General features: G+C 51.4%; 22 protein-coding genes and 1 long non-coding RNA gene across 106 annotated transcripts in view; 12 read left to right on the forward strand and 11 right to left on the reverse strand.

The window, feature by feature from the left end:
• The first annotated feature begins 1,305 nt into the window (after positions 1–1,305).
• On the forward strand, positions 1,306–35,951 carry LOC128337819 (T-box-containing protein TBX6L-like). Of its 5 annotated transcripts, none has more exons than XM_053279209.1 (10): positions 1,306–5,478; positions 14,095–14,212; positions 14,644–14,746; positions 16,832–16,996; positions 18,913–19,059; positions 20,013–20,083; positions 20,411–20,499; positions 20,865–21,090; positions 21,556–21,692; positions 35,139–35,951. In XM_053279209.1, exons 2-10 carry the CDS (start codon positions 14,163–14,165, stop codon positions 35,423–35,425), a joined length of 1,275 nt encoding a protein of 424 aa, XP_053135184.1. In that variant the 5' UTR covers positions 1,306–5,478; positions 14,095–14,162; the 3' UTR covers positions 35,426–35,951. The 5 variants fall into 5 exon arrangements, with proteins under 5 accessions (XP_053135184.1, XP_053135182.1, XP_053135183.1 ...); XM_053279207.1 differs by lacking the exon at positions 1,306–5,478 and adding an exon at positions 10,082–10,233 and having other exon boundaries at positions 18,964–19,059; XM_053279205.1 differs by lacking the exon at positions 1,306–5,478 and adding an exon at positions 10,083–10,233.
• CRKL (CRK like proto-oncogene, adaptor protein) lies at positions 22,811–36,895 on the reverse strand. The gene is made up of 3 exons (XM_053279219.1): positions 36,312–36,895; positions 31,146–31,611; positions 22,811–26,087 (listed from the first exon to the last, which is right to left on the reverse strand). The coding sequence occupies exons 1-3, from the start codon at positions 36,719–36,721 to the stop codon at positions 25,953–25,955; spliced, it is 1,011 nt and encodes a 336-aa protein (XP_053135194.1). The 5' UTR covers positions 36,722–36,895; the 3' UTR covers positions 22,811–25,952.
• A 789-nt stretch (positions 36,896–37,684) lies between these two features.
• KLHL22 (kelch like family member 22) lies at positions 37,685–44,427 on the reverse strand. 2 transcript variants are annotated; one of them, XM_053279202.1, is made up of 7 exons: positions 44,013–44,427; positions 43,186–43,357; positions 41,807–42,106; positions 41,303–41,721; positions 40,281–40,473; positions 39,895–40,128; positions 37,685–39,521 (listed from the first exon to the last, which is right to left on the reverse strand). In XM_053279202.1, the coding sequence occupies exons 1-7, from the start codon at positions 44,381–44,383 to the stop codon at positions 39,144–39,146; spliced, it is 2,067 nt and encodes a 688-aa protein (XP_053135177.1). In that variant the 5' UTR covers positions 44,384–44,427; the 3' UTR covers positions 37,685–39,143. The 2 variants fall into 2 exon arrangements, with proteins under 2 accessions (XP_053135177.1, XP_053135178.1); XM_053279203.1 differs by having other exon boundaries at positions 43,192–43,357; positions 44,013–44,422.
• Positions 44,428–44,602: 175 nt separating this feature from the next.
• On the forward strand, positions 44,603–71,844 carry MED15 (mediator complex subunit 15). Of its 3 annotated transcripts, none has more exons than XM_053279200.1 (18): positions 44,604–44,781; positions 47,952–48,039; positions 49,503–49,554; positions 50,453–50,482; positions 51,108–51,323; positions 52,181–52,464; positions 53,855–54,169; positions 54,962–55,102; positions 60,678–60,797; positions 65,114–65,247; positions 65,359–65,486; positions 66,239–66,373; positions 68,303–68,366; positions 68,926–68,992; positions 69,383–69,543; positions 69,805–69,971; positions 70,243–70,341; positions 70,950–71,844. In XM_053279200.1, exons 1-18 carry the CDS (start codon positions 44,726–44,728, stop codon positions 71,084–71,086), a joined length of 2,394 nt encoding a protein of 797 aa, XP_053135175.1. In that variant the 5' UTR covers positions 44,604–44,725; the 3' UTR covers positions 71,087–71,844. The 3 variants fall into 3 exon arrangements, with proteins under 3 accessions (XP_053135176.1, XP_053135175.1, XP_053135174.1); XM_053279199.1 differs by having other exon boundaries at positions 44,608–44,781; positions 53,849–54,169; XM_053279201.1 differs by lacking the exon at positions 60,678–60,797 and having other exon boundaries at positions 44,603–44,781; positions 53,849–54,169.
• LOC128337821 (coiled-coil domain-containing protein 74B-like) lies at positions 71,769–78,044 on the reverse strand. Of its 2 annotated transcripts, none has more exons than XM_053279214.1 (8): positions 77,358–78,044; positions 76,115–76,159; positions 75,715–75,876; positions 75,456–75,603; positions 74,444–74,675; positions 74,268–74,350; positions 73,307–73,357; positions 71,769–72,345 (listed from the first exon to the last, which is right to left on the reverse strand). In XM_053279214.1, the coding sequence occupies exons 1-8, from the start codon at positions 77,632–77,634 to the stop codon at positions 72,207–72,209; spliced, it is 1,137 nt and encodes a 378-aa protein (XP_053135189.1). In that variant the 5' UTR covers positions 77,635–78,044; the 3' UTR covers positions 71,769–72,206. The 2 variants fall into 2 exon arrangements, with proteins under 2 accessions (XP_053135189.1, XP_053135190.1); XM_053279215.1 differs by having other exon boundaries at positions 71,769–72,342; positions 77,358–78,043.
• A 2,003-nt stretch (positions 78,045–80,047) lies between these two features.
• On the reverse strand, positions 80,048–98,242 carry SMPD4 (sphingomyelin phosphodiesterase 4). Of its 4 annotated transcripts, none has more exons than XM_053279784.1 (20): positions 97,918–98,242; positions 97,506–97,589; positions 95,972–96,058; positions 95,615–95,757; positions 95,418–95,493; positions 94,369–94,477; positions 93,300–93,352; positions 92,875–93,026; positions 92,277–92,409; positions 91,593–91,664; positions 89,215–89,304; positions 88,370–88,515; positions 87,877–87,967; positions 87,211–87,311; positions 85,815–85,978; positions 85,163–85,290; positions 84,230–84,463; positions 82,159–82,290; positions 81,347–81,475; positions 80,048–80,627 (listed from the first exon to the last, which is right to left on the reverse strand). In XM_053279784.1, exons 2-20 carry the CDS (start codon positions 97,578–97,580, stop codon positions 80,295–80,297), a joined length of 2,448 nt encoding a protein of 815 aa, XP_053135759.1. In that variant the 5' UTR covers positions 97,581–97,589; positions 97,918–98,242; the 3' UTR covers positions 80,048–80,294. The 4 variants fall into 4 exon arrangements, with proteins under 4 accessions (XP_053135759.1, XP_053135757.1, XP_053135758.1 ...); XM_053279782.1 differs by having other exon boundaries at positions 85,085–85,290; positions 97,918–98,240; XM_053279783.1 differs by having other exon boundaries at positions 85,085–85,290; positions 97,683–98,240.
• A 937-nt stretch (positions 98,243–99,179) lies between these two features.
• Positions 99,180–107,308, reverse strand: PIK3IP1 (phosphoinositide-3-kinase interacting protein 1). 2 transcript variants are annotated; one of them, XM_053279786.1, is made up of 6 exons: positions 106,389–107,308; positions 105,546–105,662; positions 105,176–105,292; positions 103,327–103,515; positions 102,241–102,319; positions 99,180–100,812 (listed from the first exon to the last, which is right to left on the reverse strand). In XM_053279786.1, exons 1-6 carry the CDS (start codon positions 106,471–106,473, stop codon positions 100,605–100,607), a joined length of 795 nt encoding a protein of 264 aa, XP_053135761.1. In that variant the 5' UTR covers positions 106,474–107,308; the 3' UTR covers positions 99,180–100,604. The 2 variants fall into 2 exon arrangements, with proteins under 2 accessions (XP_053135761.1, XP_053135763.1); XM_053279788.1 differs by having other exon boundaries at positions 103,327–103,512; positions 106,389–107,303.
• A 6,248-nt stretch (positions 107,309–113,556) lies between these two features.
• Positions 113,557–145,872, reverse strand: PATZ1 (POZ/BTB and AT hook containing zinc finger 1). Of its 9 annotated transcripts, none has more exons than XM_053279595.1 (7): positions 143,705–145,872; positions 137,705–137,768; positions 130,536–130,607; positions 125,917–126,088; positions 118,371–118,508; positions 115,826–115,935; positions 115,223–115,355 (listed from the first exon to the last, which is right to left on the reverse strand). In XM_053279595.1, the coding sequence occupies exons 1-6, from the start codon at positions 145,045–145,047 to the stop codon at positions 115,832–115,834; spliced, it is 1,893 nt and encodes a 630-aa protein (XP_053135570.1). In that variant the 5' UTR covers positions 145,048–145,872; the 3' UTR covers positions 115,223–115,355; positions 115,826–115,831. The 9 variants fall into 9 exon arrangements, 8 of the variants coding, with proteins under 8 accessions (XP_053135566.1, XP_053135565.1, XP_053135568.1 ...); XR_008312469.1 differs by having other exon boundaries at positions 115,329–115,355; positions 118,371–118,443; positions 143,705–145,871; XM_053279591.1 differs by lacking the exon at positions 115,826–115,935 and having other exon boundaries at positions 113,557–115,355; positions 130,536–130,604; positions 143,705–145,865.
• A 1,632-nt stretch (positions 145,873–147,504) lies between these two features.
• Positions 147,505–151,523, reverse strand: LOC128337914 (uncharacterized). 3 transcript variants are annotated; one of them, XR_008312470.1, is made up of 5 exons: positions 151,398–151,523; positions 151,081–151,302; positions 150,136–150,331; positions 149,831–149,939; positions 147,505–148,418 (listed from the first exon to the last, which is right to left on the reverse strand). It is a non-coding gene; the product is annotated as an uncharacterized LOC128337914 (long non-coding RNA). The 3 variants fall into 3 exon arrangements; XR_008312472.1 differs by having other exon boundaries at positions 147,505–148,850; XR_008312471.1 differs by having other exon boundaries at positions 147,505–148,919.
• A 117-nt stretch (positions 151,524–151,640) lies between these two features.
• Positions 151,641–158,030, forward strand: DRG1 (developmentally regulated GTP binding protein 1). The gene is made up of 9 exons (XM_053279917.1): positions 151,641–151,798; positions 152,651–152,774; positions 153,829–154,004; positions 154,140–154,209; positions 154,591–154,760; positions 155,526–155,656; positions 156,091–156,258; positions 156,895–157,017; positions 157,574–158,030. The coding sequence occupies exons 1-9, from the start codon at positions 151,757–151,759 to the stop codon at positions 157,671–157,673; spliced, it is 1,104 nt and encodes a 367-aa protein (XP_053135892.1). The 5' UTR covers positions 151,641–151,756; the 3' UTR covers positions 157,674–158,030.
• A 1,799-nt stretch (positions 158,031–159,829) lies between these two features.
• EIF4ENIF1 (eukaryotic translation initiation factor 4E nuclear import factor 1) lies at positions 159,830–182,562 on the reverse strand. 4 transcript variants are annotated; one of them, XM_053279915.1, is made up of 19 exons: positions 182,326–182,562; positions 179,093–179,214; positions 176,832–176,905; positions 176,018–176,145; positions 175,126–175,412; positions 173,632–173,833; positions 173,029–173,204; positions 170,885–171,020; positions 170,497–170,676; positions 167,747–167,976; positions 166,756–166,827; positions 166,064–166,253; positions 165,580–165,659; positions 164,605–164,744; positions 163,729–163,819; positions 163,131–163,242; positions 162,418–162,762; positions 161,341–161,514; positions 159,830–160,577 (listed from the first exon to the last, which is right to left on the reverse strand). In XM_053279915.1, the coding sequence occupies exons 2-19, from the start codon at positions 179,189–179,191 to the stop codon at positions 160,351–160,353; spliced, it is 2,943 nt and encodes a 980-aa protein (XP_053135890.1). In that variant the 5' UTR covers positions 179,192–179,214; positions 182,326–182,562; the 3' UTR covers positions 159,830–160,350. The 4 variants fall into 4 exon arrangements, with proteins under 4 accessions (XP_053135890.1, XP_053135888.1, XP_053135889.1 ...); XM_053279913.1 differs by having other exon boundaries at positions 166,064–166,256; XM_053279914.1 differs by lacking the exon at positions 182,326–182,562 and adding an exon at positions 182,182–182,319 and having other exon boundaries at positions 166,064–166,256.
• Positions 182,563–182,707: 145 nt separating this feature from the next.
• SFI1 (SFI1 centrin binding protein) lies at positions 182,708–212,481 on the forward strand. Of its 12 annotated transcripts, none has more exons than XM_053279538.1 (33): positions 182,708–182,896; positions 185,063–185,164; positions 185,919–186,077; positions 186,206–186,277; positions 187,442–187,552; positions 188,790–188,884; positions 189,169–189,286; positions 189,568–189,670; positions 190,143–190,299; positions 191,006–191,167; positions 192,165–192,235; positions 193,158–193,250; positions 193,935–194,032; positions 194,850–194,916; positions 195,593–195,723; positions 196,545–196,626; positions 196,794–196,972; positions 197,360–197,435; positions 199,004–199,099; positions 200,118–200,194; positions 200,385–200,487; positions 201,007–201,103; positions 202,185–202,345; positions 203,645–203,719; positions 203,952–204,026; positions 204,155–204,331; positions 205,119–205,372; positions 205,981–206,076; positions 207,290–207,509; positions 208,176–208,323; positions 208,846–208,969; positions 209,213–209,315; positions 210,591–212,481. In XM_053279538.1, exons 1-33 carry the CDS (start codon positions 182,844–182,846, stop codon positions 210,696–210,698), a joined length of 3,843 nt encoding a protein of 1,280 aa, XP_053135513.1. In that variant the 5' UTR covers positions 182,708–182,843; the 3' UTR covers positions 210,699–212,481. The 12 variants fall into 12 exon arrangements, with proteins under 12 accessions (XP_053135513.1, XP_053135516.1, XP_053135515.1 ...); XM_053279541.1 differs by lacking the exon at positions 182,708–182,896 and adding an exon at positions 183,841–183,972; XM_053279540.1 differs by lacking the exon at positions 182,708–182,896 and adding an exon at positions 184,025–184,201.
• Positions 210,829–249,543, reverse strand: PISD (phosphatidylserine decarboxylase). 14 transcript variants are annotated; one of them, XM_053279563.1, is made up of 8 exons: positions 249,533–249,543; positions 244,614–244,693; positions 237,941–238,116; positions 216,622–216,858; positions 215,115–215,253; positions 214,350–214,496; positions 213,651–213,811; positions 210,829–213,122 (listed from the first exon to the last, which is right to left on the reverse strand). In XM_053279563.1, exons 2-8 carry the CDS (start codon positions 244,666–244,668, stop codon positions 212,898–212,900), a joined length of 1,140 nt encoding a protein of 379 aa, XP_053135538.1. In that variant the 5' UTR covers positions 244,669–244,693; positions 249,533–249,543; the 3' UTR covers positions 210,829–212,897. The 14 variants fall into 14 exon arrangements, with proteins under 14 accessions (XP_053135538.1, XP_053135531.1, XP_053135542.1 ...); XM_053279556.1 differs by lacking the exon at positions 249,533–249,543 and adding an exon at positions 249,055–249,101 and having other exon boundaries at positions 244,614–244,696; XM_053279567.1 differs by lacking the exon at positions 249,533–249,543 and adding an exon at positions 248,461–248,567.
• LOC128337903 (melanotransferrin-like) lies at positions 246,469–264,228 on the forward strand. Of its 3 annotated transcripts, XM_053279552.1 has the most exons (18): positions 246,469–246,587; positions 250,591–250,741; positions 250,995–251,158; positions 251,815–251,914; positions 252,951–253,127; positions 255,457–255,619; positions 256,048–256,112; positions 256,589–256,746; positions 257,324–257,510; positions 257,823–257,971; positions 258,795–258,885; positions 259,836–259,895; positions 260,340–260,522; positions 260,737–260,893; positions 261,605–261,687; positions 262,093–262,277; positions 263,260–263,437; positions 263,583–264,228. In XM_053279552.1, exons 1-18 carry the CDS (start codon positions 246,495–246,497, stop codon positions 263,633–263,635), a joined length of 2,397 nt encoding a protein of 798 aa, XP_053135527.1. In that variant the 5' UTR covers positions 246,469–246,494; the 3' UTR covers positions 263,636–264,228. The 3 variants fall into 3 exon arrangements, with proteins under 3 accessions (XP_053135527.1, XP_053135525.1, XP_053135526.1); XM_053279550.1 differs by having other exon boundaries at positions 263,260–264,228; XM_053279551.1 differs by lacking the exon at positions 246,469–246,587 and adding an exon at positions 248,399–248,914 and having other exon boundaries at positions 263,260–264,228.
• A 1,333-nt stretch (positions 264,229–265,561) lies between these two features.
• Positions 265,562–287,666, reverse strand: PRR14L (proline rich 14 like). Of its 4 annotated transcripts, XM_053279517.1 has the most exons (11): positions 287,431–287,525; positions 286,401–286,709; positions 285,952–286,037; positions 285,083–285,613; positions 283,296–283,380; positions 275,811–281,451; positions 272,885–272,953; positions 272,031–272,193; positions 271,259–271,365; positions 269,711–269,782; positions 265,562–268,908 (listed from the first exon to the last, which is right to left on the reverse strand). In XM_053279517.1, exons 4-11 carry the CDS (start codon positions 285,521–285,523, stop codon positions 268,635–268,637), a joined length of 6,852 nt encoding a protein of 2,283 aa, XP_053135492.1. In that variant the 5' UTR covers positions 285,524–285,613; positions 285,952–286,037; positions 286,401–286,709; positions 287,431–287,525; the 3' UTR covers positions 265,562–268,634. The 4 variants fall into 4 exon arrangements, with proteins under 4 accessions (XP_053135492.1, XP_053135493.1, XP_053135491.1 ...); XM_053279518.1 differs by lacking the exon at positions 285,952–286,037; XM_053279516.1 differs by lacking the exons at positions 285,952–286,037; positions 286,401–286,709 and having other exon boundaries at positions 287,431–287,666.
• A 62-nt stretch (positions 287,667–287,728) lies between these two features.
• On the forward strand, positions 287,729–335,207 carry DEPDC5 (DEP domain containing 5, GATOR1 subcomplex subunit). Of its 15 annotated transcripts, none has more exons than XM_053279520.1 (43): positions 287,737–288,111; positions 289,578–289,696; positions 290,822–290,945; positions 291,587–291,633; positions 292,358–292,443; positions 293,830–293,913; positions 294,304–294,353; positions 294,938–295,007; positions 295,886–295,964; positions 296,728–296,789; positions 297,124–297,193; positions 297,864–297,936; positions 299,126–299,241; positions 300,046–300,120; positions 302,027–302,161; positions 302,426–302,487; positions 302,761–302,834; positions 303,291–303,360; positions 303,850–303,886; positions 304,389–304,509; positions 305,535–305,755; positions 306,959–307,162; positions 307,979–308,114; positions 309,948–310,045; positions 310,529–310,594; positions 313,893–314,076; positions 314,927–315,087; positions 316,064–316,181; positions 316,579–316,746; positions 317,809–318,028; positions 319,332–319,468; positions 320,795–320,915; positions 324,338–324,400; positions 327,323–327,459; positions 327,967–328,044; positions 328,339–328,471; positions 329,207–329,315; positions 329,966–330,178; positions 331,235–331,404; positions 331,702–331,873; positions 332,632–332,692; positions 333,488–333,570; positions 334,402–335,207. In XM_053279520.1, exons 2-43 carry the CDS (start codon positions 289,639–289,641, stop codon positions 334,692–334,694), a joined length of 4,839 nt encoding a protein of 1,612 aa, XP_053135495.1. In that variant the 5' UTR covers positions 287,737–288,111; positions 289,578–289,638; the 3' UTR covers positions 334,695–335,207. The 15 variants fall into 15 exon arrangements, with proteins under 15 accessions (XP_053135505.1, XP_053135495.1, XP_053135497.1 ...); XM_053279522.1 differs by having other exon boundaries at positions 313,920–314,076; XM_053279521.1 differs by having other exon boundaries at positions 287,738–288,111; positions 299,138–299,241.
• A 1,115-nt stretch (positions 335,208–336,322) lies between these two features.
• On the forward strand, positions 336,323–347,867 carry ANHX (anomalous homeobox). Of its 4 annotated transcripts, none has more exons than XM_053279824.1 (9): positions 336,323–336,599; positions 339,366–339,636; positions 340,304–340,428; positions 341,315–341,438; positions 341,742–341,910; positions 342,450–342,579; positions 342,933–343,228; positions 344,642–344,732; positions 346,933–347,867. In XM_053279824.1, the coding sequence occupies exons 1-9, from the start codon at positions 336,388–336,390 to the stop codon at positions 346,952–346,954; spliced, it is 1,440 nt and encodes a 479-aa protein (XP_053135799.1). In that variant the 5' UTR covers positions 336,323–336,387; the 3' UTR covers positions 346,955–347,867. The 4 variants fall into 4 exon arrangements, with proteins under 4 accessions (XP_053135799.1, XP_053135801.1, XP_053135800.1 ...); XM_053279826.1 differs by lacking the exon at positions 336,323–336,599 and adding an exon at positions 336,853–337,064; XM_053279825.1 differs by lacking the exon at positions 336,323–336,599 and adding an exon at positions 337,117–337,263.
• Positions 347,868–350,971: 3,104 nt separating this feature from the next.
• YWHAH (tyrosine 3-monooxygenase/tryptophan 5-monooxygenase activation protein eta) lies at positions 350,972–360,338 on the forward strand. The gene is made up of 2 exons (XM_053279828.1): positions 350,972–351,380; positions 358,936–360,338. Exons 1-2 carry the CDS (start codon positions 351,294–351,296, stop codon positions 359,590–359,592), a joined length of 744 nt encoding a protein of 247 aa, XP_053135803.1. The 5' UTR covers positions 350,972–351,293; the 3' UTR covers positions 359,593–360,338.
• A 19,996-nt stretch (positions 360,339–380,334) lies between these two features.
• SLC5A1 (solute carrier family 5 member 1) lies at positions 380,335–436,393 on the forward strand. 6 transcript variants are annotated; one of them, XM_053279631.1, is made up of 16 exons: positions 380,335–380,382; positions 381,787–382,469; positions 387,290–387,361; positions 389,598–389,702; positions 390,378–390,437; positions 392,231–392,335; positions 396,904–397,009; positions 398,215–398,295; positions 399,599–399,825; positions 400,614–400,749; positions 400,934–401,041; positions 402,108–402,258; positions 404,051–404,219; positions 404,762–404,977; positions 406,524–406,629; positions 407,249–408,274. In XM_053279631.1, the coding sequence occupies exons 2-16, from the start codon at positions 382,323–382,325 to the stop codon at positions 407,461–407,463; spliced, it is 2,004 nt and encodes a 667-aa protein (XP_053135606.1). In that variant the 5' UTR covers positions 380,335–380,382; positions 381,787–382,322; the 3' UTR covers positions 407,464–408,274. The 6 variants fall into 6 exon arrangements, with proteins under 6 accessions (XP_053135606.1, XP_053135603.1, XP_053135607.1 ...); XM_053279628.1 differs by lacking the exon at positions 380,335–380,382 and adding an exon at positions 380,474–380,548; XM_053279632.1 differs by lacking the exons at positions 380,335–380,382; positions 407,249–408,274 and adding exons at positions 380,480–381,000; positions 436,209–436,393.
• On the reverse strand, positions 410,535–462,534 carry RSPH14 (radial spoke head 14 homolog). The gene is made up of 6 exons (XM_053279634.1): positions 461,689–462,534; positions 459,213–459,315; positions 458,892–459,010; positions 415,077–415,302; positions 413,721–413,857; positions 410,535–413,044 (listed from the first exon to the last, which is right to left on the reverse strand). Exons 1-6 carry the CDS (start codon positions 461,888–461,890, stop codon positions 412,806–412,808), a joined length of 1,026 nt encoding a protein of 341 aa, XP_053135609.1. The 5' UTR covers positions 461,891–462,534; the 3' UTR covers positions 410,535–412,805.
• GNAZ (G protein subunit alpha z) lies at positions 436,421–454,909 on the forward strand. The gene is made up of 2 exons (XM_053279633.1): positions 436,421–437,457; positions 452,828–454,909. Exons 1-2 carry the CDS (start codon positions 436,735–436,737, stop codon positions 453,170–453,172), a joined length of 1,068 nt encoding a protein of 355 aa, XP_053135608.1. The 5' UTR covers positions 436,421–436,734; the 3' UTR covers positions 453,173–454,909.
• A 260-nt stretch (positions 462,535–462,794) lies between the features above and the next one.
• Positions 462,795–479,272, forward strand: RAB36 (RAB36, member RAS oncogene family). Of its 4 annotated transcripts, none has more exons than XM_053280468.1 (12): positions 462,806–462,900; positions 463,746–463,896; positions 467,709–467,798; positions 467,994–468,085; positions 468,614–468,679; positions 470,968–471,069; positions 472,799–472,863; positions 473,037–473,088; positions 476,277–476,358; positions 477,206–477,296; positions 477,656–477,775; positions 478,561–479,272. In XM_053280468.1, exons 3-12 carry the CDS (start codon positions 467,730–467,732, stop codon positions 478,623–478,625), a joined length of 804 nt encoding a protein of 267 aa, XP_053136443.1. In that variant the 5' UTR covers positions 462,806–462,900; positions 463,746–463,896; positions 467,709–467,729; the 3' UTR covers positions 478,626–479,272. The 4 variants fall into 4 exon arrangements, with proteins under 4 accessions (XP_053136444.1, XP_053136443.1, XP_053136445.1 ...); XM_053280470.1 differs by having other exon boundaries at positions 462,822–463,146; XM_053280469.1 differs by having other exon boundaries at positions 462,795–463,896.
• Positions 478,656–554,537, forward strand: part of BCR (BCR activator of RhoGEF and GTPase) — a 100,832-nt gene continuing 24,950 nt past the window's right edge. The window contains exons 1-14 of one of the 5 annotated variants that reach the window (XM_053280462.1): positions 478,656–478,754; positions 479,794–479,830; positions 524,586–524,770; positions 532,233–532,337; positions 533,406–533,591; positions 537,033–537,140; positions 538,522–538,582; positions 539,348–539,400; positions 540,071–540,211; positions 550,472–550,593; positions 550,880–551,048; positions 551,757–551,876; positions 552,971–553,046; positions 554,116–554,220. In XM_053280462.1, the coding sequence (XP_053136437.1) occupies positions 524,603–524,770; positions 532,233–532,337; positions 533,406–533,591; positions 537,033–537,140; positions 538,522–538,582; positions 539,348–539,400; positions 540,071–540,211; positions 550,472–550,593; positions 550,880–551,048; positions 551,757–551,876; positions 552,971–553,046; positions 554,116–554,220 (1,414 nt within the window). In that variant the 5' untranslated portion in view covers positions 478,656–478,754; positions 479,794–479,830; positions 524,586–524,602. Of the gene's footprint in view, positions 478,755–479,793; positions 479,888–480,837; positions 481,371–488,577; positions 490,713–523,974; positions 524,222–524,585; positions 524,771–532,232; positions 532,338–533,405; positions 533,592–537,032; positions 537,141–538,521; positions 538,583–539,347; positions 539,401–540,070; positions 540,212–550,471; positions 550,594–550,879; positions 551,049–551,756; positions 551,877–552,970; positions 553,047–554,115; positions 554,221–554,537 lie in introns of those variants that run through there. The other 4 variants (XM_053280463.1, XM_053280465.1, XM_053280461.1 and 1 more) reach the window with 4 other exon arrangements.

Raw genomic sequence — 554,537 nt, forward strand, 5'->3', positions numbered from 1 at the left:
GAGAAAACTGTCAAAGGAGCTGGATAGGTTTAGCCTGGAGAAAACTAAAGGGAGATAAGATAGCCGCCATCCAGTCTTTGAAGGGTTATCATCACATAGGAGGAGCAAGCATGTTCTCCAGTGCTAACCAATGGGTTGAAATTATTATTATTATTATTAATTCGATTTCTATACCGCCCTTCCAAAAATGGCTCAGGGCGGTTTACAAAGAGAAATAAAACAAATAAGATGGCTCCCTGTACCCAAAGGGGCTCACATTCTAAAAAGAAACATAGGACACACAAAATGACAAAGAAGCAGATTCAGGTTACGATAGCTGTGTCCGTTTTCTTGAAGAGAATAATCTCAGAACTGTGGTGCACTCTCTGGTAACCTCTAGGCTTGACTACTGCAATCTGCTCTACATAGGGCTGCCTATGTATGCAGTTCGTAAACTTCATTTGATCCCGAACGCAGTGGCTGAATTGGTCTCCGGGGTTTCTCGGAGAGACCTTATTATGCCAAAGGCCGAGAACTGGTCTTGGGATAGCAAACATGACATGTCCCCTTTGCTAAGCGGGGTGCGCCCTGGTTGCATATGAATGGGAGACGACATGCATGAGTACTGTAAGATTATTCCCCTTGTAGAGCTGCTCTGGGAAGAGCACCTGCATGCAGAAAGTTCCCTCCCTGGCAGCATCTCTAAGATAGAGCTGAGAGATTCCTGTCTGCAGCCTTGGAGAAGCCGCTGCCAGTCTGTGTAGACAGTCCTGAGCTAGATGGACCAATAGTCTGACTCAGTATATGGCAGCTTCCTATGTCTGTTTAAAAACCTATTGGCTTCGCTGCCAATAGGTTTCCAGGCAGAATACAAAGTGCTGGTAATTACCTTTGAAGTCCTAAATGGCTTAGGACAGGGTTACCTGGGAGAGTGCCGCCTTTTACATGATCCCTACTGCACGTTAAGGTCATCAAGAGAGGTCCATCTCCAGATGCCACCACCTCGTCTGGCATTGACTTGGGAACGGGCCTTCTCTGTAATCGCTCCTGGCCTATGTAATGCACTCCCTATAGACGTCCGCGGTCTAACATCATAACATTTAGTAATCTTTGAATGTTTTAAACGGTTTTAACAGTTTGTTTTATTTCATTTCTGTTGTGTTTGTTCTTGTGAACTGCCTAGAGCCTTTGGAGTCAGGTGGTATATAAATAAAATAAAATAAATAAATAATGAGGGATTTCATAGCAGTAAGAGCTGTTTGGCAGCAGAACAGACTGCTTTGCACAATGGCGGACTCTTTCTGTAGAGCTTTTTAAACAGGCTGGGTAAGCCATCTGTCAGGTTTGTGGTAGCAGATTTCTGCTCTTCGTGGGGTTGCACTCCAAGGCCCTTTCCAACTTTAACTTTCTTCCTTCAGTCCCTGAATAAGAGGGAAGAGAACCTTCCAAACTCTTAATTTGTTCCTCAAAGAACAATTTAAGCAGCAGTTTTAAAAAAATCTAGGAATAAAAGAGACTTTTGCAAGCCTAATGCCAATATCCTGCTTATGCTGAGGATAATTCCACCTCGCTGGGAAGCATTTTCCTTAGACAAATCAAGCCATTCAATTATATCGTTTAGAACTTATTTGTGTTCCTCAAGATATTTTTGTTCTCAAAACTGCAGGTTCAGAACAGCTTCTCTTGATTGGTGTTCAGGATATTGACCAGGCCCCTTCTCAAGAAAAACGATCAGGCATGTATTTCAGTTTTCCTTATTTGAGAGACGAATGCAGATCCACACACAAACACGGGAAGGCCTGAGTATTGGGGGCTGCCACAAGAGCTTTGGATCTCTTGTTGAAACCGCTCTTGAATCTTGTCTGAATCTCATCCCCTTCTGGCCGAGATGGGGATGGGATTTCCCCTCTCTTTCATCTCAGGCAATGCCTGGCAGGGGCGCTCCAGAGGTTGATTCCATCAGGAACTTTGGGTCCTTCAAAGGCTGGCGAGGGGAGAGGCGGGGCGGCTTTTCTTGAGCCCCTGAGAGCACCTTGTGTGTCTGCATTACCCAGATTATGGGTAGTCTCTATCCACTAAAGAGAATGAACATTCAGAGTAAGTCTAACATTCCTTTTCCAAGCTCCTGGGGGCCCTTGGAGGTGACCCTCTTTTCTTTGGGGGGAAATGGATGGAGTTTTGCTCAACATGGCCTCATTGAGGGTTCTGTGCACCAAAAGGTGGGGTTTAGTTTTGCCCCCCAGCCCCTTCTCCAGCCACCAATGCTGCTTTTGCTAAAAGTGAAGCCAAACTTCCTCTTGTGTTTCTGGTGACACTCCAAGAGGTGTAGGCCCAGAATGAACATAGTGGTCCCCCCTGTTAAAAATCAGTGCAAGGCAACAATATTATAAGGCAAAATCTAAATACCAAGATGCAATAAGACAAAAGCAAAACTTAAAACCAACCCATCTAGTTTAACTGAGATTGACATTGCTCAGAGATTTTAAGGAGATTTTCCTGCCTCGGGAGAAGCTGGGCCTCAGGGAAGGAAAGAGACGAGGACTCTTTGGTGCCTTCTCTGTCTTAATTGAGAGGGAATGACCATCTTTTCCTCAGCTCTCAGGATTGATCTGTGCAATTAGAGGTTTGTGCCCTGGAGTATGAGAGGTCTCGATTAGACGTTTGGCTGGCTTTTTACAAAGCACCGCTTAAGAAAACTGTAACCTTAAAGGGAAGTTGGCCATAAATGTCTACCAGGTCAATATGTATTGAACAATTAAAAGCTCTTCTTTCTCGCACACACACACACGCACACACGCACACACACAACTCAGTACTGGTGTCAGAATTAAAATCAAGTTGAAAAGTTAAATGTTCTAGAAGCAGTTAGTGTGTCCTCCTCACCCTTTTTCCCAACTTCTCTTGAAGTCACTGGCAGCGGCTTCTCCAAGGTTGCAAGCAGGAGTCTCTCTCAGCCCTATCTTGGAGATGCCGCCGGTGGGGGGACTTGGAACCTTCTTCACGCAAGCAGGCAGGTGCTCTTCCCAGAGTGGCCCCATCCCCTAAGGGGAATATCTTATAGTGCTCACGCATGTAGTCTCCCATTCAAATGCAAACCAGGATGGACCCTGCTCAGCAAAGCAGACCATTCATGTTTGCTTCCACAAGACCAGCTCTCCTCCCATGGCATTGCTAGGTACTTAAAATATGCGGGTCACAGGTCCACAGCCCCCCCCCGATAATTACACCCAATCAAATCTCGCCCCCCAAGAATAACCACATATGTTTTTTAAAGTATCTAATAATATAATCCAGCACCTCTGAAGGTGGAAGCAGCGGCTAGGGGCTCTCTCCTCTGCTCTCTGCCTTCACTGCTGCAAGTCCTTTATGGAAAAGGCCATGGTGGGTGATGAGATTTGAGGCTCTGAGCAATTCATTGGGGTTGCCTATGCCCCATGGGCCGTGCCCTAGTGACGTCACTGAGCGGAAGGCTTCCATCATAGGAACATAGGAAGCTGCCATATACTGAGTCAGACCCTTGGTCTGTCAAGCTCAGTATTGTCTACCCAGACTGGCAGCGGCTTCTCCCAGGTTGCAGGCAGGAATCTCTCTCTCAGCCCTGTCTTGGAGATGCTGCCAGGGAGGGAACCTGGAACCTCAGATGCTCTTCTCAGAGCGGCTCCATCCCCTAAGAAGGGGAATATCTTCCAGTGCTCCCACTTCTAGTCTCCCATTCATATGCAAGCAGGGCGGACCCTGCTTAGCTAAGGGGACAAGTCAGGCTTGCTATCCCAAGACCAGCTCTCCTCTCCATCAGAACCTCCAGGCTTCTTAATGCTTAACTTGCACCCGGTTTCGCTTTAAGACGTTTCCGCCCACCAGTTCCAGAGCAGTGAAGGCACTTTGCTGCTTGGGTGGGCTCCCAGTAGATGGTGCTGGTGCCGTTCGCCCGACTCCCGCACCAGCTAATAAGCCAGCAGACTTCGTGAGTTTGCTGAAGGAGAGCTCAGTGGTAATAGCTCCCTAACAGGTACCTAATAGCAGCCCAGGGACTCACAATGCCAGGATTTAAACAGGGAGCAAGATCTTTGGAAGACGTGCTTTCTTGCCATGGGGTGTCTGGGCAATATACCCCTAGTCTTATCCATGGAGGTGGAAGCAGAGCCAACTTGTCTCTCTGGGCTGCAAATTTTCCCCTGTCTCAACACTCCAGCTCTCCCTCCCTCAGGGCCCCCCCAGGGAGCTTTCAAGGCTTGTGTATTGGAGGGCATTAAGCCACCAATGCAAAGCTCCTTCTCCAGTCACAACAGGGGCATCCCACCTCCAGAACTAGCCAGGCCCTCATTCTAGCAAGCCCCCAGTTTTGTTTCCCCCCCCCCTTTTAAAAAGCAATTGATAGTCAAAGGAAGGCAGGAGAGCAGAGCAAATGGACGGTGTCTCCAGCCTCCTACCGATGCATTACTACTTAATGGGGTAATAAATCCAAAGTGTAGCAGCCACTGGGTGAAGTTTGTAATGAGACCCATTTGTAGCCTTAATGGGAAGCTGGCAAGGGTGTTTTATCGCCTTAACAAAACGCCTGGCGTTTGCAGGGCTGGATTATGACACGCTGAGGCCCTAAGTGATGTTGGGCTTAAAAGGCCCCATAGCATTACCCCACCCCCCCAAAAAAGTATTATTCTAGCAAATAGGACAATGGACAGAAATAATAAAGCTTTGTTTTTACTTGGCAAAGATGCAACAAACAACTAATAATTAACAAGACCAGGTATCTTGCCATAAGCCTATTTGCATTTAGGAATAGCTTTAAATGACAATACAAATTGAGTCTTTTTTTTTTTAATTCAGAGGGCCCTCATGATGTAAGGCCCTAAACTGTGTACTTAGCTTGTGCCTAAATCTGACACTGGGTGTTTGCATTCAGGACAAGATGTCACCACACTATAAAAAGGATTACAAAAACCAGAACCTGGCTTCAAAGGGCCTAAAGAGGAGGGCTCTTTTTCGGAAGGCAAAGCCATGCCTTATGCACTCCAGGATATACTGCCTCTGGAGATGGAGGCTCCACCATCCACCTGGCTTGTCATAGATTAAGAGCCACAGACAGACCTCTCCTCCTCCTCCTGGAATGAATTCGCTCTTCTGACTTAATGACCAGTGCCACATCTTGTAGGAAATTAGTCCTGTCCTGAATCTCCTGCAAAGTGAAGAAAGCTCAAGGATATAGGAAGCTGCCATATACTGAGTCAGACCCTTGGTCCATCTAGCTCAGTATTGTCTACACAGACTGGCAGCAGGTTCTCCAAGGTTGCAGGCAGGAGTCTCTCTCAGCCTTGCCTGAAGATGCTGCCAGGGATGGAAATCTGCATGCGGATCCGAGACTGTTTTTGCCCCACCCTCTGTGCTTTTCATTGTCAGAGTAGCACAGATTTAGCCAGAGAACACTGGATGAGGCTGATTCCTCTGAACACCAAGGCCCAAAGATGAAGACCCCCTACAAATGAGTCGGTCTGATCCAAGGTAAGCATGAACTTGCTCTGGAGCAATTCTAAGGGTAACGGAATCATTCACGTGACCACATTCTCAGTGTAGCCAAAAGCAGATTTTCAAGTTTGTACCTCTATATACCCATTGGCAAGAGAACCTATTATGGAGAGTTCCTGCAACATGTAAAATGTGTCAGTAACTGGATCAGAAACAATCTCTGATCCAGACGTAGTCGGCATGTTGTGAAGTCGACCACACAAGCGCTGAGCAATCTTGGGCCGGCTAGCCACACTAGCAAGCCGGAGGTTGCTGGTTCGAATCCCCGCTGGTATGTTTCCCAGACATGCTGAAATGCAGTACGAGGCATCATCTCATACTGCACAGGAGATGGCAATGGGAAACTCCTCCAAAGACAGCCGCAGGGCTCTGGGGTCGCCAGAGATGGCGGCACACTTTACTTAGGCACACAAGCTGTTGTGGTGTGAGCCTGGAAAGCGAGAAAGAAGGCTGCGTGTTGGCTCTGCTGGGTGCTTGCAACGGAGGCACCTCTGCGCTGTGCCTCTTGGGCTTGCGGGTGGCCCTCCCTCTGCTCCGCTGCAGTCTGCGGGGCCCGCTTGCCGCAGCTCTTCTCAGCCCCACGGCAGGCAGACCCCCCTGGCCCCTTCCGGTCCTCCCTCCAAAGCCAACCCCCCCACCCCCGGCGACCTGCTGCTCTGCTTGGGACCAGGCGGGTGAGCCCTGAAGAGGACTTGGCTCTCTGTGGCCCGATGCTGCTGCTCGCTCTCCTCCCTGGAGAACTATTCAGAGGCTCTTTGAGAAGAGCTGTCGATAAGCTCTGCTGCGGCGCGAAAGTGAAATAGGCCCCTGGGCCACCCTTAATGGCTGCTGCTCTTAATACGATGCCCCCCCACACACACCAGAGAGACCACATCAGGAGCTGTAAAACGTGCCTCCCGCCCCAAGCAGGAGTGAGGTGCGCAGGGCCCTCCCGAGGTGGAGGAATCGGGGCCTCTTTGCTGCCCCTGCACAGAATCCTGCCCCTGTCAGCAGCGGGATGGGAGGAGGAGGGGAGGGTGGTTGGTGGGCCCGGAGAGGGAGAGGGGGGCACTGGGCATTGCGGACCAGTCCCAAGTAAGGAGCCCATCTTCCTGCTGCAGGTCCTCCCAGGTCTGTCTCTAAGGGCTTCCTCGGGCAGCCTTGCCCATCAGGGGCACCCAGGAGCGGCTGGCAGCTGGCTTCTCTCTCGCTTTTCTCTCTCTCGCTTTTCTCTCTTTTGCTTTCCCCCCTCTTTCCCTCGCCATCTCCCCTCCCTTTTCCTCTCACTCCCCCCCGTCCCCCCCCCATATTCACACACATACACACACTCTCTCTCTTTCTCCAGGGGAGCATCTTCAATAAGTGCCAGCGACCCTTTGCTAAGCAGGGCCTGCCTGGTCTACATTTGAATGGGAAACCACATGTGAGCACTGGAAGATATTCCCCTGTTGGGGATGGGGGCCCCTCTGGGAAGAGCACCTGCCTGCTTGCATGCAGAAGGCCCCAAGTCCCCCCCCCCCTGGCTGAGAGAGATTCCCGCCTGCAGCCTTGGAGAAGCCGCTGCCAGTCTGTGTAGACCGTCCTGAGCTAGATCATGGACCAAGGGTCTGACTCAGTAGAAGGCAGCTTCCTAGGCTCCTGTGCACTGTGCAGGTCTGAAGGGGGTGGGGGGAGCCTTCCGCGTGGCTCCCAGCTTTTCCACGCAGCCCCATAAGTGGAAGCCAAGTTGGCTCCCAGGAGAGAGGGCTTGCACAGAGCTCTTGCCCGTGGTCTCCCCAGCGGCATATCTGGTGGGCCACTGTGCGAAACAGGATGCTGGACTAGATGGGCCTTCTTGGGCCTGATCCAGCGGGGCGGTTCTTATGGAGGGAACCTCATCAGCCTGAGCCCCTAAATGGCTCTTGGAAAGGAAGGTGCCCTTGCTGCTGCCCCCCAGCATTGCTTTCCAGTCTCAGGAGGAGGATGCAAGCAGGCCAGGTAGAGAGGGAGGCGTCAGCCTTCCCCGCTCCAGAAAAACAAGGCAGGCCTGAGGAAGGGGGTGGTGGCGCAGAGCTTGAAAGAGGGCCTGTTTGGTGCTGCTGGATGCTCCCCAGGGGTGTCAAGTGGCTGTGAAGTGCTTCTCTTCTTCTCTCCCTGCTGCTAAGTAGTCAGGAAGGGAGAGGGGTTAGGGGAGGGGGAGGGGGGAGAGAAAAGCCACCAGACGGAGAGGCAAAGTTGTTCCCCGAGTGCTTTGCCTTTAAGAACATCACTGAAGAGCAGCCCTGCTGGATCAGGCCCAAGGCCTATACGGTCCAGCATCCTGTTTTGCACAGTGGCCCACCAGATGCCTCTGGGGAGCCCACAGGCAAGAGATGAAGGCCTGCCCTCTCTCCTGCGGTTGCTCCCCTGCAACTGGGATTCAGAGGCATCCTGCCTCTGAGGTTGGAGGTGGCCCATAGCCGCCAGACTAGCAGCCATTGATAGACCTCTCCTCCGTGAATTAGTCTAAGCCCCTTTTAAAGCCATCCAAGCTGGTGGCCATCCCCACATCTCGTGGCAAAGAATTCCATAGATTAGTTGTGCGCTGCGTGAAAAATTGCTTCCTTCCGTTGCTCCTGGATTTCCAGGCAACCAGTTTCGCAAATGCTCTTCGGACAGCCAGGTAGAACCAGAGGCTCTTGACGTTTCCCAACATCACCTTCATTTATTATAAACTGCCCAGAGATGTAAGTTTGGGGCAGCATACAAATATGTTAAATAAATTAAATTCTGAATCCGCACCGTCCCCTTTTTCTTCCTGTCTGCTGTTTTCTGAGGGTCTCAAGGCTAGGGCTACATAACTTGGGCCTTCCTGCCCCTTACTATTGGCCCCTGTGGCAGGGGATGATGGAAGTTGTAGTCCAACAGCTGGAGGTTCGAAAATGGGCAGCTCTTCGGCAAGACCCAGAAGGAGCCGCAGACAGAGGAAACCACTGGACTGGTACACATGGACACGTCACGCTGCCGCTGCCTGAGACACGTGTTCTTCTGAACCAGGCCAATCTACTGGAGGAACCGGCAAAAGTCTTGTGGCCCCTGCAAGACCCACAGCAGAGGCTTGGGTGGGCTACAGTCCAGTTGAGCAAGTGAATGAAGGGAGATCTTCGCTAGGCAGGTAGACAGAGAAGAGCCATGGAAAATGTCCAGCGATTTACCTGCTTCCTGGGGATTTCACTTCATACACCTGATGAAATAGACAAGGCCCCAAAAGCTTCGGCTACCATAAATGCAGTAGCCTTGAAGGTTCCACAGGACTCTTAGCAGTTCTTGTGGCTGCAGACGAACATGGTGTCGTCTCTCCTCAGAACAAGGGCCTCTGCCATCCAGGGTTCCTCTATTTCCCCCCCATCTGTGTGCAGTATAAAGACCGTGTGCACTTGCATCGGAATGGAGTCTTCCTGATTCATCCTGAGTGGGATATGAAATGAACAGACATTTTAAAAACGTGTGTGTGTGTGTGCGCGCGCGCATGCGCACGCCTTAGAGGAAGACTGGTGCAATCCATGGAGGTCGGACACATGTGTCCCCCCCCCCCCCCCCGTGCTGGATATAGATTAAAATTAACTGAGAATCTTGTGGCATTTTCAAGACAAATATTTATCGCAGCATGGACCTTCCATGGACTGGAGCCTGCCTGCCTGCTTCATCAGCTGCAAGAAAGCTTATCTCTCAGTCAATGTGTGTGCGGTCTTCCAAATGCCACAACAAGACTCTTGGTTGCTTTGGCCTCCTACAGATTCACACGGCCGCCCTTCTGGAGGCTGTTGAGGTGACGAAGGTGGTGCAGCTCAAAGACTGGCAGCCCTCCTGATCTTCTGCTGCATTTGCATCGGTTAATGGTGTTTGCCCATTGTGGGAATAAGGAGAGGAGAGCTGGTCTTGGGGTAGCAAGCCGGACTTGTCCCCTTAGCTAAGGAGGGTCTGCCCTGGTTGCATATGAAAGGGAGACTAGAAGTGTGAGCCCTGGAAGAGATTCCCCTCAGGGATGCTCCATCAGTTGAACCGCAGCCCATCCCCTAAGGGGAATGTCTCCCCGTGCTCCCATATGTAGCCTCCCATCCAAATGCACACCAAGGCAGGCCCTGCTTAGCAAAGGGGACACTTCTTGCTTCCTCCCACAAGCCCGGCAACTTCTCCCTGAGGAGCTACAAACTGTACAGAAGGACAGACTCCTGGCTATCAGAAAATCTACCAATTGGGGATGGACAGAGAGAGAGTGTGTGTGAGAGACCCTGATGGTCTGTCTCCTGCCCAGGGCATTGGCTTGGAGGTGGCTGTGCAGATGACCCCCCCCCGCCCTTCTTCATCTCACAACTTTCCTCCAAGTCCTCCTTTCCTCTCTTTGGTTTAAAGTGCATTAGCAGTAAATCGAGGTGCCTTTATTTCCCCTCTGGGGCTTCCTGTATGTCAAAGCCATGTTAATTCTCTTTGATTCCCCCAGCCCTGGCTGGATGCAGATCCTTCCTCTCTTTGTCCCTTTTGGACATCAAAGGGCTGCCTGGGAGGAGGGCGGAGGGGCCTGGCTGGGCAGAAGCTCCTCCTTCCGTGTTTGCCTTCATAACCCAGAAGCTCACCTTGGCTGGAGGTTGAGCTGTGTGGTGGGGAGTCCCATGTGGAAAGACCCCAGGAGGAGGAGGAGGAGGAGGAAGAAGCAGGTCTGGAGCTGGATGGCCGGGCCTCCCTTGAGTGGAGGGGTCTCTCCTGCTGCTTCTGGCAAGATGCAGGGGGTGTCTGGTAAGTGGCCGTTCTTCCCCTGAGGGCTCTGAGCAAGGATTCCCTCCCTGGCAGCATCTCCAAGGTAGGGCTGAGAGAGAGACTCCTGCCTGCCGCCTTGGAGAAGCCGCTGCCAGTCTGGGAAGACAAGCCCGAGCTGGACGGACCAAGGACTCAGAGGATGGCAGCTTCCCTATGTTGTGCCTTCCTTTCCCAGGGGATGCAGGGTTCTCTGGCCCAGCGGAGGCGCAGGGGACCCAATCCAGGCACCTGTGCAAGACCCACTTTCAGTGAGTGGGAACGGCTGAAGCGCACGGCTATGCCTGAGTCGCCCTGCTCTTCCTTCTCCTCCTCTCCGCTTCACTGCAGTGGGGCTTGCGCAGGAGAACTCCCTGCTGGATTGGGACCAGCTGAGCTTGGAAGAGGCAAAACTCAGCACTAGCCATATTCTGCTAGTCTAGAGGAGCAAAGGTTATTAGGGGAGCAGGGATTTTGCTGGGCATTAAATACTTCTAGAAGGAAGGTAACAGAGGAGAGCAGGTCTGGTGGTCGCAAGCATGACTTGTCCCCTTAGCTAAGCAGGGTCCACCCTGGTTGCATATGAAATGGGAGACTTGATGATGTGTGAGCACTGGAAGAGATTCCCCTCAGGGCAAGATGGAGCCGCTCTGGGAGAGACCCCTGCCTGCAACCTTGGAGAAGCCGCTGCCAGTCCGTGAAGATAATACTGAGCTAGATGGACCAACGGTCTGACTCAGTATATGGCAGCTTCCTATATAATGTCATTAAGGTGACATTAGGGTGAGTGTTCTACCTGCCTGGCTGTACTGCTGCAGCTTTTTCTGGAGTGGAGGTGTCAGTGCGTGAGTGAGACTTCTTTACTCAACAGAGGCCTTTTGAAATTAAATTTATGCTCTAGTGCTCTATTGGACCATCTTGTCCAGTTTTGCTGTGAAGTTCCATTCTGGTGGTTGGGGGAGCGAAGGAAATGTTTTTGAAGGTGCGCTCATGACCCCTCGGAGTTATCGCTGACCCACAGACTGAGGGGCGTTCACACCAACCTGAGGGTCCGCCTAGTCAGGTCAGTAGGGACTCTCCACATATGCACGTCCAGGGAGAAAGTTTCATGCTGCTGCTTCCTCTAGCATCTTCTGTAGTCAAAGGGGGCACACGTCCCAAGTTTGGAGCTGTTCTGGACAGCCCAGCCTGGCCCTCCAGGATCTGTGCCGTCCCTTTTGGGAAGTGGTGGTGCTGGTCTGCTTAAGAGACTGGATTGACTACTCCATCCTTCAGTGGTGACCCAGCCTGGTTGACTGCCAAATTTGCACAGCCAAAGTGCGGGGTGGAGAGCCGGTCCTAGATACTGAGTATGAATTGTCCCCTTTGCTAAGTGGGTCTGCCTTCAAGCAGCCCCAGCTGTGGGGAGAGGCGTGGAGATTTCCCTCCCTGAAGCACACTTAAAAAGAGGTGGTGGTGGTAGTCGTCTGTGTTTTGCAGGTAAACCGTTTGGAAACATTTGTTGAAAAGCGGTATATAAATATTTGTTGTTGTTGTTGAGGCTCTTCTCTGCTTGAGGCTTCTTGTGGGTAGGATGTGGAAAACAGCTGGTTAGGGGAGAAGAGCGGGCCTTGTGGTGAATTGTCCCCTTTGCTAAGCAGTATTTGCCTTGGTTTGCTTTTGGATGGGTGGCTCCACATGAGCGCTGTCTGCTGTAAGATATTCCCCTTGGCGGGTGGGGCTGAGGCTCCGTGGGGAAGCTTCTGCTTGCAAGCAGAAGGTTCCAGGTTCACTCCCTGGAAGCATCTTCAGGTAGGATTAGGAGAAACCCCTACCTGGAACCTTGGGAGGGTTGCTGCCAGTCAGTGTAGTAGACCATACTGAACTAGATGGAGCAAGAGTCTGACTCTCCAAGGCAGCATCCTATGTGAGGGTCAGAGTTATCCTAGAATCGCCTTCCGGGGTCAGCTCACAGTGGTTAAGGGCCAGGGAGAGGCAGGTCTTGGTGTTCAGCCTTGTTGGGTGGGAATGCTTGTCACCCCAAGGGATTTCCCCCAGACCAGGCTGCCCACTCATTTTGATGGGGGATTTGTTTGGCATGTGGGCCGGGCTTGGCTGTTTGCTCTTTTGCTTTACCTGCCCTCTGCGTTTGCATGTGGTGCTCACCTCACACCGCTGGGGCGCTCTGGCTGGGGAGGGCGGCATGCAGCTGTGCCCAGCTGTGTCGGCAGGACGGTTGCATGCATAACATTACTTTGGCCCGCCAGCTGCTGCAGGACTAGCACTCCTGGACTCTGGAATGCTCTCCCGGTGGCTATTTGCACCTCATTCCCCATCTCTGCTTTTAGAAAGCATGTTAAATCTTGGCTTTTCACCCAGGCTTTTATATGATTGTCTCTGCTGTGTATTTTGTATTGTTCTTATACTTGTGTTTTAAATTTTTTAATCAGATTTGTCTTATATTTGTTGCTTTAACTGTTGTCATTTTTTAAATAATCTTGTTTTTAAATTTTGCTGCAAACCGCCTTGGGATTGTTTTAATGAAAGGCGGTATATAAATTTTACAATAAAAAAAAAATAAAAAACAAAAAACAAACAAACTCCCACCAATAGCCCCTGACTATTGCCCCCTGTGACTGGGGATGACAGGGATTTTTTAATACATTTTTACATTTATATCCTACTTTTCCTCTTAAGGAGCTCAGAGCAGGGTACATGGATACGTTTGTTCCGACAACGGCCCTGTGGGGTAGGCTAGATGGAGAGATAAGTCCCTGGCCCAAAGTCACCCACTGAGTTTAAGGGCTGAACGGAGATTTGAACTCGGGTCTCCCTCCCCAGCCCATGTCTGACCACTACACCACACTGGCAAGGAGTCATAATCCAACAGGGCTGAAATTGTGCCGCTGTGCTTTAAAGAAAGGCAGGGCCCCTCCCTGGGTTATGGGGCACCCTAAATTGCTTCTGTGGCTCCGTAGCCCACAGAACCAGCCTAACCCTCACAGGAGCCAGCGTGGTGTCGTGGTTAGAGTGCTGGACTAGGACCGGGGAGACCCGAGTTCAAATCCCCATTCAGCCATGAGACTAGCTGGGTGCCTCTGGGCCAGTCACTTCTCTCTCAGCCTAACCTACTTCACAGGGTTGTTGTGAGGAGAAACCTAAGTATGTAGTGCACTGCTCTGGGCTCCTTGGAGGAAGAGCGGGATATAAAATGTAAAATAAAATAAAAAAATAAAAGCCACAGGGCTGGGGCCCCCTGGATCTCGCTGGCCCCCTCCTGTGGTTGTAATGAATATTGCAGCCCTTCCTGCCAAGAGGCGTTCACATGGAGCTTTTCCTCGGCTTTAGAATTTTGTGTCTGCATCTAGGCAAGTGTGAAAGAGGAGACCAGCTGTCTTGGCTCGGCAGTGAAGTAGCAGCCGGGTGGGAGGCACAGCTGCCCTGCTGGGCTAGCAGGGGGTTGGTTGGTTCCCAGGGCATTTGGGTGGGCAGGTGGAGATTGCTTCAAAGGGGTCTCTGCCAGCGTTCCCTCTAACAGAGATTCCTAGATGTTGACTACAACTCCCAACATCTCCAGCTGCAATAGCCTTTGCTTGGGGATCATGGGAGTTGTAGTTGACAGCATCTGGGAATCCCTGTTAGAAGAAACACTGGTCTCCGCCTTGGAAATGTTGGGAACCCTTGTTCTGAAAGGAGGGGAAATATTAGCTCTCGGAGCCAGGTTCTTTCGCTTCTCTTTCCCCAAAAGATGTTGAGGAATCCAGGGGCTTGCGTTCTGAGAGAGGCAGCTGAGAACCGCGCAGCTGTGTCAGAGAGTAGCTTGCTAGTCTGAATGCAGCTTCTGATTCTCGACAACTGCTTCTGTCTCGCCTTTCCTTTCATAAGACGCAAAAGCTCTACCAGACCCTCATCACAGCTCCATTGTGGTCACCCTGGAGGACGTGGACCTCTGGATGAAATTTCATCAGGTGGGAACAGAGATGATCATCACCAAGTCTGGACGGTGAGCAAAAAGCCTGTGTGTTTGTGTTAGACCTCTCCCCAAGTATCGAAAGCCATCCCTGCAAAAAAGATGCAACGTGCTCGAAGACCATTAAAATATGGCAATGTGATTTACCTTTTAAACTATCCTGCAGTTGTATATGTGAGCGAGACAGAAAGATTGCTGATGGCTAATCAAACGTCAAAAACTTGGCAATGCATATTTTACAAAAACACCCTGTAACTTTAAAATCCAGACATGAAACCCAGTTAGTGAAAACATTAAACACAATGACTGACAAACTGTGCCAGCCTGCACACACTGCATGCACACAAGTTACCCAAATAAATGTCGTGCAGCTGATGTTACATGAGAGCCAGCCCATTCTTTCCAGAAGGCTTACTCTTGTGTAACATGTGTGCATGCCACGGCAATCTTTTCCCCCTTTGCAGGCGGATGTTTCCCCAATGCAAGATCAAAGTCTCTGGCTTGATCCCTTACGCCAAATATCTCATGCTGGTCGATTTTGTGCCGATGGACAACTTCAGGTACAAGGTAAATGCTTTTCCTGGCTGGGCGCACACGATGCATCCAGCCCCCAGCCGGGGGAGAAGGGGCAGTGACCCACCTGCATCAGGGCTCTTTGTGTTCCGTCTCCCCCCCGCCCCGCCCCGCCCCAAAGCAATTTGAATGAGTGACGTGAATGGTTGGCGTGGGGAGGTTTGCATCCTAATTCTACCTAATTCTTGGCCTTTTGGCTAAGATCAAGTGTGTATAATACCTGGGTTAACAGAGAAAGCCGCCTGCTACTGAGTCAGACCCTTGGTCCATCTAGCTCAGTGTTGCCGACACTGACTGGTAGCAGCTCTCCCAGGTTCCAGGCTCCGGAGTCTCTCCCAGCCCTACCCGGAGATGCTGCCAGGGATTGAATCTGGGACCTTCTGCATGCCAAGCAGATGCTCTGCCTCTGAGCTGAGGCTCCATCTTTAGCACTCCGATGTACAGTAGTCACTAATTCAAATGCAATCCAAGATGGACCCTGCTTAGCCGAAGGGGCGCTACCATAAGATCAGCTCTCCTCCCACTCACTTGCAGCCTGTCATAAATGGGAAAGGTGGTAGGAAGTGAGATGTTCCACCTTCCTGCACTGAGCAGCCACCCACTTCCTTTCCTCTCCAAGAGCGGCACCACAGAGCTCTTGGCGTGGCTGCTGCATTTTGCGGTCCAGATGGAAGCTTCCTAGGGAAAGCTGTCCCCGTGTCGCCTGCCCTCTTGTCAGGGTGTCCCCCGTTTCCGATCGCTAAGAGAGGCACTTTTCTGAACCAAAGGGGGGTGAGACATGCCTCTCCCTCCCACCCCCACAAGGTTTCTTGTTGCGTGTCCAAAGCCTCCCCCGCTGTGCTTCTGCCTGAGTCCCTGGTCTGCCCTGTCTCTGCGTAGGGGGCAGGTGATATAGTTCCGGGCACGCCTGATGCAATGGTGTGACAGGAACCCCCCACCTCCACCAGACGCGGATGGGAAGGAAGCCAGGCCAGCGTAGGGGCTCGGGCAGGCAGCTTCCGTAGGGCAGGGGAAGAGATCTGGTCTTGTGGTAGCAAGCATGAATTGCTAAGCAGGGTCTGCCTTGGTTTGTTTTTGGATGGGAGACTACATGGAAGTACTGTCTGCTGTAAGATATTCCCCTTAGGGGATGGGGCTAGAGCACCTTGCTTGCCTGCAGAACGCCCCAGGTTCAATCCCTGGCAGCATCTCCAGGTCGGGCTGGGAGAGACTCCTGCCAGAAACCTTGGAGAGTTGTGGCCAGTCAGTGTAGACTACAACTCCCATCATCCCCAGCTACAATTTATTGTGGCTAGGGATGATGGGAGTTGTAGTTCAGTAACATCTAGTGTAGACTGTACTGAGCTAGATGGGCCAAGGGTCCGATGTGATAGAAGGCCAGGTTTATACCTTCCTAGGTTTCTGTCAGCAGCTTCCTTTTCTAACACCTGTTCATGGCTTGGTTCATCCAGTCCTCACAGTGCACGGTTTGGAAATGAAAAGTGTGGCAGGGGTTGTCAGCCTAGGGCATGCCAGATGATTTTGCCCCCCATGTCCAAAAAGGCAGACTGGAATACCTCCAGGTCTTCATCCAGGGATGGACATGATCAGTGGGAGAAAGTCTGTTCAACAACTAAACTGGTAAACTGGCCAGATCTGCATTTGAATTCAGTTTCAAAGGCTTAATTTGAAAGCTGAGTCCCCTGGGTGTCCTGAGAAATTCTCCTCCCTAGTTTCTGTTCCAGGAGAGACAATGAGAAGCAACTGCCTCAGACTGCAACAGAGAGCAGACGCGTCCAGATCAGGACTATTTCAAAACTAAGCGTTAACTATTTCAAATGCAGCCTTTTAAAAAACCCACATTATTTGTATACAATAGCTTAGTTGTATACAGAGAGAGACCTCCTATGCACACCAAACCTTCCATTCGAGAGAAGAAATGGCGACTGGGCCCACCCCTTCTGCAAGGTTGCTGACCCCTAGTCGAGAGAGTGCCGTGTGAACGGCGCTCAGAGAGTCAGAAAGGAGCAAACCAGAGGGTTTCCGTGGCCAGCGAGGTCTTGCACCAGTGAGATTCCTTTCCGCTTTCCCCCTCCCCAGTGGAACAAGGACCAGTGGGAGGTAGCTGGCAAGGCAGAGCCCCAGCTCCCCTGTCGGACGTACATCCACCCGGACTCTCCCGCCCTGGGCAGCCACTGGACGAAGGAGCCTGTCTCCTTCCAGAAGCTCAAGCTGACCAACAACACTCTGGACCAGCATGGCCATGTGAGTAGTAGTCACAAGCGGCAAAGAGGCCGCCCAGGTGGGGAGGCGGATGGCCGCCCAAAGGCATCATGGAGGGGTCGGGTCGGGGCGGAAGGGTGGCACCATCTCCTGGGAGGGTCTGCTGAGCCGTTCTCGGTGCCACCCAAGCGCCTGGAGCAGGGGTGCACAACTCAAAGGCCTGTGTGGGCCGGAATCAGCCGTGACTTGGGCGCGCAGGGGCCAAGGTTAGTTTTCAGGACGTTTCAAACTTATTAAAACTTTAATAACTAAACTTATTAAAAATAGGAATGCAAGTGAGAGGTTGGAGTCGGAGCAGGGGTAAAAGTGGTGTCAGAAGTGGGCTCCAGCTCAGGGGTGGGGGACATTTGGTCTCGAGTGGCCAAGGACAGACCAGGAACTCTTCCTCTCCTTCTCCCCCCTCTCTCCCTCTTTCTCTCCCCACCCTCTCACCTCCCTCTCCCCCTTCCTCACCCCCCCCATTCAGGGTCAAACTATATGTTACCAGAGGTCCATGCTTATTGCCTCTGTGTTTGATTCTTTTATTTTAAAAGAGAGAAAATAACAGTAGATAGCCAGATGAGGCCCTGCACAGATCATGGGTCCAGTGCGGGGTGGTCTTTAACCCCATCCCCTGCCATAGTCCTGATCTGGACGAGTCTGCTCTTTGTTGGAGTCTGAGTTAGTTGCCTCTGCTTGCCTTCTCCTAGAATGAAAACTATGGAGGAGCATTTCTCAGGTCTAGGCTCAGCAGCAACTTCAGCAAACCTTCATGGCCTGCCTCTGCTTGCATGAACTCTCTCTCCTTCTCCTCCTTCCCCTCCTTCTTTCCAGTGGTCAGTTGTTAAAGGCCTGAGAGAAGAGTGTTTTCTTCTTCTTCTTGCATGGCAACAGGCCGCCCAGCTCCAGAAACGGAGGATGGAGCACCATTTCTGACTGTTCTCCCTCCCTCCCCGACTTCCTTGATCATAAGTAATGCTTCTCAAATGTGCATCAGGGACAAGAATAGCACACAGATCGTTCTCCAAGGTGTTAGCCACATTCACACCCATGAGGTGAAGACACATCATTCTGAGAGCCTCACAACATGCTAGTCTTGGTGCACGAAGTTGGAAATCTTTGCAATTTTCAGACATTTGGCATAAAATAGAAGGAATAGGAATAGCAATGGGATTTTTCTTGGAGTAAAGCACATTCATAGGTACGAGGGAAATGTAGGTTCAACAATCTAGGAGTTGGAACATGCTGGTTTTGATGCACAAGGTTGGGGTATTTTTGAAATTTTCAGAAACCAGGCAGATAATGGGTTAAAAATAAAAAATGGCTGGAACATGCAGGAGAGATTTTGTTGTTGCTGCTGCCAATTTTCTTATCAATTCCTCAGACAACATATTCAAAACCTTATAGTAGTTTTTGTGTGTTTAAACCTTTTTAAAAGAGCTTTTAAAGCACCATTGCAAATTTTGGCCACTGCTGACCCAATGGTTATGACAATAAAAGCAAGACAGGGCACTGAGAATTGATAGTTTTGCAAAGCTCTCACCTCTTTCCCATCTCCCGTTAAAAACCACGCTGAGCATTCGTCCCCACAGATGGTACCCACCATCCCAGCTGGCACTTGGACCAGTGGTCCCTCTGATTTTTCTTATCTGTGTGTGGAATGTGTTTTGTTCTGGGTGGGAATATCAAGGCAGTGTGCATGCACCATGTGCATTCAGAGTAGGGCCTTCGTGCTTCAACCTGAGCAGGATCTAAAATTAACATCAGACAACTTGTGAGTGTGCGCACATGCGCACGCCTTAGAGGGAACGGTGGCTGCTCTGCATGTCTGTTGAGCGAGCCATGCCGGAGATGCTAAGGGCAAGGCAGGCCTCCCAGTGGAGCTACCTTTTCTCTCTCTCTTTCTCTCTCCCCCGCAGATCATCCTCCACTCCATGCACCGCTATAAGCCTCGTTTCCATGTCATGCAGGCCGACGACCTGCTCAGCACCCGCTGGAGCATCTTCCAGACATTCAGCTTCCCCGAGACGGTCTTCACCTCCGTAACTGCCTACCAGAATGAGAAGGTGTGCCTGGAAATAGAGCCCATGGCCAGTTCCCTACCAGGAATGCTGGGGGGGGGGGGCGGCATTGCGGCTTCTCTGCTGACAGGCTGCACCTTGGCTTGCCCCACTCCCCCGAATACCGTTCGGAGGTTACGCGTGCCGTCGAGTCGGTGTCGACTCCTGGCGCCCACAGAGCCTTGTGGTTTTCTTTGGTAGAATACAGGAGGGGTTGACCGTGGCCTCTTCCCGTGCAGGATGAGATGATGCCTTTCAGCATCTTCCTGTATTGCTGCTGCCCGATATAGGTGTTTCCCATAGTCTGGGGAACATACTAGCGAGGATTCGAACCGGCAACTTCTGGCTTGTTAGTCAAGTCATAGAAAGCTGCTTTATACCACGTCAGCCTGCTGGTCTAGCTAGCTCAGTATTGTTCCACACTGACTGGCAGCAGCTCTCCAAAGTATCAGGAGTCACCCATGCAGATGCAAACCAAGGCAGACTTTGCTTAGCAAAGGGCACAGTTCATGCTGGCTAAAAGAAGACCAGCTCTCTTCCTCCCGGAGGAGGCCAGAGCGGCATAGAACAGCACCTGCTTCCCATGCAGAGGACCCCAACATCGCCATCTCCAACCAGGGGCATAGGCAGCAGGTGCTGGGAAAGGCCTCTGCCTGCCTGAGACGCTGGAGAGATGCTGCCAACCAGAGTAGCTCAGGCAAGAAGATGGGGAAGAACAAGGAACCAACTGTGCAAAGAGCACAGAAATGACCTGCTTTGGGCAGGAGGTCATGGACGAGGCACTGTGCACCGATTTGCAAAGGCTGCTGGGTAGAAGGGGTGGTCTGGTCTGTCCCTAATCCAAACAGCAGACTTGGACTAGGGTGGGGAGGTTAGAAGACGGGCTCTGGAGAAGCTGGGGGCTGTATGGCCTCCGCCTCGCTGTGAGCGCTGACTCCAGAACGAGTCTTCTTCTCTAGATCACAAAACTCAAGATCTACAACAATCCGTTTGCGAAGGGCTTCCGAGAACACGGGAAGAACACGCGCAGGTAAAGGGCGCCTTCCTCTGGGCAGTGCCAGTCTGCTTCCTTGAATGTCGGCAACCCTTTTCTGTCGGGGCTGCTGCTCAGCGGCCGCTTTGAGGAGCTCTTCTGGGCTGGCTGCTCGCAGCGAGAGCTTCAGCCCGTTCCGAACGCACCTTTTTAGCCCTGAGTGGGGCTGGAAGCTGCTTTTGGTCAGCCTCCCAGAGAGGCGAGATGCTCTGCCCCCTTCCCTGTCTCTCCCCCCCACCCACCCCCCGCCGCCCCAGCCTTGGGAGGGCTGCCCGTCCCAGAGTCGCAGACCAGAGTGCTGTCCATTAGGTGATCTTTCCTCAGGGAGGGGAGAGTCCAGAAGAACAACCCTGCCAGAGGTCAGAAGAGGACGCAGAGCCACGAGCAGCCCAAACCTGGCATCGAGGACCCAGGTAATACCAGCATATAATACCAGGTGGGCTACGTGCCTTGCAACACTCACCCCCGTGCTCTGGGGGATCTTTAGCCCTGGATTAGGGGGCCTGGTTCGTGTCCTGACTCCTCTGGTGGCGGAGTTCCCAGCACCATTTCCATGCGGTGCTCGTCAGATAGTTTTACCAATGGGGAGGAGGGCTGGCCTTGCGGCCGCGAGCAGGGGTAGTCCCCTTTGCTAAGCAAGAGCCCTGTGGGTTTGCCTGTGGCTGGGCCCTGAGTTCAGTGGGAGAGAGCACTAGCTGGGCGTGCAGGTGGTCCGCCAAGGACCTGGCTGCTGCTCTCCCCGGGTCTCCTCTCACTTTTTTGCCCCATCGCGTGTCAGATTTCAGGAGGGACGAGAGCGTGGAGGTGAAGGAAAAGAACCACAGCGTTGCGGCCGGCAGCAGCAGCTGCCCCTTCTGGGTCTCCGAGCAGAACAGCAACCACGGCGGCCTCTCTGCCGAGGCGCCTGCCCGAGTGGAAGAGGGCGAGCTCCCGGCCCAAGGACAGCCCACGCCGCCCCTGGCCGCCGCCGCCGTGGCCACCACCTCTTCCCAGGGCTCCTACAGGCAAGCACCAGTCTCTCGGAGCTGGGCAGAGAGGGGAGGGTGAGCCCCGGGGAGGCTCAGGAGAAAGACGGAGCCCAGGGACACTCCGCAGCAGCCGGGATCAGCACTATTTCTCCAAGTGTTAAAAAAAAAGCCTTCAGTGTGAGAGCCATTTCTCACTGGGCTGAGCTCCGGTCAGGACTGTGCTTTCCTCAGTGCGGGGAAGGCCCTTTCAGCGAGAGGGGGCCCTCTCTCCCGGAGGAGAGCCCTGGGAAGGACTGTGCGCCACGGATGCCCTCCAAGGGCAGAGTCCTCGGCTTTAGCCAAATGCACAGCGGGTCAAGGAGCCCCGCTGTGGGTTGCTGGGGGGCCATCACTGCTCTACTTCCTTCTCCAAGGGAGTTGCCCTCATCCTGGCCAGCAAAAGTGAGCGGACAGGCCAGGCCGTCTGCTCGGACTGCTTCTCACCCCCGTCCCTGCTTCTAGGTTCCACGAGGCAGCCGATGGGCCCCTGCCGGCAGCCCCCCTCCGGGACGTCTTGCCTCTCCACGAGTTCCGGGCCAGACCCCACCCACTGGACTTTGCTGCAGTTCCCGAGCCAGAGGCCAAACAGCTTCCTGAAGGTTTTGCCCCCTTGCCGGCTCTCTCCACCCCACTTCCAGCTCCTCCACAGGACTACTCGGGGGCGGCCACTGACCCCGTTGGGAAAGCAGGAGCCCGCAGGCCGTTCTATAGCCCCTACGCGCCAGACCAAAGCCTGAATCAGTGGGTGGTTCCAGCGCCCCCTCAGTACAGGGCTGTCGGCTACTCGGCTTTCCCCACCGACTATGGCCGGGAGGGGGCCATGGGTCACGGCAACATGGCAGACTGGAACCAGTACCCCTTGTTCCCTTATACCTGCTGGTGAGAGGGAGGGAGGGAGGCTGGCTGTTGGACACAGCTGTGGGGGCCACGAGGAGGGCAGAGTTGGTGTATTTGGAACTTGTCCCAGTCTTTTGCCTGGACTGTGGGCAGATGTCTATCCATTAGAAGGGTCCAGTCCGCCATAGAGTGGCAGATTACTGCAGGTTCTCCCCCTGCCCTGCACAAGGGGGAGTGAACAGTGCCTGCCTCTTTGTGCCGCTGCTGAAAGAGAAGCTGTTGCCTTCTGCTTTTTCTCCTTCCTCCTCTCTTCAAACATAACTTTTTATGAGGGCCAGTGTGATGTAGGGCGTAGAGTGCTGGACTAGTTCAAACCCCTGCTCAGCCACGAAACTGGCCCGGTGGCTATGAGCTAATTGCTTATCTCCCAGCCTGACCTAGCTCACAGGGTTGTTGTGAGGATAATCATAACCATGTACACCACTATGGGCTCTTTGGAGTAAGAGCCGGACAGAGCTAAAAATAAACATTTGGTGCACAGCACTAGAACTGGCACAAGTCTATTAAACTGCCCACGACAGGATCCAGGCAATGCACGATTAAGAGGGGAGGGGCCAGCCACAGCCCCTCACCCACATCTGTTCCTTCTGCCTCTCCCTGCAGGGTCCCAGTAGACAACCTCCCTTAAAGGCCCTCAAGTGGAGCATTCCCTTTCCAAATGGAGGTGTGTGTGGGGGGTGGAGTCCCCTGCCAGAGACCACCACATTCCCACCCACTGGGCTCAGGAGCTGGAAAGAGTCTCTTTCCTTAAGACCACAATCCTTTTGCACACAATATGGAAGCATGATAAAGCCAGAAGTAAAGATGACCACTCTCTTGCTGCAAGTTGGATGTACATTTTATTTGAGAGTATACAAACCAGGGGCTGAACACACTGGCTTGATAGGTTGGGACCAGTCGTGGAGTAAGAAAATGAAAAGGCACTAATCTTAAGAAAAGACACTTCATGTGTTCTAAGAATATATTTAATACTGTTAATTCTGTAGCACAAAAAAATCAAAACAAGCTATGATGATCCCAAGTAAGACCTAAAGCGCAACACGTTATTGCCTGAAATTCAGATGATACGTCTGTTACATCGAAATGCTTGCACAGTGAAAACTGTCCTAATACAAGGCCACTGTTCCCTCTGCAAAAAAGGAATTTCTTGGTCTGGACACGCTTACATTTAACAGCCCGACGCGAGGAGGTCAGGGAGGCAGAGAAAGGACAGCCCATTTCATCCCAGGAGTCAGTTACAACCAAGACCAAGATTATTGCAGGCACATGAAATCGCATTTCTATCCCTTTACAAAAATAGCAGTTGGGCCCGCAGGAGCCCTAAGCAGAACAGGAGATTCCCTTTTTATGTATTCCTGCCTGGTCTGTAAACAATCATGAGGTCTTTGGCCAGTGGCAGCTGCTCCTCTCGTGGCCAGAGGCAACAGGGTGGGGGTCAGCCCTCCCCACAGATCAGTCTCTTGGACTGCAGACATTTAAGCCAATTTGAAACCAATCCTCCCAGAAACGCAGTGGAACTTGCTTCTGAGTAAACATGCTGAGGATTGTACACTGCAAGGTGTTTAGAATTGTACTACACAGACTGAAGAGATCTCATGCTGTACCAAGACTAGGAGGCTTTTGAAAGACACAGGGCGGCTGTAAGCAACCACCAAGGATGGCCTAAAGCCAGGGTACCTTTTCTGTTTCAGAGCATGAGCTCAGGTGCCCCATCTAAGCAGCCAATAACCGTGACGCCTTCCATCCCCCAGTAAATCTTGCCAAAGTTGGTGGGAAATACAGTGCAAGCTAAGTGAATCTGCCCTAGAAAAAGGAGACACAAAACCCAAACTCCTGACTTCCTTCCTAGTCAGAGGCGGCACCCTGGCCTGGTCCTGCCTCTCTCTCCACATGATGCTCAGCCCACCCCTCCCCTCCACTGACAGGCTGGACAGCAAGGGCAATGCCAGTGCTGAGCCCCAGCCATCCAATCACATGGAGGGAGCCAACCGCGTCACGGGGTGCGGGTACCCCCCTGCAAGGCTTCAAAATTCCCCGGCTGAAAACCCCTGGCCTAAGCTAATCCTTAGCAACCCCTACAGCGCAAATGCAGATTATGTACGCAATATGAAAATATTCTGTAATAAAGCCACGGAAACATCTGAACGTATGCTTCTCCCCATGCACTTTAAGTGTGCTACCCTCGAGCCGTGACATGGATCTGGGCTTTGGCGGAAACTGAAGCCACCGACCACAAGGCGTCTGGGGGGACAGTTTGAGACTTGCTTGCATAGTGACGCTGACCTCTTGCCTGGTGATCCTGAAATGCACGGACCAGACACAGAGGAGGAGTCTGAGGTGGAGCTAAGGCAGCAGGTTGAGAAGCAACAGCTCCTCCCGAGAGCATGCATGAGGAGGAGCGAGGGGGGGCCACCCAGGACCTCCCAAGGCAGAAGGCCCACCTTCCGAGAGTTAAGCCAGCCGCACTGTAGGACCACCCTATGGCAGACTGACATGTTTAGTGCAGCTTAAATATTCCTAACACAAAGCTCAGTAGTACTAGTCCACAGTAAGTAACTCGAGATCAACAAGGACACCAGGCATTCTCTAGAATCGCCATGCAACTTGTTCTCCATCACAGGGGGCCTTTGCCCCCAAGGCAGAAAAGGGCTTCCTGGGAGCATCAAGACTAGTCTAATTCACAGTAGATTTGTTAGGCAGTAAAACTGCATGCTCTTTTTTCCTCTCTCCAGACCATCAATCACTTCATCAGCACTACAGAGTTTGAGGATTAGTAAACTGAAATGCTCCCCTCTAGACTGAACGCACAGCTGGAAGTGCAACCTTGTGGCCTCCCTCCCAGCCTCTCCGTCCTCAAATTAAGGCACTTTTAATACTGAGTTGGACATGCGACTCCTCAGAAGTCCAAAATCCTCACAAGACAATGCAAGCTGACCAATTTATTTTTTTAAAAAATTAACACCTAGGGAGCCAGTTCTTCCCAACACCAAGGCCAGGGTTAGTTCCTGCGTTTACTATTCCTCATTAAAATCTAAAGATGGAGAAACTACAGTTTGTACACCAACTTCTGTTTACAGAACAGGGCACAGAAGAGTTAACCCCCCCTCTCTCGATTGACACTTCTAAGTCCCTATTAGTGATTATCCGTGCTTGGTGTGGATGGAGTTTTTTCTGTTTAAAGCAGTTGCTTTTCAAGAGGCAAAGAGTGTGGTTTCACCCAAGCTTGTGTCTATGGTGCGAGCGCTGAAGTGTTTCTTTTAAAAACTTATCTAGCGACTGTTTGCAAACTCACTGCATTTTCAAATCTGAATCAAGACAGCAGAATTTAGGCAGGGATGAGGCAAAAAAAAAAAAAAGGTTACCAATTACGTGTTGCCATGATAAACCAACTCTGCTGTGACGATGCTTTCCTGTCATCCCCCCAAATGTTTCTTGAGCAACTGCAAGCCTCTCCCCGCTGCCCCATAGCCCTAAGACCAAAGCGCCAATTATAGCACAAGGAGACGGTCAAGCCAACCGTACTCCTGCCTGAACAGATTTTTCTTTTTCAAACCAAGTCTTCCCTCCCCCAGAAGGCAAAATAAAATTGCATGTTTTGTTCTGCGCTGGACAGAGAGGCTTCGGATTCTGGTCCTCGGCAGAATGTTGTCCATGGACAAGGCACCTCAGCCAGACAGGCGGAAGGTTCACCCCTTTGTCCACCGGCCGCGGCCGCCGTCTTCGACTTCAGGTCTAAAGTCCTTGCAGGAGCGACTCCAAATTGCAGAGGGGGGGGAAGGGGGGGCTGCTGTCCGAGCACCAGCCAGTGGCTCCAGCTGTGTGCATTCCAAACAGACACGGCCGGACTGTCCAAGCGCCGCAGCTGGGCAACTGGCAGCGCTCACCGTCCTCATCCCACTTCAAACGATGCTCATGATAGCCAGGAAAATGAAGCAGCAATGTAGAAAAGAGGCCAATGGGAATCATTCGTTCTCATCCGGGTTCTGAGGGTCAATGATTTTGACGTGCGTGAAAGGGAAGAGGCCTTTCCGGCCGTGGACTTCGCCTTCCCACTGACCGTTGATGTTCATCCTCGTGACCTTCACCACGTCACCCACCTGCAGAGTTTGAGAGAGAGAGAGAGAGAGAGAGAGAGAGAGACACACACACACAGAGTTCAGGGCCCTGCCAGATGGCTGCAGAGTCTTCCAGCTGAACGGAGTGGCACTTCAGGGCTGGAGGCAGGCCTCTTTCCACCTCGTGCAAGCACCACAGCCGGCTTGCTGCCAAGATGGCCCTGGCTGAGCCCCAGAGCCACGCTTGAGAGGCAAGCTGGCTCCCTGTCAGCAGCAACGGAGAACTGGCCAGGCGTCCCACTGGCCCGCAAGCCAAGAGGCTGCCCAGGAGGCTCACCAGCTGCACTGAGCCTTCCGGTTGCAGGGGGGCAAGCCCTCACCCCCCGCCTGTGGGCTTCCCTGGGGCATCTGGTGGGCCACTGTGTGAAACAGGATGCTGGACTAGATGGGCCTCCTTGGGCCTGATCCAGCAGGGCTGTTCTTATGCATGGAATGGCATAAGAATAGCCAATGGCACTTATGTCCATGCCCAGTGCCCTTTGTACAAGAGCAAAATCTGAAGGATGGCTTGAGTGCTCATCCTGATTAAAGCACACCTATTTCCACTCTGGGAAAGCCCAGAGCAGACCTTTGGCAACCAACTCCCCAAAGAATAAAATTAAACCAGCAAATGACAGCTTCTTCTGTCTCTCCACTAGGAAGTGAGGCAGCGGAGCCTTTTTCACTGAGCTGCAACGGGCTTAGCAGGGATTAACAGAGAGACCCCGTTAAAACGATTAACAACTTAAGAACAAAGTGGAAGTGAATCCGGAGTGTAACTCAACGGCTGGACTTCCTCAGTGACCCTGACTGCATGCCAAGGAAGCCTGTCTAGGACTGGCTGTCAGGCTTCTCTTATTCATTAAGCAAGTTTTATCCTGCCTTTCCACATCAACAAAAATCAATATCAAACTGTTAAAAAGACTTTGCCATCATCAGAACACCATCGTCCAAAACAAAGAGAGAGAAAGGGCAGCACACATGATCACCCAAGCTAGCAAAGGTGAAATGCCTGGATAAAAAGGTCCACAGAATGACAAAGGCGGCAGCTAGATGGATACCCAGGGCAGAAAGGGAGGACATGCACAGGGGCCCTCCTGGGCAATTTCCAAAGACGGGCAGCTTCATATGGGAGGAGGCAACCCTTCAATCTTGTCTTTCCTATTGAGAAAGAACTTGCTTCACCTGGAGTTATGTCCTCACTGTAGAGGGCGACTTGGGCAATGATGGGATACAAGATGGAGGACAGTGTGGTCTTTTGCGGGGGGGGGGGCAGCGGCCCAAGCAGGACAAAACAACCTTACAACCTTGCAAGTGCCCAATACTGGTGTTCCCTCTAACAGGGATTCCCAGATGTTTTTCACTACAAGTCCCAGAATCCCCAGCTGCAATGGTTTTTGCTTGGGGATTCTGGGAGTTGTAGTCAACAACATCTGGGAATCCCTGTTGGAGGGAACACTACCCAATACCACATCTGGGAGAGCACAGAGGCAGGCCGGGGATCAGGCCTTTTGGGGCATCTGAGCCTGTGCAGGAAGCGACAGGAAGCCTAGCTGGAGGGGAAAAGGATGTGGCCGCCACCACTATGCCGCAAAGCGCCTCCTGCAAAACCTCCCGATGGGTAGCTCTTCCCTCCAATAGCCAGCAACAGCGGCTCTGCTTCAGAGCAGCAGAGGGCTCAGGATGGCTGGACAGAGCATGCAAGGGCCGAGAGGGACTCCTGCCTGCAACCCTGGAGAAGCCGCTGCCAGTCTGGGACAATGCTGAGCTAGATGGCCCAGGGGTCTGGCTCGACAGAAGGCAGCCTCCTATGTCCCTAAGGGCTCCCCCACAAACAGCCGCTGTGACTTCAGGGCCATGTCACTAGCCAAGGACAAGAGGCCTGACAGAACTCCAGGCACATGATCATCTGGATGTCCAACCCGGTGCTCAGGAAACCCAGATTCCCAGTCAGCCCCATGTATGGGTGTTCCCTGTTGATGCTGCTTGCTAGAAGGGTGGTGAATCTGTAAATTAGACTGGGAATTGGTTTATTTCCCCACTCTGTCCACAAAAGTTAGGGGCTCGCAGCTAAAGCAGGACTGGGATCCTTGCCAGAATCTGGGCAAGACACCTACATTTGAGGAACAGAGATTCTTGGAACGCCAGTAAAACAAAGAGACTCTGAAGCCATATATGGTCAAACCACCATCCATGCTCCCAACTGCACAGGGCTGGCCACGGGCTGCTCAAATACATGGACAGCCCGGAATTGACAGCACTGAGCAGGGGGCCAAAGCCTGAGCAGCATCCTGGGAGGAGGAGGAGCACACAGGACGAGAAACAGGAGCTCGGCTTCGAGGGCTCAAGAAGCCACTGGCCAGGTCTGCTCTGCACGCTCGGAAACAAAACCCATGTTCCTGAAACACGCGGCACAGGAGCCTGATGGGCAAGGCAGGAGGCTCTGGTCCCCACTGGCTGCTGCCTCTTCAGCCCTGGGTAGCCAGCATCAGTGGAGGCCTGCTCTACAGAAGGGGGTGGTCGTGGGGACTTTGCCACAAGGAAGGAGCTGGTTGGGACTGCTTCCCACACGTGCTATTTTCGGTGCAGGGTAAAGTGTGCCCTCGAGTCGGTGTCGACTCCTGGCGCCCACAGAGCCCTGTGGTTTTCTTTGGGAGAATACAGGAGAGGTTTTCCACTGCCTCTTCCCGTGCAGTAAGAGATGATGTCTTTCAGCATCTTCCTGTATCACTGCTGCCCGACAGAGGTGTTTCCCATCGTCTGGGAAACATACCAGCAAGGATTTACTATTCTTTTTACATAACCGCAGGGCAACACTTCAGGACTGCCCCTGGTAAGAGTCTACGTCATAGTCTTCCTTTCTGCTCCTGGAGGGGCAGGAGAGACCGAAGCGCTCAGGTCCAGGGGCCTGCTTTGAAAGAGGCTGCCAATACCCCACAAGCTGGAGCCTGCAGTTGTCCTCCATCAATGAAGGCCAGGGCTATGCCGGAGTGGCCTCTGCAACACACCCAGCATGGCCACATCCTTCTGGCTTTGCTGTGGGGGAATCGGGACAGCTTTCTTGTAGCTGGAAAATACCCAAATGACCTTTCCAATATTTAAGCCTATAAAAATAAGGCAAGTCTCAGGAGAGGCTGTGAAGCGGAGAGTTTTAATGAGTTATTTCAGTGCCAAGAAGATTGGGTAGTGCTAAATGCTGGGGGATGGAGAAGAGAAGGCAAGCCGGGTCTGCCTGAGAAGATGAGCCATTGCTGGCAAAGAAGGAATGAAAGTAGAGAATGGTGGCTTATTTTGAGGAGCTCAGGCAGTTCTCCCCCTGGTTCTCCACCACTTTGCTCCTCACAACCTTGCGAGGTAGGTTAGGCCAAGAGGGTGCATGATAGCCCCTATAAGGAGGGGCATTGTGGCGGGGGGGGCAGGGGCGGGGAGAGAACTGGAAGGGTGGACTCAGGAAAGACTAATGGTCCATTAGCAGTGGCTCCATTAGCAAACTGTGCCAACTTTGAAATTCATAGATTGGAGAAACATTTTTAAAGCACCTACAAAATTAACTGTGGGGTCTCCTGCTCAAGTTCCAAAACCACCTGAAGGCAAAACAGCATCAAGCAAAGAGCATTATCAACAAAGTTATCCATCTTGCTGGTTTCCTCCACAAAGCAAGGCAGCAGCGACTGAAACCGTTCGACATCTCATAAAAGTAGTCCAATCCTCCTCTTCAGTACAATACTGTCAAGAGGTGCTCCAGGAGGGCACATTTTGCTCTACTTCCCAGCTTAGACTTAATTGTTTCCCCTGCCACTTAATTGCACTAAACCCAGGAGAAATGTTGAGGAGTCTTTGATGTATTCAAGGTGAAAGAATCTACTGCTTCAAAGTAATTTGCCACTAACCAGGATTTCCACTTGGATTTGTTCCCTCAACTTGTATTGAGTCAAGACTGTCAGCAGTAACCATGTACACCACTCTAGGCTCCTTACAGGAAGAGCAGGATCTAAACGTGTTTTAAAAAATTGAGGTGGAATGGAAGGGAGATTAACAGCGAACAGGACCCAGAGGAGAAAGATAAGGAGTAAAAAATAAAAATAAAGAGGACCTAATGTGGATCCCTAAAGAATTCCGACCAAGGGGGAAAAGATGAAGAAACTGAAAGAAGCCTTAAGGATTGGTGAGTGAGAAATATACAAGCGAAACCAAGACCAAGCAGCCCCTGGAAAACCAAGAGAACTAAGAGATGAAAGAAGAAGTGGCCAGTCGACTGTATCCAAGCAAGATTCCAAAGAGGAAGTGCAGAAAAGAAAAGCCTTCCCTCCCGAAAACGTGTCTCCAAGGGTCCTGCAATCTCTAGGGACATATTTTTGGGAAGCAGACTAGGCTCAGAGGGGAAGGGAAATCAGCAAATGTCTCCCTCCCCTATCACATGTTCCTATCAGGTGTGCAAAGAACTCCTAGAATATTCTTTTTCTATTCAGAATGCATGCAGTCAACTCATGGTAGCCATCTTTAAACACATTCAAGAATCTCTTTAGTAATCCGATGCAAGTGGCATAAAAACGATCCCTCCTCCTTGTACCCCTCCCATCATGGCAAACACATGGTTCAACCCGTCAAGCCCAATCAAAAAGCTATCACTGCACTAGGTCTTTGGTAGAATACAGGAGGGGTTGACCATGGCCTCCGCCCACGCAGTGTGAGATGAGGCCTTTCAGCAACTTCCTCTATCGCTGCTGCCCGATATCGTGCCAGCGGGGATTCAAACAGGCAACCTGCTGCTTGCTAGTCAAGCATTTCCCTGCTGCGCCACTTAACATAACAGGGCAGAATTAAGGCACAGACAGACACATCCAGGCCTGCCTGAAACTAGAACACACAGACACGCCAATGGGAGCAGGGGTGAAGAAAGGTTGGCTCCGTTTATACACATTTCACTTGCCAAGCTCATCAGGACTTTCTTCATTTGTCAGGCATCATTTCTCATTCATCACAGACTAGACAGAGGCCAGCCTAAGGCGCTGATGGAGAAGGAGCCACAGCCGAGACCAGCAGGGCCATAGAGAAGCTTACCTCCAGTGCCAAGGCCGTCTTGTCGTAAGCGCAAGGAACTCTCTTTTGGATGGCTTTGGCATAGACTGGTCCATTCTGCGTCGACGGCAGAGGGCTGATCACGGCCCCGGGGGGGCTGGACACGCTGAGGAGCGGGTTTGCGTTCTGCGGCTGAGCATAAGCGTGGGCAGGCTCAGGGATGCCGTAGCTGTTGGAATTCCTATGCCCGTGCTTGCCGTGCGGGGAAGACCTCACCAGCTTCTCCACGTAAGGAACAGGGATCATCCCAACGTGGCCATCTTTGTTGCGGGCACTCCACCACTGCTCCTCGGGCTTCTCCACAATGACCAAGATCTCCCCCTTCTTGAACGGCAGGTCCTCTGCATCGTTGCCAGGAAAGTCATAAAGAGTCCGCACGTATTCCACGTTATCCTCGGCAGCAGGCAAGATGGGGCCTGATCCGGGCCCCATTAGTGGAGCTGGATACCTGAAGAGAACAGGAGGGTTAGTCACAGGCAGTGTTCCCTCCAAGAGGGATTCCCAGATGCTGTGGACTACAACTCCCAGAATCCCCAAGCAAAAGCCATGGTAGCTGGGGATTCTGGGAGTTGTAGTCCACGTCGTCTGAGAATCCCTGTTGGAGGGAACACTGGTCACAGGCAGTGTTCTCTCTTTTAAAAAATAATCTGTGTGCAGAATGAGTTTTGTTCTGGGCAGCAGTATGAAGGCATTGTGTGCACACCTGCATTCAGAGTGGGAGCTACATGATCCAACCTGAGCGGGATCTAAAATTAACTGAGCGGACATCAAACAATGTGTGAGCGCACACACATGTGCACGCCTTAGAGGGAACACTAGTCACAGGTGTTCCTTCTCTTAGCTGAACTCTGAAATAGTTTCTAAGATGGCAATCGTACCCAAGAGTAAGCCCTTTTGAGCCGAAAGGGACTTAGTTCTGAGTAAACATGCATCAGATTACACTGAATATCAGTTTTTTCCACTAATGACTCAACACTTGCAAAATATTTCTATTCTGGGAGACAGATGTGGAAGTGACAATCTTGTAGTTGGTACTAGTCTTACTACGTCACCTTAAAAATGCCAAAGCAGCTGGAAAAAAACACAAAACAAGGATTTGAAGGGCTGCAGGGCTTTATGAAAGCAGCTTAAAGGATTTCTTAACTCCCTCTGACAACTGTTTGGTGCTGTTTTGCACAGTTAAATATTAGGATCCAGAGTGCCGCCTCCTCATAAAACCCATAGTACAGGAAATAAAACAGATTGTTAAAAACAAACAATGAACTCCGTGTGTATGTCTTTAAAAATAACCTGATTCAAGAAAACACTTGAATACAATACAGCTAAAGATACACTCTTAGACCTTAAAACCCGATTGTCCATTAAATATGGTATGAAAGGCTGCTTTCAATGCAACAGAGTAAAACATGAAGAAGAATCTCTCACTTGGGAGGCTACTGAGCATTATAAAAGGACATGGTAAGCCACGTACTGTATCGTGTGTTCGATGAAGGCCATCCTGCATCTCAGCAGGATCATTCACGGAGCCTGTTTACAATGGGATCCGTTCCCAAGTCATGAGCAGTTCTGACTGTGCCAGACACAGACAGCCACCACTTCCTTCCTCTTCAGAGAGGAACACTGCTCGCTCAGCCCTTGCTTATGAAATGCTCTAGGCCAGGGGTGGCTCGCCACCTGTTGGGACTACAACTCCCACAATCCCCAGCTGCAACACACTGGCAGCTATAGCCAACAAGAGCCTCAGGCTGGCCCCCCAGGTCCTTGCAGGCCAATCTGTTGGCTGGCAAGGAAGTCCTCCTTTGGGCAACGGGACACTCCCAAAGAGGCACACGCAGGAGGCAGCCTGAGCCGCCAAGGAAGTGGCCTTGCCTTGGTATCCTGGCCGAAACTGCTCTCTTGCCTGTCAGCAGGCACAATTCTGCAGTGAGAGGCACAGCCAGCGTTTCTGGACTGGGCTCCCAGCATGGAGGAGAACTCCACCACGCAGCCACCCAGGAGGGTTTTCATGGCTGTAGCGGCAGCCGGAACGCATGCTTGTTCTGGAAACGCATGGGATCCAAAATGGCCCCGTTTCCAAAACGATGCCCTTGAATCCACCCGGATGTGCCAGAAAAAAGCCACTCAGCGGCTGGAGGCCCGAAAGGCCAAAGCTGACTCAGAACCAAGGCAGAAGTGGCAGAGCCAGCAGAGTCGGACGGGAGTTGCAGCAGGAGGCCATCCGAGGCACCTTGAGCACCTCAAATGTCCAAAGAGCAAACTGCAACCAACTCTGGGTTAGGCACAGACGGATACACCCCTCCAATTGCAAAGAACCGGGCTGAGTACGGGAAGCAGAACTCCTCTCAGCCAAGCACACCTAGCCACAGGCTAACGAGACAGCGGCCTGCCACAGGGAGGCCACCCACAAACACACCCACTTTAGCCAACGCTCGGCTCCTGTCCCACCCGCCTGGGACAAACACTTTGGCTCTGGGAAGACGCTGCAGCCCACAGCATATGCCTGGAGCCCCACCCACCCAGCAAAGGCATCTTCCAGCCACCCACCCTGCCCAAAGGCACAAGGCAACCCCAGGAAAGCCGCTGCCACGGCTCTCCTCCTCCTCAGCCCAGCATTAGCCTCGGAAAATATCTAACCGTGCTCCGTTGCCACATTGGTGCAAGTCAGCAGCGGCAACAGTGCCGAGTTAGTTTCCAGAGCATCATGCAGCCGGAGGGGGGCAGTTGCTCCAGACCATCTCGCTTGACCAAATGCTCCGCCGGCACCAGTGGGTCAAGCCTCGCTGCATCCAGGAGTGGCCCTCGAAGGGCAGTGGGTCTGCCAGTGGTCCCCACCCCCCCGCCAGGCTTTTTCTGGCTAGACTTTTCTAGCCACACTTTCCGAGAGCCTGCCTCGTCTTCTCCGTATCGGGATTTTCCAGGTCAAGAACCGGCACTTCCTTGCTCTAGCCTCGCAAAGCTTGGCAGCATGATAGACGGCCTGCCCTGAGATGGCAGCGGCGGCAGCATCTACCAGGGCAGAGGTAGGCCCACTGAAGTGGCCCCTCACCAAGGGGCGAGGGAACACCTTTCAGTCAGGAGGGCAAATGGTAGTGCAGGCACACAGGTGTGGGGCAGGTGGAGGGCAACACAGGGTTGGAGTTGAACTTGCCTCCTTGGCATCTCCCGGTAGGGCTGGGAGAGGCACCTGCCTGCAACCCTGGAGAAGTCACTGCCGGTCAATGCCGACAGTACTGAGAAAGTTCTGACTCAGTCCAAGACCGCTTCCTAGGACGACATGCCCAGCTATGGGGCAGGGAAGACAGTGACACACAGCACGAGCCCCTGGACAGAAGCAAGAGGAAGCCCACAACTCCACTTCATGTGCCTGGGTGGCCTTCCAAGCAACAGGTGCTCAGAACAATTCACAGCACCCCAGGGGCGGAAGGGACACCACCTGGAATGCACACATCCTGCATGAAGCAGCACGTAACTCGTGGCTCTCTCCCAGTTAAGATGCGATCTGGCTTGCAAGCCACAGATTCACGGGAGCCAAGGCATGAGAGGGAGCACACATCCCGGAATGGGGAGTGCACACACTTTATGAAGGCACAAAGCCCCCACTAGGCTCGGGACTCCCATGCCCTGCAAATGCTGGAAAACAGGCAGGCACCGCCTACCACGTATTGTGGAAGCCGACTTGAGGATACCAACCAGGCCTCTACAAACCCACTGGCCAGCCTGGTCTATCCAGGCACTGGATAGCGGACACCACCACCACACGATTCAATGAGGGACACTGCAAAGAGGAGGGCAAACAGGCTTCTCTTTATCCCCTGTACAAGTTGCTTGCTTAGACCAGAAACCTGGCTGCCCGGGACAAATAAAGATCAAGGTCCATCTTTCTCAGGCTCTTAACTGAAATTAATTTAAATTGATTGTTTAATTGTTCTTATCCCATGAGATTGTTTAATCATTTTTACTCTGTTTTATATTTAGGAATATACGAAGCTGCCTTATACCGAGTCAAACCATTGGTCCATCTAGCTCAGGATTGTCTACACAGACTGGCAACGGCTTCTCCGAGGCTGCTGGCAAGAGACTCTCTCAGCCCTATCTTGGAGATGCTGCCAGGGAGGGAACTTGGCACCTTCTGCAGGCAAGTGCTCTTTCTTCCCAGAGCAGCCCCTTCCCCTGAGGGGAATATCTTCCAGTGCTCACACATGCACTGTCTCCCATTCAAATGCAAACCAGGGCAGACCCTGCTTAGCAAGGGGGGCAATTAACACTTGCTACCTCAAGACCAGTTCTCCTCCCATATTTTAATTGTTTTAAATTGTGTACACTGCTATCCTATTTTACACATCTTATTTTAGCCACTTCGTTTTACACAAACTTCATGTCCTTATCCTTTTCAACACAGATGCTTATAATTATGACACTGACCTTCACGATTTTGCAGTTCTGCCTCTGATCTTTTCTGTTTTAAGGGGTAATAGCTCTACAGGAGTCTTCATAATATTAGAGTAGCGATTTTAAAGTGATACGACCCTACTGCTTCATAAGTTGATAGCGATTCATGCTCTACCGTATGCTGGTCTTGCACCGTAATCAAGATGATTGATTAAGACACATAAGCAGGCATGGCTGGCCCTTCTCCTGTGCCTTCTAGCCAGGCCCACACAACCCCGAAGCAAGAGCCCCAGCAGGGAAGGAGGCCCATCGCGCTCCCAGGAGCAGCCTGACCCCTAAGCAGTATTCCCTCTAACAGGGATTCCCAGCTGGGGATGCTGGGAGTTGTAGTCCACAACATCTGGGAACCCCTGTTAGAGGGAACACTGACCCCCACCCCAAACCCTAAAACAAGAGCCCCAGCAGGGAAGAGCCCTCTTGCTCCCAGCGGCAGCCGCCTGACCCCTAAGCAGTATTCCCAGATGTTGTCGACTAGAACTCCCATAATCCCCAAGCAAAGGCTATTGCAGCCGAGGATGCTGGGAGCTGTAGACCCAGCGAAAGCGGGAATCCCTGCTGGAGGAAACCCTGAAGTCCAACCCACCCCCCAAGCAAGAGCCGGGCCCCCTAAGCGGGGCCTCTCTCGCAGGCAGGCAGCCCCCCCCACCCAGGTAGCCTGCGGCGGGCGCGGGAGGCTCGTGGGAGGCGGGGCATACCGACCTGGGGGCGGGCTCGAGCAGGGTGGTGGTGTCCAGGTAGTGGGCCTTGTAGAAGTCGAGCAGGGCCGGCAGGGCCTCGAACTCCTGGTCGCCGATCTTGAAGCGCCGCCCGGGCAGCGAGTTGATGATGTAGTGCGAGACGCGCCCGTTCTCCGAGACGGAGAGCACGAAGTCGCCGGGGCAGGTGGAGGAGTCGCGCACCAGGAAGGTGCCGGCCCGCTGCCCCTGCAGCCGCCCCGCCGCCTCCGCCCGCGACAGCGCGCCCGCGTACCACGACGCCCGCTCCGAGGAGTCGAACCGGCCCGGCCCGCAGGAGGAGGCCGGGATGGCGGCGGCGGCTGCGGCGGGGACGGGGGGAAGGGGAGGCGGCGGCGCCCCTCCGGGCAGCGCGGAGGCCGCGGGCAGCGACATGGCGGGCGGAGGCCGAGGCTGAGGCCCGGCGGCTGGCGAGGGAGGCCTCCTCTCCTTCCTCCTCCTCCTCCTCTTGCTCCGCCCGCCGAACCCAAAATGGCGGCCGGGCCCGAGCGGGAGGCCAAGCGCTGCCGGAGCCACGCCCCCCAGCGCGCAGGCGCACACGGGGGTGGGCGGGGCGCGCCCGAGGCTTTATCGGGGAGGGGAGGAGCAAAAAAAAACCCTGTCGGCGGAGGCCGCTGCAGGCGTCTCAGGCACGACGACCCGGAAGAGCTAGGGAAAGGCCAAAGGCGCAGGCGCAGAGATGACTTCCGGGCGCTGGAGGCAGGCAAGTATGTATCGGGGCTTTCCCAGGAGAGCTGGTCTTAGGGCAGCAAGCAGGGATTCCCCCCTTGCTAAGCAGGGCCCACTCTGGTTCGCATTTGAATGGGAGGCCTGCGTGAGCACTAAGGTATTGATTTATTTTATACACGGCCTCTGAAGGACTTAAGCTCCCTCTCCCCGCGGATGCTGCGGCCGGTTGGGTGTTCTCTCCTCCTCCTCCGGGTACGAGCATCTTAGGAGAGGAGAGCTGATCTCCTCCTAGGTTGAACTTGGAACCTAGATGCTCTTCCCAGAGCAGCCCCCTAAGGGGACTATCTTACCGTGCTCACATGTAGTCTCCCATTCAAATGCAAATCACGGCAGACCCTGCTTAGCAATGGGGACCATTCATGCTTTCTACCGCAAGACCAGCTCCTGCAGATGTTGGGCTATGATGCCTGTCATCCCTGACTACTGGCCACTAGGAATGTGGGCAGCTGCCATATACTGAGTCAGACCATCGGTCCATTTAGCTCAGTATTGTCTTCAGACTGGCAGCGGCTTCTCCAAGGTTGCAGGCAGGAATCTCTCTCAGCCCTATCTTGGAGAATCCAACATACTCCTCTCTTGTAGAAAGCAGAGAATTACAGACACCAGAGGCATTATTAAACGTGCCATAACTTTATTAAAGTGCCACACATTTTAGCCAACTAAAACCAGTGTAGAGAAGACACTCAGTTTCTTTTTAAATGTTGCTAATGCATCTTGATATGGATAGCTCTCAGCAATGCACCTGATACTAGTTCTATATGTTGAATTAGGAGTGCATTTCCTTTTTGGGGGAAAAAATAAAGTAGGTCTTGCAGTACTATGAAGGAAGTAGAAACTATGTTGATTCTTTGGTGAGCAGTGGCATAGGCCTTCTGTTAAAATCACTACATTCATGCGGGCAGTGGTGCCTTGATTCCTCTCCCACTAAGACCCGGTGTCATTTTACTCTGAGTACACAGCTGCAAACTTAAGAATAGAGAGGAGAAATTATATATAATTATTGCATTATTCTTCCCACTGTGTGACCTCCAGCATTGGATATTGCTGGTACGGGGAACATGGTGGTTCTCTTTCGCTAACTTGGCAAACAGCTCATTGTCTCATGAATTTTGCTAAATGATTCATCTCCATTTTATTAACAGATCAGTGGAGTTAGCCAACTTTTGCCAGTTATTGTTTAATCCCTCCAACCAATCTGCTGCTCAACTCATGTAAAGCTACAGAACACAATTCTGAGCACGATGAACAAGATCAGCGAACTGACTTAAAGTGCCATACAATTATAGTCTTAATACACACACAATGCAGACTTAACGTCTTTTCAGAAACAAGGACGTGACAATCTTTTTGAAAGTTGAGTTAAGGTGCTTCCAATTGTCATTCATCCTGTAAGACGTGTGAAATGGCCAGCTAAGGTGGTCACCGCGACCTGCACGCCACGGAAGCTGTGAAGCTGGGGTCCTGCCTTCCCCACCCAAAGCTTCTCAGCCCACGTGTCTGTAGACCACACACCAGCTCTCATTCTGTGACTTCCCAAGCAGGCGAGGCTCAGCTTGCACTCACTTGCTGGGTGCAACCCCAGCAGCCAGATCTTGTGTCTGTGCCCTGGGCTGAAAAGCTTCGGCTGGGGAGGGCAGGACCCCAACTTTCCGAGTGGGAGAAATACAACCGTGTGCTGATGTTGGTGCTGGCAAACTGTCGAAGGCGGCTTGCTTCTTACAGTCAGTAGATATTGCGGCAGCGGAGTTCAGTTCTCAAACACCCCCCATTCGCTTCTGGCCATCTTCCGTAGGCCAGCGGGTGGGTGACCTGCCATCCGTCCAGTGTCACCGGCAGTTCAAGGCTCACATTCGTGCAAGTGAGGCCCACAAGTCCACCCAGCCTGTTCAGTTTGGGGCGGGGGGGGGGGGGGGAGCTCGTCGCCTCTGCCCAGCCACTGCTGCAAGTCCTGTCAAGGGAATGGGGCTGTCTCTGCCACCCACCAGCCGAGACCTGAAGCAGACAGAGCTTCAGCAAAGTACGGGCGGGCACGGCCCCCGCTCAGCCACATTAGGGAAGAAACCTCAGGTTAATCGTCACTTAAGCTCTCAAATTCCTCCCACTCCAAGACGCTCAAGACCTCCGAGGAAATGTCTGGGTGACTGGGGAGCCGCTCCTGCGGCCAGTCGGGCCCCGCCCTGTCGGCATCCAGCAAGATGGCTCTGGGGAGGGTGAGGACGCAGGCGGCCATCCCGGAAATGGTATCCTCCAACTGGGGGCCTTCCTCCCAGCAGTCTCTCTCCGCGTCATAAATGTGGACGTAATCCATGCGGATCCCGCGGTTGTGGGATCTGCCTCCCAGGACATAAATCCTGTGGTCCAGGATGGCGATGCCGGGCTCCCCGTGCCCTGCCGGCAGAGGGTGGACCGTCGTCCACTGAGCAGTGCTGGGGGTATAACAGGCCACCTAGAAGAGAGCACCACCCAAACAAGGTCTCTGATCACCAAAAGCGAGAGTAGCTCCTTCCGCTGGGGGACGGGCCTAGTCCTCCACACTCCACACCATACACACTCACCCGCGTCCCCCGGGGTACGTGAGGTCAAGCTTTGCGACAGAAGGGGTATACACTTGTTTAAATGGCCTGGCATCCCCTGCACTGTTAGCTCTAACAGGGATTCCGGGTGTTGTTCACTACAACTCCCAGCATCCCCAACTGCAGTGGCCTTTGGCTGGGGATTATGGGAGTTGTAGTCAACTGCATCTACGGCTCCCTGTTAGAGGGAACACTGCCCGCCCCGGGTCTCGAAGGACTCTCTGCATGGGCAGAGCATTGCCTCACCTGGTGGACATCTCTCCTGTAGCCGGAGTCGTCGTTGCTGCCTCCGATCACATACAGCCTCCCCAGCAGTGCAGCCATCCCGTGCCAGGCCCGCCTGACCGGGCTGTTGGCCAAGGCATCCCACCGGTTGGCTGTGGGGTCGTAGCAGTGGAGCTCCTTCAGGTAATCTTCCCCGCGCCTCCCGCAGGTGATGTACATCTTCCCTTCCAAGGCGGCCCCCGCGTGTGCGTACACCTGCACGAGACAACATGAGAAAGCGGCTGCCGGCCTAGGGCCGCACTCCAGCTCCCCCAGGGCAGGTCCCGGGCAGCTGGCGAGCGGGACGTGAGGGTGGGGCCCTCGAGGCCCAGGAAGCCCGGCCCTCGTGCCAGAGCCGGCCACCTCACCTCCTTCCTGAGTGGGGCCACGTACTCCCAGGTGTTGGTCTGCGGGTCGTATCTCTCCACCTCCCGCAGGTCTTCGTGGTAGTCCCGCCCGGCCACGGCGTAGATGTGCTCCCCCAGCACACAGACGCAGAGGTCCGCGTGCTCCTGCTGGAGGGACTGGATCTGGAACCACTTGTTGTGGCGGGGGTCGTACCTGGCCGAGGAAGCAGACAGCTCAACTGCACGGGAGGCCCGGACTGAGCCAAGCCTCCCCCAAGCACCCAGGCCCCATCCAGGCACCCAGCTGGTCCCACCTCGCTTCCACTCCCTGTCCGTGGAGCAACCGCCCCCTGGATGATCCCTGCCTCCGTGGCTCTCCTGCCTTTCGAAGCCAGGACGGGCACCATCCCTTCTTAGTCGGTGGCCTTTAGCAGCTGCCATAGCTTGGTCTTGTGAAAATGTAGCCCAGGACTAGAGTGGCTGCATTCACAGTGGAGCCACCTGAATTGGCAGGGAAAGGAGTCGCTTCTGCCAGAGGCACCCCCCCCCCCAATGAACCATCTCCCCATCTCCCCCACCCCACGGTGGCTGCCTGCTGAAGAACAACAATGTTCCGGAAGCACCTGCGGTTGCTGGCCCTCTCCCCCCACCCACCGCAGCGTTTATCTAGCTATGTATGGCATTTCTATATTGCCGCATTTAAAAAAATCTCTGGGCGGCTTACAATTAAAACCCGGCAACTATTAAAACCTAAAATCACATAAAACAAATTAAAATAATCATCAATAAAACTTTTTAAAAAATTAACGGGGTTACAGTTTGTTTTCCTTAGCAGCATACGTTACAGAAATGTTTCCAGATGTGCAGCACTTTACAGACATCCGTCGCTTTGCATGGACTACCCTGCCCTACGTACTTAGCCAGGACGGCTCCATTTTCCAACGGCAAAGGCAAGGGTGTGAAGCCCAGCAGATCCAAGGAATGCCGAGGCCTGGATGCCAAGGCCAGCCACACCAGCGGATGTCGGAAGAGGCCTCTCTTACCTCCAGCATCGGGACTCTGCTCGGAAGCCTCGGACGTTGTTGTCTCCGCCGATTAAGTACACAAAGTTGTTGAGGACGGCAATGCCCTGGTTGGACATCCTGGGGGAGAGGGCTGCGGTGAAGTGTCTCCACTCGCCCAGCAGCGGGTTCAAGTAGCAGGCTTGGTTGCTGAGGACCGTGGACGGGGTCGAGTGCATCCCCCCGAACCCTACCACGCAGCGGAACTCCGACCTCAGCTGCGTGTGCGTGTTCTGGAGCACTGGCTGAAGGCACTCGTTCTTGTGGTAGAGCAGAGCTCCAGCCACCGTCTCCTTTAACGGACATGGGCTTAGTTTGTCGTGGAGCCTCTGCAGGGTCTGGTGCTCCATCAAGGGAAAGCGGACTGTCTCCAGTAGCTTAGGAGGCTCCATCAAGGAGACCTAGAACATAGGAACATAGGAAGCTGCCTTAGACCGAGTCAGTCGAAGACCAGTGATACCTGGCCAGACCAGCTATGCATTATACCTGGTCCGTCTCCACTTGCTCTGGGGTGTAATGGTAAAGGAGGGCCCCTTCGTAGACCTCGTTCTCAGAGGTGATTTCCAAGGAGTTGCTGCTGAGAAGGGAGTAGACCTTTCCCAGGGGGAGCTGGCGGTACATTTCGGTCCTTGAGAACGTGAGGAAGTTTTTCAGGATGTAAGAGTCCAGTTGCTCATTCAGGGGGCTCAACTCAAAAAGGTCAGCCAGTCTGTACATGTCCAAGATGTTCTCCTCATCCACCCAGGACATGAGGAAGTCGCAGCAGAACTTGATGACCTCCGGGATCTGCAGGGAAGCAAACGTAGGAGTTCCTTTGACATCAAGCCCAGCATTAGCATGCACTTTGGGCAGCAACCCGGCTGGTTAGTTATGACTAAAGCACCACTGGAATCCATGAGACAAGTTAGGCAGGCCTCACTTAAGTTCCATTCATTTCAATGGGGCTTATGTCAGGACGCTGCCCAATGATTGCAAACCACCCTGAGCCCACAGAATAAGTCCCAGATCCCATAACCCACATTTTTTATTATTAAAAACCAACAGGCAATTTCAACAGTAATGGAATCAGGCATGTTACCACTTCTTCAATGACTGTAGCCACATGCAGATTTTCAAGTTGATATCATATATACCCACTGGCAAGAGAATGTCTACTATAAAGCCACATTTTACAAAACCCATAAATATTATATAGAGTGCTTGAAATGTGCATAATATGTCAGTAAAGGAATCTGCATTTTAAATTTTATTGGCTTTTACAATAGCTTTACATTCAAATTACATTCATTTAATTAAGTAAATATTGACTTCCCGCTTACCTATCTGTGCGGTTCATGTTAACTGTACATATAAACCATTGCTATAATCATTCAAAACATAGATACTCCACATTACTAATATGTCAGTAATGGAATCAGAATTTTGGGACATTGTTTCCAATGCCACTACTGATATCTTTTGCCTGTTTCAGACACAATCTATAACATCTAAGGGTTTTGTAAAAATATGGCTTTATAGTAGGAAATGTTTTCTTACTAGTGGATATATACAATGCCAGCTTGAAAGTCTGCTTATGGCTACAGTCCTTGAAACAGTGGCAACGTGCCTAACTCGGTTACACTTTGAGTTGCCCCAAGACATGCAGATATACTTCATTTGCAAGCTTTGCGGTGGTTGCAAATAGTTTTCGCTACCCAGCAACTTGCCTGGAAGCAGTTCTCTCCCCCCACCCCGGGCTTTGCTGGCCAGGTATATTCACTAGTTACATGAAGGCAGCCTGGCTGGGAAGTACCCAGTACCCAGGCCACTGAGTTGGCCCACAAGTCAGAGCCTTCACCAGCGGAAGGGCCTTTGGAGCTACCCACCCTCACCTGGAGCTGGCAGGCAGCCGTCAGAACCTCCTGCACGTTGTTCAGGCTGAGCTCCAGTTCGGATGTGTAGATGAAGTTCAGGAGTTTGCACATGGCGTTGTATGAGATGCCCTGAATACAGACCTCTTCCTGCCCCACTTCTCTCAGCCCACCGGCAAACATTCCCCTAGGAGAGTGAAGAGAAGCGCTCAGTCATTTGCGATGGGCCTTGTAGTCCAACCACAACTGGGGACCCATGTTTGAAAACCCCCGACTTTTTAAAAATCCTTTTTAATGCAGTGGTGAGAGGGACGCAGAAGGGGTAAAAATGTATTTCTGGAGTGGGGGAAAATGCAGCTTTGTGGTGACTGTCAGATTTCTGGAAGAAAAAGCCTGGGAGATTTCTCAGGAGCTGCTGCTTAGCATGAGTGGCAGATGGAGGTGGGTGGGATATGGAAGTTACAGAACTGAAGCCCACACAATCACTGAGGGCCCCCCCCCCAGGCAGCAGCTTCTCCTCGGTGGCAGGCAGGAGCTGACAAGGCCGCTTCCCAGGCAGGCTGGTGGAGCACAGGCCTTCAGCCGCGCCCTCCTAGTCAGGGCCAGCGCTCCCTCCAACAGGGATCCCCAGAAGCTGTTCACTACAACTCCCAGCATCCCCCGGGGGTGCAAGTGCCTTGGGCTGGGGATGATGGGAGTTGTAGTCCACCACCTCTGGGAACCCCTGTTCGAGGGGCCACTGGACGGGGCCACTCCGAGCCCGGGCAGCAGCTGCCTCGCTCCCCAACGCGGGCCGGGCTCCCTGTCTCTCTCTCTCTCTGCCTGCCCGCTCCGGGCCGGACCTGAAGTACTCGCAGGCGGCGGCCAGGAGGATGCGGTGGGCCCCGATGGGCCGCCCCTCCACCAGCAGCACCACGTCGAAGAGGACCCCGCCGTCCCGCAGCGCCACCAGCCCGCTCAGCAGCGCCTCCGAGTGCCCCGCGCTCCGGTACGTGCTGCTGCCGCCGGCCGGCCGGGGCAACGGTGCTGGCGCCGCCGCCACCGCCTCCTCCGCCATCCCGGGCCGACCCCACCAGCCGCCTCCGGCTCCTACAGACGAGGCACTCTGGGTATGCACAGAGGCAACCACGGCCGCCACTTCCTCTTCGTCCGGCCGGCCACCCGGAATGATAGAGACGCGCGGGAGGCTTAGGCAAGAGCGGCCCCCACGCATGCGCCCTCCACCGCTCTCAGGTCGGCACCGCCTCTTCTTAAAGGTATATGGCTCCCCTGGTCTGGTTGGTTCCCCTTTGGAGGGGGGGAGGAGGAGGATGAAGATGAAGAGGCTGAGGATGAAGAGTCCGCCCCACCTTCCCTCCCCGCTGACTGACCCCCTGGGAGGGGGCCACAGAGACCTCCTCGGACGGGCCCAGCCAGGGAACTACGCTTCCCGGCATGCCCCGCGACGCGAGCGGTGGCGGGGGAGCTTCCGCCGGCCGGAAGAGGCGCCACTTCCGCTCTCCTTCCCTCGCCCGCTTTCTGGCTCGGGCGGCGGCGAGTGGCGGACGGTGGCGCGATGGAGGAGAGCGACTGGCGCAGCGCCAACTTCAGACAGAAGCTGGTCACGCAGATGTGAGTGCCGCGGGCGCCCGGAGGGGCCGGAAAGGCGCGGGGGCAGCGCTAGGCCGCGGAGGCGCCTCCGGAGGGGCCCCGCCTGGCCCGGGGCGGGGGAGCCCCCCTCGCGGGGGCGGGGGCGGGGCCCAGCGGGGGGCGCCTCCCTCTGAGGGGGCGGGCATGTGGGGGGGCGCCTCCCTGGGAGCCTCTGGGCTGGAGGCCCCACGAGGCTGGGGAGCGGCTCTTCCGGGGCCTGCTGTGGGGGAAAGGACGGGAGGGCAGGCTTGCCCCCCACTCCTCCCTACTCTGGTGGGGTGGAACTACAACTCCCATCACCTCCAGCCACCACTTATTGACCCCCCAGGTGGGGTGGAACTACAACGCCCATCACCCCCGGCCACCACTTATTGCCCCCCCAGGTGGGGTGGAACTACAACGCCCATCACCCCCGGCCACCATTTATTGCCCCCCCAGGTGGGGTGGAACTACAACGCCCATCACCCCCGGCCACCATTTATTGCCCCCCCAGGTGGGGTGGAACTACAACGCCCATCACCCCCGGCCACCATTTATTGCCCCCCCAGGTGGGGTGGAACTACAACGCCCATCACTCCCAACCACCATTTGCCCCAAGAAGCTGAAGCAAGCTTGCCCACTCCTGCTTCAGAAGGATGATCTGACCAGTGTGGTGTAGCAGTTAAAGCAGGGCTGCCCAGCTTCGGCCTTCCTGCAGATGTTGACCCATAATCCCTGGCTACTGGGCACCCTCTAAGGCGCACGCACACCAGATGTTTTTGTGTCTGCCCAATTAATTTTAAATTCCACTCAGACTTAATCAAGAAGGCCCTGCTCTGCATGCAGTTGCGTGCACCCTGCCTTGATACTTCTGCCCAGAACAAAACTCATTCTGCACACAGATGAAAGAAATTAGAGGGAGCACTGCTGGGGATTATGGGAGTTGTAGTCCAAAAACGGCTGTGGGGGGCTAAATTTGAGGCCTGTGTTAAAAGAGTGTTGGACCTCAGACTGGGGAGACCCAGGTTCAAATCCTGATTTTTCATGAAGCTCTTTGGGTGATTCTGGGTCAGTCACTTGTCTCCCAGCCTAACCTTCCTCACAGGATAGTTGTGAAGAGAAGCATAAATATAAATGTAAAAATAAATTGGATGAAGGTGATGAAGAAGACGGGGTCTGTTGCCAAAGGCCATTGAGGCTAGGGATTGTGGGAGTTGAAGTCCAGCAACATCTGGGGACCCAGGTTTGAGAGCCTCTGCATTGGAAAGTGGAAACAGTGCTGGTCAGATGCCGCTCCTCTAATTCACACTGTGCCGGTGTCGTGTGTGTCTTTAATACGAAATTAAAATGTTTGTTTCATATTTATTCCTGCTTCAACTGGCATGCTTCTGCAATAACGCAGGGCCTGACACATCCCAGGCACGAGGGTGCCTAGGAGTTTAACCCTTGCTAAAAAAGCAAAGCGGAACCTTTTCAAAGTGGCGATTCTCTTTATTTAGCAGGAGGAGAGCAACTGGCCTTCTCTTATCAACAGTGGCTGTTGCTGGGGTCTGTCTTGCATTTCTTTTTTAGATTGTGAGCCCTTTAGGGGATAGGGAACCATTTTCTTTATTTCTTTATGTCTATGTAAACCGCTTTGGGGGCTTTGGTTGAAAAGTGCTGTATCCATATTCGTCGTGTTTGTATTCGTAACCATGGCTTCTCGACTAGGCTAGTCAAAGGCAGAGTTGTTCAATTAAAAAAAATGTACTTGTCCTAGGCAGGCTCTATTTCTGTTCTAAGTACGTTACTTGTAAACATTCCTTGTAAATGTACAACGTTGATCCTCTGCCACTAAGTCTGGTGATCTTGCCAAGTGTCCAGCACATTTTAGGGCTGGCTCTTAGGTTGACAAAAAATAAACTGTCAAGGCCTGAACATGGCATGTCATGATTCAGGGCGGCGCTGGAAAGGCCCGCTTCTGCCAGAGGTGGTGAGCCTCTCCCTCCTTTCTTTCCTTGGGCTGCAGTCAGAAGGGCCCTGCCAAGCTGCCGTCCCAGATTTCAGCCCTGTTGAGGCTTGTCTCTCCCCAAGGCTTCCTCAGGAAAGGTGCCTCCAGGAAGCACCAACAGATGGGCGGCAGTCTCCTCTCTGTGAGCTCCACAGATGTTGTGCTCCTCCTCCTCTCTGGTGTGGGCATAGACTGGGTTCTTTTGTCTATAAGGGCGAGAGTGAATTGAGGAACCTGCAAGGAGGTCAGAATTCTTCTCCCTGCCCCACCAAAAAAGGTTGATCTCTAGAGACAGTGAAGAAGGCAACACTTCTCTGCACTGCCCCACAGCCTACCTGATGCCTGTCTTGACGGCATACTCCATCCCATCATCCCTCCTTGGTGTCGTTTTCAAGATGTATACACCGCTTTTTCTCATCAAAACAGCCCAAGGCAGCTTAAATAAACAATCGGCCTTTGTGGTTTTATTTTAAAACTGGAAAACCTAGAAGGCGTACGAATGAAACATTTGGGGGGACTTCAGTTTGTGCAGAACGTAGCTGCCAGGATTCTTTCTGGAACCGCTTGCTCGGAGCATATGTCCCCTTTGCTAAGCAGGGTCTGCCCTGGATTGCATTTGAGGGGAGACAAGTGTGAGCGATTCCCCTTAGGGGGTGGGGCCCCTCTGGGAAGAGCATCTGCAAGCTTGCATGCAGAAAGTTCCAAGTTCCCTCTCTGGTGGCATCTCCAAGAAAGGGCTGAGAGAGATTCCTGCCTGCAGCCTAAGCTGCTGCCAGTCTATGTAGACATTACAGAGCTAGATGGACCAAGGGTCTGACTCAGTAGGTGGCAAATTCCTGTGTTCCTGCCCCTATTTTGAAAGAACTGCACTGTTGCCAATTTATTTCCAGATCCAATTCAGGGTTCTGGATATTACTTTTAAAGCCCTTAATGGTTTGGGCCTTGGTTGTCTGAAGGGTCACCTGCTCCCAAGAGTTTCTGCCCATCGAAGAAGGTTGTTCGGGGAAGATTTGCTCCACATGCCAGTGCTGAGACTGGCTAAATTAACGTTCACGTGGGACAGGGCCTTCTCTGCTGTGGCCCCCAGTCTCTGGAATGCTCTGTCTGTCACGGCTTTTAAAAGCTGGCTCCGCCTGGAGCTCTGACTCAGGCACATGAGCAGCCTTTCTTCTGTTTCTTGCAGAGACGAGGCCATGAGGAAGGCTGGAGTTGCTCATAACAAGTCCAGCAAAGAAATGGAGAACCACGTGTTCATGAAGGCCAAGTCACGGGTAAGGTGCTGTCTGTTTGGAGCAAGTGTGGCCGGGGGCGGGGGGAGCCCGGGGCAAGTCCAAGGAAGGGAAGAGGGGAGCTCTCTGAGTCGACCTTTGGGGGGGGGGGCAGTCCCTGGCTTGGCCTATTTCTTGCCTCGGAATCTCACAGTTCGGCTCCCCACTCCTGTGGGGTGAGGCACGGACTCCCGAAGAGGCGATGAGATTCTGCAGGCCCTGCCTTCTGCCCAGGCAGAGCAGCGGGTCTCCTCCCGTGCACGGGCAGTGCCATCCTGGGGTTGGCCCCATTGGTGTGGGCCTGCCAGAGCTCCTTACGCAAGGCGGTGGGATGGCGGGAGAAGGGAAGCCCGGAGCTCTCAGAAGGGCCCTCTAGATGCCGCTGTCAGGTGGGGAGGAGGCCGTGGCAGAGCCCTTGGGACAGAGAAGCCAGGGGACTGGCGTGGGAGAGCGGGGCCTTCACACAAGCACGCGTCATCCTGCTGGGCCAAGCCGGCCAGTTGGTGGACTCCATCTTGGGCTCACTGGGGCTTGTGCTGTCGCTTGAAGCGGGTGCCAATACAGCCCTCCCCTGGTCGTGGCAGTCCTTCTGTCGGCCAGGGTGCTTGCAGCTTTGCGTCAAAGTCACTTCACCCATTTGACCACCCCTAGCTAGGAAATTGGGGCAGGCCCCTTGGCGAACGACCCTCTCCAGTCAGCTGCTAGGGGCTGCATGATGCTGGCCCTCCTGCAGATGCTGGAATGCAGCTCCCAGACCCCCCCCCCCGACTCTTGGCCACCCCAGCTGGAGACGAAGGGAGCTGTCGTTCCGTCACAACTCGGGGTGGGGGGGAGTTGTGCATCTGTTGGGCTCTGTTTTGGCATCCAGCCAGATGTCCTGTGTGGGGGACGTTTTCGTCGGATGGGCGTGACTCCCACTTCAGCATGGCCGGCGGGCCCTGAGGCTGCTGTAGTTGGCGACTCCTTAAAAGATGTCACCATCCTCTCTCCTGCCTGCGAACAAATAACTGGCTGGAGCAAATAACCTGGAGTGGCAGAGTCCCAACTGATCGCAGGACAATGGAGAGGGGTCCCTAGACAAGGAATAGTGAGCGGGAGGGGAAAATGGGGCCCTTCCCAGACCCTGTCCCTTTCTCCTCCTCGTCCTCCCCACGAGGGAAGCCCAGAGCCTCTGTGGTCCCGCTTGCAATTTCCCTGCAGGCTGCTTCCCACCCACCCCCCATGATGCTGCACGCGCACCCCCTTCCCCAAGCCACCTCGTTCTTACAGCCTCTAGGCTTTAGCATAGAAGAGGAGCCCTTCGAGGCCCATCTGTAGCTTCTGCAACAACCCAGCTGCCCGTTGCAAAAGCCCTTTGGTGAGAAACGCCCCCGGAAGCCCCAGCAGGGAAGCTGCTCGGTGGGGGGGGGGAGGAGGAAGGACTCGGCCTCCGGCTGCTGACGCCTGCCTTTCTGTCCCCACTCCAGGAAGAATATCTCTCCCTCGTGGCCCGGCTCATTATCCACTTCCGGGACATCCGTAAGTAACTCTGAGGCTGGGAGTGTTTCGAGGGGCCTCATTTGCAAGTCTGCCTGTCGGGTCCAGAGGATGACCCCTCCCTGCCCTCCAGGGTCACATGGCCCGCAGGCAGAGGGGCGGCCCACCCCGGCTGGAGCCCGGCTAGCTCTGTGTCGCACTCCTAGCCTGAAATGGTGAAGGCACAGCTGTGGTTTCTGCAACCAGCCTCTGGCCTGGGTGGGGCTGTGTCTGGATGAGGGGCTGCAGAGTTGGAAGAGGGAGCCCTCGTGGGCCCCCTTGCCTGCCCTCTTGTGCCTCTGCCCAGCCTTGGCAGGGACGGCGGTTGGACCAGTAAGAAGAGGGACGGCCATCCTGGGGTTGGGGATCAGGCCCAGTCTGTGGTCGTGGCTGGCTTTTTCACGGCATCGTCGGGCCTATTCAGCATCCGTCTGCACGTTGGCAGCGCAGCCTTGGAAGTCCAGGAGGACTTTGAGGCTGGCTGCAAGGTGGTGCGATGCCAGACGTTCTGTGCAGCAGGAACGGAGGCAACGAAATCAAGATGCTGGAGGCGGGGGAAATGGTCCTTCGGAGCCCCAGAGAGGGGTGTGTGCTCGGCCGGGCGGGTGGGGCACAAGTGGGGTGATGCACACTGCCCTTTGGCTACAAATTGGCCACCCACACCCCCATCTTGCCAAGCAGTTGTCGATGTGTTTGGGTGTCTCTTTGTCGCTCACAGGGCCGGGCCAGATGTGCGTTTTGGGCAGTCCAGCCACGTGGTCTGCCGGGCTGCCTGTAATGAGCCTTTTTCCTATGGGATGTGGCTCGCTGCCTGAACTGTCCGGCCTTCCCATGGCGCTGAGTGGTTCCTGCGTGGCTCGGCCCAGCATGTGTGGACTAATGCTTCTCTTTTTCCTCCTAGACAACAAGAAGTCCCAGGCCTCCGCCACTGGTAAGAAACAGCCCCTGCTCCCTCTTCTTCCCCCTCTCTCATTCTTCTCTTGTAAGCCAAGCTGTACTGGCATGCCTCTGAGGGCTGTGGGGTGTGCCTGTGCGCCGTGGGGGGCCCGGTTGCTGGGGTCTCAGCGAAGCAACAAGTGTTGCGTTGGAGCCAAGTGGCCGCCTGTGGAAGGAATGTCTCGGCCCTTCCGCGCGAGGCAGACAAAGACGGGGTTTCTCCCGGAGGAGCTGAGGCACGGGAGCTTCCAGGGCGCCTCTGCGAGAGACCCCCCTCTGCCCCAGGGCCCGTTCCCAACTCGCTTCTCTCGGAGCCCCACCTCCCCGACCGCGATGGTTTCGCCCGGCTCGTGTCCGTGGCCCCGTTTGACCGTCTTGCTTCTCTGAGCTCCTGTTCCTTGCAAGCTGGGCAGTTCTGGCAGATCCCCCACACAAAGGGTGGCCTTTGCTAATTCCCTGCTCGGACGGCCTCTTTTGACTGTGGGAGCCTAGCCCTGTGGGCCGTCCGGAGTGCTCAGGAGGGTGTGAGGGGCCTGCCGCCCCCCGGATTGAACAGAGCAGGCTTCCTCCGAGCCCCACAGCGTCTCCTCCATTCATGGGGATTCCCCTCTTCTCCACAGATCCCATGAATGCCCTGCAGAACCTCACGGGCGGGCCGCCAGCGGGAGCAGCGGCCATGGGGATGGCATCCCGCCCTCCGGGAGCCCCCATGGGCAGTCTGGGCGGACACGGCCCCATGGGGCAGCCGATGGTGCACGGTCCAGGGCAGCAGCCTCAGGGCCCTGCTGGGCTGGCCGCTCACGGCATCCCGGGCATCAACACAGCAGCCCAGCCAAGTAAGTGTTTGGAGTGTGCCTGCCTGCCCCGGGGAAGTGGCAGGCCGCACGGCACGTCAGCCCTGCCAAAAGGGGCCTGCTACACAGTCTGTGGAACTCCCTGCCACGGGGTGTGGGGATGGCCTCCTGCTTGGATGGCTTTCAGTCGGGCTTAGACGGATTTGTGGAGGGCAGGGCTATCCGTGGGTCCTAGTCTTGCTGGAGGGAGGCTTCCAAATCCCCGGCGCAGGGCAGTAACAGTAGGTATAAACGTCTGAAAACAAATAATAAAATAAATATGCACTGCTCTCCCCCTATGATTCCCCCCCCCAACTCACCAGAATCCAAATCGCAGCAGCAGTAGGGAAGTGGGGTTTGTTTGTTTGTTTATCAGATTTGTACCCCAAACTTTCATCTCTGGGCGGTTAACAATAACATAAAAACAAGTTAAAAACATACACACAAACTTAAAACAATATAGATAATTGAAAATCCAACGCAGATTGAAACCTAAAAAAAATAAGAAAGCTGAAGCCGCTTGGGTGAAGCGGTGGGTTTTCAGGTGCTTTTTAAAAATGGTCAGAGTTGGGGAGGGTCGTATTTCAGCAGAGAGCCCCGTCCCACCGTCTTGGGGCAGCAACCGAGAAGGCCCCCCCCGGTGGCCGCCAACTGAGCTGGCAGCAACTGGAGACGGACCTCTCCAGGCGACCTCAGTGGGCAGAGGGGCTCCTGATGGAAAAGACGTTCTCTTGAATACCCCCCGGGCCCAAGCCGTTTATGCCTGCTTGGCAGCCGACAGTTGCCACGAGGGGCGGGGGGGCGAGGGCAGCGCCTGTAAGGCCCCCTTGCCATGGGTCTCTCTCTCTCTCTGCCCTCAGCGCCACTCCAGCTCCAGCAGATGGCTGTGCAGCAGCAGCAGCAACAATTCCAGCAGCAGCAGCAGCAACAGGCCGCCTTGCAGCAGCAGCAGCAACAACAGCAGCAACAGTTCCAGCAGCAGCAGCAGCAGCAGCAGACGGCCATGCAGCAGCAGTTCCAGCAGCAGGCGGCGGCGGCCGCAGCCCAGGCCCAGCAGCAGCAGCAGCAGCAGATGCAGGCGGTCCAGCAGCAGCAGCACCAGCACCTGATGAAGATGCAGCTGCAGCAGCAGAGCCAGCAGCAGGTGCTTGCGGGGGCCGGGGGGTGTTGCCCGGGTGGGGGGGCTGCCGGAGGACCCACTGCCCAGGAGGCCCTCTCCTTCCTCCCGAGGCTCGGGCTGGTCTTGTGGGAGCAAGCAGGGATTGTCCCCTTGGCAAAGCAAGGGCTGCGTAAGAGCTTCCCCTTAGCGGGACGGAGCCCCCCGGGGAAGAGCCCCTGCCCGCTTGCCTGCAGAAGGTTCCAAGCCCCCCTCCCTGGCGGCATCTCCAAGATCATGCTGGGAGAGACGCTCCTGCCTGCAGCCTTGCCTGCCTTGCTTAGCATTTGGAGGGGTGACTGCAGGTGAGCGCTGTGAGGTCTGCCCCTGAGGGCTGGGCTGCCCAGCTCCAGCCCTCCTGTCGAGGTCTGCCTACAACTCCCACCATCCCTGAACCTCGGCCTTTGTGGCAGGGGGTGGTCCTCATCAGTCCAAAAACAGTTGGAGGGCAGAGCTGCACAGCCCTGCTTTGGAGGACAGGGCCAGGCGGGGTGAGGGGTGTCTGCTTCCACGCAGGAGGTCCCCAGCTCACTCCCTGGCAGCGTCTCCAGGTAGGGCTGGGAGAGACCCCCGAGACCGGCACCTGGGAGTAGCCGCTGCCAGCCAGGGTAGACCAGGGCTGCTCAGCTTGGGCTCTTCTTCTGCAGATGCTGGCCTACAGCTCCCATAACCCCCGTCTGTTGGCCACGGTGGCAAGGGATTATGGGAGTTGTAGTCCTAAAACAGCTGGAGGGCCTAAGTGGAGCAGGCCTGGTGTAGAGCTGGATGGACCAGGGGTCTGACTCGCTGCAAGGCAGCTCCCCATCTCCCTGGGAGATCCCCACCGCAGCGGCCAGCAGGGATGCGGAACGTGGACAAGTGAGTGGCCCTGGCCCTCCCCAGCAAGGGGAAGAAGCTGCATGGAGGGGAGGGTGGAGCCAGGATGGACTCACCCTGGCCCTCTTTTGAGGCATTCGGCCATCGCCTTGGGCACAGTGTTCCCTCTTAACAGGCATTCCCAGCTGTGGTTGACTACAACTCCCAGAATCCCCAGCTGCAGTGACCTTTGCTTGGGGGTTATGGGAGTTGTAGTCAACTGCAGCTGGGAATCCCTAGGAGAGGGGGCACTGCTTGGGCGCTGTGTGGAGTTCTCTGCGCCCCTCCCCAGTCTGTCTGAGCGGGAAGCGGTGCGTCCTCCCATCCAGAGCAAGCGGGCGAGGGCCTGGCCGGCAGAGGCAGAGGGCCTGATGGACGGAGGGGGCCGCCTCCCGGTGCAGCCCAGACGCCCTCAGTGGCGCTGGGGTTGTGCCGGGGCCTCCGCTGGAGTGCCGGCGAGAGGGAGCATGCGGTTCTGGCAACCCGCCTGTGTCCTGTCAACCCTTTCTGTGTCTAGATGCAGCAGCAGCAGCAGCAGCAACTGCAGAGAATTGCTCATATCCAGCAGCAGATCCAGGCTGCCCAGGCCATCCAGGCACAAGCGCAGCAACAACAACAACAACAGCAGCAGCAGCAACAACAGCAACAGCAGCAACAGCAACAACAGCAGGCCTCCCCAGCACAACAAGTGATGCAGCTACAGCAGCAGATGCAGCAGCAGCAAGTGGGTCAGGCTCAGCCGCCTCCGCTGGTGTCGCAGGCCCAGCCGATCCCGGGGCAGATGCCCGGGCAGGTCATGCCTGTGACTCTCACGCCCCAGCAGATCAAAGCCATGCAGGTAAGAGCCTGCCGAGGGGAGGTCGGGGCCGCCTGGCGGCAGAGTATGCAGCCAGCCTGAAGGAGGAGCCTGGCTGGGTCCTGGGTGTCCCCAGCTAAGCCGGCTGCAGAGCCAGGGGATATCCCACTCCTCCTCCAAGCAGCCCAGAGTGGTGTGCACGGTTATTTTTATCCACACAACAACCCTGTGAGGTAGGTTAGGCCGAGAGTTGAATGACTGGCCCAGAGTCACCCAGTGAGTCCTGTGGCTGGATGGGGATTTGAACTCGGGTCTCCCGCGTCCTAGTCCGGCACGCCAACCACTACATTGCCAAGGCAGATCACCAAAGAGCCCTCGCCTGCCTTGTGATCAGTGTTCCCTGTAACAGGAATTCCCAGGTGAAGTTGCCTACAACTCCCAGAATCTCCAGCCCAAGGCCACTGCAGTGCTAGGGATGCTGGAAGTTCTCGTCCCCCACGTCTGGAACTCCCTGTGACAGGAGCACTGCTCAGGATGCCCCCGCATTGCATCGTGGGGCCAGAGTTTCCTGCAGAATTTCCTGTCGCGGGGAACGCTGCCAGCAAGCAGCCTGGGTTTCCCCCGCGTGATCTGTCCCCGCTCCCCTGCCCACAAGAGGAAGCCCGTCAAAAGACCCGTCTGCGTCACACGGGCGTGCTCTCGAGTGACCTCTCCGACTGCAAAGATTGTGGGGGCAGAGCCAGGGAGGACCCCTCTCTGTTGGAGACTTCTGGGGATGCAGCTCCTTTGCCACAGAGTCATGCAGAACTCGGTCCCTTTGTTTTGTCTCTCAAGGTAAGAGCTCTGCAGCAGCAACAACAGCAACAACAACAGCAGCAGCAGCAACAGCAACAACAACAACAGCAACAGCAGGCAGCCGCTCAGGCTCAGGCTCAGGCTCAGGCTCAAGCTGCTCAGATGGGAGCTTCAGGACAGGTAAGCGGCGCCCTGGAGTCTGGAGGGCAAGACGGGCCAGTAGCCAGTTGCATGGCGAGGCGGGGCTCTGGGGCAGACGCTGGCGGGGCAGGCGGGGTCTGGCGGGGCCTTTCTGTACCTGTCTGGAGGGAGGCGAGCCGGCCCTCTTGCCTGGAGCTGTGCTTGGCGGGGGGGGCTCTCTTGCGGCTGGCCTCTGCCTTCCCCTCTGTCCTAACACGCCTTGTGTCTGCTGCTGCTGCTGCTGCTCTGCTGGCCTGGGTCGCGGCCGCCTTGGCCGGGGTGCCCCTCCGCGCTCTCCCTGCTCCGAGTAACCCAAGCTGGAAGCAGTTGCCTTGCCGGGCCGAGAGCTGCTTCGGGCGAGGCTGCCTGTGCCGGCGGGCGCAGCCGCCCTCTCCGCTCCCTGGCGTGCGGGGGCGGTGCTTGAGGGAAGGCGGGCCCCTGTCGGCTGGGCGCCCCCGCTGGGGCCGTGCGCAGCCTCGGAAGCCCCGGGCAGAGGGCAGGGAGCGGCCGGCTGATGCCAACCCCCTCCCCAGCATTGCACCCCAGAAGTCTTTGGGGCTTGGCAGGGGCCGGCCTGTCCCCTCGGGCCCAAACCGACTCGCACGGTGGGGTCTCCGGCACAGAGGCCTTCCCGCCCACGTGCTTTTATGCAGGCTGGGCCCGTCCCAGGAAGCAGCGGTCCAGGAGGCAGGCGGCACGGAAGACTGGCCAGCGGAGGGCTGGAGGACAGGTTCCCAGCCTGGCCAGCCTGCTAGGGCAGCTGCGGGGGGCGGAGGAGCTGGGCAGGGTTTCGGCTGGTGGCCTCAGCAAATCCCCGAGCCTAGTGGGCTGAGGAGAAAGAGGCGCTGGGGTTTGGGGTGGGGAGCCCAGGTCTTTGAGAGAAGCCTTCTGAGAGAGAGAGCGCAAGGCCAGACCTGCCTGCTGGCTGCCCGTCGCCAAGTTCGGGCCAGCTGGTCCCTCTTTGGCCGCAAGATTGGCCCCGGCATCGGTCAAGTCTCCTCTGTCCGGACAGGCCCTCCCAGTCCCCAGATGATCTCCCCTCCCCCCACCCCACAGACATGGGGAGGCAGCTTCCGAGGACCGGGCGGGGTGAGCCAGGCTTGGGCGATGCCGCCTTGCCTGCAGAGAGGATGGAATGTGGCCCTGGGCAAGGCCAAGGGGGTGGGCGCGGGCGGGTGCTCCGAAGCTTTGCTCTGCAAGGACAGCCGGGTGGCGTCTGTGTCTGGACTCCAGCATCGCTGCGATTGACACCAGCGTTTTCAGCAGAAGAGGGGAGAGGCGGTGGGGACGAGGAGCTCCGCGAAGGTATTCTCTGGGTGGACCACTTTTGGTTTCTGGTGTCTTCTGTGGCTGCTTTCCCTCTTCCAGACCAGAGTGACTAAAACCTTGAAAGACAAACGCCCACGTTCTTGGGGAGCCGTGGCTGGCTTGGCTGCTCTCTGGGTCCCGATGGGCGTTCAGCTTTGCTCCAGGAAGCTCTCCCAGTGCTGCAAGCCACCTTCCTCCATTTGCATGGCCCTTCTGGGGGCGCCTGTCGTGGTGGGGCTTTCGCCAAGACTCGGAGGAAGCTGATGATGGTGCAACCGCCATTCCTGAGTTCTAGACGCTCTTCTGTGGATACCTCTGCCGCATCTTTTCCTTGGGGTAGAGGTTCTCAGACTTGTGTCCCTGGATGTTGTTGGGACTACAGTTCCCAACATTCCCAGCCAGGGGAGTATTGGGAGTTGTAGTTCAACAGCATCTGAGAATCTCGGCCTTAGCGGTTGCCCAAAGCTCAGGTGTTGAAGTGCAGATGTGTTATCTGTAAGCAGGAAGCTCTTTCCATGGGGGGCAATTCCAAGGGTAAAGGAATCGGGCATGTTGCCACTTTCTCAATGACTGTAGTCATAAGCAAACTTTCAAGTTGATACTATGTATACCCCCTAGAAAGGGAACATTGCCTACTATGAGCCCATATTTTAACGAAACTTAATTACAGATAATTTCTGAAATGTGCAAAATATGTGGATCTTTGAATCAGAAAGGATATCTAAAATTTCCGTTACTGGAGTATTTTGTTTGTTTATTTATTTATCATGTTTTTATACCACCTGATATGTACATCTCTAGACGGTGCACAAATCCCAACATTAAAATCACAGGTTAAAAAAACACGATAAAAACAATAGAAAACAAATTATTAAAATTCTAACTAAAAGCTTGCGAGAACAGGAAAGTCTTGAGGGTCTTCCTGAAAACAAACAAGAGAAGGAGATGCTCTTATTTCAGCAGGGTGCACATTCCAAAGCCCCGGGGCAGCCACAGAGAAAGCCCGGTCCTGGGTCGCCACCGGATGAGCGGGTGGCAACCGTAACCGGACATCTCCAGAAGATCATAAAAGGCGGGAAGGTTCATGACCAAGGAGGCCCTCTCTTAACTAGCCTGGTCCCTAGCCGTTAAAGGCTTTATAGGTAAGAACCAGCACTTTGTATTTCACCCAGAAGCATATTGGCAACCAGTGCAGTTCTTTTAAAACCAGTGTGATGTGGTTCCATCGTGTTGTCCCAAAGACTGATTTGGCTGCTGCATTCTGTAGTAGTTGTAGTTGTAGTTTCCGGACTACATACAAAGGCAGCCCCACGTAGAACGCCTTACTGTAGTCACTGTACGCAGTACAGTTACCAGCATATGTGCCCCTGTTTTAAGGTCATTCATTCACCACTAGAAATGGACGTAGCTGACATATCAGCCGAAGATGATAAAAAGCACTCCTGGCCACCGCCTCAGCCTGAGAAACCAGGGAGAGCTTGGGGTCCAGGAGCACTCCCAAGCTACGTACCTGATCTTTCAGGGGGAGTGTAACCCCACCCAGAACAGGCAGATCTAAGCCACCTCTCAGCTCCCGACCCACCACAGTCAATATTTTGCATGTTTCGGACACTATAATATTTAAGGGCTTTGTAAAAAATATGGCCTTGTAGTAGGAGAATCTGAGTTAGGCCTGCTCAACTTAGGGCCTTGCCAGCTGTTTTTGGACTACAGCTCCCATGATCCCCTGGCACAGTGGCCAATAGCCTGGGATTATGGGAGTTGAAGGCCGGTGGTGGCCAGCTGGACCTCTGGAGTCTGTCTTGGCCCTGCCTGGAAGAGACGGAGGGGAGACGGGGTCGTGCTTCTTTCATGTGGGGGAAAGCCTGGTCCTGAACTTGTGCGCCTTCCGGCTTGCGTCCCGGACAAGACGCCTGTGTGTGAGTGTCTGTTCCGTGTGTCTCGGCCTGTCCTAACAAAACAGCCACAACTCTGGGTTTTGCTGTGAAAGACTCGAGCGGCCACCCCTCTGGATGTTGCCCCCTGGCTTCTGGAAGTCTGGCCGGCATTTTGCAGGTTGCTGCTTCAGCGTGAGAAGCGGAGGCCTTCCTCTGCCTTGATCCATTTCGCCTGGAAGCGGGAGCCTCCGGAAGGCCTGGCTCCCGCCCAGATCAGCCAGCTGGCGAAAGTGAAGGCTTGGCCTGGCCTTCCGGGCATCCGTGCCGACGGACGGTTCCTGGGTATGGCTGTGGAGTGGCTGCCACAGCCCCGTCTTCCCTCTCTGGGCTGCTCTGGCACTTGGGCTTCCACCTTCTCCTTCGTGGCTGCCAGCCCTTGGGTGCGAGTCCAGCTGGTGGATGGGTTCCTCTGGTGACGGGGGGCAGGAGGGGTGCGAGCCTCCTGCTCTGTCCAGGCTAGTCGCTTGCTGTTGGCTTTGGGTTGGAGGCAAAGGGGGCTGTACGGCGCCTTGTGGGATTAGGTGCCGATGAGGTGCCCATTTAGGGAGGAGCGTGGAACCACCGGCCACCTCGCAGGAGCTGGGATCTGGGCCTCTCCCTCCCGCGTACAAAGCTGTCCTCTTATGGGCCGTGTCCTCACCGCCCTCTGTGAGAAACCCCAGCTTTCCTGGGAAGTGGGGGGTCTTCCTTGGCAGCCAGGGGAGCTGTGGGCAAGTGGCACCAGCTGCACCGCCTCCCCCTCCCGGGCCCCATATCTGTGGTGGAGCATCAGCTTGCAGCCAGGTGGGCCCCCAGTTCCCTCCCAGGGAGGGCTGGGAGAGACTCTGCCCGGGACCGACCTTGGAGAGCCCGTGCCAGGCCGTGCAGCCAGCACTCTGCTAGAAGCACCCCGGGCCCGACTCAGTCAGGAGGCAGCGTCCCGTGTCCCTACATCTGCCCCGCGGGAGCCGGAGATCTCGCATTCCGGAGCGGGAGCTGGGATGGAAGGCAGCGCCTCCCTCCTCCTGCCCCGCCATCGTCGTCCCTGAGCAAGCGGGAGGGGCCAGCTCCCTCTCCCCCAGCAGTGGCGTCTCCCCCCCCCCCGCCACTTGAGCCCCGGAAGAGGCAGCCTGTCTGCCCTGCTCAGCAGTCACAGCTGCCCAGGCGTGGGTGCGCTTCAGGCAGTGTGGCTGCCACACGCAGGAGGCCGGGCCTGAGGCGGTCCACTTGGCCCCGAACGTGGAGGGTTGCGTGGCAGAGCGGGCATCCTTCCCGGAGCTCTCATACACACACACACCCTTTGCTGCTGCCCCCCATGTTGCTGCTGGCGCCATCTCTCATGCCTCCTGTGCTCTGTGGCATCCCTCACCTCTGCTTGGACGCCGCGGTGTTGTGCGCTTGCCGTCCTCTGCTTTATGGTGGCTCTTGCATGGTCTGTGTCTCTCTGTGCACAGTAGGTGTGTGTGTGTGCGTGTTAACATGGGCATGTGGCTCGTTTGTGCCTGGACTCCTGTCACCCCCTGCCCCCTTCCGGAACCGGGTCTCTGCCCCAGGCCGGGAGGGGGAAGCCGCACGGCTCTGCCTAACCGCTGTGCTGAGTCTGGACGTGCCCCCGTTGTGGCTCTCTGTCTCCGTGTGTGCCTGCTCTAACATCCCATGGGCGGCCTTCAGCTCTGTGACTCCCTTTCTCTCGAGACACGTCGCCGTGGCTGCTTCCACTCATTGACATGGACCACTAAATGAGAGTGGCCCGTTGCCACTCCTACCAAGGCTGGGCTAGTCGAAGGACTCTGGGTGCCAGGGGATTGGAAGGGTGCTCTGAAATTCTGACACACACACACACACCCCAAAAAGAAAGGGCTCGCTCCCGTAGCTAGTGGCCCATCCACTTCGGCCCGCATCACGTGGCCTCATGCCAGGGCGTGTGGGAGGCCGGGTGGTTGAGTCCCAGTCGTGTAACATGGATTGGGCTTCCCAGGACGCAAGGTGGGCCCAGCCTGCACCGAAGAGAGGGGCCCGATCCGGGCTGGGGTGGGTCCCAGTCTAGCAAGGGCCTCCACTCAGGGCAGGGGGAAATACCCCAGCCGGCTGGCAGCACCAGATGTGCCCCTCCCCTCAATTGGATTCCAGCTATCGGCCCAGGAGATTCTTGGTTCTCTGCTGCTGCCGCCGCCAGCCTCAGCTTCCAAGCCAAGGGCGGGGACTCCAGTGCAGGGTTCTCCAGGACTGCCTTCCCGAGACTAGTCCGCTGGGTTTCCACCTCTCCGGAGGCTGCATGTGCTTCTCATCCTGCTCGTGTGCTGCATTTCTTGTTTTGCGATTACTTTTGTCTGTCCCTCTGTCCTCCCAAGATGATCACCGCAAGTATGGCCCGAGGTGGGATGCAAATAAGACCACGGTTCCCGCCTGCCACCGCTGTCTCTGCCACGCCTCCAAGCACCATTCCTTTGGGTGGACCGCAGATCCCGCAGGTATTTACTGGAGCAGACGCACGCTGCAGCCGGGGGTTATGCAAGGGTTGACTGGGGTTGCCTTGGCCATCTCGGTGGCCCGGGTCAGTTGTCCATCAGCCCAGCCACGATGTGCATGCTTGGCAGCTCGTGGGGGCGGCCCCGCTCTTCTGATCCGGCAGGCGGGCTTCTGTGAGCCGGGAATCCGGCTACCACCCGCCTGCAGAAGAGTTCTCCGGCTGCCCTCGTGCATTCGGCTGCTCACGTGAAGGAGGATGGTTCCCACCAAGGCTGTGCTCGTCGAGGTTGGGGGAGTGTAGCCGTAGACAAAGCTATCGCCTGCTTTGTCTTTACGGCTGCTAAGGAGATGGATGCCTGCCTCTCCCTCGGGGACTCGCAGTCAGTCTGGCCACCGTCCTCTCCCTGCTCCCCGAGGGGGTGTTTCGGCCAACTTGCTAGGCTCAGCCGCACCTCTTTGCGGTTTCCGAGCAGAGCGACCCCCTTCCGTCAGCTCATCCTTCTGTGCCCCAAAGGGAAGGTTCTGGGCTCTTCTGATCAAGTCTGGATAAAACAGCACGCCCTGACCTCTTGTTCAGATCTTCCGAGGGTGGTGATCTGCTGTTTTTCAAGGGGTGTGTGTGTGTGTGGCCAGGGAGGGGCACTCTGGCAAACAACTTTCAGTGGGAGAGTCATTTCACCGTCTTCGGAGATGGTGCAGGGGCTCAGAGGGCTCCATTTCCCTTAAAAGAGCCCGGCCTTGCTGGGCACAGCACTGCACAGTGAGAATGGTCCTCTCCGCAGCATTATTATTATTATTATTATTATTTATTAATAATAATTCAATTTCTACACCGCCTTTCCAAAAATGGCTCAGGGTGGTTTACACAGAGAAATAATACATCAATCAGATGGATCCCTCTCCCCAAAGGGCTCACAATCTAAAAAGAAACATATAAGATAGACACCAACAACAGTCACTGGAGGGATGCTGTGCTGGGGGTGGATAGGGCCAGTTGCTCTACCCCTGCTAAATAAAGAGAATCACCACGGTGCCAGGGAACTGTGCAGAGATTTCAAATTTGGCCGAAGCTTCACACAGGCCCAGTAAGCCATTGGTCTGGGCGCCACACTTGGTCTGGAGATGTGCCTCACCCACACACTACTGCACAGGCTGCACTATTTATTCTCAGTGCATTGCCCAGTTGGGTCTTCGACTGGAATGGCTGGAGAACGTTATGGGACTCAAGGGGCATTAGCCACGGGAGGAATTGCTGGCAGCCAGTACGGAGCTGCTTTGGCTGCTCTGCTTGTTCCACGATGATCACGCTGGCTGCTTTGTGTTGATGCCTCATCGGGCCTTTGAAGCCTCGCTAATTTCATTGGGGTTTTTTCCTCCCGTATTCTGTTTGGCCTGCCAAACAAGCTGTTCATAGCCCTTCTCTCCAGGGCTCAAGAAACCCACTAGTCTACTTGTCTGTGACGAGTGAAAAATGATGCCCGACGAGCAAAAAAAAAAAAAAAATCCTGATGAGTAATGTACTACCAACGTAGCTTGACGAGTAGAATCTTTGCCTCGCTGGTGAACAGAGCCAACATTTCTTGACCTCTGCTTATTGCTTTGACGATGTACTAGTTTTGTGAGGGAGGCGGTGCTGTTGCTGATTCCGGTTTGTTTTCCTGAGAGGGAGTGGAGGCTGCGTGGCTTCAGGAATGTAGGTCCTACCTGCCGCTGGGCCTGGGCCTGGGCCTGGTACAGTCACAGCTGCAGTCCTGGACACGGGGGAGCCAATTCCCTGCACTGGCTGTAGTCCAAAAACAACCCAGAAGGGTGAAATGGTAGCCAGATCTCTTTCTGTCTTCTCAGTCCTGGGAAGAGAGATGCAGATCTTGGAAATAGTCGAGATGGGATTCTAGCTGATGACTCGCCTAGCATGCATCTGCAGGACCATCCTGGAGACACTTGAAAGGGCGAGCACTCCGACGAGACCTAAGAGCCGCCTGCCTGAGTCTGGCTCGTGGTCCGTGTTGCCAATAGGAAGCTGTTTGGGGGGGCGCGGAGGCAGCCAGGTCATGCCACAGGCACTCCAGTCCCCAGTGGTCCACTCAGCAGGCGCTTCTGTCGCTGGACCCGAAGGAAGGGTCCATGGTGTGGGGAGACTGGATCCAGAGAAGTGTGTGCTCCCTCTCCTGCAGCACTTGAACCCAGGGGTCATCCCATGAACCTGATTGCTAGGCCGTTGGGGACCAAGAGAAGGAAGTATTTTTTCACACCACACATCATTAATCGATGGAATTCGCTGCCACGGGGTGTGGTGATGGTCACTAGCTTGGATGGCTTTAAAAGGGGCTTGGACAAATTCATGGAGGACAGGGCTATCGATGGCTACTAGGTCTATCGATGGCCTCCTCACCTCGCGTGTGGGCTCCCCAGAGGCATCTGGTGGGCCACTGTGTGAAACAGGAGGCTGGACTTCATAGGCCTTGGGCCTGATCCAGCTGGGCTGTTCTTGCGTGTCTTTTCTGAGTGTTATTCTTTCCCTTTTATGGGAGTTATATTGCCCTTGTAAAAGCTTAATATTAACTCTGAGAAAGCGTGGAGGAGTGAGTATGAGCCTCTTTAACTCTTTAAAGCAAGATGCCGCTCAGTCCCAGCTGCAGGGGAGGGGGCTTGCCTTCACCTCTTGCCTGAGGGCTTCCCAGAGGCACCTGGGGGGCCATTCTGGGAAACCGGAGGCTGGACTAGAGAGGCTTCCTTGGCCATGATCCAGCAAGTCTTTTCCGTTCCTGAGCAGGCAGACCCGAGAGCCCCTCGGATCGGGTCCCTGCAGCTTCCAAAGAGGAGCTCTGGGCAGCCCATGTCCATGCTGTGCAGCCAGGGGCTTTGGACTTGGAGGGCATAGCAACCTCTCGGGAGCTGGGTGACTCAGGGCCACATTTGCACTGGCAAGCAAGAGGCTGGATTGCCCGGTGGTGGCTGTGCTCCTCTGTCCCTGTGGGCTGGCGAGGAGGAGGAGGAGATGGCACGGCTGTCCTTACGGGCTAGAAGGCAGGCTGCTTTCTGGAGAGAGAGTCCTGGCACAGTGCCCTCTCCCCTTGGTTGCCTGCAGACTGAGCACCTGCCCTAATCCCTACGATCCTCATCTGGGTAAGAGAGAGGCAGGCGCTCTCCCAAGGAGGAGGGGAGAGTGATCGTGTGGCAGGCAGGAGCTGGGCAGAACAGCTTTCCGCCCACCCTTGCTAGGATGCTGAGGGGGAGGGTCCGGAAAGGGCGTGCCCTCCTGGCTCCCACCCCATCCTGCTCCCCTCCTACCTTGCTTAGGTTCACACGGCCGCCTCTCCGAGATGATGATCGTGTGGGTGGACCTGCAGCTGGAAAAACGGAGCGTCTGTCCTTTGCAGTGGAGTGGCAGACGCTTCCTGCCTTCTGGGGTGACACGGAAACAAGGAGGCTCTTGGTCCCAGGCAGTCACTTAACGTGCTGAGGGCAAACCAGGTGCCCAGAGCCCCAGTGATTGTCCTGGAGGGCTGTCGGAAACAGGCGCTGGAGGACAGTCTGCTCCGGGTCTCCAGCCTTCCCTCTTATTTCGGCTTCCTGCCGCCACATCGTGCGCAAGTGTGGCTGTGCTTTGGTGGCGTGTGGGGAGGACGGACAGGCAGGCAGCTTGTCTCCCAAGGAGGCTCCTCTGGTCACGGTGGTCTCCTTAGAAGCCGCACGGAAGGCGAGACTGTCTGGCCACGCTGGGGAGGCTTGTGGCCTCGTGACTGTCCTCAGAGATGCATCAGGAGCTCTGCGGTTTCCCCAAGACCTGCTGCCCATGCACGGCTCCCAGAGTGCCAGAGAGGAGGCCGGGGCACAGCCACGCAGTCTCTGGGCTCTTGCAGCCCCACGCCCAACTTTGGCTCACCTCGGCCCAGTTGGGGGATCAGTTCCCCTGCTGTGAATGAGGCCACGGCGTCGCCTTCCAAGGAGCTCGGTGGGATGTGCTGGGCCCCAACGAGAGTTCCTGCTCTGCTGGTCCCACCTTCTTTCAGATGGTTGCTGCAGTCAGCCGGGGTTGTTGTGGGGTCTGCACAGATGACTTAGCCTTGGAGGCCAGAGCGGGCAGGGTGCTTCGTGCCCCATGAGGCTGCTGGGGCGACTTGCCTGCGCTCCCCCTGCAGTGTGGGCACGCTCCTTGCTCCACACAGGCGGGGACCTCCACTCGACAATGGGGCGATGGCGCCTGGGAAAGAGGGAGGCACCCAGCGGGCTTGAGGCTGGGCGGAGCACAGGGCTGCCTCCGCCGGGGGGCGTCCCCTCGAGGCGCCCCTTGCCAGCGCTCGTTCCTCTCTTCCAGGTCAGCCAGAGCAGCCTCCCCATGATGTCGTCGCCCTCGCCGGTCCAGCAGGCCCAGACGCCCCAGCCGATGCCCCCGCCGCCCCAGCCGCAGCCCTCGCCCCAGCCCACCTCCCAGCCCAACTCCAATGTCAGGTGAGCCTGGAGCTGAGAGCACACGCCGGGCTGGGGTTTGGCTTCCTGCCGGAGGTGAACTGACGCCCCCAATGGTGGCCCGTGCTGTGCCGCCGCCTCCTCCTCTTTCAGCTCTGGCCCCGCCCCGTCTCCTGGCAGCTTCCTGCCCAGCCCGTCTCCGCAGCCCTCCCAGAGTCCAGCCGCTGCCCGCACCCCACAGAACTTCAGCGTCCCGTCTCCAGGACCGCTCAATACTCCAGGTAACTCGTCCGGGGCTGGGCTGGGCTCCGGCTCGCCGCTGCGGCTTTCCTGTCTCCAGCACTGCAGCCCGTTTGTCGTTCCGCAGAATTGACCGGGCTGGTCAGCACGAGCTCCTCAGCGGCGGGTGGGGCTGGGGGTGTTTGAACAAAGGGCCATGAGGTGGGCGGGCATTATGCTGCCTCTGGCCTGCTGCTGGCAGCACAACTGACCCCCACGGGTGTCTCCCAGGGCAGCGACCCCATCGGGCCAAGGCAGGATCTGTCCCCGATGCGGACCCTTTGTGGGCTCCCTTAACGGCCCTGCTCCAGCGAGGAGGGTTCCTCCTTTGTCTTGGCCTTCCAGAATTACAGGGCAGGGGGTGGGCTGTATTAGGCTGCCGCATCCTGAGTCCGGCCACTGGCTCCGTGTGCTCTGGGCTGACCGGCAGAGGCTCTCCAAAGGCTCTTCCTCCATGCCTTGGCCGTGCCGGCAGATGCTCTTCGCGCTCCATGCCCTCCGGGGAATCTCTAGCAGCAGACAGCCCTCCCATGGATCTCCCCTCCACATGCCTAGCCAAGGGAACCATCACAAGACCAGCTCTCCACCCCACCCCACCCCGGTGGCCGGAGCAGATGATGACGCCCCCCAGAGAGCAAAGGGAGGGGGAACGCAGCGCTTGTGCCTGTTGGACCGCAGCTTTTCGGGGAGGGGGCTGCTTGGGAGGAGGCCCTCCCTCTGTGGACTAATGCTGCCCCCTCCTTGTGCCTCGAAGGCAACCCCAATTCGGCCGTGAGCCCTGCCAGCTCCAGTCAGTCTGAAGAGCAGCAATACCTGGAGAAACTCAAGCAGCTGTCCAAGTACATCGAGCCGCTGCGAAGGATGATCAACAAGATCGATAAGAACGAAGGTGTGTAGGGGGGGCGGCGGCCTGCCCGTGGGATGGAAGCAGCAGGGCCAGCGGACCCCCCCCACCCTCCTCTGCCCCGAGGGCCTTGCAGGGAGCCTTCGACACACAGGCAGGAGTTCCCGGGCTGCGGAGAGCTGGTGAAAGGCCCCAGGGGAGTCCCCAGGACGCCAACAGCCTGGCAGGAGGAGAATAGATGATACGGACGTTGGAAAGACCACACTCGTCTCCTGGGATGGAGACGACCCGTTTCGGGGCCTTTGCACACAGCAGAGTCGCTCCCTCGCTGCGCTCTGTGGGATGTCGGCCCTTGACGAGCTTCGTGCCAAGGAGGCTTTCTCCTGGATCTCTGTGAACCGCCTAGAGCCTTTGGGGTCAGGTGGCATACACAAGCCAGCCCGCAAGCATTGCACTAGGGCCCTTCAGTTCAAGTTGTCTTCTGCGGAGTCAGACCCTTGGTCCATCTAGCGCAGTATTGCCTACACTGACAGGCAGCAGTCCTCCGAGGTTTTAGGTGGGAGTCCCTCCCAGCTCTGCCTGGAGGTGCGGCCAGGGGTTGGACCCAGAGGCCTTCTGTGTGCAAAGCAGAGCCTCTGCCACTGAGCTGCAGTTGCTCTTGCTCGGAGCTCGGGCCCTCAAGCGCTCCAGGCCTTCCTGGAGTTTCTGGCTGCCCCTCTCCCTGGGCTCCTGCGCCTTACTCACAACCCTTAACTTTTCCAATAATATTTGCACTTCTATCTAAAGATGCGAGTTTCCCAAAAAAGACCCTGAATTGCTGCTTTCCACCTTATTTGCATAAAATTTGCATTCCCCCCCCCTCAAAAAAAGCCCCAAACCAAAGCTATACAAATGTTCCTGGTGCTGTGAATAGATTGAACTGATTCTGCCCCATTTCTGTAGTGGGCAAAAAAAGAGACCTCCCCGTGTTCATTGCCCTTACCAGCCTGGTTCACACACAACAGTCCGAATCTAGGTTGGATATGACTTAGCAACATTCGCAGGATTGTGGGAATCTCCGATTTGTTTCCGAACCCCCCTCGGCCTGAGTTCACACCATCTCACTCATGTCGGCAGCCCACATTAAGCCTAGGCTTGAGTTGATGGTGTGGATGAGGCCGTTTCTCATGTCGCCAAGTTGCTGGACCTCTTCAGGGGAGACCGGAGGCCTCTTCAGGCACGAAGAGCATTGGGGTTGCTGTGCTGATGTCCCGAGTTCTGACCGCAGGAAGGATCTGTCCGCCAGTGCCGCGGTTGTCTCCTGCTGTCCACATGGGGCGGGGGGGGCGTCTGGCCGGCACAGCCTCTGGGATACTGTTGGTACCAGCAGCCTCCCCAGTTCTGACCATGCCTGAAGAGGCCTGAGGTTGCGGAGTGAGATGTCTTCAGGTACAAGACGCATCTGACCAGAGGCAGGCTGGGGAAATGTCCAGAAAACTCTCCCTGTGACGACATCCCCCTTGTGGCTGGGGATGATGGGAGTTGTAGTCGGCAACCGCTGGGAATCCCTCTCACAGGCAGCGCTGCCTGTGACCCTCGGAGGCATCTTTGGGTGATGCTCAGTGGGCTTGGGAGGAAAGGGAAGGCGGGCAGGAATCCCCCTCTTGCTCAAGCAGCCGCGTGGCGCTGCCCTGGAGCCATGCTCGATGGATGCCAGCCCGTGAGACTTGGGAAATGGGGCGTCTCCCACAGAGGGAGAGAAGTCTTTGGAAACCTCCCCACCCCACATCTCGGCTTTCCGCAGAAGCGAACCCCTGCTCACTTCAGCCTCTGCTCTCCCCCGTCTCCAGCCCATGGGAGGCCTTGGAAGTGTGGGTGTTGAGGAAGGAGGAGACCCCAAAGCAGCCCTGCCACGCAGGCGGGGGGAGTGGAGATGGAGAGGGAGCCCCTTCTCCATGGCTGCCCGGCTCAGGGGTCTCTTGCTTTCCCCTTCAGACAGGAAGAAGGACCTGAGCAAGATGAAAAGCCTCCTGGACATTCTGACGGATCCCTCCAAACGGTGAGCTTTCTCTCTGTGCCTCGGTTTGCATGGGGGGTGACCCAGTGAGTGAGTGCTGCCTGCTGTAAGAGATTCCCCTGAAGGCAGCGGGGGGCAGGCGGGCTCTCCCGTTGTGGCTGAGCTACAGCTCCCATCAGCCCCAGCCCCAGTAAGTCGCGGCTGGGGGTGATGGGATTTGTAGTTCAGCCCCAGCAGTCCCTGCCTGGGGGGATGTGGCCATAGTTTGGTGGCTCTTGGTGCAGTTCTCGTTGCCGTGAGCTTCTGGAGAGCTTGCCCCTGTGCTCGGACTGAAGTCTCCCCGTCTCCTGGAAGGCGGCTTCTCACCGGGGAGAGGGGAGGGAGTTGCTGGGAGCTGCTGCTGGTGGTGGTGGCTGCACCCACCCACCCACCCCCTCCTGGGGCCAAGCGGCCCGTTGCCCTCGTCATGGACCAGCCGCCTCCATGGCTTGCGCCTGTTTGTCTGGGGAGGAGGGGGCCGCTTCCTCCTGGCATGGGGAACAGCCCTGTGTTGGCGAAGGGCTCTGAGAATGCTTGTCCCCCTCCCTCCCTTCCTTTGCAGTTGTCCTCTGAAGACCCTCCAGAAATGTGAGATCGCTCTGGAGAAGCTCAAGAACGACATGGCGGTGGTAAAAGTCCCCCCTCCCGCGCCAGGCCAAGGGCTCCACAGGAGTGGAAGGGAGAGCCAGCAGAGCGTGCCCAGGGGCTCTGTAGCCGCATGGTCCCCATCAGGAGCCCCTGTGGGCATGGGGAGGGGGCCAAGCCGCCCGGGGGCCCCTGCTTTTAACACCCGGCCTCCCTCTGGCCTGCTCTCCTGCTGCACCAAGGTGGGGGGTGGCTGCCGTGCGAAGCCCCGGCTCTCCATGGAGCCCTCTGAGCTTCCCCGGAGGAACCGGGTGGGTGTTCCGGGCTCGCCCCTCTGAACACAGGCCCGGCATGTCGTGCTGGCTTCAGTGACTCTGGCGGGCGGCCCCCTCCAGTCCCGCGTGTCAAGGGGGTGCCTCCTGTTGGTCTGTCAGCCCACCCCCCCACCCCCTGCAGTGCCTCCGACAAAGCAGCAGTATCTGTGCCAACCCCTGCTGGACGCAGTGCTGGCCAATATCCGCTCACCGGCCTTCAATCATTCCCTCTACCGGACATTCATGCCAGCGATGACGGCCATCCACGGCCCACCCATCACGTAGGTATCGTTGCTTTGCCTTCAGCCGAGACGCCGCTGGGAGAGGGTTGGCAGGCCCCTTGCTGGTCAAGCCCCCACCCCACAACTCCCGGCTGCCCTTCTGGAATTGGCCAAATGCACACCACAAATATATCGTCCAGGCTCTCCCCCTCCGCCACTCCCCCCCCCCCCGGATACTAATGTCAGCGGCTGATGGGAGCCTTTTTGCATTGGTGACCCATCAGCCGCTGTCCGGACACTGAGGCTGTCTCTCGTCTGCAGGGTCCCAATAACGTCCCCTCGGAAGCGGAAGTATGAAGAGGAGGAAAGGCAGACCATACCAAATGTATTACAAGGGGAGGTCGCAAGACTTAACCCCAAGTTCTTGGTGAACCTGGACCCCTCCCATTGCAGCAACAATGGCACAGTCCACCTCATATGCAAGTTAGGTAAGCAGCGGGAAAGGGCTGCTCTGGGCTCAACGGGAGGGGGAGGAAGCCCCTCTCCAAAGGGCGGGGGGAGGGCGTTTCCTCTTCCAGGGTGGGAGAAAACTGCTTTCACCGTTGAGGACTCCAGCCAAGCCTCGATGGCAAAGAGCAGCTGGTCTTTCTGCACGTCCAGCAGCCCCATGGTGTTCAAGAGGGAGCTTAAATGACATTGCCTGCCAAGCAGCCTTGCGAGAGATTTGCAGGTGATGCAAAACATGTCTTGGATTTCCAGATGACAAAAATCTTCCGAATGTTCCACCGCTCCAGCTGAGTGTTCCAGCCGATTATCCAGATCAGAGTCCCCTGTGGATTGATAATCCTCAACAGTATGGTATGGGAACAGGAGGAGGGAGGGTGGGGTTGGGGAGAGCAGCCCCGCCAGGGTTCTTCCATGCAAGGCCCCAAAGTGTGTGTGGGGGGGGGTGCAGTGGCGGCCCCCATTGACCCCAAGTATGGCCCTGGGCGGAATCCTCTGCACAGTCTCCCAATTTCCACTGCCCTTTGCCTAGCACCAGTGGGGTTCCTTGAAGGGGAATGGAGCCCTCCTGGGTGCCTGCACGGAGTGCCCAGCACATACTCAAACATCCCACCCTCGGGGATCTCTTTCTAAGGCACGTAGGAAGCTGCCGCGGACCGAGTCCGACCCTTGGTCCCTCGGCTTCTGCGCTGGCTATCGTGAGATATTTGCACTATCAGATATGGGCAGCATCTCCCGCAGTCCTGCCTGCAGATGCTGCCAGGGAGGGCTGACCCGGGGCCTCATCCAGGCAAGCAGGCAGATGCTCTTCCGCTGAGCTGCAGCCCGTGGCCTCCCATCCCAATGCAAGCCACGGTGGACCGTGCCTGGCAAAGGGGACCAGTCCCGCTCGCTCCCAGGCGGCCAGCTCCCCTCCCCTCCCCTCCTCTTCCTAACATGGGTCCGTCCTGCTCTCTTTCCAGAAGCAAACCCATTTCTGCAGTCGGTGTATCGCTACATGATGTCCAAGTTGCTGCAGCTTCCCGACAAGCACTCGGTCACAGCACTCCTGAACACCTGGGCACAGAGTATCCGCCAGGCCTGCCTGTCTGCTGCCTAGCAGTCTCCCCTGGCTGGGCCTTAGCTGGAAAAATAAGAGCCCAGCAGGGCCGGAATGTGAGAAGCAGAAGCCTTAACTTGTTTGTTTACTAGGAGTCAGGTTTTATAAAATGCAAATTAAAACAAAAAACAAAAAAACCCTGATGTTAGGTCTAGTGCTTGTGCTTCTGCCTTTGTGGACTTGATGCATCTGATGGGACTTGGCGGGTCTCCAGGCAGACGTGTTAGCAAGGTTTTTTTTTTTAAAAAAAATGTCTTCTTAGAGAAGAATTTGTGTAGACTTCTGTCACGGAGTCTTGCTACTATAAGGAAAGAAGGGACAGTGTCCTTCAGACTTTGTCCAGTGCCAGTATATGCATGTGTGCTAGGCCTCGGCCGCAAGCAAAGGGGCAGCATTCAAGGGTGAGTGGAGCCTGTGATCCCCAAACACACAAGCCCCAGCCCGAAGACTGTGGCGGCTCCTCGAGGCAACGGGGCAAGTGGTGTCCGCCTCCTGCCTGCAAAACCGAAGCGGCTTCACTCAGCACTGGCTTTGCTTCCTGCTGACGTTCGTGGCATTTCAGAAGTGTTGCTGTTTCCAGCCCTCATCAAAACAGCAGCCCGTTTGCTGTGGCTTCTGTAAATCTGCACGATTGCTGGGCCAACTGGAGGACGTTCTTAAAAATCTACTTAGTCAGCACTGATTGCAGTACAACGGCATCAATATTTTATTCATGAACTAAGGAATTGGTTTATTGTAATAAATGTATTATTCCTGTGTTTAACAGTCACTTCCTCTTGCTGAGGGCTGTGGATTTGCATTGACTTTGAAACAAAATCAGGGTGCTCAACTCCTTGCAGGCTCGGGTGTCTCTTGCACCCAAAATGTCTCAAAGTCCATGCCAAGGAGAAAGAAATTCTATCACTACCAAAGAGACCAACTCTTAGAGGCAAACAGTCAGGTCACTGTGACTTTTTAAAGACAAAAAGGAGGCAGCTAATATTAAACATTAAGTGGGGGAGAACTTCTGGAAAGCACAATGGAGCAGCTTCATGGGGCTCCAGATGGGTGGGGTGGGGTTCTCATCCACTTTTTGGTCACGGAGAACCGCTACAGAAAGGAGCCCATGAAACAACGCCTGCTAAAGTGCCGTCCGATTGAGCCGGTTTCTCTGAACGGCTTGTGTCCTCTTCTGTCTCTCAGCAAATGCATTTCCCAAGGTTTGCTTCAGAGCCGGCAGCACAGCCCTCTCGGCAGCGGGCAGTGGGTTCAGAAGCCTGCTGGAGAACAAGGGTGGAGATGTAAAACGGAGCCAGCAAAGCACGTCTGGCCCAAATGTCACTCTACCCAAAGAAGTCCGTTTCTCATTCTAAAAGAGGGCTGCACCGCTTTGCCCTTCCAGCTGTTTTTGGACTATAACTCTCATCGGCCAACAGTCAAGGATGATGGGAGCTGCAGTGCAAAAACTACTGGAGCAGAGAGGGAAGGAGCTCCGCTGAGCAGTGGCAGGCAGCATTAGCTTAAGGGGGTGGGGGGTGTGAGGGAGACTGCAGGTCTGGAAGCCAAAAACTGGATAAAGGGAACCTCACCTGTTGTATAAGCTGGAACCCTGGCTCACCTTTTGCCTGAGGCCTTTTTACTGAGGTTGCAGTAAGAAACCGGACTGATGACTGAACTCCTTTAGAAATACTTGATTTGACAAGAAAAGCAGGCAACACACAAAGAGATCTGCTGACACTTACTGGCTTCTAAACTTGCAGCAAAAGCCACCTCACCCGTTTCCAGGTTGTCTCTTGAGCAGGGCTCCACAGCGCTGGCCCTCCAGCTGTTTCTGAACTACAAATCCCATCATCTAGTGTCCAAAAGCCAGAGATGATGGGAGTTGTAGTTGAGCATCTACAAGAGGGCTGAACTTCTGTAGTCTTCCTTGAGCGAAAATACTAGCGTCTGTACTAGATGCAGAAAGTGCTAAATGAACCAGGGCCCCTCTGTACACCCCTCCAAGGCAGGATGATGCCCATCCTGAGTATTTATATGCCGCTTTTCAACTAAGGGTCTCAAAGCACTTTACAAAGAAAGATAAGATACAGATTCCCCCACTTAACCTTTGTACAGCAGGGGTTCCAGGGTGAGGAAGATTTAAGCTGGTTCCCAAAACAGCTGTGGTAGAGTGAGGATTAGCAGATATTTCTGGCTTTTGCAACTGGGGGCTGTGGCCCCCCCCATAAGGTGTCTGCTTACCATTTCCTAGGGACATTCTTCACTCTGGGCAACCGTGTGGTGGTGTGGCTCCTAAAGGGAAACAGATTCGTCAGGAGGACATGCATCAGCCCAGCTTGGGCTACTTCAGGCCTATCAACAGGGCACCGCCACGCACTGCGGCAGGAACCTTTTCAAGGAATTCCTCCTCAGTCTTGTCCTCCTAGGAACAGTTAAGAATGTTAGGAACATAGGAAGTTGCCATATACTGAGTCAGACCCCTGGTCCATCTAGTTCAGTATCGTCTTCTACACAGACTGGCAGCAGCTTCTCCAAGGTTGCAGGCAGGGGTTTCAATCCTATCCTGGAGATGCTGCCAGGGAGGGAACTTGGGAATTGCTACTGAGAATAAATATAGCTAAGGTTAAATGGCTAGAAAGAATAAAATTAACGAACCCTACATGACAGAGTGAGCTAGCCATGAGCTCATTCTTTTGGAAGTGCTGAATCAATAGCCAGCACAGCCATCTTCAAGGGGTCTCCAGAGGGAAGGAGAGAAAAGGGTGTGCATTAAATAAAGCTAATAAGCCTGCTGAGAACAGCAAGCTGTAGTCAGGCGAGACGTTTATGGAGGGTTAGGTTAGCTTTTGGTCCCTTCTCACTAGAGCAATGCAACCCATTTGCAAATCAGCCCTGGCAACTTGGAGGGTCCCCAAGGAAAATGCTGAAGAGTCAGCGATCACAGATTTCCTTAGTGGAGGTTCAGGAACTCTCGGCTCACATGTTAACGTGACTAATGCGAGTAGACCTGCAGATGCAGAAAGCAGCACCTGACCCAGTGGTTGGTGACCCAAGTGAAAGGAAACTAAGCATCCCCACAAGATGGCCAACGTATTTGAACAAATCAAGCACTGTTTTACTTACTGCCCCCAGAATAAGACATTCATACAGGGCAACTCCTTGAGTGTGTGGAGGCAACATACAGGCTCAGAAACCAGCTTACCCAAGCTGACCGGCTAGCATGTAATCATCTGGAATTCTTTTGGTCCTGTGGATGTCTTCCAAACAGGATCTCAGATACATCAGCTGAAGGACAGAAAGAGGAGAGTGACTTCTGCTCTTCTCCAAACTTCTGCCTCACCCCCCCCGCCCGCTTCTGTCCAAGGCAGAAGGCCTCACCTCTTGCACCTGCATGTGGTTGATGTTCCACAGTTGACGAATGACCACCTCGCACTCCTCCAGCGTCGGGGGCTTCCGCATGTGGGACGGGAGCACGTTTGCCAGGAAGGGGTTGGAAGAAGCAGAAGGGATTTTTACTTCCCCAACTCCACTCTGGCTTGGTGATGGAAAATCAATCGGGGAGGTGGCTCTGTCACAGACTTCCACTGTCCGCTCACAGATGGCTGTTTCTCTATGACGAGCATGGAACATAGCCAGGGAATAGCTCCAAAACTTGAGTATTTTCATTTCATAAAGTTCAAGCTTTAACATCTACTTTAAAAGCAGGCAAAGGAAAGGGAAAGGCGACCCAAGTCCTTTGGCACAAAATCCCAAGGTCTTGGTAAACCCGACTACCATAAATATTTATACAGCACTTTTTTAAAAAAAAGTTCTCAACAAGATTTAAATGAATAAGTAAGAGGACTCCCTGTCCCCAAAGGGCCCACACCCTAAAAAGAGACACAAGGCAGACACCAGCAACAACCACTGGAGGGAGGCTGGGCTGGGGGCTGGAGAGGGCCAGTTGCTCTCCCCCTGCAAAAGAGAGAAATAATCACCACTTTAAAAAGATGCCTCTTTGCTCAGTTAGAGCGGTTAAGTGGTCTCAATCATGAAACTGTGTTTATTCCGTTTGCTGTTTTCTTGCCTGCCCAGTCTTGAGCTGAAAGCCCAGGACTCCGTTCTAGCCAAAGGGCCTCCTTGCGGGTCACTGTTCCAGCAAGCCAGGAAGTAGGAGCCCCTCAGCTTGGTCCCCTTCCTGGTTCGTCTCAAGGCAGGGCTGCCGCCGGCAGGACATTTCCTTTGCATCTCCACACCATGACCACTGTGAAAATCTTTTTCAAACAGTGGGGCACGGCTGTGTGGAAGCAGGTAAGCCTTGCACCAATTTTCCGACCTATAGCTATATGATAAATAGAAAGCAGAACTTTATGGCCAAATTGCCTCCCAGGGCTCAAGGGCTTCCTCCTACCTGGGGGGAGTCACCTCCTGCTTCAGACTGGGGGCCTTCAGCTCCTCCGGCACCCCAGGGCCCTCCTCCTCTCCTTCTAGACTCTCTTCTTCCTTTGTGAATTCACTGCTCACTTCTTGCTCTTCCAGCCCCTCAAAACCTAGAAGATCTTTAGGGAAAGGGCTCGGTTGTGAGAACTTTAAGACCACCCCCACCCCCCTCCTGGGCCTTGAGAGCAGCGACGCTGTGGGCCCAGTGAGCGCTTAGGCGGCAGGTGTACCTTCTCCGTTTGCTGCTACGGCTTTGCCATATTCCTCCTCCTCTTCTTCTTCTTCAGCAGCAGCAGCTACTTCGGCTGGTGGTGCCACTACCCCCTTCAAGCTGAAGGCTACCTTCAGTGAACTGCCTCTGGAACGCACCTTGGAGCTGCCCGGATCAGAATCTGCAAAGAGAGGAGGAAGTGCAGAAACAGAACTGGGTATAGGATGCTTCCTATTTTGAGGACTGAGCTGGTTAAGGTCTGTAGAATCGCAGCTGCAGGAGCATCCCTACTCTGCAAAAGGGCAGCGGTCAAAAGCATCCCTTTTCCCAGGCTCAAGGACATGTACAGGGAGGAGGAGAGGAGAGGAGAGGAGACCGCAACTCTCACAAGTCTGGGGGGCAGCAGCAGCAACTCCTACCTGTGTTCTGGAAGGCCGGGTTCATGATGAGCCGATACTGGAGATCTGCAAGGGAGCGAGAAGAGTCTGGGGTTACTCCCCTGTCACTCAGGCGGGGGCCCCACGTCTTGGCAGGGTTGAATCCAAGACTTTCCCCCACAACTGCCCAAGAACCCAGTGCTGCAGCCAATGTCTGTGAGCGTCTCCCCAGCCTTTTCTAATTGAAAGAAAAACGTAGCAGAGGGAAGGGCAAGTTAGAACAAACAGAGAAGAGAAAGAAGCCGCGACATGAGGAAGGAAAAGAAGATGTCTTGCAAACTGTGTTCCATCTAACAGAGATAACTTCATGGTGGAGAGGTCGATCAAGGGCTACTAGTCAGAGGGCTATAGGCCACCTCCAGCCTCAGAGGCAAGATGCCTCTCAATACCAAATACAGGGAGTAACAGCAGGAGAGAGGGCATGCCCTCACCTCTTGCCTGTGGGCTCCCGGGAGGCATCTGGTGGGCCACTGTGGGAAACAGGATGCTGGACTAAATGGTCTTCCTTGGGCCTGATCCAGCAGGGCTATTCTTATGTTCTTAGGGATCCCCAGATGTTGTTAACTACAACTCCCAGAATCCCCAGCTGCAATAGCTTTTGCTTGGGGATTCTGGGAGTTGTGGTTCATCACAGCTGGGAATCCCTGTTCCAGGGAACACTACTTGCAAAGTCAGGGAGGGAGAGGACCTCCTTTCCCCAAACAACAGATGAGGGTGCAGAGGCTTCCCCCCTCCTTTACCGGACACCCCCAATTCCTGACTACACAAAAACCTGCAGTTCCCCCTGTGCAAAGCTTCAAGACATTCAAAGCGCACTGCCAGAACCACGAGCCATCCGGCAGTACACCTTTTTCAACGGCATCTGGGCCCGGGCGGAGCCTGCATGTCTGCTGCTGGGTCTGCACTGAGCTCGCGGCCTCCTGGCTCCCTTTTTCCGCAAAAGGAATCAGGAGGGAAAGAGAAAGAACTACAGCTCTCCTCTAAATGGGGGCTGGGGATGCTGGGAGTTGTAGTCCAAAAAAACCGGCTCCTGCCTGCCCGCCCCCAGCGGGGCTCTGGGGGCTGCGCGTGGAAAAGCGGCGGGCAAAGAGAAAATCAATGAATAAAACAAAACAATAATAATAATAATAATAGAATAAGAATGATGAAGATAATAATAAAAAACAGAGCAGCCTCCCGTCCAGGCTGCAGCCGGGCACGCCCCCCCCCCCCCGCCCGCACCCACCCTTGTTCTGGCGCTGCAGGCGGTCGATCTCCCGGTGCAGCTGGCCGAGGGTGTCTGCGTGCTGCTGCTGCAGGAACTGGAGGCTCCTCTCCAGCTCGGCCACCTCGGGCGTCCTGGCGGCGGCGGCGGCGGCGGCCCCCCAGCGGGAGGAGCCCACGGGCGGCGGCGGCGGCGGCGGGTGCGGGTGGTGGAGCGGGCGGAGGGCGGCGGCCGAGGGCGAGGCGGCGGGGGGCGGCCTCTCGGGCCACAGCGGCGGGAGGCCCGGCGGGTTCTGCATTATCCCTCTTCACGGCGGGCCGGCGGCGGGGAGCCCCCCAGGCGCATGGCGGGCGGCCCGGCCGGCCAGGCCCGACGAGGACGAGGAGGAGGCGGCGGCGGCGGCTCTCGCCTGCGGCTGCTCCTCGGCGGCGGCTCCGGGCAGGGCGCGTCAGGCCCGCGTCACTGAGGCGGGGGGGGGGGCGAGAGCGCGGGCCCCACAGAGGCCGGGGCGGGGGGAGCGGCGCCGCCCCACCTCACGATCGGGGCCTCCGCGCCAAGGAGGGCGCACCGCCCCCGCATTGGGGGTGAGGGAGAATTGGAGGGGGGGGGCTTTGCGCTGTCTGGGGCGTTGCCATGGGAACGGGAGGCCTCTCCCGCAGCAGGACGAGGGCGGCCCTCTGCACGTGCTCAAGGCCGGAGCAACAACCCTACCACCACCACCACCCCCCTGGAGGGGACGGCCGCACCCTCCCTTTCGGCCCGTTTGTTTCTGGTCTTGGGGAGACACCCCGCCCTCTATATAGACACATCTAAAAATCGTGTGTGTGTGTGTGTGTGTGTATATGTGCGTGTATATAAAAGTGTGTGCACATGTGTATAAACGTGTGTGTGTGTGTGTGTAAGCAATAATAATGCCCGACTCCTGAGCCCAGCTGGGGGCAGGAGCCATTTTTGGACTACAACTCCCAGCATCCCCAGCTACAATTTAGAGGACAGCTGTAGTTCTCTCTCTCACACACACACCCCCTGCACTAACCCCACTCCCCAGCTGTTCTTGGACCACCACTCTCCTCCTCCTCAATTTGTAGCTGGGGATGATGGGGGTTGTAGTCTCAACAGCTGGATAGCCCCAGGTCAGCCCCCACTGCTCTCCCAGCCTTGGGTCTCCATGAAGATCCCCTGTGGGATCAGGGCCAAAGACTCTCTAGTCCAGAATCCTGTGACTCCCCAGATGCCACTGGTGAAGCCGATGCTGCTGTTCCCCTGCAACATGTTGAGCACCCAGACAGATTACTGCTCCCATAATCCTCAGCCACAAGGATAAAGGCCCTTGTGGCAGGGACTCATGGGAGCCAAAGTCTACCTACATAAGAGTTCAGAGTTGGGACCCCTACTCTTGAACAGGGATTCTCAAGTTGGTCCCCAGATGTTCTTGGACTTCAGCTCCCATGATTCCCAACTAAAGGCCACTGGGGCTGGGGATTATGGGAGTTGAAGTCCAGTAACTTCTGCAGACCCAACGTTGAGAATCCCTGCTCTAGAGCACAGGAAGCTGCCACAGACTGAGTCAGACCCTTGGTCCATCTAGCTCAGTATGGACTTCACAGACTGGCAGCAGCTTCTCCAAGGTTACAGGCAACTCCTCCACTGCATAATGCCTTTTCCTGCTCCACTCCACCCGTTTCGGTCAGATTTATGGCAGGGCACAGGCTGTGCTGAAATCCACCTGTGCTCTGCAGCTGCCTCTTGGAAGGTGTGAGCTGGCCCCTCAGCTACAGGAAACGCTGACGGATTTGCCCCCTTAAGTTTCCTGAGAACAAAAGCCAAGCAACAGCCACACCCCATGCAACGTATACAATCTAGTTGCTTGCTGTGGAATTTACACCTCCAGAATTAGAACACAAGCCTGTGCAAACATATCCTACATTAACCCTTTAAAGGGAAGGTGGTGGCAAGCTCAGCCCTCAATGCACCTGAGGCAGAGTACCAAATACCCGCACCTGTGCATATTTTCCGATGCTGCTCCCTGCCGCTCTGCTTCTTCCTCCTGTGCATCAAGAGCCACAGTGCAAGCACCTTCTCTGCCCCAGGAACCCTTAGAACGCTAATGAAAAGGTGGAAGAGGAAATGGCAATACTCAAGCGCATAGCCCTGCCCCTAACAGAGATCCAGTTGGCGGGGCCTTTTTGGCTGTGGCCCCTCGGCTTTGGAATGCCCTCCCAGAAGAGCTTCACCCAGCTCCCTCCCTCCCTCCAAGACAGCTACAGACCCACCTCTTTGGAGAGGCATTTTGGAGGGTTTTAGCTTTTTAAACTCGTAATTTTAGATCTAGTTTTAACCTTGTTTTTAGTTAATTTCTTTTAGTTTTATATTGTATCTGATTTTACTGATTTTGTGAGCCACCCTGAGCCGTAGTGTACTGGAGGGGCACAGTATAAGTAATTTAAGCAAGTGCTGGTGATGCAAGAGAAGTGCACTCCTGCTCGTCGCTCATTTCCTCTTCTTTCTCCCCCTTTTCACAGACCGCTCAGCCCGTTAAGGAGTTGCTCTAGGGGTGGGGAACAGCAGAGGGGTCTCTGGCCATCCTAAGAAGCCACCACTTGATCTGGCCTTAACTTATGAAAGAACCACCCCAAGCAAAGGCAGACATTAGAAATGGATGCATCCCTGCAGCTGCAACGCAGTTGTGACACTTTCCCAAAAGCATTCAATATAGTCCATTGTCTGATTTTTTTTTAACAATAAAAAAGGCAGTTTATCAAAATAGGATTTACCAACAAGCATAGTGTTGTCAGTCACAAAAGGTACACAGCCCTCTGTTTACAAATCTGTTGTACCCGATTAAAAATATGAGATTTAATCAACCACACGAGCCTGTGATTTTAGCCAGCATCTTTCCACAGGCCCCCACCCTGATTTACCAAGGAGATCTGTTGTTGCAACAAAAGTGCAAAAATATCAGTGCTGATGGGGCGGCTTCCTCCTCCTTTCAGTGAAGAGAGTCATGACGGTGGCATACAAGAGATATCCAAGGAGGAGGAGGAAAAGAAAGGCCAGGGGCCCAATACAGAACCACGAGCCAACGAAGTACAGCAGGAACAGGGAAAGGAGAGTCCTGTAGCTGGCCAGAAACCTCAGGCTGATTCTCGGCTGTCGAATCGGGCCTGGACGCTGCTTGGCCAGTGGGCTGTGCCTGGTCTTCTCCATGAGGTAGGGGTTAGTGAGATGGTAGCGGCAGAAGCTGCCAAGGAAGTCTGGCCGGGCACAGAGAGTCTCCATTTGGGCTGCAAACTAAGAGGGAGCAAAACAGTCAAGACACGAAGAAGAAAAAGAAAGAGTAACTGGATGGACATTTCTGTATGGAAACCTCTCTGAGAACGTTTTCTGAAAAGCAGTATACAAGAACCACCTGGCTGGATCAGGCCCAGGGCCTGTCTAGTCCAGTATCCTGTTTCACACAGTGGCCCACCAGATGTCCCTAAGAAGCCCACACAGGCAAGAGGTGAAGGTAAGCTCCCCTCTCCTGCTGTTGCTCCCCTGGCAACTGGGATTTACAGGCCTCCTGCAGCTAAGCCCAGAGGCAGCATAGAGCCATCCAGACTAGTAGCCATTTATAGACCTGTCCTCCATGAATTTGTCCAAGCCCCACTTAAAGCCATCCAAGCTGGTGGCCACCACCACATCCCATGGCAGAGAGTTCCGCAGATCCTCTGCCACAATGTGAAAAAGTACTTCAGTTTGCCGGTCCTAAATTTCCTGGCCATCAATTTCATGGGATGACCCCTGGTTCTAGTGTAGTGAGAAAGACTTCTCGCGGCCCACTCTCTCTACACCACGCATAATGTTATAGCCTTCTATCACGTCTCTCCTTAAACAGCTTTTTTCCTGAACTAATGGCAGTAGTTGTCATAGACAAGCACTGCAGAAAGAATGCAGTGGAAACACATGTGCAGGAGGGAGAAGAAGGCCATGAGCTACGGGAAGCAGAGAGGCTTCTTCACGTCACTTACCCGTTCGTTCATGGCAGAGGACAGCCGGAAAAGCAGCCGCACAAGGACGGTGCTCTCGTAACTTCGGATGGGCTGCAGCTCGGGGTCTCCTTGGTATTCTACCTGAAATCTGCGCAGGCCATTGATGATCTAGAAGGACAGCAAGTCACAGGTTTAAAGCCTCGGAACCCCAAAGCTCGTTTTATAGCTCTTCCATCTAACATCTCCAAGAATGTGAGAACTACAGAAGCTCAGACTAATGGTAGATCCATTAGTCGAAGGCAGGGGTTTCACAACCTTTGGCCACGGATGTTGTTGGGCTACAGCTCCTATCACATCCCTTGCCACAATGGCCACTGCAGCAGGGGATGGTGGGAGTTGTAGTCCAACAACTGGGGGACCCAAGGTTGTGAACCCCTGGCCTGAGGCATTGCAGGATTCCAGCATTATTGCAGCAATGGACCAACATGGCTACTGGATCTTGAAACCGACCTCCACGGCTTTGGGCGTCAGCTCCAATTCGTGTGGGGCTGAATTCACTTCTTCAGCAGCTTTGCAACCGATTTTGCAAGTTGATCAACTGGACCATCATGCACTCCAAGCACAACATTACCAGAGCACAAAATTGCTATTATAGTCCTATCTGGGGTTGCGGGGTGGGGTGTGTGTGTGTGTGGGGGAGGAACGGCAACTGATTGTATCTCAGAAGTCTCTGAAAGGCGGGTAGAATCAAGTCCCAGGCCTGGCGCTGAGCCACCCTCCTGCCCACTAAAAGAGGAAAATGCACGCTAACTACAGCTTGGCAAAACTCTCTAGACAGACCAGCCTCTTACCTGGTACCTGCCAAGCGGCGTGAGAATTAGCCCATCCTCACTCTGAATGCAGTCTGGAAGCTGCTTCTTCCCGTTCTCATCTTGAGCTGACCTCCAGTTCAACATCAGATGGCTCAACTGGGCTTCATTCAGCTGGAAAGAAGAGAGAAAGAGTAAGCTAACTAGGCTCCAAAAGGCAAAGCAATACACACTTCAACAGACAAGGGGCCCAAGAACACAGCTACAGGTCCTGCAATGTGTCCATACAAAGCAAACCCATTTCCAGCCTGTTGTCCTATCATGCTGATGGGGTCTGAGCTGTCGGCGACTGACCGGGAGAGGGATCTTGGGGTCGTGGTGGACAGCTCATTGAAAGTGTCATCTCAGTGTGCAGCAGCTGTGAAAAAGGGCAATTCCATGCCAGGGATCATTAGGAAGGGGATTGAAAATAAAACGGCTAATATTATCATGCCCTTATACAAAAAACTATGGTGCAGCCACATCTGGAGTACTGCGTACAGCTTTGGTCACCGTATCTTAAGAAGGATATTGTAGAACTGGAAAAGGTGCCGGAGAGGGTAACCAAGGTGATCAGGGGCCTGGAGCACCTTCCTTATGAGGCAAGGCTACAACACCTGGGGCTTTTTAGTTTAGAAAAAAAGACGACTGCAGGGAGACATGATAGAGGTCTATAAAATCATGCATGGTGTGGAGAAAGTGGAGAGAGAGAAATTCTTCTCCCTCTCACACAACACTAGAACCAGGGGTCATCCCATGAAATTGATTGGCAGGAAATTTAGGACCAACAAACGAAGGTACTTTTTCACACAATGCATAATCAACTTGTGGAATTCTCTGCCACGAGATGTGGTGCAAGCCAGCAACTTGGATGGCTTTAAAAAGGGTTTGGATAACTTCATGGAGGAGGTCTATCAGCGGCTACTAGTCGGAGGAGTATAGGCCACCTCCAGCCTCCAAGGCAGGATGCCTCTCAACACAGTTGCAGGGGAGTAACAGCAGGAGAGAGGGCCTGCCCTCAACTCCTGCCTGTGGCTTCTCAGAGGCATCTGGTGGGCCACTGTGTGAAAGAGGATGCTGGACTAGATGGGCCTCCTTGGGCCTGATCCAGCAGGGCTGTTCTTAAACCAGTTGCCACCACTGTCACCTCCCAGTAGGCCTCAATGCACCATTCAGGAGGGGGCAGCCTCGGGAAGAAACAGGTTTAGTCCCCTCTTCAGTTGCATCTCCCAGCACAACCCTTTGTTTAGGCTAGTTTGCGCCATCAGAAATTGGGTAGGACAAGCATTCTACCCAAGTGGGGGAGCTCTGCATGCTCCCATTTTGTGATCATGTGCAAGCAAAAAAAATGAAGTAAAGAGCACAGGCAATGATTCTCTGCATGACTCCCATCAGAGAGGAAGGTTCCATCCTGCCCAGCAGCTGCTGTACCCTGCCATTAAGCGAGGAAGGAGGGATAGCCTTCGGACCCCTGCCTGTGCCACCTTCCTTATTTTTCAATCGCACACCATCACAAAACGAGAGCGCGCACTGCTCCTGAACTGGGTTAGGAAAGTGGTCCTACCCCATTTCTGACCGGGTGAGCAAGCTGGGTGTTTGCCCTGGTCAGTTTGAAGCTTCTCTTGGTTCCTCCTTAGCAACACAGAGCAGCCAGTGGGAGTCATGGGCAGGATACTCTCTCATTTCTTTCATCTCTGTGAGGGATGAGTTTTATTCTGGGCGGCAGTATCAAGGCACTGTGCGCGCACATGAATTCAGAGTGGGGCCTTCCTGATTACCCTGAGCAGGATCTAAAATTAACCAAGCGGACATCAAATGTCTGAACGTGCACACATGTGCACGCCTTAGAGAGAATATTGGTCACGGAGACTTCAGACATTTGCAAATCAAGTCTCGATTTGAAGACCCAACCCCTTGGAATTTTTTCTAAAGAGGGCCCTCTTCTCAATAAGCACCCGCTTTCTCAAGAGCTCTCAGTTAATTTGCAAGGGTGCTAGAGATAAAGGGTGCAATCTCTTCTGCTTTCGCCTGCGTGCTTTAGAGATCTTCAGGAGACAAAGCAAAGTCCCTGTACCCGGAATATCTGGCACAAGTATTCCAAGGCCTTCTCCAAGTATTCGTCTGTTTTCTTGATGCTGTCCTGCCCAATTTCATCCATGTCGTTGCCTGTGTAGGAGCCGTTCAAGTCAGCCGGGCCAAACCGGAACCAGGAGAGGAAGGACTGGCTAGCCAAGGCCTCTATGGAACGGTCCGAGATGGATTTGGCCGTCTGCTGGGCCTGCCCGATGAGCTGGGCCAATCGCAGCACCTAAAGGAGACACAGCAGAGAAAGAGGAGAAGCCACAGGCTTGGATCCAAGCCGTCTTGCTGGCCAGGTAAGCCAGGGGAGAGCACTGAGAAAAGCAACAGGGCACGTGGGCTGAGGAGAACCAGCAAGTGTCTGGCTTCAAAACAGTTTGGAGGAGGAGAGCAAGCCCTTGGGGTGCGAATCACCCCTTTGCTAAGCAGGATCTGCTCTGGTTTGCATTTGGATGGGCAACGACGTAGGCGCGCTGGCTGCTGCTTCAGGGGATGGAGCCACAGCACAGAGGTAGAGCATCTGCTTTGCATGCAGAAGTGGTCCCAGGTTCCCTCCCTGGCAGCATCTCCAGGGAGGGCTGGGAGAGACTCCTGCCTGCAACCTTGGAGAAGCTGCTGCCAGTCAGTGCAGACAGGACTGAGCAAGATGGACCAAGGGTCTGACTCGGCATAAGGCAGCTTCCGATGAGTCCCTAAGCCCCAGAATAAAGCGTGCTGGGCAGAGATCCTAGAGGGAAGCTTCTCCCCACCTCCCACAAAGGGAGCTGTGCATGATTTTGCCATCCCCCCCCCCGGCCAAGACAGAGCGGCCACGTTTCTACTGTGCTGCCCACCTTTGGCAGCAGCTTACCAGATTCCTGACTTCTAGCCCAAACATGGGCTTGTACTGGGAGTCCTGCCCCTCCAGGCCGTAGACGTGACTCTTCACCTTAAACGAAGCATCTGTGATGGTCGGCGGCCGGGGGGAGAGGAAGCTCCCCGCAAGGCTGGGACTCATGAAGAGTCGGTGCTGGCGGTGAGGCAGGGCAAGGTCCGTTTCCAGGAAGAGCTGCTCTCCTGCAAAGGGGGGGACAAGGCGGCAACTGGTGGGATCCTTCCTGGGCCACACGTGGGGCTGTCGCCTGCTGCAGGCCCACCTCCGCACTGCAACCACTCACTGGGCACAGGGGCGAGGGCCCAAGCGCCCACCACCATCCGCGGGCCCAACCAACCCCTGAAAGCTCCCATCCTTGCCCGCTGCAAGCCAGTGAGCCTTCCTGCTTGGCCGTCTTTTCGATATAGGGGGCGCTGCCCAGTTGTTTCCTCAGACACCCCGGAGGGTGGGAGCCCAGCACAGGGCCTTGCCCCATGCCCCCCCCCCAAACCTGGTGCTGACCTGGCCCCAGAGGATGCCGTTCAGACGGGGCAGGAGGCTGCACACTCGCAGTCCTTGAGATACAGCAGGGGGCAGAGACAAGCCATCGAGGCTCTGGACGCCCTCGCGCAGGGCCACGCACAGCGGCTCCAGGGTCCCACCCATTTCTCTGCTGCCGGCGGGAAAGCAAGGGAGGGTCGGCAGGGTTCTGGGTGCCCCCGTTTACCTTTCTGGATCATCTCCGCAAGGTTGGGCTGGGCGAAGACCTTGGCCACTCTGAAGACCATCAGGGCATTCTTGGGGCTGACCAGGTCTGTACGGAGAGCTCGGTTCAGGAAGTTGATAAAGAGCTTGGTATACATCAGCAAGTTCTCCTGCACAAAAGGAGCCCTGGCGGGAGGGAGGGAGGGAGGGAGGTCACAGGGTCAACGAGAGCGCGGTTCCCCTCCACTCCCTCTCCCTGCTGCCCACCAGTGTCAGGCTGACTGGCAGGATTGCACCATTATGAACTGCAATTTGAAGGAAGCTTTGTTCTCCTTTAAAAAAAAATATGGCTCAAGTAAGGAGGACTCCCTTTTGTCCCAAGCCCAGGGTTGGAGGAACCTTCCGAGATGCAAAGGTCCCAGGCCAGAACTGGTGGTGGAGGAGGAGGAGGAGGAGAGAGCTGGTCTTAGGGTGGCAAGCATGGAGCTGTCCCCTTTGCTAAGCAGGGTTTGCATTGGAATGGGAGGCTACATGTGAGCACTGTAAACTATTCCCCTTATAATTCCCAGGAGTTGTCATTCAGCAACATCTGGAGGGCCAAGTTTTCCCTGCCTTGCCTTAGGGGATGGGGCCGCTCTGGGAAGAGCATCAGAAGGTTCCAAGTTCCCTCCTTGGCAGCGTCTCCAAGACAGGGCTGAGAGAGACTCCTGCCTGCTGCCTTGGAGAAGCCGCTGCCCATCTGTGAAGACAATCCTGAGCTAGGTGGACCAAGGGTCTGACTCAGTAGATGGCAGCTCCCTGTGAGAAGCTGTGCTGCCCTTCTTCCATGGTTTCCTACCAGCTTCCATCACTACATGGATTCTTCCCTTGCATTTCTAAGCCCTCTCTTCTGCAATTAAGAGGGGCTGAAGTCGACCAGGGTATTGCTTTGAACCAGGCCGAAACACCAACGGTGTTGCTAACCAGCCTACTCGCTGCTCTTCCACAATCCCTGGAAGGTTCTCTTGAGCAGTATCCAGCTGGGCTCCAAGCCCCACATGTGCTCCTGAGGAACAGCCGTGGGCTGGCAAAAACCAAGGTGGGAGAAGGGGACAGTGATGGTTGCCAGCCGTGCTCCGGGTAGGGCGGAAGCCCAACTCCCACTGTGTCCTCCTCAGCTGCACCATCTCACTCAAGGGGAGAGGAAAAGCATATCCTGCACCATCCTGGCCAGAGGGCGGCTAGGATGGTGCAGTCAGTCACGTCTCCCTCCTCCTCCTCCTCCTCCGGGTTTTGCTGACATACGGCCGGTTCTCGGGAGCCTGCCTGGACGTTCCTCCCGCCCAACCCAGAACGTCCTCCATCGCCCTCAGGGCGGCAGCTGCTGAGCTCTTCTCAGGGGAGGGACGGCAGCGGCTCAGACCAGTCCAGGTCCTCACCATCTGTCCAAGACAAGGCGAGGGGCCGGCTCTGGGCTCGGAAGCAGCTTCTCCGGGGCGTATCGCCAAGGCTGCAAGTAGCTGAGCCACATCTCCAGAACCTAGGGCAAGAAAGATCAGTGCCTCAGAACAGTTCTCTGGGTCCCTGCCCCCCACGTGCGTGGCCCTGGTTAGCAACTAGATTTCCTAATGGGCCACTTTGGGGAGATCTGAGTGAGGGGACCACCTTCCACTCCTGCTAGTGGCCCACTGGCTGTCGTCTTCTCACAACAGAGCCCACTTTCTTTGCATACCTCTGGACCAGTAGTGGAAAGGAGGAAGGAACAGGCCGCGTCGGACCCCTCTTGGGCTCAGATTTAGCTCAGGGATTGCTGACCCCAACCCTAGGACATATGGAGCGAGTGAACCCCTTTGCCCTCCTGGTGTGCACACCCCCCTACCTTAAACCAATTCTGAGCTAGGTGGTCCTTGGGACGTGCCTCAAAAGCACCCCCTCTAAGGCAGCTGTTTCAAGAATGCAAGAGACTGTTTTACATTCTGCCATCCAGACTGCCCCCACCGCCTGGCCGAGCACAGAACAATTTGCAGGCTGGGAAGCGTCAGCCACAGATCTCTCCAGGACTCAGGCAGGCAGGCAGCACCGCGAGAACGGGCAAGAGGACGTACGGCTCGGAAAGAGGCATCCAGAGGCCAGTGGCCGAAGCAGTGCTGCAGGAAGATGTAGAGCTTCTGTTGCACAAACCGAGGAATCACAATCCTGCAAAAGACATCAGAAGATGGTCACGCAGCAGCAGAGGCATGGTACAAAGGAACAGAAGCTCTTTCACGGCAGGCTTGCGAGTCTGGTCACCTGTGTTCCCTGTAAGAGGGATTTCCAGATGCCACTGGCTACAACTCCCATCATCTCCAGCTTCCATGGCCTTTGGCTCGGGATGATGGGTGTGTGTGTTCCCCAATAACATCTGGAGTCAACATCATCTGGATTCCCTATTAGAGGGAACACTGATGCTTACAGATTTCCAATTCTACAAGCTGAAGAAGTGTGCTGAGTGAGCCTCCTTGAGTGACACCAGAGGAGAGAACACAGACATATTTGGGATAAAAGGCAAATACAAATTCAGCCAGACTGGCTTCTTGGGGATTCAAGCCCAGCGCCTACCTCTTGAATTCCTCCAGCGGGCTGGGCGTGTGGGAATGCGCCGAGGGGGAAGACGGCTCTGGCTTCAGACTGTTGCTGAAAGCATGCAGGTGCTTCACCAGTAACCGGATCACCAAGACGTGCTCCTCGGTGGGCCTGAACAACTCCTGGATCAGAAGCAGCAAGAGGAGGAGAACAGGAGGAAGTCACTTCCCACCCCAAAAGGAAGCGAGCACGTGCACACACTACAGGGCCAAGCAGAGCAAGCAGAGTTATTTCCGTTTCGTTCCTGGCCAGCCAATCACGTGATTCAAGAGGAGAGCTGGTCTTGTGGTAGCAAGCACGAATGGTCCCCTTTGCTAAGCAGGGACTGCCCTGGTTTGCATCTGAATGGGAGACTACATGTGAGCCCTGCAAGATATTCCCCTGAGGGGATGGGGCCGCTCTGGGAAGAGCATCTGCATGCATGCAGTGTGTTATCAAGGAGGACCCTAACCAAGTGGAAGAGCATCTGCTTTGCATGCAGAAGGTGCCAAGTTCCCTGCCTGGCAGCATTTCCAGGTAGGGCTGGGAAAGAGACTCCTGTCTGGAACCTTGGAGAAGCCGCTGCCAGTCAATGTAGACAAGACTGCGCAGGATGGACCCCGACTCCTGGCAGCTGTGGCAGGGGATGATGGGAGTTGTGATCCAACAACATCCGGAAGGCCCAAGCTACGCAGCCCTGCTTGAAGCTGAAGGAAATCCTCCTCGAAAGCCCCGGGCACCTGCACCATCCCCCCCCCCACCGCAGCTTTGCAGACCGTATGAAGAGACAAAAGGGATTTTAAATGAAATGAAATGAAATAAAAAGGAAATGATGGAAATACTTGATATGTGTGGAGGGCCTGGCAGCTGGATGGGGCAGGACTACCGTGGTGGATACTGGACATACTGAGCCGGTAGTGGAGAACCTCCAGCTGGGAGACGACAACAGGGGGGTGGAGGGGGGGCGGGGGGGTGGAAGGAAGGAAGGGAGAGAAGAAGAACATGGAAAGAAAAAAGAAACACAGAATGAGCCCAGAGGGGATGAGAGGGGGAAACAAAAACAAAAATACACGAGTCACAAATGCAACTGAGGACAACAACAACAACGAGGAGGAGGGAAAAAAAGTATCACAACAGCAGCAGCAGCAGCAGCCCTGACTCCACTCTCAGAAGAGTGGCGCTGGAGGCTCAGAACGGTCCAGCTCAAGATCTGCCCCCTCTGGGCAGTTTGCTGGGACAGTCTCAAGACAGGAACCTTTTGGTCTGCAACATCAGTCTTTGAGGTTTTTGCAGAACGTGGGCACGCAGAGAAAGCAGAGAGCGATTATGAAAAAGAGGGGGCTGAGCAATGAGTGGGCGGGGGAGCCGACTGGAGGGGGTCCTGCTTGTGGGCTTGCAGACCCTGTGTGCCCCGTCACCCACTGCTAACTGAGCAAAGAGGCCCCTTTTAAAAGTGGCGATTCTGGAGAGCAACCGGCCCTCTCCAGCCCCAGCACAGCATCCCTCCAGGGCCTGTTGCTGGTGTCGATCTTCTGTTTCTTTTTCGATTGTGAGCCCTTTGGAGGGTAAGGGAGCCCTTTTATTTATTCATTAATATCCATGTAAACTGCTTTGGGAACTTTTGTTGAAAATATTATAAATATTTAAATGTATATAAATATTTGTCATTTGGCTCAAGAGGGCTGGCAAGGGAGCACAGGGTTCAACGGGCCCAAGCCCCAGCAAGGCCATTCTTGCACCAGATCAGAGATCTCCCTAACCCTTAAACTCTGGAGGTGGTCTCTAGCCCTCAGAACATGTTGATCAAGACAGGCTGAGAGAAGAACAGATTGGTGGAAGGTGGAGACGGCGGAAGAAAGGAGAGGAGTGTGCTCAAAGGAAAGATGCGGAATTAGCCTGGCCGTCTCGCCCGCACCCGGGAGGAATTTCAAAGCGCACCAAGCAGGAAGACATGCCAGAGAATGGCCTGTTAGCTGACCCACCACCACCACCACCACTACTGAGAGGTCGAGAAAGCCAGCCACCACCAAGGGTCCTGCTGGCGTGAGGGCAACCGCTTCAAACCTGGCAGGCCAAAACGGTGCCACGGCTCACCGCAGGCTGCAACGCTGATCTCCAAGTCACACTCACAGGGCGAAGCAGAGGGCCAGGTTTGTTTTAAAGAGAGGAGTCCTTCCTGGATGGGTCAGGTGAGCTGCATGCAGGATCCAGGCATCTCCTCCTCCTCCTCCCTGCCCTGCTCTTGGCCCACCCAGCTGGTCCCTGAAGAGAGGCTGTCCACACGCCATTCCCTTGGAAGAGGCAGACAAGAGCCATCCCGCAGTGCAGCCAGGCCATGCACTTCTAGGCCACTCTTGAGCTCCAGGCACGGGGATGGCTTCGCTGCCTCTCTCTACCGTGCGGCAATTCGGTCACGGAAGCCAGAGTCGTGTCCAAAAATCCTGGTTCTGTTACCAGCGTATTCTGCATGTTCCTGACACCATCTAACGCGTGCACTCTCTCTCTGCGAAACATTTTTTATACCCCGCTCTTCCTCCCAGGAGCCCAGAGCGATGTACTACATACTTGGGTTTCTCCTCACAACAACCCTGTGAAGTAGGTTAGGCTGAGAGAGAAGTAACTGGCCCAGAGTCACCCAGCAAGTCTCATGGCTGAATGGGGATTTGAGCTCGGGTCTCCCCGGTCCTAGTCCAGCACTCTAGCCACTACACCACGCTGGCTCCATATTTAAGGGGTTTGCAAGAATACGGCCTTATAGCAGGAACTGTTCTCTTGCCAGGAGGTGTATATATAAAATCAGCTGGAAAATTTGCTCAGGGCTATAGTCATGGAAATAGGGGTCGCTCACATGCCTGATTTCTGTTGCCCTTGGAGGTGCCCACTGGCTGGCTTCCAGTTCCATGGCAAGGCTGTACACACACCCTGCTGAGAGGCCTCCACACGGGGACGGCAGAGCACTGCCCACACTCAGCACAGCAGTGGGCCAAGTGAGCTCGTGCGGTTGCCGGGGTTCCCCAACGGGGCTCCCCAGAGACTCCAGCTCCCATCCTCCTCCACCACAGTAGTGGCTAGGCTGGAGGTGATGGGAACTGGAGACCCACAGTGCCTGCAGAAGGTGGTGTCCCTCTCATGCAGAGAGCTCAGTGGCAGCATTTCCTCAGCACCCAGAGGAAAGGACCAGTGCCCAGAAGGTGCCCAGGCAGTTTGCCCAAACCCTTACCTTGACTTGAGGAGACTGCATCTTCTGATACATGTCCAGGGAGTAATGGTGAAGCCACATCTCCACAAAGACCTGGAGGGAGAAGGACTGGATCAGATGGCTGGAGAGAGGGGAAGGAACTAGAGCCAGCCTGTGGCCTTGGGGGCTGCCTCTGCTCTGGACTGGGGCTAGTGGGGACTCTGCTGAATCGAAGGCCACCAAAGCTCAAGGCAAATCCTGCTGGTCAGGGGTGTTTGCACAGACAGACTTCACTGCGAAGACTCAGAAGATCTGCGAGGTCCCTGCAGAGCTGCAATGCCAGGGGAGGAACGCAAGGGCAGTTCTGGCCAGGAGGGGAGCAGGGAGATGCTCACTCAACCCTCACAACAAGGAATCCTCACCAGGTGGTCTCGTTTTGCTCCCTAGCAGGGCTCACCACAACTCCCAACTCTTCGCCACTGAGGCTAAGGAGGATGGGAATGCTGCACAGCCCTGCATGGCACACCCAGGGTTGTTTTCTGAAGGGTGCGTTTCCACCGGCTGCCTTGGTGCTCGGGGTGCCCTTGTCCCCGTCCCCACACTGCCCTAGCCACAGCTCCACATGCAGAGAGCTCCAGGTTCAGTCCCCGGCTGAGTCCCAGGGCAGCTCGTGACAGCTGCGCAGGGTGCACACCCTGCACCCGCAGCCTCCCAGGCGAGACCCACCTGAAGCAGGGTTTCCGACCTCCAGATTTCTTGAGAAGCAGGGTCTGCGTTCACCGAAGTCTGGTGAGAAACGTGCCTTTTCAACAGGCTCGTGGGGTGCATCCCATAGGAAGTGAAAGGCATGGCCGGAGACCTGGAGGGAGAGGAGACACGTCAAGTCCAAAGGGAGCTAGAAAGGGTCGCCCAAGCAAGGGCCTCGGGCTCCCCTTCCCAAAGACAGACATGTCCCCCTGCCCCCAATATTCTCAGTCAGGAGAACACAAGGAAGCCTGAGTTGTCCCCTTTACTAAGGAGAGTCTGCCCTGGTTTACATTGGACAGGAGACTGCACGTGAGCTAGATAGTCCCATTAGGAGAAGCAGCCATGGTTTCAGCTTCCCATGCAGAAGGTCCCGAGTTCAATCCCTGGCAGCATCTCCAGGTAGGGCTGGGAAAGACTCCTGCCCGAAACCTTGGAGAGCTGCTGACAATCAGTGTAGACAAGGCTGAGCGAAATGGACCAAGAGTCTGACCTGGCAGAAGGCAGCTTCTTGTGTTCCTTCGAAGCCCCTTTTGGACACGGCTAACCTGCAGTCTCCGGCACCAAGACAGGGACTCACCTGGGAGCAGGTGACGGGACGGCCCCTCCGGGATCGGAAGAGGGGGGCGGGAGGACACTGCCTTCTATGGGAAGGAACCACTCCAAGTAGCGATCCACCAGGATGAAGTAAGCACTGTTGGAAGTGCTGACGTGGTAGGTGGTGGAGATGTTCTGGAAGACACAGACAAAATATGCAGAGTTGAAGGACGCCCCCTCGGTCCTGAACTGGCCCTCTTGCAAGAATCCCTCACCTCTGGACACGAGGAGGCTGGATGGGCCAAGTTTGCTCCTCACTAGTGGCTGCGGGAGGAGGACAGGCTTTTCGGAATCTCCCACCGCAAACAGAAAGAGGTGGGGGAGAGCAGGGGAGACCCCTTTCCCCAACATACTCACTGGAGCTGGGAAGCCAGTGTGGTGAAGAAGAAAAAGCTGTCCAGCACTTACCCTCTGGGTGATCAGGCTGATTGCAAAGTGGAACATATAATACTCAAAGGGATCTGGTGGAAAAAAAGAGTTAAGGCCAGCAACAACAAGAAGAATGGCCTACCTTATGGCACTTATGAGCACTTAAGCACTCTAGACAAATGTCAAGTACTGTTACTGCCATGGGGACAGAAGCTTATTCGATATGATCTACTCAACATGGTGCAGGACACCTGGAAAGACAGAGGAGGAGGAGGACGACGACAACAACAAGAACCAGAGGCCAGTTGAAGTCACACAAGACTCTCTTAGACACAAAACGGCACCAACTGCCAAGTTGGCATTGCACTTGGTCCTCAAGATTTTTAACAATCTGGCCTTAAAAAGAGAGAGAGAGAGAGAGAGAGAGAGAGAGAGAGAGAGAGAGAGAGAGAGAGAGAGAGAGAGAGAGAGAGAGAGTAAAGATAGCTTATTGCCAGGGCAAGACATTCAAATCCAGCTAAAGCCAGAAGGATCAACCACTAAGGGAGACGTGAGTTCAAGTCCCCGTCCAGCTATGAAGCTCACTGGGTGACTCTGGGCCAGCTGCTTCTCCCTCAGCCTAACCTACCTCACAGGGTCGTTGTGAGGATAAACAGAACCACGTACACGGCTCTGGGCTCCTTGGAGGAAGAGTGAGATAGACATGCAAAAATAGAATGAATGAATGAATGAATGACTAGGATGTAACGCTGCCAGCTGATCCACCCACCTTGGGGGCCACAGAGGACACAACATGCCACAAGGCAGGAGAGAGCAACTCTGGCTCTCCCGTTGCTGCTGAATTACAACTCCCATCATCCCCAGCCACAACTGTTTGTGGGGATGATGGAAGATGTAGTTCAGCAACAGCTGGAGAGTCCAAGCTGCCCCCTCACCCGCCGCCACAAGGTGTCCTGATGAGCACTCCAGGGCACGATTGGCTGTGTTACCTCCACCCACAGCAGGGTGTTCCTGAGCCGAGGGCTGCGGCAGGCGCGTCAACCAGGGGCTGCAGGGAAGGCACACACACCACCACCCCCTCCGCCAGGAGAGGTTCTCCAAAGGATACTGAGGGCCAAGTTCAACCCCAGGCCACCAGCTGGGGGGAACTGGACTTTGTTGTGGTACAGAGAACATTCGGGGAGGATCTGTTCTTGGATTGAAGCTCTCACAGGGCCCTGGAAAAAGATTGGAGGAGCAGTGCTCTCTGTAACAGGAACGCCTCATTACCCCTGGCCCAAATGCCCTCCCCACCCCAGGATCTGTGGAACTGTTGGGAAAGGGGTTCTCAACTCTGAGTCCCTCTCTGTTGTGGGACGACAACACCCACCATTCCTGGTCACTCGCAACAGCCTTCCGTCATTGTGACTGGGGGTGATGGGAGTTGTAATCAAACCACCACCACCACTGGGGACCAAGGCTGAGAACCGCTGGGTTACGAGATCTGCTCCCCCTGCAGCTTAAACTGTCCTTAGGGTGGGGATCAATTTGGATCAGAAAAAGAGTTCCCCAACACCCCAATGCAAAGTTAAGCCATCCCCCACACTGCAAAGGGGATAGATCCCCTAACAGCTTAAAGTAGGGGTAGAAACCTTGGCTCTCCAGCTATTGTTGAACTACAACTCCCATGATCCCCAGCCCTGGGGGACAGGTGAGGGGATGCCACGGTGGACCCCAAACCCCGGCAGCCCAGGCTCATTTGTCCCCATTTCTCCAGTGGTGGCCATGCCACTGATTACTTTTTATTATTATTATGTTAATTATTTATTGGCCAAACCACAACAATTGTTCTCTGGGCAGCTCACAAACAAAAAGCAATGGAATCAAAACACACTGTTAAGTGCACATTGATTAAAAAATCTATAGCAAAACACAAACACATTTTTAAAAGCATTATTTTAGTGAAAAGTTTCATAAGTCATTTGACATTTTAATCAATGGGGTTGGGGTGGGGAGAAGAGTATATGCTTTCAAAAGTTACTCTTTTTTTTTTTTTTTAAAACGTCAGCAAGCGGATACAAAGCCAGCGGAGTTACGAACTTAAGGTGAGGGAAGGGCATCTTCCCTCCTTGGCTCCATTGCCATGCTGAATGAGCACTTCCCTTTCCAGATACTTACTGGAAGGTAGGAGACTGGGAAATCGTATCTGTACTCCTCAGCTTGGAGTTTGTAAACCAGCTTCATCATCGGGCCTCTGCAAAAGCAGCAGCAGAAGAGGAAGAAGGGTCAGCCTCCCCTCAGAAAAGGGGGCCTCCAACAGCTGCCCTGTGGAAGCGACTGGAGGGCTTTGTGCCCTCCCAAATGAACAAGCTCACCCAGGATCAAGGAACTCCAGGACCAGGTTGTACTCGGTTGGGTTAGTCCTTGCTTGCAAACAACGGAGATTCCAACCCAAGATGACGCCATCCAGGCTGCCAAAGATGCTCTCGACCAACCAGGGGAAGATGGAATGCAGTTCCTTGAAAAGCAAGGCAGGGAAACGAGAGAGAGTTGAGGTTTTTCACACAGCTTAATCACTTAATCAGAGGAATTCTCTGCCATGGGATGTGGTGGTAGCCATCATCTTGAATGACTTTAAAAGGGGCTTGGACAAGTTCATGAAGGACAGGTCTGTTGATAGCTAAAAAAATAGTTCCAAGTACACACACCTGAACAAGAAAGAGACTTTTTACCTTGGCAGGAAAGTCTTCAATGACAGTCTCCAGATCATCACACCTCTGGGCAAAAGGCTTGTTCAGGCAGTCTGTCTTTAAGCTCGTCTGTTGGAAGCAGAAAAGAGAATTAACCAACCCACTTCTGTAAATATCAGGTATAAATAGCAGCCCTGCTCTACGTCAGCTCATTCCCATACTGAAAAACCTTGAGACGTGAGGAAACTATAGACTCAGGACTACTTACAGGGCAGAGAGGGGTGTGTCAAGAACTGCAAGTCCACATCCACATTGGACTCACAAGCAGAAATGAGGCTTTCTGATATCTGGAAGCTTTGCCGTGGCAGGAGCTTGGAAGGCAAATGTGCTCTCAAGAAGAAAATGCTGGAAGCCCCTCTTCTCTGTCACTGAGCCAAAGGTCTGTCAAGCCATTCTTCACTCCCCGGGCAATCCCCAACCTGTAGCCATTTACTCTGGCTGATGCATATTCTAATCAGAGATTTCTACTGCTATGAACATTTATATACCACTTTCCCACAAATGTTCTCCATGCAGTTTACACAGAAACAAAAACAAGATGCTTCCCTGGTTCCCCAGCCGTCCACTGACTAGGAAGTTCCTCGTTATTCTCCCATTCATAGCTGTCTGGACTGGGGAATTCTGGGAGCTGGATCAGGCAGTTTTCCCAAATAAACCTTGGTAATTTGCATGGGGAATGTACTATTGCAGGGAGTCATGGCAAGGCAGCCGTTGATGCGATTTGACTACACCAGGGTTGGCAACCTTTGTGCTCCAGCGCCAACAAGAGAACTGTTGTTGTTGAGCATGATGGGAGTTGTAGTTCAACAACCGCTGGAGAGCCAAAATTGCCTACCCCTGCATGAGACCCTTTTTTTTGCACGCAATTCAGGAGATGCACTACCTACACCATGTCCTATAGCACAAGCAATTCCTTAAGCAAAGAGAAAGATGGAGACCCAATGGAACTGGCTCAGCTCCAATCTGTCTCTTCAGGTATGGCTGGAAAAGACTCCTTTCCGCCCCAAACCCTGGAGTTGCCAGGGACTGAACTGGGAACCTTCTGCAAGCAAAACAGATGTTCTTCCGCTGAATGATGGCCCTTCCCCAGACCACTGATTCATCTAGCTCAAAGGAGTCTACACTGACTGGCAGCAGCTCTCCAAGGTTTCAGGCAGGAATCTTTCCCAGCCTTATCTGGAGATGCTGCTGAGGATTGAACTGGGGTGTGCGGGAGGAGACAGAGATGGAATGAGAACAGATTTTTTTTTTAAGGGGGAATCAAAGACAAATAAAATAACAAAAAAGAAAATGGAGGAGCTCTTCCAAAGTCCTGTCATCAGAAGCAAGAGAGGGCTAGAACTGGGAGCTGCCTGCTCTGAAGTCCTAGAGCGGCTGCCAGTCAGAGCAGACAATACTGAAGAGATGGACCAATGGTTTGCCTCAGCAGGTGTCAGCTTCCTAAGTGTGAAAAAACTGTCTAAACAATGCCAAGAGGCCTTCTGAAGCTTGACCGTCACCACACGCCTGTACTTACCAAGAGATAACTGGGTTGAGGAAAATGAGAGGCAGCCATCTCCCTGCTCCTGTAGTGGCCGAACAGGGGAGTCATCTCAGCAAGCTGCAGGAGAGCGAAGGAAAGGGCCAGAATCAGCACTTGTGGATTTCACTGCCACCCAACAGGGACTTTACAACACAGACAGGAAAATCTTGCCTTAAAAGGCCGGCTCTTCACTCCCAAAGTCGGGCTCTATGAAACCTCGAGGAGCCGCTGCTAGTCAGGGACAGATCCCGAAGAGCCGCTGCCAGTCAGAGACAAGCAATTGTGCGCAAGGAGGATGCAGGGTCTGAACATCCAGCCGGGAGCAAGCGGGGAAGGTCCGCCTCGGCCTTCCCCACCTAGCGGGGCTGTTGTCGGGGCGCGAGGATGGGGGGCTCCGTTGCCTCACCTCTGCTCGGCGGAGGCATCCCAGCCGCGCCGTCTTCTCCCGCCTCTTTCCGTCTGCAAGTGCGGCGCATGCGAATCGCGTCACCGCCTAAGCGCCCGAGTCACGTGACAGGAAGGGCCGGAAGGGCCACACAGACCTACGAAAAGGCTAACCTGTCGCGCCGTGCGCAGCTTCCGGATCACCTAGCGCGTCCACAGGAGCCTAACAAGGGGGGGCAACGACGCCAGCCTTTTAAAGCTCTGGTGGGGAGCAGCGAGGTCCGCGATGGAGATGCCCGTTGCACGAGGCGTAAAGCAGGGGCCGCTCAACTCTCTTCTGGCCACCACCCGCTCCAGCGGCGGCTTGGATACAACTCCCATCATCTCCAGCCAGAGTGGGATGATGGGAGTTGTAGTCCCGCAGCAGCTGGAGGCGGGCCAGAGTTGCGCAAACCCCTGTCGTAAGGCGTGGGTTGTAGCCTCTTCACTCGCTCCTCAAGCCACACACTTCAGAGTGGTAGCCCAGCCCGTCTCCTTGGGCTGCCCTTTCAGTGAGAGGAGGCGAGGCCTTGGGATAGGGTCAGACTAGGCCGCAACTTGCCCAGGGTGGCTCTTGTGCAGCCGCTGGCAAGATGGCCAAGAGTGGTGGAGAGGAGAGCTGGTCTGGTGGTCACCAGCATGACTGGTCCCCTTAGCTAAGCAGGGTCTGCCCTGCTTTATATCTAAATGGGAGACTACATGGGTGAGCACGGTCAGATATTCCCCTTAGGGGATGGGGCCCACTCTGGGAAGAGCTTGCTTGCATGCATGTAGAAGGACCCAAGTTCCCTCCCTGGCAGCATCTCCAAGAAAGGGCTGAGAGCCTGCAACCCTGGAGGGTCTGGGTAGACAGGCCGGTCTGGGTAGACAGTACTGAGCTAGATGGACCGAGGGTCTGACTCAGTATATAGCAGCTTCCTAGGTTCCACATCCTTAGTGGTAGCCTGGAATCAGCGGTCCCTAAAAGCTCAGTGAGTTTATGCCTCTACGTCAGGCCCTTGCCCTGGGCAGTTTGTGACTGTAGCAAACTGTTGGTTAAGTAGCACTGTTTTAAAAGGTCCTATCTTGGGGTTGTGGTAAACCTATCTTTTTTATGATTATTATTACTATTATTATATAGTATATGCTATCTGTGCTTTGCCTATCGTAGGCTTACAACAGTAATTTGTGAGTGTGATTCTGCAATGATCATAACAAACACACGTCTACTTCTATTACTGCGGACTTCACAGAGCAAGGCCTTAATTACAACCTGAATCGCTTTATTTCAGAGTCATGAGGTATTTTAAACACTTACAAACAAATGGCATTCAAAGGCGTTTGTAGACATTTTAAAAAAGATGTCCCTTTTTAAGAAACAAAACTCAGACAAACCCTTTTTTCTCTTGGCAGTTGGAGTCCTGACTCCCTCCCTGGAGCAGGCAAGGGTCAAAATGGATTGGATGGCTGGAGTGTGACTGTGTTGGCAGGACAGAAGTGTGCGTGTTGGGAGATCTACCCAGACTCCCACAAGGAGCACTTCGCCTTGTTTCTCTCTCAAACATCTTCTCGTCCTGTCCCGCCTTCCCCCTCCCTTGCCCCAAATCCCTTTCATTCGTGCCTCTATTTTACTATTACAGGTGCAAGATAGTCTTAAACTCACCTGAACTGACCAGGGTTCAAGAAAAGCCCTTGAATTGCTAATGCCAACACAAGGGAGCGGCCTCGTGATAGTCCAGTGAACACACTGGGCCTCGCCACCCTCTTCCTGAGTCAGCACTTTCTGGCCAGATTTCCCCCAATGGCCTGAACACTTATTTTTCTGGAAAATCTCCAAGAGGAGTGAAGAAATGGCTCTAATCCCTGTGCACTGTACTTTGCCTGAGGTGGGGGACATTTGGCTGATCTCTCCCCAGTCTCCTGTCTGCTTGTCCAGACTTAAGACCATTGGAGGCCCCAGCTGGTTGCAGGGGTGTTAATTTGTCCCTGCTCTGTCAGAAGATCTGAACTGCATAAGGATGTGCTCTGCAGAAGATGAGTGTCCTCTTCCCACTCCCAGAAAAGCCACGCTTAGTCCCCTAGCCCTTGGAGAAGCTTTTCCCTGGACTGTCTCTTGAAGAATTAGTACCCAAAATGTAAAGAAGGTTCCTTACTCACTAAACACAGCCCTGCATCCAGGCTTGCTGCTACGGCTTTTCCAGCAGCCAAACACTGCGAAAAAAGTAAAACCTACATTCAAACACTTTTCTTTTTCAAAGCTCATACCTACTGTACAGCGTCCCCACCCCCGAGGATTGGCAGACACCAAGAATGGTGGACACCATCCACAACAAGCAGGAAAGAGAAGGTATAGAGTCCTCCCAGGAGTGAGTCAGTTTGCATTGGGGGGGCGATGCTCCTTCTCCTGTAGCTTTCTCTCAGGAGGAAGAACTGTACCTGCGGAGCCTCTGGCTAGGCCAGCCTTTCCACTGGCATCAATCCCATCTTGTTGGGACACCATCAACAGGCTATGATGGATGAGCTGGTTCCAACATCTCTCAGAAATCCCGTCTGTCTCCGAGCATCTTATCCCTCCCCAAACAAAAAAACAAAAACAAAATACAAATGAACTCCCACATTGGATGGCGAAAGGAGAGGGGGGCCTTGAGTCTTCTGGTGGTCCATGCCAGGCAGCACCTGGTACACAGTTCCTCAGGCTCCTGGAGTGCCTGCCTGACCCATCAGGGGTGCATCGCCCTCCTGTGTTTCCTCCACAGGGGTCTGATTTGTATGCACCACTATCGTGTTCTCGTCCACGACCTCGCAGGCTGGGTTGGTGAACGCCGAGAGCGGCAACGTGATCCGGTGCATTTCTCGCTCATAGACCTTCTGTTCGTGCTGCTCCTTCAGATCTTTGCCCCTGATAGGGAGGGAAGGAAAGATGTAAGACAAGGCGGTTGAGCAAGTCCTAAGACAGACGCATCGTAGCCCACTTCATCTTTTTAAAGGAAAAGCTAGCTCTATCATATTAAGACATAATAAAGCAGGTAACAGATAGAGCCAGCATGGTGTAGTGGTTAGAGTGCTGGACTAGGACCGGGGAGACCCGAGTTCAAATCCCCATTCAGCCATGAGACTAGCTGGGTGACTCTGGGCCAGTCACTTCTCTCTCAGCCTAACCTACTTCACAGGATTGTTGTGAGAAAAAACTCAAGTATGTAGTACACCGCTCTGGGCTCCTTGGAGGAAGAGCGGGATATAAATGTAATAAATAAATAGAAGCCCACACCATAAACAGCAGGAGTAAGAACAGACAGCAAATCCCAGTCAAAAATCAGTCAATTTGTAGAAAGCATGAGTCATCAGGGAGGTTAAGCTTAATATCTGTTTCAAGGTGGGCTGGAATTACCTGGCCTAAAAAGGTACTGCTTGCTTTCTAAGAGAATTTTGGGACCAACAAAAGGAAGTACTTTTTCACACAGCACATAATCTATGGACTTCTCTGCCATGGGATGTGGCAATGGCCACCATCCTGGATGGCTTTTAAAAAGGGGCTTTGACAAATTCATGGAGGACGGCTCTAAGCAACCAAGGTAGGAGATCCCAAATCAGCAACACATCACCCCGCTTTGGGAGGAATGTCCTGCCCTCACGCCTCATTTTGGTGCATGCAAGACTGCCTCCGGGGCTGCCCGTCTATACTGCAGCAGGGAACAGGGTGCTGGTGCATATTACAGGCATGCCTAAACCCTTGATAAGTATCTGTCAGGAGATGTTCCCTTTCTGGAGGTACTGGCAGCAATTCCCAGCCTGCCCTTGAAGCAGCCAGGATTAAGCTGCTCTCACATTTTATGTGGGACGTTTAAAAAAGCAAAGAGAGCTGCCAACGGTTCTTCTTGGGCTGCCAAGGAAGGGACAGTGGCCGCTCCTTTGTAGCTATGCAGCTCTCCCCCTCACTAAATGCTGCCTTGACCAGCAAGTTCCAGTTGTAGGCTGTTGTGTTCAGGCTGGGCTGGGGAAGAGCCACTCCCTAATCTCGCCTTCAGCTTTACTTCTTTTCTGGGCCACCTCGAGGTTTCCATGGAGGTTGCCAGCTCTCTTATCTGGTTTCTTTCCCTTGCCAAAAGCGGTGCAAGCCAAGGTGCTGTGCAGACTGAAGGAAGCCTGCAGCAAGCCAAGCAGGACCCTGCAAGGGATGCACCTGGAGCCAACGGCACATTTTCTCTCTGTATCACAGAGTTACACAATCCTTGGGGCGGGGTGTGCAGAGAAGCAAGAAGACTCCGATGAGCCACCCGAAAGCTCCGACAAGCTTCTCCCCGACGAAGAGAGCAGAAGCAGTACTTGCCTCTTGTAGACGTACCCGACGACGATCCCTGCTCCAATGGCAATGATGATCACCATCATGATAAGCCCCAAGACGTAGCCTGTTCGGGGAGGGAGAAGAGACGCCGCCGTGAGCGGCCAGCTGGATCTGCAGTCCACACAACCTCCCTCCCTCCCAATTCTGCAACACAGCCATTCAAACTGTGTCCGTCCTCCATTATGCATTCATTCGGAATCGCTTCTTCCAGGCACTTAAATATGGAGCTGCTTTAGGAAATATTAGCAAGAATGGAGTTTGGAAGTCGGTAGCTGCAGGGACCAATGTAGAGCACTGGAGTGGTGTATTGGGTACTTTCCCAATACCAGGAAAATGGTGCCAGCCACATTGTAGTTTACCTCTCTTCTCTACATACAGCCCTCCTGTCCCCAAGCTTGCTTCCACACCAACCCCCAACCATGAGGAACAGAAACCTGGGTTGCTTTAAAGCAGCATTTCCCAACCAGTATGCCACACTGACTCACTCAAGAGTCTGCTCTGAAAACCGGGAGTTTCAACTCCCCACTTCTGGGGGCCAACTCCCTCTCTTATGCACCAGGAGAGAGGTGCCTCAGTTCAAACAAAGTTGGGAAATGCTGATTCGAAAGAGCAGCACAAAGTGGCAGCTGTACAACTCAGGGAACTGAACGGGAGGAGAGCTAGTCTTGTGGTAGTGAGCATGAACTGCCCCCTTTGCTAAGCAAGGTCTGCCTTGATTTGCTTTTGGATGGGAGACTACATATGAGCACCGTAAGGTATTTTCTTTAGGGGGTGGTGATGTATTTCAGTGGAAGAGCATCAGACGGTCCCAAGTTCAATCTCTGGCAGCATTTCCAGGCAGGACTGGGAAAGACTCCTGCCTGGAACCTTGGAGAGCCATGGCCAGTCAGGGTAGACAAAAGTGAGCTAGATGGACCAAGGGTCTGACTCCAGCTTCCTATGTAAGGCTACACCAGGAAGCATTTCCCAGCCTGCGGATTGGGGCACATTTGTGACAATGGACAGAAGAGCAGCTCAGCTGCAGCTCCACCCCAAAGGTCACTGCAGGATGTTCCTACGAAGTGGCCCTACCCAAAGTGCCCAGGTCTTTCTTTTCATTGGATCTCATCTTGACCCTCTGGCTGATCCCGACGACCGGCTGCACTGCCACGGCTCCGCTCCGTGCTGGCAAGCTGTTGACCGGCTCAAACACTTGGTCTGCTCCTTGAGCGTCTGGTGTTTTGACAGTAATCACTGGAGACACCGTGGGAGTGGCATCTGTTGGGGAGAAAAACGACTTTCGGCATCCCCATACCTCATAGCAGCCTGGACTCTGGAAACAAGTTGGAAGCTTAGTTTGCATGTGGAAAGGGCGTTGTCTGATCAAAGGTGCAGGGTCTTGGGCTATGAGGCTGCTGCAATTCCTACAGGCCTCAGCAGCCAGCCCCAAAGTCTCTTCCCACCAAGGCCTTTTCTCCCCTATCTTGCCTCATCTTATTTGCTTCTTGCAATGGCTGTCTTCACATGCACCTGAAGTTCGCAACCCTGGGTCCCTACATGTTGCAGGACTACAATAGATATCAGCCCCAGCCACACTGGCAGCGGGATCCCGAGGAAGTAGGGCCGCTGGGTACAAAGACCACAGGGGCCAGAGCAGCAGGAGGGTGGAGGGCTGCCCTGCCCCACAAATCACACTTTTCTATGGGGCTGCAACATACTTGAAGGAGGCATGCTCTGATTAAAGCTAGATGCCGGGGGACTCTGCCCACTTCCTCTCTGCCACACTTCCTGTCAAGAAGGGCACCCCATCTGCATCCATTCACAGATGCATTTTGGGGTAGACTCCTGCACATCCTCTTCAGCTTGTCAAAGAACTAAGCACCCAGAAAGTTTATTTGCATGAGGCAGGAAAAGGCTAGCAGTCTCTCTCACAAGTGTTAAAAAGAGCAAAACCCTTTTTAAAAAACTGCTTTCCTTTGAAGACTTTTAGTTAGAACATCTTTTTAATCCGGAGACAAACATCCTCTTTGACGTGGCATTCCCCTGTCCTTCTTGCGCAGGAGGAAACCAGCTAAGAACGCAACCTAAGACACTTGCCTGAGAGTAAGCCCCATTGACTATAATGGGTTTTACTCCCAAATAAACATGCTTAGGATTGTGCTGCTTTGGGCCTACAAAAACTAACCCTGGGTGCCCAACTGGTGGCAATACAGCTGTGGCTGAACTACAGCAGCCATCACCCCCAGCAGCCCCAATAAACTGAAGAACAAGGAAGGAGACTTCTTGCTTTGGAGCGATTTTCCAAGCAAATACAAACTGAACGGACTAAAACTCTTGCATCCACGTTTTGACTGGATGAAAGGAGAGCCCTCCTTGCCATGGTTTCTTGCCAGCTTGCCTTTTGTTACATGTACTTTGCAGAGGGCGCTACTTCTGTAGGCCTCGTATTTTCCATCACCAGGTTCTCAGAAACTCAGAACTTGTTTTTATTTTCATGGCTTTGGCTTCGGCTCGGGGCGGGGCCTCCCAGCCAGGCCACGCCTCTCCCAGCAGCTCCCGGAGTGGGAAGCCCACGTGCGCGAGGGCGGGGCCAGGATGTTTACCCGCTTTTCCTCTGCGGCTGAAGGATGACATCACCCCCAAGGAGGCGGCCAATGGAAAGCAGGCTCCCAGCCTAGAAACAGCGCCAGCCAATCGCGAGGCGAGAGGGCGGAAACCTTATCCCCCCCCCCACTTCTCTCTCCCATGCCTGCACCCATCGTAAGGGAAAGACAGGGCATGCGCAAAACAGAGGGAACCCCCCCCGCTCTACAAAGCTAGGTGGGAAGGAGGCGCCTGCCAGCTGCACTCACAGCCCCGCCCCGTGTGCGACCTGCAGGACAGAGTGCCCCGGAGCATGCACAGAGCGCGCCCTCCAGGTCTCTCTCTCTCCCCTGCTTACCTGGGCACGGCGGGATACTGCAGAGGCTCCGCTGAGGAATGTCCGCCTTGCCCCGCACATAGCACCAGGGGGCCGCGTCGCCGTCCGGGTTCCTGCAGTGGTTGTGCGCCTCCGATACTGGCGGGGAAGGAAGGAAACGTGGGGGGACAGTCAAAGGCGTGCAGACGCCCCCGAGAGTGGAGCAGGGTAGCGGCAGTGCATGGAGCGGGGAGGGAAGACACGGGATGATGCAGTCCAGACGTGCAACACGCGGATTGCACTCCTCCGGACGCTTCTTCGGGAGTCAACTGCCCGTTGAGCTCCGCGGGCTCGGCATGCCGGAGATCGTGCCCTGGGCTCGCTCATACAACTGTTGGACGCGGGCGCCTACCTGTCAGGATGGGCGAGACAGAGCTTTTCTGCAGGGCCAGCCAGTTGAGGCACGGGGCGCCGGTGGAGGAGACTCGCTGGCTGCCCCGGTAAGAGATCCCATTGCCTCGGATGCATTCTGCGGGGAGAGAGTGGAAGGCGACGTCAACGGGGATTCACACGTGCCTCCTCCTCGCCGAAGGGCGTGCATTGCTAAACGGGCCACCAGAAGCCCAGCCACCCCCCCATCTGCAAATAGGGCCGGGGTGGGGTCAAGTGATGCACGTATGAACCCGCTGCGGCAGGGGGCGGTTCACTGTTGCGTGTCCCGACGGGGCTGTCTGCCTTGCGCAACGCAGCTAAAACCAGAATGTTGTAGTCTGGCGTGTGCGGCTCGGAGTCGGATACAGACGACGCCAACGGCGATCGCAGGAGCAGCTTCCCGCAGCAACGGCAGGGCCACCAAAACACCTCTCCGGGCTCGCGTTTCCGCTGCAAGTTAGGCACGACTGCCGCAAGCTGCGGGGTGGTGGGTGTGCATGGATGACCCCCCCCCAAAAAACCCCAATGCCCCTCACCCCGGAAGGTGGCCGGGGGCAGCCCAAAGACGCAAGCTCGGCTCTTTCCGGGGGCGGAGAGGGCAGCAATGCACCCCCCCACCCCCAGCCCTGCATCCTTGCAGGGGGGCGAGAGAGGCGAAAGGGCTCCGTCCGGGCTCTGCCTTTGTTCCTTGCAGCCAAGATGGATGGAGAGGGCACCCAACAGCAGCTGGGCTGGGCGGGGGTCGCGAGGGAAGGGTCCCGTGCGCCCTGTGCAAGGAGCGCGGCTGGCGGGAGGGGGAGGGGACGGGATCGGGGCCACGCACCTTCCGCCGCGGAGGAGAGGCGCCCCAGCAGCGCCCAGGAGCAGCAGCCGAGCAGCAGGAGCGTTTGCGTCCAAGAAGGCTCCATGATGAGGTTTGTAGCACCGGCTCCAACGCCTCCCTCCGCGGGCGGATCTTTCTCTTGATAAACACGCTCGGCTTTTTTAAGAACTGCGGCTCCACCTCCCGAAGCCGCCGCTGCCGCCAAGACGCCTTCCCTTCCCTTCCCAAGCGCGGACGCTTGCTGGGTCCTAAACGGGGAAGGCGAACCGAGGCAGGGGGCGCCGACGGAGGAACCTCCCTAGCCGGGGGCAGTCTACCGGGGAGATTTGTGGAGGGCTGGAGGCGCTCAAGCTGGGCCTTCTGGGGGCTCTGCGCCACGCTTACGCGCAAGCACAAAAGGCTGCTGGTTGGGGAAGAGCTGGCAGACGTTGCTGCCTGCCGCCTCCAGCCCTCCACAAGTCCCTCTGAGGTGCAAGGCCGGAGCCAAGCGCCTTTTCTGGGGAGACTGAGGATTGCTGTGCTGCTGGGAAGCTTGCTTCTCCCCTGCCCGCCTCTACAGCAAAGACGTGGCGCAGGTGTTGACTCCAGACCAGATTACTCCCACAGAGGAACTCCTCCTCTTCACGCTAGTTAGCGCTCTCAGCCCAGAAATGCCCCTGACCAAGCAAGCCTCACTGAAATTGGTGCTGCCACGGAGCATTACTCCGACTCTCTTGTTCCCCACAAGACTCGTTTGTATGACACGTCTGAGTGTTCCAAGTGCTATTACCGTGAAAGCCTTCTAGCAGCCCTGTAAGGATTAGGTTCCTACACTGCAGCTGGGCTAAGAAAGAGCAGCCCTCCGGTGAGCTTGTGGCAGAGGCCAGATTTCAAGGGCTGGATCAGGCCCATTGGAAGCTGCCATAGATTGAGTCAGACCCTTGGTCCATCTAACTCAGTACTGTCTACCCAGACTGGCAGCGGCTTCTCCAAGGTGGCAGGCAGGACTCTCTCTCAGCCCTCTCTTGGCGATGCTGCCCGGGAGGGAACTTGGAACCTAGATGCTCTTCCCAGAGCGGCTCCACTCTTCCAGTCTCCCATTCAAATGCAGCCAGGGCGGACCCTGCTTAGCTACGGGGACCAGTCCTGCTTGCTGCCACCAGACCAGCTCTCCTCTCCACATCTAGTCCAGCATCCAGTTTCACACGGGGGCCCACCAGATTTGAACAAGGGGAGTCCTGATTTGTAGCTTAGTCCCTGCACTATGTCAGCTCAACTCTCAAACTCTGCTGTCTCCGTTGGAGGAGAGCTGGCCTTGTGGTAGCCAGCATGAATTGTCCCCTTTGCTAAGCAGGGCTCCCCTTGGTTTGCATTTGGATGCATGTGAGCACAGCAAAAGTGAGAGCACGCAAAGAGCAGGCCTTTGGGGCAGGCCTGCTCAACTTTGCCCCACCCCCAGCTGTTTTTGGACTACAACTCCCATAATCCCCATCCACAGTGGCCAATAGCTGGGGATTATGGGAGTTGTAGCCTAACATCTGCAGGAGGGCCAAAGTTGAGCAGGCCTGCTTTAAGGGACGAGGCCGTAGTTCAGAGGAAGAGCATCGGCCAATCCCTGGCAGCATCTCCAGGTAAGGCTAGGAAAGACTCCTGCCTGCAACCCCGGAGAAGCCGCTGCCAGTCTGTGTTGACAATACTGAGCTAGATGGGCCAGAGGTCTGACTCAAGGCAGCTGCCTATGATCCTCTGAGGTACAGCCCAACCGTAACGTATCTGATTGGAAGTAAGCCTGGAGTCCAAGAGGACTTTCTCCCCGGCAAGCATGCAGCCAACAGACCCTTTCACTTCATTCTCGGGGAGAGATGGGGCAGACCAGGCTGCTCTTCCAAGATGCCCGGAGGGAAGCTCTCCTCCTCGGCATTTTGCTGCCCGGCCGGCCCCCGTCTGCTCCTGCCTGGCCCTTGCAACCCAGCGGCGTGCGGAATGCGGAGCGCCTCCCTGGATGGATCCACAGGTCTCTGGCGTCACTCTTGTTGTGCACCCGGCTGCAAGAGTCGCTCCAGAGCTCACCCCCGCCCTCGGGCTCTGGGCGCGTGCAGACGGCAGCTTGTTTTCCCAGCAAGGGCCTGCCAAAGGGGCAGGCCAGGGCAGTGCCTGCCGGGAGAACAGCAGCGCCTCGGCACGGGGCAGGCGGCTCCCTCTCTGGAGCTGGCAGGGCCTCGTCTCCGACCTGGCAAACAAAGATCGGCTCCTGGAGGGGCTGATGCCAACCTTTGCCTGCCCTTCCGGGATGTACGCGGAGCCGCGACTCAGGGCAAGGGCACCTGCTTCCCCAAGCCAGGGCATCACGGCCAGTTAGAAGAGCCGGGCAGCATCGACTCCCAGCTGGAGCGCCTTGGCCTTTCCCCCTCGCCCGCTGGCTTCCTGGTGTGTCCTCCAGAGTGGCCCACTGGTGCTCCGGCTTTCTGGCACAAGCTTTTTTGAAATCCAGACGCTTGTTCTGCTCTGTGCTAAAAGGCTTGGAGGCCGTGAGAAAGAGGAACCTAAACTCAAGCCAGGGCATGCAGAGTGGGGGGGAGAAGCGGCGCTGGAGAGGTCTGGCCCCTCGGGGCATTGGTGGGTACTTGAAAGATTCGGGCCCTGGGCCCACAACCCCTCCTGTGATCACTCAGCTCCGCCATGCCTGCCCCCAAGGAGAATGAGGTCTGTTCTTAAGTCTCCGGGACTCTGATCCAGCCCCTTTGCAGGTGGAAGCAGCAGCCAGCTAGGGGAAGCGAAGAGCCCTCTCTCCTTGCACCTCTGGGCAAGCTGCCTCCCCAGCCGCCCTTCCTTTCTGGGGGAGGGAGGTGGCGGATGAGATTCGGGGCTCCGAGCCACTCACGGGGGGCTCGTGTCCCAGGGGCCACATCCCTGGTAGTGTGCAAGCCCCCCCCCACACACACACAAAGAGGAGCTTTGCGAGAGCCCAACAGCACAAGGTCAGGGCCAGGCAGCGGGGCGAGAGAGAGAGAGACGCATGGCATTTGGGAAGGGACAGCCAGAGTTTGGGCTGCAGTTCTTCCCTCTCGCCTTCTCTTGCTCTCAAGCCCGGCAGCCCTGCTCGTCACCGGGATCCTACAAGAAGGGGGCCTCTTGGTGGGCTTCCCCGGGTGCACCTGGCAGGCCGGTGTGTGAAGCAGGATGCTGGGCTATTCAAGGGCTTTCCTTGCGTCCCGAGTGCAGTCATCCCTACGGCTCTACGGACACAGGAAGCTGCCGGATCGCCAGGCCTTTGGTCCGTCTAGTCCAGTACTGTCCACTCTGACTGGCAGCAGCTCTTCGGGCCCGCAGGCAGAGAAAATCTCTCCCATCGCCCGCCATCTGATTCTTTCTTAACTGGGAATTCTACTGGGAAGCTTCTGCATGCAAAAAGCAGCAGCATGTGGTTGGCAGACAGGATAATAGGCGGGAGGCGCTTGGCTAAATGGTGGAGAACTGCATCTGGCTGGTGAGGGCTTGCACTTGGAGGCAGGCAGTGCCCTTGTTCTGGATAGCCGGAAGAGGCAGCAAAGGCGAGAGAGAGAGAAAAGCTGGACGTTGGTCTTGTGGTTAAAGCACCAGACCTTGGAGAGAAAGAGCGGCTATTTCTGTCTCGGGCCCTGGTTTCCCTGAATGACCTTGGCCAAGGCGGCTCGTGTCTTTTCCTCCCCTCCCACCCTGCTCCAAAACAGGGCTGGATAACAACATCCCTCCTGCTCCAAGGCCTGTCGGCACTTGCCTGTGTGAGACAGAGAGGCCGCTCTGGTGCCTGCACCTCGGGTTCTGGGGTGGTGGTGGTGGTGGTGAAACAGCTCTCCCATGGGCCATGCTGCCAGTCCGTGCTTGTTCCTCTCGCCCCGCAGTGCTGAACCTTAGGGCCCCAGAGCCGTTGGGACTACAGCACCTATCACCCCCTGCCACAATGGCTTTTTGACTGCTGTGGCCCAACATCATCTGGGGACCCGAGCTTTGGAATTCCAGACACGATGCATGAAAAAGCCCAAGCAGGGATCAGGGATGTCCGCTGATTTAATTAGCTGGCCCAGCCAGCCACTGTCACCACAGAAGCTGGTCAGGGTGACTAAACCCGAGGCAAAGGTTTGAGGACACACCGCACCGCACCCCGTTCCACGCGGCACATAACGGGTCGGTGGGATTCTCCCTCACGGGACACGGGGAAAGCCACTAGCTTGGATGGCCTGGACCAATGCAGAGAGGGCAGCTTTCAATGGCTACTCGTCTCGATGGCCTCCCAATCCCCGTTGCAGGGGAGCCATGGAGGAAGAGGGGGCAGGCCCTCACCTCTTGCCTGTGGGCCCCCCGGAGGCATCTGGTGGGCCACGGTGGGAAACAGGGTGCTGGACCGGATGGGCCTCTTGGGGCCTGACCCAGCAGGGCTGTCCTTGTCCGTTCGGTCCCTCTGCAAACCGGCAGCCGTCTTCTGTCCCGGACCAAAGGCGGGGAGAGGAGGAGCTGGCAGCCAGCAAGGCAGCAGAGGAGGCCTGTGCTGCAGAGAGGAAGCGCCGGGCCCTCTGCGGTGTGCTCGGCAGGGCGTGACTTCCTTTGGCTCTGGTCTTGTGCTTGCTTCTCTGAAGCGTGCCCTTTAATAGCAAGCGTGGCGGCCTCTGCGCAGGGCAGGCAGATGGGGCCACCGGGAACAAGGGTTGGGCTCTTTGCCTGCTCAGGGCACTCTTCGAGTAGCAGGCAGAGAGCACTTGCTTCAAAAACCCAGGACCAAGGCCAGCACCCTCCCGCCACGGGCTGCACATGGGCATCAAGCTTTGCAGGCCGGGGAAAGCTTAAAGCCCCGCAGGTGTCACAAGCAGCCAAGGTGGGGGGGGGATGTTGGCCTGGGAGGGGGCAGTTTCCTTCCCCAGTTCACAAAAACAAAAGGAATTCTTCCGGACGCCAGGGTTCAAGCCCCTGCCCTGCAGGTTGGAGGCTGCCTCAGCCATGCTTCCCCTTACCACTGTCGTATCCTTTGGGGTGGTCAGGCTTGTGTGGAGAGGAGAGCTGGTCTGGTGGCAGCCAGCATGACTGGTCCCCTTAGCTAAGCAGGGTCTGCCCTGGCTGCATCTGAATGGAGACTAGAAGTGGGAGCACTGCAAGAGATTCCCCTCTGCAGGGGATGGAGCTGCCACTCTGGAAGGAGCATCTACAGGTTCCCAGTTCCCTCCCTGGCAGCTTCTCCAAGATAGGGCTGGGAGAGAGACTCCTGCCTGCCGCCTTGGAGAAGCCGCTGCCAGTCTGTGAAGACAATCCTGAGCCGGGTGGACCAAGGGTCTGACTCAGTAGACGGCAGCTTCTATGTTCTTAAGTCAGTGCAGGGAATACTGAGCTTGATTTAAGGGAGCTTCCTATGTTCCTGTGTAGCACCAGACACAAAATGGAGCCACTGAATCGGAGCCCAGTTCATGGCCCAAGGGCATGCTGTACAGCCACTTCGTGGAAGCTAAGCAAGTCTTGGTGTGGTCAGTGCCTGGATGGGAGACCCATGGATGCCGCCTTTGTAGATGGGGCCCATGGGTGCTTTGCAGGTAGAAGATCCCAGGTTCAGTCCTTGGCAGCATCTCCAGGTAGGGATGAGAGAGACTCCTGCCTGAAAGTTGATGCCAGTGAGTGTAGGCAATACTGAACTAGATGGACCCATGCTTTGACTCAGCAGAAGGCTATTGTCTTAGCCAATGGCTTGTTGCACACCATAAACCACCGGGACAACCTGCATATACAAACAGAAATTGACATCTGAGGGATTCAAACAAAATTCTACACTGGCCACCTGTTTACAAATACCTGGTCAAAAGCAACCCGTTAAGGACTCCTATTTTACAGAGAAGCAGTTAGCACCAGGCCAGCCACAGCAGAGGATTTTGTCTGTTTTTCTTGCAATTAAACCCTTGGGAGGCAGAAACCTTTGCTGAGCTGGAGCAATTCACCCAGAGATCTACCAGCAGATTCTCAACTTACCTTCTCCCATCCTCTATATCATTTCTAAAACTCTTATTTTGCTGTCCTGTTTCTCATGACGATTGTTAAGGCACCAGATTGGAATTCAGAAGGTGTGGGTCTCCATTCTAATTCTACCTGTGATAAATCCAGAGAGTAACGCTGGGCACAATACATGAATTAAGCCCCTCATTCACATGTCTGACTGTATTATTATGGTAGTACCATGTCCCGCTGACCCCCAGAACATTAATCTGCACACACACTTGTCCTTTTGCCTATGAAGCCTGCATATTGCAGAAAAAAATGTGAATGGTACCTTGCCTATTTTACGGATCATCAGCTCATTAACCAGAGATGCAATTATGTTACCTTTTAGATACCCTGGAAAGTTTCCCTGTGAAACGGGAAAGAACTGCGTCACCTGATGCTCTCTGGCACAAGCCCGGCTGTGATTCTTGGGCATTTCCAGGAGACGCTGGGGTCATGCAGACCTGCTGTTTCCTCATCTCTGAGCTAGCTGTTTAAGAGGCAGGGGATGCCCTCTAAACTTCCACATGCCCATACTGACCGCAGTACAGCATTGCCTCTACATCAAGGCCAATGCTAACCATGGTTTTGCTTTTAATAAAGGTTTGAAGTTGGCTTGCACACCCCAGTTGAAGCGAACCAGGTTTGGCATAATGCCAGGCAGACGTGATGTTGGCTCGAGGTTGCTGACTTGGAAGTGAGTGTGAGAGAACAGAAGTGAGGAGGAAGGAGCGGGTCAGGCCAAGGGCTGCTCCTGGGCCCCATTAAGCGCATGGGGAACCGCACCCTTGCACTGAACCAATCAGGCAGTTCAGACCATCATCATTAGGATAGGACACAGCAAAGCCGAAGCGGGAGAAAATGATCACCTGGGAGAGAGGAGCTGGGTCGGCTGGCATTTCCGCCTAACTCAGTAAACTGCTGAGTAGGACAGTGCCAGCCAAGCCAGCAACTCTCTCCCAGACAATCACTTCCTCCCCCCTCTGGCTTTGCTGTTTCCCTCGCACTAAAGCACAGAACAGGAGCACCCAAACCAGAGCGGGACACTTGTCCTGCCCTGATTATGCCCCTGTGAACTGCCTTAATGTCTCCTGTGCAGATCCCATTGTGGTTAGCATCCAGGTTTTATCCGTAAACAAAAAGATACCACTGCCCACAAAAACAAAAAGCAAAGATGAGACAAAACAAAGGGGTATAAAGTAACATTCTAACTTCTTTAATGCAGTCCAATTCAATTATTATTAATAATATTAAAAAATCACTCTGTGAACCCTATAGTCGCACTGAACAGGTTGGTGGCACAGAAAATTTCAACCTATCGCTAATCCAGGGGTGCTTGAACCTGGCTCCCTGGATGTTGTTGGACCACAACTCCCACGGATGATGGGAACTGTAGTCCAGCAACAGGTGAGGATCCAAGGTTGGGAACCCCTGTGCTAATCATTTTACAATTTCAGCATCTTTATGCATCAAACCAGCATCAACCAACCAAGTGTACACTGCTGTTATTGTTCAAACCTCTTCTTTCTTTCTTCCATTTTGCATAACTATTTTATTCCATAGACTTAAAAACAATCAACTAGCCAAGTTATCAATTATGATACATCTAAAAAAAAGAAGTAGTTAATACTAACCCTAACATGACTGCTGCTTTAAGAGCTCTCTGTATAATTGCCTCGGATAGGCTTCTCAGTAGCAAATCACTACAACAGGTCCTAAAATCATAAATGTGAGAATAATAATCATAAGAGAGAGACAGAAAACCAAGAGCAAGTTTTGGAGGATTAGGGGGGAAACAGAAGGGCACATCGCATGGGGAAGTTCTCTTGCACAAGCCCCAGTGAAAGGGATGGGAGAGGGGTATCAGCAGTTCTGTGCCCTTGTGCCTCTCTCATCCATTGCAGGAGGGCTTCTGGAGGAGAACATCCCAGCGACAGATTGTGCCTAAGGACTGGTTCTGAATTGAGTGGGGCCAGATGGAGTCCCAGGCATCTCCCGTTGATGCTCTGCCTCTCAAAAATAATTCTTTCTGCCTTCCTAAGAAGCAACTTTTAAAAGAAAAACTTGGTTTCTGGGAGGGTGTTTCTTAGTTATTAAAGGAACAAGGGCACCGTTATCGACTAGATACCACAGGGTGTGTTTTATGTGCAGACAGTGATGCTAAAATGCAAATCTTATGGAAGGGCTGTGAAGCAGAGAGATGGCAGACAGAGATCTAGCTCTCTGCTGGATCAAGAAGGGATCCATAACATTCTCAAACCAGTGTTTCCCCCCCTTCCTTTCTTCTGCTATTCGGCCATTCATTCTGCCTGCGTTGCAGCCCCCAAAGGTCATCAGTTCATTGTCATGCAGATACCCTGCACATTGTCAGCTGGCAAACATACATTCCCTGCACAGAGGAAGATTTATGGGGAGAGGGGAATGGGGAAGGGGAAAAACCTAAAGGGAATTTAAAGAACCCCCAAAACCCTCTCAGCTACCCAACTGGATTTTGTTAGCTCCCCCCTCTCATCCACAGCCATCTTCTAGTTGTACATAAAAAGAGACTGCTGCCTTGCTAAGGTTCGAGATGGCCTTATTTTCCATCTGGACCCATCGCTTGCTGGTCCACATCTGGATCCACGAGGGAGGAGGCAAAGGCAGACTGGACAATCTGAAAGCCAAAGGATTCCAGGAGAGACATGTTCTGTTGGGGTGAAAAAGGGGAGCCAAGCGCGGGGCCCAAGTCCCCCAGTGGGGCCCCCAGGGAGCGGACATGGACTTTCTGTATGTGTTTGTTGAGATAGGACTTGGATCTGAAAAAGCTGCCACATTCAGGGCAGGGGTACTTCTTGTCTCCCTCTGACTCCAATTTGTTTTTTGCGACCACCATGTCACAGGAGAAGGAACCGTTGGCGGTCTGTTTCTCAGGAGTCTTGAGGTCGCTGGTGTCGGAGAGATCTCCGTAGGAATCCGAACTCTCAATCTGGCCCAAATGTGAGCACTTCTGGCCTTCTAGAGAGAGGGAGAGAGAGAGAAAGGCACATCTTTTAGGCCCAGGCAGCACCTGGCGGCACCAGGTCATCACCCATTTCCCCACGGTGGCCCTTCTACACTCTCTCTGGCATGCAAAGGAGGCACTGCAACCAGCACGCCTCCCAATCCAGACTGGTGCAAACACATTCGTAAAATTACTAGCCCAGAATGGGGTTTGCTCACTAGCCCAACTTGCCCACACGTTAGCCAAAGAATCAACTCTTGTTGAGCTCCCCTGCCTGTCAACCCGGAGGAGATTTTTTTAGTTGCCCTCCACAGGTGACCACAGGCCAAGTGGCCATTTTCAAGCCTGCCTTAATCTGCTTCCAAGGAACATGCTCGCTTGGCACCCAGGTTTATGCATTATGAGCTGCAGGGAGGCTGGAACACTGAAATGCCTTGACCATGCACGAAGGAAAAGCCCTTAGAGATGTAAACCCCAGACTCACTGAGCACTATAAAAAGCCTCTCATTACTGCGGGTTCATATACGGAAGTCGGTTCCCCCAGCACTGAAGTGCAGCGATCATCGCTGTATGCTGAACGCAAGAATGCATCAACTGTATAAAAATGCAAGACAGGACAAGGGCACAGCTTGGTTACAAGAGACGAGGAGTCCAGCCAGCCTCCACGTGGAAGCAAGGCAGTGGCTGCTCTCCTCCTCGGGGCACAGTCTTAGGCAACCAAGGGTGAAGCCCCAGCTTGGAATCGGAACCCAGAGCCATTGGGGGAAGTGGCAGGGGCAGCCTGGCTGGAACACTGCTGGGGGATCTGGAGGGAGTGTCCTGCTCAGAGGGACCACCACCCACCCTCCCCGCCCCGTGCCAGAGCTACGTTGCTCCTGGCGGCAGATGAACAGTCACGGGGAGACCCGATTGCGTAGCGATCCTCCACTCACTTGGCACAACGTAACCCAACATACCCCCACTTCTCGGCATTCCTCACAGCCCTCTGAATAGAAAGGAAGCTGACATTCCATTTCTCAGCTCGGACTACGTAATTTTTGCCACATTTGGAAAGGAACAGACAAGAACCCTCGAGGACCCCTCCGCCCTGCAAGCCACATGGATACTTTCAACCAGCTTCTAGCTGTAGCACAACCTAGAACCGAAACGTTGCTGTACTACTCACAATGCCCTCCTGGGAGACAACCTACCAAGACAGACTCTCTGCCATCAGCACAACGCAGAGCAAAGGGTAGGGAACATTCCCCTACCCCCCACGGGAGTCCTTTAAGAATGACCCCACAGCTTCTCCGCAAGGGTGACAATTCTCTAGCATACACATGCAAGGGAAGGTCGCAAATGGAGAACCCAAATGAAACCGCAACACAGAGACCCAAAAGGCAATTGGTGATTCTCCACCTCTGGCAAGATTGGAGATGAGGCTCGGCCAAGGCACTGAGGTTCCCGAGGTGGGAAATCCATGCACTAAGCAACGTGCGGAATGAGCTGCTGCAAAACTCTGTTGAAGTGAGCAGGAGCTGGGCGGGAGCATCACTGTGTCCTTGCTTGGTTCCCGTCCATGTCAATGAGGCTTACACAGGAGAACTTGCCAGCAAAGCCTGTCTCTTTCCCCTCCACTATACTTCACAGCATGCACAATTCTGCCACCCACACAAGCTCTCGACTTGCACCTCATGGTAAGGCTGCCTCCAAATAAATGGGTGTGGGTATTCTGGAGGGACAGCCAATGTTATTTTGACCCCCACCACAGCATTTTCCTAGCCCCGAGTAAGAGCAGCAGCCTCTTGAGACTGAAATATTTGGGTCGCCAGCATGCAAGGGTTTTCTCAGTTTTTCCCTAGTAAAGGCAGAAACGGAGGTCTGGTCCTTACTGTGTGGTAAACGTGTCTGGATTGCAGTTGGTGGGAGCGCATGCCTGAATGCTCTTCCACACACAAATATCCCTGCATATAGCAAACAGGATATCAGGTACGAGTCCGGCTTTCTTTTCTATATGTAGGGAACTTTTGTGAGTGGACAGTGCTCTGTGGTGAGCAACTCCACTTGAAGATGTGCAGGCCAGAAACGTGTCTCCCAACACAATGAGGACTACAGCTGTGTCTTGCCAAAACTGCAAGCCACCCACACGTGACAAAGGCACCTCAAGAGCCATCATCTGTGGCAGAGACAGGATCAGGCCACTGAGGTTTTGCCTCCTGGATTCAAAGCCTCCATCTAAGTTTCAACTGTATAAACGGATAATGTTGGTGGAAAGAGTAGTTTGCAGTTTCTATCATGCTAAGCTTTGAGCAAAAGGGAGCAGAACGCAAAAGATATATATTTATAACCCCCACCAAAAAGGAGGCATTCAGGGCCTTGCTTGGCTACGGTTCATGTAACAGAATCCTGTTATGTCCCTGTCAACATTTTCCTAAAGGACTCTTCAGGCCAATTTAGACGATCAGCAGATCGTTTCCCTTAGGCTGCCCATCTTCAGGGTACAGGTAGAGGGTTGTGTCTCTGAATGCTCCCTCATGCGGAAATCAGAACACAAAAACCCGCACTGCACAGAAAAACTAATACCTCAAGGAAAAGGATACGCTACAACGATTTCTCCCAAGAGTGGCCTCCTTCACATCACGCTGGCTTGTGGAACTAGCTGCCACAAGGTATGAAAATGGCCCCTGGCTTTCGAAGGGGATTAGGCACAAGCATGGCTATACAGACCTTCCATGTCCTGAGGCAGTTTATCTATGAACAACAGTTGCTGGAGAGAAACAGGAGAGGGCGATCCCCTTTTTCTTATGTCCTTAGGTGCTAGTTTCCCCTATGCAGCAAGGGTTTTGTTTTTGCCCAGGAGAGTGTGTGGACACGCACCCCAAGACTTGTAACCTGAAATGGGACAGTCCAAGAAGAGCCTGGCAATGGGATGTGTCTGTCGGATGGCCCAAACTGACTGGCTTTCCCAGCCCTTTCCCTCCCACGCCCAGCTCCAACAAGACAAAGTCCGACGCCGAGAGACGGAAAGTGCAGAGCAGGGAGTCGCTTGCCTTTGATGCCATAGGTCCTGACGCTGTGGAACGCTGCTCCCCCATTCGGGATGGGCTCCGGGTGCCTGGAGACCTGGGGAAGGGGAACACCGTGGTGGGTTTTAACATGGACCTTTAAGTAGGAGGCAGAGGAGAAACCTAAACAAGATAAAAGGAGATGAGATCCTGCCACCAGCACAGACACACCTCTGCCTTTCCCCTCGTTCCTCTTAGCTGCTTCCAGAGCCTCTTGGGTCCTCCACAGAACTGGTGCATGAGCCAAGAAGCCATTGCTAGGCTTCCAAAGGAGGCAACAGAATGGGAAACTGTGCCTTGAACCCCAGAAATGAAACCCCAGGGGGCGGGGGGGGGGGGAGAGTCGATGCACCTGAGCAAGAACATGTGTCTTGATGAAGAAAGAGAGACACAACCACACACGCACGCACACACATACTGGAATCCATGCCAGACTTGCAAGATGAGGTTTCTGAAGTTTCTCCCTTGCAGGAAATCATAAGCATGTTGTCATATTATTAAGCCAAAATAACCCATAATCTACTGAATCTGGTTTGCAGAACAAGGCAAGGCAAAAGCAGGCCACTTTCATTCTTTAACAATGGAAATGCTGGCTTGGCAGCCTGAGTTTCTCTTGTGACTATTATGATTATTGCTTCTGCTTCACCTGGGCTGAGCACTCTGGTGGATTTGGGATCAACTGGATAATGTGAAGGACGAATGAAATATTCCTGGCCAGGAGGCTTGGGAATAGCAAAATAAGGAAAGGATGCACTGGATTCTACCAAACAGAGTCTCGGAATGAATTTTACTAGATCTCTTCACCATCAATAACAGCTTTCTCCTTCCTTGTAAAAGAACCACTACCCCACCCCAACAACCTGAAGTTCATCATGTTGACAGTATGCAAATTTATAAAAGTATGAAGTGTATGAAGCTGCCTTTTTCCAAGTTTGGCCATTGGCCCATCATGCTCTACTCTGACTGGCAGCTAATGTCCAGGGACAATTCCAGCCCAGCTACCCAAGACTCTGTTAAAAGGATGGACTGAACCCAGGACCTTCTGTATGCAAAACATGTGTCCTGCCCCAGATTCATCTGTTCCACATATCTCCTAAAATGCTTCCATAAACACTTGGCATTAGCCATTTCCTGTTAAAAACATGACCTGGCATTGTGTTTTAGCTGAAGGACTGCCAAAAGACCACCTCTCCTTTTCTGCAGAGACAAAGCAAAAAAAAAAACAAAAACATCTTTGCTCATCTTCCAAATGCATTTGAAACAAACAGATCTGTAATCAATTTATTTTCCCCTGGCAAAATCCATTTTTGTTTCTGATGCGAAAGGCCCAAAGCTGTACAATGTCAAAAAATTGCATGACAATGGCAGCCATCCACAAGGAAACTGGCCCCATGGCTTCCTAGCTGCTATTTGCTCAATACATTTCTCTGCAATGTTCTGGTTCTGTTGTCCTCACAGAACCACAGCCTTTGTAAGTGGGTGTGGGGTGCATGTGTGTGAGCTTGAACACAGTTGCACACCCTAGTCCATTCCAGTTCATGCCCACAGAGGATCAGGCCGTTGTTTTTAGAAATGGATTGCTTTTGAAAAACACTTTAATATCCTATTAGTGATCTTTGATGCCGTATCCTTGGGCAGAAAGGCGGCGGAGAAAAACAGATTTCCCTTTCCTGAATTATTTGGTCCCACAGAGAACAATCTACTGCTTTTAAGTAGGTGGTCACTATGAAGATAGTACAGGCAGGGCCAGGAGGCACTGACCCATCTCTCTACGTCGACCCTGAGCATGCCAAGTTATGCTTGTTTTCCTAAGACGGCCAAACATGCTCCTGTGATCCTGTTCGCATCAGTCCATATGGTCTTGGTATTTGTCACAGACCCATGGACAATGCGATGGGCCCAGATGTAAAGCTCAGATGCAGCTTTGGGCAAAAAGGCTTGTTTAGCTTCAACTACCTGACTCCAAAATGGCAGTAAGACAGAGCCACAAAGGTCATTACAGGGAGCAAAGGGACAATAAAGCAACAAGGAATCCAACGATGGAGTTGAGTGAGCCTAGCTAAAAAGACAGACAGACACCCAAAGAGCTTTAAAATAAATAAAGAAGCCAGTAACTTAAAATAGTAACTGGCCACCACCCATTTATAGTAGGTCCTGCTAAATGCACAAAGAGGCACCTTTCAAAGTGGTGATGCTCTTCTATTGAGCGGAGGAGATCAATGGTCCCTATCCAGCCTCAGCTCAGCATCTTTCCGGTGGCCTTGGTATTTTGTTTTAGACTGTGAGCCCTTTGGGGACAGGGAACCACCTTACTATTCTTTTCTATGTAAACTGCTTTGATCATTTTCTTGAAACGTGGTATATAAATAAATAATAGTGATAGCAGCCGCCACCACTGCTTCATCGATGCGATTTCAACGTTTTCACACTGTATGGGAAATCTTTCTGTTTTCTACCAAACCTCTCAATTTCCGCAAAAAGACACTGCACTGTGTCTTGAAAGCCCCATTAATTTAAATCTATACATTAAATTAATTATGCATAGAACTGAATTGAATTGTAATTTATAATTAGAATTATAAGCCACCATGAAAGGCAGGACAGTATTATTCTACCCCTATTGCAGACAGAGAAGGCCAAGGGTGAGAGGCGAGTGCTATGTGCCTCTTCTGTTCACGGCAGAAGTTGGCTTGAACCAAGGACTACACAAACTCCTCGTCGCTACAATGCCACAATAGCTCTCTATCAAGCTGTCAAAGGCATTTGAGCAGCAAGTAAAAGTCCGTAGACACAAATGGGACAGACCGAGATGGGGGGAGGCCAGTTCCCTGAAGGGCACCAGGATACGAAAGCCACAGACGCATCCAGCAAAGAATGCAAGTGATGGTGTGTAGAACACTTTCTCCTCAAAACAAGAGCAGATCCACACAGGGACTCCCAGCTATAAAGCTGAGGCATATTGTGGTGGTGATGGGGAAACTGGCCATTTCTGCTACAGCCCATTGCAGCTGAAATACAAAACCACGTTCACTCTGGGCCAAGAAGAGAGAAATTACCATAGGGCTTCCCCCGCCAGCCGTCTAGAGTAAACCAGTGGCTAACTCGACAGAAGAAGAGGCAGGCGTGGTTAGGTCTGGCTATGCTTGGGCTACGCTTGGGCAAAAAGCAAGTGGCGTTGTGTTTTCCTGAGTCCCTGCCCTTGGAAAAGCAGCCCTGCCTTCCCCACGGCCACACTGCCCCATCTGCTCCCCGGCTCCTACCGTAAGCGGGTGCATTGACCATCCTGGTTTGATACGCAGCACCGGTGGGGAAGACTCCCACACGGACACAGTCTCTGCAGCCGTCAGCAGCAGCCATACCAACGCTGCTGGCTGGTGAAAACCGCTGCCAAGCGCCCCGCCCTGCCCCTTCGCCCAAGTGTGCGTTCCTCCCATGAATGACACGCCATTTTCATGAACAATGAAAATGGCCGGGAATGACAGGGGGCAGGGAGAGCGACAGCCCAACCAGGTCCTCGGGACTTGATCACCGTCCAAAATCTACATTAAACCAAAGAGAAGACCTAGGAAGGCTTTCAGCACAAGAGAGCAGGCGACTTCTTAAGGACTGGCCAACCAAAACAGGAATACTGAAAAACAGACGTGCACCAGATTAAGGCCTCGGGCCCCTTCGTGTCCTGTCTACAACGGTTATCACGACCCCTGTCTCAAATTTGCATTAAGCTGGACTGAGAGGTTTGCCTTCACTCATAAACCGCTCCCAACCATTCCCATCCCCATTCCATGCTCATTTACTAATAAAAGCTTCTCTTTAGTCCTCCCAGTACAATCTCCACTGTTTCAGCATTTCCAGAATGACTGAAGCTGTCGGCTAAAATGAGCGTGTGTGCTGGAACTAAAGAAGAAATGCCCCCCTCCACCCCCACCGTCATCGCAACAGAGCCCAAAGTTGCCTGCTGATCCCACAGGCAGGACCAAACGCTGGGTTGCAAGCCCCGCGGAGGAGGTGGCCAAACGAGCAACTAACCTTGCTCACACCTACTGAGCCTCGGAGCTGCCGGTGGGCAGCCAAGGACCAGGAGTTGGGGACGAGAGGTGCGGAGAGGAGCCTGGCCACCAAGTGAGCAGCAGCAGGCACCAGAACAAAACAGAGCAACCTAGCAAGTGACAAAGTGTGGGGTGAGGGAACAGCCCAGCCCCTGGCCTAGCAGTGCCGTGGGGCTCTCCACCCTTTCCCTGTATATCGGTTTACCCGGGGTCAGTGGCCAGCTGAGAGTGCATCCACAGCCTCAGAAGGCAGCCTCTCTGGCCAGGACTGGGATGTCTTCAGGCCCCGAAAGCAGCAAAGGCAGGCCATGGCCCCAGGAAGGCAAGGTGCAGTCGTCAGACTGGAAAGGTTTGCTATGGCCTGGGTGGGTTTAACAAACTGGGTCAGGGCCCAGTTCCCAGTACCCACCAGGGCTACTGACTGGAGGGGTCACTGCAAGCAGCTCATGCCAGAGTGCAAAAGGCAGGGACCAGGAGTCCTAGGACTCCAGCGATCCCAAAGCACCAATCTCACCCCATTGGCTGCACCCCCACCCCACTGCCCACCCCAAAGCACCAACCCGCACTGCCTGCTCCAAAAGCTCCCCTCTCCACTTCTGGGCAACCTGTTGTCAAAGGAAGCCTCCAGACACCTTCCTTGCCTCCTACTTGCTCTCTCCTCCTTCCCCAGTTAGGGACGTGCAGAACCGGTTCAATCACAAAGCAAACTACCGCAAACCAGTCTGGTTTGATTGCGAACCGCTTCGAGCTGGTTCGTCAGACCAACCCACCCAGCGAATCAGTTTGCCCAAATCGGTTTGCACCCCGCCCCCCGGTTCATTCCGAATTCAGACCGGACCACACCAAATAGTCTGTGCACACCCCCTATCCCCAGTAGCTTCCTGGCAGGTTCCCTGTCCTGTTCTTGACTCCAGAACCAGGGCACTGGCTTAGCCGGCTCTCCAGGCCTCAGACTCCCCCCTGGGTTCTCTCCCCTTTGCCTAGGCTCCTGCAGCCCCTCATCAGTGGGGCCCAACCAGGCCAGCAAGAAGCCCTTGGCAGATCGCTTGGTTAGCCTGAGGAAGTCTTCCAGGGGGCCCTTTTCCTGCTCAAGGCCCCATTCTTCCCATGAGAGCCCCTGGGCAGCCCACCCAAAATGTTGTGCCATGTCACAAGAAGCTCGCTGTGGAGTGGAGACGCTTGTGCAAAAACAACCAGCTCAGACGAGCCCTGCTTACCACCAACACAACAGTCATGAGGCGCAAAAGTCACCCTGCCAGTGAGGATTTCAACAGGCCTCCTAGTTCCTCACTGACAGCCGCACAAAAGCCACAACCTTGAACCCACTCACACACTTCCAAGATGCTTTACTCCAGGGGCATCTTTCACCACCCACAGTCATTTGGATCAGCAGGCTCCGTGGGCTCACTAAAGCCAGTCTGCAGCTTGCAATTCAAGCTCAGACCATTACAATTTGTCAGCAAGTCACAGACCTTTCAGGAGATCTCTCTGTGTATAGAGAGGGATGGAAATCCAAACAAGATGTGCTTAAGAAGCAGGCAGCGCGAAACCCGGGGTGGGCGTGGGGGGTTCTTTCCCTCAGCTTCGGTTTTCCCAAACCTGGATCCAGGTTGCTGGATCCCAGGACTACAACTCTCCTCATCCTCAGCCAAAGGCCACTGTGGCTGGGGATGATGGGAGCTGTAGTCCAATGACACCTGCGGATCCAAGGCTGGGAATTCCTGCAGTCTTTGCAAGAATGGCATCCTTTTTTTTTACAGCACTACTTCTAAAAAGCAGCAGGACACCCGCTGCTTGACATGATGAGTCCCGGATTTGCAAAACCAGGGAATGCTCCAAATCTGGTTAATGTGGATGAATTGTCAATCAGCCACCCTCTGTGTCCAATGCAGGGATCATGGAAAAACCTTGCTAATGCCACAAACACCTGCACCTCCTCATCAGGAAAGCATTATGTTTTGATTCTGAAAATCCAGAACCCAACGTTCATTTCCGCCCCCTTCAGCTTCCTTTAACTGAAAAGCCCCACAGATCTCCTCCTCAGTTTATATTTGCAATTTATATTGCAAACCCACATGTTCTGGGCATGGCCCACACCATTCACGGAAGTGCCAAAACGATGGCTTAGATCAGGGCTGCGCAACCCGGGTCCTCCAGCTGTTGCGGGACTACAACTCCCATCACGCCCAATCAAGGCCATTGTGGCTGGGGGTGATGGGAGTTGTAGTCCACAACATCTGGGGACCCAAGGCTGAGAACCCCTGAGTTCAGCTAATCCTTGGATTCTGAATACAGCAGCATGTGCTCTAGACACTGAGTGACAGTACCGCCATCCCCTTTTCTTTCCCTGGATAGCCTACCCCGTTTCCCCCCCATTCATACACGAAGCAGGCAGGCTTAACATGGAAACGGGCATGGGAAGTCAGCCGTGCAGCATCACGCGACCCCTTCTGGAGACACAAAGATCCATCTTTCACGGACACCAAACATGGCTCTTCTCGGCCTGTTTGCAACATTCAAAACAAGCAAATGTGAACTAAAACTTTTACCTCTGTGTGGGGCTAACTAAGCAACCTTGGCTCTCCAGCTGTTGCTGAACTACAACTCCCACCACCTCCAGCCACTGGGGATGATGGGAGCTGTAGTTCAGCAACAGCTGGAGAGTCAAGGTTGCCTCCTTTGGCTTTAGAGTCCTGTGAAGGAGTCTAATCATCTTTCTCAGAGCCTGCCACCCTAAGCGCACTTGCTAAGGAATAAGCCACACGGAACTCTGTGAGGTTTACTGCCAAGTAAGCAAGCTCGCGGTCACTCCAAATCCCACCCAAATCAAAGGACTGAGAGGCCTGGGATTGGGGCCCCCTTTTGGGGGCAGATTCTGATTCAACCTTTGGTCCTCGGGCATGCAACCCTGAGAATGAAAGATGCACACGTCTGGTCCAGTGTGATGGGCAGCTGTGGGCAGAACTAAGCCACCCCCCCCTCACAAAAGCTGGGAAACGGTGTTTGGGAAGGGACTGAATGATCATTAACTAATGTTCAAGAAGAGCTACTCAAAAGTGCCCCTCCAGCTGTTTCTTGGGCTACAGCCAACATCTGCAGGAGGGCGGGAGCCCTGAAGAGCAGCTTATCTGCTCTTCACATGGGGTGGGCATGCAGGCACTTGGAACTGGGTAGGAATCTAGCCCCCAAGAGACTCCATCCCCTTTTAAATCTCCCCCTCTTTGGTTAGCCCAGACTCTGATGAATGGGATCAAACATCATTCAAGACGGCCTAGATGGCATGGCCAGGCATCACTGGATGTGGAGGTCATCAAGTGAGGAGTGTACACGTGAGAAGCACACCCAAGATATACACCCATTCAGCAAACCCAATGGCAAGGGAGAACAAAATCTGCTGACACTTTCCCTTCTTCTTGGAGAGGGGATCTACCCGTCTGGATCCAAGCCCCGCCCTTTGCCCCGCCACAAGCAGCTAGATTCGTTACCTCTGTTGCAGATGGTACAAAAGTTGCTTGGTCCTTCGCTGTGCTTCTTCAAGTGATCCGCCATGTATGCTGCCCGCAAGTACTTTCCGCAGACCTGGCAGGGAACTTTGTCTTCATGGCATGCGAGGTGCGAGCGCAGCCGGTCCCGGGTGGCAAAGGAAGCGTTGCAGGTCTATGGAGAGCAGAAGACCGGTGTGAGACCATGCAGAAACGCTGCCCCCTCCAAGGGTCAAGCGGCCTTAACTCTAGGCGAACCCCAGCACCATCTTTACAAACTCAGCAGGTACGTACAGGTGGCACAGGAACTGGTTGTGTTGGATGAGCGAGAAAAACAAAAATCACCAACAACCCCAAGAAGCAGAGAATGCTACTGATAAAAAACGGAAACCTCCAGCAAACCAGTGCAACCTCCTGGGCTTGTAAAAAGCCTCATGCCTAGTCACCTATGGCAAGTAAAGAGAGCTTCCAGGAGACCAGGCAAGAAAACTTGACTGGAATTTGCTCTTCTAGTCTTTTGGAGCCCATAGAGATACAGCAGGTCAAGAGGATAAATAAACCTTTGTGGATTTGTCTGCAAAGCCTGAATTATTCCTGGAAAAATCAAGTGACATGGAGTTCTCCACGGTATTCTGTACTGCCTATGACACTCCACAGCAGCCATTGGAAGTATCTCAGGCCCAGTGGTGGCACTAGAGAAAAAACTAGAGAGGGGGCACAGAAGGGGCAAAGTGCATTTCTGGGTGGGAGAGCTGTGCCCCACATGTTAGATTTATGAAACAGAGGGGCAAACTACTTGTCTGAGAGGGCACTTGCCCAGACCCCAAGTTAAAAGTTCTGCCGTGCGCACAATGTTCCATTCCTTTCAAACTGGAAGCGGGGTGGGATTCCCCATCCATGGCCGTTGCAGGAACGGAGAATTCCTTCCACCATAATGAAAGAGGAGGCTCCATCTCATAAGAGACATCTCCCACATGTATGCGAGATCTTCTGCTTCCACATATTGAAGCCACTGGATTGGATGGCGTAGCCCACACAATGCTGTGTCTTTCCAAAAGCAGAAAAATCAGGGAGGAAAGAAGGCTTTTGGGGAAGGGACACAGCTGGTGTGGAGAAGAGAGGGACAGAGTGGAGGGAGGTGGTGATGGTGCTCCTGGGAAGCAATCCACGGAGATGGAACCTCCACCATTTGCTGGCAAGGAAGTCTAGGAATGGCCATCAATGCGCATCCCTCCATCACTTGGATGCAAAGTTCTTTTCTCTGGCCACTAGGGATGGAGAGGAAACTTCAACTGTCTTATTAGAGACTCATTTTTTTCCTCCTTGGGAAGATCCCTGAAATTCACTTCAAAATTTATGCTGACACTTCTCTGCCAACCTCACAGGCCACACACATGCAGCAGACACGTAACATGCAATTAATGTATGGATCAGTGTCCTGCCCGCTTTGGGTTGCTGTGTGCACTCCCGGTGGTTTTTGAGCGTCTGCAAGGGGAAAACAAGGTCGGAGGTGCCAGCAGTGCTCCTCTGTTCAGTGGCAGCAGCTGGACCTTTAACGAGGAAGGAGGAAAGCTCCTCCAGCCAGCTAACGTTGAACAGAAGATCACTGTTCAGTGCCTCCAACCTTGTTTTTCCCTTGCAGGTGATCATAGACTGGGAGCACACACAGCTCCCAAAACTGAGCGGGAGACTTGTCCTACCCAGTTAATGAGCAGGTGGACTGCCTTGGGGTCTTGGGTAGGTACGCAGAGCCACAGTGCTCTCGGGCCCGGAAGGGCTTTCACTGCCCATGCCCCTGCCCCCGGCCCTCTGCAGAGCGGACTCCTTTTTAGACGTGGCAAGGCGAGAGGGCTCTATGCACGCAGAGCACCTGCAGAGCTCCAGAGTCGAAGCATCTCGCCAGAAGGGCATCAGCGTGGCAGGTCTTGAAAAACTGCAGAACTGGCCTCTGCAGAAAATGGCAAGAGCCGCTCAGGCATTGTTTCTGTCGTTCAAAACTGCAGCCCGCATGCATTCATCTCTCAGAGAGGTCTGTGAGGAGCTGTCTGAACCGGAGACACCAACAAGCCTGCAGGAAGTCAATAGCCAAGGGTTTCCCCGGGGACCCAGTTACAGTGCAGCGGCTATTAGGATGATATCATGCAATGCATCATTTATTACGTTCTGAGGCGCCTCTGCACAGGAGTCGTGGCTCTTCCCTCGCTGTTCCTACTCATACTTGCATTAGCAGGCATGCTAGCCATCACAAAGCGCCCAGGAAAAAGGACACCGCCCCCCCTCACTTATGATCTAACAGGGATCAAACAAAGAGGACGGAAGGGGCGAGGGCTCAGCACGGAAGGAGCAAGGACGGCGGGGGGGAGATGCCGTGGGGAGAGGCAGTGCAGAAAAGGGGAGGCCGCGGAGGAGGAGGAGACGATGTGGCTTGCTGGGCAGAGAAGGGGGAGCTTCTTCCCTGGAGTGGAGGGAGACTCACAGAAGGCAGAGCAGAACAATTAGGAGGGAAGAGAGCAGTCCAGATAGCGCCAAGGAGAAAGAGCCAGAGGAAAGGGGAGAAGAGAAGCTAAGGAGAAAGTCGGGTGAGCAATGCAAGGGTTCCATGGGTGTGAAACCTTACAGGCATGTGGCATTCGGGGCACAAGTGTTAGCTTTCCTGATAGTCTCACTAATCACTCTCTCTCACACACACACAAACACACACACGGCCAACTTTCTAAAAGTCTGCAAGAAGGGCCTAAGTTAACCGAGAAGGGCTGGGGTTTAACTTTCCTGCATAGCCTGTCCCCCCTCCTCAGGACTAGAAGCAACAGAAGAATAAATTACAAGAATTCGTTTTTTTAAAAAGACCCTACAAAATAAATCATGCAAATGAGAATTGGCTTAATTTGGATTATTTATACAGAATCCAGCTTTTCTTGTTGTGGCGTTTTATTTACTTTGGCGCCGAGTACACGCAGCTCTAATCCTAGCTGGAGACAGAGGGGAGGATGAAAGATTCCCTCTCCTCCTGCGAGTCAAGTCGTTACTCCTCCCACTCTCCAGTCAACATCCTGCTTCCCTGCCCCACCCCCAGTGACAAGGGCCCAGACATCCCTGCTGTTTACTAGACAAGGGAGGGTTATTCCATGATGCTTTGGGGCCCTAAATGGTTCAGAAGAAAACCAGAGCACAGTAACAAGCGCCATTACGGGAATATTCCTGCACAGTATCCTTTCCTCTCATAATCAAATATACCCTGCTCTCACTGGAATATTAGAATTCTTTGCTATTCTACTGTTAATTCTTGTCTGGACAGCTCTGCAGCTGCTGAACTGGGATTAAAACTGCAGCTCAAATGAACAAATCCTTGGATGCAAAATTGTAACAACTTCAGGAGTTCTCAAGCTTAGGTCCCCCCCGCACCCCCCGCCCGATGTTGTTGAACTACAACTCCCATCATCCCAGGCCACTGTGGATGATGGGAGCTGTAGTCCAACGACATCTGGGGACCCAGGTTTGAGAACCCCTGGTTTATATATCATTGTGTAATAGTCCAAATTATGCTAAAGAAAGAGCGATTGCATGGTTTCTCTTAGTGTTATCCAATCAGGTTCCCTGCATTCGTTTTGGGAACTAAGTGGAAGATCCTGCCCCCTGCAGGTTCCAAGGAAAACAGAATTATTCTAATCTGTATAAGAAACTAGCATCACCAGGAAATGACTTGAGTATTACAAAAGGTGAAAAAAATCAATAAAAAGCAGGTACACGTTTCAAATATAACCTCTTGAGACATCGCGCTGAGCAAAACAGGTGCAGCTTTCATTGAGCAAAAACACTGTTTGGAAAGAGAGACTTTAGATAAGATTTGGACACAGATATAGGCATTGTCAATTTAAAAGTGCATCTTCATAATCATAAATGGACAAGCTGAAAGAAATCCAATTGGCCACAGTAGTTCAACAACCTCAGCCACAGCCAATAGAGAGGGGGTTGCAGTTCCTATGATCCAAACTGAAATAAATACTGTTTTTGGCTGTTCGAAAAAAACATCAGCTGCAATTTCAGAACGACTTAAATGTTATTCAGAAACATAAGAACAAACAAACCATCCCAGCACTGACAGAAGCAATTTCCAGATAGTGAGCTTAAGCACTGGGAAGTTCTCTTGCACAAACCTCACTGAAATGAGCAGGAGTCCCTGTGCCATTTCAGGAGAGCTTGTGCTGGAGTCCTTCCCAGTGTGATTGTGTCTCTTCTTGGCAAATGTTATACTTTTCATAACCCAGACTGAAAACATTCAATTTGAAATGATGCATGCTATGTTTTATCCGTTTCTTTTGCTGCCAAGTATTACACAGCTCATTTTCAGCCACAGTTAGCTATTGAACAGATTGGCAAAAATCAGTTATCAGAGCTAAAACTAAAACAAAACATAGAGACCATCAGCTCTGAAGTAAACTAAACATTTCATGTGTAAATATGTTAACACCTTTAAAAATACAGTAAAGTGTTATGAGAAAGAGCTGTCATTATTAACAAAAGGGAAGATTCCAGTGCTTTCCTGTCAAACATTGCAAAGGCAGATAAATATACCAAAAAAGAAGGAAGTTTTTTTAAAAAAAATAACAGTGTTTAAGAAATACCTCTTGAAGTTTCAACTGCTCTATGGATGTAGATGTCTCTGAGCTTATCCCATGGAGGCTTGCATTTTCCTGCTAATAGGCAGGAAGTAAGAGAGATTAGAAAAGGAAGAAACCCATTCCGCATTGAAATTATTTGGGGAAAGCACTCGGTTTTTCAGTGCTGATCTTTAAACTCTTATTTCTCAGGCAATACCATTTTTCTCAGTTTCTGCAGTTTCCTAACATTGACAATTGTCAGATGTGACCTAAAGTGAATTACTCATGGATCAGTCTCCCATTAGAAGAAATCTTTTCGTCTCTTCCAACAGATATTGCGACCTTCAAGGAACAGCAGGCTGGCAAGTGTAACAGGGACATGGTGCTTGAAAAGTCGTGCACTGAGAGTAATGCTCTAGCAAGGCATTTTTCATGGAGGGCAGCCTCTATACAATCACTGCCAAGAGCGTGCAGGGCTGCTGCTGGATGCCCAGCTGGGAGCCATCACTGGTACAAGCCAGGGCCACTGCACATTGGGCACCTGCATGGACAGCATGTGGATCTGCTATGCACAGTGGCCTAGAGCAAAGGTGCCCAACTTTGGTTACCCAGATGGTGCTGGACTACAACTCCCATCATCCCTTTGGCCACTGTGGATGGGGAGCTCTCATCCAACACCATCCTGGATCCAAGTTTAGGAACCGCTGGCTTAGACAACGACACAAGGCTGAAGGACTGGTTTCCACCTGGTGCAACTACTGAGATTGGACTTTTCGTGGCTGTTGACTATGCAAAGGCTCCCTTTCAATCAGCAATAAGGGGGGAAATATACAAATATTGTAACAGGTTCAAGTGAGTGCCACCAGGAGGACCTTTCCAGCAGCAGCTCCCAAGTAGAGCTTGAAAAGCCTCCAGAGAGCCGCAGCCAGTTAGCATAGACCAGACTGAGCTTAGATGAACCAATGCTCTGACTCAGTGAAGGCCGCTTGCTATGTTGGCATGCAGAAGGTGCCCGGTTGAGACCCTGGCAACATTTCCTGGTAGGGCTGGCAAAGGCCTTGGTGTGCTAGACAAGATGGGCCAAGGGTCCAGTTCAGTAGATAGCAGCTTCGTACTTTCCTATGTTCCCAACACGGTGAAGCATCTCCCTGTTCTATCCAAGGAGCTGCCTGGTCCTTCATTCTAGCCACAGGATGGCTCTCAAAAAAATCTGGGTGCTCTTCTAAAATTACTCTGCCTTCCAAGCTAACAGCAGCCACCTCTTCAGCAGATGCGCACACTGAATCCGATGTGCGGGTGGGCAGTGGCTCTGTGCAGAAGGATCCACAGACAGGGCTAATAATTCAGCACCGGCTTTGGAAGAGAACTGAAAGAGGGCAGCTCAGATGGCCCTTTGGAAGCTACCCATCCCAGGAAGCAACTGTGGTGGATGAAGGTTCCCCTGCCTCTCTTTCTGTGGGTAGCAGAGCAGGTTTGGTGCCTGCAGTGCTCTCTCTCGGATGCTGCTGGGAGGAAAGCTCCTCTCCTCTGGCTGTGGAGGATCTTCCCGCTCTCTAAAACTTTGTGCCCTGCCTCCCAGGTACATCACACCCTCCCCAGGGGGCCTGCTTACCGCTCGGGAACCCGTGGCAATGTCTGAAGGATCAGGTGCCATGGTGTGGCTTTCAAACAGTAGCCCTGTGTGCTGCTGAGGATTCTGGGAAACATCTACTCAGTTTATACTGGGCACCCCCCTGATGCTCTGCATGCATTGAGAGTGTGACTCAGAATTCACCCCATGACCCTGGGACTGTGCCCTGGAGGGGAGAATCAGGAATGGTGGGCAGGCTGCCCTGTCTGCCATGACTGATCCTCTCACCAAGGAGTCCTGGACAAGCTCCTGAAAGACCCCAGGACGCCCCAACACACCACTTGCAAGCCACCAGGGCTACGGCACTCCACTGGAGACACGCATCTGAGTGGTATGTTGAAGGGCTAAAAAAAGATATGCAGAGCTGCTCTTTTAGGGCATGCCTCCTTTACAAACACACACACACATGCACATTCTCTCTCTCCCTTCCCCCCCTTCCACACACTCACACCCCAAACTGCCTCTTTGCTCTGTATGGTGATGCTGCTCTGCTCTGCAATTAGAACTGTTCAGAAGTGTTGTGGTACTATAGGGGTGCAAACTGCCACAAACTGAAGCTAGGAGGAGCTAAATCCAGTTTTCCATCGTTGGTTTTTCGAGTGCAGGGGTTCCCTGGATATTAAATGTAGGTCCTGTGGGGAGCTGTGGTCCAGCAACCATCTGGGGATCCAAACCTGAGAATCTCTGCACTAATGACATCTGTGCAGGATAGTAAAAAGAACAAGCAGCCTAGATAAAGCTATGTTTAGACTAACAGCCACAGGGAATTAAAAAATACCACCCGCCCCAAAAGGGGAGGGGGGATTCCAAAGATCAATTTTATTAAAATGAAATTAATGTACCTGATACCAACACCCCAATATTGTTCCCTTCTGATGTGCTACCGGACATGTACGATAAATTACAGTCTAATCTGCACAAAGCTACCACTGATTGCTAGGAGAAACAGTCATCGTCTGTTATATGTGGATCTCCAATGAGACAGCCACATACCTCGAGGAAATGCTATACCCTAACAAAAGAACAAACAAACAACAGGAGCACTTTAAACTAAAACAGGAGTGCTTAAGGCCACCATGCGAAGCAGTCACTAGAGAGTAAGACCCACTGAGCTCAACAGGACTTGCTTCTGAGTAAACATGTTCAGGGTTGCATTCAGGAAGACTGTGCTTTAGGGCACAATCCACTCCAGTTCTCCTGGGCAGCACTCTATTTCAATGGAGTTTGCTCACAAAATTTTCTAGGCCCCCCCCAAATGCTCTTTGACCACAGCTCCCATCACCCCCGGCCAAAAAGGCCGGAGGCAGGGGGTGATGGGAGTTGCAGTCAAACATCAAGGGATCCAAGGTCAGGCACCTCTGCATCAAAGCATGGGGACAGAAGAAACAGCACCTGTGTGGATTCTCTGGTGCCAAGATCCTTAATAATGATCATGCCTAGGATGTATATGGTGCTTTCAAATATGCAAAATGCATCACATGCATATCTTGAAGTCATCCTTACAACACCCCTGTACAGCAAGTGAGGTGTTGTTGTTTTTTATCAGCCCCGTACTGCAGCCAAGGTTGGGAAGGAACAGCTTGCCTAAGGCCACTTAGTGAATTCATGCCAGAGGTGAGATTCAAACTGGGGACTCTCCCGCTTGTAGCTCCAGCCCTTGGCCACTACAGCACACGAGCTCTCGTAAGAGAACAAGAGTCATCAACAGCTCAGGGAGTGATTAGTGGGATAAAGAAAAATGCATAGTTAGTGGTGCTACTAGCAAACAGCATGATTTTGATCAAGTCAACCATGAAGTAAGTTGGACAATGGGAAATGTGGTTTCTGACAGTAAAGATTGTGCCATGGAGTCGGCGTCGACTCCTGGCGACCACAGAGCCATGTGGTTTTCTTCGCAGAATACAGGAGTGGTTTGCCATTGCCTTTCTCCCGCGCAGTATCAGAAGATGCCTTTGCCATTGTCACTGAAGTGAGCATCCGCCTCCAGCACCTTCCTATATCGCTGCTGCCTGATATAGGTGACTACAATTATATTTACTAGGCACAGTCTGGGAAGCACACCAGTGAGGATTCGAACTAACATTTTTGCTCCCTAGGCAAGCTGCTTCCCTCTCTGCGCCAGCGCAGCTGATAGTCCTGGGCAGTGTTCCCTTTAACAAGGATTCCCAGATGTTGTTGACTACAACTCCCATAACCCCCAAGCAAAAGCCATTGCAGCTGGGGATTCTGGGAGTTGTAGTCAACAAAATCTGGGAATCCCTGTGAGAGGTAACCCTGGTCCTGGGGAACATTCCGAGAGGAATGGGGCCATCGCTCAGTGCTAGAGCATCTGCTTTACATGCAGAAGGTCTGGGTTCAATCCCCGGCAGCATCTCCAGGAAGGGCTGGGAAAGGCTCCTGCTTGAGACCTTGGAGAGCTGCTGCCAGCCTGGGTAGACAATCCTGAGCTAGATGGGCCAACAGTCTGATTCTGTATAAGGCGTTTTCCTGTTTGGGGGATGGAGCCGCAGCTCAGTGGTAGAACATTTGCTTCGCAGGCAGAAGGTCTCCGGCTCAACCCCTGACAGCATCTCCAGGTAAGGAAAGACTCCGGCGTGCAGCCTCGGAGAGCCGTTGCCAGTCAGTGCAGACAATGCTGAGCTAGATGGACCAAGGGTCTGACTCAGTACAAGGCAGCTTCCTATGTCCTGTTTTATTACCTCTCCAAGCCTCTGACAATGGAAAAGCCCTTGCCAAATGTGGGTCAAGTGTGCTGTCGACTCCTGGTGACCACAGAGCCCTGTGGTTGACTTTGGTAGTATGCAGGAGGGTTGACCACTGCCATCTACCTTCCTGACTACAGTTCAACTCCTGTGCCTTCTATTCAGTTTCGCCGCAGAGGGCCACAAAGAAGCCACACTGCTCCTTCACAAAGTTCTCTTTGCCTTTCTCCTCTCCGCCTCTCTCTTGAAAACGCGCCTTTCATCTGCTGCCAAGGTGAGAAGGGAGCCTTGTTTACAGACCGAAAGAGTGTCTGTGCTGTGCTAAAATGGCCACATCTTGGTCTTCCATCTGAGTCTTTCCCACCGCCCAAGAGGGGCTTGTTGCTACCGTGGTGTCCTGACAGATGGCGTCCATTATCTAACTGCACGGGCTGGTAAGGGTATCATCCAAACTGGTCCCTGTTTCTTATCATCTCCATCACCCAGTGCAAATGACAGAAGATCTTCTTCTCTCCTAAGCCCACTGCCTGTGTGCCAGAAAAGGATCTGAGGGCAGGGAGGGGATTGGTGGCCACCACAAATAACGGCTGGCTAGTGAGCTGAGCCTAAATGTGTAGATCCTCATAACTCACCTGTGACCCAGGTCACAGGGCAGAGGGAAGATGTTAGGGGCAGGCTGGATAGAATGTATACATGTTGCCCACCCTTGGTATGTTCATGGCTGGTTGAGTCAACTGCTGCTCAGCACTAAGCAGCGATAAAAATCACACAATGTTCCAGAAATCAAAGTTTACAAAGTTGCTACACAAACAATCAACAATGAGAGTTTAAGGAGACCAAACACGCTGGAAAAGCACTGCACCCAATGCAATGTTCCATACTAGCAAATGCCCAAATTCACACATTTTTTCTGTGCTGCAGTCAGGAGTGGGTCTGTGGGTAGCATCCGGTGCTCTACGATCTTTCTCTGGCCCCTGCAGCCCTGTGTTCACAAATAACTCAGGATCTGAGTCATGTGGGATTCAGGACAGCGGGTTGGGGAGATGAGAGTCACGGCGGCTGGGGGCAACTCATTGGCTTTCCTTGGCCCACGTGTCTAAGACTGGTTCAGTAAACATGCCAAGACAGAAGAGAGCTACTCAGCTCCACAAGTCAAGGAGACAGGACCACGTAATGGTCAATTTTGGCTGACTATTAGCTACGGGGCCCAGCTTAACTTATCATCGCATGGGCCCAACATACCTTACAGCAGGGATTCCAAGCATTTGGTCCCCAAATGTTGTTGGACTACAGCTCCCATAATCCCCAGCCACAACAGCCACAGGCCCTTGGGAGCTGTAGTTGGGAACGCCTGCCTGTGAGCACAGCTCCCCCTGTACCAGCCCACTCACCTAGCCTTTCTGCCCCTTCCATCAAGTCAAACCTGCAGAACCTTTGGCCAATGAACTCTCTCCCCCAAAACAAGCCCATCAGCAATCAACCCTTTTAGCCTGCAAGAATCAAGTCTAAGAAGTTCTTTTAATGAACCTTTCAGGCAACTTTTCAACCCCTTTAAAGCAGGTTTGAAATGCTTTCCCCCCTTAAACAGAACCCATTACTCTTTATTTATTAATTTATTTTTAAAAATCATGCTTTCAATCTTGATCAATCGGCTTTTCAGTCTGCTGCAGATGTATGGATGTCCAGGGTTACAGGACTGGAAGCAGGCCAGGGGATCACACCCTCTCTGCGCCCCCCACCCCTGCACAAACCAAATGCCCCTTGCCCAGGGCTGTCTTTAGAGGACATTTGCTGGGGTCTGGGACCATCACAGGGACCACCTTCGGCCACATCATAGCCATGGTTCTCAATCTGCTCAGAGAACCCAAGAATGGAGGCTTCTCCATGTTTGTGCTCTGCCTCTTTCAGGTTTAGGCAACCCACAAAAGGTGCCCTGCCTAATGTCCTCTCATATCCCGCAGACAGCACTATCCCACCACTCCTCTATCCTGGTCTGACTGATTTAAAATGAACTCAGATGCTTCCTAAACTCCCTTTCAGAGCTCTAGCTAAACCCACTTAAACTCTGGTTTAACTCAATTAAGCCAGGTTAACAGTGGTCATATAGAATGGGAGAAAACCCACAGCCTCTTCCTCAGCACTGGGTATCATTACATCTGCCTCAACATCTGGAAGCCAGCTTGATCTTTAATCAAAAGAGAGGTGGGAGGTTTTTTGAAAAAATCCCATTGATACAGAATAACAGCGGAATAGAAACCTGTCTTTCCAGTTTAAGTATTAAAGATTTAATCTTGTAGTTCTTCAAACCCAAACACACATTTATGTAACTGAAAATGGGGGGGGGGAACACCACAATCTGTACAGGCAGTGCTATTGGCAATTTTGAGCTGATGTTCCAACGTATCTAAAAAACAAACCCCAAAGCTTCCGATTTTGCTCAGTGCAATGTTCTGAAGGCTGCTCGGGAGAAGAGGGGAAGCCCAACACAAGGTGTCAACTGCTAACTAGAATGTAAAGGTGGAGCGGGAGCCACCTGCTGGTGGGCAGGCGGAAGAGAAAGGGGAAACCATCGATGACATTTGGCAGTGCAGCCAGAGACACAAAGCTGCAGAGAAAGGGTCCAGAGTGGGGGAAGCAGGAAGGAACATCTGGGAAGGGGGATGAGAGGCGGAAGCGCCAGAGAAGCAAGCGATGACGTCAGGAAGAGGGTGGGATGGAAAGCGGCAGAGAGGCAGAGCAGCTGGTGGTCTCTGGGTCATGTTTTCAGGGAATGGTGATCTTGGGGACTACAAGTCATGGTGCTTATGCTTTGTGCCACCCTGATTACTGTTACACCCCCTCCTTTGTCCCAGAGTTCCTACCTGACACTTGTGAGGTCTCTCTGACGTGTGCACCTGCTTGATGTGCCCATTCAAGTGGTCAGGCCTTGAAAAGGAAAAACAAGCATGAGTATCAAGCATTAAAGCATGCGTCAGTTCACAGTGGCTACTGCCTCCCAACCAAGAAAGACTTTCAGGCACCACGAAGCCCCAATCCCCTTGTGAAGTTTTACCCAGAAGTCCACGAGGGTCAGCAATGTTTAGAGCTCTGTATCAACTGCCCCCTTTCCACCTCCCCGGCAAATTTCCCTTGAGAACAAGAGCTGCAGTCCCGAGCACAGTTGGCCTCCTTCAGTCTCACGGACTTCTACGGCATACAAGTGGCCAGACTGCAAGATTGCAGCCAGGTAAGGTCTCTTCCTGGGAGAAGGAGGGCAGCCACCTTCAACTGGTCTAAGACCCAGGCTGACAAGGGGAGAACTAAACAATGGCTAAATGTTGGGACACTGAGCTGGTCTGTGGAAATTACTGAGCATCTAGGAGCACTGTTTTGCCCTGCATCTAGAGATCTTGAAATCTTCTCTTCAGTGCTCCAGTGCAAACATGTTAGTGATATTATCTGCCTGACTTTATGCTCCATTTGCAATCACGTAAGGACACCCTGGTCTTAGGAACACCAGTCTGTGAAGACAATACTGAGCTAGATAGACCAATGGTCTGACTCGGTATATGGCAGTTTCCTATGTTCCTAGATATCACTGATCGAGTAATAAGATGTTTTTAATCAGTTCAGCTCTAACTATAGGCTAAATACATTTGTGATTTCGAGTATCACTTATTATCTTGAGGGATTTTTATATAAATTCAGTTTTACATCTTAAGTCTTGAATGCAAGCTTTAAAAGGTGAAGTATACCGTTTTCTAAATTTATTTATTTATTTATTCATTCATTCATTTATTTAACTAACAATAAAAAGAAAAACAAAGTGTTTCCAAAATGCTCTCTGCAAATATGGAAGTGACACATGCAATCCCAGGGTGGCAGAGTTTAAAACAAGAATGCCAACTATCAAGACACATTTCAAAAGCTGGTTTCTCATCTGTCTCAAAGAAAGAAAGAATCTGTGATCTGTACAGCTTGCTTCTGTGCAAGTTATTTGCAGGCAAAGTCCAGCAAAAGTTAGTCTTGACTGTCCCCACTGAAATAAATGAGATTTAAGTTAGTCATAATAAAAGCTACAAATCTCTGCAGACTGGATGGGGAGTTAATTCGCATGGAACAGACAAAGCTGCCATGTACCGAGTCAGACTCTTGGTCCATCTGGCTCAGAGGTATCTACACTGACTGGCAGCAGCTCTCCAGAGCTTATCCCAGTCTTGCCACTTGGAGCTGCCAGGGATTGAACTGGGACCTTCTGCAAGCAAAGCACTCCTAAAACTGATGGGACTTCCAAGTAAACACACTCAGGATCTGGTTTTACACCTTGTCCCATTTCTTCCAATGGGCTTAGCCACAACTAGCTTTTGCTGGACAGTGCCTGCAGAGTTCACCAGGATGCTCCCAGGCAGCACGAATGGGACTGCAGCCTGAAACAAGCATCATGTTCCAAGGAGATGCAATATAAAACTGAAAACTGTGCTGATGTTACATAGGCTTGTGTTTCCAGCACCACCAAAGCTGTTTTTGAACATGGGGGACTAGAAAATGTGCTGCTTTCTTTGGTGGGAGTTTTTTTCTCTCTTGGTGGGAAGAAAGCCTTGCATTGTCTGAAACCCCAAAGCTGCTTGGAAACTAATTATCCCTCTCTCCTCCCCCAGCTTTTCTGTCCTCAGCCAATAACATGGTGCTCAGTGGAATTCACCCTCCGGAGAGATAGCAGATAGAACAGCTCCTCAGTTAAGCTGTTAAACCTGAAGTAAGGAAGGGGCGATGGGCTGGGGCCGCCTGACTGGAATGTCTGGTTTGGGCCTGGAAACCAGTAGTGCATTCAAAGGCACCCCCAGCTGCAGGTCAGCCATAATGCCCTGAAAACCAACCCCCAATGTTAAGGGCCACTGCAAACCTTCGAGCAGACAATCTGCACCAGGGATGCCTCTCCAGTTGTTGGTGGACTACAACTCCCATCGTCCAGAGCTGGGGAGCCTCAGGAACATTCTGCGTTGAAAGCCCCCATCAACCCTATGTCTGGCCCTCTGACTAACTGTTTATTGGGCCGGTGAGAAGCTTCAGCCCAAGCTGGATACTCTGCACAATCCTGCTGGCCCCAAAGGATTCCTTGAAGGGAAATGGAGCCATCCTGAAGCATGCACAGAATGCTGGCAAACGTAGCCCTTCCCAGCACCTTCCTCCCAGAGCTCTGAAGAGAGGGCTCCATCTCTTTCTCTTCAAGCATCCTCTCAGCACTGAGAAAAGTGCAGTACTGTGTCGAGGGCAGCACAGTGGGAAATGGCTGTTTTGAAAAACAGTGCCATTCACTGGTCTAGAACCTCTGTGTGACAGAACCCCTGAGCAGCTAAAATTGAAATTGCCTCTGGATTAAAGAAACCTCATCTATGAATCGCAATAGTTCTTGGTTATGTTTGCATGTGAGTAAAACTAGTAATTCCAAAGCAAAATATTCATGCTTCTGGATCAAGCTGCTCAGAAGTAAGTCCTACTAATTTCAGTGAAGCTTACTCCCCTGGACTTTGCAAAACTGCAGTCTTAACAGCCAGCAGATTAGCAGTCGGCATGATGCTTTGGTGGTAGGACGGGAGAATTGTCCACAAAACCAGCAATAGCATGGCATGTTAAAAAAAGAAAAGAAAAAAGACCTTTGCATCCATCAAAAAGGGAAATTCCAAAATGGTGCCCAATTAATGGGTTGTGGGATTTCTTAATCCTTTGAAATGGCTCTAATCAATTAGATCAATTAGTGGGAAGCCTAATCGAAACGGGGAAAAATAATTCTTGACAATGCCTAAAACACAGAAACAGTCCTCTTTTTAAAAAATAAAGGGGCCTTTAGAACCTGCCTCTGCCCTAAGGTTGCCAACTGACCAGAAAAAAAAACCAGCCTGGTCTGCTCTTGTGTCCCATAACAGCCTGATGTGCAGAAATCATCATGTGAAGCTTTTCATATAGAATAGAGAGCAGAATAACCTGATAATTCCTGCATATCATGCTGCCCTTGAAGGCATAGCTACAGAGACTAGTTAAGAAGTAGACAACTCTGAGACAATTTTGGAAGGGCGGTATAAAAATTCAATGAATGAATGAATGAATGACCCAGCTTTATGTCAGCAGAGGCTTTGACTAGTCAATGTTTCAGAAAATCAAGTACATAAGTCACATCTTTCCCCCCTCCAAGATTTTAAATTTTGCATAAATTCTTTTTAGATTGATGGTCTGTGATGAAAGTAGCTCTCTATTACTCTTTGTTATTAGCCTACCTTGCATAAACAGCTAAGAAGAGAAAAAAGAGTCTCTTATTTGCTTCAATTTTAAAACCAGATTCTCTCTCATTAATACAAGTTTGAAACACCCTGATGCATATCTTCTCAATAAGACTTACTTCCAAGTAGACATGCATAGGATCATGCTGCAAGAGATATCAATATTCTGATTAATGCTTAACAACGTTGACTCAGAAGTAGGTTCCATTTGTATAAGCAGAATTTATTTCCAGCCTAAAGCGGCAATCCAAGAACCCTTCATTGGCAATAGATTCCACTCAAATTTATTTAAATTTATTTCACAGCAAGGGTTTCACATTGGGGTTTCAATCATTCAGATTCTGAATCAATCTGTGTATCTAAGTTTCACTGGTTCAGCCAAAAGTATCACTTGCAATAAAACTAAGGCAGTCTACTTTTTACAGCCACAGTTATGCAGTAGCAAATCCCACTCATTTTAATGGGACTTACTCCCAAATAAATGTGTATAGGATTGCAACTGAATCCACCAAACGGAAAATATCCCTTTGGATTGTTGGAAGTCTTAAACATGAACAAAACTCCACATTCACAAAAAGAGATCTTGCTTTTGATTTAAAAACTTTTAAAACTTCTTTATTCCAGTGATTAGACTAGGCTCAGGAAAATGTTTTCTCTTTTCAACTGAAGTTTTCTCAAGCAGAATTTCACTGTTTAGAACAGAAGTCACTTCTGCTGCCCTTTACTACATCCAACAATTCCGGTCCATTTGGAGAAGAGATGGCCGAAACAGTCAACCCCACTCCCAAATGAACACTTTCCTGGAACGGAAAGCTGCACAACCCAGTCGCCATGTTCCCTTGAGATACTGTACATACACACATCAGTATTAAAAGGAAATACAGCAGCAGAGATAGGCAGGCAACGCCAGTCAAAGATGACCGAATGGGCCATTTGGGCACCTGCAGCAGATCATGATCTAGGTGCTGCAGCTGCTGTTGCACTACAAGTCCCATCACTCCCAGCCGAACGTGCTGAACGGCTTGTCCAACAGCAGCTGCAGAACCTCAGGTTGGCCACTCTCGATCTATGAGGCGATATTTTACAACCTAACACTATGACAATTCAAAAGAGTCCCTTGGTTCAATGGGACTTACTTACCCTCTGGCAACTGTGCACAGGACGGCAGCAGCCTTGCAAGAAGCTAAAACCAACAGTGGCTGGGGTGGAGCTCAACGTTAAGCAAAACAAGTTGCCCAGAGAAATTATGAACTTTACTTGCCACCCCGTGGATTTCGAGGTAAATTAAAGGATGGATTCAAACAATCATCTCTCTCATGACAAGGCAATTCTCCATCACTTCCCTGTCATCTTACAGTGAGATCCACATTGAGATGAGATCCACATTGAGACCGTTTTGTGAAGGAGGCCACAAACATCTGGCTTCAACAAGTGATCTGTAGCCCTTCAACAAACCTGATTTCCTGAAGTTTACAGGGTCAGGGATGGAAGACCCACTGCAATACAGACATCACAATGGGTGCGGCAGAGAACGCCATCCTCTGGTCAAGACTAAATATTCATGTGAATTCACCTTTGGCCAATGAAGCAGACTTGTTCAAGGTCAGACATATGCTGATCCCATTCCAAATACTCTCATCCAAAGGATTCGGAATGGCACCTAAAGCCTCCTTGACAAAGCTGATTTCAGGTCTGACTCAAGAAGAGCCATGTCTATGAACGCCAGCTCAATTTCCATCTCCCCCAAGAAAGCTTTGCAAACTCCACCAGCACGGATATTTGGAAAAAAATACTGGCTGGACAGAATGCTGGAGAATTGGACTGTGGTTTTCTAGCCACTCTCTTTAACAGCAGCGAGGGACAGATACAAAGCCTTGACCAGCAAAGACACTTTGGTGCCCAAAGGAAAAGAGAAGAGCGCCTGCCTCCAGCCCAGAGGCTGGACTTCCTGTGCCTAACAGGCCCTCCTTTTCCATCCCACCACTCCATTGATGATCAAACCCTGAAGGAGCCTCCTTCACCTCCCCCCACCCCGCAAGCACACAGCGCATGCCAGTCACATGCCTCCAGTGGCAGAACTTCTTGCCATACAATTCTGAGCATCTTTATGCAGACTTACTTCTGGGTAAATAAGCACAGGACTGGCTGGAAATAAGCACATCACGCTGCACATGGTCGCCAGGTACACCAATGCCACAATAAGCACATCATGCATGAAGAAGACACACATCTCCAAACAGTCAGTGGACATGCACCAGGGAGACACAGACAACTGCATCTCCACAGTGCATGTCCCCAGAGGTTTGAAGCTGTGCCTCTTCTTTCACACATGATGTGTTTATTACATCAAACAACATGGAACAGCAGTGATCTGAGATGTGGTGTGAAGTGGCCCTCACACATTGCCTGGAAAGAGAAGGCCCTTTCTGTCTCCTATGGCCCTCACAAACTTCCACCTAGAACTGTCTAGTGGGGAAGCCAACCTCAGTCTAGCTGTTTGAGGGAGTGGGCTACCATACCACTGGCTGCCAACAGTCAAGTTCTGTAGCCTATTGAGCATCTTTAGATGTCACCCATCCAAGAGGTCCCCACCTATCATCCGCTTACCTAGAGAACCCCTTTCCGCAGCTCTGACAAATATAAGGCTTCCCCACAGACCCGTCATGGGACCGAACATGATAGGACATCCTGTCTTTCCTCTTGAATCGCAACCCGCACACTGGGCAGGAGTAAGGCTTCTCGCCGGAATGTGACAATTTGTGTCGGTTCAGATGGTAAACATCCCGAAAAATCTTCCCACAGATCTCACAAGCCACCTGCTTCCTTGTCCGGCTCCTCTTTCGGGGGGCCTCGGGGTCATCCAGACCTGGCACCCCGTTTTCACTGAGCCTTTGGGGTGGGATGTCTATGTAGCCCAACTGCAAGCTGGTCACCCCGTGCTGAGCTTCGTGCTGCCGAAGGCGGTTGGCGTCTGTAAATACTTTGCCGCAGAGGCCGCACGGAAGGATGCCGGCGTCCCTCAACCCTCCGGGAGTGCTGAACATCATGGAATCCAACAGGTTGGCTTTGCGGGGCCGCCCTCTTCCCCTTTTGCTGCTCAACGAGGGGGTGGCAGCGCCAACGTTCTGGAAAGGTGAAGCCAGCAGCGGTGGCGACAGCGGACCTGCAACCATGGGCAGGCGGTCCACACCTTGGAGGACTGGCAAGGACTGTGCGGCGGCAGAGAGGGCAGCCCGCGTGGCCTCATCTTCTGGCATGCCGGCGATCCCGTTGCCATTGGGTGCCAGGCCAGCGCCGTTGGTCATGTCGAGGGGGAAGCCAAGGTCGGTGGCGGTTGCCCCGGGGCGGAAAAGCATGATGTCCGGCCGAGCGGCTGGGGGCACCAGGATCTGCACATTGGACTGCTTGATGACCTCCTGGCAGATGTCGATGACAGAGCGCATGAGGAGGAACTTGGCGGCTGTCATGAGCTCGGGGAAGCTCTCCAGGCGCACCACGATGCGCGAGGTGTAGGCGAAGTCCAGGATGTCCCCGAAGACCTTGGAGCTGATGGTGTGCATCTCCAGCTCGCGGCCCACCCCAGGGGGTCCCCCTCCAGGCGCCCCCGGTGCCTCAGCAGCGCCCCCGCCGTCGGGCGCCCCGGCGCCTCCTGCTGCCCCTGCCGCCGCCCCAGGCTCACCGCCGCCGCCCAGGCCCTGGGCGCTGAAGACCGACTCGAAGTACTCGCTGCAGGCGGCCAGGACGGCCCGGTGCGCGGGGAAGCTCTCGTCGCCCACGCGCAGCAGCACGTCGCAGAAGCGCCCGCCGTTCTTGCGCTGCTGGTTCAGGCTGTGCAGCAGGTCGGCGCTGTGCCGGCTCACCTGGTACGTGTAGCAGCCCGGCGGGGACGGGCCGCAAGCGGCGTTGGCGGCGGCTGCTGCGGCAGCGGCCGCCTCGTTGACCCGCTCCATCGGGGCTGGCGACCGGCCTCACCTGCCCGCTGGCCTTGCGCGGCGACGGCCGGCAGGGGGCGCGCTTGCCTAGGCCCGGCGCTCCCGTCGAAGAAGGGGCTGAGGGCGCGCGCACGAGCGGGCAGGCCGGGAGGGAGGGGAATGTCGCACGCGCTCCGCCTGGCGCGCCCGGCTGCCTGGGACTCCCGGGCCCCGACGGCGGCGGCGCTGGGCGCAAGCCCGCAAAAGCTGCGCTGCCAAGCAGGCAAGGGCGCAAGCAGGCCGGCCGGCCGGCCGAACAAAAGGCGCCGGCGGAGGGGGCGCGCGCGGAGCAGCGCTCTCGGGCTGCAGCAAGCCGCGGAAGCCCCCGCCGGGCGGCACTCCCGCGCCTCCCCCCGCGCCCTGCACGCTCTTCGCGGCCGCCACGAGGCGCTGCAGCCCAGGAGCAGGCGCTGGCGGCGGCGGAGGAGGCGGCGGCGGAGGCGGCTTTGTTCCTGGCCGCCGCTGCTGCCGCGGCCGCCGTCGAAGTTTTCGGGGGCTGCCGGCGCGCCGTCCGCGCGTCCCCCTCCCTCGGTGTGTGTTTGGAGAGGAGGAAAGATGGCAGCGGCTGCACTTCCTCTTGCACTTTCACCCCTGGGGGGGGAGGAAGAGAGGAGGGGGGGCCGATGGCAGCAAACAACCCCCCCGCGCCGCCTAAAAAAAATTAGGGCCGGGCTGGCGTCGCGGCGGGGGCTCCGGCTGGCGGCGGGCCCGGCTGGGGAGGCGTCCGGCTGGCGGCGCTGCAAACTTTGCGGGCTCCTCTTGGGCTCCGGCGCCCCCCACCCACCCGATGCAGAGAGGCGCCCCCCCGCGCTCCCTCTCCAGCCACTGAAGCTCTTCCCCCCTCCCTCGCTTCCTGCCCCCCTCCCTCCCCGCATCCGCCAATGCAAAGGCAGCCAGAGGCGGCAGGCCGGCCCCCACCCGCCCCCCCTTCCTGGCCACGGGGGCTGGGGGCTGCTGCAGGCGCCCTCCCCCTCCCCAGCACAGTTCCGCCAATGCCGAGCGAGCAGCGCAAGGGCCCCCACCCCAGCCGGATCGGCGTGGGGGGGGGGGAGAGAGAGATTTGCAAATCCTCCCTCCCCGCAACTCCCTCCAAGGCTTGGCGGGAGGGGGGCTGCAGTCCAAGCCTCCCCCTCCCGTTGCTAAATGCAGATGGCGCAATCAGGATAATAAAACAAGCCGCCACTGTCTCCCCCGAGCTGCAGAGAGAGCCCCCACCGCTCTGCTCACGCCAAGGAGCTGCGCCTGGCTTGCCAAGGAGGGAGCGCGCGCTTTGCTCCCCCCCGCGGGGGTCCAGTGGGGCTGGGGGTCCAGGGGCGGGAGAGGCAGCCCCGACTGGGGGGAGAGGCCCTCTCCCGTCTCCACCGCGCCCAGCAGCTCCTTCTCCAGCCCTCCCCCTCCATGTTTGCGGCCCGCCACACACACGGTTCCGGCCGGGCCACCGCGGAGCAGGAGGGCCCTTGGACCGGCACCGAAGCCGGATCCTGCCCTCGCCCCTCGGGGAGCCCGTACAAGGCTTTTCCTTCCCGCACCCACACAGAGCTGCCCAAAAGGCAGGGGGCTGATTCCGCGCGTGGGGTCATTCCGCCGCCCTCCCGCCAGCTTGGCCTTCAGTGCCGTGCAGGGAGGCCTCGCGGGTCAGCCCCACTGAGTTCCGTGGGGCTCGCTGTCCAGTCAGGGCACACTGACCGGCTGCCCCCCCACCCTTTCTGCTTGCAGCCGCGCGCCCCTTCCCCCCCACGGGGCCACCATTTGCTTTCGCGCCGCGCTCTGCAACGTTGTGCTCGGCCGGGCCTGGGAAGGGGATGAGGGGAAACCCAGAAAAACCACAGCAGAGTCCTAACATTTATCCGGAGCAGCTCAGATGTCACTGGGAGTGAGCAAATGCTAATGTATTTTAGCTGGTCCTAATGTGGAGGTTGACAACACTAATGACAATATTATTTTGCTTTGGTCTTGGGGGTTTTCAATATGTTTTTAAATTCGTGTCAGTGCCTTGACCTTCCAGAAATGCATCCCCCGCCCCCACTCCCACCAAAAATAATGGAAGGCCTGGAAGAACACTAACCCTGGAGGCTCAACGCCTGTTCCTCAACCTCACTGTCCCATAGTGCATAATATTCCTTATTTCGGACACCAACTTTGTGTGTGTGTGTGTGTGTGTGTGTGTGACATTTTGATCAGGCATGCTCAAAGCACAAGCAAAAACTTCCACTTTTCTGCAGGCAAGCTTAGGAAGGAATGGCCTTTTCCACCACGGGCCATCAAGTACCAGAGCTGTGAGAGCCCTGTGGATATTTATATGCAAATCGGCAACCCCCTCCTCCCTGCAGGAGCCTAACATCTCCTTCATGGTCCCAAGATACCTTCAGTCCAGGTGCCCAGGTTTCTGCTGATGCCCAAGGCAGAGCTACTTTTGTGCGCAAGAGCAAATGGCTGTTGTACAACTTCCACACGTCCTTTTATTGCACTCATTCTAACAGATCTGTGGCATAACAGCACTAGTGGTATTGTCCTTTAAATCTACTTTCTCTTTGCCGGAAGCAATTACTGTCATAGAAATAAAAATTTACTCAGTTATAGCAAACGTGTTTTTCATATTGAAACAGGTGGTATTTCGCATGCTTCTTCCAGTGAAATGGAAAAAAGAAAAAACCTGGCACAGCTTTTCTGAATGAAGTCTATATCCCATTCATTCTTTCCCCACAGACCTTCCCCAGTTTATAACACCTTGTTTTTGCTTGCTTAATAATTCAGTTCTCCCTATTTCAGTTCTTCCAAGATTTCCTCCTCGAGGGGGATGAGGCTTCCTTTAAACATCTGTTACCATGGCATCTTTGCATTTCCAGTGTTCCCCTTTCAAATAAGCTTTAGGTTCCCCCAAACACTGCTAGAATACAGGTACACTACTTAATAGCCAGGGATCCATGCATATTCATTCATTGTGTGAAAAGTGAATTTATTTTTTCTCTTCCCCTTCCCTTCCCCCCAGTCCTACAGTTATTCTATCTGATTTAGAATTACTGCACCCATTTCAGTTTGGTTTTGTCCACATCTGGACATTTCTCTAGAACGGGTGGCCGTTCTGAGGCTCGCCAGCTGCTGTTGGACTACAACTCCAATCATCTTCAGCTGCAAAGTTGTAAAGAAGACTAAACTAATGACAACGGGCACAGCAACCAGCCTCAGAATTTATAATGAAGACGTTGAAGTGGTGGAGAGCTTCTGCCTTTTAGGATCGACCGTCAACAGTAAAGGATCCAGCAGTCGAGAAATACACCGCAGACTAGCACTTGGAAGGGTTGCAAGGAAGGCCTCGGAAAGGATATTTAGATACCGTGATGTATCTATACCTTCAAAGATTAGAATCGTTCGGTCAGTGGTTTCCCCCGTGACACTCTATGGATGCAAAAGCTGGACTTTGAAGCAAGATAGGAAAAGTATTGACACTTTTGAACTTTGGTGCTGGAGAAGATTTTTTGAGAACAAATCAATCCAGAATTTTCACTCGAGGCCCAAATGACCAGGCTCAAACTATCATACTTTGGACACATGTTGCAAAAACCCAGCTCCCTTAAGAAGTCCATAATGCTGGGAAAAGTTGAAGGAAAGAGAAGACGAGGACGACCAGCAGCAAGATGGATGGACTCGATTACGACAACGAATGCACCACTGGCCAAGTTGAAGACAGATCATCCTGGAGAGAATCTATCTATGTGGTTGCTAAGAGTTGACACCGACTTGACGGCACTTAATCAATCAATCACTCCAACAGCATTTGTAGTCTGGGATTAAGTTGGTTAGCAAGCATGCATTAATTGTCCCCTTTCAGAAAAAAAACCCCTCAGCAGGGTCTGTGAAAAACAGTATACACATATTCGTAGTATTCGTATTCTGTGTCGGTTTGCATTTGGATAGGTGCGTATATGTGAGTGCTCTTCTGCAAGACATTCCCCTTGGGGGATGGGGCCATAGCTCAGTGATAGAGCATGTGCTTGCAAGTTCTTGCCTGAAACCTTGGAGAGCTGCTACCAATCAGAGCAGACAATACTGAGGTAGATGGACCAACAGTCTGACTCCATATAAGGTAGATTCCTATCTTCCTAACAGCTACAGAGACTCTGGTCCCGCCCCCGCCCCCCCCCGCTGTAGACACAAATCACTCTTCAATGCAGGCCCTAATTCAAAGTGGGTAATGGAAGGCCAGCAACCCAGAATTTGGCTGGTGGTTTCCAATCATATGCATATTTACCTGGGGGTAAGGCCCAGGCGCAGCGGGGAAATGGCTTGCCTAGCAAGCCAGAGGTTGCCGGTTCGAATCCCCACTGGTATGTTTCCCAGACTATGGGAAACGCCTATATTGGGCAGCAGCGATATAGGAAGATGCCGAAACCATACTGCACGGGAGGAGGCAATGGTCAACACCTCCTGTATTCTACCAAAGACAATCACAGGGCTCTGTGGGTGCCAGGAGTTGACACCGACTAGACGGCACACACTTTAAGACCCATCAAACCCATTGCACATTGCCCATCAAACATATTGTCTCTCAATACCAGGGAGGGGATTGCAGGGGAGCAACAGCAGGAGAGGGCATGCCCTCAACTCCTGCCTGCGGGCTTCGAGCGGCATCTAGTGGGCCACTTGTGTGAAACAGGATGCTGACTAGATAGGCCTCGGGCCTGATCCAGCAGCAGGGCTGTTCTTATGTAGTGATTCTTCTTTCTGAGTCAATATGCACCCATTTGTACTGTATGTGACCTACCTGCTGGCCAGGTATGCCTTTCACCTCTGCCCTTTCTCCCAGGTTTTCTGCACATTTCTCTCAGGCCACCTTCTTCCTGCTCTTCTGGTATCTTCCAATCCAAGATGCCCTGATCATTGGAAAAAGAAGACAGTGGGATATTAGACATTCAGTGTCACGAAAACTATGTTGAACAGCTACGCAACTCCCATACTCATCAGAAAGCTGAACATTGCTACATGTGTAGTCCAAATCATCCTGATCACTAGCCCCTTTGTAAACTTGAATAAGACTGTCAGGGTCTAGCGCCAGGCAGTTCGACATACCTGTGGAATGGATACAGCCCTGAATGTTGGGGAAGATGGGCCTTAGGTTCAGTCCAGCAAAGCAAAGTCCACAGAGGGTGCAGGGGATGGAAAATCACACTTTCTGAAAAGATGCCAGGCCACCTGGCTTCCTGCATGTCCCAGTCCCTGGCTCTGTAATGTCCAGCAGGGAACACACTCTGCACACAGTTTTCCACTGCAAAAGAAAGAAAGAAAGAAAGGGGGATACATTGGGAGGAGGACGAGGATGCTTACTACTATTACATCTCATGTAGCAAGCATGACTTGTCCCCCCTAGCTAAGCAGGGTCCATCCTGGTTGCATTTGAGTGGGATACCACATGTGAGCACTGTAAGATATTCCCCTTAGGCGATGGAGCTGCTCTCAGAAGAGCAGAAGGGTCCAAGTTCCCTCCCTGGCAGCATCTCCAAGATAGGGCTGAGAGAGACTCCTCCCTGTAACCCTGGAAAAGCTGCTGCCAATCTGGGTAGACAATACTGAGCTAGATAGACCAAGGGTGTGACTCAGTATATAGCAGCTTCCTTTGTTCAAGACCTACCTGTTTCCCCAGGCTTTTAACTGAAGTTAATAAATAATGTATTTATCTCTTGAGATTGCTTTTTTACTTGTTTTGTGAATTTTTAACTGTTCTACATTGTTTTGCATTCACTCTGTTTTAACTTTGGACACCGCCTAGAAATGTCCATATCAAGTGGTACAGAAATCTGATCATTACATACATAAAATAAATGTGATTCTTTCCTGGCCTCTCTGCATTCGCGCTGCTGCTGGTGAGTACTCTGTGAACAGAGCCAGGAACCAGAACCTTCCAGAGCTTTCCCTCAGAAAATTTGGTGGGAACCCTTTGCCGGAAAGCAGTATGCAAATATTGAATAAGGATTGGCTTAGATTTTGCTTGGTAAGCCGCTTTGAACACATCCTTACCCTGAGAGCCAGAAACAGACATGGATGTCATTTTAGGTCACCTTTCCTTTTTAAAAAGTTATGTCCATTGTGTCACTTTGTAGGCCGCCTTGGAGGGCTGCTCTCAGAGATAAAGGCGCATTGCTGGGGGATTCTGGGCCGGTCACTTCTCTCTCAGCCTAACCTACTTCACAGGGTTGTTGTGAGGAGAAGCTTAAGTCTGTCGCACACCGCTCTGGGCTCCTGGGAGGAAGAGCAAGATATAAAATGTAAATGTAAATTACATGTAAATGTAAATAAAATACATTATCTATGTATATCTATCTATACACACACACACTCTTTGTTGGAGACGACTAGGCCCCAAAAGCCTGAGGTGGACAAGAGGGCGGCGCGGCCCTGAAGCATCGGCCCTCCAAGGGGGCGCGCGTAGCTTTGCGAGGCGCGCGCCGCTCTGACCTCGTCCCCTCTATGGTCTCCTCTCTCAAAGAGACGGGTTGAAGGGCGGGGCATAAAGCCGCTCTCGAGGGGAGGGCGGGGCATTTCTAGTCACCGCCCACTAGGGAGGGGTGGGTGGGTTCGGCGGCAGGTATCGCGAGAGTTGCGTTTTGCGCTTGCGCGATTAGTGATAGAGGCCTGCAGGAGGTGTGAGTGAGGAGTTGGTGCTGCCCTCGCCGGCGCTGAGACAGCCGCCACCATGAGCACCGCGCTGGCTAAAATCGCTGAGATAGAGGCCGAGGTAAGGGGCCACGACGCAGCCAGTCCCTGGGGAGGGTGGTTGCTCAGTGGAGCCTCCCCGTGCAGCAGCAGTCTACCTCTGGGGATCTGATGGGGAGGCCTCTGCCCCAACTCTCTGGCAGGGAAGAGGATGCTGTGACAGCATATGCGGGGGTGGGGGTTCTCCGGCGCCCCATGACATGGGTGGGCAAAAGAGAGCCTGTGGGATTCACTGTCACAAGACGCAGGGATTCAATGGTCCCTGGCTTTGGCCATGGTGGCTGGGGATGGTGGGAGTTGTAGTCCAGCAGCATCTGGAGTCCCAAGGCTGAGAACCCCCGTGCTGTACTGGGTTTTTGAAAAGGAGAGGTGCTGTGATTTAAGGATGCCTGCGAACACCCTCTCTGGCTTGGAAGCTCTGGCATTCTCCCTTCCCCCAAATGTATGTGGTTACCCATAGGTGATGGGGAGGGGGGAGTTCTGTGCATGCTCAGATGCATACCTTTTGTGGTGGCAGCACATAGTTGTGCCTTTGCAAATAGGTGAGGGCGGGATGTTGGATGAATCTAAACCTTTTGAATGGTCTTAGCCAGGTGGTGGATCTTGCTGCCCACTATTTATTTGTTTATCTGGCATATTTGTATACTGGGCAGTTCGTGACAATGAGCCTGGAAGGGAGGAGAAGCCACTCTGGTCTGTTCGCTTGGGACAGATGTGCCTCCTCTCTCCCGGCATCACCCATGAAACCTGCAACTCTCCCTGCTAAATCTCTTTCCTCCATATGGAAGATACCTGGCATGACTCTCTTCCCCATCCAAATCCTGTCTGCCCTTTGGCTTTCTGCTGTTACTGACCTCCAGCTTCTCTGCCACAGATGGCCCGGACTCAAAAGAACAAGGCCACGGCTCACCATTTGGGGCTCCTGAAGGCTCGGCTGGCCAAATTGCGCCGAGAGCTCATCACGCCGAAAGGAGGTGGCGGGGGTGGTCCAGGAGAAGGTGTGTATCCCCTGGAAAAGGATGGAGGGGAATGCCTGCATCTGTTGATCTTCCAAGACATTCAGTCATTCATTCATTCACGTTAATTAATATACCGCCTGACTCAAGAGGCTCCAGGTGGTTCACAAAAACAAAGACAGACAAGACTAACTATTAAAACAAGAATTAAAAAATCGAACACATTCAGAAATGACAGCAAAATCTAAACAGCTATTAAACATTTAAAACTCAGAAATGACTAAAAGCCTGGCTAAAAAAAAAATGTCTTATGGGCTCTTTTGAAGGCTGGTAAAGATGTTAAACCACAGATGTCTATAGCGAGCACATTCCCTATAAACTATCATGGTTCTCAAATCGCATGCATAGGCAAATGATCTTGCCTTCCCAGTGACTGATCCCGGTGCTTGTGTTGATGGTACCAAAGAGGGTGCTTCCAAAGCCTGTACCAGAGTTTCTGGCTGCAGGAGCACGAGTAGTCATAAGAACAGCCCCGCTGGATCAGGCCCAAGGCGGCCCATCTAGTCCAGCATGCTGTTTCACACAGTGGCCCACCAGATGCCTCTGGGGAGCCCACAGGCAAGAGGTCTGTGCATGCCCTCCCTCCTGCTGCTGTTGCTCCCCTGCAACTGGGATTGAGAGGCATCGTGCCTCTGAGGCTGGAGGTGGCCCATCGTCCCGTTCTCAAAGTTCTGGGCTCTTCTTCCTGAAAGAATCCCTTTCGTTCATTGTTGATGTCTTCCTAAAAGATGGCTCTGAGTGACTTACAGTAAGGAGTGTAAAAGATACAGAATGTTCACCACTAAAGAAGGAGAACAACCCTATTAGCAGGCGTTGCTATTTCTAGAGCAGGTTGACTAATCCTACCAAGGACCAATCCAGCCTAGCTTGCTGGTGGCACAGCCTTGGTGCCTTTCTTCTTTGGGTCTCTCCGGAGGTCGCCTCCCCCTTTGCATGCCCAAGGTCACTGGGAGGGACCTGGCGGAGCTGTGGGGCAGGCCCGAGTCTATATGAACTGCAGCGTGTTGGTGACTTTAAATTAATGGCCGTATTGCAGGTTTTGACGTTGCGAAGACTGGCGACGCGCGGATTGGATTTGTGGGCTTCCCATCAGTGGGGAAATCGACTCTGCTGAGCAACCTTGCTGGGGTGTACTCGGAAGTGGCAGCCTACGAATTCACCACCCTGACCACTGTGCCAGGGGTGATTCGATACAAAGGAGCCAAAATACAGGTGAGAGCACTGGAGCAGAGAAGGCAGGGCAGAGGGTGGACGCCTTCTTCGAGTGACTAGGAAAGTATGAATGGAAGTTTCGACATGTTTGTTTTTTCTGATGGGGTTCCCTTTCTCTCTTGGAAAAACCTGCAGCTTCTTGATCTTCCAGGAATTATTGAAGGGGCAAAAGATGGGAAGGGCAGAGGTCGCCAGGTCATTGCAGGTGAGTTCTGTACTTCCAGGAGCAGAATTCTCCAGTTGATCAGCGTCTTTGTGTTGGAAGGAGTTTGGAGGACTTAGTGTGTTAGTTGTATTGGGGAAAGGTGGGTCCTTTGGCCATTGATACCAAAATGCAGATATTTTGGAAATGTTTGTCTCCATTGAAATCAAAGGAATGTCTTTTTTCCTGTTCTCCCTGCTTGTATCTGAATGAGTACCCTTGCTATTAAAGACCTTATTTATATGGCATTTCTGCCTTGGAGTAGCAAATCCCAAAATATTGATTAGGCACTTCTCTGGCTTCAAGCCATTAACTTCCAGTCTTCGTAAAGATGTTGAGAACTTGTTTTCAGATACTCTTCCCACTTCCACATCCCCTCCTCAGTTGCTCGGACCTGCAACCTTATTCTGATCGTTCTGGATGTCCTGAAGCCTCTGGGACATAAGAAGATCATTGAGAACGAGTTGGAAGGCTTTGGAATACGCTTGAATAGCAAACCTCCCAACATTGGCTTTAAGAAAAAGGATAAAGGAGGCATCAACCTCACTGCTACGGTAAGCATGTGACTGAAGGAGTGTGCTTCCTTGCTGATCACAGTAGCAAGGAGAGAGTGAGCACTTAATGGCTTAGTTTGTGCTCAATGCCCCACTTGCTGTATACGAACTGTGGTGGATAAGCCCCTGGTAGCAACGATTGCTCACCGGAGCACAATCTCACCACTTTGGATGAGGCCCCATTTGGACATAGAGTTCTCTGCAGTGATCCATTTGTGACTGCCAGAACAGACCCTTTCTGGGTGCAGAAAAGCAAAACCAGGTGCTGTGCCAAAAGTGTGCGTTTTTCTGGTCGAGCAGAGTGTAACTCGATTGCCCCAAAGGAAGGAGGGGAACTTCTTGGAATGAGTGTCTTTCATCTGAAATGCTTTGGGGAGCTGGGGAGGGGCCAGGAAACTTCTGGCGAGGCTTTTGGGACTATGGGAAGATTGCATTCATGATTGATCTTCTTGTCCAGTGCTCTGGCATCATATCTCATCCCTTGCCTCTCATCTCGGTCGCTTCCTTTGTGACCTCTGTCTGCATCTGATATGCGGATTGACCTGGAATTGTTCTGTCATTCGTCCAGTAGCGTTATGCTTTGAGATCCTGTGGCTCTCCATCTTGGAGAGGGTAGGTTGGACTTGTGTCCGCTTTCCCATAAAGTCACCTAAGAGTCCTGCTTCCCTAGTGACACGTGGGCTGTTTCATAAGGGCATGCAGTATTCTCCCCAATTGCTCAGCTGCTAAATGTTTATGCTGTTCTCGTGTTCTTGGCATCCTCAGTGCCCGCAGAGCGAGCTGGACACTGAAACTGTGAAGAGCATCTTGGCGGAATATAAAATCCACAATGCTGATGTCACACTGCGCAGCGACGTTACTGCTGATGACCTCATTGACGTGGTTGAAGGAAACAGGTAGAGTGATGAGGGCTTGAAAGCTGGGCCTTTCCTCACAAGGATCAGAAAGCTGTCTCGCGCTCATGTGCTCAGGGCTGCTTCTGCTGTGTCACACACTCCTCTCAAACCCTCCCAAGAAACCCGAACTCGGTGTGTCTAACGGATGATGCAGTTCCGATATATTTGCATAATTCTGGATACAGCACTTGATAGGGCAGGGTTAACTTCTCCATTTTCAGCAGAAGTGAGGGCTGAGCTGTTGGGCTCCGAGCAGCATACCTTGCTGCTCATTTTGTGGGTACAGTTTGGGAGTGTATGATTTGAAGAGCTCGTTCTAAACATGCCTGCCCTGTGTCCATACCTTCCCAGGACTGGCATCTTTCTGCTCCTCAGGAGGATGTAATCTCCCTATCTTGACACTTTTGAACCTGATCTCTCCTTTCTCTCGGCAGAGTTTACATCCCTTGCATTTATGTCCTGAACAAAATTGACCAGATCTCTATTGAGGAGCTAGACATCATCTACAAGGTGCCCCACTGTGTCCCCATCTCTGCTCACCACCGATGGAACTTTGATGACCTGCTGGAGAAAATCTGGGACTACCTGAAACTTGTGCGGATGTGAGTGTGTTTTGCCTCAGGGCTGGAAAATACCTTTTGGGTTCCTGTGTGCTTAAAAATCTGCTGGCATATAATTCCACGCTGTTGCGTGAAAATCTCGGCTCAGTCATACCGTGCCAGAAGATAAAGCATGTTAGTCCTCCGATAGCCTTGACAGTTGTCAACAAAACAGTTGTACGTGTTAGAACCCTTCTGTTCTCTGGATGAGTAATCAGGTGGGAAGGGCTGCTTCTCTGCTTCACAGAGCAGAGAGTGGAGCTGTGTTTCCTTGCAGCAAGGGTTCTCTGCCTGGGGTCCCCAGATGTTGTTGGGACTACAACTCCCATCATTCCCAGCCACAGTGGCCAAAGGCCAGTCCAAGGGGAGAAGGAAGAGATTGAGAGTAATAGTCCAAAGCATCTGGGGACCCAAGGCTGCAAACCCCTGCTTACAGGATATTGGTGGACACAGTCCACTACCAAAATAAAACCCCTTTGCATTTTATTCTTTTTTAAGGCATATTAAGAGCTAAAATCCTTCTCCCTGATGTTTCTATGTGCAGGGGGGTTTGGTTATGGAAGAGAACTTCATTGTGCCCCCCAGCAATCTGAAGAGGTTTTTCTTCTCTCCTTTCATGGCTCTAACTTGATGTTGCAGCTACACCAAACCCAAAGGGCAGCTGCCGGATTACTCCTCTCCAGTGGTCTTGCCTTACTCTCGGACCACCGTGGAAGATTTCTGCATGAAGATCCACAAAAATCTGATTAAAGAGTTTAAATAGTAAGTATGGCTTACAGTGACCTCTCGAGCAACAGGCGATACCCTTTCTGCGTCCACCTGTTGGGCTGAGCTTTATACTTGCAAATAGGATTGTTTAATGACTGTGTTATAACTGAAGGAAAGGTGAAATGACTTGAGAATTCTGGGGGCGGGGAGGGGGGCAGTGTGTGTTTCAGATTTGCTTTGGGTAGAATTACTATGGCCCCATCCTCAAAGGGGAGTACCTTATAGTGCTATTCTCCCACTATCATGATGGAACAACGAAGAAAGCATATCCAAAAAGCTCAACAAATATATATTTTAAAAATGGTAGAGTGGTCAGAAGAAAGGGAAGAGAAAAGGCTCAGGAACAAGAATACTAATGCTGGTATGGTGACATTCCTGCTACATAGAACTGCTGGGAGTTCCAGGTCCCTATAAAGAGGAACAGCTTGGTATTTGTGAGACTTGTTATAATCTGATAACTGAATTACTATACTGTGGTAAATGTCTCTGCTGCTACAATTGCATATTCAGTGGAGTGTTATATCATTCTCCAATTTCCCTTTAACTTCAGTGCACTTGTGTGGGGCTCATCAGTCAAGCACAACCCACAGAAAGTTGGAAAAGACCACACTATGGAGGATGAAGATGTCATTCAGATAGTGAAGAAATAAAGCTCTTCTGGCCAATTCTGTGAGGGGACTCCCCTGTGACCTTTTAGAAGGAAAGTTAAATTGCAAAGCTTTATGTACTTGCCAAATGGTGGTTGTTCGTAGAGGACCTCTTATTGGGAAAATTTGGTGTTAGACCAAAGGCTGATTAAAGTGTGTGTTCTCTACAGATGGTGTCATTGTTAATGAGGCCTTGGGATAGTATGGCTGATTTACACACCGATCAATACAGATCAATGTCTAATGTGAAGATTGGCCTTTGTGCAGCCCAGATATTTGGTTGCTTACCATTACCAGGATGAAAGTATGTAACCTGTCTACAGAACTCTGCAATTGCGTAAATAAAGTACTTGAGTGAAAGACACAGTCTTAAGTCTGAAAGAGAGAGGGGCTGATTAGGAAATCTGTAGTTGACTCTAGACCTTGGGACCCAGTAGGATGTACATAAAAATGTATACAACCTCCTTGCCACTCCTATGTTTCATGAAATTGACCCTGCCTGGTACAATGTAATCCCAGTCTACTTGAGCTGTCCAGAGGAACCCTCTGATATGGGGGGCACATTCCTTTGTGTAGGAATAGGCATTATGATGGGTACAAACCCAGATACTGCTGGCAGTACATACTGGCAAAGTGCAGCTTCAAATCCAGCCAAAAGGTGTGCTCCCCACAATGACTTCCATTTGCCACAGTATTCTAAGTAGAAGATTAAGCTTGCTGTGGGCAGAAGGCGAATGAAAGCCTGATAAAACTGACTGAAAGCAAGTCATGTGTTTTAAGAGTGTATGAAAGTGGATAAACATTTTCTTAAGTTACATACCTCTTAGCCCTCTGACACCTTCCCTATGAACCCAACAGAGGATTAAAGAGATTTGTTAGACAGTAGTATAATTGTAAGTACAGAATGAAAGGCACAGTGCAACAGCTGCTTTCAAGCAGGAACAATCTGTTAGGGTACAGATAAATTAAGATGGCTGTTGCAATTATGTGCAACACACTACCTAACACAACTGTCTTGTTCACAGGCCTATACCAGTTTTTCCTCCTAAGCAGCCCCCCAAAAGGGTAAGTGAAATTCATGGTAAATTGGAACATCTCCCCTTCCCCCCATTTCATGTGACTGGGGTAGGATATGCTTTACCCTTCTTCTGCCCTCTATACAGGTTGGAAGACAATGAGAACCTTAGTGTTCCCTTTAACAGGGATTCCCAGCTGTTGACTACAGCTCCCAGCATACCCAGCTGCACTGGCTTCTGCTTGGGAATTATGGGAGATTGTAGTCAACAGTGTTGACTATGTTTGGGAATCCCTGTTAGAGGGAACACTGAACCTCAGTTGTGTGTGATCCAACCTAGTTGTGTAAGAGAGCAGCCTCTACCTGGAATCCTAACATCAAGAGCAGCCCACCACACTTTATGTAGGATCCAAACATCCCTCAAACTGAGAGCTCTCCAACCTCCAGAAGCCTTGAATACCTCTAGTAAGGGAGAGCTCCCCCTGCCCCTTGACTCAAACACACGTTCACCTCCAAGATCCAGACAGGCCAGTAGGCAGCCAGCAAGTCACCTTAATACCCCTTTACACAACGCTTTGAATTGACTTTATTTACAGAATGAGTTTTGGGACAATTCATTTTTTAAAATGTATGGAACAAACTTTTACACAGGGATGAGTCAGTGACTGCAAGTTGTAGTTCACATTTTAAGACTGAACTTTTTACAATCCGTGGCCCAGATGGATTCCCCATCACTGGAGCAACTGACCTGTCATTTCTCACCACCATCTCTTGGTCATCAATCCTATCTGCGGCCTGCTTGTTGTAGTTAGTTTTTGAACTCAAGGCGGGGCTCAGGGGTGTTGCTTTAAGCAAGGGAGACAAGTTACTGGTGGAGGAAAACCAGTGGTGGTAGTATTGGCTTTCTTAGCCAAAGGCAAGTTGTAAAGATACCACCAGCAGAGAGGAACAGTCTGATGCAAGGACTTTTCTGCCCAAGTCTGTCTTAAGGTAGGCAGAAAGCTGTCAAGACCCCTCTGCTGCAGCCCACTTTCCTTGCTTAAGAGCTTATATTTTCCACTTTGGCTACTGTCACCACACTACATATGAAAAGGGCGCAGTGGAGAAAGACTTGAGGAAAAGGCAAGAGGCAAAAGCAACTTCACCCTGTTCACTCACACTTTACGTATGCAACTTTAATTTTAAACAAGTCCCACATGTACAGTGAAAACCATAGGCACACAAACTAAAGCTTAACTTTTTGCCAGTTACTCTTATGTACAGCTGTATAGGTTCAAAAAAAAGCTATCCTGTTGATATATATACAAAAATATTTACAAGTTGTCTATACATTTCCTGTGAGGAACCCTTTGCTGCCCTCTCTACCTGAAGAGGACATCAGCATTTTATTCATATCTTACAAACACAAAAAGAGGCTTCCAGAATTAAACCTGTACTGTCTTGCATCCAACTTTCCTCAGGGTGCACTGGTCAGTCTAGACTCTTTAGTCTTGCTGTAGACCTGGACCCAGCACAGGTGCCCATGTACGCTTGAGAGAATTCTGCACAGAGTGCGAAAACCAGAGAGCCCTCAGCACAAGAGACCGGTGAAGCACAAGAGGACATCGGTGTCAGGCGGTGGCGGCAGCAGCGGCAGCACAAATCCCTGCTCTCCAGCATGGCTGCTCACTGCCGGTACTCCAGTTCATCAACGCTGATCACTTTGGAGGGCATGGAAGGGAGGGGCTGCTCCAAGACATCTGAGCCAAACCATTTTGCCAGGCCAACGGGGGAGCCGCTTCGCGGGTTAGCACGATGGTCCAACTGCGAGTGCATGTGAAGCAGGCCAGTCCGAGACGGCACATTCTGAGCGGCTGTCTGCACACCAACAGCAGATCCCTGTGGGGTTGAGCCTGGAAGGGGGGCAAGGGGACAAGGAGGCATGTACTACTTGGGCAAACACTCAACCGCTTGAAGTTGATGGGGACCACTGATCCTTGTGGCGGCACACACAGGTCTGACCCCTGGCCAAACAGCCTTTTGGGCAAGGGCCACTAAGACTCCTCAAGTGGGCAATGTCAAGGTTCATGATGCCACTGGACAGTCGACACCAAACCTGCTGACCTAACTACAGGGTGGAACCACTGCTCATGGGCTTTTTCCAGCCAGCCACTTCTGTCTGGGGAAGAAACGCTCCACCAACTGCAAGCAGCTCTGCCAAAGCCAACCTCGCCTCGGCATCACCCGTCTGATCAAGTCCCCCACTTTTAACATACCGATTAAACTCCTGCACTACTGTCCAAGACCTTATGGTGCAGAGAGGCGCCCACTGAGAAGCCCTGGGGACTACTGACATGAAATGTTCACATTGCAAACATGTGCACTCGTAACTGTTAAGGCAGACTTAAACAATCCCCAAGTATGAATGTTTGTTTAGGAACCTTGCTTGATCAGGGGCAGCCCCCTGCCCCAGAATCCCAGCAATCGGACCCCAGGTGGTCTGCCAGTGGAGTGTGGTTGACCTACTGCTCAGGCTTGTTCTGCAGGAGGCAACCCAACCCTGCCTTCCCCTGGGCTACAACCAGAGATGTCCTTGACCCCTGCAACGGAGGAGAGTCCATTCATGCTCAAGATCGCATGCTTCAGAGTGCCCAAGTTATTTCGCATTCAAGTTACCCGATCTCTGTAGCTGCTGCTGCTGCTGCTGCATCATGGCCAGCTGCAGAGGTGTCCCAGAGCGAGGGTTCAAGAGAGGATGGCCAGCTGTTGGCAGTGGATAGTAAGGCTGGCCAAGGATGGGAGCAGAGACTCCCGGCAAGTGAGTCAAGTCCACCCCAGGAGGGATCACCCCTGTTGGTCAAGAAAGGGAGAAGCGACTTGTCAGTTTGGGAAGCTTGCATTCTCTTCCCCCAGCCCTCCCAAAAGGTTCAGGACAACACAATGTGCGTGTGTGTGCGTGCGCACACACACCGTTTGAACAGGCAACATGCCCCAGTCACCAGCTTGGTCCCTGCCACCAATGGCCATGAATGTCTTTTGGAGAAGTAACCAAGGAGTGCCTCTGGAGGAAGAGGCTCCATCAGGACAGGACTGCAATGGTGCCCAAGATTCTAGAAGGCAACACTGTCCTCCTATTATACCCAAGTTCTCAATCTTGGGTCCCCAGATGTCAACAGACCCTCGCCATCGCCCTCAGCCACAACGGCAGAGCTTCAAGTCCAAAAGGCTGCTATTGCTCCTTAGCCTAATGACTGAGTCCAAGAGAAGGGTCTAAGGCAGGCCTGTACAACTCTGGTCAGATTATAGCGCCCATCATCTGCAGCCACAGTGGCCAATAGTCAGCGATGACAGGAGTTCTGGTCCGACATCTGCAGGAAGGCCAACGTGGTGCAGAGCAGGCCTAAGGGCATACCACACAGCCACCTGGGTGAAGCTGAACAGGACTTGGTGTGGTCACTGCCTAGATGCGAGACCCAAGTGTGCCATCTTTGGGGACAGGGCTGTAACTCAGTGGCCAAGCATCTGCTTTGTGGGCAGAAGGTCTCAGGTTCACTCCCTGGCAGCATCTCCAGGTAGGGTTGGGAGAGACCCCTGAGTCTGAAACCCTTGGAGCACTGCTGCCAGACAGTTCAGACAATACTGAACTTGATGGACCAAAGGTCTGACTTGGTATAAGACAAGCTTCCTATGTTCCTAAAGACTGAAGTGTTGGTCCAATAGTGCCTTATTCCTTAATCCGTGAAGGATGCTTACCTGCTTGCAGCAGGGGTGGGAGATGCTGTGGGTGCACACCTTGCGCCAACATCCTCTGGACTAATCCCGGGGGCAGCTGATGCGCAGGCCGTACCATCGGCACGTGAGGAACTAGGGGGACCTGGCTGATAGGACGGAGAAAAGGGGGCCCTGCTACTGGGGAGGCCAAGGTAGGAGTCTTTCTCCCAGTGGACTTCGGCCTGTAGTCTTGCTCTTTGGTGCAACGGTTCGTCTGGGACAGTGGTGTTGAGCATGTAGAGCGCTGCAGTGATGCTAATTTGGTACCTATGGAGGGGGCATTCTCTTGATCGACATGTTCTGTAGACCTAGACGGCAACAAGCTCTCTGCAGAGAAACACAAGACAGGCACCCCTAACTCAGGTTACAAGCACTGCAAACACTAATCTGCAAATCGCATTTACCCCCCACCATTCCTTAAAAGCAGCCGACATATATACCTTACTACTACTACTACTACTACTACTACTACTACTACTATTACTACTACTACTACTACTACTACTACTATTACTACTACTACAGGGCTTTTCAACTGAAGCTCTCAAAGCAGTTTACACAGTAGTAGTAAAGATGGTTCCCCTGTCCCCAAAGGGCTCACAATCTAAAAAACACAAGGCAGACACCAGCAACAGAATCTCCACTTTTAAAAATGTGCCTTTTTATGCAATTAGCAGGGGAGGATGTTACGGTACCTTCATTTCTCTCACTGGATTTCAGCTTTGCAGGATTGGGCTCCTCTTTACTTTTGTCTTTGCTTTCGTACATCTTGCGTATCACTGAGGTAGGAGTAAATGAAGGAGAGAGCTGAAAAAAAATAACACCACCACAAATCAGTATGCAGTGTAATAAGGTACCTTTCATACCAGGCAAAAAGAGTCCAGTTGGGTCAATTCCACAAGCCCTGTAGATGCAGGGCAGTGCCCGGGGACCCAGGGAAGCTGACTGGTTGAGCTTTCAGAAGGGAAAACTCTATGGCTATTGACGTGTCAAGTTCAGGCATCAAAATACACAACCTGAAGCCCACTGGATGCCCCAATGCTCTAACTCAGAGGTTCCCAAACCTAGGTCCTCCAGAGATGTTGGACAACCACAGCCAAAGACCACTGTAGCTGGGGAGGATGCGAGTTGCACCCCAACAAGATCTGGGGAACCAATGCCGAGAACCTCGGCTTTCATTTGATGGAACACTTAAACAGGACTGAAGCGACACCAAGAACGGCCTCCATTCTGACACACAGAACTACAAGGACAGATCCCCAAGATACCACTCAGATGTGTCTTAATGCTTACCATGCTAGTGATGGAGGCTGCAGGGGCTGTAGGAGAGGATGCATTCCCTCGGTGGCCCAGGGGCACAGAAGATTTTGTCACGCGCTGTGGCCTACAAGAGAGGAAGGTCAGATTAGACAAGAACAGACTGTTGCAAGGCCTGCTCAGGCTCTCCTTGGAAGTGTGCGGCAAGCTCAGCCCAGCAAAATTCAACGCCGCTCTTTTCTCCATACCTGGCAGCAAGTGATGGGATCAGAGTAGGCCAGGACTAGAACTAGTGAACACTCACTTGGGAAAGGACTGGCCGGCTTCAGAGAAGAAGTGAAGGTGCCTCCTAGTGGATGGAGATTAGAGCACCCCAAGGCTTTGGACCACTAGGATGCTACAAGTAGAGACCTTTCATGTGTAGGTCAGCAGGGTAGAAATTCTGGGGTTCTCCTGACACACTCAAGGCTCCAAGAACAGGAAACAGTCTGCCTGACAGGAAGCATTCTGCCTGGGCCCAGGGAAGAGGATGCCACTTCATATTTCAAGTCCCTTATAAGGTGATCCTTTAGGGGGTCATTTCACCATAAGCAGCAGGAGCTAATTTAGAGGGTCCACAACAGCTTTCACAGAAAACAAACAGAACAGGCTAAGTCCACTCCAATATCTAGTCAATGTTTCAAATTTACATGAAGTATGTGCAGGCATGATGAGTATTGAGTCCTTCTAGAAACTACTTTCGCAGGTATCAAGTTAGGTTATGGTCTTGCAGGCCTCTGTCAGCACAGCCACTTAACCCTCGCAACCTTAACACCCAAGTTTCAGACTTGATGAACAGTTGTGTGTGGAAGACAGTGTTGAATTTTGCCAGGCATTCATTTTCTAGCTACCAGATCTGAAGCTTAGGGTCACCTGTTCCTGTAGCCATCTCTGTTTTTGTCCATCTGCAGTTTGCCAAAGCCTGGTTGGTAGAAGTTTGACACTTGCATGGCTAATTCATGTGGTAGAGCGAGGCCTTCTAACGCGGCTTGCTGGAGCTCGAGTGGACTCATCTGGAATCAAGGGACAAGGAGCAACTCAAAAGCCAGGGCTTTAAGATCACAACGGATTACTGCAGTGAGAAGCATTAACTAACTGCGACATCACAGCTAACATGACTGCAGACCTCAAGTGGCTATCGTAGTGGATTGCAAGATCTTATTACCACCACTTATGATTACTGTATTTTCATGCATACAGCCTGCACACGATAACCTGCATCCCTGTATAACCCATGGTAAACTATAATTTATGTTAAGAATGGGATAGCCCCGCCCCCTATATTGCCTGCACTGGTGGTCACCACCTGGGAACAGCAGGGTCAACGTTGCTGGCAATTGGGAACAACCCAGGGTGTTCTCCCCATCTTCCTCCTGGGTTCCCTGATGGTGCCATCAGCTGCAAGGTCCAAGCATGGTGGCTTCCCTCTGCCTCTGCACTCCTTTTTATTCCTTCTGACTGGAAGGAGGGAAGCCAATAAGGAGGCTGCCTACTGTCACATCAGCCACTGGCCAAGATGGCAAGGTGAAGCCAGGCAGGACTTGCTTTGCCCTCCTTGCCTCCAAGGAGACTCAGATTCACACGGTGGTGTGAGGGAGCTTTGGGCTGCCTTCTGTTCATGATCACAGTGCCTCATCTTTTTACCCCCGTGTTTTTCATCACAGACTAGTCCCACACTTTTTGTGAAAGATTCCACGTGCAGCCAAGGTGTGGGGCTGGCCCAACAAGAACATTTAGCAGCAATAGCATCTCCTTCCCAGTTAGAGGAAAGCTTCACACATCTAGCAGCTAGCCACTTAATATCACTGGCTTGCCCCAGGCTGCTCCCAGCTTAGACCCAACACTCACCTGTGCAGCAGCAGGGCTCATGGACTTCCGCATCCCCTGAAATGGATCACCAAGCAGCTGCGGAGAGCCTGGCACAAAACCTGCAGAGACAAAGAGGGTGTGACATCCAGCTAGCCAAGAGCCTTTGAGTTGTTTAGGACCAAGAGACCAAGGTTTTCCTAGAACAAAATCTAGCCATCTGTCTAGCAACACCCACTGTAGCACACCAGCTCTTTAGAGTTCTTCTACTTTAGAGTAACTGCAAGCCCTTCAGAATACAAGACGTGCTACTCTCTGAAGAAGGGCAAGCAAACATACTGCTCCACTGGTTTTGATCCAAGGCAATAGCCAGAGGACCCCATCGGTCTTAGTTGGGAGCGTCGAGCTGTAGGAGATGGCCAGGATGAGAGCAAGAGACCAATATGAGCTTCACCGGAGTTCTAGAAAGCAAGTCTCGGAGGTCTCAAAGCTAACCAGAGGAAGTGTTTCTAGAAGCCAGTCTTACCAATTGGGGAGGGAATCTGATGTCTCAAATAATCAGCAGAACCAGCTCGAGTGGGAAACATCTGTGACATTGGAGGGGGAGGCGGCGAGGGTGCTCGTTGGCCAAGGAGGGATGTCACAGGTTCCAGGCCACTCATCAAGCTGCCGAGGACATTGGATGAAGCAGGCCTGCCCGGGGGTGGCCCCAGGATCTCCTTGGGAGAAAGAAGCAGGTTAGCCACACCTTCTCCATGCAGTTATGAACACCCGAGGACAGCAGTGTCACACGCACCCAAATCAAACCTATCCTTGGGAGCCCAAGCAGCTTGTGAGAAGGAGAACTGCCTCTGGACCACCAAAGAGAGCTTGTGCCAAGTCAAAGTAGCACAGATACACCAAGACAGGCAGAGTGGCGATCACTTGGGTGGATCTGCAAGGCCATTCACACGCAGCCAGGCTGATTAAAGCAGTGACTTTAAGACCTGTGCTTTTATCTGGTTTGCATCATCGCGCAACTGTATGGGACTCTCTGAGCAAGCATTAAACATCTTTGGCCCGCATGAAGACATTCACTGGGTTGTATTTTAGAGTGTTCATTCATATTATCCACTGGAGAAAAACACAGACTTGCATTTTAAAGATATTCTGAGTGTCTTTGATCAAAGAGCATGGGCCCCAAGGTGAGCCACAGCAAGTTGAACAGCCTCACCCTACCTGCAAAATATTCTTTGAAGCTGACCGGCCTGGCACCTCCAGAGGAGAGATCAAGTGGCTTTCAAGTGTTTGCTGGAAAAGAGGTTACATGTGCACTTTACACACCTTCCTGTAAGCATTCAACACCCGTCCCACCACTGCGTCCTAATGGAGCCCATCACGAAGTGCAGAAGCCAGCAAAGCAACATCAGGTGCCTAATCCACTTGTTCGCTTTACAAGTGACCCAATGAACTACACTTCGGGGGCAGAGGCAGAGTTATAGGCTGCCAGTTGTGTGAAATGTGAGCCACGCACACAGCTGGCCTCGTGGATCCCAGTCCTTGTTGTGTACACTGGCATCAGTCTAGCCTGCTAACTGAGTAAAGTGACAGCTGTTAAAGTGGTGATTCTCTTACCACCACTTAGCAGGGGGAGAGCCACTGGCCCTATCCAACCCCAGCACAGCATCCCTCTAGTCTAGTGGCTGTTGCTGGTATCTGTCCTATGCTTCTTTTTAGCTTGCGAGCCCTTTGGGGACAGGGAGCCATTTTAATTATGTGTTTATTTTTCTATGTAAATCACTTTGGTTGAATTAACTAGCTGTGAGCCTAGAAAAAGATCGCACTACACACAGGAAGCTGCCTTTGCCAAGCCAGACTGGTCGATATAAGTCAGAGCCAGTACTGAGGGCCATCTACCTTGGCACTGTCTACACCAGGGCTGTGCACCTTTGGCCCTCCTGCAGTTGTAGTCCAACTCCTCCCATCATCCCCGGCTATTGGCCACTAAAGCTGGGGCTGATGGGAGTCGTGGTCCAACAGTAGCCGGAGGGCCAATGTTGCATCCCCCTGGTCTGCAGTGACTGGCAGCAGCTCTCCATGGTTTCAGGCAGGTCCTACCGGGAGAAGCTGGGGGCGAGACTTGGGACCTTCTGTATGCAAAGCAGCAGCTCTTCTGCTGGCCCCACCCCCCATTCCTTTCAGCATGTGTCCTATCAGGGGCTTTACTTACATTGACTTTGGGTTGCGAAGGCAGAGTCCCACTCGCCTTCATCGTACTGACTAGTTTGTTGAAGGCAGACATATCGCCATCCTTCTTCAGCTGCCGGGAGTCCGTCACGTTCAGCGACTCTGGCGGCCGCTCCGCCATCATGGGAGTGGCCGTTTCCCCCTCCTGGGTCACCTTCAGCCCTTTCAAGCCAGCTTCTACTTCTTCCACGGAAAGCACCACTCCCGAGTGTGCTGCAGAAGGTGGGGAGGGGAGACTGTGAGAAGCTAGACTTCCAGAGCAAGACTTAGTGCCTACAGAGCATCAGGGAGCCATGCCAAGGAGGCTCCCAAAGAAGTTCCAGGCCACCGTTGGAAGCTCCGGAGTTTAACATTCAAGGCATAGCTTTAATCAGAAGACAAGATCCCAGACCCTCCAAGCCGCATAGCAAATACAGAAAGAGATCATGTCGTGACCCTGGTGGATTTGCAACCGTCAATGCGGCAGTGATCAATCTCTCGGGCTTACGGGAGAATTCCAAGCCATCCAAGCAAGTTTGTGCAATTGTGTCTGCGGGAAACCACACCCACATTTCTACACCATGACAGCTACCAAGGCTGAGCACAATCCAGTGGGAAACTTTCCTAAGCAAATGCCACTGAAGCCAGAGATGTGCAGCTTCCGAGTGGACTGTGCCTCAAGGCCACGAGGGGCAACATGTGACCGAGAAGCTCAGCAAGGCCCTTCATACTCCTGGAATGTTGTGCTCTCCTTTCCTGCAAGAGCTCTTGGATTTAACGGCCATTGGCCTGAAACACAGCTGTGATCTCCTGGCTTCTGGTTCTTGAGATCTGAGCTTTCTACTTGGGAAGAGGGCTAAGGCAAAAACCAGGCCCTTGTTCCTACTAGCTGGCTGCTGAACACCACAGCTGGCCACAGCATGTATCTCTTCACTGCTATGCAGATGGAGGAAGGAGCAGCTGGGATTTGGAAGCAGGTGCTCGGCTGTGACTCTGACCAAGCCCTCTGCCAGGCCACCCAAGAACGCCGAGGCACAGTTGTGCAGGGAGGACGGCTGGCCCACATCTGAACTCCAAGCTATTTACTGATAAAAGGCAAACTCTGGACCTGTGTGCCAGTACAGGCCATTTGTATGCTTGCTGAACTCTAGTAAGGTTTAAAGCCTCAACAGAGAATCCGTTTAGAAGGTCTGAACAGCAGTCTCCCAGAAGCCTCGTCATCCAAATAACCGGCTCAGCAATCATAAACTGACACATTCAAGGCAGCATTATGAAGTTGTGGTATTCCAGGGCCTCAGTGCAACGTGAGACGCCCAGCTCTGCCATGGAGACAGAACAGTCAATCAAGATATGGCATGCACTGGTTGTTGCCATCACAGTTTCGGCCAGTCACAAGTCATGCAAGAGCACAAATAAGCATCACTAAGAAAATGGGGTGCAGCAGTGTCTGGCCATCTAGGCAAGCGACTGTGGGACCCAAAAGCACCATGAAGTAGAAGGCAGACTTGGATTTCTGTTAAGAGATGCTGGCCTAACACCACCTGTGGAGGCATTTCCATTAGCTATCTGGGCAGGGAAGCGCCTTTCAAGTGGCAGTTCTCCTTATATTAAAGCAGGGGAGAGAACTGGCCCCATTCAACTCCAGCACAGCATCCCTCCTCCAGTGCTGCAGGTGTCTACCTTGTGCATTTCCTTTTATTCTCTGGGCCCTCTGGGGACAGGGGAACCCTCTTCTGATGGAAACTGCTTCAAGAACTTGCATTGAAAAGCAGTATATCAGTAGCAGCAGCATAATAAAAACTGTCTGTACTGCAGAACGAACTTGGCGCCTGCCATTCAGATGCTTCAGCATTTGTGTAAGTGGAGATGTGCGCCCTTGTTTCAACACATTCAGCAAGCTGTGGCAGTTACATGTGAGTACGGGCTAGGGGTTAGTTTGGATAAATGCTCTGACGGCAGAGCTCTCCAGAGTACTCAAGTTAAGTCACCTCTGGAGAGATTGTGAAATCTGTTCCTCCTGATCATTAGGAAACACACAAGAGTTGTTGCGCAGAGTCAAAGTTTGCCTATTCGCATGCCAGTATTGGCTGCTTACACGTCAGCAGAGATTTCAAGCCAAACCTGAAAGGCCATGCAGCAAAGCTTCTTGGACATGCATAAGCCACATGCACAAAGTTGCAGATCATCCATGCAAGTCTTTTGCCACAGCATGCAACTTAAGAACTTGGGCCCCAACCGACAGGAATGGCATGAGATTCTAGCGGCAGGCAGACTCCCTGGCCAAGCATTCCTTTCCCCCTCATTAGCACTGCAGCCATTTCATGTATCAGCCAATTATGTCTCTTTTAAGCTACAAAGATGACCCCCAGAAAAGCCAGCGTGATTAGTAGCAGAAAGCTCTGCTTAAGTTATTGAGACAACAGGTGTCCTGGTGCAAGCTTGGGCAGCACAAAGAGCCAGAGGGCTGGTTAAGTGTCAAGCTTCGCAGTTGTGGATGTTTTCATTGCCATCCTCCAATCTGGAAATGGATTCAGATGCCAGGGAGGGCCGGTCCAGGAGCGTCCTTCCTTTGCGCTGGGAGTTCACCCCGCTGTCACCCCATGCACAAGGCCACGCAGGTGTGTGTGTGTGTGGGGCGGTCCTCCGGTGACAACCTTAAGCACTTCCTGGCCAAGGAGGAAAGCCTGGCACTTGATTAAGCTTTTGCCCAAGGCACGCAAAGGCATCGCAAGAGAAGCGGAAGCGAAGACTTACTGCTCTCTCTGAGCTTCTCCTTGTTGGCCGAGAGACTCGAGAGGAGGGGTTTTAAGTCCACTTTGGCTTTCTGTAGCATCTCTAAGATGTCCACTTTGTTTTCAGAATGGTCTTCGAGAGAAATGGGAGCAAAGTAGTTTCCCGAGTTCTGACCAGGGGAGAGAATGCCTTGCTCTAGATCTGAAACAGGAAAAACCAGGAGGTCTGCCTTGTAAGTTTTTCTGCTAAGCAACTTGAAGGGAACACAGCAAGATGTAAACACTTGAGATAATACCATGAGACTACCCAAGGAGTTAGGAGCAAGCAAGGGCCAGCGTGGAAGACCCAACAACCCTTAGCACTTCCTGAAAGGAACAGAATGGGGCGGGAAGGACCAAGCTGAGCTTACCTGCTAGCCTCTCCAGCTCTTCGTGGGGTGTAGACCTCAGGCTACTTGAACGACTCCCAGACTGGCTCGGATTAGAAAACCAGCGGCTGAACCTACTGGCTGACATTGAGCCTTCCCCCAGCACATCTTCTATCATCTGTATGAGGAGGAGAAAGGAATAATATTTCCAAACAAGACTCTGGGAGTTTGATTTAAGTAGAGGCACTTACTGTGTAAATGGCAATAAAACCTTGGCTGTGGCAGGTCAGTCGCTTCCAGAATTTGTGATGTGGAAATGCTTTAAGCTACCGTTTAATTTCCTTCCAGAAGCTGCATCATCTGAGCAGACATGCAAAGGCGACCTACCTGCACCAAGCCCCAGTTTCTGAAGTTTAGGGCAGTGCGAGAGTGATTTTTGGCCTTGGAGGTTGAACTCCAGAACCGCTGCTGTTTCACAGTAGCAGCACTGTATTCACTGAACTCAGAGTTACAGCCACTCCCTCAAATATGCTGCTAGGAGTCCCCAAAAAAGCAGTTCAACATCAAACCTCTTAAGGGTTTAGATCTTGCTTAACTAGAACACACACACACAACCCTCCCGCCGCTGCCAAGTTTCTATAACTGTTCCACAAGTCAATTTCCAAAGAAGCAGAGTTTTTTCTGCCTCCAAGGAGTCCAAGATTTCAGTGCAAGTGCAGAATACAATTCTGGTAAGATACAAGATAATGTGGACATAAATTTATGTCCATATTAGCAGTTTTGCCAAGCAAGAACTTAATACTTGGAAAGTTTCTAGGCTAAGACTCTGTTTGGACAGAATCTCAGGATGGGCAGTGTGACACCCCTCCGCCCACCAAGGAGAAGCAGAATGCCATTTTGAGACTCATAGCCCATCTGGCCTAGGGGCCAGGGTGAAAGTCACTGTGCAGATTTGGACCAGCCAATGGGCAGAAAAGAAATAGTTAACAAGAAGATTCCTTGACCTGACATTTAATCACCTAATCCAGCATTCTGGATTTGAAGCCTAATGCGTTCCAGACAGACTTCTTAGTGTGCAAGAAATCTAGCATGCACACGAAGTTGACAGTTCAGCAGAGGGCCAAAATGTGTCTAAAGGGGTTTCTTTAGGACTCCATATGTACAATTCCCACTATAAAGAGTGCAACACTTCCACGTTACGCCAACTGCTTCCCAAAGCCACTGCTCCAAGAGTCCAGGAATGAACACTGGACTCACTCAAGTTAACGGCTTGAGTAACCTAGGATGGTTGTGCCATTACAGCCTGGAGCCTTCCCCACCAAGCTCAGCTGTGAACAGCTATCAGATCCAAGTTTCATGTCCTGGCCATTTGACGGTATCTCCCAGAAGACCTTAACAACTGTGCAGGTGTGCATTTGACAGCACATCACTAACATTTAGCCTTCCCAAAGTGTTTTGTAGCTCCAGTTGCTTACACTCTGGAATGAGGAATTTGCCTCATTTATAGACTAAGCCATCACATGGGAGACGGATGCCTACAATTCCATGTTCTCCCAAAAAAGATGGATGGTCGTCAAATGCTTATTGCGGCTCATTTGAAGTTGCTTATGAATGGAAGACAAGTTTAAGGCCTTCCAAGCAGAGAGAGTTATTATCAGGATCCTTAATATCAGTATTTTCTGTGGTAGGTCCTGAGGAGTGCTAAACATAATCAGAGAGAAGGTTTACTCTGATCACACAGTGGCTTTGGGGGCTTTCAGAACAGATGGCTGAAGACTAGAGTCAGGAGTGAAGCCTGTCGACTTGACGGGGCATCTACAGAAAAAGTGAAGCACAGCTGCTTTTCTTCAGGCACTGACTAGAGAACCACTTATTTACGGCCCACCTTTCCATCCAAGAGGATCTATAAGGCAGCCCCACAGAGTAGACTTTAGTGTCCTGTGCAAACTTCACTAAAAGAGGGAGGAGCAAGAAATGAAGCAAGTCTCTCCTACTTCCAGAGATGGCATGCCAGTAAACCACAAGATTCAGAGGAGGTGATGTCCTTAAACATTTAAGACGTGTGCCTACTGACAAGCCTTCTACATGATGGCATTAAGACATGGAATACACCACCTGCCCTACCAGAAATGAAGTGCACCAAGTCCAGGCAGCCCCACTCTAGAGAAGGCCGTTTTTACACTTACCGAAGCCAAGCCAGGGACACTCTTATCCAGGTTGAAGAACTCATTGAAATCAAACTCTCCGGGAGCTGGTTCTGGCAGGACTGCTTCCCTTGGGACTTCCTGATTGGCTGCCGTCTCCTGGCCAAGAACAGCCTGCACTTCTTCCTCTTCTGCTACTCCACCATTGCATTCCATCCCTGGAAGGAATAAAGCTAGCTGCCAAGGACGTCCATGCCCCTTCACTTCAGACTTGGAGACGTCTGCTTGTGGCCTAGATGTTTCAAAGGTCATGTCACACTAACCTGGCTCACCACCTTCTGATCATATTTAGGGCCCACTTCATAGCAGTCCGCAAGCACAGAGCTGCCTGCCAACTATGAACACAGGACCTCCCCACAGGCTCACTCCCGAAAATTCAAGCACCTTCTTGCACCTGCACTGCCAGGTCAAGGCACTGGTTTTAAGAAGGAAACATTTCCGTCTAGTCCCACTTCCGATAACCTTGCACCACTACTTAATGGCTTTAATGGCTAGTGATCAAAGCAGAGGCTAAACAGATGCTCATGCTGGACGCCACCATTCTCCGCGGCCCTCCTAAGACTGGAGGGTTTCAGAGCCAAGTACCTTCCTTCAGAGAGGCTGTGCGCCGCCTGGTTCGTTTCCGCCCTTTAGGTTCCTCCTCCAGGATTTTATCATCAAAGCCAATAAGTTCAATAGTTTCCGACTGACTCGTGGGGCCAGCAGAGAACCATTCTGGCTCCTCCTCTGTGTAGGAATCATTCCTTCGGCGCTCCCCAAAAACACGCTTGCCGTCTCCAAATTCTCTCTGAAGTTGGAGGGGAGACATGGAAAGCAAGTTCAACAGATGAAGTGTACCGTATGCTTAGACTTGCTGTGTTAGGAGCATACAGCAGGAAGCTAACTTGCCACTCAGGATTGCCTGCCTACCAAGGGCTCTGCAGCATTTCAGACAGGGGTCTTTTAGCCCTACCAGAAGGTGCCAGAAACTTCTGCATGTCAAGCAAGTGCTCTGCCACCAAATTATGCCCTGTCCCCAAGGAGGGAAGGTGCTCACACCCCTGTGCTGAACATTAGAATTATAGAAAGTTTGTTGGGAGTTGAGTTGCTAGTGAATCACCTGGGGACTTGCAGATAGGGTGGTATAGAAATGTGTTACATAAGCACACTGCCTGATACAGAGTCAGACCTTTGGTCCATCTAGCTCTGTACACCAACAGCAGCTTCTCCAGAGTTTCAGGCAGGAGTCTCTTCCAGCCCTACCGGGAGATGCTGCCAAGGATTGAATCCAGGGCCTTCTGCATGCAAAGCAGATGCTCTCTCTCAGTGAGCTAGGGCCCCATCCACCAGTGTACCCATTGAGGCAGAGCACAACCAATTGTTTCCACTCCTCCAAACATATCTTTGTTCAATGACCAGGAGACTAGATCCCGTTTTAGAGCTATAGCAAAGCCCACAGAATCTTACAAGCTAGAGTTTATCAAATGCTGAGAACAAGCGATGGAGTGTCAGCAAGAGATAGGCCACCAGGCTTTCACCCTGGAGGGGCGACCAGTCTCTTAGCTCTCCTGCTACTCTGCACCTTTTTATGGCTGCTGCTTTTTGGTGTTATTGCTTAATTGATTTTAATACCTTAATGTTATTTTTATGGAATTTTATTGTATTTTAACTTTTGTAAACCACCTTGGGGAAGTTTTATGCAAGGTAGTATAAAAACTGAACAAATCTCTTCTTTCGAGACAAATTTCTATGCCTCAAACACCTCTCAGTTGCAGGCTGAGGAAAACTCCCTTTGCCAGTGTCAGCAACTGATCACAATGGAACAGAGACTCCGAAGTTACAGCCTTTACGCCACTCGGGGTAACTTGGTGCACCCTGGCAAGGCCTGTTGTACTTAACACCGCCTCGCCTTGTTTCAGTCAGCCTACCCAGCCATGCTGCCTCCATCTTCAGACAGAAAACCGACTTCACTTCTTGTTTCCACCCTTATCTGCAGCAGTGATGGTGGTATGCACTTTAGTCCTCAGTGAATCAGTTTAGCAGCAATAAGCAGGCCCCAAGTCCCAGACACCTTCCTGCTGCCCAGTTTTAAGCACTGACCCTGAATCGCTTGTCCTTGTGCTCCCGTTCACGGTCTCTGTCCCGCGCATCTCTTGAGTCCTTTTCGCCGCCTCTGTGGTCTTTGTCAAAGTTCCGGGCATTGATAATTCTCCCACTGCCAATCCTGCGTCCTCCAATGACTCGGACACAGTCGTTCTCCTTCTCCAGTGGGCTCCCTGCACGACGTGAGCCGACAGCAGCAGTCACGTGGCAGCCCCCTCCAAAGCTTCGCCTCTGTGGACTCAGCACCACATCCAAGTCATCTTCTTTTACCCGCTCCCTGGGATCTACAGATTCAAAAGAGAGCTTTAGCTACATTTTGGATGCTGAGAATGGTTTATAGGTTCAAGAAAGCAAAGTTCCTGCTTATAGTAGTGAAGCTCTCTTAATGTGCATGGAAGATCTTAGTAGTATCAAGCTATTAATAGCTTAGTAGTATCAAGCGTAAGACACTAGGATAAGGATCTAAAGAACTTCAAAACATGCTCTATCTTGTATATCTATGCACCAAAAGAAATCCAAGTTTGTAGTTCAAGTAGTAATTACTCATATCTGTCCTAGACCTCTCTGTGGATTTAAGCCTGTGCAACTCTATTAGAATGAGTGGAAGCATGTTCCTTCCTTGTTATATGGATTTTGAATGGCTTGTTTTATTTTGTAAAGTTGTTTTTATCATTTTTTCCTGTTTTATACTTTTATCTTAAATTATGCACACCGCCTGGGGATACCCGTATCAGGCAGTATACACATACAGAGAAACAAATAGCCTGCTTCTTAAAAGTCATTTTTGAAGCAAATGTTCAGAATCTGGGTGTCCTGAATCCATCACATCAGAGCACTGTAGTCCATATCCTGGATTCATCATTTTCAAGTGCCCTTGCAACATACTCACCCACTATCCTGCGCATGAGGGAAGTGCGGTCTGAATCCAAGTCTTTCTTAAGCCCTTCTGCTGGCGAAGTCCTTCCAGAATGGGGATACAGTGAGGCATGCCACTTTTCAGGGTCCCAAACTCCATCACTGCAAGGTTGCAAAGTCACATTACTCACGGCCTTCCTTTCTTTAACACATTGATATACCACCCAAAACGCAAGTCTCTGGGCAGTTTACAACAAAATAATACAAACAGATAAAAAGATTAAAACATCACAACAACTGAAAATTTAAAATGTTAAAACCATTAAAAACAAAATTAACACAATATCTAATAAAAAGCCCAGGTGAACAAATACATCTTGACTGCCTTTTAAAAAGTTGTCAGAGATGGGGAGGCTTTTGTTTAGCAGGAAGTGTGTTCCAAAGCCTCGGGACAGCAATGGAGAAGGCCCGTCCCCGAGTAGCCATCAGTGGTGGCAACTGCAGACGAACCTCCCCAGATGACCTCAATGGGTGGTGCAGTTCAATGGGACAAAAACAAATCCACCTCTGCCAAGCAGAGAAGCCAGCCCTTGTCACCAAGAATGTTTATATCAGCAGATTAGTTGGTTTCCAGAGAGATCTCAGTACTACTAGCTTAGACAATGTATTGGTACATGTGCAGCTATGTTGCCTTGATAATTACTTAGCTCTTTTCTATTAAGATGTTATCACATGAGAACCTTGGCAGGAAGTTTAAGAAGCTACATTCAGTATCACTTCTAAGTGTTGTATTTGCAGCATTACAGACCACCAGGCAGTTGCATTTACACACAGTCTAAACAGAATACCTGTCATATTTTTCAGAAAGACACGATGGCCTCCGTTTAGAGTGGGGACGCTCTTTTATGTCCAGAAGTTCTTCCTAGAGGAAAACAGACATTGCATTGTGAAGTTAAGTTTATGAAATACAGTACCACCCACTGTAGGCTAGACTTCATGCAACATACTAGGAAAATGGCATGCAAGTATTCCTGCTAGTTTTGCATTAACAAGAAAGGATTTTAGAAACAGATTCCTTCATCTACCCATTAGGCTTATACTCTGCCAAAATTAAAAAGATTTAGAAGAGCAGCAAGACAACCAAGATGATTTTCAGAACATCTTACAAAGGTTCAGTCATAGGAAGCTGCCATGTACTGAGTCAGACCATTGGTCCATCTAGCTCAGTATTGTCTTCACAGACTGGCAGCGGCTTCTCCAAGGTTGCAGGCAGGAATCTATCTGGGAGATGCCAGGGAGGAAACTTGGGGCCTCGATGCTCTTCCCAGAGCAGCCCCATCCCGAGGGGAATATCTTACAGTGCTCACATATCAAGTCTCCCATTCATATGCAACCAGGGCAGACCCTGCTTAGCTTAAGGGGACAAGTCACGCTTGCTACCACAAGACCAGCTCTCCTCCCCAGTCATCGTGTATAGTCACTGCATATCCCTCAAGTACATTTCTGCTGAAGACCTGTTATTTTATTGCTCTTCACACAACCATCATATCTGTATTGTAGTCTAGGTGTACAGACCTGCTACTTCAAGACCTGGCCAGAACATGAGCTAGGAAGCTAATCATGAACTAACATATTCTAATCTTCAGTCCATTACAGTGGAAATAGGTGGTCTCATTGAAATTAGTGGGGTCTATCACACGAGTCTACAACCGGGGCGCCAAAACAGATTCGTAGGCAAGTGTTACAATAGTTACTGTCCATTCATGGTGCACATAGTAGTAGTGTTGCAACTCACAGGTGAAAGCTAAGGATGTAGACATCCCATGGGTTTCAGTGTGAACAATTCTGAAAACAGCCCAAGTTGAATACATGCTCCTCTCTAGCAGCGATGTATTCGTCAGCCACACTCCCTGCCATTTTCGTACAATACATTACACTTTTGGCCAGTTCAAGCTTCATGCCAGTTCTTTCTAAAGGCTTAGGCCAGTGATCTTCACAATTTTCCAGGAGGCAACCACTAAGGCAAAAACCCTGCAGTGTGAGAGCCATTTCCCACAGTGCCACTCTCCATACAGTACTGTGCTTTTCTCAGTACCTCTTCAGAGGTACTGGGGAGGGCTACACTTCCCAGAACTCTGTGCACCTCTTCCAAGATGGTGCAGGGGCTCAAGAGGGCTCCATTTCCCTTAAAGAAGCCCCCGCCCCAATCCCAGCACTGAGCACAGCACTGCATGGTGAGAATGGTCATCTCCACATGGTGCCAAGGTGACTGTGCACAGGATGAAGCTTTGACTGAAGCTTCACACAGGCAATAGGCTCAATAAACAGTTAGTTGGGGGCCTGTATTTAGGGCTGATATGGGCCACCACTGGCCCCTGGGCCTTACAATGGCTTAGTCAAACATCCCCAGACAAGCAAAGTAGCAAGTCATGCTGAAATATCAGAGTCAAACTTCCTCTTCCCCACACTACTCCGTTTTCTAATAATGACCTGCAGTTAAGAAAATAGTTGGCACAAGTACAAGAAAAATGTTAACACCAAAAGGCTCCCACTGTTTCAAACCCAATGATAGCAGACCCATAAATATTATGGAAACGAAGTGGAAAGCATCAAAAAAGTATGTCAACAAATCCTAAGAGTTGTTTTGACAGAACAGTCAAAATAAAGCCACTATAAGACATTTCAGCGGCAATGATTAGGAAGTAGTATTCTGAAGCCACAGGTTTAAAACCAGCTTCATATTTAGATGTTCACATCATACCAGGCTGGCTGGCATGCTTGTTTAAAAAATCTGGTACCCGTTAAAACTGGACACATCGATAAATCTCACTATAAAAACCAAATTTTGAAATTAAGTCCAAAAGCAAAAAGAGGTAGAAAGTCAGTAACTAATATCCATTTGGTGCATTGTTATACTGTCCCATAGATAAGCCTCTGGGCAAGTTACAATTTTAACACACACAGATAAGAGTCAACTCAGCATTGGAGTGCTCATCCAAAGGAGTACGAGAAACATTTCTGCAGACTATCCAAGCAACTATTAGCAGCTTTGTTCTACCACTTCATAAGCATGCAGTCCAAGTAAGAAGCCTAGAACCTAGGGGCTTACTTTTGTGTAGCGATGAGGGAATCTCATGGTACTGATCCTGTTCATATCAAGCAAGGTATCACCATTCACAGCTTCTATCAACCCACTTCTCCTATCCATAGTTGAAGGCCTTGAATGTACACCTGATAGAGAAGAGAAACAAAATGTGACACGTGAACATCATCCTACAAAAGGTGCAACAAAGTTTCACTTCAAGTATTCCTTACCACATCTCTCTGTACTATGGGTTAAGTTAGAGGAAGTCTCTCAGCTACAGGCCAACTTGGGTGTGGAAAAAGTTAAAACCCCTGAACATCTGATAGCAGCCACCGCCAATTTTAATTTGTATTCTTCAAATCACTTGCAAGCATTATGGCTAAAAAACAAGCTTGTGTCCACTTCTTGTGTAACTCTTTTACACACTTGGGAACAGAAGAAGCTGCCATATACTGAGTCAGACCCTTGGCCCATCTAGCTCAGTAGTGTCTACACAGACTGGCAGCGGCTTCTCCGAGGTTACAGGCAAGAGTCTTTCTCAGCCCTGTCTTGGAGATGCCTGCCTGTAACTCAGGAAGGGAACTTGGAACCTCCTGCATGCAAGCAGAGCAGCCCCATACCCGAAGGGAAATAGCTTACAGTGCTCACATATGGAGTCTCCCATTCAAATGCAAACTAGGGTGGACCCTGCTTAGCAAAGGGAACAAAACATGCTTGCCGGCACATGACCAGCTTTCCTCCTCCAGCTCTCACTTATACAGCAATATGCCAGAGACAATTACTATTCCTCTACAAATCCACTTGCCAGCTTACCCGTCGTGAGCGGCCCCAGCCTTCTGGTGAGCAAGAGACTCAGCAGCACACAGATCTCCTCACCAGAAGTCTCATTTCCATTGAGATTTTTGAGAAGGAAAAAAAAAAACCCTTTCTAAACAATAAGAACATAGGAACATAGGAAGCTGCCATATACTGAGTCAGACTATAGGTCCATCTCGCTCAGTATTGTCTACACAGACTGGCAGCAGCTTCTCCAAGGTTGCAGGCAGGAATCTCTCTCAACCCTCTCTTGGAGATGCTGCCAGGGAAGGAACTTGGAAACTCCTAGATGCTCTTCCCAGAGCGGCTCCATCCCCTTAAAGGGAATCTCTTACAGAGCTCACACTTCTAGTCTCCCTTTCGTATGCAACCAGGGCAGATCCTGCTTAGCTTAAGGGGACAAGACATGCTTGCTACCACAAAGACTTCTACCATTTCTGAGCCATATCCTACTGCAAATTGACAGAAGACACTAATCTTTCCTGAACTCTCTGCCCGTGTACCAAAAAGGATTTAATGGAAGAGTAGGGATGGGTGGCAACCAAAAATAATGGCCAGCTAGCAAGGGCGCAAGGGGGAAATGCTTGACTAACAAGCAGAAAGTTGCCAGTTTGAATCCCCACTGGTACTATATCAGGCAGCAGCGATATAGGAAGATGCTGAAAGGCATCATCTCATACTGCACACGAGGAGGCAATGGTAAACCTCTCCTGTATTCTACCAAAGAAAGCCACAGGGCTCTGTAGGTACCAGGAGTCAAAATTGACTTGTCAGCACACTTTATCTTTTGTGAGCCAAGCCTAAATTTGTGGATTCCCAATTATTTTTAGAGAGACTGAAAGAGCAAACACACACTCTTATTGATTGCTTTTAAACTCTTCACCTGTTTGAACACAGTCAAGGACCAGGGGATTAATGTACCATGTTGGTGGGTAGTGTGTTGCAGAATCGTGAGAAGAGTGTTCCCAGACCTTCCAACTATTCAACAGCTCAGTCTCACATGTCTAAGGGGGGCTCTGTGCAAAAGAGCAAAGGACCTTGCAGTGCATTAAAGACAAACAAGTTGTTAAATAAATGTGCTAGTCTAACGTGCCATGGGACTCTTGCTTCCACCACAAACGTGGTTATCACTGTGCAAAAAGAGATAGGCTTCTTTATCACTGGACAGAAATATATGGAGAATAGCACATGTACGAAGGGCTTCCAGATAATTGGGGAAGAGAAGAAAGAAGAGGGGAAACATCAGAACTGGAAGGAGCCCTTCCAAGAAATGCTGGCTTCCTTCCTCAAGGGAGCCAAACAACCCTTAGCCCGCACACAGTGAGAGTTCAGCACCGACACCCCCTCCCCAAGCAGCAAGAGCGTTGGGCAGAAGGCAAGCTAAGGAAAGGGGGTGGCCACAGCCCACCCTGCAAGGGTGCTGCAAACAGTGCTTCTGATTTGGGCAAAGTCCTCCCTCCCTCTCCTGCAGGGTGAGCTGAAGGCAGCTGACAAGGGGTCAACTCATCAAACCAGAGGTGAGACAGAGCAGCAGGCAGGAGAGCCCAGTGGTTATTCCATTGTGCACCTGGACGCATTTTGTGCAGGTTTTTGTGCAGTCGGGAATCTGGGGTTTTAATAAGCAACACAGCCATAGAAAAATGAGAACAAGCTTCTGAGCCCTCAACTCTAGTTTGGGAAGGAAGATCATCTCGTCCCTTCTCTGCAAGGCACCTCCTTTCCCCTCCCGGCTCTTCCTTCCTATCCTTCCTCCCTTTCCCTACTCATATCCCCATCACTCTCTTCCTCCTGCCCCCCACACCAGCAGAAAAAGTTTGGAAAGTGCTCACAGAGTGGCAATGGGAGGAAAGGGAGCTGCACTGGCTTCTTGTGCCGTTGGTGGAGAGAAAAACTTAGAATAAACCCTGCAGGAGGTGGTGAGAGGGAGAGATAAACGGCCTGCGGCACTCCCCGCCACGGAGCAGAGAGGCACTTTCCAAAGTGGGGCAGCTCTTCTCTTTAGCAGGGGGAGAGCCACCAGCCCTCTCCAGCCCCAGTGGCCGGGGCCTACTCTCCGCTTCCTTTTGGATGGGGAGCCCTGTGAGGGAAGGGAACCTTCTTGTTTTTGCTGTGGATTTTTCTCCCTACACCGCTTTGGAGGCTTTTGCTGGGGAGCGGCATATATCATTGAGCAGAGAGAGGTGGAGGTGGGCAGGCCAGTCCAGGCGCGTTCCCTCCTTCATGCCCCCCAACCCCAGGAGAGAAAAAGACGACGACGAGGGAAGCGCTGTCTCCGCCCCCCCCGCCGCCTGGCCTACCTGGCAGGGCTGTTGTGAGGCCGCGCGCGGGAGGGGACCCGTCTCCCAGGAAGGCGACGCTCTGGAGGAGGCGGGGGGGGCGACTCCGGCTCGGCCGCCCCCTCCTCCTCAGCGCGCCGGCAGGTGACTCAGCGGATCCCTCACCTGGCCCAGGCCCTGCTGCGCCGCCCCGCCACTTCCGCCGCCGCCGCCTGGCCTCCCTCGCTGCCTGGAAGGCGGGTCCGGGGGTCCCTCCTCCGCCGCCGCCGCCGCCGCCGCCTCCCTCCTCCGCGGGCCTTCCGCTCTTCTCAGGCGCCGCTGCCGCCCCTCTGCTCCCGCCTCGGCCGCGCCGGCCTCACTTTCCCTCCCCCCTCACCCGCCGTCACCGGGGCCTGCACTGCCCTCCCCTCCCCCTTTAATAGCCACGGCGCATGCGCCAACCACGCTCTTTCCCCCCCCCACCCCTCTACGGCGCGCGTTGGTCTGCGCGCGCAGCGCCGGGAGGGGGCGGTCCGCCTCGACCATAGAGACGCAACCCCAAGGAACATACCAGAGCGCCCCTCCCCGCCGTGGTCGGCGTAGATTTGCGGCTTTATGTCGGGAGACAATTTTTTTTTTTTTGCCCCACCCCGGATGGAAGGATTGCTGGTCTTGTAGCAAGCATAGCAGTGCAGCCCGAGCCTATGCATGGTTACTCAGAAGTAAGCCTCACTGGTTTGGGAGGGCTTACTCCCAGGTAAGTGTGCATAGGGCTTCAGACAGTCTGATGATCCCATGATGGCGGAGGGTTAGGTGCGCCTGGGAAGACCAGCCTGGTTGGGGGACACTGATGAGAGCCTGCCTGCACAGGGTGGGGACCTGTCTTTCAATTGATCTGACCCCATGACTGGGAGGTTGAAGTGCATCCAGGCGCCATTAATTTACTGCAGCGCATTAATGCATAGAACCGGTCTGGTCACCCTGCCTTGCACACTTTTTTTGGCCCTTTGTAGAAAGGTTGCTGGCTGTGCATTTCAGGGCTTCTTCGACTGCTTACAAACTTCTCCCCGCCCCCCCCTTCGTCTGCATCAGTCTGTGTATGCACACTGGGCAGGATCCAGACTAAGTTAGGGGTGACTCAGTACCATGGAAATCAATGCGACGGATTAAACATGTCTAACTGCAGCCATGTTATGAAGCCCAATTCATTTCAACGGGGCTTGTCCATGACTTAAGTCTGTCGGTCTTAAATCGCAACTGTGATGTGGAGGAAGGCAAAAAAGAAGAAGAAGAAGAAAAAAGCCAAGCATCTTAAAACGGAACGGGTTTCAACTTCAAGCCGTCTCTTTTGTCATGCATTTTATTTCGTTTTACATCAGCACATGCACTTCTCAGGATAACATGCACCGATCAAAGTGGGCTCTAGTCCGTGGAAGCTTTTGTCCCATTAACAGTATGAGCTTGCAAAGTGCCTCCAGATTCTGGGTTGGCTTTAATGGGATAGATTGCAGGTTCCGGGGGGGGGGGGTGTTGAGAGATGTCCCTAGATTCCTCCCCTGCCCCCACTGCTCGCTCCCGACTTAGGGATGAAGCAGGGGTCCCGACCAGTGCCCCCTCTCACAGGGATTCCCAGCGGTCACATGGACTACAGCTCCCAGAATCCCTAGCTACAGGGCTTTTGCTTGGGGATTATGGGAGTTGTAGTCAACCACATCTGGGAGGGAGCAGCTGCCAGGCTCCAGCAGCGGGGTGGGCTCGCAGAACGGCGGCGGGGCAGCGTTCCCTCTGACAGCGACCCCCAGATGTCCTGGACTACAACTCCCATAATCCCTAGTGAGACGCCATTGCCGCTGGGGATGGTGGGAATTGTAGTCGCCAACATCTGGGGGATTGCTGCTGCAGCAGCAGAGGGAACATTGCTGGGGTGGCGCGCGGGAGGTGGGGGAGACACCGTGCGTGTCAAGTGGCCGGCTGAGGAGGGGAGAGAGCGACGCTCTGCATGCGCTCAGGAGCCCTTTCCCGCCAGGGGCCTGCGGCCAGGCTCTGTTCCAGGTCCCGCGCTGTAAGCCGCGTCCTGCTGCAGTTTCCATGGCGACGGGTCTGCGCGGGCCGCGCTGTGGGGCCCGCCCGGAGCCAAAAAGAGCAAAAAATAGGGGAAGCAGCAGGACAAGGCTGACCTTTGAGGTGCCCTCGGCTTCGCGGGGGGGCCGTTATAGGCTGCCCCCACCAGGAAGAGCCCGCTGCCTTGCCAGCCATTCACCACGTGGGGGCATTCGTCGTGGGGACAGAGACAGCCGCTGGAGAGGATGCTTCCCAAGCGGCGGGGAGTGAGCGGCTAGTTAGCCTCGGAGCAGGGAAACCTCGGGGCGGCAGCAGCAGCAGCGACGCGCCCTGGGCATAGCCTACCCTGCAGGGCTGCTGTGAGGAGGAAAGGGAGAGACCCCTCGTGGTGGGCCACCCCGCCCGCAGGAAGAGGGTGCTTTCGACGCGGGGGCGGGGGGCTGCCTCGGGTGTGAATGTGCACAGGTAGATTTGGGAGGCTCCAGAGCTGTTCCAGTTTTGGAGGTGGTGGGGATGGAGCCCCCCGTCCTCCAGTGATGATTAATTAATTGTTTTGAAAGGCTCGGCTTGGGCAGTGCTTCTTCCTCTCCCTCCAGATTTGGAAAGGGCAGATGGGGGCACTTCTGGCAGTAATGAAGAAGATGATGATGATTTAGCTGTTTATTAAGTGGGTATACACATAGCTCAGTTGCCCTGAGTTGGGATATTGTATACTTAATGATCATTGCCTTTTCTTTCCGTCTTCTGGGCTGGCAGCTGTGGGGTCAGTCCATGGCATTGCGATTCAGAGGGAGTATCTCACTGTGGTGTTGTGTATGTTCTGTAGATCTTAAGATCAAATAATCGTTATGTTTTGGCAAAGGGTGCTTTCATCGGCTAAGGTGTGCTGCACAGAAAACTCTGGCCTGCATTGGATGAGAGTACACAGGGCTGTTGACATGATGGAGAAAAAGGCCAAAGGCAGGTGAGCAATGCTGATCAGTCCACATCTTGTTGATATTTTAATAGACTGGATGGTGTCAGCTTTGGGGAGCAAGGGGTGCCAGGATGCAGAAACCCCTGTTCGAATAGCTACTGCCCTTACAGTTATGCTTTTCCCTTGTAGAACTCTGCTCAAGTGAGTAGACCTTTCACCCGAGCAGAGTTCTGTATCTCGGCTCACACGATTCCCCCCCGCCCAAAATTTTGCTCACATGATTTTATTTTTCCTCTTCAAATTTTGCTTATGTGGAATTTTGTGCAAATGGGTATTTTTAAAAACCCAATATGTGAGCGTGAACAAATTACTTCTCTCTGGGCCACGGATTTCTGGGTAACAGACTGTTTTTCTCATGTCTTTTGTGCAAAAAAAGTTTACTTGCAAATGAAGACTTTTTGTAGATCAGACGTGTTCTTTTTAAAATTTTCTCTCTGTTAGCAGATCCTCTCTCATACCAAATCCCTGTATGTTATCCACAGCCAGTAGTTCAGACAGTCAGGTTCAAAACCGCCTTCTTGTTTTCTAGTCCCCTCCCCACCCCCAAATAGAGATAGGCCAAGCAACTGTAGCAGCATCCTGAGAATAAATGAGACCAGGAGGAAGAGGCTGCTTGGTCAATTTTCTTATTTCTGTATGTGTGTTGTAAAAGTTTTAGTTTATCAGCTCATCTGGGCACTTATATCTGCTTAATTGTGACTCCAGTGGCAAAAGTGAAAATCTGTTTTATTTTCCCTTAAAGTTTAAGGTTTCCAAAGTCACAGAAATTGCATAGTCCTATGGAAGGTGCAGTCGGTCAGCTTGTTCCTTCTCGTTTTACTGGAAATTGGGGTCGTAGAATCTCGTATCGTGTTGCATACACTTGGAACCGAGGTGGGAGGTTAAAAGAACTCCGTATCAGGTAAGATTGATATTTCTGTATGGAGTTTCTGGGTGTTCATCCTGAAGAACTTAGCCGAAAGTTCATAGAGAACAAATATATTCTAAAAAGCATTGAGTTGTCCTTATATTTGTTCTTTTATTTTCCAGGCACCTGGCCAGGAAATTCCTTTACCTGTGGATGAAGAAGGTGTTTGGAAGGATCCTCTTTTCCACTGCCAGGTCACTGAAGCAAGATCTTTGCTTCAAGGGGTTTAGCATTTTTGTATTAAAATTCTGGTCAGCTGCTAGCTAGGCAACTGGCTCTAAACACCAGTGTTGTCCACAACTGATCTTGCTGATCTGAAGGATTGTGGCTTGTTTTCTGTGACTTCTATCCAAACTTATATCCATATCCTGGTTGCATATGAATGGGAGACTTGATGTGTGAGCACTGTAAGATATTCCCCTTATGGGATGGAACTGCTCTGGGAAAAGCATCTAGGTCCCTCCCTGGCAGCATCTCCAAGATAGGCCTGTGAGAGATTCCTGCCTGCAGCCTTGGAGAAGCCACTGCCAGTCTGTGCAGACAATACTGAGCTAAATGGACCGATGGTCTGACTCAGTATATGGCAGCTTCCTGTGTTCCTATATGATCTGCATAGAACGCAAACTTGGTAAAGAAATAATAGCTTTGTCCCAAGGCGGAGAGGGTCCTGCTGAAGACTTTCCTTCTCCCCTACCTATTCCCATGTTCCGTCCCAAACAACCGCTTCTAAAGGTGGAGCACATCCAAAACTGCAGTTGCTGGTTCAGAATTTGCCTAGACTGAGGCTTGCTGGCCCACGTCAGCTTGTGGTTTAGATCCTTGGGTTGGTGGCCGCTCATAGACTATAGGTTGTTGGATGATATGGGTTCAGACATCATGACAAACTATGGTTTAGCGTTGCATCTGAACCCTCTCTTTCCATCAGCCTACTGTTGAATTATTGGAGAATTTGGATGCTAATTCTGGCTAATTCTTACCTGTACCACCTTCTTTACTGTGAGATTTCAGGAGGGTCACTGACCATCTCATCTCACTGAACAGCTCTGTCTTCTTGCCAGTCCAAAAAGGAACAGCAACATGCCCAGGAGTTGGAACGGAATTGCTTCTAGAAGGGCTTGCCTGTTCACAGAGGGAAGGCATGTCCCTGCTCACAGTTAAGCTTGCTTAAGTCTTGTTCATCTTAGTGGGAACGAAGTGTTCCGAACTGCAGTCTGGATTGCAACCAAAGTGTCACATGTTGTGAAAAACTATAAGTGGGTTAAGCAGAGAGAGAGAGAACAGAATTTTACAGAAATGGATTTAATATCACAGGTACATTGCTATTGTCCTAAATGCTCTGTATTCTCTGCATGGTTTAGATGCTACTATGATCGGAGGATACTTAGGAAAGCCTTTGGAGAGTGGAAGGAAGAATGGTGGTTGGCTTGCAGAGAATGGAAGCTGACCATTAGGGCTGACTGCCATTACAGGTCTGTGATATGGACTTCTTCATTCCCTAGTAGAATGCTGGTAGAAATCTCCTGTTTGTTGAAGTGTGCCAGGAAAGAGCCTGTGCCCTCGTAAGCAGCAAATGACCAGAGAGATGCCTTTTCAACAATTCTACGTCCTTGTCAGCCACTGATTCCAAAAAGCACGTTTTCCTTCAAGTATCCAAATTAAAGCAACCGACAGACAAAAACCTCAATTCAGATATTGCACCAAACAGTGACTGACATACTGAGGAAACCTAGTCAAAGTAGTCCCGTTGTAATCAAAGTTAGGTGGGACTACCTTGACTAATTTTCCTCAGTATATCTGCCAGTAGTTTGTGTTAACCAGTTTAGAACCCAAAGCAGAATCTGAGCTTCCAGATATATGGGCAGAGCATGGCCAAGGAGGTGATAGGCTGACTTCTTGTTTTTTGTTTTCACATACTGATGGGCTACATGGTTATCTGCAGGACTTTTTCTGGGAGGTGGGACACAAAGGCTGCTATTCTATAGCTACTTTCCTGGGAGTAAGCCCCATTGAATTCAATGGGATTGACTCAATCGGGCGGGGATGCCTCCTCTTGCTCCCCCCTCCAGACATTCATGATGGATTACAGCTTTGAAATAAATTAACTAAAGCCACTAAACTGGTTTTTTGCCTCTCTGTCCCACATACCTGAGGGACCGCCTGCTCCCAAAGGTTGCTGTCCACTTGATGGGGCTCTGCTCTGGATGCTAACAATTCGGGAGGCTTGCCTGTCATGCATGCGGGGCAGGGCCTTCTCAGTTGTTGCCCCCAGACTCCGAAATGCTCTCCTGGTGGCCATCCACTCCTCCATCTCCATCACAGATTTTAGAAAGCTTGCGAAATTGTAGCTTTTTACCCAGGCTTTTATATGATTGTTTTTATTGCTAGTAGTCTTGTTTTAACTTTTGTGTGAACTGCCTTGAGATTGTTTTAATGAAAGGCAGTATAGAAATTTAACAATAAATAAATATTATTGTTTTAAAAGGGAAAGTAGTTTGTCACTTGGAGGCAATTCCACAGGCAAGCAGGCAAATGGCTATTTGCACACCTGTTTGATTACTTTTTGTTGTCACTGCCGATAAACAAATATTTTCAGCAATGTTACTGGAAGCTTAGTATACAAAGCAGTTCCAAATGAGTCATCTGCATAATACAAGGCTAGACCAGATTAAGGCCTGTGACAAAGTATTCTTTGCTTCTGTTGGCCAGGTACTTCCTGTACAACCTGATCTTTCAGGCCTGGGGGTGCTACATGCTCCAGCAGCGGGAGAAGAAGAAGAAACATTGTGTTGCAGAGGCTCATGGTGAGAGAGCGGAGTAATGAAGCACAGACGGCTGTTCTGGAAGCATGCGAAAGCACCTTGGCTCCTCTCGGCATGCTTTTCCGATGCCATGCAATACAGTGCCACGTGCAGATGGCAGTCTGCTTGAACCTGGCATTGAGCCTTCCCTTCTTGGGATTCTGTCCTGTGCCCTTGCGGAGGCCAATGCAAAAGCTCAGGGGGTTCTCCATCTGCTCTGTAGTCTCCATTTTATTATTTTAAGCATGTAAACATGTTTGACCACGTATTTATTTGGTTTCCCACAGTAGCCAAACGCAGGACGCTTTGGTCATGGCAGCATTGGCAGAGCTATGTGTTATTGCGCCGGATGAAGCATAGGATGCACTTGGAGGCATTCAGATTCAGGGAGCAAAGCATCTTGCGGTAAGAACAGATTCAGACAAACAGGAGTTGGAATGGAACTCTTGCTCTTCCATCAGTATTTCAGCATCTTCCTATATCGCTGCTGCCCGATACAGTACCAGCGGGGATTCAAACCAGCAACCTGCTTGTTAGTCAAGCTTTTCTCTAGTCCTTGTTTTATCTATCTATTTATTTGTTTTATATACCGCCCTTCCAAAAATGGCTCAGAATTTGCAGAACTGCTGTTCCCATCATCCTCTGCAGAGTTAAATACTGTTGTTGGATTGTTTTGTTTTCAACAGTCTGTCATGGAGATTGTGGAGAAAGAGGTGGTGCGCGAACCAAGCTAGTTATGAAATGGACGCTCGGGCTCTGCAGCACTGGGCCCAAAACTTGGAGTGTTGGGTGAGTGCTGGAAATACCAGTCTTTTAAACCCCATGTGCCGTAGGCAACAAAGAGTAAGCCGAAGGAAGAAAATTATTTCAAAGATCAGCAGCTGCCGTTAGCAGTGATGGGCGCTGCTTCCGTTAATCATGAGAACAGACAAACTGGGTGGATCTGACCATCTGGTCCAGTCTTCTGTTTCCAGCAGTCACCTCTAGAAGCTCATAAGCTGCCAGCGAAGCAGGATCCCAGAGCATGGTCTTGAGGGTACATCATACAGCCACCTTGCTGAAACCAAGCCGCTCTTGGTGTGGTTACTGCCTGGATGGGAGACCCGTGGGGTGCCACATTTGGGGTGGGGCCATAGCTCAGTGGTAGAGCATCTGCTTTGCATGGAGGGGGGTCCCAGATTCAATCCCAGGCAGCATCTCCTTGCTTCCTTGCTCTTGGCTCTCTCTTCTTCCTGTTGATTCTCTGCATTTGTGTTGTTAGGCCTGGCTCCAGTGGAAAGGCCTCTACACGTGTATCCAGCATGAAAAGGAGAAGGCAGTCATGGCAATGAAGCACTGCCACCACAAGGAGACGAGGAGAGCCATAAAATCCTGGTGTGCCTACGTTCAGCTCCGAAGGGAGAAGAAGCGCCAGGACGGTGAGCTGGACGGGACATTCCGAAACAAAAAAACAGAGTTAATTTCACTCTGCCGGTGGGACAGATTAATGGGTTTCTTCCAAGTGAGATGCTCTTGATTCTGGATGGTACCAGTACAAGAGGACCTGGGCCAGAGTTGCCAAGCGGTCTGCTAAAAGCCTTGGCGATTGTGCAAGTTGTCTGTCTGACCACACACACAAGTCCCTACAGAAGAGTAAAACACAACTGAGTATGGTTTCGAAGGGGATAGCTTTGCTCCCAACTGCTCCATCTTGCCCTCAGTGGAAAACCGCTTGCTTTCAAATGTAGCATTGCGTATTCTGCTTGTCTGGGGAAAACCTTGCTTTCCTTCCAGTTTAAACCTCTGGGTGGCCCGGAGAGAGAAGCCTGGGAACAGTTTCTGGGGAACACCCTCAATTCTTGGAGCATCCTTGTGTTTCAGCATGGCGCAGGGTGCGCAGACCCTTGCTTTCAGTGAGAGAGGCAACCTCTCATGTGTATTCCTGAAAGGGTTCCTTTCTTTTAAAGTTTGAGCGACCATTGATCCATAAGGGCCACTCTTCTTCTCAGGGAGAAGATCCATAGCTTAAATCCTCAAGACCTATTCTTTCCAGCTCCTGTTGAACAACTGTCACTTGAGTTGTGCACAATTCCCTGACCCCTGATATTAGCACAGAGGAGGCCATTTGTGTCTCTCTTGTTCTAGAGCTGGCTTTGCAGCATCGCCAGAGCTGCGCGCTCCTTCAGCATTTCTCCCTGTGGCAGCTGACATGGGAACGCAAACGGCAATTGCACATCCACCAGGAGCGCATTGTTCAGCTGGCAGCAAGGGTCACCTTGAGGAGAGTCTTCACACGATGGAAGCGCTGTATCCTTCCTCTTGTGGCCCTTCTGTAGGGGGTCAGGGATGTGGGCAGTAAGCATGGGCACCCATTGGATGAACAGGGACAAATGTCCCTGGGGTCAGGCAGCCCCAAGGTGCCCACAAGAAGGCCACGCCTGCCCTGTCACTGCCCCGCTGCTGTTATTTCTGTTGGCCTCTGGGGTGGGGTGGGAAGGCCTCTGATCAGTAGCGGCAGCAGCGGGCGCTGTAGCCCTCTGGCTGAACTGTGCACCTGCACAGTTCGGATATGGATGTTGCATGCCCATGATGTCACAGCCATGTGACGTCCATATCCGAACTGTGCAGGTGCACAGTTTATCTAGAGAGGCCGGCCGGCCAGCTGTAACACCCACCGCCGTCGCCTGGCTCACCCCCCCCCGAGGTAAACAGAAATAGTGGGGGCAGGGTAGGGGCGGCGGTGGTGGGGAGACATTGGTTGCCCCGCCCTTTGCATCTGATGTCAGATGCAGGGGGTGTGGCTTAGGGTGCTGTGGGCGCCTGCACTTTGCATGTGCACAGGGGCCCCCTGAAAAAGATTTTGGCCCCTGGCCCCCAGGGGTCTCGCTGTGCCCCTGGCAGTAAGGTTTGGGTAACCCTCTGTTAATTCCAGGTTCCAGCACTGGAACAAAGACTGGGACGGGGCCTTTTGCTCTGTTCTATGACCCACTGGATCAGCATAGTGGCTCAGAGATAGATCACTGTGCATGTCAAATCGAATGAATGAATGAATGTATTTAAAGATACATGTGCAAAATGTATGCAAGCATTCCAAGAATGTGAGCCTGGATTGCTGGCTTACTCCCCTGCCTAACCAAAGACGTAGCAGGCACAAAGTCGAAAGGAACCGATCAAGCAAAGGTGATGCAGATTAACCTGCAGAACTCACGGACCCAGAGGCAGGGGATTCCTCCCTACTACTGCTGAGGAGTCAGTCTGATTGAGCTGGGTAAACGAGACGTTTCTTCCTTAACGCGTATCACAGATGTGGCACTGTGTGCCGAAGCCACCAAGCATCATGAGGTGGCTGAGCATCACTACAGACTTCGCCTGTTGGTAAGAAGTGTGTCATGTCCTTGGTGGGCGAGAGCCTGCCCTCCTGAATTACTCCAGACTAACAAGCTGCTAGGATTCTCACCTTGGTCTTCTTGGAACAGAGGCAGCCTCTTGTGGCTCAAGCAGCAAGATGTTCTGGCCAGTGCCAGCTGCCTGCTGTGTACTGATAGGAGAGGTGGGGCTGGGAATCTGAGGGTGCGTCTGCTGCTGTTGCTGCAGCAGCACAGTTTTAAGGCCAGGGCTCCCGTACACTTGACTGCGCTTTGTATGGGTGAACTTCCTGGCAGATTAAGCCCAGACTGTCTCCCATTTATTGTGACCAGGTTCTGCTACTGTTTCGGCTTGCCTTATGGTAGTGCCACCTCCACATAAAGCTACAAGGTTGGGGACCCCCATTCTAGGGGGTAGATGTCCCATTGCTGTTTTAAAGACCATGCCTTTTACCCAGGAGTTTACTGCTTGTTTGAGGAGCTTGGGGTAATCTGTATTTCAATCTGGTTCTGCGTTGTTTTGAATATTGACTTCTGCTTTTGTTCACCAGGTGTTTAAGGTATATTGTGGATTTTCTCTTTTGTCTTTATTGTAACTTCTGTTATGTACATCGCCTTGAGATGTCATGAATGGTGGTTGATAAATAGGGTTGGCTTCTGAAGACTCGGTTTTGCCTTTATAGCAAAAGCAGCTGTGTTCTTGGACTTAGAGGGGTCATTCACACAGTCCAAACCTATGTTCTACCCGGGTTTGGGAGCTGTGTGTGCTCCCAGTTTTTGGTTGTGTGGAAGCAAGGTAAGAAAAGCTACCCAGGTTTTCCTCCTACCTTGCTTCCACACAACCAAAAACTGGGAGCACACACAGCTCCCAAACCCGGGTAGAACATAGGTTTGGACTGTGTGAATGACCTCAGGCTTTCTGCTTTTCACAGTGCCGTGGGCTTTGTGCCTTACGAAAGAATGTTGTGGATGCTTCTCTCAAGCGAATGAGAAGAAATTTGGCTTATCGGCAGCACCAAGTTACAGTGAGTCTGAGCTGGTTACACCCTGCATTCGAACTCCAAATCTCACGACTTTCTCACATTGGCAAGAAGAGAATCCTCTTGTGCTTCAGGCCTCATGCAAACACTGTGCAAAGCTGCAGGAAACACTTTTATGAACAGCTACATAGGAGTTGGGCCACTGTGGAACACTGTCATGAGAAGGGCAGATCTGTGCAGGCCAACAGTTGGGAATCCCCAGGCTCCAGCTGATGATTTATTTATTTTTAACAGTTAGTTTTACAGAAAATCTGGATAACCAAAACCGAATACTGGTCATCTGTGTCTGCTGTAAATAACCTGATTGTGGAGTCTGTCTGTCTGTCCCTCCCGCCCCAATACAGTAACTTTTTATCATTAAGGGCAGACATCCTTTTGTTGCTGTTTCTCTTTTTAAAAGGGTCGCCTCCCTCTTCAGTCTGCTTAAGGGCCCCTAGATTTAACACGCTACACACTATAGCCGTATTCTGACATTATGCTGTTTTTGTGTGAATGACTGTACCAGCATTCATGTAAAAAGTGAAGCTGGTTACAGGTCATTCAAATGCATGGTACAGATAGGAATTGTACTGCTGCACTTGTGTTCAATACCTGTGTACACTAAATGTCCGTATGAGAGTTGGACATAACATGTGAATGGGACTTACGTCTCTTCTGGCTTTGTTCCAGCTTTTGCACAGGATCTGGAATGGTTGGAAGTCTCGTTTGGAACAGAAGGAAGAAGACCGAGACCAGTCCCTGACGCTGGCAGCTCATTCACACTACAGGTGTCTCAGGGTAGCCAACTTGGTGGGCGGAAGCACTGCTGTTACTGGCTGTCCTTTGGAAGTCTGCAATCCTCCTGTTGATTCAGTCTTCTAGGCCAATTTCATTAGGCATGGGTTTGCTCATTATTCTGTCTACCCTTTGTTTCTGTTATATTCATATCCTATCTCTTCTCCCTGGAGCTTGGAATGGTGTATAGTTTACTCCTAGGGAGTCGCCCATCCAAGAATTAGCAGACCTAGACCTGCATAATATCAGAGATGGAACAACAGCAGATGCTTTCAGGCCATTCTTTGAGCCATGAGAACTGGTTAGGGAGGGGAAACTCCCTGTTAGCTTCACCTGTATATCCACCTTCTGAAAATCACTCCTCTCTAGCCCAGGTCCCAACCACTACATGGCACGGGTTTGCACTCTGTCCAATTAGTGGCACAATCCACGTACCCTGGCATAGCTGCCATTTGTCTTACAAAGTATATGCCTATACTATTTTCATACAACGATATGATCAAATAGACCATGCATTTTTGCCTTCCCTGGTCAAAGGGCACAGCAAGAAGCAGCATCCAAGAGTTCTGGCTGTGTCTTCACTGCAGCAAGTTGTCTGAAAACATGTGCAGATTTCATTGCTTCTGTAGTGTAGCCGGAGTGGCACGCTCATCTCAGCATTGGGACCCAGTGGGCATGTTCTTATCCTTGGGATTTTCTGTCCCTTTTCTTCCCGCCATATGGAGAGCTGTCCTTGGTCCTGAGCTGCAGGGAGCTGTCCATAGAGCCCAGAGCAGCTGTTTACTGAACTGCACCTGCTTTACATTTCAGCTTGGTCCTGCTGCATAAGTCCCTCCAGACCTGGCTACACCGTGCCAACTGGGAAAGGGGCAGGAAGGTAAGCAGCTTCTGTGGCACAGTATTCCTTAAACTTTCCAAACCTCGAGCACCAGCCTCCCAAGTGGGGCCTGCTTTTCCAGAGATATCGGCCAGCTTTTTCTTCTCCCCATCTGTCCTAATCCCTCTTGCTCTTCTGAACTCTGTCGTTGTTTATATAAAAAAGAAAAGAAATGAGGACGGTAGTGCCGCTGATGTGACCCAGTTGTGGTCACAAGCTGTTGGATCCCAACCATGCTTTGCCAAAAGGTACATGTGCAAATTCTGCTTTCTGCCACTCCTGGTTCTCAAGGCCGATTCTTCTGGGCAATGTTAAAACTTCCTCTGGTACTTTTCGTGCTCAAGGCAGGCATGGTCAGAGTTATGAGGACCTTTGGAAAAGTGAGGACAGCTGCTCCACAAACACAGGTCTTTCCGGTAGCTTGAGCCTTGGGAGCTCTCCAGGGTGAGAGCCGTAATTCTTGCTTTGAGTATCATAGGGATCTGTTAGGCTGCCTTGTACAGAGTCAGTCCATCGAATTTGGCAACAGCTCTCCAGGGTTTCAAACTGAGAAGGGCCTTTCAGTCCTACCTGGAGAGTCTGCCAGGTGGAGCCTAGGGCCTCTGCATGGAAAGCAGGGACTCTGCCACTGAACCACAGGCCTTCCTTGTTCTAAGTGTGTACCATTTTTCCGTAGTTGCAATGTGCCAAAGCTGATCAGCACTACAAGGAAGTGCTCTTGCCCATCGCCTTCCAGGCCTGGAAGCAATTCAAGGATCATCAGCACTGGTGGAAAGAGACGAAAAGGGTGGCTTTGGGTTTCCACAGGTAAGGGGAATGTTCTTGTGAATAGATTTTGGATAAAACCAGGAATATTTATCATTTATTTATTTATCAAATTTGTACACCGCCCCAAACTTTTGTCTCTGGGCAGTTAACAATAGCATAAAACAAGTTAAAAACATATACAAAAAACTTAAAACAATTTAACAATTTAAAAATAAACCAGAGATTAAAACCTAAAAAAAATTAGGAAGCTGAGAAAGCTTGGGCAAAACGGTGGGTTTTCAGGTGTTTTTTTAAAATTGCCAGAGATGGGGAGGATCGTATCTCAGCAGGGAGTGCATTACACAATCTCTGGGCAGCGACCGAGAAGGGGATAACAGAGGAGTGGCAGGAACCAGGATAACAGAGGAGCACCTCCTTTGTCATACTCCCAACTGTCTGTTACGGCCTTCTGGAGAGGTCCAGGTGTGGTTGCCACCGGCTTGTTGGGTGGCGACCCAGGACCAGGCTATCTGTGTGGCTGCCCAGGGCTTTGGAGTATGCTCCCTGCTGAAATAAGAGCATTTCCTTCTCTGTTTGTTTTCAAGAAGAACCTCAAGACACTCCTGTTTCCTCAGGCTTTTAATTAGAATTAATTTTAATAATTTCAAAAACTTCTTTTAATAGTTATTTTATTCTGTTATTCTATTCTATTGGTTTCATTGTTTTATGTATTTTAGTTTGTGACTATTAAATATTTTAGATTTTGTACACCGCTTAGAGATGTACATATCAGGTGGTATAACAATAGGGTTGATAGACAGATAAATACATACATACAGCTCAGGAATCCCTCCTTACTGGTTCTTTGCACCACGTTGCAGGGATGTGTGGACCCGGCGATGGTTTGAACGTTGGCAGCGGAGGACGCAGCAACAGCAAGAGACCTGCATGGCCGAGAAAATGGTAAACTCAGTGCCGCCTGCCACCTCTGAACACCTCCTCTGCACTGCTTCTTGTGATTGTGTCTGGGTGTTTCAGAGAGGAATGATCCTTCCTTGAGAAGGCTGACCTGGCCTCTGTCACCCATGCCTGAGTCCCATCTCCTCCACTGCTCTTTCTCCTCCTTGCAGGCTGCTCTACACTCGGAGCAGAGGCTCCGGGCTCGCTTCTGGTGCTTCTGGCACAGGAGAACCGTGGCCCGTCGGGAGGAGCAAGAGGGAGCCTCCCTGGCCAAAGAGCATCACAGCCGCAAGCTCCTGCAGGCCACGTTTTGTCTCTGGAAGGAGGGCGTTCAGGAGATTAAAGAAGAGTAAGGCAGTGAAAAGGGGACTCAGTATCAGCTCGTGCTTCCGGTTGCCTTTACAGCAAACAGTGACTTTGCAATAATCATAATAAACTTTGTTATCTAGGTGGTTCCACAATAGAGGATTAAAACATACAATAAAAACACATAACACATTAAATCATAACAGACAAAAAAGGTGAAAGGAAAATACAATACAAAGCAGCTTAAAAACCCATTTTAAAATTAGTTAAAAATCAGATTGAATCTGAAAACCAAAATTTAAAAGGCCTAGGTAAACAAAAAAAGTCTTTACCTGGCGTCTGAAAGAACAAAGTGACGAAGCCAGGCGAACCTCACGGTGGAGGCTATTCCATAAATGCTTGAGAGTGTGTCTGCTGTGCTTTTCCTTAGGAGGACAAAGGAAGCCGAGGCTTTGAGATTCCACTCTGCACAGCTCCTGCGGCAGTCTTGGAGCCAATGGCAACAGGTGGGGGACGCTGCCGGAGCCCTCCCTAGCGGGGTGGCTTGTGTGCAAGGATGGGGTCGCATGGGCTCTGTGTGCGGATGTTTTGCCCCTCAGGAAGCCCCCCTTTGAAAGTAGTGATAGAAACCAGGTCAGCTGGCATCTGCTTGCTTGTCTAGCATAGTTCTACTTCCAACATCCAGATTTTCTTAGACTTTCAGTTCGTGAGGAGCAAGGGAGTGAATGCTGGCCATGACCTTGGCATCCCTGTATAGGCTAGGACCAGATTGCCTTCAGATCTTGGCTCTCCAGCTGTTGCTGAACTACAACTACAACCTGAGCCATTTTGGAGGGGCGGTATACAAATCCAGTAAATAAATTAAATAAATAAACTCCCATCATCCCCAGCTGCAGTAAACTGCTCCTGGAGATTATGGGGGTTGTAGTTCAGCAACACCTGAAGAGCCAAGGTTGCTTCCCCCTGCCTTATGGACTTACTGCATCCATGTCCACCTGTCCTAGCTTGGAGAAGTGCGTCACAGGCTCTGCTCTGAGACAGCCCTTTTCAGTGGTGAAGCTGCAGGTCTTATTTATTATCATTATCATTATTATTATTATTATTATTTTATTATTATTACATTTATAGCCTGCTCTTCCTCCAAGGAGCCCAGAGTGGTGTACTACATACTTAAGTTTCTCAACAACCCTGTGAGGTAGGTTAGGCTGAGAGAGACGTGACTGGCCCAGAGTCACCCAGCAAGTCTCATGGCTGAATGGGGATTTGAACTCAGGTCTCCCCGGTCCTAGTCCAGCACTCTTAACCACTACACCACACTGGCTGGAGATGAATCATCACCAGGAGATGAATTCCACGTTGGCCACTTTTAAGCAAGGCTAAATACCTTTTCCCTTGTGTTATGATGCTGAGATTTGTCATTACTATGTTTTTTAAATTCTTCTAGTCCTGTTAGAAAAAGTCAAGCAAATATGATAATGGAGGGAAGAGCACAGAGATATGGGGTAGGTAGGCTGTAGAAGTTGAGGAGGACAAGGAGCTCTGTGAGACTCTGAAGCCCCGATCCTCAAAGTGCTCGGGAGCCTTGTCCTGCTGCCCCTTGGCCTGGAAGATTTCAACAACCCTTACCCAACCTTCTCAGGCTTTTCACTGTAGCCCCAAGAGCTAGAAGCTTGCTTTGCTTTAAAACATTTTGGTTCCTAGGATGCCCAGTTTAGTGCCTGCTCTCATGTTCTGTGTGTGAAATGCATGCAGTTGTGAGAGAATTGCTGTACTGGAGTGATGCTGTTAAACATAGAATCCTCTTAGCAAAGAGAGGGGCAGGGAAGGGAGTTGGGACTAGAGCAAGGCTGGGTTAGGTAGGAGCAGTTAGTGGTGTGGGTGGGTTCCATGGACAGTAACTTCCCTGTGTGCTTCCTCTTGAAATAACCTGGCTTGGCTTGTTCTTTCGTGCAGAGCCCTTAACTGTTTGTTAGTCTGAAGGAAGCTCTGTATCCCACCCTGGCAGGGAAGTCCCTCTTCCCTGCTTCTGCTTTGTCTCCAAAGGACCCTTTACAAAGGCACTTTTCCCTTGCAGTACTTGAGGCACCGGTCTGAGAAGTGGAAGAAGCTTGTGAAGGCGGATCTGCACTATCAGAGGGCTTTGTTGGGCAGGGTCCTGTCAGCCTGGAAAGTATGTACAGGCTCTTGTTTGGAAAACACAGGGAAAATTGTTTGTTTGTGGAACACATTTATATCCCTTTTTTCTCTGTGCTGGTCTGTGACTGTAATAAAGGAATTGTTTTGTATTGTATCCCGTTTTCTCAAGTACAATACTTCCACAAGGCAGCTTGCAAAAAACTAGAAACATAAAAATAATCATCCGCTTTAAACAGGATTTCTCAAAATTGGTTCCCAGATGTTGGACTACAAGTCCCATCATCCCCAGTCACAGCGGCCCTTGCCCTCATAACCGTTGCTCTCTGCTAAATAAAAGAGAGTCCCCGCCTTTAAAGGGTGCCTCTTGCCTTCAAGAGTACATTTCTAAAGTCTCCTCCATTGCCACATTGTCAGATTATTTCATAGCTGGATGTATGAAATCGGTAGAAACCTTTAAGGGGAAGGTCTGGCTGTCTAGGAGATGCATACCAGATGAGAGCGAGGTCTGGTGAGTGTAACGAGGAGAGTTGGTTGACTCTAGCATCGCTGTGCATGCACACTTGTCTCCAAGAGACAGCGAGAGGGTGGCCCCCCTTCTTTTGAGCTATGTTGTCTTGCGGGGGGGCGTGTGTATTTACTATAGTACACTATGCAAAATTATAGAAACACCTCTTGAAACATTTTTTAAATCGTTTAGGGCAGTCTTGGCAGCGATTCTGCTGTGTGTGCAACTGATTTACGCTCTCCCTAGATCCTGGAATGAGGCTGACTCTCATATAGGCCAGAGGTTCTCAAACTTGGGCCCTCAGATGTTGTTGGACTACACTTCCCTTTATCCTTAGTCTTTGTCTGTTGTGGCTGTGGGCGATGGGACTTGTAGTCCAGCTACATCGGGGGACCCACGTTTGAGAACCTCTGATGTAGCCCTAATTCAAGTTTTTAATACAGACTTTTTGATTAAGAATACAGTTTTGGTCAACTGGGTAAATCGAATCTTATATCCATGTATCAAAACCTGGGAGTGCTATTATTTTGCGGCTATTCCCTTGCAGACTTATCAGAGTGATGTCCAGCACCTTCTGTTCCAAGTGGCCCAAAAGGAGAGGGAGCATCATCGGACGCAGCTGCGGTAAATCTTTCAACCCTCGCGTGCTAGGCACCATGGTCTGCTGGCGCTGGAGGATTCTCTCTCCCGCATCTCATCCAGCCTTGGCATTTCTCCCATCCCAGCCTCTCGAAAAGGAAAGGAGGAACCCCTCCCCACCCCCCCCACCCCGCCCTTGTATTTTCTCCCTCTTCAGGTGCTTCTCTTTCCTCAGACAAGTGCTGTGTGCCTGGAAGGCAAATGCCACCCAGTTCAAGCATGAAGCAAAGGCAGCCGCGCTGGCCGATCAGCACTGCCGAAGAGCAGCCCTCTCAAAGGTAACCGTCCCCAGCCCCAGGCTCCTTTCTGCTGTCCGCTCTCCCTGTCCCTTTCACACCTGGCTAGTAGCTGCCATTCCGTCGGAGTCATGGATGCAGAGGGGAGACTCCCACTTGCTTTTGTTCCCCTGCCAGAGCCATGACGGAGCCTGGCTGAAGCCATTTCCTGGCAACACTTCGCCCTTGCCTAGCAGCAGCTCACGGACTCCTGTGAGCCAGACCACACCGCCTCTCTAAAGGTTATTTCTATACTTCTCAACAAAAAGGTTCTCCAAGCAGTTCATATAGGAATGAATAAATAAATTCACTTACTTATTAAAAGGTTTAATCCACAGACTCGGGGTGGTGTACATGGCAAGAACAGCATCCTTGTCCCATCACGGTTCCTTGTCCCAAAAGGGCTCCCATTCTGGTAGGCACCGTGCTCGTTCTGGCTCAAGGCCATCACTCTCCCGCTGCTCGACAAGAGACACCCCTTCAAAAAGGTACCTCTTCACCCACTGAGCATCCTCTGCCTAGGTGCTGCTCCAGTGGAGGGACGTGGCCATGTTGTGTGCCTACCGCCGTCAGCAGGGGGCGGCAGCTGTGGAGGACGCCAAGAAGCGTTTGCATCCAGGTAAGCCGGCAGGGACTTCCCGGGTGGATCAGGCAGCATCATTACAGCATCACCTGTTTGAGCCTGGTCCAGATTCCGGCTCTGACCTTGTGGACAGGTGGTGCCTGCTGCATGCATCTCTCTGTGGCAGCAATACATTGGTGTGTGTCCGTTCTTTCTCTCCCTCTCTTTCATTCAGAGAGAGAGAGAGAGAGAGAGAGAGAGAGAGAGAGAGAGAGAGAGATATCTGGAGGATGATACCCAGGGATAGGTGACTGCTCCCATCCACCACTGGAGGCAGGATATGTAGACACCTCGCACGGTCCCCTCCCCCTCCACAAGGAGTGGAGTTGCCCTCTTAGGTTTCCCCTCTCTCCACTGAGTGAGCAGGCTGCTTGGACACCAAATGAAACTAAAAGAACACATATATGGGGAATTTGGGATCTGATTTCCCAGTGTCTTTCACTGACGCTTGCAAGAGACACAATATAGATCCAGTGCCTAGAAGCCAAGTGGCTAGATGGTGATCGGAGAAACATAAGAAGCTGACTTCTACTGAGTCAGACGCTTGGTCCACCTAGCTTGGCATTGCCTACCCAGACTGGCAGTGGCTTTGCCAAGGTTTCAGGCAGGAGTCTCTCTCTCTCTCTCTCTCTCTCTCTCTCTCTCTCTCTGTCTCTCTCTCTCTCTCTCTCTGCCGTACCTGGACATGCTGCTGAGGATTGAACCTGGGGCATTCTGTGTTCAAAGCAGAGGTTCTTCTGCTAAGCAGTGGCCCCCTCCCCAAGGGTAGCATCCATGGGTCTCCCATCCAGGCACTGACCACACCAAGACCTGCTTAGCTTCAGCAAGGTGGTTGTACTGTGTGCCCTTAGACCATGCTCTGGGAGGAATCCTCCATCACTGGACATCCTGCTCTATCTGAGAAGAAAGAACTTCCTCTATAAGCCCAAAAGGAGAGCACAGAATTGTTAATGTGGTTCTGCAAGCTTCATATCCAAATGTATAGTTTGCAGTTCTGTGCTGTAGACTGTGTAGATCCTTCTGGCAAGTGGGAGCCTGAGTCTCTGCTGGTTCTTTAGCATTTGTCTTCTTTGGACAGCAAAGCTGCAAGCGGTCTTCCTCCGCTGGAAAGAGTCCTCCATCAGATCCTCAAGGCAGAGGGGGCTGCTGGCCCTGGCAACGCGGCACCACGAGAGGCAGCTGCTGAACAAGTGTGTGGCCAGGTGGAAGCAACATCACCTCCAGTGCATAAGGAAGATGGTGAGATGGCCTGAGAACATCCTCTCTCTGGAGGATAGGAAACATTAAATCAGAAGCACCAAGGAAGGCTTCTGGGCTCAGGGGACAGACAGTTGAAAATGTCGATGTAACACAGAAGAATTTAGCCATGACTGGAGGCCTGGTAAATCTCCCCCTCCATGCGCACCCCTAATTAGCCCAGTTGCATGCATGTTTACTCAGAAGAAAGTCCCATGCGAGTGGGTGTAGGATTGCAGCCCGGGCGAATTGGGTGCTCCACCCAGAAGGGAAAAGGGGAAGCCGTTAGGTAGCTGTTAGGTGTCCCTCTACAGAGGCAGCGAACCTCAGAATAGAAGTTGCTGGGGCCAAACCTTGAGGATGGTGGGAAGCCTCCTCTCCACGCCCTGCGTGTGAGTTTCCCAGAGGTAGGTGCTGGACGGACCAATCTCTGCAGCAGGATGTGTCGTGTGACCAACCTCGGCTCCGATCCAGCCGGGTGCTCTTGCATTCCTGAGCAACTGGGCCAGCAGGTGAGCAGTCCACTCATCCGTCAGGGCCACTCCACAGGTGACGTTCCCCCTGCGTGAGTGCAGGAAAAGCCATGCGGAAGTTGAGAACCACCCACATGCCTGTTTTGCTTTTGTGCCACAAGCTCACCAGGTGGCCTCGGGCAAAGCCGCTTTCAGTCCCACCGCCACGATCTCCGGCCAAAGGCCACTGCAGCTGAGGATGCTGGGAATTGTAGTCCACAACCTCTGGGGGTCCCTGTTGCGACGGCGGCAGAGGGGGGCATGCCTTTGTCTCCTGCTTGGGGACTTCCCAGAAGCATCTGGTGGGCTACTGGGGGAAACCAGGATGCTGACCGAGAGGAGCCTTGTGCCTGATCCAGCAGGGTTGTTCTCATGAGAGATCACTGGGATGTAGAATATAGGTCTCTGGACTGCAGCGCCCATCATGCCCAGGCACAATGGCCTTTGGGAGTTGTGGTGGGCGGGGTGATGGGCAGTACAGTCCAAGTACATCTGAGGACGCAGGGTTGAGAACCCCTGGGGCAGGGGAAGAGCTTTGGACGCCCCAAAGCATGATAGGAAGGCTGGCTGGGGCTCTGCCTGCCAGTTGGCATCAGCCTGGAAGCTGCTGTGTCTTGTGTCTTCTAGATGCGCGTCATGGCTGTTGAGCTCTTGGGCCTGCCTCCCGGCAGTGCTCACATGAGGGTTGTGGGCCTCATGCTGCCACCTGGGCAGCATGCTGAGGGAAGCGAGGGGTCCTGTGCTCTGACATGACTAGGGCGCCCATTTGTTGTGCTGCTCCCCCCTGCAGCTGTTGCAGAGACGAGGTGAACCGCTCCTGGCCCAGAGGCTCGTCTCGACAGCCTTCTCATTATGGAAGATACAGGTGAGGCCCGGCCTGGGGCGGCTTCCATCCCTGGGGCTGGCTTGCAGTGAGGAGGTGGGGGCGGCTGTCTCTCTTCTCTTCCAAACAGAGCCGTGGCTTGCAGTGGAGTCTGCCCATCAGCCATGTTACGGTGAAGCACGCCCTCTTCCTTGGTGCTGGGCTGGGCTGGGCTGTCTGCAAGCTTCCCCTTCCCTTACGCTGGCCCACTTGGGCTTTCTTTCTGCACTGACAGCTGGCGCACAGGCAGTGGGAGCAGCAGGAAACGGTGCGTGCTCTGTGGCACTGGTCCCTGACCCTGCAGGGGAAGGTAAGGCTTTGGCTCCTGAGAGGGGTGCAGCAGGAGATCGGGGCTTCCCTCTCTGGGGGCAGAAGGCGGCTGGCAGGGGAGACCCAAATCTCCCTGGACACAAGGAAAGACTCTTTGTCTGTCTTCAGGCATTGGATGCTTGGGCAGGATTTGTCCTGGAACGGCGGCGGAAGAAAGGCCGGATTGAGAGAGCCGTGGAGGCTTACCGAGCGGGCCTGTTGCAGGAAGGGGTGACCCGCATCCTGCGATTCATGGCTGGCATGAAGCAATTCCGAGGGCAACTCCAAGCCCAGCAGCAGCTGAAGGTAAGCTTGGCTCTGGGAAGCTCCTGCCTCATGGTAGCTGGGAAGGCAGGGCTACAAGCTCCCTCTGGAGGAGGAGGAGGAGGAGAGAGAGACTCTCTCTGGCTCACCCTCCCTGCCTTGTGCCAGACAGAACTGGAGCTCTTTGCTCGTCCTCCTCTGCAGTGGGAGGAGGAAAGCCAGGAAAAAGGGAGCTTCTTTTCTCAGAAGTCAGGGCCAGCCATTTCACAGCCTCATCTGGAAATAACTCCTGCCCAATCTCAGACCTGCCTTCTATCAGAAGAGCTGGGCTCCTGCAACCTTTACATGTGACAGTTTGCAGACTTCTGCTGCATGAGATTGTCTCCTTGTCGAGACAAGCTGGAGGAAGAGAGAGCGAGAGGGCGAGCATGCACAGCTTGGCCAAGGCCGCCAGGCACGTTCCCAGCAGAGTAGTGACTTGGCTCTGGGGTTCCCATGTTCAGACACACCATGCTGTTGACTGTGTCCAGCTTGGGGCCTTCTTGATCGCTTAAGGCTGTAAGGCTGGGGTCATTTGCCACAGTCTGTTCCCTGCCTTGGATGGAGGACAGGGCTGGCACACCCTGACACATCTGGGCCTGGTCCGAGGGCTCTGGCTTAGCTCTGTAACAGTTGCTGCCTCCTTGAGAACAGGCCAAGGAGCTCAGGGAGGGGAAGCATGCCTGGAGCTCCACTGCCAGTCCGTGGAGGCAGTACACGGATCGGGCTCTCCTCCTCCTCCTCCCACCCTGCCACTGCGGCTGCTGCTGCTGCTGCTTTGTGCTTGCAGGTGGCCCATCACCGTTACCAGTCGGTCTACCGTTGTGCCATGCTCTGGAAGCAGAAGGCTCTCTGCCGGCAGCCAGGCCAGTTGCCTCCAGGGGCCCCTCTCAAGAAGCGGGTGACGTTCCAGCTGCTGCCGCCCGGTGCCTCTGCCAAGGGAGCCCTTGGAGGGGTGGCGAGTCTGTGTGGCATGCCAAGGCCTGCTCCGGGCGATGACCTGCCCCTCTTTCAGGCTGCTGGGGATTCCCTCTGGACTGAGCTGTGAGTAGGAGCCGCGTGGCAGCCAGGACTCTCCGGTTGGCCTGTGTACTGCTGGGGGCTGCCCTTGCTCTCTCGCCAACTGTGCCCAGCCCGTCCAGCTGCCCTTGGTGCACTCGTGCACATGCGCTGGGGAGGTTGCTCCTGGCAGGGTCTCTCAGCCACGGGGAGCCTTAGCTCCAGGATTGAGGGCCAGAACTGCGCGGCGTCACTGGGAACCGTTCAGACGTAGAACCAGCCCACTAAGGAAAGGCACCCTTCCCTAGTTACAGTGGAACTGCCTCAGTGCATGCAGAGGTCATTTGCAACGGAAAGCAAACACCTCCCAAGGAAGGGGTTTCAGAGATCTGGAAGCAAACAAGTCCAAAGGGTAACTGTCTTCTGGGGCTGCTTCTCCGTTGCTGAGCAAGTCGCTGCCCCACAGGGTCCTGGGAGATCTTGGCACTCAGGGCCACGCAGCACGTGGGAGGTGCAGCCTGCTCAGAGAGATCGTCCATCCACTGGGGGAAAGAATCGGCCACAAGAAGCCAAGCCTTCTTGCCCCCAGCAGCTTCAATGCTGCTGCTGCTGCTGCCTCACATCTCTCATTCCCCCCATTGACCTCCCTGCAGGCAGACCGCTCGCCAGCGGAGGCTACCGCCACGTCGGCCAGATTTCTTGCGGCAGTCTCTGGAGAGGATGGAGCCGCCTGGGCCTTTCTCGACTGGGTAGGGACACGTGGCTTTCGTGGCGCCATCAGGTTGGTGCAGGATCTGCAGCGCCAGCCTCCCGGGGCCGCCCTCCTCTGCTGCCGCCGTGCATGTCAGAGAGCCAGACTCCGCTTTCCCCGCTACACTTGGTGAAAGCCCAAAACCAGGCGAGCATTCTGCCCTGTCCCCAAAGGAACCTTATTTGTGCTGGAACTAGAATAAGTTTTCACAGCAACTATGTTTCTGACAATAAGGTAAGCCCCTGAGGGAAGTCTGGGCTGGACTCCTTATCAGAGTGCACAGAGACATTTGGGCCTAGCAAAATACGACAACAGAAGGAGATTCCTGCTACGGGGGGCTGGGGTACAGGCTGCACCTGGCCATAGTTCTTCATGGAATCGGGGGGATCCCTCCGAATCATGAACATCTCATGTTTCTGCTTTAAGAAAGAAAAACCAAGGTTCCAGGCCTTTTCTACTTGCAGAGGAACATTTAGCAAAAGAGCGAGTCCCCGACACCCAGACTAGAAGGTGGGCATAGGATGTGAGCTTTATGCCACACTCTGTGATCCGAGTCCTTTGCCCTGTTTGTTGGCTGCCACTTAATGATATTTATTGTATTTATTTTAATTTATTCTTATTTAATGTTGGCCTCCCTCCACTTTTCCTAAGTCACTTAAGTATGCCTACAGTGTTGCAACCAGAATAAAATATATGTGAATTAAATCCAGTCCCAGAATTGGAGGCCACATCTAGCGCTTCCTTGGCCTCCTTTCTTGTAAGCTACTTCATGGCGAGAGAAGAAGAGAGCTTGTCTGGTGGTAGCCAGCATGACTTGTCCCCTTAGCTAAGCAGAGACTGCCCTGGTTGGCACTGGAATGGGAGACTACCTGTGAGCACTGCAAGATATTCCCCTTAGGGGATGGGGCCACTCTGGGAAGAGCAGAAGGTTCCAAGTTCCCTCCCTGGCAGCATCTCCGAGAGAGGGCTGAGAGAGACTCCTGCCTGCAACCTTGCAGAAGCCACTGCCAGTCTGTGAAGACAATACTGAGCTAGATAGACCAAGGGTCTGACTCAGTAGATGGCAGCAGCTTCCTATGTTCCTATGGCCATGGAATGACTGACCTTCAGGGCCGGTAGCAACATTGCTTTCTCCATCTTCAGATTTTAAGCCCAAGGAAAACCTAAATTCTCCTGACAAAATATAAAGCCTCCTTTTCTCTCTCTTCTAGAATGGGAAGTCTGGCTGGGCCCTGGCTGCAAACTGCTCCTGCTGCTACCACCTTGTCATCCGTCGAAAGAGAACCAAGCAGTCGCCCCTCCCTGCCCCTCCCCACATCTGCTCCACTGCCTTGCAAGCTGCCTCAGCCCCACAGCGTGGCCTGTCCAAAGCCAGTGCTGCTGCTGCCCCCCTCCTCCTTCAGGCCACGGCAGAGAAACGGACTGGAAAGGGTGAGTTTTGACACTGGCCCCAGCAAGGCCAGCTCATGTAGCGTGGGAGATAGATATAGATATATAGATATATATATGAATGAGAATCAATGGAGACATGAGACACAGACAGTCCTGTCCCCAAGGCTCAGGAGGGCATGCAGCTGAAAACCACACCACATTGTGCCTGTTCTTAAACGGTTGCACTGGCTGGCGATACATTTCCAGGCAAAGTGCTGCTTATTACCTTTAAAGCCTTGAATGGCTTTGGTCCGGGTTACCTGAGAGAGCACCTTTCTCTACAGGATCCCCACTGCTCATCAAGATCATCAGGAGGGATCCATCTTTGGGTTCCACCAATTAGTTCATCTGGTGGCGACCTGGGATCGGACCTTCTCAGTTGTTGCCCCTGAGTTGTGGAATGCACGGCCCATGGATACAAGAGGATTATCTTCCTTGGAGAGCCTTAAAGACCCATCTTTTTAGCCTGGCTTTAATTACGTCTAGCTTTAATCTGGTTTAAATGTCTGTGTGTTTTTACATTGTTTGATGTGTGCATGAGTTTAATGTAAACTGCACTGAACCACTTGAGGAAGGGTGGTATATAAATGGAAGGAATGAATAAGCAGCAGAGCTGTGTGTGGCCGAGATCAGCCTCGAGAACATCTTGGCCTTCCTGCCTTTCAGGCCACGGACCAGCCCTTGAGCCTCCCCTCTGGGCACCACTCCACAGACCCTCCAGCTGCCGCCTCTGCAAAGAAGAGGAAGGCAGAGTTACTGTTGCCAGAAGATTTTACAAGAAGAGAAGGAAGTCCGCCCCTTGGTGGAAGGGCAGGTAAGGTACTTTTTCACACAGCACATGATCTATAGGATTTCCTGCCACCAGTTGGGATGGGGCAAAGGACAGGTGGTCTTATGAATAGCTATTAGTCGGGTGGCTCTAGGTTGCCTCCAGGCTCAGAGGCAAGAGGCCTCTGAATCCCAGTTGCAGAGAGAGGGCCTGCCTTCGTATCTTGCCTGTGGGCTTCCCAGGGGCATCTGGTGGGCCACTGTGGGAAACAGGATGCTGGGCTAGAGAAGCCTTCTTGGGCCTGATCCACAAGGCTGCTCTTCTGTGATGCTGTTGCTGGTGCGCTACTCTGTGTGAGCTTCCCCACCCCAAAGCAGCAAACCCCCTTTCCCTGGCATGTGCTCCTTGGTGCCTTCCCAGAGAAGGGCAGCTGCTGGCTTTGCAGGAGGGATGCCAGATGGGCCAGTCCTTTTGGAGAGGAGTGCTGGCAACCAGAGCAAGGGAGTATGGCAAATGCCCACCCCTGCTCCCTTCTCAGAGGGGTCATCCTGTGTGTTTTGGTTTTAGGTTGGCAAGGAAAGCACATGAGGAGTTCCCCAAAGGAGGCAGAAGTTCACAGCCAGCTGGAGGCTGAGCTGCAACATATTGGGCAGAAAATGCAACTGTACCACAGCAATCAGCAGGAGCTGAAGTGTGTAACCCAGTGCAGGCTTCTGCCTTTCACTTGTGGGGGGCGGTGGGGTGGGGGGCAGCTGCACAAAGGCATGATATGCAGCCTCCTTGCTGAAGCTGGGAGTGCTCTGGGCCTGCAGTGGTGCTGGGAGGCTTCTGGCAGGTGCCGCTCTGAAGGCGGAGGGCAAGGACTGCCACTCAGCGGAAGAGCACCGGCTTTGTACGCCATCAGAACAGGAGACATGTCGGCTTCTTCTTCCAGGTCACTCCAGAGGCAGGAGCGCATCCTGCTCAAGTGGCTAGAGATGAGCTCGGGGGCCGAGGAGCAGGCCGATGTGCAGCAAGTGCGAGAAGAGCTGGAGCAGGTACAAAGAGGAAGTACGCTAGCTATGCATGGCAGCTGGGGCAGAAAAGAGCCAGGACCCACAGAGCAGGCAGCCCCGTGCAGCCGAGAGGGCACTGGGCAGACCACTCCAAAGCAGCGGGCACCAAACCCTCTTGCAAGAAGGAAAAACACAGTCAATGCCTCAACTGGGGCACCGGGCAGAGTTAGACTTGGTTTTTAAGCAGTCTTTGGAGCCAGTCGGATAAACTGGAAAGTCTAGGGGGCAGTGTGGAGTGACATCCAAGGCGCTGGAGCCAGATGCCTAGTGGCCGGCTCACACAGCCCAAATGCTCTCCCGAGGGCCTTGCATTCTTCCATTGCAATTAAATATCCAGCTATCCTTGATGCAGGGTGCAAGTGGCACAAAGGTGGCTTCTTGGAAACAGAGGATACCCAAGCCCCCGATCTTCATTTTCTTCTCTCATCCAAGACAATTCCAGTATCCTAGCCTGCCCCGGACAGCCCAGGGTTTCCCTGTTGCCTTGGCCTCCGTTGTGTTTCCCTTCATCTGCTGCATAGAGTGCAAGTGGCAGGAGAGAGACTTCAAGGGACAAGTCCAAGCAGTTTATTTGGGGATAGAAGCGCCAGCTTGATGTGTTGCTCGCAAGCAGGCGCACCAGTTGGCTCTTTTAAAGGACGTTCTCTGTATTACTTATACAGTGCCACCCATCTACATTTCTCTCAAAGAAGATTGAGAACATTTCTCCCCCAGGAGCTTACAATCTAGATATCAACACAAGGAAGACCACAGAGTGGGCTGGAGGAAAGTTGAGGGGGGAGGTATGACACAGGTGTTCTGGGAGGCAGCTGAGAGCAGAAAGCACAGCGAGGGAGCAGGAGACTCTCAGATGGCTAGCTGGAAGACATCCTCATCGAACCTTTGGGAAGCACCACAAGAACTTTTCCATTTGGGGTTGCTTTTGGCAGCTCCTGGCCCTAGAGCAGGAGTAGGTAACCTCAGCTCTCCAGCTGCTGAACTACAACTCCCACCATCCCCAGCCATGGCTGTGGATGATGGGAGTTGTAGTTCAACAGCATCTAGAGAGCCAAGGTTGTTGGCCCCTGCCCTGCAAGAATGTGGCGCAAACTCTGGATAAATTGGCTCACTGTTGTTGTTGCTGCCGCCACTGCAAGATTCACAAGATGGAGGCTAGGAGTACTTTGAGGAGCAAAGCTTCTCTCTCTCCTGCTTTTCAGAGGTTTGCGGCATGCACCCCTCAACCCCGTAACCTCTTGCACTCCCCTTCCTCTGCAGCTGAAAGTACAAAGCGGCTCCCTCACAAAGCGGCTGGGAGAAGAGCGCCGACAGATGCAGGCCTACATCACCCGTGTCCAGGAGATCAGAGCGGCTCTCAGTGCCTGAACAGCTGGAACTCTGGCTGGCAGGAATTGTGGTGCTATCGGGGGGCTCTGCCTCTTCGTTTAGCAATGCTGGAGAAGAACACCTTTTTTACAGGTTCTCCGAGTGCCTTTCTTTCAAAAAGTCAAGCATGGCAAGTCACCTGTTTTATTTAAAAACATTTGCAATTAATGAGTTAATGTCTGCAAGTTGTACATTTTGACATACAAAAATACTGTGCTACTGATACAGTTGAAAAATCAAATGGATTCTCCATGCAGGAGAAATTCACAGCGTCACCCAGAAACCCACTCCCAGTCGTGGAGGATCAACGTGACCTTTCCTGGCACTCGGCCTCATCCGCCGCAGACACAGGCCCAGTGCAGAACATCCGTCCGGTAGCATCTGATGGTCCTGAACAAGCACTTGTACCTCTAGTAAGCTAGGCAGGCAGAACAATGAGAACAGAAAGCTCCAAGTGGCATCAGCAGCAACACAGCCTCAGCAGAAGCAATGCGTCCCTCCGAACGGAGGGAAGCTGCACCCCTCTAGGGCCTGCTCACTGCTTTCATACGCTTCAGCAATAGCCCACTCTTCAAGTTGGCCTTCCTAGAATGAGGTGCTAAAAAGACAGGAGCTGTGAACGGTCATGGCATTCTGGGTGGGGGGGAGCAGGGCAGCTTGACGGACCAGCCATCACAAAAGCCAATTCTCGGCCTGACGTCAACCACAGCACCAGAGAGAGGGCTACGCTACGGTGCCTCGAAGAGAGAGGCCTGTTCTGGTTTGTCATCATCTTGACATTACCCTAGCTGCCCTCTTCTCAAAGCTGCTTTTAGGACAGTGGCATATTCCTTACGAGGAAGAGAGCACGTCTCCCTCTTTTGGAGGTGCGTGGGTGGGACGTGTGTACACACACACACACACGTGTGTAAGGCTAAAGCAAGGAGAATATCAATGGTTTTAAGGTGAGTTGTAATTTGAACCGAAGTGAATTCAACTCTCCTGAGCCTCATCCATGTGCACTTGGCTGCTTGAGTTGAAAACTGAATTGTATGAATAAATGAATCCCTTCACTCCCCTTTGGCACCTGTTGTGATGAACCCCCTGTGAGGGAAAAGGCAGCTGAAATGGGGCTCTCCCTTGTTCCTGGTCTATGCAGTAGTGCTTACACTGGGAAATGGAGACCTCAGAGCACGAATGGGGGACACTTCCGTAGTGAACCCTCGAGCTCCGATCCTTGTGCAAATGTGGCCTCTTGATGTCAGGAATGTAGGGATTTGCAAGCCTAGGAAGGAGTAGGGAAGGGTTAATGCACATGAGGAGGATTACTCCAGGGTTCCCACTGGGCCTGTCCTGTTGCTCTCTGCAAGAATGCCAGGGCAGACACCCCCCCGGGCTCTTCCCCAGGTCATGGCAACATCCCAGGGGCAGCACCTGGGAGGAAGAGAAGACAAGCCCGAGCCTTTGCACGGAGACATTGAAGTGGGTGGGATCTTTTTGGCATCCCTGGCCCATGAAAGGAGACTAGCTCTCTCCCATACAGATAAGGCCTAGAAGAGCAAGACAGGAAGGAGAAGCCTGGGAGGAGCCCGAGCAGCAGGTCAAAGAGGCGAAAAACTCAAACGGATGAAGTCAAAACGTGGAATGTGGACACAGTGTTGGAGACTTTAAAAGACAGTGCAAACTTCTGCTTTAAAGGGAGAGTACCAGATTGTACCAGTTTCCGAAGCCGCCACAGGGAGTCCAAGCGAGCTTGTGTTGGGCTGTGCTCCAGCCACATTTCACACGGGGGGGGGGGGGGGGAGGAAGAAACTTAAATAGAGAACAGGAAGCTTAGGACAATCTGCTAGCATCCCTTTAAAGAAGGAATCTCTCTGCTTTCCTTCCTCCCTCTGACTGCAAGGTTTCCAGCAGTTCAACACAGACCGCCATGGCGGCCTACGGGGGGAGAGACGGTTATTGGCACAGGCACAGGCAAGAAGAAAAGCCACCCTGGTCAACATTCTTGAAGGCCACGATCCCTGATATGTCTGTAGCTCTCGGGGTGGGAATGCACGGGCCCCCCCTTGCACAAGGGGGTCTGGTGCTCCTCACTCAGGTCCTGCTGAGCAGCACCCCCACCTTCGAGAAGCTTCTCCTTTGACAGACTGAGGAGTCCCGGTTGCATATAAAAGCCCACCCCCACCAACCCCACCACCGCTGTGGAGGAGGAGTCTCTATCTAGAGAGAGCCCAAGGCCTCCCCAAAGCGGATTTTCTGGCCAGGCTTCAGGTAGAAGTTGAAGTCTTTCGGTGCCTCAAAGATCAGGACGATGGTGGAGCCCAGATTAAACTCCCCCAAGTGTTCCCCCTTCCTCATGGGGACGCCCTCCTGGTTGTTGTTGGTAACGAAGCTGAAGTCATTGTAGGAGCCTTTGCTGTAGCGGGGGCTGTTGGTCCGCAGGTCCTGCACAGAGACAAGAGCTCAGGAAGGGAGTAGCTCCTACCAATTATTCTCCCTCCGCCCTTCAGGACGGGGTGGCCCAGAAATCGCCATAAATGCCAAACACAACACCCCCCAAAGACAGAGCAGCTTCTCAAGAGCCCAATGCTGGTGCTTCTGGCCCATCCTGGTCTGCTTGGATTGGCACCAGCTCTCCAGGGTCTCCGTCACGGACCTGAAGTGACCAACATCCAGTAGCACTTTCTCCCAGGGATAAGGTGGGTGGGGTGGGGTGTTGTTTTTTGGTTTAAGTGAGAGGCGCCAGGGACTGAACATCTAGACCTGCCTTGTCCAGAAGCAGAAGCAAGCGCTCAGGAGATGGAGCTACTTTAGAAGCAGCAAAGAAGACAAGATGGCCATCGGGAGCCCAGCCAGGTTGCCTCTTGAGTTAGAAATACCACTCTCTCCCAGTCCGAATGGTGAGTGCACACATGGCCGTTACGCCGCCCTCTGCCTCCCCCCTTACACAGGGTTTCAAGCTGCCCCACTCACCCCATCAAAATAGATGCGGATCGACCCCACGTTTTGGGCTCCTACTGCCGTCAGGGAAAAAAACCCATGCTTCCAGCACCCGCTGAGGACCACTCGTTCGTTGTGGCAGAAGAGCTCCTTAATCCATCGAGCAACTCCAGGATTCACAGACATCAGGGAGCCTGTGGGGAGAGATGGGGAGCACCACCTCTGTGAGGCGGAGAGATTCCGAAGACGGCTCTAGCCCTACAGCAGCCTCCTCCATGCATTCACTCTCCCTGACATGCTGAACAATCGTTCCTTTGCCAATTAATCCACACTGTCCAGCACACTGCAGTCTGTCCAAAGCAAGCGACCGTTTCGTGCCAGAGCAGCCCCCGTCCAGGCAGTGTCCTTGGTCCTGTCGGAAAGGAGGCTGTGCCAATGCTAACAAGGTGGCAGCATGAGGAATCGTGTGGCTTTGGCAGGGGACACCAAGTCATGTCTCTCAGAAGCATGCCACGCATTCTAAAAATCTGCTCCCAGCTCCTCAGCATTTCTGCTCTCAGGTGGCTTCGCAGAGGAGCTGTGTTTGCAAGCAGAACTGGGGAAAGTCTGCACGGCCGGCCGGTCACCCCACTTCATGCTACTCCTCCAACCAGACTCATTAAACGGCAGAGTACCAACAGCACACTGGAGGCGCCCCTCCCTCCCCCACACATCTCTGAAAACAAAGCCTACCTGGAAAGTGACGCCGGTGAGAGACGGTCCAGTCGGTGGGCGAGTGGAAACAGTGGTAGTCTCCAGGGGCCAGGTAAATCACACAGTGATAGAGTTCATTGCTGTCCTGTGTGACCAGCTGCTTTTGGAATGAGTTGCCGCAGGAGGCTGGAAGGCAGCAAGGAAACACATTGGCTCCAGCACACACCACCCAGGGCTTGAGGCAAGAGCTGGCAACTAGCCTCATGGCCCAAACAGCCACGAGCCTGTGGTTCGGAGGCTAGGGACACACACCTCCAACTGCTCCAGAGACAGGGAGCAGCCCTACAGCCTTTCGGGAAACTCGTCCTAGGGCACACACCGCCCACGCAGAGGGGCAACCCCACAGATGGCCTTGGCTCTCCGCCTCCATGGAGGCAGCAGTCTGGGGACCATGCAGTCCCAGGCCACAGCTGCCCGGCCATGTCCGCACACGCGGTTACCTGCTCCCACACGCAGTGGCGCAGGGAGAGGCCCCAAGAGCGTCAGGAAAGGAGGTGGAGGAGCTAGCAGGCTGCCATTGCTCATTCTTAATTCAAAGCAGCACATCAAGAGGCACAAACAGGAGAGCGCCCTGCTTTAGAATGGGGAAAGAAGAGGGCCTAGAAAAGCTGGGGCCGGGGGGCGGGATGAGTCACTCTCTGGGCCCAGCCAACGCACAGCAACCCCACTGCGGGCCGCCCTCGCTCCTCCCTAGAAGCCAAGACCCCTGAAGTCAGAGGGGGCCCCAGAGCCGGAGGGACTGACCTGATTTGGACTTGGCGTTCTCTTTAATTGCGTGTGGACCCAGGAAGGACTCTAGCGAGTAAGTGATGCCTTTCACTTGCTCCACTTCACAGTTCTTCACTTGTCCAAAGCTGAGGATCTTGCCATCCGACGGGCTGATCTACAGGGAGCAGCAAACAGTAGAAAGAGCCTCAGGGTGCCATTCTCCACCTCCTCCTCTGGCACTTAGGAGGCATCTGGCTGGAGGTGGCCTATAGCCACCAGGCAGTAGCCACCACCTAGCTTCTGCTCAGCCCCGTCCCAAGATCCTGGGCTGCTTTCCCTTGCCTTGGCCGAGGCAGGGGCCACTAAGATGCAGCTCCCAACGTCCAGCAGACGGAGCTTCCCTGGCTCTTAGTGGATGCAGAGTTCACCGCTCACACCCTTCTTCTTTGCAAACAGAGTACTGCCAATTCAGGAATAAACCAGAGCCAAATGGAGTCCCTTAATGAATCAAGCTCCGTTTTAACAAGCAGAGAGCACAAAGGGAAGCAGAACACAAAACCAATTCAAAGAGTACCAGCGTCGCTCAGATCAGACCATCATTTCCAGACTTGGCCCTAGACTTGCAACTGATAAACTCACAGAGGCTGCTGCCTTCCAGACCCTTCGAGACCCTTCGCCCCTCCCTCGGAGCAGCAGTGAGAGCTGCCCAAGGAACACCCTGGCGAAATCCAAGGTTTCAAAGGAGCTGTGGCTGAGCAGCAGGGTGGGCCTCCCAGGGCAAAACAAAAAGTGGCCTCAGAGAAATTAGGATTTTAGCATCGTTATAATTGAACAGCAGCAAAACCCCATGCCATTTCTAACTACATAAGAAAGGTGTGACTTTAAAAAGAAACACATTAAAAATGGCTTTGCCGATGCCCCTCTAGTTAGTTATTCCAATGTAGTGGGGTTTCCATCCCCAGCCCTGCCAAACAAGAGACCACCCCCCCAAAAGGGAACATTCTGGAGGAACCCCAAGAGTTAAAGGTTAATCTACATAAACTGCCCCCCTCCCAGGCCCAAATCCAGCACTCGCTTGCAAGTCAGTGGAGCACAAGACTTCTGCATACATGCAGCCAGATAAGCCTTTTAAAAAAGTTTGTCTGTAAACGCATCCCAGCTCTTTACATCAATGTGAATTCTTGAGTTAGACAGAGCCTGGAACTTCTCGGCTGCCACTCTCTATTTTGCCCTGGGAGGCCCACACCAGCTGCTCAGCCACCACTCCCGTGGAAACTTGGATTCCACCAGGGTGTTCCATTGGGCAGCTCTCACTGCTGCTCCAAAGGAGGGACTCTCCCATTCCCAAGGTGGCTTGCGGGGTTTAAAAACGGGGCTTAGAAGGTACCAGGGCCTTCTCTTTCCAGGCAGTTGAGCGAGTTGCTCGAGCCGTGTCTTGTCCTTGTGGGTTTAGCCCCTTTCAAGCGGCTGAGAAGGGCGGCTTCAGCTTGGATTCACTTCTTCTCCAAACGAACACGGCAATCTACCGGTTTCTGCCGCTTACCACACTGTGGACGCCACAGACAGGCCGTGCCTGTGGCTTCAGCTTGCGCCTGAAGAACTCGCTCAGGTTCCGGTAGTGATGCAGGTCTTCCACGGCTGCCTCCTTCATGTTGACGCCAAAGGTCCAGATGTACAGGCTGAGGACAGGCTTGCGCAGCCAGGTGGGCAACTCGACACTGTTCAGGCGCCCCCAGGCTCGAGAGAGCAGCCGCGTTGGCACAGATTTGTACAGGGAAACCTAGAGAGAGAGAGAGATGCTAATTGGGAGCTATTTCACAACAATGCTGCATGCAATACTTAAAAAAAAATGAAACAGTCCTAATCCATCCCTGGCCTTTAAATACAAGGGGTAAAGATGGAATTGAAGGCGGTGTTATCTACCCTTCTGTTACTGAAAAGCAGAGGTAGAAAGGCTGGCTATAAAAGCATGTGAATTTATTAATAATAATAAATATTATTATTATTATTATTTTACACAGACAGGTGTTATTGACTGGTTTGTTTTATCCAGACATCGAGTCCTTCCCAAGGACCTGGGATGCCAGAATTTTATTGTCAATGTTGTTGCTGTTGTTATAGATATCGTCGCAGAATATAGGCTGTTCCCAGTAGTAGTAGTAGTAGTAGTAGTAGTAGTAGTAGTAGCAGCAGCAGTAGTAGCAGCAGCAGTAGCAGCATTTATATCCCGCTCTTCCTCCAAGGAGCCCAGAGCGGTGTACTACATACTTGAGTTTCTCTTTCACTACAACCCTGTGAAGTAGGCTAGGCTGCGAGAGAAGTGACTGGCCCAGAGTCACCCAGCTAGTCTCATGGCTGAATGGGGATTTGAACTCGGGTCTCCCCGGTCCTAGTCCAGCACTCTAACCACTACACCACGCTGGCTCTTATTAATAATCAGGTATTAATAAAATGGCAGCCCAACTGCTCCTCTCTTTGCTCCATACCACACATGTGTGCGTCCGCACAAAGAGTCTTTCCTTGTACACAGAGTCAGCCAGTTACAGGGACTTGCCCCATGGGGCAAACTGCTTGTCAGGCTATTGCAAGAAAGGCAAGAAAGTTCCCCTGCTGCTTCCTTGGGCTTCATAAGTGAAACACTGATGTTTGGATGTGCTACTTGCCTGCGCAAGCAGCATTTAGGGATGTACTTTCCCATCAGCCCACCCTTTTATTACAGATGATCTCTCTTGTGTCCCTGCTTGAGCAACTAGCAAGAACAGTTTGTGATAGCTGTTATAACCCCACATAGATTGCTTTTAGTAAAATAAATCATCTGCAACATGTGACTAAAAACTACAGAACAGGATGTCTGGTTTGTTCCTGCTGAGATCCTTCCCCCCCCCCCCCGCTTCAAATGCAGAGTAGAACACTGGTACAATTCAGTCTTGGCCTCTTGTGTAGGAGACCTCAATATTTAAGCCTTCAGAAGCCTCCATGGAGAAAATAAGGGAAATGGTGGGGAGAGCCACCCCAAATCTTTTAAGGCCCTGAAGAGTCAGGGACCAGGATCATTCAAGGACCATCTTCTTCCAAATGAACCTGCCTATGTGCACCATTCAACATCCCAAGCTAAACAGATTGCCTCTTCTTTTCGTTCTTTTCTGGGCTTGCTGTATTTTATTATTGTCCAAATTATTTTACTAATTAACACTGTTAGCCATCTGAAGAGAGTCTTCTGGCAGAAAAGGGGAAACCCATCACCTCACTGGCAGGTGTAGGTAATCATTCCCTGGCTGTTCGACATGTGTGGTGAAACAGAGTTAGCACAGCCACTATGGAGTTGTCAGGATGCAACTGGTGTAATCTCTGGACAGTTTCAGAAGCAGAATAAATGAGGGCTCCCTTCCCTCCATGACCTCATAAATGCACCTCCTTGTGCATGAATATCCAGGCTCCCCTTGCTGCACAAATGCTGACATTTGGCGTTCACAGATGTGAAGGAACCCAGCATGAGACAGAGCCCTTTCTCGGGGGATTGACGTATCCAAGGTCAGGAAAAGACACCCGACCTCGGCATACGTGGAGTTGGGTGGGGGGACCAAAACACATCAACTTTGCATATACACGGGTTGGAGGTAGCTGGAAAAGACTGTGGAGGTAATTTCCGGCCGCCATTTTGTTTCTTGGAGCTACAAAATGGCTCCCGTTTAAAACAAAAAATGCTGATCTTCGAGCATTCCAGGGGCACAGCACTATGTGAGGGTACAGCAAAGCATGGTAGGGAGCCCCCCCATGTCCCCCCAGTCCAATTTGGCCAAAAATCGGTTCCCTGCTAACTGGGCAAAGAGGCACCTTTCAAAAGTGGTGATTCTCTTTATTTAGTAGAGGGAGAGCAACTGGCCCTCTCCACTCCCGGCACAGCATCCCTCCAATGGCTGTTGCTGGTATCTATCTTATATTTCTTTTTTCTATTTTGAGCCCTTTGGGGACAGGGAGCCATCTTATTTATTTATTTATATATATTTCTCTATGTAAACCACTTTGCAAACTTTTGCTGAAAAGTGGGATATAAATATTTGTAGTAGTTGTAGTAGAAAATCTGTATTTTTTCACATTTTCCCAGAGACTGGGAACCTAACCCCCAATTCCCGATTGAAACAATGCCTTGATAGTCAGGGTTTCAGTATCCACGGTACAACCGCTGAACAGAACCCCCACGAATATCAAGGTCCTCCTGGACAAAAAGGGGAGAGGAAAAAACTCTCCTAAGAGCTGCCATGGATCTGTGTGAGCCAGCAACAGAAAAACAAGGGCTGTGCTGGAGAAAGGGCAGAGACCCATCGATGGGAGTACCCTGAGATTGCGTGGACTTTGCAGCCTCCCTACACAACTAGGAGAGCTCGAGGCCCATCCAGCCTCAGGACAGAGGAACAGTTAATGCAAGCTAGCTGAGCGAGTAGGCACACTTCCTCACGAGTCCCAAGCACCTCAAAAAGGTGCACGCACACACACACTGATCATGGCCATGGCATAAGCTTGGGGGGGCTAACCCATTCCAGCCCCGTGACTTTTGTGGCAACTGGGTGGAGTGTTTCCATGCATGTGGAAACTTTGTTGGCTTTTGCTGCTGCTTTGCCACTTTGGTTGCCACAAAAGTTGCCACTTTTGCCACTTTGTTGGCTTTTGCTGCTAGAGACTAACACAGCTAGTCTCTTGGAAGGAGTCCCAACGAACTCTCCTGCTTCTGCAGTTTTGAAAGCCTCTGGCTATTGGTGCAGCCATGTCAGGAGAGGAACAATGCCTCATTCCTGGAGGAGATGGAGGCGTCTTATTTGCTCAGCTGAGCTCAAAGGGAAAGAAAGGCCTTGGACTGCTCTATGTTCAGGCCACAGAAATACCAGCCTCTACAGCTGGCTCCCTAAGCAGAGCACAGTCAGCTCCTCTACTTCCACCATCCGTGACCATCATGATTTTAGGGACTTCTAATTCTCTTTATGAGGAGATTGCTAATAAAAATAGGAAATTCTCTTCTTTATGCTGGCTTTTGAAAAATTAAGAGAATTTCTGCAACTCTCAAGAAAATCCTGAAGCATAAAGGCTGCTCTGAAAACCACTCCTCACGCCTGGTGATCACCAGCGGCCCAGCTCACTTGTTCCCCGCCCCATCTTTTCAGCTAAGCTCTTGCTCGGAAACAAGCAGCTACTCTCCCCTTTCAGAAAATAGCCCTTGAATAAACTTGCTAGTATGTGGTAAGTCAGCAAACAGCAGTTTGGAAATGGAATGTGTTCTTTCTCCCTGGTAGTTCTGTTTTAGTAGTAAATCCAACAGGCTTCCTTAAATTTGGAATGTGAACGTGCCGTGCGGAGTGTTTCCGTGCATGTGGGAGAAACAGACGCTCCCAAGGGGACACTCAAGGGAACCGTTTTACTCTGCTCAGCACTGATTTGGACTCCTGGGAGGTCCAGTGTCCAACTGTGGCGAGAGCAACAGGGATGCTCAAATGGCCTTGTTGTTAGCTCAGAGAACCCAAGAGTGCAATGGCAGGGTGTGTGGAGAGAGAGATCCTCTCCACTGCCTAATCAACCTCACAGGGTGGTTGTGTGAGGATAAAACAGAGAACCCCATATGCACTGCCCAAAGCTCCTTGGAGGAAAAGGGGTGTGGAGGAATACAGCCCGGAAAGTCTCCTCTCTCTAGTCACGCGGTGAATGTAAAATGAAAGAAGGGAGCTTTACAAATAAGAACAGTTGAGCAAGTGGCTGAGGGACATTGTGCAGATCAAGTCCACTGTTTTTCCATCTGCATCGCTATCTAAAAGAATGAGCTGGACAGCTGGGAAAAAGGTACATTCTTGCCCAACCATCCCTCAGCCCTACAAAACAATCAGTACAATATGCTTGCAAAATCAGGATGATTCAGGCATAAATAGTACATTTAAAAAAATGTAATAGTGTCCTTTCCTGTAACAGCAGCCGGACAGAAGACAGACATTCCTCTGGAGGCCTGCTGTAGAAGCCATGTTAGCAGGAAGGGATGGAACGAGTGCCCTAGAAGGTGCCAGTTCAAAGCTTCCCGAATGCCAAAGTGCCAAAGAAGGATTCTTGCGTTGAACAGGGATCTCTATAGTGGAGTCCCCAAGAAGCAGCCGCCGCTGCCATTAGCCATGCAGGAACAAACCTGCCCTTTACAAGAAATGCATCTCAGCTGTCCTTAGCCTCAGTCGCTGAACCTACACACAATTCCCACTCATGAGCTGACAGGCCGGCCGGCCGGCCAGCCAGCCAGCCACCAGGCATGTGACGTTGTGCGCACAAAAAGCTCCCCAATGACAGGAGCTTGACTTCAAAGCAGCAGCACTACCAGGTGGTCCCTGCCTCCTTCACCCTCCACACCATGCCAGCGTCTGCCTCTTCCCATCACAGCCACCACCCTCCTCCTCTGCCTCCACAGTAAGACATCATACAGCACAGTACAAACCTGAAAAGCACTTACCCTGCTCATAGGCCTCCATCCCACTCTGGTCAAGGGTTTAAGAGCACCAAAAGGCAGAAGATAATAGAGGATAGTCAGAGGCCAAGAACGGAGCTTCAGAGCAGGCCTAGACATACAGCTGAGCTGGCCCAACCTTCGCCTCAGGGCTAGCTGGGGAAATTGCAACCTGTAGGGATCACACACACACACACACACACACACACACACACACACACACACACGAGATGGTCAGCCAACTCTAGTTAAGCACTGTCACCCGCTGGTCAATCTGAAGCATCTCTCGGGAACCAGGGCCCTCTCTAAGCTGCTGCTCTTCCCCCCACAGTAAGAGGCCTGTTCACATCAGCAACCAGCGTGAGCGACTCAGGACACGCGTCACTTATGCTCAGCTATTGCTTTAAGAAGGTAGCAAGACTCTTTTTAGGGTGCCACTGGCCTGTCCAGTCCACACTGGACTGCTGAGAACAGCTCAAGCAAGGCTTATCCCACAACTCACAGGGCAGTCAGCAAGGACTGGCTTGGGAAGATGGCAGAAACACACATCACGAGGACTGGAATATTGTCTGCAGCAAAAGAGGATCCAGAATGGAGGACAACGGAGGGCAGTGTTATCAGGCCCAGATAACCGAGACCGCAGCATAAAATCAGAATCCTGGTCTCTCTCCCTGCTGTCCTTTCTGGTGCCCACCTTACCAGTTGGTAACAGCTCCCTAACTGCTCCTATGCAAGCATGGACCCAGGCATGTTGCGTGGCTTTCCTTTTTGGACCCTAAAAACAATGAACCCCTCTGGGAAATCCCAGCAATGAGCTGCAGCAGAAATGACCAACACTGGCAGTAACCCAAATGTAGGATGGATCCTGCAGCTACCCTCCAAATAGCCCTACATTAAAGCCACAGATCAGATACGTGCATCAAAAAGAGTCCTAAGCCAGGAGGGCATCATGCTTGGACCCACCGTCCCGTCCAGAGACGGCCCCCAGAGGATGGCTCTGCTTCCAGGACGGCTCCTTGGGCCAGCCCACATCTTGTCATGGGACTGAGACTAGATTAACTTCACAGCAGACAAAACAAAATAACAAAAATACCACTAGCAAAAGGACCCCAGTCCTTTTGTTGCTGCTGGACAGGTAATCATTTTTTTCTACGTTTAGAGTGCACGTATTCATATTTTTCAACCTGGAGGGGTCTAAACCTCCACCAGTTGCCTATGGAAGGGATGCCTCAACCCGGCTCAGCCTCAAGCGGCCACTTCTGAAGCCTGTTCCTTGCCTGTCCGTGGTCAGGCCTCCAATACCGAGGGGGGAAATCAACTCTCCTTCCCTTCCCAGGAAGCTCCCTGCTCTTGCATCCCGGCTGGAACCTGAACCAAGACAGACAAGGCCACTTCAGAAAAGCCAGGAAGCCCCGAGGAGTACAGCCCCTTCCCATGCAGAGGGGGCAGCCATCTTTTGGAGGAGTCCAGGGAGGCAGGCGAAGCGGAGCCAGCCCTCCAGGGAGGAGGGGAGTGTTAAAAGGGGCCTCCTGCAGGCTGCCCACCCTCGACCACTTGCCAGAGAGAGGGCCTTGCCGAGAGCCAGAGGACAAGAGCCCACCCTTGCTGCCTTCCTCCTCCACCTCCCCCCTTTCACTGCAGACAACCACGGGCCAATCCCTGCAGAGCTTCCGCCTGGCAGCTGCTTGTAAGGCATCCTGGCTTGCCACGGCCTGGCCGGGTTTCTCCAGGAGCCCCCCACGCCCCCCATTTCCTTCTTGCCCCACTCCTCCAGAAGAACCTCCACCAGCTCGTGGCTGCAATGCAACCCCCCCCCTCCTCCCCCCCCTAGAAACAAAGGCTTAGGAGGCAGCTGCCGCTCTGGCTCCCTGCCCAGTCAGCCCTCCCGCCCCCTTGCAAAGCAAAATAGATGCTGGACAGTACCTGAAGCGGGCTCTCCTACTGGGGGTGCCCCCGGCTGAGCCTGGGGTCTCCAGCTGCGGGTGCTGCTCCCCGGCACAGCCGCCACCGCCGCCACCACCATTCCCTGAGCGCAGCCTCCGGACATGAATTCTAACTTTGTGGAGGTCGCAGCCAGAGGGAGGAGGGTTAGATAAAGCTTTGCAGCATCTCACCATTTCCCTGAGTGCAGCTCTGGTCCCTGCAGGGCGCTTGATTGACACATCCTTGGCTGTCAGTCCCAGTCTCTCTCTTTCTCCTTCTCTCTCTCTCTGGGTCTGCTGCCTGGCTTGCCCTCGCTCACTCCACTCCTCCGGCACAGAGAGGAAAGAGGCGATGTCACCGGGCTGGTCTCTCCTCTGCCTTCTCCCTGCCTCTTGCCCGCTTAGGATGCTCTCCTCTCCGCTATTGCAAACAAACAGGCATTGTGTCACTCTTGGCCTCCTCCTGCTGCAGAGACAAAAGCAAAGCGCTGCTCCCCACACACAGGCCCTGCTCTGTCAGGCACGGATTCAGCCAGGGGCTGCCATGGGAGCCGGATTTGCTGCTGGCCACTGAGGCACTATTGTCAGAGGCGCCGCCGCTGCTGCTGCTCAGCCTCCTCGCACATCTCTCCCCAGCGCCTGGCTGAATGCGAGCGGGGAGGGGAGGGGGGGAGAAGGAAGGCAGAGAGGTAATTCCCAGCTCCAACGCTGCACTGCAGCAGCATCTATGGCTCCATCGGTTCTGGGCTGCTGTGCCGCGAGGGCTGCATGCCACACTCGCCTGGCCAGGGCACTATTTCCATCCCACATGGGGCAGCCAAGACACCCAGCACCTTCAGGAGGGAGAGATGGATCCTGTTTCCCATTTATTATTAGTATTATCATTATTTACACAGACAGGTGTTATTGACTGGTTTGTTTTATCCAGACATCGAGTCCTTCCCAAGGACCTGGGATGGCTGAATTTTATTGTCAATGTTGTTGCTGTTATTATTATAGATATGGTCGCAAAATATAGGCTGTTCCCAGTAAAGCTGCTTTTTGTAATTGGCTGATGGTGATTTCTGTGGCCCCTCTGGTGTTGAATTACTACTGGGATTATTTTGGTCTTCTGCCAGAGCCGTTCTATTTCAATTTGTAGATCTTTGTATTTTGTTGTTTGTGCCAGCCATATTAAGATGCTTGCCGATCTGCAGAGGAAGAATGGGACCCAGGGACAGGTCTGGGAGCACATTCTTATCTTGATAAAGGCATCGGAGCTTCATAAGGGCTGCACAATATGTGCAACCCACTGATTTTAGTGGCACTTGCTTTCACTCCGGTATCATCAGCATCACATCCAAAGACACTCTTAACTGGACAAAACTAATGGTACCAATCTCTCTTGGAATGAAGGGGAGTTACGCAAGAGTATTCATTTCAATGGGGCTTCTGAAGTGGATTATCCTAAGCCATTAATTAAAAGTCAGGCTTTAATGCAGCAACTCTATGTTTTAAAGGACGCTAACTCAAAAGCTGACTGCTTTCTAAAATAAGCTACAGTTGGTTTTCTTTTCAGGCATGTGCACACAGCTCTCCACCCAGCACCACCCTCGAGAACTGCTAGCAGTTTTTACAAATGCATCATCACATCTTGTGGAAAGCAGAGGCCATATTTCTAAAGTTAAATATGTGCTACAGTAAACATCAGCAAATTTGCCAAATATAATTAGATAGGTGCTTTATTTGGCAAATACAAATTTGCCAAATAAAGTTAAATACCTGCTACAGTAAGCGTCAGCAAATCTGCAAGTGTTCTCAGAAGGGTGCTTTAAGGGCTCCTTCCGCAACCCAGTTACACCCAGCAGCACTGACCCCTCCTCAGTCCCAACAAGCTACAGGACACAGAAATCTGCCTTAGGACACAGGACACAGAAAGCTGCTACAGGACACAGAAAGCTGCTCTTCCCACCATCTCCTCGGCTCTACATTGGCCTCCTCACGTGCAGAAGTCGCCAGAGCCCATCACCTTTCCAAACGGCGTTTCAGTTTGTGATCTTTGGGATCCACTGCCACTGGGTTTTCCCAGTGGGACAGTCTCCAAACGGTTATCTCCTGCTATTCTGCATATAACTTAGGAATGGTTTTAAGTATAGGGTGCAGAAAAAAGAACGAGCCAGCTGCAGGCAGAACACGGTCCTGCCCTCAGCTTACATGCTCTGGAGCAGGGCTGGCTGGCCAGAGATATGTGAGTACCCGAGGCAGGCGACCCAAACAGCACCACTCCTCAACCAAGCCACTCACTCTGGGCACAATCCAGCAGGAATTTCTCCTGCCCAACCCTTGTCAGAAAGACTGGGAGGTGCAGCTCCTGCTCAGTTCCATGGGGGTGGTGCAAGAGAACTTCCCACTGGATTGTGCCCCAGGGATCAGTCCATCTCCCAATCTGCAGCATCCAGATCCACCTTCTTGAGGTCGTCCTCTCTATATTTATATTATTAATATTTATATTATTATTACTATTACTACTACTACATTATTTATATCCCACTCTTCCTCCAAGGAACCCAGAGCGGTGTACTACATACTTGAGTTTCTCTTTCACAACAACCCTGTGAAGTAGGTTAGGCTGAGAGAAGTGACTGGCCCAGAGTCACCCAGCTAGTTGGGTGACTCTGGGCCACTATAGGGCTGGCCCGCTTCCGAATCAAAGCAGAAAGTCAGGAGAGTTGCCTCCTCTCCAGAGAAAGTCTAACATGACACCTTTACTCTGGGATTTATTTTCTTGTTTCAAAATCAGAGCTACCTTTGTTGGCTTCAGTACCTATTCACTAGTTGCTTTTTGGAGAGACCAGAGCACTTCACTCCCCTGAATCCATCAAGAATTCAAGTTAAGTGAATCGAGTGAACTATGATGGTTTGGAATCTGCACTTCCAGAGGAGGAATTCTTGTCTAAAGCAACAGGCAGCTAATCTGCCGGCAATACAACTCCGCTGCAATCCATCAGGACACATAAGCATCAAACCCAGTGACCCCATTTAATTATTCCTCCTCTTATTACAGTTCTAAACCTTTCCCACTAGACTCTGTAAACACTAAGCCTGGGGATTTACAGGCATCAGAGACCAAGATTAACACTTAACTGTCCTTTGAGCTGAAACAACAGGCTTAAAATCATGAGTCTGCTTCAGCTTAGACATTTACGGCCCTCCTATAATAAAATAAAGTTGTGCCGTTGAGTCGGTGTCGACTCCTGGTGACCGCAAGCCACGTGGTTGCCTTTGGTAGAATACAGGAGGGGTTGACCATTGCCATCTCCTGTGCAGGATGAGATTATGCCTTTCAGCATCTTCCTATATTGCTGCCTCATAAAGGAGTTTTTCTTAGTCTGGAAAATAAAGCAGTGGGGCTTCAAACCAGCAACCTCTTGCTCCCTAGGCAAGTTACTTCCCTGCTGCGCTTCTCTCCTCTCCATTGGTGAGGATTGCTGGTCTTGTGGTAGCAAGCATGACTTGTCCCCATAGCTATGCAGGGTCTGCCCTGGTTGCATATGAATGGGAGACTTGATGTGTGAGCACTGCAAGAGATTCCCCTCAGAGGATGAAGCCGCTCTGGGAAGAGCAGAAGGTTCCAAGTTTCCTCCCTGGCAGCATCTCCAAGAGAGGGCTGAGAGAGACTCCTGCCTGCACCCTTGGAGAAGCCGCTGCCAGTCTGAAGACAATACTGAGCTAGATAGACCAATGGTCTGACTCAGTATATGGCAGTTTCCTATGTTCCATTAGGGGGCCTCCTCCTATAATACCTCTTATCAAGATGGAGGAGATGCAGTGAGGCAAAGCAGTACCTGGGTTTCGCATGGTCAGGGCTACCCAAGGATGTGGGTAACCCAAGCCACCCAGTTTCACAAGCAGGACACCCCAGATATAGGAACATGCCTGTATAGCTTCTGAGAATCAGACTGTATCTTATTAGCAAGGTACATTCATCCTGACTTCAAGACCAGCAGCCAGGCCATGGGGCTGCAATATGCCTCATTAGCCCCAACTAACTTTGCACCTTTTCAAGTGGTTCCAGCCTAGACCTCTTCTCTCAGACCTAGTTTTCTACGTGCAGGGAATTGCTTTGCATAAAGAAGCATTTGGTCCGGCAGTCTGACATGATGTGGTCAAGACACACATTTGCCATCTCACCTGCAGTTTGGGAAGCCAAAGTCTCTTCACAAGCACTAGCTCAGTTTAGGCTGCTGGAGGCTTCTGCCTCTTCCCTGACAATAGCCGGCATTCTCCTCTTCAGGATTTCCTTACAGCCTCACAGGATCTCTCTCAGCAGCCCAGCAGGAGCCACCACATCTAAGACTTGCTTAACAAAAGGGATCAGAACCGAGCTGCTAACTGGCTGCTGGAGAACTCGTGTGATTTTCAAGACCACATTCTTCCGGGGGAAGAGGCCTTGTGACAAGGATGCAGCCATGAAGTTGTCTTGGTGGGTTTTGTTCTTCTGGGCTCTAGTGGAGGAGGAGGAGGGCACTCCCTGCTTTTAGAGGCTCGAGACACTCAACATCCTCCTCCCCACTTCAAAGAGTAGCATCCCACAATTTCCTTTGTCTTAAATTAGAAGCCCGTTCTGTTTGCTTAAGAGGAAATGTAGTCATACTACAGAATGACACTTCCGAGGCCGAAAAAGAAAAAGAAGGCAGGGGAAATAAACTTCAACTGCCTTTATAGTAAAAAAAAAAAGGTTTTGTGAAAACAAAAATCCTGGCAAGTACACAGAACCCTCCGCAGGGAGTGAAGCAGAGTAAAAGTTCCAAGACTGCTCCAGTCTGTAAGGCCTCTCCACCCACTTTTCAGTAAGTTCTCCAAGGAGCAGCAAAGGCAGTCTGGAACAGAGGACTACCACTGGCCCTATCTCCATTCATTCTGAAAGGTAAAGAGCCCTGTGGTTATCTTGGACAGAATACAGGAGGGGTTTTAGAGCCTGAAATAGCATCCAGTTACACCAAAGGCCAATGCTTTGAGAAGAGGCAGATTTGAAAAGAAAACTCTGCCTCTATAGCTGTGCAACATCCCTGCAATCTATATTCACCCACCCCCTAAGGAATTATTTCCAAAGGCAACAAAACCTTATCCTCTTATTGCTACGGCTTTTTTAAGTAATCTTGTGAGAACACACAAGTTGTACCTGAACCAGTTATTCACAGAACCATTCTGGGGGTGATTTGTGAACAGCACCTGAGATTCTTCTTTGGTCAGCCTTACGGATTTGTTCCTAGAAAAGCTGCACAAATGTTGGGCAGACCCTTTCAGTGACTCTTTCCTGTATGAGCTGTATAGGCTGGAGTAGCAGCCAGACTTTAGGGACATAGGAAGCTGCCATAGACTAAGTCAGACTCTTGGTCCATCTAGCTCAGGATTGTCTACACAGACTGGCAGTGGCTTCTCCAAGGCTGCAGGCAGGAATCTTTCTCAGCCCTATCTTGGAGATGCTGCCAGGGAGGGAACTTGGAACCTTCTGCATGCAAGCCTGCAGATGCTCTTCCCAGAGCAGCTCCATCCCCTAAGGAGAATATCTTACAGTGCTCATATGTAGTCTCCCATTCAAATGCAAATCAGGGTCGACCCTGCTTCAGTCATTATGTGTGTGGGTTTTTTAGACTGACTGGGAGAAGAAATGATTTTAATACATTCCAAATAACCAGTTTCCCCTTCATCCCCAGTTTACTAACATTACACTTAGCAGCTCAATTACAGAAAATATTTCTGCAACAGAATGCACATGTTTAATTCTGGACATAGACCTCCTCTCTGTATCGTATTGAAGGAAGCTATGATTTCTTAACAAGCAAGGCACTTAAGGAATTTGTTAATTAGAAGAGAGACCTTTCCGCAGCCCCATCTTTGCATGCAAATTGCCATATCCAGCCTCCCAAGGCACTGAAGTCCTTTGCCAAACCCCCATCCAAAAGAGCAGCATCTACCATGATTCTTTACCCTTATACAAAGCCCAGCACCAAAGATCACCCTCAAAAGCAAAGCAGTCTTGCCCAAACAGATGGCATTCCTAACAATTCTCTCCCAGGCTAGATATAAACTACCACTTCAGTAGATCAGGTCTTCATCTGCTCTTCGACTACAACTCCCATCATCCTCAGCAGCGGGATGGCCAAAGGCCACTGTGGCTGCAGACGAAGGGAGCTGTAAACCAACAACAGATGGAGACCCAAAGCTGAGAACTCTTGCTGTATACCTCATCCAGTTGAGACCGACATTTCTGAAGAATAATCCACCTTTCCCTCTCAAAAACCAGCAAGGAGAACCTCACAATTAGACAGTACCAAGGCTCGCAATAATTGAAAGAGCAGTTTGATACATCTCAACAGGAAAACAGTTTCGCCATCCTAGAGAAAGTTATGCGTTCTACTTATCATGTATATCTGGGCTTCACCCGGTAATGGCCAAAATACGGTCCGGAAGGGCACTTCCAAGGACCCACCACCCCTCACCTGAATAATTCTTCTGGGTCCGGAGGCTCGCTGACAAAGATCAGCCCTTTGCTTTAAGAAGAGAGCAGCAGAAAGAAACTGTTTCTTTCAGCTCACGGTTCAGCAGCTATTCAGGATGGGAAAGTAACTGTTAAGGAGGTCTCATCATCACAGAATAAAGAGCTTGCTCTCCACCAAATGGGTGAGCTCCTTTAAGGGGAGGAGGCAAGGCAGGAAAGACACACAGAGGGAGGGAATAAACCCCACGACAATCCTCTCACTTCCAGCAGACTGATGGTCAGCTCTGCTCAGCCTGTAAGGACACCCAGGTCTGATCAGCAGGCAGCAGCAGCTGAGTCACTCATGGGAGAACCCACTTCCCAAAATGTTTTCGGCACTGACAGGTTTAGCAGAACGAAGCCAGCCATGACTAAAGCAACAAATTGGTGTATTATCAAACGAGCTTTTATCTCCCATAGTTTAAGGTCATGCTTTTTGCTGTCTCCCTGAACAAGGCAATCGGTTATCTGGTAGGCCAAAACAGGAGAAATGTTTGGGACTTGGGAAAAGCAATGCTAGAGAGCATTTTTTACAGGCCACTAAAAGGGGAACCCGGGAACGACATCACCTCTTGAGCAAAACAAAATTTTATTTACAACAGAGAGTTAGCTCTAAGTAAACGAACGCTTGTTCTATCAAGACAGGCAGTGGCAAGGCAGCAGAAAGTGCCAAAAGGTCTTTAAATGCCAACATATTTAGCTACCCAATCTCCAGAGGGCCAGAAGGATCAACACTCTAAGCGGCGAAGTCCGATGCCCCTCTCAGGTCCGGGGTGTCTGTGGCCAACCTCACTGGTTACTCCGGGCCCACTTTCCTTCAGCCACTCTTTAGAGATGCAGAAGCAGGCAGGGCGGCAAGTGCAGGGCTGCTCTGTCCTGGGGCCCCTTTTATGAGCTGGGAGGGAGGAGAGGGAGCCCCTCCTCCTGTCCAATAAGTTCCCTTTCCCACCATTTCCAGGCTTAGCCAGGCTGAAGCAATTATCCAGGACAAAAGGAACATCATCCCCATCCTCCAGGTACAGCCCTCCTCCTTTAGTTAGCCTTACTATGCATTTCCCCCTCCAGAGAGAGAGAGAGAGAGAGAGAGAGAGAGAGAGAGAGAGAGAGAGAGAGAGAGAGAGAGATTTAAACCAGCAGCTCACAGGATCAACCACCCCCACAGATCTGTACTTGCATTTGTATGAACCGAAACCAGACACCAGAAATACACTTCCCGTCTTGACAAGCACACAAAGTCCTTCCTGCAGGGACAAATGGCGTGAGTCTATGCCCTAGGACTAGCAGTTGGTGCCACACAACAGAACAGGCCACACTTTTCACAGGCCATGTATATAGGAAGCTGCCTTATACTGAGTCAGACCCTTGGTCCATCTGACCCAGGATTATCTACCCAGACTGGCAGCAGCTTCTCCAAGGTTGCAGGCAGGAGTCTCCCTCAGCCCTATCTTGGAGATGCTAACTGAACAAAGAGGCATCTTTTTAACATGGTGATTCTCTTCTATTTAGCAGGGGGGGAGCAACTGGCCCTAACCAACCCCAGCACAGCATCCCTCCAGTGGCTGTTGCTGGTGTCAACCTTATGTTTCTTTTTAGATTGTGAGCTCTTTGGAGACAGGGAGCCATCTCATTTATGTATTATTTATTTTTCTATTCTATGTAAACCACTTTGAGAACTTTGGTTGAAGGGTGGGGTATATAAATATCCGTAGTAGTAGTAGTAGTAGATGCTGCCAGGGAGGGAACTTGGAACCTTTTGCACGCAAGCATGCTACATTGGCTCAAAAGTTGTTACAATTATAATTAATCACTACTTAAGTGACTGCAGAATTTCCCCCAGCTCTCCTGCAGAAGTATCTACCCCACTGTGTTCCATCACATACTGCTCTTTATAACCTCTATGATTGGCTACTGAAATGCTCTCTACTGTGAGCTGCCCTTGAAGACTATGGGGGAAGCTGCAGCTGGTTTAAAAAAATGCCCCTGACAGATTAAGATCATTCTTGAACTGGGAACTTCTCACCTACAACTACTACTATTACAGAGAGGCAAGAACAAATGCCACAGCAGTAATGGCTTGTCCTGATGAGCTAGGGGGAAATCAAAGAGGCTGCTCAGGTTGCTTCTCCCTTTCCTGCCCCGCCTGCGAGCTGCACAGCCTGCAGGCTGACCATTTGCCAGGTAGAGCTAAACGGTTAACCACACAGCTCAACCTAACAAATGGCCAGCCCGCACAGTAGAGGCAGCTGTGCCTGACTCTGGCGCCCCACCTGACAAGAGCTGCCACTGAAATCCAGCCAAATGCCCCAGGGGAAGCATTTTCAGGGGAGAACTACCCCCCCCCGGCCCCCACCACTTGGCCTCAACAAGCCTGATGTTGGGAATATAAAGTGCCCTCAACTCCTGGCGCCCACAGAGCCCTGGGGGTTTACCATGGCCATCTCCCGCACAGTATGAGATGATGCCTTTCAACATCTTCCTATATCGCTGCTGCCCGATATAAGTGTTTCCCATAGTCTGGGAAATATACCAGCAGGGATTCGAACCTCAAACCGGCAACCTCATGCTTGCTGGGAATATACATGTGTTGATATAGTTTAGTTCCACCTTATGTGACTGCCTCTCCTGGTAAGGCCCCCTTGCTCCAGATGATCCTCCCAGATGTAAAGAGCAGAAGCTTTAAGGGTGAACAAGTCCCCAAAGAGACATAAGCCCCATTTATTCCAAAAGGCATAATTATTCCCCATTTATTCCAAAGGGCCGGTGAGGTTTTGTTAGTGTGGGTTGCTGCTTTTGTTTGTTTGTTTTTTTATTTAGAGGCGATTTCATATTATTGTTTTTCTCTAAACTGCCTTGGAAAGAAAGCATGCCAATTTCTAAAAATAAATAGACAAATGTTGTGCATTCCCAGTTTGTTTCTGGTATCCGGGAATTTTTCTAGGCCTCATAGCTCTGGAAACTAGCATGCAAAAGGACAAGACAAAACCCTCCCGGACCGTTTTCTACCTCTCAGGGAAGCCGACCCTGGATTTTAAACCTTTGGGTCTCCTCAGTGAGAGGAGACTGGCCCATTTCCCAACCTGCCAAGTAACTGTTTGCTCAAAAAATGACTCAGAAGGTACAGAGTCAAAAACACATGGCTTATGTAGAATAACGGCTGCCAGAATTTGAAATAATTCGACACAGTTCCATGCTGTTGTAGGCATCGAACAGAGAATATTAGGCCAATAATGAGAATGTAATCATTAAAACTACACAAACTTAAACAGCTGAATGGGACATTTTGTTCCAAAACAGCCCAACCTATATTACACTACACTGACATTTAAATCGCAAAATAATTATCACCTCTAAGACTGTCTTAAGAACTGCCAGTTCTGACAATACAGAGCAGGGGTGGAGATACCCGGCCCCCCAGCTATTGTTGAACTACAACTCCCATCTTCCTCAGCCACAGTAAATGGAAGTTGTAGTTCAACAATAGCTGGAGGGCCAGGTATCTCCACCCCTTTTACAGAGGCATCCACAACCCCTATGCAACTGCATCTTGCCAGATCACAGACCGATCTCTCTCCCTCCTCTGCAAAATGCATCCATTTTAACAGCGCTCCACAGGCAACGGAGGCATCAGGACAGTGTACAGCTTGTGTGAAGCACAGGCAGGCAGCTGGGTGGAGGATTGCATTTCGTCCTGCTCAGGCAATCACTCTCTGGGGTTTTCCATTGATTTCCTGGGATGTTGTGTACTGCGAGCCAAGATCTCCCTTGGCAGAAATCACTACACTATCACTGAACTCGCCACAACACTCTGTCCTCTTTTCCCAGGGAGTGCCATGTCGTCAGAATGGGCCACTTGCCAACATTCGCCACTCTCAGCCGAGGACTGATCAGCCAATAAAGTCTATGAACCTGAAGCTGCCGGGGGACTTGGCCTTTCTCACAGATCTGTCAGGTGCCTAAATACAGCCCGTGATATTAAGTCGCCCTTCATTTGCCTGGGGTGGGTGGGTGGGCAGCAAGCTAAGCTGGAACACCGTGTCACATGCCATGTGTTCAGTATTAGATGTCACCGTGAACCAGTGCCCTTCCAAAGTTCAACAAGTTCTCTCGGATGTGTGCTGTGTCTCTACCTGGCTTCTTGACTGTGTTCCCATCAACTGTTCTGAACCCAATTACACAACATGGCTTGCAGTCTATATTTATAGAAAAATAATCAGTGGAAGGAAGCGGGGGGAAAGAACAAGAAGAACAGCAGCCCTGATCTACCCATCTCTCCAGAATTCTATCCAGGTCTAGGGAGGTTCCGTGCAAGCGGAAAATGCACTGAAAAGCACAGAGGAAAGGAGAGCTGGTCTTGTGGTAGCAAGCATAAATGCTTCCCTTTGCTAAGCAGGGTCCTCCCTGGTTTGCATCAGAATGGGAAACTACAAGTGCGAACACTGTACAATATTCCCCTTAAGGGATGGGGCTACTCTGGGAAGAGCACCTGCCTGCTTGCATGCAGAAGGTTCCAGGTTCCCTCCCTGGCAGCATCTCCAAGTGAGGGCTGAGAGAGACTCCTGCCCGCCACCTTGGAGAAGCCTCTGTCAGTCTGGGTAGACAATCCTGAGCTAGATGGACCAAGGGTCTGACTCAGTAGAAGGCAGCTTCCTTTGTAAAACCTAATGCTATGCACTCTGGAGAATCAAAATACACAGGTTCTCTGCAGAGAGACTAACTTACGCAAACTCTTGTGTTTGCTCCATGCAAACAAAGTCAAAAAGGCACAATGGTATTTCATTACTTAGGATTCCTATCCTACCTTTCTAGTTCAAACTGGACCACTCAAACAAAAAATCAAGGCAATTTTAACAAAAATTAAAAAACACAATCTACGAAATTCAAAATACAAAAATGCAAGAGAACAAATAAAAATATTACAAAAGATGAGGGAACCAGCAAAACAACAAACAACAACAACAACCAACATCTAGCATGCAGGCCAAAACAAAATAAGTTTTCAGAAAGTGGCAAAACGCCACCAAGGAGGAGGCCATATGAATCTCCCAAGGCAGAGAGTTCTAACAGGTGGGTCATCTGGCAAGCTATTTTACACCTGGAGAGGTCAAAAAAGCTTTCACTCACACCAAAGTGGGGCAAGTAGCATTCTAGGAGTCGGGGGGGGGGAGCTGAAAGAGGCTAAGAACCATTTTGCCACCTCCCCTTTTGAAAAACAGGGCTCAAGGCAAGAAGTGGTTCCTGGCACAGCAAGTGTACACAAGCACATCCTTTGGTCAAGGTTTCCTTATGTCCATCAACGTGGCAAGAATGCCGGCCTATCCAGAGGGAAGGTGAAGGCTTATCTCTAAGCCTTTGTACACAGTCAGTGGCCCTGGTCAGGAAATGCTCTTCGACTGTGCCTCCAGCCATCTGATAAATGTCTCCCCCGTGATCCAATGGGAACCATCTACTTTCATCTAATGAAATAAATGAAAGTTAATTCCCTTGTCTATCCACCAAGAGACACTCTGATGAGATCCAGCTGCAATTAGGCACCTCAGTGTACAGAGCACAGTCATGTAAGAAAGCCAATGGGGGGGGACCTGTTTTGGCCTACATTTAATAGCTCACTCCTAAAATCGGCTGTCCCAGAATAAACGTGCTTTGGAGAGTGTGCCCCAAATAGGCAACAGTCCAACATCACAATGAAAGCAAAGCCATCTGAATGCAAGTGGGGGGCGGGGGATTTCCCCACCACCACATCATCCACCACAACACTTTAGAAGACATTGGCACTCCCCTCCCAGAGTTGCAAAGAGCAACTTTAGGAGGGTTATTTTTTATTAGTACCGTGGTACGAGAGGAACGGGTTAAATGCCTTCTCCCCACCCACCCCACACCCCAGTGGCAACCACCACACCCCCTCACCACCAGGGTTGCTCTTTGCAATGAAAAGCAGACTCAAGACCAAACTACATGATAAACATAATGGATGGTTGGCCTACAGCTGCAATCCTAAGCGCACTTATTAGAGAGTAAGCCCCAATGAGCTCAATGGGATTTGCTTCCGAGTAAACATGGATTGTGCTTACTGCACAACTGCCAACTGCTGTGGAATGTGTCTCTTCCATGCACTCTTCCTCTAGTGCAAAGAGGCGAGGGTGCACAAACACAAGTGTGCTCAAACTTCCGGGTGACCATCAGCTACAGAGCGCGGTGCCAACTCTGCCGTCAGTCTCTCTTCATAATTTTAATTCAACACCCTGATGGATTAGTCTATGGAATTCTCTGCCCTGGAATGTGGGGGTGGCCACCAGCTTGGATGTCTTTAAAAAGGGCTTAGACAAATTCATGGAGGACAGGTCTATCAATGGCTACTAGTCTGGTGGCTGTGGGCCACCTCCAGCCTCAGAGGCAAGATGCCTCTCAATCCCAGTTGCAGGGGAGCAGCAGCAGGAGAGAGGGCATGCACAGACCTCTTGCCTGTGGGCTCCCCAGAGGCATCGGGTGGGCCACTTTGGGAAACAGCATGCTGGACCTGATAGGCCTTGGGCATGATCCAGCAGGACGGTCCTTATGATAAAAGTAGTAACAGTTTGCAGGGAAAAGGAGGCAAAAATCTTTCCCGGATCGGTTTCTAATTTAGCAGGCGTTACTTTAAACTGGGAACATTCTCTGGGTCTGTAAGGCTTAAGGCCACTGTAATTAGGATTCAGCAGACAGGAAACAGGAAAGCATGTGGGTGAACCGTACCTACTTGGCTTCACGACTTGCTTATCTGTTTGGAGACCTTGAAGCAAATCTCCACTGTTCAAACCAGTCCTTCCATATTAGTCATACTAAAGCAGAGGCTCTCTCAGTGGGCCGTGCAAGCAGCTGCTGCTGGAGGAGTCGCCAGGGGCTTCCCGGGCCTCTCAACTCACATGTGGGGCTTGTGTGTCTGTACAGCACACACCAATCGTGGCCAGGTTTCTGGCAGCTGAGACACAACTGCTCCCTGAATTAAAATGGTGGACACACTCCACTCCACCAGGATTTGCTTATACCGTGTAAGAGAAAGGAATTTCCAGTCTATAATGCTTCCAAAAGAGGCTCAGGGTGGTTACATTTAAATAAAAACTACTAAAATCAATTAACAGTTAAAATCAGAAACTATAAAAACAAAATAAAGCATTAACAATCAAAACATTTAAAACAGTTTTAAACAGTTTTTAAAAAATTAAAACAGATTTTCTGCATGAATCACTGATCTAGGCCCGTCTTCCAACTGGAAGGAGGCAAACCCAAAGCTATGACACATGCAGAGACCCCACGGGCAGCCTCCTCCATGGTGGGATCATTCTTCGATTGAATGATCCAGCGACTGAATCATCCAGTCAGCGCCAGTACAGAGACCAGGAAGAATTACCTGCTCCCTCAGTGGAGACAAATGGGAAGGATGCCATACCAGAAAAGCTAATCATTGAGAGATGTAGCAAGAAGCTTCTTCTGTGAGCAATTTGGGCTCTTTCGAGAATCCAAATGCAAAATCTACAATTCCTCCAAGAGGGTTAGAAAATCACACACAAGCTGTAGGCCTCAAATGCCCCCAATATAAGATCAAAGGCAATCACTGAAATCCTTTCCTATCAAACACAGAATAAGGAAGGGAAAACACCCACAATTCCCTCCAAGGAAGGCAGGCCTTGGTGAGAGGGATGCCAGATGAGCAAACAGAATACTTATGTATTGATATTTGTGTCCTGCTCTTCCTCCACGGATCTCAGGATGGTACTTTAGCCTCACAACAGCCTTGGCTGCCAAACAGGGACTCACTTCAGGACATTCAGACCTGAGCACAGACTTCAACTCTGGTTTCTCACACCCCAAATCCAGCTCTCTAGCCAAGGCACCACAATATAGATTTCATCCTGTGTTGTTTGAAGTGAGCGAAGAGTGAAGTGCAGGAACAGGGCATAAAAACGTCAACACTTACCTCCCAAGCAGCTGCAATGTTGGGTGATACCTCCACGCCCAGTTTTTCTAGCTGCTTCTCCTTATGTCTCGCATATTGCTTGTATCCTGCATATCCTCCACCTGTAGCCACCAAAAGGTGCAGGGGACGCAGCCGCAACACCCCCCTTGCTGGTGCAGTGTGCAGTTTCCGCTGACCTGAAACAGAAGGAGCCAGCTCTTTAGGAAATAAAGCAGGCAGGGAGCACACGCCAGTACAGCTGGGAGGTCAGAGAAAAGAAGGCTGGAGCCATCGATCAGGGCTTCTCAACCTTCTGTCCCCCCAGACACGGTTGGGCCTCAACTCCCATCCAACTTTGGGTCCTGAGATGTCGTAGTCCGACAACATCTGGGGCCCAGGGCTGAGAACCCCTGCTCAAGAACGACTGTTTCCAAGGCCGCATGCGTGTAGTGGAGGTTCAAAGCTTGTATCAGTTGCAAAGGCTTGATTGTTGCCAATCCACACCCTCAGTGTTCCCTCTAACAGGAATTCCCAGGTGTTGTTCACTACAACACCCAGCATCCTCAGCTGCAAAGGTGTTTTGCTGGGGATTGCAGGAGTTGTAGTCAACAACATCTGGGAATCCCTGTTAAAGGGAACACTGCACACCATCAGTGGTTAGTTCTTAGAGGAGTCCATTCCAAACTCAATGTTTCTCTGAACTTCAGTTGCCAAAGCACAGAGCACTTCCGAAAACAGCCTTGAGAAGCCACATAATTTTTGACAGCCAAATAGCATACACTGGGGTGCCAAAGGATTATTTTTCACTGCAGATAGGCATATATTCTGCATCCTGTCTAGTTGGAGTTTAGGCTGAGAAGGCAATAGCTGACCTCTCTGTCATGTGGGATGCCTGTCCTTTTCACAACAGCCCACCTGAGGCCTTCAGTACAGATGATTAGGTGGCAGAATCTCTTTCTGAGACTGGCATTTAGGCTGTAAAAGGATCTCCATGTCCCTGCTCTGTTGAGATTAAGTTGTTTCTAAATCATGTATGATGTAGCAGGGAGCGCTGCTGTTGCAGTGGTGGCTTGCCCTGATGAGCCAGGGGGTCACCCAAGGAGGCAGCTTGGGTTGCTCCTCTCTCTCCTGCCCCAGAGCCGCGCGGTCTTCAGGCTGGCCATCTGTCAGGTACAGCTGCACAGTTAACCATGCAGCTCTACCCAATGGACAGCCAGCCTGCAGGCTGCTTGGTTCTTGGACGAGGTAGGAGAGAGAGGAACAACCCAAGCTGCTGCTGGGAAGCAGAGGCAGCTGCACCTCCTTTGGCACCGCCCCCCCGCCCCCAGTTCATTAGGACAAGCCACGACTGTGTTGTGCTATCCCTCCACTGACTGTTGCTGGTGTCTATCTTATGTTTCTAGAAACAAAGTCAGGGAACCATCTGGGAGACAGGGTAGGGAACCACCTTATTTATTTATTTATTTATTTATTTATTTTTCTATGTAAACCACTTTGGAAACTTTTGTTGAGAAGTGGCATATAAATAGTAGCAGCAGCAGCAGCGTGGCTAAACCAGGGGTTTTCAGTTCCCAACAGTCAGAGCCACAAGGTGGCTGGGGCTGGTATGAGTCGCAGTCCAACAAGAACTGGAGACCCCAAGTTTGAAAACCCAGGCCTGAGGGACTGAGCTGTCGGCAAGGAAGCTGTCGGCAGTTCTAATCTCACCTCTGGCATGAGCTCACAACATACCCTTACACAAGCCCCCCCACTCCCCTCAAGGCTTGTCCCTCCAGACCCAACACAAAAATTACTAATATCGACATATCTTTCTGGGCGCTTACTGGGATAATGTACATGAAGCACTCTGAAGACTATAACATACTAAATATTACAGTACTCTTTTTCTGTGGTTACAAATCATCTTGGACAAAGATGTTTGGGAAGGTGTCTAATAATAAACAATTAATAAGCATTTTTGAGATATAAAGGTCTTAAGTCCAAACTACAGCTGCACTGCAGAGTTATACTATTACTCCAAGCCTGGGGAGGATGCAAACAGCTGCCAACATGCAGGCAGACAGAAAACCAAGAAGAGTCTTTTGTCCCTCTGGCATTCGGCAACTATGTGAGAAATGCATCTCACAATGCCTGACCCCAACACATTTTCCCTGCTCTCTGCCTCACCTATTCCCGGTTTCTCTCCACCCACTCACTCTCTGGCTTCCTGTTACACAGCACATTCACACTATCCCCTCATCTATTTTTCATCGTTTCCTTGCAAAGGGCTCCCTGGATTTCTTTTATAGCTTCCTGATCTCTCCTTTTCTACATTGGTCTCCCTTTCACTAATTACTCACTTCTGTTACCAAAATGGGATCCTAAAATGGAAAGTTGTCATCTTCGACAAGAAAAGAACAAAACTTAAAACCAAAGCAAAACACTTTTAAGTTTACTGCCTTTAATTCTTTTTTTTAATTGTGTTTTTATTTTCACTTACAAAGACAAGGGAATAAGGGAGCACACAGTTTCCATGTGTCTGAATCACCCTTTAGCCTGATTTTTAGTAATCTTTGAATGTTTTAAATTGTTTTTTATTGTGAGCCGCCTAGAGCCTTCGGAGTCAGGTGGCATATAAAATAAATGAAAGAAAGAAAGAAAGAAAGTTAGTTGAGGCAAGAGTGTGGCAAAAGAGATTCCCACCCCTCACTCCCTGCAAACCTCAGTAAAAGAGAACTGCCTTCTCAAACTTCACCCCCACACGCATCCTAAAGAAGGAGCTCAACTGTATGAGGACACATCTTGTAGACCATTCAGTTGTACACATATACATTGTACTTCTAGCCTTCTAACAGTGCAAAATGGAGATCCCCAATAAGCAGGAAATCAAAGGGTATCTCTTGTCACTGGCCTTTTCCCATCTCCATGCAAATAGCAGATATTCCAATCCGACCCCTCTGGCATAAGAACCATCTTACACTGTCCTGCTACCACCTGCTGGACAGGAGGATGCATCTCATACAGATCAGCCTCCCTGATCATTGGTGGAAGCAAGGAAACTCACTCAATGCAAGGTACAGAAGCGCATCATTTCAGCACTCTCCACATTTCAGACATGCAGTACATGCCATCTTCTCTGCACTGAGTGAAATAGGTTTTTAGGTGCCAGGCAAAAACCGGGGTTATCTAGATGTTTAGTCGCATCTAAAGCAATTGTCCATTTTATTTATTTATTTATTACATTTTTATATCCCGTCCATTTGCATTTGGTGGCAAGTTATGCTTTGCTGCTTTCAGATAATGGATTGTCTGTTTTATATTGTTTGTATTTATGTTGCAAGCCACCTTGGTGATTAGGGTCAAAAGGCACTTGAGGGTGGCTTTTTGGGGAGGGGGCGCAGCTTATCACTGGTTAAAAACCTCTTGAATTCCATTTTTCAAACAGCTTGTTGCTCTTTCCACTTTCAACCTTAGTTACACGGCGCATTAACAGCTCAGTCATACACGCCTTCACTCAGAACAAACCCAAGTAAACATTCATCTCACTGTTCTTTGATATTTGAACCGAATGTTATAACGGTCTGCTATTCTGTACAAAATTCATTCTTTGTCTCCTGCAGCCAGAATTACCAATCTTTTAAACAAGAGAGGGGTGGGGGTGGGGAGAGAGGGAATGACTAGGGATGTGCATGAACCTGTTCAGAGGCCCTTTTACGGGCCTCCAAACAGGTCCGAACACCAGGCAGTTTGGGGAGTTCAAAGGCTGGGGGGCGGTAACTGTAAGAGCGGGAGAAGGTGCACTTACCCCCCACTGCCATGTTTCCCCTACTGGCGCTTGCTGGAAAACCAGTCCAGCGGGGTGGCAGCATACAGGAAGTAGCACATGCGCATGTTGGTGGGTGTACGCGCACATTTCGCGCACTCCCAACGTACGAGCGAGTGCAACATGCATGCACCCAACGTATGCACCTGCACACGCTACTTCCTGTCACTTCTGGCCGGAGGAGCAGACAGGGCAGCAGGGAGGTATACTGCCACCCCACCGGACTGGTTTTCCAGCAAGCACTGGCAGGGGAAACGTGGCAGGGGGAGGAGTGCGCACTCCTCCGCCCTTAAAGTTATCCGCCCCCCACCACCACCTTCGAAGCGCGTGCACATCCCTCGGAATGACTAGGTATGAAGCCTTGTCCTCGCTTATCACAAGCCAAACTAAAAGCCAAATTTATTAAGCCTTTAGGGCAAAGAATCTGTCAATTGACCACATTTGTATTGGCTACTTCATTGTGCTTTGTGGGCAATCATCTTATAATGCATGATTCCTATAGAAATTCTCCTTCTGGCTTGTACATTACTGCACCTGACTGACAGAAGCAAGTCCCACAGAGTTCAATGTCTCTTGCTTCCTAATCGTTGTGTTCCAGACTGAAGCTGAAATTAGAAAGCCTGGCAGTCATCTTTTAAAAGGTGCCTCTTTGCTCAGTTAGCAGGGGACAAGTACTTAGCAGTGCAAGTACTTCTGTTTGGATAAGCTTTTTCACCTCCACATCTGCAAGGTTTTGAAACTCCAAGACTAAAGTAGAATCATGATCTGCAAGCGACTTTAAGAGCAACAGGTTCAGGAAAACCCATTAACCGGGATGCCCTCTATAGAGATCAGTCAAGGCAGCACTGGCTCCAATGAGCCAGGCACGAAGCAGGGCTGTCATTTTATTAAAAATAAAAATAAAACTCTCAGGACTAATCACATAGATTGTATGCAGATTTAGTTTGCACAGGACTAAAACAAGAGTCCTGAAGGTGGGGGTCGGGGGGAAAGTATTTGTTTTTCAGATATACAAATCTGCCACAGTAGACAGAGCCAGGGTCAGCACAAGACACACTTGGACAGCTGCTGAGACTCAGGGCTGCCGGGGAAGTCACCACTGACACCTCTCCTGGCACTCCAGGGAGGATGTGGCCCAGCCAGCAACCATTGGCTTCCAGCGGGGTACACTACACTCCCTTTGCTGTGGCAGAAGACGCGCAGGCTCCCTTCATTCTCAGTGGGCTGGCAGTAGCAGTATTCCAGCCAATGGCTGCTTCCCACCATGTTTCCTCTACCCAGAGGTGACAATCTCATGCACATTTACCAGGGACTAAGTCCTACTGCACTCAACAGGGCTGACTCAAGCGTGCTTGAGGCTGGGTTATAGGGCTCATTCTAAAAACCATTTCCACTGGGTTCAGCCAAGCCCCATACACTGCAGTAGGCCAGTCCCAGGATGTGGTGCTATGCAAGGGATCACCCGAGGCCCTTTTCCAGAGCTGCGATCTGGTTCTCCCCGTTTGGTGCAGCCAGAGCTACAAGACTTGCAGGTTTAATTCTCAACCTGTGTTGCAGACTGTTCCGTCAGGATAGGAATAAGAAACCAGGCGTCAAAAGGAGAGCTGCAAGTCACAACACACCACCACAATCATTACCTAAGCATCCCCTTAACAGGGCTTTGCCCTGCTCCACATTTCTTACAAAAGTTCATTAAGGGCTTCCAACTGGAATGTACTGTGATACCTACTAGAAGCAGACACAACTTTCGCTCACTGGTTCCACCTCTACTGTGGCACCTGCATTTGCACTGAGCTTTGGAGGGTGCAGGATGTCTTTAGGAAGAGTCCCAGCCCACCTAAATATCCCCTTATTGCAGATTATCCCCATGCTGCAGATGGGGACCGTGGCTGAGAAAGAGTGGCTGGCCTAGGGCCACCGAGTGAGCTCACGGCAGCAGCGAGCTTTGATTACCGACACGAATATGAGAAGCATGAAAAAGCTCCAGCCTCTGAGGCACGATGCTTCCAAATACCAGTTGCAGGGGAACAACAGTAGAAAAGAGGGCATGCTCTTAGCTCTTGCCTGTGGGCTTCCCAGAGGCATCTGGTGGGCCACCGTGTGAAGCAGGATGCTGGACTAGATGGGCTTTCTTGGGCCTGATCCAGCAGGGCTGTTCTTATGTTCTCAGTTTCTGAGCACCCACCTGGACTTGTTATGTTCTTATTTATTTATTTATTTATTTAACATATTTTTATACCGCCCAAAACTTACGTCTCTGGGCAGTTTATAACAAAAACAGACAAGTTAAAACAGATAAATGACAACAAAGAAATTAAAACATTGTTTAAAATAAATGACAGCAAAAAGTTAAAACATTACAACAATTTAAAACCTTAAAACTATATTTAAAAACAATGTTAAAACTATTCAAATGATATTTAATTAAATGCCTGGGTGAACAAATGTGTCTTTAAAGATTTTTAAAAATTTATCAGAGATGGGGAGGCTCTTATTTCAGCAGGGAGCACGTTCCAAAGCATCAGGGCAATAGAGAAGTCACGTCCCCGAGTAGCCACCAGATGAGCCGGTGGCAACTGCAGACGGACCTCTCCTGATTATCTCAATAGGCGATGGGGAAGAAGATGTTCTCTTAAATACCCAGGGCCCAAGCCGTTTAAGGCTTTATAGGTTATAATCAGCACCTTGTATCTATGACTTCATCTAACCCAAGTCCATACACTGTAGAAGAGGCAGGTGGCGTATGATTTGTGGGCAATTCCATTAATACAACCCCAAATAATACTAACTACAAAAATAATACTGGAGGATTCTACTTTCAACTTCCATAGGACAGAACTGCTCCACCTTCCCACTGAAAACATTTAGATTAAAATATACATAAGCTCTTACCAGTAAAGAAGAAAGGGGAAAGTGGCTGCTTCTGAAGTCTCAACATCTTCTTCATGGGAAGGGGCTCATGCCTCAGGACGCTACTGGGGCACAAAAAAGGAAAAAGGGAAATGCATATATTTATTTATTCATTCATTCATTCATTCATTCAGTTTTTATACCGCCCTTCCGGAAAGGCTCAGGGTTTGTTTACATTAAAACAAAACCAGGTTTTATTGATGTGTGGCAGCGATACAATGTTGCATCTGCGTTATAGGAAAGTAACAGTATTCCTCCATTGTAGAAGGGTGTAAGTGGCATGGTGCAGACGGTTCATGGGGAGGGGGGTGGCGCGATCTGCTGATATTGCTCCTTCCTGATTCAATTTTATTGTTATCTTTGTATTTCATCTTTTATTTCTTATTTTTTATTGTGCAAAGGGGGAGTAGCGGGTGGGCGGCCATATATAAATACGGATACTCAGCTACATAAAGATGCATACCTCAATATATTTAGAAACTGAATTACAGAATCATCTTCACAAAGACCCCTGCTAACTCAGCAGAGAGACACCTTTTAAAGTGGAGATTCTCTTATATTTGCAGGGGGAGAGCAACTGGCCCTATCGAACCCCGGCACAGCATCCTTCCAATGGCATGGCTGGTATCTGCCTCATGTTTCTTTTCAGATTGTAAGCCCTTTGGGGACCATCTTATTAATGCAGTATTTATTTTTCTATGTAAACCACTTTGAGAACTTTGGTTGAAGAGCGGTATATAAATGTTCATAGTAATAGTAGTGAATATGCAATATTTAAGATATACACAATCTCCTGACCTACTTTACATTTCCCCCAGACATGCTTCCAAAATATTCAACCGCCAGTTGCTGCAGTTCATGATGAATGGCTATATCCAGTTTTATATTCAGGTAGTTTATGTTAAGATATAGTTTATGTTAAAACTAGATCCAGTTTTGAAGTAATGCCTTGCTAGTTGTTTTGCATTGTGTGTTAATAAACAGGAGGCAGTAAATAATTCCCAGGTGAGGTGTCTACAGTAAGAAGCTGGAGGGAGCAGCTTTCTTCTGGCAGTGTTCTCCTCACTAATGGGAGCCATCTTCCCCCCCTGCAAGGAAGTCTACTCCTGCTACAGACCTCGATAGCCCAACAGGACATTTATTTTTGAGCCCACGCCTGCAACAATCATGTAGAAAGCAAAGGCTAATTTAGGGTGCAGGTCCATGGCTTACCCTCCTGCAAGCCATCATCCAAACACCTTTTCTCCCAGTCTGGCTCCAATGCTGAAAGTCGTAGTGGTGGGGTGGGCAGGTGGGGACTGCTGGCAGGAAAGGAGATGCAACTTCCTTCATCCAAGTGCCTCTTAACATCACACACACACCACCACCACCACCACCACCACCTTCAACATTACTCAGATGCTATTTACCTGTTTGGCTCTGCCATTTTAGATTTATAATTATCTTGCAATCAAATCCGTTCAAAACTCAGTATGGAAGGTATTTTAAAAGACATTCAATTCACATGTTTCTCTCATGTAATATAATAATGTATTACTGTGCTAAAGAATCCGAATACAGATTTCACCTCAGCCACATAAAAATGGCAGAAGAGGGAAGAGTTCTGCCCGAGCCGATTTCAAAATTCCTCTTGAAACACAGTTGTATCTACTCTCAGTGGCCTGGCTGATGCCTACATGATGCTAATGATGTTATTTAGAGTCCAATCTTTGAACTATAAATGGAAATGAACTCATAAAAAGATTGTGGGTCATTCGGATCAGAGTTCCAGCCCGGCTCTTTTGCCCTCAGTAACTCCAGAGTGGGAGTCCACAACTCCGTTCACCCAGCAAAATATCTCAAGCATCTGAGAAGAAAATAGTCATGCTCACTTTGAACAGAGGAGCAAGGAGTTCGTTGCTGAAATCAAACAAGCCGCCCGAGCAGCAAAAGAAGCCAGAGCTCAAAATAGGCCAGGTAATATGACAGTCGGAAAAGTACAGCTGGTACGGCACGCAAGGAAGGAAAAGACACTTAAAGTGAGCCATGGAGGATCAGAAGGTGGTGAGGCAGGGGTTTCTCAAACTTGGGTCCCAATGTTGTTGGACTATAACTCCCATCATCCCCAGCCATTGTGGCTGGGGATGATGGGCGTTGTAGTCCAACCACATCTGGGGAGCCCAAGATTGAGAAACCATGGGGTAAGGTTGCCAACCCACAGAGGCGGAAGCGAGAGAGTTAGGAAGGAGGAATGTTGAATTACCTCCTGCCAGTATGTCACAAATAGCTTGACTCCCTCAGGGCTTTGGCGAGTTGTGAAGACACAACACAGAAGAAGTTACATTTTGCACCCATTTCTCCCTTGGGTAAAAGGACCTGGTTTCTCCCATTTCACATCCAGCATCCCTTCCTTCCAGTTTCTCTATCCTTCCCCTTTGTGGGGTGGCAACCTTCCCCTCTTTCAGTCCTCCAAACTACCAGGAGTCTTCAAGCTTGGGACTCAGTATATGGCAGCTTCCTATGTTTTGGAGCTTTGTGTTCGGGGCGGCATACAAATATGTCAAATAACTAAATGGGAAGAGTATCTAGGTCCCAAGTCCCCTCCCTGGCAGCACCTCCGAGAGAGACACTCCTGCCTGCACCCTTGGGTGAAGCTGCTGCCAGTCTGGGTGGACAACCCTGAGCTAGATGGACCAAGGGTCTGACTCTGTAGATGGCAGCTCCCCATGTCCCCGCATTACGCAGGATGCCCCTCACCTCCGGGATGAAAGGCCGGTCCCCAGAGAGGCAGCATCCTTTTCGACCCCTCACGGGTCCAGGAGCCTCTCATGCCCTTCTAGAGGCGCCCATGAGACTCGGCCTCTGGGCGACCGCGGCATGCACCCCGCAGCAAGCAGCCAGCCAGCCCCCTCACCCTGGCCAGGAGATCATGCGGGCACCCCGAGGGCAGGCACAGGGGTGCCCCGAGCACGGGCAGAGCGCCTCCCCCTCTGGCCCGCCAGGCAGCGGCTCCTTCCCCGGCGGGGCGGGCGGCCTAGCCTGGCCTGCCCTGCTCTGCCCCGCTTTCCCTCAGGCAGGACAAGCCGCCGCCGCCGCCGGGGTCTGAGGAGGAGGGCGGCCCATGATGGTAGTGGTGGTAGCGCGGCCCCCTCAGCCAGCGGGCAGGCCCGGCCCCTTCCCCGCCAGGCGGCTGCGGTAGTACCTGCAGCGGCCGCCGCTGGTCCTGGGCGCCGCGGCGAGACCCCCGCGCGGCAGAAGCAGCCTCCACGCCAACCACGCCGCCGCCATCTTGGGCTGCTGCTGCTGCTGCTAGTCTCGGCTGAGTGCTGCCGGGCGGCCTTCTCCGCCTCGCCGGCTCTTTCGCTTCCCCCGCCCCGGCCGCGCCGCCGGGAGGAGGCGGGGAGGGAGGCGGGCTGACTTACCCGCCAGGCTGGCTGCTGAGGCGTCGTCGCCGCCGCCGTGCCTGGACCTCCCGCCCCGCCGCCACAGGCCTGAGGAAGGCGCTCCTGAGGGGCCTCCTCTGGGCGCTCCCCGCGGCTGCTTTGCGGGCTCTTCGGCTGGTCCCGAGAGGATCCAAGCCAGACCGCCGCGGCGGAGATGGAGAAGCCGCTCCTCAACCGAATCCTCCGAAGCGGTTTCCCTAGACAGGGTTTCTTCACCTTGGGGGCCCCAGCTGTGGTTGGGACTACCACTCCCAGAATCCCCAGACGCGGCCTGTGTGGCTGGGGATTCTGGGAGTGGTAGTCCCAACCACACCTGGGGGCCCAAGGCGAAGAAACCCTGCGCGCCAAGGAAAATAAACAGTGCCTCAGTCAGACGGTCCCCTGCCCCTCCCCCCCAGGCGGCTCACCATCTGAACAGACACACAAGGTGGTGGGCCACAGCCCCTGGAGGGGTGCTGTGCTGGGGATGGAGAGGGCCAGTTGCTCCCCCTCCCTGCTCAAGAGAAGGAGAGGGTCGCCCCTTGGAAAGGGGGGAGGAGAGCTGGTCAAGTGGGAGCCAGCAGGACTGGTCCCTTTAGCTAAGCAGGGTCTGCCCTGGTTGCATGTGAATGGGAGACCTGATGTGTGAGCGCTGTAAGATATTCCCCTCAGGGGATGATGGAGCCGCTCTGGGAAGAGCAGAAGAAGGTTTCAAGTTCCCTCCCTGGCGGCTTCTCCAAGAGAGGGCTGAGAGAGGAGCGATTCCTGCCTGGCACCTTGGAGAAGTCACTGTGAAGACTTCTTGTGAAGTGTTTTCCTACCCAAATGTCGAGTTACATTGTTTTGAATATTACAAAAAGAAGAAGGAACAGAGATTGTGAGGTAAATGTTGCTCTTGATTCCTGTTCCCATTGCACCAGTCTTAAGGCACATTCAAACATCCCGATTTTACACATCTCACAGAAGAGTCTCCGCATCCATGTTGGATCCGCTCATGGATGTGGTGGCTGATATAAGTATACCTTGTCAGTAGCGTTTTCGTCAACTTCAGCATTAATATTGTCCTCATTGGAATATAATTGTTTCTTATTGCAGCAACTGACTCATCTTGTATTAAAGAGAGGTTGTAACTTCACACTCTTATCAGGACTGATCAACAACCACCGCCCTGTATTGCATTATGCATGAATGTTATAATCTGCAACACGGGATCACAATTTGCTAAGTGGATCTGTTGAAGGCTATGATTGGGAAACTCCCTTCTCTTGTATCCCAATGGAATGGCAACCTAAGCCAAGCCAAAGGAGATAACTCTTAAGAAAGAGAGAGAGAAGCCAATATATTGTTTTAAAAGGGGGGCAAAAGGTTGTAATGTTGATCAGCTGGCTTTTTAAATGATTGCTAGCTTAACCCTCACAGAGCATCTGCGTGCAAGTACTTGATTGCTCCCCTCAGCCCCTGCCACAGCCTCCCTCACCTCCGAGATCTCTCCACCCTCACCTGAGCCGCACTCCTCCTCCTCCTCCATCTGGTTGCTTTCATCCCCCTCACCCTTTTTGGTTGCAGCATTGCTGGCACCTGTTGGCCAAGCTGCAGCCCCCTATCCCCAGAGAGCCCTCACCCAAGCCCCACTCCTGCTCCTCCCCACAGGACCAGGTCCTTCCTCGCTGCCACCACTGCCATGGCTGCTTGTTCCCCTCAAGCCGCTGACCAGCCCGGGCCCATCCCTTGCCTGCCTCCGCCAATGGCCTCGGTAGCTCCAAACAGCAGCAGTGGTTGGCTGGGCCCTTCCTTGCTGCCAATAGGTACCGCCATGGCCGCTCATTCCCCTCAGGCCGCTGACAGGCTTGGGCCCATCCCTCGCCCTTCCTTCTTTCTCTCTTCTCCTCCCTTCTTTTTCTCTTTCTCTCTCCTCCACTCACTCTTCTAGCAACGTTTTCCAGGAAGTGTAGCATTAGGTGTATAAGCTTCTCAGAGTTCTGTCTAGAATAAAAATAGCCCATGTGGGGAGGGAAAAGTAGAAAGAGGATAGCTGATCTTGTAATAAGCATGACTTGTCCCTTTAGCTAAGCAGGGTCTGCCCTGGTTTCATTTGAATGGGAGACTTGATGCGTGAGCACTGTAAGATATTCTCAGGGGATGGAAGAGCATCTCAGAGGATGGAAGAGCATCTAGGTTCCAAGTTCCCTTCCTGGCAGCATCTCCAAGATAGGGCTGAGAGAGACTCCTGCCTGTAACCTTGGAGAAGCTGCTGTGAAGACAATACTGAGCTTGATACACCAAGGGTCTGACTCAGTATATGGCAGCTTCCTATGTTCCTAAAGTGTTGTAACTCTGCTATTGTAACACTCTCTTACAGTCTGGCAAACTCTCCAGCCAAGGCCTAGCTCTGACAACAAAACACTGATAATGTTTCCCATCTGTGGCCAAGAAGGGGGCCCCTTTCCCCGCCCATCACTTCTGCTTGCAGTGGGTGCTGCTGTTTACAGAAAAACGTCCACCGTCCCTCTCGGTCTTCTCCCCCTATATCTGAAGGCCCACTTGCTTTCTTCCCACAGTTCTGGTCACTGCTCTGGAATTCTTGGTATGAGGCAAGGCGAAGTCATCTGTGTGCAAGAGACCTGGGTTTGTGCTGCACATCTGCGGCCATGAAAGCTTTTATGGCCACTACCATACTTGTCCTGGCCACTGCTGTTCTTCTGGCTACAGGTAAGGGTGGCACAGCGGTGAACAAAAGGTAGCCCAGGACCCTAGGGTGATATTGCAGCCTAGAAATTTGCAGTGTGTCTTAAGAGGTGAAGACCAGCAACGATATCGCCACTGTCCCGAGCATGTTGAACTTGCCATGAGTTTGGTTGGGAGATATGTTCACTACTAATCTGTTGCTCATCTACAAGCTCCTTGGTTTGAAATTGCTCCACACCATTGACACTGCTACCTGTGCTCTCTCATCTGTGAACAGGAAAGAAGTTCCGGTGGTGCACCCTTTCTGACCAGGAGCAGAGGAAGTGTGCAGAGCTATCCAAGACGCTGCTGACGGCATTGCCTCGGACCATGATCAACTCCTTTGCCAGGGTTTCCTGCATCAGAGCCCACAACACTCATGACTGTATTGACAAGATTAGGGTGAGTCTCTGGGAAATCCCAGAAGTTATGCAAGCCACAAATCCAATCCTGTAGACAGTGGGCCAATTGTTCCTTTGGGGATCATAGCATTTTGGTTGCTGAAGTATACTTGTCAGCCTGACCTCCTGGCCAGGCTTCCCCTATGCTGGTCTGCAATGGTGGATGGGTATTTAATGTGACAAATCAACCAGCTTCATGCATTAGCAGCACAGGGTTTAAGAGAGAACTCCCAAGGAAGCTCGTCATCAATTAAAATGTTTGTAGCTATCACAGTGCAGACTACAGCATGAGCAGCAGCAATCACACCCTGGACTGCAATGGTCAGGGGAAGGGTGAGCAGAGAGTAAGTAGTCCATAATTTCCTGATTGGCTGTGCAAGCAAAACATCGGCTGGGGGTGAGAGTGGTGTTGTCCTGCAGGAAATATGGTAATTATTGTAAAGGGTGTTGATGCTGCATATGTGGGAGATGACAGCTTGCATGTTGTTTCATAATTGGTAGTCAGACCTTCATCCTATCGTGATTCAGCCATGACTAGAAGCAAGGTATCAGTCAGAAATTCTGAGCTGTGTTGGGAAAAGCCTACCTGACCAGAAAAACTCGCCTTAATGACATTTAGGAACTTGTTTTAAATTGTTGTTTGTTTTCCTTAACAAGGCGAACAAAGCAGATGCTGCATCTTTGGATGCTGGAGATGCATATTCAGCCGTAAAGCTTTATGGCCTGACTGTAGTGGCAAAGGAGATCTATCTGGAAGGTCAGTTGTCGTGTTCCCAGGGCTTGTACCAGCACCCAGCAACTGCTCAGGGCCCATGGAAATGTGCAAGGCCTGTTGAGTCAACCCTTGGGCCCAGCCACCATCCCTGATATTTCTACTGGCGCATGGGAGATCTGTGGGAGGGGACTTTAAGAATACTGGAAGTCTTGTAAGTCGTGGAGGAAGGTCAGGACTTGACTCTTGCTCAGGAGAAAAAGGAGATGGATGCATCAACACACAATATGTTTCTTAGCTAGGAGCACATCAGTGGTAAGGGTCCAAGGTTTTTAAGAGAGTGCAGCCTTCTTAATTCGTTCATTCATTCATTCATTCATTTAATCAAATTTATACACCACCCCAAACTTTTGTCTCTGGGCTGTTAAAAATAGCATAAAATAAGTTAAAAACATATACAAAAACTAAAAACAATTTAACAATTTAAAATAAACCAGAAATTAAAACCTAAAAATTTAGGAAGCTGAGAAAGCTTGGGCAAAAAGATGGGTTTTCAGGAGTTTTTTGAAAATTCCCAGAGATGGGGAGGATCGTATCTCAGCAGGGAGAACATTCCACAATCTTGGGGCAGTAACCAAGAAGGTTCATCCTGTGTAGCCACCAAACGAGTTGGCAGTTCATGAACCCTTCTACCCATTAAGATTATCAGAGCAGGTCTGGTTGTGATTGCCACTAGCTCATTTGGTGGCAACCCAAAACCAGCCCTTCTCTATGGTTGTCCCAGGGCTTTGAAATGCACTCCCAAACAAAAATTATAGCCTCCCCCCATCTCTGGCTGCCTTTAAGAAACACCTATAAACACACCTGTTTAATCAGGTGTGTTTTAGTTCATAGGTTTAAAAGTTTGCTGATATTTATTTTTAAACTGTTTTAATTGATTTATTTATGTTGGTTGTTTTGTGCTTTTAAATTTGTATACCCAGAGATTTGTATATGAGGCGGTATGAAAATTAGCTAAATAAATAAAATGCGGAGAGTTCTTCTCTGTGTAAAACTAAAGCATCTCCTTCTCTGTCACTAGGTAACTGTGTATATGCTGTAGCTGTTGCCAGACGAGGAACACTGGATATTCACAGGCTAAAAGGGACCCGTAGTTGCCACAATGGAGCCAGGTGGACCTCAGGCTGGAACATCCCGTTGGGCTTCCTTCTGGCTAGGAATGAGCTGCTGTGGGATGAAGAGCAGCCCCTAAGCCACGGTGAGTGGACAGTGATAGATCTGGTACCCATGGGATCAAGGGGCTGCCTATTAGAACTTGAGTCAACACCATAGCACCCATGATAAGTGATGTGTTTCTGATCACAGAGGTACATCTAGGTCATTTTGGAGCCTGGACCTAAAGGTCTTTGGAGGGCCCACCACCACCACCACCACTTGCAAATTAAGCATCATCATGTTCTGTCAGGCAATTACACCACCCAGGACAGACTAAAGAGGATTTGTGGGGGCCAGGGGCTGTGGAGGTCCTGGACTTTGGCCCTGCAGTCCAGGGGTAAGAGCACCTCTGTCTGCTCATCATGGGCATAATCCAGCCACAGTTAAGAACTTTTAAGCCTGGGTTTAGTGGCGATCTAAGTACATGATGCCACTGAAACCAAAAGGACACAGAAATCCTTAACTTTGCCTAGATTGAGTGCATAATACATATGGTGGTTGTTGCATGAATATACAAACTTATTGTGAGAATTTACCATACCATCAACCTCAAAATAAACCTACCAGTCCATTAATGTAATAGGTCAAACAACAGTGTGTAAAATGCCTGCACAGAATATTATTATGAGAATATACTGCACTCCCTGGGACCTGTTTTCCCCAGGCTTTTTTCAGCTGTGCTACAAGCCAAGGTAGCAAAAGCCAAAGGAGACACCTAATTGCCCTGCATTGCAAAACACTCTCTTCCTGTGTTTGTTTTGTTTTGCTGGTGCTTTTGAAGGTCCCTGCCCTTATGTAGCCAAATACATGTGTGGCATCTTTGATTTCAAAAGGACTCTAATCAGAGATGTCAGCCATTCAAAAACATTCTTGACTAATCACTTGCTTTTGACTGATTCAGGTTAAAGACACTTGCATGTTACCAAAATGAAAAGAAAGACATAGGAAACTGCCATATACTGAGTCAGACCATTGGTCCATCTAGCTCAGTATTGTATTCACAGACTGGCAGCGGCTTCTCCAAGTTGGAATCTCTCTCAGCCCTGTCTTGGAGTTGCTGCCAGAGAGGGAACTTGAGAACTTCTGCTCTTCCCAGAGCAGCTCCATCCCCTCAGGGGAAGATCTGAAGGTGCTCACGCTTCTAGTCTCCCATTCAGATGCAGCCAGGGCAGACCCTGCTTAGCCAAGGGGACAAGTGATGCTTCCTCCCACCAGACCAGCTCTCCTCTCAATATGGGTACCTTTTTGAGACACTGAAGGAAGCGTGAAATTGATAGTGTACAATACAATAAGCATAAGGCACCAGTCACTGTTAGAAGAAAAAGCAATATTGAATAACCTATTTTTCATTCCCTGTAAGGGACGCCTTCATCATGAGGCAAATCGAAACAACCACCTCAGGCAACCAGTGCTCCAGGGGGGCAGCAAGGGCAGGCTCTCACCCCACCTGCCTGCTGCTGGCCCCTGCTGCCCCTCTTCTTAGCTCTTTTCCTTTGCTAGCGCCACCCTCTGCCTCCATGGCCTTGCCTCAAGCGGCTAAAGGCGTGGAGCTGTTCCCTTTGTGCCTTTAACTTGCAGCCCCGGCAGTTAAAAGTTTCCTCACCTATTCAGATTTACCCATCTAGATCAGTCAGTTAAATCTTGAACGCCTTTGACAAAAAGACAAGCTGGAATTTTATCCTGCTTTCTCCCTGTTTAAGGGGATGGGGCCATAGTTCAGGGGTGGAGGCGGAGCATCTGCTTTGCATGCAGTGATGGGTTAAGGGAGAGGCAGAGCAGGCATTTGCCTATGGCAGCAAAATTTGAGGGGCAGAAAATGTTGTCCCTCCTCAGATTTTGCCACCCCTCTCTGTGGGCAGCAGCGGCTGCAGCAAGGGTGGAGTGGGCGAGAAGAAAGTCCCCCCCACTTTACCATATTACAAAAAAGGCAAACCTTTTTTGTTTAAGGTAAAAGGGCGGCAAAAGCCTTTTTGCCCATGGGCATCAAAAAGCCTGCCCCGTTTGCATGCAGAAGACCTCAGCTTCAGTCCCTGGGTGGCAGCATCTCTAACTAGGGCTGGGAGAGACCCCCTGAACCTGAAACCTTGGAGAGACATTGCCAATCAATGTAGACCATACTGAGCTAGATGGACCATTGGTTTGGCTCAGAATAAGGCAACTTCCTATCTTCCCTAACCTATGTATCTGGCGACAAAGTGCTCCTAATTCCTGGCTTAAGATGTTTCTTATTGCTGTATTTACCTCAAGCCAGGACTAGATTTTTCCGAAAGTTCTTTGATGTTCAAAACCAGGGGAATCATCTCCTTTTCAGGTAAATGTGGTACCTCATTCATGCACTTTCATTAGACTCTCTCCTCTACTACTTTCTTCAGTGATCGGTGATTATTTCAATGCCAGCTGCATCCCTGGTATTGGAGTGACCTCCCCTCAGCTTTGCACTCTCTGCCAAGGACAGAAGTCCTACATCTGGGAGAAGAACCACTTCTGCGAGACCAGCAGCAACGAGCCCTTCTATGATTCAGAGGGAGCCTTCAGGTGGCTTTGCCTTTGCTATTGCACTGTGTGTGTTGCTTGTAAGGGAGGAGAAGCCTGTGGTCTGTGGAGGAGAGCTGGTCTTGTGGAAGCAAGCATGACTTGTCCCCTTAGCTAAGCAGGGCCCACCCTGGTTGCAGATGGATGGGAGACTTGCTGTGTGAGCCACATCAAGAAGATATTCCCCTGGGGGGGGGATGGAGCCGCCGCTCTGGGAAGAGCAGAAGGTTCCAAGTTCCCTCCCTGGCAGCATCTCCAAGAGAGGGCTGAGAGAGATTCCTGCCTGCAACCTGGGAGAAGCCGCTGCCAGTCTGTGTAGACAATACTGAGCTAGATGGACCAAGATCCTAGATGGACTCAGTCTATGGCAGCTGCCTATTTCCCTAAGCCAAGCAGCCTTTTGTGCTAATGCCATTTTAATCTGTGTGCAGATGCCTGAAGAGTGCGGGGGCAGATGTGGCTTTCCTGGATCACCTGGTGATAAAGAATGCTACAGGTAAACTCTCAGCCAGGGACCTTCTCTCATTATTATTTTATTTATCTTATACTTCATTCCATAGTAGACTGTCTTTCATTCAAATAAGCTCAATGCAGAGTGCAGAATCTGAACACATAAAAACAATAATAAATCTGCACATAAAAACAATAATAAATAATGCACAAAACAATTGTAAAAAAAATAGGGCATCAAGCAGCAAGACAGTTCCACTAGATCCATCAGTTGCTAAAAAACGCAACAGCATTTTTGCAGCATTTTTGCCTGATAAGAGTGTTGAGCAGTCCAAGTGGAAGAAAGCAGCCTATTCCCTCTCCCCCCCACCAAAAAAAAATTGGCCAACATCCCTTCTTGGGTGGGGTTTGGGTTCAGCCTACGGTTTTCTCTTGGTACCAAGAGAGGCAGGAGCAATTGTTGATTGGTTGCGGCCACCATACTCTGAATTCCCTGAATGCCAGTCCTTTCTTCTTTTTAAGAGTCGGAACAAGGAGAATATGTGCTGTTGTGTCCTGATGGGTCCACAGCTCCTCTGAGTACCTATGCTGACTGCAACCTGGGCCGTGGCCCAGGACGGACTGTTGTTACTCGCCACAACTTCCACAAGATCACCAGGAAATTTCTCACTGTCATCCAGGTACTTTGTGACTGGCAAGCCTGCAGACTCCAGTGGAAACTCTCTGTGCATAAAGAGCAGATGACAAAGATGGAGGGAGAAGAGCTTTAGCTGACCCTTCCTTTTCCTTTCCTTTCCTTTTTTTTTAACTAAAGAAGAATTCAGTCCTGCCACTCCCCACCTGCAGTCTGAGGTGGGCTGTCCCAAAAAGGGTTTTATCACCTCGTCTAGTCTTTGTGTGAATGAAACCTCAACATGTTGTCTAGGATAAAAGAAAGGCCTTTGGTGCAAATTGATGTGTTGGTGGCTTGGATTCATCCATCAGTTCAGGAAAATGTATGTGCTGCTGCTTCATAGAATGCACCATTTGCTGGCTGGGGGAGCAGTGAGGGAAGCCCTGGCAACTGCTGGGCCTCCCCACACCTCACCCAATGTTGGCTGCCCCTCTGGGACCAGTGTTATTTGATCTGTGAGCCAGATCCATCCATGCACCTATCTTCCACTTAATGGCGTTGTGAACTTGCCTGAGGCTTAACTCAGAGTAGGGCCATTCCTACTGAGCCATGCTGCAGGAGTCAACATCTGTTATTCTCTTCAGCACCTCTTTGGAAGGAAGGGAAGGGAAAAGGCCAGGTTTGAGCTCTTTGCATCTTCGCCATTCAGAGGGAAGAACTTGCTCTTCCGTGATGCCACCCAGCACTTGCAGTTGGTCGAAGAGGAAACTGACATCAGCCGTGTCCTTGGCCTGGATTATGTCGCTCTTCTGCAGGGCTTGGGACACGAAGGTGAGAGAGTTGCCTCCCAAGAGGCAGAAAGGAAGGGAAGAGAAGGGAGGGGATTTTTGTATTGTTTGTATGCTTGTGTTTTAAATTTTTTAATCTGATTTGTTTTATATGTTTTATACTTTTAGCTTAATATTTTAATTGTGTTTTTTACAATCTTGTTTTTAAATTCTGCTGTAAACCGCCTTGGGATTGTTTTAATGAAAGGCAGTATATGAATTTAACATTTTAAAAAAAGTAAGGGAAGGCGGCTCAATACCTGGGTGCTTTGACTTGTCCGTCCTCCTGTGATAATGACCTCTCCTGTTGTCTCAGGGAGCTCCTTGTCTAACAGCCTGGTGCGCTGGTGTTGTATCAGCGATGCTGAACTCCAAAAGTGTGAGGAGTGGGCTCTGAACATCAAGTCTGACCCTCTGGTCTGCATCCAAGCAGACTCCATGATAAACTGCATCGAGCTGATCAAGGTGAGCATGTACAGCCAGTGGAACAAAACAGGGGTGTGGGTGTTTTGCATTCCCAAATGTTGTGGACACATTAGGCTCATTCTCATGACCCCAAACAGGGCAGCAGAGTGATGCTGCACACTCCTGATCAATGGCTGTATGCATGGAAAGATCCAGGTAGGAGGGGAGGAGAGTGATTGTGTGGTAGCCGGGAGACGCTGGGTAGGACGGCTTTTATCCACCTCCGATAAAATGCTGGGGACAGAGTGTGGGTTGGCCACGCTAGTCCTACTCAGCTCCCGGCTCCCACACAATCACTCTCCCCTCCTCCTGTGATCTTTGTGCACACACAACCGCCAATCGGGAGCGTGTACAGCTCCCCTACCCTGACCGGATTCTCACCCTACCATGTTTAGGGTCATGAGAATGAACTTATTATAGTGTCTAGAGAACTGTAGGAGGCCTGAGAGAGCCAATAATTGCCTCTATATCGGGCAGCAGCGATATAGGAAGATGCTGAAAGGCATCATCTCATACTGCACAGGAGATGGCAATGGGAAACCCCTCCTGTATTCTACTAAAGACAACCACAGGGCTCTCTGGGCACCAGGAGCAGACACCGACTCGACAGTGCAACTTTACTTTACGTGTATTAACTTGCAATTATCTCAAGTCAAACAGGTGTTGCAGGTCGTCGTAGTGCTTCCAAAAGCACTCAAACCTGGACCATTGATGACTGAAGAAAGGCCTTGATTCTGGCAAAAGTCCAGGACTTGCAGAGAAGGCTGGCCTTCTTACAGAAGCAGCCTCCACATCACTAACCAGACCCTTTTTAATCTGGCAGAACAACAAGGCAGATGCTGTTACGCTGGATGCCACACATGCCTACTTTGCACAGAAGTGTGCACTAGTTCCTGTCGCTGCAGAATGTTATGGTGAGCTGTCTCTTCTGTTTCATGCTAGTGGCTACTAGTCTCTTGGTGTCTATAGGCTACCTCTAGGCTGAGAGCCAGGATGCCTCTGAATCCCAGTTGCAGGGGAGCAACAGCAAGAGAGAAAGGGCATGCCTTCATCTCTTGCTTGTGGGCTCCCCAGAGGCATCTGGTGGGCCACTGTGGGGAAACAGGAGGCTGGACTAGAAAGGCCTTGGGCCTGATCCAGCAGGGCTTTTTAATGTTCTTACACCATGACAAGAGACGGGAAAACTAGTGCCATATTTTTAAAAACCCACACAAAATTGCCACAGCAGAACCTTAGTGAAGGGTATATTTTCTGATGCCTCCTAATGAATTCGTAAGACAATTGTCATGAAATGTTGGTGCCCGTTAGCCACATGCCAAGTTAGTGGCATGGTGCAAAAGACAACCCAAAGGGGATACAGCAGCATCAGGAGTGCTTGACCCTGTGCATGGGGGGTGTGATGTCTGTCTGTCTCCCTTTTCAGAAAGCAGGTCAGTTAAGGGGCTGGAAACACAGCCGGGAAAGCAGACATTGGGCTGCTCACACATGCATGCACACTACTCAGTTTTTCTTTGCTCAATGTCTGTGGATGCATGAACTATCTTAATTGGACTGCATTGCACTTGAGATATTGAAGATTTCTCTATGGTGCTGCACCTGTGATTGTTTATTGACATATGCAGTTGCTGTCAGTGTCATAGACTGACCAGCATGCAAGTGTGAATGAGACTGTCGTACTTTTCTGTGCAGCTTTCCCAGATTTACAACAAACATATTTTTACAACATTTTGGTTTATTGTCTTATTGCACATTCCATAATGGACCAGATGGGAGTCAGTGGTCCAGTTACCCTGCACAGGCCTTCAGCCCCTGCCTCCTGTTTTTCATTTTCCGATGTCACCACTTTCTCTCCCCCCCTCCACAGGGCCAGAATGCATCCCAGCTAGAAAAGAGGAGAGAATGGAGACGCTGGCCCACCTTACAGGTGAACAGGAACACCTGAGAAGACAAAGAGGACATGGATGGAGTGCTAATAAGCTTATCATAGTGTTTTGCATTTCCACGAACCATTGGCTGAGACAGAAGACCCTCCCACTATGTAGCACGGGGCAGGAGTTTATTTGTTTAAAATATTTATACCCTGCCCCTCCAAGGAGGGACTGGGTCCATGGGTGGCAGGGGTGGTGAATGCCTCTCTAAAGCAGGGGGTGGTGCCTCCTTGGTTGAAGGAGGCAGTCATTAGGCCCCTCCCGGAAAAAAATCCCTCTTTGGACCCAAATGATGTGAATAATTTCCAATCAGTCTCCACCTTCCCCTTCTTGGGCAAGGTGTTGGAGAGTGTTGTTGCACCTCAGCTCCAGGCAGCTCTGGATGAATCTGATTACTTAGATCCTTTCCAGTCTAACAGAATGCTGTCTTCATCACACAGCGCTGCCTCAACTCTTCTCAGTGGCCCTGGCAAAGAAGAACGCCAAGCACATCAACATCCACAATCTAGGGGGAAGGCGCTCTTGCCACAGCCACATGTACAGTCCAGGGGGGTGGCTGCTTCTTTCTCAGTATACTGTGGGGGCTCTGGAGAATGACACCATCCCCTGTAATCTCAGCTCTGGTAAGAATCCCAGCAGAATCTGCCACATGAATCACAGCAACTTGATGCATGAAGGGGGTCACGATGCTGGATCCTGGTTGGGCCGTGGGGTGGAGGTCTGGGCTAGGCTTTCCTGAGTGTTTCACATGCACACTCCTCAGACTAACTTTGCGGTCACGAGAACAGGGCCAGTGTGGCATCACTCCACTGGGTAACCGGCATCCCTTCCTCCTAGCTTACCAGGATTACTTCTGGAAGAGCTGCATGCCAGGAGCTGATGGGAACCTTTGCAAAGTCTGCATTGGACAAACGGAGACAGAAGCTGGCAAAGGACTCTCCAGGTGTGCTGCCAACCATAATGAACAATACTATGGCAATACAGGTGCCCTCAGGTGAGTCCCACTGTTTGGAGAGAAAGGAGGCTGTTTAGCAGCTGCCACATTTTTAAGACTTTGGTAGAAACCCTTCAGGGCCAATCTTGCAATGGCTACCAGTTGACACATGAAGTGTGTTAGGACTATGGCGAGCAGGAGATGGCCGGGAATGAATGATTAACCTTGTGATTGAGAGTCGCCTCAGATGCTCTACTGTTGTGCCGCTTCCTGTTGTTCCACAACACTGTCACATCAGCAAATCAACTAATCCCCAACCTGGGAAATGTATAGGAGTCCCTGTACAGGGACTAATGGCAGATCTGCCGGACAGGGGGAGACAGTAAACATTGACTTTTACTGGTAAGTCTTGGGATGCTGGGAGTCCCAGCAGGAAATACTTGCATTTAGTTGGTTCAATTCAAACCATTCTACCCTGCTGAGTACCCTACAGGGGTAGGGTACGATCAGGATGATCTTTAAAAAAAAAAAAATCAAAGCCGCTGGTCTTGTGAGGCTTCTTTTTGACAGCTTCCCCACTCATGGCAAGTGCTGTAAAGTAGAAACACAGTTGCAAAGTCACACATGCCTTAAGTGCTATTTATCTTAACTCAGAGCGCCTTACGTCAAGAATGGCCTGTACTCTTTAAGTTAGTGGTGACTAAATCGTTTGCAACGGGACTTGGTCACAGCTTATGTTCCCTGGATCGGGGTCACTCTGTCTTCTTCCAGATGTCTCTTTGGTGACCCCAGTGGAAGAAGCTTTGGCGATGTGGCCTTCTTGGAACACCATAACCTGCTCCACAATATCGAGTGTAAGATGCCGCTTCTCTTATTTTTGAAAGACACTCTTGTCAGGTGCTAAAATTTTTCCAAATTAAAATTTTCTCCAGATGTTTCCATCGCTTACTTGACAGCAGCCTGAATGGTTTCTCTCTGCAAGCCAGCCCCGTGGCAGTGGAGAGATGGGCACTGGGAGGGGACTCAGTTGCTTTGTAACAAGTAGCCGCAAACTGCCTTGGGTACTGCCACCCTGCTGGTTTGGATCAGCTCCTTCCTCCATAGCTGCTATTTGTTGAGGGAGGGGAAAGCTAGCACCCAAGGGCCAGTTATGTACAACCTGGTTTTAGGACCAAGAGCTGGGTGTCCAGCATCTGGATCCTTTTGCAACATTGATTATTGATCTCCCAAACAAGGGCTTTGTGTTCCCTCCCTTGCAGACCTGGAACGTTCGGGCTGGGTAACAGGAGGGGGTGCAAGTGACCTTGAACTGCTGTGCCTGGATGGAAGCCGTGCAGCCGTTACAGACTGGAGGGCCTGTAACCTAGGCCCTGTCCCACCGAATGTGGTTGTGACACGGCCAGTGACCATCACCAAGGTCTACGACTTCCTGGCCAAGTCTCAGGTAAGTAAGCTCCAGAGTGGTGAGCTGACGGGGCTTAAGCATTATCTGTGAAAACATGAAGTTGCTCTGAAGCACTTACAAGAACCAAGATACCCTAGGCAGGGATCCCAAACGACAATCCTGTCCCATTTCATCTTCTGGGCAAGACCAGCGGGGTGTCTGGAAAGTCAGAGGGTGCAGTGCTGAGCAGGGACCTATCCAGAAGGTAGGCAGACAGTCTAAGAGCTGGCCTATGGAAACTTGTACCAGCAGCTCCCAGGCTGTTCCACCCTTTCTTGTAGACTGGTGGGCCTTGATCCTGACCATGCTTGGACTCCCTAGAAAGGCTCTGAACAGGGATACCTTGTCTGGCCAAGGAGGCGCTGCACCATCAGGTCCATGCCTCAGTTTCCCCTGATGGGGATATTGGGAGTCTAGAGCTGGGGGTGGATTCAGCTGAGGTACACAGCTTTCCATGGCAGAGTATAATCGTGACATATAGCCCGAGTTCCCTTCCTTTAAGGAGGGAGAGCAGCTACCTGTACAGAAATGCGAAGGTCCAGGGATGACCCAACTACCGCACTCTTATCATAGCCTCAACTCCCAATCATTTCTTTGTAGCTTGTGCAAGAGAACTTCCTAACAGATTGTACCCACAGCGTGCTAGATCTCTCTGCCAGCCTGTTGCATTTAACGCTACCCCGAATCTGCCACTGGAGACAGCTGACTTTGTTGAGACCCAAGCTGGTTTGTCTTTTCACACATGCATTCACACAGAGCAGGGGTTAACTTTGGATTCTTAGCATTTGGGCACTGCAACTGGAGATGATGGGAGTTGTACTCCAACCACATCAGGAAACCTAACATAGATCCCTTCAGTATCTGTGCAAATTCAGAGTGGAGCAGTTTAGGATAGAGGCACAGTATGTGTTGAGGGAGGAACTGAAGCCTCTCTTTGCAGGATGTCTTTATTTCTTTGATGTCTCTCTCCGTTTCTTCTTAGAAACCGAGCCTGGGCACAACCTTTCAGCTCTTTCAGTCACAGAATTATGGAGAAAGTGACCTGCTCTTTAAAGATGCCACTCAGCATCTCGTTCCCACAAGCCACTTGGACTATGAGGAAATCCTTGGGGAGTCTTTCTTCCAGCTTGCAGAGTCTGTCTTTAACTGCACACCTGTGGGTAAGCTGAGCTTGTGGGAAGACCACAGATGGCAGGCTATTGAGCTTCCCTCTCAGAAGCGGTGGATTCCCTCATCTGTGGTTGCATTATACTTTTGCCCCATGTAATAGTTGAAACATAAAGTACATCCTCTTTTGGTTTTCAGACATCCTGGACTTCTGCAGACAGGATCCTTGTACCTATTCAGCACAGCACTGATGCTACAGCCAGAGATACTCCTTTGAGCCTGAAGCAGAAGTAATGGTAGCATAATGCTTGTGCTCTTGCTAAGGTGCAAGAATGCCCCCTTTTCTGGCCTTCAGCAATTCCATTTGCAAGTGTGTGCGCACGCACACACACACACTCCCCACCCCACCCCACCCCACCCCACCCACGGGGTCCATCTGCCTCTGCCCATTAGCATTCAAACGGCTGCCTTTTGGAACACCAACAGAAAACTTTTCCTAGTGCCAAGCTGGAAGAGCTGGTGGTTCTGCTGCCTAAATTCTCCTCAGACTTTGCCACAGAAACTTGCCATTGAGTGGCATACATGAATTACCACTACAGCAAATGACATTTGAACTACAAGCCCATCATGTCAAAAGGGCAGTCATAAGTGGCCTCTTTTGAAGCTTCACTACCAGATTTGCACATAGAATTAGGAAAGAAGAACTGCAGCCATCTTCTTTTAAATGACTGCTGCACTCAGGAAAATATTCTCTCCCTCATCACTACGCTGCTTAGGCCTTTTCATCTGAAATACATTATTTTTTTATCCTGCGCTAAGTAAACAACGGCTCTGTAGAATTGTATTCCTCTGGGCAGCAGTAGTTTGTTACAGTGAAGGTGGTGGCTCCCGTCAAAAGCAGCCTCTCTCCTGCTCCCCTAAATCAGTGGAAGGAAATGCGAGGAGGCCAGTGTTTCTTTTCAGGATGGTGGCAAAGCCAAGGGGAACAGAAGCAATGAAATGCCCACTTTAATTATTGTGAGAACATTCAGTAGCCGTTTAGCCCCTTGTCAGGTATTCCGCAGGGACTCTCTCAATAACCCCCTACCCCAGTAAGATATTCTTCCAATGTTTTGACTGGAGAACAGAGGCAGAACAAAATGAGCTTGCCAATCACCACCCCATGAGCTGATGCATAATAGAGGTCAGGGAGTTCCAGCTCATGCTCTTAACCACCAAAGCCAAGGATGCTCCTCCCCTTCAGTGTAAAGTGGATGGGCTCCTTAGAAGAGCAGGTTTCACTAGATGCCATCTCCCCCCCAACCCTGCAGAACTGGAACATGTCAAGCTGCACCAGTGGAAATCCCTCCATCAGAGCTCAGAATTTTTTTTATCTATATGCGGAATGAGTTTTGTTCTGGGTGGCAGTATCAAAGCATCGTATGCACACATGCATTCAGAGTGGGGCCTTCCTGATTCAACCTGAGCAGGATCTAATATTAACTGAGAGGACATCAGAAAATGTGGGAGCACACGCACCCCTTAGAGGGAACAGTGCCCTCCGTACATTTTTATGCAGCTATTTAAGCCACCCAGATCTTCACACTGAAGCATGGTGTGTGTCTGGTTGGTATAATCTCCAGCCACCTGATTAGACAGTAGCAGTTTTAAGCCTATCTGCTGCTGCTTCCACCAGCCTTCTGATCCCAACATCCAGCAATTTATGGGCACAGAGGCTCCCCACCAGGGAGACCTCTTTGCATCCTGCACCTGATTCTATTCCGTTGCCTCCTAATCTGATTGCATTAAAAAACACCACCACCACAAACATTAAGAGCACATCGATGCAAGTAAAGGAAAGAAGCAATGCTTGTAACTGGCAGAAAGTGAACCCATACAAGTTCACAGCATGCATCTATGCCCTGGGTCAGCAACTAGCTTTACTGCAGGGCCACTTTAAGGCTGTGGGGAGGGGGGGCAGCTGCAGGCTGCCAATACCACTCACTAACACAAACTACTGACACAGTATTATAGGCTGCAACCACTCCTCCCTAGGACCATCCCTCTGGATTAGCAGTGGAGGCCAAATGGTACTTCTCAGGGGACTGGATTTTACCCAGGGGTCAGCTAGCTGCCGACCCCTGATGTACTCTTCCCAACTGATCAGCAGGTGATACAACACAGAAATCCCTCTGGTACACACCTGAAATGTTTTTTATTATTATTTCCATAATTTAAAGCACAGAGGAAAAAAGTGAAATTTAAAATTCAGAGACTACTGGAATTTAAAAAATAAAACAAACCCCAAACCCAGAACAAAACATGATGGCATGACAGCAGCCAAAGGTACAAAAATGTCCGAATTTTCATTCAGTTTTTTATGATCATGAAAGGCTCAAAGAAGCATCTCTTGCACGCAGTTTCTGACCATTAACCACAAAGTGGCTGAAGCTTCACCACACAGCTCTGAATCAGATATAAGCCAGAAGAGCTTGATGACAAGTTCAGATCGATGACAAGTGTACACTGCTCCTGGCAATGAGAAATCAGAGTCCCATTCTGTTGGCAGGTACAGAGAAATAAAATTACAATTTTGATTTCAGACAGACCTATACACAACCAGATTATCCTACGGACCTTTTAAAAAAGAATGCCCCTAAGAATTACAGTGTAGGCTGCCTTGGCTCTTTCCAGAGAGAGAATTTCCCCTTCTACTGCTCTGAATAGAAGCTCTTCTCTATGATTGTACTGAAAACCAAAACAAGCACAGAAATTGCAACCCCCAACCTTGGAAGGGTTCTGTCTGAAGTGAGCTTTCCAAGAAAGGCTGTCTCTGAGATACAGGCAGCTTCAGAGGACATTTTCACCCACAACACTGTTATTCCATGGGTCCCATAAAACGGGGAGGAGGAACTTAGAACACATACCCAAAGTATGATGGCTTTAGAATTATGAAAAACCTAGGAATAGGAGAAATCCTTTTGACGCAAATCATGGTGGCAGTAGTGGGGAATTGCCACAAATCCTGCCTCAGGGCAGAGAAACAGCAGCACTCTTTTCAGAACAGCTGCAACAAACCTGAGAGTTGTGAAGGCCTGGGGGGAAACCAGAAAAATGCAGGAAAAAGTTGTGGGTTTTCTGTTTCCATACCCCCACCCCTGCATTTTCTAGGGTTTTTTAGGGGGAACAAATAACACCCACCCCCACTTTCCTGTTTCCCCCAATTTTCACAACTCTAAACAAAACTCAGAATAGTAATTGCATTTCTGTGACACAGCTCTAAAGAGATTTCGAAATTCACAGTGGAAGGAGAACTATGCCTGGATCATCCACCCTGCCTGCCACTAACAGAACATCAGCTCAGCTGCACCACAGAATCAGACTTTTCCAAAACAGAGCCTGGACTGGTGCATCATATCATAACATCCCACTATGGGACAAAAAGACTTAAAAAACTCACTTCCAACAATGATTCACTCCCAAAATACAGAGACTCGAATTGTTTAGGGATCTACTACCATGATAGAAGTAATTATTTGGTAGCCTTGACTAAAACCATGCAGTAGCAAATGCATCGTGTCACAATCCCATATGAAACTCACCGGGATTGCCTAGGTTTTTAGGAATTACTCCCAGTTCTTGGTATCTCTCACACTGGGGAAACTATCAGCCACTCCATGCAGACGAGGGTGGAGCAGAAACCCCTCGTATCAGTCCAGGCACACATCCAGAAACCCCTCGTATTGGTCCAGGCACATGTGTCTTTGCCCTTCTGCTTTTCCACATGCTTAAGGACCAGCATTACACTTGCCTGCTCAAACCTGGGAATGCAGAAGAGCGAGAGGGGCAGTGCAGTACTTTCACTCTTGGGTTGGCTTCAGTGATCATGAGGTGCTCACAGACTGGGTGCTGAGGTCCTACTAATTCTGGGAGGTAACCAGGTGGCATCTATAGGGGCATAGAGGTGCAAAAAGTGCAAATTTTCAGATGAGTGAAAAAGTGAGGGGTGATCTTGGAGCATTTCAGCCATTAAATCTGGCTCAAACTATGTGTATAGGCACTGCAGACAGAAGGAACCTGACCACAGCAAGCAGCTGCTATTCGCTTGTGAAATGTCTGAATAATAAGATAATAAAAACTGAATATCCCAGAGGGCAGCCAACCCCCGCTTGGGTGGAAAGGCTAAGATTTCCAAAGCACTGCTACAGATAATTACTAATGGTGCTGCTGCTCCCTTAGAGAGGCCAGCTTCCACACATGAGAATCCAGTTGTGTATTGCTAACAAAGCCGTTAAGGCCCGTCGTTTAGCAACTTGTTCAGCTCAACATGCTAAGCAATGTTTGGCCCCAAATCTAGAATTTTCAACTTAAAAACAGAAAGGATACAAGGTGTTGGAGGAGAGAGAAAGAACAAAGCCTGGTGGGTTGCTTGCTGAGGCCTCATCAGTATCCTAGTCTTAAATAAAAGCTAAAACATTTCATGCTGAAAGTCACTGGTGCCAAGACCAAAAATTCAAACCAGCAAAGCAGAACACAGCAGAAAAGGCAGAACAAGGCTGAACCCAGTCTGCTAGCTGTTCCTTGCTCGTCTCCAGACCCAGAGGAAAAACAAACGCAGCACACAGAATACAAAGTGCAACTTTCCCAGCTCTGGCCTTATGGGCAAATCCTGCTGCCTGACATTGTTTAGGACAGTACAACGACAGAGGGCTCTTGCTGGTTAGAGATCCCACACACTATTTTGTTGTTATTGTTGTTGATTTTTAACCTTGCATCAACAAGAGGTGCCCATGAAGAAAATATTTCCTAGTGCCCATCTATACAAGCTTGTGGGTCCTAGTTCCTTCTGCCTCAGTCATGTTTGGAAGAGCCACTAAAGGAGAAGAGTAGCAGAGGCAAATTAACCTACAATATTTGGGAAACCTTAACTTCCTATTGCCTTTGAAGGTGCATTACTTTAGCCTTTAATCTGCCCCACTCGTATTCCCAGAGGATTTAAAAAACAAAACAAAACACAGAGATATTAACAATAATCCCCAGCAACACTGGAAGATGAAGATGAAGCTATCTGTCCTTGTCACAGGAAATCAGAAGCTCTTTCCTCCACCATTTTAAGAAAATATCTATGACCACTCAGAGGTCCGTAAACAACAGCTGATCATCAGGGGACGAGAGCCGAGTGATTGGTCTGGGGAACAACTAGTTAAGTGCTCTTCAAAGCACCCTGGAATTCTAAAGGGCCTGGACCATTTCCAGCCAACGGGCCCATCCTCAACTGCCAGGTGTTTGCTCCCACTCCTCCTTGGCAAAGAAGGCTTCGAGGTCTGTCAGTTTCTGAATCAAGAGGACATCAAGTTCTCTCCCCTCCAATGCTGCCTTTTGGGCCCTGGTGGAACTGCCCATCACTTTGACTCGGCTGCGAGCTTTCCTCTTCCGGGGAACGGTGAAGTCCTGAAACTCTAAAATCCGCTTTCTCTTCTGTTGGCTGACAGAGATCAAAGATCCATTTCTCTCTTTTGGCTCCTCAAAAATAGTTTCCAGACACCTGGGAAGCCCAAAAGGAGTAAGGTTAGAACATCCTCATGCAATGAAGTCTCACGGACCAAGAAAACATTGCAAAGAATCCTTTGGTGACAGAGATGATTCGCTCACACATCTGAACACTGATCACTGCGATATTCTACACATGTTCTAAGGTATCTGCCACACAGACTTATCTGTACCTCAAAAAGTTTCTAACCACAAACCACTCCTCTTTAGAAAATACTTTTGCCATCATCCTGTTGCCAGGAAACTTCCTGGATGGTTTCTTCCTGCGATAGATACGTAGAGATATCCAGGTGGAATATCTCCGTGCCACTTGCTTGCTCCAAAAACGCAGACCAAAGTTCTTTAGCCCAAGGAACAGATGTGCATTTGAACCTGAAGGAAGCACTTTATGTAAAACTGAGGGTGGGGGGGAGTGGAAATGCAGAGATTAAGTATAAAGCAGCCACCTGGAGTGTGGGTGAAGGGAGGAGAGGTTGAACAGCAGACAAATCTATATCATCCCTAATCTCAACCTAAGTTTTGAGGCATAGTTGCTTGGACACATGAAAATGAATGTATTGATCACTAATGAATGGATGCTAGTAAAACAGAATGCAACAAGCTAAACATCAGCAAGTCCTCAGAACACACTGCTGTAGGACTACTATTCAAAAGGAGAACGATTCAAGCCATTTCGTGTGAATTCTCTCTGCACAGCAAACTAGCATCACCACAGCTCAGATTCTGGAGCAGTGCTGTCTTCACCAGGACCCTGTGAGGGAGCCTGTCCTACCCTTCCACTGATGAATGTAACCCACCTGGTTGTAGGGGGAGATTTGTAGTTCTTGTTAGTGTATATTTCTTCTAAACTGAATTCTGTCTTCTTTAACCTGGCATAAGAAACAAGAGACTTAGACCCATCAACTGCAATTCCAGCAGCATTATCATTTTGGTCAGAGAACCTCAAGAGACCAACCAAAGGTTGAGCTTGGTGTACTGAGCATGGATGCTTTCTTCCTCTCTCTCAGTCAAAGCAGGACACCCTGCAGTGGGTGCTGCCTCCACTCCACCAGTCCATCCATGGAGGCAAGACTTGGAGAGGCTGCAAACTTCCACCCGTGGGGAGGAACTCCGCTCTCCGTTTTTGCCCTGCCTCCACTGAAGTTGCAGGGCGTTCAGAGAGTCTCAGGCCTAGAGAGGCCTTTGAGCACGGCAGGAGTGCAATGGGGCCGTGAGGCCTGCCTCTGCAGGACTGAAGGCACCAGGTGCTCAGATCCCTTATTGGTTTCTTTCAAAGAAAGCAACATAGGTAACCAGTCAGGCTCTTTCTACTTTAGAAGTAAGCGGATTAGAGATGGCGTTGGCCTGCCTCCTTCACTGTGCCCCTTTGTCAGTCAGCTCGCTAGATGGAGGGCTCACAAGAGGGAAAGCTCCGCCCCCTCCAGCAGACGGGCGTTGAGAGAGCGTGAGGAAGGACACTGGTTGGGCCAGCCTCTCCTTCCTCAGCCCCACCTGGGTCCATACCCCCACCTCGTAGCTGGGCCAGCCCCTCTTTCTGCCTAAGCAGGCTGCGTCGAGATGTTCAAGTGCAACCCACTGTGGCCAGCAAGGGGGCACTCCCTCGCCTGCTGCTGCTCTTCCCTTTCAGTCCCTGTCGCAGCCTGCACAGAAGGTAAGGCAGAGCTGTGTGGCCAGAAGGAGACAGGGAGAGCTGCGGGGGAGAGGGACGGTGCAGGGCTTGGGGTGACGTGGGGCACAGGGCACCTGCCTCGATCTGCCCTACTGTAAGCGGCAGTGGGCCTGCTCCAGGGATGGATGGGAGGAGTCAGCCATCCCTGCTTGCCCTGCTTCACCCAAGAAAAACTTACACAGCCGCTCCCACCCTTTCTTCTCACAATGGGAATACTCAAATTATGGAGGGGGGAAATGTTCACTGCTGCACCTTTTCACTGAATTTCAAGATCTGGTTTCCTGTAAGAAACTGAAATCACAGGAGAGGTGCAGAACTGAAAACCTGAAATGGCATGAAGTGGAAAAGAAACAGACTACAACAGGTGAAGAGGATTGCTGGAGTCCCAATTTTCTTGCACCTGTGCTATTACTTTAACCACTCTTCTCCACTCCAAGCTATGACTGGGTTCTCTTTCTCTTGCCTTTACCTTGGTCTTCGTTATGCATAGCATCTGAAAATGTCCAAGTGCCTTTTAAGAAGTCTTTGATGCACAATGGCCAGCAAGTCTTTGCGGGGTGGGGGAGAGATCTCACCCCTGCTTTATTCTGTACAGCACAACGCAACTGGGCCCAGTCAGTGCCAAATAGTTACAGCAGCCACTGCCGCCGCATCAAGAGCAGGCAGCCATTCCTACCTTTTTGGTCGAGGAAGTCCCATGGGGGTGAGGTTGGGATCCGGCTTAGGAATTGTCTTCCGAATCCGTATCTGAGACACCTTCTTTGGCCTCTTCTCTGGCTCAGCCTTGTGAGAGAGAAAGAGATGGATGGACGAATGACCTCAGACATCATCCCAGAAACGGTCGTTTTAACGGGTGAGAGAGGAGGGCAGCTGTCTTAGGCAGTCCCTTATCTTCAAGCCTCAACATTTGAACCCATCGTAATATGGGGCTTGTGCCGGCCTACCTTACAAGGGTGTCTGTAAGGTTCTCTCAGTGAATCTATAGGAAGTGCTTCGAGCGGGTTAGTAACGTGCCAAGCCTTTCTAGGACAGCAAAGCCATTGTGGACATGGGGGCTTGCACCTTTCAAGCAAGTCACTTTTCTGCAAGTCTCGACAGATGACATTGACCAACTTGCGTTCTCTTCTGCTTAATTGGCCATGGAGTGGCTGTGACAATAAAATGGGGTTTCCCCAAAGATGTGATCCTGAGCCCATCCTGATGGGGAGCAAGTGTGATTGGGAGCCCCCGCCCCCCGCATGTGTAAGCCGAGGCTCATCTTAAAGCTATTCACTGCTCACTATCCCCCCTACTCACCCACCCACCCTCTTATCTGCCAAACAAAATTACATACCCCTGAAAATGGGCGCAAAGAGAGTGTGTGTGTGCACGCGGGGAAGATAATTAATCATACTCCTGACTTGCATACGGCATTTTGGGCTCCCTGCCCATTCCTGCGACTGACTTACTTTTTCTAAGCAAGTTCCAGTCTTAGGCAACACGGGGACAGAAACATCCAGTTCATCCAGTCGATGGACTTGCAACTCTGGGGCCAGAAGTCCAAGAGCAGATAATGCTGGTCCTGGAATTGAGCAAGATGTTGGCAACGATGCAGAAAAGGAAGGCTCCAACCTGGGGAGAATGACCAAGAGGGCGAGATTGAGAAAAGCAACAACAGCATGTCAATTAGTATGTGAGAACATTCAGTAGCCATTTAGCCCCTTGTCAGGTGAGAAGAGAGCACCTGTGGCAGTGACCTTCATGGCCTCAATCCTATGTATCAGTTCGTCTCTCCAACAAAATCACGTTGTCTCTCTACCCTTAATATTTGAAATCTTGCAAAAACGCAAGACTTCTCAAGAAGAGAGTCCGGACACACATATTTCTGCAGCTCCGGAGCCAACACCTCCTTCTCAAAGGCTGGCATGATGCCTAGCAAGGCAAAGCCCCTGTCCCCAAATGGAAGAGCCTCTGGGAAGAATCTAGGCCACTGCCTGCTTTTGGGAGGAGAGGGTGCTGGTTAGGGACGTGCACGGAACCGGTTTGGAGACCCTTTATGGGCCTCCGAACCGGTTTGAACAGCCGGTTCGAAGGTGGGGGGGGGCATACCTTTAAGGGTGGGGGAGGATGCCGTTCTCCCTCCCGCTGTGTTTCCCCCACTGGCGTTCCATTTAAAAAGTGTCAAGGGGAAACACAGTGGGAGGGGTAAGGGCACCCTCCCCCGGCCATAAAGGTAAGCCTCCCCCCCCCTGCCGCCGGCTTCGAACCTCCTCCCCCTGCCGGTTCCGTGCACATCCCTAGTGCTGGCAGGGGGCCCCCTTACCTGATGTCATCATTCACAGCCCTGGGCGCTCCAATCACCTGGTCAGGCACCTGAGGCCACATGGCAGAGCTGGTTCAAAGAGGGAAAACAAAGCCACAGAGAGCAGAAAGTTAGAGCTACATTATGAAAAGGGGAGGTTTCCATCAGCACGATCCACGTTAGAAGCAGCAGCGCCGCCACCAGAACTCAGATCTTTCAGGGGCCATTTGCTTTCCCGGCGTGAAAGTCTCAGCGGCCGTTTGTCTAGAGGGAAGGGTTCCTGCCAGAAAGCAAACGCTCAAGAGAAACACCACGTGGGATAAAGCTGGCTCTAGGCTGAGAGGCCAGGAGGCGTTCAGAGAAGCTCTTGCTTGCCTCGGAGTTGACTTCTTTGCATGGCAAAGCCCAACAACTAAGTTTCACAACAGAGGAAGTTGAGCAGCAGCACAAAGCAACAGGTGGGTCTGAGGTTCTCCATCCGGGTAACCCACGGCCCCTTTCATTGCCTCCTGCTATCTTTCTGGAACACTTTTAATGGGAGGAAATGGGCCGTTGCTGGCAGCAGGAAGAAATGCTGCCAGGTTTTAGAACCCTTCCAGCCCTTTACTGATGCACACAGACTTCGTCATTTTCCAAAGCAAGCAAGCGCTGGAGAAACCAAATCAGAGTTTGAGGCAGCCAATCTTGCCATTCTGAAGATCAAGTCTTTGTGAGAGAAGCCATGGCAGAGCCTCTGCTGGGCATGCAGGAGGTCCCAGGTTCAATCCCTGGCAGCATCTCCAGGTAGGGCTCAGGAAGACCCCAGAGAGCCTCTGCCAGTCAGAGTAGGCAATCAGACCAAGGAAAGCAACTTAATATGTTAAGAGTCCGTTCCAATTGCCCCATCGGGGCTGCTACAGCCAGAAACCTATGGAGAGTTGGAACGGGCGGGAGTGAAAGACAAAGGCAGCCTTCCTCCCTCCTAGGCTCTGAGCCCAGCCTCTGTTTATGCTCAGATGGGCTGATTTCCTTCCTCGCCAGCATGTTAATTATGCCCATCTTGCTGAGGCTGGGACTGTGTGCATGGGTACTCCATAGCAGTGGAAAGACCACTTGCCCGCAGCCAAACCACTCATTTCACAGCAGAATTGCAGAAGCTTCTGGTGGAGCAGGCCAATGGTCCACAGTGAGACTCTTCACCACCACAAGGGGGAAGCCGCAGTGCCAAGTTACAGCTGTGCAGCTCCACGCAAGGTTCTCCTGCCAGCCTATGAGTAAACCACCAGGTGCCAAATTCCACCAATTTCACTGGCAGAGGCCCGGGAGATGGGGAGATTTCGCAACAGGCCAAGGGACGCTGCAGAAAACCTGGCTCTGAGTATACACCATCTCCGCAGTCAAATGTCTTCCCAGCTGGGCAAGGCCTGCATTCATTTAGCTCAGTTACAGACCGGCACCAGCCTCTCTACCCCTCCAGCATTAAAGTGTCCTCGTCACAGCAAGGGAGGAGGGGACCCTCAAGGGCTGCTGTACACTTAGTTACAGAAATGCACAGAAGTGTACAAACTTTCACTCTGTCCATTTGTAAGAAGCCGACATAGGAAGACACTTCTTAGTGCTGGAATACTTTGCTCCCTTCGCAAGGACTGCATGGCCGCTCGCTTGGATACACTAGAAACAGGCAGCCACTGGCCGTCCTTGGGCTTGCTGCTCCCGCTGAGCTTCTGCTCGACTGCTCACACTCTCCCCCACCCTGCCTAACCCTAACCACACTCACACACAGCAGCAAGCTTAAGTCTCAGCCTTAGAAGCACCACCTGTTTTCCTACACGCTTTAAAAAAACTCTAACTAAATGCTATGTTGACTTTTGTGACGTCTGTTTTGCTGCAGACGGCCCGTGGGCTTAACCACAAGGCAAGACATGAAGACATTTAAATCCAGCGCTCTTTGTCTCCAAGTGTCAGCATGCCCTATTTCTCAGGCCACAGTTCGGAGGACTTCTTCGCCTCCTGCATTTAGCACGAGAGAGAATAGAGTGCCCCGTCTCTATTCCATTTTCACTTCGGGCAGTCCAGATCCCTTGCTGTGCTACAGTTTGAAGTATGCTCCTGGGGCAACCTTTATTTACAAGTCCATCAAGGATGTGAGATTATCTTGCTCAATGCTATACTGGGAGCACTGGCATTTGGATTTGTTGTTACTGCTGCCACCATTCAGGAAAGAATACAGAGGCGCCGAACCTCAGTGGCAGAACACCTTCTTTGCATGCAGAAGGTCCTCGATTCAGTCGCCAGCACCTCCAGCTTAAAAAAGGAGCAGGCGATGGGAAAGGCCTCCCTCTCTCTCCCCGAGGCCTTGGAGAGTCACTCCCAGTCAGAGTGGACCCTCTTGGGTTAGGTGGGTCCATGCTCTGATAAGGTGACTACCTATACTGCTGTTTTCAAGAGCGTTTCCCCCTTAAAAGAAAGGCAGCACAACCCATCCTGTCCCAAAGCAGAGCCTCGAGAGTCCAGTTTTCAAAGCCCAGACGTGCTCCAGGGGCCGAGGTCTTCGAAACCTTTCCTACCTCAAAACGCCAGCAGCTCCGCAGGCAGATTCTGAAAAGCATTAGTGAGGTAGCTCACCTTCCCACAATATATGTTCTGGCGCGTGATGTGTTATGTATGGCCAGGAGGGAAGGAGAAAAACAGAGTTAGTGATCTGGTCAAAAAATAAACCAACAGGGCTTGGCTCTATTTCAGTGGACAAGACAGGGTCCTACAGGGAGCATCTGAGCGTGCCAGTTTAAGCAGCAAACAGGAAGCGCGCGCGTTCACACACACACACAGAGGGAAAAAGGCTGGACCACAAACCCACTCCTGCCCTAATGCTTAACTAGCCTCCCTCCCCTCCCGAGGGACAGCAAAAGACACCTAGCTGGACAGATTGATTATCAGAAAGGAGGTGGATATGGGTTGGAATTTTTACCTGTTCCCGAGGCCCAGACGCGTGGCTGCAGCAGTGATTGGCTGCCACTTGCAGCGATTGGAATGAAGAGTGAATTCGGAGGGACAGGTGGCAGGCCCATGCTGGCTCCATATGGACAGTACCCTACCCAGTGAATAGGGCAAGGGAGAGAAGAGGTCAGCGGAGACAGAAGCGGAACATTTTAACCCTTTCAAGCCCTGGGTGAATTGCAGCAGCGCCAGTCTCTGGATGTTCGGGATGCGACTGGCAAGGTTTTTTTTCCTCATCCAGAATCTGTAGCATCCGGGTGAAGACAGCGCCAGGACCGTCTGGAGGCCGAGCATGGGGAAGCCTACACTCCTCTGAGCTATGGCGCTCCTTTCCCTGCCCTTTGCTGCACTCAGAGGCACTGGTGCTGTGGACGACTCGGGAGGAAGCCAGGCGCCTTCCTGGATCGGTGCAATGCCCAGGCAGCTTGGAGGCAGGAGGAAAGAGAAGGTCCACTTGGAAGGCGGCCAAGTCCAGTGTGCCTCTCCCAGAGCCAGCTTGTCGGGGACACCTTGAAGGGCTGCGGTCCCCATGAGGTTCTTCGTAGGCATGGGAGGACCCATTTTTATATGAAAGGAAACTGGGAGAAATGGAGCATTGAAGGAAAAGGGAGTTCTGTGTCTCAGTTCCAGAACACACAGGCTCGTGGATTCTACTGGGTAAAGTGTCAAGGACTGAGAGCTGGACGCCTGGGTGCCACAGCGGCTGCCATTAGCCCAGGAAGAGTTTAACTTCCTATTAATGCAGGAGAACACTTCCAGAAGCTTAATACTCCTCAGCTGGCTGCACTTTTCAGTCAGAGGCAGAAACTGGGTGGAACACACCAGTGGCTTCGGCTTCTGAAGCGTCCCTTCGGGGGGCAGTAATTTATTGGCCAACACAGACAGCCCCTTCAAGACTGCTGGGTCTTTGGTACGTTCGCTGAGCCTGGAGGGGCTTGACCAGCTGCTCTGGCCAGCTCTTTGCTTTGGCATAGGGTCCCATATGGCGGCGGCTCCTTTGTTCTCAATGGCTGCCATCTGCCTGGCAAAAGCTACAGAACCAGCGAGCTTGTCGTTGTGCATGGGGACCACCTCCGAGGGATGCTTGCGGGGAGTGGCACTTCTCATTCGGGTAGCTTTTCTTGCTGCTTTGAACCAGCCTGGCATGGAACTTCTACAGACCTTTCCGGGCGGTCTCCTGAACAGAGGAGACAGTCTGATTTTGCGTGCACTTTCAGCGGTGCGTCTGATTCCATTGTGCCCCAAGTTGACAGCTTGCAGAAAGGTGCAAAAGGCCGGAACAAGAGGTGTGCTGCTATCCGTCGATGGCTGGCTACAGTTCCTGAAGGAAAGGCTTGGGCTCCTGGCCTCCGAGGCCTTGGCCTCCATATATTCCAACCCACTTAAGCCCCTGGATCTCTTTGGCCTTTTAGAGTCCCTTAAAGTGCTGCAAGGGTTTTTGTTCTTACTGCCCTCAATAACATGCCCCACAGCAACAGTCTGTCGGATCGCAATTTCAGGCTTCAAAGGCGTCCCATGTAAAGGCCGCTCAATCCTGAGAATTCTCTGGTTCACCTTCTCTTTTGCCCGTTGTTCTGGACCAATCACATTGCAGGAAACAACACGATGCTCAGGACTTCTGTCAGCCTCCTCTTGTATCGGTTTCTTGTTAAGTGTTGGACAAGCTTCTGTTTCTGAAGCTTGCATGTCCTTAACAGGCACCTCAATGCCCTTGTTGACTGAGTACTCGGATGGCTTCTTACGATCTCCTGCCAGCTCCTGGTCATTATCTGTATTCTGCCAACTCCTTCCTTTGCTACTGGAGCATTTGGGGGAGGCTTCTGGCATGCCGCCACCTAGAGAAGCAAAAGGCACAGTGCAGCAAAGGTTTTCTGGGGCTCTTACAGGAAATAAGTCTTGAGAGTGCAAACCATGGCCCATATCCTCCGAAATCCATGTGACAACTGCTTGTTTTGAGGGACGGTTGACAAAGGATTGTTCTTTTCTCAGACCAAGTTCTGAAGGTCCTTCCAGAGAGTGAACAAAAGAAGGCTGTGCGTGTATTCCAGCTTTGGATGGGACAGGGGTTTCCTCTCCCCCGAGAGGAAGCTTCAAGTCTTGTAAAAGGAATCCTGAAGAATCTTCAGTGTTAGGAAGCGAACGAACTGGTAAGTTCTTCGTCTCAGCTGTTAAACTAATTTCTCTCTGGTCATCTTCCACAGGCTGTCTAATCTTTGTTGCGGAATCCATACTACTGGATGTTACAGATACAGTTTGTCCTATTATTTCCACACCTGCCTTACTATCCACCATGCTCGTGGGTACTGCCTTGTTAAGAGGCGCAAAGCCTTTGACAGAGCAGATTGCCTTTTCATTCTCTGAAGCGAGCGGGCAGGCACCATCATCAGCTTCTCTCTCAAATGACCCTATAACTGCACAAGGCTTTTTGGCAGGAGGAGAGCAGAGAACATTCAGAAGAGGTGAGGCAGAGGGCTCATCTTTTTGAGACGAGCCGCTACCTGGATTCTGAGCAGGCTGCACTTCTAAAGGGATATATATTAAACTGGATATTTCTTTGCTCCGGCACGACTTTGAACACACTCCTTCAGTACTTTTCTGACTATTATCTGTGGTTAAAGTTAGAGGGTCTGAGTGAAAACAGTCATGACTAGGTGGAGAAGCAGGCTCATAGTTAAACTTTGGAGAATTATTCTTCTCTAACCCATCTGACGGACTCCCACTGACTGACAGGGAGGCAGAACCAGAGGCGTCTGTTTCCATGTCATCAGCTTGTTGCTTGGAGAATCCACTCAAGGTCAGTAGTCTGGAAACATGTTCAGAACATTCTGAAGGTGGTGTGGTGTGTTTTAATTCTCCTTTTGATGGACTGCCAACTGGCTGCAATTCTGTTTTATTGGAGGAGCAATTACTTGCATTTTGCTGAAATGTTTCTTCAGCACTATTTTCTGTTAAAAGCCCTGGAGCTGGTGGAGTCCCATCTCCATCTCTCGCTGGACATAGCCATTCCTTTTGATTACAGCTGGTGCATTTTTGAGTTTCTGCAGCCCCCACAGTACACTCTTCCTTTTGCTTTTCTGAGATAACCAAGGGATGCTGCTGGCATTCAAGACCTTCTGCTTCTAAGGTTTCATTTTTCTGATTAAATGAAGCTTGACTATCAAGATAACAATTCTGTTGTGCATGGGCCTGAATTTTCCTCTGACAAAGAGCCTCCCACAGCTGACCTGGATCTTTAGAACACAAATACTCCAAGTGCGAAGAGTAGCCCTGTTGCTGTGTGAGATCCAGGGAGAATTCAGAATTCAGACCAGTTCTTAAGTCAGACAGAACGGATGGAGAGGAGGAACAAGAAGAAGAGGGAGCTTGGAACCTCTCCAATTCTTCCTTGTCTTGAACTTCCCTAAATCTGCCAAGTTCAAGGGGCTGGAGGGTTATGTCCACATTTTTGTCCCCTCCCAGCTTCTCGCTTACTCCATTTCTGCAGCTCTCTTCCTGCATTTCTTCACTTTCCATGGTTTCCATGTAACTAGGCCCTTCTCTTAGTGACGTTTTAATCCGTTTTTGTTCTGGGTTTGTGTATGGAGGGTAAACGTGGGTCAGGTCGACATCCTGGGTTTCTTCTGCCTTGACACAATGGTCATCAGTCCTCTGGCTTCCAGCTTCTGCCCAGGACTCTAAGCCTTCAGCCTCGGAGAGGCCAGTGCTGGACACACCCACAGAGCCAATGGAACCCAATGTGCTTTCTGCTCCGCCCAAGTCTCCCCCGCCATTTTCATGGGGGAGGCAGCTGTGTTCCTCAACACCCTCACACCCCTGAGATGGGCCAACTATCTTAGGAGACGAAGAGGCCTGCCGCATTCCCAGCCCATCAACCTGCAGAGTGTCTGTTCCAGTCCTTGTTTCTAGAACATGACCCTCTACGCCGACCTGCTTTGAAATGGAGCAGCAAGTCCTGGCAGCACAGCAGAGGCCTCCCATACACGGGCCACTAGGGCAGCATGTGTTGCTCTCGGCCACTGTCTTCTCTGCCACTCTCTTTTCTGCATCACTCAGCATCAGTGCTGTGCTGTGCTGGGACATTTCCCTGCAACTTCGACCATTTTGATTTGCTGGAGAAAATTCCTTCAGGCAGGCAAAACTCCGCCTCTCCTCCTTGGAACAGCTTCCAGGGAACTCTTCTCCGGGTGGGCTGTCCAGAAGTCCACTGCTACTTAAGACTGCATCAGCTTGCTGGCTAAATGAACATGCACCACTGGGTTGAATTGTTTGGGGGCTTCCTTTATCAGTAACTAGGTCCATATCTGCTGGGCTGGAGGAGCTGGTCGCATGCAGGCGTGGGGTGGAAGCACCCATTTCTGCCCCTGGATCGCTGTTGGATTTGACCGGTAGTAAGAGTCCTTCACATAATCTAGTCCCACAATTCAAAGTGCCATAATGAGTGGGAATTGAATTAATGTTTGTTCTGCAGTTATCCTGAAAGCACTCAAAGTGGTCAACATCTACCAAGAGAGGGGTATTTTTTTCTCCGACAGTGGCCAAACTTCCAATACAGGAAAGAATACGCAGCTGATCATCTTTTTGGATGTTGTCAATTCTTGAAGGGGCTGATCTTAAGTCAACTTCTGCATATTCTTCAGATGATGAATGAGCGGCAAGATCAAGAAGGCAGAAGGTACCATTTTCGGAGTGCACACTTTTTTCCTTTGCAGAAGGGCAGATCTGCAGTTCCTGCTTAACTGAATGAAAGCTTCCTTGAGTTTCTTCCCAGCTGTATTGTACGGCATCTCCTTTCTCTGTTTCAACAGTTCCTTCAGAGACACAGCTATAGGAGTGATCTATACAATCTCTCACTTCTTGTTCATCGTCACTGGACCCTTCTCCATCGAGGCGTGCTGGCGACAGTCTCCCTTCTATATTCCCTGTGGAGGCCCATTCTTCCAGAAGCTGAATTTGTTCACAACTAGCACCGCTCCTCAAGTTTTTCTCTTCGCCAGCAGGGAGATCCTCCCGCATTTCGCAGACAACTTCAAAGATATCCGTGATCTCTGACCACAACATATTTCCAAATTCCAAACTACCTTGAAGGAGACAGTCTGAAGCGTCACAATCTGTGTCTGATAGTAATGCATCAACACTAACCCTGCTTTCCAGTCCTGAATCAGACCTGCTGGTACCGTGCAAATCTACTTCATCCTTCTGGGAAGGCAGACAGTGGTCAAGGATGGCATTGACTTCCGTCTCTTGGTTAAGGATTTTCTCTCCTCCAGCCTCGGAACCAGAAAGGACATCGGTGTTCGTTGTTGAAGCGGAACAAGTTGTCAGCCCTTCACAATCCTCCTCGTCTGGCAGTTGTGCTTTTGCCAAGGCACTGTCCATAGCCTTTACAGGCTCTAGAGAGACTAAGGTGTCCGTTTCTGAAACCTCAGCCTTGGCTGTAACTGTGTCTACAGCGGAACATTCACTGCTCTCAGGTGAAACACCTGGACTCCCTCGGGTCCTGCTCTCTCCTGCTTTACTAAACAGCCTAGGCCCATCAGCCTTCATACCTTGTGCTTCGTTCATGGGGCTTGGCAGACTTTCAGTGGTCACCTGCACATTTGCTTGGCTTTCTTCTGCACAAAAAGAAAAAGAAAGCATGACTATGGCACATGACTTGTCTTCCCTCTCTGCTGCACATACGAAAAGCAGAATGTCTGGCTCGTTATCAGCCACTGGGGGAGGCTCCAGAATATCCATCTATGAATACAGTACATCAAATACTTGTATACCGCTTTTCAACAAAAAGTTCCCAAAGCCGTTTACAAATATACAAATAAATAAATAAATAAAAATGGCTCCCTGTTCCCAAAGGGCTCACAACCTTAAAAAAAAAAGTAAAATAGACACCAGCAGCCACTGGAGGGATGCTGTGCTGGGGCTGGATAGGGCCAGTTGCTCTCCCCCTGCTAAATAAAGAGAATCACCACGTTAAAAGGTGCCTCTTTGCTCAGTTAGTCCAGGTACGGCCATTTCTGTGAACATTCCTTATAATGGTCATACATCCAACACATATTTTATTATTTATTCAAACTAACCCATTTGACATTAACTAGGTTACTTTACTGGATTAAATGTTTGTTTTTTTAATAGGGCAGATGAAAGACATAAACATCTAATGTACATGAACACAAACTATCTATCTATCTATCTATCTATCTATCTATCTATCTATATATATACATATATATATATATAACTTTTAAGCAGTCTAAAAGAAGCAGAAACAGGCCTCATACCAGAGACACAATAAGAAAATTACTCCGGCCATTTTAAAATAGAATTTAAAGAGACTTGCTCATTTCAGAAGGCTTTTTAATCTGCCAAGACAAACTTTGACAACTGCTGGTTTTTCTACTGTTTCACAACCGCACTCTTCCTTTTCTTCTTGTAAGCTGCTATATGAAGTGTGTACATAAAAGCAGTGCAAAAATATATTAAACTAATACACATAGTGTCAGGTGAACATTGCCTGCTCCTTCTGTACATGGTGACTGGGATTACAGCTTGCCTGGGTCAGTTTTCCTGGCTTAGGAAAAGGATAATTGGGCCAGGAGACAAAAGATCTTGTTGGTTACCCATGTCTTGTGACCGGAACCATTTGGCCTTTTCAGGATAGCAAGTGTACAGGCCAAATGCATGACCTCTTCATTCCCTCTTGGGCGAGGAGAGCTGGTCTTGTGGTAGCAAGCGTGAACTGTCCCCTTTGCTAAGATGGGGTTGACTTGTTTTGCATTTGGATGGGAGACTACACGTGAGCACAGTAAGATATTCCCCTTAGGGGATGGGGCCGTAGCTCAGTGGAAGAGCATCTGCTTGCTTGCATGCAGAAGGTCCTAGATTCACTCCCTGGCAGCATCTCCAAGTAGGGCTGGGAGAGACTCCTGCCTGCAACCTTGGAGAAGCCGCTGCCAGCCAGTGTAGATGATCCTGAGCTAGATGGACCAAGGGTCTGACTCAACATGAATAACCCCTGCGTAAGCAGCTGACAAGGTTGCAGGGTTACAAAGAAATCGTCCCTGGAAATGCCAATGATGCTTCCTGAGTTAAGAGAATTGCCTCTGCTTAGACCAATGCTACAGCTTTGCTTCAGTTCAAACTGGGAGGAAGGAAAAGGTAACTGAAAGCATCCCCCATGGACAATTGAAATAGTAAGCAAATGGCCCAAGCATTGACTCTGTTCATTCCAGCAAACTCCAGAAGTTAAGTGACTCTGGATCAGTGCAGATTAATGCAGATTTATTAGCTCATAACATGTGTTAAGGCCCTTCTGGATATGCAAACAAAAAGTTGATAAGAGGAGTGGAATTTTGCAATTATTTCCATAATTCTTTATATATGAGGTAGTAATGCTAATCCACGTTGGTGCTTGCCAGCACATGATCAGGACCCTGTCCTGAAGAATTCCTGACTTGCATACCTAGGCTCTGCAGCGAACCTGCTATTTCAACACAGGGAGGTCTTGAAAGGAATTCTCCCCCCTCCTGGATTGGCCACAGCACCTTCTGAAATTAAGAAAAACATACAACATAGGTCACCAAGGTAGCAGCTGGAGGGATAATTACAACTCCCCACAGATTACACCTCTTTTATGAGTCCCAGCCTCTGGATACTGTCTACACTGATGCACAAGGCTGTTCTTAAAGGTAAATGTGACTCCTCAAAATTCACGTCATGCTACCTGTGCACAGAAGAGTAGAAGACAGGCTCAGAGGCATGATGCCTCCAAATCCCAGTTGCAGGGGGACAACAGCAGGAGAGAAGGCATGCCCTCACCTCTTGCCTGTGGGCTTCCCAGAGGTATCTGGTGGGCCATTGTGTGAAGCAGGATGCTGGACTAGATGGGCCTCCTTGGGCCTGACCCAGCAGAGCTGTTCTTGTAATGGGAAAGGTCCCTGCCTGAAACCCTGGAGAGTCCCTTCTAGTTGGGATAGACAATATTGGTCTGGATGGACCAACAGGTCTGACTCCATAGAAGTCAGAGAAAACTGAAAACAATAACCTTGGCCAGCGTGCACCTGGTCCCACGTGGCCGCCTGCTCCCCTGGAGGATGCCTCAAAGCCAAGTGACAAAATACGCAGGAACACCAGGACCAGAACTCTTGACTTTAAAAAAAGGAATCACAGAAATGCAATTGTGGGAGGCAGCCAATGCCCTCAGCGCAGTGGTGGGCAAGGGGGGTGCTCAGTCTACCCCCCACCCCCGGAATGTCTCCTTGACTGAAAGCCCCTCTCCTCTCCCCACACTGCTTTTTGCCCAGCAGATCTGCTTCTGCACTGCAGTTGAAAGAAACTGCGGGGTTACCCCAATGTGGACTGCCCACATCAAATGTAGTTTGGCTCTCAGGTAAGGCCTTGCAATCATTCCGTTGCCCCTTGCCCAAGTCTTTCAAAAAACAGTTTATAGATTTTGAAATACAAAAATGCAGATCACCAATTCATACCATTAAAACTCCTACTGCTGTTTTCACAAAATAAAACCCCAGGAAAAAACAAGGATGCCAGAAGAGAGAAAGACATACTGTGCTACACATTAATCAATCACAAGGAACACATTTCTCCACCAACTGTAAATGAGATAATTCAAACATATTCCGTTAACTTTACTAGAAATGTAGCTTCCAGCATTTAATAGAACGCACATCTAGTAAAACATTTAAAACATTCCACTCTATCCTTCCAGCAATTGTTAATATGTGGGCAGCCGTATCTGCCCATATATCAGTAGTGGTTGGACTAGGATTAGGAAAAACTAAGTCCAAATCCCCATTCAGCCATGAAGCTCGCTGGGCGACTCTGGGCCACTATCAGCCTAACCTACCTCACAGGATTCTTGTGAGGATAAACATAACCAGATACACCACTCTGGGCTCTTTGGAGGAAGAGCGAGAAATGTAAATAAATAAATTAAAATGTTTGGAAACATTCAGTTTATACATCCTCTGCCTCTTATCAGGAATCAAGTATCATTGACATGGAACAAGTTTTTATTTTTTTAAATATTCACTCGAATGAAAACAGCATTTTTACTATGTAAAGTAAAGGTAAAGTGTGCCGTCAAGTCGATTTCGACTCCTGGCGCCCACAGAGCCCTGTGGTTTTCTTTGTATATAGTATCAAATAATCAAGCCTCCCAAATCTTCCTCCATCTTATCCTAATTGGATTCCCCACATTGCTCTCCACTTCTGAGCTTCCCCAATTCTTACCTCTGTTGGCCAACAGGTTTCCTTGGAACTCAGAAAAACCGGCACAAGGCATTCCTCAGCAATACCCTTCATGTCTTTTGCCGTTTCTGCAGCTTCCCTCAGATGTTGGTGAAGAGAGTTCTGCTCCATTGAACTACTGCTCTGAGCTTTGTCATCCTCAGCAAGACCCCCAGCTTCTGCAGGCTCTTTGGGGAGGAGTTCCATCAGTCTGGGGCAAGATGCTTTGCCTGTACAATCCAGCTTTTCATCAGAATCCTGGTAACAAATTTTCCCCTCGTAAGTTCTTTGGTGCTCAGATGGCAAACCACTACCACACGGCAGTGCAAATGCCGATGTTTCAGGGTCCGCATCTAGAATGATTGCTTGGTCAGACAGAGCAGTTTGGTCCGTGGAAAGGGCGCCTGGTGGCCCAGGGTACAGTTCTTGCACTGCAGCAGACATGGATGGATCCTGAGGGTCAAGGTGGCGTTTTCCCCCAAGGTCTCCCTGCCAGAAGACAGCATCAGGCTCACTGGGCCTTTCACAATTCACCTTTAAAAATATTTTTTTTAAAAAAGGGACAAGACTCAGTCACTAAACAGAAACTTAACAAAGACACAGAAAGCATCCCCTGAGCCTCCCAGCTTCTACATTTCCAGACTACCAGAAGCCAAAGTCCATGAAAGCCATTAGTAAGTTCTTCTTGACTATTCTCTCTGTGCACAGTTAAAACTCTCATTTAATTTTTTTACCACTTTAAAAAATAAACACTCTCAAATAACAATTAACTCAAGATATTAAAAAAAACACACCACACCACAAACTTCAAAAGAGAAAAACGGGAAAGCAAGAGCAGCTGAGCTGCCAGGTCAAATCTATTCAATCCATACTCTGGTTCATCTCTCTCCTAGATTTTCATCTCGGCTATCTTTGGTCCTGCAATCTCTGGTTCACTTCACTCAACTCAGATATCTGCCTGGGGGCCACAGGGACATAGAGGGGTGGAAGAAAGAGAAGACGTTGGGTGGAAATATAATATAAATTCACAGGCAATTCACATGCAGGGGGATAGGCAACATTGTGGATCTATTGGCAGTTGGTATATTGGCAAGATACATGGATCCCACTGTATCTTTGCAACCATTACGCAGGCTGTGTTAGGATGGTGGAAGCCAACCTGCCCAAGACCACTGGATGCACTTCATCGCCAAGGGTGAAAAAACGTTGGCTCAGTTTATCAGCCAGACAAAATATTTTAGTCGACAAGCTATGTGGGTGCATTACTCATAAGGACTCCCCCACCCAACTCGTCAGACATCATCTTTCACTCGTCACATACTAGTAGACTAGTGGATTTCTGCAGCCCTGCTCCTCACAGATCAGGATCTAAAGACAGGTCCTCCTGGATGAAGTCTGGTCCTTCTGGCTCTTCTGCCGTACTTGATGGGCTGCCCTCCAGGTTGAAGGTGGAGGTGCCTGTGCACCCTGGAGGTCCTCCTGGCTGTGAAGCCCAGCTCTGCGGGGTCAGCTGCCCTCCCTGGAGCCAGAGGCGCTCTTACCCCGGGCTTCGGGGCCAAAGTCCAAGGCCTCAACAACCCCTGGGGGCTTTAGGCTGTCCTGGGTGGTGTGGTTTGTGCTCTCAAGAACCCTAAAGATAAAGTTGTGCTGTTGAGTCGGTGTCGACTCCTGCCGCCCACAGAGCCCTGAGGTTGCCTTTGGCAGAACGCAGGAGGGGTTTACCATTGCCTCCTCCTGCGCAATATGAAATGATGATGCCTTTCAGCACCTTCCTCTATCGCTGCTGCTGCTGCCTGATAGAGGAGTTTCCCATAGTCTAGGAAACAGACCAGCAGGGATTCAAACCGGCCACCTCTGGCTCCCTAGGCAAGTCACTTCCCCACTACGTGTTAAAAAAATGATGCTTAACTTGAATGCGGGGGGGGGATGCGGGGGCCCTCCAAAGGCTTTCAGGTCCAGGCTCCAGAATCACCCTGGTGCACCTCTGCCTGGAGCCACACACACACTCCTCCCCGGTGTCAGGCTGGTCACCCCTGGACCGGCCGAGGGCCTCCCCGGGTGGGCGCCCCTCGGGTGAGCCCCCCCATCAATGTGGCACATGCGCGCGCAGCCCCCCCCCCACCGCCACGGATTAGTTTTCTCTCTCTTCTCCCCCGCCCCGACTCGGGCCAGGCCGCGGTCCTCTCCCTCGACCCCCCCCCTCCCAGATGGGTTCCCCAATCAGGCTCCGCCGCGCCCCACAGGCGGAGCCCCTCCACCCCCCCGCCGGGACTTCTCTTCTTGAATGCCGGAGCTCTAGGGCGAGCGCCTCCCCACTTCCACCCCTCAACCCCCGCCGCGACCTTCGTTACCTGAGCGGGCTTCAGGCAGCTGCTTCTGCCGCCTCCGCCAGGTCCGCTCCTTCCGCCATCTTCCTCACCCACTCTATGGTCGCCTCGCTTCCTCCTCATCCGGGGAGTTCTCCGCCTGCCCACCAGAGGGAGATCGGCAAAGCTCTCCCCGCCGGAAAGACGAGGAGGCGGAGGCCAACGCCAGCTCCGCTTCGGCCCTCCTGCGGACGTGGGCCTACAACTCCCATCATGCCCGGCTATTGGCCACTGTGGCTGGGGATTATGGGAGCTGTAGTCCAAAGGACAGCTGGGGCTAAATTGAGCAGGCCTGGGCGCCTTCCTCAGCCGCAATTCTCCTGTCTTTTGGATGCCACGTTTCTCTCTCTCTGCATTGGCAAGGAAGCGAGCCCAGCAAGCCACAAAAACGAGGCCGGGGGGTGGGGGGCGCAACAGGAAAGGCCGGTCTCTATGGCTACGGGCCGGGCCGGCACGTGACACGCGGGGAGGCTGGTCAGTCAGTCTAGTCTCCTCCTCTATGGATTCCCGGAGGCAGTCCCCGGATGAGGAAGTGCTCGGCTACTACCAGCGCCGACTGCGTGAGGGAGAAGGAAGGGAGGACGGAAGAGTCCCGCGCCTGCCCCGCCCCCCCCGCCTCCTTGGCCACCGGCTGGAACCGGGCTTGGGACGGGGAGTGGGCTCCGGGTATGTCTGAGCTCCCCAGGGAAGGCCTTCGGTCATAGCGGGCACGTGTCAAGCATTTAGACGACACGCGGACTCGTGTCAGGGTCGGGGCTCGCGAGAGTGCGGGGAGAGGAGGTGGGCCGTGCAGGGGGCCCAGCCCTCCCCACGTGTCAAGAGCTCGGGGGTGGTGGTGGGGAAGCTCCCAAAGCAGAGGGAAGTTGTTTCCAGCCCTGGGCTTGTTTTGTCCTTTGTTCTGTTCTTCCAACATCCGGACTCAGGCTGGGAAGGCATTGGGCATCCTGGCTGAAGCGCCCGAGCAAGTGCGGAGTGTATTTCCCTAAGGAAAATGCACTCTGCACTTGCTCAGGTCCTGCAGCCAGGATGCCCAATGCCAAGGATTTCCAGGAACGATATTTGCTCCTCTCCCCCTCCCACCAAGCCCGCCCTTCTTGGGGGCTCGGGAGAAAGACCTCCTGATAAGGCAAGGAGGGGGTTTGTTGCCGGAGACTTGAGCCCCGCCTGCCTTGGAGTTTCCTGCACAGTTGTTATTACTGAACATAGGAAGCTGTCTTCTGTTGAGTCAGGCCCTTGAGGTTCCCCTGGCTCAGTATTACCTGCACGGACTGACAGCATTGATATGGGGGCATGTGCAGAGAAGAATTTACCTGGAGAGGCTTTCTACTAGGCACAACCCCTGTTTCCTGTAAATCCTTGTAAATCACTGCCACTAGTTGACATGTTGTGGGTGTGAGTTACTAAGACTGGTCACCCTTCATACATCTGAGTGACAGGTAGAGTGACAGGCATTTTGTCTCTTGCACATGCCCAAGTAAATGCAGACACATGGACACTACCAGTTCTATTTTCACACTCACTGACCTGGGTCAGAAACATCAAGGAGTCTTGTGGTTCCTTAGAGAATTGATGCTGTTGTAAATTATAATTGTTTTTCTCATACGCTTAAGCTTTAAATAAGAATTGTCACTAATGTATCTCTTATATTCCATAGCTGCTTAGAGGTTTGAGTCTGCTCATTTAGACTTAAATCAAGACAATGGTTTCTTGCCTTACTATACATCTTTCTTTACTAAGCTAGGTAGGCCTTCTTAGAAGCCATGGGGGTAAGAAAACTGCCTCAAGTCAAAATTCCCCTCCTACTCAGCTGAAGGAGAGACTGTATGGAACATGGCCAGTTTGTGAAACGAGTGTAAAGCGAGTGTAAATCCCTCCAGGGGCTGTTGCTGGTGTTCATCGTGTTTCTTTTTTGGATTGGGGCCCTTTGGGGACTGGGAGCTATTCTGTCTATCTATGTAAACCACTTTGGGAGCTTTGGTTGAAAAGTGGTATAAAAATATTCATTGTATTCGTGCATCAATAAAATCACATTTCATTGGTAGCTGTGATGTTATGTAAGGTTGGGCTCTGGGTTTGTAGTGAAGAATGGAAGGCAAATAGCCCTGAATGCCTTCTTTGCTTCTGTTTTGCAGGAAAGCAAGATGTTTAGCTATGCAACTAGTATCTAGTAACTGAGGAGAACAAGGATTCAAGATGAGGACCAACAAGGTTTACAAGCTGGTCATACACAAGAAGGGCTTCGGGAGCTGCGGTCAGTAATCATGGAAGCAGAAGTGCCCACAGGACTCTTGATGCTGAAATAGAAATAGAATTCGTATTCTGCCCTTATACATAAGAGGAGCATTTAAGCCTAGTTCCGACATAATGCAAAACTGTACCTTGGCATTATATGCATAAACCACTGCAGGTCTTAGGCTCACAGGCGCTCTCTTCCTATTCTTCCCTCCTTTGCATGCAAGGTGAGGAGATTCAAAGCTTTCAGTCCTGGTTAGGAACCATCCATAGTTTTCTGTTTTGTCCATATATGGGAAACTCTGGTATGTACTTAAACCACCATTAGGTAGCAGACCAAGATATCAAACCACGGTTTGGTATCGGCTTACTTACACACTGTGATTCAACCATATCTGGACAAAATGGGTAACTGTGGTTTTTCCAAAACAGGCTCAAATCTTTAAATTTCCTCCCCTTGCATGTGAAAGTGGAGGCAGGGGAGTGCATGAACCTGAGATTTTCTGCAGTTTATGCATGTGATGCTAAATCACAGTTTCATATTCCACTTGAACTAGGCCTCCAGCTCTGTACTGTGTCTGGCTCACCAGAGGGTTGTTCAAGGTTCCTAACATAAGAACAGCCCTGCTGGATCAGGCACAAGACCCATCTAGCCCAGAATGCTGTTTCACACAGTGGCCCACCAAATGCCTCTGGGGAGCCCACAAGCAGGAGGTATGTGCATGCCCTCTCTCCTACCGTTGCTCCCCTGCAACAGGTATTGAGAGGCATCGTGCTTCTGAGGCTGGAGGTGGCCCACAGCCAGCAGACTAGTAGCCATTGATGGACCTGTCCTCCATGAATCTGTCTAAGCCCCTTTTAAAGCCATCCAAGCTGGTGGCCATCACCACATCCCATGGCAAAGAATTCCATAAATTAATTGTGCGCTGTGTGAAAAAGTACTTCCTCTTGTCGGTCTTAAATTTCCTGACCTTCAATTTCCTTTCCTGACCTTCAGTTTCATGCCCAGTTTCAAAACAATACCAAGCTACTATTGCTGTTTCTCATTATTTCCAGCATTCTTGTTGTTTTTCGTGCATCTAAAGCTGCTTACATTCTGCCCATCATTTTGATGTTGTCTATCCTTTTACCCTTCTCCTCATAGCAGTGAGGTGGCAATTGCCTCGCTTATTTCTTTCAGATGATGAGCTTGTGGTGAACCCCAAAGTATTTCTGCAGATCAAGCTGGGAGACATTGTGGAGATTGCCCACCCCAATGATGAATACAGGTGAGTCCTGTTGTGTTTGAGAGGAAAATACCCCTTTCGCAGGTGACAACTTGTAGGCAGCATGCAGTAATAAAATGATGCCTCTGCAGATTTCATTAAAGTCATGGCTGCTCCAGGGCATGTGTGATAACCCTAACCTCTAAAAGTGGCCCTTTGCAAAGATGGCCTACAGGTCCATTTTACTACAGATCTTGCAGCTATCCTCCCAGTGCATGAAGCTGTCTTGGACTTGGTCAAATCATGAGTCCATCTGGCCCAATATACTTGACTGGTAGTGCCTCTCTGGGCAGAGGTCTTTCCTGATCTATTTGAAGTGGAGGTGCCACAGACTGAACCTGGGGCCTTCTGCATGCCATGAAGGTGCTTTATCCCTGAACGCTCATCTTTCCCCGCTTTACAGGAAGGTCCACAAAACAAGCATTTTTGATATCCCCCTCTCCCCCCGCTCTCGCTCTCTCCTTTTAGAATTTCTTACCTCTCCAATTTGCTGCTTGTTTGGTCATCCTGATTCCTCCTGCTCCCCCCGCCCTCCAGGTCTCCCTTGAGTGTTACGGCAGGAAGGGAGTCTGCCTGTCTCTTAAAAAAGAAGAAGCAGCAGCAAAAAAAACCCAAACTCCCCCCTCCCTTCTCTTGTATTTCAGCCCTCTGCTCCTGCAAGTGAAATCGCTCAAAGAGGATTTGCAGAAGGGTAAGATTTCAGTCTTTCTTAAAAATAGTTGTTTGGAGCTTCAATAAGGAAAGTGGGTTCAAGAGCAGTATGCAGGTCTGGGTCCACTTGCTTCAGGACTGTCTTGTGTGTTGCTTTTCATCTTTGACGTACACACCTTCACCCCCCGCACCACCCCCAGCTTTTCCTCCTATGTCCTTCCTTGCAAGCTTTCACATTGGATGCATTTGATTAAATATTGTCCAGTTTGGCCTGTGTAGTAAAATATATAATTCAGTTACGCTAATGACCACGAAGAACTGTAGTTGAGTCAGGGCCCTCATACCTTAAGGCAAGGTTTCCCGTGCCTGGTTCCCCAGACGTTGTTAGACTACAACTCCCATCATCCCCGGCCACAACGACCAGAGGGGATGATGGGAGTTCAGCAACATCTGGGAAACCAAGTTTTGCAAACCCTACCTTTTAGCATCTGCTCTACCACTGAGTTGTGGCTCAGCAGTTGTCCTGGGTTGTGATACAGTGGCGGCTTCATCTTGAATTTGTGCTTCATTGATGGGCTGTGATTAACCACACTGTTTGCTGCTTGGGGTACCTTTCTGAATACGTGTGACCGGTCTGTAGCATTGGCTGCTCCTTGGGCTCTCTACAGCCGTGCATTCACTTGTGACTTCCTCAGAGATCCATTGTGCGATTTGTGTTCTGATGAGACCTGTAACTTCTTTCATATCCTGTGATCTTTTTACAGAAACCATCAGCGTAGATCAGACCGTTGCTCAGGTGTTCCGGCTGAGACCCTACCAAGATGTTCACGTGAATGTTGTTGACCCAAAGGTATCTTTCACATGCAGGCTTCATCCTGGAGCCTTTCCATCTTGCCCACTCTGCAAAGGCAGACATAGCAGCACTGGGGAAGGGATTTAAACTCCTTTGCCATGATGCCTTCTGCTTGAGGCCAGCAGTCCTGGTAGACAAATAGCCAGCTGCAGACTCTAGCTGAAGTTCTCTCCCCTTGCCAGTGGGAAGACTCCGTGTTCCCCCTAACAGGGATTCCCAGGTGTTATTGACTACAACTCCCAGAATCCCCAGTTGCACTACCCCTCACCCCTAAGCATAGGTACAGTCGGTACCTCTTTTCTAAAAAATTGATACCACTTACAGGTGTGCTTGGTGAGTAGAAGAGAGAGCTGGCTCAGTATGTAGAGCAGAGGTGGGTTAACTCCACCAAATTATGCCCCCTCCTTATTCTGGAAATGATTTTAAATATATATATTAATAATCCCTTGACTAAAGTAAAAAATCGACTGGCTAGATTGTGGAAGCTGGCAACATCTCTCAAGGTCCAGGAATGGCTGAGGACATGAAATGATCTTGACTTGATGCAAAGACTGAACCCCGTGCTCATTTGATGCAGGAGAACAATGAATGAAGATGGGTGGTTGTGTCCTGAAATAGATAATTTTGGCAGGATTGGGATGAGAACTATACACAGATGCTTTCTTATCTGTAATAACTTGTCCTGGAAAGGAATGAATACTGTATTTAAACAGAGGAGGCAGGAGTGAGAGTGTTTGCTGGTAAGACTCCCTCTCTGCCAAGTGTTGGCCATATGGGTGCTTTATCTATTTTATGTATTTAACTATACCACACAAAACTTGCGTCTCTGTGCAGTTAGCCTTTAGGGACTACAATTCCCATCACTCCAACCACATTGAAGCTGGGGATGATGGGAATTGTAGCCCAAAAGTGTCTGAAAATCCATCTTTTTAGAGAGGCCTATTATTTATTTATTAATTTATTTATTTATTTATTTACACAGCCAGACAGGTGTTATTGACTGGTTTGTTTTATCCAGACATCGAGTCCTTCCCAAGGACTATTATTATTATTATTTATTGATTTGATTTCTATACTGCCCTTCCAAAAATGGCTCAGGGCGGTTTACACAGAGAAATAGTGTGTTTTAGTGTATTATCTACAGCTATATCTGGTGGATTTAAAACCTTTTAATGTTCTACTTTTAAATTTTAATGGGGGTCTATTTTTCGCTACTTTGTTAATATTACAGTGTTATCATTTTTGTGAGCTGCCCCGAGCAGTATTGCACTAGAGAGGCGCGTGATATAAATATTTTAAATAAATAAATCAGCCTCTGGATGGCCACCCCCTGCTGTAGAGTTCAGGGACTCAGCCTTCGCCCTCCACTCTGCCACTTTCTAGGAGGTGACCCTTGATTTGGTGGAGCTCACATTCAAGGATCAGTACATCGGGCGTGGGGACATGTGGCGACTGAAGAAGAGCTTGGTGAGGTCACTGCTTCTCCTGGGGAGGGAGGGGAAAGAGCACGTGCTGTTTGTTCAGTCTTTGCTTTTGGGCAGCAAGGGACTTCCCCTGCAAATCGGGGCTTGCTCTTTTCTGCAAGGAACCAGACTAAGCCGCCTCGGAACAGATGCTGACATGAGACTATGTGATTTTGCCAGTCTGGAACCTGGGCATGGTTGCAGAACTGTATGGGTTTGCATAGAACATGGTGGTTGGGGGTGGGGGGCAGGTGGGGGGGGACAAAGGGGAGGCTGGTGGTGAATGCATTTGAACCAATGCGTTCCTTCTTTGGAGTTTTGGAGTGGAGGCATGAACGGCTCCTTGGAATTGATTGATACTCTAATATTGTTTCTTTAAATGAATACCCCTTAGGTTGGCACATGTGCTTATGTCACTCAGAAGGTGGAATTTGCAGGCATTCGGTGAGTAGCTAGGTGTTTGTGTGTGCACAATCTTATGCAAATGGCATAATTTGCCAATCCATGGCAGCATCTCCAAGTAGGGTTGGGAAAGACCTCTGAGTCTGGAACCCTGGAGAAGCCGCTGCCAATCAGTGTAGACAGAACTGAGCTAGATGGGCCAATGGTCTGGTTTCGTATAAAGAATCTTCCAATCCAAAGCCCTTCAAGGATCAGACATGGACGTGTGTCTGATCTGCTTGCCCTGTCTTTCTGTCCAGCCAAAATAACCAGCATGTTTGTGTGCGTCAAATTATTTTCCTTATAGAATCCACCTCACATGTTAGTCTTTATTGTGATTTTTATAGTGAACCCCGTTTTAGACTTATCTCCTATGTTAGATAATTTGCCTGGCCGGTCTGATGAATTTTATTTAAATTATCTTTTAACTAATGTGGACACTGATATTATCTCTGTCATGGCCAGGTTCTGTTATATTGTTTGTAAAATACGTACTGTTTTATTGTAAATGTTTGCTGGTCAGTGACCGAATAAATTTCTTTCTATCTATCTATCTATCTATCTTATTTTCCTTGGTTTGTCTCCAGGGCTCAGGCAGGCGAACTGTGGGTGAAAAGCGAGAAAGTCACGTGTGGCTACATCAGCGAGGACACACGGGTAGGTTCTGAGCCTCTGAGCTGCAATCTCTTGAGGGAGACGGGGTTTTAAGCTTTCCGTGTTGCCTTCTCTGCTGAGCAACACCTCTATGTCTGCCATGGGACTTGTGTGTGCTGCAGAGGATTCTGGGAGTAGGGTTGACTTTCAGGTTCTATTCTGTAGTTCCTCTCACCATGGCAGTTGTTCCACCAGCATCCAAGTTGCTCTCTAGGAGCTCTCCGGGGTGCTGAAACCCAGACTGACTCACCTGTGCTGGTTTCTCGAGCTCTCCGGGGTGCTGAAACCCAGACTGACTCACCTGTGCTGGTTTCTCGAGCTCTCCGGGGTGCTGAAACCCAGACTGACTCACCTGTGCTGGTTTCTCGAGCTCTCCGGGGTGCTGAAACCCAGACTGACTCACCTGTGCTGGTTTCTCGAGCTCTCCGGGGTGCTGAAACCCAGACTGACTCACCTGTGCTGGTTTCTCGAGCTCTCCGGGGTGCTGAAACCCAGACTGACTCACCTGTGCTGGTTTCTCGAGCTCTCCGGGGTGCTGAAACCCAGACTGACTCACCTGTGCTGGTTTCTCGAGCTCTCCGGGGTGCTGAAACCCAGACTGACTCACCTGTGCTGGTTTCTCGAGCTCTCCGGGGTGCTGAAACCCAGACTGACTCACCTGTGCTGGTTTCTCGAGCTCTCCGGGGTGCTGAAACCCAGACTGACTCACCTGTGCTGGTTTCTCGAGCTCTCCGGGGTGCTGAAACCCAGACTGACTCACCTGTGCTGGTTCCTAGTGGCTGGACAGGAGATGAATGGACAGTGGAGCCATTGATTGCTAAGCTCTGAGCAGCCCCCCTCCCTCTCGACGACCTGCTTGCAAAGCTGCCTTGTCTTTGCAGGTGGTGTTCCGCTCAACCTCAGCCATGGTATATATCTTCATCCAGATGAGCTGTGAAATGTGGGATTTTGACATTTATGGTAAGAATAAATTGGGACCTTTCCGGAGAAGAACTGTGTGTCTCCCCCCGCAACTGCCCCTCCACCCCATTTTTTAGCATGATGCTTCTCTGATGGCGAATGGAATGCTGATATGGCTCAGGATTGGTTGGAAATGGGGGCGTCGCTACAATGTGTGGAGCGGGGGAGGCAAAGGTCCCTGGCCCCTGAGGGAGGGGCCCCCTCTGGCTAGGCAACAGCTTGCTCTTCCCTCTCCCAAGGAGACGGTCGGAGGCCGGGGCTCCATCTTCACCTTTTATCCCAGGAGGGCCCACTCCAACCTTGCTGTACCCCTGGCTGGAAAAGTACCACAGCATCATGCTTTTGGGAAGAATGTTGGCCTCACGCCCACTGTCGTCCTGTTCCTCATGGTTTTAACCTCGGTGTGCAAAACTCGTATTTCCACCATGTTCTGCTGAAGTCTGCAGATCATGGGGTGTTTAGGAAGCTCCTGAGCCAGGCCATTGTGGCGGGGGGGGGGGGTGTCTGAAGACCAGCACAGTCTACTCTGGCTCAGTCTTGGCTCTCCAGGGTCTCTGGCATAGGGGATTCTTTCCCTGCCTTGCCCCAAGACCCTCTTTGACACAGCTGCCAAGGCTGACACTGGGGCCTTGGGCGTGCCGAGCAAGTGCTCCACGCGGAGCCCTGGGCCCCTTTCTTACAGAGCAGACCTCTTGGAGGCCAACTCACAGGAATGGAGTTCCTTGGCACAGAACTCACCTCTTGCCTCTCTCTCCATTCACAGGGGACCTTTACTTTGAGAAAGCTGTGAACAGCTTCCTTGCTGACCTCTTCACCAAGTGGAAGGTAAACGCTTGATTCCTTCAGCAGCGCCCCCCAACCCCACTACTGACCATGATGCACGGCGGCTTTTGCTTGTAAAACAGGCCTCTTGGTCAGAGATGCCCCACTTCTAAATGGTTTCAACATAAAGCTTGGGATTTGTTTTGGTATAATGTTTACTTTATTTACCTGGATCCAAGATTAGGCAGTTCCTATGAGTGTGGCGTGTGTGTGTGTGTGTGTATGCCCATGCTGGGGGTGGGGTGTGTGTGTGGGGGGGGTATCCCATAAGGGCTGTGATTCCAAGACTGTCATTGGGCACACTCTAACTCATCAGCTTTCCTTTCACGTCGGGCAGGAGAAGAACTGCAGCCACGAAGTGACCGTTGTCCTCTTCTCTAGAACATTCTATGAGGCCAAGTCCCTGAGTAAGTAGCCCCAAGCCAAACGGCTCTCTTCCCTGCCTGCCCTTGCTTGTGAACCGGCCCCTTTCCCTTGCTCCCTGGGTATTGTGACTTCTCCAGAATCTCAAAGGTTTAGTTCATCCGTCAGAAATGGGCGTGTTCTTAAGGTATAGAAGCTCCCGCTCTTTAACATAGCATACCATGAGCCATCATAAACTTCCCTACCTGTGGACTTGTGTTCTGTAGGTAAACTTGTGGTTAAGCTCCAGAAAAAGAGATGTGAAGTATTTTATGGGCACTGAAATGGCGAAGGGTGGGCAAGCGGCTTGAGACATCTTTTTTTACCTGCCACGTCAGCACAAAGATCTGAGACAACCAGGTCTCGGGTGCAGGTGTGGGACGAGGCACTCGTGCGCACCAGAATCCGTGGAACTTGTGAAGTGGCACAAAGTTTCAGGGCTGGAGTCTTAAAAGCACATGCAGATTGTTGGCTTGAAGGCGGGGAAGGTTTTCCCATCTTAGCCATGCTGGGGGTTCCGCTGGAGTTGTCTTTAGTAGCCTAACCTACTTCACAGGGTTGTTGTGAGGAGAAACTGAAGTATGTAGTACACCACTCTGGGCTCCTTGGAGGAAGAGTGGGATATACAAATGTAAAACAAATTAATAATAATAGTCTTTCTTCTGCCCATCCTAGATGAATTCCCAGAAGCACATCGTTCCTCAATTCGGTCAGACCATGAAGGAAGATTCTATGAAGACTTTTACAAGTAAGTTTTTTGTGTGCAGTTCTTCTGTGGAATAACTGTGTCCTATCCCCAAAACTTGGATAAATGACTGTGAATGTTTATATAAACTCTCATACACTGATACAGGAATCCTGTGTGACTGTATGTGGAATATCTTGACAGTTGTCAGAGTATCGTGAGAACCTGAGCTTCTTAAACACTTCCCCAGTCCTTACGGTCTTGGGTTAAATCTGTGTGTGTGTGTGTGTGTGTGTGTGTGTGTGTGTGTGTGTGTGTGTGTGTGTGTGTGTGTGAGAGAGAGAGAGAGAGAGAGAGAGAGAGAGAGAAAGTATAAACTCAGTTTATATGATGTAGAAGGAAGGTAACTGCTCTGCTTTTTCCCAAGGTACCCTGGAAATCTTGGAAGAGTGCTAAGAAATCTGGATTCCTTAGCACCCTTAAAACTGAAATTATTTCAGTTATTTAGATGGACCATTGGTCTGATGTTATAAGCTTCCTATATATAAGAATAAATCGTGAGGAATTTATAGGAATTCTATAATTCCTATAAATAATAGGAGGTTGCTTTGCATGAAGTCGGAGCCTTGATCCATCTAGCTCAGTCTTGTCTACTCTGACTGGCAGCAGCTTCTCCAAGGTTTCTGGCAGGAGGCTTTCCCCAGTCCTGCTTGGAGATGCTGCCAGAGAGTGAACCTGGAACCTTCTGCATGCATGTTGCTTTTTGGATACGTGAGCTACAAAATGGATGACTTGCACAGAACTTCGGGAGTGGTTTTTGGGGAAGGTTTGTGAGATTTGCATGAAATAGGATACAGTTCGGGGCTAAGAGGCAGAGCAGAGACTCCAGTGGAAAGACTTACCTAGATTCCTTCCAGCTTCAGAAACTTTTGTAGAAATTGTTGGTACTTTCTGCTTCATAACCTTGAGGGTTAGAAACTTGCTACTTTAAAAAACAAAGCCATGATTCTGGAAAGACCATTGCCATTTTCTCGAATCGTCACGTTTTCAGATCCTGGACTCCTTTCTGCAAACGTCTTAATAGTTGGGTAGCTTATAAGACATCTTACCTGTAAATCAGCTCTGGGCTAAATAACAGCTGTCCTCTGCCTTGGATTCCTTTCCTCTGAGCTGAAGCCTGCCCGCCCACCCTTCTGCATTCCCTTTTGAAAAACTGTGCTGGTTCCATTGCTGCATTATTACCCAGTGCCAGATTCCTTTACAGGGTGGTGGTTCAGAATGAAAGGCGAGAGGAATGGACGTCGTTGCTGGTCACCATTAAAAAACTCTTCATCCAGTACCCTGTCTTGGTGCGGCTGGAGCAGGCAGGTAGGGATTTCTTGTTTCTTGGCTTCTTTTCCAAGGATTGTGTGGCAGAGTAGGGGATGGTCACTGACCTCGCTCTGGAAGTGCAACACGAGGACTGAGACCAAGGCTGCAGCTCTGTGCAGGTTTACATGGAAGTGAGCCCAGGTGAAGACAGTGAGGCTTCCTCCTGAGTAAACACACTTGGGGCTGTGCTGAACAGGAGGGGCAGGGTCTTGGGGATGCTGCAATCTTTGGCTTGGCTACAGAGGTTGACCGGAAATCTGAAACAGGTGATGGGTGATCGGGGGGAGGATTCTCTCCGTTGTGACCAGTGTTTCCTGCAACAGCAAATCCCAGATGTTGTTGACTACAACTCCCAGCATCCCTGGCCAAAGGCCAAGGCAGCTGGGGATGCTGGGAGCTCTTGTTTCCAACTGAGATTCCCTGTTAGAGGGATCACTGGTTGCAACGCCTGCCTTCGGAATGCCCTCCCCAGAGAGGCCTGCCTGATGCCTATCCTCGTGTCTTTTGGGCACCTGCTGAAGACCTTCCCAGGCCTCTTCGGAGCGTGGCTAAACTTGATTCTGTTCTGCTGCTCCAACTTGCTTTTATTTGACCATTCTGCTGTTAACATTTGCTACTGCAATTCTTATACTTGGTTAGCTGCCCTGGGAGCAGCAAAGCTGAAAGGATTGGGCAGGAATTCTTCCCATCCATAAATAAGAACGCCTATCTGATGCTTTCCCTTAGCTTGCAAACACTCTTACTTCCAAATCGGTTGCTAAAATATGAAGATTCCTTTTTCTTTCTCTCGTTGACATCTAGAGGGCTTTCCTCGGGGGTTCAATTCCACCTCTGCCCAAGGGAACTACCTGGAGGCCATCAATCTCTCCTTCAATGGTGAGTAGGGGCAGCTTACTTGAGCAGTGTGGGAACTGCTCCTCTGTGGGATGTGGCCAATGAGGGGATAGCCGTGCCTGGTTTTCAACTCTCGGATCTAACACCAGGCATCAGGCTGGCAGTTTGCATGAGCTGTTTGCTGATGTGGTGTCTTAATACTGAGCAAAGTCACAGTGTGAATTCGAGGTTTGCTGTGTATAGTTTGGTGGAAGATCGATATTCTCTGCTGCTCTGGGTCCAAGGGCGTCTCACAGATGGGTTATCTTCACCCACGTGACTCCAAGGCAGGACTATGCAAATTAGTAAGAGCTTAAGTTCGGGAGAAGGAAGCCCCTCCCCAGTTCTTTTTGTCCTGCAAAGGCTCCAGGCAGCGCCTCAGCACTGCTACTTTGCTTTCATTTTCCATCAGCCCTTTCCCACTATCAACTCGATCTGTTTGCATCTGCACAGGCAGCGTTCGGGAGGAGAGTCCTCCAGCAGGTGCTCCCTGCACGGCAGTTGCTAGTACCCTTCCTCTTGGGACCTGGAGCTTTGGTATGTCCCATCTGTGAGACACCCTTGGACCCAGAGCAGCAGAGAACAGCGCATTGGTTACTCACCGTGAAGGCTCCTTCTTGCTGCGGGGTCCAAGGGCGTCCCGACCTGCCCTTCTTGCCAGCTCCTACCATCCAGGAATCAGATCATGTGTTTTTCTGCCAAGTTTTATTGTGAAGTTGGCCTAGTTAGTTTTGGCTGTGTTTTTTGACTTGTTTTTTCACCTAGTTTATCAGGGACTTGCTTTGCATTGTTGTTCCTGTCGCTTCTGGTATTAAAAGAACTGGGGAGGGGCTTGCTCCTCCCGAATTTAAGCTCTTACTAATTTGCATAGCCCTGCCTTAGAGTCACATGGGTGAAGATAACCCATCTGTGAGACGCCGTAGGACCCGCGCAGCAAGGAGGAGGCTTCACGGTGAGTAACCAATGCTCCAATTCATGAGCATTCTTCTAGCGTCTTACACAAATCCCTTTACTGGAAATTAGAATTTTCATCATTTCAATTTCTGTCCATGTAGTGATCAGCCATCTCTTCCCCCTTAAAGAGTTAACAGGGAGTAGACCCTTGTCTTGACTGACACGCTGGTGAACTCCAGGGCAGCCAATTAGTACACCAGGTGGGTGGGACCTAGAGAGCGGAGAGCAGTTGCAGGGAATTCTGGGAACAAGAAGGGCAGTCTTTGTTGGAGAGAAGCATGTGCGAAAAGGCTTAGTGAGGGGCAATGAAGTTTTGCTCCCTCGTACTCGAAGCCAGCATGGAGATTTCTCTCATGGAATAACTCTGTAGATCCTAAAGAGAAAGGATTGCAGGAGGCTTGAATTCTCTTCCGGAGTTTGGCAAGTTCAAGGAACAGGGAAGTTTAGTGTAGGGAAAGGTTTGTTTAGTCAGCCTTTGCATCAGAGAAGTTATATTTCTTCGGTGCGTGTGTTTTGCATATTCCTGATACTGTTTTATTATAGTTACTTGCAACGTAATTGACATAAGAAACATTAGCCTACGTCCATCCGACCTAGGGCATTGCAAAAGACTATAAACATTTAAAAGTGCCTAAGACAACCTATTTTTGTAACCTACTAAGTGTTTTTAACTGTATTTAAAGCTTAAAAGCCTCAGACAGAAGCAGTCTGCAGTAACTGAATAAAACTCTTTTCTTTTTACAAGCCTCTCCAAGTTGGTTTTTAACTCAGAAAAAGGGGTGGGGGGGCAAGGGTTAGCAGTCCTTTTAACAGTAGTTGTGTGAGCTTAACAGAATGCAATGGACTGCACAGTGGAATTTGGTCAGACAGGGATATATTTTGTAATAACAGTTGAGCTAGGATGTCCTTTCTGAAACTTGATGCGTTCTTCCCATCCTGGTTTCCCCCCCTTTAGTGTTCGACAAGCATTACATCAACCGGAACTTTGACCGGACAGGGCAGATGTCTGTGGTCATCACACCGGGTGTGGGGGTCTTTGAAGTGGACCGGCTCCTCATGATCTTGACCAAGCAGCGCATGATAGACAACGGTAATATGGTCTTGGTCACCCCACTGTGGTTTCTCCCTGTAGTGGGGATTCCCAGTGGTTGATGGTGGCAACCTCTCCCATAACCCCCTGTTGCTGCTGGGCATGCTGGGAGTTGTAGTCGGCAATGTCAGTGTTCCATGGGGAACACTGGCGAGAACACCCTGAAACTTGGGCTCAGGTTCCACAAAGCCTTGGATTAGATCAGCCACTGGACAGGATGCGGCTGTTGACGTCTCCCCTCTCTCAATCTGCTTGCCTTCATAGGGATTGGGGTCGATCTGGTGTGCATGGGAGAACAGCCCCTCCATGCTGTGCCCCTCTTCAAGGTAAGGCACTGTGTGTCCGTGTCCATCCATCCGTGTCTTCCCCCTTCACAGCTGCCTCACCAGCCAGTGTGAAGTGTGTTGCGCTTTGGGCCAACACACACAGCTAAACAACCTAGCAGGGCTGTTGTGAGGATAACACTGGGAAGGAAGCCACCCTGAGCCGCTTGGGAGAAAGGTGGGATGTAAACATCATGTGAATGGAAATGCATCGCCGTGGCCTCCCTGGACTTAGCAGAGCCTTGCTTCCAACTCGGCTTGTTCCTCCTCTCTTAGCTGCACAACCGCTGCAGTCCTGGAGATTCTCGCCTGGGTGACGACTACAACATCCCGCACTGGATAAACCACAGGTATGTATCGCAGCTGGGACAGTGGCCACTGAGGGTTCTGCAGGCAGTGCTCCGTCTTGGGTGTGGGCCTTATGCTTTGGTACTTGAGCCCAAAGCAGGGAAATGGTACATAGGAAGCTGCCATCTACTGAGTCAGACCATTGGTCTATCTCTCTCAGTATTGTCTTCACAGACTGGCAGCGGCTTCTCCAAGGTTGCAGGCAGGAGTCTCTCTCTCAGCCCTCTCTTGGAGATGCTGCCAGGGAGGGAACTTGGAACCTAGATGCTCTTCCCAGAGCGGCTCCATCCCCTGAGGGTGGAATCTCTTACAATTCTGCTTACACTTCTAGTCTCCCATTCAGATGCAACCAGGGTGGACCCTGCTTAGCTAAGGGGACAAGTCATGCTTGCTACCACCAGACCAGCTCTCCTCTTCCTTAAATGTGGTCACTCTTTTCCTCCCCTCCGCTCTTTCAGTTTCTACACCTCCAAGAGTCAGCGCCCGTGCAACAGCTTCACGCCACGGATCAAACTGGCCGCCAGAAAAGTAAGTGGACTCCTCAAGCAAGTTTCTCTTGGTTTTCCCCCTGTTGGTTTCTTCTCAGCTGAGATATGCTGTTGTGCTGGAGAGCCCAGCGGGGAACGTAGCTGATGTATACAGTGTGGGGGGTCATGTCTCTCTTTAAAAGAATAATAAACTAAAACATGTGAGCTAAATGATATCCAGTCACACCAATGTCTTCAACTTGTCATGGGGGTTTAGTTGCCAGATGAATCGTCTCACTCAATCGTTAGTTCGACCTTGGGTCCCCAGATGATGTTGAACTACAAGGCCCATCATCCCCAGCCGCAATGGCCCAAAGTGGGGAGTGATGCAATTGTAGTCCAAGAATGTATAGGAACCTGGTCTCAACCATTTTCCTCACAAGAGACAAAGCTTGCAGTCAGCGAAGAGATGGCGTTTCTGTAGCCCAAGCTAACTTGAATTTCTGATTATTCCTCTCCTTCTCTGCCATTCTTGCATGTTGGATTCCAGCCGCAGAGTGAAAAAACGAAAAGCAGCCGGGATTCTTGTGAGTAATCATTCCACATATTTGACTTTTAAAAAAAAGGGGGGGGGAATACAGACCTTGCACAGTAAGCAGGAAGGAACCAACATTTTGTGCATTGAGTTTTTCAGGTATGTCATGAGCCCTTCATATAAACATAAGCAGCTGCCTTTTACTGAGCCAGACCATGGTTCGTCTAGCTCACGATTGTCAGCACGGACAGGCAGCAGCTCTCTTGGATTTCAGGCAGAACATTCCCAGCTCTACCTGGAGAGGCTGCCAGGGATTAAATCTGGGGAGTGCTGTTATGCTCGCTGCTGCTGCATGTCACTATTTTATTGGGTATATGTCTTTTAACATCTAAAATATATCTGTACTGTTTTTAATACTTCATATTTGTACTGTGTTAATTTGTATAATAGACTCTGTACTGTTCTTTAGATATGTCGTGGACTGCCTTGGGGTTATTTTTAATGAAGGGCAGTGTACCAGTCTAACAAATAAACACGATGGTGTTGCCTTGCAGCATTGGGGGCTGCTAAAGAGACGGAGAACGCTCTCCCTATCCCAGTGGACTGCGACGGGTACGATGGCCAGGTCTTCCGGCTGCCTGGCCCGTCCAGAGCCCAGCGCTGCACCACCTTCCGGTAAAGAAACTTGTGCAGGGAACCAAGCCGATGACCCAAAGCCTGTTCTGGAATAAATCTTAAATAGCCTTGGCGAGGCAGTGAGTCTCTTCTTTATGGCAAGCTAAGACTTAACCCAGGGGTCCTCGGCCTTGGCTGCCCAGATGTCTGGGGGCTGGAACCCCCATGGGAAGGGAAGCCCGCCCACGTCTGAGAATCCAGAGTGCAGAGCCCCGGCTCAACAGCTCTGAACTGCAAACTCAGATGTGATGTGATGCCAGGGCTTCTAGAGCAGGGATTCTCAACGCTGGGTCCCCAGTTGTTATTGGACTTCAACTCCCATAATTCCCAGCCCCAGTGGCCTTTAGCTGGGGATTATGGGAGTTGGAATCCAAGAACATCTGGGGACCCAGCGTTGAGAATCCCTGCTCTAGAGAGTCCTTTTCTGGGCATTTCAGAGTGATGGATTTTGTTCTTCCCACTGGGACGAGATCTGTCCCAAGATACCCAAAGAGTCCATACCAGCTGCCACTAGTGAGTCAATGATGAGCATTGTCAACGGTTGCTCTGCCTTCCTGGTGTGGAGCCCTGGGGGCATTTCTTCTTGTTAATGCTATCTAAAGGCGCAGGATTGCATAGCCACATTTGTCCACAAAATGGGCACCACGACCTAACCCTACCTTAGGATGCAGGGGCTGTGGCCTTCAGCCGTTGAGACTGGGGATGATGGGAGTTGTAGTCCAGCAATATCTGGGGACTCAAGTTTGAGAACTTTATATTAAGGAATAATTAATGTAATGTAATGTAATTTTATTTACAGTCATTGACCAAACAGAAAGGAATAATTAATTTTTTTTAAGTGTTGCCTGATGAATTGTTGATGCTCCTCTTGTCTATTTTAAAAGGGTTATGACGGATTAATTTAACACTGATTCATTGAACCGATTCAAGGTTGCGGCCTTGTTTCGAGCAGTCGCGTAGGGACTTCTGCACCCTAATGGAGCCTTGCTTCCTTCCTTCCTTCCTTCGGACGGGCCTTGGTGCAGGTCTGCGCGGGAGCGAGAGAGCCGCACCCGTAAAAGCTCCAGCTCTTACGACGTCTCATCCAGCCCTTCCGTGCAGAGCCGCACCCTGCCTCCGGAAGAGGTGAGGAGCCAGGCATCAGACGACAGCTCCCTGGGCAAGATCTCCAACATCTTGATGATCCCCCGGCCTCACCTGCACCAATATGAAGTCAGCAGTTCCTTGGGCTACACCAGCACCCGAGGTCAGACCGGGGCGGCAGGGAAGGAAAGGGCCGGGGGGCAGGGGAACCTCGCGAGGGAGGCAGCTTGAGCTCCTGGGCGCCCCCCCCAGGGGCCTGGTCTCATATGCCCACCCTCCATACAGCTGATGATGAAGGGGACCCAAAGGAGAACCATCAGGGTGGAGTGTTGTGCCTCGGCAGGCTTTCTCCATGGGGAGGCAGTTCTGGAGGTACGAAGAACCTCATTACTCACGGGGGTTCCGTTCCTTGCCTACTACTACTGCGAGGAACAGAACCAGGAGTAATGAGAAATTAGGTCTATGAGGAAAGGGGGGGTTAGGTTCCAGGCTGGAGGGGGGGATTTAAATGCCCCCACATGGCCCCCAAACAGGCCAGAACGTACTGTGGCATGCAACGTGGGTCCCTCATGTGCCCAGGAATGCCCCCCCCAAACTGCAAAAAATAATGGAGAAAAGTCAATTTCCCCCCAGAAATGAGCCCAAAATGGTTCTTCCTGGCTTCCTTGAGACAAAATGGCAGCAGGAAGTGACTTCTGTGGTCACTTCTGGTCCTCTAGGAACCATGGATGTGTGGGTTTTAACGCACTAGTATCCGTGGATACTAATCCTGGAAACGGGTGTCAATAAGACACCCTGTGGGTTCATGGATCCGCAAATACTAAGGTTCTCCTGTACTTGATCTCAGGCCATCAAATGGTTTTTCGGTCAAGAAAGAAACTGGGAACTAGTATGGCTGATAAAGGATTGGAGTAATAGGAACTGTTTAACATGGGCCACGATCCACTGGGTAGGTTGCCCGCGCAAGCCTTGCTGGAACAAACAAAGACTATGTTGGGCCAGGACATCCGAGCTGCTAATTTCCCAAGAGAGGGGGAAGCTCTTGCTTGCTTCCTATCGGTATAAGAGCTTGCCCATCTCTGGCTGCCTTTTAAGAAAGCTCTGAAGACACGCTCCTGTTTCTTCAGACTTTTAGTAAAAAAAAAAATCTATATATTGTGTTAGACTGTTGATGGTTCTAGATTTTTTAAAAATTTTACATAAACCACTTAGAGGTTTTATTGGGTGGTTTATTAATCTAACAAATTTTCCTCTCCAGCTTCTCAAATCTGCCCCCTGAGGCAGCTGCCTGCCCTTGCCTCATAGAAGGGCCGGCTCCGTAGGTGCTGGAGGGAACCCCCCGTTAACACAAAGCTGTCTTTTGCAGATGCCCTTGAGAACATGTTGGAGTCTCAGCAGCGTGACTCCAGCGCACCCGGAAGATTCCACGTCGGCAGTGCCGAATCGATGCTGCACATACGCCCTGGCAGCTACGCTCCGCAGCGGGCGCTCATAAACCCCTTTGCCCCATCCCGGATGCCCATGAAACTCACCTCCAATCGGAGGCGCTGGATGCACACTTTCCCTGTAGGTAAGGAGCTGCCCTGTTTGTCTGTCTGTCTGTGTCTGGTATTCAGGAGTGCAACTCATTTTTTCACCCAAGCTTTTTAATTTGACTGTGGCTTTAAATTGTGTTAAGCATTTCCTTTAAAAAAAAAAAATTGATGTTGTAACTGCCCAGTGATGGAAGTTTGGGTCGGTCTACAAATTTGAGAAATATATAAATAAACAAGGATTATCTCTGTCTTCCATCTTTATTTCTTTACTCTTTTAAATATGCAGCTATTTCTTTCTTTTGGGGGTGCTTTCACCATCTCTCTGTTTCCCTCCATGTAGCGCTAACATAAAATACTGAATTTATGCAGTGGCGCCTGTGTGTGCTGCAAAATGTGTTGCATGGGATCCTTGAGATTAGCGGGAGAGTTTCAGCTAAGGTGCAAATTAAGAACGTTTTAGAAGACTCTCGTAAGAAAGGGTGAGAAAATGACAGGAGGAGGGTGATTTTGCTGCAGAGAAAGAATGCAAAACCTCTACCCAGATGTGAGATCTTTTAATAAATATTCATGCCTCTTAAACTGTGGTGTCAACCGCCATTCTGCTTTCTGTGAAATTTTTAAAAAATGTTTGTGTTAACGAAAATATGAAAGATCTTGGTGATGGCGTGATAAAGAGCCGATGGGAGATCAAAGGGTGCAGCCTCCTTGTGTGATCTCCCCAAAGCCGAGTATGTGAAATGGCTGGTCTACATGTACCCGAGCAGCGTTCAGGGTTTCAGCACAGGGCTTTTGCAGAGTGGGAAAGCTGTGGAGGGCAGGTCAACTCATGCTTCCAGTGCATGTTTGGTCAGGTCCGTCGGGGGAAGCAATCCAGATCCACCACCAGACACGTCAGAACATGGCGGAAATGCAAGGCAGCGGGCAGAGAGACTGGACTCACTCCTCGGCTGAGCTGCTGGAGCTGGCCTATCACGAGGCGGCTGGGAGGTGAGGCCGACCAAAGCGGGGATCTCTTGCCCAATTTCACCCAAAGGAGCCAGCAAGCGCCTCTTACAGGCTGATCCAACACTAATACAAAGTGCTGGTTTTAACCTAGAAAGCCCTAAACAGCTTAGGTTCAGGGTATTTGGGATGAGACCTTTGGGTATAGGGCGGGCTAGACATGTAAGTAGATATTTAAGAGAACACCTTCTCCGTTATGCGCCCTGCTGCCTATTGAGATCACCTGGGGAGGTCCGGCTGCAGTTTCCACCGGCTCATCTGGTGGCTGCTGAGGGACGGGCCTTCTCCATTGCTGCCCCGAAACTCTGGAATGCACTCCCTGCTGATATAAGAGCCTCCCCATCTCTGACAACTTTTTAAAAGGCCGTTAAGACACATTTGTTCACCCAGGCTTTTAATTAGGCTCCTAGAATCTAACGTTGTTTTAAATTTTCATATTTATATTTCTGTTTTAATTGTTATTGGTTTTACTGTTTTCTGTTTTTAATTGTAAACCGCCCTGAGCCTTTTCGGAAGGGCGGTATAAAAATCAAATAAATAAATAAATAAATAATTTTAAATTGTTTTCCTGTTTTTTAATTTTGTGTTTTATTGTAAACCGCCTAGAGACCTGAGTTCTGGGCAGTATGTGAATATGTCAGATAAATAAAATTAAATAATCCAAACACCTTCTTTCGTTAGCCTCCATTTTAAAAACAGCTGGCTGAAAGGATCTGTTGCTGCTTGTGGCTTCCGGATAATCTCTGGGGAGCAGATTCCCTTCTCTTGCATTTAGATTTAATTGCTTGCTCCACAGAACTCTTGTGAGTTCCCAGCAAATGCTCTTAATGGGGCTGTTTACGGGATGCTGACATGAGGCGTTTGCTGCCTGCCAGAGCAAATGTGACAGACAATCGACCTGCAGGTCAGGCTGGTGGATATGCATTTCACGAAGCAAACACAAGTGCATTCATTGTTCTTTGCAGTCTCTGTGGCCGCATTTTTCACTGCAAGGCCCAAGAGCCAGTGGCAGTTTGGGTGTGTCTCCCTGACTGGTTATTAGGCCCCAGTGCAAAGCTTCAGCAGGATATTTGATCGTTCCCACTCTCCAACTGCTCTGGGGAGAGCATTTAGGTTGCAGGTTCCCTCCCTGGCAGCATCTCCAAGAGAGGGCTGAGAGAGAGAGTCCTGCCTGCAACCTCGGAGAAGCCGCTGCCAGTCTGTGAAGACAATACTGAGCTAGATGGACCAAGGGTCTGGCTCAGTAGATGGCAGCTTCCTGTTTTCCTAAGAACATGGTGATGGTGCACCTCACTGTGGGAGGCTGTTCCATAAATGGGGTGCCACCACCGAAAAGGCCCTCTCCCTAGTAGCCACCCACCTCCCCTCATTTGGCAGTGGCACTCAGAGCAGGGCCTCTGAAGGTCTCAAGGTCCGGGTAGGGACATATGGGGCAGGCTGCTCTCTCAGGTAGCCAGGTCCCAAGCCATTGAGGGCTTCCAAGGTTAAAACCAGCACTTTGGATTGGGCCTGGAAACGGCCTGCGGGCCCGTGCAGCTGACAAAAGCGCCGGCATGATGTGATCGAACACTCAAGTCCTCTCTTGTGTAGCACTTTGAGGCACTTTAGCAATAACCGGTGCCGTATTTACCTGAATCCAAGACTAGGTTTATTTATTTTTTGATATTAGAAATCTGGTCGTTTTTAAATTCGGATTCCTGTTCCTTTTGAGTCAATGCAGGTATAGCCTGACCTTCTAACCTCTGCTTTTTGAAGGGGCTGTCTTAAGTTCAGGGTGGGGTAAATACGGTTCGCAAGTTCCGGCTTCCTTCTCTCTAGGCTCGGGGGTTCCCGGCATCCAGATGAAGGCGCTTCCTTCTCGAACTTCGGTGGAATGGAAGATTACTCCAGCCAGCTGATTGGCACCAACGGCACAGGTGAGAGGGTTGGAAACCTGCGTGTGTGTGTTGGGAGTAAATGCCTGGTGAAGGAGGGAGTGTCTTCCACCCGCAGATGGGGTCTTCGGCACCCGATGCGGGTGGCCATGGATCCATCTAGCTCACTGTCGTCTACACTGATCGGCAGTGGCTCCGAGTTTGAGGCCGGAGTCTCTCCTGGCCCTCCCTGGGGATGCTGCCAGGGAGGGAACCTGCGACCTGTCTGTAAGCAGCTGTCCTGCCACTGGTCCGTGTCCCCGTACCCCTTATGTGGGTTGTGGGAGTGAAGCAAGTATCCTGCCTTTTCAGGTTTTCTGTGCTGGGCACCAAAATGTCTTGGGGGACTCCTCCTTCTTCCCCATATCCCATTGAGTTAGAAGGGGACTCGGCTGGTCTTTGGGGGCAGCAGGCTAGGCCCCCAAATGTCTCTTAATTCCGGGCGCAGATGTTGCTCGCAGTCAAGGTCTGCTTCACGTCTTACAGGAATGACTGTCAGAATCCAGAATAAGGACTCCTCGGAAGAGACTGTTCCCAACTCTCCAGATCCGAGTAAGCACAACAGATGGGGGGTTGGGAGGGGGCTGGGCAGAGGAGAGCAGAAGTGAGGGCAGGGAGGCTGCTGAGGCATCCAGTGGCTGAAGGTTTCACAGACCTCCTACCCCAGTTGCCTTTTCTCTCTCTCTCTGCGTGCAAGCCAAGAACAAGACGATGTATAAGGTGTCCAAGTGCTGGCTCCCATTTCTGCTAGATTTGCACAGTTTAAGCACACACATCCTGGAACATTCTAAACTGTCAAAGATTCACTGGCTGCTAAGTTAGGGTCCTCTTGTGGGACAGTGGACTTTTGTATGGGGAACTGCTTGCTTGAAAGGGACACCCCACATTACAGCATGCCCTCTGAGAGAGAGAGAGAGAGAGAAAAGGCAACTAGGGTAGGAGGTCTGTAAAACCTTCAGCCACTGGATGCCTCAGGTATATGCAGACGGAATCCGTTTTCAGGGATTCTCGGACTTGGGTCCCCAAGTGTTGGACTACAACTCCCATCATCTCCAGCCACAGTGGCCAGAGGCCGTTGTGGCTGGGGAAGATGGGAGTTGTAGTCTATTAACATCTGGGGACTCAAGCTGGAGAACCCTTGATACAAGTCATGGAGCGATACAATTAGTTGCCTGAGATGTCTTTAATTGCATAATGGCCCTAAAATGAAGCCACTCCACCTGTTTATTCAAAAAGGCAGAATGTGAGGCTTCTAGTCCTCATGGTTGTGGAGGGACTTGTCTGCAGACAGCTAAGAAAGCAAAAAGGGTTCTTCTGGACACACCCTGTAAGGATTCTGATCATCCTCATGGAATCTGTTGTTTGTCTCTCTTGTCCTGGTATCTCTCACCCCCATGAATTTTAGCAAAGGCCCTTGTGGCTGGGGATGATAGGAGTTGTAGTCCAACAACACCTGGGGGCTCAAGCTTGAAAGCGCTTTGTCTAATCCCCTTCTAAAGCCATCAAAGCCTGTGACTATTGCCACATCTTGTGGCAGAGAGTTCCGTACGCTAGTTATGTCTTGTCCACAGTGAATGTCCTGTTGTCTCTCCTGAATCTCCTGCCCTTCAGTTTTATTGGGTGGTTCCTAGACTGTTGAAAGAGGGAGAGGATTTTATCTCTGTCCTCCTTCTCCACACCATCCCGGATTCTATAAACCACGGCCCCTTGCTTCTCACACCCCACACCCCTGCCTTTTAAAGCTGAGGACAGGTGTTCTCCACCTCGCGCAACCAGATGTTGTTGGACTTCATCATTCCCTCATTTGGCCATTGTGGCCGAGGGGCCCATGGTTGGGAACTCCTGTCCTCGGCTCAAAACAAAGCACAGCCCAAACCCAAGCATTTTAGCCTTTCCATGTTGGGAGGGTTGTTCAACCCCTGGTGACTTTGATTGCTCTCACTGAGTTGATGTTTCTGTTGAGCTCTCCAAAAGCTCCTATCCCAGTTACTGGCTGCCTCTTCAGACTCCATCGGTGTCTCTGTGAGGCTGGAATGTGTGTTGCCTTCATGGACATCACTTCATTCTTCACGGCTATCTCACTTCTCATTTGTCAGTCGGAGAGATCCCTTTGAACCTCTTCGCAGTCCGCTTGGGTTTTCGCCTCCTGAATAGGAGCATGGGAACACAGGAAGCTGCTCATACTGAGTCAGGCCCTTGGTCCGTCTAGCTCAGGATTGCTTACACAGGCTGGCAGCGGCTTCTCCAAGGTTGCAGGCAGGAGTCTCTCTCTCAGCCCTCTCTTGGAGATGCTGCCAAGGAGGGAACTTGGAACCTTCTGCTCTTCCCAGAGTGGCTTCATCCCCTGAGGGGAAGATCTTGCAGGGCTCACACATGTAATCTCCCATTCAAATGCAAACCAGGGCAGACCCTACTGAGCAAAGGGGGAAAGTCATGCTTGCTGCTTACAAGACCAGCTCTCCTCCCTTGGTGTCACCCCCCCCCCAAATGTAGCTGCCCCCTGCTTGCCCCGGAGTCCAGATCATTTGTGAATGAAATAGCTCGATACAAGTCCTTGGGGACCCCACTGCTTGCTTCCCTCCATTGCAGAAACTGCCCGTTTCGGCTTTCCCTCTGCTTGCTGTTTTAGCCAGTTTTGAATCCCACCTTGTCCTCCCACCTGGCCCCATGCCTGCTAAGCGTCCTTGGGAACCTTTTAGTGAGCGGGGTTGTCCAAAGCCTTCTGGAAGTCCAAGCACATATGGGACGACCCTCTCCGCGTTCAAAGAGCCGCGGCTCGGCTGCTCTTGTCTGTCCTTGCTTTAAGAATGCTCTCCATCAGTGTACCTGGGACAGAAATTAGGCTCGTGGGCCTGCCCTTTCCTGGTGCGCCCCCCGCCCCTGCCCCCCGGTCAGCTTTTTAAGATTCAAGATTCACGTTGGCTCAGCCACCTCCCAGTCCTTCAGCAAGGAGTTCCTAGAGGCCTGGAGCCCCTCTCTGCCTACAAATGCTGGATACCGCCCCCATCCTTGCTTTCGCTTAGCTGCTCTCTCAGGTCTCCCCACTTCCACCAAGACTCCTGGATTAGGACGAGGGCCTCCAGTTCAGAGAGAGCCACCTTGGGCCCCCAGCTCTCCTGGTCCACAAGCACTCAGCTGTCGACGCAAATGGCTGCTTTAATACTGGGGAAGCTGCACCCCGAGAAGGTGCTCCCTTCCCTTGATCTCTCCGCCCTTTGTGTTTCTCTCCCCATATATATATATATACATACTCTGAGAATGTTGTCCCTGCTGCTCCTTGCTGCTGCTGTTGTGTGTGTGTGTGTGTCTTTCTGCCCAACATGAGCTGGTCTCTCCTGCTGGCCTCCCCCTGCGCCCTGTTTCTCCAGCACTCATCCAGGAGGTGGGCCTGTTCTTAATTCCCTGGTCTGGGCTGGAAATATTGGGGTCGTCCTGTGTGTGCTTCCTTCCCCTCCCCCCCCCCGCCCCTTCCCTCTGTGCGCTTCAATCATGGTGCCGTAATTCTGCAGCCGAACTGTGTTGGCTGGAGTGGACAATCAAGACGAGATTGAGACTGTATTAACTTTTTGAATCCCAGTTGCATGATGGGAGTGAGTTGGCATGGGCACTGCGTTGTTTAACAAACTCTGTCTTTCTTTCCCTCCCCTCTCCCCCCTCCCTGCTTTCCCCTCCACCCCACACACATGTTCTTCATGCCTTTCCCCTTGGCTTCCATGGCACCTTTCTCCTCAACCCACTTTCTCTCTTCCTTGCTCCTGATACATTCCTCCCCCCCGCCCACCACACCCCCTGACGTCCACGCCCATGCCCCCCCCGATTGCCCTCCGCCCCCCATGACGAAACGAGACAGTTCTGACACTGTCTGCTCCCCCCGTAGTGCCAGGCTTCTGTTGTACGGTCGGGGTGGACTGGAAGTCCCTTACCACTCCGGCCTGCCTCCCCCTCACCACGGATTACTTCCCGGATCGCCAGAGTCTGCAGAACGACTACACCGAAGGTTGCTATGACCTGCTTCCTGAGGCCGACCTGGATAGGTACGTTTGGGTTTGGCGGAGGGATGTGGAGGCCGCGAGGGAGGCGGAGGCGGCGTTGCCGGCACGAGGGGTTGCGGCGGGGGGGAAGGGGCGGGGCTCCTTGTGGGCGCAAGAGCCTTCCAGGTGCTGAGACGGGTGAGCGGTGGTCTTGCAGTAGGAGCCAGGTCAGAGGGGGAAATGGTTTGAAGGGACGAGGGGGGGAGAAAGGGAGTCTTCTTGCGTGTCGGAGTAGGCAGACTTCCACGCGGCACTGAACTGCTGGTTAGGTGTCCAAAAGCCACCAGTTGAGCCCCTGGTAGCTTATGGGGCTACAGCTCTCAGCATCCTCCGCCATTGTGACTGGGGAGGAGGAGAGTTGTATTCTAGGAACATCCGGGGACCCAAGCGTGAGATCTCCCCCGGGGCAGGGATTTGAATCAAGACCCCAAAGCAACGTAACGTAGCCAGCAGAGCGTAGTGGTTAGCGTGTTGGACCAGGACCGGGGAGACCCGAGTGCAATCCCCACTCAGCCATGAAACTCACAAGGTGACTCTGGGCCAGTCACTTCTCTCTCAGCCTAACCTACCTCACAGGGATACTGTGAGGATAAACCTATCCATGTACACCACTCTGAGCTCCTTGGAGGAAAAGCGGGATATGAATGAATAAAAAATAAACATGCTGGTCTGGGCAGGATCCTTCCGCTTGCCAAGGCATAGAAGGCACAGACCTCTCGATGCTTCAGCCCTGGTGCTTATTCGCTGGGCATGCAGTTGTGGGCTCTCCCTTAAGAGAAGTGGGAAGAAGAACAAGAGACTCCCTCTGCTCCCTTGACCTGTCCTGCAATAACCTCCCACTCTTTCTGCCCAGGAGGGATGAAGACGGGGTGCAGATGACGGCTCAGCAGGTGTTTGAGGAGTTCATCTGCCAGCGCCTCATGCAGGGCTACCAGCTCATCGTGCAGAGCAAGCCGCAGAAGCCCCCCGCGGCCGCCCAGCCCCCCCTCAGCAGCAGCCCCCTGTACAGTCGAGGTGAGCCAGCTGGACCTCTCTCTCTGGCTCTCCTGACCCCTGGGGCAGGGAGCTGGTGCCCATCTGGGGCTGGACCCACACGTGCTGGGCAGGGAGGGGGTGTCGCGGACCACATCACTACTTAACACAAGGGGTGAAATTGCATTTCTTTGAGTGCTCACTCAAATTACTTAAACAAACAAAAACACCTCCTTGCATGGTAAAAACACTAGTACAGCTGGGAAATGGTTCCCTGATAGGAACTCCTTCTCCCTAATGGGCAACTTTTTTGTTGTTACATAAGAAGAGCCCTGCTGGATCAGGCCCAAGAAAGCCCGTCCAGTCCAGCATCCTGTTTCAGCCAGTGGCCCACCAGATGCCTCCGGGGAGCCCACAGGCAAGAGCTGAGGGCGTGCCCTTTCTCCTGCTGTTGCTCCCCTGCGACTGGGATTGAGAGGCATCGTGCCTCTGAGGCTGGAGGTGGCCTATAGCCACCGGACTAGTAGCCAGTGCTAGACCTGTCCTCCATGCAGTGAGGAGTGTGTGTGTGTGTGTGTCTTTACACGGCAGAGAACTGAAAAATTCCTGTGCTGCAGTCGGAAGTGATGCAGTCCATTCTGGCCTTCACGGTCTGCTGCGCGCACACACACACACGTACGCACACACCCTTGGGGCTGCTGTTGAACATCCAGATGTTGCCTTGGAGCTCTGGGCGCCCAAGACAGACATGGAGCCTATGCGCTTGCACCGGAGCTCCCACTGGTCTGTTCAGGAGAACGTCCTGGCAATGTGTGCTCTGTGAATCGCCCCTTTGCCCCCCGAGGCAGCCCCTGCCTCGTGCTCTCAGGTGTGGGGTGGCAACTGGGGTCCCTGCCAGCAAGTCTGAAGAAGGTGCTCGGAGGATTGTTTGTGCGTTCCAGCAGAGATCCTTGTAAGAACTGCTCCGCTTTGGGAACAGGGTAGAAATGTGTCTCCACCTCCTGTCTTCCACGATTAGGGCTCGTTTCACGGAATCGACCCGAGGAGGAAGATCAGTACTGGCTGAGCATGGGCCGGACCTTCCATAAAGTGACCTTGAAGGACAAGATCGTCACCGTCACTCGGTATCTGCCAAAGTGAGTCTTTTTCTTCCCCAGTCACTGAATGGACAGGTTGCTGTTCAGGCGCTTGTGAACTGCCCCTCCTTTCTGTGGGGCACGTGGCTCTGTCTCCCATAGAGAGGCAGCAGGCCCAGAATAAGTGGGAGTCAGTCTAACGGGGTTTCCCAGATGTTGACTACAACTCCCAGAGTCCCCAAGCAAAAGCCTTTGCAGCTGGGGATTCTGGGAGTTGTAGTGAACAACATCTGGGAACACTGGCTGCAGTCCCCTAACATGCCCAAGAGTTCTGTTTCATTCTCTCCTACATGCAGGAACTATGGGGGCTGGATCTCCAGGGCCCATGTGGACTAGCTCCTTTACATTCTCTTTCAAAGAACGGCCAGGGTTGCAGAGTTTGCTCTGTTCTCTTTAGGTATCCCTATGAGTCTGCCCAGATCAACTATAGTTACAGCCTTTGCCCTTGTCACTCGGATTCTGAGTTTTTCTCTTGCTGGGTAGAATTCTCCCACGAGAGGTTGGAGGATTACAAATGGAATTACCTGGACCAGTATATTTGCTCAGCAGGTTCAGAGGATTTCAGGTAAGCTGTGGATTTTTCTTTTTCTTGGCCTTCGCTTTGGAGAAGAGCTGGTCTTGTACTAGCAAGCATGAATTGTCCCCTTTGCTAAGCCGAGTCCACTCTGGTTTGCATTTGAATGGGAGACTACATCTGTGTGGACTGTAAGCTATTCCCCTTAAGGGACAGAGCTGCTCTGGGGAAAGCATTTATATGTAAAAAGTTCTAAGTTCCCTCCCTGGCAGCATCTCCAAGATAGGGCTGAGAGAGACTCCTGCCTACAACCCTGTAGAAGCCGCTGCCAGTCTGTGCAGATGATACTCAACTAGATGGACCAAGGGTCTGACTCAGTATAAGGCAGCTTCCTATGTTCCTAAGATGATGATACGTAAAAACACACACAAAAGGATACATGTGTGTGTGGGTATATATATTAACAATCAACTAACATATGTTCCCTGCTAACTTGGCAAAGAGGCACCTTTTAACGTGGTGATTCTCTTTATTTAGCAGGGGGAGAGTAACTGACCCTATCCATCCCCAGCACAGCATCCCTCCAGTGACTGTTGTTGGTGTCTATCTTGTGTTTCTTTTTAGATTGTGAGCCCTTTGGGGACAGGGTTCCATACATCTTATTTATTTATCATTTCTCTGTGTAAACTGCCCTGAGCCATTTTTGGAAGGGTGGTATAGAAATCAAATTATTATTAATAATAATAATATTAAGCACTATTATCTTTGGTCTTTCTGTCACTAGGCGAACCCACCATAATCTGGTGGTATAATCTACAAGCTGACACACAGTATTTGGTGGTGTTATGAGTGATAGCAGGCTGCTTATCCGATAAAAGAAGAGAGGAATAAAGTTCATCTGATGGACTCGGGAAATATGTTTTAAAAGGTGTAATTAACTTGCCGCGTAAATTGCCATAAAAAGCACAGTAACATAGGATACACCCAACCGTTTCAATTGGGAGATGTCTGCCCAAAACATGGGGTGCGTTTTACAGCTCTCCAGGCCATCAGGGCTTCTGCTTGACGTTTCCAAAAACCCTTTCTCTCCCACCGCCCTCGTCTCCTGGGCAGCCTCATCGAGTCTCTGAAATTCTGGCGGACTCGCTTCCTGCTGCTGCCAGCCTGCACCAGCGCCACAAAGCGGATCGCGGAGGGAGAGATACACTTCGACGTGTACCGGAGCAAGCCCCGCTCGCCCGAGGAGGAGTGGCAGCACCTAGACAGCGTCATCCGCTTTGTGGAGGGCCTGAACCGCATCCGTAGGCGCCACCGGTCGGACAGGATGATCCGGGTGAGCCAGAGAAGCCAAAGCCCGTGGTGCTGCCCTTGTCCGTAGTCCAGAAACTGCAGTTGGTTCACGGTGCAGCAGCCAGATTGGTCTCTGGGTCATCTCGGAGAGACCACGTTACTCCTTTGCTGATGGAGCTTCATTGGCTGCCAGTAGGTTTCCGGGCCAAATACAAAGTGCTAGTTATAACTTACAAAGCCCTAAACGGCTTAGGCCCTGGGTAATTAAGAGAGCGTCTTCTTCACTACGACCCCCACCGCCCATTGAGGTCATCTGAGGAGGTCTGTCTCCAGTTACCGCCAGCTTGTCTGGTGGCTACACAGAGACGGGCCTTCTCGGTCGCTGCCCCGAGATTGTGGAATGTGCTCCCTGCTGAGATACGATCCTCCCCATCTCTGGCAGTTTTAAAAAAACATCTGAAAACCCATCTTTTTACCTCAGCTTTCCCAGCTTTTTAAAATGGTCTGTTTTTAATTTTATGGTTGGTTTTAAATTGTTGAGTTGTTTTAACTTTTTATGTGTGTTTTAATTGTTTTATGTTAATGGCCCAGAGATGGAAGTTTTGGCGGTATAGAAGTTTGAGAAATAAATAAATAAATAAATAAAATGCCACAGAGTTTGCATCTGTGCAAGGAGGAGGGCTGGTCTTGTGGTAGCAACCAGGAATGGTCCCCTTTGCTAAGCAGGGTCTGCCCTGGTTTGCATTTGGAGGGGAGACCACATGTGTGAGCAGCACTGTAAGATAGTCCCTTTAGGAGATGGGGCTGCTCTGGGAAGAAGGAGCACCTGTCTGCTTGCGTGCAGAAGATTCCAAGTTCCCTCCCTGCCAGCATCTCCAGTTGGGGCTGAGAGAGGGACTCCTGCCCTGCAACCTTGGAGAAGCCACTGCCAGTCTATGTAGATAATGCTGAGCTAGATGGACCGATGGTCTGACACAGTAGAAGGCAGCTTCCTATGTCCCTAGCTCTGGGAGGGTCTCTCGGAGAGAATTCTTAGCACCCTCGCCAAACTGCAGTTCTCGGGATCCTTTGGGGGAAACCATAGCAGCTAAACTGAAAACCTTTGTAGTAGAGATCGGCCCCTTGAGCGATTTTGCAGTCATCCTTATCATTGTTCCCTCTCACAGGGATTCCCAGATGTGGTTGACTACAACGCCCAGAATCCCCAAGCAAAAGCCATTGCAGCTGGGGATTCTGGGAGTTGCAGGCAGCAACATCTGGGAATCCCTGTGAGAGGGAGCACGGATCCCCAGGAGGCTAAGCATGTCGTGACTCTTCTGTTCCCTCCCTTTCCTCCTCCCTTCTAGAAAGGGCCTGCTGTGAAAGGCCTGCAGACAGCGGGTCCCCTCGCCACTCACCCTTCGGAACCCTCTGGGCCACCGCCTCTTGGCAAGAAAGGAACCTCTGCGCTCTCTGCTCTGTTGGAGATGGAAGCCAGCCAGAAGTGAGTCGGAACCCCTCGGAGCTGGGGCTGGCGGCACCCGTAAGCAAGGAGACGGCTTCCTGCAGGGCCCCCACCTCGCCCTGGGACTCCTTCTGGCTCTCTGCTCTTAGCCCTCTGCGCTCTTGGATCTTGTGGGGCCATCCTTCTAGGGCGGTGGTCCTCCCACTTGGGTCCCCAGCGGTTGCTGGACTCTGGTGCCCATCATTCCCAGCCTCGGTGGTCAAAGACCATTGTGGCTAGGGATGATGGGGACTGTAGTCCAGCAAGATCTCTGGACCCAAGTGGGAGAGCCACTGCTCCGCGTCGAGCAAGCAGAGCAGTGTAGAGCAACACTGGATGACTGCTCAGTGTAGAGCTCTTAGAACCCCAACTCTGCAGAAGGATGCCTTGCTGGAATAACCGCACACTCTCCTTGTTTCTCCCGCCTCCCTCATTTCCCTCCCCTTCCTCTGTTGTCCATCTTCTTGACAATTTCTAGATTGCAAGCCCCTTGGGGCAAAGACCTGTTCCAAGTATACTCTGCAGAACTCCCTGCTTGGCCTGGCATTCGGCCTGTCCCAAGTGCAGATCCCTAGCTAAGCCCCTGGGAGCGTGTCTGCTAGGGCCGGTACAGATGCAACTTGCCCAGTGATGTACCCGTTGTTAAGCTATATCGAGGGCAGGCCTGCAAGCTCCGTCTGCTCCCTTCATCTCTCCCCTTGCTTATTTGCACCTATTTTTGGACCACCTTAACATATGTCTCAGGGCGGTTTGCAAAAATTAAATCTAAAGTCTAGATTTTAAAAATAAATAAATTAATTAAAGCAATACAAACACTTAAACTGTTTAAAAGCTAACCGAAAGCCACGGAGGAAGAGGGGAGAAATGGAGGGAGGAGAAACAAGGAGAATGTGCAATTATTTCAGCAAGGCATACCATATTTACCCAAACCTAAAATGAGGTCTGTCCCTCCCCCCCAGTTCTTTCCTGTTAAATATGGAGGGTGCGTCTTAGATTCAGAGTCGTCTTTCTTTGGCGTAAATACAGGTATAACCTGTAGTTTAATCTCTGCCTTTTAAGCCACCGTCTTAGATTCAGAGTTGCCTGCTATTGGGGTAAATATGGCCCCTCTGCAGCGTTTCCCTGCCAGGGCGAGGGTTCTCAGACTTGGGTGATCACCTGGCAGTGCTCGTGCATTTTATGCTTGTGAACTCCCACCAGGGGAAGCTGTGCATGGAAGTCATCTGCCGGGCCCAGGGCGGCCTTTTTAGGACGAAGGGGAGGGATTTCGTTGTGATCCAACCCAGGAAAGGAGAGCAACCGATTGCCCTACCCTTTGCTTCCTAGGACCCTGGGCGAACAGCAGGCAGCAGCGCTTGCTGGGATGAAGATCTCCAGCCAGCCAGTCGAGAACAGCAGCGGCGGCAGCATTGCCATCACGCCCACCTACGTGGACAGTCCACGCAAGGTAAAGTCCACCTTTCGAAGCGGCGAACAGAGAAATACCCACAAGTCGGAGGTTTTCAGCCTATGGTAGACTGCAACTTCTATCCTCCCCAGCCACCATGGCCACTCTCAATCAGGGATTCTCAGCGTTGAGTCCCCAGATGTTACTGGACTTCCACTCCCATAATCCCCAGGCCCAGTGGCCTTTGGCTGGGGATTATGGGAGTTGAAGTCCAATAACATCTGGGGACCCAACGCTGAGAATCCCTGCTCTAGATGATGGGCGTTTAGGGCTGGGACAAGTGCAGAAGAGGGCAACCCAGATGATCAGGGGCCTGGCCCACCTTCCTTACAAGCCAAGGCCACAGCATCTGGGGCTCTTTCGTTTACAAAAAGGTGACTAAAGGAAGACACGATAGAGGTGTATAAAATTATGCCGGGTGTGAAGAGAGTGGATAGAGAGGAATTTGTCTCCCTCTCTCCCAACACTAGAACTGGGGGTCGTCCCATGAAACGGATGGCCAGGAAATCTCGGGCTCTCAAAAGGTAGCACTTTTTCACACGGCACATAATTTAAACGATGGAACTCTCTGGCCACTGGCTTGGATGGCTTTAAAAGGGGCTTAGATGCATTCGCGGAGGACCGGTCAATCAACGGCTGCTCGTCTTGATGGCTTTCGGCTGCCTCCAGGCTCGGGGGCAAGAGGCCTCCGAATCCCAATTGCAGGGGAGCCACGTCAGGAGAGAGGGCACGCCCTCCCCTCTTGCCTGGGGGGCCACTGTGGGAAACAGGCTGCTGGGCGAGATGGGCCTTCTTGGCGTCATCTGGGCACTCAAGGCTGGGCACCCCGCAGCCGGTCCGTCTGTGTGCTTGCGCATGTGGCTGGCCTGGACCCTCAGCTGACCATTGCAGCCGGGTTCTACTCTCACTTGCCCCAAACAGGCAAGCCCAGCACGGTCTCCAGGGAAGCACAAATGCAGGCCCAGAGGAGCTGGGGGCTGTTCTGCTGACTCGGCTTCCAGGCTCTGATCCGTCTCCTCCAGCAGGTCCCCTCAAGTCTTGGTACTGGGAGGGAGGGAGGAGCAGAATCCTCCTGGGTCAGCCTAGAGCTGCTGTGACTTGCACAGACTTTAAAGACAAGGGAGAAGAATGAATTGGGGAGCACCCCAGTGGGGTGGGGAGGAAAGCACCAACATAGAAATCTTCCCTGCAGACTTCTTTATAACTCTGGACCAGGGGTGGGCACCTTTTGGTCCTCCAGCTCTTGTTAGACTACAACTCCTATCACCCCCCCAGCCACCAATGTATTGTGCCTGGGGATGATGGGAGTTATAGTCGTTCAACAGCTGGAAGGCCAAAGGTTGCCCAGAGAACGCGGTCTGGACATATTCGAGTTGGTCTCTGTGTCTTGTGGTGGTTCACAGGGGCCATTTCCAGCACTGTCTCCTCTCTGTGTTTGGCAGCCGGCTGGCGAGCCAGTCCTGCCTTCCAGGGCAGGCGTCCCCACTGGTGGGTCCCCAGGGGTTTCTGGACCCTTTGGACTCCCATCATTCCCAGCCCCTGGGGCTGAAGGCCAGGATGGGAGTTGTAGCTCAACAGGTGGGAGTCTCCCAGGGCATCCAGGCTGCTGCCAGTTTTGCTGGATAGGAGAGGCGAAGACAGAAGCTGGACATAGCAATCGTAGCTTGGGCCCTCTGACAACCAGAGAACATTTCTCAAGGCAGCCTCTTTAGAACGTGCAAAGTGTTCCGTGGACCTTCTCGGCCATCTTTGCAACAGCTCTATATGTTTTTTATTTATTGACTACATTTATAGCCCACTCGTCCTCCAAGGAATCCAAAGTGGTGTTTGTGGTTGTGTTCTCATGATAGCCCTGTGGGGCACGTTAGGCTTGACTGACCTGGTTGGGTAGGGCTATCCCCGTATTCCAGATGTAGGGCAGAGAGAAGGGCCGTTTGCCCTGGGCCCCTCAGTGAATGTTGTGACTGGGATGAGATTCAGACTGGGGACCCGAACCCTTAGCCACTATCCAAAGAGTCACGGTGGCTCTGTAGACACAGCCTGTGCACCAGACAGTCGCTGCTCTAGGGAGAGTGTGAGGGGTGAACCCATTGAGAGGAGGCTCTGTCGATGCTGGGTGAAAAGGCCTGAAGGCTTCGCTCTCCCACGGAAACAGTTCGGGGGCAAGAGAGATGCTTCGGGGGCATGTGTTTGGCTGGCAGGAGCGAATGGCTGTTGGCATGCCGGGCTTGGACTTCTGGGCGCGGGCTCAGGCTCGCTTGGGAGCATGCTCTTTGCTTCTCCTCTTTCCCCCCCATCTGTGAAATGGAAACAAGAGGGACCTCTCTACCGCAGGGGGGTTGTGCAGGTCAGTAATGCTGAAGAGGCATGGCAGCTGTGCGAGAGCTGGGGTTCCCCACAGGGTGTCCTGGGACCACTAGGAGGGTTCTTGGAGCTCTCCTGAGCAGCCAGCAGCATGTCCACCGCAGGAGCTGTTTCTGATTGGCCGGCTAGGTGCTGAAGCTCAGCATGCCCCTCCCCTCGGCCTGAATGACCAGCTTCAGAAAATCGGGACTGAGTCGGACGCCGGCTGGAATTAACAGGACAAGTAAACTTTCCCCATTAATTTCAAGAAGACTACTTCTGAGCAACTTAATGTGGATGTGTGAGCCTGTAGCACTTAAATATGTGTGTGAGCGCACACACACACACACACACTCAATTCCTATGGGGTACCTGAGCTGACGGTTTGCTACAAAAGGGCTACACTTGTCTTATAAAGGTTGGCAAACCCCCCCTGTGCTAGAGCTCTACTTAGCCATGCTGGAATTCATATGCCAAGGGAGGGAAATGGTCCTCTTTCTCCATTGCGTGCTTGCTCTCTCTCTCTCTCTCTCTCTCTCCCCTACGCACGTTGCCTCTGCTTCAGCATCTTGGCGGCATTGCTTTCTCTAGCGTTGGTCTCGCTTCCTCCTGTGCCTTGGGTGGCTGCTGTGCTTCCAGGAAATTCTTTGGGGTGCTTTGCAGGCCTGTCCATTGGGGTGCAACCTTTCTAGTTCTTCCCCACTTGGTTCCTTGCAGCTGTGCGGTGCATTTCGTGGGTCCGGCTGCGATTCGGCCAGAGTGCAGAAAAAGCACAAGGGAGCAGGAGCGGGCTGCCGGGAATTCGGTTTCTCGCATCTCCACTCCCCCTTTCAAAAAGAAGGATCATGTTTCGAGCCCTTCTGACTTGACTCCTAGGCCAGCTCGTGGCGCTCCAGAGGGACTGGGGACCATGGGGAGGTGTGTGGCTCACTCTTTGCGCCTCTCTGGGTGGAGGGATCTGCTCCAGATGTTTGGCCGCCGCCTCCTTGCTTCTTCCTCCTGGTGGTGACAGATCTGCACAACTCTGTCTCCTTTCGCCCTCTTGTTCCCGCTGCTGCCGTTTCCTCCTCTGTCTTCAGGATGGGACCTTCTCTATGGAGTTTGTTCGAAGTCCACACGCAGCATCTGCCTTCCACACACAGGTCAGTTTTTGCCAGATCCGGCAAAGCCACAGTGTGCATCCAGAACCTGAAAGTCATGCCAGGGAAGTTCAGGACCCAGTTAATGGCGGGGCTCTAAATATGGCAGGCTGGGTTGGGGGACAGACCCTGGCTGCTCAAGAGAGTCTACACGTCCCTTTTCTGGCTCTTTGATTCTCTCTCTCTCCTTCTAAATCCACATATATCTTCCACTTGCAGACATTGAAGGGAAATCTATCTTGTCTGTCTTCTACCCAGTTGCTCCTGCCTTCCAGAATTCTGGCCAGTGAGTGCCAGGCCACTAGGATAACTGGGCAGACCTTGGCGTTGACATCAAAATATCGTTCAGTTTTTCTTCATGTAATGACTTCCTGGGACGTAAACCATATTAGAAGGCTGGTGTGCAGCTATTCGCTCAGATCTTGCACCCCTGAACTGTTCCCTATTTTGAAGCAATTGCATTCCAAACAGTGACCTCCGGAGCGAAAATTCTCCCACGTAGTCTTTCCATCCCTGCCCATTTGCTAATCTTCTTATCCCCATTTTACAGATGTGAGGGGAGAGACTGAGGCTGCGAAGCGACCTAGCAAGGCCACCCGCTAAGCCAGTGGGAGGGCCATTTCTTTCACTCGCATCCCGTTCTTCTGCATCTCAGAATACCTGGGGCAGCTCACAGGTTGATGCACACAATAAAAGCGAGACAGTTAAAGAACGTGGAATTAAAGACAGCTGTAAAAAGAAAAGAGAAAAAGAGAACCTATACCATGGCCACTGTCATGCGACGTGCCTGCAGGGGGGCGGGCGTCCTGTACTGTTCCACAGCTTGGGCGCCCCCTCCGCATTCATCAGTGGGCAGAGGATGCCAAACTGAGGGGAGGGAAGGAGGGAGGTGCCCTGGGAACACACAGTCCCAGCGAACGGACTGTGAGCCGTGGGTTCTTCCTCTTGGGGAGGAGGAGGCTGGCTGCGTGAGAGAGGGGAGACTTCTGGGAATGTGGAACTGAGCATCTGCTGGTCCTGGCAGCAGAGCAAGCACGGCTTGCATGGGCGGGGGAGGGAACTGCCGCCCCAAGCCAGGCCTGCGAGGAGCTTTTTTGGCCCTGCGGGGAGGTAGAGGCCGTGAGGACAGAGGAGCCCCGTTTCCTCTTTCTTCCCCAGCCCCCTCCGTCTTTCACTGTTGTATGTAAATGCACCATCGATCTCATGGTGCTGCTGCTGCTGGATATGGGGAGGATATTTGCGTGCAAGGAGATCGCGATGAAGGATCCGTTCTGGATATCTCGGCCACGGCATGGACTGAAATAGCTTCTGATGGGGGTGTGGCGGGGGTGGGGGGACCCCAGGCAATTACACCAATCGGAACTGCTGCAGAGGGTGGCTGTGACAGCAAAACCTGGGTGTCCAAATACTCCCCCCCCAAAAAAAAACAACCCACACCACCCCTCCATCGCATGGATTATTGTGGCAGTTCCCGTCCCCATCTCTGAACCTTCTCTGCTCCCCGCACTGGGCTGGTTGCCGCCCCCCCAGCAAAGGGGTGTTTTGCTTTTTTAAAAACATGCTGTGCTTGTTAATGGCAGATGGAAACTGCTTGCTGTAGCCAGCTACTCTTCCAGGGGGTGCCTTTGAGGGCTCTGCTCTCCAGAAGGCCCTTTGTTCTTCTCTCTGCCGCCTCCCCGGAGGCTCCTTTGGGACTTCTCCCTGCAGGAGCCGAGGAGGGTTCTGTGGTCTTATCGCTCAAGCGGCACAGGGCAGCCCGGGCGGGCGGGAGGAGTGAGCCCCCATGATGGAGTCTTCCTTGAAAACGCAAAAGGCAACCGGGGTGCGTCTTGAACCGGGGAGACTAACTGCCTCCCTTCTTCCATCCAGTGTATTTAGGTTAATGAGATACGAGGCACGCGCACGTCACTTCCCACCGATTTCATGGGGGTTGCAGCCTCCCAGGAAACGAGCAGGAATGGCCCCAGGGCACGCCCCATCCTCGCACACAGCTCCTGCTCGTTTGAGTCGAGCCTGCGCGGGAGAACTCCCTGGCGGAGCGTGGTCAGCTGCCCTTGGGGTGCCAGAAATCCAGCCCCCCGGGAGAGCATTGCACCTTGCCTCATCGCTGGGCCAGCCCTGCAGGGGGCGGGGTGGGGGGCGGAAGGACCACCAAGGCTTGAGGAGGGGCACCGTTGCATCAGCCGGGATGAGACCCGAGGGGCTTCAGCAAGCTGGCCTTTTCAGGGGAGGAGAGCTGGTTTTGTGTTAGCCAGCGTGAATTGTCCCCTTTGCTAAGCGGGGCCTGTCCTGGTTTGCGTTTTGGATTGGGGACTACATGTGGGTGCTGTAAGATATTCGCCTTAAGGCAGGCCTGCTCAGTTTTGACACACACACACCCCGCAGCTGTTTTGGGACGACAACTCCCACAATACCCCAGCCACAGTGGCCAATCACCAGGGATTGTAGGAGCTGCAGGCCAACCTCTTCAAGACCGCTGGAGTTGAGCAGCCCTGCCTTAGGGGAGGGGGCCGTAGCTCAGTGGTCTAGCCCCTGCTCTGCATGCAGAGGGTCCCAGGCTCCCTCCCCGGCAGCATCTCCAGGTCGGGCTGAGAGAGACTCCTGCCTGTAGCCTGGGAGAAGCCGCTGCCAGTCTGGGTAGACAATGCTGAGCTAGCTGGAACCAGGGTCTGACTGGGTAGAAGGCAGCTCCCTACGTTTTCCTCCCTTTCCTCAAAACGCGGCCAAGTGGCATCTTCGCAAGCGTCGTTTGGGCTTGTAGCGCACAACCCAAAGTGTGGGGCCCGTGCCAGGGCCTTCCCCAGGGCACGCCGTCCATGACCCACACAAGAAACCGAGCCTCCTGTTGGCATGTCAGTCTCTTCTCCAAGAGGCGTGCTGCAGCAGTTTGCATCAAGGTCTTTCTGTCGCATCCTCCTTCTCCAGGTCTCCATTGATCAGGGCATTCCTGCGACCCTAGAAGGCAGCGTGTTGATCAGTGCAAGCCAGTCGGCAGACCAAGGCAGCACCCAGAATGTGGGAGACCGCCAGGGATCCACTGCGTCTGGCTCCGTTGAGAGCAGGTGAGAAGGGCCCAGCTTTTCCAGGCAGGGGGTTGGATCTCCGCAGGTGAAAAGGGTGGGGGCCGGGTGGGGTGCCTGCACAAGGGCAGGGTGGGCCCTTCTTCCCTTCTGTGGATCTACTTGATCTCCCTCCTGCCTGCTTCTCTGAAAGGGTCTACCTTAGGGGCGGACTTGTTCCTTTTCAGAATAGCTGACAGAAATATTTGGGTTCTGCTCTTGCACTGGCACCCGTTAGCGGTTGCTAACGAGTTCTATGGAAGAATGCTGGCCATCTGGGCTGATTCCAGATTCCGGCTGCGTTGGTGCTTGAGTAGAGAAGGGGAGACTTGTGCCAGTTTCCCCTTCCCTCTGAAGCCCTTCGTGCATCACAGCGTCTGTCCCTGAGGGTTGTGCGGAAACTTCCTCCTGAAGAAGAGTCTCTGCTCTGTGCTGCAGAGAAACGCACACCTCCTCCCTCCCGAACGGACCAGACCTGCAGCTAACCCTTCTCCACTTTCGACCCTGCAGCTCCCAGCTGTCCTCCGCAAGCTCCCTGACCTCATCGTCCACTTTGATAGAGATCCTGGAAGCCATGAAACACCCCACGTGAGTGTGCTCCTCCCTCCCCTGCCGTCCGGATGGTCCACGCAGTCTTGAAACCCCTTTCTGGAAGAGAGGCCTCCAGACTGCGAGGTTGCCAGGCCCGCACCGGCAGCAGCGTCCTCTGGAACCCAGGCCCCTCTCAAGAAAGCGCCCCCGGGTTGCAGTTCTGAGGGGCCCCTCGGGTGTGCTGTTTGGCTGGAGACTGGCAGAGGACACTTGAGGTGGGGGGGGAGCACCATTTAGACACACACACACACCCAGTATTAATGGGCCGCTTGTCCTCTTGGGCTCCTCCAGCACAGGCGTCCAGTTCCTCTTGGATCAGAAGGGCCTCTCCCCCAATTGCTTCATCAGTGCCGAGGTGGTTCACTGGCTGGTGAACACCGTCGAAGGGGTCGAGACTCAGGCCATGGCGATCGACATCATGCAGGTGAGAAGAAGAGGAGATCTTGTGGGAGCATGGCCTTGTGGGAGCAAGCAGGACTTGTCCCCTTAGCTAAGCAGGGCCTGCCCTGGTTGCATATGAATGGGAGACTAGAAGTGTGAGCACTGGAAGAGATTCCCCTCAGGGGATTGTGCTGCTCTGGGAAGAGCATGGAGGTGCCAAGTTCCCTCCCTGGCAGCATCTCCAAGAGAGGGCTGAGAGAGATTCCTGCCTGCAACCTTGGAGAAGCCGCTGCCAGTCTGTGAAGACAATACTGAGCTTGATGAACCAAGGGTCTGGCTCAGTATATGGCAGCTTCCTCTGTTCCTAAGCTACTGTGGCCTGGGTTGACCTCACCAAGGGTCACTGATCCTGCGTGCCGTTTTTGCTTCCATCTGTGCTTCACCTCCTTTGGCCTGAATGCTTATTTGCACAACCAGCACCTCGGGCACAACAGTCTAGCTGAGTGGGTGTGCCCTGGAAATCCAAGCCTGGCCCTGTCTCCGGAGCCCCATCCTGAATTTTGTTGGTGACCCAACAGAGCGGCCGAAAGTGAAGGCCCTGGGTTCCATTTCAGCAGGAGAAGAACCCACACAGCTACAGCTTAGGCTTCTCAAACATTGGTTCTCCCCAACGGAGGTGGGACTACAACTCCCATCGTCCCCAAACACAGAAGCCACACAGTGACTTCTCAACTTTGCTTTCTTCTCCCCCGCCCCCAAACCCCCATCTTAATTTTAGAAAATGCTGGATGAGCAGCTGATCGTGCACCCCTCTGGCGAGGTCCTCAGCACCTTCATCTATGGCTTCTACTTCTACCGGATTGCCGAGGACAAAGAGCAGGACCGAGGTCAGGCTGGGAGCAGCAGAAAAGGGCGCCCTGTCTGCCTCCGGCTGGGCTGCCCCACTCTCTGGCGCCCCCCAGGCAGTGGCTAGCACAAGAGCACTTATCTGTTGGTTTTAAGTATGCATAACCTGCCTTTGCACACGAGAGGAATCTGAGGTGGCTAGCTATCCTCAGTAAGAAGACCGTGGAACAATCACAGGCAAGAGAGATACCTCAATAATCTTGCTGTAAAACAGCCAGAAATACAAACTCTTGAGGAGCAGACCCCAATCCGGAGTGGAGACTCCCGTGCCTCGTGGGACTCCCCTCCCTCTTGCAGATGTTGGCCTACAGCTCCCATAATCCCTGGCTGTTGGCCACTGTGGCTGGGGGTGATGGGAGTTGTAGTCCCAAAAAATAACTGGGGGTGGGGCCACAAAGTCGAGCAGGCCTGATTTAGAGTAAACCCACTGGGCAGTTCTCCGGCACAAGCCCTGGGGCAGGAGGGAGGGAGGAGGTGAACAGCCAGCCCCAAATAGCGCACAGCTGCTCTGTGCAGGTAGGCTAGTTGTTATTATTCCGGGTCTTGATGTGCTGGGCAGGTGGTGGCCGCCTGCTCTTCCCAGGGGGCCTCACGTTCTTCCTCTTCTCTCCTGCCCACCCGCCTGCCCCAGTGGGGATCCCGTGGCACTTGGCATCGAAGGAAGACTCTTCGGCCTTCCAGCGGAAGTGGTTTGAGGTGGCCTTCACGGCCGAGGAGCTGCCGCACTCCGAGATCCCGGCATTCCTCCTGCCCTGGCTGCCCAGCCGCCCGGCCTCCTATGCCAGCAGGCACAGCTCTTTCAGCCGCAGCTTCGGGGGCCGCAGCCAGACGGCGGCGCTGTTAGGTGAGTGGGCGGCTGGCCGCATCCGAAGGGGGCGGGCTCCCTGCGGCCTGGGCCAGCCGAAAATGCCACCGAGCTCATGTGGGCTGCTCATGCGCGCGAGGGGCAGAGGGCGGAAGTCACCGCCTGGCAGGGTTCCCTCTAGCGGGGATCCCCAGCTGTAATGGCCTTTGGCTGGGGATGATGGGAGTTGTAGTCAACGTCATGATAAAGAGGTATAAAATTGGGCACGGAGTAGAGAGAGTGGACAGAGATTTATTTCTCTCCCTCTCACAACACGCGAACTAGGGGTCGTCCCATGAAACGAGAAGCCGGGAAATTTAGGACCAGCAGAAGGAAGTTTTTTTTCATGCAGCTCATTAATCTGTGGAATTCTCTGCCCCGGGATGTGGTGGTGGCCACCAGCTTGGATGGCTTAGAGCAGGGCCTAGACAAACTCATGGAGGACAAGTCTTTCCATGGCTACTAGTCTGGATGGAGGGCGTGCCTTCATCTCCTGCTTGTGGGCTTCCCAGGGGCATCCAGTGGGCCGCTGTAGGAAACAGGTTGCTGGACTGGATGGGCCTTCTTGGGCCTGATCCAGCAGGGCTGTTCTTATGTTCTTCACATCTGGAATCCCCGTTCCAGGGGATGTTGCTGCCTGTTGCACTTAAGGGGCTCCCTGGTTACTCCTTTGTGCAGTTTGGAGAGAGACTTTCACAGAGAAGTACTATAAACGCTGAGTCTCAAGTCATGGGTGTGATGCAGTTTGGGTGCAATTCAGCTAGGGCAAATTGTTTCTCTGTCTCTCCAAAGTCCACCAGACTTAGTGCATGATTAGGAGCAGACTCTTGATACTGGAGAGGCTTTGGTGCAGCAAACGTCCCCTGGATGCTGCTTGGCACGTTTTGGTTGGAGCCATCTGTCTGCCCTGCCGGGTGGCATTTAGAGCCATCCATATCCAGGCTAGGCCTTTGCCTTGGTCCCAGCTGTACCCAGTAAACACCCAGTTGCCTAACCTCTCCCTCTTGTTCTCTGGCCTCCCTTCTCCCCTCTACTCTGGTCCCTGTCCCACAACAGCTGCCACGGTGCCTGAGCAGCGGACAGTGACACTGGACGTGGACATCAACAACCGCACAGACCGCCTGGAGTGGTGCAGCTGTTACTACCACGGCAACTTCTCCTCCAGTGCCGCCTTCGAGATCAAACTGCACTGGATGGCTGCGACGGCCGCCGTTCTCTTCGAGCTGGTGAGATCTCCGGACGGACGCAGATCAGATCTGGCAGAAGTGCTTCCTGGCACACTTGTCCCAGAGGACACTTCTCCTGTCGGGCCAGTTTCTTTGGTGCCGGACCGTGCTGCCTTCTGAGTTGCACAGAATTCTTCCTTTGCCCGATGAGGAATCCAGTGCAGTTCAGAAGCTTGCCAAGTTCCCACACGAGATGTCTTAACCCACCTGGGGGACAGGGCCAAATGAAGTCGCTCCTCTGTGCTTCTCCCCCTCCGAGGAACCATGGCCCTGATCCTCCTCTCAATCTCCTCACAGGTTCAGGGTTGGCATCGCAAGGCGACGTCCTGTGGGTTCTTGCTGGTTCCAGTCCTAGAAGGCCCGTTTGCACACCCCAGTTACTTATACGGGGACCCCCTTCGAGCCCAGCTGTTCATCCCGCTCAACATCAGCTGCTTGCTGAAAGAGGGTAGTGAGCACCTTTTTGACGGTAAGGCGGGGGTGGCCCTGGCGAGCATCAACAGCCACCTTTGTGCTCTGAGGGCTGGGCAGGGGTCTGTGCAGCGTTCCCGGCAGGATTTGGGCTTGGGTGTGAGCGAAGGTGCCCCAAAGGGAGAATTGGGGAGGGTGCCATCTGTGCGGACAAGGCCCTGGCACGCCCCCCGCTGCACTCCGGACTCTCGGCCGGGATGCAAAGCCCTTGGCTTCCTCAATGGGTGGATGGGGCTGCCCTCGAGTCTTACAGCGAAGAACACCGTTCTAGTGAGGCCAGAAAGCCAAACACCTCTCAGAAAAGAGCACCGTTTCCAAATGGAGAGAGACTAATGAATTCTTCCCGTTGTTGGCACGACCGCCGCTATTACTACGGATATTAGGCTCTTCAACCAAAGTTCTCAAAGCGGTTTACATAGGAAAATAATTAATACCTAAATAAGATGGCCCCCTGTCCCCTAAGGGTCCACAGTCTAAATAAGAAATCAAAGGTAAAGGCCAGCAACAGCCACTGGAGGGATGCTGTGCTGGGTTTGGAGAGGGCCAGTTGCTCTCCCCCTGCTAAATACAAGAGGATCACCACTTGTAACAGGTGATTTAACAGGTGTCTCTTTGCTCAGTCAGCAACTTGGTCATAAGTCTTAAACGGGGTTCCCCAGATACTGCCCTCTTTGGGGGGCTGGTGTGAACAACCCACCTCCTCCTGATACACACAGCAGCATCCAGATGTCACGCTAGCCACTTCTTCTCTTCCAGGCTTTGAGCCGGAAACCTACTGGGATCGCATGCACCTCCTCCAAGAGGCGATTGCCCAGAGGTAAGCAGGCAAGAGGGCGGGGAGGTGCCCCTGCTCAGCTCTTCGTTGTGGGGAGACCACTCAGCTTGCTTAAAGGGAAAGTAAGAGCTGGGTGGCAGGATTAGTGGGGGCGGGCACGAAGGCGAGAACAAGGATTCCCAAGCTCGAGTCCCCAGCTGATAATGGACTGCAGCTCACATCATCCCCAACTGCAGTAACGGCCTTGGGGCTGGGGATGATAGATGTTGTAGTCCACAACATCTGGGCACCCGTGTTTGAGAAACTCCAGGCTAGAAATATATCCAGTAAGGTTTTCTGGGCAAATCCAATATGTGACTGCTGATCTTATATGTGAATCTCAAGCATGCTGACCTGAGTATTATAAACCACCCGGGACGGCCAGTTTCTGGCCCCACAGAGAGCAGCCCAAGAGGTGGCCTGCCTCACCCACAGGAGAGGGCTGAACTGCATCAAGAGCCCACGGGGGCGAGGGCAGCTTGCTCCAGCCAAGAGCTCTTCCCCAGCCTTCTCTCTGCTGACCAGAAGGTGGCTGTCCTTGGAGACCCCTATGCTTGAAACCACAGCAGATGCTGGGCCGTTGACCAGTGTTCGCTCTAACAGGGATTCCCAGAGGTTGTTGACTACAACTCCCATAATCCCCAGCCAAAGGCCATTGCAGCGGGGGATGCTGGGAGTTGTAGTCAACCACCTCCCTGATACAGGAAACAGTGCTGGTGACATCCAGGGTTCCCTCCGCCCTGCTTTTCCCGTCCCTGCTCCCTGCTCGTTCTTCTGAAACGCTTTTGTTCCCTTCAGGTTTGGATTTGTGCAAGACACATACTCGACGTCTGCCTTCATCTTCCCTGCAGACAACAAGCCCCAGTACATCCACGTGACCGGTGAGCATCCCTTTCCAGCGGGTGGAAACGCTTCCCGGCCAGCCAGCACAACGGACTTGCACTTCCCCGCGCTCTACAGGTGCAGGGAGCAATTCTTCCCTGCTGGAGACCTCGTCTGTATGGGCAGTCCTGGGCTAGACAGACCCAAGGGTCTCACTGGGCAAAAGGCCAGCTTCCCATGTTCAGCTTGCTAGATCTGATGCACATTTGCAAATAATATGTTTCCGGGCAAAATACAAAGTGCTGGTTATTACCTTTAAAGCCCTGGACTGCTTGGGTCCAAGATATCTTAGAGAGTGCCTTCTTTTACATGATCCCCACCGCATGTTAAGGTCATCTGAGGAGGTCCGTCTCCAGTTCGTTTGGTGGCAACTCAGAGGCGGGCCTTCTCTGTAGCTGCTCCTGGGCTGTGGAATGCACGAGAGCCCTTCAAGAGAGAGCCCTTAAGAGGCTCTCAAGAGAGCCCTTAAAACCTATCTGTTTGGCCTGGCCTTCCAGGGTTTTTAATTAGTTTTAATTGTTTTAATGCTCTAACCTGATTTTCGGGGTTTTAATTGTTCTGATTGTTTGTTTGTTTTTAAAGATGTTTTAATTGTTAATTGGTGTTTATATTTATATTTTTGTTTTGTTATTGGTTTTAATGGTTTCTGTTTTAATTGTAAACCCCCCTGAGCCTTTTCGGAAGGGCGGTATAAAAATCGAATGAATGAATGAGTAAATAGAGTCCAGTTAGCCATCACACTGCTGAACTCCCAGCTGGATCGCTGCAGTGTGAGACTGTTGGCGCTCATTTGAAGAGCTGGCCATTTTTGTCTCGCCTTGTTAATGCAGGCACGGTGTTCCTTCAGCTGCCGTACTCCAAGAGGAAGTTCTCCGGGCAGCAGCGAAGACGCCGCAATTCGACCAGCTCAGCCAATCAGAACATGTTCTGCGAGGAGCGCATTGGTTATAACTGGGCGTACAACTCCATGCTCACCAAGACGTGGCGCTCGAGTGCCACGGGGGATGAGAAGTTTGCGGATCGGCTGCTGAAGGACTTCACGGACTTCTGCTGCAATAAAGACAACCGGCTTGTCGCCTTCTGGACAAGCTGCCTAGAGAAAATGCATGCCAGTGCGCCTTGAAGGATGCGACCCCCTGCAGGCCACAGAAGCAGAGTGAAATTGAGATCAGCGGCGGGTGGGGAGTAGATATTGACTACAGCTCCCATCATCCCCAGGCAAAAGCCATTGCTGCTGGGGATTCTGGGAGTTGTAGTCAGCACCTGGGAAGAAATCCATGCTACGGGGAACACGGGTGCCGAGAGAATCTGGTCAGGCTTGTGGAAGTGAGAGGGTGCTCTGGATCAGCGGAGTTGATGGCTGCCACAGATGGTCTCCCTGCAGGCAGTTGTTTTCCCTTGTCACAGCTCCTTCCCCAATGGAGGGAAGCATCTGGGAAGACAAGAGATGCCCCCAAGTACAGACTGGGGCAGAAAGATGCCAGTCGTCATTTCCAAATAATAAGCAGAACCTTTCTGACCTCTTGGGATGCTCCTGTATTTGTGTGGATATGTAAGATACTGTACTATATATGTATGTAAATACTCAAAATAAAAATGGAGGGATTCCCCCCATTATGATGGCTAATATAAATAATTGTGTGCATGGTGCCTATTTGCAGGCATTATATGAGCAGGATTAGAAAGAGATGCCGTGGGTCCCCAGAGGCTGTTGGACTACAAATCCCATCACCCCCAGCCTCAGTGGCCAAAGGCCATGGGAGCTGTAGCCCAACACCAAAGAGCAACTCAAGCTTGAGATCCCCTGGCTTAGCAAGAAACACTGTTAGTAAAAAAAACAAACCAACCCCCAAACCACAAATCTCGGCTCTGGCTGGCCACGCGTGAATTGCTTGTGTCTCGGCTGCCGAGCTCCTTGTCTGTAAAACAGGAGTGTGAATGAACTGGTTGCCTTGGACCTTGTGGCGGCCTGAAGGCCAGTTGAAGAGGAGTTCTTGCGTTGGGAGCTCTGAACGGGGGTAACTCGGAGGCCTGCTCCTTTGTGCAGGTCAGCATAGCTTTGGCAGTGCCTGGGTATAGCTAGCTCTGCTTCCTCCCACAGCCCAAGTGGTGTGGGATGGGGGTGAGGTTCTAGGGGGGAAAGTAGAACCCACGAGCCTGAAGAGGAGGGAGCCCTCGGGATGCTGAGTAGGGAGAGAGTGCCAGAGCGGTGGAGGCAGCACAGCAACGGGGCCCCAAGCAGCTCGTAGAGCATTGAAGCTCTCTGTTGGAAGCAGCAGGCCCTGGGGCTCGGAGTGAGGGGTCAAGGAGGGCAGGGCACGGCAGGCTGTGTAAACCAAAGCAGGAGTTTGAAAAGTGTGGACAGTTGGAAAGGAACCTGTGGAGGGAAATCAAGCTGGGCGGGGGCGGGGGCAGAAACGACGGTGCGGGGGTCCAAATACACAGAATGGATCAGGCGATCGGTGTACACTGGACACTTATTCTACGAACACAACAACGTGTGAATGCGCCTTTATTGACAAGGGTCCTCCTCTGTTGTTCCTTAACAGTGTCTAGTAGTAGGCCAAGGGGAGAAGGAGGCTACCCAACGCTAGCCCCGGCCCCATGGCTGTTGCATCCTGGGCCCCACCGATGGGGCTGCGGAGTGTGAGTCGTCCTGCTGTGATGATGCGAGGCCTCTCCTGCACAAAGGCGCGCGCACACACCATGCTTGGCCCCCGCTCTCCTGCTGTGGTCTCCTCCGGTGGTGAAGCAGGTTTTGCAGGGAAACGAGACCTGAAGAGTGGGGCCGTTTCGCGCGCCCCCCCCCCCCAGGGATGTCAAGGCCCCTGGGCCCAACCTGCACCCCTGTGGCTGAGGCGTTGACCTGCAGCCGCCCCTCCGTCGCTGTGGCGGGGCGTCTCCGTTTGCCGAGATGGCGGCGGCGGCGTGTCTGCAACCTCCACTGGGTGTCCAGCTTGCCATGGCCCCGGAGTCGCAGCCCCAAGCGGGGTGGGGGGGGCTGTGTAGGTCCCAGCACCCACACAAGGTCAGTCCATGCTTGCTTCTGAGACGTGAGAAAGGGGGCCGTGCACTCTGAGCAAGCGCCACCTTTGGGAGCAGCAGCAGCAGCAGCTCCTCCAGCCAGGCTTGAGACCCGGAGGAGGGTCGGTGTGGTGGGTGGGCCGAGGCCACTTGGAGGACGTGCTGCAGGTGCAACTCGTCAGGAGAAGCGGGTGGCGCGGGGAGGTCCCGCCCCGCGCCGCCGCGTGCCTTCCTTCGCTGAGCTAGCTGAGCTTGGGGGGTCGTCGCGCTCCTTTTGGCCACGTGGAGCGCGATCCCGGGGCGGGGCCCTTTCCCGAGGCAGCCCGCAGCCTTCTGCACTCTGCAGAACTTCGTGCCCTCCTGCTACACCGGCCTTTAAAGCGCTGGGAGCTCCGCGCACTTGGCCGAGCCCCGGCGCGCCTCGCCTCGCCGCGCCGCGCCCCTTTTGCGCGGTCGTCATGGGCAGCAGGTGAGCAAGGGCGGGCGCGCCTTCTCGTGTGCGGTGTGAACAACGAGGCGCCGCCGCCGCTGCTCCCGATCCATGAGATGCAAAAATGGGGAGGGGGGGATCATACCATACCATACCCCACCCCACCCCGGGGTCTCTTGGGGCACCTCTCGCAGTCTGCAACCTCTCTTAGCCGCCTGGACGAGGGGCGGTTTCCAAAGTGAGGATTGGGGCCGGAGGAGAAAGTGGGGGAGAAGAAGCCAGGGGAAAGTGGCCGGTGGGGGCAGAAGGGATGGCAAATGAGAGCAGCCAAGGCAAGTGAGGGCAGGCCAGGCAAACCCTGGTTTCAGATAGACACTGCTGGCTGAGGGAGGAGTTGGGCAGGAGAAGGATCTTAAGGTGGCAGTGGACAGCTTAAGGGAACCGTGGTGGACCCCAGAAAAAGCTGCGGGGTGTGTGTGTGTGGAATGCAAACTCCACACTTGGCAGCATCAGAAAATCGGGTTGGGGTGGCTTATACTAACAGGACTTCTCAAACATGGATCCCCAGATGCTGGGCTTCAACATTTGAGAATGCTGGTGCTAATAGAATGACCTGGCACAAATCCATGGGGCTGCTCCATTTGGCACCCACTGTGTGCAGGCCTCATCACTGCACCTCAAAAAGGATATTGTAGAGCTGGGAAAGGTGCAGAAGAAGGCAGACGAAACAAAGGCGGGGGCTGGAGCTCCTTCCTCCCTGCAAGGAAAGGCTGCTGCTTCTGGGCCGTTTTTAGCTAGAAAAAAAAGGGAGTTCAGTTGAGGGGACCTTTTAGAGCCATATAACATGACACGTCGGGGGATGGCGTTTTGTTCCCCCTCCCCTCATTTTATAATACTAGAACGAGAAGAAAAGGAATTAGCAGGCATGCCAATCCCACTTGCCCTGGGAAGCCATTAATTGCAAAGGTTGATGCCCAGTTGAAGGAGAGCTACACAGTAGCCTCAAGCTCCATTCCCTGCGTAGGGCAGAAATTGTTACTAAGGACCTGTGGTACAGTATCTCCTTGTATTTGAGGTGCACAACTTAGTCTTGCATTGGTGCCGAGTGGGTGCATTGTATCTGTTTTTAATTGCAAAATGGTCCTGGGGAAGGAAATGAAGAGTGTTTGTTTTTTCCCCCTCCTTCCCTTACAGCACTTTGAACTGTTAGCTTTTTTGTCTTCTTTTGGGGTGGGAAAAGTCCTCAGCCGCTGGGAAGGTGAGGCTGGCTTCTAGGAATTTGGAACTACTGCTTCAGCTAGGCAGGGCTGGCATTGCATTCCATGGGCATTTTCTTCCAACAGGCCTATAGATTTGCATTTTGCAGATGAAGTTTGCATTTTGCAGATGAAGAGCTGAGGCTGAACTTTGCCATTGTATCTGGGGATGATGGGGTTAGAAACTCCTGACCTAGACTATCAGCCTCGCCCTCTTTTCAGCCCCAATGCTCAGCTCTGAGTTGCATGAAACTGGGTTTTCAAGATCAGCCTCTGAACATGTACCGAGTGCATTCTTAACATACTCAAGTAAGCACTAGGGATGTGCATGGAACCAGCAGGGTCCAGTTCAAAGGGAGGGGACACCTTTAAGGGTTGCAGAGGGTGGACTGCCCCCCCCAACACCGCATTTCCCCCACTGACGCTCTCTTAAAACCCGGCGGCAGCGTACCTCCCTGCGCCCTCGTTCCCTCCTTGGTCCGGAAGTGACCAGAAGTATGCGCCTGACGTGCACTCGCACATGCGGGGTCGTTCCGGTCACTTCCAGACTGAGGAGGGAACGGAGCAGCAGGGAGGTACACTGCCGCCCCGCTGGACTGATTTTTAAGAGAGCACCGGGGGAAGCGCGGTGGGAGGGGGGAAGTGCATTCTCCCCCGCCAAAAGATGCCCCCCCGCCCGACCTCCGAACCGCTGGCTGTTTGAACTGTAAACGGGCCTCCGAACAGGTCCATGCACATCCCTATAGCAAGCACAGCCAGCACCCATGCATGATTATGGTGCATGGGGCTTCTGATAGCATCGTCAAGCCTAGGGTTCCATGGCAGGAAGGGTTTCTCCAGGGACATCTTCTCCCATCGCAGTGCTGCAGTGACAGAAATGGCCCTCGGCGAGATGTCTCCTCCTGTGCAATTCCATGCCGGCTGATGGTGCGTTACAAATAAACATCCACATTTGGGAGCTGTGTTGACCTCTGGGATTAAGGAACCCAAGCAAGTGTCTTTAAGAACCGGCATCCTTCTTGGGTCTTAGTCCTGAGTGTGTCAACGGAACCTCTGCTGGAGTGTTGTTTATGTCCCGCCGTAGATGCAGTGCCACACCCCAAATGGTGAAGCAGTTCATGGCGCTGCTTAAGAAGAAGAGCTCCAAGAGCCGTCCCCTGTCCACACTGCTGGACGAAGCAGGAAGGCTCTGCCAGACTCTCCAGGACTGCCCGGCCAGGATGGAGAAGCTGGAGAAGGCCATGGCACAGAGCAGGCACTGGGAAGATCTCCTGACCAGTATCCACGTCGTCCAGGCTTGTGTGCGTCTCTATATGGGCAGGAGTCAGTACAGCACTGCCTGCGAACTTCTGAAGGTAGACATGCACTCTCGATCGCCTTTGCAGAAAGCACTGAGCTGGACCCGAGTCCAACGATTTCCCTAAACTGCTAATGATGTTGTGCTTATCATATTACAATTTGTTATGGGGCAGTTCACATATTTTAATCATATCACACCAGTGCTTCGTTAGCTGCACTGGCTCCTGGTCTGTTTCCAGGCCCAATTCAAAGTGCTGGTTTTAACCTTTTAAACTAAACTAACCTAACTGGCTTGGGACCGGGTTACCCGAGAGAGCGCTTTGCCCCATATGTCCCAACCCGAATCTTAAGATTGACTTCGGAGGCCCTCCTCCGGGTGCCCTTGCCAAACGAGGCGAGGTGGGTGGCTACCAGGGAGAGGGCCTTTTCGGTGGTGGCACCCCATTTATGGAATAGCCTCCCCAGTGAGGTTCGCCTGGCTTTGTCACTTTGTTCTTTCAGATTCCAGGTAAAGACCTTTTTGTTCACCCAGGCCTTTTAAATTTGAGTTTTCAGATTTGATATGATTTTTAACGAATTTTAAAATGAGTCTTTAAGCTGCTTTGTATTGTATTGTGCATTTTCTTTTCACTTTTTTGTCTGTTGTGATTTAGTGTGTTATGTATTTTTACTGTATGTTTTGAATCCTTCATGTGAATTAAACGGCTCTCTTATTTGCCTCAGAGCTGCAGAGCGACAGAGAGGGAGCAGCTGGTGGAGCTTTGGAACGAGATCCACTATCGGAAAATGATGGAGGAATGGCACAGACCATCCTTGACAGCTGTCCAGAGATTCCGGTGTAGGAAAAGGTACGGGGAGGAAAGGTTATTACACAGAGCCTAAAGAAGCCATCGGTGGCAGGGACTGGATGGATGGATTGCAAAGAGATATCGGGGACCTGTTACTCAGAACTGCCCAAGATGGTTCTTCTGCTGCCATTGCTGTGGTGGGTTGCAGGGGGTGCCGGTTCCCGGCCCAGGGTACATCCGTCTGTTCCTTCTACGTTCACTCTTGCCGGAGAAGAGAGCTCTTGGATACCTGAGGCTTCTCCATTGTAGAAGAGACATTGACATAGCTGAAGCTGACCTGGCACTGTTCTCTTGATCTGTTGTAAAGTCCTGGCGGAACAGAGGAAGCTGCCATCTACTGAGTCAGACCCTTGGTCCATCTAGCTCAGTAGTGTCTCCACAGACTGGCAGTGGCTTCTTCAAGGTGGCAGGCAGGAATCTCTCTCAGCCCTCTCTTGGAGATGCTGCCATGGAGGAATCTTGGAGCCTAGATGCTCTTCCCAGAGCGGCTCCATCCCCTCAGGGGAATCTCTTCCAGTGCTCACACTTCTAGTCTCCCATTCATGTGCAACCAGGGCAGACCCTGCTTAGCTAAGGGGACAAGTCCTGCTTGCTACCACCAGACCAGCTCATGCTATCCAAGGCCTGCCAAAGCGAGTCTGCAGCATAGTTTCTGTGCCCTGGAGGAAGATCAGATAGAGAAGCGATCAGGATCCTTGGGACAGAGTGGAGGGCGGAACTCCTGTGAAGATGGGCCAGCCCCAGACGGAAGGAGCTGGCACCATATTGTTTGCCATGTTTCATGGGGGTGGGGGTGGTTGTGTTTGAGGCACTACCTCCTATTACTTACCCTCTGTGGGGCAGGATGAGGACCCCCTCCCCCCCAGCTCCTTCTCTTTCCTTGCAGGAATCCACCACCAGCCTCCCTCTGTCCAGAGGGAGTGAAGAGCAGGATCTATCCCAGGGCATTGCGGCAGAAGCTGCAGAGTTTTGCCACAGAGGTGACGAGCAACCCAAGCCGGAAGCAGAGGGTACGGACGGGAGTGGGGAAGACCCGGCCCTGAATAGCCACCAGGCGAGCTGCTGGCAACTGTATTGTGACCACCCCTGGGTGATCCCCATAGGCAGCGGGGCTCCTAACGAAGAAGAAGGCACGCTCTTCAGTATACCCTGGGCCTAAGCTGGTTCGGGCGAGTGTTTCTCTCCCCGCTCCGGGCAGACTTTGTGGGGTCGCAGCAAGAGTGTCTGCAAATTCGAAAGCCCCTTTGCAAAGGAGAAGGAGCCCTGCTGGTCCTGCGGCTGCAGTTTATGCCTTCCCTTCTGATTCCCTGCAGGACGACTTGGCTCGGGAGTTCAACCTGCTGCCCCAACACGTCTATAACTGGTTTGCCAATTACCGCCGTCGGCGGAAACCCGGGCCCAGCCAACCGGATGAGCCCGTCGGCAGATTCGGCCTCGAGGAGTCAGCCTGCCGAAAGAACCCTGCAGACCAGAAGACGGCAGGTTGGGCCTTCTTCTTGTGGGAGCTGCATTTGGGCGCCGTTCAGGAGGGGGCCGTGGTGGAGATGCTTGCAACACCCACTGGCCATGCAGAAATTCATGCCTTCCTTGGCCATTTGGAAGGAACCAAATGGAGGAGGGCTGGTCATGTGGTAGCAAGCATGACTTGTCTCCGTTGCTAAGCAGAGTCCACCCTGGCTGCATTTGAATAGGAAACTACATGGGTGAGCACTTAGGGGAATGGGGCCACTTTGGGGAGAAAGAGCATTTACATGCTCGCATGCAGAAGGTTCCCAGTTCCCTCCCTGGCAGCATCTCCAGATCAATCTGAGAGAGAGATTCCTGCCTGCAACCTGAGAGAAGCCGCTGCCAGTCTGGGTAGACAACACTGAGCTAGATGGACCAAGGGTCTGACTCAGTGTACAGTAGTTTCTTACGTTCCTATGAACCAGCTCCCTGTGTTCCTAGGGACAGCCAGGTCTCCCCGGATTTCTGTCGCATTTCAGGGTGCCACTTTCTCTGCCTTTCCCGTATCCTTTCAGGAGGACTTCATGAAGATGCTGGTGTGGAGCAGATGGAGGAGCCCCTTGGAACTTGCCCTCCAGCCCAGGAGCAGGCAGACAGCACTCAGGACTGCTCCAGCAACCGGGCCTTCTTGGTGCTACAGAGCAGGTGAAACCGCAGAGAACCCCGGAGCCCTTTACGGCGGCACGCTGCATGGCCAGGCTGGGGAGCCAGCATATGGCAACCCTAGAGCAGGGCCAATCAGAGGGGTGGGGCCCCCGGAGGGCCACTGGGCTTTGGCCTCAGACTCGAAGGGGGGGGCCCACATTTAGACACTTGTTCGTTCGGGGGGGGGACTTGATAAGTTTCACGGCTTGTTTTTGCGTGTCGTCCCTTTTGCTGTTGGTGTTGTTCCTAAGGGCCTCAAAAGCTGGGAGTGGGCCCTCTGGGAGGGCCTGGAGAAGAGGGGTGACTCCTCCGACTTCTAAGACTGCCCCCTTGATTTCCCTGCCCTGTTGCAGCGCCTTGCAAGGAGAACAGTCGGAAGACTTGGAGATGGGCGTGGAATTCCCCAGCCTGACCAGAACTGCAGACCTGACTCTGCTCTACCTGCCGACGGAGCCCGACTCTGGGACGAGCCGGAGCCCCGACCCTGCGGAGCCCAGACGGGAGCAGGCCGACCCCACCGCCATTCTCTGGGTGCAGAGCCCCCTCACGGGCCCCGGCCGTGGCTGCCCCACATGGCCAGCTGCCAGAAGGGCCCCCGGCGCCGTGGACAGGGCGGTGCAGTGCTCACTCGGGAGCCTGGATGCGTCCGGTGAGAGTTGCAGGCCAAAAGGGGGCCCTCCTCTGTGGCGGGGCAGGGCGGGCCCGTCGAGCGTGCCTCTGAGCTGTGGGGCCTCCGGAAGGGCTGTCGCTCAAGCCCCACAACATGGGTGGGGGGCGGAATAATGCCCTCCCTTTAGCTGCCCTGCTGGGGGTTGGCAGAGGTTGGGGACTGTGGCCAGTGGCCGGAGTCTGGCGGCTCTAGTTGGCTGGCAGTCGACTTGGCAGCTCTCCTAACCTGGCCGTTTACTCCACCGCAGGTGCCCACCTCTCCCCAGGTGTGTGTGTGGAGGCCAGGTCCCAGACTGTCAGTGAGCAGGCAGACTTAGAGATTGAGCGCCTGGTGCGCAGAGAGAGGCAGCTAGGGTCCTTGGAGCCCCACAGGTAATGAGCGGAGCTGCCTCTGGCTTGTGGACCCCAGAGCCCCCAGGAAAGAACACATAGACTACCGCAATGGGCTCCCAGTGGGGCTGCCCTTGAAGACAGTTCAGAAGCTTCCGCTGGTCCAGAACGTCGCCACAAGGATGCTCATGGGTGCAGCTCGATTCCCGAGTATTACACCCATCCTGTGGCGGCTTCATTGGTTAGCCGTTTGCTTCCGGGCTAGATCCAGAGTGCTGGTCTTGAACTTTAAAGCCCTATACAGCTTGGGGCCGGGGTATCTGTCAGACCGCATCCATTTACCCAGATTTTTAAATTGCAAACCTGGGAAATGAAGCATGGGGCTTGTGGAATACAATGCAACAAATATGTATTTACCGCTTTTCAACAAAAGTTTCCAAAGCTATAAGTAAATAAACAAAATGGCTCCCTGTCCCCAAAGGGCTCACAATCTCAACCAGAAACATAAGGTAGACACCAACCACAGCCACTGGAGGGATGCTGTGCTGGGGATGGAGAGGGCCAGTTGCTCTCCCCTTGCTAAATAAAGAGAATCACCTCTTTCTAAAAGTGCCTCTTGGCTCTGGTATCCGCATTCTAGGCTTCCTTCAGCCTAAGACGCAGCCTCTCCTCTCTTAATCACATTCTGTAGCAATAGACGAGTCCAGTTACTGCCCGGATGCAATGATGGCCATCATGTTCAGGGGGCAGGGTTTGCAAGATCTTCGGCAAAAGGGGCCCAGCGGGGAAATGCTTGACTAACAAGCAGAAGGTTGCCAGTTCCAATCCCCCGCTGGTATGTTTCCCAGACTACAGGAAACACCTCTATCGGGCAGCAGCGATATGGGAAGATGCTGAAAGGCATCATCTCATCCTGTGCGGGAGGAGGCAACGGTCAACCCCTCCTGTATTCTACCAAAGGCAACCACAGGGCTCTGTGGGCGCCAGGAGTCGAAATCGACTTGACGGCACACTTTACCCTGGCATGCAGCCTCACTTGCTTCTTCTTCTTCCACCTCCCCAGTTCCGCTCTGCCTGTGCTTGGCAAACCTCGCTGCTGCCCGATGCTTCCCGTGCCTTCTCCAGAGGAACGCCCGAGCTCCACACGCGAGCAGGTAAAGGCCAGCAACTGCTGAGTCACGGGGGAGGCTAAAGACAGGGACGTCCTCCCTGGGCGCAAGAGAGAAAGAATGGCCTCTTTTCTCAGCAGAGCAGGGCGTGTTATTTATTCATTTATATTTATCTATTTTTACATGTATACCCCGCTCTTCCTTCAAGGAGCCCCGAGTGGTGTACATGGTTGCGTTGAGCCTCACAACAACCCCGTGAGGTAGGCTAGGCTGAGAGAGAAGTGACTGGCCCAGAGCTGCCCAAGCGGGTTTCATGGCTGTGTGGGGATTTGAACTCCGGTCTCCCCCAGGCCTAGCACTCTTAACCACTAAACCACACTGCCTTGTCCTCCTCATGTGGCTTTTACTGTATTTTATCCAAACAGAAGACTCTGAATGGAAGACGATGCCTTAAAAGAGAAATACAGGCTATACCTGTATTAAGGTATACAGGTTATAGCTCTGTCTTTTAAGGCATCATCTTAAATTCAGAGTTGCCTTCTATTCGGGTGAAATACAATTATACCTGTGTTTATCCAAAAGAGAGAATACTAAAATTCAAGAGGATTCAAGAGTCTCTCTCTCTCTCTCAGCCAGTCTGTGAAGACAATACTGGGCGAGATGGACCGATGGTCTGACTCAGTCTATGGCAGCTTCCTATGTTTTGCCAAAGTGGCCCCCGCTTGAAAAACAGGGGAGATTGCTGCGGTCATCCTTTGTGCTGCTGCTGCTGCCTTCTCGCCTCCCGCAGCCGCCTGCTGGGACAAACCTTTGCTGCGGCATCTCCGAGAAAGGGGGCCAGGCCCCTTAGCCGAGGATGCTGCAGCCCTGGGGGGCCCTGCGGGGGGGGGGCGGCTCCACACCTGAGCAGCCTGGTGGAGACCTTTCCTTTGGAGCGGCCCTCTTTGCGTGAGCCAAGCAGAGGACACGCCAGAGCACTTAAGAGCATCAATAATGAATGCCCGAGTGGCCCGGCCTCTCTGCAGCCTGAGCTGCGGCGTTAGTGGAAACCTGGCCTTCCTTGGGAAGGGTGGGCTGGGGGGAAATGCTGACGGGAGAGGCAGGGGAGCCTTCAGGACCGGAGGCTTCTTGGAAGAGGAGCCAGGCCGGAGTGTTCCAGGGCAGCTTGACTGCCACTTTCCGGGGCTGGGTCCCACACTCTTCCAGCAACATCCGGTAGCAGAGCATCTGCTTGCACGCAGAAGGTCCCCCATTCACTCCCTGGCCGCGTCTCTAGGTAGGGCTGGCAGGGACTCCTGCTTGACACCTTGGAGAGCTGCTGCCGGTCAGGGAAGACAGTACTGAGCTGGATGGACCAAGGGTCAGACTCGGTAGAAGGCAGCCTCCGATGTTCCTCTGAATCAGAGGATTACGCATGACAAGCAGTTAATATGGGGAGATCCCACATCAGCGCCTCATTTCCTTGAGGAGCAGAAGTGAAGAATTGCCATGTACACGCCCACCAAGAGGAGACTGCTGGATTGCATGTCCTGTGGCACCTTCACAAGCTTGCAGCCTTGCAGTGACCTGGTTTCCTCTCTTGCGGGGGAGGCGGGGGGAGTTCCACTGTGGTGCGCAATGGCCCGTCGCCAAGTTCTTCTTTGCCACACTGAGGACTAGAATGTTGCGGGGCTTTCTCGTCCATGGCCGCTGAGGTTGTCTGAACGCTGCTGGGCTGCACACCAAGCATTGCCATCTATAGTTTGCGTTTTAACGCTGTGGTGGCAGAAGGTGCCATTTGGCTCTAGAGGGGGACGGCTAAAAGAACGGGAGAATGGCGGGGATCAAAGATGCCGTGCCAGCCCTGTTGGTTTGCTCTGCCTGAATGCTTTGCTGCTTTCCCGGGAGATGAAATATCATCCAGGAGGGTCTATCATCCGGGCCTCTGCAGTTCTGGTTCCCTGGGAATTGTAGCTGGACCAGGGTGCCGTGCTCTCTGTGACGGGGATTCCCAGCTGTTGTTGACTGCAACTCCCATCACCCCCAGCTGAAGTGGCCTTTGGCTGGGGACGATGGGAGTTGTGGTCCACATCTGGGCATCCCCGTTCCAGGGGACATGCCTGGCAGAACTCCCAGGGTTGGGGTTCCTTCCTCAGGAGGGAATGGCTGCCTCTCACTGCCGTGAAGCGGAAGCAGGGAAGAGCCAGAGCCTCCCTCCAGCCCCCAGTGCAGCCCTCCAAGTGACGGGCGTTCCCTCTCGTTCCAGGCGCCCCCCGGGGATTCCGTGAATGACCCCTTGGCCGTCGAAACCCTCTGGGCCGCCTGGCTGTTGTGCCAGTTCTCCACCAGCAGCCCGATGTGACCTTCCCTTCGTCTCTCTGGGCTCCTCCACTGCTTCCAAACCAGAGGCCAACTTGACTCCATGGCCACTGTGGATCCATGGCCACTGCGGTGAGGCCTGGGGCTCTTGTTCCTGGTGGCGGCCGTGCCTCTCCTCTGGCGTCCCTCAAGAAGGCGTCGGGTCAAAGGGAGGAGGGCCCCAAATACCCGCCGTCTCCGACCCTCCTCGTTGCCAACTTGTTTCAGTTGCCTGTTTCTCCGTTTGTAAGGCCCCCCCCCCAGCTGTGGGGTGCTGAGACCCACAGTGGGAGACCCGCCGTGAGTCTGCCCCAGGTTTATAGGCCATAATCACGTTACATTAAATTGATCTGGGGAGAGGCCGGCTCGTTACCCCACAAAAAGCACCTCTCCAAAGCTTGGGTGGGGCTGGTCACTCTGAACTGTTGATCGATTGCCCTTGGGGTGCTGGGTCCCATCTGGATTGGGGTGTGTGCTCATGGGAGGAGAGCCGTGCCAGCCGCACTTTCAGTCCGGATCACTTTCCACAACCGTTTCCCAAATCTGCTCCCTCTCCTTTTGCTGCAGCACTTTTTGCTGGAAGCCACGTTCTGTGGATTTGACAGGAGAAACGGCATGTCTTTCTAGAGAGGTTGAATGAAGGCCCCCCCCCCGCAAGGTTCTTATGCAACTTTTAGGGCACCTACATAAAACTCCTTACCTTTTAGTCAGATTCCAGACCACCAGGCGGCCTCCCCTGTGCAAGTTTTTGCAGAACTGTTTCTCTGCCAAATTTATGTCCACACACTAACTTTTATCATTATAAAAGAAAGAATTGCAATTAAAGTTTGGTTTCCAGATTTATTCCCTCTCTTGGGTTTATTTGCTACAGTTGGAACGACTCAGGGAGAGTCTGTTTAAAATGGCTCTATTTTCGAACCCCTAATCATTCTTAAGTGGCGCAGCGGGAAAATGCTTGACTAACAAGCAGAAGGTTGCCGGTTCGAATCCCCGCTGGTACTATATTGGGCAGCAGCGATATAGGGAGATGCTGAAAGGCATCATCTCATCCTGCGTGGGAGGAGGCAATGGTGCACCCCTCCTGTATTCTACCAAAGACAACCACAGGGCTCTGTGGGCACCAGGCGTCGACACCGACTTGACGGCACACTTTACCTTTTACTTTAATCATTCTTCCAAAAACGTTAAAAATGCCAGGTGATATTTTTGGGTGTGAGAATATAATGAGAAAATTTGATGAACTTCGTGATGCATGCATAAAATTAGAGGGGTGCTTTATCGTATTGAGATAACGGAGGCAGAGATTTGGTGCAAATTGCTTTCAGGCGGCAAATGAAAAATGCAGTTTAATGGATTAGTATGCCACGCATTTTTAACTCCTCTCTCTCCAGTGCAAAATAGCCAGAGAACCGCTACTCCCCGTATACACGATCATCACAACTCATGAAATTCCGTGAAGGAAGTCTTGGTCCCATTAGAGAGCTGTGTGTTCAAGTGGAGTCCCAGTCCTGTGCCGTCCCGATTGGCTGGCCATCCTCCTTTGCCTTTAGCAACAGAGACAAATATATCCCTCTCTTTCCTCATTGGCTCGATCTCGCCATCGAACCATAGCAACGGGAAGATGCGGTTCTTCCTGGCTCCGGCTGCAGCAGCCTCCGGTCCATGAGAACTAGGGAAGTAATGGGCATTCCGCATATGAGCAGTGAATGAATAAGTAAAGTCGTTCCGGCAAGGAGATGAGAGATGAAAAACAAACGGCAACGCAAGCTGGTGGGGCTGGTTCTGTGAGGCTTGCAAGCGGTTTCGGTGCAGCTTATGCAGGCGGATCGTGCCCAAGAGGCAAGAGCGGTCTTGTCTTCTGCTCTGTTGCCCTTAGATGCTCCCGGCACACCCTGCCTGGTGCTGGGTTCTCCTCAGGCTTGACTGCCTCAACAGCAGGGGGCTGACCGAAGGCCCTTTGACCTCTTGCACTCCTGCAGCAAGGGAGACGGAGGCGTCCTGGCCACTGACTCGGCTGGACTGCTGCATGTGGCACAGGGTGCAGCGTTCCGTGGGGCTGGCTTCACAAGCTTGGCAAGGTTTTGCCGGACTGCAACACCCGTCATCCACTGCTCCTTCTGCCTGGGGATGATAGGAGATGCAGCCCAACATCGGGGGAACCCCTGGCCGAGAAGGCCGGTGGTCACCTTTGCCGTGTTTATTCGTCTCCCCTGGAAATCTCCCCGTGCATTTCCGGGGGCTTCATCAACCCAACCAGAGGAGTCGGTCCTTAAAGTCCTCGTGCGGGAGCTTCCACGTTTTCAAACAGGCTGGGCTTCTCTGCCACAGAACTGCCCTTTGCAGAGAGTCGCAGGGTGCAGTCAAGGTCCAAACCTGGGTCACAGAGGGCACTACCCAAGCAAAGCAGACTTCATTGTTGTCCCATGCTAGGAACATAGGACGCTGCCTTCTACTGAGTCCATCCTTGGTCCATCTAGCTCAGGATTGTCTACCCAGGCTGGCAGCGGCTTCTCCCAGGTTGCAGGCAGGAGTCTCTCCCAGCCCTGTCTTGGAGATGCTGCCAGGGAGGGAACTTGGGACCTCCTGCAGGCAAGCATGTTTCAAGTTCCCTCCCTGGCATCTCCAAGGTAGGGCTGAGAAAGAGACTAGTTGAGAGTGTGCCCGGAAAAACCATGTCTCTTACAGCTTGCTGCACAGAAGATTATCCACCACGACCGACCCCTTCGGTGTGGCTAAGACCCAAGGTGTTCGAGGTCCCCCAGAACCCAGTTTAAAAGCCACAAATGATCTGGAGGTGAAATGCAGCTTCGAGGTTGAAACTGGGCCAATATTGCCTCAACCTGCCTCTGTTCTTTATAACGAATTAAGTTGGATTTCCCAAATGGGCAGCCTTTTGAAGGTCCCTTCCCAGCTGACATGCTTTCTGATGACCCGGTTGTTAACATCCAGCTCTCTTGGGGAGCAACCAGCAAATTAAGAGGAAGGATCGCATAGCCCCATCTGCCCCCGCCCCATTGGACAAGGGGGGGGGGGACCAATGCACCTGGGTGAGGGGCCCAGCAGCCTCAACGCGCTTGGGCAAGGCATGGGAGGCGGCAGCAGCAGCAGGCGGAAACTCCGCGCATGCAGGCAACGGCAGGCGGGCTTCGGGGCAGATGCGCCTACCACCCCGCAGGCCACCTGCTCCAGCCCCCGCCTCCGCCGCACTTTCCAGGACTTGGCAGAGAAGGGAGGGCTGATTCATTAGCGCAGTGGGCGTCCTGACTGCGGCTGCGCACAGCGGCTCCCCCCCCAGGGACCCCCAGATGGAGCAAGCATGCATGAGAAAGGGGCACTCTCCCCCCCACCCCACAGTCAGGGCCGGCAGTGGGGCTCAGCATGGCCGGGCAGTTGCACAAGGTTCCCCCGGGCCCTCAGCAAGGCCCCTTGCCCGCCCGCCACGCGTCCCTGAGCTCGGCGCCGCTCCCCTCCTCCGTCGTTGGCAGAGCCGCTGCCAACCCCCTGCCCCCCAGGTCTCCAGGGGACCAAGCGCTGCTGGGCGGCTGCAGTGCAGACTGCCTAGGGGCACACACGCGCCCAGGAAGCAGCGGAACGGCCGGAGACTAGCATCCCACCCCATGCCACGCCTACTCGGCTTGCTCTGTCCTGGGTCAGCAGCGCTGTGCGCCTGCTGAGACCGAGCCCACTGCTGCGGCTCCACCTCTCTCTCCCCACACTTGCCATCGCTCGCCCTGCCCCCTTTGCAATGCAGCACTGCCAGCGCGCATGCGCCGCCAGCCCGCCCTCCCTCCGCCCGGGGCGCGGGAGCTATTTATAGTAGCTGACGTCACCTAGAAATAGAGCGCCGGGCCAGCGGGCGGCTCCACCCCTCCCTTCCTAGCCCGACGCCAGGCCCCGCCCCTTCCCTTGCGGTCCTCGGAGGGAGGCCCCGCCCCCAGTGCGCACGCGCGGGGCGCCGCAGGGTGGCGCCTGGGCCGCGGAGGGAGAGACGCGCTCGCGCGCCTGCGCACACACAGGCCCGTTCCTCGCCGTGTGAGCCTCTGCTGCAAGCCGGTCGGTGTGTGTCGGTCGCGGAGCAGCAGCAGCAGCGCCGTCTGCGCGTGCGCGAGGAAGGGAGCCGCCCGCCCGAGGTGAAAAAAGGAGGGAGCCGCTGAGGAGGCGCCGCCGCCGCCGCCGCTTCCCGCCTCCCCCGGCCGGCCGCGAGAGGAGGACCCCCGCCAGGAGCCCGCCACGACGGAGGAGGAGGCAGCAGCAGCAGGAGCCGCGGCCATGAGCGACCGGGAGCAGCTGCTGCAGCGAGCCCGCCTGGCCGAGCAGGCGGAGAGATACGACGACATGGCCGCCGCCATGAAAGCGGTGAGGGGGGGGCTGGCTAGCTGGCGGGGGGGGGCGCACTGGCATGCCCGCCTCCGCCCTGGGGGAGCCGGAGGGCGACCCCCGCCCAGGGGAGAGGGGGGGAGGAGGGAGCGACCCCTCCCCTCTCCCTTGGGAAGGGGGGGCCGGCCTCCCTTCCTCTCCCCCCCAGAGGTGGGCCTGCGCGGGGGGGGCGTCTTCCAAAGGGCCCTGCAGGTCTGCCACCCCCCCTCAAAAACCCCAACCCCATCCCATTGCAGGCTGAGTGGGGGTGGTCTGGATGACCATCCCTCCGCCCTGCCCTGAAGGTGGGGAGGGGGCTGCTTCCCAAGAGTGGCCCCACCCTTTCCCCCCAAGGGTGGGAGGGTGGGCTGTCTGGCAGAGGCTCTGCTTTGCATGCAAGAGGTGTCCACCCCCCCACTCCCACTCCCCACCAGCCGTCTCTCCAGGCTGGGCTGGGGGGAAAAGACTTGGCTGGAAAGTTGGGGAGCTGCTGCCCATCTGAGTGGGCAAGATGGGGCAAGGCAGGCCAGGGGTAGGAAACTGGGGTGCGGGAGCTATACAGAGACCGTCTTATAGGGTGGCCGTGTTCCCTCTTAACAGGGATCCCCACGTGTTGTGGACTACAACTCCCATAATGCCCAGCCAAAGGCCGTTGCAGCTGGGGATGCTGGGAGTTGTAGTCAGCACCAGCTGGGGATCCCTGTTGGAGGGGACTCAGGAGGGGGCAGTTTATAGCTTATTGCGGGGGGTGGGGCTTCCCCAACTTTGTGCTTAGAAAGTCCCAGGTGCCATCCCTGGCAGCATCTCCAGGTAGGGCTCTGGAGAGCCATTGCTGGTCCAGATAGGCAGGCCTGAGCTAAAGGGAGGCAGCTACATTTGTCCCTGCATTGGGAGGTTGGCGGGTTTGTTATCTTGAGGGGGGAGATGGGCAGGGTGTGAGTTTATGGGTAAATGGGTTCCTACTGCCCCCGCCCCATCTTTTTATCCCACTCTTCCCTGCCCCCCTCCCCTTTGGCCTTTGCCTGTCCAAAAACACATTTTTGTTTTAAATGACACCTGCCTTGTCGTCTCTGGGGTGTGCATACTGCAGTAAGGGCCTGCCTGTTAGATTCAGTGCTCCGAGGCAAAGTGGGTTGGTGGGGCTGAGGTCCTTCTAGGGGCGGGGAGGGCGGCCCATCTGAGCTATGGGGCGGTTCTTCTGTGCAAATGAATTGTTTTAATGAAGAATTTGCTGCTAGGTTGTGCCACATTATGATACGTGGGCCATTCGAAAAGGGAACCTTTGGCAACTGTGTAACACTTGCATTTGTATAGTACTCTTAAAAGTCAAATGGCTGCTCTAAAAGAACAAGGCTCTCTCTGACTTTTGTCATTTCAGCACGCAAAGATATATCTTAAAATCCTTACCCCTATAGAACATAATACACCATAAGGACACATTTCCTCCCCCCCTGAGATCCAATACTGTTCCCATTACTAAGGCCGATGTACAAGACTGGGTTGCTCTTTCCAGTAGGAAGGCTTCTGAGTAGATTTTTGGGCCTAGGGGATAGGTTAGATAGGGCACAAGTGGTCAGCATTCATTGTAACTTCTGCTATCTTGTATGGGCTCCACACTTTATTTTTTTCTTCTTTTGCTAGTGAATGACAAATCCAAGGGATCAACATTAGTGTACAGGGTTCAGCTTCTTTGGGGGTTATTGCTTTGTGCATGGGCCTCATCGGCTTGCTATGGAAGTACATTTAATGAATAGCGTTAATGACAACGCACTTCTCCCCTTCTGTGTGTGCATGGAGACGATGCCGCGTTCTTCCCTCCCTTTCCTTGTCCTTTCTATCTCAGCCCTGAGCCTGTTAATGCTTCTGGTTCTACTTTAGGGTTTTTTTTACACAGCTTGTGGTGCTGGGCTTGATTATATTTCTACCCATCTGTCTTGCAGCATGCTGCCTGAACCTGAGCCACCATGGCACAAGCACATTTCTCATCTGAGGCAGGCGGTAGTGAAGGGCCTGGCTTGTTTTTTCAAAGCAGCTCTTTGTGGCCATCTTATTTCAAGATCAGCCTCAGATGCATTTTCCCACGATAAATAGGTTTGGGACATCTTGTGAAGTGTGTTACTTCATTTTTTATTCTGTTCCCCAGCATTAAAAACAAAACATATTATACATTTTGAATATATCAAGATAGAATGGATGGGGAGAAGCCTTTTTCATTAACTGGAGAACAGGTTCTTCCTACTTTAAAAAATGAAATGCATAATTCTTACCATCTGACGTGAGGAAAATTACTCCAAGTAGTCTTACTGAAATTAAAAGGACAAGTTAGCATTGCCTAACCTCTAGACTCCATTCTTGGTGTCATTTCCAATGAGTGTGACAGGTTCAAACAGTGAATTGACTGAAATTGTCATGACAGCATATTATATTACTTCGCTTTTGTCTTGCTTGTGCCACTTTGGTATCCATGGTTTTAAAGAAGCTGTGGGCTCACTGACACAATTCTGGATACTAATGCTCTTAAGATTTCGAGCAGATTTTGAGTTACATAAAATGACTTGGCTTCTTTGGCCGAAGGACATTTACTTAGAACCGCATAATACTGAAGTCAATTCTTATTTCCAGTATGGTTTTATTTAACAATTTTAGTAACCTTTTCTGTTCACTCCTGAATAAGATCATCCTGATTTTATATTTGTTTCAACCATTCTGACTACTCAGTCATATAGCTAGTATTCCACAGGGGAGTTCACACCGCTTGTCGCATGATTGATGGTTGTATTCTCTGATTATCCATGTTGCAAAGCTGTTTTCCTCTTCCTGTGAGAAATGGAACGTTGCTAATAAATCGTGAAAAAAGAGTATGCCGCCATCTTAGATTTACCTTTAGTGCTTTTCTGATTACTTGCATATTTTCTTGCACATATTTCAGCTGTAGGTTATCCAGCACATGACAGCTATGCTATACAGAAAAAGCACGTTTATACAGAAAAAGCATGTACGCTATTATGTGTATTGTTGGAGCAGCTTCTGATGCAGTGTCATGGGAATGGGGTAGCAGGGTGGAGACTGGAGAGAGCTGATTAAAGAAACGTTTTAAAACCCCACTGCATGCCTTGAATGTGATCCACATTTGCTATAAGTAATGTAGTAGACAAGAAGTGAGTCATACTGTCAAAGTGGAGCTGAGCATATTCATCCAGCAATCAAAGAGAAAATATTTGAATGGTGGGGAGCACGCTTATTCATGAAGTCAAGCTAAAGCAGTTGCATGTACATTTCAAGCTGATTGCTTCTGTTGTAACATTTAAAATGTGTTACTGACACATGACACCAGTACTTCAGAGTTCTGGTTTATGACACAAAACTAATCCCCGCCCGCTGCTATACCCCATGCTAAGGAAGCACACTAGTATACTACTAGACTGAAGGGAGAAAAGAGTAAATCTTTCTAGAGGTCTAAATGTTATCCGGAGTAAAAATGTTTACCATTTGGTAAAAAGGGCATCCCTCCAATGAGGTCAACTACGTTCAGTTCATTGAGTCTCTGCAGTGCTCTGAACTCAGTTCCCCCCCTACCTGGTTTAAAATTTAGTATAATAAATTCTTCTAGCCTTCCATGCTTGCTGTGGCCAGCTATTTATACAAACGTCAAAACCAATGATTTTGTGATAGAGTTTGACTCGTGTTATGGCAATGAGTTAGTATCAGTATATCCAGGATGGTTGTTCCTCCTCAGATTACTTGTGCATGGAATTGTATTAGCTATAACTATGAGAGGGAATGGGAGAAATTGGACTTTTAATATTATGCATGTTTAAATTTCTTATATTGAAAGACTTAGCAAAATCGTAGAGTTTTAATATAGTACAAACATTTTCATTTATATTCTGAAATTGAATTAAATATTATAGAAAGGCCTCACACTTCAGTTTGCATAGTTACATTTGTAATATATGAGATGTCCATATTGGGCAGTATAAAAATATGATAAATAAATAATATTACAAATATTTTGGTTACTGCATAAATCCTCACAACTAAGCTTTTAGGTTGAATAATTTGTATTCTCAGTGAGTAGAGGTTGAACTTGAGCCTGGATGTCAAAGCTCAGAGTCTGAATGCTGTGCAATATCTCTAAGATGCTGTCATTCATTTGGAAACTTAAAGCTGACATGCCATGCAGTTCCAAACAGAATAGGACTCATGACTCTCACAGTTTGGCATTTATAGGGCTTGGGCCTTCTAATTTCTTTCTCTATGGGAATTTCGATATCTTTCTCCAAGTCTTGGCCAAGCCCTGCTCTTTTGCTGGCAGCCACTACTCAGTGCTACTCTGGGCAGAGGCATGCATGTCTTATTTTCATGGGGTATGGCAAAGGTAAGAAATAGAATATACTAGCTAGAGAGCTCGGGGAGAGGCAGGGTGGTTGGTCTTGTCTGCTGGGGTACAGTGGAGGTAAGAGACCTTTGTTTCTTAGCTTCTGACCTCTGTTTCTTAGCTTCTCCAAACCATGGTGCAGGTGTGTGCCGCTAAGTGTCCTCCTCACAAGATGTCCTGGAGCACTTGCCTCTGGCAAGCGGATTTGTAGATGCCTGAAGGCAGAGGTAGATGAGTCCTCAACTAGTACAATCTACCAATTAAAAATCAGAGCCCTGGGCTCCACCAGCCAGAGTAAATCACAAAATTGCACACTGGGGCCAGAGCTAGTCACAATTATCTGTAGAAGTGTGAGTCCTACATTGGGCTGACCCTAGAAGTACAAATCCATATACTAGTGTGTACTTGGTACTACTGTGCTTTGTACCCATTATAAGCAACTGGCTATTTGAATATTGGATTAATGTGACTTTGCAAAGCACATTGAGGTTTGCCCATCCATGTAGATGTGTCTGTAATAATCCTCAAGAAGGATCACAGTAGGCTCTAGGTGCCATCCCCATGGGTTGGGTGCACAGATAGCCATCCAGCTAATTTAAAGCATAACTGACGTTGTAAGGAATTTAGGTAGATATGGAAAGGATAATTTAGTAAGAACATGACTGACTGCCTCCGTAACATACATATACCGTGAGAGAGCAAATGACAGCTTTCAGCTTGGCTGAATCACAATCCTAGCACTTTATACATGGAACAGTGTGTTAATCCTCTGTTAGTGTCTCCCACAGATGAGGAATCACATCCCTACTACTTTTAACTGAGCCTCAAATAAATTAAATCCAAGTTAAACACCAATTAAATCTGTATTATTACTATTCTTGTACTCCGGGGGTAAGCAGAAATAGTAATCATGGTTGTCTGGTTGATCACTGGGCAATTTGAGGTGTGTGAGGAATAAATAGCCAGCAGCACCAGATAATTATTTTTTTTTTAAAAATCTCATTTGTGTCCCATAAACACACCGCCATCAGCTGCAAGGTAAGAACATAATGCAGAATGCTATGTCTCTTTGTACATGGCCACGTTTGCTTGGAACTAGAGATGCAGCCGCACCTTCATTGAGTCTGCAGTTCCTTAGGGAAGATTATGGCTGCTGTGATTAGGGAAGCCAGAAATCTGCCTGTCCAGGTGGAAACTGAGAGCAGCAGAGGGGCCACAGTGGGCAGGAGTGGAGTGCCGATAAACTCTCCCCAGCTGCCCAACATCCCCTGCTGGGTATATGTGTGAGTGAGACAAACCAGAACCCTCCTCATTGAACTCTTACCACCCCCATCCTCCTCCTTTCTAAACTCCCCGCCACCACCACCCTTCAGTGCACTTATTCCAGAGTAGGTGTTCTTGGCTTCAGAGTGCCTTTGTCCAACATGAGCATATTTAGAATTGATGCCTAAGGCTATACTGTCCCTTGCTCTTGGTTCCACTGTCGGGCTAAGTGCACATAAAGCAGGTATGTGGCTTAGACGTCCTGTATAAACAGCAGAACACACTGCACGCTGTGGCAACATGGACTCCGAATGGCATGATGAAATCTCTTGGTTTTCCTGAAGCACTTTAAAAAAGTGGAGACTGTGTTCCTACACACTGGCATTTTGAAAGTGACAGAATCAAGAGAGCATGCATACTGAAATTGGTGCAGATTGTATTGCTAATTGTTTATTAACTATCAAGAGTGTGTTTTCAGGAGCAAACTGCAAAGGTTGAGGTGTGAAAAACAAAACCCAAAACACCTCGGAGACCAACAGCTGAGTCCGCAGAAACTTCTGCACAAAAAAACTCAAACCCAGTTGGTGTTTAGCTGCCATAAGACTCATTTTTGCACTTTTTGGGTAACAGATGGATATAACTACTCTTCCAGAGTTACCCTTCTGGAAGCTTGAGGAACCACAGCACAGCTGCCAGTGGTGTGTCTAGGAGGCGTTAGTGGCCTGTCTGCATCTTTACGGTCTTGAAATACAGCTGTCAAAACCGTCTGTAGAATCAAGCTAAGGCGCTGTGGGCATGTTGTCCAGGACTGCTTGTAATATCCAGTATAAGAACATAAGAGGAGCCCTACTGGATCAGCCCAAGGCCTTACTTCTAGCCCAGCGTTCTGTTTCCTACAGTGGCCAACCTCTGAGAAACCAGGAAACGAAGGCATCCTCTTTGCCTGTTCTTGCTTTCCAGCCACTAGCATCTGGAGGTCTGCTGCCTCTGAACTGGTTATAGAAGTGATTGCATCCACAGTTACTCCAGCAAGCTGGTTCAGCCCTGGGCTCTTTATGTTCACACTAAAGCTAGCCTGAAGTGGCAGGAGCCGCCGCCTTGCTGTGTCCCCGCTTCCCCCCGGCATGTAGGTAGTAACTGACAGGGATCCTCCCTCTGATGCCGCTGCTATTTGCTGGAGGTCCTGGGGGGACATGACCCTTTCCCTGTTACCGTCTCTTGGTCACCTTGGGCCCTCTCTGCCTGCCTGCACCACCAGACAGGACTGGTCAAAAACCAAAATGTGACCAGTGGAGAAACTGGTGTGTTTCTGTCCATGAAGGACTAGAGTTTAATATTCAGGGTAACAGAGGTCCCGTCTTAAACCTGCCATGTAGTAAGGGAAGGAAACACCAAGGATCTGTCCCAGTGTGTAGTAGTGGGCATGGCCAGCTCCAGGTTCCAAGGGACCCCTCAGGAAACTTTCCTCTCTTAGCAGGATGGGCCTCAGAGCATCACTCTGCCATCACCAGATGGCTGTGTGAGCACAGGGGTGATCTTGGGGAACAGCAGTCAACCTCTGCCAGCTGCCCAATGATGTTGACTCCTGGTGTAGAATAAGGTCTCTTGCTTCCCTGAGACAGTGAGTGGTCCTGAATAGCTTGCTCTTTCCGATAACCAAGTTCCTGATTTGGTTGCACACACACTCAAGATTTAGGAAATGTGTGCAATGCTGATTTCCAAAGAGTCTCCCAAATGGTCGTTTTAAAAAATTCATTTCTATGCAGTGTTGTTTGGTTAGGATGACTAGATGTCACTTCACTACAGTAAGTGGGTTTCCGGTGTGCTCTCGAAGTATGTATGGGTGAGATTTCTCTGCATAGTTTTATTGGGGGTCTTTTGTTGTCGCCTCAAGATCTCTGTGTGCATTTACAGGTGACTGAGCTGAATGAGCCCCTTTCAAATGAAGACAGAAACCTGCTCTCCGTAGCATACAAGAACGTAGTTGGTGCTAGGCGTTCTTCTTGGCGTGTCATCAGCAGCATAGAGCAGAAAACCATGGCTGATGGGAATGAGAAGAAGCTGGAAAAGGTGAAAGCGTACAGGGAGAAGATTGAGAAGGAGTTGGAGACGGTGTGCAACGATGTTTTGGCCCTCTTAGATAAGTTCTTGATCAAGAACTGCAGTGACATTCAGTATGAGAGCAAGGTCTTTTACCTGAAAATGAAAGGCGATTACTACCGCTATTTGGCAGAAGTCGCTACAGGCGAGAAGAAGAACAGTGTCGTGGAAGCATCGGAGGCTGCTTACAAAGAAGCCTTTGAGATCAGCAAAGAGCACATGCAGCCCACGCACCCCATCCGGCTGGGCTTGGCGCTCAACTTCTCCGTCTTCTACTATGAAATCCAGAACGCCCCCGAGCAGGCCTGCCTTCTCGCCAAACAAGCCTTCGACGACGCCATAGCAGAGCTAGACACGCTCAACGAGGATTCCTACAAGGACTCCACCCTCATCATGCAGCTCCTGCGAGACAACCTCACTCTCTGGACAAGCGACCAGCAGGATGAGGAAGCAGGCGAGGGTAACAACTAAAGAGCTTTCCACGTCACAGCTTTCCATCCGCCGCCACCTCATCACCATCACCAATACTTCTTTGCCACGACCACACTATGTATCTAGTGCTATAAGCATATCTGTATTGTTGGCACAGCTGTGAGTTCTGCCAGAGGCTGCGTCAAGACAGGTCTCCATGGGCGTTGCTGGACTGAATGGTGTGTCAGCCCTGTTAACCATAGTGGCATATTAATTGTGCAGAAAGAAACTTAAAATGAGGCATTTTAGTTTCATTTGATTCATAAAATATGGGTTAATAAAATAACGGGAAGTGATTGAGGAGTTGATCAGAAATCTAGTCCTTTACTTTTCCACTTGGAAAGGAGTGGATATTGTGTGTGTGCTCAGCAGTACGCCTTGTACGTGCAAAATGTATGATGAACGCGCCAATGCCCTTCGCCCAGTGGAAACTGTGAACTGATTCTGTCCTAGTTGTCAACTTTAGAATGTGAGGTTCTGTAACAATCTGTGTTTGCCTCTTATGTGCACAGACTTGGCTTCAGGCAATGCATCTTGAGGTTTTGATACTTGTAACCTTTTTTGCAGTTGTTTTGAAGAATCATGATTTATTTTTTTTGTAAATTCTTTGCTGCTCAGTTGCCTGTGTATTCTGACAGCGCTGTGTCAATGTTTGCCCATGTTATGGTGGATGATAATGAGATGCCAGTCTCCTAAATTAAGTGTTTTGGAATGAAAGAAAATAAACTGCTGCTTTGGGGAGATTAGCTGTAAGATGTCCTGTATTATTTACCAAATACAATGATGTTGAAAATGTGTAATCGTGGGATATAAATAAAAGAACTAGAAGCCCTTTCTCGCTGCTAGTTGGGTTCTAGTGACAACGAAATGCAGAGTGAATGTGGTGTTTTGGTTGAAGTGAATGTCTGACATTGCTTGTGGGTGACACAAGTTTACCCTGCTTGTGTCCCTCTGGGCTTCAGAGAACTCTTGACAAGTACACCAATCCTAAACAGACTAGTTTGAAAGTAAGCTTGATTGTGCGAGATCTCATTTTTCTTCCTGTTGCTCTAGTCCCTTTAGTTAACTGGAGCTTTTCAAGTGACATCATAGAAGTTAAACGGGGGTGGGTGAGATGGCTGCAAAATTGTCTCCGTCAGAGAAGCAATTACATGAAAGCTAGTTCCCTCTCATGCACATCCTGTCGCCTGGGTCTGGTCAGGCTGCACAAAGCACTGGAAAGAGACGGTCGTCAGAGCAGCAGTCTGAGCCCACTGGAGCCATACAAGGATGACCTAGTAGGCCCTATTTCTTTCCCTGCCTACCTCCCTGTGGCCTTTAAGGTGAGGTCTTAGCCGTCTCCCATCCGTGCCCCAATGCAAGCGACAAGAACTGGTACCCCTCAACACAATCCTGTGTGTCACTGGGTATTGTCAGCGTAGACTCTGGGAAATGTTCCTTAGACTTCAGCTTCCAGAGCTGATTGTTCCACCACAATGTTGTTTCCAGAATGCTTACTTACTGGCTGTCCCCTTTGAAAGTGTTTGTCAAATGTGAGAGACACTCCACCAGGTGGGCAGCAATCCCACTTACATGTGTAAGGAGGCCCAGCAGTGTTCCCTGGAAGGCGTGTTGTGTGTGTGTGTGCTCACATGTTTTTTGATGTCTGCTCAGTAAATTTTAGATCCCGCTCAGGTTGAATCAGGAAGGCCCCACTCTGAATGCACGTGCGCGCACAATGCCTCAATACTGTCGCCCAGAACAAAACTCATTCTGCACACAGATGAAAAAAATTAGAACACTGTGGCCCAGTTAAATGAGCAGGTCCTGCTGACCTTGGAGCCTAGGCTTGACCACAGTCTTTCTGGATCTGCTAGAATGGGGGTTGGAGTGACCTTGCCCTCCTTCAATAAGATTTGTGTTTTCTTTTGTTTCTCTTTGACAAATTTGTGGCCCGAGTAAGGGCAAGGACCAAAAATGAAACTTTTAAGTTCCTGGAAGAGTGAACCCTTCCAATAAAAGTGAAACACAGACTTTAGATCAGGCCTGTTCAACTTCGGCCCTCCAGATGTTGGCCTACAATTCCCATAATCCTTGGCTATTGGCCACTGTGGCTGGGGATTATGGGAGTTGTAGTCCAAAAACAGCTGGGGGGGGGGAGTTGAGCAGGCCTGCTTTAGATAAACTACTAAATGTGTTAAGTCTTCTACTACTACTAAACTGGCTGGTTAATGTCAATGTATTTCAGTACTCATCCCATTTTCAGGATAATGAAAAGTCACATTTCCAAAAGGAACCTTCCGAGGACCTTCTTTCCCATATCCAGCAAAGGTTGGCTCTGTGCACAGCTGGGATCTCGCCCATTGCTGGGTGAAAGACACTCCATAACTAGCAACAGAAATGGACCTGTGAAACTTCTGATCTGTGTTCATGGCAAAAGCCTCCACTGAGTTGCACCCATGCTTAACCAAGGTTCGGGAGAGGGGTGTTAGTCACATGCAGAAGTGTTTGTGCGTGCTCAGAAATGCAGTTTTCTATCCTGCAATGAACACAGTAAGCTGGACTATAGACAAATGGAAATCCCCAGCAGAGTGGTCCGGGTTACCTTGGGCAAGCATGCATCTCTGCATTGTTCGTTATTCTGCAGAATGTGATGGAGGAGTTGTCTGAAGCAGCAGGTGCCTGTGGATAATTTTTGTTTCTGCTACCGGTAGTTGCGCCAAAGATCCTTCAACGAAGCTTTCTGCTTAGTAATATTAACTTTATATTTCTGATAGAATGCCTGCCCCCCGCTTGGAGACAGGGAGGAATAAGGCATGTTTGTTTTCCAATAACTGTATGCTGCTTTTCAGCTGTAATAATTGGTCAGAATACAACGATCAGAATACAGTTCATCATAGTATGGTTATACGTATAGGATGATCTCACCCTCCCAATGACGATCAAGTGCTGTTGCTATCTGGAGGCTCCTGACTCTAGACCCCTGGTGAGGGCTTGGGGGTGGTGGTGGAGGAGATAAAGTCTTCAGAGCCCTTTCCCCAGTCCACTGGGGAGAAGAGTTGGTCTTGTGGTAGCAAGCTTGATTTGTCCCCTTAGCTAAGCAGGGTCTGCCCTGGTTGCATATGAATGGGAGACTAGAAGTGCAAGCACAGCAAGACGTTCCCCTTGGGGGATGGAGCCGCTCTGGGAAGAACAGAAGGTTCCCTCTCTGGCAGCAGCTCCAGTATGCGGCTGAGAGAGATTCCTGCCTGCAACCTTGGAGAAGCCGCTGCCAGTCTGTGTAGACAATACTGAGCTAGATGGACCAAAGGCCTGACTCAGTACATAGCAGCTTCCTATGTTCCACCAGTGTTTCGGCTGCCTCTTGGAGCAGATGTATCTCTTCTAGAACTCTGACAGCTGGAAGTATTGGGAAGAACGGGATATGAAGTCCCCTGTTGATGCTTCTGTTTCCCTCACCAGGTCTGCAGCAATGGCTGGGGGGAATTAGCCCCTTTCCAAGTAGGCTGCCAACATGCTCAAGAGCCAGATGGTTCAGTCTCTACAGGGCCGCGCTTCCTTGGCTGGGCCGCTGTCCAGCTACTGTGGCTCCTGGCTCTGCTTTGCTGAAAGCATATGGCAGCAAAAGGGTAGTACTGGGGAAGAGAACCGCCAGAGTTTTCCACCTGGTCTGCTAGATTATGGTTTTACTGTTCAGACTGGAAAAATCCTAGCCGGTTGACTACCCCAAGTGGGCCATAGCAGGGCTTAATGGATCTCATGGCGCCTAGAAATGTAATCGTGCTTCGGAGACACAGTTATGGGGGGGGGATCTGCATTTCTCCCAGGCAGCCCTATTTCTGTTCTAATTATGTCACTTGTAAAGGGGATAAAGCGAAGCTCATTTACCTGCCTGCTCCATAATATCCGCCACTAAGTCCAATAATTTTTGTTGAGGCCCCATTGTCTGGCTCCTACATCCCAAGAAAATGTGTCAAGGCCACAATTCTGCATAGGGAATAAGTTTAAAGAAGCATGACTAGATAGATATTCAAGGCCTTAGGTTAATGCCCCCTGCAGAGAATCTGGGCCCAGATATCTGGTTTTGCTCACACTTCTTTGCGCAGCAGGAGACCAACGTCGGATCACAACCTCTTCCTGCCTCCGGTGAGGTGCATAACTGGGGGAGAGCTTTGTCTGTCAATTGGTGCAATGAACTTGTCCAGTATATGAGTCACAAAATAGCTTTTGGGGTTTTGTTGAAACTCTGTGCGCTAGAGAAGACCCATGTTAAACAAGCTGGCAGCCTGGCCAGAGGTTTGGATTGCATTGCAAATAAATATTCCCCCAAACAATTGTTTGGTGCAAGCATAATTATGGAAATTATAGATGGTGGGACTGGAGTATTTATCTCAAAACTAATTAGGACTGCATAATATTGATGCTTCAGTTAGACAAGAGGCACTTTAATTCATTCTGGTAATTATGCATGATCACTCTCTCTTGCCTCTTTCCAAACCTTGTAATCTATTAGCCATTCTTATTTATTCTGCTTTTCTGTTTCAGTTCCCCCCTAAATCACCTTCAATCCCTGTTTGCTTTAGAGTATTTTCTCCTTGACTTTTATGGAACATCACCATGGTAACACCATGATGTCATTGCACCAGGAACTGTTGCCTTGGAGACAGTATGATGTCATTGCACTGGAGAGTGTTACTAGGGATACTAAGCTGGCTGGCTTGAGGCTTGCTGGGGAAGGGAGAGGAAATGGTGATAGCCGACCCAGGTCCGGAAATGTTCCTAGTCAACAGGGAGAGAGACTCGTACAACAGAAATCAATCATCCAAACGGGACCTGCCAACAACTTAATTTCCCAGTCCCCGACTCCATTAAATTGGTCTCGCCATGCCTATCCATCAGCTTGCCTGTCTGTTTCTAAGGCGTCTGCCCTCCCAAGGGTGGAATCTCCGTTTTTGTTCCGGCTGAGATGACTTCTTATGGAGATGGCTTTCAACCTACCTTCCTCTTTCTTTTTCTTTTGCTGCCTCGCTCGTTATTTTCGGGGATGAATAACTCTGTCTTGAAATGGGTCATGTCTACTCAAACAATGGTGAACTAGATGCCTGCCGGAACTTTGCAGAACTGGAATTCACATGTTTCAAGTGCCGTTGGGCTTTTCAGTCATGGTTACCAACGAGCAGTCTGGAAATAACCCTAATGCAAGGCTTCAGGCAGTGGGTTTTTGCAGATAGGCAGAAGACAGGCGCGGTGGAGAAACCATCATTTGACGTGGAGCAGAATCCATCAGAAAGTTATTCTGTGCAGGTCCCATCAGGACAAACGGATATGCTTCTATGCTCTTGCACACTGCAATGAGGCTGTCCGAGGCATGTGCCCCATAGTAATTAGTGTGTGCAAAGGGGTGGAGGTTGTCATTTGGTCTGGCCTATTTCAAACGGTTCAAAACACTTCCCATGTCCTTACTTTCCTGCTTTTGAGGCTGGCCGGTATTAATTCCCCATTTTGCAAAGGGTTAGTGAGAGCAGCAAAAAAGATGATTGACAGAACAACACTTTCCTCTAAGGCCACTGACTGCGTAAATGGCTGAGGTGGTGGGTTTGAAGCAGGGGCTTTGGGGCTCAAACTCTTGGAGAACCTGTGCTGCACTACGCCAGCCCTGCGGTGTCGATTGTGGGCACAGGTGTGTGCTTTAATGCAGGATGCAGAGTAGATTAGAGTTATTTTAAACCCCAGTGTGTGTTCTAACCCAAGGGTCCCCACCCTTTTACACTTTTTAACAAGGGTACCCCTTTTGACATAAACCTTCAGCACAGGTGCCCCAGAGAAAGAGAGAGGGAGGTTGTAAGCATGCACATGTACACTCAACAAACGTTACAGTTATGAGACAGGCTGCTTCTTTCAACGTCCCATCAATTTCGTTAAGGCGAAGCCAGTGGCTGAAGTCGCCCTCTCGTAACTATCCCATTTACATTTGCGTGTGTGTCTACATACACACACCTACATACATAAAAACATAGTTTAAGTGTTACAGTTTGGGAGACGGGCTTCTGCAATCGCTGGCTCACATTTACACTAAGTTACTAATAAGCAGTCATCGAAATTAACGGGACAAGTTTACCTGTCCCATTAATTGCAACAGGAATACTCAGTGCAGATTTTCTGAAGCCTGTCAGTCAGGCGGAGGGGAGGGAAGGCTGAGCTTCAGCTCATAGCCAGCCAATCAGGAGCAGAGGAGGAATCTTCACCCTCCTCCCCCCCCTTCTGCAGCGCACACATCGCTGAGGCTGCATTGCCTTCAAGCCAGCCATTTTCAGATGGGGAACAAATAGTGTGGCTGACTGCTGTGGCAAGAAAGCGGAGTACCCCCGGGAACCTTTCCCGTTCCTGTAGGAGTATTTGTACCCCCCCTTTTTTGGGAACCCCTGTGCTAGCCAATGTTGGAAAAGCAAAAATGGCCAATGGATCTGAAATGTCAACGTGATTTCCTAGATGGGGTGTTTGTTCTGCCTCCTTGGATCTGGTTTTGATCCGTCACTGCATAAATCCCAGGCCCTACACATGCTCTAGACCAGGGATTCTCAACATTGGGTCCCCAGATGTTACTGGACTTCAACTTCAACTCCCATAATCCCCAACCAAAGGCCACTGGAGCTGGGGATTATGGGAGTTGAAGTCCAATAACATCTGGGGACCCAACACTGAGAATCTCTGCTCCAGACAAGAGACCAGCCGCCTTTCCCTTTCAGCTGCATAGAATACGTATGTATTTTAAGTACTGTTCCCTTGATGGGAAAAGTGCCCGTTTTAAAGTTTCCATCCCGCTTTCTGTTCTGCTCTGTCAAAAATACAGAATGAGGAGGACATCCATCCATTGGGCAGTTTGAAATAACGTTTGAGCTAGGAAGTCACATGTTGTAATTCCATAGGTACTCTGCAGGAGGCAGTAAACTCTCACAGATGGCCTGGTCCGGAGACTGTTGCCTATGGGATTCTTTCTCGAAAAAGCGATCTAATCTCTTTGTATCTCCTTGTTGAGACATTTCACCTTGTCTCTCTGTGTGTGCATGCATGCATGTGTGTGTTTCAGCCGATCTCTTTAGCAGGACCAGTTTTTTAACACTGTGTTTAAAACCGCATTTAATTTTCTTTTTCCCCTTTTAAAAAAAATGTGAATTCTGTTCAGGTTGGTATTGGCTTGGAGGACAATTCATGCTTGTTACCTCAAGACCAGCTCTTTCCCCTGTCTCTATGCTGACCAGCAGGGTGTCATTTTAATGGCTATTGCTAATGATTCTGGAGTGTCACCTATGATGAGGAAAAACATTGCTTTGTATCATAGGTTGAATACACAATTGCTGCATAATTTCTTTGATAGTACTAAGAAAGAATCAAAAAGGCTACTTGATGTACTTTGTTAGTACTTGAAGCGGGGTGGGGGGGGGGGTGGTGGAATACCGTACATATCTCCCAAGTACTTTGGTATAGTATTTTTATACACAGCAATAATGGTGTGGGTGGTTCTCTTCTTGTGGACTTTGAGCTAATAATATTAAACTTATCAAAATATCCTTAGGATAATACAGAATGTACCAGGTCTGAGCTTGACCTCCGCTTAACTCTCCGTCTTTATCTCTGTCGCATGTGGCTGTTTCTGAACTGGAAGGGCAGCTTTCCCTGGAATATTCTAACCGGATACGTCTACTGAATTGCTCACCTTGAACACTTTTCTATTGACCCGGGAGCCAGGAAAATGGTGGTCTTGGGCATCTTACCTATCTAACAGAGACCTGGAGAGCCATGAACCAGAATGTTCTACAAGCCTTGGGTCCCCAGAAGTGGTTGGACTACAACTCCCATCATCCCCAGCCAAAATGGCAAATAGATGGGTTGCATCCTATCCCATCCCAAGGGTTGAACCTCTGCTCTACAACAGGGGTGGGCAAACTTGGCCCTCCAGCTGTTGAGCTACAACTCCCATCATCCCCATCCACAATTGTGCCTGGGGATGATGGGAGTTGTAGTTCAACAACTGCTGGAGGGCCAGGTTTGCCAGTCCTGCTTTATAGTAATGGAAAAGAGGCAGTGGGTATGTGCTTTGACTTTCTGGAATGGTGCATCTTACATTGCCATTTTAGGTGTGGAAGAGATAGAAACTTAACCCTCAATCCAGCCACAATGAGGGTGTCCAACTCCCCCCCCCCCCCGCAAAGGGCTCCTGTGCCTTTAACAACTATTTAAATCAGCAGGTGAAATGTCTTCTGCTATGGATGTTCTGTGGTGGTAGGAAAGGCATTGCCCCCTGTGTCACCATTCAAGGCCCAGGAGCCTTGCCAGAAGAAAAAGTTGGCAATTCTAGTTAGATGCTAATTGTCCAAAGGTGAGAGGCTTTTGCCAGATGTGTGCCAGATGTTCACGTAGATGAGCCATCCCAAGACGTATCTGCATATTGGGGAAGGTGGCATATTGGGGTGAACAAATTGAGGCTCTCTGTCTCCAGGAGGAAATGTGCTGTTTATGGTCTGCCCGGTTTATGAATCTCTGGGTTGCGACTGGAGAAGCGGAGGCCCGGAGGTGCTAATGCATTTGCTTAAGGACTGGCCTGGGAATAGATTTCCGGGAATTGCAATGCATACAGCAGCCAAGAGACAGACATGATTTGCCTTTGCTTTAGATCAAAGCCGTCGTCCTTCGAGTTAATGAGGTTCACTGAATGCAAGGTGGAGCCCGTGCGTGGATTTCTTTTCTGATGTTCCCAGACGGGCAGGTGGAACAAGGCCTGCTCTGCTCTCTAGATGGGGCACAACCCCTGGATGTCTTGTCTTCTGTTTCATTAGCTTAGTCATTTACGCCAGCAGAGGACGGTGTTTTTTTGAACGCCCCGAATCTTCACTGGCTTGCCTTCAGACCTAGCCCAGTCTCTCGGTGTCTTTTTGAAAGCCCTGAACAGTTTTTGTTGCCTGGCTCTCTGCCCTTGAGGCACACAAGCGTATCTCCCAAGAAAGCTTTCGGCTGCTCTGCAGTAGCCCTGCCTTCCCAAACCGATGAGATTCAGCCACGCTGGATGTCGGGAAGCAGAAGGCACAGGCATGCTGGGTGTTCTGGAGACTTCTGGTTGACTTCTCCCCACCCACAACAAGCTTTTAGACGGCCAGCACTTTATTTATTTAATATGCTGAGTTCTAGCCTGCCTCCCCTTAACATTTCAGCTACAGGCAGACACCCCGCCCCAGTAATCACTATCCAGCCAAGGGAGTGGAAGAGGGGGTGTGGAGAGCCAGCCTTGTGGTAATGTTGTGCCGTCGAGTTGGTGTCGACTCCCGGCGCCCACAGACTAGCCCTGTGGTTGTCTTGGGTAGAATACAGGAGGGGTTGACCATGGCCTCCTCCCGCGCAGGATGAGATGAAGCCTTTCAGCACCTTCCTCTATTGCTTCTGCCTGATAGAGGTGTTTCCCATGCCAGCGTGGATTCGAACCGGCAACCTTCTGCTTGTTAGTCAAGCATGTCCCCACTGTGCCATAAGGTGGCTGTCGTGAGCATGAATTGTCCCTCCTGCTCAGCAGGGTTTGCCTTGATTTGCATTGGATGACTATCAGCTGTAAAATATTCCCCTTAAGGGATGGGAGCTGGAGCTCAGTTGCAGAAGGGCCCAGGTTCACCTGCTTAGCAGCATCTCCAGGTAGGGCTGATCTGGGAGGGGCTCCTGCCTGAAACCTGGGAGAGCCACTGCCCGTCCGTGTAGCCAGCCCTGAGCTGGACGGACCCAGGGTGCGACTCTACAGAAGGCGGCTTCCTATATTCTTGTTTACAGGGTGGGACAGTGGATGAAACAGCACCTGGCTTCCTGGGGCTACATCCCCGAGACAGCTGAGAAAAAGAGGAAAGGCCCCCCTCCGCCCTAGCAAGGGAGACCAAAAGAGATCCGTCCTCTGCTCCCAACCTTGCTTCGTTACTCATTGAACCCAATCCCCTTTTGTTCAAAGCCGGTACAACAAGGGCCGTTTCCCCCCCTCTTGTGCAATAAAGTTCCTTGAAATCCTGAGCTTAGCTCTAAACCAACATCAGTTTGAACATTGACCGGCCGAGCCTCTGGGTCATCCCTGGGCTGATGGATGAGCAGTATCCTTAACTGTAGCCCTGGAGGCCCGGATAGTCCCAGTTTGGTCTCCAGAAACAGGATCTTTAAAAAAGGGAGTTGAGTGGAGGGAAATGAGGACAGATGCACACAGAAGAGGGCATTTCAACAGGTGCAGCTTTTCTTCCCCCTGCATGATAAGCTGCATCTGCTGAACTTCTCTCTTCTGTGCATCTCTCAAAGGTACAGGAGGAGACCTGATCTCTTTCCCCAATGGCAGCCCTGACCCTGATGGTCAGGACACTTTATTTATTTATCTATCTGTCTATTAAACTTCTATACCGCTGAAACTTTCATCTCTGCGCGGTTAACATAAAGCAATTATAACACATAGAAAAAGTTAAAACAATGCAACAATTTAAAACCAGCCATAAAATTAAAAACAGACCATTTTTAAAAGCTGGGAAAGCTTGGGTGAGAAGATGGGTTTTCAGATTTAAAAAAAAAAAAATTGCCAGAGATGAGGAGGATCGTGTCTCAGCAGGGAGCACGTTCCACAATCTCGGGGCAGCGACCGAGAAGGCCCCTCTCTGTGCAGCCACTAGACGAGTCGGCGGTAACTGGAGACGGACCTCCTCAGATGACCTCAATGGGCGGTGGGGGTCGTAGTGAAGAGGACGCTCTCTTAATTACCCAGGGCCTAAGCCGTTTAGGGCTTTAGAAGTTATAACAAGCACTTTGCATTTTGCCCGGAAACCTATTGGCAGCCAGTGAAGCTCCATTGCTTTATTGCTTTGAAAGCTAGGGGGATTAAGTGCATCTTTTGCGTTCCAGGGCCATTTGGCCTCACTCTTTACCATTTTTTCTCTCTGTGCTCAGCTAGGCAGTCTGGGGGTTCTCCTGGACCGCGTGTGATTCCTAGATGCTCACGTGGGCTCAAACTCCCCATTTGGCGATGCTGACCTCCCTGGTGATGGGTGGTTGGCCCATCCTGGGTGGGAGAGCTGGGCTCATTCCCAATTTCTGGTTGTGCGCTTGCAAACATCCAGGTTGGAGGAGGGAAGCATGATCATGTGTGAAGCGGCAGCTGGAGGGGACAAGCACGCCTTACCCAGACTCCGTGCATTTTACCGAGGCAGGAGGGATTGCCACCCTACCTGTGCTACCCTCCTTGAACCTTCACATTTGCAAGCACGTGACTGAAAATCGGCAGTGTGTCTGGCTGTTCTGTCCAGGCTGGGTGCTTAGCTGAGCACGTCTCTCCCTTGTGTTCTGTTTCATCGATTGCCACTTGGATAAAGGGGGGGGGGAGAGATGCTAATTCAATGATGCTTCTCCCCCACCCTCATGACATGTTACCAGGGAGACCCAGGGGAGGTTTGCTGTGCTCCTGGGTCGCCCCATAAAATGCAATTTAGGGCCAGATGACTGGCACCCTAAGGCGTGAGCCTGCACTGCATGCAGCTTTATGGCAATCACGAATTCACACGTGCAAGGATCAGGCGGTGAGCATACCTGGGTGAGTCGGCCTTGGAAACCACAGGAGCCAAGGTGATTGTCTGATCCCATCTGCAAAAGATTTGGACCCTGTCCAAATATTGCGACGATGAGGGGTTTGTGCAGAAGACCTTTCCTCTGGAGTGCACCCCGGTCCCCCGTCAGTCAGTGGCCAGAGGGTGTCACGGGGGACCCTCCCTGCTGTGCTGACAGGAAACTGCCCTGTTCGCGGCTCCCCACACATGATTCCGAAGCCAAGTCAAAAGAAGGGACGCATCTCTTGGGCTACTCATTAATCTGGACCTTCTCGGCAGGGTGTCACAGGCGCCTTTCTTCCCCCACCTCCTCTGCTGAGGCGTGCAGGTTACAGTCCACCGTGAGCAAGCTATCATGCTGGCATTTATCTGCTCCATGGTGTGATTATTCGTTCCGATCACATGATACAACGACGTGAACGTGATACAGCTCCGGTTCAGTTCTGGACGGTTTTCACGCTAGATCTGTGGCTGCGTTTGTCAGCTCTCTGGGGGAAACTTCCTTCTTCCTCAACATGTAATGGTTTCAGATTGATGATTATTTTATTTTATTTTATTTTGCAGTGTTCTGCACTTAGATGGTTCGGTGTGCATTTGAAAGAAGGGCATCCTATTAGCACAGGTGGGAGAAGGAGATGACCCACCTAGCTGCCACAGTGACTAGAACCAGGGGTGCTGGTGTAGGGGAGCGAGTTCAAATCCCATTTGGCCATGAAACTCACTGAGCCTCTTCACACGAGCATCTAAACCTGGGTTATCTGCCTCTAACCCAGGCTTGCATGCCTGTGTGAACCAGGGCAAAACCCTGTGCACTAGATAAGGTGAAACCATGGAACACAGCACCTCCAGAAGGGTCCCTTGGCTGATGGTCTGGAAAGCTGCAGTTGACTTCAGCATAATATAGATCCATGGCTGGCTTCATATGGAACTAATTTCCAGCATTCACTCTGAGAAGGCCGTGGTTTTTTTTAGAGCTGAACATGAATTGGGATCTGCTCCCCACGGATACCCACAGTTCTTTTGACCCACGGAGGACCCTGGGAAAATCCTTATGCTATCTCAGGATGGAACCAGTATGGCTGTGGTGGGTGGCAGTGTTGAATCTCTGTCCTTGTGTACCCATCTCAGACGTTGCCCCACCATGAGCCAAGTGCTGGATTGTGGGTGTTGTTAAGGTGGGCGAAATGGGAGGCAGACTGATTGGACCCACGCCCTCCAGCACGAGACCCACTGAAATGAAGGGGAGATGGGCACGATAATGCTTTTGCGCATCTCCCATTCATTTCATTAAGGCTTTTGCACATCTTCCATTCATTTCCATCAAGTCCTTGTACGTCTCCCATGCATTTCAGTGGAGCTCTTGCGCCTCTCTCAGCTATTGTGCATCTCCCGTTCATTGCAGTGGTGCTCTTGTGCATTTCTCATTAATTTCAGTTCATGGAGGGAGGCTGTCATTGGAAATGCCCCACCACCGGCCGCTATCTCAGGTATCATCATTTCCTGATCTGACCTTCTTTGCAATTAAATGCCACTCGCCACATGTGATTCTGAGGTCAGAACTCAAGAAGGGAAACGCTGCTTGAGCTACTCACCAATCTCAGGCCGGACTGGGCTTCTTCTCCAGATTTTCACAGGTGCCTTTCTTTCCCCTTCCATTCTGTGGTGGCATGCAGGTTAGAGTCCATCACGGAGCTATCTCACTGGGCATTGATCTGCTCTTTGATGTGATTGCTCATTTGGAGCACATGATCCAGCTGCGTGGACACAATGCTACTCTTTCTCCTCCAGTCCTGTTCTGGGATGGTTTCTCTCCCCAAACCTCTTGCTGCTTTCTCCACCTCTGCAGGGCCACTCTGCCCCGCACAATAGGCATTGATTGCGATGTTCTTCCCATCGTGTGCAAAAGTATTCTGCTCATAGATGCATTTTAAGAGTTGTTGCCAGGCGTGTGTATAAAAAGGAAGAAGAGCATTACATTAGTGCAGATGGAGGAGGGTGTGGAAAGACCTCACCTGGCCCCTCAGTCTCTACAGAGGACGTGGCTATGTGCAGGGGTTCTCCAGGCTGGCAGCTTCAGCCAGGTCCACACAGCACCTCCCTGCTCTTGGCATCCACTCTGAAAACATCTGGGAATCATTAGCAGGAAGCCGGCAACAGAGAGCTGGGAGCAGTGGTGTGTGAACCCGATTCAAGTCAAATCCTGATTGGCCCCTACTCACAAGCTTCCTTCACAGGGGCGTAGCTATACTAGGGCAAGGGGAGACAGTTGTCTGGGGGCCCCCAGAGGCAAGTCACATGACTGACTCCCCAGCCACGCACCCGCCCGGGCTTCCTTCAGTTGTATCCATCCTCCGAAATGGAGGTGAGTGTGAAGACCTGGAGCTACCAGGACAGCATCTCTTTCTCGAGTCCCATTCAATGACTTGCATCGTCCACAAGTTACAAAACCCGAATGTCATTAGTATCCTATCATCTTGGAACATATTGTTGCTGGAGAGAATAAAAACTGACCCCCCCCCCGTACACATGGCTGTTATTGAACACCCCGTTCTGCCTTGCCTGCTTCGTCTGAGCTGGCTTTAGACTCCCGGGATCGTCTGTATTGCTTTTGACTCTGTTTATGGTGTCTGCTGCGGCTGCTTCGTGTTATATATTGTTTTGTTTTGATGATGTTCTCCTCCTATCTCAATGTGCGTTGCTACGGGAGCCGCATTAATTAGAACAGATAAGATGCAAGTATCTTAAACGGGAGTAGCTGCCACCGAGGGGCTGTGCCAGCCATGTGTAGGAGCCTGTGGCATTGGAGCCTGGTGCTGCTGAGTGGCCGTGTGTTGGACTCTTGGCCGAAGCAGGCATGCCCAGAAGCAGATGTTGCCACTGAGAGTGGGCTAAAGTGGAGGGGGAACCTTTTCTCATTGTGACCCATTTATTTCAGCTCAGCAGGGTGGTGGTGAGGTGGGGGGGGTTATAGTCCAGCAAGAGCTGGAGAGCTTCCTGTTACCCATGTCCTGGGCATGCACTAACAGCCAGAGGTTTAGTGCCGTAGGTAGGGACGGGCACAGAGAGAGAGAGAGGCAGTCTTTTTTTTCCTTCCAGGGTCTCAGCAGGTGAACTGCCCTTGTCTCGGTTCCTGCTTCCTGCGTGGTAGTTCTTCTGCTTTTTCCTTGCTCAGCTGCCCCCACCGATGCCAGCCAAGAATTATTCCTTGCAGGAGGGCAGAGCAAGCTTGGAGTGGGCCCTGGGACCAAAAGTTAAAAAGTGGACCCCCCTGACTCTGCCCCCTTCTTCAGAGACATGCCGGGGAGGGGGAGCAAACAGTCACTGGGTGCCCCCTGTTGGGTGGGAGTCAGGGGGACTCTCTGAGGCTCACCCAACACGTCCCCCAACCACTCTGGGTTCCAGAGACATTTGACCCCCTCCCCTTGTTCCAGGGTTTCCTAGCCCTCTGTTCCAGCAGAATCTACCCGAGATCTCTCCGTTGGCAAGGCAGCCGCGGCCTCTCCGGGACGTGCCACGGAGGCTTCTGCCAGCCCAGCCCAGGAACTGCCCGATGGATTCTGGCTCCTGGCACGCGATGCCCATCAAGACCTTATTAAGTGAGGAAATGGGTGTGTTGCCAAGGGAACCACGCAGCAGGAGCCAGTCAGCTCCGTGAGCCAGAGGTATCCTCTGGCCGTGTCCACGTCTCCTTTCCCTGCACAGGGACGGCTGCAGCTAGTCGAAAAGAGGAAGCGCCAGGAGGGCGGGATGAACCTTTTTGTGTGTGGAATGACAACGTGGTGTCATTCGTGGGGCCAGTGTGGTGTAGTGGTTAGAGTGCTGGACTAGGACCCGGGAGACCCGAGTTCAAATCCCCCCTTCAGCCATGAGACTTGCTGTCAAGAAATACGCCGCAGACTAGCACTTGGTAGGGTTGCAAGGAAGGCCTCGGAAAGGATATTTTTAGATGCTGTGACATGTCTACACCTACAAAGATTAGAATCGCTCCGCTAATGGTTCCCCCCATGACACTCTATGGATGCAAAAGCTGGACTTTGAAGAAGCAAGATAAGAAAAGCATTGATGTTTTTGAACTTTGGCGCTGGAGAAGACTTTTGAGTATCCCATGGACAGCCAGGAAAAGGAACCAATGGATCATAGAACAAATCAATCCAGAATTTTCACTCGAGGCACAAATGACCAGGCTCAAACGATCATACATCAGACACATTATGCGAAGACTCAGCTCCCTTGAGAAGTCCATAATGCTGGGAAATGTTGAAGGAAAGAGAAGACGAGGACAGCCAGCAGCAAGGCGGATGGACTCGATGACGACAGCCATGAATGCACCACTGAGAGACTTTCAAGGCCAAATTGAAGACAGATCATCCTGGAGAGAATCTATTGATGTGGTCGCTAAGAGTCGACACTGACTTGACGGCACTTAATCAATCAATCAATCAATCACATGATACTTGGATTCTCTGTTAATGTTTGCATGGGAACTCTCAAAGCATCCCCCACCCTCTTGGAAACTATTGTCTGTCTCCTGCAGCCACAGAAACATCTCCCCAAATGAGAGGCACTTTCACACGCACTTGTGAAACCCACTTGGCAGAGTCATCCAGCTGGTTCCCCGGCATTTTAAGTGCTGGTCTCCTCCCCAGCAGGCTTATTTTTCCACAGACTCTTTGAACAAAAGACAGCAGCTTGTCAGCTCGGTGAATCCACCTTGTTTTATGCCAAACTCTTTAGACAGGGCAGGGTTTGCTTGTATAACCTCTTGACTTTCAGGAAATATATTTAAGGCTTGTGAGCTCATCTCTTGCCAGTAAAAGCCTCTACAGTTGGCTTGTTTTTAGCAGACGCCTTTCACCACACGCATGCATGATGATGATGATGATGATGATGATGATGAGAGGATACCCTGTTCATCTCTAGTTTGGTCCACAGGCCCAGAGCAGGCAAGTAAGTTTTGGTTGGTTGGACACCCGACAGCCTAGCCCTGCCCCCTGGCTGTTTAGGTGACTCTTTAAAAAGAAAGATGCCGCTGCTTGAACAGATGCCACACGGGCTAGCTTTCAGATTCCACAGTGGACACATCGGTGGCCCCGCCTGGCCCATCACGTGCTGCCCAAGAGGCGATGGTGAACTTCAGAATTTAGTCCGGTGGGTTGGAGTTGGGCTCTTCCTGGGAAAGAGAGCCCAACCACGTGGCTGTGTTATGCGGCAGCAATCAAGGGCATGTGTGTGCAGTGAAAACCACGCAGCTAATCAGAACAAAAGCAAATCTGCTGGTAACAGTGTACAGAGAAATCATTAGGCAGAAATCCAAGACCCAGCTCAGATATGGTGAAGAGATAACTGTCAACTGGCCCCGGAAGGATTAATTGGTTGATATGGATTGCTGCTGTATGGCTGTGTGGTTAACCAATATGGGATTCCCAGCCAAATTCCTCGTGGAGGCTGTGCAGGGCCTGGCTGAGCCTCGACTGGACCTCACCCAAACTGTAAAATAGGGGCAAGGGGGATTCAGAGAAGCTTGCCCCCTGTACCTTTAAGGCAGAGGTTTTCTCAGACTTGGTCTCCACGGCGTTTTGCACACAGCGGGCTTTACTGCAAGTTGACTCTGAGGCTTTAGTGCGAGTTCGAAGTTGCCCAAAAAAACCAACGCAAAAAATGGATTTTTAAAAATCTGGATATAAATCGGGCCACACTCTAATGTGCCATTAAAAAATCCAGATTGTGTCTGAAGTGCTCCCCGATAGCTCACAGGGACTTCGTGATAAATCTGGCCAATATGCGAAAGGCACACCCTCCCATTCCGGAGGAGAGGCGAGCTAGAAGTCCTGTGTGGAAAACACCCTGGGCTTGATGGATCACAACTTTGTTTTTGACCCCATTCCTCATGCTATCAAGCATGAATAGTCCCCCTTTGCCAAGCAGGGTCCAACCTGGTTTGCATTTGGAGGGGAGACTACATGTGTGTCCAACGTATGGTTGAACTACATGTGATGGTTTTTATGTTTGGAAAACTTTTTAAAGCGTGTAAAGCACCATTGCACATTGGGACTCTGCAGGCCCGATGGCCAGGACAATCAAAAGACGATAAGCCACTGAAAGCTGGAAGTCCTGTAATACTATCACCTCTTTCCCATCTTTAGGGGTGTGGACCTTGTCAAAAGGTCACAATGAGCCTTCTTCCTAGGAACATAGGAAGCTGCCACATACTGAGTCAGCCCACTGATCCATCCAGCTCAGTATTGTCTACCCAAACTGGCAGCAGCTTCTCCAAGGTTGCAGGCAGGAGTCTCTCTCAGCCCTGAGGAGGGAACTTGGAACTTAGATGTTCTTCCCAGAGAGGGGAATTTCTGACCGTGCTCTCACACGTCTAGTCTCCCATTCACATGCAAGCAGGGTGGACCCTGCTTAGCTAAGGGGACAAGTCATGCTGGCTGCCACAAGACCAGATGGCACCAAGCACCCCAGTGTGATCATGCGCTATAGGAAGAATCCAGGTCCACTCCACCCCCTGCCATTCTAGCCAGCGATGATGCTTCTATCATCGTCCCCACGTAATCCCACCCCTCCGTATATCATTGGGAAGATTCTTTGTTCTTTCTTAACTTGTTTATTGCATGACGTCAACTCAAGTCGCCGCACCTCCCTCAGTAAGATCCTCATCAGCCGAGGAGGCGGAAACTTTAAAAGCAAAACTAATATTGGAAGGGGTTAAGAAAAACAAGCCAGCCGGAAAGAAACCAGACACCGTTTTTTGGGTTGTTCCTTTCTTGACATGTCAGCCAGGGCACCTTGGGACTGTCTGTTGGTGTAACCTGGCTAATCCCAGGGAGGTGCCCCGAGCTTTGTGGTTCGAGGTCTCAGCTTCAAGGCTTGGTCTCTCCCATTTAAAAGGATCCTGACTCAGTCGCCGAGTGGGGAATCATCCCTGGGTGTGAGTCATTGCTGCCGATCTGCTTTTTTGGCCTCTCGCGGTTTGGGGAGGAGAGAGAGCTGGTCTTGGAGTCACGAGCATGAATTGCCCCCTTTTCTAAGCAGGGTCTGCCATGGTTTGCATTTGGATGTGTGGCTACACATGAGCGCTGTCTCTGTAAGTTATTCCCCTTAGAGGACGAGGCCATAGCTCAGTGGAAGATCATCTTCTTGGCATGCAGAAGGTCCCAGTTTCACTCAGTAGCATCTCCAAGACAGGCCTGAGAGAGACTACTTGCAAGCTTGGAGAAGCCGCTGCCAGTCTGGGTAGACAATACTGAGCTGCATGGACCAAGGGTCTGACTCGGTATAAAGCAGCTTCCTATGTTCCCTCTGAGCAGTGGTGGGAAGTGGACCTGCTGAGGAGTGAGAAGGAGACTGCCAAGAGCATGGTGCAGACCGCAGAGAGAGACTGGTCCTGCTCTGGGCGGCTTGTTGGGAACAGTCACAGAAAAAAGCAGGGAGATGCTGGTAGCATCCCCAAGGTTACTTTCTAGCCCTATGGAGGATACCGCTGAAGGCTTCGCTTCATCTCCTGTGTGCTGCATTAGTTTCCTCTGCCACTGCATGTTTGTTTTTTAGGTTAAAAGAGATATGCCAGAAAAACAAAATAACGTTTTTTCACTATGAAGCACCCCCCTGACATTTATTGGGTGCTGCAATGTACAAAGATGGAAGATGACCCAGACTCCACCCATAAGTTACTGTCTCATCCAGGGGTTTCCAACCTTAGGCCTCCAGACGTTGTTAGACTTGCGTTTCGGGCGGTACACAAATGTGTCAAACAAATAAATAAACTCACATCACACTGGCCTTTGGGAGCTGTCATCCAACGGCTGCTAAGGAGTCCTCAAACTTGAGCGCTCAAGTCTGTCTGTGTTAAAACTGGAGAAATAAAATACGGGGGCCGGGGGAGTGGTGTTTCCCCCCTCCAGTCTTAACGCCAATGCAGGCCATCGGTGGCAGAACGATACGGATTGCCACGTGCATCGTTTATACCAGCAGCAACATCCTCCGTTGAAATCGACAGTGTGGCTCATTCAAAGCTGCCCTTTAGAAAAGCTCACAGTCCAGAACATCTGTGGACCTGCGTTTGAGCACCCCTGTTCCAAATAAATAAAAACTGGAGGGGGGCGGGCGGAACCAAGCAGTTCTCTGCTGGTGTCCCCCAGAATTGCTCCCCTCCAAGCAGCACCTGTTTTTGGAACCTGTGCTCCTGATCCCCAGCCCAGGATCAAAGCAGCAAGATAAGATAAGGGGGGGGGCCCCTCTCCCAGTCGGACAAGGAGCAGAATAGCTAACCATCCCAGGAGACGAAGAAGTCCCCATCAGCAAGGCATATCTAAAAACCAACACTCACAAATCCGCCACCCTGCAGATAAAACGGACAGCGCTTGCCTTCCACTCATTCCAGTGGGGCTGGTGGATTGTGGCCCCGGTTAATTAGTGGCAGGGCAGGCTGCAACAATTAAATGCCATAAATACATACATACACACATTTGGGTTTTCTGACGGAAGGCACCAAACTGTCTTGGTTTTTTTGTGGCGGCAGGTGGGTGTGGGGAGAAGGCTGGTGGGGCTTCTGTAAGCCTATGAACCTGCCCTTGTGGATGGAGTCAGGGGTTATCGCTGCCCGTGCCCCATGGGGAGGGGGAAACCAGAGCTGCTGCCAGGGATTGAATCGGGGACCTTCTGCACGCCAGACAGAGGCTCTACCTCTGAGCTGAGGCCCCGTCCCGTAAGGAGAATATCTTACAGGTAGTCACCTATCCAAATGCAAACCAGAGTGAACCCTACTTAGCAAAGGGGACAGTTCATGCCTGCTGCTGCAAGACCGGCTCTCCACCCCACAAGAGATCCACAGACCCCCCCTGCCCCTCTCAAAATTCTATAAACGATCCTTTAAAAATTCTAGGATGTGCTGCATTTGATTACAGGTGATAGTTTTGAGGGGAGCAACCGTGAATGATATATTTAAATTTCACGGGCCACCTGGACCTGCCTCATAGTGGACCCCCCCCGTGCACCCTCCCCCCCCCCGGGCGAAGAGCATCCCTGCTCGTTCCAACCATGGCACCATCCTGGCTCTCCAACGGCTTGCAAGCCCCACATGGACCCTGCAGGCCTCTGGTCCTTCTCAACCGACTCAACTGTCATCCTGCGTTCCAAGCTCTCCTTCCCAGCACCGGATTGGCCAGCTGGCCCTTGTGGAAGGAGGAATTCCGGGAGCCAGGTACCGTTTCCTCCCATCGCCAGCCCTGGGGGTCTCTCTGCTACCTGTGCTGCGGTTGCAGCTAGGAAGGGTGGGTGGGTGGGGACGACCACCCCAAGATCTGAATGTCGCAGACAGGTTTAGGCAGCCCAGCAGCCTCAGACATCCCGGCTGCCACCAGGACTCCGTCAGTTCCATTTTTAATACAACCAATTAATCCGTGGAAATATCCAGCCGTAGAAAAGGGCAGCCGGAAGGAATTCAGTTAGCACAGCCTTCTGCGCAAAAGGGATGTGAGATTGGGGCAGACCGTGTGTTTCTTCGGATCCCGTGGGTTTATCCAGAAGGGAAAGGGACCCATTTAAATTTGGTTTGCCCAATCAAGGGTCCCCAGATGTGGCCAGAAGACAACATCTAGGTTTAGGCCAACCCCCCAGCCAAAGGCATGGTGGATTCAGGTCAGCTGCGATTTTGACCCCTTTCCCTTGTGAACAAAGGCAGGTTTGCTAAGCAGTCCGTAGACTGGAATTCTGTGAACTGAAGCAAGAGGCTTACTCAGTGAGGTAATGCCGAATTAAACATTGCTGTAAATGCAGGCATTTCCTTGTTAAGGTACCTGCTTTTGTCCTCCTTGCCAAGGTGAGCAGACTTTTGCAAATAACTTCAGTTTACATTGCTGCAAAAATGAGGAAGGCCTCTATTTAAAAGCAAGGGGATTATGCCCTACGGAGTATGAACAAAGTGCCCATTGTGTTGGGAACTTGGGTTTCTGCCTCACCGTGCGTTCCTGGCAAGCAATTCACTGAAGAAGTGGATGGAGAAGTGGGAGGTGGAGTTTTCTGTCAACTCTCTTCCCCCACCCTCTAGAATTGTCCTCACACCTTTCATTTATCCCTCGATTAATTTAGTGTATTAGAAAACCATCCCCAAAGGCCAATGAGCCTTGCTCAAGACCAGTGGCGTAGCTAGGGGAGAGGGGGCCTGTGTTCACCTCTCTCCCCGTGAGCCTCTAAGAATGAGGGAGATAATGAAGGAGATAGGGAGGGGTGGATCTGGGGCCCCTCTGGAGCTGGGGGGGGCGGGTTCTTTGAGCCCATCCGCTCAATTATAGCGACAGCCGTGCTCAAGACAACTAGAATCTATACCAGGGCTCCTCAAGGTTGGGTCCCCAGATGTTGTTGGACTTCAACTCCCATAAACAGCCCCTGTGTGTTTGTGGTTCATCAACACACCTTCCCGCAGTTAAGAGGGAGCCTGCGTCACGCTTTTGAGGCATACGGTTTTGGCTTTTCACCTGGAGTTCAACCGGCGTGGCGAGCTGTGGGAGATCAAGCCCATGGCCCAGCCGGCACAAGCGTGTGTGTGTCCATAAATCTTGGCATAAGAGATTTCTGATGTGGCTTCTCCTTTTCTTCTTCTCTGAAGTGCCACTGATCTGCCTCGCCCTCACCTGGGAGCATGGATGACACATCGCAGCAGAGATGTTAGTCAAGGAATCCTGGGGAGTCCCCAAACCTTGCACCACACTTCTGGTACGGTTTGGGTGCTTAAGGCGTGCTCGCCTCCCAGAGCTCACGATGGACCAAGCCTTCCCGGAAGCCTTTGGAGGCACCTGAGAGAGACTCAGCCTGGTATTCCTGCAGCTGCCAAGCCGCACCTTCCCCAACTCTCTACCTGTTCCTGGACTACAAAACCCTTCAGTGCTGGCTGCTGAAGGGCCTATGAAGCCGGCCTCTCTGCAGAGGGGGAGCCGCCTGAAGAAGCCCTTGAGGACTGGCACCCCTGCCACGCCAGGAAGAGGCACCTGCTGAGACTTCAGGCGGCATCCCAAGGGAGAAGGACAGAATCTTCAAGTTACCTATTAGAGAGGGTGGCTGGAGGTTTATCATTAACCCGGAGGCTCTGCCAGGTGGTATAAGAGGCAGGGTAGCAGAGCAGCTCACGGCTCTGCAGTGGGCAGCATGGCATCCTCGGTGACGGCGACAGCGATGGCGACGGCCTCCACCACGGCGGGCCCCAAGAGCTCCAACGTCGTGGCCATCAACAACCCTGCAGATATTGCGGTCATTGTGATCTACTTCTTGGTGGTCCTGGCAGTGGGCCTGTGGGTAGGTCTGGAGGACTCTTCTCTGTTGCATGCCGGGCTGCAGCTGAGAGCGGGCATGGGGCACGGAGGGGGAGGCGGGGTGCCGTGCAAGTTACCGTGCATGGAGCTGTGAGGGTGTGATGGGGAGGGGTGGGTATTGGGGTGGTGGTGGTGGTGGTGGGAGATCAGCCTGGGCAGCCCTCCAAGTCTGCAGTCTGGAAGAGGAGAGAGACACACGCAGAGGAATTCACAGACTGTGCCCCCACTTGCAGAAGAGGGAGAGAAGGCAAGGCAAGCCCTGGTCCCTCCACGTGGAGGATTATCGCCCTGAAGTGGTATCGCAGCTGCACAGACCCCCCCCCCCGATCCCCTGCAGAGCTCTGTTCTCATGAGGGGTAGGCCTTGAGGGCACTGGCGCGCTATGCATGAGTGTGGGCCCAACCTTGATTGCTCAGAGTAGGTGGGGGGCCGTCGGGATCTGCCCCTGGTCTTAGCAGCTCCTGACCTCCAGGTTCAAATGAGGATCTGGCTGTGGTTATTCAGTGGTGAGGCCAAGAAGCACTCTGTGTATGCTCAGTGCTACTCTTAGCACTAGAATTTCTTTGTGATCCCCTGGAGTAGAAAACGGCCCAGGCCGCTGATGTAAATGGAGATGTCCCAAAGGTGTAATTCCATCTGAAAACAAGCCGCAGTCATCAGAGGAGAATCGTAGGGCCTGTCCACCCTGGAGATGTGGCCTGCTTTTATGGCCGTTCCATCTTCCCCCAAAGAAGCTGGGGGTCGCAGTCCTGTGAGATGAGGTAGGGGTAGGCAGAGATATCACAGGACCTTGCCGCTGGGCAGGCCACCAGTCTGGACTACAACTCCCATCACCCCCTGCCACAATAAATCACAACTGGGGGTGATGGGAGTTGCAATCCAGCAACAGATGGAGACCCCTGACCTTGCCAGGGCTGCAGTTTCCAGGCTTTGCAAAGGATGGGGGCGGAAGTTGCAACGGGCATAAAAAGTGAAGTGTTGCCTGCGCTTAGGATGGCCTCTTAGGGAAGCAGAAAGGAAGCCGCGGAGGTTAATTATCAGCTGATTAATTCTTTGAGGAGGAGTTAGGAATATAGGAAGCTGCCATATACCGAGTCAGACCCTTGGTCCATCTCGCTCAGTATTGTCTACCCAGACTGGCAGCGGCTTCTCCAAGGTTGCAGGCAGGAATCTCTCTCAGCCCTATCTTGGAGATACTGCCAGGGAGGGAACCTGGAACCTACATGCTCTTCCCAGAGCGACTCCATCCCCTAAGGGGAATATCTTGCAGTGCTCACACTTCTAGTCTCCCATTCCTATGCAACCAGGGCAGACCCTGCTTAGCTAAGGGGACAAGTCATGCTGGCTACCACCAGACCAGCTCTTCTCTGGTCTTGTTGTGCTTCCTGCTCAACATTATATTAGCCTCTGGTTCTCAGGTGGGCAGCTTTGGGGCTTTCCCGCAGCCGGACAATCAGCCCAATTGTGTGTCAGTGCTCGGTGCGGAGGAACAGAAATGAGGGCGGGCGGCGGCGGTGGGGGGCAGAGCTGCTTTAGAGTGCTGTTCTCCTCCTCTCTTCTCCGACCCCTTGATTGTCAGTTGGGGGGCCACAGATGGACGCATGGGCCAAATCTGGGGGCAGTGGGGACTGCTTGTTTTCCCTGGCTGGCCATTAGCTGTCAGGTAGGTAGCCAGGGCTGACTGGGGGAGTTCTGGCAGAGTTGAGGCTCCCTGAAGTTGCCCGGTCCTCGGGAGAGATACCCAGAAACCCGGAGAACAGCAGCCTGTTGATCACTCGCTATGCAGCCCTGTTCTGGGCACCGGCTCTTTCTTTGGCCTGTCAGAGCAGTTTCCTGGCCCTCTGCCTCCAAGACAAGTTTGCCCACTTTTCTGTATGCCCTGGGCAGAGACGTTGACACTTTTGCTGGCATGGAGAGCTCTTGACATTTCTCTGTGCCTGGCAGCGCCTAAGGGCCCAGAGGCTGAGCCAGGGGAGGAAGGCTGCCTAGCCCAGTGGGCGGGGGGGTGGGGGTAGAGAGGCCGCAGAGGGGCTGGGCGTGAAGGGGGCTGCTGGGCTGCCCTCCTGCAAGGACCCCTGATGATGCCAGTTCAGCCACCTCTGGCATCATTCCTAGGCGGTTTTGACTCCCTCGGAGCTCCACGGAACTCCAGAGGCGCCAACTCTGGCCAAATTCTTGTACCAAGATCTAAGCCGAGCCGGAGAGATGCTCAGGAGGGGGAGGCACAATGAGTGAAACGCTCGACTGGTGCTTGGAGTCTGGACGGGGCACTGCAGAAGCCAAAGGGCAGAGATGTACCTGCCCGCTAGATCGGATCAGCCTTCAAAGGCGGCAAGGGCGCCTCCAGAGCAACTCCTTGGGGGGAGCGAAGGGCGGGGAAAGGCAGTCTCGGTTGGATTTGGCCAAAAGTTCCCGTCTGCTTTCTAAGTTAGCTTTCCCTTCCTGCCCAAGACCACGTGGCAGGAAAGACTGGGGTGGGAGAGAGGTCAGTAGAAGTCCCTACTGTACGCCTGCAGTACAGTAGAGGAGAGCTGGTCTTGTTGTGGCAGCAAGCATGACTTGTCCCCTTAGCTAAGCAGGGTCCACCCTGGTTTGCATTTGAATGGGAGACTGCATGTGTGAGCACTGTAGGATATTCCCCTTCTTAGGGGATGGAGCCGCTCTGAGAAGAGCATCTGAGGTTCCAGGTTCCCTCCCTGGCAGCATCTCCAAGAGAGGGCTGAGAGAGAGAGAGTCCTGCCTGCAACCTTGGAGAAGCCGCTGCCAGTCTGGGTAGACAATACTGAGCTAGATAGACCAAGGGTCTGACTCAGTAGATGGCAGCTTCCAAGGTTGCCTGGCCAGCTGCAACTGAAAGGGAAATGACCCTGCACCCCACTACACACATGGGCTCACCCAGCCCAAGTCCTGGCAGGAAGGAAGTGAAGGGGTTCCCCTGGCTCCTGGGACGCTGGAGGAGTCTCTTTAATTCAAGCTATAGGACCCTAATCTGATACTTTCCTATGAAGTTTCGGCCTTGTGGGTGAGGGAGTGGGAAATGGATTTGGCCGAGCGAGTTTTGCATGCCAGTAAAGGTGTCAGAGTGGTTTGCACAGGGGAAAGGTATGGTTGATGGTGTCTCGTGGAGGCAATGTTCCCTCCAAAATGTCCTGAGCTGGTCAAACTGTCCTGCTCCTTTCAGGTCACCTATGACCTATTGCATTCCAGCTGCACCCATTCACTTGCTGAGGATGTCTGTACCAGCTCATTTTTGTCTCACCCTTCAAAGCAGAAAGGCGAGGGTAAAGTTGCTCTTCTCTAATCAGAAATCCCATGCTGCCTCGAGAGCCCTACTGCTCCTGCAAGGCGAGTGGCGACCCCCCCCGCCCCAGAAACCATGAGGACCAGCAACATGCTCTCTTAAAGTGCATGGTGGTCGAGGCATGAGACTCTTGCTTCTGAGCTGTAAGGCCACGGGCGTTACATAACTTGGCTCCAGATGTCATTTCCCGTGATTTGTTGTGGGCTTGCTTCCACTCTGTTTCTTGGTTTCTGTGGACACTCAACCACCAGAGATTCCACAGATAGCAAAGCAAACTCTCTTTCTGCACTGGTGCTCTCCGTTTCCGGCGGGCAGAGATGGATATTTCTATTGGGTGTGTGTGTGTGTGCGTGCGCATGCAGGATGAGAGGTGTTTTCTTCAGACTCTGGGCTTGTGAAATCTTGGCAAGCCTAGGAAGACAAAAATATTCTCCTTGGCTATCCGTTGGCTACAGATCAAACTGGAGGAAATGCTTGATGTGTTTGTTTTGGGGGCAGATACAAAAGCAGGTACGAAAGCTATGCCAAGTGAAGGGTAGGGAATCTGATTGGAGTTTCTCACCTAGCAACTGAGGAGATACTGTGTGCATGGGAAATAACCACCGTGGCAGCCTGGCTGTTCCACACAATCATCTGATCTAGGTTTAAGGTGGGTTGCTGACATCAGTGTGATTGTGTGAACCCACACCAAGGGTTGCAGTTAATAATTTATAACCATCACCTCTCCACCTCATGGGGTGAAGGCTCATAACGCCAGAGACATGAGGAAGATGGGAAGGATGGTGGCCACTGTCTTCTAGCAGGAGGTCGAGACACATGGCGTTTTCTGCAAAGGGTCTGCACGTTTTTGGTAGCATAAAAATGTGTGTGTATGTGTATATATATATATATATATATATATAGAGAGAGAGAGAGAGAGAGAGAGAGAGAGAGAGAGAGAGAGAGAGGAGTATTTATTGTAGTTGTACACAGCCCCAAACTTTACAGCAACAAAAAACAAATCAAAACAAAAATTAAAACAATTTAAAACCACAATTCTGGTTTAAAAACATGGGTGAATCAATGCGTCTTTAGAGACTTTAAACAAGCAATCGGAGATGGGGAAGCTCTTTTTTCAGCAGGGAGTGCATTCCAAAGTCTTATAGACAAACATATATGTCTCTCCCCTCCTAACTGGCTAACTCTCACCTACTAAAAAGCGGCATCTTTTTAATGTGGTGATTCTCTTTATTTAGCAAGGGGAGAATACCTGGACCTATCTACCCCCCAGCACAGTACCCCAAATCTTATGTTTCTTTTTAGGCTGTGAACCCTTTGGAGACAGGGACCTACCTACCTACCTACCTACCTATCCATCCTATCAATTATTTCTCTATGTAAACCGCTTTGGAAACATTTGTTGAAAAGCAGTATATAAATAGTTGTTGTTGATGCTGAAGTCTGTTTGGGGCTGGTCTGGCTGTCTGTCCTAACGGTGTCTCCCTGCTTTTCTCTCCCTCTAGGCGATGTACTCCACCAACCGTGGGACTGTGGGCGGATTCTTCTTGGCTGGCCGAAGCATGGTGTGGTGGCCGGTGAGTTGCGTCTGAACTGTGGACTCCAGCACAGGGAACTCCTAGCAGAGAAGTGGCCCAGCGGAGGCTTTCCAGCTATTGCGGGACTACAACTCCCATCACCCCCAGCTGTGCCTGGGGGTGATAGGAGTTGTAGTCCAACAGCGGCTGGACAGGCCCAGCTTTGCCACCCCTGCCCTGGCACGCGTGTCCCTTTCGTTTCTCTTCCCGCGTCTTCCGGGCATTCAGTAAGGTGGATTTTGCAGCCCTGGAGGGCCGGCTTATGGGGCTATTTTCCATAGCGGGGCAGGATCCTTGTAGTCCTTGATTAAGAGGAGACTACCAGGGGCATTGGTAGGTGCTTAAAAGTTCCACGGTCCAGGCCCACAGCCCCTCCCTCACCTTTGATAATTAAAATCCATCATATCCATATTTTTTTTTTAAAGTCTCCAGTCTTCAAACACAGCACCTCGGAAGGCAGACGCAGCAGAGAGCCAGGGAGGCCAGCCAGGAGCTCTGGCCAGGTGGCTTCACGGCTGCCCTTTCTTTCTGGAAGAGGTTGTGGAGGTGGCTGGTGAGATTCGGGGCTCTGAGCCACTCACTGGGGGCCTGTGCCCCTTGGCCACCCCCTGCCCAAGTTCAGGATCTGGTGCAGAGAGTGCTGGGAGTTGTAGTTCAACAGCATTCGGTGACCCCTGATAGGATGCATTTAAAACAAGCTGATTCGGTTTTGCATGAAAGGCCAAGTATCCTCTGGGGTGAATGAATGTTTCCCCCCTTCCTGGGGCGGCCATATGGGAAAGAGGACAGGTGCCGCTTGTCACACAGGGGGAAAAGAAAGCTGCACCTGTTGAAAGTCCTCTTCTGGGCCTCTCCTAGGCACAGGGGCCTGTGTGCTCTTTCCCCAGGAGGCAGCCGTGAGCCCTTCTGCCTTGGGCCAAACTGAGTGCCGTTCAAGGAAGGAGCCTGATCAGCAGCCGCCTTGCCAGAGGCCAGAGAAAATGTGGTTAATCATTTCTTGGGACAGCATTCCTAATAACCTGGCATTAGCCTTAATCACGAATTGAAGGGGAAAGTGCTCAGGGCAGCCTTCAGCAAGGGCGCCGTGGGGGGCAGGTGGGGGGAGCATCACGTCTGCCGCCCGGTCCTCTCCTCCAGACTTGAGCAAGTTATCATTTCTGAACGGAAGAGCAGAGGACACCACCGACGCCGACCTCGCCCTGCCAGACACCAGGCTCTGCAAACCACATGCACACGATTCTTCATTCACAGCGCATGTAGAGTGTTGCAGGCAGCCAGTCATTTGTCATCGGGCTGGGAAAGCAATCGCACTTTAGGAACACAGGCAGCAGCTGTATACTGAGTCAGACCATCGGTCCATCTCGCTCAGGATTGTCTTCACAGACTGGCAGCAGCAGCTTCTCCAAGGTTGCCGGCAGGAATCTCTCTCAGGCCTCTCTTGGAGATGCTGCCAGGGAGGGAACTGGGAAACTTCTGCTCTTCCCAGAGCGGCTCCATCCCCTAAGCAGAATATCTTACAGTGCTCACACTTCTACGACCAGCACAAGAAGCTGCCTTTCGGGTGCCACTCGACGCTGCTAACTAGCCACTCTTCAAATGGAGGCTCTTATCTCGAGCAGGGGCAGAGAGCAACGGTTGTTATGCAGCCCAGCTCCTCTGAGGGGCTCCATGTGTGTTTCTTTTTAGATTTGTGAACCACTTTTGTGGATTCTTTGGTCAAAAAGTGGCATATACACCTTCTTAATTATGATGGCGTCCACAGGGGCAAATGCCCAGGGTCCTGCCATGTTGCTCCCCGCCCCTGCCCGGCTGGTACCCTGCTGCGCTGGTTTGAACCCAGCAGGACACTTCCGGCCCTCCTTGCTTCAGTCACACAACCCTTGAACCTAGGAAACGGCCTTCCACTGGTCCAAGCAGCTGTTGGAATCTAGGCTTAAAGGCAGCGACCAAGATGTGCAACCCATGCAAAAATTACCAGTGCCAGTTTGTTTCCCGAGATGAATCTGAGATTCCTGCCTTTGTGTGGGTGTTTGTCTAGCACTTTGAACTGCTGGCCAAATCTGGACGTGTGGATTGTGGCATTTGCTTCGGCAGGCTAGAGCTCATTTCATCCGATACGGCGGTCAACATGGCGGATCTGTCTGATGTGGTGAAATAAACATGCCGCGGAGGGGAGGAGGGCTCTTCTTCTTCCCTCTGGGGTCCGACCCAAGGCTCCTCTCTTCTCCATTCCCAGATTGGCGCCTCTCTGTTTGCCAGTAACATCGGTAGCGGCCATTTTGTGGGACTGGCCGGGACGGGGGCAGCCTCGGGAATCGCCATCGGAGGATTCGAGTGGAATGTGAGTGCCCTTCTGTCTAGCTGGTTTCGAGCCAACAGCCAGGAATATCTTTCTGTGCCTCCTCCTCGCCCAGCTTCCCCATCATTCTTGCTAATAAGTGTTTTCTGAAGGGGCATCCTTCTGCAGTGGGGATTGGGGTTAGGGTGGGGGCTGCTTCTCCTCCTCAGCTGTCCTTTCCTGGAGATGAAGGAGTGTGAGGTGGCTATAGCCCCAAGAGGCTGCCACACACACACACCCCGCCCGCCCGCCTGCCAATGGTTTACTGGTGCGAATTGGCTGGCGCTTGGGCGCCCTGCTACTGGTAGGGTTGCCATATGCAGGCTTCCCAAATCCGGGTGGCCTGATTTGCATGTTATGCAAATTATGCGGCAGCTAATCTGCATTTGGAAGCGTGGTGTAGAAATCGAATCAATAATAATAATTTTACTTATTCATTTATTTGACAGATTTGTATACTTTCCCCTCTTTGCCCCCCTCCCATGTGATCGGATTCAGAGTACAATCCAGGCAATCTGGGTAGCACAGTTGAAATCTGTGTAAATCCGGGTGGAATTTAGCAGCCGGGTGGAGGAGCCAAAATCTGGGGGCTACCCTAAATTTGGGGGGGGCATGGCAACCCTGGCCGCAGGGGGCATCCTCGAGGGAGACTGACAGCCGTCTTGCTTTGGTTTGCAGGCCCTGGTCATGGTGGTGATTCTCGGCTGGCTGTTTGTGCCCATCTATATTAAGGCTGGCGTAAGTACACAAAGCAGATAATGGACTTCCTCCATCCTGGTTCATGCTTGCCTTGTTTTCTGGGTATCGTGGAGGGGGAAAAACTAGCCCAGCCCTCCCAACAGCCAGAAGTTGCACAGGCACCCCTGCCCAGAGCCCACCGTTTCTTGCGAAGTCTGTCTTCTTTTCTTGACGGATCTCCTCCTCCTCCTCTTCTCCTCCTCCTCCTCCTCCTCCTCTGATCCCAGCCTCGGTTGCCTTTGAGCTTCCAGAGCTGAGATCTTCAGGGCCACCCAACTCCTTGCCTTAAAGTCAATCAAGCCTTGGTGCTGTGTGGCTGCGACAACTACTTGTATCTGAATAGCTGCCTAGCCTGCCTGCATTTTTCTCACCTTCCTCTGCTCTGTGTCAGACTGTAGGCTCCTCAAGGCAGGCACCTGTCCTCTTATCTCTGCAAAGTGCCCTGGACAGGAATAGCACTAGATCAATATCTGCTTCTAATCATCGTAATAAATGACAATAGCACAATAAAGCTCTTAGGCAGGTGTCTCCATACTCTTTAGTGGTCCTGCTTTGCAGCCTCCATGCTGGATGGCTGCTAACTGGGCAGAGAGGGACCTTTTTTTAACGTGGTGGTTCTCTTTTTTGAGCAAGGGGAGAGCAACTGGCCCTCTCCACCCCCAGCACAGCATCCCTCCAGTGGCGGTTGCTGGTGTCGGTCTTATGTTTCTTTTAGATTGTGAGCCCTTTGGAGACAGGGAGCCATCTTATTTGTTTGTTGTTTCTCTGTGTAAACTGCTTTGGAAACATTTGTTGAAAAGCGGTATATAAATATTTGTTGTAGTAGTAGTTGTTGTTGTTGTTGGATGAATCCCATGTCACGCCCCAAAGCAGAGGTGCAGATCCTCCCCTAGCAGAGTTCCCTGCTCCTCTTAGGAAACCCACCCCAACAAACCTATATCTTCACTTTCCAAAACATTCTCCCCACCCCAAGGACCTTTCCTCCCCTCCAAAATGACCACGACTCTCATGGTTTTTCCCCTGTGGGTGTGGAAGGTTGCCTGCTGCTAATGCGCCTCCAACGGTGCATTCCCTGGAAGGAAATTGGTACAAGTGGGAGAGGGAGGGAGGGAGGGAGGTGAGCTCCCCTCCCTGCTGCCCCCAAATCCTCTTGTCAGGAAGTGCCCTGAGCTTCCAGCCAGAGGGGCTTCTCTTGGTGAGCTCATTGCCTGTCTGTTTTGAAAAAAACAGCTGCCGTTCTAGGTGATCATTGACAAGCCCGGTTCCATGCATCCAGCCACACATCCCCGGGAGTGCTTGTTTCCCTTTCACTGGAAGGTAGTGGCCTCTTCTGGCAAGGAGGGGGTGGGCTTCCGGGCCCCAGGTCTGAGCCTTCTCTGCTCAGCCAGCTTGCTCTTTGCCTGCTATCTCTGTCCACTTCCAGAGCCCGCTGCCTTCAGTGCTTTTATACCAAGTCAGACCACGGGTCCATTTAGCTCAGGATGGTCTACACTGACTGGCAGCGGCTCTCCAAGGTTCCAGGCAGGCGGGTTTCTTTCCTGGCCCTACCTGGAGATGCTGCCAGGGATTGAACTGGGGGGCCTTCTGCACGCAAAACAGATGCTCCACCACCGAGCTACGGCCCCATCCCGGCCTAAGGATAATATCTTGCAGCACTCACATGTAGTCTCCCATCCAAATGCCAACCAGGACAGGCCCTGCTCAGCAAAGGGGGAAATTCACACTCGCTACCACGGTGCCAGCTCTTTGTTGCTCTGTCCCTTCAAGCTGTTCTGCTCTTCCTCCCTCTCCAGGTGGTGACCATGCCGGAGTACCTGCGGAAGCGCTTCGGAGGCAAACGCATTCAAATCTACCTCTCCGTCCTTTCGCTGCTTCTCTACATCTTTACCAAGATCTCAGTGAGTGTTACGACGATATGTGACGCCCTGTGCTTTCGGCCCAAATAAGAATGGGCAAGGCAGCTGACCGGGGTGGGGAGGCCTATACAGTACGCAGAAAGGAGCATTTTGTGTTGGGAGTTCTCTCTGGTAAGAGACACCCTTCTATTACAGCAGAGTGCACAGAGGCAAAACACAGCGGAGTCTGCCTAGGCATGCTGAGAGCAAAAGAAACTTGGAGCCAGTTCATAGTTTCAAATCAATATGAGGAGTCTTTATTGGAGAACTCCATTCTAGATAGGAAATGGGGAGATAGGATCTCTAATATAGCTAGCTAGCTGGATGCAGAGAGATGCTGTCTGCATCTCTGTGCACACAAGGTGCAGAGAGAGGCAAGCGTGTGTTAGGGAGAAGAGAAGGAGGAAGGGGCAGGAAGTCAGTCCCTGAGAGTAGCAATCTACATATCAAAGGGATAGTGTCAGAGCAGTAGAGAGGAGGAATGACCAACCTCTCGACCCCTCTAGCCCTCTGACTCACTAATCTGTCCCCCTCTGTCACTGAGGCATGAGGCAGTGCAGAGTCCTTCACTTCCAACATTTTGATCTCCTGCATCGGGCAGCACCCAAAGGAAAATGCCACCAGGGACATTTTCAACATTACAAGCCAGGGGTTCTCCAGGGGGTGCTGGACCCATCATCCTGACACAGAACACTCCACAGTCACCAAATCCACAAGGTAACCAGGCCACGGGTGACCATAGCCTGGTCTGACTCAGACAGAAACCAGTGCAGTGGACACACCTGATGAAGTTGGGCAAAAGCCCCCAGGGCCATGCCAGCCAGCCGGAGATCCAGGGATACCCCAGGCTGCAAACGTGCATCTCCAAGAGGAGCGCCACCCCATCCAGAACAGGCTGACCCACCACTGCCAAAGCACCAGGAGACCCTCTGTCTTGTCCAGATCTAATTTCGTCTGTTGCATTTTAAGCCTTGTCCTTGGAGAGGGGTGCAGTGGTTAGAGTGTTGGAGCCTAACCTGCCTCACGGGGCTGTTGTGAGGATAAACATAACCATGTGCTCCTTGAGGAAGAGCGGGATATAAATGGAAGTAAGTCAATCAAAGGAGGTCAGCGCTTGCGGGATTCTGTCCTGTGCCTTTCAAGAGGGACCAAGCCTCACTGGAGGTTTCCCGTGATGACAGGTTCCTTTCCACAAGATGGCCTTATGGCTTGTCTCGCTAACTCCTTCCCTTCTCCCCACTCCCTGCCCGGCCCGAGCTGTAAAATAGAAAGGACCCTACTCTCCTCCCTGCAAATTCCCAGGGGCCCAATCCACCAGGAAGTTCTTCCGCAAAAGCGCCAATGCAGAGGGAAAAACCCCTCCCCACCAACTCCTGTGCAGCTCCTGTTCATTTCCGATTTGTGCTCCAGGGCCCAGGGACGTCCCTCCCTTTTGCACCCCCAAAAGGTGGCTGGGCCCTACGTTTCCACCCCTCCCGGAGCCCTTGCCCTCCACAGCCTGGGCAAACCCTGGCCCCTTGTTTTCCTGCAGTTACCATAGAAGCCTGCTCTTTGCCCTCTGAGTGGGAGCTGTGAGATAATCGCACAAATTAACCTAAAAGGCCCGGCCTTCTGCCCTCCGTCTCCATCAGGCTGGCAATAACTGATCTCTATCATGGTTACTAATTAAACAGCGATGAAGGGATACGAAGAGGCCCCACTCATTCCCCAGCCCCACGGGTGTTTGTCTCCTGAGGCTTAATCCACCAGCACCCATGGCTTTCTCAGCACTGCAAGGCATGGCAAAGTGTGTGTTGTTTTCTTTTGAAATGCCAACTTGGAATCGGAAGATGGGCACGCTGAATACAGAGCAACCAAGCCCCACGGCAGGCCAGGCCAACCCCACAATCGCTTCCCGCAGCAAATGGCTCTGCGCTGTGCATCTCAGGATCCCTGGAAACAATGCAGTGGCTGGGAGTGTCCTGCCGACAGAAGGGAGGCTATCGAGCGAGCGTAGTGCCCACAAACAAGGCACCATTTGCCTTGAGCTTTGGGTGTCCAGAAAACTCTCTCCATTGGCCAGTGTACATTGCCGATTGGGTGGGGTGGGGAGGCTGAGAGGGAGCACACGGTGGTGGTGGTGGTGACCCAAGCCTCCCCCCCTGGCGTTCAGCACAGATGAGGCAGGCTTTGGAACGGGGGCTTCACACCTGCCCTTTCTACTTCCCACCTGCAGGGCTTGCTGGCTTGATGCTATCTATGTGGCAATTAAATTGGCAGACCCTGTCTTTTTAGCCAAGAGTGCCTTACATAAGAACAGCCCTGCTGGATCAGGCCCAGGAAGGCCCCTCTAGTCCAGCATCCTGTTCCACACAGTGGCCCACCAGGTGACTCTGGGAAGCCCCCAGGCGGGAGCTGAAAGGGGCCGGCCCTCTCTCCTGCTGCTGCTGCTCCTCTGCAACTGGGATTCAGAGGCTGGAAGCGGCCTCTAGCCACCAGACTAGTAGCCATCGATAGACCTGTCCTCCGTGGATTGGTCTAAGCGCCTTTTAGAGCCACCCGAGCCCGTGGCCATTGCCACACCCTGAATGCAGAACGTGGAATGCAGAAGATTCCACAGATTAATTACGCGACGTCTTGAAAAGTGCTTCCGTTTGTCAGTCCTGAATTGCCTGGCTCTTAGTCTTGATGGCTAAAGGCTGGCTCCAGAGTAGACCCAAAGGGAGGATGCCTCCGAATCCCAGTTGCAGGGGAGCAACGGCAAGAGAGTAGGCATACCTTCACCGCTTGTCTGCAGGCCCCCCAGAGGCATCTGGTGGGCCACTGTGGGAAACAGGATGCTGGACTAGATGGGCCTCCTCGGGAGGAGGCCTGCTTTGATGTTCCCAGCAAGGTGAGGTTCTGCGCGGCAGCGTGCAAGATCCGTCGGACCCTGACTGCCAGCCCATGACCCGTGATTTTAACTACTGACCAATGTATTCTAACATGTCTTTTTAAATACTTTTACTGTCTTAGATGCTTTTAACTCATATAGTTATATATTTAACGGTGTTTTACCTCCATTTTACTAGTCTTCCCAATAGAGTTGCATTTCCCTATAGACCAATTTTTATATAGATTGCACTAAATTGCTTATGTTAGTTGTTTTATCAGTTTTATGAGTCTTATCAGCTGTCTTCCCTTATTTTTTTTAGCTACCCTGCTTTTACCCTTTAGTATATCTTATAGCTTATTTTAAATACATTATACTCTTTAGGCGTTTTTATCGTTGTGTGCATTTACTGATGCTGGTCTTTGACCGTAATAAAGTTGATTGATTGTAACCTGCAAGGATGGCCAAGAAACGTCCAGGGAGCCTTTGAAGCCCCAGCAAGCGCTTGCGTTAGGGTTGCTCACTGCTCCATCCAGCTTGCCACTTCGGCCCCCAACCGAGTAGCTGAGGGCTCCAAGGCAGTGCCTTGCCAAGGTGAAGCTTGGTGTGCCCAGAGAGGTGATAAGGCTTTAATGGGGCCAATAAAGGCACTTAATGGAGGTATCAGATGCAATTAATCGAGCTGGATTCCAGCTAAGGAGGCCTTGGAAGGCCGTTTGGGGAAGTCCACATGGCTGAGGAAGCTCAATCATTAACAGCCCTCTTTTCCTTGCGGGGTTGGGGTTGCGGGGTTCTCTGGGTTACGTGGAGGTGCACCAGCAGGAGGGAAGCCTTTCCAGCCCAAGGGTGTCAGAGACGGAGCAAGCGGGCACCTCCGTCTCTCCACGCTGCTAATGGATGTGGGGAATAGTGTGCTGGGAAGAGGGACTCCCTCCCCAGTGAACGTGGACAAGAGCGACACGGAGGCGGGTCTCACGGTCAAGGAGACCCACCTCCATAGGGTTTGCAGGGCCTAAGCCCGCTCTCCCCACAGACCGACTGCCGGCTCCATTACGGAGCCGGTGGGGGCTGGGAGGATCGGGGGCCGAGCGGCAGGGCGAGCGCGCAGGGCATGCTGGAGAGACCCCCGAGCCGGGAGGCTGGTTTTCAGCGGCGGCCCCTGAGCGGCGCGGCTACTCACGATTTCAAAACCCGGGTTCGCGGAGCACTCGCTCTGCAGACCCGGTTTAAGCACCGGGCTACAGAAGCAGGTGCCCCGCTTAAGAGCCACCGGGCTCGCAGCCAAGCCTGGTCGTTCTCCCGGTTGTAGGAAATCGGGCTAGCAGAGGCAATCGTGTAACTAGCCTCCTAGTCTCTCTCTCGCCAGACTTCCTTGTCTGTGTGGACACAAAGGCCTGCTTAACACAATTGCAAGCATCTAGGTCTAATGGGGGCTACCGACATCTGCATCTAGGTTTAATGTCGGTTACTGACATTAGCACGATTGTGTGAACGCAGGCCAAGGTGGTGTATGGCCCGAGATGACTTTGAGATTTCCACCTTGGTTTGGGTTCACACAATCATGCTGATGTGGGTAGCCCACATTGAACCTAGATTCAAATGGCTGTGTGGGCCAGGCCAGAGGTCTCTTGACAGCGCCCACCATTTCCACAAGCGGGTGGCTGGGGGAAGCTCCTTTCGGTCAGCCCCTCGAAACACTCCTTTCCCCTTTGTGCTTCAGGCGGATATTTTCTCCGGAGCCATCTTTATCAGGATCTCCATGGGACTGAATATCTACGTGGCTATCATCATCCTACTTGCGATCACAGCTCTCTATACCATCACAGGTGAGCTCTCGGTCCTGCATCTCCTCCGCAGCGTCAGTGGCACGTCCCTTCCCTCGTGGCAGGGTTGCCTTTCGCCTTCACTCTCCAGCCTTTTCCGACCCCTTTCAGTAGAGCTTTGGGCTACCCCAAAAGACAAGCCACAAAGCACGAGAACAATCTCTGTCCTGGCAAATGAGTAAAGACTGGAAGGAAGGTGAACAGGATAACATAGGAACGTACGGGCTGGATCAGGCCCAAGGCCCATCTAGTCCAGCATCCTGTTTCCCACGGTGGCCAACCGAAGGCTTCTGGAAGGCTCACAAGTATTATTATTTTTTACATTTATATCCCGCTCTTCTTCCAAGGAGCCCAGAGCGGTGTACTACATACTTAGTTTTCTCCTCACAACAACCCTGTGAAGTAGATTAGGCTGAGAGAGAAGTGACTTGGCCCAGAGTCACCCAGCTAGTTTCATGGCTGAATGGGGATTTGAACTCGGGTCTCCCCGGTCCTAGTCCAGCACTCTAACCACTACACCACGCTGCCTCAAGTAGGACAGGTAGAAAATGGCCTTCCTTTGCTGTTGCCTCCCACCCCCCAGCAACTGTTATTCACAGGTAGATTGCCTCTGAATCTGGAGGTTCTATTTAGCCATCGTGACTAGCAGCCATTGAGACACAGCTTCCTCGTCCTCCTTGAATCTGTTCAATCTTTGTTTAAGGCCCTTGAAACCATCCCCACGTTTTATGGCGGTGAGTCCCCAGATTAATTCTGCATTCTGTGAAGGAGGACTTTCTTCTGTCTGTCCTGAATCTCCTGCTGTTCACTGGATAACTCTGAGTTCCAGAGAGAGGGAGAGAACCTTCTGCCTCTCTGCTTTACTCATGATTTTATAAATATCTGTCACACACACCCTGCCGCCTTTTCCTAAGCCAAAGAGTCCCAACACTTTAGCTCAGGGGTTCTTAAGCTTGGCTCCCCAGATGTCGGTGGAATACAGCTCCCATCATCCAGTGGCCTCTGGCCGTTGTGGTTGGAGGTGATGGGAGCTGTAGTCCACCGACATCTGGGCACCCAAGGCTCAGAACCCCTGTTGGTTTTTTAAAATCCCCTTTTTCCCTTGTCAAAAAGCGGAGGGGTCCATCAATGCATGTGGAGCTCTGCCCCCCAGGGGATTGGAAGAAGGGCTCACCGTGTCGCTTGGCTTCCCCCTCTTTGGCTCTCAGGGGGACTCGCGGCTGTCATCTACACGGACACGTTGCAAACGGCCATCATGCTCGTGGGCTCGGTCATCCTGGCGGCATTCGGTGAGCAGAACGCATGAGCAGAGCAGCAGAGGAGTAAGGAGCTGTGGGGTGGGGTGGGGTGGGGTGGGGTGGGGTGGGGTGGGGTGGGGTGGGGGTTCCCAAAGGTGGCCACTCAGCTTGCTTCTCTCTCTCCCCTGCCCTGCCTGCAGGCTGGCCATGCAAGCCCCTCGGGCAGGGTGGGAACTAGCGGGAGAGGAACAACCCAAAGCTGCCTCCTTTTGGGGGCCCCGGGCACATTGAGGTGAGCCTGCTCCGGGGTGCGAGGCTGGGGTGGCGGCTTCCCACCCTCATCCCCTACCCCCGTTGCAGAAGGCGGAGTAGCTGATGGCACAGAAGTACCCTTTCGGGGCGACCCCTCTCCATGGTGGTCATCTTGAGACCACAAGTGGGTCAGGCCCATTGCAGTCCCAACAGTCGGACCACAGGAGAGAGGTCCAAGTCAGTGGGGCGGCTGCAGAGTCAGGGTGTTAGAGATTGTCGCTTTTTTACCCTCAATGGGCAACGCAGCAGAGCATTCAGGAATGAGCACACACACTCCAGTTACAGAGCAGGCAGCAGAAGATGGTTTAGTTATTGCAGCTATTTAGAGAAAACCTATGGAGATCCTTGTGTAACGGAATACTAAACGTTTATGGGTTCAATACACTTAGATAGGAAAGACCTAAACCTAATCTAAAGGACTACGTAACAGATAGGTAAGGGGGGAGAGAGAGATGTTCCCATCTGCTCTCTGTGACTCAGCACAGAAAGTGCTGCAGAGTCAGTCCAGGGGTCATAGGGTAGGGACAGAGAGGGAGACCCCGACTCACTGTCTCTCCTCCCAATGCCCCCAGTGGTCATTAGGACGGTTGGTGCAAAAGGTCGATGCATTGGAAGTCCATCTCCAACACAGGGTTCCTCTGTAACAAGAGGATCGTGGGACTTCCTGTTGCTCCGCATGCAAGCAGGCCGAGGAGACAGAAATGGGTCTGACCCTCAGGGCTCGCTCTGCCAGGACCTGCTCCCCAGGAAGCCCCACTGAAATGAATGGGGGCTGTACAAGATGAGAGGGAACTTCATCCTGGAAGGTCCCCGTAAACCGTGAAGGTCTTAATCAGGCCTGCAAAGGGCGGCTGTTCTCTGAGCAGGGGATAAGTTGGGGGGTTTGTGATCAGTGGGGAGAGAGACATATGAGGGGTAGACCCTCCTTGCTGGCAGACCTTTGAGTGGGTTCTTGGTGTCTGTGGCGACCTTGCAGAATGATGCAGGCGGCGGTGGGCGTCAGAGAGCAGCTTGGCTTGAAGGGCTGCCTTGTCTTTCGCAGCATTCAACAAAGTCGGAGGATATGACGCCTTTGTCGAGAAATACATGGCAGCCATCCCGAAAGTGATCACTGATGAGAAAACGAATATTACGTATGCCGAACAATGCTTCACTCCCCGTGCGGATTCCTTCCAGATCTTCCGGGACCCCATCACTGGCGACTTGCCCTGGCCGGGACTCATCTTTGGTCTGAGCATCCTGGCGTTGTGGTACTGGTGCACAGATCAGGTAGCGTCAACAGGCTGTCCAAGAGGCTTGGCCCAGATCCATGATGGAGGTGCCACTACCGCTAATGCTGCTCCTCTCCCCCTTAACAGCATGTTAAGAACAGAGGAAGCTGCTATATACTGAGTCAGATGCTTGGTCCATCTAGCTCAGAATTGTCTACACTGACTGGCAGCGGCTTCTCCAAGGTTTCGGGCAGGAATCTCTCTCAGCCCTACCTGGAGATGCTACCTCTGCATGCCAGTGGATGCTCTTCCACTGAGCTATGGCCCCCTCCCCAAAATAGGAAGCTGCCTTAGACCCCTTAGGCCCACCCAAGTCCTCAACCTTGACTCCCCAGAAGTTGCCAGACGACCCCGGATACAACTGAGGCACGAGGAGGTGATGGGAGTTGGAGTCTGACAACATCTGGAGACCTTGGCGGAGAACCCCTACTTTAGGCAGAGTATTGTGTCCTGGGTGCTGAGCACTGGGGCGCGTGATTTCAACAGAGCAGAGGTCTTGGGCACAGGTTCCCGGAATGCCCCCCTGGGCGGCCTTTTGAGATCAGCATTCCGGAACGATGCTTTCGGGAACTCTTATCCAAGAGCTCCGTCCTCTGAGCTTGCATGCTGCTAGCGACCCGAGACCCTGGCAGACGCTCGGGGGGGCTCTGAGCAAGCGCAGGAATATTCTGCAGCATTTTATTGGGGGCGCAGAAACATTCTGCAGTGTCATGGATGTCAAGGAGGCTGCTCCCAAGCCGGGACCCCTGACCGCCCTCCCCTCCCCTTGGTGTGTCCGTCCCGTAGGTGATAGTCCAGCGATGCCTGTCCGGAAAGAACATGTCCCATGTCAAGGCTGGCTGCATCATGTGTGGCTACATGAAGCTCCTGCCCATGTTCCTGATGGTGATGCCGGGAATGATCAGCCGCATCTTGTACACTGGTGAGACAGCGACACGCCCTGGATGCCTGCCCCGCCCCGCCCCCCCGCATCCATCACACAAATCCTGGAGCTGAGGTCCTCAGGAAGGGGTCTGGTGCCACTGGGGGCAGCACAGCTTCGCGGCTGCTCTTCCGTCCTTCCCTCACCCCCAAGTAAAGTGTGCCTGGCTTGCCCTTTCCCTCAGAGGAGGTGGCCTGCATCGTGCCCAGCGTCTGCAAGGAAGTCTGCGATACGGAAGTCGGCTGCACAAACATTGCTTATCCCACGATGGTGGTGAAGCTCATGCCAAACGGTGAGACCCCCGGCTGCGACGATGGGTGGGAAGAGGGACCTGGGAGGGGAGGGGCTGCGCTTCCAAGAGAGGAAGTCGTCCAGTTCGCAGAAGACTGGATGTGTGTGGAACCCTCCGCCTGGGATGTGGTGATGCCACCAGCTTGGGTGGCTTTCAGAGGGGCTTGGACGGATTCTTGGAGGGCAGGGCTATCCATGGCTACTAGATCTGTCCAAGACTGGCAAGACGCCTCTGAATCCCAGTTGCAGGGGAGCAACTGCAGGAGAGGGGGCCTGCCTTCATCTCTTGCCTGCCGGCTTCCCAGAGGCATCTGGCGTGGGCCACTGCTGTGCGAAACAGCCTGCTGGACTAGAGAGGCCTTGGGCCGGCTTCCCAGGTTCCCTCCCTGGCAGCATCTCCAGGAAAGTCTGGGGAAGACTCCTGCCTGAAACCTTGGAGAGCTGCTGCCTGTCCATGTGGACCAGATTGAGTTAGAAGGACCCCAAGAGTCTCTCTTGTTCAATATGTTCCATCCCCGAAGGGTACCATGTTTTCTTTTTTTCTTTTAAAACTGGTTTTGCAATAAGCTTAACGGCAGAACCCTTGGACACACACCCTTCTTCTAACTTCACAGCCGGCTGTGGTGATCACTGGCTCGGGCGCTTTCCAGATTAACCCCTACAGCAGTGTCACACTAGATCTCCCAAGTGTGCTTCCATACTTCCTGTGTGGTGTCGCTGCAGTCCCTGCGCTGACCGCAGGGTGCCGTTCACATTTCGGATGCCTTGTTTTGGATTTTATCGCTGCGATTTAGCACTGTAATGTTGTATGTCCGTTGCAGAAAAGTAGCTTTCTTTTCTCGCTGTAGGGACATTTCCCCGTTGTAGATTCCGGGGATCATTTTCAATTCGATCTCGTCAAGCTGAAGCATTTTGCCACAGTTGTCGCTGATAATCTGGGAACCACCCAGGAGGCTGAGCCGGGGTTCTCCTGGGGGGTGAGGCGAGTCAGGACTTTGAAGCTTCAGTCCTGCCTGGTGACCTGACCGGCTCCGGTCTTTCTCTCCTGGCTCCCACTTGCCTTCCAGGCTTACGAGGCCTGATGCTGTCGGTCATGCTGGCCTCTCTGATGAGCTCCCTCACGTCCATCTTCAACAGCGCCAGCACCCTCTTCACCATGGACATCTACACCAAAATACGAACGCAAGCGAAAGAAAAAGAACTCATGTTCGTGGGCAGGTAAGGGGGACCCTCTGGGGCTCTGCAGACGAACCTGCTTGCTGCCGTGCTGCAGCTGGGATGGGATAGGACGGAGTCCCGTTATGCTTTCTTCCAGGGTCTCTCTCATGCTGTTGACTACAACTCCCATCATCTTCAGCCAAAGGCCACTGCAGCTACAGGGGCTGTCATGGAAAGCCCCCGCAGTTCTGGGTTTGTGACTGGATCACTGCGTGGCCTTGCTATTCCATGGGGAGGGGGGGACCCAAAGCCACAGAAAGAAAACCCCCTTCATCAGGGCCCACTAAAAAAAGCAGTGTGGTGGGGAGGAGAGCTGGTCTTTTGGTAATAAGCAGGACTTGTCCACTTAGCTAAGCAGGGTCTACCCTTATTACCAAAAGTGTGAGCGCTGTTAAGATATTCCCCTTAAGAGATGGAGCAGAAGGTTCCAAGTTCCCTCCCTGGCAGCATCTCCAAGAGAGGGCTGAGAGAGACTCCTGCCTGCAACCTTGGAGAAGCTGCTGCCAGTCTGTGAAGACAATACTGAGCTAGGTGGACCAAGGGTCTGACTCAGTAGATGGCAGCTTCCTGTTTTCCTCTGTATGTTCCTATGTCACAAAGTCATGAGCCCGCTTTCAGTTTTCCAGAGCTTGCTTGCCCCCCCTCTCTCTCATAGCCTCAGGATGGTGAAGATAGTTCTTGCCCTACCCTTTTATTCCCAGAATGATGATTCTGTGCAGGAGGGAGGGTAACGATTGGTCCAAGGTCAACTCAGGGAGATCCACAGCATGTGCTTCCTGTTCAAAGTCCGACACCCACCACCATGCTGGCTTGGAGTGGGGGGAGGCATGATATGGGAGTTCCAGAATCTGCTGTTTGCAACGGCCTGACGGTGGAATGCAAGAGGTGCTAGGAAGACCCTAGAGAAGTTAGCATCTGTGAGGTGCAAGGCAGGCTGCAGAGACAAAGAAGCAAGCATCCCTCCATTTTTCTTTTTAATATCCGATATCTGCCCTTACTGGGCCAGCTGGATCTGTCTCCAGCACCAAGTGCAGAGCAGAGAGCAGAAGTGGGGAGAAGCAGCCTAGGCTTCCTTACAGAATACCTGTGGTGCTGTGACGCCCCCTTGTGGACATGTCGGCTACCTGCACGTGCCCCTCCCTGATGGGCTGGCGGCCAAGTCCTGCTTGTTGGATGACTCCCTGTTGAACTGAATTTCCTCTTGAACAGCCCGCCTGCCAGCTCCACAAAGGCACAGCAATGCTGCTGGCTGGGCTGCTGCCGAAGCGATCTTTCTGCTTACCGGGAAATGTGGCTTGTTTTTACCTTGAGTCATTTGTTTGGGGATGTGAGGAGAGCTGGTCTTGCGGTAGCAGGCTTGAATTGTCCTCTTTGCCAAGTAGGGTCTGCCTTGGTCGGCATTAGAATGGGAGACTGGGTGTGTGAGGACTGCAAGATCTTCCCCTCAGTGGGATGGGGCCGCTCTGGGAAGAGCAGAAGGTTCCCAGCTCCCTCCCTGGCAGCATCTCCAAGAGAGGGCTGCCTGCAACCTTGGTGAGAAGCTGCTGCCAGCCTGTGAAGACAATCCTGAGCGAGATGGACTGACTTGGTAGAAGGCTGTGATCTCAGATAAACCCCAATGTCTACGACTTGCTTTCCGCCTGGGTGGGGCAGCAAATGAGAGAGTGGGGATGTCTCAGTCGGGAGGCGGGGAGGCCTCTAAAACAACCTCCTTGGGGTTTGCAAGTGCTGGCCCAGAACGGAACTCCCGCGGGTGCGTCTGGCCTCATGGAGGCTCTGCGTGTTTGTGCAGGTTCTTCATCTTGGCTTTAATCGCCGTCAGCATCGCCTGGGTCCCCGTCGTGCAGTCGGCTCAGAGCGGGCAGCTCTTCGACTACATCCAGTCCATCACCAGCTATCTCGGCCCACCGATTGCCGCCGTCTTTTTCCTGGCCATTTTCTGCAAGAGGGTGAACGAGCAAGTAGGTGCCGCGGCGAAGAGGTGGCCCCCTCAGCCACTCCTGGGGAGGGCAGGCAGCTGCTGCTGCCATTTCTCTGAGCACCCATGAGAGAGGGGTGGGGAGCAGGCCACGAAGGGGGTCACCAGGGCAGCCCCCACGAGAAGGAGACACCAACGTAAGAACAGACCTACTGTCCCGGGCCCCGGGCCTGCCTAGCCCAGCATCCTGTTCCGCCCAGTGGCCCACCAGATGCCTCTGGGAAGCCCGCTGGCAAGAGCTGAGGGCATGTTCCTCTCTCCAGCTGAGGCTGCCCTGCAACTGGGATTCGGAGGCACCCTGCCTCTCAGCCTGGAGGTAGACTCTAGCCGGCACTGGATTCAGACCTGGGGGTGGGGGGCGTGTGATCCGAATGGGTGCCTGTTCCCCATGACAACCTTAAAGAAGAAATAAACCTCACTAGAGGGAACTGAGTACGGATTGTGACCAAAGCCAGCCAGCCAGAGCCGCGAGGAGGATTGCAGCCCCTCCCCGGCTGAGCGCGCTCTCCCTGCTGTCTTCCACAGGGGGCCTTCTGGGGCCTGGTCATCGGGCTGCTGATTGGACTCTCCCGCATGATTGCCGAGTTCAGCTACGGGACGGGCACCTGTGCCACTCCCAGCAACTGCCCGGCCATCATCTGCAAAGTGCACTACCTGTACTTCGCCATCATCCTGTTTGCCATCTCCCTCTTCATCGTCCTGTGCGTCTCCTTCATTACCAAGCCCATCGACGATGTACATGTACGTAAGCCACCGCCCTCCTCCTCCTCCTCTTCCTCCTGGTCTCTCCCGTTCTCCTCTGCCCCCACCCACCCCGATGGTTTCACATGGCTCTGAAATGTGATTGAGTTACCATTTCATCCCATCCCTTCCTCAAGGGGTCCTAGAGGAGGGGCTCTCAGCCTTCAGCCCCCGGCTGTGGTAGGACTACAATGCCCATCGTTCCCAGCCACAAGGGCCAAAGGTCCATTTGGCACAGATGGTTTCTCCACCTCCCTTTTATCCAGAGCAACGCTGTGAGGCTGGCGAGGCTGGAAGAGAGAGAGTGCGCATCTGGCCGAAAGGTCACCCGGTGTCTAAGCAAGGACTTGTGTCCACAGCACCCCCAGCGCTGGTTCGACATTCTGACCACGGTGCCTCACTGCTGCTCTCCTGAAATGCATTTCGTGAATTTGAATTTTGAATGAGAAATAATATCTGTGGGGCATGGCCTCATCTGAGCTCAGGGCTCCGTCCCAGAAACAGCTTTGGAGACCAAGGCTCAATTCTGGAGGGTGTGAATCTGGAGTGGCAGGAGCTCTGCCCATATTCAGAGTGCCTCTCCCTTGGCGTCTGCCAAGGATCCTTCTGCCTCAGGGCTCCGAAAGAGAGAATGTGGGGCCGCTAGTCAGGTTAAAACCCCAGCCCCAATTCATTCTGTTTTTGAAATAAAGCACAAGTGAGGAGGACTCTGGGTTTGACAGAGCAGAGGTTTACCTCTTTGCTTAGCCACGAGGTATCCCAAAGGGGCTCTTTTTCTCTCAACCCAGTCTACCTCCCAAGGTTGTTGTGAAAATAAACATTCTATAAGATGTGCAACGTGCTGTATTATATCCACTAAGGCCTGGTAGGAAAATGATGGACAATTTACCTCTCGTGGGCTACTCTGCGGAGAACATCTGGGAGCCCAGAGGGGCTGAAGAGGCTAGCATCCAGTGCCTCTAATGTGATTCTGCTTCGGAGCTGTGAGCAGTGATGCTCTCACCCCAGGATTTCCAGGCAGAAGGAGCCCCAAATCCTCAATGGGCTGTCCCGGGTGGTGTGGTCACCGTGCTACCGGCCTGTGCTGCACCAGGTGGCTGCATATGTCTGTGACCTGTGCCAGGCAGTCGAGACCTCTGCTTCAGAGACAGAGCAGGGAATGGGGAAAGAAACATGTGGGATGGGAAGGTGTGAAGTTGCGCGTTGCAACGTTTCTGCTCATGCCTATTTGCATAAATATATGCCCGTTTTACGTTCTTGTGAGTTCAGGTGCTGTTAGTGCGCCTTCAAGATCTGTGTTAAAATACTGCTCGTGTCATGGGGTGTGTGGTGTGTGTCTGGCGGGGATGATGCTTAACTCGCGGTGGGTCGGGGGCCTCCAACATGGCCTAGGAGCACCTCTGACCGTGCACCACAGCCTCTCCAGTGGCTCAGCCCTTCCTTCCAAGTGTCGGTCCCCGTGGCCCTTTCCCAGCCCTCTCCGCCTGCCCCAGCCTTGCTCTCTCCTCAAGGTTCACCGCTTCGTGTGTGTTTTATGCAATGACAGCTCTATCGTCTCTGCTGGACCCTGCGCAACAGCAAAGAGAAGCGCATTGATCTGGACGCCGGGGACGAAGAAGAGGACGTCGAGGAGCCTGAGGAAGAGGAACCAGGTAATTTCATGGGAGAGGAGAGGAGAGCCGGTCTTGTGGGAGTGAGCACGAACTGTCCCCTTTGCAAAGCAGGGTCTGCCTTGGTTTGCTTTTGGATATGAGAGGGAGCACGTGAGCGCTGTAAGATATTCCCCTTGTGGGTGGGGCTATAACTCAGTGGAAGAGCATCTGCAAGCTGGCATGCAGAAGGTCCCAAGTCCCCTCCCTGGCAGGTAGGGCTGGGAGAAACTCCCGCCTGGAACCTGCCGCTGCCCGTCAGTGTAGGCAGTATTGAGCTAGATGGACCAAAGGTCTGACTTGTCAGCAGGCAGCTTCCTACGCTCCTGGTCCACTAGGCTGACCCTGATCAGGTGGACTCTAGGGAATGTGCTGAAATGAATGACAGGGCATGCCCATGGAAATGCACTGGTTCCTTCCGAATGGCCATAGGGATGCAGAGTATTCCGCTTCAGCTGATGCTTCAGACAGGCCCAATAAAGAACTAGGAATTCGCACGGAGGGTTGATGGCCCCCGGGCCTCACGGTGAAGAACGCGGGTCTAGTGTGGTTGCTGCAGGATGTGTGGGCACCTCTCGTGGGTGCGCCAGCCCCAGCCCTGACCACAGTCTTTCCGTTGCAGCCCCAGCTGAAGAGGTTGGCTGCTGCAAGAAGGCCTGCAACTGGTTCTGTGGCTTGGATGAGCAGAAGGGCCCCAAGCTGAGCAAGGAGGAAGAGGAAACGCTGAAGCAGAAGCTGACGGACACCCACGAGGACCCCTTCTGGAAGCGCGTGGTCAACATCAACGGCATCATCCTGCTGGCCGTGGCGGTCTTCTGTCATGGGTTTTTTGCATAGGGTCGCACCCACCTGTGCTCTGGGTTACTTGCTGAGACTGCACTTGTGAAAAGCATAATTTATAAGTTAGGTCCTTATCAGACCTCTAACTTATTTGTGTCAATTAAGTTGATGAATGCAGTTTAATTAAACCAATTAACCCCTCCCCCCACAAAAAAATAAAAAGCCAGAAAAGAGACCTGAAGTGGATGAAGGACCTGGGTCGAGAGGACAGGCATCGTGAAGAAGAGTTCCTTCAGAAGGGGGCTGGACCCCACATCTCTTGGGCAGAAAATGCACACAAGAACAGGCGAGAGAAGAACCACATCAGGATCTTTTGAACTGCTTTTTGGGGGACTTCATAAAAACAAACTGTGATTTCTTTTTTTTTAATGCAGCATTCACGTGTTGCTTCAAATGTGTGGTTCCCCATTTCCCCAGAAATGACTGGATTTGTAAAGAAAATTGGAATGAGTGGCTGTCAACCAAATGCAGGCTGACTTTTATAAACCTAACTGGATTCATTCCTTTGGGGCAGAATTTCTTAATTATTTCCCCCTCTTCCATTCCTGCCTCATTCTTAGCGTTCTGTCCCCGATTGGACTTTTCCGCTTCCCGTTTGCTGCTTTCACTGGTGCCTTGTCTTAGAACATGTACTGTAACTGTCTGAATCAAATGTCTGTTATCAGCGCAATTTGAAGCGGGCTTGAAATTAGTTGGGGAAGGGTGGATGATGCCTTTCCTGGATACCGCAGTCTGTGACTGACATTGTTTAACATTCTGTACAGTGAGGTTACTGTATACTTGTACGAGAATACAGGGCCTTTATTTTTTAAAACCCCAATTGTTTGTGTGTGACTGACAAAACAAGACCCCCACCCACCCCACTCCCAACGAAAGGCACTGCAATAAACAGAAACAATGTATAGGGCCAACATCAGGGATCAGCACCCTGTCGGCAGCGTCAAAAAGTCAAGCTTCAGCACGGGTGGAATTACCCCCACATGCTCCAGCATGCAAGAGGTTTTGTGTCCCTTCAGCGTGCACAAGGCTGCAACAGCCACCCAGGCGGCATTTTCTGCACTGGGGTGTTGGTTGGCCCATCCAGATGTTGCTACACATGGCCTGGAGCTTGCTGACCTTGGCAGCATGTGGGATTTGGACCAGAAAGACCTGGGTGCAAATACCAACCCAGCTACCCATTCACTGACTGAAGGGTACTGGGCAAATCCTTCCCACATATCCGCCTAACCTCCATCACAGGATGGATCCGAGGATGAAATGGAGAGCCCTAGGAATGCCCACTCCGAAGGAGGATACGTGTGCTGCCTCAACAGCTTCACGGGTGCCGTAAGCTCACGAAGGAGGCACCAGTGGTTTCCTTGGCTCTGAGACTTGAGACAGCCCTGGCTAAGCTATCCCCTATATATCGATTCTAAGCAGGCTGCACTCGCTAGTCTCTGCTTACGGGATCGGGATCAGCACGGCTTCTCGTTCATGCAGTGACATAGGCTAAATAATTCTCCTAGAGTTGCATAAACTAACAGGAAGTCTAACCCAAGCAACCTGGCTGCTTGCTCCTTGGCATGCCTACTACACCCGTGATCTTGCTGCGGCAGCACAATAAGAGACCAGTGGGCAGTGGAAGACCCTCTTCTATCACGTGACATCACCGCAGGAACCCCTCCCCACCCCCCAGCATTCCGACACCTGGAAAAGCCCCTTAGATTGGCTGCAGGGTATCATGGGGGCCTCTTTACAGAGAAAATGCCTTGTGGGCATCCCAGGGGGCTGGAAATCCGGCTCACTTGAGACACCCTGTGGCTGGATGGATGAGGCATATTGCCTGGCTTCCTTTCCAGACCTGTCCTAGTAGTGAGGGCTTTAAGCCTCTTGAACTAGAAATGTGCACAAATCAATTTTTTTGGATTCGATTTGTGCCCAAAACAAATCCCCCCTGATTTGTTTTGTATCCAAATCTACCTCCTCCAAATTACCCCCAATTTAATTTGTATTTGCTTTGATTTGGATTTGGACCACTTAACAAGGTCCTAGGGGGCACCAAATTTGGGTGGTGGGTAGGTCCGCATGGGTGCCACCTGCCACCCAATTTTCAAGGCAGTGGGACACTTGGTTGATTTTTAATGAATTTTTAAAATGTTATTGATTTTGAACATTTCCGCCATAGGAAATGATGGGGATTTGAAGTTGCCATGTACTAACCCTAAAATGAATCCCCAGCTTTCATTTAAAAAAAATAAAAATTCTAAGCTCTAACCGTTGTAGAAGTAGAGTTATGGAGCAAAAAAGGTCATTATTTTTCAAGTGTTTGGATTCTTTGGTGTATGTTTCCTCATAATGAATCCCTATGGCTCTGTCCATCGTTGGCACTGTCCAGTGACAGTCAAAATGAACAGAAGAAATGAAGGTGTGTAATGAATCCTCATAGGGATTCACTGAGGGAAAGTTATTATACACCAAAGAATCCAAACACTTGAAAAGTAGTGACCACACATTTTGCTCCATAACTCCACTTCTACAAGGGCTAGAGCTTAGCTTTTTTTTTTAAATGAAAGCTGGGAATGTGGGAGAATTAATAGGAGGAATCCAAAACTCAAATTGATTCGAACTGAATCAGGCGCAATTCGATTTGTACCCGAATCTAGCCAATGGACCACAGGGGTGATTTGTTTTGTCTCCAAATCACCCGAATCAGCTAGATTTGGGTACAAATCGATTTGTAACCGAATCAATTCGCACATCCCTATCTTGAACTGCTCCCACCTGATGGGGTTCACACAGGGAGGGCAGGATTCGAACCCAGCTGGTGCCCTTTCCGTCTCCTCGTCTGCCTGAACGACCAGTGCTGGGATGGCTGAGGGTGCAGTCTTGCTCTCAGCATGTGCAAGGCGCGCTCTTGATTTATTGAGTTTGGGCTGCATTAATCATAGCACTAATCAGCGCTGACTTCCAGCTTGAGAGAGAGGAAGGCTGCTGCAGCTGATGTGCAAGGCTTCTGGCGTCACTGCGCTGAGCAGTCTTCTTGCAAGGCCCGGCGCCGCGCTGCAAACAGGCACCGGCTGAGTCCTGCACATTTTTAGAAACATCAGGTTTAATTACAGGGTGTGAAGGTGCCAGATGCTGACACACTAATTGCTGCATTTACAATATGCAGAAGGCAATGCAATGCAAAGGGACTTTTAAAAAAGAAAGAAAGAAAGAAAATAATTTCCAGATGACTAAATGGCTTGCAAGCAGATCTCCTGTGATGCCCAGCTGAAAAACTTACAGCTGTGTGTGATCCTTTCATGCATCTTTTTGTGTGTGCAAAGTGTGGATCCTGCACAGAAAAGGAAGTTGACACCGTGATTAACGTTGTTAGTGCTTAGGAGCTTTGTTCCTTTCGTTGGTCCTATCCCTTTCATGGGACGAGCCCTGGTTCTAGGAAGCTGCTTTTTACGGAGTCAGACCCTTAGTCCATCTAGCTCAGTAATTGTCTACACAGACTGGCAGCGGCTTCTCCCAGGTTGCATTCCTCTCTCACCACACCATGCATCATTTTATAGACCTCTGCCATGCCTCCCGTTTGGCGTCTTTTTTCTAAGCGAAAAAGCCCCAGGTGTTGTAGCCTTGCCTTGTAAGGAAGGCGCAAGCCATGTCGGAGTGAACTGTAGCATTTCAAGGCACGTGTGCGGGAGAACCTTCCGGTGGTTTGCGCCTGCTAATTCATGGTGTGATGGTGTCACTTGGCTTTTCTGTCTCTCTGACATCAAAATGCCTTGGGGTGACATTCTGAAGCTGATGGAGGCTTGAGTTGCGTGCAGAGGCAGCGGGGCTGCTTAGCCACTGGCAGCCGAGATCATTTCCGGCAGGCCTGCGTCCTCACTGTGCAGCCCAGCCGCTGCCGTGACCCTTTTAGCCATTTCTCCGGAGACCCCCTTGTTTCTCCCAGCCAGCCGGTAATGCTTCCACTTGCTGCTATAGACAGAGCCACTTCGGGTGCAGTTAATGATTGCAAAGAGGAATCTGCTTAATGGTCCTTTGTGTCTGCCTTGTTGACTGAGCAAGGGAAGGGCGAGGGCGTCGGCCGGATTGGGATCGGTGCTTGCCTGCCTGCAGGATCGTGGGGAGTAAGACAAGAGTCCCCGGAAGGAAAGCAGGCTGGAGCTAGCAGGCTGGATTGAAGGCTGCGCCATTTCAGGGACAGGGGAGAAGAGTCCATGGCGCAGAGCTAGGCGAAGAAAGGGGCTGTTAGTCCAAACATGCTGTCCCATCACAAGAGCACAAAACATCGTGCGTCTACACACACACACACACACACACACACCCCGAGACGTCAGACTCCAGTTGTTTTTGGACTACAACTCCCATAAACCCCTGCCACAGTAGCCCATAGTCAGGTACCATGGGAGTTGTAGTCCAATGCCCTTCTCTAGGCCGTCGGATTGTGGGAGCCAGAAGGGCTGGCTGTGAGTCCCCGTGGGCCAGAGGCAAGGACGTGGTCCAAAGCAGGCCACGGGGGTTGAGTTCCAGGGCAGACAAGCAAGGAGCTGAAGGGGCCGGAGGGAGGCGAGGTAAGGCTGGGCGGCCACCAGGGAAAGGGAGCGAGAGCTCAGAAAACCCTCCCTGCAGGCCTCCCGGGCTGACCCGGAACCCCACTGAGCTCCTCCTCATTCACAGGGACACACAAGCCACCTGGAGTGCCTCTTGGGTAGGCCCCGTCGCCATGAAGGGAGCTGCAAAAGGATTCTTGCACCGCTCCTGACTCCTGAGGCTGGGAAGGGGGACCTCTGTCTCGGCTCCAGAGGAGTCATTAGTGGGTGGCCGTCGGGCACGGGCCCCCCCAAGAATTCTTCAGGGCCCCCCATCTCATCCGCCATGACCTCTTTGAGAACAGAAGTGCAGCAGGGGAGAAAGCTCCTGGCTTCACCTGGGGCTCTCTGTTGCTGCTGCCGCCACCCCAGGAGGAGCTTATGATACAAGAGAGATTTTTTAGAAACATATGCAATTATTTGTGGCGGGGGGGGGGGAGGGCATATGATCATATTTAATTATCGGGGGTGGGGTGGGGGGCTGTGAGCCCAGGCCCCAGACTTTCTAAGTGCCGGGCAGAGATCTCTCTGCCTTCTCCTCGGCTGCCTCAGAGAAGAGCCACCTCCGCCAGCACAGGAGCTCCAGCGCCCCCAACCCCACCCCCCCGGCTGCCCAGCCCAACAGGGGCCATGGCAAGCATCTTCTCCCTGGGTGGCAAAGGCTGCTGTGGGTAGAACTCCATGGTTTATTGCAAAGAGGAGCGCGCGCACACACACACACACCCTCCCCAGCTTTGTGAGTGGCCCTTGGGGTGTGTGTGTGTGTGCTTGCTAAGGTTTCCACTCAATGACTTGCACAGCGATCTTCGCCGCTCTCCCGACCGCCTCGCTGGAGTCGGCCATCCGCTCCTGAAACATCGGCACGTGGGACAGCAGCGACCTGCGTCCCTCCGGCGCTTCGGCCAACATGGTCAAGGCTTTGATGCTGTACAGGCGGACCTTGCTCTTCTCGTCGTTGATCAGCGGCAGGAGGGTGTCGATGGCGTCGGCGTTGATCGCCGCGTATTTCCCTGGATGGAAAAGACGCACGTGGCGTGACAGCTGAAAGGTCCTTCCTCCCCCCCCGCCGCCGCCACTTTACCCGTTACATTTTTAATTTTTCCAGACATTTCCAGGTACACTCTAGGCCCTGACATGTGTGAGACGAACGTTTATTTTCCACCGGGGAGCTAGATGTGGCTGTACAAATTCGGCCACATGGACCACTATGGACCATGGAAAATTGCTTCTTGTGTGTTGCCTTTTTATGCCCTCCACCCGCAGGCAGGAAACGGCAATTGGTACAGAATGCGGCAGCCAGGCTGGTCTCTGGGACAACACAAAGGGACCACATCACACCCCTTTTAAAAGAATTGTACTGGCTGCCGATATGTTTCATGGAAGACAGGCCTCTGGCGGGCCACTGTGTGAAACAGGATGCTGGCCTTGATAGGCCTGGGGTCTGATCCTGCAGGGCTGTTGTTATGTTCTCAACCACGTCATGGAAGGCCATGCAGAAGCTGTAGCAGACCCGAGAGAGGCAACATGCCAACCACTGCCCGAGGGCGAGCCGCCTTGCCAAGCCAGGGACAACACGGCATTTTGCCAGAGCTTGGCTGTGTCTCTCCGTGGCTGCTCCTTTTGGCCTGCCCTTTCACATGGTCCACCCTCGAGGGCTGCCTCGAGGACCTCTTCTCCTGCTCCCACCTGGTGTTGTCACTGCCGCGAACATCAGGGCCCCAGCTGCGTTGGCTCGGACTTCAGCGTCTTCATCTTCCAACAGCGTGACGAGATCTGGGAAGACATCTTCTTCTAAGACCATCTTCTTCCCCTCCAGAGGGACGCTGCAGGGGATAAAGAAGATATCAAAGAACACATCAAAGACATCCGCGGAGGCTCGGCAGTCTGCCGGTGCATCTGATGGGGAGGCGTCCCGCTCTGACTGGGTGGGGGGGTGACCGTGGCCAGTCCCCCCCACAGGGTAGGGGCTGACACAAGCCGTTTCCGACAGACAGGGATGCAATGAGTGCAGTGCTCCTCTGGATCTCGTGTCCCCTGGGCAAAAAGAAAGGCGTGCGGTGGGAGAGGGCGATAAAATGGGGTGGGAGAGAGGTGGGAGAGGGGTGGGAGAGAGGAGATAAAATCCCTGCTCAGCCTTGGGCACGCCACTCACGCTCACTCTCAGCTCAGTTGCTCAGGTAGGATTGTGAAGAAGGCGACCTGGGCGAAGAGGCCTTGGGATTAGGAGTTGCCTCGATTAGGATTTAGGCAAAGCATTCCAGCACAGGCCAGGCAGGTGTCCTCATTCCGGGGGGTGGGTGGGTAGGGGTGGGGGCTTGCCCAGGAGAGCTTCCTGCTGAGTTGCCCCCCACCCCATGGGCCAGATCTGTCTGTCTGTCTGCTGCTCTTAAGGGGATTCAGAATCCCCTTAGGGATTCCCCTCCTGGATTCTACCAAAGAAAACCACAGGGCTCTGTGGGCACCAGGAGTCAAAATCGACTCAATGGGCACACTTAACCTTTTTCCTTTACCACTTTAATAGGAGTCTGCCTGCTCACTTAGCAGGGACCTGGACTCAAGCTCTCAACCAGCCGGTGGGACATCTGCCTCCACTACCCTGGCTTTGCCTCCGTGCCTGTCGCCTACTGAATCACCCTGAAGCCTGGCAGTCGACACGGCATGCTGTGGATGTTTGCACAGATCCGTTGGCCATGACCTAAGAAATGTGATCATGAGGAACATAGGGAGCTGCCATATACCGAGTCAGACCCTTGGTCCATCTAGCTCAGTGTTGTCTACCCAGACTGGCAGCAGTTTCTCCAAGGCTGCAGGCAGGAGTTTCTGCCAGCCCTATCTTGGAGAAGCCGCCAGGGAGGGAACTGGGAACCTCAGATGCTCTTCCCAGAGAGGCCTAAGGCGGACACCTTGCAGTGCTCACACCTCACCAAGTCTCCCATTCATATGCAACCAGGGTGGACCCTGCTTAGCAAAGGGGACAAGCCGTGCTTGCTCCCACCAGACCAGCTCTCCTGCGGGGGCCCCCGGGCGGCCTCCCTCCCTCACCTGATTGCCATGAGGGCCTGGGCCGCTCTGCTTCTGATCTCCACCGAGGAGTGGCTGAGCTTCTCCTTCAAGATGCTCACTGCCCCGGTGGCCAAGGCTTCAAAGGCCTCCACGCGCAGGCAGCACGCCAGCGTGTCCAAGATCAGCTCCTGGATCTCTTCGAGCTCGGAGTTCAGCTTGAGGACCAGGGAGGGGATCAAGCCGCTCTCGACGATCCCAACAGCACCTGCGGCGGGAGCACAGAGGAGAGCCTGAGCTGGCGACTGGCCCACACCTCCCCCCCTTGGCAGCCTAGCTTGCCTTTCCAAGCCAAGAAGAGGAGCACCGCGGAGGAGAAGCAGAAAGGAGGGGAGAGTGTTCCGCGGAAGAGAACAAGCTGTCCGCAAGGAGCCAGTTGCAAACCATCCTGGCTGTGATGACTAATCCTGTGGTTGCTAAGAGAGCGGCAGCTCCACTGAAAGTGATTCATGGGTGGCTGGGCGGCGTGGAAGTTTGGTGGATGAGACGAGCTGGAGTGTCTTCAAGGCTTCTCCGCCTTTCCGCCTTGGTGTGGATAAGGGACTTTCAAAGGTCACAGAGCATCTCATAGAAATGTAGGAAGCCGCTGAGTCAGACCATTGGTCCATCTAGCCCCGTATCGTTGACCCAGATTTCTCTAAGGCTGCAGCTTCCTGAGTCTCTCCCAGCCCTATCCGGAGATGCCCCCAGGGTGGGGACCTGCAAGCTTCTGCATGCAGATGCTCTTCCCAGAGCAGCCCCATCCCCTAAGGGGAATACCTTACAGTGCTCACACATGGAGTCTCCCATTCAAATGCAAACCAGGCTGGACCCTGCTTAGCAAAGCGGACCATCGATGCTGACTACCACAAGACTACAGCTCCTCAAGTTGATGAGAAAAGTAGAGCACGTGCCTACTGTGAGTTTAGGCAAGGCCCACCCTGTGTCCCGCTTGTTTGCTGCTCTCCAGGTGTGGTGTGGGATTGCGTCTGGGCAACCAGTTTAGCAGCGTGGGGATCTCAGCGGAAACTTAAAATAAACACCCGGAGAACAGCTGGCTCAGCCTCTCTGTTTCCCCAGCAGACCCATCTGCGGGGTTGCTTCAGGTTTCTGGGCTGAGCTTGAAGTCTGGAGGATGCTGAAGCTGCAAATTTGTTTGTGGTGCGTGGGGCGGGGGGAGGGAGGGACACCAGTTTCAGTGCTCAGCCGTGAGATGCTCGCTACCAGTGCTGGGGTGTTCAGCGTGCCTCTGAAGAAATGCAACCCTGCATATTTGGTGCAGGGTAGCCAAGGTTAAGAACAACGCTATGTTTATTAAGACCTGTCACCAAAGACCTAGTCCAGTATCTTAGAACAGAAGAACAGCCATGCTGGATCAGGCCCAAGGCCCATCTAGTCCAGCATCCTGTTTCACACAGCAGTCCACCAGATGCCTCCGAGAAGTGACCCACAGGCAAGAGTTGAGGGCATGCCCTCTCTCCTGCTGTTGCTCCCCTGCAACTGGTATTTAGAAGCATTGTGCCTCTGAGGCTGGAGGTGGCCCACAGCCACCAGACTGAGCCATTGATAAATCCGTCTTCCATGAATTTGCTAAGCCCCTTTTAAAGCCATCCAAGCTGATGGCCATCAGCACATCTCATGGCAAAGATTCCATAGATTAATTATATGCTGTGTGAAAAAGTACTTCCTCTTGTCGGTCCGACATTTCCCGACCTTCAGTTTCATGGGATGACCCCTGGTTCTAGTGTGAGATGGAGGGGGGATTCTCCCTGTCCACCCTCTCCACTCCATGCATAATTTTATACACCTCGATAATGTCTCCCCTTAGTTGCCTCTTTTCCAAGGTAAAGAGCCCCAGATGCTGTAGCCTAGCCTCATAAAAAAGGCGTTCCAGGCTCCTGATCATTTTGGTTGCCCTCTTCTGCACCTTTTCCAGGTGCATCTTGTTCTCAGCAGAGCCAACTAGATGATGCTGTCAAGCCCACAAGCAGTGCTTTCCTCCTCTTGCCCTTCTTCCCAAGCTCAGCAATTGGTATTCAGAGGCATATTTCATCTGACCATGGAGGATCCATTTGGCCACAGACGGACTCTCCTCCTTGTGAATTGGCCTAACCCAGGGCGAAACAGGGTGACCACCGACTAAGGCACAGAGTCATCCAGTGAAACCCACAGGAGGTTAAAGACTGACAAAAGGAAGTCCTTTCACACACACGTGATTAACTTACAGAATTCCCTGCCACAGGATGTGGAGATGGCCACTAGCTTAGAAGGCTGTAGAGAGGGATTAGACCACCATAATTTCCATCATCACCCTGATCATCGGCTACTGGACCGGGGGATAATCCCATTTCCCCCGCTTGTGGGATTCCCAGATGCACCTGGTGGGTCACTGCATGAAGCAGGATGCTGGACCAGATGGCCTTTTTGGGTCTGATCCAGCAGGGCTTTTCTTTGGTTCTCTTTCCATGGAGAGTAGATCCTGTCTTGCAAACTGCTCTGCCATTTCAGAAGGCGGAGGGCAGGCGGGTGCGTTTGCAGCCACAGGAATATGTTCCTGCTGGCCATCTGAAGATCCCTGCATCAACTCCCTGCTCTGCCAGCTGCTCTTTGATTTTCTCCAACAGGAAATGTATTTGTACAGCTTGAACTTGGATAACTTATTCTAAAACATGAGGCCCCATTGCGGCTGTATGCAAACTGTACAAACAGTGGAGGACAGGATTTGAGTACTTCCCTACCAGTCTTCTATGGTGTTTCTACCCTAGTCAAGCGGGTGGTAGAATCCTGCTCACATTTGAGTTTACAAAGACACACAGGTCTCCTCTTTTTTTACCAATATGGAAGAGGGGACTCTGGCAGGTGCTGCTTGTCAAGCAAGAGCAAAAGAAGCTGTATCTGCTGAGCACCTTTTAAAGGTGTAAAAAAACAACTCCGCCTTCTTTTGCATCTGGTCATCCCTCTGTGTCCCGCCCCCCCTCCAAACAACATAGTGGCGATGCTACTGGAGTGACTCACTTGTGGGTCTGACTCTGATGTGCAAGACATGGCAGAGGAGGGGGCTGGCCATGGGGCAGCTTGTCCTTGGTCCTATGCTCTTCCATCTGTCTTCAAGGCTGCCTTGCAAAAAAAGATGCACAGCCAGGGCCAGGAAGCATGCCCAGGTACAGCAGCCTCCTGTTCAGCTCTTGACTATTGAAAAAGATGTAATTCTTTGGACCAGTGTTCCCTCTAACAGGGATCCCCAGATGCTGCTGATGGCAACTCCCAGAATCCCCCCCCAGCTGCAATGGCTTTTGCTTGGGGATTCTGAGAGTTGTCGCCAGCAACATCTGGGAATCCTTGTTAGAGGGAACACTGCTTTAGACCCTGCCCCCTCCGTAAAACAGCTGATGGCAAAGCCAGAGCAGGAGGGAGACCCCTGAGTTGCTTTCTTGTTCTAGAAAAGCAGGGTTGAAAGGGGTCAGTTGAGAGCGGAGAAGCAGTGACTGGCCTTCACTCAGAGGTTCCTCTCCCATCACCGGCTGGAATTATAGTTCAGCAGCTACATCTGGGAACCTGAGACTTCCAGACTCATGGGAATTGAGTGCGACTGTGATTTCTTAAAAGTGTATCTTGTCTTGATAATGCAAGTACTGGATCAATACCATCAGAATAGCTGCCATGAATATGCAGCCACATTATAAATATCACAGTTCAGGCAGCAAAGTCTGGTAACTTTTCTGCCCTGAAAGAGTTTGAAATTTTATTTAAAACCAAACCTGCACTTTTTTTTTTTAAACCCTCTTAAATGTCCTTCTCGGTGTTCTAAAAAGAGACCACACGGGTCTTTCTATATATAACTAACCTAGATCTGTGGTTGGTTTTGAAAAGAGAGAGCTAGTCAGAAAGATGAATGAAGTAGGATTTCTGTAAAGCTCCTAACAGAAAGTAGGAAATTAGGGGGAAGGCTACATTTTAATGGGTTCTAAAGCCCCCCCCTCTCTCTCTGGGGAATAAGCAGTAGCAGCTCATCCTAAGGAGCCAGAGGGGCACCCAAGGGTTCAGCCACTCTGCTTGCAGGCAGGCTGGCCGGCCATTTAGCACAGTAACCACACAACTCTACCTAACAAACGGCCAGCTTGCAGGCAGCACAGCTCTTGGACAGGGCAGGGCAAGAGGAGCAACCCGAGTTGCCGGGAAGCAGAGGCAGTTGCGCCTCTCCCCTGCCCCGGGTTGTTTAGATGAGCTGCGACTAGGAATAACCAGGCGGTAGCACATAATAATGGACTATGAAGATGGCACACCTTCTTTTGGAACTGTTGACAATACTGCCTACGCTGAGAGCAAATAAGAACAGCCCTGCTGGATCAGGCCCAAGAAGGCCTCTCTAGCCCAGCATCCTGTTTCCCACCGTGGCCCACCAGATGCCTCTGAGAAGCCCACAAACAAGTCCTGAAAGCATGCCTGCCCTCCTGCGGTGGCTCCCCTGCGGCCGGTATTCAGAGACATCTTGCCTCTGAGGCTGGAAGTGGTCTATAGCCACCAGACTAGTTGCCATTGATAGACTGCTGCTCCATGAATTTGTCTAAGCCCCATTTAAAGCCACCCAAGCTAGTGGCCATCACCACATCATGTGGCAGATAATTCCACAAATTATTTATGCACTGTGTGAAAAAGTATTTCCTTTTGTCAGTCCTAAATTTCCCAATCTTCAGTTTCATGGGATGGCTCTTGGTTCTAGTGTTGGGAGAGAGGGGGAAATTTTTTCCTCTGACCACTCGCTGCATAATTTTATATACCTCGATCATGTCTCCCCGTAGTTGCCTCTTTTCCAAACAAAAGAGCCCCAGATGCTGTAGCTTAGCCTCATAAGGAAGGTGCTCCAGGCCCCTGATCATCTTGGTTGCCCTCTTCTGCACCTTTTCCAGTTCTACAATATCCTTCTTAAGATATGGTGACCAGAACTGTACCCAAACTCCAAATGCGGCTGCACCATAGATTTGTATAAGGGCATTAAAATATTAGCATTCATATTTTCAACCCCCTTCCTAATGATCCCTAGCATGTAATTGGCCTTTTTCACAGCTGTTGTACACTGAATTGACACTTTCAATGAGCTGTCCACCACGACCCCAAGATCTCTCCTGGTCAGTCACTGACAGCTCAAATCTCATCAGCATATATGTGAAGTTGGGTTTTTTTGCCCCAATATGCATCACTTTACACTTGCTTACATTGAACCGCAGTTGCCATTTTGTCACCCACTCCCCCAGTTTGGAGAGATCTTTTTGGAGCTCTTCACAATCTGTTGTGCATTTCACTACCTTAAATAGTTTAGTGTCATCTGCAAACTTGGCCACTTCGCTGCTTACCCCGACTTTTAGATCATTTATGAACAAGTTAAAGAGAATTGGTCCCAGTACCGATCCCTGGGGGACCCCACTTCTTACTTTCCTTCATTGTAAATACTGCCATTCATTCCTAACCTCTGTTTCCTGCCTTTCAACCAGCTACCGATCCACACATGAACCTTTCCCCTTATCCCATGACTGCTAAGTTTACTCAAGAGCATTTGGTGGTGAACTTTGTCAAAAGCTTTTTGGAAGTCCAAGTATACTATGTCAACTGGATCACCTTTATCCACATGCCTGTTGACACTCTCAAAAAAGTCCAAAAGGTTAGTGAGTCAAGACTTGCCCTTGCAGAAGCCATGCTGGTTTTCCTTCAGCAAGGCCTGTCCTTCTATGTGTTTAACAATTTTGTCCTTAAGTATGCTTTCCATCAACTTACCCAGCACCGAAATTAAGCTAACCGGCCTGTAATTTCCCGGATCCCCCTGGATCCCTTCTTGAAAATTGGAGTTACATTAGCTGCTTTCCAGTTCCCTGCTACAGAATCTGACTGTAGGAACAAGTTACATATTTTTGCTAGAAGATCAGCAATTTCACATTTGAGTTCCTTCAGAACTCTTGGTGAATGCCATCTGTCCCTGGCAATTTGTTAATTTTTAGTTTCTCAAGACAGTTTAGAACATCCTTCCTCTCTCATCACCTCAAACTGGCCCAGTTATTCAGCTTCCAAGTCTGAGAAGCTCAGTTCTGGAGAAGGTATATGGTCAGCGTCCTCTGCTGTGAAGACAGATGCAAATAACTTATTCAGCTTCTCGGCAATCTCCTTATCCTCCTTTCACATCTTCATCATCTAAGGGTCCGACCTCCCCGCTGGCACTCTCAAAGAATGCCAGGGAGTTTTCTGCTGCTGATATATTTAAAGAAGTTTTTTTAAATTCCCCTTGACAAATACATTGAGGGACTGAAAATACACTAGTTCTTCCTTTTTGTCTGCCTCTCTTTATATGAAATAATACCTTTCTCTCTCCAAAGCAAGACATGGTCAGGCTGTGTGGCCCTGTTTGGGAGTTAAATCCAGCCAGCACTGTGTTTGCAGTGTGGCCAGGAGCGGCCTTTAAAAGCCATGGGGAATTGCTCCAGCCATGCTGCAAACGTAGCACTGGCCGATTTCGCTCCCAAAAGGGGCTGTGCCACCCCACTTGGGACCAAAACCATGCCCTCGCTTCTGACGTCAGATGCAAGGGGTGTGTCAGGGGTATGTGGCACGGCCCCTGAGGGGCGGCAGCCCAGGCTCTTTGAACCCGTTTGCTCAATGGTGGCTCTGCCCTTGCCTGGGCTGCTGCTGGCCCCCCTCCACGCCTGGTGGTTTACATAGAAAAACAAACAGGAGATTGTTTGTTGATTATTGTTCAGGGCCTGGCTAAAACATTTCTGGGGTGTTTGGCACTGGATCTCATTAGATGGCTTCCTCCTTTTTGTTTTAGCATCTCCATTTTGGTTTGGGCCTCCTTAGCTGCTATTTTTAATTGGTTTCGTTTAGCATTTCTCTTACTGTTGCATGCGTTGACTTCTTGGTGAGATGCCTTGGGAGCCCTTCTGGGAGCCGAAAGGGGGAGTATAAATACTCAAATACGAAAAAGGAAGATCTATGCTCTGCAGAAATATGCCCTATTTCTGCCAATCAGGAGCAGGAGCAGGAGAGGAGCAGCTTCAGGAGGGAAGAAGGCCTGGCTCAGCAGTGGAGCTGTCCAGGCCAGGAAATCTTGCAGAGATGTTGCACCCCTTGCCAAACGAGCAGTTTTCTAGTGGGCTTTTCTGCCCCACCTCTTGCTCTCAAGAGGCCCTGATCTGCATCCCGGGTTTGTGCTTGCTTCCCCTCCCGGAATAGGGCTGCAAGAAGGGAGATCTCCAGTTACCAAGCAGGTGCTTTTTCTCTGCTCCTAGGCTTAGGAACAGAGGAAGCTGCCTTGTACGGAGTCAGGCCCTTGAGCCATCCTTTAGTTCAATAATGCCTACACAGACTGGTAGTGGCCTCTTCAGAATTTTAGGCAGGAGTCTCTCTCAGCTCTACTTGGAGATCCAGGGAGTTAACCCGGCACCTTTTGTGTGCAAGCAGAGGCTCTACCGCTGCTACATTGCCCAAAGGGAATATCTTCCCGCATTCACAGGTATTTGCCCACCCGGGGCAGACCAAACTTAGCAGAGGGGAGGATTCATGCTCACTGTCACAAGACCAGCTCTCCTCCCATGTGAGCCCATCACCAGCTCTACTCCGGAGGTCTAGAGGTGAGAGCTGGGGTGGGTGGGGGTTAAGTTAGTAGGCATCATCTCACTTGCTCCTCCTCCTCCTCTGAGGTGGTCTCTGTTTCAGGGTTTGGGCCCAGGCAGGCCCCAGACAACCTGGTTGGCATGTGCAGATCATGCATTCGTGGTCTGCTGCTGGTGAAACTGCAGGGAAGAGAAACGGTGCGTTTCCCATGTGCGCATGGCATGCCTCCCAGCCTGGACTGTTGCTGCTCTGCTCGTAGGTGTGCCTTCAGAAGAGAAGCAAACACCAGCTTCCACCTGAGCAAGCGGGCAGAGTGGCGATAAGGGAGCACTAACACGGAGCGCAGGGTTGATTTGGCCGCTCTGGAAAGGAAAAAAGGAGTTGCCATGGAAACTGCCTCAGCACCTCACTCCTCAGGAACAGCAGCATCTTCCACATATTGACCACCTCCAGTGGAAATCACTGCACGGGGCGGGCCACTCTGGTCTGGGCAGGGTTGTCTGTCCACGGTCGCTTTCCCCAGATGTCACTAGCTGCTACCCTGAGCTTTCTCCCAGGAGTCCCTTGGAGGCTGCCTAGGACAACTCTGGGTTGGGAGCAGCACGGGAAGGGACATGATGTTATTTTAAGGCACTCTCGGAAGCAGGGCTGGATTTAGGGGTGCGGAGGGGGGAAGAATGCCATAGTCTGTGCTTTACAGGTCCCTGCCCCAAGACCTTGCCCTCTATGGCCGGGCATAGATGACACACAGGGGAGGCAATGGAGGAAGGAGAGAGAAACAGAGGTGGGAGCCATGGCTTCAGTTGCGTGGCAGAGATGTCGGCTTCGTTACAGGTGGTGGTGCCCAAAGGCAGGCAGACCGAGCGAGGAGAGGAGGCTAGTTGGCCCGGGGAGTCCGCTCCGGCCACGAGGAGGGGCGGAGGTGGGGAAGAGCCCGGCGACCTCCTGCTCGGCGGCTCCAGCCAGGCCCTTCTGCTGCCGCCTGGGAGCTGCGCCCTCATCCTTCCTCTGCAAGGGGGCAGCGCCGTTCGGGGGCGGCCAGCGCGTCCCAAAAGCGCCCCCCGCCCCGCTTCCACGCTCCCGGTGCTGGACACGCGCGTGTGTGCTTCTCAGCACGTGCGACTGGCCGGCGCGCAGACAGGTAGTGGGGCACGAGTGACGCGGTCGCCCCCCCTCCCCTCCGCCGCCCGGGACCCACACGGCAACGTGGGGAGCAGGAGTGGGGGCGCGCGGGGAGCCTCGCCCCTCTGCCCGCGGCGAGCGCGCGCGCCCGCTAATCCGGGGCCGCGGCGGAGCTCCTGCGCGCCCGCCCGCCCCGCCTCGCCTCCTCCTCCTCCTCCTCCGCCCGAGGCTCCGCAGCAGCGTGCTGGCCTCGCAGCCGCTGCACCCAGGCGAGAGCGCAGGGGCGGCGGCGGCGGCCCTGGATGCTGCTGGGCTGAGCGGCCGGCCTGCCAGCCCGTGCGCCAGCCGGCGTCTGGGGCGAGCGCCGCGCACGCCTGGCACCACCGTCTGCGGGGCGGCCGAGGAGGAGTCCAGCGCGCCGGCGCCGCTGCTCTCCGCCCACCCCGCCCTCGGGGGCTGCTGCTGCTGCTGCTGCTGCTGCATCGGCGGGCGGGCGGGCGGGCGAGGCACGGAGCTGGCGGCGGCTTGGCCCGTCGCGATGATGGGAGCCCCTGCGCCGGCGGGCCGCTGCGAGCGGTAGGTAGGTGCTCTCCGGGACCGGGCCGGCGGGGAAAGAGCAGGGCAGCCGCGCCACCGAGGCTCCGGGCTGGCCAGCTGCCGCCTCGGCGGAACGTGACCTCTGGGAGGGATCGGGGCCGGCCTGCCGGCGGCAGCGCACAGGGAGGAGCCCGGGCTGGCTTTCGGGAGGGAGGGAGGGAGGGAGTTCCCTCCGTCCTCCAAGGGGGAGCCCAGCCCTCCTCCCGCGGGACAGGCGGCTCGGGAAAGCGCTGTGGCTGCTGCTGCTGCGCCGCCTGCGGACAGCTCCCCGCCGCAGTCCTCCCGAGCCGCCCGGCGCGTTTGCGGGTCGCGCCGCCTGCCTGGGTGCTGCTCCTGCTCGGGCAGCAGCGGGGGGGGGGGGGGCTGGACGGCAGCGGCAGCAGCTGCTGCCCTCGCCGAATTCCTCCTCGGGCTGGCCCCCCAGGGGTGCGCTGGGCGGCAGAGACCGCCACCAGGCGCTCCAGCCAGCTCGGGCCCGCCGCTAGGCATGTGGCTCGTCGCGGGGCGGGGCGGATGCGGAGGATGGCTGTCCGCCGCGGCCCGGGCGTGCGAGGCTTCTGCTCTGCTGCCGGGGCTAGGCGAGCCGTGCCCGGGGCTGCCGCCGCTGGAGATGCTCCTGCAGCTGGCGCTCCTCGGCGGCCGAAGGCTGCTTGCTGCCTGCTTCCAAGATGGCTCGCCCTGCTGACGGGCTGGCTGGCTTGGGGAGCTGTCAGCTGGGCGAGGAAGGATGCGGCCCTGCCCTTGGATGGAGGACACTGCTGCCAGGAGGCGGGCGGGCGGGCGGGCGTGGGTGGCCTGGCCCGGGGGAGCGGAGCCTGCTCCACGCCAAGATCTAGCCCCCCCCCGCCTCGCGGTCCCGAGGCGCATCATGCATCTGCAGGCCAGCTCTTTGCGGCCAGGCCCCCTGGAAACGAGGGACCTCGCTGCTGCCAGACAGCCCGTGTCTCGTGTGCGCGGTTCTTCCGGGGCCACCAGTCACAGGTGGACCCAGCGGAGGGCAGCCAGCAGCAGCAGCCCTTCTGGGGGGGCGTCTTCTTCCCAGGCTGGCACCACCCGCCTTTGGGTGGCAGCGGGGATGCAGACTGCAATGCAACCACAACTGACATGTGTGGGGGGTGTGAGTAAACAAACAAATAGGGCCCCTGCTCCAAAGGCACTCCAAGCCGGAGGTGCTGCTGCTTGGGATGAGTTCTGTTTCCGCGGCGCGGACCGTTTGCTTCTGTTGACTGACTAGGCTCAGAATAATCTCTGCACCCAACCCGGAGGTGGGACTTTGTCCTTTCCTCTCAAAAAAGGTGCATCAAGAGGAGGGGGGAAGACCTTTCCAGCTGGGCCGTTGTGGGGCTGGTCCGTTCCTCGATTGGTGCAGCCAGTTTCGGCCAGTTGGGTCCATGAATTAAAAAGCAGAGTGCCACTTGCACATTCCCGGGGAGGGCCAAAGCCCGTGTAGCACTGTGGCGTCTTGCTCTGACTGGGCCCTCTTAGGCCCCGGTGTGGTTTCCCATGTGGAAGGAGCTTCTCAGCTCCACAGGGCATCTCTGGTGTGACTAATGGAGGGCAGAATTAGAAGAGCTTCTAGAAAAACTAGATCCAGCCAGTTTGGCAGCGGTTTGGGTAGAAGCACTTGTGATGCTGGACGACTTCAGGACAGAGCTCAGAGAGGCCACTGGCTTGAAATTCCACAGCTCTGCCTCGACATCATGGGTGTTGATTTCCAAACCGAAAGAGAGAGATGTTTGTATACTTTTGTTGCTGTGGAATGTGTGGCCTGGTTTCTTTAAGCATGTGGTACTTGACATCTCCTTAGAACAGCATCCACGTGATGTGCTGCTGATGGCTACTTTTTCTTTTTAAGAAGAAAGACACAGAGTTTGGGTGACTTGGTGAGTTTCGGAGAGGAGAGCTGGTCTCCTGGTAACAAGCACCAATTGCCCTCTTTGCTAAGCAGGGTCTACCCTGATTTGCATTTGAATGGGAGACTAAATGTGAGCACTGTAAGATCTTCCCCCTCAGAGGATGGGGCCTCAGAGGCCCTATCTGGAGAGGCTGCCAGGGAGGGAACTTGGCATCTTCTGCATGCAAGCAGGCAGGTGCTCTCCCCAGAGTGGCCCCAGCCCCAAAGGGAAGATCCTGTAGTGGACAATTCATTCTTGATACCACAAACCCGGATCTCCTCCTACACTCCTGTGCCTTGGCTGGCTACACTTAAGGTTGGCGGGGACCATCACTGGCTCCCAGGCCTTACAACGAAGAACCCAGGATTTCCTGGGCTGGTAGAGCAGAGGGAAAGAGACGGCTCAGACTCCTTCGGGTTGCAACATTTGCTTAGGGAGGAGAGCTGGTCTTGTGGCAGCAAGCATGAATGGTCCCCTTTGCTAAGCAGGGTCCACCCTGGTTTGCATTTGGAGGGGAGACTACATGTGTGAGCACTGTAAGGTATAGGAGTGCTCTGGAAAGAGCATCGGCCCACAGTATTTAAGAGAATGCCTTCTTTGTTATGAACCCCACCACCTATTAAGATCTTCAGGGAAGGTTCTTCTGAGGGTGCTGCCAGCTCCTCTGGTGATGACTCAAAGTCAAGAGCCTTCTCTTTCCTTGCCCCAGTACTGTGGAATACACTTCCTGCTGAGATTAGAGCTGTTGGCCTTTAGGAAACAACGGAAGACACATCTCTTCAGGCAAGCTTTTTAGTTAGTGGGTGTGTTTTTATGGACATTTTAATCTGATTTTTATACGTTTTAACTGTTAAATTCTTGGTTGGTTTTACGCCATGAACCACCTAGAGACTTGGGCAGTATACACACTTATTAAATAAATAAATCCGCCTGCTTGCAGATTCAGCCCAAAGCTGCCACCTCCAGCACACAGTGAAAGAAACCTGAATGGCGTCCCCTTCGTCCCCACTTCCCCCAGTCTGGACTAGGGGAAAGGCCACCCAAGGAAGTCTTGCTGAGCCTGTGACTAGGAGTCACCAGGTTGCCAGAGCTGAGGACGGGCTGCAGATCTCAAATCGGTTAGCGAAAGGGCCACCACCATCTGCCACCAAAGCCGCTGTCGGAAGCCCATGAGGGAGGGCGTCCAGGGCACGGCTGTTTCCCACACCTGCGACTCCCAGCTTCTGGGAGGGGCGATGATGGTGTGGAGAGGAGCTGCCTGGTTGATTCCTCCCATGTGACCCAGGGCACCTGGCTGTACCTTTGGAGCATGGGAAGGGAAGGCCGTGCACGGGGGGCGGGGGGGGCAGCAGCTCCCATCACCCGAGAAGGGCCCTCCGTGGAATGTGCCTAGACTAGAGGAGCCTGGCGGGTGGGTGAATGTAAGAGGATGTTGCTCCGCCTAGGCAATGGCCCCAACTCTTTCTACACACTCCTGGCTTGTGTAATAAAAGTCACCTGCCTAGTTGCAGTTTGTCTTTTTTGGTATTTGCTTTTCACAGACATATTAACTAGCTGACAGGGTCCTGCAGAAGGCATGAATTCTGAAAAGCAGCTAGGGAACATTCTTGGGCAGCTCTGGAAAAAACCACGAAGAGACTTCGAGTGTTTTTGGTTGCACCAGAAAACACGGAGGCTGTTCTCACACGCAGCCTAACCCAGGCAAGGGAAACCCAACCTGGGTTAGGATGCACATGAGAACTGCTGGGGTTGGGCCTGATCCCGGCATACTGAGCTCAACGACCCCTGGTTCTAGTATCTTATTTGAGCGGGAGAAGAATTTCTCTCTCTCCCCTTTCTCCACACCATGCATGATTTTATAGACCTCTATCATGTCTCCCCACAGTTGTCTTTTTTCTAAACTAAAAAGCCTTGCCTCATAAGGAAGGTGCTCCAGGCCCCTGATCACCTTGGTTGCCCTCTTCTGCACCTTCTCCAGTTCTATAATGACAACTTCATATATGTTCATTTAATCAAGGCCAGTAGTCTCGAACAGGATGGTTACGGCCATTCTCTAAACTTCCCTGCAAAATGTAGGAAATAGACCAGCTGTTGTTTGGGAATCCTTAAAAACTCGGCTTAGCCTTTCCGCTCATTTCCAGCAGCCATCTGTTCCATTCACACTCCCATTCGGAGAGTAGGGAAGTCCTGTGTGGCAAGCGAGGGGTGGATGGTGGATGAGGTGGATTTTTAAGCCTAGCTGCAAGGAGGCTTCTCATAGTTCAATCTGGCACCTTTCAAGGTGGAAAACAGTAATGTGTGGGCAGATGCTACAGCCAAGAAATTAAGTGAAAAAGGAGTCATGACTTAAAATAGCAACCAGGAAGAAAAACGGATGCTGTGAAGAAAATGCAATATGGATGGCCTCTTCAAGCTGGTTTTCGAACACTCAGGTCAGAAATATACAGACTGTGAGGTTTTGGCCTCGTGTGTTCTAGATCCAAATCCCCAGAGCCTGTTTCAAATGGCATATGTTGACCCCCAAGTCAACTTGGGGCTTGTTCTTGGGCATGCTCACTGAGAGCCCTCCGCACTTTCCCAAATTGACTTGATTGAGGGGGTCAGGCTTGCTCCTGGTTGTTGTGAACATGTGCAACGGCAGGCAGGAATCTCTCTTAACTCTATCTTGGAGAAGCCAGGGAAGAAACTTGGAACCTTCTGCTCTTCCCAGAGTGGCTCCGTCCCCTGAGGGGAATATCTTACAGCGCTCACACTTCTTGTCTCCCTTTCGTATGCAACCAGGGCGGACCCTGCTTAGCTAAAGGGACAAGTCATGCTTGCTACCACAAGACCAGCTCTCCTCTCCATTGCCTCCTGTTGCCACAAGCCTTCCTTGTAAAGCAGAGGATGGCAGGGGAAACCTCATGCTCCCAGTTACATCTCTGGCATCCAGTTTGGAGTGGGGGCCACTGTGCATGAACTCGGAGTGTTCCAATGTGCATTTTTCAGGAAAATGTTGTTAGAACTGGGGTGGGGTTGCCCATTATTGTTAATAGCAGAGGCCTAGGAGTTTGAGATGTGGCAAGAACTGAACTAAAGGAAACTGGAAATATCACTGAATGCTTTTTTTTTTAAGCTTCTGAGGTGTTCAATAAGGACTGTTGGATTTATTGAGGGTGCAGATAACTCATTACCAGGGCAATGTGAACTCCTGCCCACAAGGACCTCAGAAGTGTCTGCACTAAACCCCAAAGTGTAGCTAAAATAAACCCAAGTGTTCTCTCGATGGCTGGATTTATTTTCTGCCCTGTATTTTGATCCAAAAAGACCTCCAAAGGAGCCTCCGTAAAAGAAGAAAACACAGTTCCATTGGCCCTGTGTGAATTTCCTTTGACACATAACGTTGCTCAGGGGGTGGCATTGCCTCCCCACAAACGACTAAATGCTCATTAGGTCATTGATGCTGTTCTCAGTCGGTTCCTCTTCTCGCTGGCCTGGCTGTTGGATGCCAAGTCAGTTGCCCTGAGCGGCATCTCCTTTATCTCTCCCCAAGGACTGGAGACCTTTTCACTGCCCAAGGGCAGAGAGAGAGAGAGAGAGGAGCCAAGATACTTCAAAGAAAAAGAGCAATTGAAGAGTGTGCCAGTTGGTTTGGGGGAGCGCTTTTCCTTCTGCCTGAGTTTTCCCACGCCTCCATCATTCCTCTAGTCAAGGAGCTCCAACTCCTCTAACTGCTTGGAGATGGTGTTTTTTAAAAATTCAGAGACTGTTGCAAGCATCTCCCAATTAATATGTCTTTTTTGGCCTTGATATGGGATCCTGACAATCTAAATTTTGTTTCTTTTTTTTTTTGGAATGATGATTGTTGTAGGCCCTCATGGTCCCAAACCCTTGTGGGACAAAATCATGCAGACAAAATCAGCAAGAGGCTCCAGAAGGGACGCCACTGTGTCCGTCCCCACCCGATGATGCCCTTGCTGCACCAAAGACACCAGTCATGGAGTTGCAGGATTTCTTTTGGGTACAAAATCTGAGTTGAATTTGCTTGAGGAAGAATTTGGGTTTCTTCTTGGTACAGAAATGTCTCTGCTTATACATAAACATTACAATGGTTGATGCTGGTGTTGTTCCAAACATAAAGTAAAGTTGCGCCGTTGAGTTGGTGTCCTGGGCCCACAGAGCCCTGTGGTTGTCTTTGGTAGAATCCAGGAGGGGTTTCCCATGGCCTCCTCCCGCACAGTCTGAGATGATGCCTTCCAGCATCTTCCTAGATCGCTGCTGCCCGATAGAGGTGTTTCCCATAGTCTGGGAGACAGGCCAGCAGGGATCTGAACTGGCAAACTCTTGCTCCCTAGGCAAGTTATTTCCTCGCTGCAGTGCATAAAAGTTGTTGGCCTTGAAACTGAAGTGCAAAACTTTCTTTCTCCCCCACCCCATGATCTTACGTGTATAACATTTAGGGTATATCCAACTTTGTTTGTCCCTTGTTGTTCTAGAACAGTGATTCTCAAACTTGGGTCCTCAGGTGTTCTTGGACTTCCATAATCCCCAACCAAAGGCCACTGAGGCTGGGGATTATGGGAGTTGAAGTCTAATAACACCTGAGGACCCAAGTTTGAGAATCCCTGTTCTAGAATTAAGAGCCAAACCACACACTGTATTACCTTCAGTGAGACATTGGCCCTTGATGTGCTTAACTTTTCTTTCCTAAATAACACTTGGGGGGTGGGGTACAAATTGGGGCCGCAGCATGGGGGAAACAGGCCCCCAGGGTTGCTATTTGCCCTCTGAGGAAAGCTCCCACTGACTTCAGGGAAAACAGCAGCCCTGGAGAGGAAGGTCTGGATTGCCCCCCCCGCCACAGCTGCTATTCAATAAAGAAAAGTTAAGCATGACGAAGCCAGTAACGCGTTTAATGCAGTACATAGCGCAGCTCTAATCTTCAGGCGTTTCTTGTACATAGATGATTCCTCCTCCCAGAATTGTGCAGGCTCAGGTTATTTCAGCATAATAAAGCATGAAGGTGTACAATTGTGCCCCTGTTCATTTTATGCCATGTACTGGGAAGAGAAGAAGAAGAAGGGTGAGGTCCCGAGGCAGTCATGTTGCAGCATAATGATTAGCTGCTGCTGGAGCTGTGACGTAGCCAGGCTTTTATCTCCTGCGAGCAGGTGCAGTTAGCAAGGTGAGTGGGTGCACGGGTGCAATGATGCCAATTCTCCGGGGAGAGGTAGAAAAAGACTCCGATAGCAAAGGAATCCATGGTGCTGGCTGCCTAGATGAATGTACGCATCTCCGTCACATCCACTCTGAACACATGAAAATGCCTTCTACCAAGTAAGATCCTTGGTCTGTCTAGCTCAGGGGTTCCCAGCCTCAGGGGGCCAGATGATGGTGGCCTACAACTCCCATCACCCCCCAGCCAAATGCCCAGCCCCAAGGTGGCTGGAGAGGATGGGAGATGTAGTCCAGTCCAGCAACATCTTGGCACCCAAGGCTGAAGACATTGCTTGGAAGCGGCTCTCCAGGTTTGGTTTTGAGACAGAGAAGTCTTTCCCAACCCTACCTGGGGATGCTGCCAAGGACTGAACTGGAGACGACTTATATGTGACCTTCTGCATAAGAAGCTGCCTTATACCGCAACAGGCCCATTGGCCATCTAGCTCAGTACTGTCTACCCTGGCCGACAGCAGCTTCTCAGGGTTTCAGGCAGAGAAGGGTCTTTCTTCCCTAACCCAATTTGGCGATGCTGCCAGGGACTGAACCTGAGACCTTCTGCACACAAAGCAGTATGTGCAGCTTAGTGAATTTAAACATGAGGTGTGGATAAAGATGGACATAGGAACATAGGAAGCGGCCATATACTGAGTCAGACTATTGGTCTATCTAGCTCAGTATTGTCTTCACAGACTGGCAGCGGCTTTTCCCAGATTGCAGGCAGGAATCTCTCTCAGCCCTCTCTTGGAGATGCTGCCAGGGAGGGAACTTGAAACCTAGATGCTCTTCCCAGAGCGGCTCCATCCCTTGAGGGGAATCTCTTCCAGTGCTCACAGAGCTAGTCTCCCATTCATATGCAACCAGGGCAGACCCTGCTTAGCTAAGTGGACAAGTCATGCTTGCTACCACAAGACCAGCTCTTCTCCTGGACAATTGGAGAATAGAGGTTTGCTGCACTACTTTTTTTTTAAACTGCCTGTTTCTTGTAGCTGCTTTGGCATTGTGGGATGCTGGATCTGGCAAATGAAAAAAATCAAGGAGTACTTGTGTCTTGATTTGTTAGTTGCAACATATGCAGGTTTATCTGTGAAGTAGAGCACGGTGGGCCTTGCTAGTACTTGGATGGGTTGCTTTGTGAGAACTCTATGCAAGGCCGCTTGGAGGCTCTCGGAGGAAAGTCAGAAGGAATTTGCTCCACTGGGGGTTAAAAAAAAAAAAATCAATGGTGCTGAAGCTCACCTAATTACAAGTACTAGAAATATTTATATACTAGTGGGCCCGGGCACAGAGCATCTGTGCCTCTAGTGCGGCCGGGCCCACCGCCGCCTGCGCTTCGGCCGGGCCCGCCACCTTACCTCCGTGGCCGCCAGGCCCACCGCCTTGCCGCCGCGGCCGCCGGGCCCGAGGGTGCCGCCGCCGCGGCCGCCGGGCCCGAGGGTGCCGCGGCCGCCGGGCCCATCGCCGTGGCCAGGCCCAGGAGTGCCGCCGCCACCGCCGGGCCCAGCCAGGCCCGTCGCCTCAGCTCCGCGGCTGGGCCCGCCTGGCTCCCCGGCCATGGCCGCCGCCGTTCTCCTGGGTGCGCCAGGACCAATCAGGCGCCCCAGCAGCCCAGCCAATCAGCTGGGCTGCCGGGACGCATTTCTCCTGGGCACACCCAGGAGAAATATATATATAGATTGCAATGTCCCAATCAACCCTTTGACTAGGAACTGAATTTCTTGGGGTTTGCACCTTGTTGATATTTTGGTTTTTTTAACCTGAAATGCACAGGATGGATTTTTAGACACTCTTCCACTGTGTTTTTGAATCTGCATTTTGTTGTTCTGTTTACTCTTTTACTGTCTTTATTTATTATTATTATTTCTTGTTTACACAGTCAGACAGGTGTTATTGACTGGTTTGTTTTATCTAGACATCGAGTCCTTCCCAATTATTATTATTAGATTTATTTGCTGCCTTGAGGGTGATGTGAAAGGCAGGGCAACAGCTCCCTGTATATAAACAGCATCCCATCCCACCCAATACCAGTAGACTGCTGCAGGGCTCCAATGGCAGACAATGGCTGGTAAAGCCGATTTGGACCAATTTATCTATGGGACTGAAAGGATTAAGCAACTAATTGGTGCCATTGACAGATTAGTCTCTACAGATTAAAGGCACTGCTCTGATCTAATCCAGTTATAAGGCTTCTGCTAGTGCCTGGCCCACAGCTGGATTCCGGGCAAACATGAGGGAGATCAGGGCCGGACTGGGGGCACTGAGAGGGCGGTGGAATGTGTGGGGAGGGCATCGAGTTTTGAGCAGAATGGGTACAAAAGGGTGGGAGTATTCACTGCTGCCGAGTGCGGCAGGGCACAGAGGCGCCCCGCGGGTAGGGCACACCGGGAATATGCCCTGTTGCCCTGTGGGCCAATCCGAGCCTGAGTGTCTCAAGGACTGGAGGAGCCAGATTCTGAGGGAGGGGCAGGGGAAGAAGAGTGCCCGTGGAAGGAAAGGCTGAAGGGCTAGGCTGACATTTGCAGCCCTGGACTTCTCTGGTTAGAGGTGTCACGGTTATTTAACAAGCAGCGACTACTGCCCATGCAGACGGTGCAGCATGAATGGGAAGATAATTTGCAGTTTGCAGATCATTTGCAGATAATCGGCAGAGGAGGCCCTGTTCTTCTAAATGCCAAGAGAGCCGTCATCAGGCAGAACTCCATGCAGAGCCTTTTCAGCAGTTGCCCCTGCTTTATGGCATCTCCTCTCCAGTGATGCCTGCAAAATGCCTTAAGCCAAGTTCAAGTTCAGAAAGTATGTGAGAAGTTCCCTTAAAGATCATCCCCCTGATTCTAGTAAACTCTTGAGCAGGGCATGAAGGCAATGGTCTTCTTTCATGGTTGCTACCAGCATCTGGTATTCAGAGGTAGACTGTTGCTCAATATGAAGGTTCCTTTTAACTATCAAGAGCCACTCTGGACCAGCCCAAAGGTTCATCTATTATTTATTATCATTATTATCATTCATTCATTCATTCATTCAATTTATATACTGCCTGACTCCAAAGGCTATAGGCGGTTTACAAAACACACACACACTATAAGAACAGAATAAAACCAACTATTAAACAACTATTAAGCATTTCCCTGGGGTTCAGAAGCACTCCCAAGCTACGTAAGTTACGTACCTGTTCCATTGCAGGAAGAGCAACCCCATCCAGAACAGGAAGATCTATCATGTCCCTTGAAGTATGACCCCTTATCATGAGTACCTCTGTTTTGCTTGGATTCAGCTTCAATTTATTATCCCTCATCCAATCCATTACTGCCTGATGTCATGGAGAAATGGATTTGCATGTCATCAGCAGCATATTGATAAGACTCTGCCCCAAATCTCCTGATGACCTCACCCAGCGGTTTCATGTAGATGTTAAAAAGCAGCCAGAATTCCGTTTCCAAACATGTTCCCAAAGGCTCAATTGACTGCTGGAATAGATGGACTTTTGGTTTGATCCAGAAGGGCTCTTATGCCTTTTCTTAATTGGGTTAAGCACCGCTGAGTTTTAATATCTCCCTTCTTTGTAAAAACTCTAAATATTTCATTTCATAAGTAGTTGCAAGCTTTAGTTTAAAAACTTTAGGTATTTCAGTGTCATTGATCATTGCATTTTATATTTATATTGTTGATTTTAGCATGTATGTCTGTGCATGTGTGCATGTATGAAATATTAAGCATGTGAGAGGTAACAATGTAGTAAAGGCTAGGATGCCCATTAGGTCGCTCAAGCAAGCACTGGTGTTTGTGGAGCTCCTGAATGAGGGTAGGAGGCTCCTCTTTACCTTAATGCTGATCATGTGAACTGCCCTTATTATTGATGGTTCATGGCGCTTTTCTGACTAATACAAAGCAGAAAAGGGAGTTTACAATCTGAATGTCAAGAGTGGGGGAGGGGGTGGTAACAAGAGAGTGAATGTGAGCAAATGCAGCCCCACATAAGCTTAGCTTCAGTAACTTGGAGGGGTCAGGGCTCTGTTTGAACAATATATTGCTGAATCAGTTAAGCAGGATCAGGGTAGAATGCTCCACTCTGCAGGCAGGTGGGGGAAGAGTCATTGCAGGAGACCTGTGCTACTTCAGATAAGCCCTCTTACAAGGCTTCGCCTGAGATCTCTCTTTAGAAAAATGTATTTCGCCATTTCAAAAAAGAAAAAAGTTCAGTGCCACAAAAAGAGGGGAAAGTTAGAACTAGATGTGTGCAAATGTGCACGCACACCCACCCACACTTTCACGTGCAAGCAGGTATGGCTGTTGACTCGGGCGGGCGGGGAAGGAAGTGGTGCATCTCTCTCTCTCTCTCTCTCTCTCTCTCTCTCGTCCTCCACTGTGGGCTAACTGGTCAGAACGGGGCTGTGCAGGGAGAGGACGGCCGTCCGCCAGAGGAGGGTTGGTAAGCAGTTCACTGTTTGCTTTCATGTGGGTTTGGGCAATAAATGCAGCAGGCTGAGGAAAGACAAGGGGGTTTGATTTCCTATTGTGCCTGGGCCCTTCAGCTGCTGTGTGTTGCTGCTCCCTTCCAATATTGCTTGCTTCCCTTTGTGCAGTTTCCATCTGGGTTGCCTGCTTAGGATAATAAGATGTTCCCAAGAACAAAAGATGTGAGTGGCCCACCGCAGAAAAGCCCGGCTTCCCGATTGAATCCGTTCACTGTTCTCTCTCTCTTCCCACCCCCATCTCGCTGTCTTAACAGGTGGAGACTGCAGACTCACGGACCCAAACTGGACCGGCCTAAATAGTTGTGTGTGGAGGGGGAGCCAGATAAACACGGCATCACCACAGCAACTGGAAAATACAAGTGAAATGAAGGCACAGCAGAAGCAAGGGCTGCTCCTTACCCTTGTGCTGAAGAGAGGCATGGAATGATGAAGGGAGCAAGGCTCTTTTGACCACTCTGACCACTCTGTGGAGAGGCAGCTCTTCCTTAACCGAAATGTGCAACCCTCAGAAGGGGCGGGTGCCATGAGCTCTGCTGAAGTGATTGCCCGTTTGGGGTTGCCTTGCACGGTTCTGCAGCCCTGCTGGGACTGAACTCCTTGGTACCGGTCCATTGCGGGGACATCACATATCGGACAGTGCCCTTTTCCATCCCCAGAGAGTACATCTAGTTCAAGAATTAAAGTACTGCAGCTCTCTTCTGGAGGCATAGAGAGGGTGGGGGTGGGGGAGCAAGAGCGAATCTCCTCCACATCTCCCCACCTGCTAGCCTCTGCTGTACCATGGGATGTAGGCAAAGCTCGGAGGAGAAAGAGGCAGCACGGCGGTCCCGAAGGATTGACCGCCACCTGCGCTCTGAAAGTCAGCGGCAACGGCGTGAGATCAAGCTCTTGCTCCTCGGCACCAGCAATTCTGGCAAAAGCACCATCGTGAAGCAGATGAAAATTATCCACAGCGGGGGCTTTAACTTGGAGGCTTGCAAGGAGTACAAGCCTCTGATCATCTATAATGCCATTGACTCCCTGACGCGCATCATCCGGGCGCTGGCCACCCTTAAGATCGAGTTCCACAACCCTGACCGGGCCTACGACGCGGTGCAGCTTTTTGCCTTGACAGGCCCTGCGGAGAGCAAAGGGGAGATCACACCCGAGCTGCTGGGGGTCATGAAACGGCTCTGGGCCGATCCCGGCGTGCAGGAGTGTTTCTGTCGCTCCAACGAGTACCATCTAGAGGACAATGCTGCCTACTACTTGAATGACCTAGAAAGGATTGCTGCATTAGACTACATCCCCACGGTAGAAGACATTTTGCGTTCTCGGGACATGACCACAGGCATTGTGGAAAACAAGTTTACCTTCAAAGAGCTGACTTTCAAAATGGTGGACGTGGGTGGGCAGAGGTCTGAGCGCAAAAAGTGGATCCACTGCTTTGAGGGGGTTACAGCAATAATTTTCTGTGTAGAGCTGAGTGGATATGACTTGAAGCTGTATGAAGATAACCAAACGGTAAGTCCAGCGTAGATTTTTCTCTGCTGGTTTTTGCAGTTCCATTGCTTGCATTGTGATAATTCCTCTGTGGGTTCCAGGCATGCCGCTCTGAATGCTTAATATGAATGGATCCTGGTTACCCAACAGCCTGTTCCATCCTTGCAACAGTACGAGGGGAACGGTGAGATGCTGAGCGTTCTAAGTTATGGGTTCAAAACTGAAACCTCTCCTCTGAAGAGGTTAGAACAGCTACTCCTTTCCTGAGCTTTTGGAGAATTTGTACAGTTTTTCTCTTCCTCCAGGCCTTTGACCAAGATGGTCTTTTCCCTCCGGTGACTCTTTAATCTATAATATTAAAGGATGCTTGTTTTATATGGTTTTGTGTGGGTTTGTACCATCCTCAACGGCTTTGTGCTGCCAGGAAAAAAACACTATAAAATATTTAAAATAACTATAACTAACCTTTTGTTTTCGTTTGTAGTATTGAAAAGCAGGAGGCTCTCCTGTAGCTTAGCTTCTGTGACCAAAGGAGGGTGGTTTTGATCATATAGCAGAGGAGAGCAGAACTTGAGCAGAACCTCTGTCTGAAGCTCCATGGCTGTGTAACCTCCCAAAGCTCAGCAAAGATGATGGCCAAGGCTTGAGTCACAACGGCTGCCTTTCAAACAGGGCAGCATTGACTTGACTGTCGCTTTTGCACGGGATCTGGTGCGCCTCTTCCACCACACTGTCTCTTAAACTAGCATGGTTTAAAAGAACATTCCAGAAAACTTTAGCAAGTTACAAAAACTGAATTATCTGAGCTGGTCAGCCTGGCCTATGAGTCAGGCTTCACAGAGAGAGCGGGGCAGCGAGGGTCTGTCCCTGGGCCGCTGCCCAGCTTGTCACACCCCGACTGTCTGTATCGTGAAACACAACGGCCTCTGCATTCTCTTTGCAATACTAATACAGTTTGCTCAAGCAAAACAGATCCCGTAACTATGGAAATGGCTGCATATGTAAAAGTGTCCGTGTGTGCATCATTTCCTTCACCCTCCGTAGCTTGACCTTCATTCTCCCTTCTGTCTGTGCTTTCCAATATCCTTGCTTAATGTGGCATTCAATTGAGACAGCAATGACAATACTTGCTTTGCAGAAAATTCTCTGGGAATTCATGGTACTCAATCATCAATGACCTGACTTCATTATTAAATGTTCTTCATACAGAAAATCACATCTAACCCTATTCAGGGGTTGTATGTGCCTCCATGGGTTTCATATTGGGGCACAGACCTACAGAGCCCCGATCCGGAGATTCAGATCCCTGGATCTCATCAGCCACATCCCCACTCCATGATCTCTTCCAGAAAGGAAGTGCAGCAGTGAAGGCACCTGTACAGAGCAGGTGGCGGGGGGAGAGCTGAGCTCTCTCAACTTCCACCTTTATATTTGATTGACTGATGAAGTGCTGTCAAGTTGGTGTCAGCAACCACATAGATAGATTCTCTTCAGGATGATCTGTCTTCAGCTTGGCCTTGAAGGTCTCCCAGTGGTGCATTCATTGCTGTCGTCATCGAGTCCATCCACCTTGCTGCTGGTCGTCCTCTTCTCCTCTTTCCTCCCACTTTCCCCAGCATTATGGACTTCTCAAGGGAGTTGGATCTTCACGTGTCCGAAGTATGATAGTTTGAGCCTGGTCATTTGTGCCTCGAGTGGAAATTCTAGATTGATTTGTTCCATGAACCATTTGTTTGTTTCCTGGCTGTCCATGGTCTCTTCAAAAGTCTTCTCCAGCACCAAAGTTCAAAAGCGTCAATACTTTTTATAGCTTGGTTCTTCAGAGTCCAGTTTTTGCATCCATAGAGTGTCATGGGAAAAACCATTGTCTGAACAATTCTAATCTTTGTAGGTATAGACACATCACGGCATCTAAATACCCTTTCCAAGGCCTTCATTGCAACCCTACCAATTGCTAGTCTGCGGGGTATTTCTTGACTGCTGGATTCTTTACTGTTGATGGTCCATCCTAAAAAGCAGAAGCTATCCACCACTTCAATGACCTTTATATTAGAGAGTTTATATTAGCAACTTTGTAAAAAATGTAATTATTCCTGGGGGAGGGGGTATGATTGAGTTTAAGGGCCCAGATCTTTTAAGCACCTAGCAATGCCCCTGCTTCCAGGCACTGGTGAGGGGTGGTGATGGTGGACAGGAATGAGGTGCTGGGAGAAGAGCACAGAACTAAAAGGAGTAGGAGCTTCTGTTCTCTATTCATATGCTCATCTTGCTCTTTCCCTTCCTTTGATCACTTGAAGTGTTTCTGGAAGCCTAGAGGGTCCCTTTGGGAACTGGGAGTAGAGCTCTGTGTGCCTTATAAGAAGAATTCAGTTTGGTGTCCATAGAAACTGAGGAGAAGCTACAGGCCTATGGGTTTTGAAACAAAGCACTTCCATATAATGGGGGAAATGTACCCTTTTCTGTAGGCTGCAATTAAATAGTAATATACAACTCCATTTATAATTGATGTGCAATTATGGAAAATGACAAGCAGCTTGAGTCAGGGGTGAAAGCTCCTTCATTCAGACAGATCCTACCTCAGTAGCTAATGCTGAGAGAGAGTGAAGTGTCATTTCAGCTGCTATTCTAATAGTTAATGTGGTTTGGAAGAGAGGACCTAATTATTGCTGGGATTATCTGCAGAACAGGAAAACAATCCATGGACGACACGTCTACATGCCTTGATGTTACTCAGGGCAAGTGTTCCACATCAGTGTTTAAATTGGGCAGCAAAGCTCACCATTTGGGCTTGATCCCAAACATTCAGATAATCAAAAATTGGAGTAATGTAGCAGATGTAAAGGACTATTGTGCTACATGGGGAAGAATTCAGAATCTTGGGAAATTTGTTTAAGTTGAATCTAAAGGATAGGGAGTTCTTGCATGTCTCTTAACAAGGTTAATTTTATCTTTTAAAAACCCTATATAGTTTAAATAATTTTAAATTTTCAGGTCTTCTCATCAGCTGTCATTAGTGGGATTTCCTTCAAGAAACTGCCAACCAGGGGACATATTGCTGGATCCAGACCACCACCCAGATCTGAAGCTGCCTGACTCATCCAAGGCAGAGAACTGAACCTGACAAGTCAATAGGTTCAGATCCGGGCGGTGTTCTGGATCCAGCATTATGTCCTGGTTGGCAGTTTCTTCTGTCATTTCTGTTGTCTGGATTCAACCTCAGTGTGGCAGATAGTTTTTTGAGAAGGGACTGGACAGCTGCTGGCTCTAGACAAACAGGCATGTTCTCCTCCTTTGGGGGAGTAATTAATGATGACCACCTGCAAAAGTCCCAGCCTCCATCCAAGCTGCCTTTAACCAGCAGAATGGGCAGGAGTCCTGGCCAAATGCCCTTTTGACACCAGACTGAAAAGGATCCAAACTAATGGGGTTAAGAGTGGACTGATGCCCACTCTCCCTCTGGTGGGTCCATTCCTTTTGGCAACTGTTGGGCTGCAAGATGTGGCTGGCACTGCCGCACTGAGCTCTAGTTTCAGCAGATTTGAGTGGGAATAAGATACAGTGGTTGGGAGAATGTGTGTGCTGCACCTTGCCAGTATCTGCTGACTGTGCTCAAATGAGCAATCCTTGCAGTTGTGCTGCTGGGAGGACTTGAACGGCAAATACCACTAACCCATGTTGGGGTAATCCTCTACTGTCCTTGAGATGAAATTTTATGCCATGTACAGTAACTGCATACTAGACAGAGTACAGCCACTTCTTCAATTCAAAGCATTTTCCATTGTTGCCTGGTGTCTAAGCCTTTTCTGCCTTGAAATCAAGTTGCTTCTTCATCAGGAGACATTAAAGACTGCAGTGCTAAGTATACTTCTCACAAATGTCCACTGAAATAAGAGAGACATCTGGGTGAAAATGTTTAGGATGAGGTGATAGGTCATAATGCTGAATCCAGTATCGTCAAATACCAGCAGTTGCAATGTCACTTTTCTGTATGATGTAGTAAAAGGTAGAAGCCAGCAATTATATTGTAATGGAATGCAATTATGCAATAGGAGGTGATTGGAACATGGGCACAGCCAGGACAGTAGAAGTATCATGAATCTGGTGTTCAGTGGGTTTGCAAAACAGGTGCAAAATAGAAACCAGAAGCTTCACAGAAAATGGCTTCACAGAAAAGGTGGGTTTTCAGAAGGGATTTGAAGTAGAATTGAAACCAACCTTTCTCCAAACTGAAATTCAAAAGAGAATTGAAACTGAAGTTCCAGAGTCACAGAGACCTAAGGTACAGAGGGCTTCCAGCCATAGAGTGATCAACTGTAGTACTGAAAGCATCAGAGAGGTCTAGAAGGACGAAGACAGACGAGTCTCCTCCTCTTCCCTGACTTGGCAGGGAGGAGAGGATTACTAGTTTTTGTCAGTTTTGACAGTGGCACGATGACGTCAAGAGTGGGATTTTACACAACTGCACAGTGTGAAGGAACCTGCTTCCTAAGAAGTGGTAGGCCATGGACAAAAAAAGTGGGTTCAATAGTGCAAGTGTGAGCACTATAAAATATTCCCCTGAGGGGATGGAGCCACCCTGGGAAGAACAGAAAGTTCCCAGTTCCCTCCCTGGCAGCATTTCCAAGATGGGGCTGAGAGAGACTCCTGCCTGCAACCTTGGAGAAGCTGCTGCCAGTCTGTGGAGACAATACTGAACTAGATGGACCAAGGGTCTGACTCAGTACATGGCAGCTTCCTATGTTCCTAATGCATTTTTTAAAAAATGTGCCCTTTCTTGATAGAGATCATAGGCGAGTCAGGCTACATTATCCAAAATGAGATTACGAATGAGCGTGAATTTGATGGGAGAGGCTTGGGCTCAGTCAGCATGACACAAAGAGCTGTATGATCGGCCAGGAGTCCCTTGATTACTCCATGGAGAGAGTTCAAGGATTGGTTCGTGGCTACCCTAACCCTTTCCCCTGTGCAAAAATGACTTGCAGTTTTACCCTGTTTGGAGGGAGGGATAAGGAAGGGGTGATGACATCGGGAAAACTGTAAATGCAACAGTGCTGTTGCCTGTTCCCATCTCTAGGGGGGTAGACAAAAATCGCTATGAGCATTTACCAACTGAGTACCGGGGGCTAAAAGGTACAGGCCTGGCTCATGGATTATGAGTCACCTTTGCTTTTCTTGAATCTTCAGCTGTGATGTGTGAAAGTCTCTTTTCAGGTCTTTGGCTCCTTTCCTTTCAAGGATGAAGAATTGTGTTCCTTGGAGCCTTATTACCACTACTGCCACCAATGGTTCAAAAAAGAGAACATAATCAAATGATTTTTTTTTTTCTGTTGAAAGCATCCTATCAGACTTGAGGAATCTGAAGAAAAGAGAATCGCCAACGATCCAGGCTTCTAGCTTTTTGTAACATTTCAAAGATTAGGTTTTGACAGGAGATCTTTGCACAGGGGGCTGCCCATTAAAGGTGGTGTATTCCAAATCATGTTTGCAATAAAAAGAAGAACCAAAGATGGACTGGCCTATTGGGACGTGCATGTTGGTAGGCCTTTCTTCATCCAATGCATGCAATAAACAGAGTTGTGATCAGAGAAATCAAAACAGGCATGTTGGTGGAGCACCAATTGGGAGCCGTTGGCTTGTGTGAATGGGCACTTAATACTTCAAGGGGCCAGGGCACATTGCAGGAGCCTTGCGTCACAGCTGTGTCTCCTTATGCTAAATACACAACTTGGACATTCCTGCTTGGCTAGTGATTAAGACGGCGGCTTTTGCTGGCATGCTGCCCTGCCCTACAGGCAGTCTAGCCCTGCACAGCCCCATTGCACTTTCCCCGCTGCACAGTATTTGCAGGGGTGATGCTGGGCAGCCCATGCGTCATTCAGATGTTGTTTGTGGAGGAGAGAGGGCAGCTGCAAGAGAACAGCCATGGCGGTGGTTGAGAGGGCAGCACCTAGATTGCTTGGTGTGTGCTCCTGCACATCCAAAACAGAATGTAAGAAGACTCAGAATGCGCATCTGGGTGTTGATGTGGGTTGTGCTTTGTTTCCAAATTACAGATACTGATATTCAGATGTTGTTGACTACAATTCCTATAATCTCTGTTTGCAATGGCCTTTGGCCAACAGGCCACATCATTTGGAAATCCCAGTCACAGGGAACCCTGCTGAAATTTGTTTCATATCTGTGCACACATTCATGTCCCTACGTCAAGCCATGGAGTAAGGTCATCCTACTCTGCCACTCCTTGAAAAGCATTATATAAATATTTGCCGTGTCATCGTAAACTTGCCATCACATTTAGGCGTTTCCATGCAGATGTTTTCGGCTGTGGAGCTGTGGAATGGCCACCTGGACGAGGTCTACCAAAACCCTTTCCTGGCCTGACAGGAAGGATTTTATTCAGAAAGGAGTTGAGGGCAGATGAGCTGGTACTTAATGGTTGCCATTTTGGTAGTTTTCCTTGTTCTGTGATTTTGCGTTGCCTCAGGCATAGGATGAGATGCGTATACATGCAATTAAGGCCCGACTTTTTTTGACCCAAGAACTCAAATGCAGCCCACTGGGAATTTGATAAACTGCCTATTCCACCCCCCCATTGCTGGCAAAACTGGAGGGGCGGGTTATCAAGCAAGCCCCTGCCCGGCCATGAGACCTGGCTGGTGGGCTACATCTGGCTTTGTGGGTCATACGCTGGGCAGGCCTTTCCTACAGAAACAGGCTTTTAATGAGCTCCAAGAGGTGTCTGAAAATACATTTTGAATGAGTTTGTCTGCTGGAAAGCAAAGGTGTTGGAGGTCTGCACAATGGATAATGAATGACTGATGACTCTCCTCCTTTGCTGAACCTGGTTTAGTAAACACTTGGACTAATTCTGTGTGTGTGACGAGAGAGATGTGCTGGAACTGCAGTGACTTGATGCCGCTCCAGCATTCAAGGAATTTCAGCTTGAAAGATTAAGCCAGACGCTCGCTGTATTGAAACAGTCCCAGTTCTTTTCCTCTCCTGTTTCCATAACAACATGTCCTCATAATGGAGCATATAAATGCAGCGAGAGCCTTTCTGCAGCAGGGCCCCACCATCGTGAGCTTGTGTCCTGAACACTCCCAAGTTCTCGCAGCTGAGCCTGGGGAGCTTGCGACAGGGAGGGGGCTTCTGCAAAAGTAATTCCCAGGCTGGTGTTAGGTCAGCTGCGTTGCCAAGAGAAAGTCACTTGGCACATCCAGGGCCGCAGCCACTGTTTGCTGTGGACTGCACCGTGCCCCACTGACTCCCCGCACACGAGCGGGAAGGAATGGAAAGTAGGCTGGTCCTTGGGCACATTTTCATTTGACTTCCGTTTTCTTCAATGGCTCCGTCTGGCTTCCTCTTTGTGTGTATGTGAGCTGAGAATGAAAGCTGGAAGGGTAGACTTGGTCCCACTTTGAGGCCACTCATGTGGGACTGTGCCCCCATTTTGGCTCGTTTTGCTAGAAGTATAAAAAGGAGGTGCTTCTTGGAGCCTCGTGTAAGTTTTATGTGCACAATGTAAGTGAATAGGATCAATACGGCAGAGAATGTTTACAAGCTTATGTTGTCTATTTCAATATTCCTTCAGCAGCCAAGACCTGCAGTGGTGTGTGGTTTTGCGGGGTAGGGAGAGGGATTGAGAGAGAGGACCCCAAAGCTTGTCTGTGGGAATTTGCCTCTTCTCTATCCGCGCCACCCCTTCACCTTGCTTTGATTTCCACTCCCAGCAGAAGAGAAGGCTCTTGGAAGTAACTATTCCCTGATTGCCTTTTTAACAGAGCACATTGGGCATGGATGAAGCTGCCCTATATGGCGGCATCAGGCCCTTGGTTCATCTAGGGCAGCCCTGTCACTTGAGAGCCAATAACGGGCAGCAGTTCTCTAGGGTCTCAGGCGGGTATTTCCCAGCGCTGCCTGGAGTTGCCAGAGATTGAACCTGCGACCATCTGCATCCAAAGGAGCTGCTCTGCCACTGAGCTATGGCCCTCCTCCATAGCTTTGATCCGTGTATTCCTAGTTAAAGGACTGCCCCAAAGCATGAAAGGGCAGCACTGGCTGCCAGTAGATTTTCTAACTTTCTAATTTCCAAGGAAGTTTAAAGCGGGGTGTGTGTGTGTGGTGGGGGGGAGAGATCACATGTTCAAGGTGGAATTGGTATGTGATAAATGTAGTCTCACGTCTGCATGGCTTTTTAAAAATAGGCAGTTATGTAATTATTATTAATGCACTTTAAAAGCATAAGCAGTTTCTATTGAGCAGAATAGGCTTGTCTAGGGAGAGGAAGTACAGGGAATGGAGTCTTCTTACCCTGGTCTCAACTCTCCCATCCCTAAAAAAAAAAAGAAAAGAAAGAAAGAAAGAACCCCCCCACCCCCACCCCCACCCCCACACACCCTGAAAACTAGTATTTCTGCTTAGGAAGGCCCCATTTAAAGCATTTTTAACTAGAATTAAGTTTTAAGGACAGGGCAATGTAATGTTACTTGACTTCCTGCCTTTTGCATTGAATCTTTGAACATGACAAAGTCATCATCTTGACATACTGTTTCTATATACACATGTGCTTTAGCGCATTGTTGTTAAAATAGACCTACTTTCTGAAAACACGATTTCCTTAAACACTGATTGAGACTTCTTCCTATATAATGAACACAAACGAAATAAAAACAAGGAATTACCAACTTTATCTTGCTCTTCGCTGAAAGCTAAAATTGACCTAACTTACTAACATTTACATTTCCTTCTCTTCCAAAGGTTCTGGTTTTGGTGATGTACCAAAATCTACGTGTGTGTGTAAAATGAAACTTGCATGGATCCCCACCCCCCGCGCCAAGGGAATGTGTGGTGACGTGTGTGTGTGCAGGTTGGCTGGCGGAAAGGTTCATTGCTTGGCATTCTGCTGCATCTCCATGGAAGTGCAGTGCTGGTGCAGAAGCTAATCAACTTCTCCCTCCATCAACTCTCACACACTGTTTTTTATGATGCGCTGGAGAGATGTTGGGTCAGAACTGGAATCTTGCTTTGAATCTTGCTTTCCGCACTGTAGTGATGATGTTGCATTACACTTCTTACAAAGGTCGTAAGCAGTGGCCCTGAGACGTGAAGTGCCTTCCCTATGGAAGCAACAAGGACTGCCAGACTTCCTTGTTTCAGCTTGCCTGGATTGAAAACAGCGTTGGCAGGCTTTGGCTTCTTGTTTTCTGATGGCAGCTGCTGTTCTGCTTCTCGCTGAAGTTATTCCACAAAGTTAGTGCTAAACGGTATCATGCTAAAAGTTTTCATTGCATGTCCTTTGGAGGAAAAGCTGCAGATCTGTCTAAAATAAAGCCCTGAACTCTCTAGCACGGAGCTATGTCCCTTCCCTCTGTGGTCAGCTGTAGGTTGATCAATGATGTTTGCAGAATATCTGTATGGTTGTAGAGCTGCCTCTCCCCTGGGGCTGTATGTTGAGTTGACCCCTCCACTTCCCTTGTGCTGGGCCTTAGGAACTCTGCCAGTTCTGTACCCTCTTTCTCCCCTCCCCACATTTTGTAAACAGAATTGATTTTGCATTGGTTTGTTTTATGATGGGGTTTTTATCCTGCCCTTCATGTCAGAGTGCTCCAGGCAGTTCACATGGTTGGCTCAAAACACTCCATAGAAATAGAGGGAAACAAATTTTACAATATATATATTTTTAAAGAGATGGCAGCACATCAAAGCAGGCGTACTCTTTAAAGGGAACAACAATCACACAGAGGTCAGGCCGGAGGGCTGCCGAAAACAGAAAAGTCTCCAGATGGCGATAGAAGGGGGAGACCAGCTGGATTCCCCAGGGCAGGGAGTTCCACAGCTTGGGCACTGCAACAGAGAGAAGACCTTTCCCAGATTCTCACCCTTTTCTCTCGCTCACCTTGGTGGAAGGGCAGGATTATTCAGGAGGAGATGGTCCTTTAAGATCTCCTAGTTCCAAACTGTTTGCACCTTTAAAAGTGATAAGCAGCACTTTGAATTGCCCCCAGAAATGGACTATAAAAGAAGTTGCATGCTCCAAAAAACTGACTCCAGCTAAGTCTTGCTAGCTGGACTTTCTAAGCTCTCTCCAAAGGCTGACTTGCATAGAAGCGCCTTACTACTACTATGGCGACAAATATTTATTTACCGCTCTTCAACCAAAGTTTTCAAAGTGGTTTACATAGAAAAATGAATGATACATAAATAAGATGGTCCCCTGGCCCCAAAGGGCTCACAGTCTACAAAGAAACTTAAGGTAGACACTAGCAGCAGCCACTGGAGGGATGCTGTGCTGGGGTTGGATAGGGCCAGTTGCTCTCCCCCACTAAACAGAAGAGAATCACCACTTTAAAAAGGTGTCTTTAGCAGGGGTACAGCGATCCAGCTGTAATATATCTAAGGCATGTGTGATTATGTCCAAACCCACCTCCTCCAGAAATGGGTGAAGTACATAAGAAGCTTCCAGTCTATGCAACCTGTTTGTCTTTTCTGTAGCTCTAAAGGTACCATAAGATCCTTGGAAAGAGTACACCTCAGCCCTCAGCCCACTCTAGAAACAGCAGAATATGAGGATGATACTGATCCATGTATCATGGAGCTCATCTCTACAGAAAGTAATGTATTAATCCCCCAACACCTGCACACTTTGCCAGTGCTGTCTGGGAAATGTGCGCGTGTGGAGACGTGAGCATTTGCGTAGAGCCAAGCAGCTTACGTTCCTGTCCCTGCGCCAGCTTCATTGCGACAGCATCTGTCACATAAATGATCTTTCTCTGTGTTTCTGAATATATTAACACCTATAATACCACCATACTGCTTTGCTATTTCCATGGAAACCTGAAGAGGAACTTGGAGTGACTGCATTCAGTGTCAGTGCTTAGGCAAGAAAGCATGCTTCCTCTGCTTCTAGGCTGTATTCCGGACACGCTGATCTAAAGCTAACCACTGGCATAATTATTTATTGATCCCCGTGTTATTAATCTTGCCTTATCTTCACTGCTCAGGGCAGGTTACAGTCTGAAAACAAAACCAAAAGGCTTGTACAAGTAAACCCTCACACTGCAATTATATCGGAAATGCTCAAGATACACATAGTCACATCTGGGCTAAAAACCCTGGCTCCTCCTGGCTGGCGGCTTCATCTCTCACCCAGCCCTCTCTCCAAGCTCACAGCCCCTTTTCGCAAGGAGGCTGCCTTCTACCAGGTCAGACCATTGGCCCATCTTGCTCAGTATTGTCTACACCTGTGTTAGGAACATAGGAAGCCGCCTTATACTTATACTGAGTCAGACCATTGGTCCATATAGTACAGTCTTCACACAGAGAAGTGTCATCCTTGAGAAGTCCACAATCCTAGGGAAAGTTGAAGGAGAGGATGACCAGCAGCAAGGTGGATGGACTCAATTACGACAGCAATGAATGCACCACTGAGGGACGTTAAAGCCCAAGTGGAAGACAAATCATCCTGTAGAGAATTGATCTATGTGGTCGCTAAGAGTCAACACCGACTTGACGACACTTAATCAATCAGGAGAGGAGAGCTGGTCTTGTGGTAGCAAGCATGACTTGTCCCCTCAGCTAAGCAGGGTCTGCCCTGGTTGCATATGAATGGGAGACTAGAAGTGTGAGCACTGTAAGGTATTCCCCTCGGGGATAAGAACATAAGAACAGCCCTGTTGGATCAAGCCCAAGGCCCATCTAGTCCGGCATCCGGTTTCACACAGTGGCCCACCAAATGCCACTGGAAGCCTATAGGCAGGAGTTGAGGGCATGCCCTCTCTCCTGCTGTTGCTCCCCTGCAACTGGTACTCAGAGGCATCCTGCCTTTAAGGCTGGAGGTGGCCTATAGCCCTCCGACTAGTAGCCGTTGATAGCCCTCTCCTCCATGAAGTTATCCAAACCCCTCTTAAAGCCATCCAGGTTGATGGCTGTCACCACATCTTGTGGCAGAGAATTCCACAAGTTGATTATGTGTTGTGTGAATGGATGGAGCCGTTCTGGGAAGAGTAGGTTCCAAGTTCCTTCCCTGGCAGCATCTCCAAGATAGGGCTCAGAGAGATTCCAGCCTGCAACCTTAGAGAAGCCGCTTTCAGTCTGAAGACAATACTGAGCAAGATAGACCCATGGTCTGACTCAGTATATGGCATCTTCCTATGTTCCTGTGTAATCAATCAATCAATCAATCAATCACAGAGTGGCAGCAACTCCCCAGCGTTTCAGGCAGGAATCTCTCCCAGCCCTACCTAGTGATGCTGCCAGGGACTGAACCTGGTACCTCAGATGCTCTTCCACTTAGTAAAGGTCCCATCCCCTAAGGGGAATGTCTTTCAACTTTCACCACGGCAGACCCTGCTTAACAAAGGGGGCAATGCATGCTCCCTACCGGGAGACCAGTTCTCTTCCCCCTAGACCATCCTTCCCTTCCCATCATTTTCCTGCTTGTTCTCATCACCCCCATTTCTCTATCCACCTGCAACACCCAGACACCCTTTCCCAGCACCTAAGTACCCCGCCCCCCCAACACATATTGCTCTCACTAAAGGAAAAATGTGACACTGGCGATATAACACAAGTGGAAAAAATAAAGGTGACACAAAGGGAAATTTTCCTGCAATGGCCCAGAGTTCTGCAGTGTTTAAAAAACAACTGAAGAAAATTTGATAGAGGAGAGGAGAGAGCCTTGTCTAGTCACTGAATTCATTTTGAATCCCAGTTGCTGGGGATTTGGTTGGAATTTCCTCTCTTCCCTTCTGCATGACACTGTTTTTAGAGTATGATTCAATCACAGAGCCATTAATTAAGAGCATTTTCCCCAGAGGACATTAATCTGCAGGGGCATGAGCAATGTTGATGATATGGCTGAAAGGGGCAACGGGTGCAGGAGAGGAACTCTTACATTAATACCAGAAGCAGTACTGTATTTACCTGAATCCAAGACTAGCCCCCACCCCCAATTCTTTGGTCTTAGAAGCCAGGGGGTCATTTCAAATGCAGAGGTCTGTCCCTTTCAGGTCAATACAGGTATAGACTGCATATAGCTGCTATTTTAAAAGGGGGTCTTAAATGCAGAGTTGTCTATTTGGGAAAATATGGTACGTGGAATTCTAAAGAACTGGGAGGATTAGCTTCCTTTGAATTAACAACCCAAACCTGGAATGCTTATCTGACTTTCAATCATGTCTCCTTTCCTTATGCTGTAACTTCTTTGCAATCAGAGCTGGATGAATTTCCTCACGCTATTTTAAATTGCAGTCATTCTCTAAAGACTTCAGTGCTCATTGTTTTTGAATACGCTTCAGATAGTCTAAACCAACACTTTTTGGAGAGGGAATTCCAGTGTGTTGAGACCGCAGTTGAGTGGATCTCACCTCCCACCAAAACAGTATATTTGGCCTTGGCAACTTGGCAGATGTGGGGGTCCATAGGAAGACATGGCTTATTTACTGGTTTTGCGATAATTGTGAGGCTTAAAAATTTTCAGTCACTTCTAGCACCTCAGAAGGAATGATTTGCAAAAACTGGGGTATAAGCTCAGCCTCCCACAAATATGAAATCTCCTACTCAGAAAATGTGAAGAAGTCCTAATTGTCACAAGGTAACCAGTTTTGGTGGGGGGAAATTACTGGAACTTGGAAGTTTTAAACAAGTTTAGCACGGCGGGTGTGGAGGAAAAAGCATCTAATATATGAGTTCTTTGGAAATCTTGTTTTTTTTCTAAATAAGCATGTGTATTGCTTATCCTTCCCTCTTTCCCTCTTCTTGTTTGCTTATTGCACAGAGGTGCTGCAATTGAATTGCGTTTAGAATCATTACTCAGGCTTGTTGGTCCAAGTGTGGCGTCTTTCCAAGTGTGCTCCCACCAAATACGGTCTTATGGAAAGATCTCTGCATTATTGATTCCTGGCTCTGTTCAAGCCCAAGAGACTATTTGCATGTGGTTGTGCATTTTGCTGGTGCTTTTATGGGTTTGTTCCTCTTCTGATTTATCCTGTAATGCAGAGGTTCCAAATCTTGGGTCCTCAGATGTTGTTAGACAGCAACGCCAGTGTTCTCTCTAATTTTTTTTTCATCTGTGTATGGAATGAGGTTTGTTCCGGGCAGCAATATCAAGGCAGTGTGCACACACATGCATTCAGAGTGGGGTCTTCCTGATTAAACCTGAGCCGGATCTAAAATTAACTGAGCATCCATCAGAAAACTTGTGTGTGTGCGCACAAGCCTTATTGGGAAGACTGTACAACCTCCATTATCCTTTTGGCCACTGTGTCTGGGAATGGTGGGGATGGTAGTATAACAGTATCTGGGGGGCCAAGATTAAGAATCCCTGTCTTTAGGTTTGTTGAAAGGTATTTAGGACAGATTAAATTTGCCGCCCCCCCCACACACACACTTGTTGTCCTATTTGTGAACTTTAAAAATGTAGCTAGAACTCAGGGTCATCCAATGAAATTATACACATGCTTCTGGACCTTCTTGATTTGAATGCTGCACAAAAACTGCCTTGGCTCCACACAGCAGTGAGGATACCATGGACAGCTCCGTGTGAAATCTCCCTTGTGACATGCTGTGATGCACTGCAGACAGAGTTGAGTGTCACCAAATGCTTTCTCAAGGCTGCCTGAAACGTTGTAGGTTTTCTACACAGAAGCATTCCTGCGTAGGGGAAAAGCACAACCTCCATACATTGGGTGGCACATCAGATGATGATTATATTTATCTGCCAGACAGAGAAATAACTCGGCTAATCTTGATCTGTGATTTGTAAGTATATGTGAGTTAACATTCCTGAAAAATACACCAAATGCTATCTTCAGTGCAGTTCAGGTGAGGTGAGAAAGACTTGTTTGACTAACTAGACCAGTGTTCTTCACTGTCAAGTCTGGGGGCCCATGGCAGCCCACGTCAACCCTAAGTGTGGCCCCCTGACTAACTGTTTATTGGGCCTATGTGAAGCTTTGGCTAAATCTGACTGTTCTGCTCAGTCTCCCTGGCACCATGTGAAAGGCAACCATTCTCACTGTGCAGAGCTCTGCCTTGCCCAGTCCTGGGCGGGGGGCAAGGCAGCTCCTTTTAGGGAAATGGAGTCCTCCTGAGCCCCAGGGCCATCTTGGAAGGCAAGCACAGAGTGCTGGGAAGTGTAGCCCTCCTCAATGTTTCCCTCCTAGAACTCTTAAGGAAGTGCTCCCACTTCCTTAAAGGACTCTCCCAGCCCTGAAAAAAGTGCAGTACTGTACGGAGGTGAGTGCAGTGGGAAATCGCTCTCAATTAAAGGTGTCTTGCCAAAGTGGCCCCCACTTGAAAAACAGTGAAGAGGACTGGTCTGGACTGTGACTGCTCAGCTGGTGGTGCATTTGGTGTGGAGAACTGTTGCTGACACTTGTGTCCTTTCCTGCAGAGTCGAATGGCAGAGAGCCTCCGTCTTTTTGACTCTATTTGCAACAACAACTGGTTTATCAACACTTCCCTCATCCTCTTCCTGAATAAGAAAGATCTGCTGGCAGAAAAAATCCGCCGCATCCCGCTAACAGTCTGTTTCCCCGAGTACAAAGGCCAAAACACTTACGAGGAGGCAGCTGTCTATATCCAACGCCAGTTTGAGGACTTGAATCGTAACAAGGAGACCAAGGAGATTTATTCACATTTCACATGCGCCACTGATACCAGTAATATCCAGTTTGTGTTTGATGCGGTGACAGATGTCATCATTCAGAACAATCTCAAGTATATTGGTCTTTGCTAAGGATCCGCGCAGATGAGTTTAGTTTCTTAAGGTGATGCAAAAGAGGTTAACCACCTCCACTCACAGTGGAAGCAACGAGGCAGCTCTTGGAAGACCCAGTCGTGGAAGGGAGAAATCTGCCCACAGATCCCTTCAGCTGCTTACACATATTTTTGCAAAAACAAACAAACGTCTTGGAGTATGCAAACCTTCCAAAACGGCGAGGTTTTAAACTGTCTGGAAATGTTTTCATTACTTTCACCACATCCCTGGCTCATTCTGTCTGTTTCACTTATTTTTCCTGAAATGGTAACATTGCCATGTTCTCTGTAGGAGACAGATCATTGTCTTAACTGTCCTAGAAACCATTTTACTGTCGGGAAGATGCAGAGCTGGTGAGTGGGAGAGAGGGCTGCATCATGAAATCCCCCCCACCCCGAGGAAAGCTTCTTCCAAACCAGAGGCTAGAGAACAGGCATAGCCAAGCAAAGTTTTCCTTCCCTACATCCTAGTACACATCCCATAGAACATATACACATGGATCATGTGTGCTCAGGCACATAACTTGCAACAAATACAAAATACATGCTAGGTTCACATGCTGTATTTGCAACCTGGTTTATAGTGAATATTCTGCCTGTGGAAGGAACAGACAGTGCAGAACACTTCTGCGAGTTCCTGCCTAACCTGTAGCCCTTTCTGCTGTTCAGACCTTCAAAATATGCAGCAAAAAAACTAAGGAAAAAAAATGAACGGAATTAGTAAAGACTAAGCCAAATTGCGGCCAGTGTTTCTTCTACCAGTGAGGAATTTTATACATCAAAGATTTTATTTTACATCCTTTATTTTGGTTTTTTTGTGCCAAATAATTGTGCTCTTTCACACAAAAAAACTCTGGAAGTTTAATAAGTGGTTGAGTGTTCTTTCTTTCTTTTAAATACAGATATAAAAAGCATAAGAGATTTTTTTTAAATTATTGTGTTGTGTCTGGATTTATGAGTGTGCTAACGGACAATCCTGTTCCATTGCTCCAAGGAAATTCTGAGAATTATGGCAACATTTGCAACAGCCTTTCTTAAAAACAGGAGCCAATGAAACTGTGTACAATATAGCCTTCAAGTCCTTTTCTTTTCTTTTTTTGGTGTTTTTATTTTTTAAAGATGTGCTGTAATTATTAGGTGAACAGATGAGTGATATGAACAATACCTAAATGTCTTGATATTTAAATTTTTAAAGTTAAATTTGCAGTTTAGTGGAATTAAAGAAATGGAAGTGAGGCATTCCTCAGCTCCCTTTCATCCTGTATTCAAGTAATACAGGGTGACATATTTATTCTAGCAAATTTAAAGTTAATTTGAATGCCTGAAAAGCTCTGTGTGACTTTGGGAAAATCTCACATGGCATTTGGCCACGCGGTTCTCTTCTTTCTCTCTCCCCTCATCTCACGCAAAAGACTTCTTGCAGACTTCAGCATAAACTTAAGTGTGTAAATATACATTCAAGAATTGTAAAGCACATACATGCACTCACATGTTCTATTATACACATGTTCTATCACACACACACACACACACACACACACTCTCTACCACTTGGGGAGAAATATCTTTCCCCCCCCCCCGCTTCCCTGGTTCCCCAGTTGTATGAAGATCAGTGAGAATTCTCAGCCAAGGGCTTTAAGAAGAACATAGAGAAAACGATGAGTGATAACCAAGTTAGAGGCTGTCCACTTCAAGAAAATAAATAATCTGAATGATCCTAACTGGTCCATGGTGTGCTCATTGTGGTAGATCTTGTGACTCACAGTTCTACACATCTGGGATCTGTACTTTTACAACATGGAAACCATTTTAGCATAAAAGGTTGATGCTTCGTCCCCAACGATGATGATTGCACATATATTATATGGGAGCCAGTACAATATTTCACAGTTTCCTTCTGAAAGGGTGGAAGGCACATGAGGTTGAAGGTGATGAGGTGGTGGTAAAACCATTCCCAGTACCATACTGCCTTCCTACTAGGGTCAGGGGTTTTCATCCTTGCGTCTCTAGATGTTATTGGATATCTGGGGACCCAAGGTTGAAATTGCATGCTCTAGGTGGTCCCTCTCGCAAACCTTGTTTTCTACAGCAATTTCTAAAGGAACAATTTCTTAGAATTGCAGGCACCAGTGGGAGCCAATACTTGTCAATACTGTACAATGTAAGGGTGCTGATTTAGAGACAGGCATCTAAAAAGCCATCTTAAATTACCAAGAGTGTTCTGAGTCAAAACAGAAAAATGCCTAACAAACTGATCCTTCACTCTTCATCCTTGATCATAGCACTTCAGAGATGTTGCCTTAACAAAAAAATGGTTTTGAAATTCCACCCCCACTGAATTCAGTGCCAAAAATTCTGTTTATTTTCATCAGTCACATTCTAATGATTCAATACTAACATCTCTTGTATCACAAAAATGCCTAGAATCACACTGCGGTATAACTATGCCAGTAGTACTAAGTTTATTATATTATACCTTGCATTTTATCCAAGACTGGCTTCAAAAGCAGCTTACAATTAAATTGCTATAAATTATGCTGCAAATCATGAGGTTACTCCAACATGTGATATAGCAGTGATCATAGATTGCTATCAGCCCCCTAACTTCAGACGGATCTTTAAAATACGCTCATAAATGTTATAAATGTCATATAATATGGTGACTGTGGGGTTTATCTGTATAATGTCCTTGAAGGCAGGCACTTAATTACACATTAACTTCCTTCTTCCAATAACATTAGGAGGATACAGTTACACATCCTGTGTGTTTGTATATTATATATGGTGCAATCTTGCCCTTTAAAACCCAGTTTTCAGGTTTCATTCACTAATGACAGCTATTTCAATCCGCAGTGGTAAACATAGGGGGAAAGCACCTGCTATTCCACTCAAGCAACAGAATTATTTCTATAGTGGAAGTGCTAAGTATTCCCGTCCTTTTCAAAAGGGAGGATTTCAAATTAGCAGTGAGGATGTGGACAGAAATGCTCTTTTATTTTAGTTATTTATCTAAGACTAGCAGAAAATTGAGAAGTTACACTGAACAGGGTATAAATCCCAGGCGAGCATCAAGAAGATGAAAAGTGTGGTTCCTCTGAGAAGTGTGCTTGCAGTCCTGTGCATGTTTACTCAGAAATCAAGCCCTCTGAGTAAAATGGGACTTTCCCCCCACAACAGTGTGCCTTTGTGATTGCACCTACTCTAGAGAGTAGCACTCCTTTCCCCGTTTGGTTTTGGCCTTCCTTGGCTTGGTCTCTTTCTGTTTCGCACATTTACCTGAATGGAAAAGGACTCTGGATTTAAGATGAACTCCTTTAAAAATACAGGTTAAACAGAGGCTGTACCTGTATTTACCCAAAAGGAAGAGGATTCTGACTTTAAGACCACTCAACATCCCTCCATTTCTAACATCAAGGAACTTGGGTGGGGGGGAACCAAAGGGCTGTTCTCACTGTGTTCACACATGTAGTTTCCCATTCAAATGCATTGCAAACCAGGGTGGACCCTGCTTAGCAAAGGGGACCATTCAAGCTTTCTACCACAAGACCAGCTCTCCTCCTGCAATCTCTGCCTCGGGGTAACACTGAATCTCTGGGGATCTCATGCCCCCCCCAGTGAGGTTCCTGCCTCATCCTTAGAACCTCTTCCACTGCCTCCAAGCACCCAGGAGGGGAAGTGACACTGTGCCAGAGGGCTGAGGCTCATCTGCCTGCTTGGAAGGAGGGGAGGCCAGCTTAGGTGCCTCCTCCAGAGCAGGGCTGTTATGAAGATCCAGGAAGATGTGGGGCTTTTGCTGACTGTGTAACCCCCATAATTAGCCCTAGCCTTTTGCCAGGTCAGCAGCTGGCTTTATGAGCTCACCCCTCCAGCTGAACATAAGAACAGCCCTGCTGGATCAGGCCCAAGGAGGCCCATCTAGTCCAGCATCCTGTTTCTCACAGTGGCCCACCAGATGCTGCTGGAAGCCACAGGCAGGAGTTGAGGGCGTGCATTCAGCTGCATTGCTAGATCTGGGTATAGACACCTACAGAGAACCACAGGCCAGCATCAAGCTGGTAAACATTTCTGGACCTGGGTCCTCCTTCCGTAATTAACCAAGTCTTTTAAAGAGTCACTTGCCAGGCTTACTTTGGCAGGAAAGAATCTCCTCTGGATGACTAAGCAGGGAATTGGAAGCAAAAGGGTTTGCTTTCATTCTGAAGGGCACTTTGCGCTTGTTAGAAACACCCTGCATAATGAACTGAACAACTAGTATTGAACTGCTCTTTATGCAGAAATCCTGGGAAGGGATTTCTTATGTTCTGGCACCACCAAGAGACACTTGAGCTTACTACTACATTAAAAGATCCTATATAAATTATAATTGTTATTTATGCAGTGCCATGGGAAGGAGAGTTGGTCTTGTGGCAACAAGCATGAATGGTCCCCTTTGCTAAGCAGGGTCCACCCTGGTTTGCATTTGAATGGGAAACTACATGTGTGAGCACTGAGAGGATGGGGCCACTCTGGGAAGAGTATCTGCTTGCTTGCATGAGGAGGTTCCAGGTTCCCTCCTTGGCAGTGTCTCTAAGATACAGCTGAGAGAGACTCCTGCCTGCAGCCTTGGAGAAGCTGCTGCCAGTCTGTGTAGAGTAGACTATACTGAGCTAGATGGACCAATGGTCTGGCTTGGTATAAGCAGCTTCCTATGTACCATTAGTGTACCTGGCACTTTACACAGCAATATGTGCAAAAGAATATGCCCTTATCCCTTTGCCCTGAGGAGCTTAAAACCAAGTTTAAAACTGGGGTTGGAGAGAAGGGGAAACAGCAGGAGGAAGGGGCAAAAATGACAATGACTAACATTTATATACTGCTTTTCAACAAAAGTCCCCAAAGCAGTTTACATAGATATAAATAAATAAATAAATAAAATGACTCCCAGTCCCCAAAGGGCTCACAATCTAAAAAAGAAACATAAGACAGACACCAGCAGCAGCCACTGGAGGGATGCTGTGCTGGAGATGGAGAGGACCAGTTGCTCTCTCCGTGCTCAATAAAGAGAATCACCACTTTTAAAAGGTGCCTCTTTGCTCAGTTAGCAGGGCTAAAAATAACATGCGATAATGTGAACAGGTGCAAATAAATACGTCCAATGAATGGCAAGACAGTAGGGTTTGCTTTATGGAGATACTTATGTGATGGGTACACAGATTCAGCCATCTGTACAACCACCTTGTAAGGTATTCCAGAGTTACTATCCCTATAGTACATCTTGGCACCAACCATGGAACCCAGCTTTGAACTTGGGCCTTCTAGCTCACAGCTAATTGTCTTAACTATCACACTATACCATCTCATCAAAAGCAAAAGGAATGCATTTTACGCAGAGAATGTTAAGGGAAAGAAAACAATGCAAAAATAGTTTCTAAACTGAACTCCCTCCTTGCAGACTAATTGCTTCAACACCAGCAGACCGCAAAATCACAGGGTATACTTATACTACAAACTTGTATCACATGGATCAACCTACTCAGTCCACACATTTCATGGGCCACAAGCCCCAAAACATGCCTAGCATGTAATAAGCCCCAGGTGTCTCAAGCAAACAAGCCAAGCCGCAAACTGATAAATTCAAAACTATGACTTCTCAAAAGCGCTAAGAATGAAGCAACCCATAATTCTGTGATCCAAATAGAATGAATTTTAATACATCTTACCTGGACGGAATTCTGACAGAAGTTTATATGCATAGTGCATGTTCCATCGACAAATCTCCACTGGATCATTCAAAAGCTGGGCCAGAGCTGGGATGACTTCATTGTCTAGAAATCCAAGCCTAAATTGGAAAGCAGTACATTAGAAATTATTTAAGTAAGGCACATGACACTTTTTCTGGAACCTAGTATATATGTATGGAAAAATACACACAGACACACTCTCTCTCTTTCTCTCCTTTTGAGACACACAAAACACCACTGCTCGAATATTTAGCCAAATGTCTAATAATAATTTGCATTAAATTTTAGATAAATGCCTACCTGCCAACATTATGCGTAGCCATTATATACAGGACCTCTGTTGTTTTTCGGCGCACTAAGCCATCTTTATCCAAAAGCAGTGTTTTCAAAGTATCTAGGAATCCTGAAAGACATAATGAAAGAATCTTTGTGTGTTCTTAATTTTAATAGTAAAGCCATTGTTTTGCTTCAAAACCTGAGGGATTGAGTCAACCAGTGGCAGCTCAAGATCTCTGTGTACCTAGAACATAGGAAGCTGCCATATACTGAGTCAGACCATTGGTCTATCTAGCTCACTATTGTCTTCACAGACTGGCAGCGACTTCTCCAAGGTTTCAGACTGAAGTCTCTCTCAGCCCTGTCTTGGAGAAGCCAGGGAGGGAACTTGGAACCTGAAGCAGGCTGCAGAATGTGGTCTCTACCTCATGTGCACATCCTCCTCTTTCTTTTTTCTTTTTATGTAGAAGACAAGAGAGCCTCTTGCTCCCTCACTGGGGCCCAATAATCTACTACCTGGAGAGGCTGACTTACAGAAAGGCCACCCCTGGGTGCAACTTGCAGCCTACTGTGCCTTGCACACAACAGCTGCTGTGGTCCTCCAAGCTCCACTCCAGCTCCCATTCGCTACCCCACCAGCTCTTCTTATCTGTCCCAACCAGCTCCTCTCTAAACCACTTAATAGCTTTTGAAGGAAAGTGACTTGACCATGGCCAAACAGGAAGTCTATAGCAGGAAATCTTTCAACACAATAAGTCCAAGACTTGCTGTGTGTTCCCTTATACCGAGAAGTAGTTTTGGCCAAGGCCAGCCAAAGACCGGCATTTCTTTATTTCTTTATTTGTTAAATGTATATACCACCTTTCATTAAAAATAATCCCAAGGCGGTTTACAAAAGTTTTAAAAACATAATAAAAATGACAGTTAAAAGTATTAAGCTAAAAATATGACAACAGAGAATAAGACATATGGAGAAAGGATGCACCGGTGCAGTGAGAAAGCAGCGTAACAAAAGCAGTTCGCCCTCCAGCTAACTGCACCGTGTAGCAGGGAAGCAGCCATTTTTGACGTCCTCCAGGAAGCCCTCTGTGCCACCCAAAAGTATGTCCCTGACAGGGGTGGAGCCACCATTGAGCAACAGGGTTCAAAGAATCCGGACCACCAATGAAAAGGGCCACCGGAGCGCCTGTTGCATATGACATCACCAGCAAAGGGGGCGTGGCCTGATCGCCAGATGCATTAATTTCCCTTCCACGCCCTCGCTGGAGGGAGAGGAAGGGAAATAAATGCTGCCAACCAGCAAGCACTGCCTGGAAATGAGCTCAGAAGAGCTTGATTGGGGCTCTCCGGAACCTGGGCACGTCCAAGTGTGCATGATGTCACACACATGGGGCATCACTGGCGGGGCCGCCGGCGGGGTGAGAAATGAGCCGCCGTTGGGCTGGCTCCGCCAGTGGTCTCTGAGGTCTGTGCAACCCTCCAGGACATATTTTCAGGTGCCACAGATGGCTTCCTGGCAGGGAGGGCATTAAATATTGCCCTCTCTACTGGTGCAATTAGTTGAGAAGTTCTGTTAGGTTGCTCTCTCCCTGCACTGGTGCATCCTTGCCAGGGAGGCTGAGGTCGTCTTAAAGACTAACTAACACATTTATTGAAGCATAAGCTTTCATCAGCTGCAGGAAACATTTCCCCTGTTTATTGTTATTGTTATCACTGAAATATTTATGCACCACTTTTCAACACAAACGTTCCCGATGCGATCTGCACAGCAAAAAGCAGGAGAAAATGGTTCCCTGTCCCCAAAGGGCTCACAGTCTCAACATACAGAAGGTATCAGCAACAAGCCATACGAGTGATAAACAGGCACAGGTAAATAGGTAAATAGGCACAGTTATTCTTCCCCTGCTAAATATGAAAGCTCCACTCAAGAAAGGTGCTTCTTGCCCAGCTCATGGGGGTTCTTGTGCGTCATGCACACACACATACAGATATGGGGGGTGTGTGTGTGTGTAGGGTTGCCATATTCTGGCTTTCCAAATCCGGGTGCCTAATTTGCATATTATGTCAATTGGCTTGAAACTAATTCTTGAGCCAAATAGTGACTGCACGTTTTGCTCCATCACTCCGCTTCTACAAGGGCTAGAGCTTAGCTCCTTTTTAAAAATGAACGCTGAAATCCGGGCGAATCTGGGTGGGTTAAGCAATCTGGGTGAGATGCTTAAGATCCAGGTGGAACCCGGAATTTCGGGGGGCATGGCTACTCTAGAGCCTGGGGAACTGCGAAGAGTGGGACAAGACAGCCATGGGAAGCTGTAACGTCTGTGAAAGCTTGGGCGTTAAGAAATGTGTGAGGCTTTCAGGTGCCACAAGGCTCTTTGCCAGTCTTCAAAGATGACCGCTCGGCCGCCTCAGTGTTTAGAAGGAGCTCCCGGAGGTGAGTGTCAACGGGTTGGGCCAAGACGCCAGAGTGACGGCTTCGCCCAAGCAACCTCAGTCTTACCTATGCTGATTGCAGTGTAGGTGTTCTCCGGGTCATGCACCAGATCACACAGGGCCATCAGGGCCCTCTGCCGGGTCAGCAGCTCCGGGTCGTGCAACTCTTCGTTGAGCTTTGGGAGGGCCCTCCGGCCGAAGGCAATGGGGGCCTTCGTGGGGTCGATGTCGGGGGGCAGTTTGGAGGAGATGCGGGGCAGCAGGGCCATCTTTTCTTTCTGCCCCCTCCTCCCCTTCAAAGGGGGGGGGACACACCCTTCAAAAAGAATGGCTCCTTCAGAAGGACCAAGAGGAAGCCAATTCTCCTGCCAAAACCCTCCGAAACCAACCCTGCAGTGGAAAGCCCTAGAGCGGAGAGGGTGGATGGAGAGAAGAACAAGGCCGGGAGGGGAGGCCGGGGAGGAAGGCAGAGCCTGGGGCTCCACTGCCTGTGCTTTTTTGCTCCAGTTGCAACTCAGGGATGCCTGTCAAAGAAGACACGTGTCTTTTGCAAAACGTTGCAGTGGGAAGCAAGGGGAGGTCTTGGTTATTATTTTCTTAATTCCTCCCTCAACCATTCAATGTGCACAGCAAAAAAATTAAAAATAAAATAAAAAAGTAACGTTAATCATGAAAGCAGCAGCAGCAGCAGCAGCAGAGCAGCAGGCGCGAGGGGATGGAAGCCGCAGACAAAGGCAAGCAAGCGCCCAAGAGGCTTGGCTGGGAGAAAGGCTGCGATGCAAGCAACAGAAAGAAGAGCCCCCCAATATAAGGGGAGGAGAAGGACCCCCAAGACCCTCCCCACCCTGACCCGCCCCCCACAAAAAAGGGACAAATTTCCAATTCCAGGCTCTCCCTCCCAGCGCACGACCCCTCCCCCTCCAGCCTGGGGCACCACGCGCCCTGGTGGTTGCTAGGCGACAGGGACGCCCTGGCTCCCTACGCCGTATTCTGAGAATACGAAGCTACGCCCCGCGAGCGCACGGGCTTCCCCTGGAGGGGCCGCGCACGCGCTGGGCGCAAACAGCGCAGCGCCCGCCGGGAGCGGCTATAGAGGCGCGGCTGCCGCTGGGGAGCCGGTGTTCGGGAATAGCGCGTAAGCTCCGCCGCCGGCGCAGTGTGCGGAGCGCGTGAGGGACTGGAAAGCCTGTGCCCTGCTCGAAGGGGCGGGCCAGGAGGAGAGGAGGGCCGGGCAGCGTCTCTGATGGAGTCTGTGTGCAGCTGGGGGAGCCGTTTTGGGGTGCGGGAGGAGGAGGGGGGAGCTGCTGAATGAAGACGTGTGTGTGATTTGCAAAGAAGGGGCGCATTGCTCAGGAAAGAGCGAGCTGAGAGCAGCCCTGCGGGGCGCGAGGGCTGCTCCTTCCAAGGCCGCTGGGCTTCTCCATTTCAGCCCCTCCCTCCAGGCGCAGGCCTGTGTTTCTGCTCTGAGGCATGATGGCCCCCATGCTTGGTCCTAGGTTTGCAGCAGCTTCCCTCAGACAGCTGGGTATTTGCAGTTCACGCCAAGAAGGGGATTCAGGGGTCACTTGCTTGCTTCTTTGCTACTCAGAGGTGCCTCTAGGTCATTTGGGAGCCTGGACCTAAAGGCCTTGGGGGGGGGGCTCCCCACACATGTTAAGCATCCTCCCCCTGATGCACACAGTATTTTTAACACGTGGGTTCTCGAAGGCACAAACCGAACTGACAAGAATGTATGACTAGAAAGCGGGTCTAGTTATGCCCATACGCATGAGCAGAAACACTGCAACATGCAACTTTATTTATTTATTTATTTATTTATTTCTACATTTTATATCCCGCTCTTCCTCCCAGGAGCCCAGAGCAGGGTACTACATACTTAGGTTTCTCCTCACAACGACCCTGTGAAGTAGGTCAGGCCGAGAGACTGGCCCAGAGTCACCCAGCAAGGATTGTGGCTGGATGGGGATTTGGACTCAGGTCTCCCTGGTCCTAGTCCAGCACTCCAACCACTACTCCACGCTGGCTCTCTTTAACATATTAACATAACTTTATGTTATTTAACATAACGTAACATATTCCCTTCCCCCATTTTTCTCCCCCCCCCCCCCCGCCGGTCTAAAGCAGAGGTTGCGTTTTAGACCACATCACCTGGGACAGGCTGAGGAGGATTCGAGGGCCCTCCGGGGTGTGTGGAGGCCCTGCACTTCTGCCCAGAAGACCAGGGAGAAGAGCGCCTCTGTCTTTACTTGATAAAATGCCCACCGCACCGCTGCAGGTATGTTTGGAGCAGTTTAAAACCATGCAAGCATAGCAAGAAACTTGGTACTGTGTGGCAGCTTGAAGTGGCCGTTTGGAGCAGCCAACTCTGGCTGTCCGCTGAGAGACCCACAGGAGGACACAATTCCCTGGGAAGCTCTCTTGCACAAGCCTCACTTCAAGGAATGGGAGCTGCAAGTGCATCAGAGTCCAGCTATGCTCCTCCTCACAAATGCTCTTTCTCTTCTGTGCTCCCTCATGACACGGTCCTGGATGTGGTCTCATCTCATGGCAGAGCACTATGAGGGGATATTTTGAAAAATTGGATTGTCTGGTAAACAGCAAGCATGATATGCCCCCAGCATTGTGCCTATGCCCTAATTTGTGGGAAGCAATAGTTCAACTTACTCAACAAGTGGCTTTTGTTGGAGCTAGGCCTGTTTGCGCCTTCTCCAATTCAGACAGACCATGGCCTCAAATTCTCTGCATATGCTCTAGCTATTTTGCCCATCTGACATCATGTAGCAGTTATCATAATAAAAAGTTGTTTAAAAGGATTTTACAAAGCTAACAGCAGGGGTCAAGCAGATCAGACGGATTAAAATGAGACATGGGGATGGATAGCCTGTCATCCAAATCCACAGCCAGCAGCAAACAAGCCACAATAAAAATCGTTTCCAGAAGACACATTTACTTTCTTGACAGTAAACTGAGGAGCAAATGATCCCCTCATGTTGCGTGCTCCTACGAAAAAGGTTGTTGACTCAGGATGTCATTTACATATGATGTTTAAAAAGCCCTGATTCCAGTTCTGTGGTGAATGTGGTGCATTGACCACTGTGGTGCTCACTTAAACTGTGTTCCATGCTCCCCATTGTCTGTGAAGGAGCCATTATGTGTCCAAATGACAGCACTTAGAAATGTGACTGTTGAATTCAGACGAGCTGATGGGTGCGTGTTCTTCTCTCTGTGGGCAGATTAAGATGCTTACTGTCTACTAAGCTGCTTACTCACCACCGGTTTCGTCAAAGCAGACCACATAATTCAGGCTTCCCTCCTGAGGATGCAGCCTTTCACTTAACAGAAGATGGAAAAATAATTAGTTTCCTGTTGTGATCAAACCTGTAGGGCAGAACAGCCTAGGAGACATAAGCGGGTGTGGTGGAAGCAGGGAGATGGCAGCAGCATAGCAATGCCCACGGAAAGTGTTGTGCCCACAGCGCACAATGCCCACCCAACACCCTCACAACGGGAGCCAGCAGCTGGCTTCCAGAAATGCTCATGGTGAAATCAGCAGCTGACATCCTGACTAACTAAGTGTTAGCAGGAGGCCATGGTGTTTGAACAAACCTGATGCACTAGTGACTGTATTTACCTGAAGAGAAGCATTTAAGATTGTCCCCTTTAAAACAGAGGTTAGATAAAGATGATACCTGGATTCCCCCGAAAAGAAGAGGGCTCTGGGTTCAAGGCACCCCTTGATTTTTAACATCAAAAAATTTGGCGGTGGGGCGAGGGAACTCATTTTGGAGGCAAATAGAGTCTGCCGCTTGTGTTTCAGATAAGTGCAAGAATGCTGTGGCATGCCTCATTTGTTTTAAAGGGGACTTTTGTGCAAGAGTCAGAAAGGGAAAGGAGGAGGAGAAAATGGAGAGAGAGGAGTCATGGACAGAGAGGAATTCTGGTCTGGTGGTAGCAAGCATGACTTGTCTCCTTAGCTAAACAGGGTCCACCCTGGTTGCATATGAATGGGAGACTTGATGTGTGAGCACTGTAAAATATTCCCCTCAGGGGATGGAGGTACTCTGGGAAGAGCATCTAGGTTCCCAGTTCCCTCCCTGGCAGCATCTCCAAGATAGGGCTGAGAGAGAGATTCCTGCCTGCCACCTTGGAGAAGCCGCTGCCAGTCTGTGAAGACAATACTGAGCTAGATGGACCACTCAGTAGATGGCAGCTTCCAATGTTCCTATGAGCTGTTGCTGAAATAAGCTCTTAGTTAAATCTATATAATGATGACTTTGTGTTAGTAAAGAGGGAAGCAGCTATACAATGACTGGCGATGAGGTTTTGAACCAGCTAAGCGTGGGAGCTCAGTTTGGCTTAGTAGCAACGCCGTCCACCAAAGTGGCCAGACCCTTTAATGACCGGGCTTTAGAGGCTGGCCGGATCTCTCAGGTGGTTGGCTGGCTGTTCTGCCTTCTAACTCCACCTTCTTATTTGTGGGGGGGAGGTTTAAAGGTTGCACACTGGTTGCTATGGCCACATAGTCGCAGGCGGAACTGCTTTTACAGCTGAGAGCCTGCTGTATCAGCTGCCTGAAACAGGGTGAGTTATTTTCTCTCTGACTCTTTGCAGAATGGCCAGAATTCTAATTGGAAATATGTCTCCCTTTTTTAAATGCAGGAGCATGCAGTTGAACTGCAAAAAGGAGGTTCAGATCTCTCCCCTCTCTCCCTCCAAGGCTTCTGGCCTGTTTTTCGGGGTTTTGGGGGTTTTTTTTGGTGAGGGCAGGAAGACGTGACTTGGCAAACTGCTATTTGCCAGCTTGCAGATCCCGAGTATCCAACTCAAGCTGGTTTTTTCCTTCCCTACCACCCCGGCCTCATATGAATTGGCTTTTCTTTAAACCAGTTTGTAATACTAATGTAAAGCCTAAATGGGTGGAAATGTACATGTGATTTATTCACCATATTCTGTCCAGCTTTTAATGACCCACCTAATGGTGGGTGTAATTTGTAATCCGCGCTGGTAAACTCCTATATCGGGCAGCAGCAATCTAGGAAGGTGCTGAAAGGCATCATTTCATACTGCGTGGGAGATGGCAATGGTCAACCCCTCCTGTATTCTACCAAAGACACCACAGGGCTCTGTGGTCACCAGGAGTCGACACCGACTCATTGGCACACTTTACATCTTACTTTTAGGGATGGCTTAAATAGTATGGGAGAGACTTAAAGATGCTTTCTAGTCAGGGCTGACTGCGGATACGATGGCATCCAGATGGTAACCCTGCCACCACGCTTATGCCCATGCCCACACCTGCAGATAATTTTGGAGCCTGGACCTAAAGGCCTTTGGAGCCCACCCACCCCCCCGCATGTCAAGTATAATCCTCGCCAGACACACACACACACTCCATGACACACAGTGTATTTTTAACATGTGAGTTCTTGGCACAAATAGCAACTGAACTCACAAGAATGTCGGGCTATAAAACTGGCATGTATTTATGCAAATATGCATTTGCAGAAACATTTCAACACTCAGCATATTCCCTTCCCACATATTTCTTTCCCCACTCCCTCGGGGGGTGCTGAGGCCCTGGACTTTGGCCCTGGAGTCCAGGGGTGAGAGTGCCACTGTGCACGTGCGCGCGCGCGCACACACACACACACACACACACTAACATGGGGTTTATTCCATTGGGAATAGTGTAGGTTGTTTTTTGTTATGTGGGTGCATCTGGCATTGTCCTCCTCCTCTGTTTCTTCCTCTGCACACTTTAGAGTTCCCTTTCCCTAAGGGGTTCCCAACCTTGTGGCCTCCCAAGATGTGGTTGGACTACAACTCCCAAGAGCCTGCAGATGATGAGAGTTTTAGTTCAACCACATCTGGGGACCCAAGGCTGAGAACCCCTGCCTCAAGTTATACCAAAATAAAGCCTCTGTTGGAGGACATATACAGTACCCCAAGAGAAAAACAACAGGGATGTTTTCACCCTAATATTTGAACATAAATGTCTTTTTTTACTATATTACTGGGACCCTGTATGATAAAATGGAGTAACATTAAACGTGTGTGATGTACATAATAAATGGCATTTTCTTGCAGGGCAAACACAGAACTTGAGCCATGAAGGCCACCCTATTGCATGTTACACCTCCCGTGAGCAGAGACAGAATAATATCCCACTTCCCAAAGGTAAGTGAACTTTCCATCTGTGTCCATCCTGCTTGTTTTTACCTGATCATTTGGGATATTGTCTCAGGCAGGGGAGCTCAAAGCAAATTTTTGCCTCGGCAAACCGACCCTAATAACTTTGCTAGGTGATCTCCTGGCACGATAGATCTCATCATCTTGTAAAATGTCTAGCACCTGTTCTCTGTGTGTCTGCAGTGGTACACACCAGAGGCCTGCCTCCAGTTCAAAGATCACTTCCACACCCTGGTGAGGAGTGCCAGTCAGCAGCGGAACACTGGTGCTGTTGGGTGAGTCTCCCTGAGGAAGAAGCTAGAAAATATTTCTTAGGAAGCTGCCATATACCTTTGGTCCAGCTAGCTCAGTATTGTCTACCCAGGCTGGCAACAGCTTCTCCAAGGTTACAGGCAGGAGTCTCTCTCAGCAGAGGTAATTTTGGAGCCTGGACCTAAAGGCTTTTGAAGGGCCCCCCTCCCCTGCAAATTTAGCATCATCATGCTCTGCTGGGCAACCACACTACCCAGGACAGACTAAAGAGGATTTGGAGGCCCCCAGGGGCTGTGGAGGCCCTGGACTTTAGCCCTAAAGTTCAGGGGTAAGAGCTCCTTTGTCTCTTGGCCCTATCTGGAGATTCCCGGGACATGGAACCTTCTGCACTTCCCAGAGTGGCCCCATCCCTTAAGGGGAATATCTTACAGTGCTCACATGTAGTCTCCCATTCAAATACAAACCAGGGTGGACCCTGCTTAGCAGAGGGGGAAAATTCATGCTTGCTATCACAAAACCAGCTCTGTCTCATGTGAAAATATATGTTGCAGGTTAAAAATATCCAAAGTGGTAGTGGTGGGAGACCTCTACGTTGGAAAAACAAGCCTCATCAACAGGTACGGTAGATTCCAGCACTTGGTGGCAGTGGTGGCTGTCAGACTTGCAAATTTTAAGCTGAATGGGCAGCAACTGGCTATGGTTTATATTTCAGCTGACCAGTTTACAGTGCTATAAATTCACAGTTGTCTTACCATGTGTTGAAAGTGGTCCTCTCAGGATGGGACGACTGAGGGGTAGGGGGGATCTGGATTAGGATAACAGCACAGAGAAATGAGGTTTCGCTGTTAGGGTCACACACTGCAGCTTCCCTCCCTGAGCACATAGCAACTTTAGGGGGCTGATCTGGATTGGGACTGAGTGATGCATTAGTGGAAAGAGCTCAAATAAGCAAAAGCTTTCCTTGCACCTTGGCCCCAATCCAGATTGCACCCCCATGGCTGCTAAAAGAAAAGAGAGAAGAGAAAAAGAACTTGGTCCAATAGGCAATAGGTTATTCTTTCAACATCAGGAGGCAAAACTGAAACAGGTCTAGAGGATATTCTCTCACTATAACTAAATTGACATAGGCACTTATCTTTGTCCAGAGTGGAGATATAACCTAATAAGAAAGGAAGAGCTGTAAGAAATCCCACCTCTCCCCTACGTCTCCAACATTTATCAGATTTGCTCAGCCCACATTCATGAAGTCTAACTGGAGTCCAATAAGAATGAAAACATTTGATAAAGTGAAGATTAGTTTTCTTAAATCCTCTCTTCAGTATTTTGATTTTCCTGAAACCTTTATCAAATGCATTGATATTTTACATAAGTTGCCTAAGACTAGAGTATTAATTAATGGGGTTTTATCCAACAATTGGTACCTATTTTTTGGCGAAGCCGCATTCGGTTCTAGGTACTTGAAACATTCTACTTGGTATAGTCTATCTATTTTGGCTACAAGATCTGCTTAAAAAAAACATACTGCTCAATTTCCAGACTTGTCTATTTGCTCATGAGTTGTCTACATTATGGGGTAGTCCCCAAATACCTTGCTAGAAGACTTGTCTGTTGGCAGAATTGGGCTAATAGTAATATATTTTTTCTGTCCCAATTAATATCCCGTTTCTGTTTTTAAACCATTTCATTTTATTCAACATGAATATGGTATAAAATCATATGGTGCTTGGCAATATATTCAGTTAAGACACAGCATATCCAAAAGGTTTGGTTCTAATGCTATTAGTGCTTTGGAAGCTCCAAATATCATCAAATTCTATTGTCATATTCGTTAATTTAATCAGGCTCATAATATGCTTTATAATTTTATCCAAACCCAGGTAACACGTCCACTCGATACTGAAATAATTAAATGGAGCTTGGAATTGAATGTTCTGATTACGCAACATCCATGTGATGTGATTTTGGCTGAAACTGCCAAAGTATCTTATGATTTGAGGCTCAAGTTAGTTCCAAAAGCAAAACTTGGCTACATTGTAAGTGACCTGAAACTTATAATCTGCTAGAAGTGAGTGATATATAAAAATAATCGGAGTGACCCGGATGTTCTAATAGAAAAGGGGAGATCAAACCATGACGTAAATCGGAATAAAATCTGCAGTATAAAAGCACGTGTGTTATCGATTCAGGGTCACAAACGTTGTGCAATGGGAATTTTATTATGTCTGCCCTCCAGAAAAGCTGAAGGGAGGGCATTAAATCTTGCTCTGATAAAAGCCCAGCGATAATTGGGATATGTAAGTGTGAACAGGTAAGAGGCCACAGCTCTCCCATATATCCCACTTGGTATCTTACAAAAAGTGGGTATCCGACTCAAATTAAACTGAAGCTCTAGATCTAAAAGGTGTTGTATGATTACTTCTTTGGCCTTCTCTCTATTTAGCATACGCAGGGTGTCTGGAGATAGGCCACAAGCGTGGATTTTGTGGTCGATGCATTTCCACCACCTAGAGTGAAAAGACATGCAAATCAACAAACCAGTTCCTAGATCAATTTGTTTGTCTTCTGTCTTTTTTCTCTTTTTCTCTGTGGAAGCCAGGTGTTCATCTGTCTGTATATCTATTGGATATTTCCCCCATATGTTACTACAAATCCCTCAACAGCATTCTCCAGGTGGTCTTTCTTGGTTAATTGTCATGTACAGTTTGGGGTATCTTATTGATATTTGGTTTCATTGTTTGCTCATCAGTGTCATCATGTATTAACACAAATGGTAATAAAAGCATTTTGTAAAAGAAATCAGACTTCAGCAGAGAAACGGCATCTGTCAATCCACAACTGCATCCGCAAAAACAAGCAATTTGTGGTGGCATCATTTTGTTTTTTCTACCACACTTCTCCATTACAGGTTCTGTAAAGATGTGTTTGACCGAGATTATAAAGCAACCATTGGAGTGGATTTTGAAATCGAGCGTTTTGAGATAGCTGGAGTTCCATACAATCTTCAGATGTGAGTTGGAATGCAAACGTCTTTTTGAAATAAAATAGTTTTAGCTGGTGTCAGTGTTGAGGGAGCAGCATGTTAAATCTTGGCTTTTTATCCAGGCCTTTACATGATTGTTTTTATTGCTGCTTCTATGTGTCTTACTCACATATAGTTTTCATGTTTGTATTTTATAGATTTTAAATTAGATTGGCTTTGTATTTTTAGGTTAATATTTTTATTGTCATTTTTATTGTATGTTTTTTAACTTTTGTAAACCGCCTTGGGATTGTTTTGAATGAAAAGCGGTATAGAAATGTAACAATAAAATAATTAAATTAAATTAAATTAAATTAAATTAAATTAAATTAAATTAAATTAAATTAAATTAAATATAGCTCCCCTGTGAGAGATGAAGAGCTTTGGTAGCACTTTGGGGGAAACTCTGTCCCAGGTAGCATGTTAAAGCCAATCTCTGTATGACATAATTCCTTATCAGTCCAGCATCTTTTTCTCAGATCCACCTTTCTCATGGTCGCACAGTGCTCATAAACGTAAAGTGTGCTGTTAAGTTGATGTTGACTCCTGGCAACCACAGAGCCCTGTGGTTTTATTTTGGTAGAATACAGGAGGGGTTTGCCATTGCCTTCTCCCGCACAGTATGAGATGATGCCTTTCAGCATCTTCCTATATCGCTGCTGCCCGATATAGGTGTTTCCCATAGTCTGGGAAACATACCAGTGGGGAGTCGAACTGGCCACCTTCTGCTTGTTAGTCAAGCATTTCCCTCCTGTGCCATAGTTTTACTATATTTATCTAAATCCAAGACTAGGTTTGTTCAAAGTCCTTAAGTGTTAGAAATCAGGGGGCCATCTTAAATTCAGAGTCATGTATTCGGGTAAATATGGTGTACAGCTTTACTGGGATGAGCATTACAGCTTCATGATCTCAAAGACTCCCATTTTGAGATTCTGCTAATATGCACATTTTTCTAAATTTAATCAATTTATTAACCAATATTGATGGATAGCAATGTTCTGGCACTCTTGTTTGGAATAAATGTGCCTATTATAGAAACCGCAACTATCAAGTATATCCTTTCATTCTGGACTTCAGATTCACAGCTCTGTGAAACTGGGCGGAAGCCAGGTGTCTATCTGCCTCTGTATCTATTGGATATTTCCCCCCATATGTTACTGAAAATCCCTTAACAGCATTCTCCAGGTGTCTTTTCTCAGTTGTCTTATACGGTTTGGGGATATCTTATTGATATTTGGTTTCATTGTTTGCTCATAAATGTCATCATGAATTAATGCAAATAGAAATAAAAACATAAAAGAAAGCAAACTTCAGAAGGGAAAAGGCACCAGTCAGTCTACGACTGCCTCAGCAAAAACTAGGAGTTTGTAGTGGCACCTCAAAAACTAGCAAGTATATTGGGGCATCATCATTTGTGGGCTGGACCCACCTGGTCAGTTTCAGGACCATCTAAGCCACAACATATTTGCTGAGTCTTTGAGATGCAATAGGATTATTTGCTTTTAACAAACAAAGCAGCAACTTTACTAAAGGGTGTGTGTGTGTGTTTAATTAAGGGAGTGGGGATTGCTGTCAAAGTAGTAACTCATTCCAGATGGCAGTGTCTCAAGTATCACATTCTTCTTCAGCTTGTACCAGGCTGTTGCTTCATCAGCGGGTTTGCTCAGGTTGCTCTCACTTGCACTGACATGACATTCCTTATTTCATTCCTGCCCAGATGGGACACCGCAGGTCAGGAAAAGTTCAAGTGCATTGCATCTGCTTACTACAGAGGAGCAGAGGGTAAGTCAAGACGAGAGCCAGTTCCCAGCTAGTAGTGTGTAAGGCGACACCGTCACTCTCAATTGTTCCCCTTCACCCACACTGTTATTCTTTGACATCTGCTGAGTTAAACTATAAGGACTCCTAATCCACTGTCTAATGGATCTTTTTGTATCCCCATGTTTTCATTGCAGTTATTATCACAGTCTTTGACTTGGCTGATATCCAGACTTTGGATCACACCAAGTAAGTCACCACAATTTTGTTTTTGCTAAAGTTTCTCTAAGAATGATTTGTCTATGTATTTAATTCTCTAAGACGTACCCGTGGCTAATCCCATGTGTGGCAGCTCTCGTGAGAGTTCGCAAGCAGCTGCCAGATAGCCATGGGTATGGCAAGAAAATGGCGGCGGTAGCTGGGCGGCCAGTGGGGGAAAGAATGGTGGTGAATGGCCCCCGCCAGGCAGAGAAAGCGGATGGCGGGTAGGCGAGAAAACTACAGCGGCAGGCAGGCAGCGGAGAGGATGGCACACTCCCTCTCCGGCCTGCCTGGTAGCCAAAAGGAAAGATAGCCTGGCCCTTCGGGCGGAAGAAGGCGGCCAGCCGGCAGGTGAAACCAGCAGGTGGGCGGCAGAGAGGGCGGTACACTCTCTCTCTGGCCTGCTTGCCTGGCCTGCCGGGAAAAGTGGTGGGGAGGAGAAGTGGTGGCCAGGCCAGCTGGCCACTGGGAAGAAATGGGGTGGGGGGAGGATGAAATGGGGCAGGGGGGGAAGAGACAGGGACAACTAGGGGTGCAGATGCTCTGCGCCAGGTCAGCTAGTTTTATTTATTTATCATATTTATATACCTCCCCCTATAAACTCTCTGGACATTTTACAAATTAAAACACAACAACAGTTAAATCCTTAAATAAAACAAATTAAAATAACCACCAATAGACCTTTAAAACATTATAAGCTGAACGCCTGATAAAAATAGGTGCGTCTTCAAAAGTTGCTTAAATGCAGCCAGAAATGGGGAGACTCTGATTCCATTTGGGAGTGCGTTACAGAACACTGGGGCAACCCTAGATAAGGCTCAGTTTGGGGTCAAAACCAAACAAGCTGGAGGTTACTGCAATCGGATCTCCCCCAATGATCTCATTAGGCGGTGGGGTTAGTGAAGAAGGTGCTCTCTTAAATTATGGGATTAGACCAATTTATGGAGGGCAGGTCTAAGTTGACAATAATCATGACTGCTAAACAGAACCTTGAGGTTCAGAGGTGGTAGTCCTCTAAATAGCAGTTGGAGAGATGGAATAAACAGCAGAGGAAACTGTGGTCTTTATGGCCCTCTCTGGGTTTCCTATAACTCCACTATTGGTAGCAGGAAACTGGGCTTGAATAGACCTATGGTCCAATCCTGCAGAGCTCTAATGCAGGAGTCCTTAACCTTGGACCCCCAGATACTGTTCGGATACCATGCCTATCATCCATAGCCACAATGGGTGGAAGCCATTGTGGCTGTGATTGATGGGAGTTGTAGTCCAACAACATCAGGGGACCCAGCTTGAGAACTCCTGTTCTAATGAACTTGCCTGAAGCAGCCTGTCCTAAAGCTGAACTGGTAATTGTGATTCATTGGGTATAAAGCCGAAAAGCAAGCTATGGCTTCAGCTACGATGCTCAGGATAGTTTGTGCTTCTGAATATGTGGGGCAAGTGCTCTAATGCAGCAGCTGTGGTTTGTGTTGGATGCTATTCTGGTCTTGCTGCTGTCTGGAGTAAAGCCGGCCGGCCTGTTTGATCAAGTAATTTGTTAAAGTGGCCAAATGTTCCACTATATGTTAAATAAAGAGGGAGGAAGGTTTAGATTAGCAAACCAGAAGGTTGCCAGTTCGAATCCCCGCTGGTATGTTTCCCGGATTATGGGAAACATCTGTATCGGGCAGCAGTGGTATAGGAAGATGTTGAAAGGCATCATCTCAGACAGTGTTGGAGGAGGTAATGATAAACCCCTCCTGTGTTCTACCGAAGACAACCACAGGGCTCTGAGGTCGCCAGAAGTCAACACCGATTCGAGGAGTCAGCACACTTTACCTTTAGGGTTTAGGTATCAGCTCTATTTGTTAAAAGTGTGGTTTGTACAGGTCTGAACCTCCATTGATTAATTGATCCTCTTGTCACCCGGAAAGAACTCCTTCAGCATCACTGTGCAATCAGCACAGCAGGCCCTGTTTCCCCCCTTCTCTCCTATTCCATTGCCTCCATTTAATCTTTTGTATTTTGTGTGTATATGTTGTTGGACTTTGCACCTTCATCAGCACCACTGCTTTGTGCCCAGAATAATCCCAGCTCTCCCCGGTGCTTTTCTTTTGACATGGTTAGGATTGGCTGAATCATTAACTAGCTCTGGTGGGCAGGAAGGACATCTCCAAGGGGACTGGTACAGTGTAAGATGTTGTTTTTCAAGAAGGAAGAACATATGGTGTGTGCTCATCTTCCTCTTGGTCTCCTTGTGACTTTCATTTCCTATACTCTATAGCCCTTCCTCCTGTTCTTTTAGTGGGATCACTTAATTCTTCTTGTTACATCTCTGTTTTTCCTTCCTTATCTATTTCTGTACTTACATGGACAGTTTCCCCTCCCCCTCCACCCCCAAAACCATTTTGGGATGAATGCAATCAGTGGACATGTGGCAGGTTGAGAGAAAGAAGCTTTCCTCTTAGTGACTGAGTAGATGAGTTTGCTCATGGAATGGTCATAAGTGAACCGCCCACCAGTCTAATTAAGGTCTGATACTAATGCCGAGAGCAACAATAGATGGGTAAATTTTGAGGCAAACCGTGTTGGCCTCCCAGGAAATCCTTGGCTCTTAGTTCTGTTCTTCTGTTAGTTTATTATGAACCAGTCCTGCTGTGGTGATTAGCTTGCAACATTGCTGAAATGCTCTGCTGATGAGAGAGAAATTTTGCAGGGATCCCAACCTCTTGTAGGGAGTTACCGGATTATTTTATAGGACCAAGGCCTCGGGCATCCCTCAGTCCATCGGGCCAGTGTTGACGAGGCAGGAGGGTTGTCATGATCAAGCAGAAGACATCCCACTCTCCTCTTCCTTTGGAGCATCCAAAAGGAAGTCCAAGTGGGCTCCCTCCTTGGATATTACTGGCCAAGATGGGAGGCGTTGTGTCTGTGCCCCTTCTGGCCAATACAGTCCTGTCTAGAAGTCTGTACAGCAGGCCTGCTCATCTGAGGCCCCCCAGCTGTTTTTGGACTTCAACTCCCACAATCCCCAGCCACAGTGGCCAGTAGACAGGGGTTATGGGAGTTGCAGGCCAACATCTGCAGGAGGGCCGAAGTTGAGCAGCCCTACTTACAGTGTGCTGGTCCGGGGGCGGCGGGGGCCGGAGTCTTTTTTGATAAGCACCTCTGCTTCTCCTCTCTCTCCTGTGTTTCAGACAGTGGCTAGAGGATGCACTGAGAGAGAACGAGCCAGGATCCAGCTTCATCTTCCTAGTTGGAACAAAAAAAGATCTGGTGGTAAGCAGAACAAGAAGAACTCTGCAAACAAATGGTGTTCGCTTTTAAATGCAGTTGCCTTACTTAGACTTGTAAATGTTGGGTCAGTGCAGTTCCTAGACAGCAGCGGTCTTCGAACTCGGGTCCCCAGAGAATGTTGGACTGCAACTCCTATCCTTTCCATACACAGTGGCTGGCCATTTTGGCTGGGCATGACAGGAGTTGTAGTCCAACCACATCGGGCCGCATGGCCCCTTCAGGAGTTAAATGGCTGGTGTTTAGCTCCCGAAGGGGACACGTGGAGTTGGACTCCTTGTGGCTCCGTTCAGGGGCCAGACTACGACCCCTGCGTCTGACGTCAGAACATAGAGGCAGGGTGCACACAGGAATATAGGAAGATGCTGGAAGGGATCATCTCACTGCGCGGGAGGAGGCAATGGGAAAACCCTCCTGTATTCTACCAAAGACAACCACAGGGTTCTGTGGGCGCCAGGAGTCGGCACTGACTGGATGGCACACTTTACTTTAAGCAAGAGAACAAGCTTTTAGGTGGTATATACATTCATTAAATGAATGAATGAATGAATAAATTATAATTTCTTAACATGTGACAAAGACAGGCCCAGGCTGAATATTTACAGGGAGAAACTGCTGCTGACAGACAGGTGCTTCCATGCACTGGTTGGATCTCTCCTTAAAGCCATCTAGAGTAGACTAGTGGCTGTGAATCCCACGGTTTTCCATACAGGGAAAAAACATCTCTATGTAGGCTACCTTTGTGTCGTTGTGTGGGAAGTTATAACACTCACAGTATAGTCTGAAGTGCAGAGCTAGCAGCAACTTGCAGTTTGGTTTGTTTGCGTTTCAGTCTGATGCTGCCTGTGAGCAGACAGAACTAGATGCCATTCGCTTTGCCAATGAGATGCAGGCTGAGTACTGGTCAGTTTCGGCCAAAACAGGTTAGTAGAGCTCATGAAGGAGGGGCAGAGTGCAAGCAATTCCTTCCCTCCGCCCAAGGCTTGCCCATGTGCCATGTTGCCCATGTGCTGTAAAAACAGCTTCCTTTCATAGCCGCGCTGCATGTAGGCACAGCCTTTCATCACTTTGTACTGCACATGTGTGCTCCAGTTGGGTTACTCCGAGGCGACCATCTGTGAGCCGAGTCGTTTTGTAGACGGAAAGCTGGGAACGCGCGCTATCTCCTTTTAGTGCTGCTCACACTTGACACAGCTCTCTATGCAAGCATGGCCCTGTGTTTAACTATGCAAAGCTCCCAGAAGCAGTGAGCACCATCATCTCTCTCCTTCTCTCCTATCAGGGGAAAATGTCAGGGATTTCTTTTCCCGAGTTGCTGCCTTGGCCTTTGAAAAGTCCATGCTGAAGGAGCTGGAGAAGCGCAATGGACGCCTGGCCCAGATTGGCACAGGACACCTCATCAGTAGGTTGAGCTCTGTTACCTTCACTTGCCTTTAAAAAAAAAACAAAAACAAAATACGGTTAGCCTTTTAAGGGAGATGTGCCTGACAGACTAGGGTTTGCTATGCAGTGTTGCACAAGTGTTTCTGGAGACTGGAATTTAGCTGTTGACTGTTATAACTCAACATTATTTAGGGATGTGCACGGAACCGCACGGGGGGAGGCTCGAAGGTGGCAGAGATGCTGCTTTGAGAGTGGGGGAGGGTGCATTTACCCCTCTTCTGCTTCTGCCCCCACCCGACATCCTTTTTTTCAAAGCCCATCGTGGTGGCAGCATACCTCCCTGCCGCCCCGTTGTCTGCGTCGGAGACTTCCGGTCATATCTGGACAATGGGGCGGCAGGGAGTTACGTTGCCACCCTGATGGACTTTGAAAAAACCGGACGCCAGCGGGAGGAAAGTGGTGGGAAGTGTAAGTGCACCCTCCCTCGCTCTTAAAGCAAGACACCCCCCGCCGTCGAACTGTCGAACCGGCGGAACATAAAGGGCCTCCAAACTGGTTCCATGCACATCCCTACGTTATATTATTATTATTATATTATTTATTTTGCCAGGCTTTTAGTTTTTAGTGTGTGTATGTGTCTGTTCCCCCCTTTTTTCTCGTTGTTGTTGTTGTTGTTTTGATTTATGTAAAGCAGCGCCTTAAGTCTATGGAAGTCAGGCGGTCGATAAATTTGCTAAATAAATAAATAATCCACGGGACGTGATGAAGGAACGGACTGACCGCTTCTCTGTTTCCTTATTACAGAAGTGGAGGGGAGTTCACTGGAAGCCTCAGAAGCCAGCGTTCAGAGCAGCCCAAGCTGTTGCTAGAGGCCAGCCTTCAGGGCGAGTTTCTGGCACCACATCAACAACTGAATCTGGGAATGGAGAGGAGGAGGACAAGGAAGTCACCATGCAGACCCAACCTCCTTTCTCTTGCCTTCTGCGCTGAGAAAATAGGTACTTACCTGATGTACATTCCAAGAGGGAATGCTCCCAAGCCAACCTGCCTCACTGTCTCCAGGAAACGTTACCCTCTTAACCTGTAGAGAGCCTGCTTCCTTGACACAGAGAGACCTTATGAGCAGAAAGGCCGGCCCCCCACAGGCTGTGGTCTTGAAGCAAGTTAGGAGTGCGTCCCTCTTGGCGAGTTCAGCTCTATTGGCCTCTCTTGCCAGTTTTAAATTCTGGTTAAGCCAGACCCCTAGTTAGCATTAACTATGGTGCTGACATAACCCTAACCATTGCTAAGGCCAGCAGGATGGAGGAAGAGAGCAGGGAGGGACTGAGGGGAGGGAGCATGCACCCTTGTTGCCTGCCCCCGATCACGATTAAGGGTCAGACCGTGTCATGTCCACACTGGCCCACGGCGAATGGCGGCCTTCCTAGTTTTCTTTCCCTGCCTTAGAGCTGAGGAGCTGTCGTACCAAACTGGTTGTTTTCATGTCAATAATAGAATTAAACCTACTTCTGATGTATTCTGTAAGACTGATTATTTAGGGGCCAGAGTTACAAGCGAAAACATTCCCCATTTTTTCCCCCAGGGGGAGAGGAGAAGGGACTGTATGAAAGGCTTGGCTCCAGCATCATGTGTTTCGTAGTCTTGCCCTCAAGCATGCATCTCAGCTGCTTCTGTAGGGGGTCTTCTAGGGCATACTTGTTTATAGTACTGGCTCTTCCTAACGGGCCATGAGGGTGAATTGGTGCGCTGCCTGCAGGCTGGCCATTTGTCAGGTAGAGCTGCACAGAACCCGTCGTCATCCCTTCCAACTCCATCATCCCTTCAGACATTTTGGTGGGGGGTGATGGGAATTGTAGTCCAGCAGCACCTGGGGACCCAAGGGCTGGAACCCCTGCTTTAGAAATTAAAACCAGCATCTTGAATTGAGCCCAGAAACAGCCCAGATGCCCGGGCTGTTATTTTAAAAGCGGTGAAGTGTGTTCTGTACACCTGGCCCTGGTTAGTAATCTAGCTACCATATCTTTGTACTAACTACAGATTCTGAACCGTCTTGAAGGCCAGACCACGTATTGCAGTGAGTAATCCAAGTGGGATGTTACCAGAGTGTGGATAACGGTTATGTAGTAATAGGGTAAGCACATCAGCCACTGACTTAAACTGCTAAGTTAAAGAAAAAGCAAATGATGAGAGAGACCTTCCATAACCTCACCAAACCTGAATGAACAGCAGCACTGAACCTATTAACTGAGTCTAACTTATTAGCTTAACTGAATCTAATCAGAGTGGAGCTTGTCAAAAAACGAAAAGGGAATTGGTGATTGGCAAACCCTTCAGATTGCAAAACTGGAAAAGAAAACAATCCAGTTGTCAACTGAGCCCCACTCCTGCATTTTGGGGGTGGGAGTAAAAGCGGGGAGTCTTAACTGGGGAGAGCCCAGAGCCTAGTGGTTGAACACCTGCTTTGCATGTAGATGGTCCTAGGTTCGGCCCCCAGCATCCTTGGTTAAGACAGGGGTCCTCTGCCTGGGGTCCCCAGATGTCGTTGGCCATTTTGGCTGGAGAGGATGGGTCCCAAGGTTGAGGACTCCTGAGTTAAGGGATCTTGGGGGGCAGGGCTGGAAAAGGCTCCTCTCTGAAACCCTGGAGAGGCACTTGGCAGAACTGGACTCATTGGACAACATTTTAGAAGTCTTTGTTTTCCCTCCAAGATATTTAACTTGACTGTGTTTTTTAGTTGTTTCGAGGTTTGTGTTATAATTTGTTTTATGTGGTGGTTGTAAAGTGTCCAGAAATTGAAGTTTGGGCTGGTCTACAGATTCGATAGATAAATAAATGGATCAAGGGTCTCTGACTCAAGATAAGGTAGTTATCTTGAGTCTTTGTGGAGTTAACAAACCTTGGCTTTGTCTCTGGCTGAAACTAGGGAGGCCTGGTGTTCCTCTAGAACAGGGACTCTCAATGTTGGGTCCCCAGGTGTTATTGGACTTCACCTCCCATAATCCCCAACCAAAGGCCACTGGGGCTGGGGATTATGGGAGTTGAAGTCCAATAACATCTGGGGGCCCAACATTGAGAATCCCTGCTCTAGAACAGGGCTGCTCAATTTTGGTCCTCCTGCAGATGTTGGCCTACAATTCCCATAATCCCCAGGATTCCCATGATCCTGCAGATGTTGGTCTGCAGTTCCCGCTGTGGCTGGGGATCATGAGAGTTGCAGTTCAAAAACAGCTGGGCACACGCGTAACAACGATGGGGCAAGGGGAGGCGGTTGTCTGGGGGCCCCACTGCCTGGAGGGGCCCCCCAGAGGCACCTCACGTGACTCCCCATTGCCCCCTGCCCAGCCCCAAGGCCCCTCAGCCGCTTGCCCTGTTCGCCCTCCTCTCTCCGGCTTGTCCTCCTGGCCCAGCTGCCAAGAGCTGCTTTCCTCCCGCCTCTCAGCTGATTGGCGGGTGGGCGGGGCTTCCAGGGAGGCCTCCGTGTAGGCCTCAGTGAAGCCTGAACTCGAGTAGGGCCCAAGCCAGCCAGCCAGGAAGGAGGAGGCAGCCAGAGTGGCCACCCCTGGTCTCTGCAGCAGAAGACCCCTTGCTGCCCTGCCCAACCCAGCATTGGCCAGGTAGAATATAAACTCCTTTTTGTGGTTACCTTTCCCACCCCCCCCCCGATATATAGGCATCTGCTTGCCATAGGGCTTTGATATGGGGGGTGGGACTGAGAAGTCTCTGAATATTTATTTTAAAACAGCTTGGAAAATTTGCTGGCTTAAAAAAAACTATCTAAAAAGTCCTATAAGTGGCTTGTTTCATGGCAGAAAATTACAAAAACTTCTGGAAGAAACAGTATTATATTTATTTTATTTATTCATTCATTCGTTTATAAATGCACTTATGTTCAAGTTGTTTTGCAACCCAGAAGGTCTGAGGGAGAACTGTGAATCAGGTGTGGTGCTTTTATTTTATTTGGTTTTTCTTGTGTGTGAACTGCTCCCCAATAACTCGCAGGGACTTCAGGCTCAGTCTGGGCCCCCTGTGAATGCAGCACCTCCATTCCAGAGGAGGAGAGGTGTGTTAAAGGGCTTTAAAAGCCTCGTGTGAAAAACCTCCTGGAATCAAACTTTGCTGAATTTGTTCAGAATTCTGAGAAAACAAACATAGGCTCACCCTGCATGGTTGAAAGTCTCCTTTGCTAATCTGCAGCGAGGGGCCCATTGTAATCATTCATCTTTCTAGTGTGTTCTAGGCATTAAAAGTAGCACGAATATATAGTACTCAATGTATATCCCTATATATTGCGACGTGTGCGTGTGTGTATTCAGTGAAATGTATTTCCAGGCAGCAGACTTATTTTGGAATATCAGACTTAAATCCTTGGGGGCCTGGGGTGTGCGGAGGCCCTGGACTTTGAGTGTGTGTGGGGGGGCATTTTAAAACCTCGTCTCTGGGCCCCCTCCAACCTTGCTACGCCCCTGCAGCTGGGGGGCCTAAATTGAGCAGGCCTGGTCTAGAAATTGCTCAGTTAGCCACCCCCACCCCCTTTACTGAACGATCCGCCATCCAAGTTCCTGCAATTGCCAAGGACGATTGTTCTCTTTGGAAGGAGAAGCGACAGTGTGGGTGTGAGCGGAGGCAAGGTTCTCTAGCCACATGACTAGCATTTTTAATGCTGTTTCATCCGAGATGATGACATTCCTTGCGGCTTCTCTCTCACCAGAAATATGTTCCATGCAGGAGGTGGTTTTTAAAACAAAGTTTCTCGTTCTGTGGCCAACACAGCCAGCCAAGTGGGCAGGCAGAAGGGATGGCTCACCACAGTGACACAGTCTTGTGAAATTGACACATTGATGTGTCAAGATCAATTCATAGGGCCCGATGAGCTTTCTGTTATTTTATTGCTTCATTTTGATTCCTAGTCCACCCTATCCCCAATGTTTAGAGTGCATTGCAAATGAAAATTATTTATTATTTATTTATTTAGCACATTTTTATACTGCCCTAACCCAAGGTCTCAGGGCATTTCACAACAAACAAATACTAAAAACAATTTAAAACAAATAATAAACAATCAAAAGTTTAAAAAGTTAAAAAGCTAAAAGTTAAAAAGCTTGGGTAAAAATGCACCCTATCCCATAAAAATCCAGCTAAATACAAAATATGTTCATTAAAAATGTTGGCCGACCTTCTGCAGAGTGGAAACACTGGCATTTAGGACCTTCTGGGGATGCCACACAATATGAAGAGAGCTGGTCTTGTAGTAGCAAACATGACTTGTCCCCTTAGCTAAGCAGGGTCTACCCTGGTTGCAAATGAAAGGGAGACTGACAGAGCTCACAAATCAAGTCTCCCTTTCATATTTTGTATTTAGCTGGATTTTTATGGGATAGGGTGGATTCTTCTGTGCAGTATGGATGGGCAGGGAGGAACTGGACCCACGCTTGCTGTTTCTGTGTGATTTTGCCACGTTGAGTACACAGATTATTTTGCCACAAGTAAAACAGAAGGTGTCTGAGTTTCACTAGTGTGTCTGAGAGAGCCTTAAAAAACAAAAAATGAGCTAGGCCTAATGCAGAATATATTTTTAGTGCGCCTCCTAAGCTTGTATCTATTCTTTGTGCATTCGTGCCTTTCCCCCTCCTTTCCCGTATTAAGGAACCTACCAGACATGTGGCTGCTGATTTTGGTGGCAGCTGTACATTTTAACTTCTAATTTAGCCCTTATGCTAAAATTTGAAGTTAGCCAATTAAGTAGGCAATGCCCCCTGTGGCTGGGGATCACGGGACTTGTAGTTCAAAAACAGCTGGGGGGCCTAAGTTGAGCAGGCCTGGTCTAGAAATTGCTCAGTTCCAATCCTACCCCCTTTACTGAATGATTTTATTTTTTTGCTTCCTATGTTCCTTTATGTTGGCCAAAGACTGAAATAAATGTCATTCACTCATCCTCGTAGTATATCTCCTGACTTCCAGATGCTGGAAACAGGAGAAGGCTACCCCTTTCATACCCTGTTTGTTAGCTTCTCAAGGCATTGGGCAAGCTAATGCTGGAAACAGGATGCTGGGTTAGACAGGCCTTTTTTTCATCTTATGCCCAGATAAAGAGCACGTGTGTTGAGAGCTGGTTATTCATCCATCATTTACTTTGGTTTTTTGTTCACGGGTTTTGCATGTTTTCCCCTCCTCCATTCCGTGGACCCTGGTTTTTTTCTCAGATAAAGAGCATAACATAGGAACATAGGAAGCTGTCATATATTGAGTCAGACCCTTGGTCCATCTAGCTCAGGATTGTCTACACAGACCGGCAGCGGCTTCTCCAAGGTTGCAGGCAGGAGTCTCTCTCAGCTCTATCTTGGAGATGCTGCCAGGGAGGGAACTGGGAACTTTCTGTTCTTCCCAGAGAGGCTCCATCCTTTGAGGGGAATATCTCACAGTGCTCACACATCAAGTCTCCCATTCATATGCAACCAGAGCAGACCCTGCTTAGCTAAGGGGACAAGTCCTGCTTGCTACCACAAGACCAGCTCTGATTGTGTTGGACCCCTTGACACATGGACAGTCCTTGTCCCCAAAGGAACGTGGCCTCTTCTAAAGCCCTTCTTTCGGCATAAGCAAACTCCACTTTGTTTTCAAGCAACAGAAATGACACAGTTGCTTATTTGGTGTCATGGCTTGTTTCATTTCGTCTCCTGCTGCTACAGTTGCACAGGCTAGAGCAGGACAATAAACACAGCCTTTGGAAATTGCCCTGCCTTGTTTAGGCCTGTCTGTGTTGGATTCTTCAAGACCTGACTTTAAAACTTTAATAATTAATTCAGTTCAGAACTTTCCCCCTGGGCCGTGCCCACCCCCCACATTAACGAAGATCATGTTACTACTACTGAGAAGCTGCTTGGATAGAACAATGCAAGGAGTGTCTCTTATCCCCATCTGGATGGCAGCCCATTTGTTTGTAACTTCTTGGACAGATGTGCATTTCCTAGCTTGGGTTTTATCCATGAGTGTTTCATACGGGAAGGTCAAAGGACAATTGTCGCAGCAATGGTGGATTTTGGATAAACCTGTGCTACTGGGGGCAGCTGGGAAATCAAACAGAGATAATAAAAAATACATGGAAATTATCAAAATTACATGAACAGGTTTTAAAATACAGTCCTCAAAAGTATTATAGGCAGTTTTCTTACAATCACTTAGTAGGTCAACAAACCATCCCAACTATTTATCTTACAAACGCTGTGTCTATTCCAGTAGCAAAAAAGCATTGCTGTTGCATTCATATATTTGCTCTCTGAGATGGATATCCTGTGACATGGAGTTCCAAAGGCTGCATATTGTGATGGAAAAGGCCACCTTTACATGCACTCCCACCAGCCCATTTTGCCATAGCATTTCCCATGACTGATGACATTTTAAAAAATTCTGCTTTCTGGCACTCAGACCGCTGTTTGTTAGGAAGCTTCAGCACACTTGTAAACACAGGTGTATTCTTTTGTTCACACCTGATGACCTAGCAATGTGTGTTCTCTTTACTGCCCTTCGGAGATTTGACAAATGGGCATCTTTGCTGAGAAATCAATAGCCTGAGCAACCATTCCTGTGTGACCCTGAATGAATCTTGAAGGCCTGTGTTTTAAGACGTGTGCCCTCTGAAAGGCAGCATTAGGAGATAAGGCCGTGTTAGCAATGATTGTCAGGAAGCAAGCTGGTTATGCCCACGAGAGGGAGTAGCAGAGACGATCGGTGGCCATCTGCATGGTTTCTTTGCAGAAGCCCTGCTGCAGTCTCTCTTCTGAAACACAAGAGGGCTTGTGTGGTTGCGATGGTGTGCGTGCGGAGGGCTGCTTGGAAACTGCCTGGGCTCTCAGAAGACACCTCAGCTGTGTTTTAAAAGGGACATGCACATGCACACCATGGACAGGAGATTTTGGGCACCCTGCTGTTGCTTTGGGTGCATGGTGAAGGTCCTGTTCTAAATACTCTATTGCTGAGCGACAAGGGCTCCCAACAGCAGCAGCCTCCTATGACCAGGGGCAAGCTGAGGTGGCGGAGCAAAATGACAACACTCTCCCCTGCCTAATTCACATGAAGGCACAGCCCACTGGGACATTCTTCTGCTTCATTGTTGTGAACTTCTGGGCTTCTGCTACAGCCCGCTGGGAAAGACAGGTCTGACCCGCCAGGAAGCAACCGCAGAAAGCGGCCTCATTGAAACAACCGGAAGCTGACCAAGAGCACGTGGCCTTTCAACAGCACTTGTGCAGGAGAACTTCCCAGTCTCCACAGATTGCGCTCCTTGAGACTGGATTGCCCCCCAGTCTGCCCACGGATCCTGCATATGTTTAGGTGTTGAGTAAGTGCCCCTGAGCTCCAGAGGTCCTACTCTTAAGTCAGTGCACGCAGGATTGTAGCTTTCATGGCATCCGGATCCACTGCCTCCCCTTATCTCATGGTGGGACAGCCTCCCCTCTAAATTCCTGATGCTGGAAATAGGCTGATCTAAGTCTGATATCCCTCCAGAGTAGATAAACAGTGAAATCTGCCCTTTGTCTTCAGTGTGTATTCAAATCCTTCAGTCAATTTCCTCCTGTTTGATTTGTTGGGTCAAGGGTGCCAGGGCAGGGGGTGAGCAGAGTTTGAAGATAGGGTTGTTTTGTTAGTTCGTTTATTGTTTAGGAAAATTTATTCTTGGGAAGCCTACCTCTTTTCCCACTTAACCTCCAGTTCTTGTTTCACATGATTATAAAAAGCAACAAGTTTAAAACAACAAAAGAGACAGCAATAACAAGTATATTCTCTCTCTCTCTGTCTATATCTATCTCTTTAGATATCTATAACTTTAATGGAGTAAGATGAAGACCCTCTGTGTTTCCAACTGGCAGCCTCATATGCTGCAGCCGTCAAAGGCCTTTCATAGGAACATAGGGAGCTGCCATATACTGAGTCAGACCCCTGGTCCATCTTGCTCAGTCTTGTCTTCACAGACTGGCAGCGGCTTCTCCAAGGTTGCAGGCAGGAAACTCCCTCAGCCCTATCTTGGAGATGCTGCCAGGAAGGGAACCTGGAACCCTCTTCTGCTCTCCCCAGAGTGTCTCCATCCCCCAAGGGGAAGATCTCACAGTGCCTCACACTTCTAGTCTCCCTTTCATATGCAACCAGGGTGGACCCTGCTTAGCTAAGGGGACAAGTCATGCTTGCTACCACCAGACCAGCTCTCCTCTCCTCTCTAACAAGAGAGGTTTCTGTATTAAGTGGAAGAGTATAAATCTGAATATTAGCAAGCAATTTGCCAAAAAGGGGGGAAAAAGAAAGAAAGCTGTAATAATTTGTCCCAATAAATTAAAAGCATGAGAGGTTATGAGGCTTGATGGATTATTGAACAGCATTAAAAATGCAGAAGGCAAACCCAAGATAATGCTTTGGACACTGACACATTTCATCCTTGGATCTCAAAGCACTTTCCAAATACTAATTAATTGCCTGGCAGCGGCTTGAGCTCAACATCAAACGCTGGTGAAAGGACGAATAAAACTCACATGGGTTCCAGGCACCTTCTTAATTTTATACGCCAGATCATGAGCTTGGCAGCCATTGGATGAAACAGAAGACGCATGCCCAGGTGAGGCAGCCGAGGATGCAGATGCCTATATATTCATCTTACCCGTGTGTACAGTGAGCTAGACCACCTTAAGTGTTTCCAGCGGGGAAATGCTTGACTAACAAGCAGAAGGTTGCCAGTTCGAATTTCTCTTGCTACTATATCGGGCAGCAGCGATCTAGGAAGATGCTGAAAGGCATCATCTCACACTGCGCGGGAGGAGGCAATGGGAAACCCCTCCTGCATTCTACCAAAGACAACTAAAGGGCTCTGTGGGTGCCAGGAGTTGAAATTGACTTGATGGCACACTTTACCTTTACCTTACAGCAAGCAGAGGTGGGCTTGTCCAAGGCTGTGCAGAGCAGCTGCAGAGGCCGAAGAACCCCTGATGTCCTTTGGAATTCTATTCTACCCAAGGACTTTGCTCTAGGGAGGCTAGCAACTGGATGGGAGAAAGGCTGGCTTACACTTCCCTCTGCTGCTCTAGGCCTTTTCCCTTTTGGGAGGACATGCTCCAGTTTCCTCTTCTTGAGGGGTGTGCATGCCAGGAAACAGCTCCGTGCTGGCCTAAGTATGTTTGCATGCCCAAAATGATTATGTAGTGTCCAAAAAGTATGAGAACACAAGTTATGCATTCTTCAGAATAAAAAATATCAGCCGTAAAAATACCGGGGAGTATTGCGTAACTCGTATTCTGCCCTTCAGGGCTGGTAAGAAGAGCAACAGGAGCCGCCTTGGGAGTCGGGCGGCATATTCATTAAGTAAATAAAACCGTGCCCTGCCTGGACGTGGCCAAACCAAAGCCAAAAGCCACTGTCCGAAGCAGTTCTCGCTGCCATGTGTCGCCCCCAATAATGACTCCTCGTCACTTCGCAGTTTGCTAAATCCCGCTGGAAACGGCGCCTCGCGCTGTGCTACTTCCAGGGAGAGGGCGAGCTAGAGACTCGGGCGGAGGCGGCCAGAGCCGAACATCTGCCGCCGGCTCTCTGGACCGACCAGTGTCGGCTGCTGCAGCAAGGCGGCCGCGGAGAGGGGCGCCGCCGGACGGGAGGCTCTTTCCCCGGCTTCCTACCTGCCGCTGCGCAGCACAGGAGCATCCGGCGGCGGCGGCGGGCACTGCAGGGCGGCAGCAGCAGCAGCAGCAAATTAAAGCAGCTCCGTCTTAAGCGGCGGGGGAGGGGGCGCCTCTTCCCCCTCCCCCACCAGGAAGCGGGCTCCGCCGCGCGCGTGCATCAGGCAGGGCGGCGGGAGCGCGTGCAGGTGGGCACGCGCGGTGGGGCTCGGCCCGGCGGCTGGTGCGGGGAGGCTGCTGCTGCCGCCGCCCCTTTAAGGGGCCCGCCCGGGCCGCTGCTCCGCCCCTTCCCTTCCCTGGCTCGGCTTGCTGCAGGAGCAGCAGCAGCAGCAGCAGCGATCGGAAGAAGAGCGAGGAGTCTGTCCGGCTGGCGATGGGCAGCGAAGGCGCCGCCGCCGCCGCCGCCATCGAGGCGCAGCCGCCGCCGCGCGAACCCCGCTAGAGCAAGAGCGGCAGAGGCCGCGGCCAGGCCGGCCGGGCAGCGCCAGAGGCGGGGGCAGGCGAGGAGCGCGGCAGCAGGGCTCCCCTCGGCCCCGGGGCACGCAGGGCAGGGCTGGCGACGGGGCTCCCCTCTCCCGGCGGGCTCTTTGTTGTGGCGGTGGTTCCTCCTCCTCCTCCTCCTCGTTCCCTTCCCGCTGCGCCCGCGAGGAGGAGGCGGCGGCGGCGGCGGCTCGTGGGCGATGGGCAGCAGCGGTGGCGGCGCGGGGGGCGAGCGGGCAGCAGCAGCACCAGGCGCAGCGCCGTCCCCGCCGCCGCCGCCACCGGGAGCCCGCCGGGCATGAGAAGAGGCGCTGCCGCCGCGAGCCGCCGCCGCCGCCGCCGCCATGGTGGACCCGGTGGGCTTCGCCGAGGCGTGGCGCGCCCAGTTCGCGGACTCTGAGCCGCCGCGCATGGCGCTGCAGTCGGTGGGCGACATCGAGGGGGAGCTGGAGCGCTGCAAGGCCTCGATCCGCCGCCTGGAGCTGGAGGTGAACAAGGAGCGCTTCCGCATGATCTACCTGCAGACGCTGCTGGCCAAGGAGAAGAAGAGCTATGACCGCCAGCGCTGGGGCTTCAAGCGCTCCTCGCACGTCCCGGACGAGGTGGACGCCGTCCTCGAGCCGCCCGCCGAGAAGCCCAAGGCCCGCCCGGCCGCCCTCCGCAAGCTCTCGGCCGCCGCCGCCGCCGCCGCGCAGGGAGACCCCTCGGCAGGGCCTGCGGCGCCTTCCGACAGCAGCCCGCAGCAGCCCGGCGGCGGCGAGGAGAAGCTGCCCAGAGCCCCGGAGGAGGCCGAGGCTGCCGCCGCCGAGGGCTCCCCGTGCAAGCCGCGCCCGCTGTCCAGCGGCCAGCAGCAGCGCCGCCTCCTGAGCGCCTCCTCGGAGAAGGAAGGAGGCGCCTTCGAGCCGGTGGTGGGCAAGGAGCGCGGCGGCGGCGGCGGCGGCAGCGTGGCGGCGCTGCGCTGCAGCTTCGAGCGGCTGCGCAAGGCCAGCTCGCACTGCGAGGCGCCGGCCACTAGCGCCGCCGCCTCCTCGGAGAAAGCCTTCTACGTCAACCTGGAGTACCACCACGAGAAGGGGCTGGTCAAGGTGAACGACAAGGAGGTCTCCGACCAGATCAGCTCGCTGGGCAGCCAGGCCATGCAGCTGGAGCGCAGGAAGCCGGCCCCCCAGGCGGGCTACGAGCCCCCCCGCACGCCCTTCCGCGGCAGGTCTGCCGAGAGCAGCTTTGGGTACGACGGCGAGTACGAGGACGCCGAGCTGAACCCGCGCTTCCTGAAGGACAACCTGATCCAGGCCAACGGCGGCGCCCGGCCGCCCTGGCCGGGGGACTTCCAGCCCTACCAGAGCATCTACGTGGGCGGCATGATGGGGGAAGGCGAGAACAGCAAGGCCCCCGCCCTGCGCAACCCGGCCGCCGCCGCCACTGAGCAGGAGAAGCACCTCACCTGGCCCCGGCGCTCCTACTCCCCCCGGAGCTTCGAGGACATCGGCGGGGGCTACACGCCCGACTGCAGCTCCAACGAGAACCTCACCTCCAGCGAAGAGGACTTCTCCTCGGGGCAGTCCAGCCACGTCTCCCCCAGCCCCACTACCTACCGGATGTACCGGGAGAAAAGCAGGTCCCCTTCCCAGAACTCCCAGCAGTCCTTTGACAGCAGCAGCCCCCCGACCCCGCAGTCTCAGAAGCGGCACCGGCAGCAGCAGGTTGTGGTCTCCGAAGCCACCATCGTGGGAGTCCGGAAGACGGGACAGATCTGGCCCAGCGATGGGGACATCATGGCCCCTGGGAGGCCCTCTCTGGACAGTTGTTTCCATGGAGATGCAGGTGAGTGCTTTCCTGGAACAGCAAGGGAGGGTTGGGTTGGGGTCAGGTGGCTAGTGGTGCCCAAGGAATGGTGCTCTGTGCTGTGGCCGGGTGAGGGAGGCTTTGAGAATCTGTGGTGGCAGTGATGTCAAGGCCATCTTGCGTGAAGCATGCAAATGTGTGAGGGGATCCTCCGCAGGACCACAGGAAGCAGCTGCTGCAGATGTCCTCCGGAGAACAAGGTGCAGACTAGGCCGGGGTGGTCAGAAGTCCAGGATGCTTCTGCTGTCCTGGAGTGAGTCCCAAAGAGGGTGCGTGGACCTGCACCTCGGCAAGCCAAGGCCCTTCAGGTCTTGATGGAGCCTTCGTCTTGACTTGACGGGCATACTCCTGCTCAGTGGGTGTGGTCCCTTGTGTGGATGATCTGGGACAGTTGAATTGAGGCCCTTCCTCGCTTTTATTATATTCTGTATTCCATATCCTTATGGGGGTTGTGGTAGCTTGCCTACTGTCACCTGCTCAATTGTTCTGCATCATCGAGTCTCTCCACTGGAGCCTTCTGGGTCAGTGTGAGTGGCCCCCGGTATTCTTGCATGGGTTTTGAGTGGTTGCAGAGCTTGGCTTAGCTCATGTGGGCCATCGCTCACTTGGTTTCCTATTCAGAAGGCCCCAGGTTCAATCCCTGGCAGCATCTCCAGGTAGGGCTGGGGAAGTCCTTTGTCTGAAAGCTGCTCCCAGTCACAGCATGGAGTATACTGAGCCTCATGGGCCAGTGGTCTGGCTCAACAGGGAGCAGATTTATGTGATCAAAACCATGGATCAGTTGTCTGCCTCATTATGGCTCAGTGACAGAACATGTGTTTTGCATGCAGAAGGCTCGGTCCTTGGTGCCTCCTCTTGGGAACGGGGGAAAGACCCTTTCCTAAACCCCCTGCAAGAGCCACTGTCAGTCAGTGTAGACAATACTGAGCTAGATGGACCAGGGCCTAGCTCTGGAGAGCTCCCTGAGTGTGTGGAGTCACATGATGAACTTGCTCTAAAGCCACCTCTCCTGTGACGCATACCTTGCTCTTTCTGCCCACCGTGATCTTCAGGGTGTGTGAGGGTGACTAATTGGTGCTCCTACCTCATTTCGGGTGGCTGGGTGGGCGGGCCGGGGATGGTCCAGGTGGACTTGTGGTCTGCTTCCCGCTCTAGGCTTGTGCCGCTCGCTGAAGGTGTGAGCAGAGCCAGTGGGCAAGGATGTTGTGCTTGAGGCAATGCCAAAATTTGGCCTTGGAGAATTCACGGACACCTGCAGATTGCTTGGTGATGCTGTAGGGGTGTGTGCGTGAGTGAGTGAGTGAAAGATTCCATAGTACTGTTAGAACTGGATATACCTGAAGGTCATCTAGGACAGTGTTCCTCAACCACCGGTCCAGGGACTGGTGCTGGTCCGTAAGCCGTTGAGTGCCGGTCCATGCTGGTCCATGAGGAATTATCCCCCCACAAAACAATTTCGAGCTGGTGGGGGCCTCCATTGCTGGGAGCTCTCTGGAGCTCATTTCTAGGCAGGCAGCCCTCGTTGCTGGGATAACATTCATTTCGAAGAAGCTAAATGAGTGTTATCCCAGCAGCAAGGGCTGCCTGCCTGAAAATGAGCTCTGGAGAGCTCCCAGCAGTGGTGCCCCCCACCCCAGTTTGAAATTGTTTTTGGGGGTGCCTGGGGGTGGGGGCGAGGGGGGGGCGACCCCTTTACTAACTGCTGGTCCGGGAAACCATGCACAAAGAACGTACTGGTCCATGTCTCCAAAAACGTTGAGGAACACTGACCTAGGATCCCTTGGGCCTGAGAGTGTTCAACTACCCCTTGGATACTTGCTATTAAGGAACAGTGTCTCATATCGACCTTTGCAGATGCTAGAGTTGCTGAGAACCCTTAAGAGCTCTTTGTACATCCACCGTGAAACCACCGGTGATTGCCCATCCTCTCAGGGGGTTGTACCCATTTCGTGTGTGACTGCGTCTGCTTAGAGAGCAGGCTTATGCAGGAGGCAGTGAGCAGGTTGCTGAGAGGAGGGCAGTATCTTGTGAGATGGAGGGGGGGGGGAAAGGCTTAACTGGGAAGAGTCCGTACTGAAGGGGAGAACGCCTGGTGGGCCAACCAAGGCAGAATTGCATTTCCTTGCTGTTTCTGCCCTGCTTTTCTGTCACTACACACTCGAGGCAGCTTCAAACCCAACAGCTTCAATGTACGGAGTGGGCAGGATCCAGGCTAGTTGGCCATGACTAAGCAGCATTGAAATCAATGGGATGAGTTAGTCATGACTGCCTGAAGACCCCTTAATGTCAGTTGGACGTAGCCATGGTTAACTTGGTTTGGATGCTGCCCAATATGCCCAATATGCCCAAAATCCTCTCCAAGAGCGAGCGTGCCGGGGGTGAGTGCAGGAGACGGCACTGAACAGCGGCACCTATTAAACTGTGCTTGGACTGTAGAGTCAGCAGCTTGGTGTTGGGCATGACACCAGCTCTCTTTTCCTTTTTTAAAGAAACCTCTCTTGTTTCCATGGAGGTGTTGAAGTCCAGGACTTGTGGGTCGCAAAGACCATCCCCTGCTCCGTTGAGGCCTGGGCCTTATCTGCATCTCTCTCTCTCTGTCCTTCTCAGAGAGTCAATATTTTAAGAAGGGTTTGGCTCTGTTGTCTGCAAACAGTCAGATCCCTCCTGTCCTTGGGCAAAACTTCTGGATCCATCTTCTCCTTGTCTGGAAGGGGGAAGACCGTCTCCCATGCTCGGTTTGCATTCACTTACTTTCCCAATGCAAATGTCTCTCTGGACCACCACCCTCCTGTTTGCTGCGTGCAAGGAGGGGGGAAATGATGGCGTGGGAGGCGGGCTTCACCAGCATTGCCGGTGGAAAAGAAAAGACTGGGCCAAGAAAAGACTGGGCCTTCCATCGCCTCCTGAGCACACCAAACCAAGGCGCCTTATCCTTGCAACGACCTCCCTCTTCCCCACCCCCTCCCCCTTGTCAGACTGGAGACCCCCCAGCTGCATTTCCTTCTCTGGGACTTCTCTGGTCTTGCGTGAGCTCTTTAGGGGGGCTTTAAAGTGGGGCTGGGGATGAAGGCCGGTTTAAGCTGAGCTGATGCCATCTGTCCTCTGATGCTCTTTAGATGTCTGGGCGCCTCCAAGCCTTGGCAGTTTCCCAAGCAGGGACAATGGGGAGGGGAAAGGTAGCCGCGGCCTGTGCTGGAAGGCAGATTCAGCCCTTTTGCAGAAGAGCAGGTGTCTTAAAGCTGCCTCCTCCGTCCAAATTCCTGCCTGAAACCTTGGAAATCCACTGGCGGCCAGTGTGGATAATGCTGAATTAGATGGACGAGGCAGCTCCTGAAGTACCTCTCTTGGCTTGACACCCTGGAGAGCCACTACCGTTTGGAGGGGGCCATCCTGGGCTAGAGGACCTGAGGGTTGGATCCTGTACCAGGAGGCTTTGTTGGTTAGGAATGTGAGAGGGGGGAGACAGGCCTCTTCCTTGCCCATCCCCCAGCCTCTTGTTGCAAAGCGCACTCTCTCTTTCTCTCCGGCTGGTGGTATTATTTTAAAACTGTGTATGAAGTGGAGGAGGAGAGGGGGGTGATGTGGTGTGCAAAATGTAAATAAATCCTTCGAGATCAAAGCCCGACTTAATGCTGAGCTAGGGCTTTCAGATCTGCAGCAACCTCCGATTTGTTCTGAATTACGGAGTGAGGTGGACGGATCTGTTGTTGCTTGTGTGGGGGAGGAACGGCACGCTCCCCTCCTGCTTGCTTCCCTCCCTGCCCTTGTTAGGTCTAAGATGTGGGCCCAAAAACATTGGGGTGGCCTGACTCCTTCTGACTGAAAAACCAAAAATCCACTCCATTGTGCATCCTGAGCACTGAAGCGTTGACCTTGGTTCATGCATGGCGTGGTGTGAATGCCGTGGGGTGTGATTTGCACCTCCTGTTAATGCTTAGAGATGTGCCTCCTCCCCCCCACCCCCGCCACTGCTCTGTCCTGGATTATTGTAAGCAGGATTTGTGCATTATTCCGCAAGATCCTCGGGGGAGGTTAGGAATGGCTCTTCCCTGTGCCTGGCCTCTCCTTAGTGGTTTCTGGTATTCTGGATAAACTGGAGCTAAGTTGGCCCCTTCCCTCTGGGCTCAGCCCTTCATCAGCTTGCATCGCCCCTACTGGGGAGGAGAGGGTGCTGGGAGACGGACCTTCTGACCTTTGGGCACGGGTGGACTTAAATAGCGCTCTGGTTCTTCCAGTTCTTTGTGTAGGTTGCCATGTTTGGGAAGCTACTAAAATGAATCCTCAGAAGACTTTACACAGAAGAGAAACTTATTCCTTGGTGGGCAGGCTGGCTCCCCGTCTTCTGGTGAGCAGGACACCCAGCCCCACACAGATTTCCTCCCCAGAGGTTTCATTTCCACTGCCTTTTTTGAGAAGGCAAGAATCCTTTCTGAGCAGTTGGAGAGGGCTCCCCCAATTTCTCACCACCTCCGTATTCCAGTGCACATGACAGAAGACCCACTTCTCTCCTATGTGAGTCTGCCTGTGTGCCAGAAAAGGATCTGAGGGAAGAGAGAGGGGGTTGGAGGCAACCACAAATAATGGTTGGCTAGTGAACTAAGCCTAAATTGGTGGATCGCTGCTGAAGATCATTTTCTTGTAGTCCAGGTCTTGGCAAATCCCAGGTGCTGAGAAACCATGGCACCTAGACTAGGATGCTCTATTTAATAAAATTATTTTATTTTATATTCAATAACAAAGTTATTTAATACAGTCTTTATTTGTCCCAGGTGGCTGTGTTTCTGTTCTGTTAATATGGGAGGAGTGCTGGTCATGTGGTAGCAAGCATGACGTGTCCCCTTAGCTAAGCAGAGTCTGCCCTGGTTGCATATGAACAGGAGACTAGAAGTTTGAGCACTGGAAGAGATTCCCCTCTGCAGGGGATGGAGCCTCTCTGGGAAGAGCAGAAAGTTCCCAGTTCCCTCCCTGGCAGCATCTCCAAGATAGGGCTGAGAGAGAGATTCCTGCCTGCAACCCTGGAGATGCCGCTGCCAGTCTTGTAGACAATACTGAGATGGACCAATGGTCTGCTTCATATGTTCCTACTTGTGAAGGGGATGAAGAGAAGCCCACTTACCCTCCTTCGCCATAATATCCACCACTAAGTTCAGTCTTTTTGTCGAGGGTCTGATGTCTGACTCCTCTAAGTTTTTGGCTCCTAGATCTACAGGCCTGTTGTAGTCCATACCTCTTAAGAAGTGTATTGTGAGAAGAACTTGGCAATCCAGCACTTGCATCAGCAAGCGGTTTCTCACCCCAAGTCGAAGGCCTCTGTAGTGGGGCAGCGAAACATTAGTTAAAACAAAAACAAAACATTTAAAACATTACAACTATTTAGAATTTTAAAAACAATATTTTAAAACATTTAAAACATTACAACTATTTAAAATTTTAAAAACAATATTTTAAAACAGCATTAAAACCATTAAAACAATATTAATTAAAAGCCTGGGTGAATAGATGTATCTTTAAAGGCCTTTTAAAAGCTGTCAGAGATGGGGAGGCATCTTGTGAGCATCCCCATCCTAAAGAATTCTTGGGAATTCAGTGGGAACACTTTGCAGTGGGACTGGCTGCTACTTAAACGTGTTTAGGATGTGTACAGAAATTCCATGCTAATGGTTCAAGGGTGTGCAAGATGAACAGAGAGGTGGTTGTGTCTGCATGGTGTGATTTATCTTGGCCTGGAGTTCTCGTTTCTTTGATGCAGAACTGGATGAGTTTTCTTCTCAGTGTTGCATACACAATTGGGAGACACATGTAACTGCTTGCTCATATGAGTTGGGGGATTAGTCTGGGAATGAATCCTGTTGCTCAACACTCCTGAATCTCTTGCCCTAATGGTGATGACTGACTGGCTGGTGATAAGAACCCGTCTACATAGAAGTCAGGTGAAGCCTTTACTTGCTGGGCCAAGGAGAGAGTTCAGGTCTGGTGCAATTTGCTTGCAGTCTGTTGCTTTTCTGGCTGGGATATGGTGATGAGTAAATGCTGGGGAGTGCGTCGGTGGCAAAGTGGAGCACATATTGGAGCAAAGCTGTAATTGGAGGCTTAATAGATGCCCCAGTCCTGGGACGCCTGCCTAGGTTGAGGAGAGACCCCTGCCCGAAACCTTGGAGAGCTGCTGCCAGTCAGTGTAGACAATACTGAGCTAGATGGACCAAGCATCTGACTTGGTTGATGGCAACTTCCTGGGTTCCTGTGATATTAATTGCTGGGTGGGAAAAGAAATAGAACCTTTGCAGCTAAGGAAGATCTGGTAATGTGTGGTAGATCTGTAAAGTGATGAAAATTAACCTTTTATTTGAAGGGGCAGGAGAAGATTTATACATTTTAATAATAATAAATGTTATTTGTTAGCTACCCTGTAACAAAATTGTTCTCAATTAAAATTTTATTTTAAATAAAAAAACTTTGTGAAGAAAGTTATCATCAATCACAATGGGTCTGTTTGGTTTTATTATTCTCCTAGTTTTGAGGATGATGTTTTGATAGATGTTGTTTCATTAGTATTTTGTGATTTTAATGGCCGTATGCTTTAGTTGCCTTTTAGGCAGAGTGCAGCTCATAAATATTACAAATAAAGAAAATCAACAAATGCCCATTTTGGCATAGAGCATGCCGAGTTGTGTAGCCTCTCTGTGCCATAAGGATGCCCCTTTTCCTTTCCTGCGTAAAGAGAGGGACCTCCAACAATGTTCCCTGGCAGCCTTTCCAATATACAACCCAACCACCCTTTCATTTAGCCAGAGAGCTATTGCAACGGAATTGGTTTTTTCATCACACACACCCAGTAATTTCTGTATTCCTCCAGGGAGTGGGGTGGCTTCCATGCCATTTTGTTGGACATGGACACATGGACGGACACGCGTGCACACACACTCGGCACAAGCCCAGCCCTGGAACAGCCCCAAGTCAGAGTGATCTGGGGGCGGCTCACACAGAATGCGAATCATATTAAAAGTATCCTAAATCCTCCTCCCTTCAGTTTAAGCTCATTAGAGCTTGTCAACCTCAGCAGCTTTGGGAGCCATTTGGTTTCCCTTCTGGTTTCCCCCATTATTGATTTTCCTAAACAAGATTATTCGTATCTTAAATGAGATCATACAAATCATGGCATACAAGTTAAGTCCAGCCTCCTCAATCAAACACCCTTGATCAAAATTTTTTAATGAAGCTTAATTTAAAAATAGACGCACCACAAGTTAAGGTAGAAAAGCTGATCAACTCAACGTGTATCATTCATTTTGCATTCCAAAACACACACAATATAATCCAATTGTTGAACGTAGGTAGCTGTTTTTCTTCCTTGTGTTGAGGCCCATCTAGTCCCTCTCTTGTCTACACGGCCTGACATTGGCTCTCCAGGGTCCAGTGTTCCTTCTAAGTCTTGCGCGTGTCTGCACGCTCATGTGTTTTTTGACATCCACTCAGTTAATTTTAGATCCTGCTCAGGTTGAATCAGGAAGGCCCCACTCTGAATATATGTGCGCACACACTGCCTTGATACTGCCGCCCAGAACAAAACTCATCCCACACCTGGGTTAAAAACTGAGTAGCCCTTGTTATTTGGGATGCAATGGGCGCTGCGTATCTTACTCCTGCTGTTGACCCAAGAACATTTTATTTTGCTGTGGACTGATCAGAGTCTTTAGGATCTGGTGGGAAGTACCACCTCAAATCAGTGAAATCTGTTGGCAGAGATGCACCCTAGGTAATTTTGGAGCCTGGACCTAAAGGCACTCGGAGAGCCACCCCACCCACTGCAATTTAAGCATCATCCCCCTACATACACACAGGAGGAGGTGTGGTAGGAGGACATACATCTGATAAATCACAGTGGTGCTGGGAACCATCTAGCTGGGTGCCCATCAGCACATTTCTTACCTGTGTGTGCTACAATGTTATGAAACTGAAAGTGGAAAATTTTAGTGCATCTGGTCTCTTTTTCTGGCTGTGTCCCGTCCCCCCCCACCCCCCGGCTTAAGAAACCAACCTGGGTTCTCCTTGGCAGCAAGCAGACAGGAATCCACCCCAGTTCCGGTGCTGTCGGGTAGGGTTCCATCCAGCCAAACTGGCTTTGCTTGCTTTTTGCATTGCCGAATGTGTTTGTGTGTGTGGTCTCGTGCTTGATGACCAGGTGTGCTTATTTGGATTACGTCTCTTTTTATGCCCTCAGGTAGTTGCACTTTGCGCTTCTGCTTTGCTTGTTGAAGGAAACTTTGCTCTACATTTGTGTGCTCTGGATAAGAGAAGCAGTGGGTAGTTCCTTTGCTCACTCTGGCAGTGCCCCTGAACCCTTGTAACAATATGAACTTTTAAAAAATCTACCTTTTGGACCAAACATTCTGCTCTTTCAGGAGAAGAATCCGGTTTCATTTTCTCCCTTTCCTACAACATGTCCTTCCTACAGCTCTTTTGCTTCATTATTTAGTGACGTAAAATGGGCTTCCTCATTGCAAACTGTCTCCAGTCTGAGGCCTGCGATGCATGACCGAGCTGGCATGTGTCCTCTGCTGCTCTTCCCCGCACCCCAGGCCCATTTCAATCAGTTCCTTACCCTGCGCTCAAAATAAATTATGCATGCTAAGCAAATTTCCATATCCACTTTGCCTCGAACAAATTTGTGCAAAGTACTTTGCGGCTCTTCAGAAGGTACTTGAGTGGCAGAAGTGTGGGGCGGGTGGGGAGCGGGGCAGGCAGGCTATTGATCTATTTATTAAGAGGATTTATAGTCCGCTATTCAGGAGGGCGCTGAAATGGGTTCAGATCAAAACAGCAGCATCAGGAGAAACTTGCAGCCAGATAAAGTGCTGCATAACAAACTGTAAAATCTAGAAAGCCCGAGCAGATAAAGAGGCCTTTGCCTGGCATCAAAAACCCCATCTCAGACTCTGCTGCATGTAAGTCTTGCTGGGAAGAGCGTTCTAGAGTTGGGCGTCTCACTGCCGAGAAGGCCTTCTTGGCATTTGTTTCTCAGTTGCAGTTGGGTCTTGGAAGATCCCATAAGGAGAGTTCTGCTGGATCTGGCTTAAGGCCTCTCTACACCACCACACAGTGGCCCACGAGATGCCTTGGGAAGCCACACAACCAGTTGATGATGGCATGCCCCCTCTCCTGGCATCACTCCTCTGCAGCTGGTATTCAGAAGCACCCTGCCTCTGAACCCTGAGGTAGCCAGTAGACCTCAAGACTATTGATAGGCCTGTCCTCCATGAACTTGTAAGCCCTGCGTAGAGCCATCCAAGCTGGTGGCCATTACTACATTACTACATCTCACGGTAGAGAACTCTATAAATTAATGAGGGGGGAAAGCACTTAGTTTCATCAGTCCTGAATTTCCTGGCAGTCCGTTTCGTTGTGTTGTGAGAGAGGGAGAGGAATTCTCCCTATCCACACATTCTGCTCCATGCATAATTCTATGCATGGTCTTGTGGTAGCAAGCATGAATTGTCCCCTTTGCTAAGCAGGGTCTGCTCTGGTTTGCATATGAATGGGACTACATGTGAGCACTGTAAGAAATTCCCCTGAGGGGATAATGAGGCCGCTCTGGGACAAGCAGAAGGTTCCAAGTTTCCTCCCTGGCAGCATTTCCAAGAGAGGGCTGAGAGAGATTCCTGCCTGCAACCTTGGAGAATCTGCTGCCAGTCTGTGTAGACAATACTGACCTAGAGGGACCAAGGGTCTGACTCAGTATATGGCAGTTTCCTGTGCCCTTGAGGTGAGGGGTTGGGCGGCTTCCCTGCTGCCCCATTTCCATTATGTGCTGCTTTCTCCCTTTATTGTTTGTTTATTTGATTTCTATACTGCCCTTCCAAAAATGGCTCAGGGCGGTTTACATAGAGAAATAATAAACAGATAAGATGGCTCCCTCCTCTTCCCTGTGGCGCTCCTCCATCTAATCTGTCGAAGACGTGACAGAGAGAGAGAGAGAGAGACGGCCGGATTCAATTGGAGCTGTTGCTAGTTTTGTCCTAGACTGAACTGGCCGCAAAGGTGAGCACCTGCCCGCAGCCGGGATGAATGAGCTGTTTGTCTGAGCTATTCAGAGATCCCTGGCCTGAAGGGGAAAGTCGGAGCTGGTTGGAGACACCGTGTGGAAGGGAAAGTGTGGGAGGTGTGTGTGCCTGTCGGCACTGTGTACTGGTGGGCAGGAGTCGATAAGGCGACTCCCTTATCTTTAAGCTTTCATTTGCCGAGCGATGAAGACCTGGCATCTGTCAAGCTGCTGTTCTTGTTCGCTTGTTTCCTGCCTTGCCAGCTGTGATCGTTGGCTCCTGGATAGGGGCCGGGCATGGCTAGGTGTGTAGGGTATGTCGAAAAGAAAATTCTGTACCCCGGCCACCAAATTCTGTGCCAAGGGAAGCAGAGTTCTGTGACCACTGTTCTCGCTAAGGTGTGCAGGCGCTCAAAACTTCTTGGAAGTCTGCTCAGTTCATTTTAGATCCTGCTCAGGTTGAATCGGGAAGGCCTCATTTGAATGCCGGTGCACACACCCTGCCTTGATCCTGCCACCCAGAATGAAACTCATTCCGCACAGTGATGGGAAAAACGAGAGGGACCACTGTCTGTGACCTGGGTAAATTATGCTGCTCTGGAGAACTCTCTTGTATTCTTGGTTTTGCCATCTGCGGGGAGGCCAAAGGTGTTTGAGCCCACCCCACCCAGTTACGGGGAATCCTGTCCTGCCCACATATCTGCAAGCACATCTTCATGGCCCTGAAAAGCAGAAACTGCTACTTCTCCCCCCCACCCACCCCGGACTCTGTGCCCACAACTACGTTTCCTCTGCTCCCGTGGGATTAGCATAGGGCAGTTAAACTGGAAGTGGAAAAGGCAGGGGGGGATGCAAGCACCACAGGCCCACTGCGCTCAGGGGCGAGGTGCTTCTGAAGAGCAGCTGCGGGCGGGTACTCATGGGCAGCCCATGGGAGGAAATGCTTCCAGGCCATCCACTCTCTCTGGCAGTCGTCGGTGTATCCGCTGCTGAGAGATTGAAAAGGAGCCCTCGGGATGGACGTCAGTCCACCCTGGCTGAGGCAACGCTTGGAGCAGTTCCTGGCCAATTAGCTGTCAAGGTAGCTGCCACTGGCCCTTCTTCTTGCACCCAGGTGAACAGCTTGTGGGAACCTGCACAATGATAGAATTCCCCTGCTGACAGGGAACATTGGCCAGCTGCCATATACCGAGTCAGACCATCGGTCCATCTAGCTCAGTATTGTCTTCACAGACTGGCAGCGGCTTCTCCAAGGTTGCAGGCAGGAGTCTCTCTTGGAGATGCTGCCAGGGAGGGGACTTGGCACCTAGATGCTCTTTGCAGAGTGGCTCCATCCCCTAAGAAGGGGAATCTCTTCCAGTGCTCACACTTCTAGTCTCCCATCCAAATGCAACCAGGGTGGACCCTGCTTAGCTAGGGGGACAAGTCATGCTTGCTACCACCAGACCAGCTCCCCTCTCCTCTCCAAAGGGCAAAGAGGAACCTTTAAAAAGTGGAGATTATTGTTATTTAGCAGGGGGAGAGCAACTGGCCCTATCCATCCCCAGCATAGCACCCCTCCAGTGGCTGTTTCTGGTGTCTATGTTTCTTTTAAGATTGTGAATCCTTTGGGGACAGGGAGCCATTTTGTTTGTTCATATCTATGTGAATCGCTTTGGGAACTTCTGTTGAAAGCGGTATATAAATATCCGTTGTATTTGTATTCCATGCACATTTTCCTCGCACAGAAAGCCATTCAAATGTACTTCCCCTTCTCTGTAATGTTGAGAATTATGTGTTCAAGCCATTAGATGTAGTTTACCTGAATGCTGAACAACCTGAGCAAACACTAATGTTTAAACAAAAAAGATTTGATTTGGGAAAATGGAACAGATAAGAACATTCTGTGACTTCTGTTTTTCTCTGTGGTATGATGAATACACTTGGGTGTTAATTGCTGTTAAGGGTCAATTCTTCTATATGCAAATTACATGGTTTTTATCTTCACACAGATAAAGGTAAAGTGTGCTGGCGACCACAGAGCCCTGTGGTTGTCTTTGGTAGAATACAGGAGGGGGTTATCATTGCCTCCTCCCACACAGTATGAGATGATGATGCCGTTCAGCTTCTTCCTATATCTCTGCTGCACGATATAGATGAGCAAGGGGAGAGCAACTGGCCCTATCCAACCCCAGCACAGCATCCCTCCAGTGGCTGTTGCTGGTGTCTGTCTTATGTTTCTTTTTAGATTGTAAGTCCTTTGGGGACAGGGGTCCATTTTATTTATTTATTTATATCTATGTGAATTGCTTTGGGAACCTTTTGTCAAAAAGCGGTATATAAATATTCATCATTGTCAAGAGGAGCAAGGTGATGTTGCTTACCTTCAGAGGTTGCTAGATAGTGTATTTGTTTATTTCGGCCCAAGGCCAGCATAAAGATGTTGCTAGATATGTCCAGTCCTAATTTGGCCAAACTCTGTAATCAGCAAGAAATTAGGATGGGTGGGTAAGCTCAGACCCGTGGGAGGAAAACTCATTCAGCCTTCCCTCTTATTGGGGTGGGGCGGGGGGGACACAAATCCAGTTGACCAGAAGAATCTAAGAGAAAACCTGGGGATTGGTTATATTTTCAGAACTCTATGCAGACTCTCAGAGAACTGTTCAGTAAGCTGGGTTGACCAAATGGAATCGTCTCTCTAAGGCTGGCAGTTGCAGCCATTGACTCATCATGCTTTGAGACAAGCCTTTACAGAACTGAGTTTTCAGACTGTGGCTTCGTCATATGTAGGTGGGAGATATGCTAAGTCTCAGTCTTCCAGTGTTTCTGAATCTGTGGTGTCCCTCAGGGAGAGGATATTTGCATGCTACGTTTTGTATGGTGCAATATCTGCAGAGTGAAATGTCAGTCCTTCCTTTCTTGGTGTGTGAAGCTGGTAAGTCCTTCTGGCCAAGAGGATGGTTGGCCTTCTAGAAAGACTTCCTTCCTTATCAAATTCTCGGATTGTGGGGTCATTGACCGTTCACTGAGTAAATTAATTTTTAACTTAGCTGAGTGTTGGACTGGGAGCGTTCAAATCCCCATTCAGGCATGATATTCACTGGGTGACTCTGGAGCACTTCTCCCTCAGCCTAACCTACCTCACAGGGTTGTTGTGAGGATAAGCATAACCATGTACACTGCTCTGGGAAGTAAGAAATGGGGTCCCTCAGGGATCGGTACTGGGACCAGTGCTCTTTAACTTATTCATAAATGATCTAGAAGTTGGAGTAAGCAGTGAAGTGGCCATATTTGCAGATGTTGCTAAACTATTTAGCGTAGTGAAATCCAAAGCCGATTGTGAGGCGCTCCAAAAGGACCTCTCCAAACTGCCTGAGTGGGCTACAAAATGGCAAATGCGGTTCAGTGTAAGCAAGTATTAAGTGATGCATATCGGGGCAAAACCGTGGTGGACAGCTTGTTGAAGGCGGGGACTAAGTGTACAACAGCTGTGAAAAAGGCAAATTTCATGCTAGGGATCATAAGGAAGGGGACTGAAAATAAAAATGCTGATATTTTAATGCCCTCATAAAGCTCAATGGTGCAGCCACATTTGGAGTACTGCGTACGGTTCTGGTCACCATATCTTAAGAAGGACATTATAGAACTGGAGAAGGTGCAGAAGAGGGCAACCAAGATGATCAGGGGCCTGGAGCACCTTCCTTATGAGGCTAGGCTACAGAGTTTGGGCCTTTTTCGTTTGGAAAAGATACTCTACAGGGAGACATGATAGGAGTGTACAAAATTGTGCATGGAGCAGAGAGAGTGGAGGAGAGCGTTTTTTCTCCCTCTCTCACAACACTAGAATCCGTGGTCATCCCACGGATGAAACTGAAAGTAAGGATATTTAGGACTGACAAAAGGAAATTCTTTTTCACACAGCACATAATTAATCCATGGAATTCTCTGCCATGGGATGTGGTGATGGCCACTCGCTTGGATGGCTTTAAAAGGGGCTTAGCTGGATTCATGGAGGACAGGGCTATCAACGGCTACTAGACTTGTGGCTGTAGGCCACCTCCAGCCTCAGAGGCAAGATGCCTCTAAATACCAGCTTCAGGGGAGCAACATCAAGAGCTCTTGCCTACAAGCTCCCTAGAGGCATTTGGGGTGTGAAATGGGATGCTGGACTAGAGGGGCCTTCTTGGGCCTGATCCAGTGGGGCTGTTCTTACCTTCATTAACACCTAAACTTTTGGAGCAGGAGTACTTTTTCTAAAGATAGAAGCAAAGCAAATAGACAGATCTGTGAGGTGGAAAAGCAGGAAATAATAAGCAGGAAATGCTGTTTTACAGGAGCTATTTAAGGCTTTGCCCCAGAAAGTGTTTGAATGATATGATTCAGTCTTGCACATGTGCAATATTGCAGACATGTCTCAGAGCATGTGCAGAGTGCCCTTGACCTATCACAAGGTGGCCACATCCAACAAATGCAGGCATGGCTGGTGTGCTCAAGAAGGCTTGGCTGTCGTCTCCAGCACTTTTTGGTTGACTTTCTCTTTCTCCGTAATTGATTGCTTTGCTTCTCTAGTCTAGCAGGAAGGGGTAACATCCTAGGGTGAGGAGATGAAGAGTTGGCTTTGGTTGATTCTTCCCAGTCCAAGTGAGTTTAGTGCTGTTGCCTGCTGTGTCCCTGATAGGAATCAGCAGAGGCCGTTTTTGTCTCTGTGGTTTCTGTTCCATCTCTTGACCTGATTGCCTTCAGTTCACTCACTGCAGCTTCCTGCTTGCTGCCCCTCCAATTTCCTCTAAATGCTGCAAAAGGCAAAATGAGCTAATGACTGGGGGCGTGAAGGCTGCAGAAGGTGCTTACTGAGTAAGTGTGTGTCTTGTAATGAGCATCTGTCTCTGGGCTCCATCCAGAGATGTGGGGTAGAAATTTTTCCTGTGCTGTGCTTTATTTTTTGCAGAAAAACCTGTTCTTCACTGTACGTCAGCATCTCTTGCAGGAATGGGAAGCCCCCCACCCCTGCCCCCAAAGCCCTGCTGTGCCTTCAGGTCTGTTCCTCTGGAGATTCCTGGGATCGTGCTTGGGATCCTTTGCCGCTTCATGCAAAGCGGGTGCCCTGCAGCCTCTCCTCTGCTCTCATTTTGCTCTCATAAAGTGGTGGTATTTATTGTGGTGGTTTCTTTTGTTGCCGTCTCTTGTTTATGGATTCTATTAGATTTGCCCGAACCTTAAGATCTTCTTTGGAAGCCCTCCTCCGGGTGCCCCTGCCAAACGAGGTGAGGTGGGTGGCTACCAGGGAGAGGGCCTTTTCGGTGGTGGCACCCCATTTATGGAATAGCCTCCCCAGTGAGGCTCGCCTGGCTTCATCACTTTGTTCTTTTACGTGCCAGGTAAAGACCTTTTTGTTCACCCAGGCCTTTTTCAGATTTGATCGGATTTTTAACTAATTTTAAAATGAGTTCTAAAGCTGCTTTGTATTGTATTTTGTATTTTCTTTCCATCTTTTTGGTCTGTTGTGGTGGTATTATTATTATTATTATTATTATTTTATTCAATTTCTATACCACCCTCTCAAAAATGGCTCAGGGCAGTTTAGACAGAGAAACAACAAATAAGGTGGATCCCTGTCCCCAAAGGGCTCACAATCTAAAAAGAAACATAAGATAGACACCAGCAACAGTCACTGGAGGTCCTGTGCTAGGGATGGATAGGGCCAGTTACTCTCCCCCTGCTCAATAAAGACAATCACCACGTTAAAAGGTGCCTCTTTGCCAGATTACAAAACTTGGCAAAAACAATAATGTGTTCTTATTGTGTTTTAATTCTCTGTTGTGAGCCACACAGAGAACAATTTGTTATGGGGCAGCTAACAAATAAAGTTGTTGTTATTGTTTTATATTATTTTATATTTTGTTTGTGTATGTATGTATGTATGTATGTGATGTCTGAAATGCTGTTCTTCAGGAAAAAGGCTACCTAAACCTTTTCAGGTAATATAATGTTATTCTAGGGAGCTTCCTTGAGGATTTCAAGCCATTGATGACAACTGAGTGGGCTGGCTGGATTGATTGGAATCCATGACTTAACCTGGCAAGAAAAGAGGCATTTATAATCCATTTATTTAATTTTGGCTTTCCAGTTCTAAAATTCATGCATTTCTGGGCTGGATTTCTAACTGGCCATTGTAACAAAAACCTGTTGAGTTGGCAGCATGGTGGTGGTCTTGTACAACCCAGAAGCGTAATCAAAAAAGCTTTGGCTCACATCTCTTTTGCACTGCAGAATTGTGTCTGTGGAAGGGCAAGAGACAAGTTTTCTGCCCAGCAGCGCTCTCTGCAAGGATACTGAGGCAAGGTTGCCTTCTTGGAGGTTTCGGCTGCCTCCTGCACATGCTTGCTTGGAGTGTCCTATTGAACAAAGGGGGACTTTCTTCTGAGTAAACAGAACAGAAAATTGGGCTGTAAGTGCCCAGGCCAGGAGTGGTCAGCCCGAGGCCCTGCAGCTGTTGTGTTCGACAACAGTTCCCAAATTGTTGAGGCTGAGGGTGGTGGGAGTTGTCCTGGCATGGGTCATGCTTTCTGCAGATCTCTGGCGGCTCTGTGTGCCTCGGCCTCTCCAGGCTCTGGCATTGGGCTCACACCTGCCCGTCTTGCTCGGGCACTACTTGCTTGGAGGAGATGGACTCCAGCCAAGCAGCCAGCTGCAAATTGGTCGTTAACACACAAGAGGAATCTAAACAAGGGCTCCTTCCCCATTCTTGCTCTCTCTTCCTGGATAGCACTCCCAGCCATGCCTCTCAGGATAGCCTTTGGCTGTTCTGGGGTCATGGTGGGCCTGTATTGAGAGCGAGCGGATCGGGGCGAATTAACGCATAGGCAACATAGGCACTTGCCTACGGCAGCAAATTTTGAGGGGCGGCAAATGTTGTGAGTGGTGTGCAAGTAAAGAGCTTGGGTCAGGGGGGCAAGGGAAAGTTAAATCTTCTTTTTCTACCTTTTAAAAAACACCGCTGCGCTGCAGGCATGGCGGCGAAAGCTCCTTCCATGGGCCCGCCTGCCTCCCTCCCGAATGACAGGTTGGCCCATTTTAGACCCATTTCGTGGCATTGGGGGGGCAGGCGGGCCCATGGGAGGAGCTGTCTCTGCCGGGGTTTTTAAAAGGTAGAAAAAGAAGGTTTAACTTTCCCCTGCCCACCCCCAGCCCTTTACTTCTAAAGGGGAATCCTTGCCGGATTCCCGTCAAGCCCAGCAAATCTTGGCTTGCCTGTGGTCCACCCCTGGAGAGCATGTTGTTCTTCTGCCAGCCCTGAATGGGTGACTCTGAGGTCACAGGAGCTTGCCCTGAGTGCTTTGAGAGGCCTTGGGGACCTTCGAGGATCCATCCGCCCCCTTTGTTATGGGGCGTTGCTTCCACTGGAGGGTTCACCTTCAAGTGACTACCATGGGGCAGGGGTAGATATAGTCTCAGCCATTCTTCCTTGCTGAGGACTAGGCTGGACCGAATGCTTGAGTTCTGTCTTTGGGGCTGCTCCTGTCTTCCTTCTCCTGTCTTGTCTCCTCCTCTGGGAGGAGAGCTGGTCTGGTGGTAGCAAGCATGACTTGTCCCCTTAGCTAAGCAGGGTCTGCCCTGGTTGCATCTGAATGGGAGACTAGAAGTGTGTGAGCACTGAAAGATATTCCCCTTAGTGGAGGCACTCTGGGAAGAGCATCTAGGTTTCAAATTCCCTCCCTGGCAGCATCTCCAAGATAGGGCTGAGAGAGATTCCTGCCTGCAACCTTGGAGAAGCTGCTGCCCGTCTGTGAAGACAATACTGAGCTAGATAGACCAATGGTCTGACTCAGTATATGGCAGTTTCCTATGTTCCTTTCTTCTTGCTGAAAGACCTGCTGCAAAGGGGGAGCAATTTGGATTGAGTCCATGGTGCGTGGGGAGGGGAGGGTTTAGTCCTGTGCTTCAAAGCTGCCTCCAAAGCCATTGTTAGCTGCAGAGGGGAGAACTTGCAGGCACACCTTTTCATTCCGGAAAGCGTTTCTGTCTGCAGATTCCCAGGCCTGCCCAGCTTGTGAAGTTCGGGCCGATTTTGCTTGTGTTGAACTGTGGTTGGCAGGGGGGAAATGCAGTGGGGGGCGGCGCTGGGGAGAGGAGAATCATTTTTCAAAGCCATTCCTGTTATCTCTCCGGCGCTTTAGGAGAGGCAGGCTTATCTCTTCTTTCCATGCCTCCCAGAGGAAACGAGGATGAAAAAGGGAATCCCACTTACTGCCCAACAACAGGGAAGAAAGCAAAATAGGATTGGACATGAAATGGAAGGAGACTGTTGACAACAGTTGCCCCGAACCAGCATCTCGGTGGCTCCCTGCACTCTCACCCCACACCCAGCCGTTGTGTGTGTGTGTGTGTGGTTGGGATGAACTCTGCCTCTGCATTCTTTTAACAAGTGCGATTTCAGAGTCAGCTGTGCCAACTCAGCCTTTCAGTAAACAAACGTTGTGGTCAAAAAATCTTGCTGCTTTTTTCCTTCCTTTTTAAAATAAGGTGGTCTGAGAAACATGGCCGGTAGGTTCTGGAAGTGGCTGGATTCTGAGAAAGGGCCCCAGGACATTTCTTCCCAAGGCCCCACGTGCCAGAGCAGGCATGCCGTGGGGCAGGCAGGACAGTTTAGTCTTCTCCTCTTGCCGAGATCTTGACTAACCCTAACCCTAGCGGCCCCATCCCCTAAGGGGAAGATCTTACAGTGCTCACGCATGGAATCTCCCCTTCAAATGCAAACCAGGCTGGACCCTGCTTAGCAAAGGTTCCCCTGGAGCGAGTGGGAGTTCTTTGTTGCAAATTGTTGCTGTGAGGTTTCGCCCTGATGATTTCTGAAATTGAGTGAGGGGCAGCAAATCCTCCTCCCCCACTCCTCAGGGGATGGAATGGCTTCGTGATTTACAATTTCACTCGAGAATTCGCCCCGTGTTGAAGCCGGACAAAAGGATGGAGAGCAGCAGCACAGAAGCCACAGGAGAGAGAAGTCCCAAAGGTGCCCTCAGGATATGTGTGTGTTGTTAGCCCGAGACATTTTAGGCGGATTCTCCTCTTCAGGTAAAGGCACTGATAAAGCAAAGCAGCCATCTGGATTATCTCAAAAATTCTTTCTGGGGGACCTCTGGCTTCCCCTTCCCCTCTTGTGTCTATTTCAAAGCTTGGCTGTGAGCGTAGCAGGATAGTGTCTGTACTGGCTGCCTACCTTCACAGGGCTGCCAACCCGGTGGAATTTGGGACCAGAACTTTACTGCCTTGCCTCGTTTTCCAGAACTGGAAGGTGCTAAGCCAGAAATGTTTCCTGGCCTCTGTTCTAACTCGTGTTGCATGCATGGAGTGACTTGGGCTCTAATGTGTGCTAAGGTGTTGCTTATAAGAGGTGTGGCTGCGTTTTTATTTCCCTGCCGTTTCTTCTGTCACAGGGGTATTCTGAGAGGGGAAAGGCCATCTGCATGTGCTTGGAAGCCGGCCAAGCTTTTGAAAGCAGATGTTAACCACTCTTCCACATTGGCTGCCTATGCCTGAGGACCCTGTGGGGTTTAAAAGCTTGCAAGCTTTAAACAGCGAGAGTTGACCCAGCAGACAGTTACTCTCTTGACATCTTTTGTGTCTCTGCAGATGCAGGCACTTTATGGCCCGTTGTTTACTGTGTTAACAGGGTCCATTTATTATCTGCTGCCAAGGCATGCATCAGTTCCCTTGCACGGGGAGAAAACGGTCTCTGCGAAATCAATTTGGAGCCATCCCCAGAGGGGATCAATCCAGTGCACAGCATATGGTGTGCAAGTCACTCCACCAGCTTCCTGCTACGCTAGGGAGTAGGCGAGAGGGCGTGAGTGGCAGTAATGGACGGACACACACACACACACACACACACACACACACACACACACACACCTCTCTCTCAACTAGGCATTACACACACAGTCAATCTCCCCCCCCCCATATATTGCTGTCTTTGGGGGCAGAATTTGGTGGTTATTCCACAATTTCCTACAGACTAGATCTCATGGTGCCCTGTGCTGGGAGGAGCAGTCCTGCCGGCAGGCAGCGGAAACCTGAATTTCCTCCTCCTCTCAGCGTTGCCAGATTGATGAAGGGTGACTAGGCTCCTCATGACCTCAGGGGCCAAATGTCCCATCCGAGGAACAAGCTGGACCTGTTCTTGTTCCCCATGCCGGTTTTGAAAGTATGGGCCATTTTGAAACGTCCCACAAATACAGAGGTCTGCTTCTTTATTAGGTCTCTACCTTCCACCTAATCAAGGGATATTCCCCAAATAAGTGGATGAAGTGTTTGTAAAATTAAATTCTGTTGCATGCCGACTCTCTCTGATGCTGCCAATGTGGGTTGATGATGCTGATCCTGAAAAAAGTTACTTGAGGAAGTCCTGTTGAAATGTATCCGCCCTTTAGACGTTGTCTTGAATAGTACGACTGGGAGGGATGTCAGCCTGTAAATTTGCTGGATGTTCATGCACTGGGAAGTGTTTGCTGCAGAAGAAAATCTTGAGGCTGGATCCATCAGGGCTCTAAAAGCCAAACATAAAAATGGCGTATGAAAAGACAGAGACCAAACAGGGAAGCTAGCCAGGTGACCCACCACTAGACACCTCAGCCCTAGTTGGTGGTGTTCAGTGGGGCTGGCCGTGGAATGCTGGCTTGTGGGTTCCAGTCTCTGCCTCGCTTGTGTGCTCATTTTCTGGGTGGGGCAGTTCTGGGTTACGCTTTTAATGGCTGTCTGGTGGAGAGAGGCTCTTATTTGAGCTCTGGGGACCACCATAGAGGATGCCCAGCTCTTCTCCACCATGTGCAGAGGAAGGGCCCGGCTGTGGACTGGAGGAGAAAGCCTTGGCTACCCAACCCACACTTGCCCCACAGCCATGAAATCTGTATGTAGCAGGGTGGTTCTGCAGTGCTCGGTTCCACATGCTGGAGACCAGTTAGCATCTGTTGCCCTTTCAAGCAGATGCTGAGCAAAGGCAGCGGTCCCAAAGCGGGCTGGCCCCTTTTGCTCATCTGGATCGTGGTTAACCACACGTGGCCTTGAAAGATTTTAAATTATCCACCGGATGGATATTTGGGCGGAATCCTGATTGTAGAAGGGAAAACCAGCTGGCCTGCATAGAAGCTTTCTGAAGGATCCGTGTTAAATGGCCTTGCTGGCCAGCCTCTTGGCCTCGTGAGCAAAAAAAGTGTGGGATGCTCAGAAGCACAGAACTGGATGTCTTGCTGAAGCTCCTCGTGGGGAAAGGTTCAGATGCTGCCAGCAGTGGGACCATCAAGGTTTGCTGGTTGGCTCTGTGGATTGTGTTAGTGGTCCCTAAGAATTCCTCCTCTGGTCTTCTCTGACTCACAAGAACCATGCACGCCCAACTGCACAGTTTCCTTTCTCCTTTGCTTCAGCTCAGCCGCCTGCCCCCCCAGGTCATAGCTAGCTGTGCCCTATGGCCTCCCCTTGCTTGCCCCCAAGGTTAAGCATTCAGCCTTGCTCCCCAGAGACGCTCGAGCAACGCTTGGCCTGCCTCTCTCTGCAGCCTTGAGAACCAGAGAAGCTATTAAGGTCCATTAATGTTGATGGGTCATCTGTGTGGCTTCCCGTGGGACGCTGCATGATGGCTTCTGGAGGGTTGCATTGAGCACGACAGGATGGTGGCTGTGCTTCAGGGGTCTGCTTTCCTGTCCCCGCCCCCCCCATCCAGTATTTGCATCTTTCTCAGTGGAGATGGGCCAGGTACCTCCCCACCATGGTCTCTAGGCTGTGAGTTCTTATGGGAGTCACTACGTTCTTCTTCTTCTTCTTGTTCTTCTTCTTCTTCTTCTTCTTCTTCTTCTTCTTCTTCTTCTTCTTCTTCTTTTATTATTATTATTATTATTATTTCTTGTTTACACAGTCAGACAGGTGTTATTGACTGGTTTGTTTTATCCAGACATCGAGTCCTTCCCAAGGACCTGGGATGGCTGAATTTTGTTATTAATATTGTTATTGTATTGTTTTGTTATTAATATTGTAAAGCGGGATGTAAGTTGTCGTCTTCCAAAGAGACTTTTAGTTCTGAGCTGCTCTGCTGCCAGAGTATATTGCAGTTCTTATTTTAAGTGTGTTCTGAGGATCAGGCCACAAATTCATGAGAACACATGGAAAAGAGGCATGCTTCCAACTTTAAAAAAAAATAACAGCCATGTGGGGGGTGGGTGATGGGGTGTGTGTGTGAGATCCTGGTCCAGACTGCGGTGCATTGCACAGGAAGTAAATGGAGATTAACTCGTTGCCCCTCTGCCATTCTCCTTCCAAAAATCTCTTTGCATACCCCTCCCCTCCAAAGCATTGATTTGCCCCCAGAGTGCCTATTTGGGGGACAAATTGTTGCTTTGAGACTTGTGGCAGGAAAATGACATGAGGATAAAGAGTTAACTTCCCCTTTCTTGGGCACTGTGGGTCCAACTGTGATTATGTCCCCCCCCCACCCACCCACCCCTGCTCACTGTTCAAGAAAAAGGGGCCTTTTAGGGTGGAAGCCCATCACCTTGCCATGAGTTCCCACAAATCTGTGATCTGACCCTCTGTTCTAAGACCCTCTGTTCTAAGACCTTTCCAAGCGGCAGTGGTGAAAAGGGCGAGCCAGGTATTGACTGAGCCTGCTTGGCAACTTTCTGCCAAAAGAAAAGAAAAGAAAAGAAAATTCTCAGCAAAGCCAAGCCCTAAATATAGCTCCTCTCGGCACAAGCAGTCCTTTATGTTTCCCCAGCCCTGGTGACTTACTGACTTGCCTGCTTGTGCTTAGCAGTGGGCAGAGGAGGGTTCAGGCATTGAAATAATTCCTAAGTGCCTCTAAATGCTAAATTGACTGGCAGGGCAAATCAAATAAGCAGAGAGCTGTTCTGAAGCAGGAGCAGGGATCCTGCTGGCTGGAGCAAAAGAAGTGACAGCAGCAGCGTGCAGTTGTGGTTTAGGACCCGACCAGAGCTGGCTTGTCTGGTGCCGGAAGCACAGCAGATCTAAATTCCCACCCCCACCTAGAATTGCCACCCCCCCAAAAAAAAATTCACCCAGATTTTAAACATCTCACCCAGATCGCTTAGCCCACCCAGATTCGCCCAGATTTCAGCTTTCATGAAAAAGAAAAAGAAAAGCTAAGCTCTAGCCCTTGTAGAAGCGGAGTTATGGAGCAAAATGTGCAGTCACTAGGCACCCCGATTTGGAAAGACAGAATATGGCAACCCTACCCCCACCAGCACTAAACTGGGGACACCACCCATTGGGAAGTTCTATTGCAGCAAACAGGAACTCTGTTGGAGCATTTTCTGGGGAGCCTTTTGCATCGCTTCCCTTTCCCTCCATTAAACTTGGGTGCAGAGCCTAGTTGAGTCTCCTCTAAAGCCAGGGCTCCGAAGTTCGGGGAGTAGAACAGGTCTTGTGGTAGAAAGCATGAATGGTCCCCTTTGCTAAGCAGGGACTACCCTGGTCTGCATTCAAATGGGAGACGACATGTGTGAGCTCTGGAAGCTATTCCCCTGAGGGAATGGGGCCGTAGCTCAGTGGAAGAGCATTTTCAAGCTTGCATGCAGAAGGTTCCAAGGCCCCTCCCTGGCAGCATCTCCAAGGTTGGGCTGAGAGAGACTCCTGCATGTCCCCTTGCAGAAGCCACTGCCAGTCTGTGAAGACAATACTGAGCTAGACAGACCAAGGGTCTGGCTCGTCAGAAGGCTGCTCTCTATGCTCCTATGGGTCCGCAGATGCTGTTGAACTCCAGCTCCTCTCATCCCCAGCCCGGTTGAGGAGTACGGAAGCTTTGACACAGCTGTGTACCTCCGAGACACGCCTGGTTATTGCAGAGATCGCTGGCTCTTGCCCAGCTCCTTCCCATGTGTCTCTGTAAGGAGCCCCGTTCAGGAAGTGGCTTTGCTTGTGTGGCGGTTTGTGTGGGGCCGAGCACAATCTGTTCCTTGCAGTTCCTCTGCTTTTCGGAGCCTGTGTTTCTGCCTTGCATAGGCTGCCTGGTGCTGCTCTTAAGCTGCGGGCCCTAGTGCCTCTGTTTATCTTCTCTGTGTAAACTGGGGTTGCCCGCTCTCCTGGAATAGACAGCACTGTGCAAATACAACGTGTTGTTGTTTCATTTTTTAGAGTGGAGTGTTGGAGACGTTTAACCTTTTGCTTGTTATCCTCACAATAGCCTGGCAAAGTAGGGTGTTATTTCCATCCTTCAGATGGAAGGCCTGAGGAGGAGGGAGCTTGGCGCTCAAGGCCCCACCTGCTGGAACAATTCTGCCACATGCCCAGTCTGGATCAGGGGGGCCCTTGTGCATGCCGTCTAAAGGAGGAGAGAGCAGAGCTGGTCTGCTGGGAGCCAACATGACTTGTCCCCTTAGCTAAGCAGGGACCACCCTGGTTGCATATGAAAGGGAGACTAGAAGTGTGAGCACTGGAAGAGATTCCCCTCAGGGGATGGAGCCGCCGCTCTGGGAAGAGCAGAAGGGTCCAAGTTCCCTCCCTGGCAGCATCTCCAAGAGAGGCCCGAGAGAGACTCCTGCCTGTACCCTTGGAGAAGCCGCTGCCAGTCTGTGCAGACAATACTGGGCTAGATGGACCTATGGTCTGACTCAGCATCTGGCAGCTTCCTATGTTCCTAAGCATGTCAGAACAGGTTTACGGCAACGAAGAAGAATATTTATATACCGCTTTTTGACAAAAGTTCCCTAAGCATAGAGAAATAATAAATAAGATGGCTCCCTATTCCCAAAGGGCTCACAGTCTAAGAAGAAACATCAGCTAGACACCAGCAACAGCCCCTGGAGGGATGCTGTGCTGGGGCAGGATAGGGCCAGTTGCTCTCCCCCTGCTCAGTCAAGAGAATGGCCACTTTAGAACAGTGCCTCTCTGCTCAGTTACTGCTGGATCTTGTTTATCCTCTGGGACAAACAGTGTGATGGCTTTTGAAGCGGGAGATTCCTTGGTGCCTCCGCACCACTAAGGAGGGGATGTCCCCTCAGTTAGGAACATAGGAAGCTGAAGTCAGACGCTTGGTCCATCTAGCTCAGCATTGTCTACACAGACTGGCAGCGGCTTCTCCAAGGTATCTCTCAGCCCCATCTTGGAGATGCTGCCAGGGAGGGAACTTGGAACCTTCTGCAGGCAGGCAGGCAGGTCCTCTTCCCAGAGCGGCCCCAGCCCCTAAGGGGAAGATCTCACAGTACACACGCATGTCGTCTCCCTTTCATATGCAAAGCAGGCCAGCCCTGCTTAGTCAAGGGGATAATTCATGCTTGCTACCTTGACTAACATGCAGAAGGTTGCTGGTTCAAATCCCCACTGCTGGTACTATATCGGGCAGCAGCGCTATAGGAAGATGATCTCCTACTGCGTGGGAGGAGGCAATAGGAAACCCCTCCTGTATTCTACCAAAGACAACCACCGGGCTCTGTAGGTGCCAGGAGCCGAAATCCAGCACACTTTACCTTTACCATAACTCAAGACCAGCTCTCCTGGAGAGTCTGTTTTTGGTGTTGTGAGCAGTGTGGATTCCCTCATTTCAGCGCACTAAAGATTTGCGTCATCCCTGATGTCTCTTTGGGGCAATCTTGACATTTTGTGTTCTGCTGCTTCCGCCTACCGTAGATTCTGTCCTTCTCCAAACATCCAAGGATGCTGGACTGAATTCCTCACCTCTCGCTGGCAGCCTGTTGTGTTTTTCCTAGTTGTCTTGAGGAGTCGGGCCTTGTGAGTGGATTTGCTGCTGAAAGGGGACTTGGACAATGGCCTATGCTGAGCCGGAAAGGCGGCCTCTTTATCAGCATGACCTTGGACAGGCGCAGGAATCTTTCTTTCATAATGTATAGGCTGCTCTTCAGTTCCCCAAAGAGGTAACTAGTGCATTAGTAATGCAGTGTAAAAACACCGCCACTTCAGATGTTTTAATTATTTTACGAAAATTAGAGCAAGAGGATAGAGAATATAACTGATATTTCCCTTGAACATATGCATCAAACCCTGTGTGGTTTTTACAGCTCTCCTAAAAGGACTGGATGGATGGATCAGGTGTATATTAGGTGGCAGAGAGTTCCACAGGTGTGGTGGCACCACCAAGAAGTCTCTGTGGCCTGCTGAAGGTCACCTTAACTGTGGAGGTGGTGGTGGCACCTGGAGGAAGGTCACATTTCACTGAAATCTCTGAGAAGGGTATAAGGTGACTCCAGTCATATGAAGCTTTAAAGAGCAACGCCAATACCCTGGATGGCTAGCACCAGCCAACAGCTGGGCTTCTGCATTCTAGGTCAGGGGAAGCTCCACCTAGGCAGGGTGCAAAGGTCTGTTAGATAAACACGCAACACAGGCAAGTCTGGAGTGTCTGTTGTACATCCAGGTCCCCAGGAATACACCCACGGAAGCCACTTCTGGGTGTTGCAGCAATCTGATGACAGCCGTTTATAGGAACATAGGAAGCTGCCATATACTGAGTCAGACCATTGGTCCATCTAGTTCAGTATTGTCTACACAGACTGGCAGTGGATTCTTCAAGGTTGCAGGCAGGAATCTCTCTCAGCCCTATCTTGGAAATGCTTCCAGGGAGGGAACTTGAAACCTTCCGCTCTTCCCAGTGCGGCTCCATCCCCTGAAGGGAATATCTTCAAGTGCTCACACATCAAGTCTCCCATTCATATGCAACCAGGGTGGACCCTGCTTAGCTAAGGGGACAAGTCATGTTTGCTCCCACAAGACCAGCTCTCATCTGTAACCCTGCTGAGACAAGACGTTGTGGTGTGTCTGCTGGAAACCCAAAGGCCCCGTTCCTCTGTCTAACTGGAGCCACCTTCCATGCAAGAACTCACTGAAGTGCAGGGGAGTTGTGTGTGAGCACTACCACTGATTTCAGTGGGGCTTGCACACAGACCTCCCCACTGCTCTGTGTCCCATGGGGCAGCTTTGCCTTCCTCAATGGCACTTGGGGCTTCCCGCCTGAAGCAGCTGATTTGCCTGGTCACTTCCTGAATTTGCCCACTGAGACTGTCTTCAAGTGCCTTCATGCTTGCATGCAGAAGGCTCCAGATTCCCTCCCTGGCAGAATCTCCAGGATAAGGCTGAGAGAGAGACTCCTGCTTGCAACCTCGGAGAAGCCGCTGCTAGCCTGGGTAGGCAATACTGAGCTAGAGGGACCAATGGTCTGATTCGGTATACGGCAGTTGCCTATGTTCCTATCCCACTTTTCTGCAGAGCCTGTGGCAGGGGCATTGCGAGGTACCAAGAGAAGGTTGGCTGGAGTTGCTAGCTGGGTCTTTGTGCAGCTCCAAGGGATATCTTTGGGGCGGGCTGCAAGGTGTCCTGTACTTCAAAGGGCTGATCTGAAACATGTAAGTCTGATAGAACATGGCGTAGGAGAAGCCTGAAGCCAAAGCTTGCGTGGTTAATTCATATCCATATGAACTACCACAAATTAAATTAAATTCAAAATGAAAATTGAGTTGCCTATTCGACTGTCATTATAGTGCAAATAATTTTTTTAAAAACTGTTACAAATCACAAAATAATTCAAATTAGTTGCAGAAAGTGTAACGGGAGTGTCACTCGGTAGGAGCTACCCTTTCTGGCGTTCATATTTGTTCTTAGTTCCTTTAAGTGCAAACTATGCAAAATGACTTTGCCCAGACAGCCAGAGGCCTCACCTTCTCGTTTTAAATAAGACATGATCTCTGGATTGGAAAAATAGTGTGTTGTATCCGTCAGGTAAAAATGAGGCAGAGGTGGTTATCCTGCATTTTGTGTTAACTGGCGGTTAGTGAGCTCTTCTCTCTCTTCAGAGGAAGCCAGCTACTGCTATGAGAACCTTCAGTCGCTCTCTTGCTGTTGGAGTGTAGAGGGAGCCAGATCCGTCCTTGGCGTGTAGGCGTGACCAGCTGTCGCTGAAGCAGCCTGTGGACGCCTTATGCAATACCTGGTGGGTGCGTTTTGGGGGCTGAGTCAATTCCAGAGAGTAATGTAGGAGACGGGCGCAGGGCTAGTGAATGTGGCCAGCTTCTCCTAGCCAGGGGAGTAGAGTGGACAGTAGAGTGGACGGTTGCCAATAACGACATCACTTAGCACTTGTGCAGCGCTTTTTTGAGTGCTCAAAGCGCCCCACAGGTATTATCTTCTGTCAACATCGCTGCAAGCGTTCTTGGCCTCCTATTGTGGTGGTTGGGGAGGTGAGGCGGAGAGGGAGGATTTTCCCGAAGGCCACTGAGTGAGTTCTCGGCAGAGGTGAGCGTCGGACCAGGAAAGTCCTGATTCTCAACTTGGTCTGTGATGGAAAGTCCCCGCTAAATGTATAGGAGGGTGGTAAGGTGATACCAGTGCATCTCATGCATGACTGTGTGCTGGTAAAGGTAAGCTCCAAATACCATGGGGGGGAAATACCGGCACTGAGATGGCTCCTTGCATGCAGCCCTGCTGAATGAAGAATATTTGGGGATGGCATTTGGGATCTTTTCCAGTGGATTTCTCTCTCCTTTTGCTTTAAGTATCTCGGCCTCCCAAATGGCAACTATCCCTGGTAAGCTGTGCTCAAATAGTTATGGTAGCGGCTTGTCCTAATGAGCTGGGGGGGGGCAGTGTTCCCTTTAACAGGAGTTCCCAGATGTTGTTGACTACAACTCCCAGAATCTCCAAGCAAAAGCCTTTGGAGCTGGGGATTCTGGGAGTTGTAGGCAACAACATCTGGGAATCCCTGTGAGAGGGAATACTGCTGGGGGGTGCTGAAGGAGGCAGCTTGGGTAGCTCCTCTCCATGCCCCACCCAAGAGCCAAGTGCCTTCAGGCTGGCCATTCAACAGGTAGGGCTGTGCGGAACCGCTGCTCTCATGAGGAAGGCGCTCCAGGCCCCTGATCACTTTGGTCACCCAACTCTGCACCTTTCCCAGTTCTAAGATGTCGTCCTTAAGATCCGGTGACCAGAACTGCACACGGTTCTACCTGTGGCAAGAGCTGTTCTCATTCTTATTGCTTGAGGGCTGATTCACACAGGCATATCTGTTGCTTGATGTACTAGGACTCGGCTTAAAATGTGAATGAGTTCTGCTGGAAGGTCTTGTGTGTTTTCAGAAGCAAAGTGGTGGGTTGATGTCATGCTAGTTGGAACGTCTGATGGGGAAGTGGGGCTCAAGCTCAGTGGGAGAGCCTCTCCTTTGCCTGTGGACAGCCCCAGTTTCAGTTTCTGGCAGCATCTTCCAGTAGGGCTTGGAAAGACCCTGGAGAGCCATTGCCAGTTCGTGTGGACTGCTACTGCTACGGATATTTTATATACCGCTCTTCAACCCAAGTTCTCAAAGTGGTTTACATGGAAAAATAAATAATGCAAAAATAAGATGGTCCTCTGTCCCCACAGGGCTCAAATCTAAAAAAGAAAAATCGGGCCGAGACTGATCTCGATGGAGCAGTGGTCCGAGTGGGGATCAGGCCGCTTCCTAGGTTCATATATTTGTGATGTCTGCTGGCTTGCCCATAGAGAAAAGGCCCATTGGCGTTCTAGTCATGCTTGGGTGACTAATGTTGTATATCAACTCTCCTTGTGCCGCACCAGATTTGTGTCCTTCCAAGCAATATGTAGTTTCTGTTTGTTTTACGATTTGTTTTGTTTGTTTTTTCTGGGTGAAAATCGCAAGCCACTTCGGGAAAGAGCTTTTCTCTCCCCCACCACCTGGCGAATGCATCTTAGAGCTGTACAACAGTATGAGGGGGAGGAACCATGATAAGACCTGAGAGGGTCCCAGCATAGACGATTTGCCCCTCCAGATCCCGACCAGACTGTCTCCCTCACAGATGAACAGCAGCTTGGCTGAGGCTAGCCCTGAGTCAGCCAGTACATCCGCCTGCCTAGTATTTTGCCTGAGAAAAATGAAGCCTGGTTGGTGTGGGTCCTCTCTTAGTGGGGGTGAAACCCCCACAGCCCATCAAGCCAGCCTCCACTTCCAGGGATGCTTCCCTGATGACCGTGAGTGAATAATTCACCATCTGTGGCCGCCCGCACTCCTGTGCCAAAGAGGGCAGAAACAACGCCTCCCTTGTTACACTTGTCATCTTCCTCTGATGTTGGCCCGGCATCATGGCTTCTGCCCTCCTTCTCCCTTTCTTTGTTGGCGTTCTGTGCCAGCGTTCTGGCCTTGGCACTGAGCAGGTTGAGGCCTGCGTGCCTCTGTCCCCAGAGGGCTCACAAGCTAAAAAGAAACATAAGGTGCATGCCAGCAGCAGCCACTGGAGTGATGCTGTGCTGGGGTTGGACAGGGCCAGTTGCTCTCCCCCTGCTCAATAGAAGAGAACCACCACTTTGACAGGTGCCTCTTGCCTCTCCCTGCCTGTCAATTCTGGTCCTCATTCCCTTCCGTGCTTGGGAGAAGCTGCCGTTCCAGACGCATTTGTGGAAAGAGAGTCCTCCTGCGCCACTTTGAATGTTTCAGGAAAGCAGCATGCATGCCAATGCTTTCAATAAATAAAATAAAATAAAATAGGTGAGAGGGCGTGCACGTGAAGGGCGGCTTTGGAGTTCAGAGGCTTGGCCCAGTGAAGGGATTGGAATTAACTCGGTTTCCTTGGCAACTGCACACAGGCCTCCAAGAGAGAAAGCTGGGCCCGCTGCGATTATCAGCGTTGGCTGCTTTCTGGGGTAATTGGCGGTGGCTTTTCCTGTTCGGGGGTGGTGGGGGTGGGGAGGAATCTCTCCTTTTGGGGAGAAATGGGGGAAGACCTCTTCTGCCTGTCCTGAGCGTGTGGCTCTCTGTACGTGGCGGCGGCAGCGGCGAGCAGAGCCCCACCGTTTGGGCAGGCTGGCTTCCCCAGAGAGGCTCCTCCAAATTGAAGCAAGAAATCATGGCTTGTCGTTCTGAGAATGAGCAGGAGCAGCAGTGTTGTGCCTGGGGCCTGCGCCCTCCCCTTCCCCCTCCGTTTGAGCACGAGGAGGAGAGGAGAGGAGAGATCGGCAGCTCCGGCTTCTACCTTGCAAGGAGCCTTTTCTCCTCCCCTTTTGTGCAAAGGTGGCAAAGGGTGGCTTGCTGGCACCACTCGTAGTTCCTGCCTTCAGGTCAGGAGCCCCAGGCCAGGAGCAACCTGTGATTTGGGATTGTGGTTGGAGGGTGAAGCTGCAAGCGGAAGCTCCTGACCTCCTCTCCACCCCTACGAAAAGGGCGAGGAAGGAGGATGGCAGGCATGCTGCTTATCGCCGTAAGGAGAACGAACCCGTGTGGCATGCCGAGCCTCTGCAGAAGCAACCCAAATGTACCGTCTGCTTGTTAGGGGGCAGGCCATGAAGCCACGGGCCTCTGGCTTTCCAAAATCCAGGTGCCTAATTTGCAGCCACGTTTGTGGATGGGGGAAAACAAAGCACGACCTCTTGTCAAACTTCAGGAAATGCGTATTTTTAAAGGGCTCTTTGTTATGTTTACAAAGAGGAAAACAATGTCCCTGTTGCACACTTTCTGATTCACATTTGCAGGTAAAATGCAAATTCTCTTGGAGTGCAAGATGAATAAGACACTCAGTGAGGGGCAAAAGGCCTCCTCGGCGGAGAGAGAGAAGAAAGCTGACTGTGCTGGTGGGAGGGAGCATGTGGGAAAGATCTTTTGCTGCTTCTGCCTGCTGGGCCTCTCTGGCCCTTGAGCCTCCCCAATCTCTCTCATTGCCTCTCCCGTTTCCCATTTCATTTTGGCTTCTGTCATAGGAACATAGGAAGCTGCCATATACTGAGTCAGATCATAGGTCCCTCTAGCTCAGTATTGTCTTCACAGACTGGCAGCAGCTTCTCCAAGGTTGCAGGCAGGAGTCTCTCTCAGCCTGATCTTGGAGATGCTGCCAGGGAGGGAACTGGGAACCTTCTGCTCTTCCCAGAGCGGCTCCATCCCCTAAGTGGGGGAATCTCTTCCAGTGCTCACACTTCTAGTCTCCCATTCATATGCAACCAGGGTAGACCCTGCTTAGCTAAGGGGACCAGTCATGCTGGCGACCACAAGACCAGCTCTCCTCTGTATTAGCAGTCTCTAGCAGCTGACAATCACCCTGTCCTCAAACCCAGATTTCCTCATGATAGTCACTTCAAGAGAAAATCCTTGTTCCTTTCTGGGAAGTGCCTAAAGTTCAGGCTCGCAAAAAAGAGGAAGGGAGGGAGGGGAAATCCCACCGTGACTGTGGCAAACATATATACAAATGATGTAAAGCAACCAAACTATGGAAATATATATTTAAAAATAATAAACCAATAGTAAAATAATCTCTAATTACTGATACTCGTGAACTATAAATCATAAATCCAAACACAACATTTGGACAGGAATAATGATGTGTACAATGGTATTCAAACCATCACATAATACAAAATACAAAAATATAAACATGTACAATAACAGTCCAAAATTTCCAGAGGAGGTGTGACCAACAAGGTAAAATAGGGCTGCTGAATAAATGGGCAAAGTTAAATGTCATCCATACAATGGTGGAAGTTCAAAATTACAGAAAAGCTGCATCAGATGTGGTCTCAATAGGGTGTGGAGGTCATCAGTCACTTAACTTAACCCTCAGCTGTGTTTACAGCTGTAGAAAATCCATTCTAGATGGGTATAAATTAGAGAAGTTTTCACAAGCATGATTGTGATTGATTCCGTGATTGCCTTTGTGTGTGTTAAAGTTCAGACTCAGCATAGGAAGCTGCCATATACCGAGTCAGACCCTTGGTCCATCTAGCTCAGTACTGTCTACACAGACTGGCAGCGGCTTCTCCAAGGTTTCAGACTGGAGTCTCTCTCAGCCCTACTGAGAAGCTTTTCACACGGGGCTTTTGAAGCCCTTTAACTCACATCTCCTCCGGAATGAGTTTATGTGTGTGTGCATTCACGTGTCGGCTAGATTTACCCCAAAGTCCCTGCGAGTTATCGGAGACCAGTTCACACACAGTTCAGGTTTTTTACTGTGCATTAAGAGTTCAGCCTGGGGTAAAAAAAATCCTCATAAACCCGTGGTAAAACCTGCTTTGCCAAAAGTCCGTGGAGATGCTGCCGGGGATTGAACCTGGGACCTTTGGCATGGGTGCAGAAGCTGTCCCACTGGCCTACAGCCCTGTCCCCTCAGGGGAAGATCTTACAGTGCTCACATGTCTTCTATTATGGTTGGGGATGTTGGGAGTTGTAGTACAGCCACTTTAATTGATTTGATTGATTGATTTTTATATCCCGCTCTTCCTCCAAGGAGCCCAGAGCCGGGTACTACATACTTGAGTTTCTCCTCACAACAACCCTGTGAAGTAGGTCAGGCTGAGAGAGAAGTGACTGGCCCAGAGTCACCCAGCAAGGATCATGGCTGAATGGGGATTTGAAATTGGGTCTCCCCGGTCCTAGTCCAGCATCTGTCTGGGGGACATCAGGATCGTCTCCAGTGGCCTTTAGATAGGACTGCAGAAAAACCTAGGAGGATTTTCTTGCCCTGGAGAAATGGGCACTGCAATGCCCATGCAGGTTAGCTCTGAAAACGGAGTGAAAAGAGGACCGTGTGTAAAGTTGCCATGCCCCCTGGAAGTTCGGGCTTCACCCGGATTTCAAGCATCTCACCCAGATTGCTTTGCCCACCCAGATTCCCCTGGATTTCAACTTTCACTTAAAAAAAAAAAGCCAAACTCCAGCCCTGGTAGAAGCAGAGTTATGGGGCAAAATGTGCAGTCACTCTTCTGCTCAAACATTATTTTCCAGCCCATTTGCATAATATGCGAATTAGGCACCCAGATTGGGAAAGCCAGAATCGGGCACCCCTAACCGTGTGTGTGTGCCCTCTGGGCCAGCAGTTCCGTTCCTCATTGCTGTGGCATACTGTTCCCATTCTCAGATGCCTCCTTCAGCGGGATGCCACCCGGCTACGTCTACGATGCGGACCGGGCGGAAGAGCAGCGGCGACACCACGACCTGATGCCCTACATCGACGACTCGCCCTCCTCTTCGCCCCACCTCAGCTCCAAGAGCCGAGACAGCCACGATACTCTCTCCTCGGGGTCGCTGGAGTCCACCAAATCGGTAGGTGGCCCTTCTCTTCCCAGCACGGCCCGTGGAGGGGGAGAAGCCGCGGTGCCTGGAATGGGTGGGGTCCGGTGCCGAAGTGAGAGCCTGCATGTTCAAAGGTGCAGGGTGAGGATTGGCGTCGTTAGGGAGGCAAGAGGGGGCTTGGGTGGGCGTTTCGTTGGCAGGAAGGCTCTGTCGGGCCAAGTCTGCTGGGGCCTTGACTGGTGTGTGTGTGTGTGTGTGTGTGTGTGTGTGTGTGTGTGTGTGTGTGTGTGTAAGAGAGTGTTATGAGTCATGGTGGCTATTAGCAGAATGTAGAACCTCCACATTCAGGGGCAGTCTGTCTCTCCATATTGGTTGCTGGGGCCAAGCGCAAGGGAGAGCTTTTGCCTTGATGTCCTGCTGGGCTCAGGCATTGCAGCCACATCCTTTGGCACTTGACAGGCTGTCTCGAAACGTCACCCTGCTAAAGGGAGGGACATCAGTCTGATTTTGGTCAGGTGGCGCCGGGCTGAACACTTTGAGTCACCGACGCCTTCTGGAGGCTTCGCCTGTGCCTGGGATTTCTTGTCCCTCCTGCTCAGGATGGTGTGGTGCTGTACAACTCCCACACCCCCACAAACCACAACACTGTGTTTTGGTTGGTGAAGCCTTCTCACAAAGCGTGCATGCATCGTGGAGGAGGTCAGGGCAATAGGGGAGAGACGGAGACATGGGGTGGGGGGGGGAAGGGTTGTGGAAGAGAGTCACTGAGATGGGTGAGAGAGAGAAAGTTGGGCTGGAAGACAGAGGTGACCAGACAGGTGCAGAAGGTGAAGCAGGTGTGTGCGTGCAAGAGAGGGAGAGGGAGAGAGATTTTCTTGTTTTCTCTGGTGGTGAGAGGAAGAGAGAGAAAGTGAGATTCTCGCCTTCTCTGATCAAGGCAGCTGGTGTGTGTGAGGCAGGGGCGTAGTGAGGTTCCCGGTGGCCAGGGAACAAATCAGAGCTATGGGGCGTCCATTGCATGCGCAAGGCGTGTGCGCGCCCCAGTGCCCAAGCCCCACACACACAACCCGCGTCTGACATCAGCCACAAGGGGTGGGGCAACCTAACCCTCCCCCTGCAAGCCCTCCCCTCTGCTGGCTCACCTTCTGTGCAGAGCAGGAGGGTGGCCAGGAGCAGTGCCGGCTTGATGTCATGGGGGTTGCTGTCCGTGGCGGCAGTGGATCAGGGCTGGGCAGAGCGGTGAGGGGTGGTCTGTTGCTTGGGAAGAGGAAGCGTGGCGGGGGGAGGAGGAGAAGGGAAGCCCGGGCCCTCTTCCCAGCACGCTCGGAAATAGCTCGTGTTCCCCGGCTGCAGGGCACCCTTGACCAATGGACCCTACGCCCATGCTTGGGGGGGCCTCTCAAACCCTGTGGGCCCAAGTGGAATCGTCCCGCCTTGTCCAATGGAAGCCGTGCCCCTGGTGTGGGGGATTCATGCATTGGCATTTACGGTTCAAAATGTTGGCCTCAGACTTCGAGTAAAGATAACATTCTTGGATTCAGCAAACCCACAGAGTCAGCCTCCATTGCTCTCATCTGCAGGACTTTTTCTGCCTTTCTTTACCATTTTGCAGAATTCTGTCTGCACACACAGCCACACGGAGGCCCCAGTCGCCAGAAATCGAAATCTGGCCCCCTGCTCAGGTTTCTGGGATTTTTGCTGGCTTGTTGCCCACCTCGCTTTTAAGCAACTGGCTTTTCTTCCTGGTGGCCACTGAGATGCTTGGGAAGGCCAACACTGCGGCTCAGATGTGACCCGTGGCATCTGCCTAGGCCGGCATGTGGTTTCTCTTCCTGCTGCTGCTGCTCTTCTCCGTTCGGCTTCCTCCTTCCGTCGCACTCCCTGTGTCTGACATGTGGGATCGGCTGCTGCTGAGTCTTGAGTCCCTTCAGGCACAACCTGTTGTTCCAGGAAAAGGAAGGCTCCGTGCTGATCTGGCTGAACAGCGTCTGACTTTCCTGAAAGCTGTCTTTGCCCTTGGCCTGCCAAACTGGCAGCTGGAATTCTCCTCTCTGAGCACTTCTGGTTGTGGGAAGGAGAGGGCATACGTGGACATGCATGATTATTTGTTTATTTTTTAAAAATTCTATCCCACCCCTCCAGTGTACTACTGTTTGAGGCGGCTCATAACAATAAGATAGACACAAGTTTCAATAAAAGTAATGCAATTAACTAAAACAAAAAAAGTTGTCAGATTAAAAACCACAATCATTATGAGGTTCAAATTAAAGGTTATTTTAAAAGCTAAAAACTGAAAATTATAAAAAGCTAAAGAACCTACCAGATATAACCAAAAAAATAAATAAAAATGGAGCATTGAAAAGCCTCTTTTAAAAAGGTGTGTTTTAAGATGTTTTTTAAAAACATGGAGGGAGGGAGCATGGCGAAGCTCCTCAGGGAGGGCGTTCCAAAGCCGAGGGACCACAACCAAAAAGGCCCTGTCTCTAGTCCCCGCCAACCAGATTTCTGTTAGTGGCGGGGCCACGAGCAGGGCCCGAGATGACGAGCGGAGGGCCTTGGCAGTTTCATATGGGCGAATGCAGTCCAACAGGTACCCCGGCCCCAAATGTACTAAATAAAATAAATAAACCTGGTGAAATAAGTGCCCCCTGCTAACTGAGCAAAGAGGCACCTTCTCAAGTGGTGGTTCTCTTCTGTTTAGCAGGGGGATCGCAGCCAGATCACACGCTACAACAGTGTCACTATGTGTCCGTTAAGTGTGCTTCTGTACTTCCTGGGTTGTGATACTGCAGTCCCTGCGCTGACAGCAAGGGGCCGTTCACATTTCCGATGCTTTCTTCCGGGTTTTATCTTTGTGTTATAGTGCTACAACGTTGCATGTGCATCGCATAAAAGTCGCTATATTTCTCCTGTCAAGCCGAAGCATTTTGCCGCTGTTGTAAAGTGTTGTAGAGCTCTTGTAATCTGGAAAGCCCAGGGTGCTTTCCAGATTGCACGCTGGTCAGCAGTAAAATTCTTTGGCTTGGCAGGGTTGTTTTGAAAATGTAAATAGCTTACACAACCTTCCTACCATGGGAAAATACAGCTATTTCTTCTGTGATGCACATGCAACGTTGTAGGACTAAAATGCAAGGATAAAATCCGAAAGAATGCATTGGAAATGTGAACGGCACCTTGGCGCTTTCCAGATTACCCGCTGCAACCGTGGTAAGATGCTTCCGCTTGGCAGGATCGAATTGAAAATGACCCCCAGAATCAACGGAAAATACAGCTACTTTTTTGCAACAGACATACATTATAGCACTAAATCGCAGCGCTAAAATCCGAAACAAGGCATCCGAAATGTGAACGGCATCCTTGAAACTGCCCAGGGCCTGTCCAACCGCAGCACAGCATCCCTCCAGTGGCCACTGTTTATTTCTACCTTGCGTATCTTTTTAGATTGTGAGTCCTCTGGGGACAGGGGAGCATATTAATTTTTTCCCTGTGTAAACCACTTTGAGAACTTTTGTTGAAAAGCGGTGCACAGATATTTGTAGTTGTTGAAATCTAACCCCTTGGTTGCGCAGAATTCCTGCTCTGAGCTGGGGCAGAGTGCCTGAAACATCAGCGGAGCCCTGCAGGATCCGGCCAGAGGACTGTCTTCTCCAGACTCCTCCTCCATACAGAAGCTAGCTGGGTGCTTCTGGGGAGTCCACAAGTAGCACCTGAAAGCACGAGCTCTTCCCTACTGTCCCCCCCCCAAACCAAAACCTCATACTGCCATGGCTTAGCTGCCACAGCCAAGAGCCACAGATAAGATCTCTTCGATCCCTTTTTGAAGCCATCACTACATCTGGTGTGAGTAGTGAGTCCTTTCTTTTGTCTGTCCCGTCATTCGGTTTTGCTCAAACCATGTCGCCTCATTCCAGTAGGAGGGATGCTTCTGGCTTTGCCTCTAAAGTCCCGTTATTGCTGGTGGGGACAGTTAGGGAGGCCGCCTTAATTAGGAGGCTTGGCTTCTCCCTGAACAAACTGCGTGTGCAAATTCAAGCTACTGTGCGAAGAAGATGCAAGCAAAGATTCACAACTCCGGTCTCTCTCTGTTTCTCTCTCACTGTATGGTTTTTGTGCACTGCAGGGAGTTGCTGGTGTCTTTAGCGAGGCCTTTAATCTGCAGCCCCATCCCTGCCGCTTACCTTTGTTGTGTAGGGGCTTTTGCTTTACGACTCATCAGCTGCAGCTCCAGCTAGAAGCCGGGCCTTTTAATTTCCCTGGGGGTCTGGTTCAGTGGGAGGTGGGGGAGGAGGCTGCCGCGGCGCTCGCAGCCGCTCCTCTGTGTGTGTCTCAAGCCCTATTTCTGCCTGCCGAGACATCCTCCGAGGGCAGCAGCTCCTGCATGCAAGCTGGGGAATGAGCCACCTCTGGAAAAAGGCAGCTGTTGTGAGAGAGGCCCTTTGGCTCCTCCAGGGCAGAGGAAAACAAGCCTTTCGGAGCAACCTGTGCCAAGTCGGCCACACCCTGGGTGGTGGCACTCTGGAAAGGTGGCCCCACGCCAGCACTGCCAGGAGCTAGTCCGTGCATCCCATCCAGGAAGGAAGCAGCAGGCGGCCAAGCTGGTTCTGGAAACATGACGAATCTGCTGGCGAATCCCTTCCTGCCTTCCAAGTGCCCGGCCAGCGAGGACGGCAGAAAAGGGGCAGCCATGCTGAGTACTGCCGGAAGAATCAGTCTAGTTCTGGGGGTGGGGGCTTGTGCCGCCGGGCAGGCACCTCCCTCAAGCCTGGCCTCCTGTCCAGCATCCAGATCAGGCATGAATGCTGGACGTTTGTTATCTCTTAGATGTTATACGCTGTCATTCAGCTGATAGAGGGACTCCAAGATGGTGGGATTCGCCTTTTGGTTTTTGGTGGGGGTTTTTACGCCCCCAATTGGAGCCAGGTGCAAAATAAATGGGCTGGAGAGAGTGGACAGACACTAGAATTGAGGCCCAGGCTGCCTCTGAGCTCATGCTTAGCCCTGGCATTTATCAGAACCTCAGAACGGAACTCGCTCCTTTCATACAAAACCCCATGTTGGATTTTCTGCCAAGCCGCCTGGGGGCACGCTATCTCTCTTTCCCCCAACTTTCCTGTCTGCTGTAAGATACTCCCTTCGGGGATGGGGCTGTAGCTCAGCCGGAAGGCATCTGCCCGGCAGGCAGAAAGTGCCAGGTTGAATCCCTGGCAGCGTCTCCCAGAAAGAGACTCCTTCCTTGAACCCTGGAGAGCCACTGCCAGTCAGTGTGGAAAACACTGAGCGAGGTGGACCAAGGGCCGGACTTGGTAGGAGGCGGCTTCCCCTGTTCAGCCCAGGCTCCTGCACCTGGCAGCGCTTTCCTTCCTGGAAGGCTGCGGTCCTGCTTTCATGCTGAAGGCAAGGCCAGGTGGGAAGCTTTGCCGGGCTGTCTGCAGGGTTGCCGCCTGGGGCTCCCGTGCTTGGTCCGCCAGCTCCCCCCTCAAGCGATGCCCTTGCTCGGATCGGGCCTCTTGGCTCTCCCTCCCTGCTCCCCGCCCTCTGGTTTCCATCCCAAGGTCACCTGCTTGTGGCTGGCTCTGGCTCTCTCTTCCGCCCACCCTCTCTTGTTCTCTGCCTCTCTCCTCCTCCTCCTGCTCCTTGTTCTCGGCTGTTTCTAAATGGTTTTGCCTGAATGTTCAAGCCCTTCCTGAGCAGAGGTTGGCACGCACTCCATTGGGTGGTTATAAATAATGTTGGCTCTCCCACCCCTCCTCGCACGAAGCAGAGCTGACTGGATGTGCAGAAAACAGTCCCTGCTCGCCGTCACTCAAGCAACGCGGCTTCTTCGGCAGCTTATTAAACAGAAGCCCCGAGTTGCCAGATGATGATGTACGTTGCAAGAATCCTCATTAAGACCTCTCCGCCGTCCCCTCCCACACCCCCTTTCCAGCCTGTCGGTCTTTCTGTGAGTCTTCCTGGAAGCCTCTTTGGAGCACACTAATTGCTCGGCTTCGGGAAATGCGTTCCCGGAGTCCTGGAAGAGGCTTCTCCGGGCTCCTTTTCAACACACCCAGGGGGAAGGAGTGTCTCCCCGCTTCTGGAGGGAGGTTCCAGTGAGGGCTTCGGCACAAAATCCTCCTCTGTCCGCAGATCTCAAATCCACAGGCCCCAAATGATGAGTAATTGAAACCCATCAAAAGCATCCCCAGCTCTTGGGAATGGGCTTCAGGAGGGAGCCGGTCCTGTGTGTGATCTGTGTTGTCAGTGGCGTTCCGGGGTGGCCTTCAGGGCATGCAAGGGGGGAAGGAGCATCGGCCTGGTTAGCCAGCAAAATGCCTTGGACTGACGGGTCATAAACGCTCTGGGCTGCATGTGACGACCTACAGGAGGGTCCTAACTGCTCAGGCTGGTCTGGGTTCGGGTTGCAGCGTGGGACAGCTGGCACAAACCCAGCATGGTGGCTGTTGGAAGCTCTTGTCTGCCATCCAGCTGGGGAGGACGTTACACACGGATGCTTGCCGTGCTCCTGGTACTGGGCGCTGGAAATGTCATGCTTGGCTCCGGCAGGCCGACGGCCCCGCCCTCCCCTGCTCCTCCTCCTCCTCCTCCTCCACGTTTTTCCTTGGAAGTTCATGAGAAGCCATCTGCTCCGTGCAATGCGCTGGCTCCGACTCTGAGGCCTGGGTGGCTCTTGCCACAGATTATGGCTGTGTCTGTGGTGACTAGTAGTCCCGAGAGGGAAGGTGGGGTGAGGGGGAAGGTCAGCGGAGCAAGAAAGGGAGTCGGAAGGGTGGGGCCGGAGAGCTGGCCCTGCGGTAAAGTTAAAGTTGTGCCCTCGAGTCAGTGTCGACTCCTGGCGCCCACAGAGCCCTGTGGTTGTCTTGGGTAGAATACAGGAGGGGTTGGCCATTGCCGCCTCCCGCACAATGTGAGATGATGATGCCTTTTTGCATCTTCCTATATCACGGCTGCCCGATACAGATGTTTCCCATGATCTGGGAAACAGACCAGCGGGGATTCGAACCAGCAACCTCTTGCTCCCTAGGCAAGTTACTTCTCCGCTGTGCCATTAGGTAGCCCTGGCCCTGTGGTAGCAAGCATGAATTGTCCCCTGGCTGAGCAGGGTCCACCCTGGTTTGCATTTGAATGGGAGACTCCATGCACATGCTCTGTAAGATCTTCCCCTCCAGGGCTGGGGCCGCTCTGGGAAGAGCACCTGCCCGCTGGAATGCAGATTAAATTTCCAAGTTTCCTCCCTGGCCGCATTTCCAGATAGGGCTGAGAGAGACTCCTCCTGCCTGCAACCTTGGAGAAGCCGCTGCCAGTCTGGGTAGAGAATCTTGAGGTAGATGGACCAAGGGTCTGACTTGGTATGTGTTCCAGTGTGGAGTAGCAGCTCAACAGAACCTCCTTGACCCGGCCATCACATCACGCTGCCTCACCCAGTGGCTAGAGAGACCCGTATGTTTCGTTTTGTCCTAACCATTTGTTTTCCTTGTTGGTTCATTTTCTCTAGAATGAGACGGACTTGGAGAAGGGCTTGGAGATGAGGAAATGGGTCCTGTCTGGAATCTTGGCTAGTGAGGAAACCTATCTAAGCCACCTTGAAGCTCTCTTGCTGGTAAGGGCTTCTCGGGAGGTGCAAGTTGGATAGCTGGGCTTTGAAGGCTTTGTTTTCAGGCCAGCTGAAGATAATGTGGGTTGCGACGGGGGGAAAAACGCAAGAGGACCACCCACAAAGGCCCTCTCACAAAGAAGTTATGAATAAGATGCAAAACTTGCCAGGACGTTTGGCTGTGCAAACCTTGCTGCAAAGAAGCCAAGGGATCAAAGAGCACGCTTGCACGGGCCCCGTTGGGAAGGGTGCTCTTGCAGGCCTCTCTTATCAGTGGTTCTTCTGTGGGGGAGTGCCCCAGCTGGTTGTGGTCCTTGGTGGGGGGTCAGCATCTCCCACCCTGCCCCCTTTCATGGCACCCCAAATACACCCGAGATGACTGCCTGGTCTGATGCCTTACATCAAGGGGTTCCAACAGGGGCTCCTTGAGGGGCTCCCTTGGGGTACTCGGAGCCCCTCTGGTTCTCCGTGCTGCATCCACACTATTTCTTCCCCATCTGAGGATTGCAGACTTCTCAGCGATCTGTCCGCTGCAGAAGGGGAGGGCGGAGAGTGAAGCCCACCCTCCTCTGCTCCTGATTGGCTGGCTGTGTGCAACCCCCTCCCCTCAGTCTGACTGACAGGCTTCCAGAATTTTAGCATTGAGTGCTCCCATTGAAATTAGCGGGACGAGGACTGTACTCGTCGGGGTCGTCCCATTCATTTCAGTAAGACTGCTTGTGAGCAACTCCTTCTGCATGGAAACCCACGACTGGAGTAGCCCGTCTCCTCACAGCAGTGTTTGAGTTTATATCCACATGCTCTTACTGAAAAATCTTTATGGGGTACCCGAGCTGAAGGCTTGTGATGCAAGGGGTGCATTTCATTTTTAAAAGGCTGGACTTTTAAACTTGACTTGATTTGGGGGATGCTTAGCAGTTGACCAGGACCTCTGGCATCCCCCAATGGGGCTGGGGATCCCTGAATGAGCTGCCCTGTTGCCCCAGCAGGGCGAACTGGGCCCGGAAAGCCCCCAGTGTGCCCGCCTGCTGGCTGGGGGCCCATGCAAAGGTGCTCTACCTCTGTGTTTTTCAGCCGATGAAGCCCCTGAAAGCGGCTGCCACCACCTCCCAGCCGGTGCTGACGGGTCAGCAGATCGAGACCATCTTCTTCAAAGTACCAGAACTCTACGAGATCCACAAGGAATTCTACGACGGACTCTTCCCGCGGGTCCAGCAGTGGAGCCACCAGCAGAGGGTGGGGGACCTCTTCCAGAAGCTGGTGAGCCCACCCACTCCGCAGTCCCCCGGTCTCCTCCCATGGGTGCACTCGGCCCCTGCAGCCTCTGCCCCCTCCCCACCCAATCCACGGGCCCCTGGAGCCCTCCTGCTCCTCTCTGCTGCTCCTGGGGGCAGCGGGTGGGCTTGCCTCGACCGCCATGTCACCAGCGGGGCCGATGCAGGCCAGGAGGAAACACGATGTAGGTAAACCAACGGAACCAGGACTGGGTCGCAGCAGGCACCCCGAGCAGCAGCGGATGTGCCTGACAGGCAGCCCCGCAGTGGCAGAGGTGAGACTGGCCCTGCACACAGCATCGGTGGCCAGCTTCAGCTCTGCTCTGTGCCTCTGGGTGGGTGGGTGGGTGGGGGGCACAGAAGCCCTGCCCCTTGTTCCTGGATAGTGCCTCGAGGGCCTCTTGCATCTTAGTCTGAGGCGCATGAGGACGAAGGAGCACAGATCTGTATTGCTGGCTGCTGGGGTGTGTGAAAGGGTGCAGGGGTGAAGAATGTAATTTTGGGGCTTGTTTTTCATATCTACGGCATCTTGTAATGCTTCTTCAGGCCAGGGGTTTGAGGCTCCTCCTGAAGCAGGAAGGTTGAGAAATCCCCCTGCCTGGAGCTCTCCGGTTTTTATCTTTTTTCCTAGAAGAGGTTAACGCAGTGTGCTTGTGTTAACCATTCTCAGAAGAGAATTTGAGAGGCCCTTGCTAAAACATCTGCATTCTGGAATCGCACACCAGAAACTCCCATGGGGCAAACGTGGGCCCCCAACTACAACTCCCACCATCCCCAGCCATGATGACCAACGGTGGAGATGTTTGGAGGAGTTGTAGTCATCCCAATGGCATCTAGAACCCCACTGGGCCAGGGGGACTTGTTGGCCTGCTATGGAAAGAGCAAGTCCACATTTCTGCACTTTTTGCAGAGTTTAAGCCAGGAGACACTCTCAGCACATTCGACTGAGCATAGGAAGCTGTCCTATGATGGACACTGCACCCTCGGACCAAAACCTTTTTCTTTTTCACAAGTCCTCTTGATTCCTTCCATCAGCCAAAGGAAGTCTTGCATTTTGTCTGTTGCATTTTTAGTGCAGTGCTTTGGTTTATGTCGGCATTTGTCTGTCTGTTTTTACACCATTAGCTGGTCTGGGCTGTAATTTATAGGAAAAACGGAGTTTAAGTCTACGAATCCATAGGATATCCCTCCCCAGAAGTTCAGCTGTGGAAGGGAAGCGTTCCAGCCACCTCTTCTGGCTTTTCTTCTTTTTCTTCCGATTTGTTTTCAGCCTTTTTAAAGGAGGTGGGGGGGATGTGCATTCCAGAGGTGCCTTTGGTTCTTCCGGCTGGAGGATAAATTCCGTGGCAAAGGGCTAGAGGCATGGAGAGTGCAGTTCCTCCGGGGCATCCAAATGTCAACATCTGCCTCCCCTCTGTCTGCTTGAGAAGGGAGAGGCTAGGCCTGCCCAGCTGCCCAGAGACTTCCAAGGAAGGCCGTCGAGGGGGTCCAGGTCTTGAGAGCCCTTCACCGCAGACTGCTCACTGTGCCCATGTCTGGGTAGCAAGAGGCTAGCTGGGTCCTTCTCTTCTCTTCTTTGTCTTCCTAAATGAGCTGCAGTCATGTTGGGAGGCCAAATCAGACCTGACCCCAGAACTAGGCTGAAATTTTATCTCGTGCCTGAAACGGAGCAGCTCGAGGGAGGCCCTGGCTGCGTGGGGGGATTGCGGAGGCACCTTTTCAGCCCAACATGAGCATCTTCCTTCCGTGGGCTGATGTTCCTGCCTCTTCTGTGCAGGAACTCGTGTTTGGCCCGTGTTTGCAGCGCGCCTGGTGGTGGTGCAGCAGCACAGAGGTGGCTGTGAGCGTTCAGTCATGCTTGGAATTTGCCCAGGGATTTCCTGGGCTGGGTCCTTCTGCTCTCTGGCACTAACTGTGGCTGCTATTTACAAGTCAGCAAACGAGATCAGTGCTAAGTCGCAGTGATTAAGAGGGGCTTATTCCAGCATTCCTGGGTGCCTTGCTGCAGCATCGCCGCCTCCACCGTCTCCCTCGCGCGATCATTCTGATCTCCTTCTTTTGCACTCTTCCCATGGGCACTTCCCCACAGGTGATCCCATGCAGGGCTGAATAATTTCGACCCACCATCTGGTTTTGGACTACAACTCCCATCATCCCTGGCCACAGCAGTCAGTAGTCAGGGGTGATGGGAGTTGTAGGCCAACAGCTGCAAGACTGCCAAAGTTATGCAGCCCTGGCTGAGTGCACAGGGGAGAGGGGATGGGCTTGAACTGAGAAGACCCGGGTTCAAATTCCATTCTAACCAAGAAACTCTTACTGAGGGACTTGGGGCTAGCTGACAGCTTTGGGGCCTGATCCACCTCACGGGGTGTGCACGTGGAGACTGCATGCACTGTCTTGAGCTCCGTGGAGAAAAGGCAGGATTAAAAAATAAGGAATTTTAGTGTTCGTAATTTGTCCTTGGTATCATCTAAGGCAGAGATCCTCAACGTTGGGCCCCCAGACGTTCTTGGACTTCAACTCCCATAATCCCCAGCCAAAGGCCACTGGGCCTGGGGATTATGGGAGTTGAAGTCCAAGAACATCTGGGGGCCTAACATTGAGGATCCCTGATCTAAGGAGCTCAGAGCAGGGATGTGCAAACTGGCTCAGCCTTGAGCTGGTTCATCATTGAACTGGTCCGGCTTGGCTTGAAGTCAAGCCGAACCCCACTGGCCGGTTTGGGCTAGGAAATTTCTCCTAAGGTCTACCCTGCATTGCCTCCCTTGTAATTTCAGTGGGCCTGTGCTTGGTTACCACTGGGGCTGGGCTCTGTGGTTTTTCCGTTGGTGCTACGGAGGCAGGAAACGCAGGGGCTTAGTTTTTCCGCCTGTGGTTCTGTGCTTGGCTCTCCCTTGCGTCCCTCTCTGCTCCCAGCTAAAAAGGGGCATTTGGGTTGTGGCTGAGCTTTGAGGTCTGTGCTGCAGATGTGCAGGGACGGGCGCAGAAGTCGGTCCCTGGGCTCTGGGCCACTTCCGCCGGGCTGAATCCTCTGGGGGAGGCAGGAGGGGGCCGTGGCAAATGAGCAGTGCGGCTCGTCCCGTGAACCGGCATCTCCGATACGGATATTGGCACCTGTTCCAACAGTTGAGGAAGTGGTGAAAGCGGAGGGAGGTGTAGCCAGGCTGGGCAGCCTCTCTGCTTGTGGGGAACTGAGCCCCCACCTTTCCCCTCCCTACTTGCAGGGAAATCGACCCCCACAGACTTCGCAAGGTGGGAGGCAGCCCTCTGTTTCTGTCCCATCCCACGTGGCAGTGGCGGGCCCTCCACTCCCTTCCTCTCGAGCTGACCGCTGCTGCAGTCAGCAGCTGCCGTCTCCTCCCCTCCTTCCCCCCACCGCCGCCCCAGCCTTTTGGCGTTGGTTTCATCTCTCGTTTGCTTCCTGCAGGCCAGCCAGCTGGGCGTGTATCGGGCCTTCGTGGATAACTACGAGGTTGCTATGGAGACGGCAGAGAAGTGTTGTCAGGCCAACGCTCAGTTCGCGGAAATCTCCGAGGTAATGTTGCGATGCTCAGGCGCGCGCCTGGCTAATGCGCAGGGATGCTCCCTCCAGCCTTGGCCCGCTGGAGCTTGCAGAGGAGGCGGTCCCAGCGGGTTGGGTGCCGTGGGTGGTGGTGGGGCCCACCTGTCTTGCAGGCCCGTGATCTGCACATCGCTGTCCCCTCGTGTCGGAGTCTCCACTATGGAGCCTTCAGCATGGCGGCGGCGGCGGCGGAGGAGGAGCGCCCAGCTGTGGAGGAATCTCCCCGGAGCAGGCCTCCTTGGCTGGGATGGCTTTGGACTGTGCCAGCGACGCTATCCTGTCAACCCAGGAGTGGGATGATGCTTGGATCTCGCAGTGCCTAGGCGGGAGGCGAGCGCCTTGTGAAGAGGCGGCCTTGAGTAGCAGGCGCCCTCCTCCGTCCTCTTCATTAGCCTCAAGTGGAGCGCGCTCCTCTTCCAGTGCAGAGGACACAAGGTGATGAGGCAGTTTCCCCAGGGGGCAAGAGAGGAGCCTACTGCAGATTTGAGACCGCCCCATGTTCTGTGTAGAGACACCTGGAGTTCTGCCTTCCTTTTGAAGGTGGGGCTGTTGTTGTTGTTGTTGTTGTTGTTGTTAGTTCGATTTCTGTACCTCCCTTCCAAAAATGGCTCAGGGCAGTTTACACAGAGAAATAATAAATACATAAGATGGCTCCCTGTCCCCAAAGGGCTCACAGTCTAAAAAGAAACATAAGCTAGACACCAGCAACAGTCACTGGAGGTCCTGTTGGAGGGCCATCACAGCTGCCAGGATTGTCTCTTTCCGATTGCAGATACTGAGAGCAACACCCCCCCCCCACCTGGGCCTTCAATAAGAAAATTTGTGGTGTTAGATCTGGAGGCACCTAGATGGTTCTGCTTGGGGAGCCAAACCAGCTGCTCCTTGCCTGAAATGCTAGCCTTATTTTTATTTATTTTACATATTTTTATACCACCCCAAACTTACGTCTCTGGGCGGTTTACAACAAGATAAAAGCAACATTAAAACATTAGTTAAAAACAAAAACAAAACAACAATTTAAAATTTTTAAAACAATATTCTAAAACAACATTAAAAACAATCAAAACAGTATCCGTTAAAAGCCTGGGTGAACAGATGCGTCTTTAAAGACTTTTTAAAAATTGTCAGATTTCAAAAACTGTCAGATTGTCAGCTTTCTATGTTCTTTTCCTGGCATAGGCCACGTGGCCACTGCAGTTTTCTAGAGGCCATCGCCAGTGGGTCACTGTTTCCTGTGCTGGTCCAATGAAATGGCTTTGGAGTTCATTTGCAGTGATCAGGGGTGCAACTTGCAATTCCATGCTGCACTCCGGGGCAAACTAACCCCGCTTGGGTTCTTTCTCCCCGTTTCTAGAATCTCAGGGCTAGGAGCACCAAGGACTCGAAGGACCAGACGATGAAAAACTCCTTGGAAAGTGAGTAATGCCTCAGGCCTCTGTTCTTGATTTGGAAACTCGGCAGGATCCCTCTCCCCACCCCCGAGTATACAGATTTTAAAAAGAGAAGAGGTGCAACCTTCAGATCGTGTGGTTCTGAGCTCCTCCTTGCTCTTTGAAAGCGAAACAGATTGTGCAGAGTTACGCCTCTTGCATCTTTCCAAATGTAGATTTCTTGGCCAGAAATCGAGGAAAGAGCAGGATCTGATACAGAGCATGCACAGTCCCCCACGTGGCCCCTCTGGTGCCCCAAAGGGTGGTTTCTTCATGGCTATGTGCACCAGTCCTGCTTTAAAAAAAGAACGTAGGAAGCTGCCTTCTACTGAGTCAGACCCTTGGTCCATCTAGCTCAGAACTGTCATCACAGACTGGCAGCGGCTTCTCCAAGGCTGCAAGCAGGAATCTCTCCCAGCCCTCTCTTGGAGATGCTGCCAGGGAGGGAACTTGGGACCTTCTGCTCTTCCCAGAGTGGCTCCATCCCCCTAAGGAGAGTATCTTATGGTGCTCACATGTAGTCTCCCATTCATATACAACCAGAGCAGACCCTGCTTCGCTAAGGGGAGAAGTCCTGCCTGCTACCACGAGACCAGCTGTCTCTCACAAGCCAGTGTCTTGGCTTTCCCTGTGCAAAGTCCTTTTGGTTCTTAACTGCTGGGTGCAAAGCCCTGAGGTTTGGCTGGGGGTGGGGGTGCATGGTGGTGGGGGCTGTATTTCTTTCTCCATCCGGCGACTTGCTCTCCACAGCTCTCCTGTACAAGCCGGTGGACCGAGTCACACGCAGCACTCTCGTCCTTCACGTAAGTCACTTCCCACATGCTTCTTGGGGTTTCTGGCTGCGACTGGCACTGTGCTCGTGCAGGAGCCACCATGGCCGGCCGGCGGGAATCGGTGTGGGTTCCCTTGGCCTTGCCTTTCCCTTCCCAGCGGCTGAAATCTGGAAAGGGAAGCTTGCTGGGGCCGGGCCCTCTCTTTTTGGCTAAGTTCCTTTGCAAGGAACCATGAACAATAGTAGTGGTGGTGGTGATGATGATGATGAAGGGTTTGCAAGCTTGGGGACTGCAAGAGAGCTCCCTTGCCTGCTGCTCCCTCCAAGCATGAGGAGGGAGGAGTTCCACAGGCCCATGTTTCCCTCCCCCCGCCATCCCCCTGGGGTCCAGAAAAGCCTGCCTCATGAAACTCAGTGGAGTGCCTGCTGCATTCCTGCATGGTGTTAGAGTGTTGGACTAGGACTGGGGAGACCCAAGTTCGAATCCCCCATCCGGCTTTGAAACTCGCTGGGTAACTCTGGGCCAGTCACTAACTGGTCCACCTAGCTCACCTTGCAGGGTGGTTGTGAGGATAAGCATAACCATGCATGGCACCCTGCTTTCCTTTTGGAGGAAGAACAGGACAGCCACATAAAAACCAAACGCACGCCTTTCCCTCGGAGTGCACCCATCTCTTCCCTTCTCTCTGTCCACGGTGCAGGACCTCCTGAAGCACACGCCTTCCAGCCACCCAGACTACCTGCTTCTCCAGGATGCCCTCCGGATCTCCCAGAACTTCCTGTCCAGCATCAACGAGGAGATCACGCCCAGGCGGCAGTCCATGACCGTCCAGAAGGGAGAGGTGAGCCCCTCAGTGCTGTGGGCTGGGCAGGATGCCAGCTCTTTGGGGCGGGGAGTTGGACTCCGTGGGCTCTCTGCTCACCACCCAAGTGCAACATGGCGCCCTGCCCCACAGGCAGGAGTCAAGGCGCCACGTCTGCCTCCTCCCCACTTGCTGCTTTCGCCTTCCCAGGCCTGTCTTTTCCTCCCAGGACGTGGCATTCCTTCTTGCTGCAGGTCGGGCCGCATTCTTCCAGCTTCGCCGGCTTGCCCGTCCAGTTCTCCTTGCTGCTGCTGCTGCTGCTGCTTGACCACCCCCGCCAGCACGCTCTCCCTCCTGCTGTCTCCCCCAGCACCAAACCGATCTGTCCTTGACTCCTCCTGAAACGGAGGAGAGAGCAGCAAGGAAAACAGGACGGTGGGCAAAGCTGGATAGATGCCGCCTGGCTTGCAACAGCCAGCAGTGGTGAGGGCCGGGAGACGGAGCGTGTCCTGGAAGACGAGGCTGGCGTGGGGGAAGTGGGGGCAACTCCATAACGGGGGTGGTGGCAGCAGGCAGGTGGGGAGAGGTGCCAGCACACGCAGCCGCCCGGTACACCCCACGCCTAAGGCAGCCCCATCACTCTGCCTCATGGCAGAGCCACCCCTGATCTCAGAGTCTGAGAGATGGAGACATCTCGGGGAAGGCTCTCCTGGGCCCATTCAGATGAGCCGCAGCAGCCGTCTTCAGGGTCACTTCCATGCCCACTTGATCTCCTCCTCTGGTGCATGTGAGCTCTCGGGCAGGAGTGGAAGGAAGAGGGCAAAATCCTCACCTTTGCCTTGCGGTTGGGATTTCTGTAATTGTGCAGAGCGGCTCTTGGGAGGGACATCCCGTTGGAACTTTGCAGCAGGGGAGGGGGCGTCGCTGAGGGACGGAGCATGCTTTGCGTCCAGAAGGTCCCAGGTCCAATCCCTGGCAGCATCTCCAGCTAAAAGACCGCAGCCGGTGATGAGGGAGGCCTTTTTCTCCTTGCCGGCAGCCCCCTGCTAACTGGGCAAAGAGGCACCTTCTAAAAGTGGCGATTCTCTTGATTGAGCGGGGGGGAGCAACTGGCCCTCTCCACCCCCAGCACAGCATCCCTCCAGTGATTGTTGCTGGTGTCAATCTTATGTTTCTCTTTAGATTGTGAGCCCTTTGTGGACAGGGATCCATCTCATTTATTTATAGCTATGTAAACTGCTTTGGGAACTATGGTTGAAAGGCGGTATATACATATTCGTCGTATTCGTATTTCTGCCTGGGACTATAGAGTCAGGATGTGCACCATACCGGTGTGGGGAAGTTCAAAGGTGGGGTGTGGCAGGGAGGTACACCTCACCAGACCAATTTACAATGGAGCACTGGTGGGGGGGGAGTGGTGGTGGGGGAAATGCACCCTCCCCTGCCCTTAAAGTCATCCACCCCGCCTTCGAACTGGTTCGAACTGGTTCCGTGCACGTCAAAGCAGAGGGGTCTGGGATGGATGGGTCACGGATCTGACGCCATAAGATGCCCGTTGGCTGTTTTCCATCTTTGCCTGGAGAGTCCCGGGGTAAATGGAGGGCCTCTAAGCCTGTGGGCTGTCCTGCACCGAGCCCTGAGAGAGCAGAGTTCCCGTCCTATCCCGGCTAGAGAGGCTCCGTGCAAGCCTGAATATTGAAACGCGAACCTCTCAGGACGGCGAAAGAGCACGGAGGGTGGTGAAGTGCTTGGCCTGCTGCGAGATCTCCCTGTGCAAACAAAGATGAATAACCCACTGCTGGAGGCTCTAGGTGCCTGCCTCAAATGGGATGCTGATTGATATTGCCAGATGGAAGGGCTGCTGGGCCTGGGGGGGGGGGGCTTGTTGATCGGTTGGTTGGGGTTTCTGGGAGGAGGGGGGCTGGCTTCTGAGGAGCGCCTTTGCAGCATCCTAATGAGGTTGCTGAGGGCTGCACGGGAGGGAGCGGCTGGGCTCTGCGTCCCCTCTGCGGCCAGCTCTTCCTTGGTCATTGTTCACGATGCCGAAGCACCGGCTGGCCACGTAAAGCTCCTAGCCTGCCTGGAAAGGCGCTCTCTCCCCCCCTCTCTCTGGGACGACTCCCCACAGCCCTCGAATCATACTGATGCCGGCTTGAAAGGGAGCGTTTCTCTCTGTGCTCCTGCACACACACGTCTCAGTCCCTTGGGCTCTCCCCTGCTCTCTGGGCTCCCCCTCTGGCCCTGCTGCTGCCACTCCCCGCTTCCAGCCTGGATGGGCGTGCTGCACTCGCTGTTCAGGGTGGCCTGGGTCAAGCCGTGCTCCACATCTGACACCCACCAGCTGGAACGCCAGCCCCGGACAGCTGGGCCAGATCCTCCAGGGGCTTCTCCTCTGGGCGCTCTCCAGATGAAACCCTGCCACAGGGTCACGGCGGATCTGCTAAGTGTGCTTCTGCACTGCCTGCGTCGTGACACTGCAGTCCCTGCGCTGGCAGCGAAGGGGCGCTGTCCACATTTCTGATGCCGCCTTTTGGATTTTATTTTTCCATTATAGCACTACAACATTGCAAGTCCGTTGCAAAAAAGTGAGCTGTATTTTCCGTTGTCGGAGTTTGAGATTCTGGGGATCATTTTTTATATTTCGATACGATCCTGCCAAGCCAAAGCATTTCACCCCTGTTGTATAGCGTGCAATCTGGAAAGTGCCCTGCAGGCCCCGTTGCCACACTGGGGTTTAAGCAGTTTACAGAGAGAAACAAGTAACCAGCCAGATCCCTCTCCCCAAAGGGCTCTCTCAGTCAAAAGAGAGACTTAAAGTAGGCGCCAGCAGCCACCTCTGAAGGGATGGGGTGCTGGGGTCGGAGTCTCCCAGTTGCTCCCCCACTGCTGAAGACCAGAGAATCGCCCCTTGAAGATCGCTCATGTGGCCCCTCTGTGTAAAATGGGCAAAGGGCGGCTCGCGGAAGGGCTGCTCCCCTGGGGAAGGTGGCCCAGCCTGTGGAAGAGACACTTCGGCAGCCCTTGGCCAACTGCCTCTGGCACAATTGATGGTCAAAACGCTGCTTAGGTTTCCTGTGGCCCGTCCAGGGCTGTTGCTGCTCATCCTAGCTGCCACGAGGGTCCCTGCGGGCAATCTGCTCCACCCCGCGGCGTGCGGGTGTCTTGCCGGACATCTGTGCTTTTTAACAGGTCCCCGTTTTCGTACACAGACTGGATCAGCCGGTGGGGGCGGGCGGGAGGAGAGATCCTCTGCTTCACATACCCCCCTCCGTTGCAGCCGCCTCCCCGGGGCGAGAGGACAGCGGGCTGCTTGCTGTGCCTAATTGACTTCTCCCAATGCATAATGCATTTCCCCCGCTTGTGATGAATAGTGGGCTTGCTTTGATGGTGCGTTATCCATAATTCACCTCCCTCCCCTCGGAAATGCCTTTGAGGTGGGAGCCCCCCCCTTTGCAAAGCAGCATCGAGGTGTGTGTGTGTGTGTGTGTGTGTGTGTGTGTGTGTGTGTGTCTTGACCCCATTGCCCCCCTCGTCCTCCCCCCTCCCCTTTCCATCTTCTCCCCATCTCACTTTCACCCTTCCCTGATCATCCCCTGCCAGCCTGCTTTCTACTCCCTGGTGCTCTGATCTGGTGGAAGCAGCCCACCCAGGGCTGAGTCTCCCCAGGGAAGGCCGCTAATTGGGGGTGGGTGGGCAGAAAAACGGCCCGGGCAGCAGCCCCACAGGCAGCCCCACACAGCCTGCTGGAATTCTCCGCCTTCAGCCCTGCCTGGGACTTCCAAGGATGGTTTCCCTCCCCAAAGGACCCGGCTTTATTCTATTATCTTTATTTTTATTTTTGCATCTTATATCCCGCTTTTCCTCCAAGGAGCCCAGAGTACATGGTTATGGTGTTTGTCCTCACAACAGCCCTGTGAGGTAGGTCAGGCTGAGAGAGAAATGGCTGCCCCAGAGTTCCATAGTTGAATGGGGATTTGAACCCGGGTCTCCCCAGTCCAACAGTCTTAACTACTATGCCACTCTGGTTCTCGATGCACCTCGCCTTGCCATCCACACAACTCTGTCTCCTTGGCTTCAGCTGTGCCAGTTCCAGGAGGAAATCCCTCCTCCTCCAAATCTTTGTGGTCTGGGGGAGGGACGCTGCTATTCCTGGCTGTAGTTGTGATTCTCAATGTGTCCCAGATGCAAAAAGAGGCTCATAGGAGGTCCTTTGAAGGTGTGTGTTTTATTTGTTGCATTTCTTCTCCACGGAGCTCAGGACGATTCTGTGCCCCCCCACCCCACCCCACCCCATTTTCTTCTTACAACCATCTTGTGAGAGAGGCTAGACTGAGAGATGGTGACTGAGCCAGGGTTGCCCAGGGAGCTGAACTGGGATTTGAACCTGGGTCTTCCTGGCCCAGCACTCTGTCCGTGGAACCTAGGAAGCTGCTGTCTACTGAGTCAGACCCTTGGTCTATCTCGCTCAGTATTGTCTACCCAGACTGCCAGCAGCTTCTCCAAGGCTGCAGGCGGGAGTCTCTCTTAGCCCTCTCTTGGAGATGCTGCCAGGGAGGGAACTTGGGACCGAGATGCTCTTCCCAGAGCGGCTCCATCCCCTGAGGGGAATCTCTTCCAGTGCTGACACTTCTAGTCTCCCATTCAAAAGCAAACCAGGGTGGACCCTGCTTAGCAAAAGGGACAAGCCATGCTGGTTGCCACAAGACCAGCTTTCCTCTCCCAGTCCCCACTGTCCAGTGAGAACAGCTGCCAGTCCTCTCTCCTGTCACGGAGGTAGCTCTCCTGCTTGTGGAGCCCAGTTTGCAAGCTGTGCTCTGTCCGTGCTCAGAGGTGGCCTGTTCCAAGGCTGGGCTTTGCTTCTGAAGCCCTCCAGGCCTGTGAAGCCAGCCTTGGGGGAAGAGAAGGGAAAAAGCTGCACCCCTCTCTGCCTCGGGGAGGCTGTCCCTACCAGCCGCAGGGGGCTCGAAGCTCCCTTCCAGGTCCTGGCTCTAGCCAGTGGGCCCCGCTGCCGCCTTCCTCCTCCTCCTCCTCCTCCTCCTCCTCCTCCTGGCCTGGGCTGCTTTCCCTGCAGCGGTGGCTGCTTGCACTTGGCCGCTCCCAGTCGTGGCGGTTCCCAGGAATTCCAGCCGGGCTTGAATGGGATCTTGTGCGCTGGCTGTCCTGGTGGGTGTCCGGTGGGCAGGCTGTGGCTGGCCGGACCGAGTCCATGCCCAGAGGCCCTCCCTGACTCACACAGAGGCCGGCCCTCCCCCCTCCCCCCAGCTTGACATACAAGGAGGAAGGTAGCGGGGTGGGGGGAGAGACACCCTTTTCTTTTCTGCCTGACCGGCGGGGCCCCTCCCCCCGTCCCAGCAAGATGAGTCACAGCAGCCCGAAGATATGCCCCCCCCCAGCTCTGCCACCGCCTCCAGCCAAGCAGCGCCTGCCCTTGCCTGGATTGCTCCTCCCTCTTCTGCTGCACCCAAGAAGCAGAGTGGGGAGTGATGGGGGGGGACCCCTCCCCTGTGCACCCTTCCCAGGAGCCTGCCCTCTCCCCCGGGACCTCACCCGCCTCCCGGGAGTGCGTCGCCCTGCCCTGAGATTGCTGGTGACTCAGGACGCACTCCCCTCCTCCGGCACCATCCTGGAGGGTGTGGGTGCGCCTGAGCAAGGAGGAGTTGGCTTTCTGGGAAGAGTGCTGTTTTCCCGGGAGGGAGGCGTGTGTGCTGGGCAGGTGAATCATGCCCTCCTGCCAGGGGAGGGGAAGGCTGAGGCAGGGAAGCGGCTCCTTCCCCTGGGGGGCAGAGACGATAGGAGGGGGGGCAGTGGAGGTCCACTTGCACGCGTGCACAGGCACACAGGCCCTCCCTCTCCGGAGTTGTGCCAGGTGCTTCCAACCTTTGGAGCCAACCGGAGTCCTGGGCCTGTCCGGATTGCTGCTCTCTGAAGAGATGGGTTGTGCCCGCACAGCCGGGTTGCGTCTCTGCGGTGCCCTCCTCACCCACAGCTCTGCCCTCCAGATTCCGCTGGGTCCGCCCTGTAGGGGTTGTGGGAGCCGGCCTGGAGAGTGGCCACGGATGATACATGCCTGAGATGCTCAGAGACCCTCCAGAGCCCTCCTGGTCCTGCTTGGGAAGGCAAACCTCCAGCAAGCAGCACTAGGGGAGGAATTGAACAGAGGAAGCTGCCGTATACTGAGTCAGACCCTTGGTCTATCTAGCTCCGTGTTGTCTTCACAGACTGGCAGCAGCGGCTTCTCCCAGGTCGCAGGCAGGAATCTCTCTCTGTCCTCTCTTGGAGATGCTGCCATGAGGGAACTTGGAACCTAGATGCTCTTCCCAGAGCGGCTCCATCCCCTGAGGGGAATCTCTGGCAGTGCTCACACATGTAATCTCCCATCCAAATGCAAACCAGGGTGGACCCTGCTTAGCTAAGGGGACAAGTCATGCTGGCTACCACCAGACCAGCTCTCCTCTCAATGGAGAGATTGCCGGCAGCATTCCCTCTAACAGGGATTCCCAGATGTTGTGGACTACAACTCCCACAATCCCCAGCCAAAGGCCGTTGCAGCTGGGGATGCTGGGAGTTGTAGTGAGCAGCCGCTGGCAATCCCTGTGAGAGGGCTCGCTGGGGGTCAGTCTTGCTGCAGCGAGGGCACTCTGAGCGCCCCAGGACCGCGTGTGCTCCTCCTCCTCCTCCTCCTCTGGAGGAGGGAGGAGGCTCTGGCTGGCAACGGTGTCCTGGAGGGGCCGGCCTGATCTGCATGCGACTCCACATCCTCGGGCTCATTAGAGATGTGCGGCATTGCCAGAGCGCCGCTTCCTTTTATGGTCCTCTGCAACGGCCTCCTTTTGTGTGTGTCTGGCATCTTGAGCTGGCCGGTCCTTTGGGGGACATGAACACACAGGGACGGCGGAGGAGGCATTAATGCAGGCTGGCATCTCCAAAGCCTCCGAGAGCCAGGGGAGCCAGCAGGCTGCTCCAGGCCAGGCCCCGCGTTGGATTCTGCCTCTCCTTCCCCAGGGACGGCATTCGTTTGCCAGCCAGCCGTGACCCCTTTGTGCTTGCTCCCTTTGCCAGGGCAGCCTGCGGGGTCCGTGCCTCCTGGAGGTCTGCCCCCCAGCATGGGGTGCTGCCTTATCCCAAGTCAGGCCCTTGGTCCATCTAGCTCCGTCCTGTCGGCACTGGCTGGTAGCAACTCTTTCAGGGGTTCCGGCGGGCGGCTTTCCCGCTGTCCAACCCGGAGATGCTGCCAGTGGTTGAACTTGGGACCTTCTGCATGCTCTCCCACTGACCGCTGGCCCCATCCCTTGTGTTGGGACATAGGAAGCTGCCTTATACAGAGATGCACTCTTGGGCCGTCTAGTGGAGTATTGTTGCACTGATCTAGTAGCAGCTCTCCAAGGTTGCGGGCAGGAATCTCTCCTAAGAACCTAAAAGCAGCCCTGCTGGATCAGGCTCAAGGCCTCTCTAGTCCAGCATCCTCCCAACGCCACCTGCAGATGCTGCCAGGAGTGAAGCTGGGACCATCCCTTAAGGGGCATATCTTGCCGCACTCACACGTCGTCCCCCATCCAAATGCAAATCGAGGTGGACCCTGCTTAGCAAAGGGGGGCATTCATACTTGCGACCACAAGACCAGCTCTCCTCCCTCACCTCTGTCGGTCTCCAAACTCCTCCTCGGAATTTGATTCGAGGCTTGTTGGTACCGTCGGCTCATCCACACCCGCCGTGGATGGTGCAAGACCAGAAGTGATAAGGAACTGGGCACAGGAACCGCTTGCTGGTGATGAAATTGTCTCGAGGTGCCTCTACTGGTCTGAAAAGCGGACTTTTGGGGAGGACAGCTGGTGGGTCCACGCAGGCACAAATACTCTTGTCTGAATGGGTCCCTCTGCACAACACTCGTCAACAAGGCTGCAAGCTATGCAGTGATGGATAGCGACCCTTCACTGTCCAAATCTTGAGTTTGGGTGGAACGGGGAGCAGCCCATCCTAACAAGTTCCCGGGGGGCAATGAACAAGATGCAGCTGCCTCCGGCCTGCTTGCAGGCTGGCCACTCGTCAGGTAGAGCTGTGAGGGTTGGTTAATAACTGAGCGGCCCGGTTCTAGAGGAATAATTCCAATAGATCCCAGAGGTGTGGGAGAATCTGCAACATCTCACAAATGGAGGCAAGAGAATTTTAGGGAAAGCATAAATTGGCTGTACATAGATACCAGGGGTAGGGTTGAAGGTCAAGTGTGCCGTCGAGTCGCTGTCGACTCCTGGTGACTACAGAGCCATGTGGTTTTCTTGGTAGAATACAGGAGGGGTGGACCATGGCCTCCTCCCACGCAGGATGAGAGGATGCCTTTCAGCATCTTCCTAGATCGCTGCTGCCTGATACGGCGTTTCCCATAGTCTGGGAAACATACATGCTAGTCAAGTCATTTCTATGCTGCGCCATTAGGTGGCTGGGGGGTTAGGGGATGCTGGGGATAAAAGACCCCAGCGAGATGGCGCTGTTTCTATCTTTGCTGGTGAGTTTGCAAATGATGGCTGTTCTGAAAGAATCTATGCCGCTTAGTAGCGCTGCTCGCTATAGGAAAGCAAAATAATAATAATAATAATAATAATAATATTTAATTTTTAAAAAACACTTTATTTGTTAGCTGCCCCATAACAAATTGTTCTCTGGGTGGCTTACAACAGAGGATTTATTGATACATAAAAACATAACAATTAAATCATAACAGACAAAAAAAGGTGAAAAGAAAATACAAAATAACAATATGAAGCAGCGTAAAAACTCATTTTAAAATTAGTTAAAAATTGGATCCGAATTTAAAAGGCCTTGTTGAACAAAAAGGTCTTTACCTTTTACAGAAGCTTTTAGTCATCAATACTTTCAAAGCTTATATGGTTAAAAAGGGCCAAGTAATGTTTTTGCTGACTATTATAGTCCTGAGTGGAAGGTTGGTGAGTACGTAGTTTTATGCTGTCCTCTGGTGGTTGAGTGAAGGACATCTGTTGAGGAAGACCGGTGAATGGCAATCTGGTCTTGACTCGTGGTGCTGATTGCAGCCACCCTGAGTGTTCAAAACAACTACATGGGATAAAAAGATGGAAAGTAGCTGAAACGTCTGGCAATGCAAGGAAGATGGAGCTGCAAGTTATGGACCGATTCTACGGGGAACCACATACCCTTGGTCTGAGTCATGTTGCCATTGCTACATGGAAGTGAAGTTTATTCCATTTATGTAAAATATATTTATATCCCGCCCCTCCAGTACAATACTGCTCGGGGCGACTCACAGCAGTAAACCAAAGTAATATACAATTTAACACAGTAAAGCAAGTAAAGAACAGTATAGAATAAAAACAAAGCAAACCCAATTAGAATTAAAAACCCACCAAGCTGTTGTAAAACATTAAAAAGCCTCTCTAAACAAGTATGTTTTATAAGATTATTAATTTTTTTTAAAGCCCTAAGGGGAGGGAGCATGGCAAAGCTCTTCTGGGAGGGCATTTCGGAGCTGAGGGGCCACAACCGAAAAGCTCCTGCCTCTTGGCCTCACCAACCAAATCTCAGTCAGCGGTGGGGCCATGATCAGTGCTTGAGATGACGAACGGAGGGCCCTGGCACATCCATATGGGCGGATGCAGTCCGACAGATACCCTGCTGGTCCCAAGCTGTGTAGGGCTTTAAAGGCCAAAACCAGCACTTTGAATTTAGCCCGGAAGCCAACTTTGCTCGACATGGAGCTGACTCTTACAGGCATGATTTTATGTTTTCCTGCCTTGGGACCCACAGAGTTAAAGTTTAAAAAAAACAACCCCAGACATTTACCATAATGGGTGTGACAAAACAGGGTTTACTCTGTGCTTTCCTCAGTAGAGAGATTGCTCTGAACCCAAGTCTAGGAGCACGCTGCTCCTTTAAGGTAGGCGGCCACCGGTTGAAAACTGATCTAAAGCCACTGACCAGGCTTAAACATGGCTTCAAAGACATAGCACTGTCCGGCTTGGGACTTACAGGCATTGTACAGCCGGAGTCTGCGCAACCCAGCTCTAGACAATATATTATTCTCAAAACAACTCGACAGTAGCGAATGGTGAGCTGGGTCCAGGCAGCTGTGGGTCTCATACCTGTCCATGGTTCAAAGAGTGTTCTGATTTCCTCCCCTCTGGATGGTGAGAAGCAAAGTGTCCCTATCTCCTGTGTCAGATAAGATGAGGGAACTGGTGAAGGGCGAGTCTGTTGGAAGTTTGTGGAGTGCGCTTCAAGAGGAGGGAGGTCTGAGTTTTGCCCCATCGGGTGTCTCTTCTTTTTTGGCAGCACCGTCAGCTCCTGAAAGACAGCTTCATGGTGGAGCTGGTTGAGGGTGCCCGCAAGCTGCGCCACGTCTTCCTCTTCACGGACCTCTTCCTGTGCGCCAAGCTCAAGAAGCAGATTGGAGGGTGAGCCTCTCTTGCCTGGGCTTCTCCGGGGGGGGGGGGGGGTTGTGTGTGCAGCGGGGAAGACGTCTGGCTGGTGCAGCAGAGATGCCGCCCAGAGCCGAAGCAGAAATGCGGCGTCTTTTCTCCAGGGTCATGCAAGTGGTCGGGCATTTGCCCGTTCTCTTTCAGCTCGGCTGTGCAATGCGAAAACGGGAAAGGGGGCGCCCCTGAGCATGGAGGCAGCCCAGACCGTGTGACACGGTCTTTGGAATAGGTTGCTGAAGTGAGTTTTGCTCCTCCCTTGCAGGAAAAGCCAGCAGTATGACTGCAAGTGGTACATTCCACTCTCGGACCTCAGCTTCCAGACGGTGGACGACTCGGAGGCCGTGCCGAACATCTCGCTGGTGCAGGACGAGGAGCTGGACGCGATGAAGATCAAGATTTCCCAGCTCAAGAGCGATATCCAGCGAGAGAAAGTAAAGGCAGAGGATGATGATGATGATGATGAAGTAATACTTGGCATGTGGTAGTGGCTTGTCCTAGAGCCGGTGGGGTGGAGTTGGGGACTAAAGGAGGCAGCTTGGGTTGTTCCTTTCTCTTCCGTGTTGCCTGCAGGCTGGTCATTTGTCAGGTTAACCGCACAGCTCTACCTGAGGAATGACCAGCCTGCAGGTAGCGCGGCTCTTGTGCAGGGGAGAGAGAGGACTTGCCTCGACCAGTGCTGGAAGTGACATCAGTGATAGCAGGGAGATCTTGTTGAAGGACCTCCTTTCCTTGGCACCTCCTGAAACACCGCTACAGTAGTGTGGCAGGGAGCCTGGGAACTGTAGTCTTTGCAAGGTGCCCAAGTTCACTGTATGGATACCAGGACCCTGGAAACTACATGTCCCAGGCCTGCTGGTGCCAGAAAGCCTGGGCAATATAGAGCTCAGCCTAAGTGGTAAGAGGAGAGCTGGGGGTTGAGGGTAGAACGGGATGGTGGCAGTGGCCATCGTTCATCCTAGATAATGGGAGTTGTAGTCCCACATCTGGAAGGCCGAGATTTCCCACCCCCACTGCACTAGGGCCTGCTGTCTCTCTCTGAAACCATATGCCTCAAGAGAATGTGATTCTTGTAAACGCCATTGAACTGCAGAGGGAAGACCGTATGTCAACCCTTCCTCTTGTGACTTCCTCTTCCTCAGAGGGCTAACAAGGGCAGCAAGAACATGGAGAGGTTGAAGAAGAAGCTTTCGGAGCAAGAATCGTTGCTTCTGCTGATGTCTCCCAGCATGGCTTTCCGAGTGCATAACCGGAACGGCAAGGTGAGGGGCCCTGTGGGCTTCCAAGCCAGGTGGCCACAGGGGATGTGAGTTGAATGGGGTTTGTGTGTGCTTGGAATTCCCTCTCTCTTCTCTGCCTGCCCCACCTTGAATGTGCTTGGGTCATCAGACCTTCTCTGACTGGGTTAACATCTTCTCTTTTGACACTCTTGGACTCAAAAACCGGGCCTGAAATTGATGGGAAGGTGGAAGACCAGCTGTTCCTTCAAGTTTAAAAAGGGGAGTTCCTCTAATTTCCCCAACCTGGAGTGGTAATCCTAAGGGTAGACTGTGGAAGTATGGCTGTCTGTAGGCCATGTAATATAGACCATAAATAAATCTAATAAATAAATGTATGGAAGCTTGAGCCAATGCAGAATGTGGTCCCTCCAGCCTCTTGGTTACCCTGAGCTTGAAACATATTTGCTTAAGAGAGAGAGAGAGAGAGAGAGAGAGAGAGAGATCAGGATGGAGCTAATTCCCACAGAAATGGTTTTGTGTTTTACGGGTGTGTGTGTCTTCTTCCCTGCCCTCTCCTGCTGTTGCTCCCCTGTAGATTCAGAGGCACCCTGCCTCTCAGCCTGGAAGTAGCCTTTAACCATCAAGACTAGTAGCTATTGGTAGATACACCTGTTCTCCATGACTTTGCCAAAGCCCCTTTTAAAGCCATCCCAGCTGGCGGCCATCATCACATTTGGCTGTTGTGGCTGGGAACGATGAGAGTTGTTGCCCCAGAACATTTGGGGATCCAAGGCTGAGAACCCCTGGCCTCATGCCCAAGGACAGCCATCTAAGTTGCCAGTGCTGCTTCTGTGCACCCCTGTGAGACTGAGACACTTAATATACCTCTGTGAAACTCTTCTCAGGCTGTGGGATTCTTTTGGCTGGCCCTTTTTTTTTTTTAGCCCTGCCCAGGACAATATTATTATTCTTGCATCTTTAAAAAAACCCCACACATTTGCTGTATTGTGAACTCCTTGTGGTCTTTTAATTCAATACATTAGATCACTTTTGGACCCCACTGCGAGCTATTGGATAAGGCCATATAAAATGAAAAGGGAGTAACCCTCTATTCATTCTCTTCCCCGATCACTCAGAGCTACACATTTCTCATCTCCTCGGACTATGAACGGGCAGAGTGGCGGGAGATCATCCGGGAGCAGCAGAAGAAATGTACGTGAACATGAGTTGTCGGTCGCACCCTTGGTCCATCTAGCTCAGAACTGCTGGCGCTGACCTCTTCGGGGTCTCAGGCACAGGAGGAGGTTTACCGGCCCTCCCTGGAGATGCTGCCACGGATTGAACCCGAGACCACCTGCGTGCAAAGCAGGGGCTCTGCATCTGAGCTGTGAGCCCTCCTTGGGCTCTGACTTCCCTGGGTGGGGCCCGGGGAAGCCAGAGGGCGTCCTGCAGCTGGTCCTTCTGCATGCCAAAGCCTAAACACACCTCCTCCAGCGTTCCCTCTAACAGGGATTCCCAGATGTTGTCGTCTACAACGCTCAGCATCCCCAGCTGCAATGGTCTTTGGTTGCGGATTCTGGGAGTTGTAGTCAACAGCATCCGGGAATCCCTGTTAGAGGGAACACTGCACCCCTCTTCCCTGCATGGGTTTGCTTTGTGACCCTCCACTGCAGAGTGGAAGGCTACATTTCAAGTGTGGCCCCCAAATACACAGATGTCTCTCAGGATCAATGCCTGCCTTTTGCTCTCCCCCGCCCCCCGGTCTCATCTCTCAGTATGCCGTTCCCCTGCAGGTGCATATTCTTGGGGTTCGGCGCTTCATACTGCTTGTTCCTTGTCCAGCTCAGGAAGTGGGGTCGGGCTTCCCAGTCAGGGAGGAGCCTTCCCCAGTGCCTGAAGATGGCCTTTTCCTCTGTGAAGGTGCTCCTGAGTGGTCCCCACATTCCTAAATTTGTGGGAAACCACTGTGGTGAGAGTGAGCCATCCATATGGACTTTAGGGAATAATGAAGAAACTTCTTTCCTGCTAGAAGAATCCCTGTGCTGATCTCTGTGGGAATAATTCCCTCATTGCAAGAAAGCAGATATTACGAGGCCAGAACCTAGCTCCCAAGGGGATCTGCCCCTCCAGTTTGTAGAGGCTCAAAGGGCCACCTTTGCTGTGGTTCATAGAGCCCATTTTCCTCTGACTTGCAGGCTTCAGTTATTAAGGATGTGCACGAACTGGTTTGGGTGTCCGGCATCTGTGATAAAGACTGTGATAAAGATGATTTGATTTGCAGGCTTCAAAAGTTTCTCGCTGACCTCCGTGGAGCTCCAGATGCTGACAAACTCCTGCGTGAAGCTTCAGACCGTGCATCACATTCCCCTCACGATCAACAAAGAAGGTAAGGACTTCTGAGCCCATCCATCTGATCTGCCATCACCGTGTCTCGGGGATCCTGCCTCTGACTCGGATCGAGGACCGGTGTCATTGGATGGGAAGAGAGCTGGTCTGGTGGTAGCAAGCATGACATGTCACCTTAAGCTAAGCAAGGTCTGCCCTGGTTGCATACGAAAGGGAGACTAGAAGTGTGAGCACTCTAAGATATTCCCCTCAGGGGATGGAGCTGCTCTGGGAAGAGCAGAAGGTTCCAAGTTCCCTCCCTGGCAGCATCTCCAACGAGATAGGACTGGGAGAGAGACTCCTGCCTGCCACCTTGGA

This window comes from Hemicordylus capensis, chromosome 15, assembly GCF_027244095.1.
Source record: "Hemicordylus capensis ecotype Gifberg chromosome 15, rHemCap1.1.pri, whole genome shotgun sequence".
In the NCBI taxonomy this organism is placed as follows: Eukaryota; Metazoa; Chordata; class Lepidosauria; order Squamata; family Cordylidae; genus Hemicordylus; species Hemicordylus capensis.

What these genes read in the sequence shown, in the direction of transcription:
- DRG1 (XM_053279917.1), top strand. Translation starts at nt 151,757, where the DNA reads ATGAGCACCGCGCTGGCTAAAATCGCTGAGATAGAGGCCGAG. An exon ending in ACAAAGGAGCCAAAATACAG is followed by an intron (nt 154,005 to 154,139) that starts GTGAGAGCACTG and finishes AAAAACCTGCAG; the next exon opens with CTTCTTGATCTTCCAGGAAT. An exon ending in TACCTGAAACTTGTGCGGAT is followed by an intron (nt 156,259 to 156,894) that starts GTGAGTGTGTTT and finishes TTGATGTTGCAG; the next exon opens with CTACACCAAACCCAAAGGGC.
- EIF4ENIF1 (XM_053279913.1), bottom strand. Translation starts at nt 179,191, where the DNA reads ATGGATAGGAGAAGTGGGTTGATAGAAGCTGTGAATGGTGATACCTTG. An exon ending in TCAGATTCCCTCCCCAATTG is followed by an intron (nt 165,660 to 166,063) that starts GTAAGACTGGCT and finishes TTGTCTCTGCAG; the next exon opens with GTTTTGTGCCAGGCTCTCCG. An exon ending in GCAGCAGCTACAGAGATCGG is followed by an intron (nt 160,578 to 161,340) that starts GTAACTTGAATG and finishes CCCCCCTTCCAG; the next exon opens with GCTCAACCCCACAGGGATCT.
- RAB36 (XM_053280469.1), top strand. Translation starts at nt 467,730, where the DNA reads ATGAAGGCCACCCTATTGCATGTTACACCTCCCGTGAGCAGAGACAGA. An exon ending in TAATATCCCACTTCCCAAAG is followed by an intron (nt 467,799 to 467,993) that starts GTAAGTGAACTT and finishes GTGTGTCTGCAG; the next exon opens with TGGTACACACCAGAGGCCTG. An exon ending in AAAACAAGCCTCATCAACAG is followed by an intron (nt 468,680 to 470,967) that starts GTACGGTAGATT and finishes TCTCCATTACAG; the next exon opens with GTTCTGTAAAGATGTGTTTG.
- SLC5A1 (XM_053279631.1), top strand. Translation starts at nt 382,323, where the DNA reads ATGGCATCCTCGGTGACGGCGACAGCGATGGCGACGGCCTCCACCACG. An exon ending in AGCTCTCTATACCATCACAG is followed by an intron (nt 397,010 to 398,214) that starts GTGAGCTCTCGG and finishes TTTGGCTCTCAG; the next exon opens with GGGGACTCGCGGCTGTCATC. An exon ending in CAGCCGCATCTTGTACACTG is followed by an intron (nt 400,750 to 400,933) that starts GTGAGACAGCGA and finishes CCTTTCCCTCAG; the next exon opens with AGGAGGTGGCCTGCATCGTG.
- LOC128337821 (XM_053279214.1), bottom strand. Translation starts at nt 77,634, where the DNA reads ATGCAGAACCCGCCGGGCCTCCCGCCGCTGTGGCCCGAGAGGCCGCCC. An exon ending in CAGGAGGTGACTCCCCCCAG is followed by an intron (nt 74,676 to 75,455) that starts GTAGGAGGAAGC and finishes TGCTCGTCATAG; the next exon opens with AGAAACAGCCATCTGTGAGC. An exon ending in ACCACATGCAGGTGCAAGAG is followed by an intron (nt 74,351 to 74,443) that starts GTGAGGCCTTCT and finishes TCTGTCCTTCAG; the next exon opens with CTGATGTATCTGAGATCCTG.
- SMPD4 (XM_053279782.1), bottom strand. Translation starts at nt 97,580, where the DNA reads ATGACTCCCCTGTTCGGCCACTACAGGAGCAGGGAGATGGCTGCCTCT. An exon ending in GGTCGGAAACCCTGCTTCAG is followed by an intron (nt 91,665 to 92,276) that starts GTGGGTCTCGCC and finishes TTCTCCCTCCAG; the next exon opens with GTCTTTGTGGAGATGTGGCT. An exon ending in AGGCCCTCCACACATATCAA is followed by an intron (nt 88,516 to 89,214) that starts GTATTTCCATCA and finishes CTTCTGATCCAG; the next exon opens with GAGTTGTTCAGGCCCACCGA.
- KLHL22 (XM_053279202.1), bottom strand. Translation starts at nt 44,383, where the DNA reads ATGCGTGGGGGCCGCTCTTGCCTAAGCCTCCCGCGCGTCTCTATCATT. An exon ending in TGGCCCCACTCAGGAAGGAG is followed by an intron (nt 40,129 to 40,280) that starts GTGAGGTGGCCG and finishes TGTCTCGTGCAG; the next exon opens with GTGTACGCACACGCGGGGGC. An exon ending in ACAGGAGAGATGTCCACCAG is followed by an intron (nt 39,522 to 39,894) that starts GTGAGGCAATGC and finishes GCTCTCTTCTAG; the next exon opens with GTGGCCTGTTATACCCCCAG.
- LOC128337903 (XM_053279550.1), top strand. Translation starts at nt 246,495, where the DNA reads ATGCTCACTTTGAACAGAGGAGCAAGGAGTTCGTTGCTGAAATCAAAC. An exon ending in CAGAGCTCAAAATAGGCCAG is followed by an intron (nt 246,588 to 250,590) that starts GTAATATGACAG and finishes TTCTTCCCACAG; the next exon opens with TTCTGGTCACTGCTCTGGAA. An exon ending in AAAGGAGATCTATCTGGAAG is followed by an intron (nt 251,915 to 252,950) that starts GTCAGTTGTCGT and finishes CTCTGTCACTAG; the next exon opens with GTAACTGTGTATATGCTGTA.
- PIK3IP1 (XM_053279786.1), bottom strand. Translation starts at nt 106,473, where the DNA reads ATGGAGCCTTCTTGGACGCAAACGCTCCTGCTGCTCGGCTGCTGCTCC. An exon ending in TGTCTCGCCCATCCTGACAG is followed by an intron (nt 105,293 to 105,545) that starts GTAGGCGCCCGC and finishes CTTCCCCGCCAG; the next exon opens with TATCGGAGGCGCACAACCAC. An exon ending in CAGTATCCCGCCGTGCCCAG is followed by an intron (nt 103,516 to 105,175) that starts GTAAGCAGGGGA and finishes TTTTCTCCCCAA; the next exon opens with CAGATGCCACTCCCACGGTG.
- PISD (XM_053279553.1), bottom strand. An exon ending in GATGGAGGCCTATGAGCAGG is followed by an intron (nt 216,859 to 221,553) that starts GTAAGTGCTTTT and finishes CTCTCTCTCTAG; the next exon opens with GTTTCCCTGTACAAATCTGT. An exon ending in GAACGCCAAGTCCAAATCAG is followed by an intron (nt 214,497 to 215,114) that starts GTCAGTCCCTCC and finishes GCTGCCTTCCAG; the next exon opens with CCTCCTGCGGCAACTCATTC.
- RSPH14 (XM_053279634.1), bottom strand. Translation starts at nt 461,890, where the DNA reads ATGGCCCTGCTGCCCCGCATCTCCTCCAAACTGCCCCCCGACATCGAC. An exon ending in CAGGCCCTCATGGCAATCAG is followed by an intron (nt 413,858 to 415,076) that starts GTGAGGGAGGGA and finishes TATCCCCTGCAG; the next exon opens with CGTCCCTCTGGAGGGGAAGA. An exon ending in CGCGGCAGTGACAACACCAG is followed by an intron (nt 413,045 to 413,720) that starts GTGGGAGCAGGA and finishes TTTTCCATCCAG; the next exon opens with GGAAATACGCGGCGATCAAC.
- PRR14L (XM_053279516.1), bottom strand. Translation starts at nt 287,529, where the DNA reads ATGAGGAGGAAGCGAGGCGACCATAGAGTGGGTGAGGAAGATGGCGGA. An exon ending in GCTGTGAATGATGACATCAG is followed by an intron (nt 272,194 to 272,884) that starts GTAAGGGGGCCC and finishes CATTCTCCCCAG; the next exon opens with GTTGGAGCCTTCCTTTTCTG. An exon ending in CTGGAACTTGCTTAGAAAAA is followed by an intron (nt 271,366 to 272,030) that starts GTAAGTCAGTCG and finishes CTCTCTCACAAG; the next exon opens with GCTGAGCCAGAGAAGAGGCC.
- MED15 (XM_053279199.1), top strand. Translation starts at nt 44,726, where the DNA reads ATGGAGGAGAGCGACTGGCGCAGCGCCAACTTCAGACAGAAGCTGGTC. An exon ending in CAGCCCAACTCCAATGTCAG is followed by an intron (nt 65,248 to 65,358) that starts GTGAGCCTGGAG and finishes CTCCTCTTTCAG; the next exon opens with CTCTGGCCCCGCCCCGTCTC. An exon ending in TGATAATCCTCAACAGTATG is followed by an intron (nt 70,342 to 70,949) that starts GTATGGGAACAG and finishes CTCTCTTTCCAG; the next exon opens with AAGCAAACCCATTTCTGCAG.
- ANHX (XM_053279824.1), top strand. Translation starts at nt 336,388, where the DNA reads ATGTCAAGGCCCCTGGGCCCAACCTGCACCCCTGTGGCTGAGGCGTTG. An exon ending in ACCCAAGCCGGAAGCAGAGG is followed by an intron (nt 341,439 to 341,741) that starts GTACGGACGGGA and finishes GATTCCCTGCAG; the next exon opens with GACGACTTGGCTCGGGAGTT. An exon ending in CGGGAGCCTGGATGCGTCCG is followed by an intron (nt 343,229 to 344,641) that starts GTGAGAGTTGCA and finishes CCACCTCCCCAG; the next exon opens with TTCCGCTCTGCCTGTGCTTG.
- SFI1 (XM_053279537.1), top strand. Translation starts at nt 184,228, where the DNA reads ATGGCGACGGGTCTGCGCGGGCCGCGCTGTGGGGCCCGCCCGGAGCCA. An exon ending in CAAGAAGCGTTTGCATCCAG is followed by an intron (nt 201,104 to 202,184) that starts GTAAGCCGGCAG and finishes TTCTTTGGACAG; the next exon opens with CAAAGCTGCAAGCGGTCTTC. An exon ending in CCTGGGCCTTTCTCGACTGG is followed by an intron (nt 206,077 to 207,289) that starts GTAGGGACACGT and finishes TCTCTCTTCTAG; the next exon opens with AATGGGAAGTCTGGCTGGGC.
- PATZ1 (XM_053279590.1), bottom strand. Translation starts at nt 145,047, where the DNA reads ATGGAGCGGGTCAACGAGGCGGCCGCTGCCGCAGCAGCCGCCGCCAAC. An exon ending in TTGTACCATCTGCAACAGAG is followed by an intron (nt 118,509 to 125,916) that starts GTAACGAATCTA and finishes TATCTTGTTTAG; the next exon opens with GTTTCTCCTCTGCCTCCTAC. An exon ending in CAGGACCTATGGCATCAAAG is followed by an intron (nt 115,356 to 118,370) that starts GCAAGCGACTCC and finishes CCCTCTCTCTAG; the next exon opens with AAGGCCAGAAGTGCTCACAT.
- DEPDC5 (XM_053279520.1), top strand. Translation starts at nt 289,639, where the DNA reads ATGAGGACCAACAAGGTTTACAAGCTGGTCATACACAAGAAGGGCTTC. An exon ending in CACCCCAATGATGAATACAG is followed by an intron (nt 290,946 to 291,586) that starts GTGAGTCCTGTT and finishes CTTGTATTTCAG; the next exon opens with CCCTCTGCTCCTGCAAGTGA. An exon ending in CCAGACGGCGGCGCTGTTAG is followed by an intron (nt 330,179 to 331,234) that starts GTGAGTGGGCGG and finishes GTCCCACAACAG; the next exon opens with CTGCCACGGTGCCTGAGCAG.
- YWHAH (XM_053279828.1), top strand. Translation starts at nt 351,294, where the DNA reads ATGAGCGACCGGGAGCAGCTGCTGCAGCGAGCCCGCCTGGCCGAGCAG. An exon ending in TGGCCGCCGCCATGAAAGCG is followed by an intron (nt 351,381 to 358,935) that starts GTGAGGGGGGGG and finishes GTGCATTTACAG; the next exon opens with GTGACTGAGCTGAATGAGCC.
- LOC128337819 (XM_053279205.1), top strand. Translation starts at nt 10,110, where the DNA reads ATGTGGAAAGACCCCAGGAGGAGGAGGAGGAGGAGGAAGAAGCAGGTC. An exon ending in CAAGATGCAGGGGGTGTCTG is followed by an intron (nt 10,234 to 14,094) that starts GTAAGTGGCCGT and finishes TCCTTTCATAAG; the next exon opens with ACGCAAAAGCTCTACCAGAC. An exon ending in TCTTCCCAGGGCTCCTACAG is followed by an intron (nt 21,091 to 21,555) that starts GCAAGCACCAGT and finishes CCCTGCTTCTAG; the next exon opens with GTTCCACGAGGCAGCCGATG.
- CRKL (XM_053279219.1), bottom strand. Translation starts at nt 36,721, where the DNA reads ATGTCGCTGCCCGCGGCCTCCGCGCTGCCCGGAGGGGCGCCGCCGCCT. An exon ending in CTGCTCGAGCCCGCCCCCAG is followed by an intron (nt 31,612 to 36,311) that starts GTCGGTATGCCC and finishes TGTTCTCTTCAG; the next exon opens with GTATCCAGCTCCACTAATGG. An exon ending in AGACGGCCTTGGCACTGGAG is followed by an intron (nt 26,088 to 31,145) that starts GTAAGCTTCTCT and finishes CAAACTCTGCAG; the next exon opens with GTGGGTGACGTGGTGAAGGT.
- GNAZ (XM_053279633.1), top strand. Translation starts at nt 436,735, where the DNA reads ATGGGATGTAGGCAAAGCTCGGAGGAGAAAGAGGCAGCACGGCGGTCC. An exon ending in TGTATGAAGATAACCAAACG is followed by an intron (nt 437,458 to 452,827) that starts GTAAGTCCAGCG and finishes CCTTTCCTGCAG; the next exon opens with AGTCGAATGGCAGAGAGCCT.